Genomic DNA, 531,420 nt, shown 5'->3' on the forward strand with positions numbered 1-531,420 from the left:
CATTCTGATTAGGAGGTTGCACATTGTCCCAGAACTCTGTTTGCGCTCAGCACAGTTACAAGTATGTTTCTCAGTGGGAGGTTCATTGCCTGAAAATTCACCTGGAACTTCAGTGGTTAGCTCCTCAAAGTCTCAGATTTCTCCCGTAAAATTCAACAGACTGGGGGGCAAGGGAGCGTTCACGTCACAATGGGATCCACTATTTTCAACTCCAGATTAACACAGGAACTCTTCCATGATTTTCCCGGCAATTCTTTCCATTTTCTCAATAGCAGATATGTATTATATTTAAATACTACTTTATAGACATCCTTTATCGTGATGGTTGGGTGGACAGGAATGATTGCACTGTAGAGGCTAAGCTAACTATAAAGTACTTTCTTAAAACTACCTTTTTTCTTATTATAAATAGTAATACATATTGATTTAAAAATCCCAAAATGATACAAAAATGAATGCAGTAAAAAGTGAAACCCTTGATGACCAGAAATGGAGTAAAGGCCAGGGTGACACAACTGTGTATTACGTAGGCATAAAAGCAGAGGTTGGACCCTTTGTACCAGTTGCATTGGATTTAGATTTATCATATTATCCCCAAATAAGGGCACACATACAATCGCAGAGGAACAAGAAATAGGAGTTCATCAATACTCCACTTTAATTGTTAAAGATTTAAAATGCATCCCAATAGCTATAATCCTATTTTCACATTTCTTCATTTTAAAAACTCACTGGAATCTCAAAAAATTTGAGTTTTGTAAGACTCTCTCTACCTAGAAAGGATTTAGTAGCATCAAAACACTGCTCTCCAAGAAGTCTCTTCCTCCGAATTGCCCATTACGAAAGATGTCACTGCACTTGCAAAACAGCATGCTGTAGACTGGAAAGCCCAGTTTCCTATCCAATTGTGGCATAGTGCTTTAGTCTCAGTTTAGAGGAGTTTCCTAGGCAGTGGAGACAGGGTCAGGGACCCAAGAACATGAGAGACACTGCATGTCATTGCACAATTTCATCATTTCTGCGTCAGCAGTGGGAGGATTCCGGGGAGGTGCCTGTGCCGCTGCATTCCGGAATTTGATACAGGTCCTGGTCCCAGAGACACCCCAGTCAACAACCTTCTGGCTGAACCTTAGAATTTCACAATCCAACATTTGCATAACAAATGTGCATTTGAGTTCATCCATTTTTTTAGGGAAGATGTGGGTTGCGGGTATTTTCTCAGCACGATCCAGAGAACTGGATACTATATCAACTATTAAACCAAAAGCACTGAATACTCTGTAAAATACAAAGTACAATTGGACAGTAAGATAAATTCAACCAACCAGAACTCACTGACGTCTCGATCCCAGGCTGGTCACACATAGGGCTGTTTGTTCAGCCAACCATCAGAATGTTGTCACTGACTTGTGGGAGTTGTCAGTAGGGCCCATTTTGATCCTCACTGGTGAGCTGAAAAATGACATCCATAGTTAGTGATGCATAGTAAAATAAGAAATTATTATGCAGGGAGACAATATTGCAAAGTGGTTAACGGTAGGTTTGAATCCTGGCTCTGGGCAAGTCGCTAAGCTACTAATACTGGGTGTAAATGGGGATGACGAATTCTGTCCTGAAGGGAGCTGCAGAAACTCTAGGAGATAATGGATATAAAGCAAGTTGTGCCTGGCTCAGAGTAAGCACTGTTGGAGGGTAACTGTATTACCAACAAAACATCTGTAAGCCAAAAATGTCATGAGAAATATAAAGTTTAAACCAGGATGTGCAAATGAGACCAACTAAATGATAGAAATATCGCCATTTGGTAACCACCATTGTAGCAACTGATTTAAGAAAGCATCCTTAATGGAAGGTAAAACCATGCGGTGAAATATTATGAGAGAATCAGACATTTCTACACAATCATGTTAATTAATTACAGAGAAAAAATGTCCTTTTATAATGGAGAGACCTTAGCATGTGTTAGATATACCCTCAGGCTAATAATAAGGAAACAATAACACAAATCTAAATTGAGCGGCATTCTGCTTGGAATGGACTTTTCGAAAACATTGTCTGGAAAGAATTAAGAAAAAAGCAGAGTAAGTGTAAAAGTGTTCTAGATGAAAAGAGACTACGGAGACATGATAACTGAAAGCTATGCATGATCTCTGATTGGACCCTGGATTGAAAAAAAAAAAAGCTGTCAAGGACAATTGGGGAAATTTGATTTAACAACATTAAATTTCCTGAGTGTGATTACTGTATTCTGATTATTTAAAATAATATATTTGTATCCTTGTTCTTAGTATTTATGGCATCTAGGGTATTTGGAGTAATATGTGATAATATTTTCAATTCATACCAAATGGTTCAGAAAAAAAAGTGTGTGACTGAAAGCATTGGGTGGGGAGGGGAGGGAAGGAGAGGAGACTATAACCAAATACTATAAAATGTAAACAGTTGGCTAATCTAGGTAAAAGGTATATAAGTGTTCATTGTACTACTATGTTCCCAACTTTTCTGTAGGTTTGAAATTTTTCAAAACAAAAAGTTGGGGGGAAAATCAGGATATGCAGAAAGACAAAAGCAGTTCTCTGAGGAAGAAGTCAGCTTACCCATATACAACTTCCATGAGCTTTGGAGCCCCCTCTGGGGCCCTACATTGGGCTGTGAGCTCTGAAGGACGTCTATACCTTTTCCACCTTGCTTCTCCAGCATCCTGGCATGGTCTCCAGAATATGTGTTCAGTAAATGTGTATGGATGAGCATCTTTCCCCAGGTAGGTTCACAGGAAGCCAGGGCATAGTCAGCTCTGGGAACAAACAGATCAGGATGGTGGTCCCACGCATGGCATTATGAGGCCCTTGCTGGAAGTACCAGACAACTGGAACTGCATCAACAGGGGCAACACCAGGGCTTCTCTCTTGGCAGTGCCCTTCTGGCCTTGCCTGCCTTCTTGGGCAGGGAACCAAAAGCTTGCAGGGCTATATTTGCTGCTCCCCACCCCCACCCCCTGCCCTTCTCACCATTGGCTATGAAGTGTGAATTAAATCCCAAGATTCTGGCAGAGAACAGTTGACCAAAGGGGCTGACCTTATCATGGTCCTCTCCAGCATGGGACCAGGGGTTCTGTTCCCACCCCTCACCCCAAATCCTGGGAGGAGGAGAGAGGGAAGCATCTGACTGCCTGCCCAAGGATAAAGAGACTGGAATCCAATCCCAGACTCCCCTCACAAACTTACCCACCACTCTACAGTCCAGCCCTTGGAGATGAGAGCTGGGGCATTGGAGGGAAGGCATTGAGCCCTCCCAGCTGGAAAAGCTGCAAAAATCTGCAAGAGAACACAAGCCAGCAGTGACACTCATAATCTCAGTTCCACCAAAGCACAGAGCATTTCCTGTGCCTTTTCCGTTATTTCACAAGCTGCCTCTTCTCACTTACCCCGTGGGCTCCAGGACAAAGGGCTTCTTCTCCTCCCAGAAGCCAGACAGCTGGCTCCAGCCTCTCCTGGTCAACACCATGGCCAAGACCCCCAGTGACCATCTCTTACACTCACTGGAGGAGCTGGTGCCTTACGACTTTGAGAAGTTCAAGTTCAAGCTGCAGAATACCAGCCTGGAGAAGGAGCACCCCCGGATACCCAGGGGCCAGCTTCAGACAGCCAGACAAGTGAAGTTGGCCTCTCTGTTGGTCACTCACTATGGGGAGAAGTGTGCTGTGCAGCTGACCCTGCAGGTGCTGAAAGCCATCAACCAGCATCTCCTGGCAGAGGAGCTCCACAGGGCGACTGACCCAGGTAAGTCGGCCCCATGCCCCCTCCTCTACCATTGTAACTGCTGGGATGAGGTGGAAGGTGTAAGAACAAGTGCCTGTTCAGACCACGCACTTTGACTTGGGGGATAGGAGTCCCAGATCTACCATGACGCTAGTGACCTTGACCAAGCAAGTCCCTTTCCCCGCTCTGGTCTTTGGAGCCGGATTAGTAAAGCTAAGCCTCCCAATGGCTTAAAAAAATTTTTAAAAAACGGTTGAAATTCTAACTCTGGGAAGGATCAGGAGAGGCAGGAGCTAGATGCCTGTTTGTAGAGAATTCCTCACTTCATTTATGATTAATACTTGTGTACAAACAAGTATCTGGGTAAGCAAAAGGGCTTGCTAACCAATCACATTAATAGGGTTGACAGGTAATCTTCACCTCGTTACCCACCTAATTTGTTTTGAGCTCTTTAACACATTTTACAAAGGCATTTTAGAATTCTCAAAAGGACGTTCTCCTTTCTTTTCTTTTCCTCCCTCCCTCCTGACCTCCCTCCTTACCTCTCATCCCTTTTTCTTTCTCTCTTTCTCTCTCTCTCTCATCTTTTCTTTTTTTCCCTCTTCTTTCCCTCTCCTGGTTCTTCTGCTGCTCTTTTGCTGTACTTTCTGATTTTATTACATTGTAATCAAAGAATGTGGCCTACTCAATTTCTGCTTTTAAAGACTTTGAGGGTCAGTTGAAAAAAATATTCTTTGGTGTCTGAATTTTTCTTCTATTTCTAAACTTTGAGAATACATCAGAAATGCTTGTCATGTGTTTAAATGTGGTAGAACAGTTTAAAGAACAAAAATTATCTGTTCTTTCAAAGAGCAATAAAATTAAACCAACTCTAATCTGAGCCTGTAATAATTTGATGAATAGAATTTTTAAATTACTTTTTTATGTTTTAAAATCTGGTTATTAGCCTATCCAGGGTTTCTCATCAGTTCTTGAGGCAGTTTTGGTAACTTATGTTTTCCTAAAACACAAAGCCAACAGCAAAGTGTTTTAAACAACTTTAAATTTTATTCTTCATTTTTTCTATGTTTTATCTTTTTCTTAAAGTAATTTTAATACAAGCTTCTTCAAACCAAATATTAAGGTGCTAATAATAGATTATCTTCATTTCTTTGTTAGCGTAGTTTTAAAATTATGTCCCAGGAAGATATTTCAGGGATTCTTTAGCATGTTAGCAAATACTTGATGCAAATGTTACTACTTTTTCAACTTAAAAAAAGCTAACAAATTCATATTAACATGTATCATTAACCAAATGTTAAAATACTGAAGGCCACCAGTGTGATAGTTAGTGCTGTACTTGAACTCATGATGTAGACCTTCGATAACACTAAGACTTTCCTGTCATTTCTGTTTAATTAAACAATATCCTGAAATTTCAAAGCAAGCTGTTTTTTCAAAAAAAATTACCATTTACACTTACTTACGTATGTGAATTAGGATTTTCTGTACCTCCTGAAACCAAAAGAAAAAAAAAAGCAGAAATAATTTAGTTTCTGAAGTTTTAACTTAACTGTCCTTCATAACCCGATTTCAAATTTTTGCACCAAACACCTTAGTTCTTTTTCCCATTTTATTAAGAAAAAAATTGACACACATGACTATATAAGTTTAAGGCATACAGCATGATGGTTTGATTTACACATATTGTGAAATGATTACCACATAGGTTCAGCTAACACCCATCTTTTCAGATAGTGAGAGAACTCTTAGGATTTACTCTCTTAACACTTTCCAACATATTATACAGCAGTGTAGGAATTCTTTGATGCCTTGCTTGAAGTTGAGTTTTCCAGAGAAAGGTCCTCACCCTAATTACCTGGGGACAATGTGCGTAGGACCCTCTTCAAATGAAATTAATCTCTTGAAGTTTTTTTGGACTGTATGAATTATGTGAATTTGCACTTGTGTTTACAAATCTTCAGGAGAGATTTTCTTTTTCTTCTATATCTGATGCCAGATTGAGACAGGTACACAACCTTACTGTCCCTTTCTGTGTGAAAGATTTTTTTTTTTCCTTTAAAACTTTTAATTGGATTTTCAAACATACTCAAGAGTAAAGGGTACTATGATGAAGTGTCTCCCCATCACCCACCTTCAGTGATTACCACTATTTTGCCATTCATAATACAACTATTCTTCCCCTTGTTTACTATTGTAATTGAATTTTTTTCCCCAGAGCATTTTGTTTACTTATTTTGAAATTGAAGCAACATTAGTTAATAACATTATATAAGTTTCAAGTGTACAGCATTATAATTTGATACCTGTATACACTACAGTGTGCTCATCACCAAAAGTCTAGTTTCCATCTGTTGATGGAATTTTTTGAATTTTTTTTTGTTTTTTTTATTTTGTATTGTTTAATTTATTGAATTTTTTTTATTAGTTTCTGGTGTACAAAACAACATAATGATTAGATATTTACACCCCGTACAAAGTCTTTACCCCAACAAGTCTGATACCCACGTGACATCGTACATAGCTATTACAATCCCATTGACTATATTCCCTATGCTGTACTTTACATCCCATGACTATATATATGTATATATATTGATTATAATTGACATTCAATATTATTTTATTAGTTCATTATTTTATATTAGTTCAGTGCAGTGGTTAGACATTTATATAATTTATGAAGTGATCCCAATAAGTCTGGTACCCATCTTACATTATTGACTGTTCCCCATACTGTATTTCACATCACTGTGACTATTTTGTGACTATCAAATTGTACTTCCTAATCCCTTCAATTTTCTCACCCATCTCCCCAACCCCCCTCCCATCTAGCAAACATCATCAGTTTGTTCTCTGTAGCTGTATTTGTTTTGTTCATTTATTTTGTTCTTTAGATTCTGTGTATAAGTGAGATCATATGGTATTTGTCTTTCTCAGTCTGACTTATTTCACTTAGCATAATATCCTGTAGGTCCATCCATGTTGTTGCAAATGGTAAAATTTCATTGTTTTTATGGCAGAGTAATACTCCATTGTACACATGTCCCACAATTTCTTTATCCAACCATCTATTGATGGACACTGGGTTGTTTCCATATTTTGGCTATTGTGAATAGCACTGCAGTCAACATAGGGTGTATATATATTCTTCAAATTAGTGTTTTGGATTTTTTTGGATAAATACCCAGGAGTGGAATTGCTGGGTCATAAGGTAATTCTATTTTTAATTTTTAGAGAAACTTCCGGACTGTTTTCCATAGTGGCTGCACCAATTGGCAATCCCACCAACAGTGCATAAGGGTTCCCTTTTCTCCACATCCTCACCAACACTTGTTGTTTATTGATTGATTTTATAAGTGAGTTTTGTACATCTATAATCACACACAAATTTATACTAATAAACTAGGGTTTTTATTTATGTATGAAGAATTCTGTTTTTGGAATTCTTACATTGGAAACAAGTTCTCCTGCCTAAATAGTCTGAAAGCACGATTTGAAAAATATATAGCAAATAATTAGTATGTTCTTATTTAATGGTAATTGAATGCTGTTGTCTAGAATGTTTTGAATGGAACGTCTCTAATTTCAGAGAGGATTTATCTCTTCTCTCCCTTCCCCCAGCCCTTGGCTCTGAGCTCCCAACTGTCTCATTGTCCTTTCAGAATATCCAATAAGTGGCACCAACTGTTCAACAATGTCTTGTTCCTCTGGGGAGAAAAAGCCCAAGAGCCTGAGGATACCAGGTGACCCGGAAGGTGAAAGGCAGCGGCAAAACAGTTATGGGGCAGCCAGCCTGCCAGGCAGCCAGCCCGAGGCTGGAAGGGGGGCCCAGAAGAAGCCTCAGGGCAAAAGAAGAGATCAGAAGGTCTCGGAGGGCCTGGATATGCAGGGCAAGCCAGCGGCCAGGGGCATGACTCTGTCTTCCAGGAGAAGTCCCCTCCCCAATAAGCTGCCAGGGGATAAGGGGAGCAATTCGAGTGTCACCCTACGCAGGAATGCCAGCTCTGCAGGAAGGCTCCAAGGACTTTCTAGTGGGTCATTTGCTGGGTCCCCAGGAAGGAAAGAATGCAAGATATCTGAAGTAAATTTACCTTCAAAAAATAAGCGACCCAAAAGTCTTGAACTTACCATTACTTCAAGAGAAAGAGAAGCCCCCAATCCAGAAACTCTTCTTCTTCAAGAGAAAATGAGAAGTGAGAAGTTGGACTCAGCAGCCAACTCCAGCGAAGCAGCCACTCTGGAGGGAGGGGCTCCTGTGGCGCCAGAGAAAGGCTCCAGGAATCTAGAACATTGTGTGATCCTGGGTGGAGAAGCATTCAGGAATACACCTTCCAATGTAACATTGGCTGCAGAGGAGAAGACCTGGGAGCATCCAGAAGCCACAGCACCTTCAGAGAAAAAGGAAATTGAGGGTCCAGAGACCTCTGAGACCTTGGAGGAGGTGGTAGGCAGTGTGCTCCATGAGTCTTCAAATCCTGAAGTCCCTCCATCTTCAGGTAAGAAAGGACCCCAGAATCCAAAAGACCTGGCATCCTTAGGGAATAGTGACCTGGGCAGGTCTTCGCCCATAAACCTCCTTTTAATCCCAATGTATTTATGTCACTGAATTCTTGGGTGCTCCCGGAGGTCCCCAACCCTTTGGGTATCTGTTGGAGGCTATGAATCCTGGGGAAAAAATCTATATATGCACATATTCACAAAATGGTGCATCAAATTTCAGTTAGTTCTTAGACACTCTGAAGTCCTGCTTTAGAATTCCAAGAGCTTCATGGACCCAAGGTTGAGCCCCTGGGAAAAACTCCCCTTCTCCCAATAACCCTATTGCAGTAATGTCATGGGGCTGAGATTCTGCCATTTGCCTTCTCTGGGCAGACAGGAGAGCTGGTGGCTAAAATCTTAGTTCTCTTATACTAAGGAGGAAAAAATTAGGATTATGTTGGGCTGTGAATGGCAGAAATATCATAACAACAATATCTGAAACAAAAGAGAAGTTTGCTGCTGTTTCACATAAATGACATACAGGTGGCCCGGGACAGATGTGCTAGTCCATGGCCCAGGAACCCAGGCTCCTGCTGTTTTTCAGCTCTACTAAGTTTACTTTCAAGATCATGATCTCAAATGGTGGCATCCTCATTCCAGGCAGCAGGACAGAGGGACAAAGGAGGATAGTATCACTTAGGGAAGGTTTCCAAAAGTTTCTAGAAGCTAATCCATTTACATCCCTTTGGCCAGAATGCAGTCAAATGGCCACAACTAGCTGCAAAGGAGGCTGAGAAATGTAGTTTTATTTGGAGGGGGAGGAAGCAGCAATCAATTCTATCTCAAGGGTAGGAGGGGAGAATGGTTACTGAGGGGCCTTACTTACAGTTATGATATAAATTCCTGGGACCCTGTGAGAGGAGGAAGTGGGAGGTCACTGATGGATTGTGAAATTTCTTCTTGTATCTTCTGTCATTTCTGCTTCATGAAGTTGTGCTATGGTCTTACTGCAGAGATTGTCATAGCTGTATGTCATCATGGTGGATTATACCCTTCAGCCTCATGAAGTCCCCTTCCTTACTTTCATTTAATAATTCATGAATCGGGGTGTGAGAAGTGGTCCATTTGTTCCTTCATTCAACACACGCTTCCCAAAGGCTTACCATGTGCCAGGGACTCTGCTAGGGGCTGGAGGTCCAGCTATGAGCCATCTACTGTCCCCAGGGAGTTCCCACTAGAGTCATGAGCAGCCTAGGTGATTTTAAGTGTCAAAGCAAACACCAGTCAGAAGGTTTTGCTGTCCTTATATCACCTGCTAGATCAGTGTATGTGCAGGAGGAAGACATAGAAGTTATAGCAAAAGGCCTCTCCTCTCATCACGATAAATGCTCAAGAATTCCAGGTCTTAGGACTGTCATGAGATCTAGCCCCTCGCCCTCAGTCCAAGGGTCTTGTCTGCTGCCTTGCTGGAGGGGCATCGGGGGAGGACAAGCTAGGAAGTGTCCAGTCTAACAGATAACTCACGTGTCCCAGGAATGGGCTCTCTCTCTCTCTGTTGTGCTTTTGTATTACTCCTTTGTAATATCCTGGGCTTGTCACTCAGGAGATTTTTCCACTGCCATGTCCCCAGGGAGGCCGCAAGATGAGGCTGTGTGTCCCCTCTGCCATACCCAGAAAGGAGACCCGGTTGGTGGCACCTGTGTGCATGATTCCTGCAGCTGCTCTGGTGCTTGTAGGGATCCGAAGGCCTCAGGTGGTTGCTCATCCAGCTGCCGCCTGTGCCAGGCCTCGATCCCAAGGAAGAATAGTGGAGACCCCAAGCAGCAGGAGGGCCTACAGATGGTCAGCGGGAGCCCCAAGCCCCCGCTGCAATGTGAGCGTCACATGATGCAGGTCCAGTTGCTCTTCTGCGAGGACCACAGGGAGCCTATCTGCCTCATCTGCAGCCTAAGTCAGGAGCACCGAGGCCACCGGGTGCGCCCCATCGCGGAGGCTGCCCTGGAATACAAGGTAGGGCTTCCCGTCTGGGGGCTTTCTCTGCTGGGCACTTGGGCACACTGGGCTTGCTTCATTTTCCCAGTGACACTGGGAGGTTGATGCATTAGCCAGCATTCTTGAGCTATAAATGGTAAAAACACAATACAAACCAGGACAGCAAAGAGAGAATTTACCAGTTCACGTAACTCAGAGGTCCAAGGGATCTGGTCAGGTATGGCTGAATTCAGGTGTTCACAGGAGGTCACTAGGAATCTCTCTCTCTTGGCTCTGCTTCCCTCAGTGTGGAGAATTCATTCTTCCTCCTTCCTGGGCACCCCTCCATGTACTCTTGGCTGTAGCACCCTGTTTTAATTCCTGATGCAGATTTACCCCTCTAGGATTGGCTCTAACTAAGGTGGCAGGAGCCAAGTTTAAGCTTCAACAAGTGCTCTTTTCCCAGGAACAAATTCAGAAGCAGCTGGAATATCTGAAGGAGTTGAAAAAATCTGGAGAAGAGCAGAGATCTCAGGGGGATAAGAACACCGCAAACTACCTGGTAAGGCCAAGTCCTTCCCTGGGCTCACCACTGCAGAAGGAGGGAGGGGACCAAGAGTGAACAGGCATCACCGAGGTTCTGTTCTGGTTCACAGCGAAGCAGAGCTAATCACATATTTAGAGTCACCTGCTCTTGGTGTGGAGGCAGGGAGGTAATGGGTGTCCAAGGATGAGCTTGTCCCTGCAGAAGGGCACCACCCACATCTCCGTGGACCCTGTTGCACTTTTTCATACCACAAAATGGTTTAGAGAAACTAATGTGAGTGGATGTTGCTGATGGATGGGATAGAGCAAAGGTGAGGGGACATTTTTCAGCTTTAAATACTCCTCTGTATTGTTTTTTATTATTGTTGTTGTCCGTTTTTCTTTTACAAAAACCCTATCAATTTTTAAAATTCAAATGAATAAAGTAGACATTGTCGTTAAAATTGTGGTTTTGCGATACCACAGATTTCAGTAAGTACAAATTATTGGCCTTCCTCTATCAAGCTGGTGTCCAGCCTCTTTCAATGCATAAGTAGCTTCCATTTTCCCTGCAAGTGAAGGCACCTGTCTCACACAGCCTTGATTGTCTGATGCATTTCTTTTTTTTTTTTTTTTAAAGATTTTATTGGAGAAGGGGAACTGTGTACTTCCAGGATTTTTTTTTTTTCCCCAAGTCAAGTTGTTGTCCTTTCAATCTTAGTTGTGGAGGGTGCCGTTCAGCTTCAAATTGTTGTCCTTTCAGTCTTAGGTGTGAAGGACACAGCTAAGCTCCAGGTCCAGTTGCCGTTGCTAGTTGCAAGGGGCACAGCCCACCATCCCTTGCAGGAGTCAGACCAGCAACCTTGTGGTTGAGAGGATGCGCTCCAACCAACTGAGCCATCCGGGAGCTCAGCGGCAGCTCAGCTCAAGGTGCCGAGTTCAATCATTAGTTGCAGGGGGTGGAGCCCACCATCCCTTGCGGGACTCCAGGAATTGAACTGGCAACTTTGTGGTTGAGAGCCCACTGGCCCATGTGGGAATCGAACCGGCAGCCTTCGGAGTTAGGAGCCTGGAGCTGTAACCGCCTGAGCCACTGGTCCAGCCCGTCTGATGCATTTCTGTTGGTTGGATCCCATCTCCCTCTTTGAGTTCCAAACTTCTGTTGGGACCCACCACACCAGAATGGGAGACAGGCAAAGAAAAAAAAAGGGCAGAATGGAAGGAGGGTGACATTGGCCCAGGTGTCTGACTTTTGGGAACCTCCCAAATTGTAGTAAAATGAAAACCCTTTCCTGTAATCCCAAGTGGCTCAGAACTTGTGGGTGGAGCAGAGGTCAGGGATGCCCCCTGAGGAGGGCGAGTCAGGAGCCTGGGCCACTCAGGGAGACAAGAAGGTTCAGCTTTCCCTTAAGAAACTCACAGCAACATGGGCCCCTGTGGAAATGAGATGCTCTTTTCAGAACTTCTCCTCATTCTTTCAAAAAAAAAAATAAAAATTTAACCATAGGGAAGGGAAAGGAAAAGCTCTTCTTTAAAGCAGAATGCCAACTAAAACATAAATAAAAGAATAATTAAATTTGAAATTTCCATTATACAAACACCAATATAACAATTGACACCAACAGGGAACATCAATAAATGCTAAAATTTTTAGATCGTTAGAGGACAGGATATTTACACACTCTCAAAGCGCCACTCCCCAAATTACTTTATAAAGGAAATAATGTACATTTACTATGGAGAGATCTGGTAGACTCTTCCTTAATCAAGCAACTGATCCTAGTATCACAATAACGGTGATGGACAAATGATATTCTTTGCCACTCCATGAGATGTGCTAGAAAGACCACAGCATTAAACATACGCATATAGTATTCTTACCCAAATGCTTAGCCTGAATTTAATCGTGAGCAAAATTATCAGACAATTTTAGAACACAGGCCACTGAACAAGACAACTGACCTGTCCTTAAAAAACAAAAAAAAAGTCAATGTTACCGTCATCAACAACAAAAAGTGAGGAGACATTTTTGGTTTAAAATAACTACAGTTAGTCCTGTCCTTTTGAGCCAAAAACAATGAGACTTCTTAAGACCAGTCTTAGTGGACCTGAAGGGCCCTCTCCCTCCTTGGAGGAAGGAAAAGTTGCCCCAGAGCTACTTTACTTCACTGAAGAAGCTTCCTAGTGATGATGAGAAACAGGTCAATAGAAGAGCTAAAGGTTGACCAGTGTGCAACAGTAGTGTTAAGTCAAGTTCACTTATATTCAAGTTAGACTGACCGTTGCCATTCAGAGCCATATTGAGAACCTTCCACATGCCAGCACATTGGGGTGGGGGCAGAGAGTGAAGCTTCCCTCCTGAAGACTTTGGTGGTTCATGATCTTGTCCATTTATGACCCCAGGCAAATGCCATCATCACACTGGCTTTCAAGGAAGGAAGAAGGTAACACCAGGTATCTTAGTGTCCTGTGGCTGCCATAACAAAGCATCACCAACTGAGTGGCTTAACCACAGAAATTTATTCTCCTGCAGTTCTGGAGGCTAGAAGTCCAAAATCAAGATGTTGACAGGGTTGGTTCCTTCTGAGGGCCATGAGGAAAGACATATTCCAGGCCTTTCTCTTCAGCTTGTAGATGTCCGTCTTTTCCCTGTGTCTCTTCACATGCTGTTCTCCCTGTGTCTATGTCTGTGTCGAAATTTCCCCACTCCAGTGGCCCACCCCACTCCAGTATGACCTCATCTTAACTAATGAAAACAGAAAAGACCCTGTTTCCAAATAAGATCACATTTTCTGGTACTGGGGGTTAGGACTTTAACATATGAATTTGGGAGGGAACACAATTTAATCCATAACACTAAGTTTTAGGGCATTTTCCAAGAGCCATCCCCTTCTACCTTCAGCTGTTGTGGAAGGTCCATTTTGCCTCCTGTTCTGGAATGCAGGCCTCTAAGACGCTGATGAAGCCTTATCTACCTCCAGGAGGTGGGCTTCTGGGGATTCTGTGGGCATACACATCCACTTTACCACACAGACCTCTATACCTTCCTATCCCATTCCTAGAAACAAACTCAAATCCAGAAGCAGCGAGTCCGGTACCAGTGGGAGCAGTTGTGCCAGTTTCTGGAGGAGCAAGAGCGGCTCTTTGTGGCCTGGCTGGAGGAGCTGGGCCAGACCATTGGACAGGTCAGGGAGACATATGATACCCGAGTGTCCAGGGACATTGCCCTTCTCGACAAGCTGATTGAGGAGCTGGAGGCCAAGCAGTGCCAGTCAGAATGGGAGCTTATGCAGGTGAGTGTGGCTGAACCTGGCCTCGCCCTGCCCGCTGTGCCCAGCAGAATGACGTCGGCTCGCAGTACTGCCATCAGTTCTTCCCAAGCCAGTGGGTGAGGCCCTTGAGTCCAAGGGTGGGACTTGATCTTGGGGACTTACAATGCCTCTTTGCCCAGACCCCTTTGATGAGCTCTCAGGAGCCCAGGGTGGCCCAGAATCCAGGGCACCTCCTGGCATCTCCCAGAAGAGATAAGCAGGGGCATGGGTGCAGTTCTGTTGCAGGCCCTCACTGGGCTTCCACTTCATGTAATTAGAGTTAGAATTGGGGAGAGGTGGCCCCAAAATGCTGATACCCTGGGGCTGAGAACACAGGAAGAGAGGCTAGTAGTCAGTGCAGCCCTTAGGAGACTGGTAATGGAGAGCTTCCCTCTTTTCTCTCCTAGGACAACGGATTCACCCTGCACAGGTACCGAGAGGCCCCCTGGTGTTCCCTTGGGTGTCCTGCAGGAAGCATTTGGGGAGGCAGTCCAAGAAGAGAGATGCTCCCAACCCTGAGGGTGGGGCTCCTCCCAGGGCTCCTCCCATCTCCTGCAGCTACCTAAAGGCTTTCTGGATTTATGTAGGCAAAACAGCAGCATGATCAGGAGGGAGAGCATGGGGTTGAAGACTGGAAAGAATGAACACAGCCTGCCATGCTAACTGTGGCTGCCTAAGAAGCGTCCCTAATAGACGCATAGGATTGTGTCCTATGTGATTCACCTCATGAAAACTGTTCCTGCACAAGTGTTTGTGGCCTCAGAGAGGGAAGCACTTTCCAGGAGTAGAGCTGCTCAGCCCAGAAGGCAGGAAAGGAAGCTGGACGTTACATCAACCCAGGAGCTTTGTAAAGGATTTTGTAAAATCCTGACATCCAGGCCCTGGCAGATGAGCTAAATTTAAATTCTTCAGTAGCGCAACCCAGGAATAAATTTTTTATAGTCTTTTTTTTTTTTTGGTGGTAAAATACAGTAACATAAAATTTACCATTTTAAGAACCATTTTTAAATGTAAATTCAGTGGCATTAAGTATATTTGCATTATTGTGCAACTATTACCACCATCCATCTCCAGAACTTTTTCATCTTCCCAAATGGAAATTCCATAGCACTAAACAACTTTTAATTCCGCCCTCCCCCAGCCCCTGGTCAACCACCACTACTTTCTGTCTTCATGAATTTGACTACTCTATTTCCTAAGTGGAATCATAAAATATTTGTGCTTTTATGTCTGGTTTCACTTCACTTAGCATAACGGCTTCAAGATTCATCCACATTGTAGCATGTGTCAGAATCTCATCCTTTTCAAGGCTGAATAATAATATTCCATTGTATGTATATACCAAATTTTGTTTATCCATTCATCTATCAATAGATACTTCCACCTTTTGGCTGTTGTGAATAATGCTGCTATGAATATTGGTACAGAGATATCTGCGTCTCTGCTTTCAATTATTTTGGGTACATACCCAGAAGTGGAATTGCTCTATCACATGGTAATTCTATGTTTAGATTTTTGAGGAACTACCATACTATTTCCCACATCTGTCCCATTTTTACATTGTCACCAGGAATGCACAAGGGTTCCAATCTCTCCAATTCCTTGCTGCCACTGCTATTTTTTATTTTTTATTTAAAAATAGCCATCCTAATTGGTGCAAAGTAGCATCTCATTGTGGTTTTTTCCTCATCTATTATCTTTTTTTTTTCAACAAAGAAAAAGACTAGGTAAGTGTAATTAATCTGACATAGATAATTCTGGGCTGAGCATTTCAATATCAGTACCATTTTAAGGCTATTATTAAAATTCCTGTGGTTTTAATATCAGTGGTTTTTAAAACCCCCAGGTGGTGAAGATCCATAGCCAAAGTTGAGTACCAGTGTTTAGAACCTGACGTTCAGGGAGGATTTCCTTTGCGAAGCCAAGGCTGAGCTGGGTATGACCTCCCTTCCAGCTCAAGGGAGCTTAGGCCACTCCCATACTCCAGCCCTCTGTGGACAAGTGTTTTGTCTCTAGGGCCAAGACAGTGACTATCCCTGAGCCATGGTCAATCCCTCCAGAGATGAAAGAAAAGTTCCACCTGCTCTACAAGAAATCAGAGTTTGTAGAGAAGAGCATAAAGCACTTCTCAAGTAAGTAGGCTTGGGGTAAAACGGGAGGCAACTGCTTGCTTCCTCCCTGAGCTCCATGTAGCCAAGAGCACCCTGGCATCCTTTCTCCACCTCTCCTGGACTTCTGACTCTGCCTTCAGCCTCTCCCTGATCTGTCCCTAGCTGGGAATTTAATTCGAGTTCCCTTTCTCCCTTTAGAAGCCCTGCGGGCAGAAATGGAAACCTTCATTGGTAAGTATGATGATGGTCATGTGCTGAGCAGGGGTTACTGTGATATTCTTTTATACTATTGATTTCTGAACATTATTTAGAAGAGAGAAAAATACCTGTAACAAACGCAAGAGAAAGGTCATGATAGGCCCTCACAGGCTCGTTTGGATAGGTCAACTCATCAGACCATAGCATGTCCGAGGCAGACCCAGGGTTCTGGGAGGAATGGGGTTATATCCAAGCAGAGGAATCGGGGTTCTGGGCATGGGGATCCTTGTCTTCCCTTGTTGTGGGGACCAGGGGAATGAATGGGAATGCTCAGCATTTTTTTCCCCATCTCCTTTTTCTCTGTAGTTCCAGAATTGGTTGGTGCTCAGGCACATGCTGGTAAGTGCCCAGATCAAGGCAAGTGGCCTTGGCCTGATAGGTCCTTGTGCTGTCCCCTGTGTTCCAGAAAAACAGCCCTGTATGTTTCCTGGAGGTGGGAAGAACCTGTGGGGATGTTGCCCATGTACCCCCAGCTAGGTATTCTAATTCTCTCTGCAGTTAATGTGGTCTTGGATGCAGAAACCGCCCACCCCAACCTCATCTTCTCTGATGACCTGAAGAGTGTGAGACTTGGAAACAAGTGCAACAATCTGCCTGACAGTCCAGAAAGATTTGACAGCTGCATCATGGCCTTGGGCTCTCCGAGCTTCCTCTCTGGCCTCCATTACTGGGAAGTGGAGGTGGGAGACAAGACAGGGTGGGTCCTGGGCATCTGCAAGGCATCCACAAGCAGAAAGGGAAGCATGACTTTGTCACCGGAGAATGGCTACTGGGTAGTGATGATGAAGGGAAGGGAGTACCAGGTGTCCACCTCTCCCCCAACCCGCCTGAAGATGAGGGAGCCCCCCAGACGTGTGGGTATCTTCCTGGACTACAATGCTAGAGACATTTCCTTTTACAATGTGACAGCCAAATCCCACATCTACACATTCAGTAGCTTCTCCTCCTCTGGGCCCCTCCAACCTATCTTCAGCCCTGGGACACATGATGGAGGGAAGAACATGGATCCTCTTACCATCTGTCCAGTGGATTGACTGGGGCCTCACTGACTGCCCCATACTTGGCATCTCTCTTCCAAGTCCCAGCCTTGTAACTTGAATTCATACACTTAAACATTATTATTAATGTATTATTCATACATTATTAAACACATACTTGGTTCTGGGTGCTTTGGGGAGTATAGGGAATAAGATAATCCCTGTGCTCAGGAGTTTATGGACTAGTAGCAGAAGTAAGCTAGGTACAAAACTAATGGTAAACCAAGGGTAAAGAGAACACATGTACCGATGACATGCCACATTTTTCATAGTAGAAAGTACATGGCTGTTGCTAAATAAATCCATGTATGAATCAGCACCCTAAGATGCTCCTGAGACAGACATCCTACCTTCATTTTCCCTCACAACCCCACAGCAAGGATGTGTTCCCTCATTCTATCCACCCTTATGTTAAGGACTTGGGAAGTCTAGGGGGAAAAAGCAAGCTGACTGGATTGTTATAAAATATTTTTGTACCTGGATTAATGAACTCTCGTTCTTAAGAGTATTGGCTGGTCCTCATAAATAAGTTGATTAGAAAGTTTGATCATAAACCCATTTTTTGTCACTCAGTTGATCACTGTGAGATCCCATTTCCCTACTAAACACCATGAAAGAGATGGGGCTGTTGTGGAAAAAAATATGTGACACATATTCCAAATGTTGAATTCTGTCCTGATCTATATCTGAAAATCTGTGGGCCTGTGGAATATTAGGTGCTGTAGTTCACAGATGTCCCTTTTATTATCCCCCATTTAAAGAAAAGGGATGTAAAGGGAAAAAAAAAATTAAATGAAGATTAAACTCCAAACTCCTCCTACCCCAACTCCTCTTTCCACAGCTTCACATAAGAGCCTAGATTAGACTCAGGTTCTCCATGGCTGTGACCCGAGCATAAAACACATGCTTTGCTGTCTTCATGGAGCTTTGTTCTATGTGCATAATTCACATTCTAACACAGTTCACATACCCTATTTGCTTATCTGTGCCCTATGGTTTGTCATTTGTTACTCCCAATTATCCCTTGCTATAACATTTTCACAGACAGCTTCGTGTATATGTTCCACCACCTCCCTATACACATAGTTTTTCTCCTATTATTCCTAAAATGGCTCCAGAATGTGAACTATTTCATAATGCTTGTTACAGTTGGCCATACAATCTTCCAGAAAGGTTTTAAAATGTGTCATGCCCAAAGTAATATTTGATGTTTAATTTAATTTATTTATTTTTTTGGCTGATTTAATAGAGATGTAATGGAATTTTACATGTTTTATTTCATTACCATTTAGTGAGGCTGTGAATTTTTCCATGTGAATTTCCACTTTTTGCTTCATTCCATAAAAATGACACAGCTCTTTACTATGTAAACTCTAGATATTGAACTTAGCTGTTTATAGTATGTCCCTCATAAATATTTTAGATACTAAACATTTCTATCTAAATTTCCCTGTCTGGTGGTTTTTTTTAATTGCGATATAATTCACATACCATGAAATTCACCCTTTTAAAGAGTACAGGACTTCCAGTCAAGATGGCAAAGTAAGTAAAAGCTGTGTTCACCTCTTCCCAAGACACATCAAAATTACAACTAAATTATAAAACAACCACCCTTGAGAACCATCTAAAGACTAGCTGAACAGAATTCCTATAACTAAGGATATAAAGAAGCCACACCAAGACTGGTAGGAGGGGCAAACATGAAACAAGCTGGTTTCATACCCACACATGGCATTAAGAATCAGGAGGGATTTCTCGGCTTGGAGGTCCCCCCTAAGGAGTAAAGGGTCCCAACGCCATACAAGACTCCCCAGCCCAGACCACTAGCTCTGGGAAGAGGATTCTCCACAACATGTGGCTGTGAAAATCAGTGGGAATTCCATCAGGGAGAGAAGGAGGGCTGCTGGAGTCCCAGGTGTTCCCCTTAAAGGGCCCACACAGGGACTTATTGGTCAACTGACTCTCTCAGAGTTCCAGCACTGGGGCAGCACTGGGGACATACTGGGAGAAACTAAATTGCCTGGCCTAAGGGAGAGGGATGGAAGGGCAGCTCTCTCCAGGACTAAACTGCTGGCAGGTGCCACTGCTACTTTCTTGAGCCCTCCCCCCACACAGCCTGCAGTTGCAGGCAGTTACAAAATCTGAGTCTCCATCAAACTCGCCCACCTTGGTGAGTTCCTGAGAACCTGCCCTAGCCAATCCCCACACCAGCCCAAACCTTTTCAGTGGCTGTTCCTAAAAAGCTTCCAGCCTTAGGCCATACTGTGGACTTTCCTAAAATCTCTGAAAGGTCCACAAACTTGAAACAAGCAGCAACTGGCTTTAGCAAGCCCTGAATATCTTAAGCATCCCCTCACAATAGTGGCAGTAGGCCTTGGTTTGTACCATAGCCTCTCCCTGGTACCTGCAAATCCAGCATAGGCAGCTACCAACCAATCACTCTGAAGCTCCTATCAGGTGATCCTGGGCCAGGCACAGGCAGTGGCTGACCTGGGGCTGCACCAAAGCCCCTCCCAATAGGCCCCAGAAACAACACACCAGGTGGCCAGCTTCACACCACACCAGAGCACAACCAATTAACTCCACAAATGACACACCCAAAGGGTGGACACAGCCGGCACCAGAGTCCCACTAAAGCAAATCCTACTGTGGGGTCACCCCCATACTATAGCTCATGCACTATAGTCATGGCCAGTCCTCACAGCCAGTTAGCCTGAGAGTCAATCCCACCCACTGACAAGCCAACAGCAATCAAGGGTCAACTACAACAGGAGTGCACACAGAACCCACACAATGAACACTCCTGGAGAGCCTGGCTCAGGTGAGCAGGGAGTCTGCAACACTGGGCTCCATGGGACACCTACTACATAAGGCTACCCTGCCAAGACTGGAAGATGTAGCAGATTTACCTAATACATAGAAACACACACAGGGAGGCAGCCAAAATGAGAAAACAAAGAAACATGTTCCAAATGAAAGAACAGGACAAAACTCCAGGAAAGGAATTAAACAAAATGGAGGCAAGCAATCTACCAGATACAGAGTTCAAAACACTGGTTATAAGGCTGCTCAGTGAACTTAGGGGAAGAACAGATGAACTCACTGAGAACTTACATAAAGAGATAGAAACCATAAAAAAGAACCAGTCAAAAATGAATACAGTAACTGAAACACAGAATATATTAGATGGAATCAACAGCAGATTAGATGAAGCAGAGAATCAAATCAGTGATTTGGAAGCAAGGTAGTAGAAAACACCCAATCGGAACAGCAAAAAAAACAAAACAAAACAAAAAACAGAATTTTAAAAAATGAGGATAGTTTAAGGGACCACTAAGATAACTTCAAGCATAACAACATTCACATAATAAGAGTACCAGAAGAAGAGAGCAAGCAAGGAATTGAAAAACTATTTGAAGAAATACTGACTGAAAACTTCCCTAACCAGGCAAAGGAAACAGACATACAAGTCCAGGAGGCACAGAGTCCCAAACAAGATGAACCCAAAGATGCCCACACCAAGACACGTCATAATTAAAATCCCAAATGTTAAAAACAAAGAGAAAATCTTAAAAGCAGCAAGAGAAAAGCAGTTAGTTACCTACAAGGGGACTCCCATAAATAAGACTGTCAGTTGATTTCTCAACCTTGCAGGCTAGAAGGGATTGGCACAAAATATCCAAAGTGATGAAGAGCAAGAACCGACAACCAAGATTACTCTACCCAGCAAGGTTAACATTTAGAATCGAAGGACAGATAAAGAGCTTCCCAGACGAGAAGAATTTAAAGGAGTTCATCACCACCAAACCAGTATGAAATGTTAAACGGACTTCTTTAATAAGAAACAAATATCAAAAAATATGAATAATAAAATGGCGATAACTACATACCTATCAATAATTACTTTAAATTTACATGGATTAAATGCTCCAATCAAAAGACATAGGGTGGCAGAATGGGGAAGAAAACAAGACTCTTATATATGCTGCCCACAACAGACCAATTTTGGATCAAAAAATACACACAGACTAAACAAGAAGGAAAAAAGCTATTACATGCAAATTGGAATGAAAAAAAAAGTTGGGGTAGCAGTACTTATACCAGACAAAACAGACTTTTTAACAAGAGATAAAGAAGAACATTTCATATACACTAGTCAAGATATGAAACGCAACCTAAGTGTCCTTTGATAGACAATTGGATAGAGAAGATGTGGTACATATATACAATGGACTATTACTTGGCCATAAAAAAGAATGAAATCTTACCATTTGCAACAACATAGATGGACTTAGAGGGTATTATGCTAAGTGAAATAAGTCAGACACAGAGAGACAAACACCATATGATTTCACTTATATGTGGAACAGTCAAAACAGAAACAAATTCACAGATAGAGAGAACAAATTAAGGGTTGCTAATGGGAGGGGGTTAAGGTGCTGAGTGAAAAAGGTAAAAGGATTAAGAAGTGAAATTAACACTTTCAAAATAATCACAGGGGTGATTACAGCATAGGAAATATAATATTGCAATAATTATGTATGGTGCCAGGTGGGTACTAGACTTATCAGGGGGATCACTTCTTAAGTTACATAAATGTCTCACCACTATAAACTTCAAATACAACATTGAATGTGAACTGTAATTTAAAAATTAAAAATAAATTAAGTGTACAACTAAGTGGTTTTTAATATAATTCGCAATGTGTTCAAACATCACCACTAACTCCAGAACATTTTCAACACCCAAAAACAAGCCCTGCACCCATTAGCAGTCACTTTCCATTTGGTCAATTCATATTGCAGCATGTGTCAGTACTTCGTTCCTTTTTTTATTGCTGAGCAATAATCTATTATATGGATATACTACATCTTGTTTATCCATTTATCAATTGATAGACATCTGGGTTGTTTCTACTCTTCAGCCATTATAAATTATGCTGCTATTCATGTACAGGTTTTCATGTGGACATGTTTTCATTTCTCTTGGCTTTATCCTAGGAATGGAACTGCTGGATCACATGGTAATTCTGGCAACTTTGAGTGATTGCCAAATTGATTCCAAAGTGGCTAAACTTTTCAAATGTTAATGACCGGTTAGTTTTCCTCCTCTGTGGAATGACTTCATAGTCTTTGCCTTTGTCTTTTGTCAGTTGGTAGTTCTTTGTATGTTGGGAATGTCTAATTCTTTATCTGGCTTTTTACAATTATTTTCCAGTCTATTTCTTGTTTGACTTTACTAATATTGTTATTTTTCTATTGTTTTTATCATAAAACTTTATTCTAAAATTCTCTTCATATTTTAACCACAAAATAAATCACTTTATCTTCAGTGTTGAATTTTTTTTAAAGCGTTTTTTTTTTTCCCCTTCTCCCGCCTTCCCCACCCCCTCCCCCCACTCCGGTTCAAGCCATTGTTTCTCAGTCTAGTTGTGTAGGACACAGCTCCCTGGCCCATGCTGGTATTATGAGCCTTGCGCTTCCCCCCAAGCTGAGGCAGTTGGTCACATGTGTAGGGTTGGCCCTCACAGCAGCTCAGGACAGCTCTTGCTGGCTGCCGGTCACTCATGGCAGCACACGGCAACCCAGCTCCAGGAAGAGCTGTTGTTCACAATCTTAGCTGTAGAGGGCGCAGCTCACTGGCCTATGTGGGAATTGGACCAGCATTAGGAGCAGGGCTCCAACCACCTGAGCCTCCGGGCAAATTTTACAATAGGATACACACCATCATTTTACTTTTTAAAAATGAACTAAACACTTCTCTTTGATTCCAAAATATTGATATTTGAATAATTATTGTTTTTTAAACTTTTTAAAAAAATAGTCACATAGGTTTATATTTTACTTTAAGGCAGCTCAGTTTCCTGTATTCCTTCAACATTAAACTTAATGTTCTCTTAAGTGTTCTTTTATTGGTTATTAAATTCCTCTTTTTTTTGTATGTAGTATAAGGACAGGAGTCTTATTTTTTCCCCAGGAGAATAGACAGTTTCTGCTAACACCATCTATTTTACACTAAGTCAAAATGCTGCCCTTTCATATAGGTCCCCATATATTCAGATCACTTTTGGCACTAACTATTCTTTTTTACTGTTTTATTTATTTTCTCCTAATTCAAACCACACCGCTTTAATTAAAGGTTTTTTTTAGTGATTCTGAAGTCTGGAAAGGCAAGTTGGTTTTTTGTTGTTGTTGTTGTTGTTGTTGTTGTTGTTTAGTTTCAGTGCTACAGTTGACTCTTTATAACATATTTTAAAACATGGCCAAGTGAGTCACCTATAATTAGCATTAAGACATTGAAAGGCAGCCGGTTAGCTCAGTTGGTTAGAGCGTGAGCTCTGAACAGGGTTGCTGGTTCAATTCCCACATGGGCCAGTGAACTAGATGAAAACAACAAGCTGCTGCTGGGCTTCTGGAGGGAGAGGCCTGATGGCTCAGTTGGTTAGAGCTCAAGCTCTCAACACTGAGGTTGCTAGTTCAATTCAAACAGCGACTGGACCTGGAGCTGAGCTGTGCCACCCACAACTAGATTGAAGGACAACTGCTTGGAGCAGATGGCCCTGGAGTAACACGTTGTCCCCCAATAAATTTTATTTTTTTAAAAAAGACATTGATTTACATTACTTTTATCATCCTGCTGCAAGCTGGTGTTACACGATAAGTCAACCTCTCCCGTTATCCCAATACTGATCAGTGTAAGGGAACCGAGTATGGGAATAATGCAGAGAGAGAAAAGACGCTGTTAGGAGTTTGTGAGAAGTTGAAATTGAGGACGGAAGCGGAGATGATCCAAGGACTAGGATTTCTTAGAAAATAAGGTGGCCAGACCGCGGTGTTGAAGTTGACAAACGGGGGAGAGAAGCGTCGCCCAGCTCTGACCCACGGGACACACCGAAGTAAGGGACAGATATAACAGGACACACTACCCATTCAGCGCTTCCCATACTCATTTGAACCATTCCGGATGCTGCCGCGACTACTGCGGCCTCCTGAGGCCAACCTTCCGGTCCCAGAAACGACCCGCTTCCGGTCTATCCCCTGCCCAGCCCCGCCCCAACCACGGCCTTGGCGGCGACCCATTGGCTACTTGGAACCGAACTACATTTCCCGAAAGACTCTGGAGTTAGCACGTACCTGGAGTGGTGCCAGCCTGTCATGGAGGGCTAGAGCGAGCCTTCTGTTTTCCATCTTCCCAGCAGACTCACAGAGAGAGCGGTTGCCACCAACCTGCCTCCCTCCCGCCCTAAGAGTTCCGCCGGCCAGCCTGGAGCCTCACCTTCTCAAGGGCATACTGCCCGCTCCGAGCAGGGAGACCAAGCTATCGCACCGGAAACGATGCACCGGGCGTGATGTCACAGCTGCTGAGGTACCCGGCCTCCCAGAAGGCACCGCGTCTCTGCTGTGCTCTCCTACTGACGGCGGCCTGTGAGGACACTTGAAAGGGCGAGGGGAGGGGTCGGTCTCCAGCGCCTAGTTTCCCGTTCTGTCCCGGAGCCTGAGTCTCTGGGCCGCCCTCACCGAGCGCCCAGGTGTGACAGAGCCTCCGAAAGGTGAGGTGCTCTGAGAGGGCGGAAACCAGGCTGTGGCGGCCTCTGGGGAGCGGGGCGTGTTCCGTTGCTGGAGGACTGTGGCCCGGATAGGGAGCCGGGAGCGCTCCCCAAGCAATGCCCAGGCTGGGCTTTACGGTAAAGGTAGCCCTTGACCGATGAGAGAGGTTCTAGAGTGAGCCAGGCCCGTTGGGCCCTACTGGGATGTGCCTTGCCGCTTTCAACAGGGCTTTCTCAGCATAAAAAAGTCAGCAGGCCACATGTGGACACCTCGTGCGTCCTTGCGTTTGCTTCTTGAGTTATCAACTGCCCCGACCCCCCAATGGCATCCGAGGGACCTGCGGTCAAATTCAGTGGCCAAGTTAACTACTAAGCAGATGCCCTCGGTATTGGGCCCCAGGTTTCCTGGCTTCAAACCCATTGCTCTTTCTACCAGCTTGAGTTAAACAGCTCTTCCCAGTGAAGTTTGCACTTAATATTTCTCAGGAGCATGGCCTTTGGTCTGCTGGCTGCCTTTGCTCCCTTCCATGTGGCCTTTGAGATTTGGATATTCTCTGACTTTCATTCTCAGGATCTTCCTTTCAGGCCTTGTTAAGAGTATCCCATTTAGGGATCTTCTGTTTTAGTTGCGAGTTCCTTACCCCACCTTGTCGTTTTCTTCTGACTTAGATCTCATGTGGTCTCACTACCCAAGCCACATTGGAATGTAGGCATGCCCTGCCTTATCTTGTGGGTAACCCATGATTTCTCTTGTTTGCAGCTTTCTGACAGATTTCTTCAATAAGAGGTGGCTTTCGAAGCTCTGCAGAAACGAGTGTGGTGTGTGATTCAAGATACAATGGCTGCAAAAGTGTTTCCTATGTCCTCAAAGCCAAAGCAGTCTTTTATACTGAGAGTTCCTCCAAACTCCAAACTGGGCCAAGACCTACTTCGAGATGCTACTAGTGGGCCCAAGACCATCCACCAGCTGGTTCTGGAGCACTTCCTCACCTTCTTGCCCAAGCCAGGCCTGGCCCAGCCCAGTAAGAAAGTCAAGGAGACCTTGGTTATCATGAAGGATGTGAGCTCAAACTTTCAGAACAGAGGTAAGAACACTCTTCTGTTTCACTAGAAGAGAAAGGGGTCGGGGGGGTTGGGGGGTGCGTATGCTGAGTGATAGGCTTCCATGCTAGTAATGACTTCCAGTTAGGATGGTGGGTATTGAGAGAAGGAATTGATTCTAGTAAGTAAACATATTGGGGAAAGAGAGTATATTTTTCTCAAGCTGGAGCTTGAGTTGTTTGCTGGGTGTGTGTAAGGCTATAAAATAAATAATGTCTTTTCTGTAGAGTCACTTTTCTACAAACATTCTGGGAGGGGGGATAGAGGATATATTTCTAGGATAAATAAATGTGGATCGATTATTGATTTCACTTTATGTAGAATTTTGGAAATTTTGTGCTTGCCATGGGCATCTTCAGACGTTACCTTCCACCAACCTCCCTTTTAGTAGAAATGGGAATTTTAAAAGGTACTTAGGGGAATCATTCTTTTCATAATAAGGAGACCCCGATAATAGGTTCAAGACCCTGTGGTTTATGGCTTGATCTCTGTCTGACTGGGCTCATAGGAGCCGAAAAGGCCATGCGCTGCCTACAGAAGGATACCCTGGCCTCAGTGTGTGGGTTGAGTCTCCACATTAGAGTCACTGACTTTTCAGTTACTACAGCTTCCTCTTTCTCCAGTGCATCCTCGTCCCTTAGTGAAGCTTCTGACCAGAGAAGGAATCCAGCAGAAACAGGAGACAGGGTCTCTGTGTTTGAAAGCTGAGCCTGAGGTGGGTTTGGTTTTCCCATTCACTGTTTGAGTGCGTCACCTTCTCTGCTCTTGCTGGCCTCCCACTCAGCCAATCTTTGTATAAAAACCACACTTTGGGGAGTCAGCAAAGAGAGTGGGCTTGTTCCTCACTGCCTCCTTGGATGTTTTTCTTCTGCTTTTCCTTTGGCTTCTCTGTGCTTGGCTTTCCTGTTTGGCTGCATCTGTGTGGCACTTATAGATCCCTTCCCTGATCTTTGGGTTTCAGTCTTTCTGATCAACAGGGCTGTCAAGGAACCTCTGTAACTAAGAGAAAGAGTGCCTGTTGCTCTTTCAGGAGCTGGTGGTCTTTGAGGATTTAAATGTATTTCACTCCCAAGAAGAATGTGTGAGCCTGGATCCTACTCAGCAGCCCACCTCAGAGAAGGAAGACAGTGTTGGGGAGATGATGTTACTAGGTAAGAAATGAAGTCCCTTGTGTGTTCAGATTGAATGCTACAGGAAAAGCATGTTCTTCTACTTCATCTCAGACTTTTTCAAGATGCCATTCACACCAGTTAAGCACATATTCACACACGTTTAGTTTTTGTCTTATCCCATGTGGCAGAGCTGTAGGTGGCCATTTTCTCTCTATCTTGGGGGCATCAGGGCTGATCAGGGGACCTCTCTTGGTAAGCAAGACCTGCAGCTAATGTACTAATACCAAATATTCAAACAGATAGAAAATATAGGCAGACCGTTTCTGAATCCATTTTCCGGATCCAGTGCTATTTTTCCAACAGATGTATTTTAAATTAGTGTTTTCATTGGACATATGACAAACTCTCTTAAGTCTTTTTTTCTTGATGTTCAATAACTGCAAAGCCTACAAGTATAAGTGAAAATAGTATATCCCACTATTGATGGAAATAATATCTAGCACTTACTGAGCACTTGTGTGCCATTATGTGCTAGGCTCTAGTCTAAGTACTTTGCAGGCATTTATTATGTAATTCTCACAATAGTACTGTGGGGTATAGATTTATTACTGTTTTACAGCTGATGGAACTGAAGCAGAGAAAAGTTAAGAAATTTGCTAAATTTGCTACCCACACAGCAGTAGGTAGTGGAGTAGGGGTTTGGGCTTTGGGAATCTTAACATCAGAGTTTTCAGTCTTGGCCCAGAGCTGCACTGCCTCGTTGCTGAATTTCTCATCATTTTGTCAGTGAATTTCCTATGTGGTTAGTGCACGGGGCCTTTTTCATTTGTATGCACTTCCCAGTAATAGTTAACAAGTATCCTCAGTGCTACATACGAACTTATCTAGCAGCACCTTCTCCATAAGCTGCTTAGAAATGCTTCAGCTTTTTGTTAGAAGTACACTATATCCCTAGAGTCAGGAGCCCTCAAAAATTGTTTTGCTGAGTGCCTAATACTTTTTTACCTTGACTTCAGGGCTTTTGCTTCTGAGGCTAAAGTTGAGCAGAGAGTAGGTTTTGTGAGTTGTCTGCAGTGACAAAAATCCATGTCTATTGAACTCTAGTTTTCGTAAACTACATAGTCAGAGTAGTGGTACGTAATAGGCTTGGTTTAATTTCCCACAGATTATTCTGTTATATTTTCTTTATTTTAGGGAAAAGTATAAACAGGTAAGATTTATTAGAGAGTTTTTCCTGAGTCTTGGGCAAAGCTAGCATTTATTTTGAGTGACTGGTTGGTGGGTATGTGGCCAACTCCAGAAAGACTTTGGCCGTGAACCTTGAGGCGCTGAGACCCAATGCTTACTTCCCCTCCTCCTCCCTTGCCCATACCCTGAATCTGATAATTTAAGCTTAAAGTCAAACACTAAACAGCAAAGGTAGACAACACGTGTTTTTTGTTTTTAAAGTTTAGAGTCATTCAGCAACATTTAATAAACGCCACTTTTTTTTTTTTACACAGGCAGGGCTGGGTTCTGGAGTTCATTAAAAATATATTATTGCTCAATCCCTGTGCTCCAAAAGTTTCCAATATGTTTTGTAAGTAAGTCATTCATATAAAAAGATAAGCAGTGTGAAACCATTATAACTATAACGAGATATTGATGAGGTTGAGGCAGGATTTGAACCCAGGAGCAGGCTTTGGAAGAAGATGGAATTTGTTTATCCTGTTGTGGAAATAAAATCAGATTATCCTCTGGGCACTTGGACATTGGGGGTTCGAGGTCAGATGTAAGGTCAGAAGAGATTTGGGAGTCAGCATACAGCAGATAGTTAAAATAGTAATATTTGGTCAGTTTGCAGAGGGAAAAGTATAAGGAAATAAACCTCGCGGGGACAGAAATTAAAGGAGAGCCCTTGAAAGAGGACGGCAGAATGTGTGTCTTAATCCAAATGAACATGAAAACAACTGGAAATGTAGAACACTTAAATTCTCAGTGTGATAGTCCTTATGGCTATATTTACCATCTACTGTGGTAAGAGACTATACCTTTACAAGTTTGATGCACATTGACTACATACTCTGCAACAAAGAATGATTCGAGATTCCAAAGATTAGAAATAACACAATAGGCTCTGTCACAATATAGCTAGAAATTAATAATGACATAAATAAAAAAAGGTTCCACCCAGAAATTTTAAAAACTATTAAATAACCTTGGGTCAAAGAGGAAATACAAATTAAAGTTACATTTTCTAGAAAACTCTATGTATCAGAATCTATGCTATAACTTAAAGTGGTACTCAAGAAAATTCATGTCTGTAAAATCATGTACCATGTTTCCCCAAAAAATAAGACCTAACCAGAAAAGAAGCCCTAGCATGATTTTTCAGAATGACATCCCCTGAGCATAATAAACCCTAAAGTGTCTTTTGGAGCAAAAACTACTATAAGACCCAGTCTTGTTTTCAGGGAAACACGTTAACTTAGAAAAATGAAAGTAATTAAGCCTCTAATTCAAAGTTAGGAAAACAACAAATAAAGGAAAACACAAAATAAATAGTAAATTAGAAATCAATAAGTTAAAAAATAGAAAAAAAACAGAGGAATAAATTAAAAGATTTAAAAACAAATAGATAAAACCATTTTCCACTGAGGAAATTGAAATTGTCAAAAACTAGCCCCCACCCTAGAAAAAGGACCAGCCTCAGTTTCACAGAAAATTCTTGTAAATCTTTAAAAAATAGATAATTCAAATGCTTTGAAAAATTCCAGAGTACAGAAAAAGAAAATGTCCAAATTCTTTTTATGAAATTAGTGTAACAAAAATAGCACAACCTGATTAAAAAAAACTGCCATGACCAAGTAAGATTTATTCCAGTAATGCAAAAATGACTTAATACTAGAAAGTCTATTAATATAATCCATCTTATAATAAAAGAGAAAAATCCTACATTTTCATAGTTACTGAAAAGGTATTTGACAAAATACAAACCTCTTTTTCATAAAAATACTTAACGAAGTAGTACTTAATAGATACTTCCCTAATGGGGTATTTAAGTAACTTTTCACCCAGCATCATCTTAATGGGAAGTATTTGGAGGTATTCACACTTAAATTAGGAATACAACGATGAAGCCCACTATCGCTATTACTGTGCTTAATACTGTGTTTCAGGTATTAGCCAGTGCAGTAAATAGAAAGAAATGAGATGCATAAGAATTGTGTAGCTAGAATGTGAAAACTTACTACAAATAATAAGAGCATTCAGTATGGCAATGGGATGTAAAATTTTTACAGTACATGGAAATCATTAGCTTTCATATATGCAAACACAATCATTTAGAAGATATAAAGTAGAAACAAAAAAGATTAAACACCTAGAAATAAACTGAAGAAATGTGCAAAAATTATGAGGAAAACTTTAAAACACTTTTAAAGGACACAGAAGTAGACTTGACTGAATGGAAAGAAATACCATAAAAATGTCAGTTCTCCCCAAGTTGGATTTTTTTCCCCTGGAACTAGACAATCTGATGACAAATTCAAATGGAAAAATAAATACAAGTAACCAGGAAAGTTGAAAAGAAGAGCAATGGGGCAGGAAGGGTTTGTCGATTGGCCAAAAATAACTTTCCAGAAAATCCACCAAAAGTGGGTTTATTAGGGAAAAGAAAAAGAAACGAGATCACCCCAGTAGTGTGTGAATGCACACTTCCGACTGGCACTCCAACTGGCCGCTCACATGCAAAAAGCCCTGATTTCAAGATGGCTTTTCTATTTATTAGCATCCCTCCCCCCACCCCCGGAAGTTACCACAAGTTTAACAGGAAGTCAGGACTAGAGAGTTAATAAAGGGGCCTAGCTTCACCCCATAGTCCTCCCAGCTCTATGGTTAAGCATCTTAAGATACCAGTTCACTTTTATCAGGTTCTTATATCAGGTGTTAAAGCAGCCTCTAAATCTAAATCCTGTGTCATGAAAATAGTGTAGTATTAGCATGTGACTAGACAGACCAATGGGATGGAATAGAAAGATCAGAAATAGCCTCAAATATACTGGGGATTTGGTTTGTGATAAAGTCAGGATCTACAGTCAGCAAGGTAAAGAGGACCTTTGTGATAAACGTTGTCAGCACAATCCAGATAATAGCAATAGCACACATTTAAAATAATGTACAAACAAGGTTATCCATTGTGGTATTGTTTATAAAAACACAAGGTTGAAAACAATCCAAGTATCTCTGCAGGGTTGAATATGGTAGCCATTAGGTGAATTACACCTTACTTTGCACACCAAGAAAAACTCCAAATGAATCATAGATTTTAAAAGTTTTTAAGAAATACCATTAAAGCATGATTAGAGAATATGGGTGAATTCCTTTATAACCATGGGAAAGGAAAGTTTTTCTAATTAAGGCTCAAAAGTCTGACAGTCTCAAAAGAAAAGATCAATAAATACATAAAAGTAAAAAAAATACACATACACACACACAATGCAATGTAATACATTGGGAGAAACATGTATAACTGGTATCAGACAAAAGCCTAATCTTTATAATTGATAAAACGCTCCTAGAAATAGGGAAGAGAAAGTCCAACAGATTCACTTAGAAATACAATATACCCTTAAATACATGAAAACATGTCCAGCCCTACTCATAATTAGAAATGTGAATTAAACCTCTAGCGAGTTACCTAGGTTTTTAATCTCAGATTTATAGAAATCAGAAACATAACAACATATTGGTGGTGAGGTTGCTGGAAAACAGCCATATTGCTGGTAAGCATGCAGAACAGTGCAGTCCCTATGAATGGGAATCTGTAATTACCATGGATTTTATTTTCACAGCAGGAAATAAAATGAGATTATCCTCTGGGCACTTGGACATTGGGAATTGAAGATATAAAGGTATAGAGATTTGGGAGTCATCAGCATACAGCTGATTGTTGAAATAGTAACATCTGGTCAGTTACAGATGCATTAACACTTTGATCTAGCAGTCCCACTTCTGGGAATCTGACCTACAGATTATAGCAACAGCACATGTTTAAAATAATGTATAGACAAGGTTATTCATTGTGGTATTGTTTGTAAAAACACAAGGTTAAAAACAATCCAGGTGTCTCTGCAGGGTTGAATACAGTGTGTCCACAAGTCATACCATGATAATCTCTATGTACTAGAATATAACGATTGAAATAAGCAGAAATATACATTGTATACTATCTTTTAAGTAAGAAAGGGGGAGAAAAAATGTATTGCCTAAAGAAATAATGGAAGACTAAAAAGAAACTAATAAAAACTGTTACCTGTCTGGGGGATGAATAGAATGGATGAGGACAGGGGTTGGAGTAACACTTCTCATTGTACATGTTTTTATTTTTTTATTTGAAAACTTGGTACTTTAAAGGAATGTAAAATATATTTATTGACACTTTCAGGAAAATAAAAATCATAAGTTTCAATGAATTGTCCTCAAAACATTTAGCCCTTTAATATAACCTAATATTTATAATAATTCATAAAACACTGGAGAGAACATAAAACACTTAAAACTGAGAACAAAATAAAGAAACCTGCTATCACTATTAATATCATTAACTAGGTTTTCTAAATCAAGAAGGTAAGAAAAAGGGGTTAAGAATAAATTGGAAAGTGAGGGAACCCTTTTAGTACTTAGTACAAACCCTGATTTGTACTTAGAAAATCTAAAAGGATCAACTAAAATATTATATTTACTAGTTTTAAAGTAGGTAGATAGGAAATAAATGTATAACTATCAATAACATTCTTAAAACAATGAAAGCTCTCATTCAGAATGGCTACAAGATAGGAGTCAACGAGATGTTTTATTGGTAAATGTAAAAGAAGATTGTTAAATATTGGAGACACCAGTCTAAATGGGAAAACTAACATCATGTAAAGATACGTTGCCATTCATCTCCCTCAAAACACTCCCCCACCCCCCGCTTCAGACACACTTATCCTATTGTTCTTGCCACTTGCTGAAGCAGTTCTGGAAGTCCTCTTTCATGAGTGTCTCTAGTTGCGCTGTCATGGCTGCCTCAATGTCCTGAATAATTTTGACTTTGAAGAAGAGCCAGAAGTTGCACAGTGCCAGATTGGTGAATTAGGTAGATGAGGACACACCGTAATGTTTTTATTTGGCAGAAACTGCCATACCAAAAGCAATGTGTGACATGGAGTGTTATCATGGTAGAGGATGATTTACAGCACACTTTAAAATACACCTTCTCTCAACTGTAGCTCACACCTGACTGACTGCACTGAACAAGTTGAAACTTGTCACACACTTAACTAAGGTTCTGCACGCCACTTCACATATTGAAGATCCCTGCCTTTCCGTTGGATGGCACTCAGCAGCAGCATTCACTGTATTTTGTGATCACAACGTAAACACTCCATGTCACACATTGCTTCGGGTACGGCAATTTCTGTCAAATACAAACATTATGGCGTGTCTTCATCCACCTTATTCACTGGATCTGGCATTGTGCAACTTATGGCTTTTCCCCAAAAACAAAATGACCATGAAAGGTAAATGTTTTGAATCGATTCGGGACATCGAAGCAGCTATGACAGTGCAACTAAAGATACTCACAAAAGAGGACTTCCAGAACTACTTAAGACAGTGGCATAAACAATGGAATAAATGTGTTCGAAGTGAGGGGGGGTATTTTGAGGAAGATTAATGGCACTGTGTCTTTTACTGTAATAAATTTCTTTTTATTTGAAAGTTCACCGTATTTTTTTATCACACCCGTATACCTAGTATTTTTTTTGTTTATTTTGTTTTTGTTTTTTATATTTTGTATTCTCTAGTAAATATTTTAAAATTATATCTAATGCTGGCAAAATTAGGTAAAATGGTTACCCACATGTTAATGCTTGTATTGAAATAGGTACAGTGCCTTTGGAAAGCATTACAACAGTTCATATTAAGAGCTGTGATGAAAACTGGCATATACTTTGTTCCAGCATTTTCATTATCGTAAGGAAATTAAAAGGAATAATTAAAAAGTCCATTAGTGTGAAACTGCTAAATCCAACAGAGATTCATATTCCAGCTTCAGGGTCAACCACATGTTTAAGTGGTTGACTTAACCCTTTTATTATTCTCAGTAAGTTGCCCAGAGTTTAGGGGTCCCTGTCACCCCACCTGTTCACAGCATACTTTGTTACTTAGTCTTTATAATCTGTTATTTTACACAGAGGTTTTTTGGAAGTATACACAAAAGTCTGCAAATCAAAAGTGTACAGCTCAAATTTTCACAAAAGGTACACATCTGTTTAACCACCACCTAAAATTGATGACTCCTAGCACCCCAGAAATTCCTCTTGTGCTCTCTATCCAGTCACTATTTCCCTTCCTCCCCCCAAAAGATCACTATTTACTTCTACCATAGTTTCATTTTACCTGTTGTAGTAATCACTTTAATGCCCAAATAATAATCCATTGTGTGAATATGCTAGCCTTCTCTATTTTTTGTCATTTTAGTTGTTTACAGTTTTTCAATATATAGGATATTTTATCTAATATTATAATAATATAATATTTAATACTGAGAACCTATAAGTAACTCACCTTACCATTCATTTGCTAGCCTCCTAAATATTACGAGTGGTACCCTTTAGTATTTATGTCCTTCAATCCCTGGTACTTGCTCAGTGCTCTACACACAATACAAGGTCAATATGAGCTTGTTGAGTAAGTAATTGGTGCCTATTCAGAAAACAGGCATATGAAGCCTTTTAGTCCCGCTCATTTCATTTTTTTAAAGTAAAAAGAAAACTGCTTTTATTGTGGGATATGGAAAGATTTATCAGTTATGTATCCCACCCTCAATAAGTAGAAAAGGAATGTTGATGGAGATTATCTGCCAGTCCTCACATTTGTGACTTTCAAGGTTATTTCATGAGAAATCAGACTTTTCTCACCTGGTGTCCAAAGTTAATAAATTCTCTCTGTTTCAATTCTCTGTTTTAATTACAGTCAATGACAGTAATTCTAAGGGTGAAGATCATAGAGAAAAGTCTTCAGATTGTGATGAAATGGATTTTTCAGTGGTCTCTGAGCCACCTCCAGATTGCCATAAAGAAAAAAGACTAAACACATCCATTCCAAAGGAAAGGAAAGTGAGAAATCTTTTAGTTACTATTGAAAATGATACTCCACTAGAGGAACTCTCCAAATATGTGGATATCAATGTTATTGCACTTACCCGAAATCGGAGAACAAGAAGATGGTATACATGTCCACTGTGTGGAAAACAGTTTAATGAAAGTTCTTACCTTATTTCCCACCAGAGGACTCACACTGGAGAAAAACCTTATGACTGTAGTCACTGTGGGAAAAGCTTCAATCATAAAACAAACCTTAATAAACATGAACGAATCCATACAGGAGAGAAACCTTATTCATGTTCTCAGTGTGGAAAAAATTTTCAACAGAATTCTCATCGGAGTCGCCATGAAGGAATTCATATAAGGAAGAAGATATTTAAGTGCCCAGAATGTGGGAAAACCTTCCCAGAAAACAAAGAATTTGTGCTTCATCTGCAGAGTCATGTGACTGAGAGGCCATATGATTGCAAAAAATGTGGGAGAAGATTTGGTCGACTGTCAAACTGTACCCGGCATGAAAAAACCCACTCAGCATGTAAGACCCGAAAGCAGAAGTGGGGTCGGGAAAGGTCAGATGGTCCTGCCTCGACCTCAAATGTTTCATAAGGAATTCTGAATTTTTAGGCTGTATGAAAAGATACAGATATGTGAAAACCTCATAATAGCCAAAACTAGATAAATACCCATCTTGGCTGAAACCTCAAAGTTTTAGAAAATTAACAGAAGAAAACATCCTCAAGGGCTATACCTCAGTTAGCATCCAGGCTTTTTGGACTAAGGAGCTTTCTTTTGTGAACTTAACACAACAATGTACAGGTCACAGATCCCTTCCTTGAGAACGGCTTTGAAATGAGTCTGGAGGCTGCTTACCTGCAAGGTGAACCTCTAGAGTGACTCTTGTGTACTGAAAGTATATCCATTTCCCCCCCACATATGAATTCACACTTGAGAAAAGAGAAACAATGCAAAGGTTGTTCCCCTGAAAGAACCAATCTACTGATTGGTTAAGCGAACAGCTTCTCTTGGCAATAGGTATAACCCTCAAAGAACACCCTGTTAAAGCTTGAGTGTTAAAAGGGATTGTTTACTTTGGAATGTAGGAAAATATGGCAGTTGAATATCAAAGGCTTACTCTGTCATTTGTATGTGATCTAAACTAACAATTTCAGTAACGTTTGGTATTTATGGTAAAAAGTGACTGTTTTACAGAAATTTCCACAACATAATTTTAAAATGTCTACTCTTCTTACTGTTTCTTGTTCAGCTAGTAATTGCTCAGTCAGCTCTCTCATGCCTTTCCTGTGCCACAGAAGTTCAGATGGCTCAGGCCCAGCCACCCAGCCCCACTACTGGAAAAGGCTCTTCAGAATCTTTCCCTCTGCTGAGCCAAGAAGAAAACTTGCTAGGAAGGAAACCCCAAGAGCCTGAAAAGGAAGAGGAAGACATTGCACAGATCCATGGCTGTTCAAAAGCTTTACCATATGCTTAATTCCCCTCTAAGCAGTTATCAGACCTTTGGCAATGGGTGGTCACTACCTCAACAAGCAAAGTTTTATTTTTAGAAATGTCTCCAGTGGCTAGCTCACATTGCCCCTCGAGAGACAGGACTCCAGTGTCTTCATTGTAGTGGGTGTTTGTTCTTGTTGGCCTCCCAATATCCAGACTTTCCTGACTTGTCTGCCCAGAGGCCAAGCCAGGGGTGCCTTCATGGGACCGATCCTGTAGTTAGTGATTTTAAGAATTCTCGATCAGTTTTGCTCTTTTTAGGTTTCCCAGATTTTCACATTGGTATTTTGATTGGAATAATCTAATCCTATAAACTACTTGGAAAAAATTAACTTTACAAATTTTGTTTCCCATCCAGAAACATGCCTTTTCATTTACTGGAGTCTTCCTTAGTAAGTTTTTCTAATTTTCCTCGAGTAAGTTCTACACAATTTTGTTACTGTAAATAGATATTTTTTTAAATTTTTATAGTTATTGCTGTTATATGAGTTATTTTTAATTATATATTTGTGAAACTAGACACCTCACTGAATGTTCTTAATTTTCAATAATTTCTCAGTCTTGTTATAATTTGTGGTTAAAAATTACACCATCTACAAAATAGTTTTGTTTCTTCATTTCTGCCTATTGCTCTTTTTTTGTTATTTTTTAAACATGTAGCCCTAAGCTTCGTTTTGGTACAAAACATTTTATGGTACAGTGCAGGCCTGAGTCCTAACTTTAAAAACAACAAAAACCAGCACTTAAAGACCACAGAGAAACTGTCCTTTATCAACTTTGTTTTTCAAGCCTATAGTACCCTTTCAAACCAGGGACAAAACTGGCTGCCAACGTATTCTCTTATTCCTCCAGAAGTCTGGACATGGTCCACTGGGTTATTGCACAGAGGACCTGCCTGCACACTTAGAAAACAGAGGCTACATGGTGCCAAGCAGTGACCAGAGAAGGTGGGGGTCCCTGGTGCTGCCCTGGTGAGAGACGGTCTCAAAGACGTGTGGATGGGTGATGCTCCCACAACTCAAACTCTCTCCTCACACCTGGGAGGTGCCCTCTGTGTCCCAGGCTTTGGTGTGCACAAGGGCCCATGAGATCAAGGTCATGGGCCCCTAATATTCCAGGAGAGCAGAGCCTGGACAGGTCAGACTTCCCCCTGCCTGCCCCGCCACACCTGAGAGGGGCTGGAAGGAAGTGCCCTTCACCCCTGCATTGGAGTACAGGGCTGGGACCTAGGGTCAGCTGACCCCAAACATGTAAGCACCAGACATGATAAAAATTAAAATAGAAATCAATGAAATTAAAAATGGAATCAATAGAGAAAGTCAAAATCAAAAGCTGTTCTTTGAAAAGGTCAATAGAATTGATAAAATACCTCACCAGGATAACCAACAAAAGAGAAGGCACAAATTACAATCAGAAATGAAAAAGGGGCCATCACTACACATCCTATGGACTTTAAAACAATAATAAAGGAATATTGTAAATATTCCCATCAATTTGATAACCTAGATGAAATGAACCAATTCCTTGAAAGACACAATTTACCAAAACTAACTCAAAAACAATCTAAATAGGCCTGTATTAATTAAGGAAACTGAATAATTAATAATCTTCCAAAACAAAACACTAGGCACAGATGGTTTCACTGGTGAATTCTACAAAACACTTAAGAAAGAAATTATGCCAATTTTCTACAATCTCTATCAGAAAATAGAAACAGAAGGAACACTTTCTAAGTCGTTCTGTCAAGCCAGCATTACCCTAATACCAAAATCAGACAAAGCCATTACAAGAAAGGAAAACTACAGACTAATATCTCTCATGGACATACATGCCAAAATCTTCAACAAAATACTAGCAAATTGAATCCAACAGTATATTTAAAAAAATTACACACCATGACCAAATGAAATTTATTCCAGGTATACCAGGCTGCTTCGACATTTGAAAATCAATTAATGTAATCCATCACATCAATGGGCTAAAGAAGAAAAATCATCAGATGTTGAAAAAGAATTTAACAAAATCCAACACCCATTGATGATAAAAGCCTTCAGCAAACTAGGAACAGAGGGGAACTTCTTCAACTTGATAAGAAACATGTATAAAACCTTACAGGGTGGCTGGTTAGCTCAGTTGGTTAGAGCACATGCTCTGAACAAGTTTGCATGTTCGATGCCCACATGGGCCAATGAGCTGTGCCCTCCACAACTAGATTGAAGACAACCTCTTCAGCTTAGCAACCAATGGGCGGCTGGATGGCTCAGTTGGTTATAGTGCATGCTCTAAACAGCAAGGTTGCCAGTTCTATTCCCACATGGGATGGTGGGCTGTGCCCCACACCCCCCTCAACTAGATTGAAAACAGCAACTGGACTTGGAGCTGAGCTGCACCCTCCACAACTACATTGAAGGACAACGACTGGGAGCAGATGGGTCCTGGAAGAACACGCTGTTCCCCAATATTCCCCAATAAAAAAAAAAAGAAAGAAAAAAGCTTATAGCCAACTACCATAATGGTCAGAGACTAGATGCTTTCCCTCTTAAGATCAGGAATAAGGAACAAGATGTCCCCTCTCACCACATACTGCAATTTCTAGCTAATGCTATAGGACAAGTAAAGGAAATAAAAGGTATACAGATTGGGAAGGAAGAAATAATAATGTCTCTGTTTGCAGATGACATGATTGTATATGTAGAAAATCCCAAAGAATACACAAAAACCACAAAATTCCTGAAACTTATAAGCAGGTATAGCAAGCTACAGGAAACAAGACCAATCTACCAAAGTCAGTTGCTTTCCTGTATACCAGCAATGAGCAATTGTAATTTGAAATAAAAAAAATACAACAGTATTTCCATTGGTACCTCCCCCCCAAAAAAAAAGTTGAGGTATAACTCTAACAAAATATGTATGTAATCTGTATGAGGAAAACTGCAACATGTGAAAGAAATCAAAAATCATCAAATATTTCATGTTCATGCATAGGAAGACTCAGTAGTGTTATCAGTTCTTCACAAATACTGTCTAGATGCTGATGTCTTCCAAGTGTATATTTCCCTGATGTCTGAGCCCATATATATATATATATATATATATATATATATATATATATATATATATATATATATATATATATATTCCTTCTTGATAATTCCATTTGGACGTACAACAGACATTTCAGATTCAAAATGGCCATAACAGAAATGTTTTATAGTAACACATTATTTATTCTGTCCATTAATAATTAACATTTGAGAACATTTACAGTATTAATGGAACTTAATCTAAGAGACGTTCAACTTCCATTGTTCTAATATTTCAATACCAGGTATTAATAAGTCAAAATAATTATGGTCAAAATTATGTGAATTTTCTGCCTCCACTGCTGTCATGGCACCTGTGAAAAAGCTTGTGGCAAAGGGCCTCCCCCCGCCCCCCAAAAAACAGGTTCTGAAGTTTACCCTTGACTCCACCCACATAGCAGAAGATGGAGTCATGGATGCTGCCAATTTTTGATCAGTTTCTTCAGGAGCAAGTTAGAGTGAATGGAAAAGCTGGGAATCTTGGTGGAGGGACTGTAACCATTGAAAGGAGGAAGAGGAAGATCACTGTAACTTCGGAGGTGCCTTTTACCAAAAGGTATTTGAAATAGCTCACGAAAAAAGTATTTGAAGAACCGCCTACATGACTGGTTGTGTGTAGTTGCTATCAAAGAGAGTTACAAATTGCATTACTTCCAGGTTAACCAGGATGAAGAAGAGGAGAGAGACGAAGATAAAACTCATTTCTCTGGAATATTTTGTATGAGTTCTTAAAACTTGGGAACCAAAAATATTATGTGAAAAACTTCTAAATGTTTGATGTTAGTCTACATACAATTCAGTTTTTGGTGTTTTGTTTGGCTGCAAGAACAAACATTTGGTTTACTAATAGGAAAAGTTCTTAATACTGTGATGGCTTCTTGGAATTTTTTCTGCCGTTGATTTTAGCATAGTTATGTGTGGTTGTATGAATGGAGTTCACTGGAGAGGTACTCATCATGTTCATTCCAAATAGTAATCCATACCTGATTACTACAGAATGAGGAGGTAGACAGGCGATACAACTGCCCAATGGCTTCTGAGGTCAATAGGTAAAGCCTAAGGAGTTTAGCCAAGATTCAGTAATAAAAGTCCACATTAGATATGTGTATGAAGCCAGAGAGGAAAAACTGAGTGAAAGGCAGAGTGTCAGGCAGGGAAACCAGAACAGGCACACTGGTCCCTCCTCTAGTGGTATCCTCCTCTAACACGAGCTTGGAGAGCGCGGGGACAGCGGACTCGCTCGCTTGCCATTTCAGAGCCATAACAGAAATTTTGATTTCTCCTACCATTGTTCTGAGACTGTTAGTTATCATAGAAAAAATCAAAGGATTGTATCACATTCTATTATTTTTGGAGGCATTGACATTGTCTCAGCATGGGAGATAGAAGATACAAATGTATTATCAAATAGGTTAGGAGAAAACTCTGTACTCCTAAATTTGAATTGGAAGTATCAGTATGAACTCCTGGCATATTTTTACCTTAAGAAAACGTTCCCTAACTAATCCCTGAAAATGATCAGCTCAGAAGCCATGAGCATCATTTCCCACTTTGAACAGGGAACTTTAGAAAAATGGCCAATTCTAGGTCTGGGGCAAAAAAAGTACAGAATAGAATCTAGATAGAACACTTTCTCATACCAGATAGCAAGGATGCTATCAAAAGACTACCAAGATTCTGTCAAAAGAACTCAGAAGCAACTTACAGAGGTTCCTGCTGGCCAGATAGGAAAATCTGAGAATCAATAAGGATAAGAATTGCAATTATTGAAAAATATATAATGTGTTTAAATCTTTGGGCTTATAATTATATTTAAAGATAAATAAGTTACATTTTAAAAATTAAAAATAGAGCTGTCATACTATTCAGCAATTCCACTTCCGGATATCTGAAGAAAATAAAAACACTAATTCAAAAAATACATGCACCTCTATGTTCATTACAGCATTACTAGTAACAGCCAAGATACAGAAGCAACCTAGATGTCCATCAGGAGATGAATGGATAAAGATGTGGTACATATGAGTATATGCAATGGAATATCAGTCAGCAATAGAAAAGAATGAACTCTTGCCAACTTGTGACAACAAGGATGGACCTACAGAGTATTATGCTAACTGGAATAAGTCAGAGAAACACAAATAGACTTTGATTTCACTATGTGGAATCTTAAAAAAAAAAAAAAAAAAAAAAGAATAAATGAAACAAAACAGAAACAGATCCATAGTACAGAGAACAAGCTGATGGTTGCCAAAGAGGAGGGGTTCGGGTGGGAATTTTTTTAAAAGGTAAAAAGAACACAAAAACTACTTGATTATCATTGGAGGATGCTATTGAACCAATTCATTCTTTTGAACACTAGTAAACAAAGGAAAGAATCTCACATTTATCCTGTCTTTTTTATGCAAACTGTTGGGGCACCAAATAACAGATGAGGGGAAGTTTTTCTTTATAAAAATATTCTAGTCAATAAGTGAAAAATGAATAATAGAATATTTGTGATTTTGCAATCTGTAACGAATTCATGAATCTTAGCATTAAGCATCAATGGCTGTTAACATCAGAAAGAAAGAAAAGATAACCAGACATTATGCCTTCTTACTAAAGAACACAACACCATCTATGATGTAGTCTTGCCAAAAATACTGAACTTGAATCTGACCAAGACTCTATATCCAAATTTTACAGAGGACAGAGGAATATTTTAAATGACACCATGGAGATGCAATTATCGAAATCCTGACTGTGTGGGAGACTGTGTGGGAGTTCTTTGTGATACAAAGAACTCAGTTTCTTCAACAAATATATTTCAACAACAAAAGACATGGAGGGGGAACTTATAAAGGAGAGTTTAAACAATAGTTAAGAGACATAACCAATAATAATGTGCAGATTTTGAGTCCTAATTCAGAAATCTGAAAAGAAAGAAGACTTTAATGAGACAATTGGAAATATTTGATAAAAGAATTACTGTTAATTTTCTAAAGCATAATAATGATATGTAGTTATGTTTTTTGAAAGATACAGAGAAAGTCCTTATCTTTTAGAGAACTATTCATGGACAGAATGATGCCTGGGATTTAAAATAAAAGAGGCAGGGAAAACAGGTTCAGGGTATAGGTGAAACAATACTGACCATAATTTATTGTTGCATCTAGGTGATGGATATGTGGGGGTTCATATGTTTACATGGCCATAACTTTGAACTGGTGAAAATGGTCACACTTTTTGATTCCACAACTTCTGAATCAGTATTTTTCCCTCTAAACTCTTCTTAAAAACAAGTCAGGTCTTTTTTGGGTTCATTGAGCTTATTATTTTCCCCTTGTAATATCTAACCGAAATCAGCTATCAACAATCAATCCATACTCCCAACGTTCTGCCTCAATACTTCCTTGCTAAGTGCCACAAGTTCTTTAAGTCTGCCAAGTTACTGAAGGGAACAGTTTCACCAAGTGTTTCACCATTTCACAACACAGTGACCATTTTCCATTCTTCTATAACAATTTCTTTGCCTGATCCTAAGACCAATGCTACACATTTTAGTCTTTTGTTGTAATACTCTGCACATCTGGTATTGAAATAGTCAGTTATTATTGCAATGGTACTGTAGGAAAGACACCCCAAAACTCAATGGATTATGACAAGCATTTATTTTTCTCACTCATGGGTCCGCAGGTTGGTTGAAATGGTTCTACTTCACCCAAGACATCAGGATTCAGTTCTGACTCATGTGCTGCATTTTGGAGCTTGGACTAAAGGCAAAGCAGCTTCCCAGTGAATGTCTTTCTTGTGGTAATCACAGTACAAGGGCCAAGCCAAGCTGCACAAGCAGATTTAAGGTCTCATGTTTTGACCATTCACATTTTGCTAAGGCAAGTCATACAACCAAGTCCAAAGTCAACATAATAGGAAAATATATGTTACCCCAAGGTAGAAGGAACTGAATATTTGCCAAATAATAATATAGTGATCAAAACAGATAAGACCCTCGTCCTTATGGAGCTTCTATTCTAGTAAAAGGTAAATTTAAAGAACTCAGAAATGGGGATAGTGTGGTCTGAAAGGATATTCTTGCATATGTAAGCAAATTTATATGCACAAAGATGTCTTCTTATGCAGCACATTTGTAATGATAAAACACTGGAACAACCTAAATGTTCATCAAGCACAGCTATTTAAAGAAAATTATATGTCAACTAAATAAGCTGGTGGGGGTTCTTTATTGACTTATTTTGATAAACTTGATATACTTATGTGGTATGCATTTCTTTAAAAGAATGAGGTTAAGTCCATATGTATTAACAGAAAAAGGTAGAACTGATTGAGTTTTTGGGTATCTTTTCTACAAAAAAAAAAAAGTGAATATAGTCCTTTATTTTTATCTGCACTAAAGAGATGATTCTGTATAAAATACTCTTTAAACCGTATCTTGGGAATTCTTTCCACATCAGAATTTACAAATATACTGTATTCTTCAAGTGGTTGTATTATAAGGATGGATCATGATTTACTGAATTACTCCCCTTTAGCTGGAAAGTTGGGGTATTTCCAAGTGTCATGTCTACGCATGTTTACAATAATAAACATTCCTACCCTGTTTCCCCGAAAATAAGACCTAGCCAGAAAATCAGCTCTAATACATCTTTTGGAGCAAAAATTAATATAAGACACAGTATTATATTATTTATATTATTATATCATATATCATATCATCTCATACCCGGTCTTACATTCTAGTAAAATAAGACCGAGTCTTATATTAATTTTTGCTCCAAAAGACGCATTAGAGTTGATTGTCCGGCTAGGTCTTATTTTTGGGGAAACACAGTCTATCTGTATCTTGGCATAATTTTGCAAGAATAATCTACCAGGTATTACAAAATTTAAAAAGCTTTTTAAAAACCTCAAACTAAAATAGCATATTAGCACAATAATAAAAGCTCAGATCAGGGTATCAAAACAATCTAAAAGTACATCTATATCTATGTGTATACCTATTTTATATATCTGTAGATCTTCATATGAATTTATACAGTCATTTGAAGGATGTATGTGATCATGGAGCTATACATGTCAGAATCCTGATTGTACCATGTCCTAACAGCAGGACCTTGTGACAGTCACTTAATTTCTCTAAACTCAGGGATGACTTTAAGTAGCGATGATAATGATACTTATCTCATGGCTGCAATTATTAAAACAGATATGATAGAGAAAAGTCTTGGCCAACTGTCTAGCACACAACTTCTCAATATATATTAGATATCATGATTAGCATTTTGAAAATGACAAAAGTAGTGTTACAAATGAGTGAAGGAAGGTTCTCAAAAAGTAACTGGAGCAATTTTATAAGTACATGAAGAAATGAAATTAGAGCCACAAACACAAATTATTGATTTAAACTGTAAAAACTGAAAACCAACTAGAAGAAAATATAGTTAAAGATTTAAGTAATGACAGAATGGAGAAGAAAATATAAAGCATAAGAGAAGTGGAAGAAACCACAAACTAAATGCTTCCTAATCTTATTACATACAATTAAAATACGTAATATGTCCAAAAAAACCTTTAACAAAACCAAAAGGCAAAATATAAACTGGGAATGCTAGTTTCAGGATTTGTGAAAAGGTGTCTCACATGCTCAAAAATATATTGCTTAACAATTTACTATTGATTCAACATTTAAAGAACTCTCAAAAACAATTTAAGAGAAAAATACAGTAGTACCTCGGTTTTCGAACGTCTCCGTTGACGAACATTTCAGTTTACGAACGCCGTAAATTTTATGGACTTATGGTATCATTAGATATTAAAATTCATGCTAAATTTGCAGTTTTAGGGGTTGATTTTAAAGGTTTGGAATGGATTAATCCATTTTGCATTACTTTCTATGGGAAACCGTGCCTCAGTTTTCAAACGCTTCAGAACTCGAATGGTCTTCCAGAATACATTAGATTCGAAAATCGAGGTACCACTGTACTCAAGAAAGAAACTGTAAATCAAGAATCTTATGTCCAGCAAAACTTAATCTTTCAAAAATGAATGAGACAAAAACTTTCCAAGATAAACAACTAAGAGAATTTGTTGCCAACACACATGCTTTACAAGAAATACTAAAGGAGTAGCTGCAGGCTGAAAACAAGTGACCCCAGATGGCAATTCAAATCCACACAAAAAGCACTGATAAGGTAATTAAGTAATTATAAAAGATACTATAGTGCCTTTTTTTCTCTTTTCCCCTCTTAAATGATTTAAAAAGCAATTGGATAAAATAATATGTATGTAATGTATTGTTGGGCCTATCACGTATAGAAATGTAATATATTGACTAATAACAACACAAAGGAGATAAGTGGGAATAAAGCTGTAATGGGCTAAGGACATGACCGCAGATGGTAAAGTAATCATTATAACAATGTACTGTTGGGTTTGTAATATTGATACTTATGTGTAAAGCAATAATACATACATAATACACAAAACGGAGAAAGGTATTAAGAGTTATATAGGAGAAGCACTTCTATATATCACAGGAGTTGAGCTAGTAATAAATCTGAAGCTGATTTTAGTAAGTTAAAATGTATACTGTAAAACCTAGAGCAGCCACTAAAAAAAAAAAAATCCAAAAAATTTAGTGAAAAAAATATTACTGGGGTTAAAATGCTACATTAGAAAATATTCACTTAATGCAAAAGACAGCAGTAAATACACAGAAAGACACAAGACATATAAAAAACAAATAAAATGGCAGACATAAATCTGTATCAATAATATTAAATGTGAATGGATTAAACAGTCAACTAAAAGGCAGAGATCATCACACTGGATTAAAAAACATGATAAAAGTATATATTGTCTACAGGGTATGCACTTTAGATTCAAAGACACAAACAGATTGAGAGTAAAAGGATGGAAAAAGATGTGTCATGGAAACAGCAACCACAGGAAAGCTGGAGTCGCTATACTAATATCAGACAAAATAGACTTTAAAACAAAAATGTGGACGGCTGGATGACTCAGTTGGTTAGAGCGCAGGGTTGCCGGTTCGATTCCCACATGGACCAGTGAGCTGCGCCCTCCATAATTAGACTGAAGACAACAAACTGCCACTGAGCTTCCAGAGGGGCAGCCGGATGGCTCAGTTGGTTAGAGTGCGAGCTCTCAACAAGGTTGCCAGTTCAATTCCCACACCAGATGGTGGGCTGTACCCCCTGCAACTAACGATTGAAAATGGTGACTAGACTTAGAGCTGAGCTGCACCCTCCACAACTAGATTGAAGGACGACTTGGAGCTGATGGGCCCTGGAGAAACACACTGTTCCCCAATAAATAAATAAAAATCCTACCTTTTAAAAAAAAAGTGTTACTACAGAAAAAAGAGGGATACTATGTAATGATGAAAGGATAAAACAGAAATATGTAACAATAAACATGTATCCATCTAATAAAAGAACACCAAAGTACATGAAACAAAGGCTGAGGATTTCTTTCAAACTTTCAAGGAACAAGTACTTTCCATCTTATTATGAAGAATTATTGGATACAGACTAAAAGTTTCAAATGCTACCGTTTATTCCTTTAGACAAACATAGCAATACAAAAATATGATAAATGTTAAAAAATCATATGATAAACTCAGAAACATTCTCTGATTCTGAATTATGTCAGTTTTCTTACGTCATCGTACCCATCTCTGAAATTAAGGGAAACTGTCCTATTTTCTTCGTCTCTCAAAATCCACAACATCAGGTTCAGCGATATTTTAACCAGTTTCATATATTCATCAATTTTTTGTTTTCTGCAATCATTTTCAAAATAAATTCTAAGACATACTTTTAAATGGTAGGTAAACTTCCTTTGTTTTAATTCACAAACAGAACTACTAGTAAGTACATTTTGCTAGAGCAACTTGATAGAAATAAATAAGGGCAGCAAAATAAAATTGTGGAGACTACACAGCAATTTAGGAAAGCTTTATTGTGAATGGAAGTGGAAAATCAGGATGTGAATTAGTATCTATGTAAAATATCTCTGTGTTGATATAAATGGAACAGAAAGTGGAAAAAAAAAAAGATCAGTTGATGGACATGGCTGGTCATGGAGATTTTGAAAGATACTTCTTTCTTGTTTAACTTACCCATATTCCTGTGGTGATTCCGTGTGATACATAAATCTCAAATAAGAAGATAAAAAATAAGTAGCCTGAATTTGTGGCAGAATTAGGGCTTCCTGGAGCCATAAAAAACCCCTTCCCCTTCTTGCTCCAACACCAGCCTGACCTTCCCATCAGATGTACTCATATCTGTGTCTCTGTTGTTAAAGACAAATCAGCCCTGATACCCAGGAGCTAGCCTGGCACTTATAGCTAGGTCTTGGTGCTCTCCTGATGGGCATAGAGAATTTCACAGAATATCACTATCACATAAGGCCACTCTGTGACTGGTGTGGAGCAAGACAAAAAGAGACCACTTTGTAATCATGTCTGAATTGCAAAAACAATGAACATGACCCAAGTCACAAAAAACCAAACTCTCCCTATGCTAGCTGTCAAGAGAGACTGCTACCTCTTTGCCAATCACAGCTTTGACCTCGGTCTCGTCTTCCCTCCTTCTAGATAAAATATATTAAGATACCTAATCAAAATTATCCCCACTTTGTGACATCATCTAATCCAGAACAAAGACCCAATTCCTTAAACCCACACCAAAATCACTTCACACAAGCACAAGTCTTTTAATAAGATGCCTCACTATTCCCCCATTGTGGATGTTCTCCCTTGTTATAATGAGTAATTGGTGGCTGAAGGATGGATTTCCAAGATGGCTCACTCACACTGCAATTGGAAGGAAGCCTCAGTTCCTCACATGGACTTCTCCATAAAGCTAACTTGGTATCTCCTTGCATCAGAGTAGCTGGTTTCCCCAGAGTAAGTGATTCAAGAGAGCAAGATGGAAGCCACAGTATCTTTTATGACTGATCTCCAGAAGTCACACACATCATTTCCACAACATCCTATTGTTTATACAGTGCTTTGGACTGAATATGTCCCCACAAAATTCGTATGTTGAAATCCTAACCTCAAAAGTGATGGTATTAGGAGGTGGGGCTTTTGGGAGGTGATTAGGTCATGAGGGCAGAGCCATCACCAATGGGATTAGTATCCTTATAAAAGAGGCCTGAGAAAGCCCCCTTATCCCTTCTGCCATGTGAGGTTGCACTGAAAAAAAACTGCCATCTATGAGCCAGGAAGTAAGCTCTCACCAGATACCAAATGTGCCAGCATCTTGACCTTGGACTTCCCAGCCTCCAGAACTGTGAAAAATAAATTTCTGTTGTTTATAAGCTACCCAGTCAATGGTACTTTCTCATTGCATCGCAAATGGATTAAGACACAAAGCAAGCCCAATTCAAAGTGGGAAGGGATGACTGACACAAGATTAGATCATTGGGCCTACCTTGGCAATTGATTACCACATCCCTTTTATTATAAAGTGAGTTCCTTAGTTAGAAATGATGTTTGTGGGATAGCAAGTTGATGAATAGATCCATTCATCCCTAATACACATCCTATCAGTCTTTCAACTTGAGGTTGATCACGCAGTTCTTCGGATACATTAATTTCTCTTTCCTGAGTGTTTCTGAACATTCTCAAATATGGATGTTCACCATAGGTTTTCCATCTATACCATCCCACATCGCTTTCATTATCTCACCTTGATTAAGTGGTAAGTGATGCCTGGGATATCATAAAGATCCTGAATCTGACTCACAAAGTTCAAACCTTAACATCTCCTTTAGGTTTGCAGTACATGTAGGCCAACGTCTGCAGAACCACGTACACATATCAACACTGCTTCCTAGACCAGAAATCTTGGGAAGCTTAAAGCAGCGATTCTCAAACATTAACGTGCATAGAAATCACCTAGGGATGTTGTTAAAGTGACGATTCTGATTCATGAAGTCTGGTATGGAGCCTGAGATTATGCCTGGTCCTCGGGTCACACTGAGTAGCAAGGGCTTAGCCTTGGAATAAGGAGGGCCCCCGCTCTGAGAAAGACTGGAGCCACCTACACCTGTTTATGTGCAGGTGGCTCTTTAGCCAACCTCGCCTTTTGGAAGGATATCCAGATTGGAAGTCAGACCTTGTCCCTCGACAGCCCCAACCTGTGGAAGTAGGAGATGGGGACCCTGAGCACCTCCCTGACCGGGGAAAGCAGACAGCTAGGGCAGAGACCTAAAGGACCTCCGGGACCAGGTAGTAGGGAAGGCTCACAGGACCCGTCAGTTGCCCAGGTTTGACGGGCATGAACCCCAGAGAGTGCCTCTTTATGCCATTTCGGGGTAAAAGAGTCAGAGCCACTTACTGCAGTGCATAACCCCCGCTCCAAGCTGCAGTTCCCGGCCCGCAGTACTTCGGCTGATAGACGCCCTCGCATGTCTCCAAGGAGACTGCGCAGAACGGAAGCCCCGCCCTCCTATCTAATTGGGCAGGAGAACGCGGCAGGGAGAGGGGTTATGGTCCACTATTAGGTAAGTAAAGAGAGAACTGCAAGGGGTGAAGCAAGGGAAGCAAGGCGACGTAGCCTCTCATTGGTCCGGTTCGAGGGAGCGTGCAGCGTCTCCGGGAAGAGGTGCTACGGCGCTGGCCCCTCCCGTGCTGCGCCTGCGCGAGGGCGGTCCTCGGAGTTGGTCCTCCGGAGTTGGTCCTCCGGGGTTGGTCCTCCGGGGTTGGTCCTCGGAGTTGGTCCTCCGGGGTTGGTCCTCCGGAGTTGGTCCTCCGGGGTTGGTCCTCGGAGTTGGTCCTCCGGGGTTGGTCCTCGGAGTTGGTCCTCCGGGGTTGGTCCTCCGGGGTTGGTCCTCGGAGTTGGTCCTCCGGGGTTGGTCCTCCGGGGTTGGTCCTCGGAGTTGGTCCTCGGAGTTGGTCCTCCGGGGTTGGTCCTCCGGGGTTGGTCCTCCGGGGTTGGTCCTCGGAGTTGGTCCTCCGGGGTTGGTCCTCCGGGGTTGGTCCTCGGAGTTGGTCCTCGGAGTTGGTCCTCCGGGGTTGGTCCTCCGGGGTTGGTCCTCGGAGTTGGTCCTCGGAGTTGGTCCTCCGGGGTTGGTCCTCCGGGGTTGGTCCTCGGAGTTGGTCCTCCGGGGTTGGTCCTCGGAGTTGGTCCTCGGAGTTGGTCCTCCGGGGTTGGTCCTCGGAGTTGGTCCTCCGGGGTTGGTCCTCCGGGGTTGGTCCTCGGGGTTGGTCCTCCGGGGTTGGTCCTCGGAGTTGGTCCTCGGAGTTGGTCCTCCGGGGTTGGTCCTCCGGGGTTGGTCCTCGGAGTTGGTCCTCCGGGGTTGGTCCTCGGAGTTGGTCCTCGGAGTTGGTCCTCCGGGGTTGGTCCTCGGAGTTGGTCCTCCGGGGTTGGTCCTCCGGGGTTGGTCCTCGGAGTGGGTCCTCCGGGGTTGGTCCTCCTTCGTGCGGGAGACTCCGATAGCGAGGAAGTGTGGGGGCGGAAGTGCGAAACTTAAGGGAGCCCGACAAGCTTAGTAATCAATATAAACAATATTTCAATGCAGTGTTTTTAAAAAAATCAAAACTCATGCAAAAATCCTTGAACAAAATATCAAAAATTTAAAAAAAAAAGATCAGTAAGATGGAAGTTAATTTAATATTATTGAAGACATTCACTTGGTCACGAGAAATTGTCAAATATGGCGATTCTCTCCAAGATAGGCAAAGAAGTAGATTCTGAAAAAATTATTGATGAGTTTACTTCCACTAAAACTGATGTCAAAGATAAACACAGCAGACGTTAAAGTGGTGAAAACGATTTTATTCAGTAATTACAGTACGGGAAGGAGCTGAGCACCATCCCAACGATAAGTATCTACTGAGAATATTTATTTTAAGTTCTTTGCAGATACTTTGACAAACAGATTGCTACATCTCAGTAAGTTGGCAAAGCTTAATATGCCTGGCAATGATAGGTCCATGGTATTTTCACCAATAGGAGCATGTCTTCATTTTTCGCAGGGTCAATCATTTTTCTGCCAATGATTTTTCGCAGGGTCCTTTTCAAATTCCTGTTCCTCAGTCTGTAGATGAAAGGGTTCAGCACGAGGGTCACCATTGTGTACGTCAAAATAGCTGTGGTGTACAAAGGACAAAGGGTTGAAATACATAGCAATGATGGTGCCACAGAAGAGGGAAACCACACCCAAGTGGGAAGCACAGGTGGAGAGAGCTTTCCATCTTCCTTTTGTGGATGGGACTCTCAGGACAGCACAGATGATGTGGCTATACAAAGCCAGATGCAAACAAAGGAGATGGTCTGACTTCTGTATGGTTGGCCAGCATCTTGGGGACAGTGGTGGAGAAGAAGCAGATGTCCACGAAGGACAAGTTGCTGAGGAAGAAGGACATGAGAATATGCAAGTGGGAGTCCATGTCATGGCTTGGAGGATGAGCAAGTTTCCCAGAACCATGGCCAGGTACATACTCAGGAAGAGGATGAAGAGGGGCTGCTGCTTCTGGGGCTGCCTGCGAGAGCCCCAGGAGGAGGAACTGAGAGACACTCGACTTGTTTGCCGCTCTCCTGGGGCTGGGAGACTGGGCCCAGAGGAAGACAAAGCAGGGAAAATTCAAAATCCTGGAAAATTATGGATAAGATGGGGCAGTTAAGATTGCAAGGAGAAAGGCCATGTGACATAGGTGAGGCATTAGAACTTTGCTCCCTGTGTGTTTTGGCCAGCAGTGGGCCTCTTTGCATCTGCATTACTTCGTTAGCAAAATGAGGGCAGTGTGCTGATGCATGCGCAGATACAGAGATTGTGACAGTGGTTTTTGTCTGTAAATCCTTTGTGTGTTTGAACTTTCTACCATAACCATGTATTTTTTTAAAAGTGTCACAAACACTGCAAATATAAGAACATTAATAGAGACTTAAATATTTATGAGTACTGTAAACACATGTGTAAATGGTTACCATAAGAGACTGAGATGTAGTAAGCATATACCCTAATGTAAGGTATTGATGTCATCAATATCACTGGTGGTGTTTCCTTAGGGAACATTTTTCAATTCCATCATCTCTAATCTGGATATGTTCCACATTCCCAACATTTTTGCTCTGAGGATGATCTCAACGATCAATCAATAACTGCTCCCAGGGTGGAAATGATATTGCTGCTGCTGCTGCTGCTTCCTGGGCTCACATTTTTGGAGCACTTTATAGAGCTCTGAGCCAGCCCTTCTTGGCTGGGTCCACTGAGCTCTCTAAGTCTAACTTGTAAAATTAAAATGGAAATGATCCAGAGGTATGAGCAGAAACTTGGCTAATTTGTGTTCACCACAGTTCAAGGTCTCATAAACAGACAAGACATACACTGGTCATGACTGGGCAATCACGAGGAACTGCTGATGATCTCAGAACTGCTTCTGTGGCTCCACTTAAAAGAAAGACATAGTGAGGAGTTCCCATACAAGCCTTTACACCTTAACAAGCAGTTATTGATGAAGTTCCACTAATCTGACCCTTACCCAGAAACAATGGTAGTCTTCACAGACACGAGAAGTCCCAGGCTTGCTTTACTTTTCCAGACCTGTCAGAAATTATTGATCTGAGGGAAAGGGACTGTCCCTGGGCCTTTTAAGCTAAGTCTGCATGAACAAGGGACTGGAGTGAATGGATTCAACCTTCAGTGCAAGAAGATGTTTGGGGGAATCACAGGGCCAGCTCTTTACAGGAACCTCCATGGCCACTAGGGCCATATTCCCTGAGAGCCTCATTAGAGACAAGCAGAGAGTAATTGTCCCTTCTCTTCCTTGGGCTCTTTTGGATCCAACATTCATAATAAAGACGTCCCTGGAATTATGTAATTGCTTTTTCAGGACTTGGAACATTGGCAATGATGCAATATTGGGAGTAATCATTAGCAACAACTCTTCTTTGACTCCCAGTCCTATATATTATCCCAGCTCCCCCTGAGCTGGGATGGTGTCCTCGTTGGGAAATATACATGATGCTGTATAGGGATGAAGAGAATAGCCTTTGGGTTCCCATGGATCTGTATTCAATTCCCAGATCTACCATTACCAGTAGTGTGACCTTGAGAAAGCTACCATCCTTTACACAAATTTTTACCATTTGTAGAGTGGAGAAATAATATTCACCTTGAAGAATTGTGCAGATTAAATGAGACAATTTATGTTAAATACCTCATGGCCCTTAACCTCATCAATGCACTGGACTAGGACCATGTCAACTACGTAGGTGGGAGCTAAAGGTGTTAAGTGATGTTTACATCCTTTACTCTCTGCTCAATCATCTGTGTTCTGAATAAATAGCATTCGGAAATATTGTCACATTTATCTTCATATGTCAATAATCATTTTTGTAAGAAGCCAGTAAAAGTGGCAACATTGAGCTGCTTATCCACAAGCTGAGCTCGCATGTGCGAGGAGTGGGGCCCCGTGGCTTCCCCCTGTGTCTCCAGGTGGCTGAGGTCCGCATCAACCCTGTGCAATTCAACCTGAACTTCAGGGTACATAGGATACCAAGGGTTGAGTGGGAGGTGCTTCTGGAGAAGGCCGATCACTTGCATCTGATGGAGGTGCCCTGATCTGATTCAGGGGTATGAACAAGATGAGACATTTCTGAGGAAGATGTACCACGTGATGCTGGAGGTGGATGTGTTGGAGGGCACCGTGCAATGTTTGGAGTCTGGACATATGTTTCCCATCAGCTGTGGAATCCCCAATATGCTGCTGACTTTGGAGGAAACTGAGATTTGATCGTGCCAGGCACCAGTTTTTCATTCAGTGACCATGTGTAGCTTTGTTTATGTATATCCTGTTTGTTAGTTTTGTCACGTGTATCCCCAATTCTTGCCTTAGTGACTCGCCACACCCAGTGTTCTTGAACTCAATACATGTTTTCTCACTAAAGTTCAACCCCCTTCCCCTAAAAACAGCCAGTTGACAAGTCTTTTATTCTATATTTTAATCTGGGGGTAAATTAGTTAAAAATAGGAACCATAGGGGAGTCCATTTATAAATTGGTAGAACATGAATGCCAATGAGCAATGGAGAATTCCTGAGTCTAATAGGTACCATTCTATAGTTACTCAAAAAGGAAGATCTGGCTTTAAGATGCCCATACAGCTTTTGATCTTGTGTATTGTAAAGTTTAGTTTCCTGAGTTGATAATATTTAAGAGTTACTAATAAAAAAACATACAGCTAGGTCAGAAGTGGCAATCGAATCCCACATCTATATCCGCTGGAAAACAGTGTTCTTCTAACTAATCTTCCACCTTGGGTTAATTTATAAACAATGTATTCCTCATCTGACTATGGAGTCTTAATAAACATTATTCACCTAATTCTAGTAACTCGGGAGAGGAATCTCAGGGCTATAATGAACCCTCATTTCTCCATCAGACACATTATCAGACATCAAATTCTGTTCACTTTGTCTCCAAAAATATACCAAAAAAAAAAAAAAAATCCACTGAGTTAATTATCAAAGATCTGCAGAGGAAGGAGCGAATAGTCACAGGATTAGTACAGATATTATTTGCACGTGATAGAAAACCAACTCATAATCAGCATAAGGAGAAATGGAATCTATTGGATGGTGTGATTACAAAGTCCAATGTTCTTGCAAAGCCTGTGTGTTTCAGGCAGGGCTAGATATAGGGAGGGATCCAAATACTGACATTAGGACCTGTGTTTCTCTGTCTCTATTCTGTTTACTTCTATTCAACTTCTTTCCACAAACTTTCTCTCTCCATGTGACAGACAAAATGGCCACCAGTAGCTCCAAACTCACATCCTTCAAGACTAGCAATCACAGGGCACATAGAACTTCTCTCTACCAGTGTTTATTTATTAACTCCAGGCAAGGCTGTGATCATCTCTTCTTGAATCATATGCCCAAATCTGAACCATCCATTCTGGCTGGGAGAGAGGGGTGTTCTAGTCATCCCGGGTCATAAACTCAATCCACTCCATTTGGGAACCCACTGATGAACGTTATCCCCAGGACTAAATGGAAGAGCGGAGGAGTTTCCCAAACAGATCAAAGAATGGAAATGGGAAGGCATACCATTGAACAAAAAAATCTAGTCACCATGATCCACTATAGTTACTCCATTAGCTGAATTGGGCAAAGGATTGAGAAGGAACACTTAAGGCTCAATGCTAAATTAGTAAGCTGTTTTAGAAGTTAAGGTGAACTAAAAAAATGTAATCAATGACAACCATACCAATTAGCACCCAGATCTTAGTTCCTAAATACCAATCCCTACTGAAAGAAAATAGGGTTCCTTAGAGAAAGAGCTGGTGCCAGGTCTGGGCAGGAAAAAGACAAGGTGAGTCTAGGACATTATGTTCCAGAAAATGAATTTTACTTTAAAAGTTTTAATGGGGCAACCAAAAAATTTTAATTAACAGATGTGATGTTTGCTGCCTTAGCATCCCCTCAGGAAGCACATTATATTTGGTTGTCCCTCCTTTTTTAATAATATAATACTATGGATATCATCCTTCTAAATCTTGCTAAACTTACAACTCATTCAGAGACACCTGGGCATGTATTTAAGGAGAGTCCTGGCTTTTTCACCCTTCTCTGTAGTCTAGAGCACAAGAAAAAAAGAAGCAATGCCCAACGTAGGCCTTGAACCCGCAACACTGAGAGTAAGAGTCACACGCTTGTGTTTCCAGCTCCAGGCAGAGACAGGAGCTGTAGTGGCCCACCGTCCTCCTTCTTCGAGGTAGGGCAGCCTCCACAGGCACCCCTTGGATATTTCAGTTTTTTGTTTATTTTTGTATTATTTATTTTGACTTAGTTTCAGGTTACTATTTCTCTCTAAAATGAAACACACGCAGCTGGATGCTGAAGATCAAAGTTCCAGCTACAGGTCACAAGTCTTCCATTCAAACACACTCCAATGCTCTTTGTTTCACCATTTCTTAAAGTGTTTACAGGAAGTTCTTTAAAATAATTTCATCCCAGACACCAGGTTTCTTCAATGATGCACAGCTCTGTGACATTTGTTTCCATCCGATTGATGGGAATAAAAAACGATTTCTATTTTTGTCTTTTGGTAGCATAGAGAAGTAAGACTATCAGCCAGATCCCTTTAGTAATCAATGAGGAAAGGAAAGGTAAGAAGAGACCTGGGCTGTGCTGGCTGCTGATTTCCAGTTGTCTTTCTGAGGGTGTGACTTCAGACGTGTTAAATCACACTCATGCCTCTACAATCATTAGTCATAGTAATCTTTTTTTAGATGATAAAAAGGAAAATATCCGATGGACATAAAAATGGTCAAAATATATTTACTGCAGGTCAATTTCTCCCTCCCCCCAAAATACAAAATAACATATAATTGGGATGGTAACTCCGTTGGACATTCCAATTCACCCCATTACTTGTTCCCCATAGAAGTAAGGGGAACAGGCATGAAGTTTTATTAGTAATGTTATAGTAGTAACCAGACATGTTCGTGGCAGCTTATTTGAGGTCCATCAATCAAAGCATGGGTGTCATTCTCTGCCTGCCCACATCTGAACACATTGAGCTACCATGGAAACTACAAAGTAAGGAAAAATATATTTATTCCAAGATTCATTTACTGGGATTTTTAAGCGCCCTACCTACTGTAAAGCCCCAAAGTGGTGATAATGTGGTGATAAAGTGCTAGGAGCTGCTGTGTTTTCTGGCATGAGCTCCCATCCTCTGAGGGTCCTGAGAAGGACTGTGAATTGGTCTTGGAGCCCTCATGTAAGGAGGAGGTGGTCCCATTGGGTGGAACATGTATGGCCCAAAACCTGGGCGGGGGGCAATACCAGGAGGTAGCAGTCGGACAATGGTCACCACAGCTGGAGGACCACTGGAGGGTAGATTGAAGTAGCTGCTAAAAGCTTCTGTTGCTGCAGAAGGAGCCCAAAGAGCTCCTGGTAGTCCTGGAATGGGCTCAAGCTTGATCCCAGAGTCTGTGGTTCCATCCTTCTCTTTCTCTTTTCCTCTGGCTGCTTGAGACCTTCCCCATTTCTCATTGAGTCTCCAGCCATTGACAATCAACTTATTTAAAAAAAAAAAAAAGATTTTATTGGGGAAGGGGAACCGGACTTTATTAAAGAACAATGTGTACTTCCAGGACTTTTCCAAATCAACTTGTCCTTTCAATCTTAGTTGCAGGGGGCGGAGCCCACCATCCCTTGTGGGAGTCGAGGAGTTGAACCTGGCAACCTTGTGGTTGAGAGCCCGCGCTCCAACCAACTGAGCCATCTGGCCACCCCGGAGCTGAGCTGCAGCTCATTGACTTCATTCTAGTTGCGGAGGGCGCAGCTCGCTTGCCCATGTGGGAATTGGGCCAGCAGCCCTGTTGCCCAGAGCTTGAGTTCTAACCAACTGAGCCACCCGTCCGTCCGCCCGGACAATCAACTTATTAAAGGACTTCTCCACAGCCATTTCTGCAGCCTGCCTTGTGGCAAACTGGATGATAGCACACTGTTGTCTCTGCACAATGGTGATCAGGGATCATCTGGATTTCTCCAAACTTGTATAAATGATTTCTTAGATCTGTCTCAGTAATGGTATCACCCCAACCACCAACATCTAGTGTGGTGCTAGTCTTGTCCTCTGGTGGGTCCAGATGAGGCATTGTTGAAGCACGCTTTAGAAGCTTATCTGCCATAGCGTCATTGATTCCAGAATATTGGTCTTTAATGTTCTGATCAGCAAAGGGGTTATCTGGATCTGTAGGCGTCTCGTGTCTATATGGACACTTCTCTCCTCTCTTATATTCTCCTCTCACCCAGAAGGAGCAAGTGTGAGGTAGATTCCTATCATAGTAGGGTGTGGTCCGGCCCAGTTTGAGCAGCATGTCACTGGTGGATGTGCTTTCCCCAGCATGCCAACTGGTCGTGTTCCATCAGAGTTAGAAATCTCCCTCTCCATATTGTGTGTAGCACTCTTTGTTAACATCTGACTTTGGCGTGTCATCCCCAAAAGACAATCCTGCGTGACAAACATGGATGGGCAGGCCATACTCTAGATCCAAGAATGTCTGACAGACATTCTTCAATTTACTGCAGGTTTGGCACACTTCAGTCTTCTTGAAACACATGTGGACCTTGGGGCTCCAGTGAAACCCTGGAATGGCCTGGAACAGATTTTATACTCCTTCCTGTACTTTTCTTTGGTCATTTGGATATAGGTGTTTTCTTCAAGACACGCCTGGCACAGAACGGGGAAGTCCGCATCTTCATAGTTCTACCTGTTGTAGGTGTTGGAACCCAGCAAAGTCGCCACGTTTAGAGCATTTGGAGGCAGAGGTAGCTTCCAAGTTGGGAGAGAGGACCACCATCAATCCTGTCAGGCCTCTCTATCTTTTTTTAACTGACTGTTACATACATCTATTGAGTTTGCTTTCAACGTTTGTGTATCTTTACTTTTTGAAGAACTTAGTTCTTTTTCATTCTCCTACAGCATTTCATATAGCTCCTGTTGTCAAAGATATTGTCATTATTATCTTTCATTTTTTAAACATAGTCAGTTGTATTATAGTCTGTGTTTGATAATCTTGGCATCTGAAATCTTTGCAATTTTATTTCCATTGCCTATTGTTCATTGGTTGTTGCTCATGGTGCCTTGTTTGCTTGTTATTTTTTATTGTGAGTTGCCCATTTTCCTTGTAAATTTCTTTGTGTGGGGAATTCTGTGAGATCTGGAATACAGGTATATTTTGCCACAGAAAATTGTTGTTTATTTCTGCTAGGAAGGGGCTCAAAGACTTAACCAGTCATGCGTCAGTTTAAACTAAATCTTCTACTTGAGGTGTTCTCTCTCTCTCTCTCTCCCTCTCTCTCTCTCTCTCTCTCCAGTTGGCCCTCAAGTGCACAGAATTGGATTATTCATGACCTTCAGTTCATGGCACACTCTCAAACTCACCATCCCAAACAAAAAGGAAATCCTGCCAATAATATTTGTCCAAGTACATGGTCCTCTCCACCACTCTGTTGGTATGCTTCCTCCTCTCCAGTGTAACCACCTCCCAAATCCCGTGGCAGGCAGATGCTCTTGGCACCCCTTAGCACTCTTCTTTCCAGCACATGCTGAAGGCATTGGCAGGCAAGCACTTGTGACTCCATGGGAGGACTTTTCCTGGGCCCATGTGCTGGACAAGCAGGAAAGGCTTTAGGAGTTAATCCTCCTCCCCTGAGTCTTGCTTTCCTCTCTCCTCCAGGTGCTGGAAGGAAAGTTGCCTTCCCACTGATGGAGTATTTTGTGAAAATTTGGCACTGGGAGGCATCCTGGCTCAGGGTTCTGCAGAACAGATGTCCACCCCTATAGAGCTCTTGTACATGCTTGTTACACTTCGTCACAGATAGGAGATATTCTCTGGTACAGTTTTAAAGTGTGTGCTCTCAGGAATCCATTGGTTGACGTTATTTAGCTGCTGGGGATGAAGTAAGGGTGTAACCACAGACCAGTAAGTAAGGGTGTAGCGTCGGACCAACCACACACCCACTACTGGTCTTCAAATGCTTGGATTTTCCAACTATCCCGTGTTAACCAGACCAATGTTTGGGCTCCCCATCCCGCTCCGGCAGGAGCCCCAGATTAAGGTGGAGGGGACCGAGCTTCTGGCAGGTGCTGGGGCTCAGCACAGGGTACCTGACGCCTGAGCTCCTGGGACCCTTTCCGACCTCCGGCAAGGGAAAAGGAGAGCACCAGAAGGACACGCCTAGGTGTGGGGGGGACCCTCTGCCGGGAAAGGAGTGGAGGGGCCTCGAAATATTGGCTGCAAACAGCTGTAGACCATCGCCTCCCCTTTTGCGGAGGCCCTGGCTTCCTGAGCCCAGGACTGTCGGGGAAGCCCTAGGCTGGACGTTTCAAAGACGTCCGACGAGAGAAGAGTGGGTTCCTGATATACGGAAGGAAGGACCTCTCTCTTCCTTCAGTGCCTCGAACTCGGGCTAAGAAAGTAGTTTGTTGGGACACACAGCTCTGGAAACGCTTTGGCGACTGGGCCCGCAATTAAGTTTAAAAAGCGGCAGTGGGAGGTACTGAGCCAGCCTGAAGCCTTTTTTAAAGATACTTCCCACCAAGTGAAGCTTTGAGATTCCCGCGTATCTGGTATCTGAGGCGAAAAAACGTGGGCTCGTCCGGGATTTGAACCCGGGACCTCTCGCACCCTAAGCGAGAATCATACCCCTAGACCAACGAGCCAAGTGGGTAACTATAGCCCAGTCTCCTTTGTGGCCAATGTGGCATCTGAGGCGGCACCAAGAGGGTGGAGCTGCGCCCAAAGGAAACTGATTTTAGATCCACTGGGAAAGGCTAAATTCGGGAACTGGTGGGCCCTGGGGCAGCCCAGCACTCCCAGTGCCCACAAAGTGGGGAGCGCGTCCCCCAGTCCAGCGGTCCCTGCTGCCCTCGCCCACCGCCACCACTCTGTTATCCGACAACAAAGAGCCTTTGGTTAGGAAGGCCGGCTGGCCAGCAGGCGGTCCGTGCGTCCCCGCGCCGCCCTTTGGTCACTTCGCAGACGCTCCTCGCAACGAGAGCACGCGGGGGAACGCGCTGGGGCAAAAGATTGAGTGTTGGCACCTGGGGGTGGAGGGGAGCGGAGGGGGGGGCGAGGCAGGTCCTGAAGCCCCGCTCCCTGGGACACCCGCTTTGGAAAATGCCGCACCCCTACCCCTACGGTGTGGCACCCGATGGGTGCTGACGAAAGGCTGAGGCGTGCGTGGAGGTAACGGCGCCCATTGACTCTGCTCTCCTGCCTGCTCCCGTTTTCCCCGGCACCAGCCCCGCTCCCGCCCCTCACACACGTACAAGATCAAAACCAAGCAAAGAAGCGCCTATGTGGGGCGTCCATCCCTGGAGGCTGACGCGCAGAGTGGCTTGGTTTCGTGAGCTGAACGAGGCCAGCAATTGTCTTGGCCTTCAGGTACCCTAAAGCGGCCTGATGCCGGGAGTGGGGGGCCCTGGGTGGGGGGGGGGGGTCAGGCCAGCAAACACACCCCGCACTAGGGCGTGTGGGCGATGCCCTCCCCCGCTCACCCAGGGAGAAGGCCGGTCCTCCGGTCCCCAGATAGTGCATCCTCGGGGACGCAGAGGCCGCGTCCGGGGGTCAGCCTCCGGGCCACTCCGCCGTCGGTATGTCCTTCTCCATGTCCGGGCATGAGCCGAGCCCGGAGGATCTGGCGGATCTGGGCTGAGCTGGTCGCCGCGTGCGAAGTCCCGTCACCACTCCCCCGCCCCTCGGGATCCAAGGCCCCAGGGCCTGGGCGCAGGCGGCAGAGGCCAAGACCCAGCCAGGGGCCACTGAAGTTCTGCCCGCAGAAGGCCTCTGCTCACTCACCCCCAACTAAAACGCACCTGTAAGAGTAGGGTGCAACCCAGGACTCGAGTGGCCGTCATTTCAAACCCTAAGAACTCTGTACTCCTAGAGCAACCAATGGAGCAACTTTCTCTTACTCTAAATGACCTCCTGTGTCCCGGAGTCGTGCCCCTTAACCCCAATTACCGCACTTGGTAGCGCGGGATGCCGTCTGTGTCGCGAAGTTCACACTCTGGTTGCGCCCACAGGAGTTTCCGCCTAGTCAGTCTCGCGTTCTCGGCTGAAAACGCAGGAGGGTAAAGGGGAGGCGCTCGTACCGGAGTTGAACCCGAGTCCTCCATCGAATCCAAAGCGAGAAGCAGACCTCTAAGACCCAAGAGCCACCATGGAGTGGGTGGTGGGTTCCCTCCCCTTTTTTCCTCCTTCCTTGCCCTTCTGCAGCTGACGGGGTACAACTTGCCGCAGTCAACCCAATAGCTTACTTGTTAGCGTGCGCACCTGGGAATTCTGCTCCGTGGCTTTGCAGGTTAGCAGCCGCTGTCAGATTTCAGACCAAGGGTTAGTTCTGCCAGATAAATCAACTAGCTGATCCGCAATTATTCGTTCCCGCGCTGAGGCCCTAGCGAAAGGCTTCGCGCTGCAGCGCGAAATCAAGGTTTCCCAAACGGCGGGGCAGATGGGTCTCCCGCCCAGCCTGTGCTCCAGTGGAGAAAGGAGAAGCGCAGCGGTGCCCAGAGTGAACTACCGCGCCACTCCCACACAGAGTCCAATACTCCGCCCCAAAGAACTGCGCCCACCTCCCTGGCCTGGAGGCTTTTTTTTTTTTTTTGGCGGGGTGTCAGGGACAGAACAGACATTGGAATTCCCAAACTACTAAACATTGGGGCCCCTGTACCCCTCTACTTGCTCAGGTACCTGAATCAAACTCTCCCTAACATGACCCCAAGGGGGTCATGGAGACGAGTCTGGACAGCGTTCCAAGGAGAGGTTGGCAGCAAGCAGAAGTTTTCTGTGGGATGCTCATTGGTACAGGGGACTGATTGTAGCTTAGGGTGCAAGAGGGTCAAATCCTGGAGGGGGAGGAGGGAAGGAAAACCCTTGGAATCCTCCCCAGAGCCTTTGCTAGCAAGGTGTGAGGAAGTAGCCAGGTCTGCTTTAAGGGGAATTGGTCCTTGCCTTGTCCTGGATGTGGGTGGCTGAACTGATCTTCAGTAATGGGAGTCCCTGGGGGCGGAGGCGCGTGGCGCGTGGGGTGATCCTGGTTCAAGGGCCAGAACCCAACCATCACTCCCTGGGATGAGCTGTTTTTATCAGCTGTGTCCCCATTTTAGACCAAGGCAGACAGCTGGGAGCGGAAAACCACGTGGGACAAGAACCCACAATGCCTTGATAAAGAGCTAGCCCAAAGTGGGGCTCAAAACCCATGACCCTGAAATTAAGGTCTCGTGCTCTACCCACTGAGCTATCCTGGTAACCGCAGTGTAGTTTGTTGAATCTCTAGGTTAAAGGTGAGTCTCAGATCAGAGCGATGCCAGAGTCTGGATTGGCCTGTGGACAACGTTTTTAGTGATACACATAGCCCTCAATTCAGACCCCAAAGGTCAGACTCAACCTGAGACACCCAATGGTGTCCAGCACTGAGTTAGATCCTGGTCCTTCTCTGTGCCCTGGGCCCCTGGGTCCCTGCACCCTGATGCCACAGGAGGTGGGTAAGTCAGCTTGAGGTCACCAGGGACACCTTCCTCAGGGAGATGGAAAGCAGGCCTGACCCTTCAATTCCTCGTTCCCTTGAAGTATTTTGCTGAATTTCCACTTGAGTCCATCCGGGTTACCTGCCAGGAGCGGGCCCTTGGGATCCAGCTCCTTCGGAGGGAGTGGCACAGAGCCAAGGTCTGCCAATTTGAGACAAGAGGCTGTTCAGGTTCCAGACCGAAGGGGTTTGGAGGAGTGTGAAGTGTGGAGGTTGGAGGGGCTCCGGGAATTGAGAGTGGCCTCAAGGAGAAAACCTGGCTTCTGCCAGACCTGCTCGGGGAGGGGGCCTTGGGTGGGCAAGCAGCCTGGAAACTCAGGCAGGAGTTAATGCTACAGTTATGAGGCACTGCGCTAAATGTTTTTCAAAAAAAAAATAAGTTTTAATATCCCAAACAAATCTTTGAAGCATGAGCTGCTATTATCCCCACTTTACAGATGAGTAAACTGTGGTCCTTGACAGCACAGGCTTTATAGGTCCAGATCTGTGGAGTCCAGATGGGGAACTGAATAGCCTGGTCTTGTAATCCTCTGTCATCCCTAAAAGAACTGCCCAGGATTTGTGTCCTAGACCTTTCACAACTAGGAGGAGCCTCGAGACCCCAGACCACAAGCCACTTGGCCATGGAAATTTCCCAGGGCAAGATTTCTCCAGGAAGCACAGAGTTCTACAGAGGCTGAGGTTTCGGGATGGAGTGTGTGCAAGGAAGTTTGGATGCATGGCTCCAGGAGTCAGCTCTGTGTGTCCACAGTGTTCTGAAGTGGGATGTGAACAATGAGGGGGGTGGGTGGGGCTCCAGCTCCAGGAAGCCCCTCTCTCCACCCCCTCTGGGGCAGTCCTGGAAAGGAAGCTGGTGTCTGTGGGCACATCCCAGTGGCCTAATGGAGAACGCATCCAGGAATGTGGGTTTGAGTCCAACCCGAGGTACAGAGGTTAACCCGTAGGCCAGCCAGTCACACAGACTTGCCTTGTTCACCTTCAGCTGCGACTTGGGACTTGTGACCGTCCCTATTCTAAAAATGAAGGGAGACAGGGACCACGCGATGATCATACCCCTAGACCAACAGTCCTCTCACGGGGGTCTCCCTGCTGCGACCCCAGAGCTCCGCACATGGCTGCAGTGGGAGGAGGGTCTCAGCCCCCTTTGGAATGAACCCGGGTCCTGCAGGGATGAGGACAGGTGGGGAGAAAGCCCTGAGACTGGGTCTCCTGGGTGAGGGGAAGAAGTTCTGTGCTAAAATAAAGGGGATCAGGGTTTCTTCTCCCAGACTAGAGATGAGTGGAGGGTGCCAAAACTCCTGTTCCCTGTCCCCATGGACTCTGGGTCTAGGACCCTGAGTGTGAGGGCTGGTGTGTCTGCTATGGCCCCACTTGCCTCTTGGAGTCTTGGATAAACCAGAGCCTTGTACTGGGTCCCAGCTGGGAGGGAAGGTCCTGCTGGCAGGCTCTCATGGATCTGTGATTGTCACGCAAGGTAAACTTCACAGGATTGAATTCCCTGCTCTTGTGAATGGGATGGTGGGGGCGGTTAAATTGTACCCCTTGGGTCTCTAATGAACTCAGAAGCCCAGGGTCAGAAGGCAGAGGACCTCACTCCTTTTTATTTAATTCACATCTGCACCCCCTCTGGGAAGGTCCAAAGAGTTAGATCCAAGAGCCACCTCCAGCTGAGAGACCCTGACAACTAGGCAGCCTTAGGCGCTGCAAAATAGTTAAGAAATATGTACATTCATCAGAGGTAGGAAGGCACCTGAGAGTGCTGTGTGAGATTAATCAACTGCAGGCCTGATTCCGCAGAGCTCTGCTGTTCCTTCCCCCCTCCTCAGGCAACAGCAAACAACTTCAGGCAGTTTTTTGTTTTTCGTTTGTTTGTTTATCTGTTTGTTTGTTTTTAAAGTGGTGAAAGAGCAGTTTATTATTTTAAAAAGTACACTTCAAAGAAGAAGAAGCAGGCCCAAACAGAAGGCAGTGGCTCAAGGGCCATTATTAGAAGAGAAAGTACACTCCAAAGGGTTTGGAGCGGGCCCAGCAAAAGAAGGGGCTCAAAAGGCCCAAGGGCTCAAAGGGCCAAGGACCAGGGTTAGGGCCTGTTTGTTTTTTTAAGAAGGGCACCACTCACAGTGGCCCATGAAGGAATTGAACCGCCAACCTTGGTGTTATTAGCACCACGCTCTAACCAACTGAGCTAACCGGCCATCCCTAGACAACAGCAAACAACTTAAATCCCAAAATGCAAAGGTAACTCAGGTCCACAGAGACTGGACTCTTCCTGGAGCACATGTACCCTTGCCCCCTTCACCTTGTCTGCAGCTGGAGGTCTTTCTCTTTTAGTAACAAAGCACCATACCTTCCCCACATCTGCAAGGGTGGTCTGTAATCCTAGTCCTAATTTAGAAAATACTATGGATCACGATCCTGGGATCAGGGGCAGCCGGATGGCTCAGTTGGTTAGATCACAAGCTCTGGTTCGATTCCCACATGGGCCAGTGAGCTGCGCCCTCTGCAACTAGATTGAAGGACAACCACTTGGAGCTGATGGGCCCTGGAGAAACAAAGTGTTCCCCAATAAGATTAAAATAAAAAGATCTTGGGATCTGGTTCATGGGCCCTCACAAGGGGGTTGTGAATGTTTGGCTTAAGATTATATATTTAAAAAACCCCACAGGAGAATCCTGTTCTGAGTACTCCTGTTCAGCTGGTCTTGGTCTTAAAAATGCTCATGCCTACCTAGCCTGCCACTTGAACTACCCCTGAACTAAAGGGAGGTCAACCTGGGGCTTGGGGCTTCTTCCAAAGGGAGAAGGAGGCAAAGACTCTGACACCCACTCTTACCCCCCATCCCCAGGGCAGTGCAGGGCCAGTGCTGTTCCCAGCCTGACTCCTGTTCCTCCCTGAAACTGGACCGGAGCTTCAGGATTGAAAGCTGCGAGGGGACGGGACTGTCTAGTCCAAAATTCATGGGTGGGGACATGCTGACCCAGACACACAGAGAACCAGGCTCATGACCTAATGAGAGGCCAGTCTCTAGTGGCACCGAGCGCCCCCCACCCCCTCGGGTCCCGGGATCCTCATGCAGGGGGCGGCAGCTCTAAACTGCCTTGTCTAGGTCCCTCCCAGTTCTGGGATCAGAACCTAAGCTTCCGCCTAACTGTCCCTACCGCCCAGGAGGCTGAAAGCTAAGGGCCCTTTTGCAGATCAGAGGGCAGGGTCTCAGGGGTCAAGGTTACTAGAGATAGGTGGAACAAGGCATCCCTCTCTGTAGTGGCCCCTAGAAGATGAGTCCCCCTGGGCCTGTGGGAGCTCTTGGGTCCAAATCCCGGGCCAGTCTCACTTTCAAACTCTCAACTGCCTCCCCTGCATGCTACCCCCACCCTGCTTTAGGGTGGGCAGAATGGCGTGAACTGGAGGTGGGGCCGGTACTGGGGTATGATGCAGGCTCCAGCCAGGGCCACTTCCTTTCCGATCGGCTTCTGAGACCTTTAACCAAATATGAGGAAGGACTAGCGTGGTGCCCTGGGGCCTGCGTGCGCGTGGATCCAGACCAGAGATGTCCCGCAGGGTAAGGGCTGCGGGACAGTACCTGGGCCAAGGAAAGGAACTTCAGGGGATCCAAAGCCAAGCAGGGACTTTGGGTGCTGAGCCCAGGGGAGAGAGGGCTTGGCCCACGACAGGAGACCCTGGGTATACCGGGGCCTTAGCCCCCTTTCTGTAGGTGGGCGGGCAAGATGGCTTTAACCTGAGGCTCATGGGGGAGTGGGGCAGCTTATGGGGAGGGAGGGAATGCTTTGGTCTTGAGTTTGGGTCCCACAGGGAGCCCCCACGCTGTCCTGGAGCTGCACCCAGCTCCGTGGCTGCCCAAGTGCCCGGTGCCTCAGCCTGGGCCAGAGGGAGGTCCCAGTGGCAGAGGAGCAGGGGGAACCGAACCTGGAACCTTGGGACCTGCAGCATCGAACTTCATCCCTGTTTGGACGCTGAGCCCAATGCTCCCCGCCATGTACCGCTTCCCTTCTGGGGCCTCTGGAACATTTCCCCATCTGAACCAGACAGGAGCAAGTGGATAGAATAGGACAGAAGTGAAAGGAAGTTTGGTTTGTTGGTCTAGGGTTATGATTCTCACGTTGGGTATGCAAGGTCCCAGATTCAAATCCCATGTGATCTCTGTAATTCAGCTATTTTTCCTCCCAGGATGGTCAGGTTGCTACAACCCAAGGGGGCCAAAGTCCACTCAGGGCCAGGAAGGAGTCTGTGGGCCCTTCCCAACACATACCAGCAACCACAACACCTTCCAGCCTGTGGGGCTGGCCTGGGCCTGTGATCACTTCTGCTCAGCCAAATGTCAAATGTCCTCAGCACTTTGGCATGGGATAGAGCAAAGACACATGGTGTTTGCCTGCACTACAGATGTCAGGATTCTGGGGCAGAGGATAGTGGCAGGGTGCCCAGCCTTCAGATAAGACTGAGTTGGCATCCCAAGCCCCAGAGATGAGGGCACACCCCTCCTTGGCCAATCCCTATCTCAGTCATGAAGGAAAATCCAGACTGTGCAGCAGGCAAGTAAGGGAGAGCAGAAGTTAGCTTCACCAAGGCTCACAAAAGGGACTTTTTTGGCCTAAGGATGTTTTTCTTGCTTTAGATGTGAGAGGTCCTGAATTCAATCCCAAAAGGCCTCCTGTTCTGAAGCAGGCAGTATGGGACCTGGCTCTGATGTCTTTGGGAACCAATAAGGAGGGACACCTAGAACAGGCCTGGGATCCGGAGCCCTCAGTGTTGGGGACTGCTAAGAGCTTGGGTTTGCTGGATCAAGGTGTCACTCAGACACAGACAGGGCTCTCCAGGTGGGATTGGGCTCAGGGTGCAATCGTCTCCAGATCACCCCCAAACTCCAAGGAGCCACCAGCAGGAGCTCCCCCTGACGTCAGTTACTTCTATTCATTAAGCACGTGACTCCTATCCTCGGGGTGATACTTTTGACCTAGTTCTGTGGTTCCCAAACTGTGTGTGGAAGCACTTTCGTAGTATTTTAAAATTTCCAGGGATATTTTAAAGTTTTGAAGGAAACAGCAATTCTCAACATCCATCAGACACCATACTCTGTGAAATACTACCGTGTTTCCCCGAAAATAAGACATAGTGGGACAATCAGCTCTAATGCATCTTTTGGAGCAAAAATTAATATAAGACCTGGTTTTATTTTACTATAATATAAGACTGGGTATAATATAATATAATATAATATAATACTGGGTCTTATTTTACTATAAAAATTAATATAAGACCCGGTATTATATTATATAATTTTTGCTCCAAAAGACGCATTAGAGCTGATTGTCCAGCTAGGTCTTATTTTGGGGGAAACATGGTACTAAGGTGTACGGATCTAACTCCCTAGTAAACGCAAATGTTATTTCTTCTACCTGAAGAACACCCGGAAAAATTACTGAGACTAAGGGTGCCCTGAAGGGAGAAATGTAGGGAATTTCTCCTGAGTACCAGCCACAGTCCTGGAACCTGGCATTCCCAGGGTGCAGGGGAGGGACAAAGACAGCCGCGCGGGTGTCTCTGAGAGAAGCTTCATTTCCCAGGAAAAAAGAAAGAAAACCTGTGCCTACCAAACACTGAGCCTGGTCTTTTAACAGCCCAAGCAGCTGAAAGAAAACAAAAGAAAATTAGCTGATGGAAATCATATACCCTTTTCCTCCCTCTCCCCCAAACTGGTAAGTGAAATGCTCCATGCCCATTTCCTTTTTACTGGGAGAGTGGGGCACTCACGCACTGGGGTGCCCCTGCTTCGGAGCCTACTACTAGGGGGCTCCCCTCCTCTTAGTCCCAACCTGACTCCTGGAGATTTACCCCTCACCATCCCCCCACACAGTACTGAGGGCAGGCGCCCTGGACTTCCCGGAGCTCCAGGTTTGAATCCTGTTCCCCAGGAGAACCTAAAGTAACAGAGCAGATCGTTTTGGGTTTATTATGTGTATGAATAAAATACTTGTTGATATGAGGGTCCAGATATTTAAGTCGCCTCACTCAAAGTGGAGAGTGAAGTCTACATCCAGAGACGGTTTGAGGGTTCAGGTAAGCCACACCGTGATACGAGTAGCCTATAGTATAAACGGTTAACTTGTAAAATACTTTCTTTTCGTTGTATCCGGTGCCTTTATCAGACAGAACTACACACCCAATATGGGGCTCGAAGACTCGGCCCTGAAATTAAGAGTCTCATGCTGAGCTGCATAGTCAGGTAAAGATAACATTTGCAGTCTTGCCGCTCAGAGTCCAAAGGGCAGGCGCTGCAAAAATGGCAAAGGTGCGACTTGCTTTGGGAGAGGCTGCGCAGGTGTGGCTGCCCCTGGAGCCACCCTCTGGGCATTCAGGCAGCCCGGCACATCCTGACATTGAGTGAGGACCCGGTGTCCCCCCATTCTCAGCTAGTTGTGGGTGGAGACGGAATCCTTTAACCTTGGGGTAAAAGTGGAATTTTTGGCCTGGGGCTGGTAGACACAGCCCTGAGTCCAGGGTCTCTCATGGTGGTCCTGGCAGGGGTGGGGAGGGTCAGGGGTGGGTAGAGGCAAGAGCCACCTCTCTCCAGAGCCTAAATGCAGCTCAGAGAAGCCTAGATACATGCTCCCCCAGCGTGGTATAAGTCCAGCCTGTTTATGGCCCCAGTTCATTCAAAATAATCCAGAAAATCACTCCCTCCCACTCCCCTGCCGACCTGTGTGTGTAGGGCGCAGAGAGGCCCCCTGAAGTCCCAGTGGGGAGACCTCATGGCTCATTTTTTACCTCCTTGCACCTGTGAGTCCATGGAACCACAGCTCTGCCTGCCATGGCCAGTCTTGAGCATATCTTGGAAAAATCGAAACCTGGTCGTGGGCCCGCCCACAATAGCTTAGCTTCTAGAAGGTCCCTAGAGGAGGAAGGCTCATTGTCTACCATTCCTGACCAGCGGATCAGAGTGGCAGCTAGCCATGCAAGGGCTCGTGAGGACGGAGGAATACTGGAAGTATGGCCCCAGCTCTGCTCCGCGCCTTAAGCAACAGAGAGAGTAAAGCACCCGCAAGTTCCTCTGCGTTGGAGGCCTCAGTTTGTAGGGTGTGGAGAAGCCAGCTGAGTTCAAGACCAGGAGGAGGCAGAACGGAGTCCCGGATCTGCAGAGCTGCAGTCTCCCCTCCAGGGCTTAGAGCTGGGCATACCCAAGCCTCCTGTGGGGCCACTCGGGAGTGAGCGGGAAGGCTGACGCTGTGGTGCGGGACAGGGAAATGGGAGTGAAGATAACCAGGAACCAGCAGGTAAAGACTAACCCGGAGCGGGACTCATTGGTTTAGGGGTATGAGCCGCACTTAGGGTGCGAGAGGTCCTGGGCCCAAATCCAGGACGAGACTTGGCTGGGACACCTCTTCCTCTACCCACTTCTCTGCAGCTCCTGGGCTGGTAAAAAGCCTGGGGTCTTGCCAGGCAGCAGGGCCCTAGTCCAGGAAGCCCCTCAACTATGTTCCATTGAGTCAGCCGCTGGCTTGGCTGCTTCTCCTGTTAATGACCAGTGCGGGGTCGGCGTGGTCACCTCACGAAATGGACTCCCCCAAACTTCGGCCCCGGTTTTCCTTTCCTCCTCTTTCCCTGGCTTTCCCTGGGTTCTGAGCAGTTTCTGCAGGCCAGCCTCCCACGTCCTCCACATTACTCTGGCCATCTAATGATGGACATCGATCTTATCTTTGCCCACGGGGGGAGCATTAAGGGACAACCGTCCTCCCCCGCAGCCAAGGGGTGTCAGCAGAGGCATCAACTCCATTCCTACCGAGTAGTACAGAACCCTCACCAGGAGTGAACCCCGGGGCGGTGCTCTCTTTGCCCACCAGAGGGCGCATTGTCAGAGGAGGCTGCTAGACCAGAAGACTTGAGATTTAGAGTCTCACAACAATACTGAAATGTCCAAGATGCAATGAAAATCAGTGGTCATACTAAGAACCAGGAAAATCTCAACTCGAATAGAGAGGACCCCACACACACCAACACATGTTGGAACCATATGACAAGGAGGGTAAAATGTGGTATAGCAGCCATTGTAAAAATGCTTGAAGGACCAATTACAACCCACTTGAAACAAATTCAAAAATGGAAATATAAAAGAAATAGAAGATACAAAGAATAACCAAATGGAAAACTTAGAACTGAAAGTACAATAACCAAGTAAAAAGCTTAATGGATGGGCAACAGCAGAATACACAAGACGGAACTAAGAATCAGTGAACTTAGAATGATAGAAATTGCCCGATCTGAAGAATAGAGAAAATAGATTTTAAAAAATAGTCTCCGGGATTTGTGGGCTTTAACAAAATATCTCATATTCAAGTCATTGGAGACCCAAGAGAAGAGAAAGACAAGGCTAAATAGTGTTAGAAGAAATAGTAGCTGATATTTTCCTGTGTATTTTTTTAAAATAGACTATTTTTTAGAACAGTTTTAGGTTCACATCAAAATTAAGCAGAAATACAGAGTTCTCATAAATGCTCTGCCCCCACATACACACAACCTCCCTCATTTGTGTGTATTTTAAAAACCTATCTCTCTCCACTTTTTTCTGACATATTTTAAAGCACATAGTGTTTTGATTTTTTTCGCACATATTTCTACAAATAAAGTCTGTTTGTTTAAAATACCCACATTGCCACAAGCACATCCAACAACATTAACCTTAATAGTCTCTCATCCCCAGTCTGTGTGTAGGTTCCGGTAAGGACGGACCCACTCCCTCCAGGGATGTCTTTGCTCCCATCCCTGAATCCTGAAAGACTGGATCCCAAGACAGAGGACCTGTGGCAGGTGACCTGGCTGGGCTGTGGAGTGAAGCTGGGGACGGTTTGGACTACCCCACACACACATACACACACCCAGGCTCCAGGAGGCTTTCAGGACCACACCCCTTCCCACACCACACACTGGATGGACAGTTGCATAGTACCAAGGGTCACACCAGGCTCCTGCCCGGAGACCTACCTTCCAGTCTAAGACCCAAATCCCAGTGCAAGCCGCAGCCCAGAAGACGCACAGGAAGGAATTGGGGGTGTTCAAGTGGGAAGCAAAAGGATGAGGAAGGATGTTGAGGAAATTCACGAAGCCCTCAGGGGAGAGGCCCCACATTGCCACTGCCAGTGACCCAGGGCAAGGTGTTTCTCTGTCCACTGAGCAAACCCAGACACTCGGCCTCAGTATCCAGGCCCAATCTGGTCACTGGGATCTAGCTGGGGTATGCACCCACCATGCGGCCTGTCTGCGCCCACCCCCACAGGCCCAGACCCCACTCCACTCTGCTGGGGATTTCATTGATGCCCTAAAAAGACCTGAAACAACAAACTGTGGACTCCTCCAGGATTTGAGGCTGAAGCGAGAATAAGACATTCTGCACAGGGACCTTCCTTGGCAGCATGAACTTCGCTGCCCTGGACTGTCTGCTTCCATTCACTGAACAAATGACCGCTGAGCCCAGCTCAAGCCACACCCTGGACTGCGGCTGGGCCTAGAGGGGAGCAGACCCTGGTGCGGAAGTGGGGAGGGAGGCATGAGGGAGGGTGGCCACTGACACAGAAGAGGACTGTGGAGAGGAACTACCCTGCAGGTGGAGACCGTAGTGGTTTCTTCCCTTAAGGATCAGGAGTCTTAAAGATTCTGGCCACAGGAGAAGAAAGCTCCAGCCAGCGAGCCTGGTTATCCCAGTTGACCTCCACAGACCTCAGGGTCAGGAGAGGCCTCACGGTCTTCGCAGAGGGCCCTAAGTTCTGCGCAGCAGACCCACTCATTCAGGAACTTGAATCAGGAGGCATGAAAGGGACACCCGGCACCACCACCCAAGCTTAAGAAGAGAAACCTGGGGCTATTTAGGTCAGAGATGAAGCCCACAGGCCCACAACTCTGGGATTGGTATCAGGAAACCCTTCCCAGATTCAGGCCCCCTAAAATCCCCACCAAAGCCTCAGTCCTTGCCTGTATTAGCCCTAGCTTTTATTTTCTGTATTCTGATGCTTTGACAGCCCCTCCCAGGGTTAGCCAATTTGTGGAAATAGCAAACAACGCCTCCACTAACAGGTGTTTCAAATACAAACCAACCAATCCAGAGTCCACAGCCCCCAAGCAGCTCTTTTATGTGGCTCTCACACTCCAGGCCATTGTCCACCTGCCAGAATTACAGCCAACTCAGAACAGCACCTATGCACCAGAGCCCTCTGAAATTTTGAAAACTAGCCAGTCTAAACCTGTTTACCCTGCCTTACCTGTTTCACCTTCCATGAAACCACAATAGAGTCTCTGGACCAGGTTTCCCCCTCACTTCCTCTGCCTACTGAGGGACGCTGGTTCTTTCCCTGTGGTCCCCTGGTGAAGGTGTGTCCCCCTCCTCTTAGGAACTGTAACAAGCCATCTATTCAATGGTTGGATGTTGGCCTCACTATACCTGAATAATGATAAAAACTGCGGTTCTTCCAGCGTGGACAAGAGACTCTGAGTCCAGAGCGCAGCCTCAGGAGGGCAGGCGGACCCCACGCCCGCCCGTGCTGGTTCCAACCCTGAGGCATAGCCCATTCCTCCCCATGCTCGGTCTCTGCTGCGGTTTCCTTCCTTCCCGTGGTTTTGGAAGGCCCTTCGGGAAGCCCCTCCAGACGGAAAAGGACACTTAAAAACGTGGGCTCATCCAGAATTTGAATTTATGACCTTTCACACCCAAAGCAAAAATGTACTCCCAGGCCTGGACCCTACTACGACTTGCATTGCACACACAGACCAAGTCTCCCGCTCACCGAGACAGGCGTGGCCTCGAGGAGTTTGGCCCCACCCCCACCCCATCTCGGGTGCGGGGAGCAGGGTCTAATGCCAGGCTGTCCGTGTTCCGTCACCCTCAGCTCCAGGAGGAAGCCTCAGGCCTGGAGGTGCCCGCCAGGCTGCACCCGACCCAGGCAGAGCAAGCGACATGTGGTAGCATGGCGCCAGGGACCAGCCTCCACTCGCCGGAGACTTCGGGGAGCGGCGGAACCTACAACCTGAAAACATGAAGGTGTCTGAAAAAAAACACTGGGCTCGTCCGGGATTTGAACCCGGGACCTCTCGCACCCAAAGCGAGAATCATACCCCTAGACCAACGAGCCACCATGACAAAACACTCCTGACGTTTGCAATTGGAAGCCTGTGCCCGCGGCTCCACCCTCCTGTCTGAGCAGAGTCGCGGCTTCCTGGTCCCTGAAGAAGCGTGGGAGAAAAGGGTTGGTTCGGATTCCAGAAGGAAAGAGGGCAGTGAGGCGCGACCGGAACCTGCCCAGTTGAGGAACTGCGGCCCATCCGGCCCCCAGACCCGCAGAACCTTACTCCACTCCGACCCGCCGAGGGCCACCAGCCCCAAGCAACTAGAGGAGGGGGCAAGTGACAAGGCAGAGGGAGAAAGGCCGTGTGGCCTGGGTGAGCGTGGAGGTCTCTCATGGTTGACCCCAGCTCCGAAATTTCACCCAAAGTGGGACACAAGTCCAGGAGGATGAGGCTCTAACCTCCCCAAAACGGCCTGCCAGGGCGATCCTCGATCATCTCGGGGTTCTGCACTGACCCCGGGGCTCCTGTCCTCAAACGAGTCCCTTCTTGGCCTGGCCTCAGCCCCAGAAGACCCTCGCAGTTCTGGAATCTGGACCCCCATTCAGAGGTCAGATTGGGGTCCGGGTGCACTTCTTCCCAAAAAGGCAGCTGCTCCAACGCCCCAAATTTTTCTTCCCTCTTGGCTCTGACAAGGGACCCCGCATCCACCTGGGAAGGAATGTCCCCCTACCTTGATCCCGCCGCGAGGGCCTACGCCTTCCTGATTTGCCTCATGCTGCGCGCCCTAAAAAGGGCTGAGAGTTTGATAATCAGGGGTTGTCGGTGACTGGAATCCGGCACTTCTCACACCCTAAGCGAGGATCCCACCGCGCTCCTTACTGGCCATCGCTAGTGACACTCATCCCGGTGCCGTTCCATGCCCTCTACTTTCAGGCTTTCCCGAGCTGCTGGAGCCACAAAGACTCACGACCGACAGCTGACCGCGGCCGGACGGCGCTCTCGCTCCCACCGAATTGAATGCTCCAAGGTCGGGGATGCAGCGTGCCCAGGATGCAGCGCAGTACCTATCAGTTGTAGAACAGGGAAATTCTAGACAACTTCAAGTAGTTTGTGGGGTAACACCACTCTGCAGTCGCCCGGCTAGCTCAGTCAGCGGCGCATGAGATTCTTAGTCTCCACGTTGGGCGTTACTTCTGTCCCAGTGACCTTACAACTGAGTAGAGGTGAATGGGTCCATACAAATTAAACCTCTTCGGAAGAATGTGTTGCTGGTCCAGGGAGGCCTGCACGCGGGAGCTGGCCTCCAATCTCACCAGAGCAACTTGCTTTTGTCTCATTCGTGTTTTACTATATATATTTTGTCATTTTAAAAGTTGAAATCAACACAGAATTTCCAGATACAGCACACAGAGCGGCAGGGACTTTTGCGGAAGGGAACACTCTGCTGAAGTGGGAGAAGCAGGATAAGGCAGGTGCACCAGTTATTAAACTCTTACCTCGCTGCTTCAGACTCACCCGTCGAGGCCCTGCTTCGTGAGCCTGCTTTGCCGGTTGATCCGTCTGGGTTTTGCCGAGAGGAGGAACTAGAGATACTGAAAGGGTAGAGGAGGAAAAAGGAACTCACTACTTCCTGTTTCCTGTTCCTACTGGCCCTCCCTTACGTTTTTATCCATGCAGCAACAATTTATTCCAGAAATCACAGCTGACCCCAGTTTGAAATTTCCCTTCACTCACAGAATCAACCTCATCATGGCCCATTAGAGAAGCTGACTGAGGTCCCCTCCTCAGAGGTCTATATTCCAGCCCCCTGGGTCCCTCCTCTGGCTCAGAGACACCTACTCTAGCTGAGTGGCACCTCTTCTTTAGAGATCTGCTTTCAAGCTCCCTAAGGCCCTCTCCAAGTTTCTAACTTTTAATAATCCCACCTCTTCCCTTGGTCTCCCCAGCCCTATGGGTGGCAGCTGCTTTCTTTGTGTCCCCTTTCTGTCTCCTCAACAACTCTTTATACCTAGTTAATCACTGTTTCATGAATAATCCTCCAGCTTTATTGAGGTATAATTGACAAATAAAAACCGTACATATTGAATGTGCACAATGTAATGATTTGATATACCTGTACATTATGAAATGATTGCGACAATCAAGCTAATTAATACACCCATCACTTCACACAGTTACCTTGTGTGTGTGTGTTGAGAACACTTAAGATCTACTCTCAGCAGATTTCAAGTATACAATACATTAACTATAGTCACCATCCTATACATTAGATCCCTACAACTTATAACTAAAAGTTTGTGCTTTTTAACCAACCTCTCCCCATTTCTACCCCTCCCCCCCACTGGATGGGTTTTCTGACTGCTGCAAGACCCTGGTTTGGTAATGAACTTGGGCTTGAATACAGTACCGAGCTCCCTGCCAACAGGAAATGGGACACTGGTAATTCACAGCAGGCAGTGGCATCATGATCAGGCCATGGGTCACCTGGTGATAATGGTCAAGTGCCAACTGAAGCAAGTGCCCTGGGGGACCATGTGACTGCTGTACCTGAGAGTTATGGCAGTAAAGGTGACTACAAGGACGGTGGCATGAAAAGGATTTTTCTGGGTGCACCGGTTTGCTTACAGAAAGAAAATAAAAGGATCAAGCCTTTAAACTTTCAGCCTAAGTCATGTTCAGAGACAGGGACATTTTATGGCAGCCATGAAATAATCTTACACCTGTAGGGCTGATGTTGCCAGAAATCAAATACATAATTGAATCATGCGTGTTGCAGAATGACAATGCAAGTGGAGTTCACAGCCTCAGGAAATCTTTCATGTGGAAGAAATAGCACTGATTCTGAAGGTGTGGAGCCAAAATCTTGGGTACATCTCTGGGTGGGCTCAGACAAAGCTGAAGATCTTGAACCGCTAAAGTAGCCCATCTCTGGTACCTGAGGAGAGGAGCCTTCCTGTGTTTGAATATCCTATAATAATCTCACCCAGAGCGTTCGTCTTGCAGGAGGATGCCAGTTCTCCTCAAAGCCCACACTGATCACCCTAGATACCTCTTGTCCCAACTATAGTGAGATCAGCATGCTGCAGGGAGCAAGTACGAAGGCAGACCTGGGAGGAGGAAATAGCTTGTACGCCAAAAGAATTGCAGGTTTTGTTCACTTGTGCCAGCAGACACCTGGGGATTTCTGCTGTGTGGGAGTAGATCTAAGGCTGTTAGAGTAAGGAGGATGGGATATGATTTTCCATCTGGTCATTTTATTGATCTGGGTGCACTCCCCAGAAAGTCTGTATTTAGCTTGTTATCTTATGTAGCTGAATGAGGTTCAGCCAGGTTTCTTGGTTAGCTGAGCACTGAACTCGGTGGTGGCCTACGTTTAATGAGACTAAGATGCCAGAATATCCCTGGCATCATGTAGAGAAAGCAATCCAAAGAGTTAGTGAGATAGAAATGCTGGAGTGGATCCATCATGCATGATGTGCACACCCACCGCCCATCCTACCCCACGTGGGCTGAGAGGGCCCAGAGAACACTCCTTCAATAAGGCATTGAGAGAATGTGGGTGAGGGAAGCACAAGCCTCCTGGGATAGCTCTGTGGTGGCCATTCTCCTCAGGCCATGTGTCAAGTGGGGTCTCAGCTCCCACTCCCCACACAAGAATGCAGGATATGGTGTGGCCAAAAAGGAACACCCACAGAGCCATGGATACATACCACTATATTCTCGCTGGCGCAGGAAGCAGAAGCCACTCGCTAGCCGCAACCTGCCATCCGCTTCTCTATCAACCAACTGACCCCACTTGTTAGCTGCAATCCACACCTGCTAGCTCAGCCACGGCAGTTATATCAGTGGCTAATGGCTAACTGGTAACAGCTGATGGCCAACTAGTCACAGCTGATGGCCATCTACTACCCGAGCCAACACCTTTCCACGTGAGGCCGAGAGCCTGGAAACTGCTCTCTGGGACTCTGTCTCCATACCATGGATGTTGGTGAAAGATACTGCATTGAAATGAGGTCCCTGATTTCAGTGGGGATGGTGGGGCCCCACATGTTTGGGAAAGTGAGAGAAGTAAAGCCAGAGCTGGCAGAACAGAGGAATCCCATTCATGGTTTTTAAAGGCAAAAGAGAGTTACATTTTTGCCTGTATATATGACAAAGCTCCAGTGGTCACCCACTCCATAGGCTTGGGTATATTATAGGATGCTTCTGATTTTACCCTACACCATGCCCTGTAGTTTGGGAGACTTTTGCGTATCTCAAGAATAAAGACATGGATTGCATACATTTTAAAAAAAGAAAAGAAACTTCATCATAGACTATTTCAACCATGAAACAAAGCAGAGAAAATAGTATAATGTGCCTTCAAGTCCCCCAGCTTAAGCCTTTACCAACTGATGGATAAGCTTGTTTTGTCTTGGTTCCATTCAGCTCATTATATTTTTCCAGCTTTATTGATGTATAATTGACAAATAAAAATGAAATATATCAAAGGTGAACAACGTGATAATTTGATATACGTATACATTGTGAAATATTTACCACAGTCAAGTTACTCAACATATCCATCAGTTCATTTTGTGTGTGTGTGTGTGGTGAGAACGTTTAAGATCTACTGTTGTAGAAAATTTCAAGTATGCAATACAGTATTATTAACTATAGTCACTACCTAGCCCATTATTTTAAAGCAAATCAGTTGTCATATAATTTAATCTCTAAATAATTGGATGTGTTTTTGAAAGATAAAGACTTTTTATACCACAATACAATTAACACGCCTAGAAAAATGAACAATTCTTCCTTTGTCAAGTAGGATGGATGGTTATTAAAATAGGGTAAAGGAAGCTAGTACCCTTTTCTGAAAGAGGAAAACGTGCACCTCTTAACAAAAAATAAGGTGTTAATCGACTTCAGCTGAGGACTGCGTCTGGACAACAGTAGGTTGTCTTAAAATTTACTTCCTCCCCCCTTCGGGGGGGGGGGGCATGTCGGCAGCCAAACCTATCCCCAGGACCCAGGGCAGGGGACCCAGGGCCCATGAGCTGACGAGTTTGCTGTGGCAGCCATCTAGGCCAGCCCCCGCCACGATGGGAGCGGGCGCTGAATTTGACTTGGCTGCGGGTAAAATTTGCTTTCTTGAATGGGTAAGTAAACTGTACACTTTTACCCTTTCGAAAGGGCCTAAAATTCTGCCCATCCTACCCCGGGTGGGACTCGAACCCACAATCCCTGGCTTAGGAGGCCAATGCCTTATCCATTAGGCCACCGGGGCCGACAAAAGTGGGGGTTGCAATGGTTTTAGACCATTCTCTCGATCACCTCCCTGTGGTTCCTGCAAGTTACGCACAGCTTCCCGGCTTTATCTCGGTCTTTCTTTCTCCTGCTTCTCTATATCACAGCGGTCGGCACTCCTCAGATTTCACCCGCTGCGGATCATCCCAGAGAGACTGCGCACGAATGGACCGAGCTCAAAGACCTGGGGCTGCAGGTGTTAATTGGGCTCGCTGGACTGGGGTGCGATCCTCGCTTAGGATGAGAATCAAATCCCAGGCGAGCACTTTTCCCCCTCCCATGGGAGAATGCCAGTCCCGGGATAACTAGCAGCAGGAAGGCGTTTGCTATGCAACGTGTGGGAGCGGAGAGGAAAGGGGAACCAGCCAGACGCTAGGAAAAAGTGCCCGTCCCTGTCTCCATCTTCCTCCCCACATTGTCCCTTACACCCAAAGTGTTACCTGGGCCCAGGTCTCCGCGGTTTTTAGCAGAGCCCAGTTAAATCTTTGTCCTCAGGACCCGCCATAATGGCTCCGTAACTGCCCAGCTAGCTCAGTCGCAGAACGCGAGATTCTAATATCATCAGAGAATTCAGCGTTTACTTTCCTACCGTAAGATGGGTATTCTTGCCCATCTTTAAAATGTTTATCTTAATGAAGTTTTTCTTCCTTATATTTATGAGTCCTCAATAAACCCTTGAAACATCACCAAAACGATAGAGGAGAAAGTAACACTCCGCATGACCTCAGGTCCCTTGCGCCCACTGCCCGGGGTGCACGCTCCGGCTGTCAACCCCCCAGCGTTTATCGTGGTGGGGGGAGGTCCCATCGCCTTGGTTATTCGCTTACCAGAATCCCTTGGAGAGAACTCGGTTCCGCAGGTAGAGACATTTTTTCTGGATAAAATGATGACTCAATACTGGGTATACTCTTCACAATTAAATTTTATTATATACATTCACACTAGTCATTTATTTAAGCGTACACTGTCAGTGCAAGAAATTGAAATAATCTATTCAGTGGCATCAACTACATTCACAATATTGTGCAACCATCACCACTATCTACACCCAAACCTTAATCCTCACAATAATCTGTTATATTTTTAAATGCACCGTAGGGCAACTACACTACCCGTTCCCCCACCAACAGTCCAACCTCTCGTCTGTCACAGTTCTCGTCTTCTGAACTGTGTATTTCACGTAACCAATTCCCAGTGGGCTCGTGGGACGAGAAGCCATTGGCTTCACGGTCCGCAGTCCGCCCGAGTCCCACCAGAGTTAGTTCCGGTAGTGCCCTCGGATTAGCCGTGGGTGCAATCCTGGCCCTGGGTCCGGAGCTCCGCGGTTGCAGGTTCAAGGCTGCTTCCACAGTCGGGAGGACCGGCGGGTGGCACTGCCGGAGGGTCCTAGCCCTGAGTAGGGAGCATCCTGACGGGGGAAATTTTGAGCAGAAAGAGAAAAACGAAGCCCAGCAGCGACCACGAAGGGACTTGAACCCTCAATCTTCTGATCCGGAATCAGACGCCTTATCCATTAGGCCACGCGGCCTTGCGATAAGCAGCCGCGTAGCTTTTCTCATAAAGCTTGTGCAGGCGCCTGCGTGGCGTGTACTAACGCGCATGCTCAGAGCCCAAAAGAGCTCCGTGTGGGTGGGGCTTCGAGCAGAGCTATTGCGCTAAACTGAGCACTGACGGCTCCCAAGGACCGCCCGCTGGGGCCTGTGGCTATACGTTCGAGTACCAGCGAGGCCGCGCAGGTTCCTCCAGCCCCGAGGGGCCGCTTCGGATCTCTTTCCCCACGTGCTCCCGACCCACGTTGGGTCAGGAGCTGCCCACTGCTCTCTCAGCCCCTGCGTTTCCCCCTCACAATACTGCCAAACGTGCAGTGCTCTGTTGCAGTCCCGTGGCCTCAGACTGGACTCTGACCACAGTGAAGGCAGAGACCGCGTCTCCTGTATTTCCACCTCCCAGCGCAGCGTGTAGGTGGGACGCATGTGCTGAACTATGTGAAAACCCCGGGCTGCCTCTTCCCAGGTCATCCAGCCCAGCCCAGCCCATGTTGGGTTCCTTAATCTCGGATGCTGTCCTCCCATCCCCGCAGGCCCAGCTCTAGTTCCCAGGGGGCACAAATGTGCCCGTATGAAGGGTCAGACACTTTTCATACTTATTGTCGCATCTCCCTGAGAGCAGACACTATTCACGTGTGCAACGATCATCCACAGATGTTTATTGCATACTAGGTGAGCCCAGCGCCCTGCTGTGATGCCCCGTTTACAGGGAGGTAACTGAGGAGTGGATGGAGTCAGTGGTGGCACTGGGGTGTGGCCACGCACTGTCAGCACCAACTATGTTTCTGTGAGCAAAGTCAGACCTGAAGGCAGAGCCGGCGCCTCAGTGAGCTGTAGATCTCCAGGCAGGCCTTACGGGGCTCGTCGCAGTCGGGACCCAGCACATCCAGCTCACACACCTGACGATTGACCTGCGAGGAACACACGCAGCCTGTGTCCAGGACTCCCGGGTCCTGTGGCACCCAGCCTGGCACCAAGTATATTTTAAGGCTGCTTTGATATCTTTGGTCCTCACAGGGCTTCAAAGGACTAACCATGAGTCCCTCTGCTTTTGTCAGATATGCTCCACACCCAGCAGGAAAGTGCCCACCTGGCTAGTTCTCCCACCAGCCAGACCAGCTGCACTCCACCCTGTCCTCAATCCGAGGGGCTTCATTTCCCTGCCAGCCTGTGAAACTATTCGAACAAGCCAATTACCTCCTATAGGAACCTGGGGGTACACCCCACTCTGTTACTACAAAGCCTGCAGCCCACAGCCCCTGCTCTGGTTCACTCCGTTCCCAAGGGTAACCTGAGTGGCCCTGCCTGGCCTGCGGCGTCCTCTCCAGCCTGTGAGTACATGTGACTAATAAATTCTTTGGGTGTTGTGTGTTTGGCCATCTCATACTATTGCGGGTAGGGGGTCTCTCCCTCACCAACAGGGTGCCTAGGAAGTGATCAGAACACGAGGGTTGCGGAGAAGGGATGTCTCCCCCTGTTGCCAGCCTGCATCCCCCAACACTCACCTCAGTCAGCAGCTCCAGGAGGTCTCCCCTGGGGTCAGTTCTGAGGACTTCCACCAGCGTCTGGATAAAGTCTGAACCCTTCTTCTCATCCCGATAAGCTATACAGCCTAGGCCAGGGGACCAGGGCCAGAGCATCAGACTCCAGCTGACCCGCTGCCTTTCAGTCCCCAGGGGCCTATGGTGGTGGAAATGGGGGACAAGTAAACAGGAACTCGAGGGGTCAGGCAAGGGAACGGGGCAGGAAGTGGGACTTCTTCCTTCGGGAACAAGTCATTGCTTGATATTTGTGAAGTGAATATACAATAAATTCAATAGTGAACAAATATTCACTGTGAACCTACTACATGCCAGGTACTGGGCAGGGCCCTGAGGCAGAGAGAATGGCCCTGCCTTCATGGAGCTTACAGCCTGGAGGGAACGATGCAGGTCCAGCCCTTGTCAAAGTCAGCCTGCAATGCATGCTCACCAGTATTACAATTATTATAAATAATAAACATGAAAGGAAGATGGCCTAACTGCAACCTGACTGGTGCCCCGGTGCCCCAAATGCCACCCAGCTGCCCTTAAAGCCACCCAGATTTCTAGCCAGGAGGCTAGGCCCTGTGTAACGAGGCTTCTCGATGACCTGTCCCCTTACCCTCAGTGGCTGCGTAGACCATCAGGATGTCAGAGTTCCCTGGAGTGGAGCCGCTGGAGGAACTGCCTGCAAGAGGGATCGACTCCATTTACCCGTCGTCCTAGGACGCCACCAGCCCCCGGCGTCTCCTCAAGTCTGGCTCAAGGGCATCACAAGGCAGGAAAGACAGATCAGAGTTCAACTCTCAGCGCTGCCACTTAACTGTGTGACCTCAGAAAACCTATTTCACCTTCCTAACTCCAGAGTTGTTTTGAGACTCAAGGTGGGGAGAGCCCTTGATTTTGCAAAGTCCCTTGAGGTTTAAGATGGTTTTCTTTCCCATCCTCTTGGCAAAGAGAGGACGGAACTGGCAGCAGGACCTGGGTCAGAGCCCTGGAAATGCACTCCAGACAGCTCCCCCTCCAGGCCTACCCAAGCCCAGGTTCCGGAAGAAAGGCAGACCCACCTTGGGCATCCACATCTATCTGGAGAATATCGGCATGGGAGGGGATGGCTGGTGGTGGTGCCTGCAGCCAGCGCCAGAACCAGGGGCGAGCTTTGGGCCCCATGCCAGCATCCCTGTGACCTGTGAAAAGAAGACACAGGAGGTGCCTCCGGGTGTCCAGACCCCAGAATTCCAGGTCAGGCCTGCCAGGCTGGAAACATTCAGAGCACTGAATGACACGTGCTGAGGGTAAAGTGCTCAAGTTCATGGACTTGACCTCTAGGAGATGCTGGGAAAGGGGGTGCAGAAAGGGCTAGTGCTCAGGCTTCCTGGAGGAGCTGGACAACAAGTCCTGGGAGGCTGAAGGCTGGGTGAGGAAATCTAGGACAGGAGGAGCCAGGCTGGAGGCTAGGACCCAGCTCGGCCTCCAGGGAGGGCCCCAGATCCCACTCACCCCCACGGCAAGCCTGAAGCAGGAAGATCTTGGGGCAGCCCCGCAGGGCCCCACAGCAGTTCAGCTCTTGCACCAACACCTCTGGCTGCACCTCTTGCCCGTCAGCTCCCAGTAGCTGCCCCTGAGGCCCCCCATGAGCCATCAGGGCCACCAGGGCACAGCTCACAGAATCCCTGTGGGTATCCAGCTGCTCCCGGAACTGGGCCAGCTCCTCCTGGAAAGCCTGGGGTGAGACAAGATTGAACCCTAGGCAAGGGCCACTGTCTCCCCAGTACCTGGAGGACCTCAAGGTAGGCTTCTCCAGCCCCTGCCCACCCTGCTTCCCACCTCCTGCCAGGCTCAGGCCAGGGGCGAAGTCCTTATAAGCCCCCTGCTGCAAGGCCTGACATGGCCTCATTGAGGTGACAGCTGGTTGTCTGGCGCCAAAATGTTTAGAGGCATGAAGGGAGGGCAGTGAGTTGCTGGGTGTCTGGGAAAGAACGTGAGACCCTTCCAGGAAGAGCCCAAGGGTCCAGTTGGGGCCTTAAGAGGGATAGCAGAAAAACGACCAGCATGTGAAGCCGAAGGAGCCCTGGAGACTGGGCTTCCAGAGGAAGGGAAGTGCATGCAGCAGGGAGGATGGAGGCTAGACTTGGGGGTGCACTTCCTGCCCACCATGGGTGAGAGGCCCAGGAGAAAGTCTCCAGGGTCCTAGGGTGGGGCTGCCTTCTTTAGAATACCACCAGAAGTTCTAGGCTTCCCCTCACCTGGGCTGTAGGGTCTGTCCTCAGGGTGGTCTCGAAGCCCAGGGCCTGGCACAGGTCCCCCAGGGCCTTCACGTCGTGCTGGGCCCCAGGCCTGTCCCGTATCACAGCCAGGAAGAGGGCAGCCCTGGCCCCAGACAGGTCATACTGAGCGCTGAGGCAGGGTTCTGGCTACAAACAAGTTAGGGTGCATTGATAGTGGTCTGAGGACCTCCTAGCTCCTCACCTCCCCCACCTCGGGTCTCCCTGAGCCTCTGTCCCACTTGCCACTGCCGCCACATGGTTGGATACCCTCTTATGTCCCACTCACCTTGGGTCTCCAGGGCTCTACATCCCCCAGGCACAGTGCCCCCCGCAAAGAGCTCCGAAGGACTGGGCAGTAGGTGGCGCCTGAGGACTCTTCAGCCGTCCTGCAGAAGACCTGGGGACCATGGGGCCAGAGGACCCTCAGGGGGCTGTTCCATGGAGGCACAATGGAGCACAGGCTCCAAGATATGGGTTTGCCAGACCCATAGCTACTACAGTCTCTTTAGGGTCCCCTGCCAGACGGAGGGAAGAGGAGACAGATGAAAGAGGGGGAGGGTCCAAGGGGGATTTGATTTCTGGCTCAAGGTCATAGACTTGCCTGGACAAGGATGACACAGTGGCCATACCGTTAACCACTGTCCTTCAGGGGAAGGCACTAGGCTGGGGTCAGCTGTGGAGCAGAGCCGGGTCTACCCCTCACCTGCAGGATCACCCAGGGCCACCCAACAGTCTAGTAAGACCTTTGGGTGTCGGGACCCGACCTGAATCATTCCCAATCCTGGCCTCCAGGGACCTGCAGTCTGATGGGACAGTCACCGCCTGGGTGAGTATGAACAGGGGTGGGCAGAAATTTAAGTGTTGATTCGGGGAGCACAAGGAAGGACATCACTGACAGCCTGGAAGGGACTGTATGAGACTGGCTGCGACAATAGGAGGGCATAGCAAGCAGAGGGAGCAGCTGGGGCAAAGGCATGGAGTTGTGATGTTGGAAAAGTCTGGGGTCCTGAGGGGGTATGTGCAGAGACATGGCTGGGGTTGGGAGGTGAGGCCCCCAAGTCTGACACCTTGGTGCAGACAATGAATTGTACAATGGTCTTTTAGAATGAATGGGTGGGAAGCATGTGTGTGAATCTGTGTAATGGGCTCAGGGAAGGCGACCAGCATGCCCCCTCCCTGGGACTCCCCATCTGGGGCCACCACCTCCGTCAGCAGCTGCAGCAGGGACCAGTGAGGACAGCGGCCACAGAGCTCGCCCAGGCTAGTGAGGAAGGCTCCGGGCTTGGGGGCACCTGGGTGGAGAAGCAGAGTATTGACCTAGAGGGAGGGTCTCAGCCTCGTGCCTACCCCACCCCCACTTTGCCCTGCCCCACAACCCAGGATCCCTGCCCAGCCACTCACCCCCAGAAGTACTTGAAAGCAGCAGGAAGACTTTGGGGCAGCCCTGCAGGGCTCCACAGCGGCTCAGCTCCCTGACCAGCTGCTGTGGCTGCCTCAGCTGCCCACGGGGGGCCACCAAGGCCACTAGGGCACAGCCCATAGGGCCTCCATGGGCATCCAGCTGCTCCCGGAACACAGTCAGCTCCCTCAGGAAGTCCTAGGGCGAGTGAAGGGCAGGCATGGGTCCAGGGAGGCCTCAGGTGGAGCTGAGGTAGACACAGGAGGCAGACTAGAGCTGACCTGGACCGAGGCCTCTCTCCTCTGGCAGCTCTCAAAGCCCAGGGTCTGGAACACGTCCTCCAGGACAGCAATTGTAGAGGCTGATACCTCAGGGCTGCTGAGTGTCAGGGCCACCCGTGGAGCCTGCAGGTTGTACTTCCCCTGGGGAGGCAAGGCCAGAGTTGGGCTGGGTGGGGCTCAGCTGGAAGCCAGGAGTGAGTTCGGCCAGGCAATGCCTCTCACTACCTTTCTTCCCAGGCTATCTTGAGCATCTGCTATCTGTGCAGCCATCCGCAGTGTTCCAGACACGAGGAAGGCCATGGGGGCCAGGAGGAAGTGCCTCCAAGCCCAGAGCTCACCTCCTGGCCCCAGTGCCAATTCCTTGGTTCCCAACCTTTGCCTTTCCCTGAACCCTGACCTGTCTGTTTATGAGCTGAGCCGGACTCTGCCCCATCCCCTGGAACCTTGGGTCCCCAGTCCCTGTTCTGTTCCCTGGGTACAGCAGGCTATTTCCTGGCTGGCACTGACATGCCCTCACCTGAGCCAGAAGCCTGTGCCCAATCCTATTCTTAGCTCCTGGTCACCTCTTATCTGATCTCGTTACACCCGAGTGTCTCCCTTCTGAACCAGCTACCAGCACCAAAAACGTCTGTGCACTGCTCCTGCCACCCGTCATCCCTACTCACTCATGCAAGGAGCCGCCAAGCAGGCACAGAGCAGCCTCAAGCACAAAGGGATGGGGAGTCAAGGGCGCCACCCCAGAGATAGAAACCCCCAACTGGCATCAGCTGTCATGGCTGAGACCACAGTTGCTTCATCTGGGAAGTGGGGTCCATCACAGCAAACTCGGGGGAAGCAAGAGTTCGCTGGGGCCGGGCTGAGGAGAGGCCCAGGGGGGCACAGAGGTTGGCACACAGACCAGGGGAAAGAACTTCTTGTCTCCGCCTCCCCCACCACTCCTCAAGCAAGCCTGCTGAGGCCACCAGCAGCTGAATGGAGAAGGGCTCAGTAGGGGTTGAAGCTCTGACCATCTGCCCAGCAGCTTTGTGCAGGCCCCAACCTGGGGCCCACCGGTAGGCAGGGGAGGGATCAGATGTCAAGGGCTAGGTGGGAAATGGGGGCAGGGTCCGCTTTGACTCCGCAGCCCTCTCTCCCTAAGGGATTGGAGCACAGGGACCAGCACGAGCACGCCACCACCCTCATCAGTCATCCCATCTCTGAGTCTGTTTCCTCATTTCACCAACGGAGAATGGGAGTGGGCTGGAGAAGCCCCCAAGTCCTGCTCAGCACTCCCATTCTCCTGCTGGCGTAGGGAGCGATGCCACCAGCTGTCCTATTCTGAGATGTTCCCAGACCAGGGCAGGCACTGGCCGACTGTGAGGCTCATGGCTTCCCCTTGGGGCCCAGCTCACCTGGAAGCCAAGAATGTGGCTCCACCCGGTGGAAGCTACCAGGCCAGGGCGCCACCGGGTGTGAGTTACAGGTCCCCTCCACCCAGCAGCCAGCTAAAGAACAGAAGAGCCTGGAGGACGTTTCCACGTTTATTCAAAGCCTTCTGCTGCCCTTGTGAGGCAGGCTGGGCGAGCTCCTTTGGAGAGCCTGTGGTGTGTCCCTGTGAACGCCCATCTGCAGACGATGCACACAACCCCATGGAATGCAGCGCCTAAGGAGTCAGCGACAAAGTGCTGATGGAGTGCTAGTGTTAAGTACCATAAAGCCCCTGCCTCTGGAGGAGGGAAATGTGGGAGCAGCGGGCTTCCGCCAGCCCCGTTCTTGGTTTGCACAGTCAGCCTCCTGTCCCTGGAGCCACCACTCCCCTCAGCAGAGGGTGGCTCTCAAGGACTCACTCAGGGGCAAGTCAGTGGAGTGGTGGCAGGCAACTTCTGTGTTGCCAGAACAGGGCAGAGTGGTCATGGCCTGGAAATGGGAGGGGTGGAGACCAGAAAGCCCATTTGGCTGCACGCAGGACCCACATCCTCACAGATGTGGGCTGTCCACCGCAGAGCCTGGCAGCCCTTGGTGGTCAAGGCCTGTCCTCCACCCCTGCAGGAAGGCACAGGTTGGCAGGGCAGAGGGCCTGGCCCATGAACCCAGCCAAGAAGGTGGGGAACAAAGACCCAGGGGGCAAGCAAGGCTGAGGGTGGGAGTTCTTGGATGGGGGACCCCAGGCGCTGCCTGAGTCCTCACACTTCCTTGCTGCCCCAGCCTCTCCCCATGCCAGGGCCACTGGCCAGGAATGTACTGGGGCTCCAGGAAGTCAGAGGGCAAGAGGAACCCCCAGAGCAGGAAGGCGAATGGCAATGAGATCACCAGGGACTTCCATTCCTTGGGAGTGTTGGCCAGGTCGTGGCGCAGGCCAGGGTAGGGCAGGCAGCGGGCTGGTGGCTGCAGATGGTGGCCGCGGAGACAGGTGGCCATGCTGCTTCGCCCCAGGGGAGATCCCTCCAGCCCTCACGCCACCCTCACCCCATGGGCTATGCCATCTTGGCGTGCAGGCTCTGGTGGGCGATGAGGTGGGCACGCTGCTTGAAGCTCTTGTCGCACTCGCCGCAGCCGAAGGGCCGCTCGCCCGTGTGCACACGCCGGTGGTCCAGCAGGTAGGAACGCAGTGAGAAGCTCTTGCCGCAGTCGCTGCAGCCGAAGGGCTTCTCGCCCGTGTGGATGCGCTGGTGGTCAGCCAGGTAGGCGCTGCGGCTGAAGCTCTTGCCGCACTCGGAGCAGGAGAAGGGCTTCTGGCCCGTGTGCACGCCCTGGTGACGCACCAGGTCCGAGGAGCTGCGGAAGCTCTTCTCGCACTCCTGACACTTGTGTGGCTTTTCACCAGTGTGCGTGCGCTGGTGGCGTGCCAGGTCGGAACCCCAGCGGAAGCGCTTGCCGCACTGGCCGCAGCTATGCGGCTTCTCAGCTGCCAGGTCCCGGAACTGCCGCCGGCGCGTGGGCGGCCGTCCCCGCCGTGCCCCCGCTGCCCGCCCCACGGTCGCCCCCAGCCGGTCCTCGCTCTCCCAGGTCTCGGCCTCCTCAGGACTCCAGGCCACAGTCACGTCGCCGCCCACCTGGCCTGGGAGCGCCATCACTGCCTCCTCCAGCTGGGAACCCTCACTTTGGCTCTTCATCCCCAAACCTGCAAGTAGAGAGGAGGTGGCTCTTCAGTTCCACTTGGTTCTGGGGCCAGAGCTGAGGCGAGGCAGAAACTGGGCTCAAGGGCAAGCGCTTGGCTGTCAGGTTCAGAAAGTCCTGGGCTGGACAGACCCCAGCCTCAGTTTCCTCATCCATAAAATGGGGACAGGATTAAAGGTAGGCAGAGAAATAGGTCAGAGGCAGAGACAAGGAGTCGGGCTAATCCAGCCTGCAGAGGCACTTACTAATCATACACCTCAGCAATCTATGCCTCGCTTCCACACTGGGATCCAACATCCCACTCGCTGAACCCTGGCTAGTCAAACTCCAAAACTGAATAGGTTTAGCTCAAGTTCACAAATGATCCAAACCCTCACTATTATCAGAAATTGAGGAACCATATGGGTTCAGCTACCGTGGTTCCTCTCACTACACAAGCTCTGCTCTTCTAACCTCAAGAACAGATTTGGATCCAGAGGGATCCTAGCCCACCCAATCGGGTCATGTGAATTAAATAAAATGATCCCCAAAGTGTGCTCAGGAAGGCCCTGGCTTGGAGAAGACCCTGGGAGTGTGGCCTTTTAATGTGCAGGGCCCCCACCTTGGCGCACAGGAAGTGTTTGCACGTCAGCACTTCTTCACAGGGCAGGCTGGGGGTGCCTCACGACCACCGTTTGGAACGAGTCCCAGCTCTATCCTTTTGGTGTCCACTGACCTGAGACTCAGGTCCCTCCTCTATAAAACGGGGGCAACACTTTTTTTTTTTTTAACAGGACTTTATATTGGGGAACAGTGTGTACTTCCAGGACTTTTTTCCAAATCAAGTTGTTATCCTTTTTCAATCTTAGTTGTGGAGGGTGCCATTCAGCTTTAAGTTACTGTCTTTTCAGTCTTAGTTGTGGAGGGCACAGCTCAGCTCCAGGTCCAGTTGCCATTGCTAGTTGCAGGGGGCACAGCCCACCATCCCTTGCGGGAGTCAAACCGGCAACCTTGTGGTTGACAGGACGCACTCCAACCAACTGAGCCATCCGGGAGCTCAGCAGCAGCTCAGCAGCAGCTCAGCGGCAGCTCAGCGGCAGCTCAGCGGCAGCTCAGCTCAAGGTGCTGTGTTCAATTTTAGTTGCAGGGGGCACTGCCCACCATCCCTTGTGGGACTCGAGGAATTGAACTGGCAACCTTGTGGTTGAGAGCCCACTGGCCCATGTGGGAATCGACCCGGCAGCCTTCGGAGTTAGGAGCACAGAGCTCCAACCACCTGAGCCACCGGGCCGGCCCGGGGGCAACACTTTTATGCACCGTGTTGTAAGAACCACATGGAAAATGCCTACACGAATGCTCAGTAGAGCTGGTAGGTCGTAAGCACCCATCATACATGAAGACAAGGTGTGATCCAACAATACAGTGAATGTCTCAATTAAAAAAAATTATTAGAGTAAAAGACACATTGCCATTAATCCCCCTCAAAATACTTCCCCTCACTTCGAACACACTTATCCTATCATTCTTGCTACTTTCTGAAGCCGTTCTGGAAGTCCTCTTTCGTGAGTATCTTTAGTTGCGCTGTCGTGGCTGCCTTGAGGTCTTAATCGATTCAAAACGTTTACCTTTCATGGTCATTATGACTTTGGGGAAGAGCCAGAAGTCACACCATGCCAGATTCAGTGAATAAGGTGGCTGAGGACACATGGTAATGTTTTTATTTGACAGAAATTGCCATACCAGAAGCATTGTGTGACATGGAGTGTTATCACGGTGGAGGATGAAACTGTTTGCCCATTTCATGTTGATTCATTGTTCATGATGCATGATTTAGGGCACATTTTAAAACATACCTTCTCTCAACTGTAGCTCACACCCCACTAACTGGACCGAACAAGTTGAAACTTGTTACGCATTGTTACTAAGGTTCAACGTGTCGCTTCCTGTATTAAAGATTGCTGCCTTTCCGTTGGATGGTACTCGGCAGCAGCAGTCACTGTATTTTGTGGTCAAAACGGAAAGGCTCCCTGTCCCACACCGCTTCTGGTACAGCAATTTCTGTGAAATAAAAATATTACAGTGTGTCTTCACCCACCTTGTTCACCGGATCTGGCACCGTGCGACTTCTGGCTCTTCCCCAAAGTCAAAACAACCATGAAAGGTAAATGTTTTGAATTGATTCAGGACATCAAGGCAGCCACGACAGAGCAACTAAAGACACTCATGAAAGAGGACTTCGAGAACTGCTTCAGAAAGTGGCAAGAATGATTGAATAAGTGTGTTTGAAGCGAGGGGAAGTATTTTGAGGGGGATTAATGGCAATGTGTCTTTTACTGTAATAATTTTTTTTAAATTTAAACATTCATTGTATTGTTTGATCACACCTCGTAAATGCTCACAGGCAGAGAAAAATGAACATTAACGCAAAAAAAGAAATCAGCCAGAGCTCTTGGAAGGGAGCTGGGGAAAGCCCACTTTGGAGCCAGCTAAGGAGTGGATGGGAAGAAAGACTGAGATTCCAGCAGGATGTGCAGGGGAGTGTGGCCTACATGGGCCCACTCTCTGCTGCTTGGACCCCCAAGGAGGCTGCTGCCTCCAGCTCAGAGGAACCAAGGACCCCAAGGGTCTTGGCTGCACCCACTGCTTACCCAGGGCAACGTTCCGGGAGTTCTCCCGCTTTATGTCCCAGAAGAGATCCCGCTGAGCAGGGTCCAGGGACCCCCATTCTTCCCGGGAAAAATAGAAGGGAATGTCACCAAATGTCACAGGTCCCTGGAATGAGGTGAGAAACCCTGCTCAGGGCTGCCTTGCTCAGGATTCCCTAGGCAGCAGTGGGCGGGGACAGGAAGTGGATTGGGATGGGGAACAGGATGGGCCCAGGCAGGTCCAAGATGGATGGAAGGGGCCTTGAGGAGAAGGCAAGGCCCATTTTAGGAATCATCAGTGCTGAGGACCTCAGAAGGGGACAAAGGGACTGGTCACTCACATGGACCCCAAACGCAAAGCAGGCATTCGTCATCTGTTTGGTATTCCCTTCTTTAAGAAGAGCAGACAGTTGGGCTGAAAGAAAAGAAAGGAGCCTCAGAGAGGCCAACCCAGGCCAGGAGTGGGACCTATGCACTCTCCTGTGCATGTGCACGTACACACACGCCTAACCTTCACAGAGGAGATACCTTTCCTGCTACCCTTAGGGCAATGCCCGGGAAGGAGCCAGGCCTCTGCCCAGCCACTCCTCACCCTGTAAGCTTACTCACCACCATGGCTGTGCTGCTCCCTGAATACAGGTGGCCGGCTTCGTGCCCCCGCCTTCGGGGGAGGCCCCTTGGCCTGGCATCCCTGGACTGCAGCCTCAGGTTCCACCTCCTCTGAGGGCACATCCTGTGCAGGAACCACAACATGCTCATCAGCACCGAGACCAGATGGGGGAGACAGAGTTTAGTCCCTGGGAAGGAGACACAGGACATGTCCCTCAGGAGGCTGGGGTTTGGGGAAGGAGCTCAACATGGGACCCCAGGAAAACCCAGAGGAGAATGTGACACCAGCCAGTGCTGTGTGCCCAGGGACACTCCCAGATCAGGCACAAGGCAAGAGCCAGCCCCCAAAGGATAGAATCACAGAGCCACTTAGCAAGCGGTAGGGGAGACCTTCCTGTGAATGGCAGCCATTCACTAGCACCTCCTCAGCTGCTGTCAGTGTCAAGGACCCAACACCGCACAAGACAGCAGGGTTCACATGGACAGCTCTACCTTCTCATGCCCCCTCTAGTGCTCTCACTACGCACATCACTGTATCCCCAGGGCCTGGCCAAGAGCAGAACATGAATAAACGTTTATAGAACCTGTGTGGAGCTAAAACCTGTCTTCCTGGAACATGCCCGCTTTGGTCCTACTGCTGCCCTCCACAGCCACACACACACACAACACACACACACAAACCCAGATTCATCTGGACAGTGTCTTTCAGAAAGGCAACACCGGTTGTGACATGCTCTGGTGGATGCTCCCTCTGGCTCTGCATCCCCACCACCCCTGCAAGACTCATCTCTGGAGATAGCCACCTCTCTTCAGCCCAGGTGCCAAACAGGAGCCCTTGCATGTGGGAGGGGCCCCTCACCTGTGGCCATGTTTTCACCGGCTGCTTCTGCACGTCCTCCACCAAGGCAACGGCTTCCTCGCCACTCCCCGGGCACCGTTCTCGCACCCAGTCCTGGACACCCCCGGGCAGCACGCTCAGGAACTGCTCCAGCACCAGCAGCTCCAGGATCTGCTCCTTGGTGCGCAGCTCAGGCCGCAGCCAGCGGCAGCAGAGCTCCCAGAGCTGACTGAAGGCCTCATGGGGTCCACCTGCATCCCTGTAGCAAAACTGCCGGAAGCGCTGGCGGCAGGCCTCAGAATCCTTGTTATCCTCTTGCTGGGCAGAGTCCTGATCCCAGGAGGAATCTTCCACCTTTACAATCAGAAGCCCTTCTCCCTCCCCAGAGGCCTGGTCCTGAGGCTCCGGAGGAGCTGCCATTCCCCTGGCCTAAGGCTCAGGGCTGGTCGGCCTCAACCTGGGCCCAGGAACCTGCCTTCAGTCTCCCAGAGGGATTCCCTGTGGCAGCCAGGCCAGCATCTGGACATACACTCCTGGGGAAAGAGTAAAATAGCAGGAGGGGGCGGTACATGAACAAAGACCAGCCTGGAGGGGGACTTCAGTTCCCATCCTTCCCTGGTTCTGAAGTCTTTTTTAGGCTCCCCTGTAATGCCTTGCTCATGTGACACTCTCTCCTACTAATACAGGTCTAAGCCCCTAATCCTCAGCTCTGAAATTCCAAATTCACCACCTGGCCTACTGAGATGAGCATATCTGTAATCTCCATTTATCCCACTTAATGTAAATGTTCATGTTTTACAGAAGAAATATTAATATATTCGTTCAGTTGGTAAAAATTCATCAAGCTGTTCTTACCACGCGTACACGTCAGTAAAAAACTAACATGTTTGATTACTGAGTGTTGGCCCAGATTCTGCTGGCAGGGTTACTTGATATACCATGTGTACTGCATTATCTTTTTCAAATTTGAAAACTCGGGAATTCCAAAACATGTGGCCCTGGGGTGTCAGCAAAGGGCTCACAGATATCATCCTAAGCCATTTATGCACAGGTATATATGAATGTATGACACATATTTTATACCTTACATTGTTACTCTTCACAAAAGTCCTGAAAAGTGTATTTTGGAATGTTCTTTAATTGTTTTCGTTTCAATAAAAAAGTGACACAAACCATTGCAATAAAAAGAGGGACTTACACAATATGGGTAATCATAAAAGAGAAACTCTCCCTTCCACAGTGTAGCGCACCCTTCCCTTAAGTTTGACATATGACCTTCCAGACCTTTTTCTGTGCATTTACTAAAAACGTACCTATAAAAACGAAAGAAAACGTGTTTTGTGTGTGTTTTCACATAAATGAGTTCTTACCGCACAAACTATTTTGTAATTTGCTTTTCCACCTAACAATGCTTCTTCATTGGCCGCTCTGGGAGATTTCGCGGTATGGATGTGCTCCAGTGTCTGAACCAACACCCGAGTGAGGTACTCAGGTTGGTTCCAGTCCTTCTCTACTACACACTAAGCACTTTATTCTTGTACTGCTCACAGCACCCATCCAGTCTCATCCTCTAGAGACCGAGGAGGCTCGCTCGCAGGGCCAGGGACTCACCAGGGTCGCTCGGCTGGATGCGGCAGGCGGGAACGCAGACCCGGCCGGAGCCCCGAGCTCCGTCCCCAGCAGCCTCGCCCGCGCAGAGCTGAGAGGCGAGGGAGCGGGGAGCGGGTGCAGGCGCCCGGGATACCCGCAGCACTTCCCAGCAGTGCGCGCCCCTTCGGCCTCTGCCACTGGGCCCGGGCCCCGCCCGCCTAGAGCCCCGCGCTAGACGTGGGAGCGCAGCGGCTCGCGTAACCAGTCCCGCCCCTGGGCCACACACCTCCCACTGGAGCCCAGGCGTTCCCAGTTCCGCCGCCAGGTCCAGGCGCCGGAAGTTCGCGCGGGGCTCGCCGGGAAACGGCACAGCGCATGCGCTGCGGCAAGCACTCGGAACTACACCTGCAAAAAGCTGTCGCCCATTAAGCCCATGAACGGGGAGAATTCTCAGGGCTGGCCAATCAGATCGCAGTGATGCCATGCCCGCGGATTGGGGTGTGCTTCTAGATTCCTGCTGTCTTCCTTCTAGGTTTTTCTTTTAGATTTCTCTGCTCCTCTGGCTCCGGAGGGGCGAAAAGGGGAAGCGAGACTGGCTTAGTGGACAGAGACGGCTCCTGGCCCAGCCACGAGCGGAACGTCCGCTCCGCCGGAAGGAATGCGCTGGGGCGGACTCTTTCTTCCGCCTCCGGCTCTTTGCGCTCCTGAGTGGGTCGAGGACCGAGGGGTCACGGCCCCGGAGCCGGAGCTCGGCCTCAAGAGACTAGTTTCCAGCCTCTTGGATCCCACCCTTGCCCGTCCTTAGTCGCGTCTAGCGGGGCGTAGAGACTCTTGGGAAATGCCGGCCGGTAAAGGACGCTGAGCCTCCTTCGGGATTCTCTGTCCTAGAGCGCCGGTTGGGGTAGTTCATCTGGACGCGGCAGGCGGGGACGTTAACTCCAAGGAGCCCCGCGCTCTCCCACCAGCAACTTCGTCTCAGGAGCGGCGGGGGTCCCGGGCCCGGGGAGAATCTAGAGCAAACGGGCCGTGTTTGGGAGGCTCGGGGGTCTGCTTTCCACATGTTTGGACCTGCTCACACCCTCTATTTATTCGTCGACCTGGAGATCTGGGGCTCCAGATCTTTTTCTGAAATAGTTTCATTTATGCAAGTCTTGCACGTTTAGTGTAGAAAAGAAAATTAAGAAAATGTGGAAAATTATAAAGGTACCGATATCCACAACTAGCTCCCTCTCTGCTTAAATGTTATTACCTCAAAGTTGCTTTCCCTAACTCTGTAAACAGCTCTCGCGACCCATGTCTCTGCCCTGTTTTGTTTTTCTTCCTTTTATTAGTATCTGACACGTGCAATAATTCGTCCCTTACTACTCGACTATAAGCACCATGAGGTCAGACTGTTTCCACTGCCCGACTTCCCAGCACCTGGAATGGTTTCTGGCACAGTATTTGTTGAAAAACTAAAGGTTAAAAATATTCCTAGTAAGGCCATTCAGAAACAAGCACTATTAATATTTTAGCCTGTTCTTACATTCAACATCTATGAATATTTGTAATATAAATCTGGAATCATTCTATGTAAGTAATGTTTTGTTGACTCAGTCTAACGGATATTTTTCCGTATCAGAATTTATAAATAAAATACATCTGTTTTGAGAGCTGCATAATATTCCATAGCATGGAAGTTCCATATTTTAAAGCCTCTTACTCTTGGACATTTAGATTGTTTCCATTTGTCTGTTTTTCTACATACACCTTCCTGCTTTTGCTTGAGCAACTTTTTGGAGGGCATGACCCAAGACTGTTCCATGAAGACTACTAAAGTGGATGCTACTGGGCTCCCTCCACTCCCTCTACTGGTCCTAGTGGAAAACCACACCGGGAAGAAGGAACTTGAAAGCCCCTTTTTTCCAGGTGTGGCCTTATAATGTTCTTCCATCGCCCTCTATTGGCAAAGACGAACATCAAATTGGCTAGCGAAAGAGAAATGTCTACAGGGTCTGGCTGCAGTATGACAGCTGGACAGAGAGAGTGTATTGGGGGTTGAGAGACAATAAACTAATAATTGGCACACTTACATATCCTGTTGGGCATTGCTGGTACATGGTATACAATTATATTGAAATTGACTAATTGCATTCTTTTCCTTTTGATAGTTTATTTTTCTAGCTAGAAAATATAATCAATAATTAAAATAAAAATTTTATTTCCAAAAAATTCATCTTCATTTCCAGAATTTATACTCATTATTCTTAGCATTGTCCAGAACTCCCTAAATAACGTTAGGACAGCAGGCGTCATTGTCTTGGTTAATGAAAATACTTTTAATGATTTATGATTGTGTCTATTGTTTGTCTCTGATTATATATATATATATATATATATATATATATATATATATACATGTTCGTATTAAGAAGCATCTATTCTCATTTGCAGCAGAAAGACTACTAGTTCTTCCCCAATATCAGTTTTCCCCTTCTATAGTAAGAATTTTTCAGTGGGCATATGGCCATTGAGAATAAAGAGTATATTTTCCCAGCCTCTCCTGCAGTTAAGTATGGCCATGTAATTTAATTGAAGCCAATGAGATGATGTTATGTATGCATTTTACTAGAAAGGGATGGGCATGGCTTCCTATTATCTTTTCCCCCCACTGTTACCAGGAATTTGGACATAGTGGCATGGATCATGCAGATGGAAGTAACACCCAGAAGGGTCAAAGCAATAAGATGGGAGATGACTGGACTCCTGATGACTGGGGAGCCACCAAACTAACCCTGGATTTTTATCCAGGCAGGTGATGTGAGAGATACCAAGTTTAAGCCAGTTACTTTGGATTGCTATTACAACCAGAATGTATACCCTATCTAGCGCTGCTTCCTGCCAAGAGTTCATTCATTAAAAATATAGAGGAGCGGATCTAGTATCTCTTTTGTAAAGCAGCAGCATAGGAAACTCCTGCACTCACCATGGCCAGTGCAAAGCCCAAGGAAGGAGTCAAGACTGAGAACAACGATCATACTAATTTGAAGGTGGTGGGACAGGATGGTTCTGTGGTGCAGTTTAAGAGACATACACCATTAGGAAACTTATGAAAGCCTATTGTGAACGATAGGGTTTGTTAGTGAGGCAGACCAGATTCTGATTTGACAGGCAGCCAATCAATGAAACAGACACACCTGCACAGCTAGAAACGGAGGATGAAGATACAGTTGATGTGTTCCAGGAGCAGACAAGAGGTTTCTACTAAAAAGGGAACTTGCTAGGTACTTTACTCCAGAACTCTGTTCCTCCAGAGCAAGAAGACATTCCCTAGAAAACTGTAATTTGGTTCCACCACATCCTGACTACTAAGCATAGTTTTCTCTATCATTTTCCACTTCCCCATTTCTTTATATAAAGTAACTGATGTATGTGCACAAGCATTTGTTTGTTTGTTTACCTAAATCACCAATCGTATGTTTTAATCAACATCAAATGGAGATGGGATGGGGAAAAATACTGGTTCTGTGACAATACCCCTTCTCCATTAGTGGCATGCTCATGAAGCTCTTATCTTTACATTCCAGTAAGTTATTTTGCTCTCACTATTTAACAACAGCAAAAAGAACAACATAAAAATTCCTGTATACCTTGTTCAATTGGAGAATTTTAATGTTTTTCATTTATCATTTTATAACTTTTTTGTACATAGCTCTTATATGTAGGGCAATTTGTCTTTAAGTAGGGATAAATTACTCTAAAAGAAATTAATCCTAGATAGTTTTCCCTTCAAGTCAAGTGTCTTGTTTAAACAAACTTCTTGTTTAAAAGGAAAAGGAAAAAATATTTTATAATTTCTCCTGTAGGACACTGGGTATTCAGAATTTCTGTCTTCTTGACTAAATGTTGGTAAGTTTTATTTTTCTAGGAAATCATCCCTTTTATCTACAATTTCAAATTTATTAACATAAAAGTTGTACATAATATTCCCATTTGATTAAAAAATTTAAAATCAGCATGTCTGGTTTTTGTCCTACACCTTGTTTTGGGATCCTGAGAATGCACTTTTAATGGTGGCAGAGCAGCAGACTAGAAGTCTGGGTCTCTGTTGACTGGGTGGATTAGGGCTCCCCATACCAGTCCTGCCATAGGGTGCCTACCTCTGGCCCACCTCCAGACATTATCTTGAGAAATACACTTCCACCTTGTTTAAGACCCTATTATTTTGGGTCTCTGTTATTTGGAGTTGTACTGAATCCTGATTCACTACCTCATCGGGTTGTTATAAGGATTAAATAAGAGAATATATGTAGACTACTTAGCCCAGTGTTAACTCTTATCACACAGTAAGCGCTCAATGAACAGTGGCTAGTCCCAGGGAATTATCACATGGACATGCCCACAGGAGCATGAGGTACATGAGAGGCTGCAGGATTATGCCATCCAGGCACCTTTTCCACTTTTCCCTGAAGATTTCAGCCCAACCTGTTCTGGTCAGTGACCTCTGATTGTATTAATGTTAATGGTTGGCCTAGACATTTGTTAGTTGAGAACAAAAACTGGTGTGCTCTAGGCGGTGACTGGGGTGCAGGCCACAGAGTGCTGCATTTGCAACCCAGGCAGGAAGCCTGCCTGACCACATGTCACAGACTGGACCATAAGAAAGGTTGGGCCATTCTCATAACCTCCCATTCTCCACCCTCCATGAGACACCAGGGAGAAACTTCAGGCCACAGCCCCTTTACAAGTCTCACTTCTCTAGCCATCCCTCCTGCCGGCCCCTCCCTCCCACCAGGGCTGTCATTTGAGCTCCTAGAACACCAATTTCTTTCTCATGGCAGGGCCTTTATTAATTTTGTTCTCCTAACTTGGAAGGCTCTGCCCTCAAATCCTTGTGAAACGGTTTCTTGTCATTCTTCACGTCTCAGCTTAAATGTTGCCTCCTTTCAGGAGCCTTCTCTGACAATCAGTTCCCGATATCCTCCACTGCTTCACCCTAGTCCTTTCTCTCTGGTATTTGTCACTATTTGAAATTAATGTATGTGTCATTTATCTGCTTGCCAATCTCTCTCACTAGAGCCAACCCCATGAGGACAAGGGTGTTGTCTGACTTTTTCATGGCTTATTCCTCAACACTTACTAAAGAACCTGGAACGCATTCTTTTCATACTTGAAAAGTGAGTGTGAATGCAGCAAAACCCCTATTTAACGTTTCCCCGCCCTTTACTACCCTCCACGCACCACCCAGAGCCACGCTCCTCCCCCAACCCCAATCCCGCAGTGGCCGCCTCACTTTACCCAGCTCCCTCCACCCCCAAGTGGACCGCGGTCTCCTTCCAAGCCGTTGCTGCACTCGCACCGGGCTCTCGCTGGCAGCAACGTCAGCCTCAGAAGGTGCTAGAGGGCCAGCGGGAGTTGTCCGGGCTGGGTCCGGGACCCCCCAGGTACCGCGTACTGGCCGACCACCGCCAGGGCCGGATGTAACTGCCGGGTTCGGGCACCCCAGGCCTCCCGGACAGCAACGACATACCCGGGCTCGACGCCAGGAGCCGGAAGTGACCCTGGCCCTGGGTCCACATCCTCTCTAGGCCATCAGGAGGCTTGGCGTCTCGGTGTAGGCTCAGGGGCTGGCGACGAAACCAGGAGCCCAGCTCTAGGACGTTGGTTCCAACGCGAATCCAAGGGAAAAAGGAAAGTTTCCACGCCGAAAGCGTCGGAGAGTTGCCCCGGCAACCATGCGGCTTGGGGGCGTGGAGACGGGGGCGGGGGAAAAGACCCGCTCCGAGGACGCCCATGTTTGGTCAGTTTGGCTGGAGCCCGCCCCTCTCCGCCCGGGCACTTGATTGGCTAAGGGCAGAACGGGAGGGGCTGAGCCTTCTGGAACCAGTCTTCTGGGTTGTGAGGCGACCCCATGTGGCTGGCCCCAGACGAGACCCCATCGGGTCTCTAGACCTCAACTCCAGACGCGGTCACGAGAGCTCGGGAGCTGTCCAGGCTGGCGCTGTGCTGAGGCCTACGTCCCCGTACGGGGAGGGCAGCGCGGCCAGCCGGGACCAGAGCGCCCTCAACCAGGACCAGGGCCGAGCCTTCCGCCAAACAGGAAGCGGGTGGGAAGCCCGTGGGAAGCCCACAGAGACTATTTCCCCCTGTGCCCTCACCCTCTTCCTAACTCGCACGTCGACCGTAAACCAGGTCGGGTTCTCCAGTGCCCCGAAGCTGGGATGTCAGGTGTGAGATGCCAGGAGGATGCAGGCCACACTTGAGCCTCCTCAACCGCTAGCCAGAGACACCAAGAACCTGATGTCTCCCCACTCCCAGCCTGCTACCTCTCAGTGATGCTCCATCACTCACCAAATCATGAACACCCTTTACCCTGACATTCCAGGCCCTTCCACAATGCCCCAGTCTTAGTTGCTCTTGTCAGGTATTTCCCAAACTGCCAAAATGCTCTCACCAGGTCTGTCCCAGAATGGTGGCCTCTGCATAGATACATAGGAAGTGCACCTAGACCTATGGGGTTCTTGGAACCACATCCCTCTGCACTGTGCTATGGAAAGGGGAAAGTTTCTCCTGGATACCATGGTCTCCGAGCTCCTCAGAGGCCAGAGTGAAGTCTTTAAATGACCCCTTGGCTCACTTGACAGACCCCCGAGTGGTTCAAGTCCTGACATGCTGGATATGTAGCCCAAAGAAGCAAATGAATAGCCACTGTGCAAATGAGTACTTTGTGCTAAGCTTGTGCCAAGTGATGACAGCGCCCAGTGTCATTTTAACAAGTCTCTTTCCCATCTGTCTCCTTCATTAGAACACAAGCTCATGGGAGCAGCCAAAGTGTTTTAGGTGCATCAGCCCCCTCTGCCCCTCACCCTGAGCCAAGCAGAGAAATCCCATTTCTGGCTGTGACCGAAGCCATGAAGACAAGCTGAAGGGAGAAAACTGCCTTCTTTCCTCTTCAATTAAGAGCCATCAACCAATCCTGCCAGCAACCTAACCCTAGACTCCACAAGACCTCCCAGATACACACCAAGTCCTGCCTGGGCTCCCACTCGTTAGCAGCTTCCTGGCGTCCCGCTGATGACATGCCCCTTCTCCCCTCCATCTCCAGCTGAGTCCAGAGCCCCAGAAGGTCAAGTCTGTCTGCCTTACTCTTTTTAGACAGCCCTGCCTCATAATATCATGCCCTAATTAGACAGTCACTAGCTGTTGGGGTGCATGGAAATGGGTATTCTTTACATGGTAAAATCCCTGGCCTTAAACTCCAACTTCTAGCTCTCTCGTTGTATGACTGGGCAGGTTATTTGACTTTACCCTCAGCCTCATCTTCCTTATCTATAAAACTGGGATAAAACCCACTGCTTAGCATTGTGGAGAGTAGAGGTGACACATATATGGCTCTTGGACCCATGCCTGGGAGGACAGCTGCTCAACAACTGGCAGCTATTATTACTGTTGTCAGTCCACTATCTTGTTCAAGCCACTTCGTCCCTTAGGAGCTGGGGGGCAACCAGGGCTGCAGCCACCCTGCTGGCCCTGTGATCCACAGAGACAGGTGGGATCTCAAAGGCCTCTCTGATGCAGATGTCCTCGAGGTCAGAACTGCACGTTATCTCAGGAGCTGAGCTGCAAATCTTCTATAATAAGCAGGCTGAGCCCAACCCTCCCAGGAAAAATAGTAGAGAAGGGGAAATAGAAACTATAGAGGTCAAAAACCAGAAGGCCAGGAGTAAAACAGCCAGGCAGGGGTGGGTAGGGCAAATTATAAAGGGCATGTGCAAAGAGACCAGTTAGCAGGAGCTGGCCGCAGCCTCAGAGGGATCAGGAGAGATAGTGGTCCCCTGGTAAGTGAGGAATCCTCATTGCATTACAGCCAGACCCCAGTGGAAGCAGAGGGAAAATGTCCAATCACAAAACTTGGCCCGGTTCCTGAGAAGGAGACAGGGCAGGCAGGAGGCAATGAGCATGAGTTCCCAAGCTGGATCTGTCCCACTCCTGGCTGCTAAAGAGCCGAGCGTCCAGGGCTCAGTGAGCAATGCCCCTGGGACAAGAGTGATGGCAGCAGCAGACCATCTGCCAGGGGGTCCACAATTCCGTTAGTGGCTGGTTAAATTCAGATCCCGAAATCTGTTAAGAAGTCTTTGCCTGGAGATTTATGGTCCCAAACATCTGGATTGGGCCCCAAGCTAGGTCAAGGCTGGGGAAGAGGGGGCCCAAGCCCTGAGAGTAATGACTCAGGGATGCCTGAGGACACACAGTTGACCCAAGAGCCTCCCACAGTCTGGGGTCAGTCACCAAGGCCCCCCAAGACAGAGCAATAGGCCGAGGCTAGATTCCAAGGCCTTTAATTTGCAGCGAGTGTACCTGCCCCTCATCCTAGCTCCTCCCGTTGCCATGCCCCACCCCCATGCCAGCACCTCCCCTACTCCCTTCCCTTGCCCCCCCTTACAGCCGCTGCAACTGCCCTGCTCCTCCCCCGGGGCCTGCCCCCACGCTCACAGCCTCCTAGGTGGGAGCAGGGGGGGGTGACGCCAGAGCCCCCGCTGCCCCCAGCATCAGCATGGCCAAGGCCTTGGGCCCCGTGGTATGGATCTTCTCGTGCCGGTGCAGGTTGGAGCGCCGGCTGAAGCTCTTGCCGCAGAGGGGGCAGGAGTAGGGCCGGACGCCGCGGTGGGTGCGCTGATGGGCTGTGAGGTGCGAGCTGTGGCTGAAGCTCTTGCCGCAGTCAAGGCAGTGGTAAGGCTTCTCGCCGGTGTGAGTGCGGTTGTGCGCAATGAGGTTGGAGCGCTGGCTGAAGCACTTGCCGCACTCGGGGCACGGGTAGGGCTTGACCCCGGTGTGGGTGCGCTGGTGGGTGACCAGGGCCGAGCTCTGAGTGAAGCACTTGCTGCAGATGGGACACTTGTGGGGCTTGGCGCCTGTGTGTGTGCCCTGGTGGGTGACCAGGTCCGAGCGACGGGTGAAGCGCTTGGCACAGCGGTCGCACACATAGGGCTTCTCACCCGTGTGGATGCGCTGGTGCTGGATCAGCGTCGAGTGGTGGCTGAAGCTCTTCCAGCAGGAGGGGCAGGTGTAGGGCTTCTCGCCCGTGTGAATGATCTGGTGCTGGATGAGGTGCGAACTGCGGCCAAAGCGCTTGCCGCAGTCCGTGCAGGCATAGGGCTTCTCCCCCGTGTGCGTGCGCCGGTGCGTCACCAGGTGGGAGTGCCAGCTGAAGCCCTTGCCGCACTGCTCACACTTGTAGGTCTTCTTGCTGGCGTCACCATCGCCATCAGGGGCCAGGCCCTCCTCGCTGCTCTCTGGGACACCCGTCTCCTCCTCGCTGGGTTTCTCTGGGAGGCCGTTGTCAGGAGGGGCTGTTTGCTGCTGTCTCTCCTCCAGGAGACCCGGCTGCCCATCATCATTGGCTGGCCCCGCGCTCTGGCCGCTGGCTGCTTGCCGCCCACACTGCAGTACGTCCCCCTGGGCTCTCCCTGCCCTGGTCCTGAAGGACTTCACATCCCCAAGCGATGCTGGGGATGGCGGCGTCTCCTCCTTCCCCACCTCCAACGCTCCTGGAGAAAGAGTTTTCCAGCCAGAAAGAGGCTTTTATGAGGAACCCAGGGGAATTCCGGAGATAGAGGCAAAGACAAGCACGTGAGGGGAACCCTGGAAGTGAGAACCACCCTCTGCAGGGGCGGGGAGGCTGGTGCCCAGGAAGGGCCATGTGTCTGCACCCCACAGGAAACAGCCTGCACTGAAAGGTGCATCTGGGAGTGACGTGACGATCCCACTGCCCCCCATCACCTCTGCACGCACCTCTCTTCTCCTCATCTCCTGTCTGCTGGCACGAGCTTGAGGCCTCGCCCTTGCTCTGCACTTGGGAGGCCCAGAAAGTTCTGCTGAAGGGAAACCCTGCCCAAAAAGAGATGCTGTGCTCAGTTATGGACCTTCTGGGCTGCCCAGCAGAAGACACTACCCCCTTGAGAAGTAACAATGCAAAAGGGGAGTAGATGCAGCTCTGGAAACACCGGGTAAAACCACGTGAGCACAAACACTGCTTGGGGTCAGGTGCCACCCTCTCTAGAAAGCATGTTCCAGGGTCACCAACAGACACACTCTTTTCAGGGCTGAGTCAGGACTCTGTCTTGTTTCTCTGAATGAGCATTAGAAGTAAAGGGAGAGGGGCTGGGCCAGGTCAGCTGCTGGCAACCCCCTTCCTCACACAGCCCCAGCAGTGAGCTCAGCAATGACGGAAACCAAACACAGGCTCCCACTCCTGTACCTGCCCAGGATCATGGGCAAAAGGGCTCCTGGGGGAGGGCCAGGGGCAACAAGAGGCCAAATGGGAGGGCCTGAGACAAGAGGGCCAGGGACACTGACCACCCAGAAGTCAGGGCCCAAAGGTCCATTTGCTAAGTCGCCAGGTGAGGGCCCAGGAATTCTGGTCAAGTCAGTGAGAGCAGGTGGCCTGGCCTCCATGCCCTGATCCAAGCCCCACGGAAGAAGGGAATGTGTTGGACCAACTAGGTGGTTTAGGGCACCTGTGAAGCCTGCCATGGGACTGCAAATGGGTGCTAGGCTCCCTCTGATCTCCCAGGACTTGCCCAGACCTGCTGGTCTGGGCCCTGGGAGTGTCAATAACAGGTGGTAAGCAAACCTGAGATCATTAAAGGTGTGAGCAGGGTAGCTGGGATCCTGGGGTCTGCCTGGGACAGCGGGGGTCTCAGCCCACCTCTGAAGTCAAGAGGTGGCATTACGAAGCCCCCAGCTCCACCTGGACTAGTAGGTGTGCAACAGACGTGTGTTGACAGAATGAATGATTGAACACTGAGTTTTCCAATAGATCTCATAAAAATCTGCCAAGAAAACTAGAGTCTGAAAGTGAGGAATCAAATCCTGAGGCTTAACTACTTAATATGAGAAAAACTGGTGGAGCCAAGGCCCCTCTGAGAAGAGGACATGCCCTTCAGGGCAGATGTGACCACTCAGAGTCTATGGGTCTAGACAGATTAGCTGACACCATGTTCCCCCTACCATGAGCATGCAGCCCTGACCCCAAGGCGAAGCTTTTTGCTCAGACACTTCTAAAGCTGGGCTTTGAGGAAAAGGAGGGTGAAACCACAGGAATAAGCACCACAGATGAACCAGAGAGAAGCAGAAACTCGAGGTCAGCACTGTCTAGTACAGTGTGGCTATTTCAGTTCAAATCTGAGCCAATTAAAATGAAATAAAATTACTCAGTTGCCCTAGCCACAGCTGTAGTGCTCAACGGCCCCATCTGGCTCATGGCTGCCACCTCAGCCCAGATACAGGGCATGCCATCACGAGGAAGGTTCTATAGAACGGTGTGGTCTACGTGAACAATGACTGGGGTTTTAAGCCCTGGAAAGCGGGGAGGTGACAGTGTGACGGGCCCCACCTCTGACATCCAGGGCCGCGGGAAGCATCAGCCCTTACCCAAGGCCAGCCTGTTCCGCTTCTGCAGGACATCCCGGTAGAAGCTCTGCTGCGTGTGGTCCAATCTCCCCCACTCCTCCCGGGAGAGGTACAGAGCCACGTCCTCAAAGGTCACTGGCATCTGAAACAACATGAAACGCCACTCTGCAGGCCATGCCAGGACACAGTGGAGTGGCCCCATGGTGCCAAGATGAGGTTGAGACCCCAGATTCCCATCCTGCTGCCCTGAGTGAGGCCTGCCCTCGGGACTGATGGTGAAGCAGGAGCCACCCAAGGATGGCGTGTTTAAGGCAAGAACAAGGCAGTTGTGTACAGCAGAAGACAGGAGACAAAAAGACAGGCCTTCTTTTCTGACAGCACAGCTAAAGCTCTGGATCTCCAGCACATTCCTTTCCAGCCCCCACCCTCAAGTCCAGTGCTCAGATGTGGAGGACAATTCAGTCAGAGACACTGTCCCTCCACATCTTTCTATCTCTCCTCCAGCCTTGGACAGGGACACTCACCTGGGACCAGGCAGTGAGGAGCGCCGCGGCCATCTGCTGGTCTCTGGTCCTCCCCTCAGGGGAAAGCACAGGGACCTGGGGGGAGGGGAGGGCTGAGAGAGGAGAGAGGTCCTCAGGGCAGCCACCTCATCCTGCTGGGCCCTGCTGCTCCCCCTGAATGGGCTCATGCCTGGCACACCAATGGCTGCCTCAAACCCCACCCCGACCCCACCCGAGAGGAGGGTCAGAAGGCTCTGAGGCTGCGAGGTGCGGCCTCCAAAAGGCAGGTGGGCAGACATCCAGGCATCTCCCCTAACCATGGCAGGGGCCTCTTCCCCTCCTGGGCTGTAGGCTGCCACCTCTCCCCACAACTGCCACTCAGGAAAGTGCCCCCTCTCCACATCCCTCTCCTCACCTCCACCAGGCAGGAGGAGAGCTTTCTCCTTGGAGCCCTGGCTCAGGGGCACCCAGCCCTGAGCAACTTGAGCCCTGTCCTCCTGAGATGCCCCTTCGGGGTGTGGCTCTTGAGGCTCTGTCTTGATGTGGGGTGACTCCTGGGTGGCTCCCAAAGGCACCGTCTCCTTTGACTGAGAAAGTATTTCTTGACAAGGATGCCCGTGACCTGGAACCTAGGAATGGCAACCCCCATCAGCACTGGGATAGAGAGTGGGAAACAGCCAAGCTCCATGCTCTCCATGTCTGGGGGTCCCTGCAGGAGAAGACACCTAGGCTGGCCAAACGCACAACCAGGTGAAAGACAGCTTAAAGGACTGGCCTTGCTTCCTTCTCCAGTCGCCGGGGACCATGCATCTCCTGCTCACCCATGAAAGGGAAGGCAGGCAGCTCATTAGGGCCCTGCCAGGTGCAGGCTGGCCAAGTGCCCAAAGGGCAGCTGCCTCGTCTCAGTTCAAGCACTGTGGACTGTTATTTTTAACATATGAGGAAACCAAGTGCAGTGGGTTGAACTATGTCCCCCCAAAATTCATGTCTGCTGGGAACCTCAGAATGTGACCTGATTTAGAAAAAAAGATCTTTGCAGATGTAATTAGTTAAGGATCTTGAGATGAACTTTATCCTGGATTTAGGTTGGGCCCTAAATCCCATGACTGGTGTCCTTATAAAAAGAGAGGACACAGAAACATGGAGGAAAAAGCCATGTGAAGATGGAAGCAGAAATTAGAGTGATGCTCTCTTAAGCCAAAGGACACCTGGAACCCCAAGAAGCTGGAAGAGGCAGGAAGTATCCTCCTCTAGAGCTTTGAGAGGGAGCCCTGTTGACATCTTGATTCTGGGTTTCTGGCCTCCAGAACTGTGAGAGAATAAATTCTGGTTATTCTAAGCCACCCAGTTTGTGGTCCTTTGTTATGGCAGCCCCAGGACACTAATACACCCAGGCTGAGATCAGACAGTGGCCCAAGATCACGGAGCTCATGAGTGACTCAGCCAGGATTTGAACTCAAGTGTATCTGACTTCCAAGTCACCCCCAGGGCCACCATGTCTTAAAGGTGACAGGGTAGCATCATGTGTCCTTGGGTAGTTTCCTGCCTGCCTCACTTTGGTTGGAGCTGTTGGAGTTTTTTGGTTTGAAGAAAAAAGCCCAAGGTTGTCACTAAGTGTGCTGAGGCCTGGTGCCCGCCTTGGTCTGACAGAACTCCTCTCTGGCTCAGCCCCTCAGCACTGTCCCCCCAACAGTGGGACTTCAGAGTCCTCCCAACTTGTCCCCTCGTCGTCACACCAGGCTCAGACCCAGACCTCTGGGAGGGTGAGGAGCAACTTTTATTCAGGTGACTGGGGCTCAAATCCAGAGCCATTCCTCACTAGCTGTTCAACACAAAGCAGGCACCACATCCCCACAAACCTCAAATGCCTCAGGAAAGTCACGTCCCTTACACTGGGAGGCCCTTGGTGAAGCCTCATTGTATCCACAGCACGGGGACTGGCCAGCCTTCTGCTAGAAACGCGTGCTTATCCCTCCCCTATGCCCTCCCACCTCTGTCTGTGTTAGGGGCTTGAAGGGGAAGACCCCAGGCCAGGAGTCAGAGTGCCTGGAAGCCACAAGGGCAAGGCAGCCTCGGAGACTCAGCTGCTCTGCCTTCTGCACAGATACTAACACATGAGAAAGTGCTGCCTGCTCCGGAAAGTTCTGGATAAACATAGAACCGGGCCTGTAATTATTATTATTATTCTACTATGTGAGCTGGCAGACCTAACATCGGCAGAGAATGTCTTGGACGTGTGAGGCCTGTCGGTGTGACAAAGGCACTGTGGAAGGGAAACCAAACAGTGGTTAACAATTATTTGTGCTTCTATGGGTAGGAAAACCATAGAACTAACACTATGCTTATATTTATACTTATACCCACTGGATTTACTAGGTGAGGGAATACAGTTCTCTCTGACCTAGATTCCGGTGCCTGTGGGTATTCTTGTTTTATGTGTTACAATAATGATCTCCTGTGGGCTGATGAACTGCTTACAGAGGACTCTTGTGCCCATTATCTCTGAGCTCCCAACCACCTGGCTGAGACAGATGGGAATATCAGGCACATGGTCAACATTTTATAAATCCCACACCTGGTTCCCAGAGGCCAGGGGACTTGCCCAAGGTCACACACCTGGCTGAGGCTAACTCATATTCCTCTGATTCCAAGGCTGGTGAGTCTGGTCTCCCCAGAGGTTGTATACATACATGTACACACACACACACAGGTACAGAAAGGCCTGTGTGCTCAGACCTAGAGAGAAGAGATGAAGTCCCAGGCCAAGGGCAGTGGAGAACAGGCTAAAGTTTCCCTGTGTGCTCTGGGTGCTATTCAGAGAGCCAGCCTCACCAGTAGGACCTGCACATGGCCTCCCTGTTACCTCATGTGGCCTTTGGTCTGCTGACTACAGAATTCATCAGGCTAAGCAATCGAGTTCTGCAGAAGTTGTTTCCCAGATGGAAGATATTTCCCATCACACCATTTTCTCTTCAATACCCCCCTTCCACCAGCCCTGCGCCTCCAGTGAGTCCAACTCTTTCAATGGTCCAGACTGCTTGCCATGAAAATCCTGTTCTGTTCCAGTTCCGTCCAGGGCATGCCTCCCCTGGCACCCCTTCCATACCTCTCGGGCTCTCTCCTTGTCCTGGGCAGCCCCGATGCCTCCACCGTCTGCAGACATTTTCTGTCTCAGAGCTAGAAAGCACAACTGAGTCGTTTCTCCTCCCTCTTATTGGCAAAATCCCCTCCAGCTTCTGGCCAGGAACCTGGAAGAGCAAAAGGAAATCAGCCAGTGTCTCCTGGACACCTCTGAAGTACCCCCTAAAATCCCCATGCAGGACGAGACCCATCCCTGTTCCCAATCAGAAACAAAGCCTCCCTGATGCCACCCAATTGCCTCCCTCACTATGTTCTTTGGTCCCTCACTTCGACAGAATGCTATTTTGTATTGTCCCCTTTGTCACTGAAACAAGAGCCCTGCATCTCAGAGCAACCAATTCAGGGAAAGCCAGGGCTGACGAGGAATCTGTATCTCCTGTTGTCAGGAGCCAAAAGGCCCGCAGAGATCCTACAAAACAGGTGCTGGTGTGGGGCCCCGCCCTCCACAGCTAGCTCAGCTGAGGAATCCAGGCCCTGCTGTCTCCTGGGCCAGGACACACAGACTCGTACATCCTGTGCTCAGCCTCGGCCCTGCCTAGGATCCAGAAAGTGAGCTGCCTGCTCTCAGCAGCCCACCCTGCGGCTGCAATCACCCGCCTGGGCCCAGAAGTCCATCCTGCTCACATTCCCGGAGGATGTCCTTCCCCTTACCCAACCAGGGTCCAGGCCCCCTTCTCTCCAAGCCTTCCACCTTTGACCCCTTTTCCTCCTGCCAACTGGCCGCACTGCAAGGGTCTTGGGATCCAGGCGCCCTCCCCAGCCCCCGCCCCCCACTCACTGAGGTGGAGATGGAGGTGGAACCTTGGGAGGCGGGGGCCCCTACCCTGGGAAGGGAGTCTCCCCAGCCTGCACCAGGAATGGGAAGCTGAGTGGAGACCGGGATTAGGGACAACAGGAAGTCCCTCCCAGATCCTGTTCCCCGAGCAGCTGCAGTCCTACAGGGTTCCCGGCTTCAAGGGTTCCGGGTCTGGGGTCTGGAGCCAGGCTGCACTTGCTCTTGGCTGGGAAGTGACTCCCAGATCCGTGTTGCCTGCTCACGATCCCTTTATCGGACATGTACTTGTGATGCCAGCCAAGCAGAGGCTCCAGAATGGGAAAATATATTTTGTGGGAGGATTTTGATATTTGACATTTCAAAGAGAGCATTGCAGCTGTCCTCACAAGAAGGGCACTTTGCTGGGTGGAGGGGCATCATGGTCCTTTTCAGCATCCTTCAGGGCTTCTGGTCTATGGTGTCTATATAGAGACGTTCCTGGATTTAAGGCCCCTCAGCTGGTCATCAGGTCCTCTGGGTTCCTTTCAAGACTGGGACCGAGTTCTCTCTTCATAAGAGTGAACTTAGGAAACAGAGAGACCTGGGATCTCCCCTCTACCTTGGAAGGATGCCCTATACCTTGGAAGGATGTGGGATCAATCTGATTTTTCTAGATGCTCCCTAACCCCAGCTTCCTCTCACGGCTGGGGACAGAGGGGTAAAAGAGTCTGACTCAACTATTCTTGGGGTCCCAGACCCTGAGACATCCCCAGTGGCTTCATAGTCCACCTCTCAGTCAGGAAAGGAGTGGGGTCAGGCCTGGAAACTGATTCCAGGAAGGGTCCTCCAGGAAACGTTCCCATGCCCAACACCTAGCCCATCAGAGTCCTACGAGACACATCCACTTCACCCAGTAAGACAGGCATGACTGGCCCCTGTACCAGCCCATGGGCATGCTATGAAGGCTCACAAGGGTTTAATTTTTTTTTAAACTTAGTTTCCAATATTTACAAATTAGGAGAAGTCTCATAAAATTGATCTTCTTGAAAAGTCAGAACATTTGGCAACCCTGGACCCGTATTCCCCACATTCTAGTCCTGCTCTCAGATTGCCACGTTTGGTTCCCACTTGGCCCCCGAGGCATTTCAAGTTTGCAGCTCTCCTTTTGGAGTCAAAATGTTTTAGGAGTATTAGGACTCAGATCCATTCTACTGTCACTTTGATGAAAGAAAAATTAGCCCTGGAGTTTGTCTCTCATCTGTATTTCCAGGCATTTTAATTCTCAAGGTAAAGAGGGATGTACAAAGGTATAGCGAGAGTCAATATTGTTTTCAAGCCAGAGAGAGCTACACACTGAGAAAAAGCCATAAGGAGCCCTGGAAAGATGAACTGCTAAGTCTGTGAGCATTTCTCCATCAAGGAGGAGCATAGCCAGTGTCCAGAGTACTAACGAAATTCACTCCAGAAGTGGACCATTTCAGTCCACAGCAATCCCAGAAAGAGGGGTCCTGATTCCTGGGCAAAAGTTTCTTTACCAAACAAAAAGGACATTTACGGGATACTGGGAAAGCCCAGAGGTTGGAATCCCATCAGGGGATCGCCTAAACTAGACCAAAAGAAGTCTCAACATTTATTTAACTGTTAACAAAATATTTATTGAGCACCTGCTATATGACAGACATTAACTCCTTCTAGGAAGTGAGAGGAAGCCTCCTTCCAGGGCTGGCTCTAGGACAAGCAGGTCTAGGAGGAAGGGCTTTCACATTTGCAGTGTGGGAATTTCAGTCCCTGAAAGAGTTCAGAAAGGCACCTAGACAAGGTGAGTCAGTAGGTAAGGCAGAGATGAAAACCTAAATGCATCCGGCCGCCAGGCAGTACAACAAATGACCGGTGTCTTGGGTGTAAGACCAGAGTGGGGAGGAACTTCAGAGGCCACAAGAAACCATATTTTGTTTAAAGGGGGCAGTTGGGAGCCCAGTATTGCCAAAGCTTGAGGATTATTCAAGAAAAACCAAAAAGAATTGGATTTCTACGTGAAATATCCTGACTTTTAAATGTTGATGATTAAAATTTAAAAATGTAGAACGTCGGGTGGCCGATTAGCTCAGTTGGTTAGAGCGCGGTGCTAATAACACCAAAGTTGCCAGTTCAATCCCCATATGGCCCACTGTGAGCTGCGCCCTCCTTAAAATAACTAATTAATTAAATTTAATTTAAAAAAGGCTTTATAAAAAAATTATGTAAGAACTCCATACCACTACAACAGAAAACACCTGCTGTCTAGCTCACAAACCACCAATTTAATGTACTCACCTCAGGAACCTGTCACAAAGAGAAATATCAAGGATGAAGGCACTTATTGGAGCTTCAGGCACGGGAAACACAAATGCCAACTCTGGTATAAGGAGGCTTAACTGAGCTTGAGCAAGAAGACACCACCTTTAGGAAATAAATCATTATCTACCCTCAGAGATTAGCCTGAGAGCTAACTCAGGTCTTAAAGAGGACCTTACAAAACAACACCCAGAATAATAAAAACTAGAGCAAAGAATCATCTGACGTAAAAACAACCACCACCACCTTGTACTAATTAAGGCGGTTAAGCCAGGTTGGAGACAGGGCAATGCTGAGACCTAGCCTTAGGAAGGAGAGATCACGGGGTAGAAAGGAATGTGGGAGAGGCCAAGAAAGACAGGAATAATCGAGTAAACAGCAGAGCAAATGTTGACCATCGGAAAAGAAGAAAAGAAAACCACTATAAGTGTTAGATAGGTGGGGCCCCAGGAATAAACGTTTTTTAAAGAAGAAAACTAAGAACCCCCAGGGCCACTGGAGACCAGGTCGTGGGATCTCACGCGGCCGGCGGCCCGCTCACCCCCGGAGTCGCGGAGACGACCTCGCGGCCCGGTCCCCTAATACGAGGCAGCCGCAGGGGACGCGTTCGGAGCCGCAGGAAGCCCCGGAACCCCGCGCGCACCAGTCGGCGCCGCCCAGCTCCGCAAGCCCACGAACACAGACGCCGGGAGCACGTCGTCCAGGCAACGATACGACTTCGCCCAAGGGAGACGCCGGTGATTGGCTGACGCCTCGATGGCCCCGCCCCACCCACGGCACCGCCCAGCCGCCCTCACCAGCGCGCTCCCGTCCGCGTCCCCGACGGCAGCCCCGCGGAATCGGGAGGGTCGTCCTGGTGCCGCCTGACCGAGGCCGGTGTGCTCGCGTTTCCCGTCCGGCTGCTCCATTCCAACTTCCGGTTTTCCCTGCTCTCTCTCGGCGCCAGTCTGTGGGCTCCTGCCGCGGGAGCATCCGGGGCGGTCAGAACTGAGGGGCGGATACTCGCGAGACCTAGAGTAGGCGTCCGCCGTGGGGAAACTGGCAGTCTGCGCGAGGGCACTCGCCTGAGAGGCCGGCGCTGGGCCTCCATGCTGGGGACCCGGAGGGCAAATTCCGGCCCAGCTTCCTGAGACAAGGGTCTCCCCCTACTGAAAATTCACCTGTTCTGAATTCTGTTTTAGTTCAAAAATGGGAGTATACCGTATACTGCTAACCTGTCCACTCTGTGTGTGTGACACATATCTTAGAGATTGTTCAATATAAAAAACAAATTAAAAAAAACACACCATGCAGCGTGTCAGAGACAAACACAGTCGGATAGTAGTTAATGTGTTGGAAAGAGATTTTATTCCGTAACAACTTGACAGCAGAGGAAAGAGCTGAGCGCCATACGATTTGATTGGGCATTTTAAAAGAATGAGGGGGGGAGAACCGGGCTCAGTAGAGTCGGAGAAGTGAAAAATCAAAGAGCTGGTCAGTATAGGTGCGATTTATGAAAGTCAGGAGTCCATCCTCCCAGAGCAGGAAGACAACAGACGCCCTGTCCTTCCTGACGAGTACTTTTCAAAGGAACGACTCTCAGGTTCATGACATGCTTCTGGGTTGTAGGAGACACATATTCACAATTATAAGCCCTTTTTAGTAAATGATCTAAGAAAGGGAGGTCAGGGACCAATCATGTATTGGCTAAAACAAACACTAAATTCTCCTAGCAGCAGAGTTAAGCTTTCTCAGGCAGGCATTTTAATGGCGGAGTGGGGTCATCCTAGCCTTACGTTGCTAGAAGTCATGCCAGAGTTTGGTCAAGCCTCTTAGTGCAGGTTTGGACAGAGTGGTTGTGTGCGAGAATCCTGCAGTTCTCAAGTGGTGCCTTGCTGGTATTTTTTTTTTTAACTATGCATATTCCATTGTATGGCTATATCACAGTTTCTTTAACCAGACTCCTACTGACCACCCAATTCTTGATGCCCTTATATTGCAGCAACTGGAACTACCCAGCAGCTATTATCCTGGAGCCTTTGTTCCTTCCCAATGGCAGAGCAAGACTAACATCTGATTTGGCAAACAGGGCAGGCAGAGTCTGCCAACCCTAAGACTGGCTCCTGTATCCTAGCCATGATGCTGGCCTGGCAGCCTGCCAATCACAGTTCCCTTTTCCTGCCCTGGGCAAGCTGCTCCATAGGCAGCAATACCAAGTACTTCCTTCTTTGATTGTGAAGGCTGGCATTTTCAGCCTCAGTCAGGCAAGCATCCAAACTTAATAGGGTAGACTGGATATGTTCCCCAAATACCCACATTCCACCTTCCTGAACACTGGGAGCTGAAAACAACTTACACTACAGGCACAGAAGGGACACTGTTGAAACTTAGCTCAATAGTCACTCTGGCTGGCCCTTTGGGGTGAAAATTAGAGTAAATTAAATTACTTTCCCTTTAGATGTTGGTACATTTTTAGGAAACCAGGACACTGTCATATCTCAAAACACCCCTTGCTGCTGCTGCCACCAGCTCCTACTATCTGATACCTAGCGTCCCCCATTCTCGGGGGGAGTTTCAGGATACATTCATTCGTGTAAGCCAAAGACACTGAAGCAGGTGGGGATGGGAACACTCAGAAGGTATTCCGACTGGCTCAGAATCAGAGGGTCCCTATGGGAGGCCCCTCACGGGAGAAGTTGGCAATAGCACCCAGGCACCAACCCTTGATGTCCTTTTCAGCTGATGTTTCCAGACCTTCATCCTGCTGCAGTCTTTGTCCCCCAGCTGCCAGCCGTCGGACCTCCTCCTCTACTTGTGATGTGATCTTTCACAAGAATCTTTTATATTTTTACTCCCTTGGGTGTGAAAATGTAGATATTCCATTTGTTTTTACTTTATCTCATCCTTTAAAAAATTCTGTTCATGTGAATGCTTTATAATGTGAAAAAAATCAGCTAATGGTAGAAATCAGGGCTCCTTGGAGAAATGGCTGATCCTAGGACTGGGGCAAGAAATACACTAGATGAGTTTGCAGATGGTGGGAGGGGAAATGGTTTAAGTTCTTTCAACAAGTGTGTGGCAGAACTTTCTAAAGCTGAACATCCACATACCCTGTGACAGAGCAATTCACTCCTGGGTACAAGCCCAGCAGTAACTCACATATGTGGTCACCAGAGACATACAAGAACTACTTGATGTAGCCCCAAACTGAAAACCACCCGCTGTCCAGCCACAATAGAATAAATAAATAATGCAATGGGGAATACCATTCAGGGAACAAGCAACACATGGATGAGTCCCCTGCTGGGGAGTAAGGCCAGGAGAAGAGTTCCAATTGTGTGATTCATTTACTCGATGTTCAAAAACAAACCAAACAAATTAGCTTTGGTTGAGTCAGGATAATGATGAAGGAGGAGGGGAAACAACCAGAAAGGGGCACCAGAGTAGCCCCAGGAGTGTTGGTAAGTTCTGATTCTATAGGGATGCTGGCTAAAGGACTGTTTTCACTTGGTAACAATCCATCACGTTCTTCATTTTTGGTTTGTGTACATTTCTATGTGTTACATTTAAAATTTTACTTTTAAAATAACAAAGTGAATGAAGAGAAACCAGTTTGGCTATTGCTATGGTCCAGGCAAGAGATGATGGTGACCTAGACTTGAGTAATGGCAGTGGAGATAGAGAAACAGGCAGATGTGAAAAATTTTTAGGGTATGAGATGTAAGGAACTTGGAGACTGATGAAATGTGAAATTGAGGTGAATCTAGGGGATCAAGAATAAATCCCAATTTCTGGCTGAGTGACGGAATGGATTATACCACATTTACTGAAATAGCGAATATGAATACGGGAAAAGACAGGTTTGATGTGGAATATTAATTCACTCTACACACAGTGAGGATTTACTATGTACTGGGCACTGAGGATGTAGCAGTGAATGGCAACAAAGCCACTCTCATGTATTTAAGTGGCTGGGCGAGTTGGCTTTGAACGTGAAGGCTTTAAGACATTTATGAGACAACAAAGTAGCAATGTCAAGTGGAAAACGAGTTGAGGAACAAAATATAAATACAGGGGTATTGGCACTGAGAATGGTTACTGAGGCCACAGTGGCTATGAAACCACCATGGGAGGCATATTAGTTATCTCTTGCTACATAACAAAGGATCCCAAAACATTGCAGCTTAAAATACTTATTATCTTAAAGTTTCCCCCCTGACAGGGCTTAGATGGGTGCTTCTAGCTCAAGGTCAAGAGTAATAGTCAAGTTGTTAGCTGGGGCTGTGGTCTCATCCTAAGGCTTGACTGAGGGGAGGGGGGCCATGTTGTCTGGCCGTGGTCCCTCACCACATGGGCCTTTCCACAGACATGGCTCCCTTGGGTGAGCAAGCAAGAGAGTGAAAAGGTTCACATGAGGGCCCCCAATAAAAACCACAGTCTGTTTACAAATTAATCTCAGAAGTGACACTCCATCATTAAACAAACTGGATACTGTTTATTAGAAGCAATCCCTAAATCCAGCCCACACTCAAGGGAAGTAGATTCCACAAGGGTGTAAATAACAAGAGGCAGCAATTACTGGAGGCTGGGAAAAAAGTGAGAAGAGGCCCCCTCAGCCAGAGCCCTTGCAGGATACCAATAATTAATGATTAGGTAAAGAAAGAAAAGTTGGTGAAGAAGACTGAGAGGAGACACTGGAGAAGTAGAGAAAGACAAAAGAAGAAGAAGAAGACTATGGGTCCCAGAAGCCAATAGATGGAAGTTCAAATTCACTGAGGTCAAGCTGGGAACCAGTGAATCACAGAGACATGGTCTGTGGCTTATAGTCCAGTGGGGCAGACAGACGAAAGCCAAGTAAACAAAAAAGCAGCAAGTGAATTACAGACTGTGATAAGTGCTATGAAGGAAATGAGAGTGCACACAGAGAGAATATTTGTTAAAGGTGGACAGAAGCACTCTTCTTAAGGAGATTGAAATTTAAGAATGAAAAGGAATTGGCAAACTGGGGATGGGGGTGAAAACATTAATTCCATGCCAGGCCAGTGAGGTGGGATCAGATTGGCATGTTCAGTAATTGAAAGGCAGTGGCTGGAACATGGCAGGCAAAGGAAAAGAGGGGGTTAGATGAGACCCATGGTAAGAAGGAGCCGTAGATGGGTCCCCAGGGTGAGCCATCTGGGTTTAGTTCTAAGTGAGATAGGAAGCCACAGAAGAGCTTGGAGCAGGAGAGTGAAAGGCTTCGATTAAATGATTTGCCAAAGTCGCAGATAGTAGCAAATGGCAAAGCTGGGACTGCAGCTCAGGCCTTCAGACCTCCTGCCAATGAGACAGACAAGGAGATGAGAAGCTTGGGGGACAGTGAATTTACAGACATTGAAGAAAGACTGGGACAGCCCAAGGCTCACCTCATGTTCTCTTCAAAATCCCCAGTGCTTCTGTGCCAGGGCTGGCCCTCAAGTGAGGGGCCCTTGGTGAGGGTTCTGGCTGTACCATAAATACCCTCCAATTATTCCTTCAAGATTGTGACCACTGGGGTTACATCTGCAGGAAAAAATGTTACTGATGTAGTTTAGAGGCAGGCACTTAAGCCACTAGATTAACCAGAGGCTATTCAAGGGATAATAGTGCTTTTAATAGTAATTCTTCCCAGAACTATAGAAAGATTTGTCCCTTTTGTCCTGATTATTCTAAATGGAGGAATACAATGGAAATTGAAAATACAGGGAAATTAGTTTTTCTTTTGCAATCTCTGAAGAGATGAGAGGAAAGATGAAGAACCCATCAGTCAGTACTGTCTTTTGCTTACTTTGCTGATACTAGACTTAATTTTTTTTTTTACATTTTAATAAATAAATGGTAAATTGGGTGTGTGTTTTTTTCTTTTTTTGGGGGGGTGGGGGGCGGTTTAGACAAGAATTACTTCCAAAAAAAAATCTAAGGCAACAATACAATAGTTTAAGTTTGCATTTCCAAGATAATTTTAAGAGATATTAAAATATACCCCAAATAGGTAGATTAATATTAAAAGTCCTGTGGGGACAAGTTTATTATTTACTAAATGGAAATAAGTAACAATCCAGCGACTTCACAAGAATTTTCGTCTGCTTGTGGATAACACCCTGGGAGAGGGGAGTGTATTTTCAAAGATCAGGAAGAATTTGAATGTTCATTACGCAGAGTAACTTTAGTTAGTAAGAGAAGTCCAAAGGAATCCCTGTGTCGGGAACCCGGTCCGGCCCAGACTGTAAGCCTCATGGGGGCAGCACTGGTCCGTTCCACTCAGCCCTTATCGCTAGGGATGGGGACATTGCCAAATATACGTTAGGGAAGCAAATATTTCTCGAATGAATGAACGGATGGTGTACGCACGCGGTGGACCAGGAACAGGGTTATTAGGCAAAGCCCATCAGCGGGTGGAGGTTTAGGGACCACCGAGACCAAAAGCTAGCAGTGCTGGTCTTGCCCACTCCAGGCACCTGCCTTTCTGCCTGGATGCTATTCCTGGTAGTTGGGTCTAGCAGGTCTCTGATTTTCTAACATATTTCCAGGAAAAGTGTGCGCCTGAGTCGGAGGCCCTGGAAATCCGTGTTAACAGCGAACCCTGAATCTTCCCGCTGCGCGCCCAGCCACCTTCCCCAGGCTCTCACTCCGGAAGCTCCAGGCCAAAAGCCCGAAGACAACCGGATCGGATCCTTACCCCGACAGGCCATGTTCCTGCAGTTGTCCCGGTCCAGCCGCCCCCACTCCGACGGGTCAGGTATATGGCCACGTCCTCTAAGGCCATGGCCATGGCCATGGGGGCGCAGGTCAGTCCTGGGGGCGGGGGCAGTGGCAGGGGCAGTGGCAGCAGCACCCGGGGCCTGTGGGAGGGCCCAGGTCTGGGCGCGCTGACACCGCCCCCGCCCAGCCCCGCCCCGGCACTACCCAGGGGTGGGGGTTCTTGGCCCCGCAGGGCGGGGCCGCAGCGGACTGCGAAGCCGGCGGGAGGCATCCCGGTGGTGGAGCGCCCGGAGGGGGGCGCGCAGCAAACCAGGGAAGACGGTGGGCGTGGCCTGGCTGCTCCTCAGCCGTTTCGTCTGTCCCGGCACGTGCCAGGCACTGGGCTAGGCGCGGAGGCTGCGGAGCAAAGAGAAACACCACTGTCTGCAGGGAGCTTGTGGTCCACTGAGACCCATACTAGACAATTAAATAAAGGAACAAGATAAGCCCGGGTGCTAAGTGCAGGAAGACGACGTGGCAGAGGAGCCAGAGCAAGGCAGGATCTGGCCCCGACGGGCCTGGGCCTAGGGGCGGCCAGACCCGAGCCTCCAGCCACCGTGCAGGTGACCCCGAGTCCCCAGGAAAGGTGGTGCCGTGGGGGTGTCCACGCCCCGTGAACGCTCGGGGGACACCGCAGATTCCCCTGAGGAAGGCGCCCTCTGGGCTGCCGACAACAGCACAACCCAAAAACGTCCCTTGGAGCAAAAGGAAAGGCTTGACTTTGGAGTTAAGAGTCAGTGGTGAGGTCACTTCCTCCCCCAGGAGACCCTGCTTTGTCATTGGTAAATCTGGGGACAAAAGCCACCTGGCAGGATTCTTGGGAGGATTTTAGATGGTGATGCTGATGGCGCCCTCTCTTCCCCCATTACATGGTACTGTTGTTTTCTTCTTAGCGCCCACCACTGTTGGCTGCCGGCCCCTGAGCTCAGGGCCTGTTCCTCCTTACCTCTGTGTTCTCAGCATCTACAGTTGTGCCTGGGACAGGGCAGGCCCTTGGTAAAGATTTGTTTCATGAATGAAATGTCTAACAAAGAGCCCCGCACACAGCAGGCATTTTAAAATGGCAGCTCTTGTCCCCACAAAAAAGTACAGGCTGACAGATCCCCAAGGGGCACAGGACCAGTCCTGATTAAGAGGGTCACAGTTCCTACTTGGAGGGGTAGATTCTTATGTAGTCCAGGGTGGAAACGTGGATTAGCCTCTTTGTCTTTATTTCTTTGGCCCCGCCCAGCCTTCTCCCCACCCCTCTCCCAAACTGGGAGGTTAGGGGTTAACTCTAGGAAGCCCCCCTCATCACCTGGATGGGACTGGGGCAGGGAACTTCCTGTTCCATTTTCCCGGAGTCCTTTCCCAGGCTGGCCGAGCCTGACTTTGGTCCTGTGGCCCTCAGAGAACTCTGCCTCTGGAGTGAGGACTCCCGAGTGGTGAGTCGCAGGGAGGCCTGGGGTGCAGGCTGCCAGGACAGACATAAGGGGTCACAGCAACTTGGAGAGAGAGCTGGGAGCGGGGTGTGGGGGGGGGTGAGGAGGGCTGTTCCGCGCCTCAATGGTGGGATGGGGGCTTTGGTGGCTGGTGGCTGGAAGAAAGTCGGGAGGTTGTGGGTGGTCTGTGCTGGGAAGGAGCCCAGTGCCAGCTAGGTTTGCCCACATCAGGGAGGTTGCAGGACTTCCTATGACATGGGCTTGCTGTACCCACTGGGGAGGGGAAGGCAGGCTCCATTTTTCCCCAGGTGGACTGACCGGCTTCATCGACTCAGCCTAGCACTGGGAGGGGAGCCCGGCCGACAAAGACAAGCCCCTCTTGGTAACTGTGTCCAGGGAGAAAGGGAGAGTTCCTGGCTGAGGACCCTGGCTCAGGCTCTCCCGTTGTTTGAGTGGGTTTCGAGGCAGCACCTCCACCCCAGGCTGGTCCAGCATTTGCCTCCCCACCCCTTTGGGCGGGCTGCAAATTAAGCTGGTCAAATATTAGAGGGCGGCTGTAGAGTCCCCCCACCCCCACCCCAACCCACCCCCTACAGATGTGCATATTAGCAGAGCTTTTGTCCTGGAGACCTGGGAGGGAGGGGGAGGGAAAAACTCTAAAGCCGACTTCCCTTGAATTCACTCCTTTCAAACCTTTTGGTAAGACCTCACCTGGAGGTTCCGGCGCTCCAGGTGTCTAGGCCTGATCGCTGGAATTTGGAATCCCTTATTTTTTCTGATTCATGCTGTGATATTCTGGCTAAGACGAGGCAAATTGCATAGGGCGGGAGGAAAACTAGGTCCTTTTCTGTTTCTGAGCTTTTGCAATGTGGTCAAGATCAGCATTCTCACTTTAGAACAAATCTTGTCTCCAACTGGTGTGACTTTGAACAAGGTACCCATCCTCTCTGAGCGTGATCTTTGCACTTCTTAAATGGAGAATTATAATTTACCCTGTGGGCTGTAGTGGGATTAAGTGCCCTGTATAGATAAGCATTCAGTACCTGCCAGCTGTTAATACAGGGTTCCTGATTACATGTGATTTGTTCTCTAATTATTTTGCTCTTGCTACTAAAACAATGAAACAAAAACCCATTTTCTTGGACATTGTGCAGACTTCTTCTGCACCATTTTTGCATGCATTCCTCAAAAATTGCAGCTGCGAGGTAGCCATTATATCCTCGTTTTGTTATTTCTACTAACAAACATTGAAGTCACTGCAAGTGCTGGGTGAACAGTTATCGAAGGAAACCGGAATAGGAAATAGACCCAATTCCTACTCACAGGCCAAGGGGAGAAATACACTCAACCGAGACCGTAGCATAGTGTGACACTGGAGGGAGAGAGACAGGTGGCTAGTGTGCTGTGGCGTCCCAGAAGTGAGGCGACAATAGATGGAAGGAACCAGTGGTTAAAAGCTCCACGTAGGGTCAGATGCCAAATTACAGGAAAAAATGGAGGTTGGACAGACTGAGGGGAGACTGATGAGATGCTGAAGGTGGAAAGAGGCTGGGGAAGTGATGGAGGGAGGAGGGGGAAAGAAGAGAGGATACTGGAGGGACGAGGAAGACTGGAGAGAAGCAGGAAAGTGGGGGAGGGGAGGGAAGCTGGGAAGATGCTGGAGGGAGGTGGGGGAGGCTGGAGAAGAGGCGGGCCTGTTCAGGTGGACAGGATGTAGGCTTGGGTCTTTGTTTTAGCATCTTGACCCTCTCCTTCTCTGAAGCTGGAAGTGCTAGGACAAGATTTTTTACAAAACAAACACCCAGTTTTACTCTGTTCTACTTCACACCCCACTCACCCCACCTGAAACGTAGGCTCAGAGAGCCCTCAGCCCTATAGCTAGAGGGCTCAACAAACTCCAAAGCTCTGGACCAGGCTGACTTCTCTCTGGCTCCGTTGCCAAGGCTGGATTACCTTCTTAGGCAAATGTCTGTATCTTCTGAGTGTTGGTGTCCTCAGCTATAAAATGGGACCAGCTATTAGCTGTGCTCGCTTGTGTTATTATCCAGTAATAATGAAAACAATAATACTAGCCCTTATGCACACTCACCATCGACTCCCTTTAGGTGGTGGGAAGTGATGTGGAGGCTTTTTTCTCATCCCCTTGTCCATGGGTGGGAGCGGGGGTGGGGAAACAGGTTTGGGAGAAAATCATTTGTAGCCCTGAGGCTAGAAAGCAGGGAGGACAGAGATGTTGCAACTTGAGTTTCTTTATCCATAAAAGAATTCCTGCCTGAATTAAAATATAAAAGTCCTCCAAAGCTCTGGAACAAAAGTACAGGCCTGTTCAGAAAAAGGTAAACCTTCTGGGTTATGCTAAAGGACTGAACTAAGTCCCTGTGGGTGGGACTGAACTTGGGGCAGCTCCCACTTTAGTAGTTGGACTACCGCAGAAAAGCAAGGAGTAGCCCCACAGAACGCTTTAGGGGAAGAGGGGCTCAGTTGGTCCTGGAGGAGAGGTCTCGGAGGTTGTCAGTCGCATGGATCCAGTGCCCCCTGGTGGCTAGGTAAAAACAGTTTATGGCTCGCCAGATTTCACAGGAATGGATACTTCCCAGAGGAGTAGACCAAGGAATAATCCAGAATTTTAAAAAATAACAAAGAAAAGGAAATGACTGACACTTCCGACCATTCCCTTAGCTCCCAGGGGCATACCCACTAGAGGCCTTTGAAATAGGCAAGGCAGCTCTGGCCTGCCTTGGAGACAAACCTCTGCAAGCTGTAAGCCTCAATCTCTCACCTGGAGACCCATCCACCCATCCCAGCTCCTCAGCTCATTCTGGCCTCAGTCTCTGGGGATGGAGCCCAGGGAAGTGAGGTGACTGGAACACCAGTGGGAGTTCAGCCCTGTACTGGTCAACTGGGTGGCTTTGGCCTTGATGGAGAAGAGACACTTCCAGAGCCATAAAGTGAGGGTCAGGCTGTCTAGTCAAAGAGATCTTATGCATGAACTTTCCCCCTAAGCTTTTATGTTTAAAATTCTTAAACTTCCAGAGAAGTTGAAAGAGCAGTGCAATAAATATCTCCCATCTCCCAGATGGCTATAATTTTGCCACATTGGCCCTGTCAGTCCATAAATCTGGCTGAGCCCTCATGCCCCCTTCACGTCACAAACCACAAAACTGAAATTCCATCTTAGAAACGCATCTCCATTATCATCTAGTGCCCCATCCATATTCAAATTTCCCCAACTGACCACAGAATATCTTTTAAAGCCTTTTATTTAAAATCAGGATCCAATCAAGTTTCGTGCGTTTGGTTGTAAAGGGTGGTAGTCTCCTCTAGAGCAACGTGCCCCTTCGGGCACTTATTTTTTATAACAGACAAAAAACTGGGGCCAGCTCTTTTGGGGAACGTTCAGTCTTTAGGATTTGTTCAGTTGTTTCCTTGAGTGATCATTTGACTTGTTCTTATTCCCTTAAATGCCCTTTAAACTGAAAGTTGGGTCTGAAGGCTGAATTGGATTGCAATGGAATAATTTTGGCAAGGACTCTTCTTCAGTGGTACCATTTACTCCCTGTGGCATGACATCAAGAGGCAGGGAAAGCTAGATTGTCCTCTCTTGGGGATGCAAAGTTTGCTTGCTTGGGTAAAATGAGAAGTTCTAATTGTTGCAGGAGGGGACGGTCATAGAGAACTGTCCGTTTTCTCTGGCTTTTGGTGCACTGGTCTGGCTGAGCCATTACCCACAATTAGTACAAGAAATGATTCCTCCGGAGGCCACATCTTTAGGCATCTCTTAACACCGCAGGTGCGGGAGCAGAGACGGAGAGAGACCCGAGAGTAAGAGCAGCAGCAGTGAGGTGTTCCCCCAAGGTAAGAAGGATGCTTGTAGAAACTGTTCCAGCTGCGCGGGAGCCAGAGCAACTTGGAGCAGTCAAACTGGAGGAGGAAGAGGAGGAAGCTCCTGGCCTCCCCCGGAGGCCACAGATCAGGCTTCGGCCAGAGGTGGCTCACCAGCTCTTCAGATGCTTCCAGTATCAGGAGGACATGGGGCCCAGGGCATCACTGAGCCGGCTCCGGGAGCTCTGTAGCCACTGGCTGCGGCCTGAGCTGCACACCAAGAAGCAGATCCTGGAGCTGCTGGTGCTGGAGCAGTTCCTGAGCGTGCTGCCCCCACACCTCCTGGCCCGGCTACAGGGCCAGCCGCTCAGGGATGGCGAGGAGGTGGTGCTACTGCTGGAGGGTGTCCAGAGGGAGTCCATTGATGTGGGACCACTGGTAAGAGGGTGGCAGCAGGTGGGAAAGACAAGAACTTTATTGCCCCATTAATAAATCACTGAACATTCCACTTTCCTCCAATAATTCCTTCTTAACCTCCTAATTCCTACCCTGTCTGATTCTCACCTTTCCTCGGACCCATTTTCCTTGGGAGCCACTAGGACATGGATTACCACCCTGTCTGTTGCCTAACATGGATGTGTTTCAAACAGGATTTTAGTTTTAATGCTGGCAAGAATTATCCCCGTGCAGACATCACCTTGGAAGACCAAGGGGGCCCTTCCCAGGTCTCTAGCCATAGCCCCAAAAAGGAAGTGCCCCCAGAAGGGCCTTTAGCCCTGGAGCCATTGCAGGAACTTCCATCATCCCAGCCAGGGCCCTCCCAGCCTGCTGAGCTGGGGGTCTGGGGACGCACTCCAAGTTCAAAGCAGCCACTGAGCCCAGGACCCAAGAGGACATTCCAGGCCCTACAAGAGAGTGGTGAGGAGCTGATGCCCAAGGAAGGTGGGAGCTGGGAGGCCAGGTGGGGTGGAAAGTGGGCAGCCTCCCTAGTTGACAGGAATGGAGGAGCTAAGATATCTGTCACAGGGCCCTGGCAGTAGGCGCACATCCTCATAGCCCCATGGTGGATAAGGCTGGCTTTTCACAGTTCTTTCTCCCCCTATGCTGTCAGCCCACCAGGGCCCCAAGCTGTGGCCTGAGGAAAACTCCCATGATCAGGAGCTGGCAGCTGTGCTGGTGAGTTGGACTGGTCCCCTCGCTCCAGGTCGTTCTGCCTCTGCAGTTTTAGCAAATCCGTGTCTTCCTGAATTTAAGCCTTGAAAACTCTTCATCCCCCTCAGGTCCCAGAGAACTGTTCCTTTCTCACCCAGGGTCTCTGCCTCTCCTTTTATTACAGGAGTCTCTTACCTTTGAAGATGTCCCAGCAAAGAAGGCGTGGCCTGTGTACCCTTTGGGTAAGAGGCCCTTCTTGGGCTTAGGACCACTGAAGGCTCTTTGTTGTTCTGAAGCTCCAGACCCTACCTGATACTTTGGCCTCTTTGGCTAAACATGGGCTAGTTTGATGAGGAGATATGTGTATTCAAAAGCTCTGTATTCCTATATCTGGTCTAATCATCAACCCCTTTAACTCGGAGCTTTGAGCTTTTAAAAAACAAAAACTTTTACTTGTTTTAAGTGTTTTCCAGCTCCAAGCCAAATAATTGTTTCAATCTAGTTGTGGAGGGTGCAGCTCACAGTGGCCCATGTGGGGATCCAACCGGCCACCTTATTGTTAAGAGCACTGTGCTCTAACCAACTGCGCTAACTGGCTGCCCCTAACTCAAAGCTGTTAAAATAGGTGGTCACCCCAGAGTGTTTGCTAGTGGGTATGAGTGCTTGCCAGGGCTGCCTGGCCTGCTTCCAGGCAATGAGGTTCTGGCAATTCCTAGGAAGACCCTAGGAATTGAACTGACCGTCCTGTTTCCTGCTTCTTTTACAGGATTTGAAAGCAGAATCCCAGAGGAGGAGTTTAAAGAAGAGCCCAAAGGGGCTGCCTGGCCTGCTGCCATCTCGGCAGAGTCTCTGGCAGGTAGTCCGGCGGTGGCAGAAGAGCCCCTTGCACAATCACTTGAGCAGGCCTCTGGGATGAGCAGCTCCCTCGGAGGAGGGTCCCCTTCTGGCAACAGTGATGTTCTAGAGGCCAAAGTGACCGCCGGGGGACCCCGTTCGGAGCCAGACATGAAGTTCATCTGCACAGAGTGCGGGTTGAGCTTCTCCAAGCTGGCTCGCCTGGAAGGGCACCAGCTGGGGTCTCACCCCGGCATGCGGTCCTTTCCGTGCCCCTGCTGCGGGAAGACCTTCGGCCGCAATTCCATCCTCAAGTTGCACATGCGCACGCACACGGACGAGCGGCCACATGCCTGCCACCTCTGCAGCGACCGCTTCCGCCAGAGCTCACATCTGAACAAGCACCTGCAGACGCACTCCGAGCCAGCCTTCCTGTGCGCCGAGTGTGGCCAGGGCTTCCAGAGCCGAGCCAAGCTCCTGCAGCACCTGCTGGCCCACACCCAGGACCAGAAAGACCCCTGCTCCCAGGAGACCAAGGCCGAAGTGCCGAAGCTGGCCGTCGTCTTGTGCTCCCATTGCGGCCGAACCTTCCAGCGCCGCTCCAGCCTCAAGCGCCACCTACGGATTCATGCCAAAGACAAAGGCCACCAGCGCTCTGAGAGCAGGCCCTACGTGTGCAGCGACTGCGGCAAGGCTTTCCGGCGCAGCGAGCACCTGGGGGCCCATCTGCGCGTGCACACCGGCGAGCGGCCCTTCTCCTGCTTGGTCTGCGGCCGTAGATTCAACCAGAGCTCCCAGCTGGTCTGCCACCAGCGGGTGCACACCGGCGAGAAGCCCTACGGCTGCCCGCAGTGCGGGAAGCGCTTCGTGCGTAGGGCTGGCCTCGCCCGCCACCTCCTGACCCACGGCGGCCCGAGGCCCCACCGCTGCACCCAGTGTGGCAAGAGCTTCAGCCAGACGCAGGACCTGGCCCGCCACCGGCGCAGCCACGCGGGCGAGAAGCCCTGCCGCTGCAGCGAGTGTGGCGAGGGTTTCAGCCAGAGTGCCCACCTGGTACGCCACCAGCGTATCCACACCGGGGAGAAGCCCCACGCCTGTGATACCTGCGGCCACCGCTTCCGCAACAGCTCCAACCTGGCCCGCCACCGCCGTAGCCACACAGGTGAGCGGCCTTACTGCTGCAAGACGTGCGGCCGGAGCTTCCGGCGCAACGCCCACCTGCAGCGGCACCTAGCCACTCACGCAGGTGCAGGAGACCCGGCGGCGTCCGGGCCGGCTGAGCCACCACAGGAGTGCCTGGAGTGTGGCAAGAGCTTCAGCCGCAGCTGCAACCTGCTGCGTCACATGCTGGTGCACACAGGAGCCAGGCCCTACTCGTGCACACAGTGTGGCCGCAGCTTCAGCCGCAACTCCCACCTGCTGCGCCACCTGAGAACCCACTCGCGGGAGACGGTATACTAACTTCGTTCAGGCTTCATCAGGCCTGCCCTATCCACCTTTCCCTGGCCTGCACCGCAGCCAAGGTCTGCAGAAGAGTTCTGTGTCCGTATCCCCCACCCATCCACGTTGGTCTTATTCCCCAACCTCCTTCTGGCTTCACCAACCCTGCATGTTATTTCTTCCCTTCCCCAGAGGTAGCTCTTCCTGGCCCCAGGAATGTATTTTAAAACACCCACAGTAAAACAGCCTTCTTGAAAATGGTTCCCTTTTACTTTTTTTAAAGTTCACCCAGATGCCATCTGTAACCCTCCCCACTGTGTCACACTGTGATGCCTTTCTCCCTCCCCCACCCCAGTATCTTCAATAGAAGGCTGGATGGGACCAGGTCTGGGGAGAGTTCCCTGCTACCCCCAGAAAGGCCCAGAGTGAGTGAGTGTGTGAGGGGTGGCCGTCTATCACAGCCAGCTGTGGATAAGGCCAAGGAATCACCCTGAAATTTCTTTTCCTCTGGAGTCCACCATACTCTGTGCTGTCCAGTACAGTGTCCTCTAGCCATATGTGGCTATTTAAATTAATTAAAATGGAATAAAATTTTAAATCTAGATTCAGGATGATTATGGGAAACCTGTTGTTTTGTAATGTTGGTAACCAACTTAAACGGAAAATGCTAGCAGGTGAAATGAAACCTGCCTGTAGCCAAGTCGGGTTCCTGACCACCCATAATCCACTAAACCCAAAACTGGATTGTCGGTGTGCCCCAACTTCTTTTTCCTACACATCAAGCATTCTTGGCCTTCCTCACCCTCCCACAGACAGACTTTGGTTTTGTTTTGTTTTGTTTTTCTTCCTTTGAGGATAGCCAAAAATTGTACTTCACAAGCGTTCAAGTTCATTATACATTAATCAGCTGGTAGAGCTTAATATCTATTCCTTTGGCGTTAGAATACTGATAGTCTTAATCAGGAATAAAACCGAAAATAGAAGAGAACAATATTTCATCAAAAGAGAGACAATTAGGTAAATATCTACTTGTGATCAGACGTGTCTAAGGAAAAAAATGAAGGCATGATGCAGAAGGAATTTAGGAAGAGGAATTAAATTCACTTTCTTGATGATAATGCCAGAGTGGAAAACAAACTGAAGTCAGTTCTGTATTGACAACAATGATGGAAGGAAGCAAGAGATAATCTCAAAGAAAAAAAACATCCAAAACATTGAAATGGCTTTGTGCTGACTTAGGTGCTGACTCAAGGCTAATAACTAACGTTAAGAATGTGGCTCATGTGGGTGTCATATTCCTTATCTTCAAAGTGAAAGCTCTGGATTAGATATCAAATACGATACCCACCCACTAACCTCCCTCTCTAGTACCCAAGACAAGCAACAAATCAGGGATTTCCTTGCCGAGACCAGACTGAGCCTGGTGACCCTCTACACAGCCAGGTGGCCACTGCCCATCAAACCCTTTATTGATCAAATTGGAACCAATTTGCTTTTCTCGGTTTTGATGTTAAATAACATGCCCTCCAGGGTTAGAGTTCTATATTCATATAACAGCGTTATTCCATGAATATAATTTGAAATGTTTAATTCAGAAATTTCTTATATATATTTTTTGAAAAGAAATACAAATGCTGGGGGTGGCCGGTTAGCTCAGATGGTTAGAGCACGGTGCTCATAACACCAGGGTTGCAGGTTCGATCCCTGCATGGGCCACTGTGAACTGCACCCTCCACAAGTAGATTGAAACAACTACTTGACTTGAATCTGATGGGTCCTGGAAAAACACACTTAAAGTGAAATACAAATGCTAGTAGGATCAATAGAAATCACTTAAAATTGCGATACAGTCAGGTAAATTCTCAATTAAATCTTCTGGTCAGCATTATCAATTCAAAGTTAACACCTACAGAAATCCTACCAGCACACTGTGAGTTAGTCAGTTTTCTGTTATTTTTCATACAGATTACAAAATGATGTATGTGACATAATTTATTTAGGTCCAGTAAAAATAGTGGATCATTACCACTACCTACAACTGATTAGATACACAAATGTACTGCACAATACATATTATACAAGCTTATTTGTAACTTTAAAAATGTAATCATAAACCAGGACGAACTACAAGCCCCTTGAGTAAACTCTAGTGAACTGCTCACCATTCCAGTCACTAGAAACGTGACCACTACATTAGTGACCAGATAGTTTTATGGAGCCATTTTCCTGTTTTCCATAGTGTTGAATTACTACATGTCCAAAAATCATCTCTGTTTCTATTTCTAAATTAGAACATTACCTCAGTGCTTGATCTTGAAAATGTACTGAAAATGGAGGTACTGTGCTGTCTTGGTGCAGAAAATTTCAGTAACACAAAGAAAGGACTGATAAACATAACTTTCTTGAAGAACTCCCTGGTAAAATTTCTTCTGTGTCTTTAGTTTTCGGTTTTGGTTTTTTTGTTTTTTTGTAACAAAGATGAAAATAAGAGCTTCATAAGAGGAACCGATTTTCAATCACGTGACTTCTGGCCCACCCCATTTCAGAGCACACTGAAACTTCCTGTTTCAACCTGTGGCTTTTCACCCACTAAGACACTATGTCTGCGTTCCCTTGCCCTCCACCCACCTGACACTTAACTGCTCTTTAACAAATGTTTGGAAATGAGGCGAATTCGTTTCCCCAGGGCATAAGGGACTAAGGGAGACAGGTGAGAAAAGTCAGTGCTTTTGGGGGTTGAGAGGAAGACGGAGGTAGAGTCACCAGATGTCCAAAACAAATTCAACTCAAGGAAGACCTCAGGAAAGAAAGTCGAGGAGGAAGGATGGGTGGTCAACTAAGAATTCGGCATGAGTTGGGAGAACTTGTATCATTGAAAGCTAACTTGTTGAGCACCTGCTACTAGGGGCCAGGGAATGTGCTGGGCTATTGAGGGGAACAAGGCCTGCAATACAAAAGGAGGCAACCTCAGGTAAGCAGGGAAGGGCATCCCAGACAGGGAACAGCATGGGTGAAGGTCCTGAGATGAGAGGAGCTTTGCAGGAGGCTAGAGAATGTTGTCCACGAGGGGAGATCTGCAGGGACCTGATGATGCAAACAGGGCCTTACAGGCCAGGGTCACAATTCATTCACGGTGGGAACGGGAAGGTTTTAGGTGGGAGGTTATTTCATTGTTAACAATGAACTCATTTAGGCCTTGGCTGCTGGATGGAAGTAGCTTCAGAAGAAGCATATCCAGGGAGATGAGCTACGAAGGCATGACCTAGGCGCCCTATGACAGTGACATCAAGAGGTTGGTGGCGCCACAAAGCCCCTGGTGGCTTCAGCACAGAGGGAGGGCTTTCTCTGCAAGAAGAATCAAGTGGGAGGACGTGAGGAGAGGTCAGTGGAGGTTCGACACAGGGTCACTTGAGAAATGCAGGGACAGGCTGTCCAATAACTTGAATGATGACAGGGAGGCGAGGCGAGGATATGGCCAAGGGTAAGGGAAGGCTGGTCATGACCTGCAGTGGGCGGCTCCTTGGAGCCAGAGACTCAGGCCAGAGGTGGGCCTTCCAGTGTAAGGCCATCAGAGGGACCCCCTGGAACTGAAGGAGGGAGGTATGTGGGCCTGAGGGGGGCTCTGGGAAAAGGAACTCTCAGGCTGGGCTGCCTTCCTCCTCAGGAAGGAAGGGGCCAGGGCCAAGCTGAAGGGAGACCCTTCCCCCAGTCCCCTCCTGGGTTGGGCAGAGCCCTTCAGGATTATCAGGGCCACCAAGAAGCTACTGTCAGGGTCAGGGTCCAGCCATGGCCTCCTGCAGGACTCTCAGCTGGCCTCTAGGTGGCGGTGTTTGCAGGGATCAAGAGTTCATTCCTGCCATCCAAAAGGGTCTGAAGACACTGGCAGATGAGGGTGCAGGACACTGACCCACAGAAATGTGCTTTTCAGGCCTCCTGGCTCAGACCATCCCTCCATATCCTTCTGCTGATGTGTTTTCTCCTCACCAGACCCACTTCTTTCCCTTCCTTCCTATTCTATTCCTCAGGTCAAGACCCCACCTTGATCTTCATCACAGCAGCTGCTGTTGCCGCCAATCACCCCTGCATGCAAAGCTGGTCTGCAGGCCTGGGCCTGAGGCAGGAAGTCAGGACTAGGGAGTGGGGGGCAGATGTGGCCTCAGAAATGGTGAGCTGTGCTGGCGCCCTGAGGTCTTCCCCGGATCCCCCAGTCTATGCATTTGCAGGCCCAGGTGAGGCCACAGGCCCAGAGATCAGACTGCCGCCCCCTCCCTACTCTGCCTTCCTTCCTGGTCCACATAAGGGTGCACTCTACTCCCCCCACTCACACACATACACACACACACACACACACACACACACACTGCCCCAACCCTCAGGCCTCTGATGTTGGGAGAAAGATGAAGGAGTTTCATAGGCCCCATCCCACATTGAGGGATGAAGGCCCAAAGAGGTAGGTCAGGATAAGAAAAGGGCCAACCCCTAAGGCCTGAGCTCCTTGCTTCCTAGGACTGGGTAATTAATGCGCACCTACTATGTGCAAAGCACAGGCTGAAATATTCGTATTCCTCATCACAAGTGCATGGCCAGGGTGACCAGCGCCCCGTTTATAGATTAGAGAGGTCGGGTGTCTTGTTCTTGCTCACCAGAGCTGGGACCCTGGCCTTGGTCCTTCAGAGGCACAGCTTCTCCCTGTAACCACAGGCCCCCTGCCTCCCATCCAGATATCCCGACGGGCACTCAATTTGGTTCCACCAACTTTTATTCAAATGACATAGTGAGAACAACAGGTCACACTTGGAGAAGGCAACCCAGACAGGCAGGGTGGAGAGGCTGTGCAAGGGAGGAGGTGAGGAGGGAGGTTGTCAAGGACAGGTCAAGGGTGAGCAGGAGGGCAAAGGTTACTTTAGCAGGTTCTTTCCAAGAAAGGGGGAATCAGAGGTCTACTGGATGTGGCTGCAATACTCCTAGACTCTGTGGGGCTCAAGAGGCCTGCAAGGTACTAACCCAATGTGCCACAGAGGAGAAAAGACTCTCAATGATATTCCACAAATCCACCATTTTACTACAGAACGCAGCCACCTTCTCCTTCACCCAGGTCCACACCTTCTGACATGTCTCCTTCAGTCGATGCAGCATCCCTTGGAACCAGCTGCATACCTTCTGCCAGAAGGTCTCCCGAGGCTGTTGGGCCACGGGATCTTCAGTTTCCAGCTCAGGGCCAGAGAGCTTCTGGTGTCTGCAACGAATTTCACTATGTAGTTCCTCCTGGTCTTTGAGAAGTAAAGGAGTAGATTCCTGTGGGGATGAGATGTTCAGGGTCATTTTGGAGGGTGGAGGGTGCAGCCCCAGGTGCCCCTGGCAGAGGCCTCCCAGCCTGTTACACACACACACACACACACCAATACACTCACCACAACAATGAAACATACAAATATGAACATTGCTCTGGACTAGGCAGGACACAAGACAATACGTGGAAACTGCCTGCTTTCCTGCCCAAAACTCCACTGACACGAGAATGTCTCACAAACCCTCGGTCCCATAATTCCCTTCAGTGGCCAAACCACAATGGCTGTACCTGATTGGTGGCTGACCAGCCTCTGAGGCCAGCACCAAGCCCAGGTGGTTCATCATATTGCATGGAACTGAAGGCAGGGCTCTGGCCACTGGGTGCTGAGCTGACCCCTCCTGAGCTCCCTAACCATCCTTCCACCCACACCCACCCCAGCCCACTCCCACTCAGGAACACACGTGGACGCACCAAAATCAACAGAAAACAGGGGTGAAGGGGAAGCACGGAGGGCTGTGACAAGCGCCTCAGCCTCACCTGGTTGTTGCTCTGAAGGTAAGCATCCACGACATCAATCAAATCCTCACTGACTTGGTTCTGGGGAGAGCAGGGTGGGAGGCTTCAGACCTGCTCCTGTCTGCTGTCACCCGCAGTCACCACTGTGACCTCCATGGTCCAGGTGAGTCACAAGGGAGCCAACAGTCCACCCCAATAACCCGGCCCTGCCCAGCTCCTGGGGACTAAGCTTTAGGGGGCTGGGCAAGGCCAAAACTCACCTCCATCTCAGCTATTGCTGACTGGACCTGCAGGGCAAAAATCACTTGGTTTAATTCCTCCTGCCTCCCTCACTGTCAGTCTTAACCTCTGTGCTCTGCTCACCACCTCCCAAGGCTGGGTCCAGCTAGGTGCCTGGGGACCAGGTGTCTGGCATCCCAGTGCTATGGACAGTATGTCCAATGACTTGGACACCCCCTCTGCCTCCCTGACTCCTGCATCTCCCACCTGTGCACTCATCTGCCACACAGGTGTGAATTTTGTCCACTACGAGGAATGAGACAACCTGAGGTGGCACCTTCATCATCATCACCATCATCGTCACCGTGAAACCACTCCATCCCACTCCCATGATGCAGAGCACAGGAGTGGGGAGACAGACCCACCTGGTCTTCTCTGTTGTTTACCAAATGATCACAGACCGTGTCTACATTCTTGTGCTGTGAAGAGAGACAGAGTTAGGGCAAAGAGGCCTGAATCTTCTCCCTCCTAATCCCATGTGGGCCAGAACATTCTCAGCTTCCCACAGTAGAAATCTGGCTCCCACTTACCCCCCAACACCCACCCATACATGTGGAACCGTCTTACCATATTGGTCCTCAGCTTCTCAATTTTTTCTAAGGGTATCTGTGGAGGTAACCGTGATACTCAGGTTATATGACCCTCCTACCCCCAAACCTGTTATACACAAACACACACACACACACACACACACAGATGCTCACACACACAGATGCTCACACACACACACAAACACATACAAATACACTCACCACAACAATCAAACATACAAGTATGAATATTGATCTGGAGTGTGCAGTGCAACTTGGTTCCCAGGTATCCAACCCCCTAAAGTTCCGGGTGAGAGTTGGCCTTGGTAGGAATTGGCAGTGACCATCCCTCTCTGACGTGGCAACAGTGACACAGGCGTGCCTACATCCAGCAGCTCTTCCCGACTGCTGACCTGGCAGGCCCACAACTCTCCAGGCCCATTCTCACCCCCAGACACTTGGCTCAACCAGACAGACAGGTGGCATCCCATAGACTTCCTCCTCACGAGTCTCCATCTTATGGCCACAACGTGGCCCCTGAGCCCTGGATAATTCCATGCCATATGTCCACAGTCCTAGTGTCACAAGTCCAGGAGCACCCTGGAAGAATCGATCACCCTCACAGTTGGGGTCATAGGGAGTGGTAGGGGATGGAGAGGTTGGAGGGCACCACAAAAGGGCGGAATAGACAAGGCCCATTCCGGTCCTGGGATGCCAGTCCAGGCACCAGATTGGATGTTAAGATTCCAGGAAAACACTGCCCACCCTCTACCCCCAGCTTTTTAGGGTATAAAGGGTCTACTGGGATTGGTGTTTCTTCTGACCTCCGGACCCTGCATTCCCCAGGTATACCCACGAGGACGTTGGGTCTAATTCTTAAAGTCACACCTTGTCCATAACACCCATTGTCCCTCAGTGCCTCTGACACACACGGCAGGCACATGCCTCTTCTCAAACACAGAGCTGCCCCTACAATTCACCTCCTAGAAAGGGATTCTGGCCCCACAACCGGAACCTGCTTCATGAAGCAAAGGACTCAGCGCAAAATGAAACTGTGGGGCCCTTTGTCAAAAACGACTCAGAATTCAGTACAGTGACAGGAGAACGTTTGACCTACCAGGCTCAGGTCCATTATGAGACTGGGGCCTGTTAACCGTATGGTCACATACACATGACCCCCTGATTCCCCAGGGGTCTTCCAATGGTCCAAGGAGGATGGGACAGAGTCAGGCCCATAGGAAGGGCCAGCAGGTGGTGGCTGTATTGGTGGGAGACGGAGGACACAGTGGAAATGGGACTCCAGGGCCCACCGTTTCCCCATCACTCGCTCTCACTCACCTTGGAGTAGCACATGGTTTCTCAGGGTTTGGGGGCTGCGGCCTGGTGAAGAGGAACAGTTGTGAGGAAAATTGTTTCCAAGGAGCAGCCTCTCCCTCCACCCTCACAAAGTCCCTTTGGCAGCAGCTCCCTGGGGGAAATGGGGGCCCACTGATCCAGTTACCTTGTGTCAGATCCTCCCAGCACAGAGCACAGCTGAGGTTTGGGCACCAGAGGAAGGTCGAGCTGGTTTAAGAGCAGAGGAGGGAGGGTGGAGCTAGGGGAGGGTGGTGCCTCCCTTAGGACAGGATGCAAATCTGAGTGACTGTGTGTGTATATGTGTGTGTATGTGGGGGGTGGGGGGTGACAAAAACTGAGACGGAGGGGCAGACAGAAGGAACAAAAGACAGGGAGAGGGAAGTCTGAGGGCCCTGGGAGGAGAGGGCAAGTCCCTTATACTCTGGATCCCTGGCCTTTTCTCCTCCACTCTCTGAACTGGGGTGGAACGGGCCTCTTCCCTGCCCTCCCCCCACCCCATCAGCCTGAAAGGAAGGTGGGCAGAGGGGAATTCCAGACTTGGGAGAGCAGACTGGGACATTACCCAGAGTTCCTGAGAAAAAAAATATCTAGTTGAGTGTGAAGGTACAGTGAAACGTCAGCCACGTCCTTTGAACAGAGTGCACCCCAGCTCCCAAGTACAGAGAAGTTTCTATAGCAGTTCCAGGTTTGGGACATGGCAGGACCTCCAAGTCTCCTGAGGTGGGTTCGTCCCACACAGCATGGCTCACCTCTCAGCTCTTCCCTAACACCCACTCTGGGCCAAAGCCCCACACAGCTCAGCACAGCCATTGTCTCGCCCTCTGTATTAGTGTCCCAGGGCTGCCTGAACAAAGCACCACACAATGGGTGGTAAACAACGCACATATATTCTCTCACAGTTCTGGAGGCTAGAAGTGGAAATCCAGCTGTTGGTTCCTTCTGAGGGCCATGAGGGAAAAATCGGTTCCAGGCCTCAATCCTAGGCTTGCAGATGGCCGTCCTCATGTTCACGTGGCGTTCTCTCCCTGTATATGTGTTCTGTCCTAACTTCCCACTTTTATGGGGACACTGGTTGCATCGGCTTAGGACCCACCCTAATAAACTCATTTAACTTCATCCTTCTGTGAAGACTCCTATGAAGCTCACATTCTGAGGTACTGGCGGTTAGGATTCCAGCATATGGATTTTGGGGGAACACAATTCCACCCCTATCATCCTCTTTGAGGACCCAGGCTCCAGAGGGGCCACCGTGGGAGCCCCACAGGGACAGACCTACAAATCACACTTGCTTGGTGAAAGGCTCACTTGAGTTAACTAGACCTCAGCTGGCATCTCCCTGCCCCTTAGGAGCCCATTCAAGTGTCTTAAACCGATTTTCCACACACAGAAGTTCAAATCCTTCCCTGAGCTGACTTTGAATTTCAGGGTGGGAGAGAAAGGAGCTGGTCTTGCTTCAGGTACATGTATTATTTCTGCCCTTCATCTGTAGAAGGCTGTCCCATTGCCCTCCATGACTGTCTCACAAAGGCCACTGTCTCAAGACATTACATGTTTCATTGTGGACTGTACCATTTTTGTATAGCTAGTGAAATATAATTCACAAACAATTCACCCAGTAACGTGTACAATTCAATGCCCAGAAGTGTTCCGCCATCACAAGTAATTTCAGAGCATTTTCATCACCTCAGAAAGACAACCTGTACCCCTTAGCCATCATCCCCAAATCCCCACATCACCACCCCCCACTAGGCCTAGGTAACTACTCATCTGCTTTTTGTTTCTATAGATTTACCTATTCTGGATATTTCATATAAGTGGAATCACACAGTATGTCACCTTTCTTTTCTGTGTCTGGTTTCCTTCACTTAGCATGACATTTTCAAGGTTCATCCACATTGTAGCATGTGTCACTGCTTCATTCCTTTTTATGGCTGAATAATATTCCACACTATGCATAGGTTGCATTTCATCCATTTATCTACTAACAGACCTTTGGGTTGTTTCCACCTCTTGTCAAGTATGAATAATACTGCTGTGAACATTCATGTACATGTTTCTGTGTGGACATGTTTTTTTCTCTTGAGTATATAGGAGTAGAATTGCTAGGTCATATGGTAACTATGTTTTTAACTTTTTGAGGTACCACCGGACTCTTTTCCAAAGCTCCTGCACCGTTTTACATTCCGAGAGGCAGTGGATGAGGGCTCAGGTTCCCCACATCCTCACCAACACTTGCTATTTTGTCTTTCGATTCTAGGCGTGCTAGTGGGTGTGAAATGGTATCCCATTATGGTTTTGATTTGCATTTTCTCATGATTAATGATGTTGAGCACCTTTTCATGTGCTTATTGGCCTTTCATATCTCTTCCTTGGAAAAATGTATACTCTGATCCTTTGACCATTTTAAATTGGGTTGTTTTTATTATGAAGCTGTAGAGTGTTTATGTATTGTAGATACAAGTACCTTATCAGATATAGCATTTACAAATATTATTTCCCATTCTGTGGGTTGTCTTTTTACTTTTTGATGGTGTGCTTTGAAGTACAAAAGTTTTAGATTTTAATTAGGGGATTGTACCATTTAAAAAATAATATTAATCAATTTGACATGATATTTTTGCATAGTAGGCTTAATTAATTCTTAAAGGCCTGAGGAGTGGTTTCCATGTAGCACTGAGAGCAGCCTCAAATTATACATTGGACACCCCTCCTCTGGGCTCCCCCAACCAGCTTTTGGGTTCCTCTCTGCTTCCTCTTCCCACTCATTCTCCTTCCCTCCCCTGCCACCCACCAACTCCGGATTCCAACTCCGCAAAGCAGAGCTATTCAGGTCTGTCAAGTTCCTGCTACAAAAGGCCCATCTGTGCTCAGACGAAACAAACGACTGTCTCTCCAGTCATCTTTACTGTCCTCGTAAGCGGGGCTGACAAGTGTTTAAATATAAGTGTCCCCCCCCTCCCCCGTACTTCAAATAGATCCGGACAGAGGCCCAGATGGTTTTCTGGTGGCTTAGAATTCTCAGGTCACAGACTGGTTGAAGATGCCTGGCTGTTTCCCTTATAATGGTCTACTTGTCCTGACTAATGGTGGGTGCCGTCTCCGCTCCCTGGGACTACAGCCCACAGTCTTGGCTCCAGGCAGCACTGTGCGGCCATGAGGCTGGATGGCAACTCAAGAAGTGGCCGCTAAGTGACCCTATCCATGGGGCGGACTCTCTCAACCAAGGCTATCAGCGTGGCTCTTTATGACTCCTAGGAGGACATGGCAGAGACACAGAAAAGCCACGAGACAGAGATGGGAGCTGCTGGCCCAATCCCTTCCAATCAGGCCACCCAACTGACCCCCAGCTTGATCAAATGCAGACTCCTGGGCCTACCTTGAGTGACACTTCAGGGTGAGGGCATGGGATCAGCATTTTTAAGGTCTCTAGACGATTCTGATGTGGAACATGGCAGAAACAGGGTTCTAGAGACAGTCTTAGATCCTGAATTCTGTGAAGAGTGTGGTGGTGGGCGGAGGGGTGTGAATGAGGAGGCCCAGGTTCCACCCACTTGTCACCTAGGAGTACTAAGAAATTAGTGACCCTGAACTAAGAAGGTACTCGATCCACTGTCTTTCCACCAGCATTGAGCTGACCCAAGGGGTTCTTGAGGGAACTGCAGACACTGCAGTGTGTAAGCGGAGTTGATTTTAGGGATAGCAGGGTGTCCTATTGAATAGGAGCAGTTCTGGCTCCAGGTGGTGACCAGCAAGGAGGTCCACAGGCTGGATTATAGAGGGTTGCCCCTCATGGCTACTGGGGACACCCAACGTGCAGCTGGTGCTCAGGGGTGGTCTCCCTGCTGGATCCCAGGTACCCACCAATGTGGTGTTGACTGGGACGTAGTGGAAGCATCGCAGGGTGAATAGCTTCTAGAAAACTAAGAGCAGTGAGGGGTGGGGGTGGGTGTTGGAGTTCAGTCTCCCAATCAAGCCTGTTCTCTAAACAGCCAAACAGACTGAGCCACTGCTGCCAGGCACAGGAACGCTACAGGGAGTCAGCTTGCTGCTTTCTCAGAAAAGCCGCCTATTCCGGGAAACGAAAGTGGGAGGTCAATGCGAGGTGGGGGTGGGTTTTCGGTGGCAAGTCGGGTGTTGGCGAAGCTGAACACTTCCGGTGTTTGTCCCCCTCTCCCCTGGGTTTAGCTCCACCCACCACGGCCCATACCCAACTGCTCTGAGCCCATCCCTGGGGCATGGCAGCGATCACAATTTCCCACAAACCCGCGGTGGGAGACCCGGGCCCCTCCGTATAGGCCCTGTCCCCCCTCAGCTGGAGGCGACGCCCCCCACAAGCAGGGGCAGAAGGGGCAGCAGGAGGGGCACCAAAGGCTGCCCCGCGGCCCAGTTGATCTCCCACTGACCATCACAGGTTTCGGGCATGAGAGTAATTTGGGGGCCAGGAGGAGCGAGGACCAGCACTGGGGCCCGCAGTTCACCTTCTAGGGGCCCAAGGGTTGCGGGGAGTCCTGGTGGACCTTGACACTGCCCTTGGGAAAGCACCCCTAGTGGGCGCCTTAAAAAAAGTAGGTTTCACCTAAGGGGTGGAGGAGACGCTGCGGGACTGGCCAGGCTACCCCGGGCCAGTCACTGACAACATGACCACATTAGTGACCAGATGGTTCAATGGAGCCTTTTTCCATAGCGCTGAATGATTACATTTCTAAAAATCATCTGTTTCTCTTTCTAAATTAGAACATTGCCCAGTGTTTCAGTGCTTGATCTTGAAAATGTACTGAAAATGGGGGGACTGTGCATTCTTGGTGCAGGAAATTTCAGTAACACAAAGAAGGAACTGATAAACATAACTTTCTTGAAGAATTCTCTGGTAAGATTTTTTTGTGTGTGTTGGTTAAATTTTTTTTTTATTTGTTTTTGTAACAAAGATGAAAATAAGAGCTTCATAAGAGAAACAGATTTTAAATCGTGACTTCTGGTGAGAAACACCGCCCACCCCATTTCAGAGCACACCGAAACTTCCTGTTTCAGCCTGTGGCTTTTCACCCACTAAGACACTATGTCTGCGTTCCCTTGCCCCTCTACCCACCTGACACATATCTGCTCTTTAACAAATGTTTGGAAAGGAGAACTCATTTCCCCAGGGCACAAGGGACAGGTAGGAAAAGTCAGTGCATTTTGGGGTTGACAGGAAGACTGAGGTACAGTCACCAGATGTCCAAAACAAATTCAACTCATGGAAGACCTCAGGAAAGAAAGTTTCGAGGAGGAAAGATGGGTTGTCAACTAAGAATTCGGCATGAGATGGGAGAACTTGTATCATTGAAAGCTTATTTCTTGAGCACCTGCTACTAGGGGCCAGGGAATGTGCTGGGCTATTGAGGGGAACAAGGCCTGCAATACAAGGAGGAGGCAGCCTCAGGTGAGCAGGGAAGGGCATCCCAGACAGGGAACAGCATGGGCAAAGGTCCTGAGATGACAGGAGCTTTGCAGGAGGCTAGAGAATGTTGTCCACGAGGGGAGATCTGCAGGGACCTGATGATGCAAACAGGGCCTTACAGGCCAGGGTCACAATTCATTCTCGGTGGGAAGACGGGAGGGTTTTAGGCTGGGAGTTATTTCATTGTTAACATGAACTCATTTAGGCCTTGGCTGCTGGATGGAAGTAGCTTCAGAAGAAGCATATCCAGGGAGATGAGCTACGAAGGCATGACCTAGGCTCCCCATGACAGTGACATCAAGAGGTTGGTGGCGCCACAAAGCCCCTGGTGGCTTCAGCACAGAGGGAGCGTTTTCTCTGCAAGAAGATTCAAGTGGGAGGATGTGAGGAGGGGTCAGTGGAGGTTCGACACAGGGTCACTTGAGAAATGCAGGGACAGGCTGTCCAATAACTTGAATGATGACAGGGAGGTGAGGTGAGGATATGGCCAAGGGTAAGGGAAGGCTGGTCATGACCTGCAGTGGGCGGCCCCTTGGAGCCAGAGACTCAGGCCAGAGGTGGGCCTTCCAGTGTAAGGGCATCAGAGGGACCCCCTTGGAGGTGAAGGAGGGAGGCCTGTGGGCCTGAGGGGGGCTCTGCGAAAAGGAACTCTCAGGCTGGGCTGCCTTCCTCCTCAGGAAGGACGGGGCCAGGGCCAAGCTGAAAGAAAACCCTTCCCTCAGACCCCTCCCGGGTTGGGCAGAGCCCTTCAGGATTATTCAGGGCCACCAAGAAGCTACTGTCAGGGTCAGGGTCCAGCCATGGCCTCCTGCAGGACTGTCAGCTGGCCCCTAGGTGGCGGTCTTTGTAGGCATCAAGAGTTCATTCCTACCATCCAAAGGGTCTGAAGACCCTGGCAGATGAGGGTGCAGGACACTGACCCAAGAAATGTCTCTGTTTTTCAGGCCAACTGGCTCCCACCCTCTCTCCACATCCTTTCCTGTTGTGTTTGCTCCTCACTAGACCCGTTTCTTCCCCTTCCTTCCTGTTCTATTCCTCAGGTCAAGGCCCCACCTTGATCTTCATCACAGCAGCTGCAGTTTGCCACCAATCACCCCTGCATGCAAAGCTGGTCTGCAGGCCTGGGCCTGAGGCAGGAAGTCAGGACTGGGGAGTGGGGGGCGGATGTGGCCTCAGAAATGGTGAGCTGTGCTGGCGCCCTGAGGTCTTCCCAGGCTCCCCCAGTCTATGCATTTGCAGGCCCAGGTGAGGCCACAGGCCCAGAGATCAGACTGTTGCCCCCTCCCAACTCTGCCTTCCTTCCTGGTCCACATAGGGGTGCACTCTAGTCCCCACTCACACACACATACACACACACACACACACACACACACACACACACTGCCCCAACCCTCAGGACTCTGATGTTGGGAGAAAGATGAAGGAGTTTCACAGGCCCCAGCCCACATTGAGGGACGAAGGCCCAAAAAGAGAGGTCAGGATAAGAAAAGGGCCAACCCCTAAGGCCTGAGCTCCTTACTGCCTAGGAGTGGGTAATTAATGAGCACCTACTATGTGTAAAGCACAGGCTTAAATATTCATTTTCTCCACACAAGTCCATGGCCAGTGTGACCAGTGCCCCGTTTATAGATTAAAGAGGTCGGGTGTCTTGTTCTTGCTCACCAGAGCTGGGACCCCAGCCTGGGTCCGTCAGAGGCACAGCTTCTACCTGTAACCACTGGTCTCCCTGTGTCCCACCCCCACATCCCGACAGGCACTCAATTTTGTGCAACCAACTTTTATTCAAAAGCCGTACTGAGAGCAACAAGTCAGACGTATAGAAGGAAACCCAGGCAGGCGGGGTGGAGAGGCTGTGCAAGGGAGGAGGTGAGGATGGAGGTTGTCAAGGACAGGTCAAGGGTGAGCAGGAGGGCAAGGTTACTTCAGAAGGTTATTTCCAAGAAAGGGGGAATCAGAGGGCTACTTGGTGTGACCGCGATCCTCCTAAACTCTATGAGGCCCTGAGACCTGGAAGCTACTCAGGAAAACTGTGCCATAGAGGAGAAATGCTTAATCTCCTTCAAGATGCTGTTTACTGACTTGAAACAGTCAGTCAACCCCTGAACCAAGGGCAGCAAATTCTGCAATATCTGGGTCACTTTCTCCAGCATCTCTTGGAACATCCTACATCCCCAGGCGAAGAAGCTCTCCTCAGGCTGTTTGGCCCCTGCACCTTCAGTTTCCTTGTCAGGGCCAGACGGGCTCTGGTCTCTGCAATGGGTTCGACTACGTAGTGCCAGCTTCTCTTTGAAAACTGAAGGAGTAGATTCCTGTGGGGATGGGGATGTTCAGGGTCCTGTCGAGGGTACAGTCCCAGGTGCCCCTGGCTGAGGCCTCCCAGCCTGTAACACACACACACACACACACACACACACACACACACACATGCACCAATACACTCACACGACAATCAAACATACAAATATGAACATTGCTCTGGAGAATGCAGGACACGAGCCAATACGTGGAAACTGCCTGCTTTCCTGCCCAAAACTCCACTGACACGAGGATGTCTCCCAAAACTTCGGTCCCATAATTCCCCTCGGTGGCCAAACCACGATGGCTGTACCCGATTGGTGGCTGACCGGCCTTTGAGGCCAGCACCAAGCCCAGGTGGTTCCTCATATTGCATGGAACTGAAGGCAGGGCTCTGGCCACTGTGTGCTGAGCTGCCCCCTCCTGAGCTCCCCAACCATCCTTCCACCCACAAACACCCCAGCCCACTCCCACTCAGCGTGGCTGAACACACGTGGATGCACCAAAATCAACAGAGAGCAGGGTTGAAGGGGAAGCACGGAGGGCTGTGACAAGCGCCTCAGCCTCACCTGGTTGTTGCTCTGACGGTGAGCATCCACGACATCAAGCAAATCCTCACTGACTTGGTTCTGGGGAGAGCAGGGTGGGAGGCTTCAGACCTGCTCCTGTCTGCTGCCACCCGCAGTCACCACTGTGACCTCCATGGTCCAGGTGAGTCACAAGGGAGCCAGGAGTCCACCCAATAACGTGTCCCTGCCCAGCTCCTGGGGACTAAGCTTTGGGGGCGGGGCAAGGCCAAAACTCACCTCCATCTCAGCTATTGCTGACTGGACCTGCAGGGCAAAAATCACTTGGTTTAAATTCCTCCTGCCTCCCTCACTGTCAGTCTTAACCTCTGTGCTCTGCTCACCACCTCCCACAGCTGGGTCCAGCTAGGTGCCTGGGACCAGGTGTCTGGCATCCCAGTGCTATGGACAGTATGTCCAATGACTGGGACACCCCCTCAGCCTCCCTGACTCCTGCATCTCCCACCTGTGCACTCATCTGCCACAGAGGTGTGAATTTTGTCCACTATGAGGAATGAGACAACCTGAGGTGGCACCTTCATCCTCATCACCATCATTGTCATCGTGAAACCACTCCATCCCACTCCCATGATGCAGAGCACAGGAGTGGGGAGACAGACCCACCTGGTCTTCTCTGTTGTTTTCCAAATAATCAAAGACCGTGTCTACATTCTTGTGCTGTGAAGAGAGACAGAGTTAGGGCAAAGAGGCCTGAATCTTCTCCCTCCTGATCCCATGTGGGCCAGAGTATTCTCAGCTTCCCACGGTAGAAATCTGGCTCCCACTCACCACCCAACACCCACCCATACGTGTGGAACCGTCTTACCAGATTGGTCCTCAGCGTCTCAATTTTGTCTAAGGGTATCTGTGGAGGTAACCGTGATACTCAGGTTATATGACCCTCCTACCCCCAAACCTGTTACACACACACACACACACACACACACACACACACACACAAACACATACATATACATACAAATACACTCACCACAACAATCAAGCATACAAGTATGAATCTTGCTTTGGAGTGTGCAGTGCAACTTGGTTCCCAAGTATCCGACCCCCTATGGTTCCGGGTGAGAGTTGGCCTTGGTAGGAATTGGCAGTGACCATCCCTCTCTGAGGTGGCAACAGTGACACAGGCGTGCCTGCATCCAGCTGCTCTTCCGACTGCTGACCTGGGAGGCCCACAACTCCCCAATCCCATTCTCATCCCCAGACACTTGGCTCAACCAGACAGACAGGTGGCACCCCATAGACTTCCTCCTCACGAGTCTCCATCTTATGGCCACAACGTGGCCCCTGAGTCCTGGATAATTCCATGTCATGAGTCCACAGTCCTAATGTCACAAGTCCCAGAGCACCCTGGAAGAATCGATCACCCTCACAGTTGGGGTCGTAGGGAGTGACAGGGTATGGAGAGGTTGGAGGGCACCACAGAAGGGCGGAATAGATGAGGCCCATTCCAGTCCTGGGATGCCAGTCCAGGTGCCAGATTGGATGTTAAGTTTCCAGGAAAACACTGCCCACCCCCTACCCCCAGCTTTTTAGGGTATAAAGGGTCTACTGGGATTAGTGTTTCTTCTGACCTCTGGGCCCTGCATTCCCCAGGTATACCCACGGGGACATTGGGTCTAATTCTTAAAGTCACACCTTGTCTCATAACACCCATTGTCCCTCGGTGCCCGTGACACACACGACGCATGCCTCTTCTCACATACACAGAGCTGCCCCCACAATTCATCTCCCAGAAAGGAATTCTGGCCCCACAACCAGAACCTGCTTCATGAAGCAAAGGACTCAGCACAAAATGAAACTGGGGTCCTTGTTAAAAACTGCTCAGAATTCAGTACAGTGACAGCAGATCATTTGACCTACCAGGCTCAGGTCCATTATGAGACTGGGGCCTGTTAACCGTATGGTCACATACCCATGACCCCATGATTCCCCAGGGGCCTTCCAATGGTCCAAGGAGAATGGGACAGAGTCAGGCCCATAGGAAGGGCCAGGAGGTGGTGGCTGTATTGGTGGGAGAGAGAGGACGCAGTGGAAATGGGACACCAGGGCCCGCCATTTCCCCATTACTCGATCTCACTCACCTTGGAGTAGCACATGGTTTCTCAGGGTTCGGGGCTGCGGCCTGGTGGGGAGGAACATTTGTGAGGAGAATTATTTCAGGGGAGCAGCCTCTCCCTCCACCCCTACAAAGTCCCTTTGGCAGCAGCTCCCTGGGGGAAATGGGGGCCCACTGATCCAGTTACCTTGTGTCAGATCCTCCCAGCACAGAGCACAGCTGAGGTTTGGGCACCAGAGGAAGGTCCAGCTCATTTAAGAGCAGAGGAGGGAGGGTGGAGCTAGGGGAGGGTGGTGCCTGCCCTAGGACAGGATGCATTTCTCAGTGACCCTGTATTTGTGTATGTGGGGGGTGGGGGTAGGGGGTGTGACAAAAACTGAGACAGAGGGGCAGACAGAAGGAACGGAAGACAGGGAGAGGGAGGTCTGAGGGCCCTGGGAGGAGAGGGCAAGTCCCTTATACTCTGGATCCCTGGCCTTTTCTCCTCTACTCTCTGAACTGGGGTGGAACGGGCCTCTTACCTGCCCTCCCCCCACCCCATCAGCCTGAAAGGAAGGTGGGCAGAGGGGAATTCCAGACTTGGGAGAGCAGACTGGGACATTACCCAGAGTTCCTGAGAAAAAAAATATCTAGTTGAGTGTGAAGGTACAGTGAAACGTCAGCTACGTCCTTTGAACAGAGTGCACCCCAGCTCCCAAGTACAGAGAAGTTTCTATAGCAGTTCCAGGCTCGGGACATGGCAGGACCTGCAAGACCCCTGAGGTAGGTTCGTCCCACACAGCCTGGCTCACCTCTCAGCTCTTCCCTAACACCCACTCTGGGCCAAAGCCCCACACAGCTCAGCACAGCCATTGTCTCGCCCTCTGTATTAGTGTCCCAGGGCTGCCTGAACAAAGCACCACACAATGGGTGGTAAACAACACACATTTACTCTCTCACAGTTCTGGAGGCTAGAAGTGGAAATCCAGCTGTTGCAGAGTTGGTTCCTTCTGAGGGCCATGAGGGAAAAATCGGTTCCAGGCCTCAATCCTAGGCTTGCAGATGGCCGTCCTCGTGTTCACGTGGCGTTCTCTCCCTGTATATGTGTTCTGTCCCAACTTCCCACTTTTATGGGGACACTGGTTGCATCGGATAAACTCATTTAACTTCATCCTTCTGTGAAGACTCTCTCTCCTATGAAGCTCACATCTGAGGTACTGGCGGTTAGGATTCCAGCATATGGATTTTGGGGGAACACAATTCCACCCCTATCATCCTCTTTGAGGACCCAGGCTCCTGAGGGGCCACCGTGTGAGCCCCACAGGGACAGATCTACAAACCATACTTGCTTGGTGAAAGGTTCACTTGGGTTAACTAGACCTCAGCTGGCATCTCCCTGCCCCTTAGGAGCCCATTCAAGTGTCTGAAATCCCTTTTCCACACACAGGAAGTCCAAATCCTTCCCTGAGCTGTCTTGGAATTTGATGGAGGGAGAGAGAGAAGGGAGCTGGTCTTGCTTCAGGTACATGTATTATTTTTGCCCTTCATCTGTAGAAGCCTGTCCCGTTGCCCTCCATGACTGTCTCACAAAGGCCACCATCTGAAGACATTTTGTGTTTCATTGTGGAATGTATACAATTTTTTTTTATAGTTTTAGCCAGATATAATTCACAGACAATACAAGTCGCCTAGTAACGTGTACATTCTACGCCCAGAAGTGTTCAGGCATCACAAACAACTTCAGAGCATTTTCATCACCTCAGAAAGACATCCTGCACCCCTTAGCCATCATCCCCAAATCCCCACATCACCACCCCTCCACGAGGCCTAGGTAACCGCTAATCTGCTTTTTGTCTCTGTAGATTTACCTATTCTGGACATTTCATATAAGTGGAATCATACTGTATGTCACCTTTCTGTGTCTGGTTTCTTTCACTTAGCGTGACATTTTCATGGTTTATCCACAATGTAGCATGTGTCGCTGCTTCATTCCTTTTTACGGCTGAATAATTATTATTGCACAGTATGGATAGACTGCATTTTACCCATTCATCTATTGATGGACATTTAGGCTGATTCCACCTCACGGCTAGTATGAATAACACTGCTATGAATAGTCATGTACACGTCTCTGTGTGGACATATGTGTTTTTCTCTTGAGTATATAGGAGTAGAATTTATAGGTGTACGGTAACTATCTTTTGAACTTTTTCAGGTACCACCAGACTCATTTCCAAAGTGCCTGCACCATTACATTCCGAGCGGCAGTGTACCAGGGCTCCAATTTCTCCACATCCTAACATTTACTATTTTGTCTTTTTGATTCTAGGCGTGCTAGTGGATGTGAAATGGTATCCCATTATGGTTTTGATTTGCATTTTCTCATGATTAATGATGTTGAGCACCTTTTCACGTGCTTATTGGCCTTGTATATATCTTCCTTGGAGAAATGTATACTGTGATCCTTTGACCATTTTAATATTTGGTTGTCTTTTTATTATGAAATTGTATAGAGTGTTTGTGTATTCTAGATACCAGTACCTTATCAGGCATAGCATTTGCAAATATTTTTTCCCATTCTTTTGGTTGTCTGTTTGCTTTTTGATGGTGTCCTGTGAAGTACAAAGTTTTAGATTTTAATTAGGGGATTGTACCATTTTAAAAATAATATTAATCAATTTGACATGATATTTTTGCATAGTAGGCTTAATTAATTCTTAAAGGCTGGAGGAGTAGTTTCCATGTAGCACTGAGAGCAGCCTCAAATTTTACATTGGACACCCCTCCTCTGGGCTCCCCCAACCAGCTTTTGGGTTCTTCTCTCTGCTTCCTCTTCCCATTCATTCTCCTTCCCTCCCCTGCCACCCACCAACTCCGGATTCCAACTCCGCAAAGCAGAGCTATTCAGGTTGTCAAGTTCCTGCCACAAAGGGTCCATCTGTGCTCAGAAGAAATGAAGGACTTTCTCTCCAGTCATTTTTATTGTCCTCGTGAGCAGGGCTGACAAGTGTTTAAATAAAAGACCCCCCCCAAACCCCCTCCTCATACTTCAAATAGATCCCAACAGAGGCCCAGATGGTTTTCTGGTGGCTTAGAATTCTCAGGTGACAGACTGGTTGAAGATGCCTGGCTGTTTCCCTCATAATGGTCTACTTGTCCTGACAAATAGTGGGCACCGTCCCCGCTCCCTGGGACTACAGCCCACAGTCTTGGCTCCATGCAGCACTGTGCGGCCATGAGGCTGGATAGCAACTCAAGAAGTGGCTGCTACGTGACCCTATCCATGGGCGGACCCTCTCAACCAAGGCTATCAGCGTGGCTCTTTATGACTCCTAGGAGGACATGGCAGAGACACAGAAAAGCCACGAGACAGAGATGGGAGCTGCTGGCCCAATCCTTTCCAATCAGGCCACCCAACTGACCCCCAGCTTGATCAAATGCAGACTCCTGGGCCTACCTTGAGTGACACTTCAGGGTGAGGGCATGGGATCAGCATTTTTAAGGTCTCTAGACGATTCTGATGTGGAACATTGCAGAAACAGGGTTCTAGAGACAGTCTTAGATCCTGAATTCTGTGAAGAGTGTGGTGGTGGGCGGAGGGGTGTGAATGAGGAGGCCCAGGTTCCACCCATTTGTCACCTAGAAGTACTAAGGAATTAGTGATCCTGAACTAAGAAGGTACTCGATCCACTGTCTTTCCACCAGCATTGAGCTGACCCATGGGGTTCTTGAGGGAACTGCAGACACTGCAGTGTGTAAGCGGAGTTGGTTTTTAGGGATAGCCGGATGTCCTATTGAATAGGAGCAGTTCTGGCTCCAGGTGGTGACCAGCAAGGAGGTCCACAGGCTGGATTATAGAGGGTGGCCCCTCATGGCTACTGGGGACACCCAGACGTGCAGCTGGTGCTCAGGGGTGGTCTGCCTGCTGGATCCCAGGTACCCACCCATGTGGTGTTGACTGGGACATGGTGGAAGCAGGGCAGTGTAAAGAGCTTCTGGAAAACTCAGAGCAGTGGGGACTGAGGGGCTGGACTTCAGTCTCCCGTTCAATCCTGTTCTCTAAAACACCCAAACAGACTGAGCCACTGTGGCCAGGCAGAGGAACGCTACACGGAGTCAGCTTGCTGCTGTCCTAGAAAAGCGGCCTATTCCGGGAAAGGAAAGTCCTGTGAGGTCAACGCGAGGTGGGGGCAGGGTGGGAGTTGGCGAAGCTGAACACTTCCGGCGTTTGTCCCCTTCTCCCCTGGGTTTAGCTCCACCCACCACGGCCCATACCCAACTGCTCTGAGCCCAACTCTGGGGCTTGGCAGCGATCACAATTTCCCACAAACCCGCGGTGGGAGACCCGGGCCCCTCCGTATTGACCCCCTACCCCCTCAGATGGAGGCGACGCCCCCCACAAGCAGGGGCAGCAGGAAGGGCACCAAAGGCTGCCCCGCCACCCGGTTGATCTCCCACTGACCATCACAGGTTCCGGGTTTGAAAGTAATTTGGGGGCCAGGAGGAGCGAGGGCCAGCGCTGGGGCCCGCAGTTCACCTTCTAGGGGCCCATGGGTTGTGGGGAGTCCTGGTCGGCCTTGACACTGCCCTTGGGAAAGCGCCCCTAGTGGGCGCCCTACAAATAGTAGGTTTCACCTAAGGGGTGGAGGAGACGCTGCGGGACTGGCCAGGCTCCCCCGGGCCAGTCACTGACAACATGACCACATTAGTGACCAGATGGTTCAATGGAGCATTTTTCCATAGCGCTGAATGATTACATTTCTAAAAATCATCTGTTTCTCTTTCTAAATTAGAACATTGCCCAGTGTTTCAGTGCTTGATCTTGAAAATGTACTGAAAATGGGGGTACTGTGCATTCTTGGTGCAGGAAATTTCAGTAACACAAAGAAGGAACTGATAAACATAACTTTCTTGAAGAATTCTCTGGTAAGATTTTTTTGTTTTTTTAATTTATTTTTTATTTGTTTTTGTAACAAAGATGAAAATAAGAGCTTCATAAGAGAAACAGATTTTAAATCGTGACTTCTGGTGAGAAACACCGCACTGGTGAGAAACAGAGCACACCGAAACTTCCTGTTTCAGCCTGTGGCTTTTCACCCACTAAGACACTATGTCTGCGTTCCCTTGCCGCTCTACCCACCTGACACATATCTGCTCTTTAACAAATGTTTGGAAAGGAGAACTCATTTCCCCAGGGCACAAGGAACAGGTGGGAAAAGTCAGTGCATTTGGGCGTTGACAGGAAGACTGAGGTACAGTCACCAGATGTCCAAAACAAATTCAACTCATGGAAGACCTCAGGAAAGAAAGTTTCGAGGAGGAAAGATGGGTAGTCAACTAAGAGTTCGGCATGAGATGGGAGAACTTGTATCATTGAAAGCTTATTTCTTGAGCACCTGCTACTAGGGGCCAGGGAATGTGCTGGGCTATTGAGGGGAACAAGGCCTGCAATACAAAACGAGGCAAACACAGGTAAGCAGGGAAGGGCATCCCAGACAGGGAACAGCATGGGCAAAGGTCCTGAGATGAGAGGAGCTTTGCAGGAGGCTAGAGAATGTTGTCCACGAGGGGAGATCTGCAGGGACCTGATGATGTAAACAGGGCCTTACAGGCCAGGGTCACAATTCATTCACGGTGGGAAGACGGGAGGGTTTTAGGCTGGGAGTTATTTCATTGTTAACAATGAACTCCTTTAGGCCTCGGCTGCTGGATGGAAGTAGCTTCAGAAGAAGCATATCCAGGGAGATGAGCTACGAAGGCATGACCTAGGCTCCCCATGACAGTGACATCAAGAGGTTGGTGGCGCCACAAAGCCCCTGGTGGCTTCAGCACAGAGGGAGGGTTTTCTCTGCAAGAAGAATCAAGTGGGAGGACATGAGGAGAGGTCAGTGGAGGTTTGACACAGGGTCACTTGAGAAATGCAGGGACAGGCTGTCCAATAACTTGAATGATGACAGGGAGGAGAGGTGAGGATATGGCCAAGGGTAAGGGAAGGCTGGTCATGACCTGCAGTGGGCGGCCCCTTGGAGCCAGAGACTCAGGCCAGAGGTGGGCCTTCCAGTGTAAGGGCATCAGAAGTATCCCTTGGAAGTGAAGGAGGGAGGTATGTGGGCCTGAGAGGGGCTCTGCGAAAAGGAACTCTCAGGCTGGGCTGCCTTCCTCCTCAGGAAGGAAGGGGCCAGGGCCAAGCTGAAACAAAACCCTTCCCCCAGTCCCCTCCTGGGTTGGGCAGAGCCCTTCAGGATTATCAGGGCCACCAAGAAGCTACTGTCAGGGTCAGGGTCCAGCCATGGCCTCCTGCAGGACTGTCTGCTGGCCTCTAGGTGGCGGTCTTTGTAGGCATCAAGAGTTCATTCCTACCATCCAAAGGGTCTGAAGACCCTGGCAGATGAGGATGCAGGACACTGACCCAAGAAATGTCTCTGTTTTTCAGGCCAACTGGCTCCCACCCTCTCTCCGCATCCTTCTGCTGATGTGTTTTCTCCTCACCAGACCCGTTTCTTCCCCTTTCTTCCTGTTCTATTCCTCAGGTAAGGCCCCACCTTGATCTTCATCACAGCAGCTTCTGTTTGCTGCCAATCACGCCTGCATGCAAAGCTGGTCTGCAGGCATGGGCGTGAGGCAGGAAGTCAGGACTGGGGAGTGGGGGGCGGATGTGGCCTCAGAAATGGTGAGCTGTGCTGGCGCCCTGAGGTCTTCCCAGGCTCCCCCAGTCTATGCATTTGCAGGCCCAGGTGAGGCCACAGGCCCAGCGATCAGACTGCTGCCCCCTCCCAACTCTGCCTTCCTTCCTGGTCCACATATGGGTGCACTCTAGTCCCCACTCACACACACATACACACACACACACACACACACACACACACACACTGCCCCAACCCTTAGGCCTCTGATGTTGGGAGAAAGATGAAGGAGTTTCACAGGCCCCAGCCCACATTGAGGGACAAAGGCCCAAAAAGAGAGGTCAGGATAAGAAAAGGGCCAACCCCCAAGGCGTGAGCTCCTTACTGCCTAGGAGTGGGTAATTAATGAGCACCTACTATGTGTAAAGCACAGGCTGAAATATTCGATTTCTCAACATAAGTCCATGGCCAGTGTGACCAGTGCTCCATTTATAGATTAAAGAGGTCGGGTGTCTTGTTCTTGCTCACCAGAGCTGGGACCCCAGCCTGGGTCCGTCAGAGGCACAGTTTCTCCCTGTAACCACTAGTCTCCCTGTGTCCCACCCCCACATCCCGACAGGCACTCAATTTTGTGCGACCAACTTTTATTTAAAAGCTGTAGTGAGAGTAACAGGTCAGACGTATAGAAGGAAACCCAGGCAGGCGGGGTGGAGAGGCTGTGCAAGGGAGGAGGTGAGGAGGGAGGTTGTCAAGGACAGGTCAAGGGTGAGCAGGAGGGCAAGGTTACTTCAGGAGGTTATTTACAACAAAGGGGGAATCAGAGGACTACTAGGTGTGACCGTGATCCTCCTAAACTCTATGAGGCCCTGAGACCTGGAAGCTACTCAGGAAGACTGTGCCACAGAGGAGAAACACTTAATATTCTCCAAGATGCTGTTTACTGACTTGGACAAGTCAGTCAACGCCTCCACCAAGTGCGTCCAATTCTTCAACACCTGGATCACCTTCTCCAGCTTCTCTTTGAACATCTTACATCCCCAGACGAAGAAGCTCTCCTCAGGCTGTTTGGCCCCTGCACCTTCAATTTTCTTATCAGGGCCAGAGGGGCTCTGGTCTCTGCAATGGTTTCGACTACGTAGTGCCCGCTTCTCTTTGAAAACTGAAGGAGTAGATTCCTGTGGGGATGGGGATGTTCAGGGTTCTGTCGAGGGTGCAGCCCCAGGTGCCGCTGGCTGAGGCCTCCCAGCCTGTTACACACACACACACACACACACACACACACACACCAATACACTCACACGGCAATCAAACACAAAAGTATGAACATTGCTCTGGAGTATGCAGGACACGAGCCAATATGTGGAAACTGCCTATAATCCTGCCCAAAACTCCACACACAGAGAAGGTCTCCCAGAGGCTCGGTCCCATAATTCCCCTCAGTGGCCAAACCGTGATGGCTGTACCTGAATGGTGGCTGACCGGCCATTGAGGCCAGCACCAAGCCCAGGCAGTTCCTCATATTGCATGGAACTGAAGGCAGGGCTCTGGCCACGGTGTGCTGGGCTGCCCCCTCCTGAGCCCCGCAACCATCCTTCCACTCACACACACCCCAGCCCACTCCCACTCAGGGTGGCTGAACACACGTGGATGCACCAAAATCAACAGAGAGCAGGGGTGAAGGGGAAGCACGGAGGGCTGTGACAAGCGCCTCAGCCTCACCTGGTTGTTGCTCTGATGGTGAGCATCCACGACATTAAGCGAATCCTCAGTGACTTGGTTCTGGGGAGAGCAGGGTGGGAGGCTTCAGACGTGCTCCTGTCTGCTGCCACCCGCAGTCACCACTGTGACCTCCATGGTCCAGGTGAGTCACAAGGGAGCCAGGAGTCCACCCAATAACGTGTCCCTGCCCAGCTCCTGGGGACTAAGCTTTGGGGGCGGGGCAAGGCCAAAACTCACCTCCCTCTCAGTTAGTGCTGACTGGACCTGCAGGGCAAAAATCACTTGGTTTAAATTCCTCCTGCCTCCCTCACTGTCAGTCTTAACCTCTGTGCTCTGCTCACCACCTCCCACAGCTGGGTCCAGCTAGGTGCCTGGGACCAGGTGTCTGGCATCCCAGTGTATGGACAGTATGTCCAATGACTTGGACACCCCCTCAGCCTCCCTGAGTCCTGCATCTCCACCTGTGCACTCATCTGCCACACAGGTGTGAATTTTGTCCACTATGAGGAATGAGACAACCTGAGGTGGCACCTTCATCATCATCACCATCATTGTCACTGTGAAACCACTCCATCCCACTCCCATGATGCAGAGCACAGGAGTGGGGAGACAGACCCACCTGGTCTTCTCTGTTGTTTTCCAAATGATCACAGACCGTGTCTACACCCTGGTGCTGTGAAGAGAGACAGAGTTAGGGCAAAGAAGCCTGATCTTTCTCCCTCCTCGGTCTCAGTGTACCAGGACATTCTCAGTTTCCCACAGTAGAAACCAGGCCCTCACTCAACCCCTAGCCCCCACCCATTCATGTGGAACCATCTTATCATCCTGGTTCTCAGCTTCTCAACTTTTTCTAAGGGTATCCGTGGAGGTAACCGTGATACTCAGGTTATATGACCCTCCTACCCCCAGACCTGTTACACACACACACACAGACACACACACACACACACACACACACACACACAGACGCACACATACAAATACACTCACCACAACAATCAAGCATACAAGTATGAATCTTGCTTTAGAGTGTGCAGTGCAACTTGGTTCCCAGGTATCCAACCCCCTATGGTTCCGGGTGAGAGTTGGCCTTGGTAGGAATTGGCAGTGACCATCCCTCTCTGAGGTGGCAACAGTGACACAGGTGTGCCTGCATCCAGCTGCTCTTCCCGACTGCTGACCTGGCAGGCCCACAACTCCCCAATCCCATTCTCACCCCCAGACACTTGGCTCAACCAGACAGACAGGTGGCACCCCATAGACTTCCTCCTCACGAGTCTCCACCTTATGGCCACAACGTGGCCCCTGAGCCCTGGATAATTCCATGCCATCAGTCCACAGTCCTAGTGTCACAAGTCCCAGAGCACCCTGGAAGAATCGATCACCCTCACAGTTGGGGTCGCAGGGAGTGGTAGGGTATGGAGAGGTTGGAGGGCACCACAGAAGGGCGGAATAGACGAGGCCCATTCCAGTCCTGGGATGCCAGTTCAGGCACCAGATTGGATGTTAAGTTTCCAGGAAAACAATGCCCACCCCCTACCCCCAGCTTTTTAGGGTATAAAGGGTCTACTGGGATTGGTGTTTCTTCTGACCTCCGGACCCTGCATTCCCCAGGTATACCCACGAGGACATTGGGTCTAATTCTTAAAGTCACACCTTGTCCCAAAAAACCCATTGTCCCTCAGTGCCTCTGACACACACGAAACATGCCTCTTCTCACACACACACAGAGCTGACCCCACTATTCACTTCCCAGAAAGGAATTCTGGCCCCACAACCAGGACCTGCTACATGAAGCAAAGGATTCTGCGCAAAATGAAACTGTGGGGCCCCTTGTCAAAAACTACTCAGAATTCAGTACAGTGACAGCAGGTCATTTGACCTACCAGGCTCAGGTCCATATGAGACTGGGGCCTGTTAACCGTATGGTCACATACCCATGACCCCCTGACTCCCCAGGGTCCTTCCAACGGCCCAGTGATGATGGAACAGAGCCAGGTCCATAGGAAGGGCCAGGAGGTGGTGGCTGTATTGGTGGGAGAGAGAGGACACAGTTGAAATGGGACTCCAGGGCCCACCGTTTCCCCATCACTGGCTCTCACTCACCTTGGAGTAGCTCATGGTTTCTCAGGGTTCGGGGACTGCGGCCTGGTGGGGAGGAACAGTTGTGAGGAGAATTGTCTCCGAGGAGAAGCCTCTCCCTCCACACCTACAAAGTGCCTTTGGCAGCAGCTCCCTGGGGGGAATGGGGGACCACTGATCCAGTTACCTTGTGTCAGATCCTCCCAGCACAGAGCACAGCTGAGGTTTGGGCACCAGAGGAAGGTCCAGCTGGTTTAAGAGCAGAGGAGGGAGGGTGGAGCTAGGGAAGGGTGGTGCCTGCCCTAGGACAGGATGCATATCTGAGTGACTCTGTGCCTGTGTGTGTGTGTGTGTGTAGGGGGCGGTGACAAAAACTGAGAGGGAGGGGCAGACAGAAGGGAGGAAAGACAGGGAGAGGGAGGTCTGAGGGCCTTGGGAGGAGAGGCCAAGTCCATTATACTCTGGGTCCCTGGCCTTTTCTCCTCCACTCTCTGAACTGGGGTGGAATCGGCCTCTTCTCTATGCTCCCCCCCCCCCCCAACCCCATCAGTCTGAAAGGAAGGAGGGGCAGAGAGGAATTCCAGACTTGGGAAAGCTGGCTGAGTTATTTCCCAGAGTTCCCTAGAAAAAAGTCATCCAGTTGAAGGTCAAGTGAAACGGCATCCAGGTCCCTTGAACAGGGTACGCCCTGGCTCCCAAGTCCAGAGAAGGTAGTTCTATAGCAGCTCCAACTCAGGACATGGCAGGACCTGCAAGACCCCTGAGGTGGGTTTGTCCCACACAGTCTGGCTCACCTCTCAGCTCTTCCCTAATACCCACTCTGGGCCAAAGCCCCACACAACTTAGCACAGTCTCACCCTCTGTATTGTGTCCCAGGGCTGCCTGAACAAAGCACCACACAATGGGTGGTAAACAACACACATTTATTCTCTCACAGTTCTGGAGGCGAGAAGTGGAAATCCAGCTGTTGCAGAGTTGGTTCCTTCTGAGGGCCATGTGGGAAAAACCAGTTCCAGGCCTCAATCCGAGGTTTGCAGATGGCCGTCCTCGTGTTGACGTGGCGTTCTCTCCCTGTATATGTGTTCTCTCTAACTTCCCACTTTTATGGGGACACTGGTTGCATCGGATTAGGACCCACCCTAATAAACTCATTTAACTTCATCCCTCTGTGAAGACTCTCTCTTCTATGAAGCTCACATTCTGAGGTACTGGCAGTTAGGATTCCAGTCTATGAATTTTGTGGGAACACAATTCCACCGCTATCATCCTCTTTGAGGACCCAGGCTCCTGAGGGGCCACCGTGTGAGCCCCACAGGGTCAGACCTACAAATCACACTTGCTTGGTGAAAGGCTCACTTGAGTTAACTAGACCTCAGCTGGCATCTCCCTGCCCCTTAGGAGCCCATTCAAGTGTCTGAAACCGATTTTCCACACCCAGGAATTTCAAATCCTTCCCTGAGCTGTGTGTGAATTTCAGTGTAGGAGAGAAAGGAGCTGGTCTTGCTTCTGGTACATGTATTATTTCTGCCCTTCATCTCTAGAAGCCTGTCCCATTGCCCTCCATGACTGTCTCACAAAGGCCACTGTCTCAAGACATTACATGTTTCATTGTGGACTGTACCATTTTTGTATAGCTAGTGAAATATAATTCACAGACAAAGAATTCACTCAGTAATGTGTACAATTCAATGCCCAGAAGTGTTCAGCCATCACAAGTAATTTCCGAGCATTTTCATCACCTCAAAAAGACATTCTATACCCCTTAGCCATCAACTCGAAATCCCCACATCATCACCCCCCACCAGGCCTAGGTAACCACTAATCTGCTTTTTGTTTTTATAGATTTACCTATTCTGGACATTTCACATAAGTGGAATCATACAGTATGTCACCTTTCTATGGCTGGTTTCTTTCACTTAGAGTGTCATTTTCAAGGTTCATCCACATTGTAGCATGTGTCACTGGTCATTCCTTTTTATGGCTGAATAATATTCCACACTACGTATAGATTGCATTTTGTTTATCTACTAATGGACATTTGGGTTGTTTCCACCTCTTGTCAAGTATGAATGACACTGCTGTGAACATTCATGTACATGTTTCTGTGTGGACATGTTTTCTTCTCTTGAGTATATAGGAGTAGAATTGATAGGTCATATGGTAACTATGTTTTTAACTTTTTGAGGTACCACCGGACTCTTCCAAAGCTCCTGCACCGTTTTATATTCCAAGAGGCAGTGTATGAGGGCTCAATTTCACCACATCCTCACCAACACTTGCTATTTTGTCTTTTCGATTCTAGGCGTGCTAGTGGGTGTGAAATGGTATCACATTATGGTTTTGATTTGCATTTTCTCATGATTAATGATGTTGAGCACCTTTTCATGTGCTTATTGGCCTTTCATATCTCTTCCTTGGAGAAATGTATACTCTGATCCTTTGCCCATTTAAAAATTGGGTTATTTGTTTTTATTATGAAGCTGTAGAGTGTTTATGTATTGTAGATACAAGTACCTTATCAGATATAGCATTTACAAATATTATTTCCCATTCTGTGGGTTGTGTTTTTACTTTTTGATGGTGTCCTTTGAAGTACAAACGTTTTAGATTTTGATTAGGGGATTGTACCATTTTAAAAATAATATTAATCAATTTGACATATTTTTGCATAGTAGGTTTAATTAATTCTTAAAGGCTGGAGGAGTAGTTTCCATGCAGCACTGAAAGCAGCCTCAAATTTTACATTGGACACCCCTCCTCTGGGCTCCCCCAACCAGCTTTTGGGTTCCTCTCCGCTTCCTCGTCCCACTCATTCTCCTTCCATCCCCTGCCACCCACCAACTCCGGATTCCAACTCCGCAAAGCAGAGCTATTCAAGTCTGTCAAGTTCCTGCCACAAAGGGTCCATCTGTGCTCAGAAGAAATGAAGGACTTTCTCTCCAGTCATCTTTATTGTCCTCATGAACGAGGCTGACAAGTGTTTAAATACAAGTTCCCCGCCCCCCTATACTTCAAATAGATCCTGACAGAGGCCCAGATGGTTTTCTGGTGGCTTAGAATTCTCAGGTCACAGGCTGGTTGAAGATGACTGGCTGTTGCCCTCACAATGGTCTATTTGTCCTGACTAATGGTGGGTACCGTCCCCGCTCCCTGGGACTACAGCCCACAGTCTTGGCTCCATGTAGGACTGTGGGCTCATGAGGCTGGATGGCAACTCAAGAAGTGGTCACTAAGTGACTCTACCCATGGGGCTGACCCCTCTCAACCAAGGCTATCAGCTTGGCTCTGTATGGCTTCTGGAAAAACATGGCAGAGACGGAAAAAAGCCACGAGACAAGAGATGGGAACTGTTGGCCCAACACCCTTGCCCATCAGGCCACCCAACTGACCCCCAGCTTGTTCAAATGCAGACTCCTGGGCTGACCTGAGTGACACTTCAGGGTGAAGGCATGGGATCAGCATTTTTAATGTCCCTAGGTTATTCTGATGTGGAACATTGCAGAAGAGCAGTTCCAGAGGCAGTTTTAGATCCTGAATTCTGTGAAGAGTGTGTGTGGGGGGGTGGTGGTGAATGAGGTGGCCCAGAGTCCACCCACTTGTCACCTAGGAGTACTGAGGAGTTAGTGACCCTGAACTAAGAAGGTACTCAGTCCACTGTCTTTCCACCAGCATTGAGCTGACCCAAGGGGTTCTTGAGGGAACCGCAGCCACTCCAGTTGTCAGCGGAAATTGGTTTTTAAGGATAGCAGGGTGTCCTATTGAATAGGAGCAGTTCTGGGTCCAGGTGGTGACCAGCAAGGAGGTCCACAGGCTGGATTAGAGATGGTTGCCCTAATGGAACCTGCAGTACTGGCGTCCTCAGGGGTGGTCTCCCTGCTGGATCCCAGGTGCCCACCCTTGTGGTGTTGACTGGGACACGGTGGAAGCAGGGCAGGGTGAAGAGCTTCTGGAAAACTCAGAGCAGTGGTGTGTGAGGGGCTGGACTTCAGTCTCCCAATCAAGCCTGTTCTCTAAAGACCCAAACAGACCAAACCACTGTTGCCAGGCAGGGGAATGCTACCGGGAGTCAGCTTGCTGCTCTCCTAGAAAAGCCACCTATTCCGGGAAAAGGAAAGTCCTGCGGGGAAAACTCGAGGTGGGGGAGGGTTCCGGGGATCGGGTGGGGGTAGGTGAAGCCGAACACTTCCTGTGTTCCGTCCAAAGGCCAGCCTTTGTCCTCCTGTCACTTGGTCTTAGCTCCACAGGCATCAGCCCAGCCCAACCGCTCTGAGCCCGCCCCTGGGAACAGAGGATGGGGCTCAGCAGTGATCACAGCTGCCCACAGGCCCGCGGTGGGAGACCTCCGTCCCTCCGTATAGGCCCTGTCCCCCCTCAGCTGGAGGCGACGCCCCCCACAAGCAGGGGCAGAAGGAGCAGCAGGAGGGGCACCGTCGGCTGCCCCGCGGCCTGGTTGATCTCGCACTGACAATCGCAGGTTCCGGGCTTGGGAGTCACTTTGGGGTCCTTGGGGGAGCGAGGGCCAGAACTGGGGGCCGGGCAGTCCAGCCACTGGGGGCCCATGGGTTGGGGGGAGTCCGGCTCGGCCTTGACGCTGCCCTTGGGAAATTTCCAGTAGTGGGTGCCCTTAATGAAGTAGGTATCACCTGCGGGTCGGAGGAGACGCTGCGGGACTGGTCCAGGCTACCCCAGGCTGCCCCAAGCCCCGCCCCTCCCGAGGGCTCCCAGAAACCCCCCAGGGTGGCCTCTAGTCCCATCCCCCAAGGCCAGTAGCTTTCAGTCCCAGGGCCTCGGACCCTCCCTGCGCGCTTTCCTACCTGTGTTGCTGACAGTGACATCGTCTGGGGCGTGAGGAGCCCCCTCCCAGAGACTCAGGTCACGCGGGTAGCCAGGGTCAGGGCGCGCAGCCGCGTCGTCGTACCGCCAGTAGCGCTGGCCCCGGACCAAGTAGGTCTTCCCGTTCAACGGCCAGGAGAACACAGCATCCACCTCTTCCCCCGGGGGCAGCCCCAGCTCGGCCAGCGGTCGCGCAGCGCCCTCCAGCTGTCGGTCCTGGAACACCCAGAACTGGGAGCCTGCAGGGAGGCGGCTCGGTGAGCAGCTGCTCCCCAAGCCCCACCTGCACCGCCCCGGGCTCCACTCACCGCTGAAGAGGAGAATTCGGCCATCTCGGTGCCGGGAGTACGCGGCCTGGATCACCTTCACCTGGGGGGGCAGCCCCTCCCAGAAGCGGTGGAGCCGGGCAGGTCGGGGGGACACAAGCTGTCCCGAGGGCTGGAGTCGCCAGAACCAGGGACCTATGGGGGAAGGAGGGGTGGGCATGGGGCATGAGATGGCAAAAGTTCTTGTCCCCCAGAGTGTGTGGCTGAGACACAGTGTTGGGTCCCCCTACCACACCTGGGTGGGGAGATGCATCTGGAAATCAAGGATGCAGTGGCTCTAAGGAGACAGGGCTGGACCAGGACTTTTCTGCCACCACCTTCCACACCCACCCCTCCCACCCCTCCACCCCTTCATTGAAAGCCCTGCATCCAGGGAAACCCCACAGGCCCCATAGGTCTCCCTAAGTGGGTAGGAAGCCCACTCTATGGGGTCAGGGGAGATCCAAAGTGACTCACCTTTGAAGAAGAAGGTTTCCCCACGGATATTGGCGATGGCATCAAAATTGCCATCACATCGATCAGGAACAGGGAGGGAGGGGCTGGGGAGGCAAGGCGAGGCAAGGAGAAAGAGATTAGGGCTCCTCTTTACTTCATGGAGGGGGCCGGGTCTCCCACCGCGGGCCTGTGATGGCTGCCTAGCCCCATCCTCTGTTCCCTGGGGTAGACGCAGTCTTATGAGGCAGGGACTCTTACCATGCCCATCTCACCAAGGAGGACACCAAGGCTAGCGAGCTCACTGAAGGTCACATAGCTGGAGGGGGACTCACCTGTCTGGGGGTGGGAAAGGACGAGGCAGGGGTTTCCTTGTGGGCTCATCATGTGGGGTTTGGGGCACTTTCCCTGTAGAGAGAGAATCAGAGAGATGAGTTTCCCTGATCCTGCTGCAGAGGCCACAGGGTGAGCCCCCTGCCACTCCCTGTACCGTAGAGCTGCTGCAGGCCTTCACGGTCATCCTGGGACAGGCGGTAGTTGGTGGGGTTGTCCACCGGGCCCTGGTAAAAGGGTCTCATGATGGAGTCAGGCGCTGAAGAGTGGCCCAGGCCCAGGGCATGGCCAAACTCATGAACAGCCACAGCAAATAGGTCAGTCCCTTCACCATCTGGGGAGGAAAGGAGAGTGGGCTGGAGCTGTGGCCCCCTGAAACCAGGAAAGGGGGCCGCCAGGAAGCCCCTGGGAGTGGGGCCTGCTGGTGAACTGGAATAGCCAGGAGACCCTTCAGAAGTGGCTGCAGCCTCCTCCGCCCAGACCCCTTCCTGAGCCATTTCATCCTTCCTGTATGAATACACGGCAGTGCAAGACAGTGGGATACCAGGCTAAACAGATCCATAGAACTTGTAAGGGGTAGGGCAGGAGGAGACATTCTGGACAGAGGAAGGGTGACCTTACACTGACGTAGCCCCTGCCCCCAGGAAGGGAAGACTATATACAGAAACACTGGGGGGAGGCAGGATCCCAAGGGTGCATGCAGTTCTCTTGAGGAAGCACCAGCCCCTGGAGTTTTCCCCTTTCCAGCTCCACTCTGTGGTCAGAGGTCCCCATCCTTCCCACCCTTCCCACTCCCACCCTCAGGGAATGTTGCTCAGTCTCCTTGGCCTCTGCTCTCAAGACCTTTACCCCACTCCTACCCCCAGGTCCTTCCCTCTTCCCCCTCCTTCCATCCCCACTCCTCTAGTGCCCACATCCTATCTTCTATGCCCCTCTCCCACCCCCATCCCACAGGCCCCACCCCTCCCCACCTCCCTGGGGTCCTGGCCTCTCCTCTCCACCACTGCAGCCTTCATCCATCTCCTCGGAACTTGGAAGCTTCAGCAGGCACTCTCTGACCACAGCCTGATGACCTGGGCGCCCAGCCTCGCTCCCAGCCTCTCTGAACACAGAGGCCTCTTCCTTGGGGATCCACCCCAGGCGCCAGAAGGAAGCCTCTTTACGCTCCCAGTAGGTGGTCAAATCCCAGCTCCTCATCCATCCACAAGCAACCTGCTGGCTCCTTCTCTAGCAGTTGAGAGGCCAGAAGAAACTGTGATAGCAAAGGGGCAAGCAGCCCCCAGGGAGACATGGATTTCCCAGACGTTGATCTATTTCACGGAAATCTCTAACTAGGGTCAGCAGTGTTGAAAGTGGGTTTATTGGAAGTGAACTGAACAGCAACTTTCTCTCAGCCACTAAAGGCCACTAGATGAGAGTCTAAGAATGAAATGCATGATTAAGTCATAAAAGGAGTAGCAAATACTTGTCCTCAATTACGTCTCACAAAAACCTCTACCTCCAAACCCATTTTATGGGCCAGGATACTGAGGCACAGAGAGATCAAGTGAAATGACAGAACTGCTCTGAGTCCTTTTTCTGAGAAATTGGAGGAAGTTTGGTGTCTTAATCAGGTAGATCTCTTTCACCTCTCACCACCCCCTTCCCTGCATTTCCTTTCCTTTGGCCGCACCCCTTCCTTGCACCCTTCTCACGCTATGCATCTGGAGGAAATTACACAACTATGCAGATCCAGACCCACAAAATTAGTCTTTGGGGGTCCTCAGCACCTCTCATCCTTGCCCTGGGCCTCCACAGGCAGCTCCTTTGTTCTCTGCACTCAGTCTCAATCCCAGGCCCCACAGCCCCTCAAGCCGCCACCCAGCCCCAGCCCCAGCCCCCAACTCTTGATGACAAACACTGAGAAATGTGTTTCCTGTTTCATCAAGACAGGCCATCCTATGTAATCTGTAACTTCCTGTGCACCTAGGACAGAGAGCTTCATCTCTGCCATGCTCACCTCCTTTCTCCTGCCCTGCCCTTTTTGAGAACGCTGCCTGGCTCACCTCCTCCAAGATAAGAACAATGCCCTACCCATCTGTCCATCCCTGCATCCATCCATGCTTCTGTCCATCCATTTGTCCATCCATCCATCCGTCCATCCAGCCATCCCACACCCTTTTCTTTCTATTGGCTCATCTAACATCCCTGAGTGGTGAAGACTCCCTCATCCTAAGACATCCCCACCCACACCCCTCTCCAGCCACAGCAAGTTCTTTGGTCAGTGGTCTAATCCAGTCTTCATTTCCTCAGCTCCTCTCACGTCTAACCCCACTATGGTCTGGATTCTCCCCCCACCCACCAAGCCTACAGGCACTAAGGTCACTTTGCACCCAGATGATCAAATCCAAGCCCATGTAACTTACTGGCCTGGTTTGCTACCCTGCCCACTGCTGACCACTTCCCCCTTCGCTCTTGTTCTTGATCACCTTTCAGCCTGTGTTTTCTCCAATTCCTTTGATTCCTACTCCCCTGACAACTTCCTCTTTACTATGGGACTCTCCACCACTGACCTTCACATGCCACACTCTCCTCCCAGAACCTTACCCCCCCAGTACCGCTGTTTTTTAAACCTCTCACGAGACCCATCTCTGATAGTAGCAGGCAATGAATGGAGCACTGCTCTGTGCCTGGCTCTGTGCGGAGAGCTGGAGGTGAATTATTTAATCTACGCTATCAGCAGGTACTATTATTATCCCCATTTCTCAGATGAAAAAACTGAGCACATTGAAGTCAAGTAACTTATACACGTAACAGGCTGAGGAGCCCAGCCTTGAGTTCCGCTTCAAGCCCATGTCCTTAAATGCTGTTACACAGCCTCCCATTGTGGATGCTCTCTGTGCCTCGCCCAAGTCCTCTCTGAGCCTGTGGGGTCAGGCTCCCATCCCCTGACCCGTGGGGTCAGGCTGCTCTGGAGCTGAGACCACATCCTTGCTCAGCTTCTTTCCCCAGTCCTCTCCTGCTTCCCTTTCCCCTGAGAATGTGCCCTGAGAAACTGCTTGCACAGGAATTTCCATCTCGAGCTCCACTTCTGGGGAACCTGACCTAAGTCAAAGGAGTCCAAGTTCTAGAGCAAGATACTTAACCACCAATGCACCAGCTTCACTGACTGCCCACAGCACTGCAAACATACGCCCCACCTGAACTCCACCTGCCTTCCCCCAGCCTGCTCCTCCTCTTCCCACACTTCTCACCTGCATTAAGGATTCCATCCTCCAGGGGCCAGCACCCCACCCTCCTATCCCCTTTGCCCCCAGGATGCAATCAGATCCCAGTTTTTGCCCATTCTGACTAAACTTCCCTCATAGCCATCCATTGACCTCCATTCCCCCCCCATCACCCACCACCATCTCTTACCTGAACCCTGCAGCAACTTCCAACCTCCCTGCCCCTATCCTGCCCTGCACCGCAGCCAGTGGTATTTCTAGAGTGCAAACCCTGCCATGTCTCCTACTGTCTTCAGAGTTCTACCATCCAGACCCCTCCTGTGCTCTCTAAGGCCCTTTGTAGTTTGAAACTTACCATCAGTCCTCTATGGTTCTCCTCCTAACACCATATTTTTGCCTTCCAGCCCCAAAAGTCCCAGGCCATTTCTTACCCCAGTGCTCCCATACCTGACCACCCGACTACCCTGGACTCAGCTAGCTCACTGGCTTGTACTTTCTTGTGTGTCCCCCACCCCCACCCTGTGTATTCCAAGGGAGCAGGACCTTGTGCGCTATCTGGCACTGTGTGTGTGTGTGTGTGTGTGTGTGTGTGTGTGTGTAATAAACAGTCAGAGTCACTGCTTCTGGGAAGCCCCGCTCAGCCCAAAGCCTCAGGTCGGCCTTTTCTCTGAATACCCACAAACCCGAGGATTTCCCTGTTGTGATTCCCAGTATTTGTGTCATTGTGTGTAGCAAGTACTCTTCTGACTCAGTTGCTGGACAGAGCTGTGTTTTTGCCTCTAATCATCAGTCTCAGCTTGGAGCTGGGCACCTGACAGGCCTCTGTGATGGGCTATTTTATGTGTCAGCTTGGCCAGGCTATGGTGCCCAGTTGCTTGGTCAAACACCAGTCTAAATGTTGCTGTGGAGGTTATTTGGTAGATGTGTTTAACATCTGCAATCAGTTGGCTGTAGTAAAGCAAATTACTCTCCATATTGGGGTGGGCCTCATCTAATCAGTTGAAGACCTCAAGAGCAAAAACAGATTTCCCAGAGAAGAAATTTGGCCTTAAGACTGCAACATGGAAAACCCCCACCTGGGTTTCCAACCAGCTGGCCTGCCCTGCAGATTTCGGACTCAAGATTGCAACATCAGCTCTCACCTGAACTTCCAGCCTGTGGGCCTGCTCTACAGATTTTGGACTTACCAGTCCCCACAATCCCATGCACTAATTCCTTAAAATAAATCACTTAACACACACACACGCATGCGCGCGCGCGCACACACACACACACACACACACAACCTATTGGTACTTTTTCTCTGGAGAAGCCCACCTGATATACAGCCTGCATCAATAAACGTAATTTAAACCTAATTCTTAAGGATAGATAGACCTGGGCAGAGGACCACTCAGAAGAGGGGACATTGTACCTTTTGACCCATAAGTCCAGATCTCCTCATCGTCGAAGTGAGTATCCCCAGAGATGGAATGCTCCCCAGGGAAGAAGGCATGGGCTAGAGTGCCCCCCTGCCCATCGAAGGGGTAACTGTCCTGGTGGTAGGCCCGGGCAAAGTCGATGAGGATGTCAGGCTCTGTCAGGCCCTGAGAACCTGTCTCCTGGAATTTGAGGCCTGACTCAGTACCCCAGGTGGTCAGGGCAAGGTGCATGAGGCTCCTCACAATGTCCTGGCTCAGTGCTGAGCTCTGGGGGAAGGACTGTATCCTGGGGAGAGAGGAATGGAGAGTAAGAGTAGCCAGGGATACAGAAGCGGGGGCCCAGCAGGCAGGCCCAGGGTGGGGTGGGCACCAGGACCTACCTCCACGTCAGGGTTCGCTTCTTCCACATGCTGCCACTCAGAGCATACCGGCGGCGGCGGCGCCGCCTAACCAGCCCCGCCACCCCCAGCACGTCAGGCAGGGAGCAGCGGCGCTTACGCATGGTGGCCATTGTCAGTGGGTCTGTGGGAGAGGTTGGGGGAGCGCGATCAGCAGAAGGACAGCCTGCCTTAATCATGGTACCAGCTACCTTTCTACATGGGGAAACTGACGTTCAGAGAGGTTAAGAAACTTGCCCCACAGCTTGGATTTGAATCTAAGCAGTCTGATTCTGGAAGCCATTTCATACCAAATTATGACACTGGCCTTCTGGGTGGTGTCACACTCTGCACCTGGCCCTGGATGGACTGGCTGCCTCTAGGTGGTGCTCAGATATTCAGGGGTGGGGGATCCCCCTTCCCTGAGCGCTGGTGGTTGGACTAGAGAAAGGAGCCCTGGGAGTACAGTAAGAACTCCTCTTTTGGAGGTTGGAATCCCCTGGGAAGTTGCCCACACCCTACACCCTAGCTCCCAAGTCCCCATCATGTCCAGATAAAGTCCAAAGTCCCCAGGCCAACTGGGTCTATGGTCTTCTGTGACAAGCCACCCCCTCCTGGGTTAGAGCTGCCTGAAATCCGCTTTTTGAGCTCAGTTCAATTCCTGTAAGTTTTCTCATCTTCAAAGGTCAAATCTCACCTCATTGGTTGTGGTCACAAAGAGTAACTGAACACATGTAGATGCCAGACATTGCTGGGCAGTGGGCAGGACAGGGAAAGACGGTGCCTTGCTTCAAAGCTAGCCAGGGTCTCTCCAGTTCTCTCTTCTTCCCCATTTAACCCAACAGATGAACCTCTCAGCTCTACCTCCAAAACGTGCACACTTCTCATCACACACACACACACACACACACACACACACACGCACGCCCTAGTCCAGGCCACCATCATCCCTTGCCTGGATGCTGCAATGCCTCCTTCCTGACCTCGGTGCTCCCCACCCTCCATTCTCCATCAGCAGCCAGAGGAAGGGTAAGACTGTAAAACAGAGTGAGTTGCCTCCTTCCTTCAAACCCTTGATGGTTTCTTGCTGGGCTTGGAATCACCTTGCTGCCCCCTGCCCCAATAAGGCGTTTGTTTAGCTCCTCTGTTCCCTCTCATCACAGGTATACAGTCTGTGCCTGCCACAGGGCCTTTGCACTGGCCTGGTACACTCTTCTCCCACATCTTCCCATGGCTGGTTCCTCCCCTTTGTGTCCTGAGTTCTTTGTGTCATAGGAGCTCCTCTCAACTCATAGGGCACCTTTCAGAGGAGGCTGATCTGACCAGACCAGCCCCTCAATACCATTAGCATTTTATTTTCTTCAAAAACACTCACCACTATCTGAAATTATCTTGCATATTTCTGTTCTTGATCTCTAGAAGGTGTCTGTCTCTCTCTAGGATGTCAGCCTCATGAGAGCAGGGACCTTATCTACTTTGCTCACAGCTGGAGCCTGAATTGGTCTTGAATGTAATTGGTCTCGCATGTAAGAGATTCTCCATAAATATTTATTAAAAGAAGATGCCTGAGAACCTCCTAGGTTGGGACCTGAGATCAGCATATTCATAGCTCCCATGATTCATGTGCATGCTGAGGTTTAAGAATAGCTGGATAATGGTTAGGCTGGGTGCAGAGGCAGGGCTGGGGAGGGGGTGGGGACCACCTACCCAGGAGACCCGTCTCAGGCAGCTGGGCAAACCTCTGCATGACCTTGATGGCATCCCGCAGCATTGCAGGGCTCTGTAGTTGGGCCTGGGCTGGGTGGGGTGGCGGCAGGTAGCCATAGCGGGTCAGCCAGTCCTGGGTCATAGGAGGGAACAGGTAAAGTGGGAGGCGTGGGAGGGATGGGACTCTACCTGCCCACCAACATCCTGGAAGTTCCACCTCTGGCCAGGCATTGGAAACCCAGGGCTCCCTGCCCCAGCTGCCCACCTGTCCCCCCTCAAGGTCCTGGCCCTCCAGCCCTGGGTTTGCCACACTTCATCTGGCCCCAACAGCCCTGGTGCCTACCTCCTCACCCCAGTCCCTTTCCAGATCTTCAAACCCCGGCTCCTGACCTGCGGGATCCAAGAATCCAGGTCCCCAGACCCCATCCCTAGTTACTCTTTGAACATTTGAATCAGCCCCTAGCCTGATCTAGGGGTCAGGCACCGGCTTTCCTCACCCAGCCCCCGAAAATCCCAGGAGCCGGCGGGCCCTGCACTCACCACGCCCAGGCTCATGTCCTGCTCGGAGGGCTCTGCTCGGAGGGCTCTGGGCTCTGCTGGCGGTGGCAGCAGCGGGAGCAACAGCGCCAGGAGCCGGAGCATGGCACGCTCCTTCCTAGGCAGCTGCGGGGCTCGAGGGGGCCTAACCGGAGCCGCCCTCGGGACCTGGAGTTCGGGTAGGCTGGGGTGAGGGGACCAGGTGTGGGGTAGGAGGGGAGGACTGGGGGCCACACCAGGGTCCAGCACCCTGGGCGGCACGGAGCAGGAGTACGGCGGTGTCCAGCGGAAGGCCCAGGGGCGCTGGGATCGCTGGGGTCCCGGGAGGGGGCGGAGGTCCGGACTATCGGTCCGCTGCGTCCGCCTCTCGGGGTCTCGGACCGGTCTCGTCCTGGCAGCGAGCGGTGCGGGAAGCCCCTCCCTCCTGGCGGGCGTGGCAGACGCACCCCACTAAGCGGTCCGGGAAATGGGCCAATCTTCGGACATCCAGCGAGAAGGGGCGGGCCAGGCCCGGGTCTCCCGCCCCGACCCAGGGACCCTTCTGCGATCTCGGGGTGTGGCCGGGTGGGGGCGGCGGTGACGAGCCCCGGCCGTGGCCGCCGGCTTCACTTCCCACAGCTGCGGCCACAAGATTCTCTTCCCTGATCCCGGTTCCGGTGGGACTCCTCCAGGCGCTTCTCGCTTCTGCTTTCTCAGACTACGCAGCCCCGCTGAGGAAGGGGGGCTCGGGGTCCTCCGCTCCCCCAGCCCTTCCCAGAGACCCTACGCCTGGCGGCAGGCGAAGCATGAGGGTAGTTCCAGGCGCGAGAGACTAGGATGCTTCTCTTCTCCGCAGGGTCTCGGTGCGACCCCGCAGGTCTTGGCCAGTGTCCCCTGCGTGCGCTACGGCAGCGACTGGGTCCCCAAGTTCACTCCCCCAACCTCCTGGGCTGCGCGGGTCTCGGCCTCCTTACACCGTGGTTGGGTTTTGGCATCTCTGGATCCCAGACCCAGGAGCTGCCCCGGACCGTGACTTTTCTCCGCAGGTACGAGACATTTGTAATCCAATAACATCCACGCAGGAACTCGAGCGCCTGCATCGTACCAGAAGCGCAGGGGGAGCAGATCCCTGAGGCAGAGACTTGGGGACCACAGAGCCGCGTCTCACCTCAGCCGCACCACGCGGGGAGCCCAAGGCTAGGAGGCCTGGCAGCTGGAGAAGGGTCTGGAGGAATGGGGGCGGGGTGGCCTTCCTGGCGAAGGACAGGTGAGTGGGTGTCAGTGATACAGCTCTGTCTCTGGAGCAGGGCAGCCACAGGACCCCAGGTGTGTTTTAGACAAAATAAAGAGCCATCAGGATTGGCGAGCTGGGGATGAAAATTCAAAACATTGAGATCCTGCATTAGTCCTCTGGGGCTGCCATAACAAACTACCACAGACGGGGTGACTTAAACAACAGAAATTATTTTCTCACAGTTCTGGATGCCGGAAGTCCAAGATCAAGGTGCAGGCAAGGTTGGTCTCTCCTGCCATTTCATGGCCTCTCTCCTGGCTTTCAGGGGGCTGCGTTTTCCTGGTGTCCTCACATATTCTTTCCTCTGTGTCCATGCAGCTCAGATGCCTCTGTGTGTCCACATCTCCCCCTTTTTTTTGCCACAATGTGTGCTTTATTTTCATCAATCATGCAAATAATTGTCTACAATATCCCAGGACAAACCAGAAAATTTGGCAGTCTGATTGGGGGGGGGAGCTGTCCCTCAGAGACCCATGCCAATGGCACGGAGAGCCGGGGTTCACAGTACAGCTTGTCGCTTGTGTCCACCTTGCAGGTGGCTCTTTCTCCACGTCATGACTGGAGTCTCCAAGATGACAGGAGTGGGGAGTCCTCCAGGTTCTTAAGAAATTTCACTCCGCTTCTCCTGCTCAATGGTCTCTTTGGTCGGCAGGATGTTCTTCTCCTGCATCTCCGTCTCCTTCAGTTTGGCTTTATCGAAGCTGGTCATTTCCACCATTGTCGGTTTGTCTGCCATTTTCTTAAAACAATCCCTGGTCTTCGCTCCAAGAGGAGGTTCCTGGTTCCCACGCGCATTGCTGCAGCAAGAGACCCACATCTCCTCTTCTTAAAAAGACACGTCAGGGTAGACGGGCGGCTCAGTTGGTTAGAGCGTGAGTTCTGGGCAACGGGGCTGCCGGTTCGATTCCCACATGGGCCAGCGAGCTGCGCCCTCCTTCAACTAGAATGAAGTCAAATGAGCTGCTGCTGAGCTCCCGAATGGCTCAGTTGGTTTGAGCACATCCTCTCAACCACAAGTTTGCCGGTTTGACTCCTGCAAGGGATTGTGGGCTGCACCCCCTGCAACTAACAACGGCAACTGGACCTGAAGCTGAGCTGCGCCCTCCACAACTAAGATCAAAAGGGCAACAACATGACTTGGAAAAGTCCCGGAAGTACACACTGTTCCCCAATAAAGTCCTGTTTCCCTTCCCCAATAAAATCTTAAAAAAAAAAAAAAAAAGGAAGACACCAGTCAGATCAGGGCCCACCTGAATGGCCTCATTTTACCTTAATCACCTCTGCAAAGGCCTACTCTCCAAAAACAGTCACATTCTGAGGTGCTGGGATGAGGGAGACAGTTCAGTCTGTAACAGATCCCATGTGTTGTGAAAACTGAAAACCCACAGTTCTCCTCTTGCTGGGTGTGTCTCTTCTGCTCACTCCTACCACACTCACAGCACTTCTGACACCAGATGTGTGGGTTTCCCCCCCACCAAGTAATTCTCTGTGACACCAGCTGGGTATCCTACAATTCAATTCTGACACGAACCACGATCAGCACAGACCCCACAAATTAAGGGCTCAGTCCCATGAGACTGCCCCCACTTCAGAAGCCAAATGCAATTAGTGGGTCCCCGGATACCCACAACTTCTGCTGACTTGGCTACAAATTGTAGGTTTCCATGACCACTCCAACCCCGATTATTTGCTAGTACAACTCAGAGAACTCAGGGAAATACTTCTGTTTACCAGTTTATTATACAATAAAGGACACAGCTAAACAGCCAGATAAAGAGATACCTCAGGTAAGGTCTGGAAGGGTCCCAAGCACAAGAGCTTTTGTCACTGTGGAGTTGGGGCATGCCACCCTCCTGGCATGTAGATGTATTTGCCTGCCCAGAAGCTCTCCAAAGGCATGATCAATTATTAACTCAATCCCCAGCCCTTTTCCCCTCCTGGAGCATGGGTGGTGGGGCTGAAAGTTTCAAGCTTCTAATCATGGTCTTTTGGGTGACCAGCCCCCATCCGGGAGATATTAGGAGCCCACTGAGAGTCACCTCATTAGAACAAAAGACGCGCTTCTATCACCCAGGAAATTCCGAGGGATTTAGGAGCTCTGTGTCAGGGAGACCATGTCATGCGGGGAGTCATCAGGCGGAGTCTGTGCTCCCGCTCCCCACATAAGAAAGCAGGATATGGTGAGGCCAGAAAGGAACACCCACGGAGCCATAGGTAGGGAAGTCATATCACTATATTCTCTCTGGCGGCTGGGTTGGAGAAACAGGAAACAGGAGCCACACAATTCTCAACCCTCACTGCGCCGCTTGCAGGCTCAGCCACCATCTTCTTGCTAGCCCCCATTTTCTGCTAGCGTAGCCACGACAGTTATATTAGTGGCCAATGGCTCACTGTTTACAGCTGACGGCAAACTAGCCACAGCTGATGGCCATGCAATTACAGTTGATGGGCATTTACTACCTGAGCCAGCACCTGTCTATGTGAGGCCGAGAGCCTGGAAACTACTTTCTGGGGCTTTGTCCCCACAGACCAAATATTAGAACAAAAGATGCTCTTATCACTTAGGAAATTACAAGGGTTTTAGGAACTCTGTGCCAGAAACCCGGTGCAGAGACAGATATATATTTTTTTCTATTATTTCACAGCCCACCCCCCAGTCACTGGCCACGGAACCCTTACAGCAAAACAATATACACCTCAAAAGATACTGGCACATTACTAGAATCCCACACTGTCATTAGTAATCATTTCAGTCCATCATCATATCGTATGAAAATGGCCCCCAGAATGGGGCCACTCAGGTTTGCAGGCTTCCATTCAATGTTGCGGACACAGGAGTGGTCTCAGCAAACACATGGCTTCCCTGTGGGAACAGAGCCAGGAGTGCAGTTTCCAGGCTCTCGCCCTCACGTGGAAAGGTGCTGGCTCGGGTAGTAAATGGCCATCAACTGTGATTGGATGGCCAGCAGCTGTGGCTAGTTGGCCGTCAACTGTCACCAGTGAGCCATTGGCCACTAATATAACTGCCATGGTTATGCTAGGCAGCAAATGGGGGCTAGCAAGAAGAGAGTGGCTGAGCTAGCAAGAGCGAATTGTGGATTGTGAATTGCAGAGAGGCAGATTGCAGTTAGCAAGTGAGGTTGGTTGGCAGAGAAGTGGATGGCGGGTTGTGGATCGTGTGGCTCCTGCTTCCTGTGTCTCCAACCCAGCCACCAGTGAGACTATAGTGGTATGTCTACCCTATCTATGGCTCCGTGGGTGTTCCTTTTTGGCCTCACCATGTCCTACATTCTTATGTGGGGAGTAGGATCAGAGACCCCGCATGACACCCTGCATGACATTCCCCTTCAGGCATCTTCTATAATTGAGATAAGAGACGATATCATCTCTTGCTCTGAGCTTCTTTTGAGGTGATCATATAATATTGGCTTTCCCTCACTACATAACCCATGTATTCATTACGTTTGCCTTGGTTGCTATTCCTCCTTCTCTCCATTAACACTCAAACTCTCACACCTTCAGAATGGACATCAGGGTCAGCTGTTGTGCTGGTGTAGCGTGTAGGCAACAATACTAATCTAGCAAGTGCCTCCCCTCAGTCCACTCCCCTTCACATAGGGCAAGATGACACAGGTGCAGACTTTACCACCTGCCACACAGATGCCTTCGGTGCGAACATCAATTTCGGCAGGTGGGGTGAAGGCACATCCTGCCCCATCAGGCCCTTAGGAATTCTGGCATAAGGTTTCAAATATACTGGTAACCTCTTATGTAGGAATCATTGCCATTTTAGGTCCTTACTTTTGCAGTCCTGGTCATGTGACCACTGCATCAGGTAGGGGGGGAAAATTGAAGTGATGTGGGAAATAAAGAAAGAAAGTTCCAAAAAAAAAAAAGAAAGAAAGAAAGAAAGAAAGAAAGAAAGAAAGAAAGAAAGAAAGAAAGAAAGAAAGTTCCCTGGGGAAGAACTGCAATGTCTTAGCAGCATAATTCCTCACCCCCTCTTCCCTAGATTCAACAGAAAAACAGAGGAATCTGTCCGGGGGGGGGAACTCCTTTAGCCCCAGTCATGTTCATGTTGAATTTGAGAACACACTCATAAAGGTGTGTAAGCCAGCTCTTCAGGCCTTTATCTCCTTTCATTTTATTTTTTTATTATTATTTTTTAAAATTATAATTATGTCTACTTGTGTTTTGTTTGTTTGTTTGGTTTTTTGTTTGTTTGTTTGTTTTTAATTGGGGAAGAGGAACAGGACTTTATTGGGGAACAGTGTGTACTTCCAGGACTTCTTTTTTCCAAGTCAAGTTGTTGTCCTTTCAATCTTAGTTGTGGAGGGTGCCGTTCAGCTTCAAGTTGTTGTCCTTTCAGTCTTAGTTGTGGAGGGCGCAGCTCAGCTCCAGGTCCAGCTGCTGTTTACTAGTTGCAGGGGGCACAGCCCACCATCCCTTGTGTGACGGGCCAGCCGCCACAAGTCGATAGGTTCCCGAATGGGGGAGTGGGAATGAATAAAAGACACTCTCACATATGATGGCGATCGCGGGACTTCAGTGATCCTGAAGACACTAAGTTTATTTTACTGCTCCCATATAAGCAGTTTGAGCACGTGTAAGTATGTATTAACATAACAAATGTAAATTCTTTAGCTTTCACATAGAGGATACAAAATTCACCGAAACTCACAAGTAATTATCTTATCAATTGCCCTGATAGGCATCAGCCTTCTGTGTCTGGGAACTGGCCGCTCCCACCAAATTCCTCAGCAGCTTACAAGCTCAAGCTCCCCTCAGGTGCAGGCAGAGACAATTGCCTCAGGGGGAGGAAACAGGTAGCATAAACCGAGCCATTCTGCAAAGCTCAGAGTTTCCTGTAACCATGGCTCCCCACACCTTGCGGGAGTCGAACCAGCAACCTTGTGGTTGAGAGGATGTGCTCCAACCAACTGAGCCATTTGGGAGGCAGCTCAGCTCAAGGTGCCCTGTTCAATCTTAGTTGCAGGGGGCGGAGCCCACCATCCCTTGCGGGACTCGAGGGATTGAACTGGCAACCTTGTGGTTGAGAGCCCTCTGGCCCATGTGGGAATCGAACAGGCAGCCTTCAGAGTTAGGAGCACGGAGCTCTAACCACCTGAGCCACCGGGCCGGCCCTATCTCCTTTCATTTTAGGTGACCAATGTTTTGATTGCCCATCCCAATTCTCTACCAAAGTAAAACTCCAAGGATGGTATCTCTCTGCCCATTGCTGGCCATTTGGGGCTATAAAGTGTCATCATCGCTGATCTGCAGAAATGGCGACTGGTCATCTAAATTGGCGCAATCCCTTCTGTTCTGGTTTTTGAATAGCTTCTGAGCATTTGCATCTCTCTGTGGGTAAGCAGGGCCCAGTCCAGCATCAGGACCCGTTTTTAGCCCCCGAGGGCCACCAGCAGCAGTCTGACTTGCCAGTGATGATTAAAGCCGTCCCCTCAGGGAATCTGCCACATTGTCAGCTGCAGTCTTCATGTCTGCTTATTTCCTGGCCCCCTGGCCACCTCAATTGAGCACCCAGGGACATCTGTTTGATGATTCTGAACCTGAAAGGGGGTTCTTTGGATGGACATCAACATGTCCTACTTTAATGCACCTCTCAAATTCCCAAGGACTGTGCACCATACCGGCATCCCTTTAATAGACCAAGTTTCCATTGTCCTCCTGCCTGATCAGATGGCCGGCCATTGGCCACTACCCATGAGTCAGTAGAAACCAAAATATAGGGAATTTTACCACTGTTCACTTCTTCCATCACTGCTGGGAAAACAGCATGCCATTCAGCCCACTGAGCTGCTGTTTCTACCTTCTTCGATCAGAGTGGTGGCCTTCCTAACGGAATGCTGTCCATTCTCTGTGGAACTGCCATCCACTAACCAAGCAGCTCTTTGTTGGTCAGTCGAGAGCTATTTATAGGGCACTGTCCGAGTGACAATAGAATCCAGCAGCTCCTCACACCTTTCCGAACTTGGTCCTGGTATCTCCTTGCATGCATTCCCCAGGCAGCATGATCCTGTATAAACCATTTCCATTTCATTATTGAACGCTTCTGGGCGCTGCAATACCCATTAGAGCATGTCTCTGACATCACCCAAGACACTGGGTAGTTCAGGTTTCAAGATCATTTTATGTCCTTCAGTCAGAGGAGTAGCTTCAATTTATGTCTGATAGCAAGGTAGTCAACACCCTCACATGGAAACTCTCTTGTCTGAAGTCCCAGCAGTCGTCACTAGGAGGTGCCTGCGGGGTGTTGCCAGCAGCCACAGTCCACACACCACACAGGTTATCACAGAGAATCTGTCCACACCCGCGTGGGCTCCAGCAATCGCACAGGTTCCCATTTAGCACGTCCGATTAATGTGGCCTGAAGGGCTGATTTACATGTCTGTTTTACAAGACTAGGTAAGGAAATGTTCATTCTCCCATAACAATCAGGTAAAAGAGACGCGACCACTTCACATAAAGCCTGCTCAAACGTACCAGTTCTCCTACTAACTTTTACCCGAATTCCATCAACCCCCACATTCCTAACTGTCACCTCTAAGGACTTCATCCACAGGTCTCGGTTTTATAATACTAGGTAGGGGAAGGGTTCCCCAGTAGGACATCATATCCATTCCCATAAAACATTAGGGAAAGGAGACAAAACTTCTTTACATAAAGGCTGTTCAAACATTCCACCTTTCATAATCTTACCGACTCGTACATCTTTATATTCTCTCAATCTAATTGTGGCCCCAGCCAGGGCTTCATCAATGGGGTTTGGTACCACAGTGCATGGGGCTCCTGTATCAAGGAGTCCTGGGGACTTCTTCTCTCTTTGACCATTTTACACACTCTTTGCAAAAGGCCTTGGGTCAGAGAGGATTCTGGGAAGATGGTGGAGTAGGAAGCACCAGGAATCTGTCTCCCCACCTGGATAACAGTTGTACTGGCGGGATCTGTCTGATAAACTATTATGGAACTCTGAAGGCTTACAACTTCCAGGGGAAGGCTTGGACATTAAATCATGGTAAATTTCGTCTCTTAGCACAGTAGCAGCTACCCAACCCACACCCCCAGCCATATGGCAGACAGCTGTGCATGTTTACTGGAGCAGCTGGCACACAGCTTACGGGAACTTGTTATAATGTCAATACTACCCAAAGCAATCTACAAATTTAATGCAATCCCTATTAAAATCCTAATGACGTTTTTTGAAGAATAGAAAAAACCTATCGTAAAATTCATATGGAATCTCAAGGGACCCCAAAGAGCCAAAATAATGTTGAAAAAGAAGAACAAAACTGGAGGACTCACACTTCTTGATTTCAGAACTTACTACAAAACTACAATAATCAAAACAGTGTGGTATTGGCACACAGACATATAGGCCAATGGAATAGAATAGAGAGCCCACAAATAAACCCTCACATATGTAGTCAAATGATTTTTGACAAAGGTGCCAGACCATTCAATGGAGAAAGGATAGTGTTTTCAACAAATGGTCCCGGGAACACTGGATAAACACATGAAAAGAATGAAATCAGATCCTTATCTAACACCATATACAAAAATTAACTCAAAGTGGATTAATGACCTAAATGTAAGACCTAGGGCAATTAAACTCTGATGAAAACATAGGACAGAAGCATCACAATGTTAGATTTGGCAATTATTTCTTGGATATGACACTAAAGACACAAGTAACAAAAGAAAAAATACAAAATTGGACTTCACAAACATTTTTCAATTTTGTACATCAAAAGATACTCTCTGCCGAGTAAAAAGGCAACCCACAGGATGGAAGAAAATATTTGGAACTCATACCTCTGATAAGGGACTAAGATCCAGAATATATAGAGAACTCCTAAAATTCAACAACAAGAAAACAAATAACTTGGGCGGCCAGATGGCTCAGTTGGTTAGAGCGCAAGCTCTGAACAACACGGTTGCTAGTTCGATTCCCACATGGGATGGTGGGCTGCGCCCCCTGCAACTAAGATTGAAAACGACGACTAGACTTGGAACTGAGCTGCGCCCTCCACAACTACATTGAAGGACAATGATGGGCCCTGGAGAGAAACACACTGTTCCCAATATTCCCCAATAAATATTAAAAAAAAAAAAAAAACTTGATTCAAAAATGGGCAAAGGACTTGAATGGACATTTCTCCAAAGGAGATACACAAATGACCAATAAGCACAGGTAAAAATGCTCAACATCACTAATCATTAGTGCTTCCTCTTGTTTCACTCCTATCTATATTTGCTTACTTCACCTTATTTCTTAATAACCATTTTAAAATATCCACCCTGCTAAGACTAGTGTCCTGATTCTCTCCTCTGCCTTCCCATTTTCTTGTTAATTAACCTAACGTTATTAGTAGTAAGATCCACGAGGGAAAGTAGAGAGCAAATTCTGTAAGTCTTCTTGAACCGTCCTTCAGTTTTGTTGCAGTAACATTACATGGGGTGCCCGTGCAACAGGGCTCCCTGAACCACAGCATTTACCATGACCTGGGTAATAGACATAGTCACTGGGTGAATATCCCAGTCGTCATAAAGCTTGCATACATCATATGGCTTGCATACAGAGCCCATCAGCTGCTTCATCTGGGGTGTTCCACTTGGCATTGATAGGAGGAAATGGACAGCCCCCCTTCTCAAGGTAAACAGACCTTATAGTGGCTTTTATCCAGTCCATCAGGCTGACCGTTCCCTTGGGTGTCACCTCCTGTGCGTCTGGATCACGACAACTGTGATGGTTCCATAGGGAGCTGTGGGTCCTGTCTCAACCTAAATATGCTCTCCCACTCACTCTGCAGCATTGAAAGCAGAGACACAGCCCCACATTGGTTACTCTTACAACCCATTTCAGTAAGGTTGTTCAGGAAGCTGGTGACACCAATGGATAAAATGAAACAATGCCTTCACACCATACCCTCTGGTGTCTGTAGTTTCTTGGTTTTGCCCTTCCCCCACATGGACTACCTTTTTGGTGACCACAGGTCTTAGAGGTATTTTCTGTTCTCTCTGCACAATTTTTACCTTGGGCGGTAGCTGTTGAGGCCAGTGGCTGAAGCTCAGACTCACTGAAATCTGAGCTTGGTCCAGCATCAAGGTCTAACCCAGCACTCTCTTCTAATTTCATTGTAGCTATTACAGATAGCAATAACCAAAGGATGGCATATTTTACTTTTTTCCTATTAGTTTGCACATCCTTCTACTTCCTATGAACCAGCTGCACAGGAGAGGGATCATCTCTAAATTCCATCGGTAAATTTACCTGTAGTAACTGAGCACAATCAGCTGCTCCTCCATTCATGGGTGGCCACGTGGCCACCAGGAATCAAAGGCAGGTCACCCCTACCCTTTCATTCTTTCTCTCCCCAAACCACATTTCTGTGAGCCAGGGCGTCATGAGCAAATCCTACTTCTCTCACACCAACTGTAAAGAAAACCACGCTTCTTGTAGTACCTGTTTGCAAAGGTTTTAGGAGCCCTTTGCCAGGTACAGAGAGGTGATAAATAGATAGATAGAGATAGATAGATAGATAGATAGATAGATAGATAGATAGATATAGATAGAGTTTTTTCTATTATCTTACACCATGTTTTTCATCAGATTGGCAAAAATTACAAAGTCTGAGGCTGCCAAATATTGCTCAGCTGTGGGCCAGATTAAATTCACACTCTGTAGATGAGTGTCTTTTGTGGTTGCCCCACAATGGGATCAAAGCTCCCCACAAAAGTTGGTTCAAATGTGGAGACTGATGAGGCCACTTCCACCAAGAGAATCTGGTAAGATGGATCCTCACAGGATGAGACTTTCAGCGGGGAGCCAGGCAGGTCTGAAGTGGCTTGAAAGAGCAAGGAGGGCCTTTCATTGTGGTTATGGGGTGAGGCCAGGCTGAGGGTCCCTCCACACTGCCAGGGCTTTCCTCGTTTCCATTTCCGTCCAGTGAGAGAGAGAGAGAGCATGAGTGCTTTCCCGTCAGCCTGGCCAGCTGTGGAACGGAAGGGGAAGAGAGAGGCATGGGGCTTTAAGGCTGTCAGCAGTCACATATTAAAAATGGAGTCTGACTTTATTACAGAGTATAACTTAATACCTATATTTTGGAAACCAGTCTGGCGATATTTAATGAAGCTGAAGAGCATAACCTCTGTGGTAGATGAAAGATGGCTGCAAATTCTATGCTCCTCTTCCCATTGAGAGATGGAATCTAATCCTCTCCCCTTGAGGAGAGGATTAGACTTCCTTGACCAGTGGAACACCCGGGAAGTGATGGTTCTGGGACCTTTAAGACTGCATCTTAAGAAGCCTCGTAGCTTCTGCCCAGGCCTCTTGGAATCTCGCTTTGGGGGAAATCAGCTGCCATGTAAGAAATCTGGAAAAGTGAAACTGTGAGGAAATCCGTGCAGGCCACAGGCAGAGGCTGCATGGAGAGAGAAATGCTGTCTGGCCCCAGCTGATGCAGCCGTCCAGCCCAGGCGCCAGACGTGAGAGCGAAGAAGGCTGTGGATGACTCCAGCCCTTGCCACCATTTACCTGCAACAGCATGAGGACCCAGCAGCAAGGCACCCCAGCGGAACCCAGCCAACCCTCAAAATTGTGAGAGAGAAAACCAAATGGTTGTTTTAAGCCTTTAAGTTGTGGAATGGTTGTTAGACAACAAGAGATCACTGAACACCCCTCCCCACTGACTCCACTTCTAGATGGATGAAAGCATGAAACTCCCATCCACAGGTCCATAGAGATATGTGTACAAGGGTGTGCATTAGAGTGTTGTTTATAACATTGGGAAAGTGCCAACAGACTAAACGTTCAATGCTAGGAGAGCGGAGAAATAAAGCGAGGAATAAACATTGGATGAAATACCATACAGCTGTTAGGAACCAACTAAATCCAAATGCATCACGTCGGCTGGATAAATCTCAGAACCGTCTGGAAAACAGCTGGCTGGATTCTTTATAATAATAAGGATCCTGAAAGACACATAAGAAGGCAAAGGGACTATTTCAGATTAAAGGAAACTAAAGAGAAATGACAGCTAAATGCAATGTGACCCTTGTTTGGATCCTGTATAAAAATAAAAATAAAATCATCTAAAAAGGGCATTACTGTGTATTAGGTAAGATTGTATCTACAGTATTATATCAATGTTCAACTTGTCACATGTGATGATGGGCCATGATTATGTAGCAGAATATCTGTGTCCTCAAGAGACGCTGAGTGAAAAACTGAAGTAGGCAGTGGTTTAGCAAAATGTGTGTGGTGTGTATAGCGTGAGAGAGAGAGAAAGCAAATATGGCAAAATGTTCACAGTTGTGAGCCGGCAGGGAGCCTATTTGTTATATTATTCTTGCAATTTTTCTTTAGGTTTGAAAATTTTCAAACCTATTGATTGATTTCACTGATATGTACAACATAGACAAATCTCAGAAGCATTATGCTAGGCTTAGCTAAGAAGCCAGGCACAAAAGACCACATACTATATACGAAGTCTGACATTAAGTTCACGAACCTGTTGCAAAGATGTTGCTAACCATTTTTGAAAGCAAAGGGATTATGAATTTGTACCAACTGGACAGTTAACCAAGTTTACTATTTGGAAGTGCTGAAATGGCTGTGTGAAAAAGTTAGACGACCTGAACTTTTCGCCAACAATTCATGGCTCTTACATCACGACAATGCACCAGCTCACACCGCACTGTCTGTGAGGGAGTTTTTAGCCAGTAAGCAAATAACTGTATTGGAACACCCTCCCTACTCACCTGCTCTGGCCCCCAATGACGTCTTTCTTTACCCCAAGATAAAGGAGATATCGAAAGGAAGACATTTTGATGGCACTCAAGACATCAAGGGTAATACGATGACAGTCCTGATGGCCGTTCCAGAAAAAGAGTTCCAAAATTGCTTTGAAAGGTGGAGTAGGCACTGGCGTCAGTGCATAGCTTCCCAAGGGGAGTACTTTGAAGGTGACCATAGTGATACTCAGCAATGAGGTGTGTAGCACCTTTTCTAGGCTGAGTTTGCGAACTTAATTGTCTGACCTCATATGATTCCATTTAAAGAGCATTCTGGAAAAGACAAAATTATAGTGACAGAAAGTAGATCAGTGGTCACTAGAGGCTAGTAGTGGGGAGAAAGATTGACCGCAGAGGGTCATGGGAAACTTTTAGGGTGGTGAAAGTGTCCTATATCATGATCGTGGTGGCCGTTATGTTACTGCATATACTTGTCAAAAACTCACCAAATGAAACACTTAAAATTGGTGGATTTTATTATGTAAAAATTATTCCTTGTTGTGAGTTGAATTGTGTCTTCAAAAAAGATAAATCCAAATCCTAACTTCCAGTCCCCAAGAATATGACATTATTTAAAAATAGGGTCTTTGCAGATGTAAGTTCAAGATCCCGAGATGACATCATCCTGGATTTAGGATGGGCCCTAAATCCAATGACCGTGTCCTTGTAAGAGAAAGTAGAGAGCAATGTGAGACCCAAGGACACAGAGAAGACCCAGAGGGGAAGGTCATGCAAAGATGGAGGCAGAGATAGTGATGTGTTTACAGGCCCAGGAACACCAAGGAATGCCGGCAGCGCCAGGAGCTAGGAGAGAGGCATAGAGTAGATTTCACCCTCAGAGTATCTAGAGCAACCAACCTGCCCACACCTTGATTTTGGCCTTCTGGCCTCCAGAACTATGAGAAAACAAATTTGGTGTTTAGTAGTTTGTTACAGCAGCCCTAGAAAATGATTACCTATCTCAATAAAGTTGATTGTTGTTTTCTTTTTTTAGTTGGGGGTGAAAACATGGAAACATCAGGTTAAATGGTAAAAGCAAGCTGCAGAACAATGCAGTCAGTGTGAAATATTTTCTGTAAAGGTTTTAAATGCTCCCAACAGTACTACCTATTGTTCATAGACTTTGAATATGTCGTAAAAGCCTGGAGGCACCTGCCATTCACACTGGGCAGGGCAGGCAGTAGGACATTCTTCTGACCTCTGGATACCCCACATAGACTGCCCAAAGCATTGTGAGGTCCTGGAAGGCTTCTCCAGGGAGGAGATCCCCAAGCTGAGGCTTGGAGCACCAGGGGCCCAGCAGGGCCTGGGAAAGTCGGAAGAGCATTCCAGGCTGAGCGTGGGCCTGGAGGCTCCAGGAAGCTGGCTTGTTTGGTGGCAGCTAAAGGGCATATGAGGGCTGCATTGACATTGCCTCTTTTATCTGGACGCAGCCCAGCCTCCCTAAAGCTTTTCTTGGGCCAAGCTGTCTCTTCTATCCATCTTCCTCCTGGAATCAGCAGGGAGGCTGGGAGAAGGCAGCTGGGGGGGCAGGGGAGGGGCTGGGAGGCCAAGACTCAGGTCCAGCAGGGCGGCTGGAGGCCAGAACTCCTGAGTCCACAGGAGGCTGGGGGTCATATTCAAATGCCTGAACAGTGACTGGGGCTAGGAGCCAGGCAAGGGTCTGCCATGTAGGCACAGGCCAATCACTTCGCCTCCCTGAACTGGTTCACTGTTTGAAGGATGTGACCTCATGGGGTTGCTGTGAGGATGAAACACACCATAATGTGCATGGTGAGTCACCTCTTGCGGCCAGGCAAGGACCACTAACACCAAGCGCTGGCTCTTCACCCTCATTTAATCCTCACCACCCTGTGATCTAGGACTTATGGCCCCTATTTTACAGATGAGGAAACTAAGGGCTACAGAGGTTAAACAGCTAGTGACTCAGGCACACGCAGCTGGTAAGTGGCCAAACTGGAACGTGGAGTGAGAATGTGATGCAGCGCCCACGAGCCAACTCCTTTGTTGTACTGTGTCATTGGTTCATTTCTGGTTTATGGATTGACACTCCTTCTAGCTTCTGGGTGGACTGCGGACTTCTTGGGAGCCGGGCCTTGACCATTTCATCTCCAGGTGAGCCCTGTGCCAGGATGGGGCTCAGGGAAGGTGTGCTGAATGTGGGTGGGTGTGGGTGGGACCTTCCCTGGCATTTGGAGGAGGTTAGGTGGCAGCACCAAAAGGGAGGCTGGGGTGTCTCCAGGCCTGCAAAGTCCACCAGGCTGTTCCCACAAGTGCTATGGGAGAGCATGGAGGCCTTGCTAGGCAATGCTGCCTTCAGACTCCTTTGCAAAGGAATTGGCCTTTCTACTCTGGGCTGGCAGGAAACCTTGGACCAGTCCTGGGAGCCAGGAGCCCCAGTCCCTACAACACCCCTCCAAGGAGTCCTTGTACCTATTCTCCCACAAGTCATGAGTCCCAGCTCCCTTCTTCCTCCTGTTTTTTTAGGACCCAGCCAAACAGGCCCTAGTTCTCCATGACTCAGGCATCTTGACCCCCAGCCAGAGGGTTATAGGACCAACTGGTACTGGCTGGCAAAGCTGGTTATACACATCTCCACCCATCACCACATTCAACAATGTCATGTTCGTAGCTTGAAATCAGCCATGGAGGGAGTATTTACACCACAGAAATTGGCAAATGCAACAAATCCGGACTTTCGTTTTCCCCAGACAGCCTGTTGTGAAATAGTTATCAGCACACCACTGCTCCCAGCCCTCCATCTGTCCCTGCTCACCAGGCCAGGAGCCCCAGGAGTTTCTGTAACCCAGGGAGCCCTGGAAGTCTGAGGAGACTTGTGACAAGTTACAAGGCCATGGCTGGGGCATCACCCATATGCCCGGGCTGTATTGGGCTGGACCCTGGAACCCAGTCCTGGATCCTCCAGTCTCCATTCCTTGGCATCTGTCCCACACTGGAGCACAGCACCCAGCTCTGCTCAGCCTGGGAACTGACAGCCCCACGCTGGGAGCCACTCAGGCAAGTCCCGTTAGCTGTCCTCACCGGCAACCAGGAATCAGTATGACGGCACACACCCTAAAGTCACATTTCTGCAGGTCACATTCAAGTTCTGTCCATGTGACTCCAAGCAAGTGAGATCTTCCGTGAGTCTCAGCTTCCTCGTCTGTAAGATGGGGATAAAGCAGTTCCTGTTTCATTAGAAGGTCATGAAAGTAAAGTTGGGCCTATAAAAGAGCCGACTCAGCAGAGTGCTTACTGTGTTTGATTTGTTGTTATTATTATTGTTAATAATTTCCTATCTATCCCAAACCACAATGAGATATCACCTCATACCTGTCAGAAGGGCTATCATAAATAAATCACTTCTTGGTATTTACCTGAAGAAATCCAAAACACTAATTCAGAAAGATATATGCTCCCCTATGTTCACTGCAGTATTATTTACGACAGCCAAGATACGGAAGCAACCTAAGTGTCCATCAATAGACAAATGGATAAAGAAGATGCGGCACATATACACTCATTTAATGGAATATTACTCAGTCATAAAAAAGAATGAGATCTTGCCATTGTGATAACATGGATGGACCTGGAGGGTATTATGCTAGGTGAAATAAGTCAACAGAGAAAGACAAATGCCATACGATTTCATGTATGTGTGGAATCTAAAGAACAAGGTAAATTAAAAAAAAACGAAAAAGAAACAGACTCATAGATAGAGACCAAACTACAGGTCGCCACATGGGAGGGTGGTTGGGAGACAGGTGAAAAAGGTGAAAGGGATTAAGAAGTACAAATTGCCAGTTATAAAAATAGTCACGGGGATGCAAAGTACAGAATAGAGAGCACAGTAAATAATATAGTAAGTACTATGAATAGTGCCAGGTGGGTACTGGGATTATTGGGGTGAACACTTTATAAGGTATATAAATGTCTAAACATTATGTGGTACACCTGAAACTAATGTAATATTGTACATCCACTGTAATTGAAAAATAAATTTAAAATATATAAACAAATGAGAAATAATTTCCTATCCCACAGGGCAGTTGTGGGGGGGAAAGGAGCCGACCTCGACGCTCAGCGTGAAGTCTGCACACAGTAGGTGCTCAATTAATGGGCCCTGCCCTGTTTCCGTTGGCAGCAAGATGGGCCAGTGCCTCAGACCTGGGTTAAAGTGACTTTCCTTGGGTCCCACCCGTCCATTCCGGCCACCAGGGGGCGCCCCAGCCCTGCCCGCGGCACCGCCCCCTCACCTGTGCGGGTAGTGCACCTGGCGCCGCCTCCGGAAGAAAGGAAGAGAGTATCCGGGACCGCGGGGATCTCGGAGGGAGACCAGCGTCGTGGGGTGAGAGCCTAGGGGGCGCCGAGGACAGGGGCCCTACGAGCTTCAGGCAGGACAGAGCCCGGGAGAGGTGGCGCGGTTGGCTGGGTGTTAGGGACACCAGGGCTGACTCATGGCTCTAGGAAGCAGGGGAGGCTGGCAGGAAGGAAGGTGGTGGCTGGGCTTGCGACGCCTGGGGCTGGGGGTCGAGGAGCTGTGATCCCTGGGTTGAGGTACTAAATGGTAGCTCCTTGCATGAGGTGGGAGAAGGAGGGACCCCATGAGGTCTCCAGAGCAGGGTCAAGCCCTCAGGGGACACGGCAGGAAGACCCCGGGCCGGAAGACCCTGGGTCAGGCCTGAGGGCAGCTGGATTGGCACTACTGCGACCCCTGGATCCTGCAAATAGGGCTGGGCTTAGACACCTGGCGAGGGGAGGAAAGGGAGGGACAGGTTGTGTGTGTGCGTGTGTGCGTGCGTGTGTGTGTGTCCGTGTCCGTGTCCCAGAGGACTGGAGTGGAGGAGTGTACCAGGGAAGCCCTGTGTGTCCAGTCACTCTGGAGCCCCTGAACTGCCAGGCCCTGGGAAGCCCTAGGGGAGTGCCACCAGGCTCCTGGCTCCTGTCCCCAGGGGCGGACCAGGGAGTAAACAGAAACCTGGATTGGCAGGGCAGCAGTCACTGCCCCAACCTGTTATCTTGCCCTGCCCTGGTTGGGCCTGACAGCCAGGCCCTGGGACACTGAGGAGCTGGGGCCAACACTCCACAAGGGGAGGGCTGAGGGTCTAGGCACCTGAGTACTGAGGGGTGGGGACCGAAACGCCTGGGGCCTGAGAAAACAGAACGGGGCCAGGATACCCAGAGGGCATCTGAGTCTTGGGGAGTTGGGGACCTGGGCTTCTGGAAGAGGAGGGGGCTGGATCGCTGGGGACTAAGGGGTCAGGACACTAGGTTCCCAAGGCTATGTTCTTGGAAGGAGAAGGGTCTGGACTTGTCCCTGAGTCCTGAGTCCCTGAGAACTTCGGCTCTGGGAAGAGTTTCACAGCTGGTGAGGAGCTAGGAGAAGGGGGCAGGGACTGTCGTCAGTAGGGTGGCCTGTGTCCCAGCCTACTAGGACAGGTTTCCCCGGGGCGGAGACTGACTGCCAGAAGTAGAAGGCAGGGCAGCCCACTGCAGACTTCTCCCTGCCTCAGTTTATTCTGGGGACATTAACGGAGCTGAGTGGCCAAAACACAGATCATTAACCCTTTGTGGCCCAGGGAAGCCCTGGCTGCAGGCCTGGGCAGGCCAGTGGGCAGGTAAAGAATTAAGAGAGGGCCGGGTCTTGGCCAGCAAGGGGAGAACCCCAGCTGCAGAGTACAGTGTCCTGCAGTTACCTGTCCCCACAGAGCTACATGTCCCCACAGATGCTGCAGGCACCATGAGCTCCCCGGAAGGGCCAAGCTTCCCATCGGGGTTGCTCTCAGGGGGCGCCTCCCCCAGCGGCGACGAGGGTTTCTTTCCCTTCATGCTGGAGCGGCGGGACTCATTCCTGGGAGGTGGCCCAGGGCCTGAGGAGCCGGAGGACCTGGCCCTGCAGCTGCAGCAGAAGGAGAAAGACCTGCTGTTGGCCGCAGAGCTTGGCAAGATGCTTCTGGAGCGAAATGAGGAGCTGCAACGGCAGCTGGAGACGCTGAGCACCCAGCACTCTGAGCGTGAGGAAGTGAGCTGGCGGCAGGGGTGGGCAGAAGGAGGACAGGTGGCAGGGGCCAGGCAGGTGGGCAGGGGAGGAAAGCCAGGCAGATGGACACTTCTGGAATAGTTCAGGGCGGGACCCCCTCCCCCTGGAAGCGTTGTCTGGTGGTTAAGAACACGGGCTCTGAGGACAAGTCAAGACGTAAGTTCAGATCCCTGCCTGGCTCTGTGACCCTGGGCAAGCTGCTGGCCCTCTCTGAGCCGTGGGTCCGTCTCCTCAGCAGGATAGTGCAACCCCAGCCAACAGTTACTGGGCACCTCCTCCCCGCCTGGCTCTAGGTTGAGCACTTTCCATGAATCATCTTGGTCAATTCTCATCCAACCCTGTGAGGTAGCAACAGTTCTTCCCTCTGTCCAGGTTCTGTCGTCAGCCACACTGTCACCCTGGGGTCACATCTCTCCCCTAAACACCCTGGACTCCACTGACGCCATGTCATCGGCCCCAACTGCTGCCCCGAGCCCAACTTGGTAGCTCATTGCCCCGCACCTCTCCACCAGGCCATCGAATGGGCATTTCAACATAAGTGGCACTTTTGATTATGACCCCATCACCCACTGTCCCCAACCCAGCTTCCCCCCTTAGCACCTCCATGATCTCTTCTCCAACATCTGCCACTTCTAAGCCACATTCTGAGTCTACCCACTTATCGTCTCTGCAGCCTCCATCACCTCTGACCCAAACACTGAAACTGGTTGGTCCCCAGCTTCCACCCTTGCTCCCTGGAGCTGATTCTCTATGGGGCAGCCAGAGGGATCTCCAAAATTGCAAATCAGATCATTTCAGTCCTTGCTCAGAATCTCCCAATGGCTCCTCGTCACACTTAGAATGAAAACAAACTCCTCAGCAGGGCCTACAAGTTCCCATGGGCAGCCTCCTGATTTCAGCTCCGTGTAACACCCCTTCTCCAGCGGGTCCTCTTTTCAGTTCCTGAGTAACCCAAGCTTGTTCCCTCAGGGCCTTTGCACTTGCTGTTCCTTGTGTATAGCCCTCTTCCTTCTTGCCCTGCAGGAGTCAATTCAGACATCACTTTCTCCTGAAGGAGCCCCCACCCCACCCTGCTTCTTTTCACCACTTTCCAGGGTTTATAGCCCTACTGTCCCGCCCAAACTACCTAGTCAAACATGTGTCCATTTGCCTCATACCCTCTTGAGTCTAAGGTGTTTGTGGCAGGGAAATTGGTGGTCTCGTTGACTGCTGACAGCCAGACCCCAGAACAGAGCTCAGAAAACACTGGATGGATGGATGGATGGATGGATGGATGGATGGATGGATGGATGGATGGATGGATTGGACATGGAGATATTAAGGGACTTGCCTGATCACAAAGCAGCAGCAGCAGGCTGGACACTGGCCAGAACAAGTGGGTCCCAATCCTGTGGGCTTAATCCTAGAGCTGTGTTGCCCCCACAGTATTTGGTTAAGAGTATGGCTGTGTTGGGATCACTGCTCCACTAACTCACTGTGTGTCCTTCCTTGGGCAAGGCATTTCACCTCTGAGCCTGTTTCCTCATCTGTAAAATGAGGACATTAACGATTCTAACTCTAGTGAATTATTATAAATGAAATAGTGCAGGTAAAGCACTAGCACAGGACCTGGCAGGAGTACTGCTAATAACTGTAGCAGCTATGGTTAGCATCACCTTCCAGCTCTGGGAGTCTAAAGAGAGTGGGGGCCAGCCTCTAGCCCCCCAACTTGCCTGCCTCCCCAAGCTGAGCATTTGGGTGTGCCAGAAGCGTCCCCCCGCTAGTCAGACAGGTTTTGGAGAGGGCAGGCAGGAGCATGGGGCCCCGGGTGGAGCTGGCCAGTGTTAATTAGAGGGAGCTGGCCGGAAGGAGCTGGAGGAGAGGGGCTGAGCAGAGGCTGGGCAGAAGCTGAACCTCCAGAGCCCCTGGGACAGGAGTGAGGCCATGGGTCGAGGCTTAAATTCTGCCAGACTCAGGCGCCAGAAACGGCGTCTGCGACCTCGGGTGCAAAAGTACAGGCAGCAGCCAGAGGTGAGTGGGCGACAGAGAGGCTCATCCCACTACCCCACAGCCCGCAGTCAGCCCCTCCTGTCTGACCTGGAAACTTCTCTCTACTGTTCCCCCTCCACCTGCCTCCTGAGCCTCTGCATTTCGCTCTCTCTGCCTGTTTCTTCCTTGACTTTTGCTTTCATGCCTGTTTCACACCCCCTCATGCCTTGGGTCTCTGTCTCTCCATCTTGGTCTCTCTCTGTCTGTTCCAGTGTCATCTCTTCCTCTCTGTCTCTGACACTCTATCTCGGCCCCCACAGCGGCTGCAGCAGGAGAACCATGAGCTCCGTCAGAGCCTAGCAGCACGGGGAGCTGAGTGGGAGGCCAGGGCTGTGGAGCTTGAGGGGGACGTGGAGGCCCTGAGGGCCCAGCTGGGGGAACAGCGCTCGGAGCAGCAGGACAGTGGGCGTGAGCGGGCACGGGCCCTCAGTGAACTCAGTGAGCAGAACCTCCGGCTCAGCCAGCAACTGGCCCAGGTGAGACAGCCCTGATCCCAGGGCAGGGTGGGGGGGCTGGTTGCCCTGGGCTTGGTGCTGAGGCTTGAGCCAGCTGAGAGCTCTACTGCCTCCCCCTCCCCAGGCCTCCCAGAGTGAGCAGGAGCTTCGGAAGGAACTGGATGGCTTTCGGGGGCAGTGCCAGGCTCAGGCCCTGGCTGGGGCAGAGCTGAGGACACAGCTGGAGAGTCTGCAGGGCGAGGTGAGTGCCAGCTAGGGCTGGAGCCTATTGAGCCAGGAAGACTGGGCCTAGGGCTATCTGGAGCTGGCCCAGCACCTGCCCTCCAACTTGGAAGACTTTCCCTAGAACCAGATGCTGCAGAGCCGCCGTCAGGACCTGGAAGCCCAGATCCGAGGCCTGCGTGAGGAGGTGGAGAAGGGCCAGGGCAGGCTACAGGCAACCCATGAGGAGCTGTTGATACTGCGGCGTGAGAGACGGGAGCACAGCCTGGAGGTGACCCGTGGGGTTGGGGTATGTGGGTACATCCAGCTGGGGCCTTGGCCACTGCCTCAGGTCTTCCTGGGAAATGAGGCCAGAGCTAGGTCGCTAGGAGCCCCAGGAGCTGGGCCACAAGAGCATAGGCATTAGCCCAAAGGTAAGTGGGAGCCATGCAAGGGTATTAAGCAGGAGTGGTATACTTTTAGAATGCACCAGAGCCAGGCAGCTGGGAGGGCAGGGAGGGAGCTGAGGCTAGAGCTCAGGCCAGCGATGATGGGGACCTGGACCAGGTCTGGGGAAGTGGTGATGGAGAAAAGGGAATGAAAAGAGGCAGAATGGCCTGATGTTTGAGATCTCAGGAGTTTGTGTTGTGGGGTTAAATTTGCTGGGTTCTTATCCCAGCATCCCTTCTTATATTGTGGGACGCCCAACCTCAGTTTCCCCATCTGTGAGATGGGATGGTAATAGCATAGAGGTTTGGTGAGGGTGTAAGGCACTGAGCACAGCACTAGCTTAGAAGACAACAAATGCTGGATGATAGCAATTAGTGAAAGAGTTAGAAGGTTGACTGGTCGGGGACTAGGTTACCTGGTGGGGTGTGGCTGGAAGGAGGGTGATGGGAGTCTTTGAAGCCGGGGCACCCATCCGCACCCTGCTTTATAGGCAAGGAAATTGGTGTCAGCCGAGGGGAAATGCTCCGCCCAAGGCCGTTTAGGCGCGCAGATGCACGGGACTGCTTGGCTTTCCGCGGCGCGCGGGTGCCCCCTGTGGGCGGGTCGCGGGATGCCGGCGGCGGACACACATGGCTGATTGCCCTCGCTTGTCTGTCTGCCCACGCTTCTGTATGTCCGTCCCTACACAGCTGGAACGTGCGCGCTCCGAGGCCGGGGAGGCACTGAGCACGCTGCGGAGGCTGCAGAGGCGCGTCTCCGAGCTGGAGGAGGAGGCGCGCCTCCAGGACGCTGACATGTCAGGAGCCTCGCTGCAGTCAGAACTTGCCTACAGCCTCGACAGCAACCAGCACCAGAACGCGGATGGACACAGAGACGCCCTAGTGAGCTCGCGGCCCACCACCCCCAATGTGTGCTATACAGGAGGACTGCAGACTCCACCCTCTTCCTTTTCCCACGAGATTTGACACCTCACTGACTTAATTCCTTTGGTGAACAGACCCCGGAGACCCAAGAGGCATCCAGTAACCAGGCTTCGCCCCAGGAGGACAGCTTGGAGCCTCCCAAGAAGCGAACATCCCTGAGCCCAGGGGAGATACTGGAGGAGAAGGAGGCAGAAGTGGCCCGGCTGCAGGATGAGGTGAGGGGTGCATAGTGTTGCATGCAGAACCCCTCCTAAGGTCAGTTTCTCTACAACTCTGAGCCTTTGTCCATTATTCCCCCACCACCTGGATTGCCCTTCACCCTGACAAACTTGGTCATGCTTCAAGCGCCAACCTGTATGCCACCTCTTCCAGGAAGACTTCCTGGATTACATACCCCCACCCCCTACTTCCACCCCCGACCCCCGCCCCTCCCCCCGCTTAGTCCCACCTCCCAATGTTTCTTCATGCATCCTTCCTGCAGGCTTATACCACCCAACTACCCCTGCACCAGCCTGGGGGCTCAGAAGATTCATCTCTAGCATAGGGCCACAGCTGCCTGGGGTGTTTGTGGTGCAGGCAGGGGAGGGCTGGGAGAGCTGGAACCCTGGTTGGCTTGGAGACCCGGAGGACTAAGTGCCTCTCTGCCCCCTCCCCTGCCCGCAGATCCAGCTGCAGCGGGCAGAGCTACAGTCCCTGCGGGAGGAGCTGCAAAGACAGAAGGAGCTACGGGAGCAGAAGGATCCCGAGGCGGCCCTAAACAGCGCCCTCTCAGACAGGGAGGAGGCCGTGAACAAGTGAGCCTGTCTCTGTCACCTCCCCAGCGGGGCTGCAGGCCTCCCAGGCACTCTGGTCCTTATAGGCCTCACTTGTGATTTGGGTTATAATTATCCCCACTCTGACCCAGGGGCCCTCTGACTCCCTTGGTTTTGCTGTTAGCTGTCCCACTCCCGCCGGGTCCAGGAGCCCCCGCCCGGTCGCTGAAGCCCCAGCATCCTCGTACCTGCTCTTTTTCCCTCTCATTTGCAGGGTTCTGGAACTGTCCCTAGAGCTCAGCCGCGTCTCTTTGGAACGGGACTCCCTCTCCCGGGAGCTGCTTCGCACCATCCGCCAGAAGGTGGCGCTGACGCAGGAGCTGGAGGCCTGGCAGGTGAGTGGGCGGGGCCAGAGGCGGGGTCTACACTGGACGAGGCTTGTGCGCTGACCCGCCCCTCCCGCCCTGCGGGTGCCCGCAGGACGACATGCAAGTGGTGATTGGACAGCAACTGCGCTCCCAACGCCAGAAAGAGCTGAGCTCGGCTGGATCAGTTCCGCATCGCCCCGCGCCCCGCTTCTCGTTACGCCGGGGCCCTGGGCCTGCCGGCGGCTTCTTCAGCAACCTCTTCCGAAGGACGTGAGGGACTGGCCAGGGGGCCCACCCTTGCTCTCTCTGGCTCACTTTCCCTTTCTGGCCAATGGAGCGACTGACTGGGCCCCGGTTGTCTTCCAAAGGGGGCTGGTGCCCTCCCAGTCCTGGGAGGCTGGGCAGGGGCTCACTGGGAGCAGGGACCAGCTTTGGGGGCCAGGGGCCCCAGGTGGGTGGCAGGGGCAGGTGGGGAAGAGCTATCTATTTTTTGAATCTATTATAGGTCCTATCTTTTCTATGCACTAGGCCCCCTGGTCCTGGCATGCTCCAGGGTGGGGGTAGGTATTTATGTATCAAGATCAGACAGAGTAATATATAAATCATTAAACCGACTTGGTCTCCATTCTTGGGAAGAAAGTGCACGGAAGAAAAACCTGAAATTTTATTTGTAAAAAATAAAATAAAAAACAGTCCTGATCCCTGGGATGAGGGGGAGGGTGTTGCCAGATGTCAGAAGGACAGGGAGAAGGCACGGTAGCCCAGATTGGTGAAGACATCCACCCGGCAGCTGTTGCCTGCAGCTGTCAGCACCTGGAGGCAAGGGTGTGTGTGTGACTGACCTGTCCACACACCCTCGCCTCCCAGGATTCCCACAGCTCCGCGTAGGACCCACCTTGCACTCAGGTGCTGCTGGCTGCTGGTTCAGGCTAAGGCTGAGCAGCCCTGGGGAGGAGCCAGGCACCTGCGCCTTAAGCTCCCCACTCAGCTGCCACTGGTTGACGCAGGGGCCCTGGCCGGCTGACAGAATCTGTGGAAGGCAGGGAGGGGACTGAGGGGTCAGGGCTGGAGAGGGGAGCTAGGCAGGGACGGCAAAATAGAGACAGAGACTCACCAGGTCCTGGTAGAAGGTGACGTGCTTCTGTGGTGCCCGCATGGGGAAGATGGTGGTGGGCGTAGAGGAACGGAGGTGCCAGAGGGTGAGTGCTGGGCCCCCTCCACAAACCTGGGCAGAAAGGTGGGGTCCCCAGCCTCCTAAGCCACAGGCCCTCAGCTGGTAGGGCCTGGAGCTGCCACCCCATCCTGCACTTTGCCCGGCTCACCATCCAATCTGAGTCAGTTGCCAAACATCCAATCCAGCGCCCATTGTGGGGCCTCGAGCACTCCTGAGAGGGAAGAGGGGAAGAGCAGAGGAGGTGAAGATGCAGAAGATGCCCACGGAGAGGGCAGGACAGGGCATGGGGCATGCCCTCACCTCGTGCTTATAGACCTCGATCGTCTGGACCTCCTTGGCCGAGCGGAGATCTGTGGGGGAAGAACCATGAGAGGCACCCTACTTACCCCAGCCTCCCTCACCACCATCCTTCCCTCTAACCAGAGTCCCTTACCCCAAAGCCGCACAGCACCATCCTCGCCACCTGACAGCACCTCGGGGCTCCGCTCCCGCAGTGCCAGGCAGTGGATATAGTCTGTGTGGCCCCGGAGAGCCCTCTGCAGGAGAGGAACAGTGTCAGGACAAGATACAGAAAGAATGCCTGCCCACACCCCACCGTGACTGCCCCAGCTCCACAGCCCTCTCACCGTGAAGCTCCCTGTCTCAAGGTCCATCATATGCAACTGGCAGTCTCCCCCTGCCAGGATAAGCGAATTCTCCTGCAGAGGAAGACAGGGTGGGGTCCAATCAGGACAGGGACAGGGAAGGATCACAGCTTGGGCCAAGAACAGGGCAGGATAGAGACTTAGTTACAAAGGGTTCAGACCTTGGGGATGAGAAGCAAAGCATTGATTTCTGGTACTTCCAGGCTGGTCCTGGGGGAGGGAAAGCAGGGTCAGCTCTGGTGAGGCAGCACATCCCCCCCAACATGCCCTCTTTCCACATGGCCCTGGCTCACCTGTATGGGGGCTGACGACGCCACAGCTCCTTGCAGCCCTTCATGGAGGAAAACAATGAGTGACCTCAAAGGTTCTCTTAGGAGTTGGATGCCCCAGTACCCCTCCTCCAGCTTGACACTTCTTACCTTCTTGAGGATCTCTGCCCAAAGCCAGGCCTTCACCTCCCCATCCCCAGCGCTGAACATATGTCGATCAGTGGAGACCATGCAGTAGACCGGCCCATCGTGGGCTAAATGGAAATGCAGAACCTGAGTGACCCCATCCTGCTCTCCTCCTCTACCCTGGGGTCCTCTAAGCCAGACTCAATGGCTGCACCCACCTTGGAAGGTCACTGCGGGCTTTTTACTTTCCTCTTTGGCCTCGGAGCTCAAAGCAGCAGACAAGCTGAAAGGAGAGGGGAAGAGGGTCTGAGTCAGAAGCAGGGAACATCAGTCCTGGGAAAGCCAAGTGCCAGAGCTAATGGGTGGTGGGGAGCAGAGGTGAGGGTACCTGAAGATGGCTATCTGCCCATAATTGTTACCAGCTGCCAGGAACTTCCCACAGGGTGAGACACTCTGGGAGAAAATAGTCATGTGCAGCCGCTGTAGGGCCTGAAACACTTCCATCTGTGGGGAGAGACTAGATGAAGACAGTCTGGGACCTCTGCTTCACAGAGTCCTTCCTAGTTCCCGTGCCGCCAGTTCAGCCACTGCCCAGACTTCTCTGCCCTCCTCTGAGGTCCACCAAGATGGGCACCTGCCCATACAGTCCCAGGGCTGGCTTGAAGAAAGAGTAAGGAAGAGGGGAGTTGAGGCGTGATGCCTAGTAGGACTTTGAGCAAGCACCCTGTAGGGACACAGCCAGGAGTACAGTTTCCAGGCTCTCGCCCTCACGTGGAAAGGTGCTCACTCGGTTAGTAAATGGCCATCAGCTATAACCAGGGAGCCATTGGCCACTAATATAACTGCCGCGGCTACACTAGCAGCAAATGGGGGCCTAGCAAGAAGATGGTGGCTGAGCTAGCAAGTGCGGATTACAGTTAGCACGGCGGATTGCAGTTAGTAGGGCAGACTGCAGCCAGCAATTGTGGTTGGTTGGTTGGTTGGCAGAGAGAAGTGGAGAGCAGGTTGCAGATCATGTGGCTCCTGCTTCCTGTGTCTCCAACCCATCTGCCAGTGAGACCATAGTGGTATGACTCCCCTATCTATGGCTCCGTGGGTGTTCCTTTTTGGCCTCACCATATCCTGCGTTCTTATGAGGGGAGCGGGACCAGAGAACCTGCATGACACCCTGCATGTCACACCCAGCCTCTCCTCAAAGTTCCCTCAACTGTCAAATGAAGCTCACAGAAGATTCTGTCATGAATGGATGAACTTCTGTATATAAAGAGCTTCACACAGTGATGCCTCCTACAAAACGCATAAACAGTGGCTCTATTACCCCAATACAGAAAAACATACTGCCTTCTAATTACTACTCTCTGACTTTCACGTTAGGCTCTGGGGTGTTTCTGGGTTACTCTTCCACCCCTGGGTCAGAGTCCGAGTCCCACCAACTGCCCACGCAAAACAGGGCTCAGAGCACGACTCCTTGCCCGCCCTTTCTGAGCCAGGCATGGACCACAAACCCCAGAAGGCACCGCGCACACACCGGTCTCACCTGACCCAGCGGCACCGCGTGGGGCACAGCTCGCTCCATCTCCAGAACTACAAGTCCCAGACTGCTTCGCGCGCAACGCAACCTCACGAGTCCAGACGTGTCCCTAAGCGGCTCACCGTCACTGAGCTTCACCCAGTCAATACCGCCGGTCGGCTCGGCGCGAAGGCGGCCGCCGCGTATCACCAGAGTCCCAAAAGACGAAGTGACCGCCGCGAAGATCTCCGACACCAAGTGGCGCCCACCGCAGCCCCGCTACGCCAGATCCCCTCCCCCACCCGGCGAATGGGCCCGCCTTCCAGCCGCTCGCCGCCCGTCTTTCGCGCCTGCGTGAATCTCGCTGCTGCGCGCGCCTAAAGCCACGCCCCTCGCGTTGGGCCACGCCCTCGGAGGCTCCGCCTGTCGCCCGGATCCCACCCCTCTGCCCGCAGGACCCCGAACCCCAATGATCCTTCAGCAGCCTCTGGAGCGAGGCCCCCCAGGTCGGGCCCAGCGTGACCCGCGGGTCGCCTCGGGGGCGCCTCGAGGCCTGGACGCGAGGTGTGTGTGTGGGCCCTGGGTGGGCCCGGCCCAGGGGCGCTGGAGCTTTGGCTGGGGGCTCAGGGCTGGTCTGCAGAATGACGCGGTGGGGCGAATCAGCAGAGTTTGGGCATGAGCTGAGACGAGTTTGGAGACTAACGAGGCAAGCTGCTGAATGGCCTGGGAGAGTGGGGGTGATTTAAGTGTCAGCTGAGAGGGATTGGGAGGGGGTTCCTGGCTGACGTTGCAGGCTCAGGCCGGCAGATCTTAAGGATGGGGTCAAGAGGGTGGGGTGCACCTGGTTCTTTTTTCTTCCCAGCTCCCCTCTCCGAGGAGCTGTGCCCATGAGCACCAAACGGCGCCTGGAGAAGGAGCAGTGAGTTTAGGGGCAGGGAGGGACTCCCAGCAAGACCTGTCACCTCAGGTCTCCATCAGCCTGCCTGCCTCCCGTTCTCTCCCTAGGGAGCCCCTGCGCAAGCAGTTCCTGTCTGAGGAGAACATGGCCACTCACTTCTCTCGACTCAGCCTGCATAATGACCACCCTTACTGCAGCCCCCCTGTGGTTTTCCCCCCAGCTCTTCCCCCACTCAGGTAGGCACCATTCACTATCTACCCGCTAGGCCCTCTGGAGAATCACGCCCTATCTGGGAGCCAACCTCCAGGCCCTGCCTCATCCTGCTATTTTTAGTTTCTAGCCAACCTCTGTTCTCATCTTGGCTCCTTAGAAGGTGCCTGCAGCCCAGTAGCCCCTGGGGACCTGAACCTGGTGGTGGGTGGCTCTGCCAGGCCAGCCTCAACCCTGTGCCCTGTCATTTCCTTTTCCAGGAGCCCTTGCTCTGAGCTCCTTCTCTGGCGATACCCTGGGAACCTGATCCCTGAGGCTCTCCGGATGCTGAGGCTGGGGGACACCCCTGCCCCCCACTACCCTGCAACCCCAGCTGGGGATGTAATGGAGCTCTGAGTTCTGGCAGGCAGTACCCCTGCCCACCCTCCTTCTCTCCAGTAGGGGAGACCAACACCCCCATGAAGGGACCAGCTGCCCTGCTTTTCCACCAGACCAGGCCTCGGGGCACCAGAACCTTCCCCCAAAAGAGGACACTGAGCCTAATAGAACCCTGGGGTGGGAGGGACAGCAGCATGGGAATGGAGGCATGCCCCCCCCCCCCAAGAACTGAATAAAGATTGCTGAGCAGAGGAAGTCTTTAGTCTGGAACCTAGGGCCTTTGGGAAGAGGGGGCAGAGCTGGGGCACTGGATAGTGGGGTTTCTCTCAAGATCTTCCCTGGAAAACGGTCAGGGCCTAGCCAGGTCCTGGCAAGAGGATCAGACATTGAGAATGTGTGAGTCAGAGCCTCGCCCCCGCCCCCGCGGCTGACTCACTCCTCCCTCCAGCTCTGGGAAGTCAGGCTGGGGATCATGCCACTCTTCGAACCATTTAAAGTTAAAGATTCTTTTATTAATAAATTCTCCCCCCTCCAACCTTTCTCCCCAAAATAAATATCTCCCCCCCTTTGAGGGTTGGGGGGGGGCAGTGTCGTAGGGCCAGCCCCCCTAGAGGGCCAGCCCCCTAGTGTTAGGAACAGGTCCCTAACCCCCCAGGCTGAGACCCCAGTGCTGGAATTTCAGTTCATCTGAGTGGGTAGGGCCTGGTGTTGTGTCTGTCTGTCAGGTCAGACTGGCTGCCAGGCCATGGGAGGGGGGACCCTTGTGCAAATGTTGCAGTTCCTTAGTGTCAGCTGTCTGGTGTGAGCCAGCCTAGGTCTCATTTTCTGTCCTGGAGCCAGAGGCAGGGCAGTCAGACACCTTGAATGAAGGCTCCTCTGAAGCCTGGGTCCAGGCCTCAGAAGTGATTCACCCGTCCCTCATCCCTGCCCACCCCTGTGGTTGGAGCAGCCTGGCTCAGGGCTGTGTCTGGGAGGCAGGGTCTGGCTCCAGAATGAATGAATGAATGATGAGTGGGCGCGGCCGGCTGCTGGCAGGGGATGCTCATTGTTACTGGATCAGAGCCACACCAGGACAGCCCTCCCCGCCGGTCTCTTCTATGGGGGCTGCAAGATAAGAAGAGGGGTCGTCAAGAACAGGGAGGACGGTGGGGACTGATGGGGTGGGGGGGGGTGGGGGCGCTGGCAGGCAGGCAGGAGAGCCAGGGCACACTTACTGGTAAACTTCTCTCTCCTGCGGCACCGTCTCCAGACCAAGAAGCCAGAAAGCAGCCCCAGCACAAGGGCCAGGCTCAGGGCTCCCCCCAAGATGGGCCACAATAGCTGGAAGGTGGCTGGAGGGGCCGCAGCGCCTGGGGGTAGGACTCGAATTCAGACCTCGCTCCTCTCTGAACCAGCCCCACTCCCTAGATCTGAGCCACGAGTCCCCCCTACCAAGACCTCTACCCAGATTGGAGGCCCCCACTCCCGCCCCCCTCCACATTAATTCCCCAAATCTGAAGTCCCCTACGCCCCTCTACCCCAGCAACTCTCTCCCCCAGTCTGGGGTCCTCTCGCCTCTGGCCCCGCCCCCCACTCACAGCCCAGGCAGAAGTCGCTGTGCGGTCGCGTCGGGCACGACGCGCAGTCCATGCACTTGTCGAGGTCTGCACTCCAGGAGCTGCCGCGAGAGCAGGGGGTGGTGCCTGAGGAGGGGGCCACGGGTCAGAGGCTGGGGGCGGGGCATGACTATTCTGGGGGCTGAGGTCAGGGTCGGCAGGCTCGAATAACGTGAGTCACCGGCGCCCTCCTCCCGCATTCCTCACAGGTGACCGCACGGCCCGACCGGGACACGGCTGCGCGGGGAGTGGGGGGAGAAGGGGGGGCGTAGCGCGGGAGGTCAGGTCCCCACAAACCCGCCCGCCGCCGGCGGGTGACTCATTCCTGGGCATCGGGCCCGACCCCAGTCCCTCCCCCCGCATAGCTGGGCACTGAAGTCACCGGATGGAAGGGGGCACCCCACATGTGATGGGGGCACAGACCCCCGTGCCTCTCGACACCCCCTCCCGACTCTCCGGTCACTGGGGCTGGGCACACCCGGTATTGACCAGGCTCGGGGCATGTCACCTCACCGGACGAGACATCCCGCCCTCAAACTTTCTCCACTTCCGAGTCCAGACTTTAAAGACAGAGGTTCCCCGAGTTGGACAGGCGGGAAACTGAAGCCCTGACGGGATGAAGCTCGGAGCGAGATGGGACTTCCCCCAACCAGGGAGCGCGTTGTCTGGAGACCTGACCCCGGATCCCATGTCCCCCTAGTTCTGCCTGCTCCGCTAAGCCCCCAAGCCGACTCCCCGATCCCCGGCCGAGGGTTCCCCGGCCCCCACGCCCTCCTACCCAGTCCCTGCTCGTCGCCCGGCGTACCTGGCACCCGCTCCCCCGCCGCAGCGCACAGCAGCGCCAGCCCGAGCCACAGCACCAGGAGCCGCAGCAACGGGCGCTGGAGGCCAGGAGCCATCGTTCGCGTCCCGCGGGCGCTGCCTTCTGCTACCGCCGCTGGCCCCGGAGACTTACAGCACCAGCCCCGCCCCCGCCCCCGCCTTCCGGGGCAGACCCCTCGTCTGGGCCCGCCCAGCGGCCCGCCCCTGGACGTCCCGCCCCGCCTGGCCCGCTAAGTTCAATCGTTCGCTCTGCAAACACCGTCCTTGTGCGCGATCATCTAGGACCCGGCAAGGACGCAGACCTGGCTGCCCTCTCGGTGCTCAGGTCCGGGAGGTGTGTGTATGTCTGCGTGAGTGTGTGTGTGGGTGGATCAGACACGAAACCACCCACTGACCCATTGAGGACATAACTGCCGCTCTCTTAAGAGCCCCGGGGTATAATAATAATAAACGTAACAAAAATGATGTTTAATTTCTACCTTAGGACATAGTTACCTAGTAAAATGCGGGCTGGTTGTCTCCATTTTGTAGAGTATGAAACTGAGGCTCGGGAAGGTTAGGTTAATTCCCGAGGTCACAGCACTGGGACTAGCAAGTGGCGGAGCGGAGACCCAAGCTCCACGCCCTGCGCCTAGACCTGCGGGCCCCGACGCCAGCCACTGATGTCGCCGCACCTGGGCCAGCTGCAGACCCTGCAGCCCCAATCTCGAGCGCCCCCGACTGACAAAGTTGGGATTCGCGCTCCCGCGGCGGTCGGGACTGGGGTCTCTGCCCCTCCCCGGGGCGGTGGTCCAGTGACGTCACTGCCTCTTTAAGACCCTGCCTCCGCCCCATCCCCGCACTCCGCCGTCTCTTAGGAATCTCCGCAGTCTCCTTCCTTCTCAGGTGAGCCTGGGGCCAGTGTGCGTGTCGGGGTAAGGGAGGTGATGGGTGCCTCCAGGAGCGGGGTGCTGGGGGTGTGGCCTGCTGGAGAACTTGGGCTGATCTGGCTACGGCCACCCGGCCGACGAACCCCCGGGCGCGGGGCTGCACGGAAGCCGACGAGCAGATCGAGTCCTGCGACTCGAGAAGAGTTAAATGCTCCTCCTTCCCTCCCCTGGGACAAAGGCACCGAAACCTGGGCTCCCCTCCCCCACCGGCGCTGCTCTCTGGGGCGGGTGCCCCTCCCCCTCACCTGCTGGAGCGGACCCTTGGCGGGCGCCGCCATTAAACTATCCTGGGCTCGCGCCTCCCGGCTCGGGCGGGGGGCGGCTGAGGGCATCCACCTTCGGGCCGGACTCCGAAGGGAAGTAGGGATCGAGAGCAACAAGGGGCGCCCTCGAACGGAGCCGAGCCCATAAGTGGAAAGGGAACGGGGTCGAGGGCAGCTGAGAGGCGCCGGGTGCCTGGGCCGGCGTGGTCGGTGCCCTTACCTGGCCAGACAGCTGGAGGGTGGAAAGGAGAGTGGGACCCGCGAGGGCTGGCAGGCCCCGCCCGATCTCCCCCGAGCTCTTCTGTTCACACATCTGGGCTGGTGCTAGGCTTAGGTCCAAGTGGTGCGCGGGACCTTTGGGCAATGGAGAGACATAACAGGACCCTAAATAGAACTGACCCCCGTGGAGACTCCAACACTAAGTGGGATGTAAGGGGGGACAAGTGGGGGGAGGTCTGCCAGAGGAGCTGGTGCACTGGATAGACACCAAGGACTTTAGCTCTTTTAGGGACTTGGTGTCTTGAGAGGATGGCATTTTGGGCAAGGATACACACACACAAAATGTCCCCAACCTTGGAGTATGTTCTCTTGGCCCTAGAAGAGGGGAGCATTGCAAGACCCAGGGAGGCAACTAGTAGCCTTGGGGAAGGAAGTGCATTTGAGTGGGAGGGTCCCCCCCCCCCCCCCCCGTCTTCCTCCCCCCCCCCAACCGCACAGCGATTGGCTGGGATTGGGCTGGGCAAGGGTCAGGTGGGGACTGGTGGGCCACCCAGGACTCAAGATGTTTAAGATCAAACTGGTAGTCCATCACCTGCCTAGGGTCAGAACAGTGTTGTGGGGAGGAGTTTGGACACTCTTGTTGGGTGATGGGAAGAAGCTTGGCGCTCTAATTTTGGTGTTGAAACTGACAAGTTTTGAGCCTGAAACTCATGACTCTAGCCTCCCATCTATGCGCCCTGTGGAAAACACCTGTAAACTTTGCTGTGTCCCTCCATCCCCTTTTTGCCACTTTGTTGTTTGAAAAAATGTATCGAAAGTGGTTGAGGCCAGGGACTAGCACTTGTATAGGATTTATATTATCTTTCGTTAGCACTCAAAACAACCAGAACCAGGTGATTACTTATTCACTATTGTAAGCCAATGCCACAGAACCAGGGAAAAAGAGAGAAATGCTAAAGCATCAAATGCCTATTTTGCCCATAAGAAAATGAGGCTGAGAGAGCATACCCTGCCCATGTTACAGGACATGGTATCCCAACTCCCAGGGCTTTCTCTCTTGGTGTCCTGTGTTCTCTGTGACCATGGCACATGGCATGGGGGTTAGCACTCACTGGGAACAAGGGGTCTGGGCCAGATGGTCTTAACATTACTCTGTTCTGTCACCCAGTGCAGCTCCTCACATCCTCCACCTCGCCATGGCCTCTGCTGGTCTGCAAATCCTGGGGGTCGTCCTGACATTGCTTGGCTGGGTGAATGCCCTGGTGTCCTGCGCCCTGCCCCTGTGGAAGGTGACCGCCTTCATCGGCAACAGCATTGTGGTGGCCCAGGTGGTGTGGGAGGGGCTCTGGATGTCCTGCGTGGTGCAGAGCACAGGCCAGATGCAGTGTAAGGTGTACGACTCAATGCTGGCGCTGCCCCAGGACCTGCAGGCTGCCCGTGCCCTGTGCGTCATCGCCCTCCTCGTCGCCCTGGTGGGCCTGCTGATCTACCTCGGCGGGGCCAAGTGCACCACCTGCGTGGAGGACAGGGACTCCAAGGCCCGTCTTGTGCTCACCTCTGGGATCATCTTTGTCACCTCGGGGGTCCTGACCCTGATCCCCATCTGCTGGACTGCCCAGGCCATCATCCAGGACTTCTACAACCCCCTGGTGGCCGAGGCCCAAAAGCGAGAGCTGGGGGCCTCCCTCTACCTGGGCTGGGCGGCCTCCGGCCTTTTGTTGCTAGGTGGGGGGCTGCTGTGCTGCACCTGCCCCTCTGGGGGGTCCCGGAGCTCCAGCCATTACCTGGCCCGATACTCAGCAAATGCCCCACGTGCCAACTCTCAGGGGCCCTCCGAATACCCCGCCAAGAATTACGTGTGATGTGGGTAGGAGAATGGGGGCTCCCTTGACAGTGGAGCCGACCCCCTGAGCTGGAGTCAGCGAGGTTGCATGATAGCTTCAGGGTTGCTTTTATCTTATTTTTGCTTTATATTTTGGGGTTTTGTTTTCTTTTTTTCTTTTTTTAATTCATTTGATCACAATCGAACCAAGAAGAAACTCAGTTTCCCACCTGGGCTCTGCTGCTGGCTCACCTTTGGATGATGAAACCAAGGAGGCAACACTTCAGAGCTTCTGGATCTTTCTCCACCCTGGACATTCCCATCTTGGAGGCCAGCCTGGAGCTGTGGCCCCAGGGTAAAAGCCACTTGCTGGCCAGGTGTTTCTGTGACAAGATGCTTTGACAGTCTGTCCCCAAGAGTTCTGCTGATGTCGGGATAGGGCCTCCCTGGGCTTGCAGGGACAAGCCCCACCTTGCTGGTCAAGCCTCTGGAACCAGGGTTTTTGAGTCTCAAATAGCCTCAAGAAGAGCCGGTGATAAGTTACCAAAGAACCGCCTGCCTCCAAGGCTTTTGACCTCTGGCTCTTCTATCCTCAGTCACATCCTAGCCATGCTATAGACCCCTGACCCTCTCACCTCCAGCCCCTGCACACTTCTGCCATGCTCCTCCCACAATCACCAGTTTTTACTAAATAAAGTATGTTTTGTTACTTGCCATTGGTGTTGCTGTGGGGGCTGCTGAGTTCCAGCCTGGTGTGAGGAGGTGAACACCAGCAGCTCACCTCCTTTGCTGCCCGCCCTGCCTTGCATGGCCTGAGTGAGGTTACCCACAAGGCAGAACCTGGAGCAGGCCTTGGCCTGACAGCCCAATCACAGATCAAAGTAGCCGGAGGTACAAATTCTGTATTTATTCCAGGGATGGGGCACGGGGGCTAAGCTGGGCCTCTGGATGTAGTAGTGGCCAGACTGGAGGGGACCAACTCCAGGGCAGGCAGAGTATGACCCTCTCCTTGTTTTAAGCCAAGGAGCTATTGCCCTTTGGGTGAGGCCCAGATTCCAGGTGCAGGGGAGGCCTCGGAGGAAGGGGAGTCCTGGGCAGCAGAAGAAAGCAACTGGCCGGGAAAGGCAGGGGCAGACCAGGAGGTGGGAAACCCCATTGAGGAGGGTATGGGCTCAGCCAGGCCATCTGATACTAGCCCAGCAGCTGGGCCTGGCTGGAGCTCCTGGAAAGTGGGTTCCACCTGGGGGAGGGGTTGACGGTAGAAGGTAGGGGTTAGAGGGCATCCAGTACAAGGTCAAGGCTCTGAGCAGCAGGCTTCCGGGGACACCCTCCACCTCACACATAGTCCCTCTTGTCCATTCCGGAAGTCCCCGAGCGGGAGGGGATGGAGTAGCCCAGCCTGGGTCCACGAGGCCTTTCGATCTGGGGTGGGGGGCACGTGCAGCATAGGAGGCCCCCACCCAGCATGAGCAGGGCCGCTGCCGCCCAGCCCAGGTAGAGGGAGGCCCCCAGCTCCCGCTTGAGGGCCTCGGCCACCAGGGGGTTGTAGAAGTCCTGGATGATGGCGTGCGCAGTCCAGCAGACAGGGATGAGAACCAGGATGCCAGAGAGGAGGAGGATGACCCCCGCTGTGAGCACAATACGGGCTTTGGCGCCTTCGTCCTCCACGCAGGTGGTGCACTGGGCACCCGTGATGGCCACCAGGAGGCCAAGCAGGGCTAGCAGGAGGGCGATGACGCACAGGGCACGGGCAGCCTGCAGGTCCTGGGGCAGCGCCAGCATTGAGTCGTACACCTTACACTGCATCTGGCCTGTGCTCTGCACCACACAGGACATCCAGAGCCCCTCCCACACCACCTGGGCCACCACAATGCTGTTGCCGATGAAGGCGGTCACCTTCCACAGGGGCAGGGCGCAGGACACCAGGGTCCCCAGCCAGCCCAGCACGGCCAGGGTCATGCCCAAGAGTTCTAGGCCAGCTGAAGCCATCTGCTCTCTCTTAAGGTCTTCTCAACCCTCAGCGCTTGGTGAACGAAGGAGTCCGTCAGATGCACTGCTCGGCAGGGATCTTGGTGCCCACCAGGAAGGGGCAGTCAGTGTCCTCAGGCCAGGCCAGTCCTCACATCGGTGGGCCTCTTGCAGGGCACCTCCTCTCTCTGTGCCCCTCACAGGTGTGTCCGGCCCCCAAGAAACACAAATCAATCTCACAGTCCTGTTCCACTGAGCCGCTAGTGTCTTCTCCAGGGGCCGTGTCCCATCAGTTGCCCGGTGGTTTCTGCTCCTGCCACTCTGCAGTCACGTCCTGGCCACTGTCTGTCTCACCAACTGCACGGGACCCTCCTTCCACCAACCCACCTTCAGGCTGGGGAGAGCCTCGGCACCTCTAGCTGGCACAGGTTCACCCGGAGCAGTACACCCTTGCCGGATGCCACCTGAGGACTGCTGGTTCCTAGTTGCAGGCGGGGGTTTTTAAGGCCGAGGCAGGGGAGGAGCAATGAGGCCGAGACTGGGGAAGCCAGCACTATGGGGAGGAGGCGGGGCTGGGGGGGGGGGGGCTCAGGGTCAATGGGGAGATACCACGACCAGGAAGGGACTGGGGAGGAAAGAACATCCATGCCTGGAGAACCCAGGAACAAAGGAATGAGGAGACTGAGAATCATCTGGGGAGGGATGAGGGGGGCAAAATGTAATTGTCTCAGGGCACACAGATGGAAGGTTTGGGGGCCTCAGCCTGCCTTCCTGAACCTCCGCTTCCTCCCCCAGCCACCCCTCCCCTGGTGTCCTTGCTCTCCACCGCCCCCGGTTCATTTCATGATACAAATTCACCCCAGTTTCCCCAGTATCGTGCACCCCCGCCTGTACCCCGCCCGCTGGGACTCTCTGGAATCCGATCTGTCTCCAGTCAGCCCAGTGGCCCTGGCAGCTCCCGAGGGAGGGACCCCGCCCGCACCGTTTCCCCGGCGACAGGTGCCTGGAGCCTAGCTCAGGTGGCATCGTCCAGGCAACGGCCTAGAAAACCACCCCCTCACTTCTACCTCAGCTCAGGTGTGCCCTCTCTGAAACTGGGGACTGAGCAGAGCTGCTGAAGGTCTCTAGAGGCCAGGGAATAAAGAGCCTGTTGTGGAGGTGGGAGAGGGGCCCTCAGGGCCTGGGGTGAAAGGAGAAGCGTAGCAGGGGCAGGAGCCCTGGGTGGGGGTGAAGCCCAGGACCCCACTCTTGTCCATGGGGAGTGAGTGACCACTTGGGACCAGGACGAGACACTGAGCTCTGCCTCAGTCCTCAGGAAAGACCCCTTGGAGCCCTGTGACTCCCCTCGTGGGGGGCAGCCTGGGAGTCACACAGACCCTGGCTCAAATGCTGCTTCCCACCTGGGACAGGTCATGGAAGGTCATGATCCTTACCCACCCTGGGTTGAAGACCCTCTGAGAAATCCCGGGAACCCACAAATATGAGCCCCTCATTTTTGGGGAGGGGTCACGAATTCCCTCAAGTTCTTCCCTGAGTTCTAAGAACTGAGGATTGTTGTGTGAAAATGGAGGGAGGTGCTGATGAAATTTCCTCTTTCCAGGGTGGATGGGAGAATTCTCAAAGGCAGTGTTGGGCTCTCACCTGGGACAGCCTCTCACCTCCACTCCTCCTCCTGAAGGAGACCAGAGACCTGGCTGCCCTGGGAGGAGGTGCCCCGGGACAGGTGCCCAGGAGGGTTGGGAGGACTCTCCCCTACACACCTGGTCACTAAACCAATCTACTATCCTGGGGGAGGGGAGGGCACTAGGTGCTTCCTCACCTGCTCAGTGGGGCTTTATTTATAAATTATTCTAACTTCACTTGGGTGCATTGCTTTGGGAATGGGTTTTAGGAATTTTTGTAAGAGAGGTTTATACTTTCACCAGATTTGCAAAGGGGAGGGTGACTCACAAAGCTTGAGAAACGCTCCCCCTAGAATGGGGAGACTGAGGCCAAAGGCAATTAGGGCATCTGCAAGATGAGCTCCAGTGCTTGGGGCTTCCTCCACGCCTGGTGCCTCCCCATAGGGCCACAGGGCGGTGCTGTCCAGGGCAGACCTGGTGGCCCCTTGATACCTGAGGGCAGGGTGCTGATGACGGGGCTGTGATGGGCACCGGAATCTTGGGGTCATGTTTGTCCAGCTCCTCCACGTCCCCACCAACCAGGCCTCAGATTTCATGGGGGGAGGAGGTGGCTGAGAAGAAGGGCAAATAGAAGCAAGCCTTCAGTGAGCTCCCTCTACGGCTTTTGGGGCCGCCAGGAATCCAGCTCCACTGGTTTGGGCAGGTGTCAGGCCACTCAGGTCTCTGGAGGGGCCCACCAACCTGCCCACAAGGCCTCCCATCCTGGGCAGCCCCAGCCCAGGGCCTTTTCTGTCCCCCACGGCCAGAACAACAGTCCCCCTCTTGACTTGGACATAAGGTGACCAACTCTTCCTGATGTCCTGACTTGCCCAGGATATTCCATGAGCACTGCGTCCTGCGTCCTGGGGAAACCAGGACAGCTGGTCAGCCTGCTTTCAGGGCTCACTTCAAGGGCCCACCAGTTCCACTGGCAGCTCTAAACCCTCACCGTGTGGCAGGGCTGGTGAGGGGCTGCACACTGGGTAAGCTTCATGCCCCAAAATGGCACTAAGAGGACCCTGATTTTTTTAGATCTCAGTTCTCTGGCTCAACCTCTCCACTCTCAAGCAGAGGGACATCCCACACTGCCAAAGCCTGGCCAGCGACAGGGGAGGTGGGTGCTGAGGATGAAGACACGCCCCACCTCCAGAGACCAAACCCTGCCAGACATGCTTCCAAGATGGCTGGACGGCTTTAGCTTCCTCCCACCTGTCTCCCACTTCTCTTTTTGGTAAGGTGCCTAGAGAGTAAACGTGGGGAAGTTTGTCAGAAAACTAGGAGAGGCTGGAAGCGGGTGGTCAGAGGAGCTACCCAGTGCAGAGTGTGAAGCAGAGGACGGATTCCCAGGGCATCTAGGCAGGAACGGACTTCCAGTGCTCAGCCCTCCTTAGAAAGAGGCCCGGAGGCCCCAAATCCTCTCTTAGGTCCCCTGATCCACCTGGATTCATGTGGATCCGGGAACTGAAGGGTTAAAGTTGGGGCCAAGTAGGGAATGTGATGGGGCTGGAATGCCATTGATATGGAGAGGCAGGACCCCCCACCACTGTTAGCATCTCAATGGCACTTTAACAAGTCCCCTTGAGTCCCCACCCACAACCGCCTCCACCCTGGGAAGAGATAAGGGAGGAGTAAGGTCCCCACCGTGCAACCCTGAGGAGAAACCCAGGCTGGGACAGCCTCGCCCTCAGCCAGCCCCTCCAGGGAGTGAGTGACAGAATTGGACTAGGTCTTTGTTCTCTCTGGGAGGGCGCAGGGGCGGGAGGCTCAGGTGGGCAGGAGAAACTGGAGCTCAGTTTAGATGGGGGTAAAGTGGAAGTGGATTAACTCCAATCCCATCATCTATCTCACTCTTTTATTGGGAAGTGTGGCCCAATGACACAGGAGGGGAAATGGTCACCATGTCCTCCGTGGAGCTGGGAAGGGTCGGTGGGTGGGCTTAGGGGGTGCACAACCGCCCCAAGAGCAGCATCGCCTGTTGCTTTGGGGAGGTGCCCGAGGCCCACAGATTATAGGTAGAAAAGCTGGTTCCAAACCTTGAGGTCCCAAAAAATTCTCACCGGTTTTACAACCCCTGGTATACAGACAAGGACAGAAGCTCGGAGCTAAGGGAACGTGGCCAAGTGTACATGCGCAAAATAGGACAAGCCTGATGCAACCCTAGACCCTGACTTCAAAGCCGGCTCCTTGCCCAGCGCTGCCCGCCCAATTTCCGGGGGGTAATCTGGGTCTCCTGGTGCATTTCTCTGAAGGCTGTAGCGAGGCCACCCCAGGGCTGAACCTCCCAGGGCCGCCCCACCTGAATTCTGTCCCGTGCCTCTGGAGCCAGCCATCCTCTTCTTCCCCCGACTCCTGGAAAGAACTAGAAGAATCCCAGCTGACAGCCACATCTGCATCTGATTTCACAGGAAACCACCCTCCACCCTGGCTCACTTTCATCGAGACTGAGTCTATGTCCCTGATGCTGAGAGCACCATGTTTGCTCACCACCCGCAGGGCCAGCTTACTGGACTCTGGGTCAGACCTGGTGTCAACCCCACCCCAGGACCTCCATGGGCAAATCACAACTGCCCTAATCTCAGGTGCCTCCTGGCTGTAAAACGGAGAGAGAAGTCTGCCCTGCCTATTTCAGAGTTGCCAAAGGCATGTGCCCAGGCTGCCAGCCCCTCATACACCTTGGGGATCACTATAGGTATTGACAAGTGTATTTTGTTAAGAGCATAATGGTGTTTCACTTGTAAACCTGGGCAGACTCCATTGATTGGGTAGCAGTTAACTTTATTATCAATCATAATTGTCAGCTTTCAACCAGCAGAAGTTACCCACCCCCAACTTTGTCTTCTTGAAGGGTAAACATTGTGTTGTCCTTCCTGTTTATTGTCTGATCCTTAGCTGAAAGGGGTCCCATTGCATAGGACCTAAAAGTGGTGGAGGAAGCAGCAGGCCAGCAGGAATGGGGATGTGGCCATAATTCAGCAAAGGGGAAAGACCATCACTCTATTCTCTTTCTGGCCCAGTGAGAGCGTTACCAAGGTACTAGTGCCTTCGGCTCCTGCCCAGAGACTCCCAAGACAGCTCAAGAGAATGGCCAGCCCCAAAGGGGAGACAACACTGTCTATATGTTCTCTCCCCCAACTAAACTCATGGTTAGTCATGAGAGGAAGCCCCTGTTCTCCCCCCATCTTTACTTGCCCTCAAACCCCACTCTGCCAGTTTCTCCCCAGCATGCCTACAACTCAGAATAAAGTTCCCTTTGTTACGCAGGTGGCTGAGTAACAAAGCCACCAACACTATGGATGGTGGCCCCCAACACTAGGTCCAGGTCCTAAGCCCTGAAACCCTGAGTGTGGCCTTACTTGAAAAAAAGGTCTTTGCAGGTGTAATCAGGTTAAGCACCTCAAGATGAGATCATTCTGAATTTAGGATGGGCTCTATATCCAATGACAGGTGTCATAAGAAAAAAAAACAAAACGTGGAGATTTGAGACAGACACAGGAGAGGAGGCCATGTGAAGACGGAGGCAGAGACTGCAGTAATTCAGCCACAAGCCAAGGGTAGCCAGGAGCCACCAGAAGCTGGGCGAGGCATGGAAGGACTCTCCCCTAGAGCCTTGGAAGGGAGCACAGCCTTGTGACACCTTTATTTTGGACTTCTGGCTTCCAGAACTAGGAGAGAATAAATTTCTGCTGTTTTAAGCCACCCAGCTTGTGGTGATTTGTTACAACAGTCATAGGAAACTCATACACTGCCTTTCTTGCTGGTCGGTCCCAGACTCTCAGAGGTCCCCCAAGGTCAAGGTGTCTTCCTGATACCACTCCTGCGCTGCTATAGAAGAGCCCATTGAGATAGGACCGCTGCCTGGTTACCTGAGCCCAAGCCACCTGAGTAACAAAGGGAACTTTATTCTGAGTTGTAGGCATGCTGGGGAGAAACTGGCAGAGTGGGGTTGGAGGGCAAGTAAAGATGGAAGAACAGGGGCTTCCTCTCATGACTAACGATGAGTTTTCCTGTCCCAATGGGATGACTTCACAGCCCTCGCATGTGACACCCCTGCTCCAGGGCCCAGTATCGATTGTCCGTCAACACTACTGTTTTCCTGGTGCCAGGCCATCCGGACCCCTGGATCTATTTCAGTTGAAAGTATGACCTAAGACTTGGAAGGCAGGATCCGAGTTTCCAAGAAGCCATACAAACAGAAGCAGAGGAGGGACTTAGCGAAGGCGTCCAAACCCTTTATTTTATAAGAGAAAATGAGACATATTGGATACCCTAGTTAAAGCATTTTCATCTTTTGTTTTCACTTCCTCAAGCCACGTGCTGTGGGTCCCCCAGCCCTACCCGCCCTGATCACCAGCCAGCTTATCAGCACAGGGGATGAGCTGCATTCTCAAATAACCAGGCAAGAGGCCTGCTATAGGGCAGTAGAAAATGGAATAAAGACCCTAATCTTAACACGAATTTACTTTCAGACTTGCTCCTTCGTCCCCCAAACGTGGCTGCTCCCCTGACACCCCCTTGTTCTTCCCCAGGCCGGTTTCTGACCCAAGCCTTCTGAATCTGCCCAGTGGGGGAGGCGATAAGGAGCACAGTCCTGTGTCCAGGGAGTAGGAGGGCTGCCTACTCACCCGCCCGCAGGGAGGCCGGGCGGTCAGTAGGGCGGCCACCAGAAGAAGTGCGGGGGCGGCAGCGGCGGCGGCAGAGGCGGGGGGAAAGCGGGCAGGGGCCAGGGGTCGATGGGCGCGGGCGGCGCCATCAGGCTGAAGGACGAGGGCCGGGCGGGCAACGGCGGCAGTGGCAGCGGGGGCGCCTCGGCCACGAGGGGCGGGTGGCCGCGCGCGCCCACGGGCCCAGGCGTGGCGGCGATAGCGGCCTCGGGCAGCCGCGGCAGCGGCAAGTGCCCAGGCGGCGGCGCGGGCGCGGGCAGGCGCGGCAGGTCCTGCAGGGCGAGAGCACCGGCGGGAAGCGCGGGCGCATAGGCTTCAGGTGGTAGCTCGGGCAGCGACAGGTGGACGATGGGGCCCCAAGGCGCCAGCGGCTCGGGTCGCAGCGGGAGCGCGGGTAGCGGGGGCAACTCGGCCAGGGCAAGCGCCGAGGGCGGCGGTAGCGGCCCGGGTTGCAGGTCGGGAGGCAGGCCCGGCAGCGGGGGGTGCGGCAGGGTCGGCGGGGTCAGCGACAGCGACGCGCGGGCCCGGCCCAGCCGCGAGCGGGCGCGGGCGAGCCGCGGGTGCGAGCGGGAGCGGGAGAGCTGCGTAGCCAGCTTGGCCGCTGTCGCCGCGCTGAGGCCCGGCGCGAGCTGCGAGCCACGGCCTCATCCCTCCCGCCGGTGGCCACGCACCGCAGGGCGGACGGCCGGGCCAATCGGAGCCGCACGTTCCAGCCAATCAAGAGCCAGTGCGCTGGACGTGTCTCTCCGTCCGGAGACCAGGCGCTGCACACGCGCAGCGGGCGCCCCCACCTGGCCGGAGCTGAGCCTCTGCATTACCCTCTGCCGCCCCGCCCCGTGCCCGAGGCGGCCAATGAGGAGAGAGTGTGTTGTTCTCCTTTTGGGTTTGCCCTTGGTGATTTCGGACTGATGTGCTTACCTGTGGGTCAAGATCTACGCAGATTTCCACTCAGTTATGGTATAGAGAAGATATAACGATATCAATTCAAAAGCAAAGTTTGACATGTAGCATTTGTTAACGTTAATAAGAACAGTTGTAAATGACAGGTGAGAATCAGAAAAAAAAACACGGAATATAGAAACCTTTACTAGAAGAATACTAGCACACTTCTAGGTAGGTTAGGAAGATATCAACCCGCTGCCCTCACTGAGGCAGTCTGCTCCGTGGCCCCTGTGTCTAGATGTTGGCTCCTAACCCTGCTCTCCAGTAAAGAGATGATGTTTATTCCATGCCTTGGGGAAGCGAAATACAAGATGAGACACTTGGGATATTTTTAAAGAATCAGTAGTTCTATGAAAAAGCAAAAGCCTATGATTCTCAAGTAGAGCAAATCAAATGTGGTCGGCTAAGAGAAGTTAGGCTGGAATTCTGATAATGTTTACAGAATCCCCTAACGGTTGATCAACCCAAAACCTTGCATATACTGTGGTGAGGTTTTGATCTACACCTAAGCTATTGTAAGCCAGGCCATAAAGGTGAGCTGAGTTCCTCAGAGGGTGCCAAATCCCATGAACTCTATTCATTTTGGATGCTTAAATTAAAACTTCACCAGGTTGCAAAGAGGTGTGGGTTTAGAAAGGCTCAGCAGAACACGGAGACTCAGAGACTGATCCTGGGACTGGCCAGGCTCTGCGTCCAAGTTCAGAATAGCAGGTCAGTCCCCAATTGTGCAACTCCCATTCCGGACCCAGGCTAGGAGAGTAATTTGCTTCCGTACTCCTGGGTGAATAAATTTGTAATCATGAGAGGAGAAAATAAAACAATCCAGTAGCATTGATACTGATAGTAGATTAAAAACTGGCTTTTTAAGATGGTTGAAAGCATTCAGTAATCTGCGACATTAAATGTCTGATTTATTCATTTCCAAGAGCCCTTTAAGTGCTTAGGAAGAAATTACTGGTTGGATTTTCGTTACCTCCCCTCCTCTCGCCATCATTAAGAGATCAAATAGATTATATGTGTAATTGTTCGAAGTGTCTAAGGGAATAGATTAATCAGGCTTGTAAGGCATGCTAAATATTTAGGGGGATGTTAATCTGTCAAATTTATATTTAGCATTGATCAAAGAATATAAAAGTGAATTTTACATCTAAATTATAAGATTAATCAATATAATGACATTCCGAAGCAACTGTAAAGGCTTAAGGAAAATGAGATTTTAGTTTAATAACTTTAATAGATTATAAATTAAGACACAAATAATGCATAAGTCCCCTAACTTGGATGTGGCTCCCCCACTAGATTGTGACCAAGTAATGCCCCTTCCCAAGGGCAGGCCCGAATCTGTCCTGTTCTCACGGTCTCTCCCACTGGAGCCAAGCCCCTGGCACACAGCCACACTGTTCATTGAATGAATGAATACGGTGCAGGGTGGAGGCTGCAGGCTCAGTCTCCCCTCCCCACCTCCCAGGCAAACAGAGGCAAACAGGAAAGCACAAGGCCTTTATTAACACTTCCAGCCTGCAGGAGACTCCAGGCTAGAGGCCAGGCCCGAGGAGCTGGTCTTCCTTGCCCAGCAGACCAGGCTCTGGTCCAGAGGCGCTCAGGATGGGCAGTGGATGTGCTCGGATGCTCAGCATTTCCCAAGAGGGCAATGGCCTGGGAAGAGGTAGAGCAGGGCCCTGGTGTGGTCTGGCTCCCCCCTCACCGTCTGGGCGGGGGAGCTGAGCCCTCTCCCTTTTCTGGTCTCTGAGGTCAGTCACTTAGCAGACACCTACAGGTGGCCTGAGAGCCTGCCATCCCTCCTCCCAAGGGCTGGGGGCATTCCCCAGTGCAGCCTGGAGGGGTGACAACGGTGGCACGGGGAGAGTGGGGGACAGGGCCACTGTGCTCCCTCTCACCTCCATAGCCATTTTCCAGTGGGCTACTGCTGCCTGTCTTCACCTCAGGGCCCCCTAAGGTACACACAGACAAGCCAGGAGACCCGGGTCACAGGAGGACTCGGGGTGCTCCTACTCCCCCCCAGCTTCACCCCAGGCCCTGGGAGACCCCCACTCACCGAAGGGCCCGGGGCCCAGCTCTGGCCTCAGCTGCCCATAGGGCCCTGGGAGGAGGGACAGAAGGTGGGAGCACTGAGTTCTCGATGGCCCTTGTTCTGGTCTGTCACCTTCCCATGTTAGTCCAGATTCTGGGCTCATGCTCAGGGGCCCTGCTCTACTGGCCCCTCCTCTAGCCCCATCCATTCCGGGCCATCCCATCTTGTCCCCCTCCCACTCCCTCCACCACAAATGCCCCCTCCATATCTGTAGGGCTGTGGGGTGGGCCTGGGTCCAGGATCCAGCTCCCTAATGCCACCCCTCACCCTCCCCTACAACGCTCTTGCACACACCCCATTACCTGGCTGGCCCCCGATCCCTAGAGGTACACCTCTGGCCCCATATCCGGGCTTCGAGGAGGGCCCCCAGGTCTGGAGGGAGGGCCAAGGAGAGCCCCTCAGGGCCCCGGCCTGACCTGCAGGAGGAGAGCTGGCCTGGGAACCCCTGCCCATTGGGGCTGGACATCCAGAATGCCTGTCCTCCCGAGGCCTCAGAGCCCCCCCACCCCAGCCTGGTCCCCACAGCTCCTGCCAGGTTTCACTCTGCTCCCTGCGCTCTCATTTCTTACCATTTCCTTCAGGGGCCGGAGCTTCCACTTTGGGGTACAACAGCGCTTCCTCACCATACCCTGCAAGAAACCCACGTGATTCCTGCCCAGACCCTGGAACCCCTGCCCTTCACCCCCTGAACTCTGTTCCCTCAGTCTGACTCACCATTCCTAAAGCCAGTGGCCCCAGGGAACCCTGGAGGAGGAAAGAGGTCAAAGGCAGGAACAGCTCCTGAGCCCGGAATCCCCCCACTCGCCCCCCCAGGTACCTGGCTGCAGGAGGGCCTCAGGGAAGACCCCAGCTCCCAGACCACCATTCCTGTAACTAAAACCTGCAGGAGAGAGATTGGAGAGGGGCTGGGGGGGTGGGTAGCACTGGGAGGGCCAGGGTAACCAGCTCATGGAGAGACAGAAAGACTGACTGACTCAGAGGCCACCTAGAGAGGCCTGTCACATACCCCCACCTTCAGCAAGCTAACTTTATGCAACTTTGGGGTCCCACCTTCTGGAAGCCTTCCCTGACCTCTCTCTGGGCAGCTTCCCTTTCCACCTGGCCTCAGTCTACCCTCCCCTGCAAAGGATCGCACCTGGTTCTGGCCACCATTATGGCCCAGTGCATAGTAAATATTTGCTGAGTGAATAAGGAAAGAGACAGACAGACATGACGAAAGACAGCAACCAGGAGGGCTCGCCATGAGGGAGGTGCCAGTACATATCCAAGATGAGGGCCCTTGGGGCTCACCGATTTTCTGGGGTTTGAGGCCACCACCAAAGCCTGGGGCAGAAGAAATGGGGGTCAGAGATGGTTGGGCCAGAGATAGCCAAAAGAGGGGAGGGGAGAGAAGGGAGAAGAACTCAGACGAAGGGCCTTCTCACCCAGTTCCGCTCCTGGTCCATAGACATTCAAAGGCTGGTACCCTGTGAGGAGAATGGAGATCAGTGGGGAGGACCCAAGTTTTCCCAACTATGGGCGTTAGGGACTCTGAGGAGGAAGAAGGGACTCTCCCTATCCACAGGGACAGGAACCAGAAGAAATGAGTTTAGAAAGCAGCAAGAGAGAGGGAGGGTAGACTCATGGAGGGACTTCCTGGCCTGAAGGGTGACGGGGGAGTGACCCTGATCTGCATGGGGACAGAGGCAGACAAACTCACACCTGCTTTCTGAGGTTTCAGTCCCCACTGGATGGCTGGAGTCGGAGCTAGGAAGAAAGCCATGGCACAGGAGTGAGCCCAGGGCCCAGCATGTTAGGAATGCTGCAGCCTGCAATGAGGGCCGGGGCTGGGGGGAGCTGCCATATTGAGGGTGACATGGGGTCTCAGGGCCAGAGTTCAGGCTTTTCTTGAGCTGGCTCAGGGTGACGAGCCTCAGTCTCAGCTGGAGAATGGGCACGGGGGGCTTCTGAGCAGCTCAGCCAGGCCCAGCCCCCACCAGGGACCAGGTACACTCCACCCTGTGCCCCCCACTCCACACTGACCTGGGAACTTGCCATTCTGCACTGGGGGAGGGGGCTGGGATTTAAGGCCCCAGCCAGCTGCTTTATCAGAAGGGACCCCGGCAGTGGGAAGCCTGGGGAGAAGCAATGGAGGAACCCTCCCATTGCAGGGACCTAGATGGGAGAAAAAGGGAGAAAAAGGGAGAGGCCAGCCAGCACCTCCTCCAGGCTGACCTCCTGGCCTTGGACTGGCCAAGCCACCAGACTTCCAAGGGGGGGGTCATTGTCCAGGCCAGAAAAAGCCCAGTTCCTGTGGGTCACAGCCTGCTTTGGGGACCGGGTGACCCACCCACCTGACAGGGTTCCTGCTGGTTACCCACCCAGCCCCTCTGCCTTCCAGCAACATCCTTCCTACCTCCCTCTTGCCCACCCCCTAACCCCTGGAGCCTCACCTGGCTGTGCCCCCAGCCCATTTCCGTTGCCATATCCTGGAGAGGAAAAGCAGGGGTTTGAGGGGCAGTATTTGGTGGTGGTAGTGGTGGTGGGGAACTGGAAGGAGAGGCAGAAGAAAATACAGGACAGACAGGGGAGTCTCTCACTTGCCTGGCTTCTGAGGTTTCACACCCACTCCCAGACCTGAAGGAGAAACAGAGAGAGCTTCAGAGCGGACCAGCCCTAGGACTGAGCTCTCTTTCCCCTCTGTTGAGACCCGCATTGTACTCACCTGGTGGGAGCCCGTTCCCTGGCATGTATCCTGGGAGGAAAAGCAAAAATGAGGGCAGAGGCTGGGATGGGGGAGATTTCAGAGGGAGGCAGCAGAGGGGCAGGGATGGGCTCACCTGGCTTTGGAGGTCTCACGCCCGCTCCCAGGCCTGGGGAGAGACAGAGGGAGGCTGAGTGACAGGTGGACCCACTGTGCCCCTTCTCTTCCCCAGGCCCCAACTCTTTGGTCCATGGGGCCCTGTACTCCCTCTTCCTCTCCCCCTACCTCCCAGAACTCCACACCTGCCCTGCCTCCCTCACTGGGCTGGGCTCCTTCACCAGGGAAGGCTCTAGCTCCCATCCCATTCCTGTAAACTGGGGAGACAGGGTGGGCGTTGTGAGGGGGGAGGAGTGCAGGGAGAAGACAGTTTCCGGGGTAGAGAGGAGTGAGGAGTCCAATTCTGATACCAACTCCAATTCTGGGGGTTTTCCAACACCACCAAGCAATTCTCAGATACCAGCTGGGTGTCCTCGAATTTAACTCAATTCTGACACCATCTACCTGGAGATACTGCCAGATCCCACAGGGGAAGGGCTCTGTCCCCCAATACTGTTCCCTCCTCCCACTTCCAGTCCAGGGCACCTGTGCTTCTGACCAACCAGCTATGTAAATCAGAGGTTCCCATGACCCCTTCTTTGGGTTCAATTAGTTTTCTAGAGTGGCTCACAGAACTCAGGAAAACAGTTCACTTCCCAGATCCCAGGTTTATTATAAAAGGACACAATTCAGGAACATCCAGATGAATGAGATGCTTAGGACAGGTATGCGGGAAGGTGCTCACCCCTTCCTGGTTTACCAACCAAGAAGGAAGCACTCCCAACCCAGTTCTTTGAGTGTTTATAGAGGCTCATTACACAGGCACGATAGATTAAATCATTGGCCACTGCTGACAGCTCAAACCCCAGCCCTGCTCCCTCGCCAGAGGTCAGGGGTGGGACTGAAAGTTGAAATCTTTCAATCACAAACTGGGTTCCCCCGGCAATCAGCCCCCATCTTTCGGTAACCTAGGGGCTTTCAAAAAGTCACCTCCACACAACAAAAGACACCTTGAGCCCTCTCATCACTTAGGAAATTCCAAGACTTTCAGGAGCTAGCTCTATGCCAGGGATGGAAGACCACATAAATATTTCTTATTGTAAATCACAGGATCCCACTGGGGGCAGAGAGAAAGGCTTTACCTGGTTTCTGAGGCTTCGTGACCTCACTGATGCCTGGGGAAGACAAGGGAGCAGGGAGGGACCCATTACCCACCGACCGGCCTCTCCTCCAGAACCCGGCATTTGGAACCCAGGGCCCACTCCACCAGCAGCCCATTTCATTACCCGGTCCAGGGCCAATGGGAACCGCAGAGCCTGTGAGGACAGGAGAGGGAGAAGCAACAGGAGGCTTGGAGCTGGGAGGCCTTTTATACTAGTTTAGGAACCAGACATCCAGGGGCTTCCTGTCCCATGCCACCACTTCCACTGAATCACCAACACAAGTTCCCCAAGTCCAGCAGGAACTCACAAGGGGACCCTCAGAACAGCGTCTAGATGACAACCACCACCCCTGCCCAGGGACGCCTCCTTCTCTCCCACTCCCCAGCTATCTCAGACCCTTGTACCATCTGGACCAATTCTGAGCTGGAGGACAAGTGCAGTGGGACAGGAGAGCAGGGGATTTGGGACACTGGTTAAGGTGGGGTGACGGGCCAGCTGTGGTCTCCCCTCAGAGCCGAGCCAGAGCCAGGGGTCCTCAGTCTCTCCCCACTCCTCTAAATCATTCATCAATCCTGCCTCTCAAAGTCCTGGTGGGAGGCGGGACAGGACACCCAGACGCGGACTCCCACCCCAGACCCCACCAGTCTCACCTGGCTGGGCAACCAGCCCGTTCCCGAATCCTGGGGGAGACAGATGAAGTGGGGTGTGAATGGAGGGCGTGGAGCTCCGAGTTTTGGGGAGGTGGAGAGAGGACAGGCAGGGGTGAGGCTCACCTGGCTTCTGGGGTTTCACACCAGCTCCAAAGCCTGCTGGGGAGACAGGCAGCAGCAGGTCAGGGACCTGAGCCCCATCCCTGCGCCTCCCCAGAACCCCGGCTGGCCCCTACCTGGTCCGTAGCCAATTTGAGCTGCAGGGCCTGTGGGGAGAAGGCGTGGGGAATGATCAAGCTGGCCCTGGGCGGGGCTGAGGGGCTGGGGCAGCACTGAGGGTCCCTCGGTCTTGCCTCCCACTCCTCTCCCCATGGTCCTCGATGCCCCTGACACCCTCACGCCTGAAGCAGGTAGCGCCCCTCTTCTCACAGTCATGCACAGACCCAGCTCAACGCCCTTAGTGCTGAGGGAGGTGGTGACAGAGAGAGGCCTGAGAGAGATGACGAGGCCCAGGATGGCTGTCCTCTTGCCTGGCCCAGGAGTTTCACACGCCCTCGGCCCGCGTGGCAGAGAGGCTGACATCGACTTCACCAGGCCCCCCAGGCCCCAAGCCTCTGGCCTCCTGGCCCATGTGCCCCCCAGCTCTTGCTTCTCTCTACTCTCTCTACCGCTCAGCACCCAGGCCCTGCTGCCCTCACCTGGCTGGGCTCCTAAACCGTTTCCCTTACCATATCCTGGGGAGGAAAAACAGGGGTGGGCGTGAGGGCCAGTGTGTACAGGGGTTCGAGAGGAGGCAGGACAGTGTCAGGCAGCTTCAGAGACAGGCCAGGGGTGTGAGGAGGGTCTCTCCCCTCACCTGGCCTCTGAGGTTTCACGTGCCCCCTCAGGCCACAGGCCACACTCTATTTCCCCACCACTGGGGACCCAGCTCTCTGTCCCCTTGGTCTCCTGGCCGAGCTCCCAACCCTCCCCTCTTCCTCTAAAAAGCCTGGGTTCTGGCCCCAGAGATGGCCCAGTGGTTTCCAGATACAGAGGCATGAATAGGGGTGCTCTGGCTTCAGGGGATATGTGGATAGAGGCAAGACCACGGCGGGACTCACCTGGCTTCTGGGGCTTCATGGCCCCCCCAAAGCCTGGAGGAGATTTGGGGGAATGTGAGGGACTTGGCAGCCCCATTTCAGGGCCACCCCAGGACTTCCCCACTCTGCTCCTACCTGCTCCATATCCGTTCTGGGTTGCTGGGCCTGGGGGGACAGAGGGAGGGTGAGCTGGGGGGATGGGGGTCTGGCTGAGGTGGAGGTGGAGGTCCTTCCTCTTGTCCCAAGCCAGGAAGCTGGAATCCTGGAGGTTTCCTCCCAGCACCCTCTCAATTATTCACCAACCTGCCCCTCCAGGCCTGGGAGGGAGGCAGGTAGGAGGCCTGACACAGACCTCCCCAGCCTCACCTGCCCGGGCTCCCAGCCCATTGCCGTTCCCAAATCCTGGGGGCATAGATTGTAAGAGGGGGATGGGGTCTGTGGACTTTGAGGGAGAAAGAGACACAGGCAGGGGTGACACTCACCTGGCTTCTGAGTTTTCACACCCCCTCCAATGACTGGAGGAAAATGGGAAGCAGGTGATGGACGTAGGAATCCCCCCATCTCAAACCATTCCCAGCACCTCAGCATCCTGACTCCAGCTTGTCTCAACCCATCAGTACCTGCTCTGTAGCCATTTTGCACTGGGGGACCAGTGGGGCGGGAGGGTTGAGAAGGGGATTTGGTCCCTGGTTAAAGTGGTATGAAGGGCCGGCCGTTGTCTCCCCTGAGAGCCAAACCAGAATCAGGGGTCCTCAGGCTCTTCCCACTCCTCTAAATTATTCACCAATGTTACCCCTCAAAGGCCTGGTGGGAGGTGGGACAGGACACCCAGACGCGGACTCCCACCCCAGACCCCACCAGTCTCACCTGGCTGGACTCCCATCCCGTTCCCGAATCCTGGGGGAGACAGATGAAATGGGGTGTGAATGGAGGGTGGGGAGCTCTGAGTTTTGGGGAGGTGGAGAGAGGACAGGCAGGAGTAAGGCTCACCTGGCTTCTGGGGTTTCACACCTGCTCCAATGCCTGGAGGAAAATGGGGAGCAGATGATGGACTCTGGAGCCCCCCATCTCAAACCACTCCCAGCACCCCACCATCCTGACTCCAGCTTTTCTCAACCCATCAGTACCTGCTCTGTAGTCATTCTGCTCTGGGAGACAGGTGGGGCGGGAGGGGTGAGCAGAGGATTTGGGACCCAGGTTAAGGTGGGGTGAAGGCCTGGCTTGTAGTCTCCCCTTAGTGCCAAAGCAGAGCCAGGGGTCCTCAGTCTCTCCCCACTCCTCTAAATCATTCACCAATGTTACCCCTCAAAGTCCTGGTGGGAGGCGGGACAGGACACCCAGACGCGGACTCCCACCCCAGACCCCACCAGTCTCACCTGGCTGGCCTCCCAGCCCGTTCCCGAATCCTGGGGGAGACAGATGAAGTGGGGTGTGAATGGCGGGTGTGGAGCTCCAAGTTTTGGGGAGGTGGAGAGAGGACAGGCAGGGGTGAGGCTCACCTGGCTTCTGGGGTTTCACACCAGCTCCAAAGCCTGCTGGGGAGACAGGCAGCAGCAGGTCAGGGACCCGGGCCCCATCCCTGCGCCTCCCCAGAACCCCGGCCGGCCCCTACCTGGTCCGTAGCCAATTTGAGCTGCAGGGCCTGTGGGGAGAAGGCGTGGGGAATGATCAAGCTGGCCCTGGGCGGGGCTGAGGGGCTGGGGCAGCACTGAGGGTCCCTCGGTCTTGCCTCCCACTCCTCTCCCCATGGTCCTCGATGCCCCTGACACCCTCACGCCTGAAGCAGGTAGCGCCCCTCTTCTCACAGTCATGCACAGACCCAGCTCAACGCCCTTAGTGCTGAGGGAGGTGGTGACAAAGAGAGAGACTGAGAGATATGACGAGGCCCAGGATGGCTGTCCTCTTGCCTGGCCCAAGAGTTTCATACCCCCTAGGCCCGGGTGGCAGAGAGGCTGACATCGACTCCACCAGGCCCCCCAGGCCCCAAGCCTCTGGCCTCCTGGCCCATGTGCCCCCCAGCTCTTGCTTCTCTCTACTCTCTCTACCACTCAGCACCCAGGCCCTGCTGCCCTCACCTGGCTGGGCTCCTAAACCGTTTCCCTTACCATATCCTGGGGAGGAAAAACAGGGCTGGGCATGAGGGCCAGTGTGTACAGGGGTTCGAGAGGAGGCAGGACAGTGTCGGGCAGCTTCAGAGACAGGCCAGGGGTGTGAGGAGGGTCTCTCCCCTCACCTGGCCTCTGAAGTTTCACGCGCCCCCTCAGGCCACAGGCCAGCCCTCTATTTCCCCATCACTGGGCACCCAGCTTTTCACCCTCTGACCCAGCACCTAACCCTCCCCTCTCCCTCTAGGAAGCCTGGGCTCTGGCCACAGAGAAGGCCACGTGGTTTTCAGATCCTGGAAAGAGATGTGGAGGCTTGAATAAAGCGTGCTCTGGCTTGGGGATACGTGGATAGAGAGAAGATTGCAATGGGACTTACCTGGCTTCTGGGGCTTCATGCCTCCCGCAAAGCCTGGAGGAGATTTGAGAGAATTTCTAAAATTCTCCCAAAGACTGGAGAGAAATTTGAGGAATTCGGGAACCCCATCTCAGGGCCACCCCAGGACGTCCCCACTCTGCTCCTACCTGCTCCATATCCGTTCTGGGTTGCTGGGCCTGGGGGGACAGAGGGAGGGTGAGCTGGGGGGATGGGGGTCTGGCTGAGGTGGAGGTGGAGGTCCTTCCTCTTGTCCCAAGCCAGGAAGCTGGAATCAGAGGTTTCCTCCCAGCACCCTCTCAATTATTCACCAACCTGCCCCTCCAGGCCTGGGAGGGAGGCAGGTAGGAGGCCTGACACAGACCTCCCCAGCCTCACCTGCCCGGGCTCCCAGCCCATTGCCGTTCCCAAATCCTGGGGGCACAGATTGTAAGAGGGGGATGGAGTATGTGGACTTTGAGGGAGACAGAGACACAGGCAGGGGTGACACTCACCTGGCTTCTGAGTTTTCATACCCCCTCCAATGCCTGGAGGAAAATGGGAAGCAGGTGATGGACGTAGGAACCCCCCCATCTCAAACCACTCCCAGCACCTCAGCATCCTGACTGCAGCTTGTCTCAACCCATCGGTACCTGCTCTGTAGCCATTCTGCGCTGGGGACCAGTGGGGCGGAAGGGGTGAGCAGGGGATTTGGGACCCGGGTTAAGGTTGGGTGAAGGGATGGCCATTGTCTCCCCTCGGAGCCAAGTCAGAACCAGGGGTCCTCAGTCTCTCCCCACTCCTCTAAATCATTCACCAATGTTACCCCTCAAAGGCCTGGTGGGAGGCGGGACGGGACACCCAGACGCAGACCTCCACCCCAGACCCCACCAGTCTCACCTGGCTGGGCTCCCAGCCCGTTCCCGAATCCTGGGAGAGACAGATGAAGTGGGGTGTGAATGGAGGGCGCAGAGCTCTGAGTTTTGGGGAGGTGGAGAGAGGACAGGCAGGGGTGAGGCTCACCTGGCTTCTGGGGTTTCACACCTGCTCCAAAGCCTGCTGGGGAGACAGGCAGCAGCAGGTCAGGGACCTGAGCCCCATCCCTGCGCCTCCCCAGAACCCCGGCCGGCCCCTACCTGGTCCGTAGCCAATTTGAGCTGCAGGGCCTGTGGGGAGAAGGCGTGGGGAATGATCAAGCTGGCCCTGGGTGGGACTGAGGGGCTGGGGCAGCACTGGGGGTCCCTCGGTCTTGCCTCCCACTCCTCTCCCCATGGTCCTCGGTGCCCCTGACACCCTCAGGCCTGAAGCAGGTAGCGCCCCTCTTCTCACAGTCATGCACAGACCCAGCTCAACGCCCTAAGTGCTGAGGGAGGTGGTGACAGAGAGAGAGGTCTGAGAGATATGACGAGGCCCAGGATGGCTGTCCTCTTGCCTGGCCCAGGAGTTTCACACCCCCTCGGCCCGGGTGGCAGAGAGGCTGACATCTATCTACTCTACCAGGCCCCCCAGGCCCCAAGCCTCTGGCCTCCTGGCCCATGTGCCCCCCAGCTCTTGCTTCTCTCTACTCTCTCTACCGCTCAGCATCCAGGCCCTGCTGCCCTCACCTGGCTGGGCTCCTAAACCGTTTCCCTTACCATATCCTGGGGAGGAAAAACAGGGGTGGGCATGAGGGCCAGCGTGTGCAGGGGTTCGAGAGGAGGCAGGACAGTGTCGGGCAGCTTCAGAGACAGGCCAGGGGTGTGAGGAGGGTCTCTCCCCTAACCTGGTCTCTGAGGTTTCATGCCCCCCTCAGGCCACAGGCCACCCACTATTTCCCCACCACTGGGCACCCAGCTCTCTGTCCCCTTGGTCTCCTGGCCGAGCTCCTAACCTTCCCCTCTCCCTCTAAGAAGCCTGGGCTCTGGCCCCAGAGATGGCCCAGTGGTTTCCAGATCCTGGAGAGACATGAGGATGCTCGAATAAAGGGTGTTCTGGCTTCAGGGGATATGTGGATAGAGGCAAGACCACGGCGGGACTCACCTGGCTTCTGGGGCTTCATGGCCCCCCCAAAGCCTGGAGAAAATTTGGGGGAAGGTGAGGGACTCGGCAGCCCCATTTCAGGGCCACCCCAGGACGTCCCCACTCTGCTCCTACCTGCTCCATATCCGTTCTGGGTTGCTGGGCCTGGGGGGACAGAGGGAGGGTGAGCTGGGGGGATGGGGGTCTGGCTGAGGTGGAGGTGGAGGTCCTTCCTCTTGTCCCAAGCCAGGAAGCTGGAATCAGAGGTTTCCTCCCAGCACCCTCTCAATTATTCACCAACCTGCCCCTCCAGGCCTGGGAGGGAGGCAGGTAGGAGGCCTGACGCAGACCTCCCCAGCCTCACCTGCCCGGGCTCCCAGCCCATTGCCGTTCCCAAATCCTGGGGGCACAGATTGTAAGAGGGGAATGGGGTCTGTGGACTTTGAGGGAGACAGAGACACAGGCAGGGGTGACACTCACCTGGCTTCTGAGTTTTCACACCCCCTCCAATGCCTGGAGGAAAATGGGAAGCAGGTGATGGACGTAGGAACCCCCCCATCTCAAACCACTCCCAGCACCCCACCATCCTGACTCCAGCTTGTCTCAACCTATCAGTACCTGCTCTGTAGCCATTCTGCGCTGGGGACCAGTGGGGCGGGAGGGGTGAGCAGGGGATTTGGGACCCAGGTTAAGGTGGGGTGCAAGGCCTGGCTTATAGTCTCTCCTTAGTGCCAAAGCAGAGCCAGCGTTCCTCAGTCTCTCCCCACTCCTCTAAATCATTCACAAATGTTACTCCTCAAAGTCCTGGTGGGAGGCAGGACAAGACACCCAAATGCTGACCCCCACCCCAGACCCCACGAGTCTCACCTGGCTGGACTCCCAGGCCGTTCCCGAATCCTGGGGGAGACAGATGAAGTGGGGTGTGAATGGAGGGCACAGAGCTCCGAGTTTTGGGGAGGCGGAGAGAGGACAGGCAGGGGTGAGGCTCACCTGGCTTCTGGGGTTTCACACCAGCTCCAAAGCCTGCTGGGGAGACAGGCAGCAGCAGGTGAGGGCCCCGGGCCCCATCCCTGCGCCTCCCCAGAACCCCGGCCGGCCCCTACCTGGTCCGTAGCCATTTTGAGCTGCAGGGCCTGCTGGAAGGAGGCGAAGTGTGGGTACTTACCTCTCTAGAGTCTCCACACAACCTCCGGGCCTTTCAGCTCTAATTTTACCCTGGCCCCACCCCATGCATCTGGGTTGCAGACCCTCCCTGCGGGCCTACACTCTCTCAGAGCCTTATGGCCATACCTAGTTGCCTGGGTCCCACCTGGTTGGGTGTCACTGCCTGGAGCCATGTCAACCAGCCAGGAAGGTGGACTCCTTAATGCCCCTTTTCCTTACCAGCCAAGTGCTGCCAGCCCTAGTTCCTGCCCCCTCGGCCTCCTAGCCATTTCCACAGCCTGCACTGGTTCCTCCTTTTTTCAGTGGGCTATGCCCTCTAGTGGGCAGCCTGGCCACTTGTAGCATTCAGGTGTTTTTCCTGTTTGCCTCAGCCTGCCCTCCTGCCACAGGCTCTGGGAGGGCCTGTCTCCAGCACCTGGCTGGTCTCTGGATGTTTGTTGAGTGAGTGTTTCTTGTGGGACATCAAGTGGGAGAGATGGAGGGTTGATCTCACCTGGCTTCTGAGGTTTTAGTCCTCCAAGGCCTGGGGAAGAGAAGACGGCTGTCCCTGAGTCCACTGGCTCCTCTGCCCTCAGAACCAGGGTCAGGTCCCCACAGCATCTATCCCCCAGTGTGAACCCCATGCTCCTGGGCTCCAGGGCCTCACCTGGAGGGGCTCCTGCTCCTGGGATGGCCCCAGCTCCTGGCCCGTTCCTGGTCACGAATCCTGGGGAGACAGTGCAAGAGGGAGTAAGAAGAGATTTGGGAACTGGGGGGAGTAGACAGATAAGGAGATACGAGACAGAGGGGGGCTTACCTGGCTTCTGGGGTTTTCCTCCCCCTCCATAGCCTGGGAAGAAATGAGCAGGTGAGCGATTTAGAAGCTCCCATCTCTGGGCCTGCCCCAGAAAATCAGCCGTAGGCTCCAGCTTCTATCTTTATACCCCAGCCAACCCCTCTCTATCTAGTCCAAAGCCATTCTGTGCTGTGAGACCTCTTTTGGGGGGTGACACAGGAAAGCTGGGTAGTGCTGAAGTAGAAAGGGCCCTCAGCCTCTCCTACCCTGCTTCACAGCCTAGCTAGATTCACGAAGGGAGGGAGGTGACTGTGGGGAGCTGTGACAGGACAGAGACTGGGGAGACTGAGTCAGCGAGGTACTGGATCCCCTAGACCCCTCCCTTTCTGGCCTGAGACTTACAGGTAGTCTGACTTCTGGGGCTTCTTCCTGCCCCCACCTGGCCATTAGCTTCCAGGAACTAGGACTTTTCACTCTCTACTTAAAACCCTAAGGGTGTGTCCCCAAACCTCCAGCCCCGTCTCAACCTTGCCACTTCCCGTGGATCCCCCCACAGCCCTGACCACAGACCTCAGTGGACTGGGCTTGTGTGGTTCTGGGCTTGTGGGCTGAGCCCAGCGAGTCGTCAGCTGTGTCAGGGTTGACCAGCATGGTCAGCCAAGGCCTGGCTCAGGGCAGGCTCAGAGCTCCTCTGCTAGGAACCAGGGTTGGGGGGTTGCCAGGACCCTGGCCTCTTCCTCTGAGCCCCTCCCCCAGCTACTCCCACCCAGCTGGGCCCTCAGGCCATTGCCAATGGAGAAAAACTATAGTGTGAGAAGTTGATTTGGGGAGAACTTGGCTGCAGACAAGAACAGGGATGGGAGGGGACAGAGTCAAGATGGGGGGACAGGAGGGCAGGGTCTTTGGCTCGCCTGGTTTCTGCGGTTTCACACCCCCTCCCAAGCCCAAGAAAAGACCAGGCGGCACTGAGACACACCGTACTTCTATCCTCCCCATAGAAATCAGTCTTTTGCTCTCCTGATCCCCTAGCTCCTCCCCTCCCTCCTTCCTTGAACTCTGCTTTGGCCCAAGTATCCTCACCTGGCTGGGCTCCGACGCCCGGGAAGGCCCTGGCTCCCATCCCATTCCCATTGGCAAATCCTGGGGAGATAGAACAGGAAAGAGTAAAGAGAGGCCACGTGACAGGGGGTAGATAGGGATGGATAGAAGAAGAGGACAGGGACATAGGGACAGTGTAGGGCTCACCTGGCTTTGGAGGTTTTACTCCCCCTCCAATTCCTGTGAAAGAGACAAGGACCTGGTGAAGGAGCCCGGAGCTCCCTTGAACCACCAAACCCAAGCACATGCCCCCAGCTCTCATCCCCCTCCCCTACCTGGCACCTGGCCACCATTCTGAGCAGCAGGGCCTGTGGAGAGCAGGAGGTCAGAGGCTGGAGCTGGGCCAGCGTGGGCTCAAACGTCCTGTGCTGTCATCACCCCAAGACCTCTGTGATCCCCCTGCCCCCCACCCCAACAGTTCTCAGGGGCGTGAGAAGGGCCTGGAAGTCGTAAGACCCTTCCCAAGATCACCACTAAAGGCATAGGAGTGGCCACAGCAGCTCAAAGAAGGAAGCAGTCCCTGGGAGGGTCACACAGTGCCAGAGGTGGGGACAGAGCGGGAAGGAGGGGCTCTCCCCTCACCTGGCTTCTGAGGCTTCATTCCCCCTCCCAGGCCTAGGGAGAGACAGAGAGGTTGACACTCACCCCAACCAGCCCCCCCACCAAGAATTCGGTCATGACTCTGATTCCTCTCTCCCTTGCCCTCCCCTACCTGTAGCCCCTGCCCCAGCCATCCTAAACTGGCAGGGCTTTTGTCCCTGGAAAAGTACTGACTCCTAAACCATTTTTGCTCCCAAATCACGGGGGCACAGACGTAGGGGCTGTAAGGCCTGGGGTGGGCAGGTTTTGGGCACACAGAGGGGTGGGATGGAAATGGGCAGGGAACACTCATGGATAGGGGCAGGCTCTCCACTTCCCCGGCTTTGGAGGTTTCATTCCCCCTCCCAGGCCTGGGGAGACACAGAGAGACTGAGCCCCTAGCCTACCCCCAAGAACCCAACTCTCTCCTTCTGGTTCCCTGATCCCAGCTCTGCCCCCAACCTTCTCCCTCCCTGAACCCCAGGGTGGTGCTACAGGTATCCTCACCTGGCTGGGCTCCCAGCCCTGGGAAGGCACCAGCTCCAAGCCCATTTCCATATCCTGGGGAGACAGAGCCCAAGGGAAGAAAAGGAAGGAGGGGGAGTCTGGGACTTCAAAGGGAGCCAGGCAGATGGCGAGATGGACAGAGGGGTGGGCATGGAGAGCAGGGTCTCACCTGGCTTCTGGGGTTTTGCGCCCCCTCCAAAGCCTGGAGAGAGAGATGCAGTAGATGAGGGGATCCCAGGAATCCAGCCTCTTCCTGGGGCTCCATAGCCATGATGAAGTGAGGGGTGAGGCAGGGGGGCATTTGGGGTCCCAGCTGAGGTGGTACCCCATTCTCCCATCCCCAAACCAGATATCAGGACCCCTTATGGTCCTTCCCCCTGCCTCAATGAGTCACCAGTTCTGCCCTAGAGGAGCCTGGGAGAGGTCCCTCCCAATGCTGACCCCGCCGTACCCCCCTATGTCTTAACCCTCTTCCCCCACCTCACCTGGATGGGCTGCTGCACCTGGGAAGGCCCCTGCTCCCAGTCCGTTCCCATTCCCAAACCCTGGGGAGATGGGAGGAGGGGGTCAGGGAGGAGTAGGAAGTAATGGGGGGCCGGGCAAAGAGATGGGGAGAGGCAAGCAGGGTGGGCGACTCACCTGGCTTGTGGGGTTTCAAACCCACTCCAATGCCTGAGAAGGAGATGGAGGTCATGTGAGGGTCTCAGGAGACCCCATTTCAGGGATGCCCCTAAAATCCTGGCCCCAGTGTCCCCCCACTCCGAGCCCACCTCTACCTGTTCCATAGCCATTCTGAGCTGGAGAGCCTGTGGGGAGAGGGAGGGATGAACTGGGGGCGTTTGGGGTCCCAGCCTGGGTGGGTGGGCAGGACCCTTGTACCGAGCTGGAAACAGCAAACCTGAAGGCTCCAAATCCCCACCCCCTGACCCCCCAGAATCATTCACCAATCCTGCCCCTCCCCTCAGGCCTAGAAAGGGGGCTGGGAGAGGACCAACCACCGACCCCAGCACTCTCCCCTGGCTGGGCTCCCAGGCCATTCCCGTTCCCAAATCCTGGGGAGACAGATAGAGGTGAGGGAGTGTGAGAGTCAGATGGAGAGAGAGAGGGAGGGACAGAGGGAGGGATGGAGGGAGGGAGGAAGGGAGAGAAAAAGAGACAGAGAGAGAGCCCTGGGGCTGGGCAGGGCTCACCTGGCTTTTGAAGTTTAACACCCACTTGGAAGCCTGGGGGAGACCTAGGGAGCAGGTGAGGGACCCAGGGACTCCCCCAACCCCGCCAGTCTGGCCTAGGGGCAAGTGAGCCAGGCTTGCCCACCCTGGAGCTGGGCTTAGTGGGATGACACGAGGAACAAGCAGAGACAGGAAAGAGTCGGGGGATGCCCGGGCAGGGTACACAGGTGAAATGACACCAGAATAGTCTTAATGGATTTGGGGGGCGGGGGGGGTGAGGGGAAGTGTGTGCAGGAGGGACAAGAAGACACCTGCCAGAAGGGGTCGAAGGTGGGCTTCTCCACCTGGGGGGTGTCAGCGCTGTCCCCATGTATTTCTGAGATGGCTGCCTCCCAACCCACAAATCCCATTTGCCCACCCCTTACCTGCTCCCAGGCCACTGGGGGAGCCGAAGCCTGGGAGGAATTGAGATATTGAGCATAATGGGGCAGGAGGGGCCAGGAGCTAGGGTTCCCCACCCTCACTTGGAGGACAAAGAGCTGCCCTGGGCCTGCCCACCCCCTCTGCCAGCTTTACCTGATCTGTAGCCATTCAGCCTCCCTAAGCCTGTGGGGTCAGGGAGAAGGAGGTGACTTAGGAGGGGACAAAGAAGGCCAAATCTGGATGCTTCCCCTCCCACTCTGCAGAGCAAGAGTGCACCACTTTCTCTGGGCCTCAGTTTCCCCTCTGGTCACAGGAGGGGGAGGACAGAACCAGGTGAGCAGACTGGTGGTAAGTGTTCCACAGGGGGGTGTCTGGGCTGTGCTGCTGGGGGCCGGTCCCCCACCCCCTCTTCCTCAGATGTGTGTGCACCTCTCCCTTCCATTCCTACTTTGCAGGGTCTTTGGACCCCTCCCTTCCTGGCAACCTCATCCTCTTCACCCCCCCAATCTTTCTCTCCAGCAGCTTAGATGCATAAGGACTCAGGAGGGTGCCCCTTCTTCCACCCTTAGGACCCCCCAAGTCCCTGGAGTGAAGACCCTTCTGTGAAACTCCACCTCCCCTCCCCTTCCCCTGTTTCAGGCTGACCCTTCCCCTCGGGTCCCACCTCTAGGCCTTTGACACTCTTACTTCCAAGGATGTCCTTCCCTTTTCCAGTCACAACCCGCCCCACATTGAAGACCCAGCTCTAGGCCCCTCTTCTGGGCCCCAGTATTCTAATGCCCAGAGTTGAGATTCTGCCCCGTATCACTCTGTTCCAAGGGTGCAGGTCTGTACTCCCCACACTTGAGCCTGCCAGGAAGACAGGGAGGAATGCTGTGCTCTCCTGGGCCCCACATCTGGATCCCAGAGCTGAGGAACATCTGGGGCTGTCCACCAGACTAGGGACAGACTAGGTCCTCTTCCTGGACCCCAGGGCCAACAGGATGCACTCACCTTTCCCTAGGCCAGGCGACAACGGAGGCAGCCCTAGGGAGCAGGGGTGTGCTGACTCAAGGCAGGGACCCCAGAGACAGAGAGGAGCAGGACCCAGTCTCCCCAAATCCTACCCCGCCCAGACTTCACACACCCGATCCTCCCTCTCTCTGACCCAATGCTCTACCAAGACCCCCAGCTTCAACCCCAGCTGCCCAGACCCTGCAGCTGCCAGCCGCCTGCTCTCACCGCCTTGCAGACTTTCAGAAGTCAGGCAGAGCAGCACAAGGGCTGTGAGGAAGGCCCAGGTGCCCATGATGCCTGGCAGAGTGGGAAGGCACACAGCCTTCCCGCCTTTAAACACCTCTGCTGGGTGGGGGCCCTCACCCAGGCCCCCCCACTGGCAGAAGCTCTGCTGTCAGATCCCGGGGGGCCAGTCCCCACCTCCCTCTAGAGCAGGAATCCAGTCCTTGGCCTTCTCCCTGCCCCACCCCTCATCCATCATGGGCGCTGACAGCCGGGACAGGCCCCCACCTGGCCCCCAAGCCTCCTCCACCCCTGTCAGGGACTGGGGCCCTGGCGCCAGGTCTGGAGGCTCAGCTGGTGAGAGGCAGGCAGGCACCAGGGGGCACCCCTGGCCCAGCCCAAACACAGCTGGGGAGAGGGGGGAGCCAGGCCCAGAAATGTGGGTGTGACTGGCAGGGGAGACTCAGAATGAGTTACTGTGTTAGAGAGAGAGAGAGAGAGAGAGAGAGAGAGAGAGAGAGAGAGAGAGAGAGAGAGAGAGAGAGAGAGAGAGAGGAGGCAGAGGCCACAGTGTTACAAAGGAGTCCACAGTGTTACAAAGGCCTGTGGGGAGGTAACTGTAGCCAACTGTATCTGACAGGTAGACTTACCTACAAGAAGAGAGACTATTAACCCTGAAGGCCACAGTTATGACATGGGGAGATGGCCTTTTGCTTCCACCTGAGGCTGAGGGTGAGCCTGAAGCCTCCCTTCCATGAGGGTCAGTAACCACAGGGACAGGTCACCCAAGGCTCAGGCCTGTCCAAGGGTCCTCGCTATTTCTTGAAGACTCTACCAGGGCCCACCTGCAGCAGGAGGCCCTCCTAGCTTCACCTCCACCTGCTGCTGAACTCCAGAAGCACTGGCTCTAATTTTGGGGGACAGAAGCTCAGGGAGCCACTGCTCAGGGTATGGTGGGGGCAGGATTGCAAAAAAGGGTGCCTGGGGGGCTAGTAACCACTTTCCATTCCTAGAGGGTGGGCAAATGGAGCTGAACCAGGCATAGAGGGCTTGGTGGGGAGCCAAGTTGGGAGGGCGGGAGAGGCAGGCTTGGGAAATGCCAGGAGTTGGGGGTCTGGATACCAGCCTTCCCCTCCTCCAGTGAGTCTGTGGATCCCACTAGGTTGGCTGGGGACAGCAATGACTCAGTTCCTGGACTCTAGTCCAGAAGGCCCAACACCCTGTGTATCTGCTGGCCTGCCCCCTGCCCTGCCAGCGCCTCCTGGCACCTGTGGCTAAGGAGTCCAGCCTGCAAAACCAGGGGGCCTGGCGGGGTGGGGGACCTCGAGAGGGGCTTCAGTGAGGAGTAGGCAGCCGGGGGGGTGGGGGTGTTGTTTCTTGTGTGAGGCCTCTGAGCCCATGACACCTATGGGGGTAGGTCCAGCCTTCACTGGACTGCAGGGCTTTTCCCCAGTACCCCCTCACCTATAGTTCCCCCAACACTGAGCTGTGCCTGCACACCCACCCTGGGCTGTACCCCTGCTGTGTTCACAGCCAGAGATCATGCTTATCTGAGGGCATGTGCGCGTGCACACACACATACAACCCTACCCATGGTGCCCACAGACCCACCTTTGCACAGGGCTCCTGCTGGTTCCTCTCAGCCCAATGCCCTGGGAGAGCACCCCACATACCCACCTCCTGCCCTGTCCAGCAGAGAGCCGTGACCCGGAGTCCTGGAGGCTGGACCTTCCACTGGCTGCTGGGAATGGCTCAGGGGTGGCCCCTGGCTCCACCCATTAGAGCTTGGAATACCTGGGACAGTCCAGACAGGCTCCTCAGAGAGGGCTTTTCTGCCAGGCCACCTGCTTCTCCCCAGGGCAGGAGGTACTGGCTCCCTGGTATCCTCATGGAGGGCAGCTAAGTGGCCTCATGGTTAGCAGGCTGGGTGCTGGATTCGGAGTCAGACTGGCTTCAAGTACTCGGTCTACCTAGCTGGAGAGCTTGAGCAGGAATCTGACCTCCCTGAGTCTGTTTTCTCTTTAAAATTACGACACTAATGGTACCACCATGTCAGGGCTATTGGGGGAACTACTTTGTACCCTATTTTACAGATGGGGAAACAGAGGCAGAGAGGAGCAGGGACTTGGCTCAGATTGTACACCCCCTAAGCAGCAGGGCTGGGATTTGAAGCCTGGCAGTCTACGGTGCCCCCTGAGTCCACAGTCCTCTGCCCTCCGATACTCCACACACTTCTGGGCAGCAACAAGACCAGTTGCCCCAGACACTGCATTGCTCTTTGTCTGCCTCGTGCCAGTCTGGGCCCAAGATGTCTGTTTCAGACCTGGGATAGCTGATGGCCCCCCACACAGACCCAGACACACAGACACTCAGCTCACCCTGTAGGGTGCCAGGGAAACTTGGCACAAGAGAAGGCAGGCGGGAAGACCAGGAGGGGCCATGCAGGAGGTACAGGCCGAGTGCCTGCTTGGCCACTGCTAGAGGGAGTGCCAGGCTGCCTGGGTGCTGGCATGGGCCTGTGGGAAATGCCAGTCAGCCAGCCAGGGGCCTTGGGCCAGCTTGATGCCTCTCAGGACCAGGGCTAGGCCCAGTTGGGTACCCACAGCCCCTGCATTGCTGTCACCCCCACCTCCAGCACAGCCGATCCCATCAGCTCAGCCCCAGCTCTACCCAGGCAAGGAGGGCTTAAGAGCACATCAACCACTTGGGGGCTTAAAGAACCCCTGATGGAGCCTGAACCTGAGTTACCCTTTACCCCCAGGCATGAGGGCACATGGCCCAGGCTCTGGCTACAGGAGCAACTTTGACAACTAGAGCTAGAAGCCCAGGACCAGGTGACAGCTGGGGTGTTAAAAGTTCAAGATGGAGTCCCAGGAAGTACATTGCCTAAAATGGCACAGCCTGTGTCAGTAGACTCCCAGCCAGCTGCTCATGGTAGCAGCACCTGCCAGGGTGGGAATTTGGGGATGACAGCTGGAGGGGTGGCCAGGCGCCTGCAGGGCAGACACCTTCTGAACTCGCAGCTATACTAAAGGCTCCTTAGGTCACCCCTTCAGCAATCTATCTAGCAGCTCTTCAGCCCCAATCGCGTGGGATTAGCATCTCTGAGACACTTTCCCAGGCATCCCTAAGCACTTGCACTGTGCAAAGCTGACCTTTCTTAACTTCTTCTCCCCACCCACTTGTTAGTTTATTAAAACCTTATGCCAGTGTGAAATATGGCGTACATTCCGAAGCGTGCATAAAACAGAAATGTACAATATAATAAATATCTATTAAAGCAAACACCTATGCAGCTGGCACCAAGGTCAAAAAATAGAACACAGCCAGATCCCCAGAAGTACCCATCACGATCTCCTCTTTCCTGCTATGTAGCCATGTTTGCATACGTGGCCGTGATTTCCTTACCTTTCTTATCTCACGGTATCCTGTTGTGTGTCCGGGCGGGGTCACGGTGCTGTTGCCGCGACGGGACACATGGGGGCGTGCGCGGCTCTTACCTGGGTGTGGGACCGGACCCCGGGAATCATGCGCCTGGGCCGGGATTGGGGGTTTCCTCCTGGACTGATCCCCAGCCAAGCGCTTTGGTCTTGAATCCCTGTGACCCCGGGATGGGTGCAAAAGTCCCGGCCCTTCTCCTCCAGGTTCCTCCTTTTCCACCAGGCAGCTGCTTTGAAAACTGCAAAATACTATACAAATGAGGGAGTGTTACTGTTATTATTAAAGAGAGTAAGCTCCTTCTGTGTGCTAGGTCCTGTACTAAGCATTTCACATGCATTTTCTCATTTAATGCTCATTCCCCCAAGAAGGTAAGAACTATTATTATCCCCATTTTACAAATGTGGAAACGGGCCCAGAGACATAAAGCAACTTGCCCATGATTGCACAGCTGCTGTGTGGCCCAGGACCCCTAATTGCCCTGACTCTATGACCCATGCTCTTACCTGCTATCTGTACTTAACTTTATATCCCTTCCACACAGTGAAACGTCCATTGGAAGCATGTTTTTTAATTAAAAAATATATATATATGTGTGTGTATATATATATATGTGTGTGTGTGTACATCTATATATATATATATATATATATATATATATATACACACACATATATACACACATATATAATTTTTTAAGTCATTGTGAATAACTTCCAAGAATGAGCAGTTGGAAAGGGGCCTGAGTCCAAAACTCCTGGAGATGGGGCTGGCAGAGGGGATGGTAGCTGGGGAGGGGCCTGCCTTCTTCTCAGGCCTCCTGGGGACAAGTCTGAGGTCTTTAACAGGGATTCAGTCTGAGTCACAGGGGCTGTGGCTGCCAGAGGTGCTAATGCAAAGGGCCGGCGCATGGAAGGGGTGGGGGCTGCAGGCCCCAGAGAAGTTCTGGGCCTGATGTGGGATAGGCTGGTCCATTAACTGGAGAGTGTTCGCTGAAGGGCAGGCAGGGCAGTGGGCTGGGAACCCTGTAGTCCATGACTTTTCAGACTTGGCGGAGGGGTGGTTAACAAGTGAACCAATAGAGGATAGAATTTCAGAGATAAGTGCAATACGCAAATGAAAGGATATATGATGAGATGTGGAGGGTTCTAGGGAGGGTGGCCTGGAAGCGTGACCCCCCCGGTCCCCCCTCCCGCCTTGTTAAACGGATAAAAGGTGCTCTTCCTGCAGCACTAATGTTAGGAATCAGCGCTTGCTCTGTGCTGCTCCCCTGCTAAGAACTTTAAGGGGATCATTCCATATGAACCTCCAGCTCCGTGAGGTAACTTTCATCAGCTCAGTTTTTACGGGAGAGACTAATCTGAATCTCAGGCCCAAGTACATTCCAAGGTCATTCCGCCAGGAAGCAGCTGAGGTAGCTGTGAGCTGAACTCAAGTCTCAAATCCAAACAATGGTAAGGGCTGCCTCGGAGGTGGCTGAGCCCTGGAAGTAGGGAGGGATCCGGCCTGGCTGTCTGGGGGCTTCCTGAGAGGGGCAGAATGTTCTGGTTCCTGAAGCAGAAGCCGCGCGTTCCGCGGGTCGGGGGAATGTCTACCTGGCCTGCCCATCACATCCCCGGTGTAGTACACTGCAGGTGTGAAGGGGGAGCCAGCGAGCCCAGGGAACTCCGCCCCGTCAGGATCCCAGAGGCCGCAGGGACTTCCAGTCCTATCCTGAGGTGATCGCCTCCTGAGGCTACACCTCTGGGGCGAAATGCGGTGACCACTCCTTTTACAGACGCGTATACTGTCAGCCCAGTGAGAGACGTGGGTTTTGGGACAGCGAACTAGTGGTCGGTCGACATTCCGAAAACCGGGTGGGAGGGGCACAAAGCTGGCTCAGGCCGGGCGCAGCGCCTCAGCCTCCAGGCCCTGCGGTGCAGCCACTCCCGTCCCCGGGCCGGCGCCAAGGACACTTTGCGCCTGCGCAATGAGAGCGCAGGGACTGAGGAGCCTGGGGGCGTGGTCGGCGACCCGCACGCAGGGACGTAGGGGGCGGAGCCCCAGAAGGCTGGGCGCCTCTGATGGGCTGCATCGGGAAGGAGGCAGGGTAAGAGGAGTTCTTGGGCGGGGCCTCGATTCCGGTTTGGAATTTTTGGCGCGAGTCAGTTCCGCGCGCGTTCACGGGCAGTTCCCCCTCCAGAGAGTCCTCTTGCCCCGTCGTAGAGAGCTGTGGACGGCAGACCTCAGTCCTCCTGACCGCCCCCGAGGTCTCCCGCGACCTCTGCCGACCCAGAAGCTGGGACTTCGCGGAGCTGCTCCCCGCCCCCTCGCCCCAGGTGAGCCCAGGCCCGGCCCTGAGGGTTCTCGAGCCGGACCGCCCTGCCCTCCTCTCCTCCTCCCTCTCGTCAGCCTCACCCCGCTCCAGCCTCTTTCCTCATCCCCCTCCTGTAGCCCCGCTTCCCTGTCGAATTGGGTCCTGCCCTGAACATCTGCTAACCCCTCCCTGAGCCAGTCCAGCCCCGGGCGGCCCCTCCAACTCCCCTCTAGCCTCTCTGGCGAGTCCCCTTGCTGCCCTCTCTCCTCCCCCAGCCTCCCTGTCCCCTTTCATTTGGTAACCCCTTCCCCTAGCGACTGCCCTCCCTTATTTGTCCCTCCCCAGGGAAAGCCCCACTCATGTTCCCCCTACAGCCCCTCCTCCGTGACAGTCGGTCTACTCTGTTCGCCAGGGTTTCCCCACGCCCACGGAGGTGAATCAGCTGTGGGCCTGCCCGCGAGGAGCTCACAGTCTAGCGTGGTAGACCGTGGTCAGCAGATGTGTCCAGCCCAGTGAGAGGGTGAGGCCTGTGGAAGCTGCAGAGGTCACCTGGCCCGTCCTCTGCTCAGGGCCACCCTGGATTCACCAGGGAGCTCCTGCTCCTTCTACTTTCCCTGTCCCACCCCCAAAGCTGTTTGGCCAGGCCAGTGGTGCTAGAATGTAAATGAACTTGGGATGGTCTGACAACTGGTTTAAGATGCAGATCTTAAAAGATTTAAGTGTCTCCGAATGTGCCAGGACTGGGCCTGGAGGCTGTACATACTTCTAACCAGCTTCTAACCAGCGTCCTGGGGGATCCTGACATTCCAGTTCTTTACTTTGAGAAACCCTGGGGTAGGATTCCTGAGGTAAAAGAGGCAGAAGAAAGGTCCACACAGTATGTAGGGTGAGCCTTTCAGGAAGGCCCTGTTGGGGGTCCCTCACTCGCCCAGGGACAGGAGGGTACACTTCAGATGCCTGCCCCTGTTTCAGTTATTGACTCACCCCTTGTGGGCTATGGCATCTTTTGATACACTGCCTTTCTCTCAAAATTAAACTCCTCTCCCTTTTGTTTTCTTGTTTTTGTTTCAATTACAACATTATAGTGTAATAACACAACAGCCCTCTCTGCTCCAATACACAAAGTCACTTACACCCATGGGACCATTGCAACTTTGTGTGTTCTCTCAATGACTACTCAGAGCATTATTTATTATATATTATTTATTATATAATAAATAATTATATAGCATTTATTGAGGAGTCTGCATGCCAGACACTGGGCTGAGCCTTCCCTGACTTCAGCATTACAGGTCCACAAACTCCCGAGGCCAGGAGTGTTTCAGAATTCAAAATATGCCAGATTTTAGAAAGCTAATAGAGTGCATATAACATTTATATGTAACACCACCCATGAGTCTGGGACATCATCCAATAATTAAACACATTAATATTTCTGTCAAGAAATATATGAATATTCACACTGAGAGGAAAAAAATAGGTCAGACCAGATTTTTCTGCTAAATGATTTTTGCATGTAGATATCTAGCTGTCCCAGCACCATTTGTTGAGAAGATTATTCTCTCCCACAATTGTTTTGGCACCCTTGTCAAAATCAATTGATTAGAAATGTGAGGGTTTATTTCTGAATTCTGTTTTAGTTCATTGATGTATATATCTATCCTTATGTGAGTACCACACTGTTTTGATTATTATAGCTTTGAAGTAAGTTTTGAAGTTGGGAAGTGCAAGTCCTCCAACTTCATTTTTATTGTTTTGTTTTGACTATTCTGGGGCCTATGTATTTCCATATGAATTTTAGGATCGGCTTGTCAATTTCTGCAAACAATGCAGCTGGGATTCTGATAAGGATTGTACTGAATCCGTAGATCAATTTGGAAAGTATTGCCATTTTATTCATATTAAGTCTTTGGATCTATGAACATGTAATGTCTTTCTGTTTATTTAGGTTGTTGTTAATTTCTTAAGCTGAGGGGGAACAGGAAAGAGGGTACATATGCATAATATTTGTTATGTTGACCTTCTTATTTACCACTTTTGTTTCTCTTCATTTATTGCTGTGGGTTTGAGTTACCATCTGGTGTCATTTTCTAGTCCAATATAATTTTGTTCCCACCCACCCACCTCCTTTGTGCTGTTATTTGCAAGTATGTTACATTTCTGTGTTACATGCTGAACAATACAATTACATACATATTGTCTTTTTAAATCAGTTAAGAGAAAAAGGGAGAAGAAATATGTATTTACACTGTCTTATATTACATATATATCTTAATCAATCGGTGATCTTTGTTTTTTTACGTAGGTTAGAATTACTATTTGGGATCAGTGCTTTCAGCCTGAAGAATTTCCTTTACTTTTTCTTGTAAAGCAGGTCTGTTGGCAATGAATTCTTTATTTTGTTTATCTGTGAATGTCTTTATTTTGCCTTTATTTTTGAAAGATAGTTTTGTTAGATACAGGATTCTTGGTTTACAAATCTCCCTCCTCCCCCCCAGCACTTTGAATGTCATCCTATTGCCTTCTGGCCTCCATTGTTTCTGATGAGAAATTAGCAGTTAATCATAGGGAGAGGCTTGTAAGTGATGAGTCATTTTTCTTTTGCTGTTCTCAAGATTTTCTCCTTGTTTTGGTTCACTCAGCACTTTTAATATGATATGTCTGTGTGTGTGGATCTCTGCATTTATCCTACTTGAAATTCATTGTGCTTCTTGGCTACGTTAATGTTCTTCTAAATCATATTTGGGAAGTTTTTATCCATTATTTCTTAGCATATATTTCCTGCTCCTTCTCTCTTTCTGGGACACTCATTATGCCTATATTGGTGCACTACATTTCTCTGACGCTCTGTTCCTTTTTCTTCATTTTTCCTCTCTGTTCTTCAGATTGCACAATCTCTATCAACCTACCTCAAGTTCACTAGGTATTTCTTCTGCCTCAAATCTGTTGAACCCCTCCAGTGAATTTTTTCATTTCAGTTATTGCATTCTTCAACTCTACAATTTCCATTTGGTTATTTTAATAATTTCTATCTCATTATTGATATTTCCCATTTGATGAGATATTGTCATCATGCTTCCTTTACTTTAAGCGTGGTTTTCTTTAGTTCTTTGACTATATTTATAGCGGCTACTCTGAAGTCTGTCTGTTAAATCTCACATCTGGTCCCTCTTACAGGCAGTTTCTGCTGTCTATTTTTATTCCTGTGTGTGGGTCACACTTTCCTGTGTCTTTGCATATCTTCTAGTTTTTTTGTTGAAAACTGGACATTTTACATAATATGTTTTAGCAGCTGTGGATCCTGGTTCCTCACCCGCTCGGGGACTTGCGATTGTTGTTTGCTTGTCTATTTGTTTAGTGAGTAGCTAGATCATTGTAGTGACACATCTTTCTGCAGTATGAAGCCTCTGACATTGCTCCTCAGAGGGCCCAGCCTGGGGCTTGTTCACAGTTACCCTGGGACACCAGTGGTTTTAGGGGGGGCTCTCTTTGACTGTCCTTTCCCTGATCATATCCACCTGTTAGGCTTCCCCAGTTGCCGGCTATCTGTTCTATTGTTTTTACTCTGGGTCATCAATTGCTCCATAGACTGATCCAATTAAATTTGGACTCCTTTAAAAGGTCGCTTTTGAGTTCAGTGTTGGAAGTTGTTCTGACTCCGGAAAGTCTCTTCTTAACTACCTCTTTCCCCGGTTCTCTCTGGTAAACTAGCTTGCCCATGGTTTAGCTTGTTGCGCTAATGGAGGCACCAGCTTCCTCCTATTTGCTTACTACCCAACCTCCACTGACTTTGAGAGCAGCTTTCAACTTGAACTTCCCACACTGTTTCAAATATAGTCCGTTTTTTGAAGGGAGAGCTTTGGAGCTGTCTGTTTTATGACCTTCCTCTCCCCCAAGCAGAATCTCTGAGCTGCAGCTCTGGAGGTGGGGCAGGGACAGTGATACCCATCTGAGTGACACTGCTACCTTAGGTTTGCCTCTCTCCATGTGGAACCTCCTTCCTAGGAATGAGCTGGGGCTCGAGTGATTGGGCTGCAGTATTCCCAGCCTGCTGGACCTAGGGCAGAGCTCCCACCCTATTAGTAGGGGCTGGTGGAAGGAGGGAGACTCGGCTTCTCCGCTGTACCCAGCTGGAATTTAGCCACTGCAACATGGAACTGGAGTGAAACTCCATTACATGAGTTTTAGCATCCCAACTATGAAAAAGAAAGCAAAGAAGAAACTTTTGGAATCAGACCTTCTTTTTTTACTTTGGAATTGAAGATAAGGAAGTGTGGGCCTGTGTGAATATATCTGCCTCACAGTCTTGGAAGAGGTTGCACATCTTAAAGTCAAATAGCGGTTGTGAGGAGGCAGGGAAGTATGTGCAGGTGGCCGGCTCCAGAACCTGGCTTGATTTAACCTGTGATGGACCGTAGAAGCCTCCAGGATATGGCCCCCTGCAATTCAGTTTATGTTTCTCTGACCTCCAGGTACAGATGCATGTGCAGGCGTGTATATATTTGTCCTCTGCCTTTTCCCGGCAGGTGCTCGTGTGCCCACGGCCTCCAGGTTTAAAGCAGAACATGTGTGCAGAATAGACGCGGCTTGCTTCCACAGCCTTTCTGGGGCCACAGGACAAGGCACTATTTGAGTGGCCACACTGTTCTGTATTCTGCCTCTCAGGACCTCCTGTGCTGGCCATGCCTGTGCCCACAGAGGGCACCCCGACACCCCTGAGTGGCACCCCCATCCCAGTTCCGGCCTACTTCCGCCACGCAGAACCTGGTTTCTCCCTCAAGAGGCCCAGGGGGCTTAGTCGGAGCCTCCCACCCCGGCCCCCTGTCAAGGGCAGCATTCCCATCAGCCGCCTCTTCCCTCCTCGGACACCGTGCTGGCAGCAGCCCCAGCCCCGGAGGGTGTCATTCCAAGGCGAAGCCTCTGTGACTCTGCAGAGCCCTGGTTATGACCCGAGCCGGCCAGAGTCCTTCTTCCAGCAGAGTTTCCAGAGGCTTGGCCGCCTGGGCCACGGCTCTTATGGAGAAGTCTTCAAGGTGAGTGGGGTGACAGCTCTCTGGGCCTGTCTGGGGGTGCCCTTTGCCTCCCTCCCCCTGCCTGGATGGGATAGTGTCCTGGGAAGCCTGTTCCCTTCTCTCCTGACAGCCCACCCCTCCTGGGCTGACAGGCGCCCCTTCTCAGTGCTTGATTTGGCTGCTTTCTCATAATCCCCCACGCAGACCCCTCCAAGGGCCCCCTCAGTGCATACTTTCCCCTTGTCTAGAGCCTGGCATGCCTGGTGGGGGCTCCCAGCTGTCATCTCCTCCTGCCCTGGAGCCAGCCGTGCTGGGGTCCTTGGAGAGCTCTGCCTGGCCCCCGGAGTCAGCCCCCCAAGTGCAGTGCACACCCAGCCCCCAGCCCCCCCCCCCAGGCTGGCAGGCACTTAGGCTACATCCTCCATGCCACCTTTTTAAAAAATATATATTTTTCAATAATTTATATTTCCTTTAAAATGGTAGTTTTCCATACTACATAAAGACATTTTTGTTGTTAAAAAGTACAAACAACATAGACCCCTAGGTCAGGTCTCCTTCCCAGAGGAAACCACTTCTCAGGTGGGCGTCCTTTCCAGAACTTTCTCCATACATCTCTAGAGTTGACTATATAGAGACAAACACATTTCTATTCTCCACAGTGGACCACACTGCCTATATTGTTCTGTAGGTGGCTTGGTTTCATTTCCCAATGGTCTGAGAGACCCTCTGGGTTAGTACTTAGAGGTCTGCCCTGTGTCTTCCTCGCTGGGCTCCAGCAAACCAGTGCCTGGGCTGGAGGTCTGTCCGGTTTTGCTATTGCATATGCAGGGGTGTCTCTAAAGTAGATGCATGCTGCACCTTCTGCACATGTGAAATCTTAATAGAATCTGCTGGATTGTTCTGCTTAGTGGTGGTGCCACCTCCCACCCCGCTTGTGGGTACTACCTTCCTTCTAGGTGCGCTCCAAGGAAGACGGCCAGCTCTATGCAGTAAAGCGCTCCATGTCGCCATTCCGGGGCCCCAAGGACCGGGCCCGCAAGCTGGCCGAGGTCAGTGGCCATGAGAAGGTGGGGCAGCACCCGTGCTGTGTGCGGCTGGAGCAAGCCTGGGAGGAGGGCGGCATCCTGTACCTGCAGACGGAGCTGTGCGGGCCCAACCTGCAGCAGCACTGTGAGGCCTGGGGCACCAGCTTGCCCGAGGCCCAGGTCTGGGGCTACCTGCGGGACATCCTGCTCGCTCTGGCCCACCTGCATGGCCAAGGCCTGGTCCACCTTGACATCAAGCCTGCCAACATCTTCCTGGGGCCCCGGGGCCACTGCAAACTGGGTGACTTTGGGCTGTTGGTGGAGTTGGATGCATCCGGAGACAGTGAGGCCCAGGAGGGAGACCCCCGCTACATGGCCCCCGAGCTGCTGCATGGCTCCTACGGGACAGCGGCCGACGTGTTCAGGTGAGGGCTGCGCCCGGGAGGCCCTTCCTGGGTAGCATACAGGTCAGCAGAGGGAGGGAAATGCCATTCTAGCCCAAAGTCAGGAGGATTTGGCCTCAGGCTGGGAGGCGCTACCCTAAGGGGGTGGAGGCCCCACCCTCTAGTTGAGGGGGTTCTGTGAGGCTGTAAGCAGCAAGACCTTGGAGCCGTTCCATTGGAGTTACCCATCTCCACGGAGGGACTATTATTATGCCATTTACAGGGGAACAGGCACAGAGGGGTTAAGGGACTTGCCTGAAGTCTAGTTAGCAAAGGTGAAGCTGGGACTGGACAAGGCACTGGGTTTCATGGTCTAGGCCAGTAACTACTACTCTGCCTCTAATAGTCTATCCATCCATATCCACAGGACCATGGTAAGAACACTAGTAACTATAGTACCTGTCTGGTGGCTTGTGGGCTGCGCTGGGCACTGGGTCCATGCTTCATGACATGGCTCCATCATTGGCCCTTCTGGGGCCCTAGCCCCTTCTTCCTCACCTCCCTTGCTCATGGTGGAAGACAGCTGCCCTTTTCTACCCTTTTCTCAGGGGCAGCCTTGGGCTCTGCGGTCTGTGGCCTAAGGCCAATCCTGCCCCTCTTCTGTCCCTGTCCCCTCCCCAGTCTGGGTCTCACCATCCTAGAAGTGGCATGCAACATGGAACTGCCCCATGGCGGGGAGGGCTGGCAGCAGCTGCGCCAGGGCTACCTGCCCGCCGAGTTCACTGCAGGTGAGTTGGGGGCAAGGATGGGAAGGCACATGGTGCCATGGGGAGGGCACACTCATGTTGGAGGGAATGGCTGGCAGTGGAGGGCTTCTGGGCTCAGGGACGAGTCACCCCTGACGTAGCCTTGCTCTGTGGACAGGCCTATCTTCTGAGCTGCGGTCTGTCCTCATCATGATGCTAGAGCCCGACCCCAAGCTGCGGGCCACAGCTGAGGCCCTGCTGGCCCTGCCGATGCTCAGGCAGCCGCGGCCCTGGGGCGTCCTGTGGTACATGGCTGCTGAAGCCCTGAGTCGAGGGTGGGCCCTGTGGCAGGTAAGCCTGGTGACAGTGACAGGCTATTCTGCCCTGCTCCCTGGCCTTGGGTCTGCCCAGCCTCCCTCGGCCCCCCTGTTCCCACAGGCCCTGCTTGCCCTGCTGTGTTGGCTCTGGCATTGGCTGGCTCACCCTGCCAGCTGGCTGCAGCCCCCAGGCCCGCCGGCTACTCCGCCTGGCTCGCCGCCCTGCAGCCTCCTCCTGGACAGCAGCCACTCCAGCAACTGGGATGATGACAGCATAGGGTGAGTGAGAGCTCAGGATGGATGGGTGGGGGTGGGGAAATGGGCTGTCAGTGTGGCCAAACCCCACACTGATGTCCAGGCCCCATGGGAATTAGTGGTGAACTGGGACTCCTCCCACAAACTTGGCCCCTGTCATACCCCGGGAAGGGCACCAAGGCTGGTGGGGGCACAGCCTGGCTTAGTTTGAATGCATGTTTCTTCTGCACTCAGTGTGTGGAACGGTCGCTGTGCAGAGCACAGCAGCACTGGCAACTTCACACTTAGGGCACTGACACACTAACGAGCAGCGCAAGGGCCATGGCCCCCACTGGGATTGGTAGGCAGTGCAGCCCCCACTCTAGTTGACCCTGCAGTGTCCAAGGACAAGGCATTGTCCTTATTGGGAGACGACACCCCCAGAGCCTGGCGAGCCTTGCCCTGGGAGGAATTCCTTAGTCCCAGGTGCCTGGTGGCCAAGTAAGAGGCTGTAATTAAGAAACTGCTGCAAAGGAAAATCACATGCTCCGCACAGTTCCCAGAAGGAATCACGCCATTAACCCCTTCCTTACAAAAATGTCATCCCATTGCCATAGGGACACTTTATAGTAGACACGAAGTGCCAGAAAAACTTCATGTATCATAGGTTCACTTCAACGCCAGCTCAGTTGAAGCCCGTCTTCTGCAAAGGGACCGAGGTGGCCTTTGAATGTGATCAGGTGGACTTTAAAAGTTGTGAAAGTGCTTCCTTCAGAGGGTACCACACTTCCGTTGTCCCAGACTATGGCTCCTGCCTGTGTCCAGCGGGAGCCAGCCCAGGGACAGGGTGGTCTTGCTGCTCCCAAGGCCTCCTCACCGTACATTCCCCAGCCGACACCCTGCTTGTCTCGCCCACCCCGTGCAGGCCCTCGCCTTCTCCAGAGGCCATGCTGGCCAGGGCCGCCAGGAGCACCTCCACTCCCCGGAGCACACACACACTGAGGTACGTAGGCCCAGGGTCGGGGAGGGGATGGAAGGTGCAGCTTCCAGATCCTGAGGGTCATTTCTCTCGCTTCCTTTCCCCCAGGGATGCCCTGGACCTAAGTGACATTGACTCTGAGCCCCCTCACGGCTCCTTCCCCTCCTTTGAGCCACGGAACCTCCTCAGCATGTTTGAGGACTCGCTGGGCCCAACCTGAGCCCCAGCCCAGCCTTGGCGCTTTTAACCTTTTAGCCTATCCCCACATCCTCTTGGAAGCTGGGGTCCCTCTGGGAACTCCAGTGGCCCTTTCTGCCTGGCCATGTCTAATAAAAGGTATCTGAAACTTGGGAGCACCCAAGCTTGCTTGCATGGCAACACAGCGCTTCTTGCCCCTTTTATTGATGTCGCCTAGGGCCTCCGGCCAGCCGACTGGAGCTGGGAACCCCACACTGTGTGGAGCAGAGATTTCCTGAGCAGACACATCCCCGATGGGCAGGTTGAGCTGTCAGAACATGGCACTCACGGTGGAGAGTAGGCCCCCAGCCCAATGGGCCTGGGTCCAGGGCCACTCAGCTCTTTGTAGCTCTATGCCAGTTGCCTGGAGAAAGCAGCAGCAGCCCTCCTGCCTCTTGGTCCTGGGATAAGGGGCTAGTCCTCCTGCCCAAACCCCTCACTCCACAGTCTGGACAGAGGGAGAAGGGGTGGGTGAGCCTCAGGCTGCTGGGAGGGCTGGCATGCAGGGCCCAGAGACAAGTCAGGAATCGTAGGCTCATAGCTGGGCCAGGCACCTACAAAATACCTTGCATGAAAGTCTAAAGAGGGGCAGGGTGGGGCGATGGCTCTGGGCTGGCAGGATTCCAACTGTGAGCAAGATTTGACCACAGAGCCCCTCTGGCCCAACCCTCACAAGTCACAGAGGGCCAACTGAGGTCCTGAGAAGGACTGGTTTCCTTTCAGCCTGCACAGGAAGACTGCCCCTGGAAGAAGGCAAGGAGGGATGTTGGAGCTCCGAGGCGTGGGTAGGAGAGGCTTGTCCCAGGGGAAGAATGGGTGAACAGACCAGGGCTCCCAGCTGGGAAACATCCAGGGAGCCAGCTCCTTGCAGATCAACAGGAGGGAAGCTTCGTGTTGGTGGCCCTAGAAGACTGTGGGCAGGCGGACATGGCAGGTGGCTCAGTCTGGTGGGCAGGCATGGTGGGCAACCCAGAGCAGGTCAGGCACGACGCCAGCGTGCAGCTGCAGGATGGAGCCCACACTGAGCAGGTGCATAATCTGGTGAGAGTTGCCCCAGTAGTCGAAGCGGCCCGGTCCCCAGCGCTCTGGCAGACGGGCCACATTCACTAGCCCCCCAAGCAGTGCCAGCGCATCCATGCGCAGGTAGCAGGGCAGGGAGTCTGGGGCCCCAGAGCCCAGCCCCACTCCCCGGGCCCCAAATACCAGGAGGCGGGCACCAGCCTGCCAACCAAAAGCACGGAGCCGAGCACTGGTGGAGGGTGCAGTGAGGGCCCGCCAACCAGCCACACCCGACAGCATGGTGTAGCCCACCAGGGCGGCTGGGCGCAGCCAGGGCCTGCAGGCCAGGGTGCAGTGGATGATGGGCAGGGCCCCTGCACAAAAAAGAGAGGCAGGAGAGGGCACATCAGTCTGGGGATCTGCCTGCCCTTCCTACACAGGGCTCATGTGAGTGTCCCCTGCCTCCACCTCCCAAGTTGCCCTCCAGCTCCCATCCTGTGAGCCTCCCCCATCCCTTGACTCACCGAGGGTGTTGACAAGGCAGACCCCACACATATCCAGGGCAAGGAGCCGGGTGTATACAGGGCTGCCGCCTTGGTGGCACATGAAGAGATGGTAGAGCACAGAGCCTGCAGGTGGTGCCAGGCAGGCCACACAGTGTGTGCCCCCCAGCCAGCCATCCTTGCCCAGCTGACCCCAGGGCATGGTCATCGGCAACAGCACTAGGAAGCCCAGCAGGGCCAGCCCTGGGGGAGGGAGACAATTATCCATCACACAACTTCAGTACAGGACAGGTCATGTCCTCAGGGAGTCCACAGTCTAGAGACAACACGGGAGGGATGAGAGCAAGACAGATCTTGACAGTGCTGATAGCCAGCCAGCCAGCCATCGCCAGACCTGGGACAGAGGCAGGCCCTGGGCTTTTAGGGACTTATTCAGAAGAGCTCCCAGTAGTTCTGGAAGTAGAACCCATTATTCCTACTTTGCAGGTGAAGAAACAGTAACCCATTCCCAGGTGACCCCAGCAAGGAAGAGAGACCTGGGCAGTCTAACTCCCAAGCTGCTCCCACCCCTGCAGCCACATCACCTCCTCTGAAAGCAAGGGCCCCCAAGCCTCCAACCTGGCCACCTCAGTGTGTCAGCAGAAGCCAGGAGTAGGCATTGACCTCAAGCGGAGTTCTGAATAGGACATGTGGGCAATGATACCAGATCCAGGGCCATTTAGCTTGCTCATCCCAACTCTGTCCTCTCTTCTCCATAAGTGACCAGACAAAGGAAGGCTTTAGGCCTTTTTGTCTTCCATAAGGGGGTGAGGCCAGGCAGGGGGTAGGGGGCTGAAAGGAGCTTGTTCCATCTACCCAAGCACCTTCTCGGTGAGCTCCATTCCTCCAAACCTAAGTGTCCTACCCCTCACTCCCAGATGGCACTCTGGCATTGCCCTCACAGGGGTAAAAGGTGGGCACAGCAGGCTGGGGCCGCTGACTGCCCACTCTTGCAGGGTCTGGCCAGGCCATAGTCCTCCAATTAGCTGGGCCCAGCCTGCTCAGGGCCCCTCTTGCTGGCCAGGGCAGGCCAAGGACGGACAGGGCTGTGTCAGCAGAGCTCAACCAGGCCGCGGAGGAGGGGCCCGGCGCCGGAGGGGTGGGGGGTGGGGGGAAGAAGGAGTGGCCACCAGGCGGAGCCCCAAGACTGGGCTGCCCAGGAGGGGGGTGGCAGGGCTGCCGCACGGGGTGGGGCTGGGTCCTGGCTTCCCCTTCTGGGCCCCTCCTCGTCCAAGTAAACACCTATCTCCGGGAAGGGTACTGGCGGGGGAGGGTGCATAGAGCACCAGGATTATGAAGAGGCTGGACACTAGGCTTCTTCCTGGGGCTCAGGGAGATTAAGCAGACTCAGTCCCCCATTCTGCTTTCCTCGCCTGTCCCGGGGGCCCCGCCGGGGGAGTGGAAGCGGGCAGCACCGTCCGGGACAATGGCAGCTTTGTCACCGCGGCTCCTGGCCGTGCCAGAGCCCGGGCAGCCCAGGACCTGAGCTCTAGGGCACTCCTCGGCCTTCCGGCCCCCGGCCTGGTGCGGGCAGGGCTGCCGCGGGTGTAGAATGTGGGGCGCGGCTCACCGTGTGTGTAGATGTTGCCCAGCTCGTTGTGCAGGTAGAAGAGGCTACGCAGGCAGCCCGAGCCGCTGCTGGCTGGCCGGTAGCCGGTCAGCACGAACTTGTTGAACTGCAGGTGCGGCGGCGAGCTGGCCCAGTCCAGCAGGCGCGGCCCAGCCAGGAACGCCATGGCCCAGCCTGGCGCGGGCTGTCTGCGTTCCTCTTGTCCCCGGGCCTTCTCCTCAGTGGGGTTGCAGCGGCGGGAGGTTCATCGTGACGCCCGCCCACCGTCTAATGCACAGTCCGCGCAAGCGCCGGCTTTGGGGTCTTGGCTCGCGTCGCCTCCCCGCGCTGCGCAAGCGCGGGCCTGGCGCCCCCGCGCCAGGGGGCTGGGGACACACGGGGCGATGGAGCGCACTGCGGCTCGCTCCGCTGGGGCAGGCGCGCCGCAGGGACAGCTCGCCGCGGCGGCAGCTGCCAGTAGTCTCTGCAGCCGCGAGGACGGGCGCGGCCCGACGCGTACCGGGATGCCAGGCTCCGCCCCAGCTGACCGCCCCCGCCATCCCGCTAGCGTTTCGCGCGCTGGGCCCCTGACGTAGATGCTGCGAGGGCCAATGGTCGCTGCTGGCGGGGAGGCCCCGCCCCGAGACCGCCCAGGCCTCAACCTTCTTAGTATAAAGTATGCGGTCCTAGCCTCATTTGCATGGGGTGGCTGTTGACTTGGGACCCGACGTTCAGGTTCCCCGTGACTCTGCCGGAGTAACCCCAGCATCTCGCGTTCCTTCTCAGTGCGTGCCCGGGCTTTCTGTGTGACCCCCTGGTCAACGCACCTTTGGGGACCCACCCTCCCCGGCACAGCCCCACTCCGCAGCCCGGGCTCTGTCCAAGGTACTAGCGGCCCGGGACGTTCGGACGGGTCAAGCGTAGGGCCGGTGCTACCCCACTCCAGGGGGGATTTCTCCACTGGCCCGGCTCCCCAGGAGCGCAGCAAGGCGCACTGAGGTGCCCAGGCCTCTACGGGTGTGCGTGACGCGCCCGGCGCCCTTGGGCGACGCCCAAGCCTTCAGGTCCGGCTTCTTCGAGCTTGTGCTCCACCAAACTCTCTCCCTGTTATCGCCGACAGGTGCACCTTTGGCCTCGCCCAGGACTGGGAGGAAACGGAGGGGAAGACAGAGGGCAAGAGGGCAGGGGAGAAAGGTCGGACCCCGCCTGGATTCATACTAAGGCGGGCCCAGGAAGGCATCCCTTCTGCTTAACCTGGCTCACAGCCGGCCTCCTCCTCCCCTTCTCCGGGACCCCGCCCACCCATCCTTCCGCCTGGGCATTTCAGGCGGCTCCCAACCAAACACTCGTCGCGTGGAACGCCCTTAATTTGCATGGACACACCCAACCGTTGGCCCCAGTGTCTTCATCAACATAACTCTTCTCGCTCACCACAGTTAGAATTTACAGAGCCCTGTACCAAAATAGGTCCTTTATTCAAAGTCTATGGATGTTCTTTTGGCTACTTTTGTTGGTCTCTCACATTTCACTTAGGGCAGCAGTCCAGGACCACCCCAAGAGGGGCTCAAAAACTCCTGACATCAGAGATGCCCGTATCAAGGTCTATGATGAGGGGGGCCGATTTCTCTTGCCCTTTGGCTTCCACCATCTGGACCCCAGAATCAGGTCCAATAATAGCATCAGATGCTTTCTGTCCGACCTCCAGCCTCTGAGAAATGACCAGAGACCGAGCTGCCCTTAAAAAAGTGGAAGGCCAAGGTAGAGGGCGGCACAGCGTCGCGTGTCCATTCCACTGTAGGAGGATCCAATGGACCTTGGGGGTCCCGAGTCAGAGAGCAGAGATGAGCGACCGCAGGGAACTCTGGCTGGAGGTGCTCAGGGGGCGGTAACTCGAGGCTAGACCCTCAGCCTGGGGGCCCGCGGGGGGACAGGGCAGGGCCACCCCTCGAGGACGGCGGTACCACACGGCCCAGCTTCTCCCCGAGCCCCGGGAAGGCCCCAACGCTGGAGGACCTTTCCCCGGAGCCAGCAGACAGCTCCTAGACAGAGAATAGACCTCAGCTGAATACCCAACCAATCTCACCTCCAGCATCCTGCTTCACCTGCGATCCCACGCGCGATTTTCTGTGTGGACCCAAGGCCAGTCCCTCAAGAACCCATGAATTCCTCCCAGCTCCGTTCCCTTCCTGGGTCCCCAGCTTCCCACCAGGGCACCGCGCCCCAGCGCGCGCACCGTCGGCGCAGCACGCGCAGCAGTGACAGCAGCAGCAGCAGCAGCAGCAGCACTGAGACGGCGGTCACCATTGAGAAGACCCGAGCTGCGGGAACACAGGTGCGGTGAGGACAGGGCTCAGAAGGGTATGCTCCCCAAATTTCCTCTCGCCTCGAACGCCCGCCTCACCCCCCATCGTAGCCTCCGGAGCCCCAGGCCGGGGGCTGCAGCTCACGTTGGTCCCGTCGGGGAGCGCTGCAGGGGTCTGGGCCGAGCCTTTGGGTGGCGCCCGGTCCTCGGCGGCGTCCTGCAGCCCTGCGGAGAGGGGTGTGAGGCAGGGTGGCGGGGGGAGCAGTCCTGAGGGGGGGACCCGGCCGGGACTCACCGCGGTAGGTGAGCGCAAAGCCCTGCGCGTGGCCGCGCGCGTCGCTGCGGAAGGTGAGCAGCAGCGCGGCGGCGCGCAGGCGCAGCGGCCCGGGCGGCGGTGGGAGGGCGCCGTCGAAGACGTGGAGCAGGCTGCCGGAGGCCGCGTCGCGCAGCTCCAGCCGGTCGCGAGGGTCAGCCAGCTCGAAGAGGCGGAAGGTGAGCTCCAGCGCCGCGCCCGGTGGGCCAAGAGCCCAACTGCAGTTCCGGTCCGGCCCATACTCGTCCGGAAAGTCCGGGGAGTAGATGACGCCCTGAGGTGCAGTCCAGTTCCCCTGGCAGGAGCCCACTGACACTGTGGGCCAGGCCGGCGGTCAGAACCCAGAAACCCGCGGGCTTCACCTTCACAGGACGGGGCTCCATACCGCTGACGTTCCGCTGCTTCCCAAGCAGCCCCCGCCGCTAGGCCGGTCCACTCGCATCCTCCGGCCCCTTCCATAGGTTTACATTGATCCCCTCCTCAAATCCCGCTCTCAACCCCAGACCCCGCCCTTGGCCAGGACATTCAGCCCAGTCCTCTCATCGGACCCTTCACTCAACCCAATTCTCTTCTCAGGCCCCGCCCCCAGTTTACGGCCTCTCCTTCCCGCGTTTCGCCCCCTAACGGGACTTCGCACTCCGCGTCCCACCCAGACTCCTCCTTTCACCCAGGACCCTCATCCCTGTCCGCTCCTCACCTTCGTAGATGCCCAGGCGCCCATCGCCTCCGCACAGCTGGCCCGGATGGCCGAAGCAGATCTGGTCACAGTCTGTGGCCGGGGCCGGGCGTCCCCGGGCCAGGTCGCTTTCAGAGCCACAGAAGCAGGCGTAGCCAGCCTCCACGCCCGCCAGCTGGGAGCATAGACTGGGTGACTCCAAGGGCAGGGTCTGGGGTAGGGGTAAGTTAGTGGGAGCCAGGGGTCGGGCTTGGAAGTGGGAATTGGGCTGGAGGTTCAGAAATCAGTGTCAAGGTTTGGCGTCAGAGTTGGAAGTTGATTTGGGTCCTGAAGTCAAGGTCAGGGGGTCACTGGTCTGGGCCGGTGGGCAGTACCTGGTAGCCCTTCATGCGGCAGAAGCGAAGGCACACCTGGACCGTGAGCTTCGTTGAGGTGCCACTGGGGCCGCTGAGAGCCGGGGGTGCTCCCGAGTCCACAAAGCAGCCCAAGTAACCTGGCACTGAAGGGTCAGGGGAGTCAAGCTCTGTCTCTTGCTTCCAAAAGTGAACTCCACTCAGGCAGTCCAGGGCTCCCACCCCTGTCCAGCTTGGCCTACTCACTGTGACATGTGGGGATGTCACAGTAGCGCCAGTAGATGCCCTCCTCTGTCTCGGCCACATAACACCACGGCTGCACATCACCATCTGGATTCCTGAAGATGGGGAGAAGTGGTCGGGATCCTACCACCCCAAGGGCCGTAAATCCCAGGCCCCAACCCAGGGCCTCAACCCAGGGCCTATTCAGAAAATGGTCAGCGTGTGTAATAGAGCTCCTCTCTGTTCTGCGTGTGGACTTCCAAGTAGACATGGGAAGTTATTAAAGGGTCCTAATGGTCTTCAGCTGTTGCTAGGACGTGACCTCACATATGAGGACTTTGAGGCTATCTGTAGTGTTCGCCCCCAACTCCGCCATGGGCCTCTGCCAAGTGCCTGGCTTCAGAACCCTGCTTTAAAGCAGAAGTGGTGACTCCTGTCAGCCTAGAAGTGTTGTCCCGCTCAGCTCGCTCCCTGCTGCTCCAGACTGCAGTTGTGGCTCTGAACCCCCAATCCCACCATCACTGCTAGTGGATGCCCCTCAAAGAAGTTGTATGGCAGGAGCCCGGCCCCTCACTCCTGGCCCCGCCCGCACTGGCCCCTTGAGTACCCAGGCCTCATCTGAGGCTCTGCAGGAGTTGATCACCTAAGCCCCGACACACGTCAGAAAATGTTCTGAGCGCCCAGCCCTGCTCCCAGCGCAGGCTGGACCCTTCAGCTCTGCCCCCAGACCCTCCGGGTGGACCCGATACCTGCCCAGCGGCAGACCTACGCCGGCAATAGTGCACCCAGCACAGGCCCCGCCCCAAAAGGTCCCTCCTCAAGCAGACCACGCCCGTGGCTCTCACCTGCAGAAGTTGTGCGCACCCAGCCCCCAGCGGCCCTGGGGGTCGCTGGCGCTGCTGTAGCTATGCTGCTGCGTCTGGTCCCAGAAGAGGCATGGGCGGCCGGCCTCGCGCGGGCCGGTGTGGTTTTGGCGGCCGCGGTAGTCGGCGCCATTCACCTGGAAGCACTCGGACAGGCCTGCACGGCGACGGCGGGGTCTGGGAAAGTCCGGAGCCTCGCCCGACATCATCACCCCCTGACGCCAACTCCCGCCCGGCTCCCAGCCAGAGCCCCTGGCGCTGCTCAGCTGCTCCTGCCACTTGCTCTGCCCCCTCCCCAGGCTCAGGGTCCTAGGCGCGGAGACGGAGGAGGGAGTGGTAGCCAAGGCTCCGTTGCCCGGCCAAGACTCACCTGGGTTATGCAGGCTCCCGGCAGAAGCCCCGCGCAGCATCGGGAGGACGTGGAGGAGAAGAAGGAGACCCTGCGAGGCCCGTGTCTCCATCGCCCCCAACTAGCAGAGGTCGCTGTGGCCCGAATACGACCAGTGCTGCCCCCGGGGTCGCTCCGGGGTCTCCCAGGAGACCCGGGGGGCGTTTTCCACTGACAGTGCCGCTTCGTCCCACTCTGGGCAACGCCCTCCGTCTGGGGCGGGGAAATAGCTCCCGGGGGTATTTGCCTCCCAGGAGTTCTGCCCCTGGAGGCGTCTCTTTCCTCCTGCCTCTAACTGGGCGCTGGGGGGTGTGTCTCCGGCCAGGGGCGGTCTCCGTCTCTGCCTCTCTGTACTCCGGGTCTTGCCGTGACCTCCACACCCACGGCCTCCCGCTGCGCCTTGCTCTCCGAATCTCCCTAGCCCAGGTCTCTAAGGCGCTGGCTCCTACCCCCTTCGCGTCCCTCTGCGGGTCCCTCCCCCCTGGGTCCCTCCCTCTCCCCCCAGGCCGGGAAGCCCCGCCCGAGACTGAAGCGGAGGCAGCAGGTCCAGACGCCTTCCACGCCTGCCCCGGGACCCTCGGCGTCCCGGCGCTCGCCTCTTCGCTGCTCCCCCTCTCAGGGCCGGTGCAGGTTCTAGGGGGAGTGTGTCGAGGAGGACCCTACCGGGGGAGATACAGGACTCTTTCCCGAGGTCACATGTCCCCGGGACACCCCTTCACGGGCACAACTGAATGAAATGTACGCACGCACTCGCTCTCAGTCGGCCACTCGTAGTCATAGGCTCACACGCCCACCCTCTTTCGGATCCTCACGCCTTTCCACAGGTCCCGACGCCTCTGGCCTGACGGAGGAAGTGCCACTCCCTCATCCCCGCACCCTCCAAAGAGGCGGGAATGGTGGACGCTCAGTCCCCGACAGGCACTGGCAGCTGGTGTCTGGGGAGGAAGGCAGCTGCACCCTTAGTCTCAGCCTGTCCCCTTCTCTCCTCCCCCTTTTCTCCCTGGGACCCCCCACCCCCTAGCCCAGGCTCGCCGGAGCCATCGCCACGCGGTGGAATTCCCCCAGCGGTGCCCCCCCACACACACCTGGTGGGGGAGGGGGAGGGGAGCAGGCCCAGGCAGGCGTGGGGGGAAATTCCCCACCCCCTCCCCCTGGGCCCGAGTCTTCTGATCTCCCAGCGCCGCCCGCCCGCTGCCCTCAGGGCTTGGGGGGAGGCCAGCGCAGGTGCGTGGGAGGGCGGGGGCGGGGGCCTGAGGAGGAGATGGGTGGTGGCTGGGGGCCCAGAGCGGCCCCGCCCCGCCCAGATCCCTTGCCCCTTAGTCCAGCCTTCCCACCCCTCACCAAACCCACATCAGGCTGTCCACCCTAGGAGGACAGGTTCCGGCCTCGTCAGTAACACCCCTGCCCCCAACATGGGGGATGCAGGAAGGATTCTAGAAAGGCCGCTGATGGTGATGAGACCAGTGGAGACCTCACAGTTAGTGCCTCACACACAGGCTCTTGGGTCTGAGAGCAGGTGGTGTCCAGGGAAGCATTAGAAGGAGATGGGCTTACTGAGACTAGAGGCTGGTGCCTGAGTTGCCTCCTGGCGCTGGGGGAAGCTCAGGCTGACCAGGGCTCACCTCCCAGTTGCCTGGTCCCACAGAGCACTTGACTGGAGTTTCACCTGGTAACTGGTGACTGGGTAGCCACCCTTCTCCTTCCCACCCAACAGCGCCATGGCTTGAGAGGCTCAGTGGCATCGTCCTAGCCTCTCCCCCATGGACAGCACCCTAGGGCTGCAGGCGTAGGCCATGGTCTGGGCAATGCGGGTACACGGGGAGCCTTGCCTCCCATGGTCACAGACTGCCAAGGAAAGGTGAAGTGAGGGACAGGGACAACTAGGACCCTGTGTGCAGAATGGGGATCAGTGGGGGGGAGTGGAGGAGGAACTCGCCCCTTCCCTGATGGGAGGGTGGACCAAAAAGCACTGTCCATTTGGACCCCTCACATCCCACTGCCAGTCTCCTGCAAGGGGGGTGTCAGATGACAGGGAGGGGGTTCTCAGTTCCAGAACTGGGGCTGAGATGAGGGGCAGTGTCCTCACTGCAAGCTCTAGTCCCGGGTGACTCACAGGACCTCCAACTAAGAAGGCCTGGGCCGTCATTCCCTGCTGAGGGAACCCACAGACTAGGGGCTTAAACAGAAATTTATTGTCTCAGTCTGGAGGCTATAAGTCCAAGTTCGAGATGCCACCAGAGTTGGTTCCTTCTGCGAGTTCTGGGGGAGAATCTGTTCGATGCCTCTTGATGAGCTTTGGCAGTTTGCTGGCTATCATTGGCTTTCCTTGCTTGTAGAAGCATCACCCTGACCTTCAACTTCATCTTCACATGGCATTCTCCCTGTGTGTGTGTGTCTGTGTCCAAATTTCCCCTTTCTAGAAGGATGCTACTCATTGGATTAGGGCTCATCCGATTCCAGTATGCCTTCATCTTAGCTAATTATATCTGTGATGACCTATTGGGTGAGTTAGATGTGTGCATTACATCTCAGTAAAGCTTATACTAAAAAAGAAAGAACTAGGCAGGGTGGTACTGGTGGGCTGACAACTGATGTAATGTATAGGGACAGGCAGAGTAGTGTTGAGGACGTCTCTGGGTTTCTCTTTGTGGTAGGACCATCAGAAGAAGAGGACAACAGGTAGACACTCCCTTTTGCTGCCTACACTCGGTGACCACGGGACACCCAGGGCCAGGGGTCTGGAGGCAGCTGGACACACAGGTTTGGTTGCAGAAGGGAGGGCCAGCCTGGTGCTGCAGACTTACAAACCATGAACCCTGAAAGTGGCCGGGCAGAAAAGGGCTGAGGTCCAGTCTCCATAACACCAACCACCAAGCTTACAAGTCGGAGGAACCATTGAGGGAGGCTAGGAGGGGTGCTGGGAGGGGGATGGGGAGCCCAGAGGAGGGAACGAAGAGGGTGAGCTCTGAGAAGCATCTGCTGACTTTAGTGACAAAGAGATCCTTAGTGCCACCCTGCAGAAGCCTTTCTGACAGAGGGCATGAGGACACAGGCTGGGCTGGGGCCAGAGGAGGAGTGAGGCCATGAGAAGCATTTCTGTGATGCTCACCTTATAACCTTTTGGGGCAGGGGCTGGGGGCCGGGGCTCCTAGAGCCAGCCACTGCTCCCCATTTTTCAAATTTGAGTTCCTTATTGATACTTTTGTTAATCCTTGTGAACTTTTTATTTTAAATTTAATAACTGAGATGTTATGTACTGTCATGCAAAGGGGCACAGAGACACCATCTGTGCCACACAGTGCAGACATAATAGGGTTTATTGGGGGAAACTAGCAGCAGAGCAGGAGCAGGGAAGTACAGAACGGCCCCTCTAAGATGTCGCTGTCTGCAGAGGGGGCCAGCTTCCAGAAGAGGGATCTGCCCCATGCATTTTATTCTGTGACAGTGACGGGGCAAGGGACATCTCTTTGGCTCTGGAATTGTGAAGTAGACTTAGGAGGGGAACACTTCTGGAGTTCAGTGGCTGAGTGGCAGTGGGGCCACCCAAGGCGACAGCAGTTTTCAAATTCATGTCCATTTTGGCGTTCTCAGTCTGAGCAACACAAAGCATCCATCTTCTAAGGTGAAGGGAGAGTATACCAGCCCTTCAACGTGAATGTCCAGGACGGAAGAAGTCTGTGTCTTCCTGCGATCCTTCTGGCACCACACCCCAACTTCTGGGCACCTAGAACCCAGCCGAGATGATGGCTGGGGGACGTGGGACTAGGGAAGTCACTGGCCCTGCAGAGGCCCTACTATGGAGGCTGCAGAGCAGGCAGACGGTGCAGGCTCTGCAGGCAGCAATGGCTGCACTCTGCTTCTCAGTGGGCACCTCAGCCTTGTGTGAGTTTCCCCTTCCTCTGGGGACTGAGCCAAATGCCATTTTCCAACAACGTGGCGCTGACATCTGTGGAGTATGTGGCTTCGCGATGGCAGCTGTTGATGCAAAGGGGATGCGGACACACACACCAGCTCTACACGATGAGATACAAAACAAGGTTTATTGGGGGAAATGGATAGCAGAGGGCCAGGAGGGTGCATCTGAGGTGTCACTGTCCTACAGCTAGATGGCAGGCTCCATGGCCAGCTTGCCAGGAGAGAGGGGAGCGCTGACATGTACGCTGACATGTACGCTTCCTCTACAATTATAGGCTGGGGGCAAGGAGCCTTGAGGTTGGTCGAGGACGAGGCCGTGTTAGCAGGCAGCAGCCTGTGGAGTTCCTGGGGCCCATGAGCCTGCTTTTCCTGGACCTGCCAGACCAGACTGGAGAAAGGAACGCGCCTCCACTGCCATCCGGGTCTCCCTCTCCTCCTGCATCAGATGAATGCGGGTGACCTAGGACATGGCTGGCCTCAGCCAGGTAGTCTGCCCAGCGCTGGCTTCCTGCAGACGTCTGGGCTGGCTCCCACTGCCAGGAACGACACCTGCCGTGGGGATGCTGGACACTGGGTTTAATTTAATTAGGAAAACAGTGAAGGAAAGAAAGTCCGATAGACTGTGTAGTGGGGCCTCTGGTTTGGCCTGCTCTGTTACTATGAGGGATGGCCATGCCCCAGCAGCTGGTGGCCAAGGGGCACAAAGGTCCATCTGGCACCTGTCCAGACAACACCTAGGCAGCTGGAGCTATGAAGCTCAGCTCAGCTCCAAGAAGAAAGAACTTCCCTAAACATGCCCTGGCCAAAGCAGGGCCACACCCAACCGGAAAGTCCTTGGCAAAGTCGAGTGCTCTGAAAACAGATGGGTGTTTGTGGCTTTGGGCGGGGGGCAGAGCAGGGAAGAGTGACTTTGTCAAAAGATGCTTCTTCAGATCTTTCGGAGGTCAGGCCTTCCCCACATCACGCACACCTGTAAGCTGCCAGGTCTCTGCAAGACGCCAGCTCCCAGCGCTTTTCTTTGCCTACACGAAGATACCATCAGCGAAGATACCATCAGAGTATTCTTCCTGGGAGGCCTCTTGAGGAAGTGTGAAGGTCATCGATGCTTTGAAAGAGTGAAAGAGAGCTTCTGTCCAGCAACAGCTAACAGGTGGGAGATGCTGGGATCCTGCGTGGACAGAAAGCATCCATGACGCTGGCGACACATGCAATTCCTCTGCTGGAGTCGGGGAGGAGATTGGCCTCACTGGGACTCACCGTCAGGTTTTACGGTATCTTTGACCTTCCTGATTACAAAGAAACACATATTCATTATAAAAATCCAAACATAGTGGAAATAGATAACATAGAAAGTTAAGGATTCCTATAATCCTTTCCTCTAGAGAAAACCATCAACCAGATCATTTTTATACACACACACTCGTATACATACACCTTATCAACTCCTTTAACACATGAGATTGCTCCATTGCCATATAATTTGGGAATTCCCAGCTTTCTATATCAGCATGTCCTGGGAGGAAACACCAACACTCCTGAGAAGTCCCATCTCCTGCTCCAGAAGTCGCCGGGCCTGTTCAAGATTCTTTGTCAAGAAACACAGAGTTTTCCTGTATTACTGTGATGGGTTTAGAACATGTTTGCAAATTTGAGCCTAATTCCTCTCCTAGGGTGTTGGCTGGTAGGGTGTTGGCTGGATGTGGTGACTAGCTTCTAAGGAACAGAGTAAAGCAGGAGTGAAGGGGTGTGACAACAGACATAAAGTCAATGTGGCTTCCTTTCTTCTCTGTTTATTTTTAACAGCTGTATTGACCTGTAATTCACAAACCATACGGTTCAGCCATGTAAAGTGCAAAATTTGATGGTTTTAGTGTAGTATATTCACAGAGTTGTGCATCCATCACCACAATCACTTTTAGAACATTTTCACTAACCCCAAAGTCCTCTCCCTCCTCATATTTTTGGGAAGAGTCTGTAAAGGACTGGTGTTAATTCTTTTTTAAATGTTTGTTAGAAGTTACCAATGAAGTCATTCCTCTGGGCCTGCGCTTTTTGTGGGAAGTTTTAAAATTCCTAATTCAATCTCTTGTTATAGGTCTGTTCAGATTTTCTATTTCTCCTTGAATCAGTTTTGGTAGCTTATCTTTCTAGGAATTTTTTTCATTTCATTGAAGTTATCTAATTTGTTGGCATGCTGTTATTCCTAGTATTCCCTTATAATCCTTTTTTTCCTGTGAGGTAGGTAGTAATGTCTCCTCTTCTGTTCTTGATTATAATAATTTGAGTCTTCTTTACCTTTAAAAAATGTTTTTGGGTCAATCTAACTAAAGGTTTGTCCATTTTGTTGATCCTTTCAAAGAACCAACCTTTGCTTTTGTTAATTTTCTCTTCTCTATTAATTTTTAATCTTTACCTTTTCCTTCCTTCTACTTGCTTTAGTTTACTTTTTTCTTTTTTAGTGTCTTAACATGTATATTTAAGTTATTGATTTGAGATCTTTCTCCCTTTTTAATGTAAGTATTTACAGCTATACATGTCCCTCTAAGCACTGGTTGGCTGCACCCCATAAGTTTTGGCATGCTGCATCTCCATTTTGTTCATTTCAATGTGTTTTCTAATTTCCCTTGGGATTTCTTCTTTGAGTCATTTAGGAGAGTGTTGTTTAATTTTTACATGTTTGTGAGTTTCCCAAATTTCTTTCTGTTACTGATTTCTGGTTTCATTCTACTGTGGTCAGATAATACACTTTGTATAATTTTAATCCTTTTATATTTATGGAGTTGTTTTATGGCCTAAATATGATTGACCCTGGAGAATGTTCCACGTGTGCTTGAGAAGAATATGGAATCTGCTGTTGTTGGCAATTTTTTTGCTCTGCTCTCTCTCTCGGATGACTCGTCTGGGGGAAGATAGCTATCATGTCTGAGGACACTCAAGCAGCCCTAAGGAGGGGTCCATGTGGTGAGGAACTGAGTCCTCCAGCCCACAGCCTTGTGAGTGAATGGGCTATTTTGGAAGTAGTTTCTCCAGCCCCACTCAAGCCTTCAGAGGACTGCAACCCCGACTGACATCTTTTCTTCAACCTTAGGAGGGACCCTGAGCCAGAACCACGCTGCCCAACCACTCCTGAAATCTTGACCCACTGAAACTGTGGGAGACAGTAAATATTTGTCCTTTTAAGCCACTAAGTTTTGGGGTAATTTGTGACACAGCATTAGATAACTAATACAATTAATTACCCATTAATCTGCTGGCTTTCAGGAGAACAAGTCTTGAAGCACAGTTGAACTTTAGGCACAAGTTTGATCTTTTCTGAGGGAAAAAAAATTGAAAACATGGATTAATAATTCTTTTCTTGTGGAAACTTCTAGAGCCAATGGTACACACCTTGTAATGATGACCTCAAGGCCTTAAGGATAAAGAAAACCAGGTAGAATGATGTTGATTTGGGGAGTCATTGGGAAGCCCCAAACTATCTGTGCCTGGCAAAATAAGCGTCAGTCTGCAGCCCTTGTGATCAAACTGGGAATCAACCAGGTATCAAAGATGCTCCACCCTTTATCACATCAAAGGCATCCAACAACTTCCACTTCCTATTTAAGCCAAACAATGGCTTTCTCAAGGAAATATTTTTTTGTTTTAGGCAGAAATCAAGTTTCTTCTGGTTGTTTTATACAGGTTGGATTAATTTCTGTACTTTAGAAGATGTGGCCTTTAACATTTGCATGAATTGGTATGAGACACACAATGCTTTCTAAAGACTGGTTTTATATTCTGTTTATGTGATGGGAACCCGCTTCAGGTTAATAGTTAATTATTTGCAAAACTTTACATGCGTGTGTGCGTGTTCATATGCACACACATCGGTACATTCTTCTGGCTGGTCTATATTGTTCATCAGACTTTCAAAAGAGATGACAATCCATAGTAAATTAAGACCTCTTGAAATAAAAGAGAAAATGGTAGTTTGTTTTTAAGGATGGGACAAATTTAGGTGGGTTTTCAGGAGAAGGAGAAGGAGCCAGTAGAGAGGATAGAAGACTCTGGAGAGGCAGAAAGGCCAGGGCACAAAGCTCCCCAGATGGTGCTTGTCCCCCGAGGTGCCTGAACCTTGGGCTGGCTGAGACCATGATCCCACAGCTCTTTTGTACCCCACCGCTGCCTCCCGTCCCAGTCTGTACCTGCGTCCTCCTGCTGGGTTGTGCTGGGGAGCCGCTCCCGCTGCCTCAGGGCCTCCAGGCTGGCCAGGTCGGGCAGGTGGCAGTGGCCACGCATCACGGTCACCTGCTGGCCCTGGGTGATGGCCCGGCTGCGGCAGCCCAGTCGGCCCTGGTCGCGGCACATCCAGTACACCTTCTCTCCGGCAGCCTTCTCCTTTCTGTAGAGGAAGGACTCATACACCAGGAACCTCCCCCCGAGGGAAGTTCTCAGGAACTCCAGAGGCTGGAGGGTTCCTGGAAGGAACGCAAAGCTGTGAGTGGAGTGCGTGGGCCAGGCCCTGGAAGCAGAGGATGGAGCCTGGGCGCCAGCGATAGAGACTGTTTTCTTTGTCCCACTCGCCTGCAACAGCCAGGACACTGTGATCCCTTCCCCACTGAAGATTCACTCTGGTCCTTGCCCTCCACCCCTGCCTGTGCTACAGGGCCCTGGGGACTAAAGCCCAAGTCACCAGCCCAGGGCCCACAGCTCTAATACCCTCGAGTGAAGAATGGCTGTCTCTAAGGTCTCTGGTGCTGCCCAGGGAGGCTAGCCCTGCAGCTACCTAAACCCCAAGTTTCCTGCAGGCCTCTCCTGACTTGGTAGGGACTCCAAACTTGCTGGCAAGTGCCCTGGGGCAGGGGCTGGGCTGGGGCATTCTGGGAGGCCTATGGCTGGTCTGGACCTTTTGCACCAGGGGATTCCCAGCTCCCTGTCCACCCTCCCTGTGGCCAGCTGGCAACCAATCAACTGTCTCTCTTGAGACTTTTAAGAACCTTAACTGGAAAGTCATGCAATGTTGGGTTTGGGGTGGCCATAGAGAACTGGGTGGGTGGGGCGGGGATGGAGAGGAGACAGAGAAAAACAGACATGAAAGAGACCCAGAGAGGAAACACGGAGGGTTCCCAAGTTCCAGGCACACTGCCCCATAAATGGGTACTGAGCACTTCCTGCAGCTGCCGATAATGCCACCCCAGTCACCACCCCTTTTTCTCCAGCATTCTGAGTGGGTTTCTCCTGCTGATAGCCCATCCCAGACTGGGACGAGTGCCATGGGTGTCCTTAGTGAGCTCTGCCCTCAGGGAGCTCACAGCCCAGGTGGATAGACTGATGTGCAAGGCTGGACCCCACTGGACATGGGCCATGGATGGAAGGTCCCAGCAGGCAGCTCGCAGCCTGTGTTCAGGGGTGGGCCTAGGGGGTTGCCAGGCCAGCAGGGAGACCAGGGCCCAGCGCCTGCCCACACCTGAGCCTTCCCTCTGGGCCTGGCTGGGGAACTGCTCGCGCTGCCTCAGGGCCTCCAGGCCCCCAAGGTCGGGTGGGTGGCAGTGTCTACGCATCACCATCACCCGCTGGCCCTGGGTGATGGCCCGGCTGCGGCAGCCCATGCGGGCCTGGTCCCGGCACGTCCAGTACACCTTCTCGCCAGCGGCCTTCTCCCGCCTGTAGAGGAAGGACTCGTGCACCAGGAAGCTGCCTCCCAGAGGGGTCCTCAGGAACTCAGGGCCTCCTGGGGAGAAACAGGGGAGGCGGTTAGGAGTGGGAGAGCCTGGAGTGGAAGCCTTGGAGCAGAACGGTGAGGTGGGTAGGGGCCCTGTTCTCACAGCCAGAGCAGCATGGCTCCTGGATTGAATCCCATGGCCCTCACCTCATGCGGAACCCACCCCCTTACAGCAAGATGGCCCTGGAGCCCAGGACACAGATCCCCCAGCCCCAAAGCCAGCCTAGCCTCAGCTCCTCAGGGCTCCTTTCCTGAGTCTGGAGGGAAGGGAGGCGGGGGACTTGTGAGTTAGAGGCCCCTGAAGGAGGAGGGCTGTTCCTCCACTTCATGGCGCCTTCATGAAGGTGGCGTCTTTGCTACATCCACTTGCTTATCCCAGGTGCCTGCAACGGGACGCACACAGGCGGCCACGTGTCCCTCTTGAGATGGGGAAATAAGTGACAGCTCCTCTGGGGGACAAGCAATCGGGAGTGAAATGGGTGTTGTGTTCGGTGCCTTGTGTGCAGCGAGCAATGGGCTATAGAAGTGTAGACACCCCTGGCAGCTGGGCTGAGTGGGGATTTGACCCGAGGGCAGCAGGAGGAGGCAAGCAGTGGTGTGGGCCATGTCTTGGACTTGTTGAGAGGGAAGTGGCTGCAGCTTTCTGCCCAGAGGACCCCCTTCTCTCCATCCAGGCACAAGGACCACACAGAGGAGCTGGAGACAGACTGAGGCGTCTGTTGGCGCAGCAGAAGCCACGGGCGTGAGAAAACCCTGAAGAGCGTGGGGATCAGGTGGGGGCATCTGGCTGTAGAATCTACCTCGGTGACCTTGGGCCATGTTTCTGCTTCTCCTGAACCCAATGAAATGAAAATGTCCCCTGAGGAATGATGAAGGTACAGAGCACCAGGCCAGAGATTTGGAGAGGAGCGGAGAGGAGAGGTCAGCCCGCAGAGATGCTGACAGAATGGTAGAGGCTGGGATGGGGGAGGACACGTGGTCACAGACTCTGCAAACCAGCCTATAGGGGAAGCCATTGGGAACAGTGGAGTCCAGTGGCCGAGTCTGGGAGGCCGCAGGTCCCTCTGAAGGTGGGGTCTAGGGCAGCCCTCCACAGGGGGCCTGCGTGTGGGTTGTTTGTATGAAGAGCAATGAGAGAAGGATGTCTGCACCTGGGGGAGGAAGAGTCTTCAGGGAGGGGGAAGAGGAAGTGGAAATCTTCATCTGGAACGTGCTACCTGCTCCTTTTCCCTGCTCAAGTCCCAGAATGCCGGCAGCCAGGCTCATACCACTCTGGGAGGTTCCCGTGGGCACTGACCAGCCCAGGTACTGAGACATGGCCCTAAAACTCCAAGCCAAGACCCATCGGGTGCGTAGGATCAGTCTTCAGAAAGCTAGAGGTCATTCAAGAACAGACCCGACAACCATGGAAGGGATTTACAACCTGGAGCTCCACAAACAGCCAGGCTCTCCATCAAGACACCTTCAGACACGTGTGGTCTCCATGGTGTGGCCTCCAGGGACTCTTGCTCGGGGAGTGACGAGAGGAGGGACTTTGCAAGATAAGGGGGTAAAACAAGCAAGAGAAACAGAGCCCAGAGACATGGGTTCCAGCCAGGGGATCCTGGGGAGACGCGGAAGCGGGTCGGAGCAAAGCCTGGAGCTATCTGCAGCTGCGCTGACCCGATGTGTGACGAAGAGAAGTGGGCACACAGAACACCAGGCCAACAAATAAAGTGGTTGCTGGACTGCCCAGAAAACAAAGAGCTGTGTGAGTAAGAAACAATTGCAGTGTATTCCCAGCTCAGCCATGAGCAGATTTATGTAATAAAACCAAAAAAAACTGCAGTAACTGCACAGAGAATGGGGACGGCGGGTAACAGCTGAAGCTTTACTTTCTCGATCATTGGAAGTCAACAAGAGATTAAAGAACCAGTTGGTAGAGGTAGAAGCACGTTTTAAGAAATAGGGCAGCAGATACCCAAAGAAACAAGGGAAGGAGCTCAGAGTGGTTATTTGGGGTGGGAGTTGGGGGTGGGGATGGGGTGGAGCTTCCGTATGCCTTGTAGCTTTGTCTTCATGTACACAGAAGTTACATGGAAATGGAATAAAAAGAATCAGAAGGAAATAAAATCAGAGATCTCAAGTTTGAGAGAATTTTGGGCCAAAAAGACTAAGGTGACTCAGATCACTCAGTAAATGATAGGACTGGGACCCCGGAAGGAGAGGCAGGTGTCTCGTGGACATGAACGAAGAGCTGGGTAAGTAGAAAAGCCTGGGCCGAAGCTGTTCTTCTGAGCAAGATGATCACAGGATCATTTACCTGATTGTGACCTTGAGAGTCCAAACAGGTCCTGTGGGGCTCACCAAGCGGACAAAGAGGAAAAGAGAGGGGCTGTGACCCTCCTCTAGGGACGATAAATATTTACGGAGAAGAGCTGGAGGAGAGAAGTAGCTCACTGATCACATGAAAACATCACCCTCCGTCCTTCAAGCACTTGGTCTGTAGGACGTGCTTGTTACTAGGCACTGTGTTATCCACTCACACATACAAATGAGAAACTTGCCATGTCCAATTCGCTTCCTTTATGAACCTATAAATTCTTAAGAAAAAGAAGGGAGGAGGAGGAGGAGGAAAGGGAGCCTGGGTTGATCGTGTGCTGCAGAGATTTTGGGTCAGCTCGGGCTGGTGTGAGCAGGAGGGTGAGGACCACCTGAGTGAGCAGGAGCGACCAGCCATCCAGAGTCCGGTCAGGGAATGTGGTGAGGTGGGTGAGAGGAGGCAAGGGAAGGGAAGAGTGAGAGGAGAGGGCTGTAACTCCTCCCAGAGTGTTCCCAGTAAGGAAGGGGAGGGTGCTTGCTGGGGGACATGGGGTCAAGAGGGAAAGGCTGGCTGGCTGGGTCTCCAGGCCTACTCGTCTGTCCTACCTGAACTCTCCCTCTGGGTCGATCCAGGGCGTTTCTCCCGCTGCCTCAGGGCCTCCAGGCCCCCAAGATCGGGTGGGTGGCAGTGGCCACGCATCACGGTCACCCGATGGCCCTGGGTGATGGCCCGGCTGCGGCAGCCCATGCGGGCCTGGTCCCGGCACGTCCAGTACACCTTCTCGCCAGCGGCCTTCTCCCGCCTGTAGAGGAAGGACTCGTGCACCAGGAAGCTGCCTCCCAGAGGGGTCCTCAGGAACTCAGGGCCTCCTGGGGAGAAACGGGCCAGGCCTAATGCCACCCCCTCCGTCCTCCCAGGCCCTCAGGAAGTGAGACTTGAGGCCCCTTCCCCACTTGGTTTCCCTCTGGTCAGTGGGTATGGAAGACTTACCCAGGTCCGCATCCTGGTCCTCGGTGGGGGACCTCTGCAGGGCCTGGGGCTTTGCGCGTTTTCTGGGCCGGGGCCTGGTGAGAGTCAGGGTACCTGGCCCTCTGCGGTAGAGCAGGCTGTCCACACCTTGGAGCAGCTTGTCCACTTGGCCCCCGGGGCCACCCGGCCTGGCCTTCAGTGTCGCCATGGCCTTCTCCTGCTGCCGCCGAGCCTGTAGGGCCTCCATGTCGGGTGGGTGGCAGTGGCCACGCATCACGGTCACCCGCTCGCCTTGCGTGATGGCTCGGCTGCGGCAGCCGTGCAGCACATGGTCCCGGCACGTCCAGTACACCTTGTCCCCCACAGCCTTTTCCCGTTTGTACAGGAACGACTCATGTACCAGGAAGCTGCCCCCATAGCAGGTCCTCAGGAACTCCAGGGAAGGGCGCTGTCCTGGAGGAGGAATCGGGCAGTCACGCTGGCCGAGGGGAGGCCAGGCACTGTGACTACTGGTAGTAGAACACGTGGCCAGGCGTGCACAGTCCAAATGCATCCTACTGACCTTCCCCGCCCCCCACCAAGAGACCCAAGGGGCACGTGTGGTTCCTCGCCTGGCGGTCAGTGAGGAGGCCACGTCCAAGGTCACACACCTGGAAGGGCCGAGCTGGCTCTGACTCCACAGACTACGTGCTCAGTCACTCCTGGCCATACTTTTTCATAGAGTTTGTTTGAAAATTTTATCTAATTTTTGAGTAATATGTGCATATGCCATAAAATACAAGTGGTACCAAAAGATACACAGTGTAAAACAAGTTCCTCTCCCTCGTCCCGTCCCACTGGCTGCCTTAAACCCTTGAGTCCTTGAATCCTTTCCAGGTCCGAAGGCACTCAGCCTTTGGGACCAGGCCCACCTCCCAGTTACTGGTAATAAAAAACTGCACGAAGATTCCAGCTACTAGTTACTCAGTGCCACTGCACTGCGCCAGGGCTGAGCACTTCCCACGAGTCAAATGCCGAATTCCCTGACACCTAGGCTATCGCCCATCTTAGGATAAAGCTCCTGAAACCCCAGAAGTTCAGCAAATGTTCTGAGGTTACCCAACTCCATGAGGTAGGACTGGAACTTGAACCTGGGACCCAAAGCTCAAGACTCTCCCACCAGGCTGACCTTCCCAAACTTCATGGGTTATCAGAATCACACGGAGCCAGTTCAAATTCATGTTTCTGGACCCCACACCAGAACCTGTGGCATCGGAAAATTCCAGAAGAACCCAGAACCCCTGGTTCAGTGGTTCTAGTTCTAGCCCATGGGCTTAATGATTGCTGGGACATGCTGATATTTTTAAAAGTCATTTTGACTTGGAGCACATTTAAAAAACCATGTGGGACCCTCCATTTCTATAATATTTGGGCACAGGACAGGGCCTGCCCGCCCCAGGGTGGAGCTGGGGTGGGAGGCACTCACCAATGCCCAGTGTCGGGCGTTTCTTCGGAGGCAAGCTCAGCAGCGCCAGTGTTCGCAGTCCCTCATCCTCCTCTGGGGCGGGCTTGCTCAGCACCAGCCCAGGGGCAGGCTCCGGCTCCTCAGGGCACAGCCACGGACCCAACCCCTCGAGTGGCTCCTCCACCAGGCCTCCAGGGCCTGCGGGACCCCCCAAGCCTTCCGGCAGGGCTGGGCTGGGCAGCTTCTGTCGCTGGCGCCGGGCCTCCAGGCCCTCCTCATCAGGCGGATGGCAGTGGTCCCGCATCACCGTGGCCCGTGGGCCTCGGGTGATGGCCCGGCCCCGGCAGCCCAGCTCGGTGTGCTGTCGGCACTTCCAGTACACCTTGTCCCCCACAGCCTTCTCCTGCTTGTACAGGAAGGACTCAAGTACCAGCAGGCGGCCCCCGAATGGGGTCCTCAGGAACTCCAGGGGCTTGGGGGCTGCTGAGGGCAAGGAGAGGGCCGAGTTAGCTGACATGGAGCAAACTTGTGGCCAGGGACATAGACGGGAGCGATGGGGGGTGGACACAGATGAGGATCATCACATCAGCCTAGGACAAGGTCAAATTAGAGACGAGGCTTGGCTCAGTACACAGATGGAAGAGCCAAGGTCACCCCGCTGGAAAGAGGGATGCACAGGGGCCAAAGCATGAGCATGCAGGGCCAGGGGTAGCAGGCCTGGAACTCACCTGTGTCTGGCTTGCCGCGTCTCTGCTCAGGGGCCTGGGGTCTTTGCTGGACTGTCCCTCCCTGCTCCTCCGCCGGCAGGATCTGGAGGGTCCTGGCCAGGGTGTCAGGGCCAGATAGCTCCAGGGACATGACACAGTGCATTCCTTTGGGTCGGCAGCCCAACCCATCCCCATTCTCGGTGGAGGCCGTTAGCAGGACCAGATTGGAGAATTCCTTGGGTTTCATGGGGGCTATGGGGACAACATCTGTGCCCGTCTCAGGGGACTCAGAGGACGGCTCCTGGCCGGCCTTCACGTTCTCGCCCTCCTGCTCACTCGGCTCAGGCAGGGGCATTTCGGGACCAATGGCCTGTCCCGAAGGCCACACTCAGCCCCCAGCGGATGGATTTCTCTTCCTCCTCCCTGGCAACGAACCTGGCAGTCCAGGGCTCTGTCCTGAGGGAGGAGGCAAAACCTCATCAGTGGAGAAGCCCTAGGGCCTGAGGCTTAGGAGAATGGATCTGGGGTACAGGTCGGGTAGATGGGGCACCAGGCTGGGCAAAGACCTGAACGGAGCTGGAGAACGCTGGGCCTGTGCTTCTGCTTCTGTTCAGCCAATTCCTCTCTTGGCAGCCTTGGGTACATTACCTGTCCCCCATCCAAACCTCACTTTCCTTGGATGCAAAATGTGCCAAATATAGGGTTCTCGGGGGGCTGTTGGAGGACTAAGGTACTGATAACTGTGGGTTACTATGAATCGAAGCCCCTGGGTGCTGAATACAGGGCCAAGGGTTTCACAGGTTTTTCCATTAAACTTCCAGCCCCATGTTATGAAAATTTATCATTCTTATTGTCCCAATTTACAGATGAGGACACAGATACACCACGAAGCAGCAGAGCTGGGAGTCCAGTCCCGGTGGGACCAGAGCCCATCCCCACATGGCACGTGGTGTACCTGGTCCAGGATAATAGTCACTGGTGCTCCTGAGGACCAAGCATCTGAGACAGGCACTGGGGACAGGAGCTGAGGTCACTGACTCTCTCAGAATACCCTGTGTCCTTCATCCTGACACCGCAGACCACAGAAGGGAAGGCTGGCCCTGGGAGGTGGGATTCTGGATTCACACCTAGACCCAGCCCCCATCCCAGAGGCCACCAACCCCCATGCCTCAGCTCTCAGGAGATGCCCGGGCCCCATGAAGACAGTGACGTTGTGCCTGAGCTGCTCCTGGCACTGCCTCAGCTGGGCCGGGACAGGGCCATGGAGGAGTCTGGAGAATCCTCAGTCACTGAGGGCTTTCTGGCTCCTGGCATGGAGAGGCAGAAAGGCCGGACTATGGGGGCCAGATCTGGAGACATGGGTCCAGGGGTATCCGTGTGGGGTGGTCTTTGTTAGGCCAGGAGCAGAAACCGCCTTAGGTCTGGAGAAACTGCCTGGAATGTGCTGAATAGAAACCATCTTATCTTAGAAGCCAACCTGTCTTGCTCCCTGCTTCCTTGTACCTGCTGGCTTGTATTTTTTGCACAGGAGTCCGTGATCAACAGACCTGAACATTCCCGGACAACGGCACGGGAACCAGGATATGGAGCAAGAGGACACAGCCACACCCCAACACCCTCAGTTGCAATGAACAGTGCAACGAAAAGCCCCTGAAGCGTGGAAGAGGAGCGGCCTTGTATACCGCCCCCCCCCCCCACCCTTTACAACTCCATACCCCTCTTTCTCAGAGAGGTTTTGGTCTTTTCTAACCTGACCTCCTGCTGCTCAAATACACCAAATAAATTCTAATACACCAGTTTTGGTCTCCCACGACTCATTCCTGTGGCCACGCCTAACAGTCTTTCTGTCTTCTTGGGGGACTGAGTGGTGGGTGGTGTCGTGCAGGGCGGCCTGCGGGGTCTCTGGTCCCGCTCCCCACATAAGAACGCAGGATATGGTGAGGCAAAAAAGGAACACCCACGGAGCCATAGGTAGGGGAGTCATTACCACTATAGTCTCACTGGAGGCTGGATTCACACAACGTGCGACCTGCTCTCTGCTTTTCTGCCAACCGACCGACTCGACTCTCGACTCCCCAACGTAGCCGTGGCAGTTATATTAGTGGCCAATGGCTCAAAGGTTACAGCTGATGGCCAACTAGCCACAGCTGACGGCCATCTACTACCCGAGCCAGCACCTTTCCACGTGAGGCCGAGAGCCTGGAAACTGCTCTCTGGGGCTCTGTCCCCACAGGTGGATTGTGGGGTCTTTCCCACAGTAATAGCCCAGAGACAAGACTGGCGGCCTCCTCTCACATTTCAGTGTCCCCACTGTGAGCTGTCACCCCATCCCCAGTTCTGCAGTTCCACTTCCTCCTGGTTCCCTATTCCCACTCCTAAGCTCCCTGGTGTGGGGCCCATATTCAGCTCCCCAATGCCTGGTCAGCCCAAGTGTGGGCTCCAGGGTCCCCGCGTGGCCGACACCGTCCCCCACTACACGCTCGCGTCGGGCAGCAGTAAGGCCACTTCCTGAGAGGAGAGACCCAAGGAAATCCGCTAGGTAGCGGGACATCTGGTTGGGAGCCTGGGCCTGTCCTCCCGCGTCCTTGTCCCGGTCCAGTTCCCAGACAAGCCAATCCCTGCTCTTCCCGTGCGGTCCTTCCCAGTCTTGCCCATTCTGTCCCACAGGGTGACGTGGCGGGGCGGGGACCTGGGGGACATGGGGACCGGTAGCAGCAAGACACGCCGCTGGAGCCTCTCGGGACAGAGCGGCTCTGGGCAGGAAAGAGTTACGGCTGAGCCCCACCCCCACTCCTCTCGCTGATTAGCTCCAGGGCACATCCCTCCGCCTGCAGCCCGCCCCTCTGGCTCGCAGGCTCCGCAGGCTCCGCGGTCCCAGGATGAAAGAAAGCGGCGGGTCCCAGGCCCCGCGTCCTTCCCACGCTCCCCAAGCTGTCCACACTCCTTCCTTCCCTGCGGCTTTCACCGAAAGGGCAGAGAACCCGGACCCCCCTTCCACACAAAGCCTTTCACACAACTCAGGCCACCCAAAGCGGTGCGGTCACTGTCTAACCAGCATGCACTTTCCTACAGGACAGTCGGTCCCCACCACGCAGCTGGACAGAAGTGGAGGCTGCAGGGACCCCCACACACCAACCGCCTCGGCCTCAGACTGTCTGACGCCGAAGCCCGGCCTCCTCCAGGCCAGCGGGGTTCGGCATGACCAACCATGACCAGCGGGGGTCAGCATGGCAAAGAACCCCCCACGTTCCCGTGGAACTGTACTTGGAGTCATGGGTCCCCAAGTCGGGAGACATTGCAATCCTCTCAACTAAAACTGCTGTTTAAATTCAAGACCCATGTGCCTCAAAGGATACGGAAAAAGTTCCAGTTCCACAAAAGACGAACTATGACTGACCACCCACTATCTGTGGAAGGGCCTGGGTATTGCAATGGACTAGAATTTGGATTAGATTGACAGTTCCCTTCTCAATTATTAAAAGGCCTTAAAGTACAGATTGTTTAATGACCACAAATCTCCATAAAGTATGCAGCAGGCCCCTTTGCACTGTGGTCTTGAATCTAGACTGGCCTCCAGCCCAGACCGGTCACTTGCTATGTGACTTGAGTCTGGCAGAAACACACTATGGGGATTTGGAAGTCCTTGCCCTCAGGGGACATGGTCCTGAGACTGCCAGAGAAGGAAGCTGTGTGAGAGGCCACATGCAGGGGACAGAGGCACTGCCAGGCATGGAGGAAAGCCATCTCGCACTTTCCAGCCCAGCAGACCCTCCAGCTGTGTGTAGCCACATGAAGCCCAAGGAAACCAGCAGAGGGACAGCCCCACGGAACCCTGATCAATGATACACTACAGTTATTTTAAGCCAGTAAAATCCCGGACCATTTGTTATGCAGCAGCAGCAACTGCTATTCTTGGCAAGTGACTGAACTTTGGCATTTTGGCTTTTTGATGGACGGAATAATACTCATGGCTGTGAAATAGCCGACATCAAAGTACTTTTGAACTCCAGGTGTCATGTTACACAAATGTTAAATCCCTCGGATTATCATGTTTAAAAGGCTGGTAATCCAGTGAGGGAAACAAAAATATTAAGTATAAAGGATAGAAAATGAGAATTATGTTTAAAAAGTCTGTAATATGAAATAAGCCAGTCGCAAAAGGGCAAATGCTGTATGATTCCACTTATATGATGTACCTAGAGTGATCAAATTCATAGAGACAGAAAGTCAAATGGTGGTTGCCAGGCACCGGGGGAAAGGGGGCAGGAAGTTGTGTAATGGGTACAGCGTGTCAGTTTGGGATGATGAAAAAATGGATGGTGGTGATGGTTGCACAACAATGTGAATGTATTTAATGCCACTGAACTGTACACTTAGAAATGATTAAAGTTGTACATTTTTGTGTATATTTTACCACACACGCAAAAAAGAAATCTGTAACAAACTATATGTAGTAATACCCCATTTACCTAACATCAGCGATGAAGGAGGTTCTCCAAAAAAATGCAGATTTCTTTCTTTCTTTCTTTTTTAAGGAGGACGCAGCTCACAGTGGCCCATGCGGGGATCAAACCGGCAATCTTGGTGTCACTAGCACCACACTCCAACCAACAGAGCTAACCGCCCCCCCCCCCAAAGAAAAAGCAGATTTCTGATTAACTAAAGTTATCTCTCCATGATTCAGAATTCTACAATTTTTATCTGTTTCACAATTTACCCATTGGAGATAAATCTCTTCATAAACTCTTAATCTGTCTGGATAAAGAGGGCATACATATTTTATCCTAATTTGGAAAATGAAGTGTCTCCATCCATTTCTCTTCGCATATCTCTTTTTCCCAAGGGGGGCCCTTTCTCCACCATTCATGTCCTGCTCTCTCTGGTCACCAAACCTCACTGAATGTGCTGGTTCTTTGCATTTAGACCAGCAAGGTTCTTAGGTCTCCTGTATCCTAAAACAAAACCTACCAACAACCCCTCCTTCAACTTTGCAAGAACAGCCCACATCCCCTCTTTCTCACCCTGGCCTTCTGGCAGCTTTCCCTCAACTCTGCAGACACCACTCTCCTCTTTGGGTCCATAAACCAAGCTCTCCCTCTGCAACACCTGCTCAGGCTTGTATGTGGTCCATACAATGGAATTTATTCAGCAAAAGAAAGGAATGAAGTTCTGACACACGCTACAATGTGGATACCTTGAAAACTCGATGCTCCATGAAAGAAGCCAGTATGTATGATTCATTCATATGAAACGTCCAGAACAGACAAATCCATTGAGACAGAAAACACATTAGTGGCTGCACGGGACTGGGGGGAAGGAGATTAGTGGGTGACGCTAAGGAGTGTGAGGGTTCTTTTTGGGGTAATAATGAAAACGTAAAATTGATTGTGGTGATGGTTGCACAACTCTGTGAATACACTAAAAACATTGAGCTATACACTTTAGATGGGGGAATTGTATGGTATGTAAATCTATTTCACTAAAGATGTTTTAAAAAGTCCTTATAGGTATGACTCAGGTCCCCAGGGTCACTTGGATGAAAACCAGTTTTCTACACCATAAGCAGGCTTCTCACTCCTGGGCTTGGTTTCCTCATCAAAGGAGAGGGGTGCAGTGAATTATATATTGAGATATTTTGTAAGTTGCTAATGTTATATTGTAAAAACTACACAGAAAACATTTTTTAAATGTTAAGAACAAAATACTAATAAATCATCCATAATCCTGTCACTGGAATGCACAGCTATTTCCATTCTTATAGTTGTGCCTTTAACGTACTTTATTTTCTGTTGCACACACATTGTGTTCGATATGTTGTTTGCAATTTATTCCACGTTAGAGTGGGAAGCCCCACCTGCAGACCAGATAGAGCCCCTGTTAAGGACCAAAGCATTACATAATGCAGGCCCATAAGAGTTACGAAAACAAACATCTAAGTCCTCAGCAGCAATACTCTAGAAGGCCACAAGAGGGCGATGTTGCTCCTTAAAGTAAACAGGGCATGTTTGGTAAAAATTAAATACACTGCACAATGTTTCCAAAACAAGAATTTGGGAATTTGAACGTGTCACAAAAATAATTCAATAAGAATTCCAAAAATTCAGCAAAGACTATCTTTTCTAAGCTAAGGCTTTTTTGTTTATTTTTTAAAAAGACCAAAGTATTACTTGGACACATCTAGCCCTCAATACACTTTCCTTTTCTTTCTCTTCTTGATTCTGGTCATATTTATTATTTATTGACTAATTTTATTTTATGTATTTGTGACGTAAAAAAATCCTTAAATAACTAGGAAGAAATATCTCAAAATGTTCAAAGTATAGTGATTGTTCAAAGTTAAGTATAGTGATTAATTTTTTTCCTTACATTTCTGTTGCTTTTTTCAAAATTGTTTACAATGTGCATAAACTCTTTTTACAGTGGGGAAATATTAAATGCTCTAAAGATATAAGCTGTATCTCCTTGCTTGGTATTTTTTTCTTTAATTCAGTAACTCTCAGAAAAAGCAGGGAACATTTCTATGTGATATGATGTCATATAAGAACATAAAGAGTAATATAAACGAAATAACAGAGAAATGAACAAAAATCAAGTATAACATATTAAAGTCCCTGTTGTGGGACTTGCATAGCCTCAAAGATATTTCCTCTAAGATGTTTATTAATTACAAAGGGAAAGACAGTAACTTGACAGTGGAGAAAGCCCGCAGACACCCCCTTAAATGATCAAGGTCAACTTTACCAGTAAAAAGACACCAACTCCATGATCTCCTTGATAAGAGGCACTGAGAAGGACACAACGTTATTTGTGATATTCCTGCCCAAAATGTGCACCCCCATTCTAATATAAACCACATGAAGGGACACTCTACAAAGCAACTGACCAGGACACTTCAAAACTGTCAAGGTCATTGAGGACAAGGAAAGGCTGAGGTCCTGTCACAGACTAGAGGAGACTAAGGAGACATGACAAATAAGTGCAACGTGGGATCCCGGAATAGAAAAAAGGATGCTGGGAAACGCTGGTGAAATATGAGTAAGGTCAGTAGTTTAGGTTAATAGTATTGAACCGATATCGATTTCCTGGATTTGATCGCTGTACGTTAGGGAAGATGTAGACATTCGGGGAGACTGGGTATGTGGGAATTCTTTGTACTATTTTTGCAATTTTTAAAAATCAACTAAAAAGAAAAGGTTTTTGAAAACCCAAGTTTCAAACTTTTATACACAATGGAAGTTGACAGAGAATAGTGACTCAGAGACCTCTTGGGTTGAAGGTGGGGGGAGAGAGAGAAAACGAACCATGCTGTTTGTTCTCCAGCTGGGACATGAGCTGGGAACAAACATCCTATGACATCAGCCCATACCTCCCACACCATAACCCAACAATTTCCCTTCCAAGTGTCATCATCACCATCCCTGCTCTTCTTCTGGGGAAACTGAGGCTCAGCGTCTAAAGTGAGTGGTCCAGGACTGCATAGCTACAGAGAACCAGGACTTGAACCCAGGCCCAGCTGGTCCAGAGCTAATGGGGTGCCTCCCTCTGCCCTGAGCAGCTGAGGCTTAAAGTGAGAAATGCCAGTTACAGAAAAAAACTGAGGCAGAGCTGCAGCCAGGCCTTCAGAGTAACTTGTCACCTGCATTAATGTGTCCCTATGAACCAGCTATTTCTGTAGTTTATCATAGTGGCTTCCAGCTGATCTGGCCAGTGTGGGGCACCATGGGAGACTAGAGGGTGGAGGAAGGAAGATGTCCCCATAGTTGCCTGCCTGGCGAGGCCCCACCGGTGCTGTCGGCTCCAGCTATGCCGTCTCCCGCCTGCTGCCCTGGATCCCCAGCGTGGCTGTGGTGGCAGCATCTGTCCACTGCTAATCTCTGGGGTACTCACATTTCGTGTTCGGCTTCTCAGTTCTTCCACCACCGGGGAGAGCAATGAAATACCCAGCTGAAATCTTATAGTGCTTTCTGTCAAGTGATACGTCCTTCAAGAGTCTAAAGGACTGTGATTTACCAAAGAGCAGCTATGTGCCCGGGACTCCTCTAAGGACTCTGCGTGCGTTATTTCATTTTACCTTCCAAATAGCCTCATCAGTTAGAGTCTACCGTTCTTTCATGTTACAGAGCAGGAACATAAGGCTTCATCTTAGGTCCCCGAGACCAAAAGCCAGGTCAATAAAAGACCGTGTTAGCATTCAAACTTCCTGAGTCCGCCTTCAGGGCCTAAACTCTGAAAATAAGTTAAAACAGTTCAGTGGGTTAAGACTGGTGATTCTCAGTCAGGGTGATTTGTCCCCCAGGCAACATTGTGCAACGTCTGAAGACATTCTTGGTTGTCACAGCTGGGGGGTGGGGCACGGGTAGGGGCCAAAGAAGCTGCTCAACATCCCACAGTGCCCAGGGCAGCCTCTCCACGCCTCCATGCCACCCTTCCCCTCCCCCCCCCCCAGGATCTGGTTTAAAATGCCAACAGTGCAAAGGTTGAGAAACCCTGCTTAAGACCGGTGTTTAAAAAATGAAATAGAGGGGCAGCCAGTTGGCTCAGTTGGTTAGAGGGCAGTGCTCATAACACCAACGTCACTGGTTGGATTCCCACACAGGCCAGCGAGCTGCGCCCTCTGCAACTAGAATGAAGGCAATCAGCTGCCGCTGAGCTCCCGGGTGGTCAGATGGCTCAGATGGTTGGAGTGCATTCTCTCAACCATAAGGCTGCCGGTTCGACTCCTGCAAAGAATGGTGGGCTATGCCCTCTGCAACTAACAACGGCAACTGGACCTGGAGCTGAGCTGCGCCCTAAACAACTAGATTGAAAGGACAACAACTCGACTTGGAAAAGTCCCAAAAGTACACACTGTTCCCCAATAAAAGTCCTGTTCCCCTTCTCCAATAAAAAAATCTTAAAATATATATATATATATATCTTTAAAAAAGAAAGAAAACAATGACTCCACAAGTAGATTGAAAACAATGACTTGACTTGGAGCTGATGGGTCCTGGAAAAACACAATATTCCTCAATAAAAAACTTTTTAAAAAAATTAATAAAATAGAAAGAGTACCTCTAAGAGGTTAATTATATAGTTTTCACAAAATTTTTATTTCAACAATTTCTATAATTCTGATCTCCTTAAGAATTACCCTGTGGCATGTGACAAAAACGCAGGTGTCTGGATTTCCCACCCAAAATTCTGGAGAGGGATTCAAGAATATGGATTTTTGACAAGTACCCCATGAGGCTCTGGTGCTGGTAGACCATGGACTGTGCTTTGAGAAACACTGGAATACATGCCCTTGAGAAACAGGTGGCCCGCAGCTAAGTGACCAATTGAGGAGGGATCTCCGATTTTCTTTGTGCCAGGCACCACATGAAGTGTTTCACATCCGTTGTCTCATTTAAATCTGTCACATTGTATAGGTTCCCTTGTTAAAGGGTTAAATAAAATCATTACCATGTGTTTATTTTGTATCAGTGGGAGAATCATGATTTCATCTTTTTTGGTAAAGATCCTATAATAATTTAGTAAGTTTCAGACACCTTGGGTGATTTTGGAGACCTCAAAAAGAGAGGAAGTTGCCCAAATTTATTAGTACTGGTGAAATGTGGTGGAGACAGCTACCTGGCGATGGCTTCTGTACCTCAAGAGAGCAAATTCTAGACTTTTAAAAATCCAGTCTGATTCCTTACAAAGACTTCTAGGAAAGCAAACTCAAGAGGGCTTATGTGGTGAATTAACACACTTGCTGCACCTAAGAAAATGATCAGGCCAAATCTAATGAGACCAGCCTTATTTTGTGATAAAAAACATCTTTCATTGAGATTATGAGACTGTAAGGAAAATTTGTTCTTCAATGGAAAACTGCATTGTCTAGAATACACTGTTCCAGGTTATATGATTCTAGCCTTTTGTTGCCTTTGAGCTATTTTTACAACTCTGTGTACTGTAGAGAATAATGAGAACTAAGAACTGAGAACAATGCAAAATAATCTAGTCTACGGACAATAAATTCTCTCTCTCCAGGTAAATAAATATAGACATGTAAACGATTCTCCCCACAGTGGAAGAAGCCAGTTTTGCCTCCATCTGCACATTCATTTTAATATTCCTGATTTTATCACCTGGAAGGGTGTATTCTAGACAATGCAGTTGTCTAGTGTATTCTAGACAATGCAGTCTTCTAGAATATTCTTTGTGTTCTCTTGTAAACTGGTTGAAGATCTTATTGGTTCCTTGATTAATAAGTTGAGTAAAAGCTTTCACCTGTGTTCATTTTATATTTGCATGAAAGAGTTTTATTTCCTTTGTTTTGGTTTAAGGCTCTGCTTTTCAAATTGCTCTGATCATTGGTTCTATCGTCTTTGGGTTCTAGCAATTTAAAAAAATTACATAGCCTATACCAATCTGCACTGCATGCAAAAGGGAGCATCACCATATGAAACTTTTATTTGTTATACACATGTATATTTATTCTAGGTAGATTTAAATTTTTTACTTTGAATGGTCATTGTTTTAAGGTAAATACTTGGGCCCTAATGTGTTTATTTTGTAACATTCAATTTTTACTCAATAAAGACTTATTGAGTATCTGGAGTGTTTTTAAGTCAGGCAGATGTAAACGGAAAGTTCAAGAGATTCACAGTTTAGGGTTCATTGCTCTCTTAGCCTCTCTCCCCTTCCCCCAAAATTGAGGTACAGAGCAATTTGAGGGCAGCACTCAGATTGCCTGCTGATAGTACTGTCCTGCTGGTGGTCACAAAGGGCTCAGTGTAAACCCAACACCCAACAGATACACAATATCATGAACGTTAGGTGTCTCTCAGACACCCTGGGTCCAAGCCCTCAGCGGTAAGGTCTTGAAAGGCAGAGCCTGGCTTGGCAGCTGATGGCGGATTAACAGAATTACCTTCACACACGAGAGCAACAACCACCATCGTCAGCTGCCAACGCCTGGGTCCTCAGAGCTGGCTTGCTGGGTGGGAGACCTGGGGCAAAACCCATCACCTCTCTGGGCTGGTTTCACCTGTGAAACAGGAAAAGCAGCAAATGAGATACCGTATGTGAAATTCTTCTATAAACTGTAAATCATCACACAAGAACAAGGAATTTTTTGTCCAGGCCCCAACAGGGGTCCTAAGTAGTGTAAGGGGAGGAGGGAAGGTCCTGATATTTAACAAAGCTCCTGGATTATCCCAAATGCTGTCTCCCGATCTTCCCCCATTACTGAGTTATGTGGGTTAGAGGTGCACACTGACTGGCCCGTGAACCCCCCTATGACGCACAGCCTCTGAGTGTGCATACAGGCAATTATTCCCGGGAGAGCTTGAAGGTAATAAAGATTAAGAACTGCCATTCTAAAGCAGGGCTTCTCAGCCTCAGCACCTCTGTCTGGCTCATTGCACCAGATAATTTTTGTTGTGGGGGCTGTCCTGGGCAATGATGTTTAACAGCATCTGTGACCTCTGCCTGCTAGATTCCAGGAGCACCCCCAGGTCCTGACAACCAACTTTGTGAATGTCCCCTGAGAACCACTGCTCTAAAACAACTTAAGAGATACAGAGGCTCCAGAAAGGGAGATTCCAGCCAATGGCACTCCCGGCCCCCAAACCCCCACCAGAATCTTACCTATTTTTACTCCCCCCTTACGAGGACTAATGTGTTCTCGACTCTCATTCTCTCTACACCTCATCCGGCCATCTTCTACGCTTTCCACTGCACATTACCTCAGAGTTTCAGCCCCACTGCCACCTTAATGCTTTTCCCCTCTAGCTTCAGTTTTCCAATTCTCCCTACGTAGTGCAGTGCTGAGTGTTAATCTTCCTCAAGTTCAACTTGAATCATGTCTCTCTCCAGTAAAAATCATCTCCATCTGCGTCCACAATCTAGCCCTCACCTCACACACTATCTCTTCCCCCAGGCTAACTAGGGGCTTATCGGAAGAGGAACACGAGGAACCTGATTGAATCAAACCAGAAAATTCAAATCAAGTTCTGGAAATGGTTTTGGCCCTGAAATGCAGAAATGTGGAAACAATAAAAATATACCCTTTTGAAGGTTACACGTGATTCTCTGATAATTGGAGCTCAGCATCCTCCAAAGGCAAGGAGTTAAAGGAAGAGAAAGACTGACGGTTAAAGCAAGTGTTTCGAACTATGGTCACACCCATTAGCTCCTGAAATCAATTTCACGGGTTAGCAGTAGTCTTTTGGAGTGGAAAGAATAGACTAGAATAGACTAGAAGAATAGAAGTAGAGTACAAGTAAGTCGGGATGCACCATGTGAGGTTAAGGTAATATTTCCCTTTAAACTTATCTTTCAGTAATCTATATCTACAGGCACAGGGTTTGCATGTAATACATATTTCTCAGGGTAAGTTGAAAAAAACAAGTTTGAAAGTCACAGCGGGCAATCTACATAATCAGAAGTAATAGGAGGGGTGTAACAACAGCAAAAAGTGCAAGGTCACTGGAACCTCCGGAGCCGCAAAGATGGGACCAGGCTGGGGTGGGTGAGAGGGTGGGGGCAATACGCGATGGGGCAGACACCGCCAGGGGTGACGGGCTAATGTGGGGCTCCCTGGGGTGTTAGGGTTCAGTCCCACCGTTGGGTGGATTGAGGGAAGGAGGGGCCAAGAGAAAGGAGGCGAATCCCGAGTGAAAGACAAGGAGGCGGCCTGAGCACCGTGACGCAGAGCTCGGGGACAACCCTCCCCCTAGCTTCAGCAGCCCTTGGGACCCCCGGAAGAGCCTGGCCGGGGGTGCGCCCAAGCCATGGACCCGCGACCCCACCCGACCCGCTGGGGCGCGTCCTCACCGGGCACCGGCCGGGCGGCGACGGCAGCGGGGCCCTCCCTCTCCGGCGACCGAGAGGCGGCAGATCCTTTGGCCTCCGCCGCTACAGCCACAGGCATCAACCTGGCGACCCAGGCCCCTCAGGCCACCGCAACCCGGACTCCCGTTCCCCGCCCCCACTTGCACTCTCGGGAACAAGCCCGTGCCCGTGCGCGCTGTCCCGAAGGGTTGTCGCGAGCGCGCGCCATTCCACCGGGGAGCACGCCTCTGGGAACGCCTAAGCGGGCTCCTGGTGAGCATGCGCAGCAGAGCCCACTTTTGGGGGGAACTCCGCTTCTCCGGGTCTTCCCAGCGCTGTGCCCAGCTGGCGACCCAACCAATCGGCGTGGGAGGCGGGGCTAGGGCTCGCAAAAGACACCCGGAAAGCCCAGGATTGGGTGGCGGCGTCCGGGAGCCGAGCCTAGTAGGACCTGTAGCTTGGACCCGGGGTCCTGCTTCCGGAGCTCTAAGACGAGTGGGTGGGGGCTTAACTGGGACCCCCAGATTTCCCCCAGGATTCGACTTCGTGCTCACAAAGTGAGAGCATTTGTTTAAATGCATCCTTAGGACCGTCACAGCAGAAGGAAATTTCTTACGTACCTCATGGATACCTTCAAATGACCCCACCCCAAGCTGGGCCAATTTGAGATTCAAAATAAATAATGATAATAGATTATAACCTGGAATAAAATAAGAATCCATGACCTGATACTGATGGAAATAAGTCAATGGGGGGGGGCGAAAGGAAAGCTCTTCCTTATAGTAGGAAGCCAAATAAAAAATATGTTATGAGTTTATGATTGCCTTCATAATTTAGTTATTTTCCTGTTGGACGCTTCGTTTCTAAATTTCGCTATTATAAATATTGCTGCCGTGGCTGGCTTCATTCGTAACACTTGGTGAATCTGGGGGAAGAATACATAGGAATCCTTTGTACACTTCTTGCAACTTCGCTGTAGGTGTGAAATTATGTCGAAATAAAACGTCAAAAATGTCTGTCCCTTTGCATTCCCGGAAGGAAAGCATCTTTTTCGCATCAGTCCCTCCCTCGCCCATTGGTCCAGCACTCGCCCATCGGTCCCGCCCTGGTTCATCCGCCCAGCGGTTGCCCTTCTCACAGCCACTGGACACTTGTCATTCTCCGACCACCTTGTGCGGTGGGGACCGAGATAGCTCCGGCGCAGGGAGCTGCGGGACCTCGGCGCTGCTTTCTTGGACACTTGGCAGGTGACAGCCGGAAACTCAGGGGCCCCGGGCACTAAGTGCCTGTAGGTCTCCGGGGCGTCCCGCCTCCCCTCCCGCACGGCGCTCCAGGATCTCGCTCAACGCGACCGTCCCCAGCTCCACGGGACCCCTCCCTCCATTCGCACCCCTTTTTGGGACCGGAGCCCCGGGTCTTCTGGCTGCGCATCCTCGGCGTTTGTAGAGTGATGACGCTGCTCCTCTTTAGGAAACCCCATGTTCTCCGGACACCCCTCTCTCCCGCCTCCTTCCTGTCGCTCTAAAATTGGTGCTAGAAGCGCTCCCTGGCTCGGGGCAGGTGCAGGTCCAGGTCCCATGGGGCCCTCCTGCCCTGAGCCTCTCGCTTGCTCGTTTCCATGTCCTCCGCTCCTCCGAGTCCTCTCCTTCTCAGCGTTCTTCCTCACCCTTTCCAACCCCCGACGTTTTCAGCCCTTCGCCCCACCCCCGCCGCATTCTCCACTTCTTCCTCTCACATCTACGCTTCACCTAACTCCGCATCTCTGCCCTCCACCTGTCCTCCGCGTCCTGTACCCCCTCCGCACTCCACCTCGCCGCCCGCTCCCCATCTCTGTTCTCCACACCGAGCACCTCGGGGACCAAATCCCCCGCCCTGGTGATGTTGAGCTTGTGTTATGGGGGGCGGGGCAGGAAGCAATAGATATAAACACTGAATTAATGGTCTGTTGGAAGTAGTAAGTGCTATGGGGTCATTAAACAGGGAGGAGGAGGGGCTGCAACTTGGCGCTGGAATTTAGGTTGGAGGATGACCAAGAGTAAGGCTCTCACTCGCGTTCTGCCGGTAGCGGACCATCTGCGGGTCAATCGCCCACCCCTAACCCCTGCGGAAGGAACCTTACAGCAGGTGCCGGATACTTAAAGATGGCCAGAACGGCACTCCTGGCTGTCCTCACAGCCCGGGTATTGGCGAGGCACCTGGACCGCCGCTGAGTCCGCGGGCGCCCCCTCCCGGCCACCAGGAGCATCGGTCAGAAAATCGCGCGTGTGGGGAGCCCGTGACGAACTGTCCAAGCCAACCAACCCCCAGGAGAAAAACACGCTGAAGTTGTGCACACAAGAGTGAAGTGGTGGGTACTATTATTATTTTCTTTTTAATGATAGTACTGAACCCGACAGTTAACAATAAACGTGTTTAGGTATTAGATGGTGGAGTCAGGAGTTACAGGTGTAGGCTTTAACTAAATGTTTCAATTGCTTTGGTTGTCATGTACGTAGCTTATAGTCAAAGATGAAGAAAATATGTTAGTCGTGTTCTGAAGGTCTGCTTATAAAGCAAGTTCCAGGAGAAGTGTTTAAAAGTACACTTAGCTTGAGATAATAGAAAAATGTAGCTAGTTAAGTGCAAAAAAAAATGATAGCTTAAATAATGTCACAAGACGCCTAGTTTCTGCTTTTTGCTTTAACATCACTGATACACAATTATGAGATATTTTGCTGAGTTGGAGTTCGTCGACCAAGCACCCCTTGTTCTCACAATATAATTTTGTGTTGCTGATGTCCTATTTCTTTGTCAAAGAGGAGGAGCTATAACTCCAGGGCCACAGGAGGAGTTGAGTTTGTTTTGTGGAAGGAATAAATGCCTTTAAGAAAGTAGACACTACCTGCTGCTGCCCAGGAGTCTGGCTGCACAAAGTGTTATCTGTGATTGAAGAAACACAGACTTCCCCCCTTGGTTCCCTGAAACTCCCCCTCCCTACTCCCTAGCTGCATAAACACTCCCTACTTTTGCTTTTTGAGGAGGATGGATTTGAGAGAGAGTGCTCGCCGGTCCTCTTGCTTTGGCCAAATCAAATAAACCTTTCCGTCTCGCCAGCCACTGGTGTCTCAGTGTTTTGGCTTACCAGTGCATCAGGCACATCAACCTGAATTTTGGGGAGGTGATTCAGTAACAGTACCGGGTGTTGGCAGGATGTCTGACAGCCAGATATTCATAGGCAATCTTCTAGAGTTTTGTCCTCAGAAAACCCAAGGCTGTTTAAAGGATTATTAACAATCTGGAAACAACTGGGATCATCCAGCAATCAGAATTGGTTGGATGAACTATCACCCACCCCTGTAGTAGTAAGTTGTGCAGTCAGCAAAAGGATGTTAGACATTTGTAATCTGTTAAGAAAAAGTACGAGCTTTATCACCCCAATTTTCTGAATATAAAAAATATGGATTATAGATTTATCTCTAGATGGTGGATTACTGTAATATTTATAATATTTTGTAAGACATTTGTAATATTTTTTCATTACAGATGTCTTACAAAATTTGACCGGTGCCACTGGCTACTCAGGCCCCAGGAGGGAGGTGGGCCCTTGCTGCTGCCCCCACGCAGCCTCCAGGGGCCACCCAGTCAGCCAGGCCCCCTCACTGGGGACCCAAGTGCCAGCTCAACCCATGGCTTCTCTAGCAGCAACAGGAGGAGTCAGTGGTGCCATACTAAAGTGGGACCCTGTCCAGTGATTGGGCTGGTCAATCCTCTGACCCGCCAGGCCAGGCCTGCTTGGATACCGGGCTGAGTGGCACGAAGTCGCCTTGCCTGTCCCCACTCCTCACCTCCTCTTCTTCACTTGTTCCCCTGGTGGCACCCCACCATCACACGTTAGACCCTGAGCAACTCCTCCTGTGTTCTTACCATGGGACAAAACCAGCCCACCAAGAGGACAGCTCAGAACTCAGGAAAGGAGAAAGCGGTAGGTAAGGGAAATCTATTTACATATAGAATTAAGACAAAGGAAGGTCTCAAATTATGGTTACAGAATATAACTGTTACAAACAAACATTCTGTAACAATAACAGCAAAATGGAGAGCTGGCAAGAAAAACATACTGAGTACCTCACTCTCCTAAGAGGGAGTCCACACTGATTATATTTAGAAAATGTTTCAAAACATAAGGCCTCCAGCGGTGGCTGGTTGGCTCAGTTGGTTAGAGTGTGGTGTTAATAACACCAAGGTTGCTGGTTCGATCCCCACATAGGCCACTGTGAGCTGTGCCCTCAGCTCACCAAAACATAAGGCCACTAAACTTTATAGTTTAAAAATAATCCGTTTCCTTGTGCCTGGTGGCTGTTTTCAAAGAATAAGGACCACACAAGGCTGAAGCCTTTCTAGTGAAAGCCTCCAGGGTTGGGGGGGACCTTGACTTTGGGTTAGAGGGGAACTGTGTTTCTTCACCTCCTTCTCCTGCAGGGGCAGCACTCAGAGCCTGGGGAGGGGCTCAGGTTTCCAGGCATCTCCCTCAGCTCCCAAACCATCCAGAAGGAACGAGATGGGAGTACCATAATTTCTGTTGAGGTCCCCACCACCAGACTGCAGGCCCACCCCCTCCTCAGCAGAACCCTGGGCCACCATGACAGCAGAGCTGCTGTGCAGGGTCCCGTGTGGCTGCCTAGAGGAGGTGAGTTTTCTGAGGCTCCAGTAGGGAGACTGGCCCTGGAAGGAGAGTCTGGGAGGGGCTAGATCAGCTTCCTGGGGGGTCAGGGCTGGAGGTCCCACTGCCCCGTTTCAGACCAAGGCAGTAGGAAGGGGAACTTCAGAGACCCCACCTAGTCTCTGGGCCAGGGGCTGGTTTTCCAGGCTGAGGATAGCTAGGGATATGAGGCCCTGGAAGATGGAGGCCTCCAAGAGCACCCCTGGGTCTGAGAGATGGCCCAGCGCAGGCAGCTCTGGGGAAGAAGAGCCAGGTGAGGACTGGAGGGGAGGTGGAGGTGCCCTGGGGTGGTGGGGTTGGAGCTGGGCCTCAGAGGATCCAGAATCCTGGAAGTTTTACAATCCCACGATGGGATCTAGCATACAGCTTCTTTTATTCTGTTTTGAATTTTTTTTTTTCTCTGCTTACAAAAGTAACCTATGCTTTGAGCTGAAAAAAATTACACAATGCTGAGAATGAAAATCAGTCAGGGACAGGGCCCCAAGCAGAAGTCACAGCCAAGTTCACTGACCCACCATGGTTGCGCCTGCTGTTGTCTGGGTTACAGGGCCTCACGGGGCCCCATGGTGGACTCCTCCCTGCCCACTGCAGGACTGGGGGCAGGCCACCCTGCCAACTTTCCGTCTTCTTTTCCGTCTGGAAGAGAAGGGAATGGGTCAAGCTGGTGTCGGAGGAAAAGGGAGGCGTGAGGGGGGCGCAGACCCAGGGCCTGGAGCTCTCAGCCCACCAGGGGATGTTCTGGGGCATCACTGACCAACTTAGAGAGACAATGGCCGACTCCAGAGATGTGCTTTCAAAGTCCAGTAGCCCAGGGACACAGACGCTGCTAAAGCTGTTTCCAGGAAACTCTGGGCCAAATCTGGGCTGAGCACTAGGAAGCCGGTGCTATCCCCACTGCCTGGCCGGGAATTGGGCGAGAGGTGGGGAAGTCGTGGACCAGGTACAGTGGTAAAGGTGGGGTGGCAGGTTGAGGGGGTTGTTGACTGCTCCAGCTCGCTTGCCTAGGGGAGCCTGTGGGGCTGAGAGGCAGCCCTTGCTCTGCTCTTCCTCTCTCCATCTGAGGAAGGGAGGCTTGATTCTAATTCTCACATGACATGCATGGGGTGGGCCCGCCTGGTCCCAGAACTTGGGCAGATCTCTGAGCAGAGGTCTCAGACAGGGTGGAGGGGACCCTGGAGGTGGCCCAGCCCACTAGTTCAGTGGGAAGAACAGGCTCTGAGCCAGATGTCCCCTCTTCGCCCTCTGCAGTGATCAGTGGGTGGAATCAGGGCAGTAACTTGGCACCTCTGAGCCCTGCTTCCCAACAGGTCCTGAGACAGCACCCTCCACCCCCTGGGCTGGCAGGAGGAAGCAGGTGGACACGTGGAGGCAACAGAATCAGAACTGGCTGGTGGAAGAGCTCACAGGGTGAGCCAGACACGCTGCAGAGGGGCCTCTAGGCTCTGGGGAGATGGGGTCCCCCTGACTCCCTGAGTATGGCTTCTGTCCAGCAGGGGATGGAGGCTGAGGGATTTCTCAGGTCCCCTGTGAGCTCCAGGCCTATGGCTGGGGATGTTCCCATCTGAGAAGCCCTGAGGTCTCAGCCTGAGGGAAGCAGTGATGACTTCAGGGCACTCACCACTAAATTTCCATCAGTGAGGTGGGGTGTCCTGCACTGCCCAGCTACCTGATAGAAACCAAGAGGCTTTGGTTTCCCTTTCCTGGGACTGGCTGCCAGTCCAAGTGCCCTGGCTAACTCCAAGGGGGCTACCTATTCATAGGCAGCAAACAGGGCCAACCTCTGTGGCTTTTATTGTCTCCATCTTCTAGGGCACAGGAGACCCTAAGTTGGGAAGAAACCCCAGCTCATCTCCTTCCCAAACACTAGGCATCCCTTTTCCTGGGCATCCTTCAAGATTCCACGCACCAAGCATGGTGGAGGGTAGGGGTAGGGGGTCTGCTTGGGGCCTTAAATAGACTCTGGCACAAAAACATGCACACACAGACCCCCAGACATAAATATGCAAACGGACAGAAATAGGCTTAGGAACATGGACACACAGGATCCACACATAGACTCACCCTCCCAGGCAAATACATATTGTAGGCAGACAGAACCTTAGACACACACATGCACAGAGGCTACAGACACACAGAGATTTATACTAAGATGTAACACAGAGAAAATATACAGACCCATTCACAGCCACAGGCACACTCTCGCCTGAGCCAGTCTAGCCTGTCTGTCCCCTCGGCTGCCCAGGTGACAGGGGACTTCCGGCCCCAGGGAAGTCTTGCTCACAATCCTGCTTGCTGGGGCTGGGGCCTCACCTGTGTCCAGCTTGCTGCGTTTCTGCTCCGGCTCCTGAGGGGCCGCCTCAATGGCCCGTTGGGCCTCAGGGTGGGTCTTGAGGAGGGCCTTGGCGAGGGTGGCAGGGCCAGGCACCCCCAGGGACATGATGCAGTGCACTCCTTTGCGCTTGGCCCCGGCCACTTTGGCACTGTCTTTGGAGGCCGTCAGTAGGACCAGTTTGGAGAACTTCCTGGGCTTCCTGGGGGCTGCGGGGACGACATCTGTGCCCGTCTCAGGGGACTCAGAGGACGGCTCCTGGCCGGCCTTCACGTTCTCGCACTCCTGATCACTTGGCTCAGGCAGGGGCATTTCGGGACCAATGGCCTGTCCCTAAGGCCACACTCAGGCGCCAACAGATGGATTTCTCCTCCTCCTCCCTGGCAACGAACCTGGCAGTCCAGGGCTCTGTCCTGAGGGAGGAGGCAAAACCCCGTCAGTGGAGAAGCCCTAGGGCCTGATGCTTAGGAGAATGGATCTGGGGTGCAGGTCGGGCAGATGGGGCACCAGGCTGGGCAAAGACCTGAACGGAGCTGGAGAACGCTGGGCCTGTGCTTCTGCTTCTGTTCAGCCAATTCCTCTCTTGGCAGCCTTGGGTACGTTACCTGCCCTCCATCCAAACCTCACTTTCCTTGGATGCAAAATGTGCCAAATATAGGGCTCTCGGGGGGCTGTTGGGGAACTAAGGTACTGATAACTGTGGTTTACTATCAATCGAGGCCCCTGGGTGCTGAATACGGAGCCAAGGGTTTCACAGGTTTTTCCATTTAAACTTCCAGCCCCATGTTATGAAAATTCATCATTCTTATTGACCAAGTTTACAGATGAGGACACAGATACGCCACGAAGCAGCAGAGCTGGGAGTCCAGTCCCGGTGGAACTAGAGCCCATGGCCCGTGGTGTGCCTGGTCCAGGATAACAGTCACTGGTGCTCCTGAGGACCAAGCATCTGAGACAGGCACTGGGGACAAGAGCTGAGGTCACTGACTCTCTCAGAATGCCCTGTGTCCTTCATCCTGACACCGCAGACCACAGAAGGGAAGGCTGGCCCTGGGAAACTAGACTCTGCACTCACTAGATCCACCCCCCCCCCAGGTGAAAGTCCCTGGACCACCCAGCACTTAGGAAGTGCCAGGGCCCCATGAGGGCAGAGATCTTATGCCTGAGCAGGTACTGGCACTGCCTTAGCTCGGTGCGCACGGGGGAGTGAAGGTGTCTGGAGAATTCACGGTCACTGAGGATTTCTTGGCTTCCAGCCTAGAGAAGCAGAAAGGACAGATTATGGGGCCCAGCCTGGCCTTGGGACCACAGCTGTGGGCATCAGTGTAGCTTTTTTTGTTTTGGGGGTGATTGGGTGATGGGCAGGTGGCAAGTCTTCCCAGGTTACAGTGTTAGCCCAGAAACAAGGCTGCAGTCTGGGAAGACATCTTGGCCACCCTGTCCAGGACCCAGGCAGCAGAAAGTCCCACAGACGCCTACTTGCACCCCTGGACCTGTTTCTTCAACCAGCTTGGCGGTTCTCAGTTTCCTTCTCTCTGTGTCTTCACATCGTCTTCCCTGTGTGTGTCTATATCCTACAATCCTCTTACAAGGACTCTCGTCATACTGGATCAGGGCCCACCTATAGGACACACAGAGAGGCGATTTAACTTAATCACCTCTCTAAAAGCGCTATCTCCAATCCAGTCACATTCTGAGGTTCTGAGGGTTAGGACTTCAACATATGAATGGGGGGGGGGCACAATTCAGCCCTTAACAGCATAGAACATGGTAAATGCCCAATAGATCCTGGCTTGTGGTATCTCTACATCCTGATCTGAAACTTCCATGAACGTTCAATCTGTAAGCATGCTCCCAGAGCGCGGGAGCACGCAGGGCCTGCCCCTGAGACCAGGGATTATTTGCTTAGTAAGGAGCCCTCATGCTAACTGGATCTTAGCATAAATGCCACCACAGCTCCAAAATCTCTGCTCATCGTTCAGGAGTGCCAGAATATACTTACATGGATTTTTTGTTTTGAGATCATCATCCAAGTATAAAAAAAAGAAAGAAAGAGAAATGCTTGTACAAACCACTTTCATCCAAGAACCACCCATTTGAAAACACATTCCTGCACAATAAACAGCTCCTGTACACCGCTGAGGCAAGACACTTCTTTTTTCTGGATTGAGTTTTCCAATCAAAGGAAAGTGATGATGGATTATATTGAGGTTATTTTAAAATTTTGAATTAATTGAAAGAAGTTATATAGAATAAATTACGCTATAATAGCAAATCTGCATAATCCCACCATCCCATCACAAATTGCTTTCATTTCTGCATTTTCTACATCCATTTTTTTCGTAGCTACAAGCAAAGCTTTCAAATAATTGTAGTTCCTGTTTTCTTTCCAGTTATTAGGGTAGGAACCACCAGCCTCGAGACCAGATGTAAAGATCCTTACAAAGAGCCAGAGCACACTGTAATTCACCCCATAGTTGTGGAAAATTCAATGTACATCTTCAGCAACAGTATTCTAGAAGGCCACAAGATGGAGATGTTGCTCCTTAAATGAGCCATGTTTCCAAGCTAAGAAAAGGACACAAGGAGGAAAAAGGCTCTAAAGTTTTCAAGTGTTTATGTTTGGTTTACAAACGTTGTTAGAAAGTCCAACGAACACATTTAGCAAAGACGATCTTTTCTAGGCCAAACAACTGTGCATTTTCCCAAAAGACTAAGAATTTTGGTCGCTGTCCTGCATCTTTCTCCCTCAACCCACTTGCCTTTCCTTCTATTTATTCTCCATTCCAGTCATAATTGTTATGTATTTACTAACTTTATTTGGCTTGTTCTTAACTTAAAAAGCAGGTGCTTTCTAGTCTGTTTTCAAATAATTCTATAAAAGTGCCCTATACACCAGGAAGTAATTTACAAAATATTAGCAGTGGTGGGAAAGAGGGACTTCGTTTTTCTGCTAATTTTCTATTATTTCCCCCAATTGTAATGTACATGAACTAATTTTACAATGGGAAAATATTTAACACTTAAAAAATAAAATCCAAAAAAAAGGATACAATTTCTCAGATGATAATTTTTTTATTAGTCCATTACTCAGAAAAAAAGGTCCCCATTCTTATGCAACATAATGTTATACAGGAAAATAAATATTAATATAAACAACCAGAATAAAAAATGAATAAAATTAACTATATTAAAATCCTGGTTTCAAATTTATAAACACAGTGGAAGTTGACAGATAAAAGGAATGACCCAGAGACCTCTTGTGCAGGAGAGAGAGAGAGAGAGAGAGAGAGAGAGAGAGAGAGAGAGAGAGAGGACACTGAGACTGAGTCAGAACACCCTGCCCCACTGACCTCCCCCCCAGCCCCCGTCCATATCCAGCATTAAAGTGACCTGTCCAGAGCCACGTCGTTAGTCCTCAAGCAGGGACCTGAGTCATGAACAAAAATCCTATGACATCAGCCTGTACCTCCAGTACTGTAACCCAACAATCTCTCTTCCAAGTGTCACCATCATCTCTGCTCTGCCTCTAGGCAGACTGAGGCTCAGAGACTTAAGTAAGTAGCCCAGGACAGCAGAGCTAGTGGGAGGCAAAACTTGAACCCAGACCTGGCTGGTCCAGAGCCAACACTCCTTCCTCTGCTGTGAGCAGCTGAGGCTTAAAGTGAGAAACACCAGTTACAGAGAAAACTAAGCTGCAGCCAGGACTTCAGAGCAAGTCATCAGGATTATAACCCAAAGAATACAATGCATGTCCATAAGTCCACACTGATATAAACAATTGAATGAACAAATACATAAATGGGGGAGAAGAGACAGTTCATCTTTAAGAAGAATTCCAAACAGTAAACACTTCCCTTTTCAGGAGGTGAAGATTAAATCCGACCCTTCATATGGGGGAAAGAAGAGACTTTCCAACAAATGTTGAATGCTGGGACACCCAGATATCTAATACAAAAGAATGAAGATGGAATCCCTCCTCACACCATATATAAAAATGAACTCTAAATGGATCACAGACTTAATTGTAAGTGCTAGTTATAAAACTCATTTAAAAAAGATAGAAGTAATCCTTGTGACCTTGGATTAGGCAAAGCTTTCTTTAATATGATACACTAAAACTACAGGTAACCAAAGAAGAAAGATAAGTTGAAAAAAATTTAAAACTTTTGTGAGTCAAAGGACAACACCAAGAAAATTAAAAGACAACCCATAGAATGAGAGGAAATTTTTGCAAATCACATATCTGATAAGGGATGTGTACGTGGAATGTATAAAGAACTCTAATTCAGTAATAAAAAGATAAATAACCCAATTTTAAAATGGGCAAAGGCTCTGAATAGCCTTTCTCCAAAGAAGACATACAAATAGCTAGTAAGCACATGAGATGTTCTACATCATTAGTCATGAGGGAAATGCATAACAAAACCACAATGAGATACCTCACACCACTAAGACACACATAATAAAACAAATAAACAAACAAAAATGGACAATAACAAGTGTTGGTGAGGATGAGGCGAAACTGGAACACTTATCCACTGCTGGTGGGGATGTAAATCGTGCATCCACTTTGGAAAACAGCCAGGCAATTCCTCAAGAGGTTAAACATAGAGCTACCATATAACCTAGCAATTCCACTCCTAGGTATATGCCCAAGAGAAATGCAAACCTATGTCCACATAAAAATTTGGACATGAATGTTCATAGCAGCATGATTTATAGCCCATAAGTGGAAACAGCCCAAATATCCATCAATGGATAAATGGGTAAATAAAATATGGACTATCTGCACAACAGAATATTATTTGGTAATAAAAAAAAATCTACGTTACAACATGGATGAACTTTGAAAAGATTATGCTAAGTGAAGGAAGCAAGTCACACATTATATTATCCCATTTAGATGAAATGACCTGGAGTCTAGAAAATCTGTAGTGTAGAAAAATCCATAAAGACATTAAGTAGATTTGTGGTTGTCTAGGGATGGGGGTGGGAGGGATGGGGCAAGGGAGAATGAGGAATGACTGCTGGTCGGTATGGGGTTTCTGGGGTAATGAAAGTGTTCTAAAACATTGTGGTGATGGTTGCACAAGTTTGTGACTATGCTAAAAGCCATTGACTTGTATACTGTGAGTGAATTACAGCGTATGTGAGTTATCTCAATAAAAAGGAAGAAAAAGGCAAATTAAGTCTACGACCAATGGTTCTCCAACTTCAGTATACCTGGGGTTCTCGTTAAAAATGCATAGTCCCAGGCTAATCCAACCCCAGGCTTCTTACTCCGAGAATCTGGAGAGGGATCCAAAAATCTACATTTTTTTCCTAGTACTCCATCTGATTCTGATACTTTGAGAAAGTGACAATGCCTCAGGCCCTCTACTTGAGAAGCTTGTTACTTCTAGTTCCTAGGTTGACTGTTCTTCAGCTACGCTGTGAACAGGGATGGATAGGTCCCAGGTCAGTCTCTTTTCTGGATTCATCCCTAGCCTTCTAGTAATTTATTTTCTAGATGTAAAGGGAAGGGTTGAAAGGCAGCCGCTTGAAGCCAAATGTACATATTTTGAAAATTAAATTTTAACTCAATAAAAGTTCATTAAGTAAACAGGATTTTTAAAAGTGAAGCAGAAATGAATTAACAAGATCAAAAGACTGAACAGTTACCTTACTTCGCTCAGTTTACACCTTCTCCCTAACTCTGCAGCCTGGTGGTTTGATATCGCTGTGACCTCCAGTCACCCACTTACCCCAACCAGCTGTCATGACATTGGTCTGCACAAAGGGGACCCAAAAGTGTAAAGATGGCTCAGTGTAAGCCGCAAATCACACAATGTTAAGAAGTGGCAAGAGCCCCTCAGACATCATCAGGTCTTTGGGAAGCAGAATAATGCCCCCCCCCCCCCCGTAAAGATGTCCAGGTCCTAATCTCTGGAACCTGTGACTATGTCGCCTTACGTGGCAAAGGGAAATTAAGGTTACAAATGGAATGAAGGTTATCCAACTAGGAGAGTAACTTGGATTATCCAGGTGGGTCTAATTACAATCACACGGGTCCTAAAAAGCAGAAGAGGGAGGAAAAAAAAAGTCAGAGAAAGATGTGCTGATGGAAGCAAGGTAGGGGAGATGCAATGTTGCTGGCTGTGAAGATGGAGGGAGGGGGCCATGAGCCAAGTAAAGCTGGAGGCCTCTAGAAGCTCGAAAAAACAAAGAAACAGATCTCTCTCCTAGGGCCCCCAAGAAGGAACAGTGCTGCCCACACTTTGATTTTAACCCAGTGAAACCTATATCAGACTTCTGGCCTCTAGTACGGTAAGACTGTTACAAAGCTGTATTGTCTTCAGCCACTAAATTTGTGGTAATTTGTTACTGAAGCAATGGGAAACTAAAGGGAGGTGAGTCCCTTTTTCACCAACAAGGGAGGGGAGGTCCTGGAAGCCGGGATCCCTGCCTGGCAGCTGATGGCAGATCAGCAGAATTACCTTCATATGTATGGGAGAGAAATACCATCAATGCCCACCAACACCTGCGTGTCAGCCACGAGGCAAGCCCCTTACCCTCTCTGGGCTGCTTTCACTTGTGTAATGGGAATAGTGGCAAATTTAGCAGAGGTTCTTAATAGCAAATAGGCGATGGGTTGAAGTGGTTGTTTAACAAAGTCCCCTGTGATACTGACAACTGTCCCACCCCCCATAATCACTGGGGCTGTGATTGCATCGCTGGTGGGATAATAAGTTCACTTAGCTGTGCGCGTACCCATCCTTACAGGGCGATTTTCAAAGCAGCAGTTACCTTTGAAGAACTGCTACTCTATAGTATGCAGTAAAGAGCTCCAAAGTTGGGATTTCAGGTAATGGCACCTCCTGTTCCCTAATCACCATGTCTCATAATCCTAACCCATTGTAATTTGTCATCAGACTTGTCTATGCTGCGTCCAAATGGCCCCAGCTCCCTGCCCCTATCCTCGCCCATCATTACCATCGCTTCCTGGCCAAGCCTCGCAGCATCTTCCCCGCCCAGTATCTCACACCTCCGACTCTGCCATCCCTGCAGGGACCTCTAGAGCCACAAGGGTGGGACGGGGTGGGGGACAGGTACAGGGAGGGGGGCAGTACTGGGTGAGGTCAAAGAAAGGCAGGTCAATGTGAGGTTCCCTGATCTGGGGTTTCTGTCAGGGCTCAGCCCCAGGGCAGGTGGGTTGGGGGAAGGAGGCGCAGGGAGAAACGAGGCGAATCTTGGATGAAGGATAAGGAGGGGGCCTGACAGCCGGGATGCAGACCCAGGGGGAACCCCCAGCATCACCAATCTTTGGGATCCTTGGGAAAGCCCGGCCGGTGGGCGCCTCCACGCTACGGGACCCCGGACCCTACCCGACCAGCTGGGGCCCGTCCTCACCAGTCACCGGTCGGGCGGCGACGGCTGCGGAGACCTCCCTCTCCGACGACCGAGCCGTGGCAAGTCCCTCAGCTTCTGTGCCCGAGGTCCCCGCCTCAGTTCGGGCAGTCACCTCAAGTTAGGGTCACGGCGCAAGCATGCGCAGTAGTGCCGCGGGGGCCTATTCCTTGGGCAAACTCCGCTTCTCCAGGTCTTCCCTGTGCAGCACCGAACTGGCAACCAAACCAATCAGCGCGCAGGGGCGGGGCGTCGGCAATTCTGAGGCCGGGATTCGGTTTCCTTGCGGGGCTCTCCCGGTACAGGTGGTTGGGTTTCACTCAGAGGCCCCGGCCTCTCCCAGGGTTTGAGCGCGGCTCCCTGCGGAGGAAGCCGGAGCACTTGTTTAAAGGCCTCGTTCGCCCCAGTCTCTTTCCTGAGCGAGCAGAGGGAAGGTCTCCCTTTTGGCTCCTTGAAGCCACTGGCTCCGCTCGGCCCAGCATCCTTGACTGAGCAGCACCCTCGCCATTGGGCCCACCAGTCCCGCCCTCGCCCACTGGTCCCTCTCACACCGTTGGTCCCTCTCTTGCTCATCGGTTCAGCCCTAGCCCACACGTCCCTCGTTCGCCCAGGGGTCCAGCCTTCGCCATCGGTACCACCCTAGTCCATTGGTCTAGGGTCGTCCACTGGTCCAGCGGTCGCTCATCGGTCCAGCCCCCACTCATTGAGCACAGCCACTGGACCTTTGTCTTTCTCCGACCACCCTGTGTGGTATGGACCGGAATTGCTCCGGTACAGGAAGCTGGGGAGCCTGGACACTTGGCAGGTCGCTGCTGGAGCAACCCGAGCAACATCCAAGCTGACGCCCACCTTGCCTCTCAGGGGCCCGGGGCGCGAAGCCCCGGTGCGTGACTGGGATGCCCGCCTCCCCTCCCGCCCAGCGCCCCAGGCACTCCGCTCTCCGCGACCCTCCCTGACACCTTTCCCTTCCGCCTCTACCGGTCGCTCTAAAGCTGCTGCTGGTAGCGCCCCCTGGCTCCTGGCCGGTGCAGGTCCAGCTGCTATGGAGCCCTCCTGCCTAGGCCTCCGGCATTTCAAACGTTTCTGAGAATCCTGTGCGTCCTCCAGTTCTCCCACGCCCTCCAGCATCCCCACCCACATCTTCCTGCTTCTCGTCTCCAAATATCAATAGGGCCCGCACACTCTTCCAGAAAGGTTCCCTGCTTCCTCCCGACCCGGCCTTTGCAGATCCCTGCTTCCCACCCCAGGTTCAGCTTCCATGGCTTCCTTTGTCCCCGAATCCTTTTTCCTGCGGTCACATCAATTCCTGGTCATTCTCTGTAATTAATCCCTGGTCGTTCGCAGAAGGTGAAAGAATTCACAAGACTCAGAAAAGTATTAAAGTTAGCAAGCCAATGGCAGTGTTTAGATAAGAGGGCTGCCCCGGGTAGTAAGGAGAGAAACACTGGTGGGGGGGGTGTGGGGGTGTGGGGGGGGTGTGGGGGGGTGGGGGGGCAGGGGATAGCGGTGCTGCTGCTGGTGGTGGTGCCAGGGGCAGAGTCTCAGAGTGGACAGCTGCACCTAACTTCAGGCTGGCTTTTTCTTGTACAGGAAAGGGGGAGTCCGTCAGGCAGGTCTGAGGGCTGACATTGCTTCCTGGGGTCTGGTATATCTTTAGATAATGTTATCTTCGGACTCCGGACAGAGTAGGACTCAGGCACTGCCGGTGTGGATTAAGAAATTGTTCTTTTCCAGGTTAGAATTCTGTTAATTAAATGGATTAACGGAGGTGTGGATAGCCTTGAGACAGGGAATATAATAGAGTTCTTAAATTAATCAGTGAGGGGAAAACCAAAGAGGAAACAGCTGAATATCAGGATGCTGAGCTATATGGTGAGTCAAACTGAAAACCAGCTAAGTCTAACTGCGTTATTGATCCCCTGGATTTCACCGTTACATTCTCCAGTGTCGTACAAAGGCCTTCATAGATTTATTTGCCATTATCCATTAATCATCCACTGACTACTGGTTGTTCCTAATTTTATTATGGTATAGGTATCTTTGTATATACGTTTCTGACATCTCTGATTATTCCCTTTCTTTAAATTCCTATTTGGGGTCAAAGGATGTGAAAATTTTAAAGGCTTTTTAAACATGTTGCCAAAGGAAATACATAAGCCTGGAGGAGTCAGGTGTCTGGGTTCAAATCCCAGCTCTGGCATTTGCTAGCTGCGTGATTTGAACAATTATTTCCCTTCTCTGTGCCTGAATTTTTTTTATCTGGCAAATTGAGATAATAATAGCCCCCACCTCCTGGAGTCATTGTGAGAATTCAGAGTATTATCATGTGGGTCTTGGATTTTAACATTTATGTTTCTCAGTCCAGCAGGTTCTCCAACTTTTTGGCCTGAGAACCACTTTACATTCTTTAAATTATTAAGCAGCTCAAAGAGCTTTTGGTCATGTGGGGCCACATCTATCGATATTTACCATTTTAGAAATTTAAGCTGAGAATTTAAAATAGCAATAATTAATTCACTGCATAATTATATTCTCAAACCGGAAAGTAAATGAGCAGAGAGGCAGTGTTCCACATTTTTGAAAATCTCTTCAATATCTGATTTAAGACAGCTGGATTCTCATAACTGCCTCTTCACTTTATTGCAATATGTTGTTTTCTTGGAATTCTATGAAGAAAATCCAGCCTCACACAGATAAGTAATTGGAAAAGGAAGAAGTATTTTAATATCCTATACAGGTAATTGTGGATATTCTTTGATACTACACCAACACTCAACTAGTGGTAGTTTCTTTCTTTTTTTTTTTGTCATTTCTTTCTTTCTTTTTTTTTTTTTAGTGGTCGTTTCTTGAAGGTTAGTTGCAAGAGACATCAGAAATGACATCAGTGCCATTTTTATATTCTATTACATTACAATCCATTGGTCTATTTTACACTTTGAAAGGATCTTTTACCCACATATGCTTTTGTAACATCATGTGTTGGTCTTTTAGAAAATATTGGCTCATTGACTTACGCAGATCTTGCAAATGTTGACCATTTTATTATACAATATAAAAATATAATGTTCATTAATATCACCACCATCTCATCACAAAAGTCTTACAATATTGGGAAGCTGTGAAGCTAAAGATGGCAAATACAAGTTTTCCAAAATTTTACTTTTTGCTAGAGGGCTAGATAGAATTTTATCATTGGCAACAAATCCTGCCAGTTGTTTTCCTTGAAGTAACAGATGCTTTGTTCATTTTTAAGAAAATGTTTGCCAATTACCAAAGTCTAAATAACCACAGTATGCCTATTGGTCATTTTTTTCAAGTAAAAATAGTGTTCCATGGAAAAAGCAGCTAATTCACCTTGCAACTCAAATAATCGCACACATCCTTTTCTTGAGAAAACAATGACATGCAATGAAAGCGCTTTATGTGCATTGCTCATCTCCCATTTAAACTAACAATATTAAAAATGTGTATGCCTCAGGACAAAGACTTTATAAAATTAATATATATATTTTTACTGCTCACCAAGGATTTTCTTAAGTGAAAAAGTTGTTTTCCCCCTGCCAGCATGTGGAGGTGAAGAATGCAATGACAACTAGTAAATTTGGTGTCACTGCCTTAATTCATACTAAGAGCCACCATTGCTTTTGTATCGTCAGTGCAAAGTCAGCACAGTGAAACTGGCAAACTGTTGTTTTCTCAGCATTACTATGAAAATAATTACAGACCTCTTGAAAGGTATTTGGGAACCCCCAGGGGTCACTGGGCTACGCTTCGAGAACTGCTGTGCTATCCATTTTTCTATTGGGTTGTTGATCTTTTTCTTACCAACTTAAGAAATCTTTTTTTTTTTTTTTTTATCAAACTCAAATTAATCCTAGCATTCCACATACAATGGAAATAGCATTTGCATTTGTGGAGGGGTAAGGAAATAGATATATGTGTATATAGCGTTCAATCTAATGGTCTTTTCCAGTTCGAGTTTCGTCTTTAAAAAAAAAAATGATCTTAGCCAATTCTTCCCATACTGACTTGGATAAATATTTGATATTTTCTGTATTAGTTTTTCAGAGATGCCAAACAAAATATCACAAGTAGGAGGGCTTAAACAGCGGAAATGTATTGTTTTGCAGTGCTAAAGGCTAGAAGTCTGAAACCAAGGTGTCCACAGGGCTGGTTCCCTCTGAGGGCTGTGAGGGAGACTGCCCTACGCCTCTCTCCTTGGCTTAGAAATTCATCATTTGATCTCTGCTTTTATCTTCACATGGCGTTCCTCCTGCTGGTGTGTGTCTGTGTCCAAATTTCCCTTTTTATAAGGACAGTCACATTGGATTAGCGTCCACCCTAAAGACCTCATCTCAACTTGATTATCTGCAAAGATCCTGTGTCCAAATAAGGTCATATTCACAGGCACTTCATCTTATTTTCAGGAACACAATGTAACCCATAACATTTGCCTTTACTTTTTTCTAGTGGTTAGATACTATCTCCTTTTCCATTTGCTTGTCTCATGTTCTGGAATTTATTTATGAGTGTGTATCCCATAGCTAATATTGGGGTAGTGGTTACATATGGCAAACCCCATCCAAATGTACACTTCAAAAGGGTAAATTTTATTCTATGTCAACTATACTTCAAGACAGTTGATTTTGTGAAAAGTAAGTGTTATGGGGGGGGAAAGGGAAACAGGGAAAGGAAATCAAGTGGGGACCCACCATTAATATTGCAATTTATATTGGAAGTTGGGGTGGAGTAAGGATCTCACTCACATCCTCCCACTAGTGAACCATCTGCCGGTGGTTCGCCCACCCACACCCCGGCAGAGGGCACCTTAGAGCCGGTGTGTGGTCCTTAAATGGCCTGCGTGGGCGTTTGGGTCCGCAGTGCAGGGCCAGAATGGCACTCTTGGGGACTCTCACCGCGCCGGTTTGGGGGACGCGCCTGGGCCTCCGTTGAGTCCGCGGGCCCCCTTCCAGGCCTCCAGAGGCATCAGTGGAGTATCTGTCACAAAGTTTCCACGGGAGGCCGATCGGAGTGAGACCATGACCTACCTGCTCTCTGCCTTCACCAGAAACAGAGGTCGCTTGCGCAAGGACGAAACTTTGTTTTGTTTGCTTGGCCCTCGCCCCAGCCCCCATTGGTGCCCCCCCCCCCCCCCCCGCCCCGTTTCTGAATAATTAGACCTCTTGTTTATCCCTCTGATTTAGTTGTTTTATCTCCATTTCACTGCTTGGCCTTTCCTGAGGTGACAGGGACTTAGCCACAAGGCCTTTTGAATTATTTATAACAGTGAAACAAATATGAAGTGACTCAAATGTCCATCAAGTGATAAACAAATGTGGCTGGTCCCTGCAATGCAATATTTTCAGCCATGATAAGGAACGAAGTACAGATACACGCTACAACACGAGTGAACCTGAGTTCAGAAAACACGCTGAACAAAAGAAGCCAGACACAAGAGGCCGCATTCTATATAAGTACATTTATTTGAAGTGTCCAGATTAGTCAAATCCATAGACAGAAAGTAGGTTAATGGTTGCCAGAAATCAGGAAGTTTGGGGGGAAACAGGGCGTGACTATTGGTGGCTGCCGGGTTTCTGTTAGGGGTGATAAAAATGTCTGGAATTAGATAATGGTGATGGTTGCACAACCTTGTAAATATGCTAAGAGCCACAGAATTGAGAATTGTACACTCTAAAATGGTGAATTTTATGGCATGTGAATTAACTCTCAATTAAAAAAGAAGAAATAAAGGATTAAAAAGTGACAGTTGTTTTATAACTGCTCCCTCATAGGTGGTTTGTACATCCATACTTTCATTTATTTTACGTAATTTCATTTTAAATACCAAAAAAATGACACTAAAATATCTTTTGTTCGTTGATTCTAGACATGCATTTTCGGCATATTTTCATAACCTCTTTTACACCAAAATCACTAACTGTTTAAACAATACTTGTAAAGATCACTGAGATATATTTCGTATTTATTCTGATCTCATTGGATTCAGTGTGGATCCAGGCTCCACTGTGTGCCTATTTTTCAATCAGATGGTATATGTAAGTTGAAAAGTTGTGGCCTTTACGTGGCTGAAGAAAGAATGTGCACTCCAGTTGGTGTGTTGTCCGAATCAGATTACAAATGTGCCTTAACTTCAGGCATAGATATCCACATGAGATGGTTCTCATTCCCAAAGTATTCAGTTTCAATCCTGGGATAAAGAATCTTCTTTAATCTTCTTCTTTTTTTCCCCTTTATAGCTTGAAATTGAATGTGCAAGCTGGCAGATGAGGTCACACATTGTTCAATTCCCTGGTTCGTGCTTTTAAAATAAAGTAGGACAAATGAAAATTTTGATCATACATACATTTTAAATTACTCATGGTTGTAAAATATGCTAGTTGGATGTCACTGATTGGCAGAGGCTAAGGAGACATGACAAATAAATGCATTTGAGATCTTGGGTTAGATCCTGGACCAGAGGAGGACATTAGTGAAAACTCTGGTGAAATCTGAGTAAGGAATTTAGGAATTTAGTTAATGGGATTGTATCAATGTTCATTTCTATGGTTAATTAGTATGGTTATATAAGATAGTAACATTAGGGAAAGTTGGGTAAAAGATTTATGGAAAATCTCTATTTTTTTAGGCAACATTTCTGTAAATTTAGAATTATTTCAAAATCAAAGTTTTAAAAATTCTAGTTTGTGATTAGAAAATGTCTTTTGTATACTTTGTCATAGAAATGTATACATTTATACTATGATCTCCCTTGTGTGTAAAAAAAATGTACAATTGTGTCCCCTAAGAAGATATATTTAAGTCCTAACCCCAGTAGCTGTGAATGTGATCTTATTAGGAAATAGGGTCTCGGGGATGGCCAGGTGGCCCAGGTAGTTAGAGTGTCCTGCTCCTAATGGCGAGGTCGCATGTTCGATTCCCACATGGGCTAGTGAGCTGTGCCCTCTACAGCTAAGATTGTGAACAACGGCTCTCCCTGGAGCTGGGCTGCCAGTGGGCTGCCGTGGGTTACAATACCGCAGCCAATGGAAATTGCCGTGAGCCACTGTGAGCCGCCCACTGACGACCGGGGACCGACTGCCTCAGCCAGGGGGGAGCAAAAGGCTCATAATATCAGCATGGGTCAGGAAGCTGGGTCTTACACACCTAGACTGAGAAACAACGGCTTGAACCCGAGTGGCAAGGGGAAGAAATAGGGTCTTCGCAGGTGTAATTCGTTCAGGATTTCAAGATGAAATCATCATGGATTGAGGGTGGGGCCCTAAATCTCTTGACTGGTATCTTTATAAGAGGAAGGGAGAGGAGATGGGGATGCAGACACACAAAGAGACACAGAGAAGTGGACATGTGATGATGGAGGCAAAGATTGGAATGCTCTATAAGTTAAGAAATTCCAGGAACCACCAAAAGCTGGAAGAAACAGGGAAGGATCCTCCCCTAGAGACTTCTAGGGGAGAGACACCTTGATTTTAGACTTCTGAACTGCAGAATTGAGAGAGAATACAATTCTGTTGTTTTAATGTTGTTTTAAGCCACACAGTTGTGGGGATTTGTTACGGCAGCCCCAGGGGACTTATATACCTATTTGGACTATCTGTACTGAAAACATCTGGAGGGACAAGGTCCAGTCCACCAGAAATGAGGAGTGTAATTGGGGGCGATGGGATAGAAAGATTGTGCTTTCACTTTACAGTGTGATATGTTTACAGGATTGACACTTCTGGCAAAATGAGATTTCATCTGTCTGTTACACTTCTACTAAGACCTACACACACAAAATTAAGGAGAGTCCTTTTGCCATTCCAACCATATTTAAGTGTATGATTCAGTGGCACTAATTATATTCACAATGTTGTTCAACCATCACCACTCTGTTTCCAAAACTTTTTCACCACCCCATGAGGAAACTCTACCAAATAAGCAATTGTTCCCATTCCTCCCTTCCCCTAGCCACAGAACTGCAAGATAATAAATTTATGTTTTCTTAAGTCACTAAGTGTGTGCTGATTTATGGCAGCAATAGGTAGCTAATCTAATTTCATTCATTCATCCATTGATTAACTTATTCCTAATATTTATGGAGCACCTGCCTTGGGAACAAAACAAACACAAATCCTTGCACCGCCGGAGAGTGAGATGGTGCCTCCATAGTGGGATGGTGTTGGGGTAGGGGGATCAAGTCATGTGGGAAGACAGGGAAGGGGCCAGGCAGTGCTTGCCCTCTGCCTGTTCTATACTAAGACAGATCTAGGACCTCATTACATTTTCCCAATAGCCCATGAGGGAGCTGTGTTGTGATTTTCCTTGTACAGACAGGCCCAGAGAGGTTAAGTAACTTGCCCAAGGTCACATGGTTGCAGAACTGGGATTTGAACTGACTCTGTAATGCTCACCTACGCTGCCAGGTACTTGTTTCGGTCCAGCCTGGGCAGTGGATGGCCAAGTGTCGCCGCTATGGCTGTGATCCCATAAGTATGTTTATGTAAATTCCTCTGTGGTCCTTGGGGTACCCAGCAGGCCTGGTGCTGCCATGGCTGATAATTTATTGTAGATTCACCTCTGAGGAATGGAGCAAGGAAGGGTACTGGGGGAGGTGGCAGGGCTGTGCCTGAGAGGTGGTGGGGTGGGCGATGAGAGGTAGGGGACCAGAGCAGGTTGGCCACCCTCACAGGCATCTAGGCAGTGTGCCCACCTTGGAGCGATGTGCCCCAGGCCCAGGGTCAGTCTTTGCTTTAGCAGCACAGGCCCCTCAGCTTCTTCTGAGCCCCAGAGGGATGTCAGCTGTGAAACAGAATCATTGGAAAACAATAATGGAAAGAGAAGTTCAAGGGGGCACACGCCATAGAGGCAGCTGGATACTCGGTCTCTGTCCTCCAGGCACACCTGACTTTGTCCTCTCAGGCCTGGGTCTCATCCCACCCTCAGCCCAGCCTCTGCCTCCATCTCCTGTTTTTCCCCTTACTCACCACAGGGGCCTGGGTCCCCTTTTGGCTGCAGACTCCACCACATGTACCTTTGCTTGGCTGACCCTGGCACAACCTGAGGCAGTTTTTATATTTTCACCTGGGACTTTAAGTACAATTCTTCTTTTTCAGGCTTACAGGTGAATGCTGCTGGGAGAGTTGAGTGTTCTAGAAAACAGCACAGCTGTTGGGGCCAGAGCCCGGAGGTGACTTGGCAGCCCTGTGTCCAGCATGTTGGACCCCATGTACCCCACTAGTCCCTATGAACCCCTGCTATGTGCTCAGGCGTGACTTGAGCACTGAAAGGACAGCAGCAGGCCAGGGGGAAGGGACTCCAGACATCTAGACGCTGAGTTCGTTCTTAAGAATGGGATGGGTGGGAATATGGTAAGAGAAAGTGGCCAGACCATATGACAAGAGAACTCTGACTGCAGTTCTTGCAACCACTGTCCCAGGAAGCCAGACTACGGTCTCTGCAGCAATCGGCCCCGTTGGGCAGGACTCTGCCATTGACCATGGCTTCTCTATTTCTTGCCCCTGCTTCCAACTCAGGACCAACAGAGAAATCCCGATGTGCTCCTCAAGCCCATCCAGAGAGCGCTCGCCTGCTCCACGTCAGACGTCCCAGCTTCCCTAGGCTCACTGCCTCCGCTTAGGGCAGGCCCACGCCAGCCCTTTATTCTACCTTAAATTTTCCCACTACTCCGGATGCAGGTGACGTGGCTGACCCCCTTGCCATAGCCCGTCTGGGCAGAGGGGATAGATAGTGGGAGCACCGCTGACCCGGGGCTGGAGGTCACCCCATGGCAAGTGCAGAGAACTAGAGACTGCTAGATTCGCTGCGTCTGGAGGATTGGGTTTTCTCCGAGGCCGGTGTGCGTGTGGGTGTCATTGGACTGTCTTATGAACTGAAAATGACAGAAGCTGTGACAACTGGAAAAGAGATCACCATGTGAAGGTGACAGGAGCATTGACCATGCTGGAGGTCCCACTGGCCTCCTTTTAGGTCAAGGGCACCAGGAAGGGGGAAACCTCAGGGACCCCATCTAGTGAATATATTAGCGACTGGTTTTCCAGGCTTAGGCGGCGCAGAGGTATGAGGCCTTGTGACACAATAAGAAATATGTATTTGGTCTCTGCCTGTGGTTCCTGACACAGCCCTAAAACCCCTGCAATTTCCTCAGTGATAGGGGTGCTAGGAATATCTTTTTTTCTAATATTTGATCTTTGGCCCCAGACCCTGACATAGGGCTCTTAAATCCCTCGAAATTTCTTGGGTGACAGGAGTGTCTTTTGTTCTAATGTGGTGATGCTGGGTTGGCTCCTGGATGGGAGTTGGTCACCAGAAAGACCAAAGCTTGATTAAACATGGAACTTAGAGACTCATCCTCTGGGGAGGGGAGAGGGGCTGGAAATGGAGTTAATGATTAATGGAGCCTATGGAACGAAGCCTCCATCAAAATCGAACTGTGGGACTCGGAGAGCATCCAGATTGGTGACACATGAGGAAAGGGTAGCACCTGGAGAGGACATGAAAACTCCTTGCCCCTCCCTCCACACCTTGCCCTGGGCATCTCTTCTATCTGGTGGTTCCTGAGCTGTAGCCTTTATAATAAATGGGTGATCTAGTAAATGAACTATTTTCCTGGGTTCTGTGAGCCTTTCTAGCAATTACTGAACCCAAGGAGGGGTTGTGGAAATCCCTCATCTGTACCCAAGTAGGATAAAAGTTTGTGGGTAACCAGGGACCCACCACCTGAAATTGGCATCTGAGGTGGGGCCAGTTTTGTGGGACCGAGCCCTTAATCTCTGGGGTGTCTGATAACTCCTGTTAGTGTCAGAATTGAGCTAAATCAGAGCAAACCTGGCTGATGTCGACAGAGAAATGGAAAATTGCTTGGTGTGGAAAATCCCACACATCTGGTGTCAGAAGTGTTGGTGTGTGGCTGTGAGTGTTGTAGATGAGAAAGAGAGTTGATTTTCCCACTTCAGGCCCTGAGGAGGCCCCAGAAGAGCTGCTCTAGATCTGAGAGATAGACGGACCAGACCAGGCAACCCTGGGAAGGGCCAGGGTTGGCGGGGGTGGGAGGGTGGGGGGTGGGGAGTGGGTGGGGGATGGGGGTGGTGGGAAGGCCCCAGGACTGGAGGCGCTGGTTCTCAAAGGACCCAGAATCCTGGGATTCAGGGCTCGGTTCTGGAAGAGTCTGGCACACAGTATGCACTCAATAAAGAAATGTGTATTCAATTAAGTTTTTTCATTAGCTTCAGGTTCAATTAGTTTTTATTTTGCCCAATAGTTGCCTTCATTCTCGCCCAAAATATAAACCGTGTATACCACGTTGCTTCCCAACGTTCCCCAGGAAGGTGGGGCCTCCCATGTCCATGGTGAGGGGAGGACTGCAGAGGATTCCTCTGAACACATTGTATTATTATTCCTGTTTATTTTTCATCTGCAAGAGAAGGGGGGCGGGGTCATGCAGTGTCCAGAGCTGACATGACGATGACAGGAGGAGGGTAGGGTGGCCAGTGGGGAGGGGCTGCCAGGCCTTCAGGCTAATGGAGGTCCCCACTGACTTTCCAACCTGACCTGCACCTCCCCCAAGCCGTTCCCAGGCCTCCTTCTACTCATGCGCACTCCCTACCCCCACCATCCAAGCCATGCTCTGACCTTATTGTTGAGGACGATGACACCGACGATGACACCGATGAGGAAGGCTACAGCTATGATAGCAACGCAGCCCAGGATAACACTGGGCCACACTGCTGCCCCGGTGGCTGCTACTTGCAGAGACACGGTAGGCGCTTTCTATATGGAGGAAAAATGGGCCAGGGTGACCTCAGTGACCCCAGGCTGACCCCACAGGATGGAGAGAATGAAGGGACTGTGGGGCTCAGGGTCCCAGGCTGATGGGGGATGGAAGCAGAAACCAGAGAAAATACAGGGACACTCGAGATGGCCCAGTCCCACAGAGCTCAGTGGGAAGAATGGGCTCCAAGGCAGATGCTGGCCCTGCTCTACCCTCTGCAGTGAGCAGCTGGTGGCCCCCGGGTGTTCCCATGACTCCTTTGGGCCTTGCCTCCTCACAGGTCATGGGCACCCTCCACCCCCTCGGCTGGCAGGAGAAAGCAGGTAGACATATGGAAACACCTGGAGCAAGACTGGCTGGTGAGCCGGGCACGCTGCAGAGGGGCCTCCAGGCTCTGGGAGATGGGGTCCTGCTGATTCTCCCGGCATGGCTCTGGCCAGGCCTTGGACCCTCAGTAGGGAATGAAGGCTGGGGATCGGGGGGGGGGGGGGGGGTCCCGTGAGTCCCCAGGGAATTCCTGCCCCATCCCAGGTGTCCTGGGGGCTCAGCGCAGAGGCCTCTGAAGCCTTTGGTCATCCTGGGTGCACCCTGTCAATGGCGGGACATCACCAGTGTCCTGTTTCCATCCCAGCAGCTGTGGCTGGGCGTGGCCAGGCCTGGCTGATTGCCACGGGGGTGGGGTGGGGTGGGGGATTTGATCTTGACTCTCACCATGGCAGCGACAGAGAGTGAGAAGAAAAGCCCGGACGCCACTGTTTCAGCAATCATCTTCTCAAGGTATCAGAACTCCCCTCTGTGGGGAGAACACCCCAAGTCACCTTTCCGCATACACCCATTCCTCCTCAAATGCCAAGGCCAGGTCCCAATTGCACGGGAACCGTGCCTGGAGGGGGTCTCCTGGACAAGAGACCCGAGTGTTGATTGCCCTGGAGCCTGCAGGGCTGCCTGGGCCCATTCTCCCGGGAGGCTGTAGAGGTCCCAGGGCCCCACTCTGCCTCAGGCTCAGAGTTGCCTATGAAGGTCTGGAGGAAGAGCTCACCTTCCCCTCAGGACTGGGCTGAGAGCCCACTGACTTCAGGATCCCCAGCCCTGCCGAGGCCACCTTCCCTAGCCCCTTGCCACAGGGCCCCTTACTGCCCCCAGGCCTGAAAACACCAGGGACCCTCACAGAAGCTGTTCTCCACGTTTCCTCATTCTTGCTCTGCCAGGCCTGGCGGGGAGGCGGCAGCAGATGGCTGGCAGGAGCTGAGAGGAGGGAGGTCAGCCTGACCCACCTCACCCTGCTCAGCCAGTGCTGTCCTGCTCTGGTCCTCGCCCCTTCAGACTACCGCTCTGGCTGGACTCCTCCCAGGGTCCCTTAGGGCCTATGGACAGTGACCACTTCCCAAGGGGTCAGCCCTCATGGCTTCCTGTGTCCAGAACCACCTGGGGAAACTGTCCTCTGAGGGAGCTCCTGTGGCTACAAGCCCAGCCCTTTCCCCTCTGCCCCATCCTCCTCAGCCCCCTCCCGCTGCTCCCCACACCTTGCAGCCCTAGGCATGGCCCTTGGGCCCCTCTCCTCTGCTCCCTTGGTCACATGGGATACTCACCAGCAGCCCCCAATTCCTTGTCCACCAGGCTATTTTGTCTGGTTGCTCAGAATCCTGATACCACCCCCCGACCCCCTCCAACTCTGTCTCAGCAGGACCTGCTGTGAGAACCTGCTCTGGGGAGAACCTGAGAGGGAATGTCCTTTGGCAAGTGACAGTGGGGTAGGGGGCTGGGCCACCCCAGGGATTTCTCAGTGCAGAGAAAGGAGCAGCTGGGGCCCTCAACCCACTGACACTCCCTGACCAACTCCCCCCACCCGTCAGCAAATTCAAAGGCACACATTCCAAGGCCAGATGTCCCAGCTGACCATGGGCCTCACCCTTTGTTCCTTGCCCTGTCGTGCAGGGTGTCATGTGGGGTCTCTGCTCCCGCTCCCCGCATAAGAACGCGGGATGTGGCTAGGCCCAAAAGGAAACACCCACGGAGCCATAGGTAGGGGAGTCATACCACTATACTCTCGCTGGCGGCTGGGTTGGAGAAACAAGAAGCAGGAGCCACACTGTTCGCAACCCTCGCTGCACCGCTTGCAGGCTCAGCCACCATCTTCTTGCTAGCCCCCATTTTCTGCTAGCGTAGCCACGACAGTTATATTAGTGGCCAATGGCTCACTGGTTACAGCTGACGGCCAACTAGCCATAGCTGATGGCCATCCAATCACACTGATGGCCATTTACTACCTGAACCAGCACCTTTCCACGTGAGGCCTTGAGCCCGGAAACTGCTCTCTGGGGCTCTGTCCCCACATGCCCCTTCTAGAAGGAATATCTGATTTCTGTATGCAAATCATTTCCCTATTTCTTCTAGGCCTCCCTTGGCTGAGGACCCTATTCTCTGAGGCTAAGCCAGCTGCGCCATTGCAGATAATGAACCTCCTGTTGGAACCCCACATTTTGGTGGAGCAGCTCTCCACCCCCGCCTCTTCCTCCCACCGCCCTTGTCTCCCTGCCAGTCACCCGACTCTCACCTTGGGGAACAGACCAAGTTCTCTGCTTGAGCTCCTTCAGACACTGACTGACTGAGCCAGACTAGAAAATAGACTGGAGAGTTTCTCTTGCTGCTCCCCACTGTATACCCAATATGGCTTCTTAGACTAGCAGTGGTTTCACTGAAATCATGTGACATTTTCCTGACGTTACTGTGGTTTGGTTTATTTGTTTTCTCTTTCACTTGCTCTGAAGGACAACCAGTTAAAATATAACTTTTTATGAAACAATTAAGGACAGCAGGGTGAGGGAGACAGAGAACCAGCACCTGGGTAGGCTTCCAGGTGGCGGGTCTAGAAGGAATGTAGGTGAAGCCCCAGACGGTAGGGGCAGTGCCAGGGGGCAGCAGGGAGTGGGGACAAAGACTCTACAATTCTGAGCCATTTGAAGAGGACCCTGAGTTCCTTGTGTAAATACACCTTCAGGTCCAGCCTGTGTCCAGTCCCCCCCCCCACAGTCCCCAGCCCCCACCCCATACTCATAATCCCTGGAGCCAACATTTTTGGCAGAAGACCCTTCCCCTGGGAGCTCACAACTGGGAGCCTTCAGTGCTGGGAGACTTCCTGGAGATGACACTTAGGCCTGGGAGGGCAGTGACCACGGGGCAGCCTGGGGAAGGCCAGCAGGAGGGGACCTGAGCTTCCTGGAGACAGATCTGGCAGGGGAGGGTCAGGAGGGACTAGGGTCCCTGACACATGCAAAATGCCACTCAGCCTCACCATCTGCCAACTACGCATTTGCCACCATCCACCATCCACCGTCTCTGTATCCCTACCTACCTACCTACCTCCCTTCCTTCCTTTGCTGAGAGTGTAGCCTGCCTGACTCGTGCCTTGAGAACCACAAGAGTACAGAGTTCCTCTTTTAATGCATGGTTAGTCTACAGTTAATTTAACTAATATCCCTATAGATAGGGATTTAGGTTTTTTCCACTTTTTTTGTATTACAAAGTTGTGTCAACACTCTGCTTGCATGAATGTCTCTGTTGGACCTTTAGCCCACACAGTGCTCTGTGGCCCCTCCAGCGAGCGGCTCCCACAGAAGCCCCGGGGGGAGTGGGCGGAGGCTCTGCTGTGCAGGCCTGAGGGGTCCAGCCGGTTGTGGCATCGCCACTTCATATTTTATAATTTTTAAGTGATTGATCTTTCACTTTTCAGCAGTCCCCCCCCCCCCCCCCAGTATTTAAAATAAAAAGTGCCAAGCCTGGCAGTCATAATTCATCTGAAATAAAAACTCGACTGCTGGGCCGGCCCGGTGGCTCAGGCGGTTAGAGCTCTATGCGCCTAACTCCAAATGCTGCCGGTTCGATTCCCACATGGGCCACATGGGCCAGAGGGCTCTCAACCACAAGGTTGCTGGTTCAACTACTCGAGTCCCGCAAGGGATGGTGAGCTCTACCCCCTACAGCTAAGATTGAACAGGGCACCTTGAGCTGAGCTGCCTCCCGGATGGCTCATTTGGTTGGAACACGGGCTCTCAACCACAAGATTGCCAGTTCAATTCCTCATGTCCCGCAACTAAGCGCCCCCTGCAACTAAGATTGAACATGGCACCTTGAGCTGAGTTGCCGCTGAGATCCCGGATGGCTCAGTTGGTTGGAGCGCGTCCTCTCAACCACAACGTTGCCAGTTCGACTCCTGCAAGGGATGGTGGGCTGTGCCCCCTGCAACTAGTAAACGGCAGCTGGATGTGGATCTGAGCTGCGCCCTCCACAACTAAGACTGAAAGGACAAAAACTTGACTTGGGGAAAAAAAAAAAGGCCTGGAAGTACACACTGTTCCTCAATGAAGTCCTGTTCCCCTTCCCCAATAAAATCATAAAAAACAAAAATAACAAATTTGACTGCTAACCTCTCCGAAGAGACTAAGTAAACAATCCTGAGAAAATAATGTTAGTGCTTTAAAAGTTCTAAAATACCCTACGTTACAGAGAGCATCCCCCATGAGAATGAAGGGGAGGGGGAGGTCAGTGCCCACCTGGGCTCGGGCTGCACAAAGATCACTGCATGTGGCAAAGGAGACAACACCTGCAAAGGCACAGACTGGGGACAGTCCCTGTTGCCTGCGGGAAGGCCTTCCCTTATTGGGCTCCTTCCTGGGCACAGAAAAATGGGCATCCTCCAGGAGCTCAATCCGAGGCTTCTTTGTGGGCAAATGCTCTGCTTGCCGGGTACCCTGCCCCACCTGTGCTGATGCCACACAGGGCCTGGAGGTTACCAGGCCTGGCCAGGACCCTGCTTGCAGGCCTGTGGGAAGGGGTGGGCTGGGGCCGGGCCTTCAGATAAAAAGGTGACATTGGAAACCCTCACAGGCTGCTGGCCAGCTGAGGGCACTACAGCATCAGCCCTGAGAGCTGCTCTTCCACCAGGGTTTGGTCTCCCTCTAGAGGTCGGGGGTGGGATCCTTTACCAGACCGCCCCCCACTTATGCTCCCCCAGCTGCTCCCATGGTTGGTAATTGCCTATTTATGTGTTTGCTTATGGTCTGTCTTGCCTCAGTGGAATGGCAGCTGTGGACACAGAGTCCCAGAGAGCAGTTTCCAGGCTCTCGGCCTCACATGGGAAGGTGCTGGCTCGGGTAGTAGATGGCCGTCAGCTGTGACTAGTTGGCCATTAGCTGTTACCGGTTAGCCATTAGCCACTGATAGAACAGCCGTGACTACACCGGCAAAGGGTCGGTTGGTTGGCAGGGAAGCGGACGGCAGATTGTGGCTCCTGCTTCCTGTGTCTCCAACCCAGCCAGCCACCAGTGAGAATATAGCGGTATGACTCCCCTATCTATGGCTCCGTGGGTGTTCCTTTTTGGCCTCACCATATCCTGCGTCCTTATGTGGGGAGCGGGACCAGAGACCCTGCATTACAGCAGCTCCTGGATTTCCGGTTCCAGGAATCAAGGGGTGGAAATGGGGTCACCAGCACCAGTTCCGCTTCACAGGCTCCTCTGGTCCAGCGGCGTCAGTTCCAGAGGAGGAGTGCTTCCACTGTGGGGTGCTGTGACAAGGCCACGGAACCCGAGGTTGAAGGCAGAGGCCAGGCCTGTCCCCAAAGACCAAGCAAAGGCAGGTGTGAACCTGGATTCTGAGAGTGGAAGGAAAAGAGCTGACAAAAAGGCCATATTGTAGGAGGCCCAATTAAAGAGTTTTACATTTTATCCTGATGGCATTTGGGAGAGGTTTGAGCACTTTAGAAGTTTGAGTTTTAGAAATATTACTCGAATGAGACAGACACAAAACTGGTAAATAGTGGTTGTCTTTGGGAGGTGGAATTGCCTGTGTATGGTTTTTATTTTCTTTTGTTTACTTCCTTTTCTGTTCACGTATCTGCATTTTCTCATATTTTCCACAATGAATATGGCTTACCAGTATGTATTAGCGTCCTGGGGCTGCCATAACCAAGGACCACAAACTGGGTGGCTTAAAACAACAGGAATTTATTCTCTCCCAGTTCTGGGGGCCAGAAGTCCAAAATCAAGGTGTCGCAGGGCCATGCTCCCTCCTGAAGCTCCAGGGGAGAATCTTTCCTGCCTCTTCTGGTTTCTGGTGGTTCCTGGTGTTCCTTAGCTTGTGGCCGAATCACTCCACTCTCTGCCTCCATCTTTCGAGGCCTTTTTCCCTGTATGTCTCTGAGTGTCCTCGCCTCTTCTTATTACATATGGACACCAGTCAGTGGATATAGGGTCCACCCTAAATTCATGATGATCTCATCTGGAGATCCTTAACTCATTTTATCTGCAAAGCCCAAGGTCACATTTTGAGATTCTGAACAGGCACGAAGTTTTTGGGGGCTGCTGTTCAACCCACTACACTGTAGGATACAAAGAAAGCATCAAAGGAAAATTTCCAAATATTCTGGAGGCCCCATGAAGACTGGAGGCAAAGCCCAGAGCCCAGGAGCCGGAGAGGAGGCTGTCGCTGGAGTCCAGGCCCGGGTTCGGACAGCAGCAGCTGGGAGGACAGAGTGCAGAGTGAGAGAGAGGCTTGGAAGCCACGGTGTAAGACTCCAGGGCTAACTGGGTGTGGAAACCTAGCGGGGCCAGGTGCCAGCTTTCTGGCTTGGATGACCGTGCCACTTATCCAGATGGGACTGACGGGAGGAGGGCATTCGGGAAGAGGGCGTCTGCTAGAGCCATGAGAAAACTCTCCACAAGCTGGTGGTACAGCTTCCAAGGTGACCAAGATCATATGACGGGCCTATGCTCTCTGAAGGAGGAGTCCTAGGACTAAAGAATCCTGGGGGAAAGGCGTTTGTGGTTTCCTGTTCATGCCAAGCATACTTTTCTAATTGTCATGCATGTTTAATTGCTCCACCCAGCAGATGAGGAAACTGAAACCTAGCATATACCGTTTAGAATGTATGGCTTCACCCATGCTGCTTAGTTTAACCAGACTGTCAACGTCTATAAGGGGAAAACCATATCTCATGTTCAACCTCACTTGTGATAAATGAAATGTGAATTAAACCTACTGAGATACGGGCCTAAAGGGACAGGGCAGAGCTAGAGAGGGGAAGGGTTTGGAGGCCCTGGGTCTGATCTGTGGGAGCCTCATCTAGTGGGGTTCCAAGGTGGTGGTGGCGGCAGCGTCATCAGTTCAGGCCCTGCTCCATGATCTCATCTGTTCCTTTTCACCCCTCTGGTTCCCCAGTTCTAGACTCTGGGCCCTTCCTGCCACCCCAGCTCTGCCCTCGGGTGTCCTACACCCAAAGCCTGCATGCGCCCTGGGGTGTCCCAGGACCAGGAGCTGGTGGGTCTGTGGGCTCCTGGGCAGGGGTCCTGGGGTGCCCCTTCTCCTTCGGGACATGTTATTCCAGTCCTCGTCTTTTCCCCAGATCTAGTATTCAGGGTGGACCGACGTAGTGGCCCCCGGCAGGTGCTGACCCTCTAGAACCCCGTGGTAGGTGTGCTTTGCTTCCGAGTTCTGTGCACTGCACCTGCCATATACTCGCATACAGTATTCGCTGCCAAAGACTATGTGAACCCTCAGTCCTGAATTGACATTACAATTGGGCATGTGGCCCCCGTTCCCAACCACTGTAATGTCCAGGACCCATTCCACATTGAGCTGTCTGAGGGCCGAGTGGGGGGTACAAGGACATCCCCTCGATTCTGAGGGCCCCAGCATACCCCCTGAATGTCAGGAACAGCCCCACCCAGTGCCCCATCCAGGGCCTCCTTCCTGGATAGCGCCACCCATGGCCAGAGACCTCCTGGAAAAATCCCACTCACAACTGGCCACCAGCTCCTTTTTCCTCGTCTTGCTGGTGGGCATAGTCTTGGTGGCCTTCCTGCTGCTCCTGCTCCAGGACAAGCTCAGCGGCCAGCCGCCCCAAATCCTACACGTTTCCCTGGGACAAAAGTTGGTGACAGCGTACGTCTTGGGCCTCCTCACCATGGTCTTCCTCTGGACCTGAGCCCCCAGCTCAGCCTCCACCCGTCTCCCCAGGAAGGGATGTGGACGTGAGATAGCCACGGTGATGCTCGTATCTTGCCTTGTCTCCTATTCCCTCCTTCCCGCCCACTCCCCGACAAAAAATACCCAGGGACTTGTATTTATTTTCCAAGATGAATAAAATAAATTTGTAAAATTAAACTGAAAAAAAAAAAAGCTATCCTGAGATAGACTGAACTTCATTAAAAACTTTATTGCATGAAAGGATACTATCAAAAAAGTGAAAAACCACCCACAGAATGAGAGAAAATAGTCACAAATCTGATAAGGAATCAATATCCAGAATATATAAAGAACTCTTAAAGAATAAAAAGAATGAAATTCTGATACATGGCACCACATGGGTAAACCTTCAAAACGTTATGCTAAGAGCAATAAGCCAGACACGAAAGGACAAACATCGTATGATTCCACTCATATGAATTACCTAAAGCAGTCCAATTCTTAGCGACGGACAGTAGAATAGAGGTTACCAGAGGCTTGGGAGAGGGAGGAATGAGAAGTTACTGTTTAATGGGTAAAGTTTCAGTTTAGGGGAGGACAACGTTCTGGAAATGGATAGTGGTGATGGTTGCACAACATTGTGAATGTATTTAATGCCATGGGATTGTACACTTAAAAGTAGTTCAACTGGTCAATTTTATGTTATGTAAATTTTACCACAAGAAAACTACACAGAAACACCACTGCTCACCAATCAGGTTATCAAAATTGAAAATTACAGCAACCCACTCTGTTGGAAAGGCTGTGGTTTGAAAGCAGGCCCTCTCATATGTTGCTACCGGGAATGCAAATTGGTGTAACTGTCATGGAGAGTAATCTGTCGATTGTGACAAAACTACATAGGTCTTTAACTTCTGCCCCAGCAATTCTACTTCTAGGGCTTTACCTTGTAGATATATTCTCAACCATACGAAAATACATAGGCAATTGGTTACTCATTGCAGCATGGTTTGCAATTACTAAATATTGGAAACAATTTAGATGCTCATATATAAAAGAGCGGTTGAATGAAAAGTTCATCCACACATCCCTGTGAACTGAGGTGGGATGATTTCCAGGAAATAATGTTAAGTGGAAAAGATATAGTGGGAAAAAGTACAGTGTGCTAGCTTTGTGTAGGAAAGAAGGGGATTAAGAAAATATATGTTTGCCTCCTCACTTGAGCAAAACGAAACCTAGGAAGGCAAAAGCAGAGAGGACTGTGGTTGAGTAACAGAAGGCAGTCGGCAGGAATTGCCTAGAGAGGACAGAGGAATAGGGGAGAAGACGTTTCTCTGAATATACTTTTTTGTACAGATCTACCTTTTGGTACCATGCCACTGTTTTACATATTTGAAAAAATAAAATCTCCAAGATGGGAGAAAAAAAATCCTAAAATGTAATACAAACAGAAACAAATGATCCCAAGCATATTTCAAATGAATAACATAAACACACTCAAGGGTGAGAAAAAATAAAACCAACTAACTCAAGCAACTTTTGAAAATAGTATTTAGAGAACATGCCCTCAGAGTAAAAACAAAAAGAATTCTAAGCAAATATTGAACTCTAGTTGGTAGGCAGTATTTTCCAGGAGCATGAAGGAACAATTCTGAAGTTACTTTCTGGAATTCTAGGATTGAGCAAATAAGTAAGTATATTGGGGAAATGGAATCCAAGTTCTTCATGGTTGGAGAATGAAGCCAAGTTCTCCATGGTTGGAGTTACAAATATGGAGAGGGGAAAGGATGGAATGAACCCTGTAGCATTAGATTGGAGATACCAGTGTAAACTCATGGATGCATATACACCTCATCCATTTCCCAGCTCTATCCTCCAAGAGGTAATGATGCCACAGTAACTATAAGTACACCTAGTACTCAGATCCTGGTTTCTAAATACGTTTCCCACTAGACACTTTGAAAAACAACAACAACACACTATGAAGGGCAGACTAGAAATTTTACAGCAGAGAAACATGGTTGACCCCTTCTTAACCAAATGATCAAAGTCAGCATTGGCAGTAATGGAACTATTGGCCGGTATGTACCTCTTCATATTCTACACCAAGAACACAGCATCGCTTTTGTGGTCTTCCTGCCAAAAGTGTATGACCTGAATCTAAACATGATGAAATTGAAATTGAGGAACACTCTACAAAATAAATAGCTTGTACTCTTCAAAACGGCAATGTTGTGAATTACCAAAAAAAAAAGTCAGGAATTGTTTCAGATTAAAGGAGTCTAAAAAAGACATGGCAACTGAATACAAAGCTTGCATGATTTTGAATTTTGCCATAAGGGTATTATTATAACATTGACAATACCTCAGTAAGGTCTGTAGATAATAGTATTGTTTCAATGTGATGTTCTTGATTTTGAAAACAGCACTGTGGATATACAAGGGAATTCATTGTTGTCCTCATAGGAAAAGGAGAGTAACACCTACACCAAAGGGTTGTCAGGAGCATTAAATGCACTGATTCACATACCGAATTTAGCACAAAATATTCAGTAAATATAGAGAATATCATTGGGAATTTGGTTACAAGAAAGGATTTCACTGGAGGTGATGGGTTTCAAGCAACCACCACTCTATATTCTCAACCTCAGAAACACCAGCTCTGGCACAGAAAGACAAAGGCTTTGCTACTATGGACCTCAACAAGGAATATATCTGCCAAGAAGGACGCCTCCTGGTTAACTGAGCACAAATTCATAACTAGAGTCTAGCTGCCATTGCCAACAGAGGCCTCTCATGTTCATTGCATTTCCGGGAAAAGCTACAAACTGAACTTTCAGCCTTCTGTACTGTGCCACTGCCAGCCGACTCTTATAAAGGAGTTCCTGGTATGCCTTTCAACCCCTGGCTGAGAACTGCACTGCATTTTGCATCTTCGTTGACCAATCAGAGTAGCTCCATAACAACCAATCAGCACATGCAATTCTGACCAATCAGGAGAGTACTACTTGGACCAATCAGACTGTGCACATTTAGATTCCTCATTTGCATCGAAATGGACCAATCAGGGACAAGGGCAGAGACTTTTCTCCATAAAATGCAGCCTGCAGTTGTCTCTGGAATGCACTGGTTTCTGCTGGAGGCTGCTTTTCTGTGGTTGCCAACTGTTCTCTTGAATAGTTTCTCTTCTTCCCATAGTGTCAATTTAGGGCTTTAGTGAACATTAGGTTGGTGGCAGTGAGCTTTTGTTGACACCACGTTGCCGTAAGTTATTCCAGAGGTGCCTAGCTGGACAATCAGCGCTAATGCATCTTTTGGAGCAAAAATTAATAAAAGACCTGGCATTATATTATACTCAGTCTTATAGTAAAATAAGACCAGGTCTTATATTAATTTTTGCTCCAAAAGATGCATTAGCGCTGATTGTCCAGCTGGGTCTTATTTCCGGGGAAACACAGTGGCTCATGGAAGCTGTATCCCAAGGTGTCCAAGTTCAAGGAGGCAGGCTTAGGACAACTTGTGGGTACTGTAAGCTGCAGTTATAGCACCTGCACAAAATAGTGGGTCTCCCAGTTATAGCACCTGATGAAAGTTTACCCTTACATGGGCAGATTAATAAGAAAACTTAGTAATATTGAATACAATGCCTCAAATTCAAACGAACAACTCAATGGTTATCAGGTGCTGGTTCTTTTTGAGGCTGTAAGACACGCCACCCCCCACCCCCCCATAACCAGGACCACTGAATGGTAGTCCAAGGTGAATGGGCAAGTGAGTGGTGTCAGGTTGAAACTTTGGCCCAGCTGAGAAGCCCAGCATTTTTCAGCTCTACTCTAACACTGGCTGGCTTTCAGGCTAAAGAAAAGTGAACTTAAAGAAAATTAACAGGAGACGTTCTATAAAAGGGTGAAAATTTTAAGAATGTTACGTTTTTGCCCTGCCAAGTATAGGTATCACATCCAAGATTTTGTAGAAGACTGCATTGTTGCCTGGCTGCCTTACCCAGAGGTAACAAAAAATTATTCCCTGGGGCAGACGACCCTGTTGAGCACCGTCTGCAACCGTGGAAGCTGAAAACACAAAAGACCTCATGCTAGACGGGCTTTTGCCTCGGGCCCTGGGCCTGAAGCTGGGCTCTGGGCTCGTGGGGGTGCCCGCTGGCTGGTGTCTGAGGGGGCTTCTCCCAGGTGCACAAGACCGAGTGCGGCGCGGGTGCGGATTCGCCCCGGAAGCCCGAAGTCATACGGAAGGAGCAGGGTCCCTGGACTCGGAGCCATCGCCTCCCAACATGGGGAGACAAAATGGCGACCATGCTCCGAGCCGAAACTACATACGGGTTCCGGGCCATGCTACAACCACAACTCCCAAAATGCTCTGGGTCGAAGGCGGGAGGCCGAGGTCGCTCGATGTGGCGCTAGGCCCTGTACCCCTCCCCCCTAGCGGAAACCCTCAGGAATACGTTGCCTGCTCTGGTCCCCTCCCCCGTCCTTTCTCGCACAGGCCGACGGGACTTGTAGTTCTTCGGGAAGGGAATTGAACGTCCCTCAGGCCTTAAGAAACTACACTTCCCGGTGGGGTTTCGGCGCCTGCGCACAAGACCGCGGTGCGTACTACGATTCCCGGCGGGCTCTGCGACGCGCGCGGCGGCGTGCTGACGCGCTTAGTTAGTTGTGCTGACGTGCAGCGCGGCCCAGGCGAGGTGCGAGTGGCGCAGTCGGTGCCCGCTGCGGCCCCTGAGGAAGCGAGGAGGCGTCAGTGTCGGCTGAGGCGGCGGCTCCAGGCCCCGAGAGACTCGGGAGCTTGAGTAGCGGCAGCGACAGCATCTCTTTCTCTCGGAGGCGGCGGCAGCGGCGGCGGGCGGCGGCGGAGCGGCGGCGGCGGCGGCGGCGGCGGGTGAGGGAGCGCGCAAGCCAGGTGGGGGAGGGGCAGTGGCACCGGCGCGAGGCCAAAACGCGCGGAGAACGGCCTAGGCCGCCGCGCGCACGCGCTCTCGCCGCCCCTAGCTCGCGCGGACGGTCTCGCTTGCCTGCCTCCCCTCCCCCTTCTCGCGGTTCCTGTCGCGCGCGGGCTTTTACTTTCACCCCTCCCCCATGGCAACGGCGCGCGCCGCCGTCTGCACTCGGTCTCGCGCGCGTTCTGGGCGAGCGGGGGGAGCGCGCGCGACTCGGCTTCTAGCCTCCCCCACGCATGCAGCCGCGGAGGCTTTTCTGCAGCTGCCCCTTCCGGCTTTTTCTTGGCGGGGAGGGGCCGGCAGCGACGGGGGCTTGTTCTCGGATCCTTACCCTTGCGCCACTCCGGCGTCCGGCTTCCCTATCCCTCCTGGGGGCCTGTGGTCGGGCTGGGAGCCTCCCAGACTGCGGGGCGCCGCGCAGCCCCCTCCCCCATCCCTGAAAGCCGAAAATAGGCCTTGGCGGCCCAGTCTGTGCCGAGAAGGCCTTGAACTAGATGCCCCTGATATTTAGACCGTTCGGACTCGTTAACTGTTTGCCGTGAAGTGTTAGGAAGAGAAAAGCCCCAAACCTTTAATTAAAAAATTTAGCCTAGAGCAGACCAGGTGCTTTTTTTTCTTACCCACTTTTTTATTATCTCCCCGAAAGTTGTGTTAAAGCTAGGAAGAGGAGGCTGTTGGAGCCCTTCCTTTGAAAGAAAACACTGGACTCTGTTTCAGGCATTATTTGGCACACAGCTCTCCTGAGCCTTGGTTTCAGTTCACGCTCATCTAAAATGTCTTCTGGATCAAAAATTCGAAGAGTCTATTTTGTTGTTTTCCGTCTTAAGTGTGTGTGCTTAGGCCTTTTCTTGAACTAAGATTTTAAGTTTTGGGGTTCCATAGTGTCCACTCAGCTATACAATGCAGCAGTGCTGAGAATGCCGTGCTTACCTAGGTCCATTTTTCTGCACACCCACCACCACTATCCGTTTTGGTGCCTTTTGCTTCTTGGATACCTTAATACTGAATTTCAGGATTTCACTTCCTCTGCCTTGTTCGCTTAGCATCATGATAATTTTCCAGTAGAAAAAAAATGTATTTTGTTTTCTTTTGTAGCTTTTATTTTCTATTTAGTTTGAGTAACTTTTGCATACCCATAGTCTGTGGACCCCAGTTTAAGACTCACTATTTTATAAAGTTAACTGGTTTTTGGTGGGGGGGGGGTGTGTGTGTCTACCCCTTGGTTTGTCCTTTTAGTGTTTCCAGCACTGCCTTGGATGCTGTGGTCTATGGGTTTTTTTCTTTTCCTTTCGTTTTTTTTTTTTTTTCCCCTTCCGTTTTTTTGGCTCATTCCTTAAAAGTTCTCCAATTCATTGTGACTTAATACCCTTTGCTTAGCTGTTGGTTTAACCTCCCTAGGGAGTGGGAGGATTATTGTGTGAGCTGGTATGGAAGTGTGGGTGAATGGTTAAGTTGAAGAATTAATTGCAGGTCAGAAGCATTCTGCAAGGGAAGCAGAAATTAGGTGGGGTATAGAGAGGCAAAGAAGGACAGAGTAGGGAGGATTGGTATTTGAAAAAATGAAAGTGAGGTTTGGAAGGTACAGAAACTGATTTCATGTTACAAAGAAGTTTTTCATTGTGCATTTTCACTTGGCCTTTTCTAGATTTAGCCTTATCTGTCACTCTCTTTACCCTAGTAGGGTTTTTTCTTTTTTGCCTCTTTTGAGTCTGCTATTGGGATTGGGCAGGGACCCAGACTTAGAGTTGGGAGGTTGGGCTAGCTCCCTTCCATCAACATCTTGCTATACTTTTTTTTTTTTTCCTTTTTCTGCACTTTAGAACATTTTCCCAGACATTGGCATGATGTTTCTTTTTTCTTTGGTTTAAAAAATGTAGCATTCCTCTTACCCAATTCAATATCTTTTCCCTCTACTTTTGACTAACTTGCCCACTTTGTTCCCTGGGTTTTTTTCCTGGGGTGGTTTTCCTCATACATTTATGCTCTGAAATTATGTTGGCCAGGATGAGTTGGAGAAAGAAATAGAGTATATGTAGCATGAGAAAGGAATATGAGTACGTGTAGCCAAGAAATCTAACCAGAAAAACGGGCTTGAGGGCTCTTCGGAGTCACGTTGGGGTTGGGACAGGTTGAGGGGATAGAGGATAGAACCTACTGGGAGGCATGAAGATAACAACATGAAAGGGATAAAGCAGGGCTGGGAGAGAACAATTAGGAAATGAGATATAGGGGATTGGTAGGGAAAGCTGACAGTTTGATATCAGTGAAAGTGAGGTATAAAGAGTAGGAGTTTTCATTATAAGTTTAAGGCAAAGAATCCTAGAGAAGGTATGGGAACCATATGAACAGAGGAGGCTGGTTTGATGTATTTAGAGCATTACGTTGAAAACAGGTAATAATTAACAGGTGCTAGGGAGACTTGGGTGAGCTGCCAATCTTGTGGGAAATCCCATTGGAAGGAAATTAAAGAAATAAGGCATTAGGATAGTTGATAGGAGGTATAAATATTTGGAATTGAGGAAATGGTCCTTCACCTGGGAAGTAAAATACAAGAATTACATATCCAGGATTCATGAGTTTCTGGTGTGCATGCTGGCCTGTGGTCTGGGGTGAGGCTGCACAGGATATTTCTGGTTTATCTTTAGAACTGGTCTGCCTGTTAGATATGTAGGGGCTGTTTAGTCCATTTCGTGTTCGTAACAGGGTAGTCTGAAATCCTTAGGTTAGTTCTTGGAAGAGTCTTTGGACTTGCACTGCAGGCCCTTGGGAGCCACAGATCTGTTCTGCTTGTTGTGCCTGGTTTGGAAGCCTCAGTCAGTTACCAGAGGTTAGGAATTAGAGTAGTTGGTGGAGACAACACTTGTGCATATTGGGGCCAAAGGAGAATAAAGGGACAGTGGAGAAATTTGAGAGAAATAGGATCTTTGTTTGCTTAGGGTGGAAAAAGAAGAAAATCTACGTGCAAGTAGGAATGGTTCTTGGACATCGAGAGAAAAAGGCTCTAAGAGCTGAGCTATGACTTGGTAGAAAGAAAGCAGAGGGAAGGATGGAAGAAGGTTTTGTTAGGAATCCAGGAGACTTGTGCAGCTAAAGGAGATTTAGTGTGGAGATACATGTTGACATAGGGATGAAGGCGAGTAGCGATTTGGGTGGTGGTAAGTTGTTAGTTTGAGGCCAGGGGCCTGACCCGTGTCTCCCCGCTCACCCTTAGGAGCGGTGGTGCCCTCCCCCCTGGGCACGGGGCCATGTACAACGGGATCGGGCTGCCAACGCCCCGGGGCAGCGGCACCAACGGCTACGTCCAGCGCAACCTGTCCCTGGTGCGGGGCCGCCGGGGTGAGCGGCCTGACTACAAGGGAGAGGAGGAACTGCGGCGCCTGGAGGCTGCCCTGGTGAAGCGGCCTAATCCTGACATCCTGGACCACGAGCGCAAGCGGCGTGTGGAGCTGCGATGCCTCGAGCTGGAGGAGATGATGGAGGAGCAGGGGTGAGGGGAGGGCTGGGGGAGAGCCAAGCACTGAATGAGTGCAGAGCTGGGGGAGTTAGGTGGGTTGTAGAAGGTTAGGGCTGGTTGAAAGAGGCCTGGAGAAGAGTTGTAGAAGGGGTGGAGGTAAAGGAACTAGCAAATTGAAAGGAGTTAAGGGAGAGTTCAGAGTGGGTGATGAGGAAACTGTGTGTCTGGGACATAGAAGGGAGCGTGAGGGAGTCCTGAGTTATTTAGATGGAGGCACATGGGGAAAGGGGCCATTGAGAAACAAAAATGTGCTTTAAGGGGAAGGTGGGAAAGCAGAGACCAGGCAAGAGAAGAGCTAGGTGAGCTGACAGGTGTTGTTATTGGTAGAGAAGAGGAAGGTAAATGGATTTAAGGATTGAGCCCTTGGAAAGTAGCAAAGGCAGGAAAACAGGAACTGGAAGAATATTTGGATAAGGGGATCATGGGTTGAGTAAGGAAGTGAAATTTTGGAATAGGAGCACATTCAGGCAGAAAACCTTTTAGAGCAGTGGTTTTCAAACTTAAGCAGTGGCGCCCCTTTTATGTAATACACCTTTGGAATTCTGGGAAATGAAAGACCTGTTCTTGTTGAAGTTGGGAAGGAGCACCTGGAACTCTGCCTGCTTAACTTTCTTCTTTTGGCTCCTGAGTGTAGCATGTTTAAAATCCACTGTTCTAGAGGGTGTAGTGAGTGGAAGGAAGAAAGATGACAGGAAAAGATCAGAAGGATTTAAGAGAAGGGTCCTTTGGGTGACAGTGAGTGAGAAGTTCTATGTGTGCATGGAGAGGGAAGGCACCCTGTTGGGAATGAGGGAACTGTAAGTCTGGGACGGGCAAGTGTGTAGTCAAGCTCTAACCCTGAAGGGATTTGTTCTTCAGGTACGAGGAACAGCAAATTCAGGAAAAAGTGGCGACCTTTCGACTCATGTTGCTGGAGAAGGATGTGAACCCTGGGGGCAAGGAGGAGACCCCAGGGCAGCGGCCAGCGTGAGTGTCTCACTCTCCCTGGATTTCCTTTGGACTGTGTGCTGCTGCTTCTGTTGTCCTCTCTTCTTAACTTGTACTTGCTATTCTCGTCTTCCTTTTCCCAATCCTATTTGGCGTCTGCCTACAATTGTGTGAAAAGGACTGTGCCCTTTGCTCTCTCTATGTCCTTCAGACCTTTGCTGTATTTTCTTCTAGGGTAACTGAGACTCACCAGTTGGCAGAATTGAATGAGAAAAAGAATGAGCGACTCCGTGCTGCCTTTGGTATCAGTGATTCCTATGTGGATGGCAGCTCTTTTGATCCTCAGCGTCGTGCTCGAGAAGCCAAACAACCAGCTCCTGAGCCTCCCAAACCTTATAGGTATATAAGACCAAGAAACCAGTGTTAGCTTCTCTTAATTCTAAGCACTGTGCTTTCTTTTCTTTTAAAAATGTGGACTATTTCTTCAAAAACTCTTTAGATTTTGTTTTTCTGAAGTTGAAACGTCTGAGAAAATTTTCTTAGTATCCATCCCTGCTTCTTTTCATCTTTTCCAGTCTCGTCCGGGAGTCTAGCAGTTCTCGCTCACCAACTCCAAAGCAAAAGAAGAAGAAAAAGAAGAAAGACAGAGGACGGTAAGTTAGTTGGAAAGTTACTATAGTAGCCAGAGGATCAATCCTGTCATGCGTGCCCTTTCTCCTCCTCAATCTCAGTCTCCCCCCCACCCCATTTTTGCTTCTAGGAAGCAGGAGAGAGTTATCAGAAAAGTCAGGGACGAGATAGTTAACCATTCAGGTCTCAGCTGGGGGAAGGAATGTGTGCGCTTCTTTAGTGGGAAGTGTTGATTCTGCAGCTTGGCTAATTAAGAGCTGGCCAGCAGCATTTTTGGATTTCTGGGATTTTCTCATTTTGAGGTTTGTTGATTTAAGGAGGAGGTACCTGTTCTTAGAGAGTAATGAATTCTGGACTTGGGTCTGGGATGTTGATGCTGTTGGAGTGGTTTGGTACTTTAGAAGCCTTTTGAGTGTGTATTGTAAGTGGGAGGGCCTGAGAAGGGTCAAGCAGAATGACCTTGTTTCTAAACTCATCTTTAGCAGGTCAGAAAGCAGCTCTCCGCGACGAGAGAGGAAGAAGAGTTCTAAGAAGAAGAAGCACAGGTATGAGGTGGGAGTACATGGAGTGATTGGAAAGATTTGATGAGTCCTGGCGTAGATATTGGTTTATATTTTATATTTTTTTCCCCAACAGATCAGAATCGGAATCCAAGAAACGGAAGCATAGGTAAGAGCTCTTAGGGGCAGAGGGGACATGGTGGCATATGAATGGTGAGCCATTGCTTGATGGCCTTGCTTGTTCTCTGGGAGGATGGTGGTTATCTCTTGGAGTATAGCTCAGTTCTTTAATTTTTTGTCACTCCAATTCTTTACATTTCATTTTTTGTTTTGTCTTTTTTAAAAAAAGATTGTTTTTAATTTTATTTTCTAGGTCTCCCACTCCAAAGAGCAAACGTAAATCTAAGGACAAGAAACGGAAGCGGTGAGTGAATTTGTGTGAATTGGTGGGGAATTTGTATAGCAAGTAGATGAATGTCATTTAGAGGGATAGGATAGAATCCAGTACAGGTGTGACAGCACCCTAAGTTATGGTGGTCTTCCTTCAGATCTCGAAGTACGACACCAGCCCCCAAGAGCCGCCGGGCCCACCGGTCAACTTCTGCTGACTCTGCTTCCTCTTCTGATACTTCCTGCAGTCGGTAAGGGGTGGTCCACGAGGAAGGGAGGGAGAGGGACTTGTGGGCTAATCAATTTAATATTTATTGAGCGCCCACGGTGTGCTAGGCGCTGCACAGACCATTCGGAAGACACGGTCCCTGCCCTCTAGGAGCTGACAGGCTAAAGCAACAGGATGGACAGACATATACATTTCCCCTTCTCTTTTTTTTTTTGTTTTTGTTTATTTTGTTATTTTTTGTTTTGTTCTGATGTATATGGACTGCCAGAATAGGGGGGGTTGTGGTTTGTTCGTGGTGTCTGGGGGAGGAAGGAATCCTTACCCTGGCTTCCTTAATCGGGGAAGGCTTCCTGAAGGAGGTGGGCTCAGAGGTGAGTTGTGAATGAAGCGGGTAGGGAATGGCTGGGTGGAGGGATTGGGGAGGTTCGTGGGAGGTAAATAAAGGGGTAAAGGGAGAACATTTTTTGGGAGTGTGTTGGGAAGAGAAGGACCAAAGTGAATTTTAGACTTCAGTTTCAGTGAGTGATTTGAGTCTTGCGCAAAAAAGAAGGCTTTTTGGAAGAGGGTTTTGTACCAGTCAGGAAAAGTGGTTGGGAGCTGGGGAGGGGGTTTTCTGTTCTCCCCTGAGCTGATTGCCTTCCTCTCGCCCATCCTTAATTACTTCTCTCAGGTCTCGAAGTGCTGCAGCAAAAACTCATACAACTGCCTTGACTGGGCAAAGTCCTTCCCCTGCTTCAGGGCGTAGAGGGGACGGAGATGCACCTTCCAGGGAACCAAGTACCACCAACACAGGGCATCCCAGCAGCCCGGAGCCCTCTACAAAGCAGCCTAGTAGCCCTTGTGAAGACAAAGATAAAGACAAGAAGGAGGTATGTTCTTGAGTTAATGGATGTTCATTGGGTTGCAGGGTTATGGGCTTTAGAGTAGGTGTTTGAAGTGGAGGAGAGAAGTGAGAACTTACGAGAAACGAATGTTTTTTTCCTGTATTCTTTGTTATTAATTTTTTTCTACAGCTGCAAATCCTTTAGAATTGTGGTTTTTAAATGTCATTGAATTTAGGTTTTACATCATTATCCTGTTCACGTAGGTACATAGAACTCAAACGTTCGTTTGAACTACTTAGTCTTAACTACTTAACGATGCCTCTAGTTGTTTTATTTCATTAAATGTTGGTCATGGCTAAAACGTTTCAACCCACTGGGTAGCTGCCTGCAGTCTGAAAACACTACTCTGGAATGGTCCTTTCAGCACCTGTTCTTTTATACTTGATATTCTAATTTAAGCCCTAACACTTTCATGTTTCAACTATTACAGTGTATTTTAAATGTTCTTTGCTAAATTTTTTGCTTTCTTGTCCGTTTTTTCATGTCCTTTATCTTTCCCTGTGCTCCATCGTCTTTTTTACTCACACAAATCATGTTCTCCCTTTCCCTTTGTTCCTTTACTTGAATATAGTTATTTTTCAAGGATAACGTCAGATGCGACCTACATTGGGGAACTGCTTTAGCTTCCCGTTTAGAAATATCCTCTTTCCTGTTCTTGTAGCGTTTTGCAATCGTTATTTGTTGTAAAATGGGTATTTGCATTCTTTTCTCTAGATTATAAGATTTGAGGTTACAGACTGTCCATATTTTCATGTTTTCCCCCAAATGTTTTTTATGTTATGTGATCTTTTGTTATTGAATGAATGTGGCTACCTATCATCAGGAAAACGACCAGTTGGTGTAATGGGGTGTGTAGAAGAAAATTTCATTGGAGATGGTGTTGGGATCTTATGGGTGATAAGAAGTTTTGGTGACTATATATTCCTATCCCTACTTTCTTTTCCACTCTTAGAAATCTGCAGTTCGACCTAGTCCCTCTCCGGAAAAGAGCACAGGCCCAGAACCACCTGCTCCCACTCCGCTCCTTGCCGAGCAACATGGCAGCTCCCCACAACCCCTTGCAACAACCCCCTTAAGTCAGGAGCCAGTGAATCCCCCATCTGAGGCTTCCCCAACCCGGGGCCGTTTACCACCTAAGTCTCCTGAGAAACCTCCCCAATCGTCATCTTCGGAGAGCTGCCCACCATCCCCTCAACCGACCAAAGTTTCTCGGCATGCCAGCTCCTCTCCTGAAAGTCCTAAACCCACACCAGCTCCTGGGTCCCGCCGAGAGATTTCTTCTTCTCCTGCATCTAAGAGTCGCTCACATGGCCGAGCAAAGCGGGATAAGTCACGTTCTCATACTCCTCGTAGGGTGGGGAGGTCCCGTAGCCCTACCACCAAGAGGGGGCGATCACGGTCTCGAACCCCTACTAAGAGAGGGCATTCTCGGTCCCGGTCCCCTCAGTGGCGTAGGTCTCGGTCTGTACAGCGTTGGGGACGATCTAGAAGCCCCCAGCGACGTGGCCGCTCTAGGTCTCCACAGCGACCAGGCTGGTCCAGGAGCAGAAATACCCAGAGAAGAGGCAGGTCTAGATCAGCAAGGCGAGGCAGGTCGCACTCTAGATCCCCAGCCACTAGGGGCAGATCTCGTTCTAGAACACCAGCCCGGCGGGGCAGGTCTCGCTCTAGAACACCCACCAGGCGGAGATCGCGATCCAGAACACCCAATAGGCGTAGATCTCGGTCTAGAACACCAGTCCGGAGGGGCAGGTCTCGGTCTAGAACACCTGCTAGACGCAGATCCAGGACCCGTTCACCAATACGACGGCGGTCTCGTAGTAGATCGCTAGCCAGGCGAGGTGGCAGGTCACTCTCTAGAACACCAGCCAGGCGTGGTCGGTCGCGCTCTCGAACACCGGCTAGACGAAGTGGTCGATCGCGTTCTAGAACGCCAGCCAGGAGAGGGAGATCTCGATCTAGGACACCAGCAAGACGAGGAAGGTCCCGTAGTAGAAGTCTAGCTAGACGGGGAAGGTCCCGTAGTAGAAGTCTAGCCAGGCGGGGAAGATCTCACTCTAGAACACCACAAAGAAGAGGCAGGTCTGGCTCATCATCAGAGCGGAAGAACAAATCCAGAGCATCACAGAGAAGGAGCAGGTCCAACTCAAGCCCAGAAATGAAAAAATCTCGTGTTTCAAGGCGAAGCAGGTCTCTCTCTTCGCCACGGTCCAAGGCAAAATCTCGCTTGTCTTTGAGGCGAAGCCTTTCTGGGTCCTCTCCGTGTCCTAAACAAAAGTCTCGGACACCACTAAGGCGTAGTCGCTCTGGATCATCCCAACCTAAAGCTAAATCTAAAACACCACCAAGACAAAGTCATTCTAGTTCATCTCCTCAACCTAAAGTGAAATCGGGAACACCACCAAGGCAAGGGTCTGTAACAAGTCCTCAGGCAAATGAACATTCTGCAGCACCACAAAAAGAAAGCTGTTCTGAAATGTCACCTGACCCTGAGGTGAAGTCTAAGACCCCTTTGAGACATAGCTGCTCTGGGTCGTCTCCTCCTACAGTAAAATCTAGCACACCTCCAAGACGGAGCCGATCTGGGTCATCATCTCCACAACCCAAAGTGAAGGCAATAACATCACCAGTCCAGAGCCATTCTGGCTCTTCTTCTCCAAGTCCTAATAGGGTGACATCTAAAATACCACCAAGACAAAGCAGATCAGAGTCTCCTTGCTCCAATGTGGAATCTAGATTGTTGCAGAGACAGAGCCATTCTAGGTCTTCCTCACCAGATACCAAAGTGAAACCTGGAACACCACCAAGACAATGTTACTCAGGGTCTACTTCACCGTGCCCCAAAGTACAGTCCCAGACTCCATCAGGGCACAATCTTTCTGGATCAAAGTCACCATGTTCTCAAGAGAAGTCTAAAGACTCACCAGCACAAAGTTGCTCTGGATTCTTCTCCCTCTGCCCAAGAGTAAAGTCTAGCACACCACCAGGAGAGAGCTATTTTGGCACCTCATCTCTGCAACAGGAAGGACAATCTCAAATTTCACCAGACCCTAGATGTGATACTTCAAGTCCAGAAACGAGACAGACCCGTTACGAATCTCCATCTTTGCAGAGCAAATCTCAGACACCTCCTAAGGGTGGCCAGTCCAGGTCCTCATCTCCAATCACTGAGCTGGCGCCTAGATCTCCAACAACACAAGACAGAAGCAAATTGTCAATAAGTCCTAGGCTGAAATCTGGACTGTCTCCTGAGCAGAACAGATCCCATTCTGACTCTTCCCCATATCCTGCAATGGACTGTAAATCTCTTCTGGGGCAGAGCAGATTGGAGTCTTTTCCTGAATCAAAAGAGAAAACAGACTCACTCTTTCAGGAGGATGTTACTGTCTCGTGTAGACTAAGAGACAAATTGAGTCCTCCTTCAGTGCAGGATAGACCTGAGTCTTCACCAGTACTCAAAACCACACCTGGAACCCCAACAAAGGAAATATGTGTTGGGTCATCTCCAGATACAAAAGACCAAAGTAGTGCATTAGCTAAACCAAGCCAAGACGAGGAATTAATGGAGGGGGTTGAGAAATCTGAAGAATCCTCAAACCAGGTCCTATCCCATGTGTCTCCAGAACTTAAGGAAATGGCTGGAAGTAACTTTGAATCATCTCTTGAAATACAAGAAAAGCCTGCTGTGTCTTTGACTCTTGGCCAAAGCCAATCACAGGCTTCTTTGGAAGCAGAAGTCCCTGCAATGGCCTCAACTTGGAGTGGGCCACATTTTTCTCCAGAACGTAAAGAACTGTTAAACTCCCCTCCGAGGGAGAAGAGCTATGAATCACCTTTAGAATTTAGAAACTCAGGTCCTGTTGCAGAAGTGAATACTGGATTTTCTCCTGAGGTTAAAGATTTGAATGTACCTTTTCCTAATCAGTTAGAGACAGATCCATCTCTAGACATGAAAGAACAATCGACTAGGTCCTCCAGACGTAGCAGTTCTGAGTTATCCCCAGATGCTGTGGAAAAAACAGGAATGTCTTCAAATCAGAGTGTTTCTTCACCAGTACATGATACTATACCCAGAACACCCTCAAGGGAAAGTAGTTCTGCATCTTCTCCTGAACTGAAAGATGGTTTACCCAGAACCCCTTCAAGGAGAAGCAGGTCTGGGTCTTCCCCAGGACTTAGAGATGGGTCTGGGACGCCCTCAAGGCACAGCTTATCTGGGTCATCTCCTGGAATGAAAGATATACCCAGAACACCATCAAGGGGGAGAAGTGAGTGTGATTCTTCTCCAGAACCAAAAGCTTTGCCACAGACTCCAAGGCCAAGGAGTCGTTCTCCATCATCCCCAGAGCTGAACAAGTGTCTTACTCCCCAAAGAGAAAGAAGTGGCTCAGAATCATCAGTTGAACAGAAGACTGTGGCTAGGACTCCTCTTGGGCAGAGAAGTCGGTCTGGATCTTCTCAAGAACTTGATGGGAAACCCAGTGCATCCCCTCAGGAAGGGAGTGAATCAGACTCTTCTCCAGATTCTAAAGCTAAGACACGAATGCCACTTAGACAAAGGAGTCATTCTGGGTCATCTCCAGAGGTCGACAGCAAATCCCGACCTTCCCCTCGGCGTAGTAGGTCTGGCTCATCTCCTGAAGTCAAAGATAAGCCAAGAGCAGCACCCAGGGCACAGAGTGGTTCTGATTCCTCTCCTGAACCCAAGGCTCCTGTCCCTCGGGCCCTTCCCAGACGAAGCAGGTCAGGTTCATCAAGCAAAGGTAGAGGCCCTTCTCCTGAAGGAAGCAGCAGTTCTGAGTCCTCTCCAGAACACCCACCCAAATCCAGAATGGCTAGAAGAAGCTCCAGGTCATCACCGGAGCCCAAGACCAAGTCTCGCACCCCACCTCGCCGTCGCAGCTCTCGATCATCTCCTGAACTGACTAGGAAGGCCAGACTCTCCCGTAGAAGTCGCTCTGCATCATCTTCACCAGAGACCCGCTCTAGAACTCCCCCAAGACGCCGAAGAAGTCCCTCAGTGTCTTCCCCAGAGCCAGCAGAAAAGTCAAGATCCTCACGCCGGCGGCGTTCAGCTTCATCCCCACGCACTAAGACAACTTCAAGGAGAGGCCGTTCTCCTTCACCAAAGCCTCGTGGACTCCAGAGGTCCCGTTCTCGCTCAAGGAGGGAGAAAACCAGAACAACCCGACGTCGGGATAGGTCTGGATCTTCCCAGTCGACTTCTAGGAGAAGACAGCGGAGCCGGTCACGGTCTCGGGTTACTCGTAGGCGGAGGGGAGGCTCGGGTTACCACTCAAGGTCTCCTGCCCGGCAGGAGAGTTCCCGGACCTCCTCTCGACGTCGAAGAGGCCGCTCTCGGACACCACCAACCAGTCGGAAGCGTTCCCGCTCACGCACATCACCAGCTCCATGGAAACGCTCCAGGTCCAGAACACCCCTGGTCAGCCGACGTAGGTCCAGGTCTCGAACTTCACCAGTCAGTCGGAGACGATCAAGGTCTAGGACATCAGTGACTAGACGAAGATCTCGCTCGAGAGCATCCCCAGTGAGTCGAAGGCGATCCAGGTCCAGAACACCACCAGTGACCCGTCGTCGTTCAAGGTCCAGAACACCAGCTCGCCGCCGCTCCCGTTCTAGAACTCCACCAGTGACTCGCAGAAGGTCCAGATCTAGGACTCCACCAGTAACGAGGCGGCGATCTCGAAGCAGAACCTCGCCTATCAATCGCAGAAGATCGAGATCCAGAACATCCCCAGTCACCCGTAGGCGATCTCGGTCTCGCACATCTCCAGTAACTCGAAGGAGGTCCCGCTCTAGAACCTCTCCAGTGACACGCCGCCGGTCTAGGTCCCGAACACCTCTAGTTATTCGGCGCCGCTCTAGGTCTCGAACCCCACTGTTGCCACGCAAACGTTCTCGAAGTCGCTCACCACTTGCTATCCGCCGCAGGTCTAGATCCCGTACTCCACGGACCACCCGGGGCAAACGGTCCTTAACAAGATCGCCTCCAGCCATCCGCAGGCGCTCTGTATCTGGAAGTAGTTCTGATCATTCACGTTCTGCTAGTCCTCCGGCAACAAGGAATCATTCTGGTTCTCGGACACCTCCAGTGGCACTCAATAGCTCCAGAATGAGCTGCTTCAGTCGCCCTAGCATGTCACCAACTCCTCTCGACCGCTGTAGATCACCTGGAATGCTTGAACCCCTCGGCAGCTCTAGAACACCCATGTCTGTCCTGCAGCAAGCTGGTGGCTCCATGATGGATGGTCCAGGTCCCCGAATTCCTGATCACCCTAGAACATCTGTGCCAGAAAATCATGCTCAGTCTAGAATTGCACTTGCCCTGACAGCCATCAGTCTTGGCACCGCTCGGCCTCCTCCATCCATGTCTGCTGCTGGCCTTGCTGCAAGAATGTCCCAAGTTCCAGCTCCAGTGCCTCTTATGAGTCTCCGAACGGCCCCAGCTGCCAGCCTTGCCAGCAGAATTCCTGCAGCCTCTGCAGCAGCCATGAATCTGGCCAGTGCCAGGACACCTGCCATACCAACAGCAGTGAACCTGGCAGACTCGAGAACACCAGCTGCAGCAGCAATGAACTTGGCCAGCCCCAGAACAGCGGTGACACCTTCTGCTGTGAATCTTGCTGACCCTCGCACCCCTACAGCCCCAGCTGTGAACCTCGCAGGAGCCAGAACCCCAGCGGCTTTGGCAGCTTTGAGTCTCACAGGCTCTGGCACCCCCCCGAACGCTGCAAACTATCCCTCCAGCTCCAGAACACCCCAGGCTCCAACCCCTGCAAACCTGGTGGGTCCTAGATCTGCACATGCCACAGCTGCTGTGAATATTGCCAGCTCAAGAACCCCTCCAGTCTTGGCTCCTGCAAGCCTCACCAGTGCTAGAATGGCTCCAGCCTTGTCTGGTGCAAACCTCACCAGCCCTAGGGTGCCCCTCTCTGCCTATGAGCGTGTTAGTGGCAGAACCTCACCACCACTCCTTGACCGAGCCAGGTCTAGAACCCCGCCAGGAGGCCCAGGCTCCAGAACCCCACCAGCTGCCCCGAGCCAGTCGAGAATGACCTCTGAGCGGGCTCCCTCTCCTGCCTCTAGAATGGTCCAGGCTCCCTCACAGTCTGTTCTCCCTCCAACTCAGGATCGGCCTAGGTCCCCTCTGCCATCTGCTTTTTCTGACCAATCACGATCTTTGCTTGCCCAGACCACCACCCCTGTAGCAGGGTCTCAGGCCCTTTCCTCTGGGACGGTGGCAAAGGCCACATCCTCTGCTGGTGACCACAATGGCATGCTGTCTGGCCCTGGCCCTGGGGTGTCACACCCTGAGGGTGGGGAACCACCTTCCTCTACGGGGGCCCAGCAGCCTTCTGCGTTGGCCACGCTGCAGTTGGCAAAGGAGCGGCGGAGCTCCTCCTCATCGTCATCCTCTAGCTCCTCCTCTTCGTCGTCGTCATCGTCATCGTCGTCGTCGTCCTCCTCTGGCTCCAGTTCTAGTGACTCGGAGGGCTCTAGCCTTCCCATTCAACCTGAGGTAGCAGTGAAGAGGTGAGGGGCTTGACTTTTAGAATTTTTCCACAGGGAAGGTTTGGGGGCTGGATGGGGGGTGGGGCCGGGAAAGCCTGTCCGGAGGTTCTTGGCTCATTGAGGAGGTATGGGGACCTTGACCGTGAAGCTGGGGGTAGAAGAGAATGCTGGGGTGGGGGTGACGGGGGCGGAGGGAGGACTGGGACAGAAAAGTCTCCAAAGGTTACTTCTCTAGAGGATAATGATAAGTTTTCCGTCTCTACAGAGGACAGAACTAGAGGAAATGGACTTAATTTTACAGCAGGAGGGATGGCAGTTAGACCTCAAGAGGAACTCCCTGGGCTGGAAGGATCTTCAGAGGTCATCCCATCCCTCGCCCTGCCTCCAGGCAGGACGGCCCCTTCCCCAGCCAGCCTGCAAACAGGGGCCTCCCCAAGCTGGCTCTCCAAGGAAGGAGACCACCCAGCTTCGCTTCCACACCTGAGCCCAGGGGCCATATTCCTCCATCAGGGACATTTCTTGAGGTTTAACCTTGATCCCTGGTGCTGCGGGCCCCAGCCTGTTGCTTGTGTTAGCAGAGGTTGGGTCAGCTCGGGGCCACTGCTCTCCAGAGAATTCGCTTCACTGGCTCTCGGGCTCTCCGCTGGGAGAGCTCCCAGGGCCTTGCTCAGGAACCCCTCCCCCACTGCCCTTCCTCCAGGCCAAGGAAGGTAGGGTTGGGGCTGGGGCAGCTTGTCTCCTTGTGACACTCCCCTCCTCCCACAGGGTCCCCAGCCCGGCCCCAGCCCCAAAGGAGGCTGTTCGAGAGGGACGTCCTCAGGAACCAACTCCAGCCAAGCGGAAGAGGCGCTCTAGCAGCTCCAGCTCCAGCTCCTCCTCCTCTTCTTCCTCTTCCTCCTCCTCCTCCTCTTCCTCTTCTTCATCTTCCTCCTCTTCCTCCTCCTCTTCCTCCTCTTCCTCTTCTACTTCCTCCTCCCCCTCCCCTGCTAAGCCTGACCCTCAGGCCTTGCCCAAACCTGCAAGCCCCAAGAAGCCGAGCCCTGGCGAGCGGAGGTGAGTGCTGCCTTGCTTGAGATGGAACGGGTGGGGTGTGACCCTGGGGGGTGAGATGCCTGCTGGGTGTCTCACACGGACTTGTGGTGTCTGGCTCTCCCCACCTACACTGTTGTGCCCTGTTTTGACAAAAGGGCTGCACCATCCAAGTGGGTGCCCCAGCCCAACTTGGGGAGTCCTAGGTTCCTTCCTCTCCCGGCCTGACATGCAGCCTGGTCCCAGGTTCTAGGGAGTCTAGCTTTAAAGTCTCCCTATTGCTACTGCCAGTGCTCTGGTCTGGCCACCGTCGTCATCTCCCGACTCTGTCCACAGCCTCTTCCCTGTCTCCCTGCCTCCACGCCATTCTCTTCCACACGTAGCCAGAAGGATCTTTCTAAAACGCACATCTGGTTACTTCCCTCCACTCCACAAATCCTTCCGGGACGCCCTGTGGCCTGCAGGATAAAGCCCCATCTCTGCGGGAATGGCGTGTGAGGCTCTTCACCAACTGGCCTTGCCTGCCCTGTGTTCTCCTCTCCTGCCCGCCCCCACACATGCCCTCTGCTCCAGCCATACCCAGCGCCTTGCAGTCTAAGGAGAACCCCATGCCTTTGGACATGCTGTTCCTTCTGCCTGGAATTCCCTTGTCCGTCTGGTGAACTCCTCGTTCTGCAAGACTCCGCTCAAACAGCACCTTCAAGAAGACTACCCTGCCCCTTCCCTTCCCTTCGTCTCCCTCCCCTGGGTCCCCAGACCCATCTACTTTGGTCCCTGCGGGGCTGATTCCCACACACGGGGCTGAGCAATCCTCCCTTGGCCTTCATCACCAGACTGAGCCCCTCCAAGGGCAGGGACTGTCTTTTATCTTTGTGTCCCCCGCTGCCCCCATGCCCAACCCACTGGGGCACTCGGTGGATGGTGTGCGGGCGGATGGGTGAGTGAGCAGACAAAGGTGGGTCTGAGGCTGGCCCCGTGTGGTGAGGTTTGGTGGTCAAGACCTGGGGAGGGTGGTCCTGAGTGCTGGCAGGTGGATTTGGAAATGTGTGGCACTATGGAGACCTACTCTGCTCCCTAGGTCCCGCAGCCCCCGGAAACCAATAGACTCCCTCCGAGACTCCCGCTCCCTCAGCTACTCGCCTGTTGAGCGCCGCCGCCCCTCGCCCCAGCCCGCACCACGGGACCAGCAGAGGTAGGGCCACGGGTGTGTTCTTGCCTCCTGCCCGTAGCCAGCCTGGTCTGGCTACCATCATCTGCAAAAAGTTTTGAGATTCAGCAGTGTGATGGGTTGGTGTGTATATATATGGTTTAACATGTATCCTGTGTTGCAGCAGCAGTGAGCGGGGTTCCCGGAGAGGCCAGCGTGGGGACAGCCACTCCCCAGGCCACAAGCGCAGGAGAGAGACACCTAGCCCCTGCCCTGCGCGGCACCGCTCGTCCAGGTGCGTCCTGCGTCCTCCAGGACTGGGCCCCTCCTGAGAGCTCGGGTGGGCTGGGACCTTTGCATTGATGCCAGTCTTCTCTTGCAGGTCTCCATGAATGTTTAGTGGGGAATCACACCGTACCCCAAGTTCTGGAGCCACATGGAGTGATCCCTTTGTCCCCAACAAGGCTGCAGGAGGGGTGCCTGTCTGCCCCCCCCCCCCAACCCTGGCAGCCTCTTGGGGGGAGGGCTCCCTTATTTCCCTCCCCCGTTTTTTTCTTTGTTCCTGTGAAATGTTAATCTCTGTGAGTTTTTCCTGGTTCACGTTTTTTGGGGGGGTTTGGGGTGGGTGGGAATGAGAATGGGAGTTGCTAGTGGAGAGGAGACAGTTCAGGACTCCCCAGTTTTGAATCAGAAAAGGCCTGGGAGGCACTATCCCCGCCCTTTACCCAAGTTCTGGGGGAATGATGGTTTGGGACTTGGGAACTTGTGTGAGGTGTTCCTGGAAAGAAGGGTCAAGAGTAAAAAATCGTTGGCCTTTACTGTCCCCCAGTAAGATTGTGCTCCCCTCCCCCCAACTATTCTTCACCTTTCTTAAAGGCATTTTGGTTTTTTAAAATCTGTACAGTAAGAGCAACTTTTTCTGTCAAATAAAAATGAGAAATGCAGGAATTGGGTCTATATAGACTGTTTATTAGGGGTAGAGAGGGGAGCTGCCCTTCTACTGACTGCAGCCACCGGAGCGGTGGGCCCCCCTTAGAGCCCGCTCTAGAGCCCACACTGGCTCTGGCGGACACTGGCTCCTGGCCTTTGAGCAGGACAAGAGGTCCCTGCCTGGCAGCCAGTGGGGCAGTGGGGCACTGAAGGAACCTCTGTCTGCAGGGTGAGCAGGCTAGCCTGGAGCTCGAGTTCCCTTCAGTCCTCTCCCCATGGCCTGTGACGGGCAGGCTGGCATGGGAGTAAACTGCTGGGCCCGGACAGCCTGGCAAGCAAGAGGCTGAGGAGCCTTGCGGGGAGTGGGCCCCATCCTGCTGAGGGTGGTGATGCCTGGATCAGGACAGGGTGCACAGAAAGAGGCAGCAACCAGGCGGACACCCAAATCTCTTTTATTGGAGGGGGATGGGGCACTGGAGGGTGGGCCCCAAGCCCTCTCACTGCACGGCTTGTTCATTGGCGCTGCTTCCTGAGTCCTGCGGCTTCATCACGTCAGGCAGCTCCGGTGGGCTGGAGAAGGGCTCGATGCGCAGGGCCTCAAACGCGTCATCTGGAGAGGAGACGGGGAGAGCTGGAGGGGATGGCTGCCTCTAGGCTTCTAGGAGCCTCCAAGCAAACCCCCACCCCCACAAAGAGTGTCCTCCACAGCCGATACCTCCCTACATCCAACTGCCTAGACCTGAGATCTGGAATGTCACCCACCTATAGACGAACCTGATCCTGTCCCACTGCCCTGGCCTGCCATCCTGGGGCCCTTTTCCTCACCCCATCTTGTTCCCTTCACATCCCTTCTCTACCAACCAGTGATCTGAAAAATCAAACCAGACTATTTTATCCCTGCTTAAGCCTTCTAATATACTCTGAATAAAATACCAACTCCTTGCCATAATGTCTCTCCAATCACTGACTCTTGTGCTCTCCATGTTTCTGTATCAAGCTTATCTGCCGCTGGGCCTGTGACTGTTGGTCTCTAGCCTGCTACTCTGACGTTCAGGGTTCAACACATCACCTCATAGAAGCCTTCCCCAGCCACCCATGTAAACGATCACTGCATCCAAAGGCCCTGTGTGTTGCCTTAACCACTAGCCAAAATGGCCATTGCTTTTGGCCAGCTGCTTGACCCACACTAGAACAGTGGCTCCAGGAAAGCCTTCCCTGTCTTGCTCCTGCTGTCACCTCAGCACAGGGAATGAAACCCACTTCATTTAGTGTTTCTCTTGTGTTTTCTTCTACCTGGGAGACGTTACCTGGCTCAGGGTTCTCGACTAGGCCCGCCAGGGAAAGGTGGCCCTATATGGTGACAAAAGTTTGGGTTGTCATAACTTGGGGTGCAAATAGCATCTGCTAGATATATGGCCATCTCTGGTAGTGGTCAGAGATGATGCTAAGAGGCCTGCAACGCACAAGACAACCGCACGTTACTATCCAGCCCCAAATGTCAAGTGCTGAAACTAAGACACCTTACCAGCTGAATAATTCATGTTCCAAGCCACAGATGATGAGCGACTGTTCTTGCCTTCGTCACCTTTCCCAGTCTTTGGAAGTCTGGATAATGCCTTTTAACACTTGATATGAATACTGTCATCTTCCTAACTGAAGCCAATTTTGGGGTGAGGACACAGACCTGTGTCTTGTCCTTCCACAAGCTGCACAAAGAAACAATTACCCCCAGAAGTGCGTTTTTGCCCATGGTGGAAGCTAAGAGCAGCCAGTCAGGCCACAGCACACCGTGACCCCTGCCATCTGCAAAGTAGGCCTATCAACCTACTCCAAGAGTTGCTGCAAACCTATAGGGGTGCCTTTGTTCAAGTGAGAAAGGGACACTTCCTCCAGGAGAATGGTGCCGGGCCTGGCTTAGGAAGCAGAAAAGATGAGCTTTTAGCCCTCACCTGTGCCATTCAGAAGGGCATGCCTGTACCAGCTCTGCACCTGCCTCAGCATCACTGAGGGTCAGTGGGAACCCACTGAAAGGCCCTAAGACTTCTGTTTGCTGAGCACTCAAAGGCTGGGGCCTGGGGGGTGTGGGGGCTCAAGCTGCCTGGCTGTGAGGCTGGTCCTAATATCACACTCCTTCATGAAGACAGGAACCCCAGGCCGGAGGGCTGGGTTGTGAAGTAGCTGCTTGAAGATGGGTGCTAAGGCCTAGCACACTTATCCTTATGAAACTGAAAAGTGGCTAAGGCTGTACGCTCCCTCCTTAGCTAGAAAAACAATTCCTTGTAACTTTACCCAAGATTACCCAGCTATCCACATAGCCCCTGGGTCCACAGCTGTGAAAACACTTAGCAGCTGTTTAAAAATAAAATTTAAATCTCTCTTCTTGGGGGAAGGAGGTACACTGGAGGGAAGTACACCACTCCCAATCCTTGTGTTTCTAAATTTTGGGCAGGGTGGCGCATGGCTGATGAGGACACAGGCTCTGGGGCAGGCAGGGCCAAGACCTGACAGTTCCAGCAAGTGACCTTAAACTTCCCAGAAGCGGTTGACTCATCCTTAAAATGGGCATAATACAAGTCTGGCCTCACAGAGACACTGGGAGATTAAGTGATGCACTGCAAAGACAGCATCTGGTGCGGTGTGTGGGAAGGTCCCAGCTGCCTGCATCTGAACCAGGGCTCCCCACGTGACTTCTGGCTAGGGTTTCCAGGCGGGAATTCCCACCCGTTCTCAGGAATTTTTTTTGCTTTCCCGTTCCCGAATCCTGAGAAAAGTTGGTTGGGAAATCGGGAAAATTGGCTCCTCGAACCCAGTAATACCCACAATGGAAAATAAACACACTATTCACAATGTATCTCTTAGACATTTTTCCTATTTATCGCTAGGGTTTCCAGAGGGGAATTCTCACCCATTCTCGGGAATTTCTTTCGCTTTTCTGTTCCCAAATCCTGAGAAACGTTGGTTGGGAAATCGGGAAAATTGGCTCCTTGAACCCAGGTGGTTGGTAGTATCGGCCGTCACTTTGTGGAAACGATTCATCATGGAGAACAGAAAACAGTTTATATCTCGGGAACGGGAAAGTGAAAGAAATTCCTGAGAACGGGCGGGAATTCCCGTCTGGAAACCCTGCTTCTGGCAAGTCTCAGTGTCCACATGTCCAAAATGGGGATGGCAGGGCTTACCTCCCAGAGCTATCGAGAGGATCCAATGTTACGTTAGAACCAGGTACTCAGTAATCAGTAAGTCCTCTGTGAGGTCCAAGATGGTGGTGGCAAAGGAGGAAGCTGAGCTCGCCACCTCCCATCATCAAACTCAAATACATATGTCTACAGGGAGCAATTACTCCGGTGAGACAACTGAGGGCTGAAGGAACAGCCTCTGAACAACAAATGAGAAAAAGACCGAACAGAGAAGGCTGGGAAGCCTCGAGGGGAAGCCACGGGAGCTGTCCGCGAGCTGTGAGCTCTCCTGGCCAGAGGACCTGGTGAGCACCACTGTTTACATCCCCCTAGGTAGGGTGGGGAGCTCTATTTGGGTGCTTCGGTCTACCTGCCAGATCACCACTCGGTGTTCCTGGCTATACTGCCCAGTCTTTTGCCTCCCAACAAGAACAAGCAAGAACAGGGCATCACCACAAAGAAAGACCTGGCCCCCTGCATGTTATATAATTATAAAGGGATCGATCCAAGAAGAGGATATAACAATTGTAAATATCTACGCACCCAACACAGTAGCACCAAAATATATAAAGTAATTATTAATGGACACGAACATGAAGGGAGAAATCCACAAAAATATAATAATACTAGGGATTTTAATGCTTCACTCACATCGATGGATAGATCATCTAGGCAGAAAACTAGTAAGTAAATGGTTTTATATGTCACATTAGACCAGATCAAATTAACAGACATTCTCAGAGCATTTCATCTAAAAACTACAGAATACTTATTTTTTTCCAAGTGCATATCTTCCAGGATAGATCATATATTAGCCCATAAAACAAGCCTCAATAAATTAAAAAATAATGAAATCATAACAAGCACCGGTTTCAACAACAATGGCAGGAAACTAGAAATCAACTACAGGAAGAAAACTGGAAAAAACAAATATGTAGAGACTAAAGAACGCGCTACTAAACAACCAATGGATTAAAGAGAAACTCAAACAAGAAATCAAAAACTATTTTGAAACAAATGATAATGAAAATGCAACTTTTCAAAATTTATGGGATGCAGCAAAAGCAGTCCTAAGAGGAACGTTCATAACTATACAGGCCTACCTCAAGAAACAAGAAAACTCCCAAATAAACAATCTAACTCCACAGGTAAAGGAACTAGAAAAAAGAACAAACAAAACCCAAAGTAAAGAGAAGAAAGGAAATAGTTTAGATCAGAGCAGAAATAAAATAGAAATGTAAAAAAAACAATACGAAAGAGGTTTGTACCTTCCCAACCAACACCACAGAAACAGAATCAATAAAGGGTACTACGCGTCGCAGCCCCTTGCCTTCGGCGGCGAGGGGCCGGGCCTGCGGGGGCGGAGCGGGAGGGTTGGGGGCCCGGGCGGCGACGTGGATTGGTGTTTGGCCAGGTGGCCAGCGGGGATCCCCCATCAGGGCGGGCAGCGCCAAGATGCCGCCTCCCGCGGGCGGACCACGAACGTGGACCGGGCCCCATTGAGGCAGGGGCTGTGGGACGCACCCCGCGCCTCTATCCTTCCTCCAGGTACCTCGCGCATCCCAGCGCGTGCAGGTTTAAAGACCCCGGGGGTTGCCCGTCCTCCGGTCTGCCAGTGGGGAGTCAGGTGACCTGGCCCTTCTCCCCACAGACCCCGTCACCCCCGCCCCTTACTCCCACCCCCCTCAGGTGCGGGGGTCGTGGTCATACCACGCGCCCCCCCCATGTCCACGCTTCCCCCCCATGTCCGTCGTGGGGCCTGGCGGGCATGCGCACAGCCACTCCGAGTCTTTAGGGAAGGTCAGAATCCCCCCAGACGCCTGTGGGGTGGGGAAAAAAAAAAACACTACAGGAGGCATCCGGATGGCTCAGTTGGTTGAGCCTGAGCTCTCAACAAGGTTGCCAGTTCAATTCCCACATGGATGGTGGGCTGCGCCCCCCCTACAACTAAGATTGAAATTAGGAACTGGAATTGGAGCTGAGCTGCGCCCTCCACAACTAGACTGAAGAACAATGACTGATGATAGGTCCTGGAAACACATTGTTCCCCAATATTCCCCAATTAAAAAAAAAATACTACAAACAATATATGCTAACAAATTCAATCTAGAAGAAATGAATAAATTTCTAGAAATATATAACCAAGACTGAACCAGAAAGAAATACAAAATCTAAACAGACCAATTATAGTGATACTTTGGTTTTCGAACATAATCCGTTCCGGAAGACTGTTCGAGTTCTGAAATGTTCGAAAAGAGCCGACAGCTGGGCCTCAGGATCTTGAACTCAGCGGAAGCCGCGTGACATGTTCAACTTCCGAGGCGTGTTAGAAAACGGAAGCATTTACTTCCAGGTTTACAGCATTCGTAAACCGAAATGTTTGTCAACGGAGACGTTCGAAAACCAAGGTACTACTGTACTAGCAATGAAATTGAAGCAATAATAAAAAAAACTTCTAAAAATAAAAATCCAGGACCAGATGACCTCACAGGTGAATTCTACCAAACACTCAAAGAAGAATTAATACCTATTCTTCTTTTCAAAAAATTGAACTATTTCAAAAAATTGAAGAGGAAGAAACACTTCCAAATTTATTCTACAAAGCCAGCATTACCCTGATACCAAACCAGACAAAGACATTAAAAAAAAAAAGAAAATTACAGGCCAATATCCTTGATCAGCACAGATGTAAAAATTCTCAACAAAATATAGGCAAACCAGATACAACAATACATTAAAAGGATTACACACTATGACCAAATGGGATTCATCCCAGGGATGCAAAGATGGTTCAACATCAATAAATCAATCACCATGATAGATCACATTAACAAAATAAAGCATAAAAACCACATAATTATCTCAACAGATAGAGAAAAAGCATTTCACAAAATTCAACATCCTTTTATGACAAAAACTGTCAATAAATTGGGTATAGAAGGGACATAGCTCAACACAATAAAGGCGATGTATGACAAACCCACAGCTGATATCGTATTTAATGGTGACAAGCTTGTTAAAAATAAATGAAAAATAAAAATAAACAGAGCCACTGTTAAGATGGAGCCAGAGCTGCCACACCAGAGGAGCTGTCTTGCACATCTTATACCTCAAATGTTTGGAATAACTTTCTAAGTTACCACAAAATAACCTTGGGACTGGGCCCAAAGCAACATTATGCCCCAAAGAACTGTTTGAAAAGATAACAAGAAAGCAATGATTATGACTACTGGACTGAAAATTAAAAACATTGTTTAGAATTAACGTCACTGTGTTATCTGCACCAACAGAAATGCCTCCTTTTTATAAATATAATTGTTTCCCTTCCCTTTCTCAATACCCATTGCCTCTGTCTTCTAATTGGAACATTATTTGGGCTTCTGAAAGAATAGATGCTTCCCAAATAGCTATTCTTTTTTTAATCCCAAATAAATGCTTGTTGCGTCTCACACTGAAAGCTCTTTTTATTTTTAGGTTAACAAGCTTAAAGCTTTTCCTCTAAGATCAGGAACAAAACAAGGACGCCCACTATCACCACTTCTATTTAACACAGTATTTAGTATTGTTAGTCCTAGTAGTCACAGCAATCACACAAGAAAAGGAAATAAAAGGCATCCAAATTGGAAAGGAAGTAAAATGCTCATTATTTGCAGGTGACATAATATTATATATAGAAAACCCTGAAGACTTCACCAAAATAAATAAATAAATCGTAAAGTTGCAGGATACAGAATCAATATACAGAAATCTGTTGCATTTCTATACACCAATAACTAACAATCAGAAGAAGTTAAAACAATCCCATTTATAATTACATCAAAAAGGTAAAATACCTACAAATAAGTTTAACCAAAGAGGCGAAAGATCTGCACTTTGAAAACTCTATGACACTGAAGAAAAGGAAGAAAATACAAATAAATAAAAGGATGTATCTTGCTCATGGATTGGAAAGATACTGTTAAAATGTCCTTATTACCTAAGGTTATATACAGATTCAGTGCAATCCCTACGAAAATACCAATGACATTCTTCTCAGAATTACAACTAATTCTAAGTTATATGGAACTACAAAAAACCCCGAATAGCCAAAGAAACATTAAGAACAAAGTGGGAGGTATCATGCTGTCTGATATCAAACTACACTACAAAACTATAATAATCAAAACAGTATGGTACTACCATAAAAATATATATACAGATCAATGAAACAGAATAGAGAGCGCAGAAATAAATCCTTGCTTATACAGTCAATTAATCTACAACAAAGAATGCGATGATATACAACAGGTAAAGAGAGTCTCTTCAATAAGTAGTATTGGAAAAACTGGACAGATGTGTGCAAGCAAAAAAAAAAAAAAAGGAAGAAATTGGACCCATTTCATGCACCACATACCAAAATACACTCAAAATGGATTGAAGACTTAAATGTAAGACCTGAAACCATAAAACTCCTAGAAGAAAACATAAGCAGTAAACTCTTTGAAATCACTTAGCAGTTATCTTTTTGGATATATTTCCTTGGGCAAGGGGAACAAATGAAAAAATAAACAAATGGGATTACATGAAAATAAGTTTTTACACAGCAAAGGATACATACCAAAACGAAAAGACAACCTACTGAATGAGAGAAGGTATTTCCCAAGGATAATCTGATAAGAATATCCAAAATATATAAGGAACTCATGCAACTTAATACCAAAAAAATCTGACTAAAAAATGGGCAGAGGACCTGAATAGACATTTCTCCCAAGAGGCCATACAGACGGGAACAGACATGAAAAGAGGCTCAACATCACTAATCATAAGAGAAATGCAAATTAAAACCACAATGAAATATCACCTCACCTGTCAGAATGACCATCACCAATAAATGAACAAACAAGTGCTGATGAGGATGTGGAGAAAAGGGAACCCTCATGCACTGTTGGTGGGATTGAAAACTAGTGCAGCCACTGTGGAAAGCAGTATAGAGGCTCCTCAAAAAATTAAAAACAGAGCTGCTATACAATCCAGCAGCTCTACTTCTGGGTATTTACCCGAAGAAAACAAAAACACTAATTCAAAAAAATGTATGTACCCCTATGTTTACTGTAGCATTATTAGTAAGAGCCAAGAAACCTAGATTTCCATCAACAGATGAACGTATCAAGAAAAGGTGGTACATATACACAATGGAATATTATTCAGCAATTTAAAAAAAATGAAATCTTGCCATTTGCAATAACATGGTTGGACCTAGAAAATATTATACTAAATGAAATAAGCCAGACATAGAAAAACAAATACCATGATTTCACTCACACCTGGAATCTAAAACAAAACAAATGAATAAATGAAACAAAACAGAAACAGACCCATACAGAGAACGAGCTGATGGTTGTCAAAGGGGAGGGGAATGGCGGAGATGGGAACTAAAAAAAGTCCTCTGTAAAGGTAAGCTGGTACCTTGACTAGGGATCTTTGAATCGTGTATGATACAGGCTTCAGTTTCTACATGCATCTTGTTTGCTTCTCTTTTTTGTGTGTGGGGAAACAAGTACACTGTCACAGGATACTGCCTGATGTTTGTGGTCTGGGAAGACACTGTACCTGAAGGCTCGGAAGAACAACTGCAGGATCCTTCCTGACCCCTTTCTTTGGCTGTTTCCACCCTGCCCGGCTGCCCCTCTCACCTGCCCGGAAGGCCAGCCCCACAGTGGCTGGGGCCTGCGGCCTCGCTGTTTGACTGGTGAATCCACATTCGCCCAGTGTCTTGCCATCATCCAGAAGCTGGTCATCCTGAGGAAAGAGGCAGGCAGGGTCTCAGGACTGGCCCCAGGAGGATCGAGTCCCAAAGACTTCTCTGGTCAGCAACTATACTGGAAGTCAGAAAGGGTAAGAGAGACAGCCCAAAGTAGGGCCCAGGGCCACCCCCGAGTTTATCAAACACAGTTTCCAGGGCTACACTCAAGACTTTCCAAATCAGAACCTCCCAGGGTAGGGTTCTGAAATCTGTTTTTCCCCCCCAAACTCCAGGTGAATCTAATTTCAAGAGCCTGGCTTCAATCCCAGCTCTGCCACCCTGGACAAAGTGATCTTTTTGATGTGAGTTTCCTTATCTGTAAAATGGGAATTACTGGAATTCCCAACTCAAAGGGCAGCCAAGAGATTTCAATGAGTGAAGGAGTACAACATATGGAAATACCACAGAGAGCAAGAAGGATGTTTATCAGGGATGCCCCAGTGGGTATCAGGGAGGAAAGACCTTTAGAGACCAAGGCAGTGGAGGTTCAGTTGGGAGTGAAAGGCCAGGTTCCCAGTTAGTTTCCAGGCAAAATTAGATCAGCGCCCTTAGGTGAGGGCCCTCATGCTGCCAGAGACTTCAATCAGGGGCTGACACACCACATTCCCCAAAACCCCATCCCATCCTTGCTGGATAACAGCTGGTTTGTAAGCGGGGAATGAGTGGCGGGGGAGAGAGGTTGCTTTTTGAACATCAGCAGCAGGTTGGGGAATAATAAATAGCGGTTGGGTAAAGAACTGGGGGACCTGACTCATCCTGACACTCCCCATTTTTTTTTTTTTTTTTGTATTAAGCAGCGTGTGCTGGCAGTGTGATTCTGATGGGCTTGCAGAGGATTATGGGCACAGGGATCAAATCCTCCCTCAGCCAATGACCTTGGGCTGTTCAGTGGCCACCTTGCCGAGCCTCAGTTTCCTCAACCATACAGTAGAGATGTCACGGGCCTGCGTGTCGCGGGTGCGACCGTTCTTAAGTATCAGATACTATGACCGTCGGCGCTCGGCACAGGGCCTGGCGCGCGACTTTAAAGCCACCTTTAGTCGATACCTCCCGTGCAACTAGAGCTATTGGTGCTTCATCTCCCCGAGTCCGAACAACAGCCCCTACGCGGGGGAGTTCGCCACTGTTTACATCAATGACGCGGCCGCCGTGCGCCCACGGCCAGACTCGGGACGGCGGTTCCGGGCAGCGCCCGCCCCCGGCACCAGCCCGGGCCCTTGCCCGGCCTCAGCCCGCCTGGAACCGGCGCGGCCGCACCTTGTACAGCCGCTGCTCATCAGGCGGCCGCTTGAGGATGCCCTCGACGATGCGCTTCAGCTCGAACACGGTGCTCGACTCCTTGGCGTCCGTAAAGATCGTGGTCTTGTGGCGCCGGATCATGAGGAATACGTCCTAAGGGCAGACGGCTGGTGTGAGCGCAGAGCCCAGACACCCCGCGCGGCCGGCCGCCCCCGCCGCCCCCGGCCCGGGCCCCGGCCCCGGCCCAGCGCCCCTCCCCCCGCGCCCGCTCACCATCTCAGCGGCTGCCTCTCCCACTCGACGCGCCGGCGCGGCCGCGCTCCGCCCCGTTCCCGGCGGCCCGCGCGCTGGTCCCCAGAGTGCCCCGCGCCGAAGGGCCCCGCCCCTGAGGCCGCCATTTTAAAAGATCAGCAAGCCGTCGCGCTGGCCGAACGTCCGGCCGCCATTTTGGCGCCGTCGCGCTGGGCAGTGCCGATTGGCAGGGTGGCCGAGGTGGTGGGAGACTGGCAGGGCTCGAGCGCTGCAGAGACGCGGGAGGCAGTGGCGCCATCTTGGGAGTGTCAAAGGCGAGGTCCCCGTGTTCATCAGTCAGGGGGAGGCGCGGGCCCAGGCTTATTTTGAGGGTATTCGGGACTAGTTTCGCGAGTGTAGGGTACCCCGACATCCCGGGGAGCGTGAATAAGTGATGTGTATTTTGGTCATCGGGAGGGGCAAGACATTTCACATCTCAGTGACACCTGGGCTGCTATATTGAGGGATCTGACTCATGATTCTGAGGCTCCGTGGCGGCCATTTTGAGGAGGTTTTAAATTCTGGATTTCCTGGCCACCGTGTGGGAGGACTGACACCGTTTCTCTGCCCCAGCCTTGGGTGTAAGGATTGTTTCATCAAATACAGAGACGCTTTATGACTTGTAAGGACCTCGGGGAGCTGCTGTTTGGGGTAGGGACTAGGTCGGTGTGGGGACAGAGCCAGGAGTGCAGTTTCCAGGCTCTCGGCCTCCCATACAAAGGTGCTGGCTCAGGTAGTAAATGGCCATCAACTGTGATTGCATGGCCGTCAGCTGTAACCAGTGATCCATTGGCCACTAATGTAACTGCTGTGGCTACGGTAGCAAAAAGTGGGGGCTGGCAAGAAGGTGGCGGCTGAGCCTGCAAGCGGCACAGTGAGGGTTGAGAATTGTGTGGCTCCTGTTTCCTGTGTCTCCAACCAGCCGCCAGAGAGAATATAGTGGTCTGACTCCCCTACCTATGGCTCCGCGGGTGTTCCTTTTTGGCCTCACCATGTCCTGTGTTCTTGTGTGGGGAGTGGGAGCAGAGACCCCGCCTGATACCCCACACGACAGTCGGGCGAGCATCCTGGGAAGACGCAGCTGAATGTCTGAAGTTGGTGCTCGGTTGCCCAGGAGGAGGAATGGCGAGCCCCTTGGCCTCATGGGCCTTGAGCACCTCCCCGCCTCTCTGCGTAGGTGGAGTTGGGCCCCGAAAGGGCCTTTGGACTGTATTTCCCTGTCTAGCCGCCCTTTTACGGGGACATCGCTACCGACAGCCTATACTTCCATTTTGGCTGTTGGACACTGTCCTGTGTCACCCCAAATTGCAGTTACGCTAGAGCGAGGGAGAGAGGTTTTTTTCTCACTTAACCACTTCCCGGCAGAGGGACAGCCTCAGCTGCATCGTTGCTGGTGTGTGTCAGAGAAGGCATGCCATGGCACCCAGAGAGAGACGAGCCGGTGGATGGCCCTGGACGGCAAACAGCTTTGCAGTTGTTGGGGCTGCAATTTGAGAATTCTTGAGAGTGAGTGGTGGAATCTGCTGGTGGCCAACCTCACAGGCTGCTCCGGGCCCAGACCAGCTGGTATTCAAGTCCGTGCTTCAGCGCTGCCTGTGCAGCTTTGGGCAGTTAACCTCACGGAGGCCCAACTCCCTCCTCTTCAAGATGGGAGAATAACCATGTGTCAAGTTTTTAAGGCCTCGCCAAGAGTTAGCACTCAATAGACGTTTCGTGAACTCGTAACTAGTTATTTTTGACTATCCTCTGGCTCCTCAGGAGCCCTCTAAAGTCCCTTCCCCTCCTGTAATTCCTTCTCTGCACCTCAGGGCAGCCCTGGCTCCTTGCTAGCACACCAACCCCTTGCTCATCTCTGCCTTGGGTTCATCCCCAGTCACGAGGAGGTGGACACACAACTGATGGGGTGAATCCTTGGTCCAGGCTGAAGGTTTCCTTCTTAATCTCCTCTTTGTGTACAGAGTTGGAGGCTTTTAGATACTGTGTTGCTGAGGAAGGAGAAAGAGGGATGTGGGTGGTGAGGGCCAAGGCGGTTCTCAGAGGCCGCCAACAGACTTCCCAGAATGAGGCAGGTGAAGATAGAGTCCATGGGTACGGGGACAGGAGGGACCTCCTGTCCCCCATGATGTTCGGGCTCTGTACAGCCTGGCCACACCTTCCCGAATCGGGGCTCTATTGCAGACCAGCATGTAGATCCCTGGCTTGCTGGGGCTGGCCCAGCTGTTGGTCCAACTCCTGCTCACCAGCAGTGGGGGGGTGGGGGGGTGATGGGGGGGGCAGCCAACTCCACCCCATCCCTCTGAGGATCCTGCCTGTCCCCATCCACCTGTGAGCAGACCGCCTGAGTTCAAACCCCAGCTTATTAACTATGAACTTGGGCAAGGAGGCACTGAGACTCCACCTGGTTTTGCATCCATGAAGGGAGAATACACAACTGGACCCCATAGGGCATTTGGGAGTAAGTATTAATGAGCTAATGCACAGCACGGTCCCAGGGTTCAGGTGATAACTGGTGTCTGATTGTAGTTGTGCTGTCTGAGGTTGCCCAGCCTGGGGGAGGTGGTGAGTCCTTCCCTTCAGAGGGGGGGGTCTTTGTGCATCCCAACATGATCCCCTTGGTGGGTTGGTTGTAGGAGGTGACTGCAGGCATCTGTGTCATTCAGTGTAGTGACACCCACACAGTGGGAATGGGGTGGGGGACAGTTTGGGGGGGAGAGCAAGGGCACACCCCATCCCCAGCCCTGGTCTCTATGTTCTTGCTGGTTGTAGGTCCTCCTTCCTGGGTGCTGGTGCCATGACACACCAGTGGGGGGTCCTGGGCCGTGGGGTTCCAGACAGGACTAGGACACAGCCCCGGGCTCACCCTGGGCATAGATGGGGTAACAACAGAAACAACAGATGGCGGAAGCTCCTGCCAGGCCTGCCTGGGGGCTCCTGGTCCCTCTCAGGCAGAGGGCATTATGCCCGGTGGCCTGGACTTGAGCCTGGTGGAGGCCCGCCCTGCCCCCAGGCACCTTCATTACGGTGGGGCAAAATCTAGATTTGTTTCTATTGCTGTGTAACTAATGACTACAAACATAGCAGCTTAAAAACAACACAAATTTATTAAATCACAGCTCTGTGGGCCAGAAGTCTGGGTGGGCTCAGCTGGGTTCTCTGCCTAAGGTCTCACCAGGCCGAAATCAAGGGCTTAGCCTGTCAGGCTCTCACCTGGAGGCTGGGGGAAGAATTTGCTTCCATGTTCAGCTAGGTGTTTGCGGTCACCAGATTCAGTGCCTTGCGGTTGTAGCAAGTTTCCCTTTTCCTGAAGGCCGTCAACCAGGGCTACCCTCAGCTCCTGGTGGCTGCTTGCAGTTCCTTGCCACGTGACCCGCCCCCATCTTCAAAGCTAGCGATGGAGAGCCATCTCCTTGGTGCCAAATCTTTCTACACTTAAATCTCCCTAATTTCCTCTAGAAAAAGGGGCATACAGGCCAGACCAGGCACTAGTTTGCTTGCCTGTTTCTGGGTGCCAGGCCCAGCCCTGGCTGCAGCTGAGGAGGGTAAATGAGCAGGAAGGGGAAGGCAGAAGTGTGAGACCCCGACACATGGGTGGCTTCTAGACGGGGTGACAGCTTGGATTTGGTGAGCCCCAAGGAAGAGGCAGGGATGGACAGATGGACGAATGGATGGCCCGTTAGCTTTATCAGGCCTCTGAGCCTCAAGTCAGAAGTGGATGTGCAGGTCCCCAGATGGTCCAGGTAGCTGACGGACCCCAGTGTCTGACTCCAGGTCAGTGTCACCACATCAGAGGCTGAGGCAAGCCTGAATCCAGGGACTGTAAATGGCCACATTGGTATAGACACCTGGACGGTTGGGCAGGGCACAGCCCTTGCCCCAGCTCACCACGCCCACCAGGACCCAGCGCCCAGACTTCAAGCAGGTCAGGGGTCCCCCGGAGTCACCCTGAAGGAGAAAGGTGAGCTTAGGTGGCAGCCGTCTGGAGACTACGGCAGTCCTAGGGCACCAGTCCCCTAGGGGGTGCATCGGGGTTAGCGGCCAGGACGCTGAGCCTTGGGTTGGTCCCTCCTGCATCCTGGGTTCTAGGGAGGTAGGGTGCTGGGCACAGAAGCTTGACTCCAGAGGTTCCAGGCACCTTCACGCACCTGGCAGGCATCCTTGTGGCCCTGGATATAGCCAGCGCACAGGTTCCCCGGGAGCACTATGTGCTGGGCAAGGGGCACATTGGTGCCAACGTGGTAGAGGCGGTCACAGGTGTGCGAATCCAACAATGGGACCCTTACTCCCTGTAGAGGTCGCCACTCTGGAAGTGGCACTGAGGGAAGAAGGGGGACATGAGAAAGGGTGTGGCAGTAAGCAGGGGTGGGTGGGAGAAGCCACACCTGAGACTGACCTGCGGGACTGGGAGGTTTGGGTGCCTGGAGGTGGAGGTCGTACTGGGTCCCAGATAGAGGCAGTGGGGGACACCTGGCCCTGTCCCCCGCCCCCCCGTGCCCCGCCCTCTGCCTCACCTCCAGGATGGAGGCTGCCCCAGCCAGTGACCCAGCACGGTGTACCGGGTGGCGGGTGGACCCCGGGCTCCGGCAGGCAGACAGGCTGGACTCGGGTGCTTAGGGGCACTGGGCGGCGCAGCTGCAGCAGCGCCAGGTCGCCGCGGGCCTCGTCCTCGAAGTAGTCCGGGGGCCGCAGCACCTTTCGCACAGGCACCGAGAGAGCGCGAGGCGAGGCAGGACCCAGGCGCATCGCCCCGAGGCGCACGCGGTACTCGGTCGGCAGCGCCCGACTGCGCCAAAGGAACGGAGCTACTTACAGCAGCCCCTCCTTCCCGTCCCACAGGACCTCAGTCCCTGCCGTCCCACGGGAGCCGCTACCGTCCCCGTGCCTCCGCCAGGTGGTGCCCCACGTTCCCTGGGCCTTGCTCCCCCAACACCACCGTGTCCCCCTTGCCCAAGTTGGGTGCCTTGCCCGCAGACCTCCGGAAGCAGTGCGCTGCCGTCAGCACCCACTGGGGGGCGATGAGCGAGCCCCCGCACACATGCGCCCCGCGGTGCTGGATGCTCGCCTGCCACGGCCACTCTCCGACCCCGGCGTCCTGGCCCCCCACAATCCGACTGGACACACGAGGCTGCCCGCAGGCTGCGAGAGGACACGGGGAAATGCCAGGGTGGGCGGAGGAGCGGGAGCCTGCGAGGCAGGTGGGGGCGGGGAGACGAAGGGCCAAGGTCAGGGAGGGGTTGGCTCCCGGGTTGGGGATGGGGATGGGGACCCTGAGGCTTCCTAACCTGCAGACTCCAGTGTCCCAGCAGTTCCTAGAGGAGGAAGCAAGGAAGGGACTGGATTACGGATTTGGTGTCAGATAACAGGTTGAAGAGGAGGGAGATCAGATTAGGAAGGAGGGTGGAACATATTTTATCCACTGACCTGGTGCCAGGCTTTTGTGCAATGGGTTACCTGATTTAACCCTCCCCAGAACAATGTGAGGTGGGGACTTATACCCATTACGCAGATGGGCACATCCTGCCCTGGTTTGGAGAGCCCAAGATTAGTGACAGAGAAAACTTGAACCCTTGAAGCCAAGATTAGGGTGCCCTGTAGTGCTCTAGGGTAACCAGGCCAGAGAGCAGTGAGGTGAGACATTTGGTAGCCAAGGTCCCTGTAGTCAGCACCCATAGTCCCTGCCCCCCCACCCCCACTCACCCAGCAGAAGTAGGAGCAGGACCTGTAGGCAGGAAGCCCCCCTCATTCTGTTTTCAAGACTGGGCTGGTTAAGGATGGCACTGCCCAGGGCTTGGAATCTGGTGGGAGCCTGCAGAGAGGAGGGGAAGGTGCTAGCCCAGGGCACTAGTCCCCAGAGGCCCATCTGTCTTCCCTCAGCCCCTAGTTGGTCCCAGACATAGCCCCATGACTAGGCTCTATCTGCTTCCCTCAGCCCAGGCCTCAGGGACCACCCCTGCCCCCCATCCCCTGTGAGATTTGGGCACCGTAAGTCTCCAGGTGAGCCCTGGAGCACGGCCCTTTCCCCACCCTCTATTTCCAGTGCCTGACAGTTTCCCCAGACCGCCCTGGCAGCCCCTGGACCCCGTTCTCACCCTCACAGCCTGGCTCCCTTCCTGCTGACTGGGCTGGGGGAGGACATGGGGGCTTAAAGGGCCAGGAGGGGGCGGGAGCATGGACCTGGTAATTAAGGAGGCCAGGGCGGGGCTTCAGCTTCACCTGTCCTGTCTCAAACAAAGATGCTTTGAGAAGTGCTTTCGAAGTGGCAGGAAAGGGGCACCTGTATTTCCCAAAAGAAACCTGGTTTAGGCTAAGGTGCTGAGAACTGGGGGCAGGAGCCTGGGCCCAGCTGAGCAAGGGTTTGGGGGGGGAGGGGGACGGAGACAGGGAGGGGAGCCTGGGGTCAGGCCAGGAAGCCCCAGAGAGGATCCTTGGCTGCTCACCTCCAAAACTGACCCTGGCTCCTGGCTTCTTGCAGTACCGGTGTTTGGGGCATCTGAGCACTATTGCTCTGTGCAGAAATTCCGGCTTGGACGGCCCCACACGGAACCCCGACCCCACGACTGGCCAAGTGCTCTCTGAACATGGGCGCTTGTGAGCTGGGTGATCCCGGCAGTCCTGTCACCTCACGGAGCACCAGTTTCCTCACTGTGACAAGGAGGAAGGGAAGTTCCAGTCTCGCAGGGCTGTGGGTCAGCAGGTTCAACAGACTCACTTTTCGAAGCCTTGCATGGCCAGCTGAGCAGGCTCGCTCTGCAGGTGTGACCTTTAGGAAGGCGCAGGCTGACCTGCCACGGCCAGTGCCTGCAAGGGAGTCTTTTCTGCCCATGACGGTGGATGTTCAGGTGGCCACATGGCCCTGGGATGGACAGATGGACAATGGCTGAGTTGCAGGAGAAAGGTCCACCTGCGCGCCACAGCCTACCAGGGAGCACTCCCTGAGAAACTACGAGTGTGGTCGTGCTGTGGAAGGAGAAGGGAACGCTGGGGGCCCTTCCCACATGCTCAGCAGGCACCTGCTCCTCGCCCCTGGGCCCATCAGTTACATGGAAACAACAGTGAGTTCTCGAAACCTGGGCAGAAGAGATGAAAAGATGAGGCACCTTTTACGCTCCGGCCCAGGTGTCCTGCATGAGGAAGCGCGCGTCCTGGGCCCCTCACCTGGAAACAGCAGGTCCTCATCCTGCAACTCTGCAGGGAGGAGAGAAGGTGAGCTCTCCTCGGTCTCCATGTGCCCCATTCGACCCCCATCACCCCTAGGTCGGCCCGCAGCTCCGGCCTGAGCTCACCCTGCAACTGTAGTTCCACTCGCACCAACAGCTGCACCAGCAGCAGGACCCCGACCTGAGCACCCATGGCCTCCTCTCCCGCTGCTTGGCGCCCCCTCTGCTTCCGCCTGCTGCAGAGCCCGGCTGGGGCGCCCCCTGGTGGAGAGGGAGCAGCAAGAACCCTGGCCTCCACCTTCTCCCAGCTCGACATCTCTGGGTCCAAGCGTTTGTGGAAAGATCAGACCTCACAGCACCTCAGCTTTGAGCTTCTCTTGGGGCTGGGTCCCCAACCACCCCCCTTGATATGGCCCAGGTACCAGTGCACCCAACAATCCCTTTTTGTCTGCCACCCTGGGACCCTGGCTGCCCCCTTTTCTACCCTCTCCTCCTTCCAGGAAGAGCTGAGGCCCTGGCCCCCAGCCAGGACTCCCGGGAAAGCACATGACGTCTTCACTGAGTGCTCATTAGGGAGCAAGCACTGTGTCACCTCTGTTAAAAGTGATAATCCTTTATGGGACCCACAGAATAAAAGTTGGCCTGATTTTGACGACCCAGAGGGCTGTTCGCCTCCCTGTCTGCCTGCTGTCCTGTAACAGGCCCCACCTAACTGCACAGAACGTACGGGAAGCTTTCCTTTCTTGTGGGCAATGTTGCAGGGCACCAAAGTTAACGAGCTGGCTCTTCAGTCATAGATGTGAGTGGACAACGGAGCTGGGTTCACAGAACCACCCTCAGAATCAATGGTTCACAAGAAGGATTCACAGAACTCAGGAAAGCTGTTACACTCTGGTTATGGTTCATTATAGTGAACGGATAACAGGTAACATCAGCAAATGCAAAAGGTGCAGAGAACAGAATCCAGGAGAGGCCAGATGCAAGCTTCCAGCTGTCCTCTCAGTGGAATTAGATGGACAATGCTGAATTCTCCCAGCTTTGATGTGTGACAACACACGTGAAGTGTTGCCAACCAGGGAAGCTCATCTGAGCCTTGGTGTCTGAAGTTTTTATTGGGGTTCCATCACATAGGCATGGAGTGCCCATGTGACTGACCTTAGTTTTCAGACTCCAGCCCCTCCCGAGGTCTGAGGGGTACAGCGTAACCCAAGGCCCCACCATAAATCACATTGTTGGCATCAACTGCCTGTAGTGGCACAAGGTTCCAGGGCTACAAAAACACTTTTTAGGCAGGACATTCCAAGGACTCAGAGGTCACTTCCTAGGAGCTGGTCAACGACCAGTCTTTTCTTTGGACTGTGCAGGGTTTGAATATCTTAGGTCTGTTTAGTTAACCTTTTACTGCACAGCAACCAAGATGAAGAAATGTTCGAGGAAAATGTGCACATGCAGCAGAATGGTCTATCTGAATAAACTGAACTGACTCCAGAGAAAACTGAGATAATACAGGGAAGATCAGACAACTTGGAAAATTCTAACTGGTATCCTGAGAGAGTTTCAAGAAGTGTTTACAAGCATTAAAGAAGAATTATATGGGAAAAAAAGCAATCAGAATAAGAAAGAATGTTTGAAAATTTAAAATATTGCTGAAGTAAAACATTTTAGCCAAAGGGCTGAATAATAAAATGGACAGTGCTAAAGAACAAATTGGCAAACTTGAGGATAAAGTAGAGAAACATATTCAGAACTTAGAGCAAAAATTTATTTTTATTTTTATTTTTTTATTGGTTGCCAAATGATCTTTAATTGAAATAGTTTCTTTTGTAGTTCTTAACTAGCTGGGCCTTCTACGGCACCACTGTTGATGTCATCTATGATGTCATGAGGGTGGCGGCCATCAATATTGCAGCCCACAGACTGGGCAGTCCCCAAGATCTCTTTAATGGTTCCAGAGAGTTCTCTAGCTAAAGATTGGTGCCACATCTGTAGGGCGATGTTGACAGTCTCATTAAAAGTGGTATTTCCGGAGGGAGGGAGTGGTAAATGAGGGTAAAAGGGACCAAATATATGGTGATGGAAGGAGAACTGACTCTAGGTGGTGAACGCAAAATGTGATATATAGATGATGTGTTACAGACTTGTACACCTGAAACCTATGTAACTTTGCTAACAATTGTCACCCCAATAAACTTTAATAATAATAAAAAAGTGATATTTCCACTGTGCTTAATGTTTTTCTTGCTTCTTTCCATCTCTTGGCGGTTCTTTGAGGGCTTTGATGATCCGGGCAAAAGCAGAAGGTACCACCTCAGTCTGGCCCTGTCTGTTCTGAATGGTCAGTTTCACTGTTATCCTAGACCCTTCTAATCACCGGTTGCTTTAGTGATGAACTTTTTTGGAGACAGACCCAGGGGGCTGATCTGGGGGGCCAGGGCAGATGTGGCACCAGCTTCCCCACTGGTGCACCTCAGGTATACAACTTTGATTTCATTGGGGTCAAACTTGGTGGCATGGTGGAGACGGCTGGTGTTAAAGGAACCCAGACTCAGGAGGACAGGAAAAAGTTGCTCCTTGGCCTCCTCCGAGCCAAAAGCCAAAAGCTAGAGCAAAAATTTTAAAAGGACTGATTCCATGAGAGAAAAATGTGAAGATGTGGAGAGATCTAAAGATCGGTTCTATATTGATAATTGTTTAAGCTGAGTGACAGATGTAGATTTAAAAAAAAAAAAGATTTTTTTGGGGAAGGGGAACAGGACTCTTTTGGGGAACAGTGTGTACTTCCAGGACTTTTTCCAAGTCAAGTTGTTGTCCTTTCAATTGTAGTTGTGGAGGGCGCAGCTTAGCTCCAGGTCCAGTTGCTGTTGTTAGTTGGAGGGGGCGCAACTCACCCTCCTTTGCGGGAATCAAACCGGCAACCTTGTGGTTGAGAGGACGCCCTCCAACCAACTGAGCCATCCAGGAGCTCAGTGGCAGCTCCGCTCAAGGTGCCGTGTTCAATCTTAGTTGCAGGTGATGGGGCCCACCATCCTTTGTGAGAGTCCAGGAGTCGAACTGGCAACCTTGTGGTTGAGAACCCACTGGCCCATGTGGGAATTGAACCGGCAGCTTTCGGTGTTAGGAGCATGGAGCTCCAACCGCCTGAGCCACCGGGCCGGCCCAATGATTTATTTATTTATTTATTTATTTATTTATTTATTTATTTATTTATTTATTTAATACTCATCAGCATTTGTGTATATTTTTTAATTTCCATAATAAAAAGTATTTCAAGTAAAATAAAGGGTTGAGAAAAAACACAGACCAGGCCAGGCTCTAGAATCCCCATCAGCAGACTTGGTGTTGATTCCATATACTCCAGGTTTTGTTCTACAGCTGTGTGAACTGTCCTGGATTGTGTAAGTCTGAAGAGAAAGAAGTATCTCGTCCACTTTGTATATTCCTAATGTAACATGAGCAGAAACTGGGAACGTACTAAACACAACACGGGAAAGGCATTTCCCAGTCAAATGCTTTGCTGGGTGTCCTAGTCTGCTTGAGCTGCTGCAACAGAATACCACAAAGTGGGTAGTTTATCAATCACAAACGTCTTTCTCACAGTTCTTCGGCTGAAAGTCTGAGATTAAGGTGCCAGCAGATTTGGTGTCTGGTGACGGCCCGCTTCCTGGTTCAGAACTATTGCCTCTCATGGTGTCCTCACATGGCAGAAGAGGAGAGGTGGGGGTTAGGATTTCAACGTATAAATGGGGGAGGGGGGCACAAATATTTAGACCATAGCACCTGGGCTGTGACTATTTTACTTCCTCAATGTCACCCTCAGCAGGTGACCTGATCCTGTGAGCACAAAAGGGGTTATTGAATGGGTCTGAGTTCTAAGCAACACTCATTGATGACGATGGTAAGGACTGTTGTGATGTCTTTAAATCAGATTTACTGTGAAATGCATGGGCTCTTCCATAATTCTGATCATCTAGGAGTTCTCAAACACAAGCTCAAGGAGGCAGGATGTGCCTTTATCCCCATAATGTATCAGTGAATCATAAAAAACTTTTGTAGTCACAAAAATCGATAATACTGTTAATAGAATTATTTATTATTTATTACTGTTAATAGAATTATTCACTTTTTTTTGCAAGTATTCCAGCAAGTATATTCCCATCAAGGCAAGTAAGTTAAGACATTTAATTATTTTGTAATTTCTTTCTAAATGTCTTTGTTTCATTTTGTCTTAATTTAAAAAATATATTGGTGAAGAAATTGCAAATAATAGGAAAGCAGCTGTGGACTATCACATATCAGATAATCTCATGTAAAATAGAACCCAAGGCTAACCCAATGAAATATAGGGATATTTTACATTGATCAGTCATTGGAAAGATGTAAGAGGCATGAGCCTTTAAGCCCCCGTCAACAGCTTTGAAATACATTTAAAAAAATGTTCTAAGTATTTGAGAAACAAATCCACAATTTTTTCTCAGAAATCAAAGTATGGGGTAGAGAGAAAAAGCAGTAACACCTGAGTATTCACTGAGCATGATTTTGGCTTAAATCAAGCATTGGGGGCTGCTGAGACCCATTGTGCCATCCAGGGGTAATGAGCCCCTTGGAGGGGGGAGCTGCCTGGAACTTAGGTTGATTGGTGGGGGGGAGGGCATTGGAAGGATGGGTAATTTTCTTTCGAGAAGTGGAAAAAGCTTAGGAATCAGGATAAATCTCCCACATCCCTTTCTGACCCATATAGCAGCTGTAAGGCCCCTGGCTCAGAGGGCCAAGGTCACAGCTGCAGGCCAGGGCAGAGGCAATGGACATCAAGGTGCCTGCTATTTGTGGTCAGAGGGGGGTATCAGGGGGCCGTCATCTTCTCAGGTTGAGAATCCCACTTCTCCAGCTGCTCTACCTCCTTGAATAATGGGTCCCCTCTCAGGACCCAGGCATCCTGGCCCCACCTTAGGCCCTTGAGAGCCCCAGGTTGAAAATGAATAGTCAAGGGGGAAGAGTGGCATATGCCCCAGGGTCTACAATTCCACCCTCTCCCAGGGTTGCTGGGCACTGTGTAGGGTGCCGAGTAGATTTTATCTGGCTTTGCCACCTGTAGGGCTTTGGGCAAATCATTCAACCATCAGAGTCTTGGATCCTCTGCTGTAAGATAGGGTCATAATAACCTCTGGGAAATCAGGCAAGAAGATATAGCATGGTTGGCAGAGTGCCAGCACACAGTAAGTACCCCATAGGTGGTGGGGGAGTTAGGTGCTGTGATGCCAGAGCCAGGGCAGGGGAGGGAAGGATTGAAGGTCTTGCCAAGGATGTTTCTAGGAGGGGTGAAAGGGCCCAAGGCCTGAGGACATGGAGTGGAGGTGTCAGCCCCACCCAAGGGCGAACCCAGAAACTTGGACTGGAGCTGCAATCATCTTCTCCGTCCTGAGTGTGTTTGAGGACTCTGACCCCAAGAAACAACCCGGAAGTGGCTGCCGGAAGGTAACATGGAGCTGGCCATAATCGCCATCCTGCTCTCCCTCCACCTGAGAGCCCTTCAGGGAAGCCCCCCAGCTCTCCCATTCAACTTCACCCCAACAAATGCCATAGCGATAAAACTGGACTCAGGTAGGACAAATACCAGGGTGGGGGAGAGAGGTACTGCAGGAGAGAGAGCCTGGGTTTGGGGGGCAGATAAAGAGAGGTGTGTAACCCCAGCTCCGCCCCTGGTAGCCTTCTACTTGGGCAAGTCCTGTAAGGAACCCAGACGTTGGGGGCCAGCATCCACTCCCCCAGACTCAGCACCTTCACAGCTTCTGCCAAAACCCCACTGCCTGCTGCATTTTGTGTTGCATTTACTGCACTGCATTCAAACCCTCCCCAGAAGCCCCAGCCCAGCTGCTCCAAGATTCCCTCTCCCCAGTAAGCTTGGCTGAGCAATCCAGGCCCCCAGCTCCCACCTCCCCCAACTCAGCTGCTATACACCTGCCCCAGGGTCGTAAGTCCTACCATGAGGAGAGGTTCCTGCATCACAGGGGACAAGATGCCAGCCCACGAGGGGCAGATATAAATGAGGGCACGTCTGCAGGGTGAGGGGAAGAGTACAGAGGGGACTTGGTATAACCCACTGCCTCACCCCGCAGTGTGTGGACGCCCACGTGAAATAAGCCGCATTGTGTCGGGCCAGGATGCCCGGCCGGGCCAGTGGCCATGGCAAGTGAGCCTGAGGGAGCATGGAGAGCACGTGTGTGGGGGCTCGCTGATCACCAAGGACTGGGTGCTAACTGCAGCCCACTGCAAGGACCGGTGAGGATCTGCAGGCCAGCTGGGACCTACCTGTCACCCCTCCCCAACACCCTCCTTTCCCCATTTGAACAGGAGCCTTCTGCCCACTTGGGCAGGACACAGGCTGGGGATGTCTCACGTATGCGCTCGGGATGCCGCTAATCCCTGCGTTGGGCACTGGGGAGAGAGCAGGGGAAGAGACAGACCCAGCGCCAGCCCTCCCATTGTCCACCTCCTGGGAGTTATTCATTCCCCAGAAATCAAAACCTCCCAGGTCAGGATGTCCTTTGAGAACCCGAGGTCCCAGGTCCATTACTTACCAGCTGGGCAAGCTTTGGACAGGTGGTTTCACCTCCCAACAAACAGAGGGAGAACTGGGCACCTTGCAGGGTTGCATGTGGATTAAACAGGGTGCTTGTCATTGCTGGTATATGCTCATCTCACAGAAACATCCCTTCGCAATGTTAAGACCCTCAAATCAAGATTGGGACGTGGGCACAGCCTTATAACCCCCTTGACTTCTGGCTCCAGGAACCAGCCGCTGTCCAGCTACTTGGTGCTGCTGGGCACCATCTCCTCCTACCCCCCGCCTGGCGAGGCCCAGGAGCTCCGCGCCGTGGCCCAGTTCATCATCCACCCAAGCTACAAGGATGTGCAAGGCGGGGACATCGCCCTAGTGCAGCTGGCTTCCCCTGTCACCTTCAGTGACCGCATCCTCCCAGTCTGCCTCCCCAAACCCGGAGACCCACTGGGTCACGGCACCTTGTGCTGGGTCACCGGCTGGGGGAACATCGGCACAACTCAACGTAAGGAGGTCCAGCGGGTGGTGGGGCTGGGTGGGCGGGGGTGACTCACTGGAAGCTGATCCTGACACCCTCCCTAGGGCCAGCTTTACCTGTCACTAACCCCACTCAGGCCTCACTGGCATGGCCCCGGCTGGGGGGGGGGGGCTCTGAAATACTGCCATGCTAATGCAGAATCAGCCCGCCACCCCAGATCCCACCTTGGGCTTCCAATCCATCCTCCCAGCATCCAATAACATAAGGATTAATGCTGGGCCCAGCAGAGGGTTCTAGAATGCTGGCCCAACCTGGTCCAGACCATTCTGAAGGGCTAGTGCCTGTGCCAGCTATGCATTTACAGAATTCACCCATCAGTCTGCATGGGGCTGGGGCAGAGCCTAACTGCCTGGCCTCTTTCTGGCTGGCTGATCTCCACCAGCCTCGCCAGATCGTGGTTTGCTCCTGTGGCAAGTGGAGATCTCAACCGCAAGGGGTCAATGCGAGGGTTACATGGAATGATGCATTTCAGGCACTTCCAGCAGGGCCGGGCAAGAGTGAGTTGTCAATATTTATCAGCAACTATCGTTGCTATCATCTTCGTCATCCTCTTCCTCCTCATCTTTGTGATATCATCTCAGATCAGTGTCTTGGGGCTGCCATAACAAAGGACCACACACTGCCTTACAACAACAGGAATTCATTCTCTCCCGGTTCTGGAGGCCAAAAATCTGAAATCAAGATGTCGTAGGCCCTCCCTCTTTCCAGAGGCTGTAGGGGAGGCTCCTTTCTGCTCCTTCCCGCTTCTGGTGGCTCCTTGGCACGTGGGTGCATGACTCTGGTCTCTGCCTGTCTTCACGTGGCCATCTCCCTGTGTGTCTCCCTGTGTCTTTTCTTTTACTGTCTGTTACAAGGATAATCACCCTAATCCAGTCCAACCTCATCCTAACTAACTGCATCTGCAAAACCCCTATTTCCAAATAAATTCACATTCTGAGGTTCAAGGTGGACATGAAGTTTTGAGGGGCACTATTCAACCCCCTTTTGACTTGAGCCTTGGAAAGCCCAGAAGAGTAGGGTTATTAGGTGGAATTGATTTGACCATAGTCCATGGCCAGCCCCAGACCCTGAAACCAGGTCTCAGCTCGTGTCCAGCCGCCCACTGTGTCCGTCTTCCCCCCTCCCTGCACTGGGGGGAAGGCCGAGGCTGAGGAGCTCAACACCCCTCTGCCCAGTCCGCCTCGGGGAGGACAAGAACGGGTCTTCCTAGCATTTTGAATTTTAAACACTTTGCTACCCTGGTGTGGTATTTCCTGAACACAAATGCGGGCCCCTGTTCCTCGGGGAGGGACACGCAGAAGTGACTTCTTGTCATCAGTCCATCAAAGTGTGGGCAAGCCCCCTGAGAGCCAGGAGGCCACTGCGTCCCCTCTGAGCTCTGCTCTCTACTCCCCACCCTAGCGCTCCCGCCACCCTTTACCCTGAAGGAAGTAGCGCTGCCTCTCATTGACACCCAGACCTGCGACACCTACTATCACGAGAATTCCGGCATCCCCAGCCAGGAGCCCATTATCAAGGAAGACATGCTGTGTGCTGGCTTCGAGAGTGGCCAGAAGGACGCCTGCGGGGTGAGCAAGCACTCCTGGTGGGGACCCCAAGGCAGACGACGAGGGCAACATTTTTCTAAATATAACAGTCAATTCAAAAAGAAAAAGACTGTTTCGGAACCCCTTTCAAATACCTTATAAATATTGTCAAAACATAGAATACCTCCTGCAAGTGTGCTTAAGCAAACTGTGACATACCCCTCTCCCTAAAGCTTTCCTCTGGGGCCAGAAATTTCTTTTTTCTTTCCAAAAAATAACACTCGGAGACTTTGAACAAAATTTCCTAAGGAGCAGGTCACTTCTGAGGTGGGTGGGTTTTATCTTTCCTTGTCTGCTTTTACAGGCAAAACACGCTTTAGCTCCCATCACCTCTTTGTACTGTTTTATCTCAGTCAAAAATTTTCATCAAAAACAAAGCAAACACCACTGTCAGCAACACAGACATGCTCCTTGGAAAAAACAGTTTTATTTAGAGAATAGAGTATTCCCGTCGCATTGCTTGTCCCACCTGCCAAGTATTTCATCCCTAAGTCCCAGACCAGCCAATCCTGCGGCCTTCCAGAAATATCCAAGCCTCCTTGATGACCTGGCCAACAGTGCTGAAGGGAGGTTTGTGGGACTGAGGGGGGCCCTGTGAACCTCAATATCCCCCCTGGGTAAGGAGGGCAGCTGGCCCCGCACAGCCCGCCCTCTGGCCCTACACTTCCGGATTCCTTCTTTCTCCCTAGGGTGACTCCGGAGGCCCCCTGGTTTGTAACATTGATGGCATCTGGACCCAGGCAGGGATAGTGAGCTGGGGCTTCGAATGTGGCCTTCCCAAGAAGCCGGGTGTTTACACCAACGTCAGCGTCTATACCACATGGATTCTCAGCACAATCCAGAACTCAGCCGCAGATGACGGAAGCATCTCTCCAAGCCTCGCTGGGATCTTTTTCTCTGCTTTATTGCTGTTTCTGGGACCACTAGGGGCACCCCCTCTCTCCCTGGGGCTTGCTTAACCAGCTCTGACACCTCAGCTCCCATAATTCAAACTCATGCCCTCTCCTTGCTCCCTGCCGGGAATGCAGTAAGCAGCTTCTCACAGGGACCCCCTCCCAAATCCTCCCCTGAAAGCTGCCTCCACCTTGTCCTCCAGGGATCTTCTCTGGCCCCTCCCCCTCAGACAGCTCCCCACTCTAGTACCCCCACATCTCTCCTTCTTCAGAAGGCTCATATGTCCCCCATAGGTCATAAGCTGCCCTCTCACCCTTCCCCCCCCCCAGGGACAGAGCCTAGTGTTCCCCACTTCTCACCCACCATCCACAGCTGACTCCCTGCATGTTTTCAGGCTCAGGGATTCCTGTGGGGGGTTCTGGGACTCTTGGAAGTGAGATTTGCAGTCCCCGGTGCTGGGCTGGTCCCTTTGCAGGCATGTCTGTCTGAAAGGCAATAAAGATGAGCTGGCAGAGGGCCATTCCTCCTGTGGGTGTCTTTCCCATACGTCGGGAGCTGGAAGGGTGTACGTCACAGGATCTCCTAGCAGCACTTCGAGGTGTACATTACTATTATCTCCATTTTTCAGACAGGGAAAACGAGGGCTGCAAGCTCCAGGGCTTACCTGACAGGGTTTTCCCGAGCAGCCCTGTCTTTACATTCAGTGGGTGGCAGAGCAACACATCTGGGAGGCCCTGGGGTCATAGCAGGGCTGGGGGTCATTCCCAGGGTCATGGGAAGGCCTGGGGTGAATCCACCTCACCTCGGGCACAAACAGCAATGGCTCAGGCCAGGCTGAGCTTGCTCTCCTTCTCTCTCCTTCCGTCTCTAACCTGTCTCTCCAGGGAAGCTTGGGAACTGGCTGGAAATATGTCAGCTGGCAGTTGGAGGAGGGAGCACAGGGAAGACCCCTCAGGCAGAAGCAGAGTGTGTGAATGGGGGTCCCTGCGGGCACTGCACAGGGCGGACAGGAGGAGGGAAGAGCAGGTGTGGAAGCCTCAGCTCCACGACGTCCCCAACCGCTAGCCCTAAGCTTGGCTCTCCCATCCGTGGCTGAGCCAAGTGGTCACACCCTCTTCAACAGCCCTCACCCCCACTGGCCCCATGGCAAGGATCCTCCACCCGCTGCAGCCTCCACTTGCGAGGTCAGACTGGCTCCCCTGCCTGGAGGGACCCCTAGAAGCCAATGCTGAGTAACTCATCTCTGTGAATTCCATATCTCTGCTGGTATTCAAGACACACAGAGGGCCACCAAGCAGGCACAGCCCTCCTGGGACCGCCACATCTCCCCATACAGAGAATCACCAGTCACAGGGACACTGGGATGGGCAACCTAGCAGTGTCTCTCCCATTTTGGTGATTTTCTTCCATTCAGTACCACAGGCAAGAACATTTACAAAAGACAGTTTCAACTTGCAAAATTTAATCCAGATGGTGACGAGACAGGCTGGGGCCTGCCACCAGGGGGCAACCTGGGCAGGCGGGGACTAGTCTGGTTGTCAGCTCAGGAAGAGACAAGACCCAAGGCCATCATTTCCCAAAGAAAGTCTGGTAAGGGATCTTCCCTTCCTGGGTCATCCCAAGAGTGCTAGCCCCCCAAGGGGCACTCAATGAAGACGTCGTGTGCTGTCACGGGAGTCCTGGCTGGGGGCCAGGGACTCAGCTCTTCCTGGCAGGAGGAGTGGGTAGAAAAGGGGGCAGCAAGTGGCAGCTAGGGTCCCAGGGTTGCAGACAAGGAAAGGATTGTTTGGGTGCACTGGTTCCTGGGCCATATCAAGGGGTGTGGTTGGGGACCCAGGCCCAAGAGAAGCTCAAAATGGGGTACTGTGAGGTCTGATGTTTCCACAAGCGCTGGGACTCAGAGATGTCGAGCTGGGGGAAGGTGGCGGCTAGGGTTCCCGCCGCTCCCTCTCCCCCAGGGGGCGCCCCAGCCGGGCTCTGGAGCAGGCGGAAGCAGAGGGGGCGCCAAGCAGCGGGAGAGGAGGCCATGGGTGCTCAGGTCGGGGTCCTGCTGCTGGTGCAGCTGTTGGTGCGAGTGGAACTACAGTTGCAGGGTGAGCTCAGGCTGGCGCTGCGGGCCGACCTAGGGGTGATGGGGGTCGGATGGGGCACATGGAGACCGAGGAGAGCTCACCTTCTCTCCTCCCTGCAGAGTTGCAGGATGAGGACCTAATGTTTCCAGGTGAGGGGCCCAGGACGCGCGCTTCCTCACGCAGGACACCTGGGCCGGAGCTTAAACGGTGCCTCATCGTTTTTTTCATGTCTTTCGCCCCAGGTTTCGAGAACTCATCGTTGCTCGCATGTAACTGATGGGCCCCAGGGGGGAGGGGCGGGCGCATGCTGACCATGTGGGGAGGGCCCCAGCGTTCCCTTCTCCCTGGACAGCACGATGCCAGGACTCTCGTGGTTTCCCGGGGAGTCCCTTCCCTTCGCGCTCTCTGGTAGGAGATGCCGGTCAGGTGGGCCTTTCTCATGCAGCTCAGCCGCCTGTCCGTCTGTCCATCCCAGGGCCATGTGGCCTACGGGCCTTGCCTACGCGTGTGGTGGGTGGAAAGGACGCGGAGCTCGGGCGCTGGCCCTGGCAGGGCAGCCTGCGCGTATGGGGTTCCCACGTCTGTGGAGCGAGCCTGCTCAACCGGCGCTGGGTGCTCTCTGCTGCGCACTGCTTCGAAAAGTGAGTCTGGGGGCTGGGAGGGCTGACCCCAGGCCGTGGTCTGCACCACGCACATTGTACACCGATGTGACCCTCGTGTCCTCCTGAGTCCCAGGCCCCACTGCAGCTGGTTGCATCCACGCGAGTTCCCGATGGTGCCCTTACAGGGAACCCTGTTTAATTTTTTTCCAGAAGGGTCTTCCAGAATATTCCCATACACATTTGTGTCTGGTTCTCTTCTTTGTCTCCTTCCTGTTCTCTTTTCCCCAAATGGCACCACCAGCCTTCACCTTCCATATCCCACCTCCACTGGAGGTGTACCACGTGGGAGGAAGGAGCTGAGGTGGGTGAGTGCTGGGCACAGAGCCTGGCCTGTGGTGACAGTGGCCCTCAAGCTGTTGTGACTCCACCCTGCTGAGTGTCCCACTTTGGCACCTGTGCATCTGCTTCTTCTTTTTTTTTTTTTTAAGTGTGTTTTTCCAGGACCCGTCAGCTCCAAGTCAAGTAGTTGTTTCAATCTAGTTGTGGAGGGTGCAGCCCACTGTGGCCCATGAGGGCATCCAACCGGCAACCTTGTTGTTAAGAGCAGGGTGCTCTAACCAACTGAGCTAACAGGCTGCCCCCTCCTTATTCTTTTTTAAGAACAGTTCTGGGAGGTGATAGGCTGGTTGAGTGGCCAGGTCAGACCACAGGGGGCGGCACCCTCCTGCCCCACCCCCACCCCCTAAGTCCCCAGGTTCTGGGGCTTTGGTTACTGCCTCTCTGGGCCTCTGGGCTCTCACCACTCATGGAGTCCGGGATGAACCCTAGTAGCTCCCCTGGCAGTCTCCCCTCAGGGAGCGGAGCCCAGGTGCGCTCAGATGGCACACCCTCCACTAAGGACCCCTCACTGCTCTCCTCTCTGCCAGGTACAATGACCCCTATGAGTGGACAGTCCAGTTTGGTGAGCTGTCTGCCATTCCGTCTATCTGGAACCTGCAGGCCTACTTCAACCGTTACCAGGTGGAAGAGATCATTCTGAGCCCCATGTATCTTGGGGCTTCAGCCTATGACATTGCCCTGCTGAGGCTGTCATCCTCTGTCACCTACAATAAGTACATCCAGCCCGTCTGTATTCTGGCCTCTTCCACTGAGTTCCAGAACCGGAGTGACTGCTGGGTGACCGGCTGGGGGGACATCGAAGAAGATAAGGGTGAGGCTGGGAACTGGTGGTGGGGATGGGGTGGGGGAGCAGGCTCATGACCCTGTGCCCCCTGTGCCCGCTGCACAGCCCCCACCCTGGTCTGTGTATAGCTGCCCCTCCCATCCCCCCACCCCGGCCTGCTCAGAATTCTCTCCCTACCTGCTTTTCTTTTCTCTTTCCTGTGAAGAAAGGGCAGGAGCTTCTGTACCCACATCCAGTTCCCTCTCTCCCCCTTCCCCCACCAGAAACTGAGAGCCAGAAGCCAGCGGTGAGAGGGAGGCCAGCCGCACTCCCAGCCTGCAGGGTTGTTGGCAGGAGAGGTGGATGGGGCCATGTCAGAAAGGCCTCCGTGTGGTGCTTAACCTCACCTGGCCATCCAGCCTCCCCATTTTGGCTCCTCCGTACCTTCTTTATCCATCCACATTGGCCCACTCTCCTGGAATGCTGAGCCCATTTCGCTATCTTCCAATCTCGGGCTCTGCCGGGGTCCTTAGGCCAGCATGAGCTGCCACCAGCTTATCCCTTACCATGAATCCCCCGAAACCGCTAGGCACATCCTCCCCCCAGGTGCCCAGGGGGTTCTAGCCCCCCAGATGGGGCATAGTCCCTCCATGTCGACTGCCCCTTACACTGCTCCCTGGCCTGGTCCATTCCTGCCTCACCTTTCACAACAGTAATAATAACAGAGAAAATTCCTGCAGGCACCCTGTGTGCCCAGCGCTGGTCTATGCGGTAGGGATCCAGGAGTGAGCAGGGCACGGGATGTCTTGCTTCTGGAGCCTACCTGCAAATGAGGCTGGGAACATTTTTACACCTACTTTACAGATGAGGAAGCTGACAAGGGTATGGAACTTGCCCGAGGCCCCAGGAGTCAGTGGAGAAGCCAGAGCTTATTGGCCTCGAGGGAGTGATGTGTCCCTAAGGTCACACATCTGGACTTGGCAGGGGTGATAGGGAAGTCAACACTAGACCTGTTTCCCTCTAGAGGTGGGGTGCTTTCCTTTCCCCTAGAAGGGCTGGACAAAGTGCCCCTGCTGTAGACCTCCCTGGGCCCAAAGGGCTGAAAGAGTGTGAGCCAGGGGACCCAGCCAGGAAGACTCTGCTCCCTTTCTCTCTGGCCCAAGACTGGCAGGTGGTCACATCCAATCCCAAGCTCCACCCTCCTTCTCACAGATGGCAGGCAACTTCTGGTGTCCCCCTGCCTGGTGTAAAACTTAGCTCTGCCATGTGCTAGCTGGCAGACCTCGGGCAAGCATTTCATCTAACTGTGCCTCAGCTTCCTCACCTGTAAAATGGGGTAACAACCGTTCCCACCTCACAGAGCGGTTCTGCATAAGGCTTAGCAGAGTCCCTGGCAGACACGAGGCTCTACCGACATGTCAGCCTTTAGTGTTATTGCCGTCAGCATCCTCTGTAGGATAAGGTGGTGACCAGGGCCTGCACTTAGGAATCGGACAGACCCCGGGTTCATGTCAAGCTCTGGTATCTCCCTGGGGGGTTTGCCAGGGGTGGGGGAGGGAACCCTCCCCCAGTATCTTTCCTTACTTGAAAGTGAGTCATGATTGTGCTGCATCCTGGGGGTGCTGCGGGAGCCCTAAGAGCACGTAGGAAAGCTCTCAGCTCAGGCCCTGGAGTATTCACAGACATGAGGGGAGCAAGCTCATGGGCTGTCCCACCTGCTCAGGCACATGGCTGCTACAGTTGCACTGTACTAACCCCAGACCATCAGCCGCGTTAGCCCCCACGGTGCATGCTAAGGTCTCTCCCCACTGGCTCAGGCAGGGGCTGTCATCTGCATGCTGCAGATAGGGAAACCGAGTCTCCAGGAGGAGCTCTAACAGCCTGTCCAGCCACTGGGTCCTTCTGTGATGTTGCTCATCACCTGTGATGTGCTGGGTGCTGGACTAGAGCAGAGGACTCATCAAGGCACTATGGGTGTCCCAGGGACACCCCACCCACCCGTATAGCCTATGCCGTTCCTCCCAACCAGCTGGCAGAGGAAAGGCTCAGGATGCCATCTTTCTCTGTCCCCTCAACTCCCATGTAGCGCTGCCATCTCCCTACATCCTCCAGGAAGTGCAGGTCGGCATCATAAACACCACCATGTGTAACAACCTCTACTCACAGCCTGTTTTCACCTATGACATCTGGGGAGACATGATTTGTGCTGGCGATGCGCAAGGTGGCAAAGACTCCTGCTTCGTGAGTGTCTCTCCCCACTCCAACCAGGCCCTCATGTGTCCCAGCCTCCCGCCACCCCAACCCCAGGCCTGAGAGCCACTTGTATCCTTGTGCCTCATTTGGTCCTCCTGGCAACCCCGGGGGGTTAGAGACTATGGTCCCACTTTGCAGATGCAGAAACTGAGACTTGATTGCCTCTAGGGGGAGGAGTAGGATTTGCACCAGGTCTGCCCAGCTCCACAGCCCCTCCCGCTCTCCCAGCCTCTCTGTTAACCCTTCCTGCCCTGACCCAGGCCAGGCTCACCCATGCTGCTCCCCAGGGTGACTCAGGTGGACCCATGACCTGCGAAAAGAAAGGGCTGTGGTATCAGGTTGGAATCGTGAGTTGGGGAGTGGGCTGTGGTAGGCCCAACCGGCCTGGTGTCTACACCAACGTCAGTAGGCACTTCAACTGGATCCGGATGCTGATGGTCCGCAGCGACACTCACATGCCAGACCCCTGGCTGCTGCTGCTGCTGCTGCTGGTGCTCCGCCCACTGCTCTGACTGCCCTGTTCCCGCAGCTGGCCTGAGCCTAACAGCCCCTGAGCAGGGCAGTCTGCTGCATCAGGCCCAGCCCCCTTCTGTCCCACTTCTAATAAATACGTTTGCATGTTCGAGTTAATGCCTTGCAGAGAATTCTGTGGACTCCCGTGGCTTCCTAGACACCATCATGGTAACCCGTGTCCCGTCCACCTCAAGCCCACTCCCTAACTCCTCAATCTTTCTCCACCCACCTGCACCATACAGGCTTGGGTTGCAAACAGCAGAACCCACTCAGGTTAGTTCAATCAGAAAGATAATTTATGGAAGGACATTAGTAGCATCAGAGACTGTGGGGGCTAGGAAGACAGGAGTGGGGGGGTGTTGGGACAGAACCAGGAGAGCAGTGTCCAGGCTCTCGGCCTCACATGGAAAGGTGCTGGCTTGGGTAGTAGATGGCCGTCAGCTGTGACTAGTTGGCCATCAGCTGTTACCAGTTAGCCATTAGCCACTGATATAACTGCTGTGGCTGAGCTAGCAAGCGCGGATTGCAAGTTAGCACGGCAGATTGCAGCTAGCAAGTGACATTGGTTGGCGGAAAAGTGGACGGTGGGTTGCAGATCGTGTGGCTCCTGCTTCCTGTGTCTCCAACCCAGCCGCCAGCGCAAGTGTGGTGGTATGACTCCCCTGTCTATGGCTCTCTGGGTGTTCCTTTTTGGCTTCGCCATATCCTGCATCCTTGTGAGGGGAGCGGGAGCTGAGACCCCGCATAACACCCTGAATGACAGGGTACTCTGGAGGAAACACCCCCAGTTATCATGCTGGTGTCCCCATCACACAGACATCAGCGTCCTCCTGGTCTTACTGCAATTCCCCAAAGGCCAACCTGAGACCAGGACTGAGGTGCGGGTAGTTTATTTGGAAGGTGATACCAAGAAGCCCCAGTGAGGAGTGGGGAAACTGAGGCAGGAAAGGCAGAACCCAGTGATATTTGCCTGAACGAGGAGATTACTGCTATGGGCAACTGAGCTGCAGTCTTGCTAGGGCCCTCTGAGAAACCACGAGGAACGCACCCCTGCACTGGGTGCCTGGAGGGCAAGGGCACTGGGTGTGGGCACTTCTCTACTGAGCCCCTCAGGATTCTGCAGATGTTATTCAGTTAAAGACTTGAGATGGGGAGATTTTTTGGATTGTCCAGGTGGCCTAGTGTCATCACAAGAGTCCTTAAAACTGGGAGAAGGAGTCAGAAGAGGAAGTCAGAGTGACGTGATATGAGAAGGACACGACCCGTCATTGCCTGCCGGCTTTGAAGACAGAGGAAGGGCCACAGGCCATGGACTGTGGGCGGCCTGTACAAGCTGGAAAAGGTGAGGTAATGGATTCTCCTCTAGAGCCTCCAGAAAGGAATGCAGCCTGCTGACACCTTGGTTGTAGCTCAGTGAGATAATTGTCAGAATTCTAGCCTACAGGGGCCGGCCCGGTGGCTCAGGCGGTTCGAGCTCCGTGCTCCTAACTCCGAAGGCTGCCGGTTCGATTCCCACATGGGCCAGTTGCCATTTCAATCCCTCGAGTCCCGCAAGGGATGGTGGGCTCTGCCCCCTGCAACTAAGATTGAACACGGCACCTTGAGCTGAGCTGCCTCCCAGATGGCTCAGTTGTTGGTTGGAGAGTGGGCTCTCAACCACAAGGTTGCCAGTTCAATTCCTTGACTCCCGCAAGGGATGGTGGGCAGCGCCCCCTGCAACTAAAATTGAACACGGTACCTTGAGCTGAACTGCCGCTGAGCTCCCGGATGGCTCAGTTGGTTGGAGCGTGTCCTCTCAACCACAAGGTTGCCGGTTTGACTCCTGCAAGGGATGGTGGGCTGTGCCCCCCTGCAACTAGCAACGGCAACTGGATCTGGAGCTGAGCTGCGCCCTCCACAACTAAGACTGAAAGAATAACAACTTGAAGCTGAACAGAACCCTCCACAACTAAGATTGAAAGGACAACAACTTGACTTGGAGAAAAGTGCTGGAAGTACACACTGTTCCCCAATAAAGTCCTGTTCCCCTTCCCCAATAAAATCTTTAAAAAAAAAAAAAAGAATTCTAGCCTACAAACTATGACAATAAACTTACGTTGTTTTAGGCCACAAACAACGTTGTTTTACGTTGTTTGAGTGTGTGTGGTAATGTTAGGGCAACAATAGAAAAATAATACGTAATGTAAGCCTGCATTCCTGCAAATCTAGGGTGAAAACTCAGAAAAGGAAGATGCGGAATACAAAAATGGTGGAACCTATCCAGGGAGATCTGAAAAGAGATTCAAAGGTAAGTGTGGCTGGACCAGAAAGCAATCAGAACAGTAAGTCAGCAGGCTTCAGGCTGTGAAATGGAATGGACTTAGGAACTAGAATAAACAAGAAATTTCAAGATGGTAGAAATAAAGTACAGCAGTCATGTTTCTAAGGAAAGAAAAAAAATCAGAAACCCTCGGGTGAAGGAGTCAGGACTATGCAACAAACCCAAGATCCAAAATGAAACAGTATGTCCTCTAGCTTCTAGCCATGACATGGCCGGGCTGACCCAGCCCTGCCGGTGAGAGCAAGGTCCCATCAGATCCACCAGGGACCTAACATGAGGCGGAAGTGGGAGAGGGCTTGGGATTCAGAGGGGACGTGAGGACAGAAGGCTGTAGAGAGGGAGCCCCCTAGTGGCATCCACCTGACTTTGCACAGCTCCCTTCCGTGTCAGAATGGGTATCTGGGGCAGACGTCCCAGGTGACCACACACAACCCCAGCTGGCTGGGGAGGCGCATGTTAGAGCTCCTCAATGTCCTGAGGAGACAGGGAAGGTCCCCTTGGAGCCAGAATCAGCCCCCAGGATAGGGAACAGAAGGGAGGCAGAAGGTCCTGGGAGGTGAAGTAGAGCCCAGTCATGTCACCAGCTGTTTGCTCAGGTCCAGCCTTGGGCACACTGTGTGTCCAGGAGGGGACAAGAGCCCTGCACTGATCCCTTCCCGGGAACTGGCACTGGGACCTGGCCCCTGGCCTGGCTGGGAGCCAGTGGGGCCAGCAGGGGCCTGGCCCAGGAGCACCTGAGTCAACACCAAGAAGACAGACAGGCCCAGCCTGGCAGCTGTGTTGGGTGACGTTACCCAAGACATGGTGTTAGGCGGAATGAGAAGAGGACAGCTGACCGGCTCACCCAGGGCCCGAGAGGACATGGGATCCAGACTGAGGAGCCCCAGACCCAATGCAGGTCCTGCTGTGAGGGTGAGGGTGGGGTAGGGTGGGGAGTGCAATCCCCTCTTCCTGGAGCTGGTGACTCACGAGTAACCCAGACAGACCGGGGCCTGCTCTCAGGAGCACCACCTAGTCATTGGGCCGACATCCAGTCAACGAATAAACAAGAAATATTGAACAAAACCAAGAAATATTTATATCTCCTCTCTTCTCGGAGTTCCTGGGGCACACTTGCTTCAAGGCTGAGCCTAACCAGGAGAGGGGAGATGATCTGGGGGGTGGCTCTCCAGGCCCCTCTCCTGAGAAGGGCAGGGGCTGGTTCTGGCCCCACGGGGATTCCTGGGCTGCCCCCTCGACAAAGCCTGGGATGGCCTCTGAAGGCCTCATCTCCCTGACCCTCCTAGCAGGTGGGGGTCTGTCACACACCTGAGTGACAGGGCTCTACCCCTCCCAGGCTTCGCTGCAGATTGGGACAGCGCCCTCTCCTGGCCCAGGGAGGAAATCCCACATCAACACTGATGGGCTCCTGGGGACAGAGACAGAAAAGGAGTCACCACTTGGTGCACAGAGAGTGAAGACAGTTCTGCCTCCGGCCAGGCTGCCTCCTGCTCCACGCAGGACCCCCTAGACCCCGCAGATGTGTCTCCCCAAAAGAGAAGCAGGCTACAGCTAGCTATCCTGCTGTCCTCATGCCCCCTTATCTCTCCCTCCCTCACACTTGATGCCCCTCAGCATCTACCTCTGGAGAACCTCAGAAACAGATGGGTCCGTCCCTTTTTATTCTAGGGAGACCCTCTCTTATTTGAAGAAACCGTCCTCCTCAGGCCATCGGAAGACCCTGTGGGTCGCCCTGTGGGCATTAATTGGATTTAGATGCGTCCCTAACTGTACAGCAGCCTGGGAGACATGTCTGTCTTCCAAAGTGGCTGTATCAATTTTGTGTTCCCACCAGCAACGAATGAGAGTTCAACTTAGTTTTTCGTATCGAAAAATTTGTACATACCCTATAGACTGTTGTGAGAATGAAATGAGTTAATATATCAGGTGCTTAGAACCATACCTGGCATAGAGGAAGCACTATGCATATGCTAGGTGCTGGCGTCATATTATTATTTTCTGAATTCACCCGGCTGGACTTTGAGATGAAGAAACTGCCAATTCCTGAGATCCCAGCATGAGAACTGAGCCAACATGACCACTTTACTTTCCCGTCTCCAGCCTGATCCTGGGACAGCCCAGCCATCCTCCTCACCCACGGTTCCTCTTCAGCAATGGTTTCAACAGAACGTTATTTCCGAGAGATGTTAGTGGACTGTATTTGTAAGAGGATTTTATGATCACAGACTTTTGGAAAAGTGAAATTGTTTTCTTGTTGCAAGACCTTTCAATGACTTTGTGCTGAAATGCATCAGGAATGTGTAAGAGGAAATATAGTAGGCAGCATTGTGCAAAGTTACTTAACCACGGAACCCTGGTTTGGGGGGATTTCATAAGAGACTTGTGAGATGCTGTCCCATGGTCGCTAGGGCCTAGCTGGATCTTGGCAGTTCCCTTGGATGCTTCTTTTCGTAAGATCCCCTCATCAGACATCCATCTTCTCAGGTGGAGTCTTCTTCAGTAAAATGGCATTCCTTTCAGCATCTGTCCCTGCCATGTGCGAACGGGGGGCGCTGGTGAGATGCGACCTCACTGTCTAAGTTGCCCAGGTACCCATCTCCAGGTTAGAAAATGGCACGAAGTCCTGGGTCCTCACTGGATGTTTACTGAATAAAGCAGGTATGTGAAAATGAAGGTAACTTGAGGTGCCTAAAGCAATGCTTATTTGCGATATATGTCAATATGACCCCAGACCCCTGCCTCCCTGTTCCCATCAACCCCATTCTCAGTCTCCAGGCTGAGCAGCCCCTCTCTGCGTCCTTCACGGGTGTCTCCCTTTCTCTCCACCCTCAGGATGTCTCCCCCTTTCTGGGTCTGCGGCCAGGTGCAAAGCCACGTATCCAGATCATCTGCCTACAAAGGAGGCCTGTTTTCTTCTTAATGTAAGAACTGGATCATGGTTTGAAGAGGAATTTGCACGCTGCCTGTCGTTCTCAGTCTGATTATGCCACTGCCCTGGACAGCTGGGAACAGGAGAAATGGTTCTGTCATTTCATAACCAGACTACTTGGCAAAGGAAAAATAGCTTCACGATAATTATAAAAACAACGGACTTTCATTAGAAAGGAGCATAAGAGGAAATTCTTGAAAATCACCAGAACCAAACTTTAACCTATATCATGTTGTTGGATATTTGACTTGTTGACAAATTAAAAACAATATCTTCATATAAATCTTTATTTACAAATTTTGGCACATCTTTCTAATCATCCCTTAGGATAACTTATCTCTGGGTGCAATGCTTTAATCAAATGGGCTTCATGTTTTTACAGGTTTTTAAACCTTGAGAAGGTCCCCAGGAAACTCCCCCAGCAAAGTAAGAGGGACCCATTTCCTGAAGTGTTCCCGACACTGAGGACCTTCCACTTTTATATCCTTTGTGAAGTTGTAGGTTAAAAAATGCATCTCAGTTTTTAAAAGAATAATCACTTTGTTTTTATAGAATTGGTACAATCTTTAAAAAATTGAAGCAATTAAAGAAAAGAACAGGGCCGGCCCGGTGGCTCAGGAGGTTGGAGCTCCGTGCTCCTAACACCGAAGGCTGCCGGTTCGATTCCCACATGGGCCAGTGGGCTCTCAACCACAAGGTTGCCAGTTCAATTCCTCGAGTCCCGCAAGGGATGGTGGGCTCCGTCCCCTGCAACTAAGATTGAACACGGCACCTTGAGCTGAGCTGCCTCTGAGCTCCTGGATGGCTCAGTTGGTTGGAGCGCGTCCTCTCAACCACAAGGTTGCCGGTTCAACTCCCGCAAGGGATGGTGGGTTGCGCCCCCTGCAACTAGCAACGGCAACTGGACCTGGAGCTGAGCTGCGCCCTCCACAACTAAGACTGAAAGGACAACAACTTGACTTGGAAAAAAGTCCTGGAAGTACATGCTGCTCCCCAATAAAGTCCTGTTCCCATTCCCCAATAAAATCTTTAAAAAAACAAACAAAAAAAACCAAAAAAACCCAGAGAAGTAGAAAAATGTCCTAAATCAAATCATCTGGAAATAATCATAGTTTCGTTTGAACATTGTTCCAGAAATCTGTTTGGAAAAGCAGGTTCAAAGGACAGGCAGATGGAAAGATGTCTAGGGTGTGGGTCAGGATGGAGGCCTAGACCTACTTGCCTACTTGTCAAGACACCTCCAAACTCTCAAAAACAACAGGGAGATATTTACAAAGAGAATAATTCTTTAAGAAAGCTGGGCCTCAGAGATATGGTGGAGTCTCTCAAAGGAGGGAGGAAGATGGTGTCCTATTAATGGGGATAGAGGCCTCAGTGTTGCTGGGAGCAGGAGTTCTGGGGACTTCAGGTAGGGTACAGTCTCTTGTTGAAGTGTTCCAGTCTATGGTGTTTGTTACAGCAGCCCATGCTGACTAATACACCAGGTAACGAGTACACGTGCCACGGCAGCCTTGGGGAATCACAACCTGTATCCCCTGCCTCCCTCAGTTTCCCACTTGGGTAGAATTCATTTTCTTTTCAACACTTGCACGAATAGAATTTGAATTACATAAAAGATTAGACAAAATGTGTGGTTAGGTGTCCTGGTTTTCCAAGAAAAGGATTGAGTTTCTTTGGGGAAAAGTGGAGATAAATGCTTAGCTTAGAGCTCAGCATCCAATTAAGAATTGGAATGAGTGAGTCAGTGAATGAGGGGGAGAGCACTGAGAGTTTCAGAAACGCAAAGCCAAATTGCCCCCCCCCCCCCTTAATGTGGGCCTTCTGCCTGGCAGCAGCCTCTCAAGGGAAAAACACAAAGGCCAGCAAAGGCCACAAAGGTCACGCCCGTCCCCCAACCAGCAGGCTTTTTCCTCTGATTTCTGGGGCCCCAGGGATCAGATGAAGCCATGTGAAGGAGCCAGCTCCCCCACTTTGCCCTGGGAGTCTCAGCCAGGCCAGGCTTACCCTGAGACCCGAACCAGTAACACAGTTCCATCCTCCAAGGTGGGCTGAGGGCTTCCCAAATAGGGTGGCAGGGAGGCTTGGCCAGATGAGTGGGCAGGGAATGGAGCCCCTCCTGTCTGCTATGCCTCAGGATGCCCAAACTCCACACTCAGAGGGCAGGGAGCTCAGGGAAGCCAGCCCTGACCACCCCCCCACCCCATCCCCAAAACCAAACCAGCCAGGCCAGGGCCTGCCTGTGCTGGAAGAAGGGCCCATTGTTTGGGGCTCCTGGCAGAATGAGGTCTGGGGCACGCCCATGGAGGAGATTATGACCTTGTAAACGTCCAGTAAATCCCCTCATGGGGAGCTCTGATCCCAACGGACAAAGGGCCTGTGTTGAGTCTCCCTCAGGCTCAGGGCCAGCACTGAGCCAGAGTGACCTAGGAGGAGGGTCTCCTATAGGCTCGAGGCCTCCTACGCAGGTGTGCACGAGCTTATGCAGGTGTGTGGAGGGCATGTGCAAGCTCCTGTGCATGGCGGTAGTGAGTAAGTGTGTGTGTGTGTGTGTGTGTATCATGGTGCATTTGTGGGCCAGCATATGTGTGTGAACGTGCATCCCTTATAATTATGTTCACAGCTCTATGAAAATGTGCCTCATGTGTGCTTTCGGGCAAGTTCAGTTATCCCCTCTTTGCTCAGGCCAGAAACCTGTCTCTTCTTCCAACTCCCACCCCAGGTGGGGCTTCCTGGAGTCCACGCCCAGACACACTCTCTGGGCGCCAAACCCTGCCAGCTTGGAGCTGGAAAGAAAATGCCTGAATTGGCAGCAAAACTCGCAAAAACTGGGGCAGAAACACAAGCCCCTTTGTGCAACGTGCCAGCCCCTGCCTCCCAGAGCTGTGCTGTGAGGTCCTAGGCCTCTTCCACCTCCTTTCAGGAGGAGGTTTCTGGAGCCTGGGGGATGGGAGGCCTGAGCATCAAGGAGCCTTTCCAGGGAAACCACTGCAGAGTCAGAAGAAAGGGCACAGTTTTCAGCATAGAGCACCTCTCTGTTGTGTTTGTTAAATGGAATGCCCTTCCTGACCTCCCAGCCCGTGTGTCCAGCACCCTGGACAGGGCTGCAACTGTTCCCAGGAAGAGGGATCACCAGGGGTCTGCTGACTTTGTGAGTGAAGGGCCAGAGAGTACACAGTTTAGGTTTCCTAACTTTTAAAGTCTCTGTCACAAGGACTTAGCTCCGCCTGTAGTTGAAAGCAGCCCCAGAATATATGCAAATGAGTAACACTTTATTGGTGGGTGATAGCACTGGAATTTCATAGAATGTTCCTGTGACACAAAATACTATTCTTTTTTTTTGGGTATTTCCTAACCATTTAAAAAAATGTAAAAAGTGTTCTTAGCTCATGGGCTGTGCAGAAACAGGCAGAGGGCCAGCTTCGGCTGCAGACCATCGTCACTAACCCCTGCCCTTGGTACCTGCTGTAGATAATGGAGGTGCCAGCTAACAGGGCCTCCACCCCATTCTCCAGTCCTTCCAGCACTGCCATCCTGATGAAACCAGTGTTCCCAGCTCCTGGTGAGTCAGCACTCCCAGAGCAAGTCTGTGCACACATGAGGCCATTCTTTGCAGACTTGTAGGCAAATGGGACATTCTAAGCCCTCGTGTCTCCAGTGGCCTGTGTCCTTGGGCAATGTGTCAGTGCGGCAGGAGTGTTTCATTCCTTCTTCACACCTGTGTAGTATTCCACTGTATGGATGACAGCATCATTTATGTAACGGGTCACCTCTAGACGGACAAGTCTTGTTGTTTTTAATCTGTGATTTCAAAGGATGCTGCAAAGAAAAACCTTGTATACCTGTCCACGTGGCATAAAGTCTTTGGTGTTCAGACCCTTAGCTGGAGAAGCATCTTGTTAAATTCTCATAACACCCTGTGAGTAGTTTCTACCATTATCCACATATATCAGATGAAATACTCGAGGCACACAGAGGTGACATACGCTCCCTAAATCGCATGACTAGCAAGTAGAGAAGAAAGGACTTGGACCTGATCTGGCTCCAGAACCCACACCCCCATTCAGCCCCTATCTTGACTCCCTGTGGCTCTTCTCAATGGTTGGGGAGACCCCTGTGGACAGCCTTAGCTCCGGCCCTTCGCAGAAAGCCTGAACTTGCCACACTAGTAGGGTCCCCAGAACCCTTAAGAATTACACCATTACCTTCCAAATAAAATCTGACCCCTTGGCCTGGCCACAGGTGCCTTTGGAAGGACTGGCCTGGAGGCTCACCTGTCTCCAATGCTCTGTGCCTCCTGTCATTGCACCTTTGCTGTTGGTCATCCTACAGCCCATTAAGGCTAGTTTATCCTTAGCTACTCCCAGACCTGACACAGAGGAAAGATCACAGACATCTTCCAAGTGACAGCCCGTGGAAGCCCTGGGATATGTCTTCCACCTCGCACCAGACACATAGAACTGGATCGTCCATTCCAGCTCTGAGGGGGAGCTGGGAACTTGACCTGGGCTCCTGGAAGCCCACAGGACTCCAGGCTCTGCCCAGGCCTGAATGAGGTCTTGAACTCAATTGTGAACAAGACAGGATTCCTGCGCCCCATGAACCTTCTGTGGACATTTGACCTACATCCCCCCATGCGGTTGAAACCCGTTTGGCCAACCTGAGAAGGGCTCTCAGCCAACATCCCCCACCTATGAAGTCAAGATTTAGTTCAGGTGCTGAGGAGAGAGACCCAGAGGTGACAGTGAAATCCCTGTCACTGTCTCGTTTTGTTTGTGTAGGCCCTGGGTCCAAGAAAACAAGCACAGCATGTCCGGGAGCCGCCCCTAGGATGGCTCCGGTGATTCCCCCAGGAAGAACCCCCGCCGACCAGCTCCTTCCTGTCCCCCTGGTGGCCCCTGCTCCTTCCTTCTGGATGGGGGCCCACAGGGCTTGGGAGAGTATAAAGGGCCAGGTGAAGGGCACCCAGGTGCAAGACTCCCAGTGCCAGGACTGGGTGACAAGATTTTCCTGGCCAGGTAGGTGGTGCTCCCCTCTCATGGATGGGGCCCAACAAAGTCAGGCAGGGCCCCTCTCTGAGAGCCAGGTGGCCTATCCCTTCTCTCCAGGAGCCTTGGGACTCACCAGCCAGAAGTCATGCTGCTGTGGCTGACCCTCACCCTCCTCTGGAGTACCACCTGCTGGGCACAGCGTAAGTCTGGCTGGGTCTGCCTCTCTCCAGCCCATCCCCCTGGTGGCCACCCTCAGCCCCTCCAACGAGGAGACCAGAGTCTAGGCTCAGTCCTTGTCACAGACTAACTCTAGTCTCCGGACCGTCCCGTCTGCCTGGAGGGGCTGCATCGAGTCTGGGCAAAGATAACCTGTATATTACTGTGCGTGTGTGGTTTTTTTCATCTTCTTCTTTTATCCATCTAGTGATGTATGGGAATGGAGGAGGAACGTATTTCAGTAGCCCTGTAGATGAAGACAATGATATAACTGGGATTCGGGTGTCTGTGGGTCCTATAGGCATATTTAAGAGGTGAGTAGGACCAGGGCATGGCCCTATCCCTGTGACCCAATTCATTCCACAGTCTTGGGAACTTGGGGAGCGGGGTCACCGCCTCTTCTCCAACATCTTCACTAGGCTCGTGATGACACTTTGAGGCCACTTGAGTCCTTGGAGTCAGGCAGCCACCAGCCATCACCTTTCCATGTGTCCCTTTTCCTCAGCCACCTCCTCTCCTGCGTGCTCACCTCACTTCTTTCTGTCTCCACCTGCAAGTCCAGTCATTGCTTTCTGGATTGACCTCAAAAGGGGGGGGGGGTGATGTTTCTCCCTACTTTCTCCTTTCAACCCAAACCCAACTCAACCAAAACCGGCCTTTCAGTCCGAGAATGCCTGATGGGAAAATCAGGGAGGAAGGTCAGGTTCAAGGAGGAAAGGAAATGAAGGTCAGTGGACCCCTGATTGAACACAAATCGCCAAAAGTGTGTACAGGCAGAAAGACCAGGGACATTCCCCTAATGTGGGCTTGATGTCCTTGCTCAAAGCCTGGGGCAAATCTTTGCTCTGCACTTAAGGGGTCCCTGGGACCTGGTAGACCGAATGGGGCAGAGAAGCTGGCATTACGGGGGACGAGTTGCGGGCAGGGGAGGTGGCAGCGGAGGCTCTAGGACAGGCACCGAGGACACACAGATGAGTCCAGATGGGTGGAGTGAGTGGAAACCCCCTCCCCCAATAAGTGTGGGAGCTCACCTGCTTCTCAGAACTGCAACCTGATCCACTTGGAGTGACCTGGGCTCAGAAAGCCCAAGCTTGGCCAGGGGACAGCTCCCCACTCTGAACAATCATGACAGCTGGCGCCGCCTGAGGGTCATGGTGACCGGGCTCTGTGCAGAACTCTCCATACGGAGACCTCAGTGCCTGCTCCCAACCATAACTCCCACTTTGCAGATGAAGAAACTGAGGCCCAGAGAGGCTGGATAACAAGCCCAAGACCACAGAGTCCGAAAGCGGCAGAGCAGGGGTTTGACACCAGTATGTGTCTCAGGAACCCCAAGCCATGTGCTCAGGGACTTGTATTGCAGTGACAGGGTCACTCTCCTTCCCAGTGACTGGGGGGGGGAGGGGAGAGGTGATGCAGGGGTAGAGGACCTGGGGAGTGGTGAGTCACCCTGGATCTGGGGTATTCAAAGTTCCCCCTTTGTCCCAGTATTCAGGTGAAACATGGATCCAACTGGAGCGAAATATATGGTGTCCCAGGCGGGCAAACGCAGGAATTCCTCCTGTGGCCGGAAGAACACATTATAGGGGTGTACGGCATGCACAGGATTTACCTCCGGTACCTGGTCCTATACACCGACATTGGGCGCTGGGCTGCATTTGGGAAAGAAGATGGCCGCAGCTTCGTCGTCTACCCTGAGCAGCCCGAAAAGGTGCTCACAGGAATCTTTGGCCAGTCTCAGGGCCTCGGCCTCACGGGCATTGGTTTTAAGTGGGATTATCCTCGAAACGAGCTTGGAGTTCAGCAGTAATCAAATAAATAACCCGAAGAAAGGTTGAGTGCTCCTGGGTCCCCAGGGATGGGGAGTGGGGTCACCTTGCTGAGGACGTCTGGCTAGTGGTGGGCTGACGGCACTGAGGGGGACCCTGAATCAGAATCCAATAAATAAACCTTCTGCAGGAACAGTGCTTCCAGGTGTGGTTCTTGATCTGGGGTACAACCAAAGCCCTCTGAGTGTTGAGGGCTGAGCCCTCTGGGGTGGAGCTCAGAGAACCAAGCTGCAGGACGAGACAGGAGGTGGGTCTGACCCTCCAAGCCCTGGTGATTGTGCTGAGAATGCAGGACCTGCCCATGCAGACCTGGGCCGATCCCACAATCGTTGAGGATTCCTGGCTCTCGGGATGCCCTGCCCCCGACTCCCTACCCCAAGACCAGCCAGCGTGGCCCAGGCTCAGTTCCTGACTTCCCTGATTACGCAAGGGGCTTCAGGGAAGTCACTCCTTCATTCATTCACCTATTCACTCACACATTCAGCACATATTTGCCAAAATCCATGTCAGGCTCTCCTGAGCACTGGGGATATAAAGAAGCCACGTGTCCAGATGAAGGGCTCCCCATGGGGGATGAACGCAGAAGAAGGTGATAACAGATGGTTGCGGCATCTGTGTTAATTGGGATCCATGCAGGGCGTTGTGCACAGGCACCTTCCCAGAGGTGGGGTGATGGCGGTGTGCTTCAGGGAAACCTTCCTGGAGGAGGCAGTGTCTGAACTAAGTCCTAAAGGCTGAGTGAGAACTGGCCAGGTGGAGATAAGGGGAAGAGGACATGCTAGGCAGAGGGATCCACATAGACAAAGGTGAAAGCCAGAGATAGCCAAGGGCAGCGCTCCTCCAAGTGTGGTAAATTGTTAGAGCAGCAATGGGAAACTAATGCAGACCCCCGACCTTGCACGTTCTTTGTATCCCCTGTCCCAATCCTGGAATCCCACATGAGCGTTTGCCAAGGTCTGAGTCCCAGAATCCTCCAGGGTCAAGGCTTCCAAACATTTTGCACCACAATCCTCAGGAAGAAACACATTCTATGTTGTGATACAGGGCATGCCCGCATCGATCCATCTGCAATAGCCAAACAGCCAAGCGCCAGGCCCCAGCCCACGCGGATTCCCTAATCACAGCAGCCCTATTAGGACAGGACTTCCATTATCACCATTTGCAAAAGGAGAAAATGGAGGCTCGGAGAGCAGTGGCTCTAAGGCACACAGTATGTGACAGAGTTGGGGTTTAACTTGAGGTGTCTGGCTGTAGAGTCTGGGTTCTGAACCCCAGACCAAGGCAAAGATTTCCCAACCAATCCTCATCTTCCTGCATGAGATATAAGCTGACATTTTTCTCTTCTTTGCTTTAATTTTAAATGCTGGTGGAGAACCACTTTGGGGTTTCAGTCCGGAGGCTGTGGGGAAAATTCAGAGAATCCATGAACTTAGATGGGGGAAAATTACTTCTTTATTTCCGCTGTCTTCTGCTGGAAATTGTTTTCATTCAAGTATGAATGTAACCTTGCACACAGTGCCTGTGACTTTGTCATATCAATTACGAGTATTGTCCCATATATCTTGGAATGTATACTCATAACTATGTCAAAAATATGGATGTTTTCATACTTGTCTTTAAAAAAAAAAAGATTTTATTGGGGAAGGGGAACAGGACTTTTATTTTGGAACAGTGTGTACTTCCAGGACTTTTTTCCAAGTTGTTGTCCTTTCAATCTTAGTTCTGGGGGGGTCCGTTCAGCTTCAAGTTGTTGTCCTTTCAGTCTTAGTTACAGAGGGCGCAGCTCAGCTCCAGGTCCAGTTGCCATTGCTAGGTGCAGGGGGCACAGCCCACCATCCCTTGCGGGAGTCGAACCGGCAACCTTGTGGTTGAGAGGACGCGCTACAACCAACTGAGCCATCCAGGAGCTCAGCACAGCTCAGCTCAAGGTGCCGTGTTCAATCTTAGTTTCAGGGGGCAGAGCCCACCATCCCTTGTGGGATTCGCGGAATTGAACTGGCAACCTTGTGGTTGAGAGCCCACTGGCCCATGTGGGAATCAAACCAGCAGACTTCAGAGTTAGGAGCACAGAGCTCTAACCACCTGAGCCACTGGGCCGGCCCCAGACTTGTCTTTTAATGTGTCAATAATAAAAGCACAGGAATTTATAGAACACAGGTAAGAAACATTTTGACAAGCGTGTCTGAGGTTGCTTCGCAGGACCCCCTTTTCTTCCCGCGTGGGGGAGAAGCTGCTGGAGTGGGCTGGGGTCTTCCCGTCCCACTTTTGCATCTGCTCTGTGTTGCCTGAGGGCCAGTGCTGTTGCAGAATTGTCTTGCCCTTCACTTGCTAAAATAAAAATCTGTTTTCAGTCCTCAGGGGATTCTTGACCCCTTTCACCGGCTCCCACCTTTCTTGGGGCTGATGACTGCAAGGAGAGACCGTGTCTCCCCATATCTCCTGGTGTGGCAACAAGGAGAGTCAGAAATGGGACAACGTTCACTTGAAAAGTGACAGCAGTGATCCGCGTAGCACTCACTGTCTTGTGATGGGGAGCAGATCGGATGAGGGGAGGAGGGAGAGGAGGAGGGGCGGACAATGGCGCCAGCTCAGGGCTGCTGTGTGGACTAATGTGAGACGGTCGGTGGGACAGTCAATCCTTATTTGTGGGACGGTTCTCCATCCACAAATTCCTCCATGGTTCCCGCAGCAAACACAGCGTGGCACCACGGAGTCAGGCGTTGGCTGAGACGCCCCACCTAGTCTCAGGACCTGGGTGTCATCGGGACGCATCCTCCCGCAGTGTGCGGGCCCAGGGTCAGAGCTAGGGGCAAGAGAGCTTGGGGGCGCCCGGACCCACTCCCTTTGGTGACAAGGACCACGCCGGTTCACGGGTGTGAGGAACATTTATTCAACACGGGCATTCAGGGTCGCTCTGGCCTTGTCAGGGGGTACCCGCGGAGTCACCTGGCGTCCCGGCCTCGCCAGGTGAACGAGCACAGCTAGCCACGAGGATGCCGCGCGCGGTGCCACCTCGGACCGGCTCAGGAACCCGCCGGCGATCTCGCTGTGACTCCCTTCCCCTCGCTGGTCGCCGGCTCCCCTGTTACCGCGGCGGGCCCTTGGGCGGACGGCTTCTCTGGGGCAGATCCCCACTTGAAGCCGATCCCGGAGAGGCAGAAGAGCCCATGCTGGCCGTTGGCAGACAGGAGCTGCTGCCCGGCGGCGGGAGGGTGGGCGCTGAACCTCCCTCCCGCCGGGCGCCCGAAGGTGGCCTGGCGCCCCCTGCTGGTGCTCCAGCGCAAGTGTCGGACACAGGCGCGCGCGCTGCCGGCCACCGCGGTGATTCTCTCGCCCGACCGCAGTAGGAACTCCTGCGCGCGGCCGCCGGGCGCTCCGTACCGCGGGCTCCAACGCTCCCCAAACTTCAGCTGGATGCTGGGGCGGGAGGGAGGCGGACTCACTGGCCCGTCCCTGCCTGCCCAAGGTCTCCGTGCCCCGCTCCATGCCTTGTCCCAGCTCTGCCCGCCCCACGTCTAGGAAGTCCTTTCTACCGTCTGCCCATTTGCTGGCCTGCACTGGCAGCCCGCTTCTCCCGTGGGCGTGGACAGTTCTTTCCCTTCTGTACCAACCGTCCAGCCCCTGGGCTGCGGCTGGGACTTCTCCCGATTCATTACATGCACTTCTGTCTCGGGACAGGTGCTTTGCTCACTTGTCCTCTGACCAGTAGTCACAGCCGCTTCCTCCAAAAGGTGTTGGAGGCCTGTGGGGGCAGAGCCAGGAGAGCAGTTTCCAGGCTCTCGGCCTCAGGTGGAAAGGTGCCGGCTCGGGTAGTAGATGGCCATCAGCTGTGACTAGTTGGCCATAAGCTGTTAGCGATTAGCCATTGGCCACTGATATAACTGCCTTGGCAGAACTAGCAAGCGCAAATTGCAGTTAGCAAGGAGTGGGTGGGTTGGCAGAGAAGCAGACGGCACATTGTGGCTCCTGCTTCCTGTGTCTCCAACCTAGCCGCCAGCGACACTATAGTGGTATGACTCCCCTACCAATTTATGTTCACAGCTCTATGAAAATGTGCCTCATGTGTGCTTTCGGGCAAGTTCAGTTATCCCCTCGTTGCTCAGGCCAGAAACCTGTCTCTTCTTCCAACTCCCACCCCAGGTAGGGCTTCCTGGAGTCCTCGCCCAGACACACTCTCTGGGCGCCAAACCCTGCCAGCTTGGGGCTGGGAAGAAAATGCCTGAATTGGCAGCAAAACTCGCAAAAGTACCCTCCGGGTGGGCTGGGGCAGGACCACAAGCCCCTTTGTGCAACGTGCCAGCCCCTGCCTCCCAGAGCTGTGCTGTGAGGTCCTAGGCCTCTTCCACCTCCTTTCAGGAGGAGGTTTCTGGAGCCTGGGGGATGGGAGGCCTGAGCATCAAGGAGCCTTTCCAGGGAAACCACTGCAGAGTCAGAAGAAAGGGCACAGTTTTCAGCATAGAGCACCTCTCTGTTGTGTTTGTTAAATGGAACGCCCCTCCTGACCTCCAAGCCCCGTGTGTCCAGCACCATGGACAGGGCTGCGACTGTTCCCAGGAAGAGGGATCACCAGGGGTCGGCTGACTTTGTGAGTGAAGGGCCAGAGAGTACACAGTTTAGGTTTCCTAGGTTTTAAAGTCTCTGTCACTTGGACTTAGCTCCGCCTGTAGTTGAAAGCAGCCCCAGAATATATGCAAATGAGTAACACTTTATTGGTGGGTGATAGCACTGGAATTTCATAGAATGTTCCTGTGTCACAAAATACTATTCTTTTTTTTTTTTGAGTATTTCCTAACCATTTAAAAAAATGTAAAAAGTGTTCTTAGCTCATGGGCTGTGCAGAAACAGGCAGAGGGCCAGCTTCGGCTGCAGACCGTCGTCACTAACCCCTGCCCTTGGTACCTGCTGAATACAATGGAGGTGCCAGCTAACAGGGCCTCCACCCCATTCTCCAGTCCTTCCAGCACTGCCATCCTGATGAAACCAGTGTTCCCAGCTCCTGGTGAGTCAGCACTCCCAAAGCAAGTCTGTGTACACATGAGGCCATTCTTTGTAGCCTTGTAGGCAAATGAGGACATTCTAATCCATCGTGTCTCCAGTGGCCTGTGTCCTTGGGCAATGTGTCAGTGCGGCAGGAGTGTTTCATTCCTTCTTCACACCTCTGTAGTATTCCACTGTATGGATGACAGCATCATTTATGTAACGGGTCACCTCTAGACGGACAAGTCTTGTTGTTTTTAATCTGTGATTTCAAAGGATGCTGCAAAGAAAAACCTTGTATACCTGTCCACGTGGCATAAAGTCTTTGGTGTTCAGACCCTTAGCTGGAGAAGCATCTTGTTAAATTCTCATAACACCCTGTGAGTAGTTTCTACCATTATCCACATATATCAGATGAAATACTCGAGGCACATAGAGATGACATATGCTCCCCAAATCGCATGACTAGCAAGTAGAGAAGAAAGGACTTGGACCTGATCTGGCTCCAGCACCCACACCCCCATTCAGCCCCTATCTTGACACCCTGTGGCTCTTCTCATGGTTGGGGAGACCCCTGTGGACAGCCTTAGCTCCGGCCCTTCGCAGAAAGCCTGAACTTGCCACACCAGCAGGGTCCCCAGAACCCTTAAGAATTACACCGTTACCTTCCAAATAAAATCTGACCCCTTGGCCTGGCCACAGGTGCCTTTGGAAGGACTGGCCTGGAGGCTCACCTGTCTCCAATGCTCTGTGCCTCCTGTCATTGCACCTTTGCTGTTGGTCATCCTATAGCCCGTTAAGGCTAGTTCATCCTTAGCTACTCCCAGACCTGACACAGAGGAAAGATCACAGACATCTTCCAAGTGACAGCCCGTGGAAGCCCTGGGATATGTCTTCCACCTCGCACCAGACACACAGAACTGGATCGTCCATTCCGGCTCTGAGGGGAAGCTAGGAACTTGACCTGGGTTCCTGGAAGCCCACAGGACTCCAGGCTCTGCCCAGGCCTGAATGAGGTCTTGAACTCAATTGTGCACAAGACAGGATTCCTGCGCCCCATGAACCTTCTGTGGACATTTGACCTACATCCCCCCATGGGGTTGAAACCCATTTGGCCAACCTGAGAAGGGCTCTCAGCCAACATCCCCCACCTATGAAGTCAAGATTTAGTTCAGGTGCTGAGGAGAGAGACCCAGAGGTGACAGTGACATCCCTGTCACTGTCTCGTTTTGTTTGTGTAGGCCCTGGATCCAAGAAAACAAACACAGCATGTCCGGGAGCCGCCCCTAGGATGGCTCCGGGGATTCCCCCAGAAAGAACCCCCGCTGACCGCTCCTTCCTGTCCCCCTGGTGGCCCCTGCTCCTTCCTTCTGGATGGGGGCCCACAGGGCTTGGGAGAGTATAAAGGGCCAGGTGAAGGGCACCCAGGTGCAAGACTCCCTTTCCAGGACTGGGTGACAAGATTTTCCTGGCCAGGTAGGTGGTGCTCACCTCTCATGGATGGGGCCCAACAAGGTCAGGCAGGGCCCCTCTCTGAGAGTCAGGTGGCCTATCCCTTCTCTCCAGGAGCCTTGGGACTCACCAGCCAGACGCCATGCTGCTGTGGCTGACCCTCACCCTCCTCTGGAGTACCACCTGCTGGGCACAGCGTAAGTCTGGCTGGGTCTGCCTCTCTCCAGCCCATCCCCCTGGTGGCCACCCTCAGCCCCTCCAACGAGGAGACCAGAGTCTAGGCTCAGTCCTTGTCACAGACTAACTCTAGTCTCCGGACCGTCCCGTCTGCCTGGAGGGGCTGCATCGAGTCTGGGCAAAGATAACCTGTATAATACTGTGTGTGTGTTGTTTTTTTCATATTCTTCTTTTATCCATCTAGAGATGTCGGGGAATGGAGGAGGAACGTATTTCAGTAGCCCTGTAGATGAAGACAGTGATATAACTGGGATTCGGTTGTCTGTGGGTGCTTTAGGCTTATTTAGAAGGTGAGTACAAGCAGGGCACGGCCCTATCCCTGTGACCCAATTCATTCCACAGTCTTGGGAACTTGGGGAGGGGGGTCCCCGCCTCTTCTCCAACATCTTCACTAGGCTCTTGATGACTCTTTGAGGCCACTTGAGTCCTTGGAGTCAGGCAGCCACCAGCCATCACCTTTCCATGTGTCCCTTTTCCTCAGCCACCTCCTCTCCTGCGTGCTAACCTCACTTCTTTCTGTCTCCACCTGCAAGTCCAGTCATTGCTTTCTGGACTGACCTCAAAAAGGCGGGGGGGTGATGTTTCTCCCTACTTTCTCCTTTCAACCCAAACCCAACTCAACCAAAACCGGCCTTTCAGTCTGAGAATGCCTGATGGGAAAATCAGGGGGGAAGGTCAGGGTCAAGGAGGAAAGGAAATGAAGGTCAGTGGACCCCTGATTGAACACAAGTCGCCAAAAGTGTGTACAGGCAGAAAGACCAGGGACATTCCCCTAATGTGGGGGTGATGTCCTTGCTCAAAGCCTGGGGCAAATCTTTGCTCTGCACTTAAGGGGTCCCTGGGACCTGGGAGGAGAATGGGGCAGAGAAGGTGGCACTACAGGGGATGAGTTGTGGGCAGGGGAGGTGGCGGCGGAGGCTCTAGGACAGGCACCGAGGACACACAGATGAGTCCAGATGGGTGGAGTGAGTGGAAACCCCCTCCCCCAATAAGTGTGGGAGCTCACCTGCTTCTCAGAACTGCAACCTGATCCACTTGGAGTGACTTGGGCTCAGAAAGCCCAAGCTTGGCCAGTGGACAGCTCCCCACTCTGAACAATCATGACAGCTGGCGCCGCCTGAGGGTCATGGTGACCAGGCTCTGTGCAGAACTCTCCTTACGGAGACCTCAGGGCCTGCTCCCAACCATAACTCCCACTTTTCAGATGAAGAAACTGAGGCCCAGAGAGGCTGGATAACAAGCCCAAGACCACAGAGTCCGAAAGCGGCAGAGCAGGGGTTTGACACCAGTATGTGTCTCAGGAACCCCAAGCCATGTGCTCAGGGACTTGTATTGCAGTGACAGGGTCACTCTCCTTGCCAGTGACTGGGGGGAGGGGGGAGAGGTGATGCAGGGGTAGAGGACCTGGGGCGTGGTGAGTCACCCTGGATCTGGAGTATTCAAAGTTCCCCCTTTGTCCCAGTATCCAGGTGAAACATGGATCCAACTGGAGCGAAATATATGGTGTCTCAGGCGGGGAAATGCAGGAATTCCTCCTGTGGCCGGAAGAACACATTACAGAGGTGTTCGGCATGCACACTATTTTCCTCCAGTATCTGGTCCTATACACCGACACTGGGCGCAATGCGACCTTTGGGAAAGAAGGTGGCCGCAGCTTCGTTGTCCATCCCGAGCAGAACGAAAAGGTGCTCACAGGAATCTATGGCCAGTATGAGGGCCTCGGCCTCACGGGCATTGGTTTTAAGTGGGATTATCCTCGAGAAGAGCTTGGCGCTGAGCAGCAATCAGAGGGGATGAATGGTTGACTGCCCCTGGGTCCCCAGGGATGGGGAGTGGGGTCACCTTGCTGTATATGTCTGGCTAGTGGCGGGCTGACGGCACTGAGGTGGGACCCTGAATCGGAATCCAATAAATGAAGCTTCTGCAGGAACAGTGCTTCCAGGTGTGGTTCTTGGTCTGGGGTACAACCAAAGCCCTCTGAGTGTTGAGGGCTGAGCCCTCTGGGGTGGAGCTTATGGCGGACCAGCCGCCACGAGTCGATCAGTACCTAAATGGGGGAGTGGGAATGGATAAAAAGACACTCACACAAATGTTGATGCGGCCGGTCTTCAGTGATGCTGAAGCCCCGAGTTTATTTCCCATCACCAATATATACCGTTTTAGTACGTGCAGTTTAACAATGAAAATATGCATTACCTCAGCGAAAGTAGATCTTTAACTTTTACATAGAAACTATAGAATCACTGAAACTCCCAAAAGTAATTATCCCATGGCAGAATCTACCAATTATCCCGATAGCCATCAATCCTCAGTGTCCGGGAACTGGCCATTCTCACCACATTCCTCAGCAACTTGTAAACACTCTCCAGGCGCTGGCAAAAACATTGCCTTAGGAGCAGAAACAGGTTAAGCATTAACCGAGCCATTCTGTAAGACTGAGAGTTATCTGTAACCATGGCTCCCTACAGGAGCTCAGTGAACCAAGCTGCAGGACGAGACAGGAGGTGGGTCTGACCCTCCAAGTCCTGGTGATTCTGCTGAGAATGCAGGACCCGCCCATGCAGACCTGGGCCGATCCCACAATCCTTGAGGATTCCTGGCTCTCGGGATGCCCTGCCCCCGACTCCCTACCCCAAGACCAGCCAGCGGGCCTCTGCTGGCCCAGGCTCAGTTCCAGACTTCTCTGATTATGCAAGGGGCTTCAGGGAAGTCACTCCTTCATTCATTCACCCATTCACTCACCCACTCAGCACACATTTGCCAAAACCTCACCAATGCCAGGCTCTCCTGAGCACTGGGGATATAAAGAAGCCACGTGTCCAGCTGAAGGGCTCCCCATGGGGGACGAACGCAGAAGCAGATGATAACAGATGGTTGTGACATCTGTGTTAATTGGGATCCATGCAGGGCGTTGTGCACAGGCACCTTCCCAGAGGTGGGGTGGTGGAGGTGTGCTTCAGGGAAACCTTCCTGGAGGAGGCAGTGTCTGAACTAAGTCCTAAAGGCAGAGTGAGAACTGGCCAGGTGGAGATAAGGGGAAGAGGACATGCTAGGCAGAGGGATCCACATAGACAAAGGTGAAAGCCAGAGATAGCCAAGGGCAGCGCTCCTCCAAGTGTGGTAAATTGTTAGAGCAGCAACGGGAAACTAATGCAGACCCCCGACCTTGCACGTTCTTTGTATCCCCTGTCCCAAGCATGGAATCCCACATGAGCGTTTGCCAAGGTCTGAGTCCCAGAATCCTCCAGGGTCAAGGCTTCCAAACATTTTGCACCACAATCCTCAGGAAGAAACACATTCTACGTTGTGATACAGAGCATGCCCGCATCGATCCATCTGCAATAGCCAAACAGCCAAGCGCCAGGCCCCAGCCCCCGCAGCCTCCCTACTCACAGCAGCCCTATTAGGACAGGACTTCCATTATCACCATTTGCAAAAGGAGAAAACGGAGGCACGGAGAGCAGTGGCTCTAAGTCACACAATATGTGACAGAGTTGGGGTTTAACTTGAGGAGTCTGGCGGTAAAGTCTGGGTTCTGAACCCCAGACCAAGGCAAACATTTCTCAACCAATCCTCATCTTCCTGCATGAGATATAAGCTGACATTTTTCTCTTCTTTGCTTTAATTTTAAATGCTGGTGGAGAACCACTTTGGGGTTTCAGTCTGGAGGCTGTGGGGAACATTCAGAGAATCCATGAACTTAGATGGGGGAAAATTACTTCTTTATTTCCGCTGTCTTCTGCTGGAAATTGTTTTTATTCAAGTATGAATGTAACCTTGCACACAGTGCCTGTGACTTTGTCATATCAATTACGAGTATTGTCCCATATATCGTGGAATGTATACTCATAATTACGTCAAAGTTATGGATGTTTTCAGACTTGTCTTTTAATGTGTCAATAATAAAAGCACAGGAATTTATAGAACACAGGTAAGAAACATTTTGAGGAGCGTGTCTGAGGTTGCTTCGCAGGACCCCCATTCTTCCCGCGAGGGGGAGAAGCTGCTGGGGTGGGCTGGGGTCTTCCCGTCCCACTTTTGCATCTGCTCTGTGTTGCCTGAGGGCCAGTGCTGTTGCAGAATGGTCTTGCCCTTCACTTGCTAAAATAAAATCTCTTTTCAGTCCTCAGGGGATTCTTGACCCCTTTCACCGGCTCCCACCTTTCTTGGGGCTGCGACTGCGAGGAGAGACCGTGTCTCCCCATATCTCCTGGTGTGGCAACAAGGAGAGTCAGAAATGGGACAACGTTCACTTGAAAAGTGACAGCAGTGATCCGCGTAGCACTCACTGTCTTGTGATGGGGAGCAGATAGGACGAGGGGAGGAGGGAGAGGAAGAGGAGGAGGGAGAGGAAGAGGAGGGAGAGGAGGAGGGAGAGGAAGAGGAGGGAGAGGAGGAGGGAGAGGAGGAGGGAGAGGAAGAGGAGGGAGAGGAGGAGGGAGAGGAATAGGAGGGAGAGGAGGAGGGAGAGGAAGAGGAGGGAGAGGAGGAGGGAGAGGAGGAGGGAGAGGAGGGAGAGGAAGAGGAGGGAGAGGAGGAGGGAGAGGAAGAGGAGGGAGAGGAGGAGGGAGAGGAAGAGGAGGGAGAGGAAAAGGGAGAGGAAGAGGAGGGAGAGGAGGAGGGAGAGGAAGAGGAGGGAGAGGAGGAGGGAGAGGAGGAGGGAGAGGAGGAGGGAGAGGAAGAGGAGGGAGAGGAGGAGAGGCGGACAATGGCGCCAGCTCAGGGCTGCTGTGTGGACTAATGCGAGGCGGTCGGTGGGACAGTCAATCCTTATTTGTGGGACGCTTCTCCATCCACAAATGCCTCCATGGTTCCCGCAGCAAACACAGCGTGACACCACGGAGTCAGGCGTTGGCTGAGACGCGCCACCTAGTCTCAGGACCTGGGCGTCATCGGGACGCAATGCTCCCGCAGTGTGCGGGCCCAGGGTCAGAACTAGGGGCAAGAGAGCTTGGGGGCGCCCAGACCCACTCCCTTTGGTGACAAGGACCACGCCGGTTCACGGGTGTGAGGAACATTTATTCAACACGGGCATTCAGGGTCGCTCTGGCCTTGTCAGGGGGTACCCGCGGAGTCACCTGGTGTCCCGGCCTCGCCAGGTGAACGAGCACAGCTAGCCACGAGGATGCCGCGCGCGGTGCCACCTCGGACCGGCTCAGGAACCCGCCGGCGATCTCGCTGTGACTCCCTTCCCCTCGCTGGTCGCCGGCTCCCCTGTTACCGCGGCGGGCCCTTGGGCGGACGGCTTCTCTGGGGCAGATCCCCACTTGAAGCCGATCCCGGAGAGGCAGAAGAGCCCATGCTGGCCGTTGGCAGACAGGAGCTGCTGCCCGGCGGCGGGAGGGTGGGCGCTGAACCTCCCTCCCGCCGGGCGCCCGAGGGTGGCCTGGCGCCCCCTGCTGGTGCTCCAGCGCAAGTGTCGGACACAGGCGCGCGCGCTGCCGGCCACCGCGGTGATTCTCTCGCCCGACCGCAGTAGGAACTCCTGCGCGCGGCCGCCGGGCGCTCCGTACCGCGGGCTCCAATGCTCCCCAAGCTTCAGCTGGATGCTGGGGCGGGAGGGAGGCGGACTCACTGGCCCGTCCCTGCCTGCCCAAGGTCTCCGTGCCCCGCTCCATGCCTTGTCCCAGCTCTGCCCGCCCCACGTCTAGGAAGTTCTTTCTACCGTCTGCCCATTTGCTGGCCTGCACTGGCAGCCCGCTTCTCCCGCGGGCGTGGACAGTTCTTTCCCTTCTGTACCAACCGTCCAGCCCCTGGGCTGCGGCTGGGACTTCTCCCGATTCATTACATGCACTTCTGTCTCGGGACAGGTGCTTTGCTCACTTGTCCTCTGACCAGTGGTCACAGCCGCTTCCTCCAAAAGGTGTTGGAGGCCTGTGGGGGCAGAGCCAGGAGAGCAGTTTCCAGGCTCTCAGCCTCAGGTGGAAAGGTGCTGGCTCGGGTAGTAGATGGCCATCAGCTGTGACTAGTTGGCCATAAACTGTTAGAGATTAGCCATTGGCCACTGATATAACTGCCTTGGCTGAACTAGCAAGCGCGGATTGCAGTTAGCGAGGAGTGGGTTGGTTGGCAGAGAAGCAGACGGCAGATTGTGGCTCCTGCTTCCTGTGTCTCCAACCCAGCCGCCAGCGACACTATAGTGGTATGACTCCCCTACCAATTTATGTTCACAGCTCTATGAAAATGTGCCTCATGTGTGCTTTCGGGCAACTTCAGTTATCCCCTCTTTGCTCAGTCTAGAAAGCTGTCTCTTCTTCCAACTCCTACCCCAGGTAGGGCTTCCTGGAGTCCTCGCCCAGACACACTCTCTGGGCGCCATACCCTGCCAGCTTGGAGCTGGAAAGAAAATGCCTGAATTGGCAGCAAAACTTGCAAAAGTACCCTCCGGCTGGGCTGGGGCAGGACCACATGCCCCTTTGTGCAACGTGCCAGCCCCTGCCTCCCAGAGCTGTGCTGTGAGGTCCTAGGACTCTTCCACCTCCTTTCAGGAGGAGGTTTCTGGAGCCTGGGGGATGGGAGGCCTGAGCATCAAGGAGCCTTGTGGGGACAGAACCCCAAAAAGCAGTTTCCAGGCTCTCGGCCTCACATAGACAGGTGCCAGGCTCAGGTAGTAAATGGCCATCAACTGTGATTGCATGGCCATCAGCTGTGGCTAGTTGGCCATCAGCTGTAACCAGTGAGCCATTGGCCACTAATATAACTGCTGTGGCTACGCTCGCAGAGAGAAGAAGAGAGAATGGGGCTAGCAAGAAGATGGCGGCTGGGCTGGCAAGCGTGGATGGCGGTTTGTGGACAGTGTGGATCCAGCCTCCAGTGAGAGTATAGTGCCGCCAGAGAGAATATAGTGGTATGACTCCCTTACCTATGGCTCCGCGGGTGTTCCTTTTTGGCCTCACCATATCCTGCGTTCTTGTGTGGGGAGTGGGAGCAGAGACCCCGCCGGCTGCCCCGCAGGACAAATGCCGCAGCGAGCAGGGTCTCCCGCACGACAAGCCTTTCCAGGGAAACCAGTGCAGAGTCAGAAGAAAGGGCACAGTTTTCAGCACAGAGCACCTCTCTGTTGTGTTTGTTAAATGGAATGCCCGCAGGACTCCAGGCTCTGCCCAGGCCTGAATGAGGTCTTGAACTCAATTGTGCACAAGACAGGATTCCTGCGCCCCATGAACCTTCTGTGGACATTTGACCTACATCCCCCCCATGGGGTTGAAACCCATTTGGCCAACCTGAGAAGGGCTCTCAGCCAACATCCCCCACCTATGAAGTCAAGATTTAGTTCAGGTGCTGAGGAGAGAGACCCAGAGGTGACAGTGAAATCCCTGTCACTGTCTCATTTTGTTTGTACACAAACCTGGCCCTGGATCCAAGAAAACAAACACAGCATGTCCGGGAGCCTCCCCTAGGATGGCTCCGGGGATTCCCCCAGAAGAACCCCCGCCGACCAGCTCCTTCCTGTCCTCCTGGTGGCCCCTGCTCCTTCCTTCTGGATGGGGGCCCACAGGGCTTGGGAGAGTATAAAGGGCCAGGTGAAGGGCACCCAGGTGCAAGACTCCCAGTGCCAGGACTGGGTGACAAGATTTTCCTGGTCAGGTAGGTGGTGTTCCCCTCTCATGGATGGGACCCAACCAGGTCAGGCAGGGCCCCTCTCTGAGAGCCAGGTGGCCTATCCCTTCTCTCCAGGAGCCTTGGGACTCACCAGCCAGAAGCCATGCTGCTGTGGCTGACCCTCACCCTCCTCTGGAGTACCACCTGCTGGGCACAGCGTAAGTCTGGCTGGGTCTGCCTCTCTCCAGCCCATTCCCCTGGTGGCCACCCTCAGCCCCTCCAACGAGGAGACCAGAGTCTATGCTTAGTCCTTGTCACAGACTAACTCTAGTCTCAGGACCGTCCCGTCTGCCTGGAGGGGCTGCATCGAGTCTGGGCAAAGATAACCTGTATATTACTGTGTGTGTGTTGTTGTTTTCATGTGGTTCTTTTATCCATCTAGTGATGTATGGGAGTGGAGGAGGAACGTACTTCAGTAGCCCTGTAGATGAAGACAATGATATAACCGGGATTCGGGTGTCTGTGGGTCCTATAGGCATATTTAAGAGGTGAGTAGAAGCAGGGCACGGCCCTATCCCTGTGACCCAATTCATTCCACAGTCTTGGGAACCTGGGGAGGGGGGTCACCACCTCTTCTCCAACATCTTCACTCGGCTCTTGATGACTCTTTGAGGCCACTTGAGTCCTGGGAGTCAGGCAGCCACCAGCCTTCACCTTTCCATGTGTCCCTTCTCCTCAGCCACCTCCTCTCCTGCGTGCTAACCTCACTTCTTTCTGTCTCCACCTGCAAGTACAATCATTGCTTTCTGGATTGACCTCAAAAAGGGGGGGGAGGTGATGTTTCTCCCTACTTTCTTCTTTCAACCCAAACCCAACTCAACCAAAACCGGCCTTTCAGTCTGTGAATGCCTGATGGGAAAATCAGGGGGGAAGGTCAGGGTCAAGGAGGAAAGGAAATGAAGGTCAGTGGACCCCTGATTGAACACAAGTCGCCAAAAGTGTGTACAGGCAGAAAGACCAGGGACATTCCCCTAATGTGGGCTTGATGTCCTTGCTCAAAGCCTGGGGCAAATCTTTGCTCTGCACTTAAGGGGTCCCAGGGACCTGGGAGGAGAATGGGGCAGAGAAGCTGGCACTACAGGGGACGAGTTGCGGGCAGGGGAGGTGGTGGCGGAGGCTCTAGGACAGGCACCGAGGACACACAGATGAGTCCGGATGGGTAGAGCGAGTGGAATTCCCCCCCCCCCAGTAAGTGTGGGAGCTCACCTGCTTCTCAGAACTGCAACCTGATCCACTTGGAGTGACTTGGGCTCACAAAGCCCAAGCTTGGCCAGGGGACAGCTCCCCACTCTGAACAATCATGACAGCTGGCGCCGCCTGAGGGTCATGGTGACCGGGCTCTGTGCAGAACTCTCCTTACGGAGACCTCAGTGCTTTCTCCCAACCATCACTCCCACTTTGCAGATGAAGAAACTGAGGCCCAGAGAGGCTGGATAACAAGCCCAAGACCAGAGAGTCCGAAAGCGGCAGAGCAGGGGTTTGACACCAGTATGTGTCTCAGGAACCCCAAGCCATGTGCTCAGGGACTTGTAATGCAGTGACAGGGTTGCCCTCCTGCCAGTGACTGGGGGGGGGGGAGGGGAGAGGTGATGCGGGGGTAGAGGACCTGGGGAGAGGTGAATCACCCTGGATCTGGGGTATTCAAAGTTCCCCCTTTGTCCCAGTATCCAGGTGAAACATGGATCCAACTGGAGCGAAATATATGGTGTCTCAGGCGGGGAAATGCAGGAATTCCTCCTGTGGCCGGAAGAACACATTATAGGGGTGTACGGCACGCACAGGGTTTACTTCCGGTACCTGGTCCTATACACCGACACTGGGCGCAATGCTACTTTTGGGAAAGATGATGGCCGCAGCTTCGTCGCCTACCCTGAGCAGCCCGAAAAGGTGCTCACAGGACTCTTTGGCCAGTATCAGGTCCTCGGCCTCACGGGCATTGGTTTTAAGTGGGATTATCCTCGAAACGAGCTTGGCGTTGAGCAGCAATCAGATAACATGAAGAAAGTGAGTGCTCCTGGGTCCCCAGGGATGGGGCGTGGGGTCATCTTGCTGAGGACGTCTCGCTAGTGGCGGGCTGACGGCACTGAGGTGGGACCCTGAATCGGAATCCAATAAATGAAGCTTCTGCAGGAACAGTGCTTCCAGGTGTGGTTCTTGGTCTGGGGTACAACCAAAGCCCTCTGAGTGTATGAGGGCTGAGCCCTCTGGGGTGGAGCTCAGTGAACCAAGCTGCAGGACGAGACAGGAGGTGGGTCTGCCCCTACAAGTCCTGGTGATTGTGCTGAGAATGCAGGACCTGCCCATGCAGACCTGGGCCGATCCCACAATCCTTGAGGATTCCTGGCTCTCGGGATGCCCTGCCCCCGACTCCCTACCCCAAGCCCAGCCAGCGGGCCTCCGCTGGCCCAGGCTCAGTTCCAGACTTCCCTGATTACGCAAGGGGCTTCAGGGAAGTCACTCCTTCATTCATTCATCCATTCACTCACCCATTCAGCACACATTTGCCAAAACCTCCCCATGCCAGGCTCTCCTGAGCACTGGGGATATAAAGAAGCCAGGTGTCCAGCTGAAGGGCTCCCCATGGGGGATGAACGCAGAAGAAGGTGATAACAGATGGTTGTGGCATCTGTGTTAATTGGGATCCATGCAGGGCGTTGTGCACAGGCACCTTCCCAGAGGTGGGGTGATGGAGGTGTGCTTCAGGGAAACCTTCCTGGAGGAGGCAGTGTCTGAACTAAGTCCTAAAGGCTGAGTGAGAACTGGCCAGGTGAGATAAGGGGAAGAGGACATTCTAGGCAGAGGGATCCACATAGACAAAGGTGGAAACCAGAGATAGCCAAAGTGTCATGCAGGGGACCTGCGGGGTCTCTGCTCCCACTCCCCACACAAGAACGCAGGATATGGTGAGGCCAAAAAGGAACACCCACGGAGCCATAGGTAGGGGAGTCATACCACTATATTCTCTCTGGCGGCACTATACTCTCACTGGAGGCTGGATCCACACTGTCCGCAAACCGCCATCCACGCTTGCCAGCCCAGCCTCCATCTTCTTGCTAGCGCCCATTCTTCTCTCTGCTAGCGTAGCCACAGCAGTCATATTAGTGGCCAATGGCTCACTGGTTACAGCTGACGGCCAACTAGCCACAGTTGATGGCCATGCAATCACAGTTGATGGCCATTTACTACCTGAGCCAGCACCTGTCTATGTGAGGCCAAGAGCCTGGAAACTGCTTTCTGGGGCTCTGTCCCCACACTCCACCCCTACAGGCTCTCGCCTCACAATCTATGCGACAAGCGTCTTCCGCGAGGAGCCCTGTGCGAGGAGCCTGGAGGTGAATGCAGTATCCTGGACACAGCCAGGCTCTCTGGGCACAGCCAGGGTTTCTCAGGGCACCACCAGTACTTCTGGGCACAGCCAGACTTCCTGGGCTTCTTAGGGTACCACCTGTCTTCCCGGACACAGCCAGGGTTTCTCAGGGCACTGCCACTCTCTCTGGGAACAGCCCGACTTCCTGGGCACAGCCCGGGCATCTCAGGGCACAGCCAGACTTCCTGGGCTCAGCCAGGGTTCTCAGGGCACTGCCACTCTCTCTGGGCTCAGCCAGACTTCCTGGGCAGAGCCAGGGCTCTCAGGGCACTGCCACTCTCTCTGGGCCTCTCAGGGTACCGTGCTGGAACAACAGCAACTCACAGTCAAGGTGCTTACATATTCTCGATGGCGGCCGGTCAAAACACAAAAGCCAATATCCCCCAGTTCCGCTACATGGTGGTATATTCCCAAACAAACAGTCAAGCTGTCCATTAAATTAGGGATGGAAGGCAATTCCCCATAGTCCATAGTCATTCGCCAGGGCTGTCCTGGGGTGAGGGATGACCTTGACCTCACCCTCATCTCCCACGGAGGACTCAGCAAGCGTTACCTCCTGGGACTACAAGTCCTGCATCCGGGCTGCCCGAGCAGGAACCTCCCGGCCCACAGGGCTGCAATGACCTTCGCTTTCTCCGGCCTGTGCTGGTTGGGGAACCGTCCTCGTCCTCCCACCCCTCCACGGGGGTCCAGCTCTCCGGCAGCTGCTCCTCCTGGTGGTCATCCTCAGACTCACACACAAACTGCTCCACCGCCCTTCGAAGAGCTTTGGCCGGCACCATACCCTGCTCACTGCGCCATTTGTCGTGCGGGAGACCCGGCGGGGTCTCTGGTCCTGCTCCCCACATAAGAATACAGAACATTGTGAGGCCAAAAAGGAACACCCACGGAGCCATAGGTAGGGGAGTCATACCGCTATATTCTCGCTGGCGGCATCCACATCTCTGCATCCACGCTTGCCAGCCCAGCCGCCATCTTCTTGCTAGCCACCATTCTTCTCTCTGCTAGCGTAGCCACAGCAGTTATATTAGTGGCAATTGGCTCACTGGTTACAGCTGACGGCCAACTAGCCACAGCTGATGGCCATCCAATCACAGTGCATGGCCATTTACTACCTGAGCCAGCACCTTTCTATGTGAGGCCGAGAGCCTGGAAACTGCTTTCTGGGGCTCTGTCCCCACACAAGGGCATCACTCCTCGAAGTGTGGTAAATTGTTACAGCAGCAACGGGAAACTAATGCAGACCCCCGACATTGCACGTTCTTTGTATCCCCTGTCCGAAGCCTGGAATCCCACATGAGCATTTGCCAAGGTCTGAGTCCCAGAATCCTCCAGGGTCAAGGCTTCCAAACATTTTGCACCACAATCCTCAGGAAGAAACACATTCTACGTTGTGATACAGAGCATGCCCGCATCGATCCACCTGCAATAGCCAAACAGCCAAGCGCCAGGCCCCAGCCCCCGCGGCCTCCCTACTCAGAGCAGCCCTATTAGGACAGGGCTTCCATTATCACCATTTGCAAAAGGAGAAAACGGAGGCACGGAGAGCAGTGGCTCTAAGTCACACAAAATGTGACAGAGTTGGGGTTTAACTTGAGGAGTCTGGCTGTAGAGTCTGGGTTCGGAACCCCAGACCAAGGCAAAGATTTCCCAACCAATCCTCATCTTCCTGCGTGAGATATAAGCTGACATTTTTCTCGAGTATTGTCCCATGTATCTTGGAATGTATACTCATAAACTATGTCAAAGTTATGGGTGTTTTCATACTTGTCTTTTAATGTGTCAATAATAAAAGCACAGGAATTTATAGAACACAGGTAAGAAACATTTTGAGGAGCGTGTCTGAGGTTGCTTCGCAGGACCCCCATTCTTCCCGCGTGGGGGAGAAGCTGCTGGGGTGGGCCGGGCTCTTCCCGTCCCACTTTGCATCTGCTCTGTGTTGCCTGAGGGCCAGTGCTGTTGCAGAATGGTCTTGCCCTTCACTCGCTAAAAAAAAAAAATCTGTTTTCAGTCCTCAGGGGATTCTTGACCCCTTTCACCGGCTCCCACCTTTCTTGGGGCTGCGACTGCGAGGAGAGACCGTGTCTCCCCATATCTCCTGGTGTGGCAACAAGGAGAGTCAGAAATGGGACGACGTTCACTTGAAAAGTGACAGCAGTGATCCGCGTAGCACTCACTGTCTTGTGATGGGGAGCAGATAGGACGAGGGGAGGAGGGAGAGGAAGAGGAGGAGGGAGAGGAAGAGGAGGGAGAGGAGGAGGGAGAGGAAGAGGAGGGAGAGGAGGAGGGAGAGGAGGAGGGAGAGGAGGAGGGAGAGGAAGAGGAGGGAGAGGAGGAGGGAGAGGAATAGGAGGGAGAGGAGGAGGGAGAGGAAGAGGAGGGAGAGGAGGAGGGAGAGGAGGAGGGAGAGGAGGGAGAGGAAGAGGAGGGAGAGGAGGAGGGAGAGGAAGAGGAGGGAGAGGAGGAGGGAGAGGAAGAGGAGGAGGGAGAGGAGGAGGGAGAGGAAGAGGAGGAGGGAGAAGAGGAGGGAGAGGAAGAGGAGGAGGGAGAGGAAGAGGAGGGAGAGGAGGAGGGAGAGGAGGAGGGAGAGGAAGAGGAGGAGGGAGAGGAAGAGGAGGAGGGAAAGGAAGAGGAGGGAGAGGAGGAGGGAGAGGAGGAGGGAGAGGAGGAGGAGGGAGAGGAGGAGGGAGAGGAAGAGGAGGAGGGAGAGGAAGAGGAGGGAGAGGAGGAGGGAGAGGAAGAGGAGGGAGAGGAGGAGGGAGAGGAGGAGGAGGGAGAGGAGGAGAGGCGGACAATGGCGCCAGCTCAGGGCTGCTGTGTGGACTAATGCGAGGCGGTCGGTGGGACAGTCAATCCTTATTTGTGGGACGCTTCTCCATCCACAAATGCCTCCATGGTTCCCGCAGCAAACACAGCGTGACACCACGGAGTCAGGCGTTGGCTGAGACGCCCCACCTGGTCTCAGGACCTGGGCGTCATCGGGACGCAATCCTCCCGCAGTGTGCGGGCCCAGGGTCAGAGCTAGGGGCAAGAGAGCTTGGGGGCGCCCGGACCCACTCCCTTTGGTGACAAGGACCACGCGGGTTCACGGGTGTGAGGAACATTTATTCAACACGGGCATTCAGGGTCGCTCTGGCCTTGTCAGGGGGTACCCGCGGAGTCACCTGGTGTCCCGGCCTCGCCAGGTGAACGAGCACAGCTAGCCACGAGGATGCCGCGCGCGGTGCCACCTCGGACCGGCTCAGGAACACGCCGGCGATCTCGCTGTGACTCCCTTCCCCTCGCTGGTCGCCGGCTCCCCTGTTACCGCGGCGGGCCCTTGGGCGGACGGCTTCTCTGGGGCAGATCCCCACTTGAAGCCGATCCCGGAGAGGCAGAAGAGCCCATGCTGGCCGTTGGCAGACAGGAGCTGCTGCCCGGCGGCGGGAGGGTGGGCGCTGAACCTCCCTCCCGCCGGGCGCCCGAAGGTGGCCTGGCGCCCCCTGCTGGTGCTCCAGCGCAAGTGTCGGACACAGGCGCGCGCGCTGCCGGCCACCGCGGTGATTCTCTCGCCCGACCGCAGTAGGAACTCCTGCGCGCGGCCGCCGGGCGCTCCGTACCGCGGGCTCCAACGCTCCCCCAACTTCAGCTGGATGCTGGGGCGGGAGGGAGGCGGACTCACTGGCCCGTCCCTGCCTGCCCAAGGTCTCCGTGCCCCCGCTTCATGTCTTCTCCCAGCTCTTCCCGTCCCACGTCTAGGAAGTCCTTTCTACCGTCTGCCCACTTGCTGGCCTCCACTGGCAGCCCGCTTCTCCCGTGGGCGTGGACAGTTCTTTCCCTTCTGTACCAACCGTCCAGCCCCTGGGCTGCGGCTGGGACTTCTCCTGATTCATTACATGCACTTCTGTCTGCTGGACAGGTGCTTTGCTCACTTGTCCTCTGACCAGTGGTCACAGCCGCTTCCTCCAAAAGGTGTTGGAGGCCTGTGGGGACAGAGCCAGGAGAGCAGTTTCCAGGCTCTAGGCCTCACGTGGAAAGGTGCTGGCTCGGGTAGTAGATGGCCATCAGCTGTGACTAGTTGGCCATAAGCTGTTACCGATTAACCATTGGCCACTGATATAACTGCCTTGGCAGAACTAGCAAACGCGGATTGCAGTTAGCAAGGAGTGGGTTGGTTGGCAGAGAAGCAGACGGCAGGTTGCGGCTCCTGCTTCCTGTGTCTCCAACTGTCGTGCGGGACGGCCTGTGAGGTCTCTGGTCCCGCTCCCCAGATAACACAGGATATGGTGAGGCCAAAAAGGAACACCCACGGAGCCATAGGTAGGGGAGTCATACCACTCTATTCTCTCTGGCGGCACTATACTCTCACTGGAGGCTGGATCCACACTGTCCGCAAACCGCCATCCACGCTTGCCAGCCCAGCTGCCATCTTCTTGCTAGCCCCCATTCCTCTTCTCTTTCTCTGCTAGCGTAGCCACAGCAGTTATATTAGTGGCCAATGGCTCACTGGTTACAGCTGAAGGCCAACTAGCCACAGCTGATGGCCTTGCAATCACAGTTGATGGCCATTTACTACCTGAGCCAGCACCTGTCTCTGTGAGGCCGAGAGCCTGGAAACTGCTTTCTGGGGCTCTGCCCCCACACCAACCCAGCCGCCAGCGACACTATAGTGGTATGACTCCCCTACCAATTTATGTTCACAGCTCTATGAAAACGTGCCTCATGTGTGCTTTCGGGCAAGTTCAGTTATCCCCTCTTTGCTCAGGCCAGAAACCTGTCTCTTCTTCCAACTCCCACCCCAGGTGGGGCTTCCTGGAGCCCTCACCCAGACAGACTCTCTGGGCGCCAAACCCTGCCAGCTTGGAGCTGGAGAGAAAATGCCTGAATTGGCAGCAAAACTCGCAAAAGTACCCTCCGGCTGGGCTGGGGCAGGACCACAAGCCCCTTTGTGCAACGAGCCAGCCCCTGCCTCTCAGAGCTGTGCTGTGAGGTCCTAGGACTCTTCCACCTCCTTTCAGGAAGAGTTTTCTGGAGCCTGGGGGATGGGAGGCCTGAGCATCAAGGAGCCTTTCCAGGGAAAGCACTGCAGAGTCAGAAGAAAGGGCACAGTTTTCAGCATAGAGCACCTCTCTGTTGTGTTTGTTAAATGGAACGCCCCTCCTGAGCTCCCAGCCCCGTGTGTCCAGCATCATGGACAGGGCTGCGACTGTTCCCAGGAAGAGGGATCACCAGGGCTCTGCTGACTTTGTGAGTGAAGGGCCAGAGAGTACACAGCTTAGGTTTCCTAGGTTTTAAAGTCTCTGTCACAAGGACTTAGCTCCGCCTGTAGTTGAAAGCAGCCCCAGAATATATGCAAATGAGTAACACTTTATTGGTGGGTGATAGCACTGGAATTTCATAGAATGTTCGTGTGTCACAAAATACTATTATTTTTTTTTTTTTTTTAGTATTTCCTAACCATTTAAAAAATGTAAAAAGTGTTCTTAGCTCATGGGCTGTGCAGAAACAGGCAGAGGGCCAGCTTCGGCCTCAGACCGTCTTCACTAACCCCTGCCCTTGGTACCTGCTGTAGATAATGGAGGTGCCAGCTAACAGGGCCTCCACCCCATTCTCCAGTCCTTCCAGCACTGCCATCCTGATGAAACCGGTGTTCCCAGCTCCTGGTGAGTCAGCACTCCCAAAGCAAGTCTGTGTACACATGAGGCCATTCTGTGCAGCCTTCTAGGCAAATAGGACATTCTAAGCCCTCGTGTCTCCAGTGGCCTGTGTCCTTAGGCAATGTGTCAGTGCGGCAGGAGTGTTTCATTCCTTCTTCACACCTGTGTAGTATTCCACTGTATGGATGACAGCATCATTTATGTAACGGGTCACCTCTAGACGGACAAGTCTTGTTGTTTTTAATCTGTGATTGCAAAGGATGCTGCAAAGAAAAACCTTGTATACCTGTCCACGTGGCATAAAGTCTTTGGTGTTCAGACCCTTAGCTGGAGAAGAATCTTGTTAAATTCTCATAACACCCTGTGAGTAGTTTCTACCATTATCCACATATATCAGATGAAATACTCGAGGCACACAGAGGTGACATACGCTCCCCAAATCGCATGACTAGCAAGTAGAGAAGAAAGGACTTGGACCTGATCTGGTTCCAGCACCCACACCCCCATTCAGCCCCTATCTTGCCACCCTGTGGCTCTTCTCAATGGTTGGGGAGACCCCTGTGGACAGCCTTAGCTCCGGCCCTTTGCAGAAAGCCTGAACTTGCCACACCAGCAGAGTCCCCAGAACCCTTAAAAATTACACCGTTACGTTCCAAATAAAATCTGACCCCTTGGCCTGGCCACAGGTGCCTTTGGAAGGACTGGCCTGGAGGCTCACCTGTCTCCAATCCTCTGTGCCTCCTGTCATTGCACCTTTGCTGTTGGTCATCCTATAGCCCGTTAAGGCTAGTTCATCCTTAGCTACTCCCAGACCTGACACAGAGGAAAGATCACAGACATCTTCCAAGTGACAGCCCGTGGAAGCCCTGGGATATGTCTTCCACCTCGCACCAGACACACAGAACTGGATCGTCCATTCCGGCTCTGAGGCGGAGCTGGGAACTTGACCTGGGCTCCTGGAAGCCCGCAGGACTCCAGTCTCTGCCCAGGCCTGAATGAGGTCTTGAACTCAATTGTGCACAAGACAGGAATCCTGCGCCCCATGAACCTTCTGTGGACATTTGACCTACATCCCCCCCATGGGGTTGAAACCCGTTTGGCCAACCTGAGAAGGGCTCTCAGCCAACATCCCCCACCTATGAAGTCAAGATTTAGTTCAGGTGCTGAGGAGAGAGACCCAGAGGTGACAGTGAAATCCCTGTCACTGTCTCGTTTTGTTTGTGTAGGCTCTGGGTCCAAGAAAATAAGCAGAGCATGTCTGGGAGCCTCCCCTAGGATGGCTCCGGTGATTCCCCCAGGAAGAACCCCTGCCAACCAGCTCCTTCCTGTCCCCCTGGTGGCCCCTGCTCCTTCCTTCTGGATGGGGGCCCACAGTGCTTGGGAGAGTATAAAGGGCCAGGTGAAGGGCACCCAGGTGCAAGACTCCCAGTGCCAGGACTGGGTGACAAGATTTTCCTGGCCAGGTAGGTGGTGCTCACCTCTCATGGATGGGGCCCAACAAGGTCAGGCAGGGCCCCTCTCTGAGAGCCAGGTGGCCTATCCCTTCTCTCCAGGAGCCTTGGGACTCACCAGCCAGAAGTCATGCTGCTGTGGCTGACCCTCACCCTCCTCTGGAGTACCACCTGCTGGGCACAGCGTAAGTCTGGCTGGGTCTGCCTCTCTCCAGCCAATCCCCCTGGTGGCCACCCTCAGCCCCTCCAACGAGGAGACCAGAGTCTAGGCTCAGTCCTTGTCACAGACTAACTCTAGTCTCAGGACTGTCCCGTCTACCTGGAGGGTCTGCATCGAGTCTGGGCAAAGATAACCTGTATATTACTGTGTGTGTGTGGTTTTTTTCATCTTCTTCTTTTATCCATCTAGAGATGTATGGGAATGGAAGAGGAACGTATTTCAGTAGCCCTGTAGATGAAGACAATGATATAACTGGGATTCGGGTGTCTGTGGGTCGTATAGGCCTATTTAAGAGGTGAGTAGGAGCAGGGCACGGCCCTATCCCTGTGACCCAATGCATTCCACAATCTTGGGAACTTGGGGAGGGGGGTCACCGCCTCTTCTGCAACATCTTCACTAGGCTCTTGATGACACTTTGAGGCCACTTGAGTCCTTGGAGTTATGCAGCCACCAACCATCACCTTTCCATGTGTCCCTTTTCCTCAGCCATGTCCTCTCCTGCGTGCTAACCTCACTTCTTTCTGTCTCCACCTGCAAGTCCAGTCATTGCTTTCTGGATTGACCTCAAAAAGGGTGGGTGGGTGATGTTTCTCCCTACTTTCTCCTTTCAACCCAAACCCAACTCAACCAAAAATGGCCTTTCAGTCTGAGAATGCCTGATGGGAAAATCAGGGGGAAGGTCAGGGTCAAGGAGGAAAGGAAATGAAGGTCAGTGGACCCCTGATTGAACACAAGTCGCCAAAAGTGTGTACAGGCAGAAAGACCAGGGACATTCCCCTAATGTGGGGGTGATGTCCTTGCTCAAAGCCTGGGGCAAATCTTTGCTCTGCACTTAAGGGGTGCCAGGGACCTGGGAGACAGAATGGGGCAGAGAAGCTGGCACTACAGGGGATGAGTTGCGGGCAGGGGAGGTGGAGGCGGAGGCTCTAGGACAGGCACCGAGGACACACAGATGAGTCCAGATGAGTTGAGCGAGTGGAATTCCCCCCCGCCCCCAGTAAGTGTGGGAGCTCACCTGCTTCTCATAACTGCAACCTGATCCACTTGGAGTGACTTGGGCTCAGAAAGCCCAAGCTTGGCCAGGGGACAGCTCCCCACTCTGAACAATCATGACAGCTGGCGCCGCCTGAGGGTCATGGTGACCGGGCTCTGTGCAGAACTCTCCTTACGGAGACCTCAGTGCTTGCTCCCAACCATCACTCCCACTTTGCAGATGAAGAAACTGAGGCCCAGAGAGGCTGGATAACAAGCCCAAGACCAGAGAGTCCGAAAGCGGCAGAGCAGGGGTTTGACACCAGTATGTGTCTCAGGAACCCCAAGCCATGTGCTCAGGGACTTGTATTGCAGTGATAGAGTTGGTCTCCTGCCAGTGACTGGGAGGGGGGGGAAGGGGAGAGGTGATGCAGGGGTAGAGGACCTGGGGAGTGGTGAGTCACCCTGGATCTGGGGTATTCAAAGTTCCCCCTTTGTCCCAGTATCCAGGTGAAACATGGATCCAACTGGAGCGAAATATATGGTGTCTCAGGCGGGGAAACGCAGGAATTCCTCCTGTGGCCGGAAGAACACATTATAGGGGTGTACGGCATGCACAGGATTTACCTCCGGTACCTGGTCCTATACACCGACACTGGGCGCTGGGCTGCCTTTGGGAAAGAAGGTGGCCGCAGCTTCGTCGCCTACCCCGAGCAGCAGCCCGAAAAGGTGCTCACAGGAATCTTTGGCCAGTATCAGAGCCTTGGCCTCACGGGCATTGGTTTTAAGTGGGATTATCCTCAAAACGAGCTTGTTGTTGAGCAGGAATCAGATAACACGTAGAAAGTTTGAGTGCTCCTGGTCCCCAGGGATGGGGAGTGGGGTCACCTTGCCGAGGACGTCTGGCTAGTGGCGGGCTGACGGCACTGAGGTGGGACCCTGAATCGGAATCCAATAAATGAAGCTTCTGCAGGAACAGTGCTTCCAGGTGTGGTTCTTGGTCGGGGGTACAACCAAAGCCCTCTGAGTGTTGAGGGCTGAGCCCTCTGGGGTGGAGCTCAGTGAACCAAGCTGCAGGACGAGACAGGAGGTGGGTCTGACACTCCAAGTCCTGGTGATTCTGCTGAGAATGCAGGACCTGCCCATGCAGACCTGGGCCGATCCCACAATCCTTGAGGATTTCTGGCTCTCGGGATGCCCTGCCCCTGACTCCCTACCCCAAGCCCAGCCAGCGGGCCTCCGCTGGCCCAGGCTCAGTTCCTGACTTCTCTGATTACTCAAGGTGCTTCAGGGAAGTCACTCCTTCATTCATTCATCCATTCACTCACCCGCTCAGCACACATTTGCCAAAATCCATGCCAGGCTCTCCTGAGCACTGGGGATATAAAGAAGCCAGGTGTCCAGCTGAAGGGCTCCCCATGGGGGATGAACGCAGAAGCAGATGATAACAGATGGTTGTGGCATCTGTGGTAATTGGGATCCATGCAGGGCGTTGTGCACAGGCACCTTCCCAGAGGTGGGGTGGTGGAGGTGTGCTTCAGGGAAACCTTCCTGGAGGAGGCAGTGTCTGAACTAAGTCCTAAAGGCTGAGTGAGAACTGGCCAGGTGGAGATAAGGGGAAGAGGACATGCTAGGCAGAGGGATCCACATAGACAAAGGTGAAAGCCAGATATAGCCAAGGGCAGCGCTCCTCAAAGTGTGGTAAATTGTTACAGCAGCAACGGGAAACTAATGCAGACCCCCGACTTTGCACGTTCTTTGTATCCCCTGTCCGAAGCCTGGAATCCCACATGAGCGTTTGCCAAGGTCTGAGTCCCAGAATCCTCCAGGGTCAAGGCTTCCAAACATTTTGCACCACAATCCTCAGGAAGAAACACATTCTACGTTGTGATACAGAGCATGCCCGCATCGATCCATCTGCAATAGCCAAACAGCCAAGCGCCAGGCCCCAGCCCACGCGGCCTCCCTACTCAGAGCAGCCCTATTAGGACAGGACTTCCATTATCACCATTTACAAAAGGAGAAAACGGAGGCACGGAGAGCAGTGGCTCTAAGGCACACAAAATGTGACAGAGTTGGGGTTTAACTTGAGGAGTCTGGCTGTAGAGTCTGGGTTCGGAACCCCAGACCAAGGCAAAGATTTCCCAACCAATCCTCATCTTCCTGCATGAGATATAAGCTGACATTTTTCTCTTCCCTGCTTTAATTTTAAATGCTGGTGGAGAACCACTTTGGGGTTTCAGTCTGGAGGCTGTGGGGAAAATTCAGAGAATCCATGAACTTAGATGGGTAAAAATTACTTCTTTATTTCCGCTGTCTTCTGCTGGAAATTGTTTTTCATTCAAGTATGAATGTAACCTTGCACACAGTGCCTGTGACTTTGTCATATCAATTGGGAGTATTGTCCCATATATCTTGGAATGTATACTCATAACTATGTCAAAAATATGGATGTTTTCAAACTTGCCTTTTAATGTGTCAATAATAAAAGCACAGGAATTTATAGAACACAGGTAAGAAACATTTTGAGGAGCGTGTCTGAGGTTGCTTCGCAGGACCCCCTGTTCTTCCCGCGTGGGGGAGAAGCTGCTGGGGTGGGCCGGGCTCTTCCCGTCCCACTTTGCATCTGCTCTGTGTTGCCTGAGGGCCAGTGCTGTTGCAGAATGGTCTTGCCCTTCACTCGCTAAAAAAAAAAAATCTGTTTTCAGTCCTCAGGGGATTCTTGACCCCTTTCACCGGCTCCCACCTTTCTTGGGGCTGCGACTGCGAGGAGAGACCGTGTCTCCCCATATCTCCTGGTGTGGCAACAAGGAGAGTCAGAAATGGGACGACGTTCACTTGAAAAGTGACAGCACTGATCCGCGTAGCACTCACTGTCTTGTGATGGGGAGCAGATAGGACGAGGGGAGGAGGGAGAGGAAGAGGAGGGAGAGGAGGAGGGAGAGGAAGAGGAGGAGGGAGAGGAGGAGGGAGAGGAAGAGGAGGAGGGAGAGGAAGAGGAGGAAGAGGAGGAGGGAGAGGAAGAGGAGGAAGAGGAGGAGGGAGAGGAAGAGGAGGGAGAGGAGGAGGGAGAGGAAGAGGAGGGAGAGGAGGAGAGGCGGACAATGGCGCCAGCTCAGGGCTGCTGTGTGGACTAATGCGAGGCGGTCGGTGGGACAGTCAATCCTTATTTGTGGGACGGTTCTCCATCCACAAATGCCTCCATGGTTCCCGCAGCAAACACAGCGTGGCACCACGGAGTCAGGCGTTGGCTGAGACGCGCCACCTAGTCTCAGGACCTGGGCGTCATCGGGACGCAATCCTCCCGCAGTGTGCGGGCCCAGGGTCAGAACTAGGGGCAAGAGAGCTTGGGGCCGCCCGGACCCACTCCCTTTGGTGACAAGGACCACGCGGGTTCACGGGTGTGAGGAACATTTATTCAACACGGGCATTCAGGGTCGCTCTGGCCTTGTCAGGGGGTACCCGCGGAGTCACCTGGCGTCCCGGCCTCGCCAGGTGAACGAGCACAGCTAGCCACGAGGATGCCGCGCGCGGTGCCACCTCGGACCGGCTCAGGAACACGCCGGCGATCTCGCTGTGACTCCCTTCCCCTCGCTGGTCGCCGGCTCCCCTGTTACCGCGGCGGGCCCTTGGGCGGACGGCTTCTCTGGGGCAGATCCCCACTTGAAGCCGATCCCGGAGAGGCAGAAGAGCCCATGCTGGCCGTTGGCAGACAGGAGCTGCTGCCCGGCGGCGGGAGGGTGGGCGCTGAACCTCCCTCCCGCCGGGCGCCCGAAGGTGGCCTGGCGCCCCCTGCTGGTGCTCCAGCGCAAGTGTCGGACACAGGCGCGCGCGCTGCCGGCCACCGCGGTGATTCTCTCGCCCGACCGCAGTAGGAACTCCTGCGCGCGGCCGCCGGGCGCTCCGTACCGCGGGCTCCAACGCTCCCCAAACTTCAGCTGGATGCTGGGGCGGGAGGGAGGCGGACTCACTGGCCCGTCCCTGCCTGCCCAAGGTCTCCGTGTCCCCGCTCCATGCCTTGTCCCAGCTCTGCCCGCCCCACGTCTAGGAAGTCCTTTCTACCGTCTGCCCATTTGCTGGCCTGCACTGGCAGCCCGCTTCTCCCGCGGGAGTGGACAGTTCTTTCCCTTCTGTACCAACCGTCCAGCCCCTGGGCTGCGGCTGGGACTTCTCCCGATTCATTACATGCACTTCTGTCTGCTGGACAGCTGCTTTGCTCACTTGTCCTCTGACCCGTGGTCACAGCCGCTTCCTCCAAAAGGTGTTGGAGGCCTGTGGGGGCAGAGCCAGGAGAGCAGTGTCCAAGCTCTCGGCCTCACGTGGAAAGGTGCTGGCTCGGGTAGTAGATGGCCATCAGCTGTGACTAGTTGGCCACAAGCTGTTACCGATTAACCATTGGCCACTGATATAACTGCCTTGGCAGAACTAGCAAGGGCGGATTGCCGTTAGCAAGGAGTGGGTTGGTTGGCAGAGAAGCAGACGGCAGGTTGCGGCTCCTGCTTCCTGTGTCTCCAACTGTCGTGCGGGACGGCCTGTGAGGTCTCTGGTCCCGCTCCCCACATAACACAGGATATGGTGAGGCCAAAAAGGAACACCCACGGAGCCATAGGTAGGGGAGTCATACCACTCTATTCTCTCTGGCGGCACTATACTCTCACTGGAGGCTGGATCCACACTGTCCGCAAACTGCCATCCACGCTTGCCAGCCCAGCTGCCATCTTCTTGCTAGCCCCCATTCCTCTTCTCTTTCTCTGCTAGCGTAGCCACAGCAGTTATATTAGTGGCCAATGGCTCACTGGTTACAGCTGAAGGCCAACTAGCCACAGCTGATGGCCTTACAATCACAGTTGATGGCCATTTACTACCTGAGCCAGCACCTGTCTCTGTGAGGCCGAGAGCCTGGAAACTGCTTTCTGGGGCTCTGCCCCCACATCAACCCAGCCGCCAGCGACACTATAGTGGTATGACTCCCCTACCAATTTATGTTCACAGCTCTATGAAAACGTGCCTCATGTGTGCTTTCGGGCAAGTTCAGTTATCCCCTCTTTGCTCAGGCCAGAAACCTGTCTCTTCTTCCAACTCCCACCCCAGGTGGGGCTTCCTGGAGCCCTCACCCAGACAGACTCTCTGGGCGCCAAACCCTGCCAGCTTGGAGCTGGAGAGAAAATGCCTGAATTGGCAGCAAAACTCGCAAAAGTACCCTCCGGCTGGGCTGGGGCAGGACCACAAGCCCCTTTGTGCAACGAGCCAGCCCCTGCCTCTCAGAGCTGTGCTGTGAGGTCCTAGGCCTCTTCCACCTCCTTTCAGGAAGAGTTTTCTGGAGCCTGGGGGATGGGAGGCCTGAGCATCAAGGAGCCTTTCCAGGGAAACCACTGCAGAGTCAGAAGAAAGGGCACAGTTTTCAGCATAGAGCACCTCTCTGTTGTGTTTGTTAAATGGAACGCCCCTCCTGAGCTCCCAGCCCCGTGTGTCCAGCATCATGGACAGGGCTGCGACTGTTCCCAGGAAGAGGGATCACCAGGGCTCTGCTGACTTTGTGAGTGAAGGGCCAGAGAGTACACAGCTTAGGTTTCCTAGGTTTTAAAGTCTCTGTCACAAGGACTTAGCTCCGCCTGTAGTTGAAAGCAGCCCCAGAATATATGCAAATGAGTAACACTTTATTGGTGGGTGATAGCACTGGAATTTCATAGAATGTTCGTGTGTCACAAAATACTATTCTTTTTTTTTTTTTTTAGTATTTCCTAACCATTTAAAAAAATGTAAAAAGTGTTCTTAGCTCATGGGCTGTGCAGAAACAGGCAGAGGGCCAGCTTCGGCTGCAGACCATCGTCACTAACCCCTGCCCTTGGTACCTGCTGTAGATAATGGAGGTGCCAGCTAACAGGGCCTCCACCCCATTCTCCAGTCCTTCCAGCACTGCCATCCTGATGAAACCGGTGTTCCCAGCTCCTGGTGAGTCAGCACTCCCAAAGCAAGTCTGTGTACACATGAGGCCATTCTGTGCAGCCTTCTAGGCAAATAGGACATTCTAAGCCCTCGTGTCTCCAGTGGCCTGTGTCCTTAGGCAATGTGTCAGTGCGGCAGGAGTGTTTCATTCCTTCTTCACACCTGTGTAGTATTCCACTGTATGGATGACAGCATCATTTATGTAACGGGTCACCTCTAGACGGACAAGTCTTGTTGTTTTTAATCTGTGATTGCAAAGGATGCTGCAAAGAAAAACCTTGTATACCTGTCCACGTGGCATAAAGTCTTTGGTGTTCAGACCCTTAGCTGGAGAAGCATCTTGTTAAATTCTCATAACACCCTGTGAGTAGTTTCTACCATTATCCACATATATCAGATGAAATACTCGAGGCACACAGAGGTGACATACGCTCCCCAAATCGCATGACTAGCAAGTAGAGAAGAAAGGACTTGGACCTGATCTGGCTCCAGCACCCACACCCCCATTCAGCCCCTATCTTGCCACCCTGTGGCTCTTCTCAATGGTTGGGGAGACCCCTGTGGACAGCCTTAGCTCTGGCCCTTCGCAGAAAGCCTGAACTTGCCACACCAGCAGAGTCCCCAGAACACTTAAAAATTACACCGTTACGTTCCAAATAAAATCTGACCCCTTGGCCTGGCCACAGGTGCCTTTGGAAGGACTGGCCTGGAGGCTCACCTGTCTCCAATCCTCTGTGCCTCCTGTCATTGCACCTTTGCTGTTGGTCATCCTATAGCCCGTTAAGGCTAGTTCATCCTTAGCTACTCCCAGACCTGACACAGAGGAAAGATCACAGACATCTTCCAAGTGACAGCCCGTGGAAGCCCTGGGATATGTCATCCACCTCGCACCAGACACATAGAACTGGATCGTCCATTCCGGCTCTGAGGCGGAGCTGGGAACTTGACCTGGGCTCCTGGAAGCCCGCAGGACTCCAGGCTCTGCCCAGGCCTGAATGAGGTCTTGAACTCAATTGTGCACAAGACAGGATTCCTGCGCACCATGAACCTTCTGTGGACATTTGACCTACATCCCCCCATGGGGTTGAAACCCGTTTGGCCAACCTGAGAAGGGCTCTCAGCTAACATCCCCCACCTATGAAGTCAAGATTTAGTTCAGGTGCTGAGGAGAGAGACCCAGAGGTGACAGTGAAATCCCTGTCACTGTCTCGTTTTGTTTGTGTAGGCTCTGGGTCCAAGAAAATAAGCAGAGCATGTCTGGGAGCCTCCCCTAGGATGGCTCCGGTGATTCCCCCAGGAAGAACCCCTGCCAACCGGCTCCTTCCTGTCCCACTGGTGGCCCCTGCTCCTTCCTTCTGGATGGGGGCCCACAGTGCTTGGGAGAGTATAAAGGGCCAGGTGAAGGGCACCCAGGTGCAAGACTCCCAGTGCCAGGACTGGGTGACAAGATTTTCCTGGCCAGGTAGGTGGTGCTCCCCTCTCATGGATGGGGCCCAACAAGGTCAGGCAGGGCCCCTCTCTGAGAGCCAGGTGGCCTATCCCTTCTCTCCAGGAGCCTTGGGACTCGCCAGCCAGAAGTCATGCTGCTGTGGCTGACCCTCACCCTCCTCTGGAGTACCACCTGCTGGGCACAGCGTAAGTCTGGCTGGTTCTGCCTCTCTCCAGCCCATCCCCCTGGTGGCCACCCTCAGCCCCTCCAACGAGGAGACCAGAGTCTAGGCTCAGTCCTTGTCACAGACTAACTCTAGTCTCAGGACCGTCCCGTCTGCCTGGAGGGGCTGCATCGAGTCTGGGCAAAGATAACCTGTGTGTGTGTTGTTTTTTTCATCTTCTTCTTTTATCCATCTAGTGATGTATGGGAATGGAGGAGGAACGTATTTCAGTAGCCCTGTAGATGAAGACAATGATATAACTGGGATTCGGGTGTCTGTGGGTCGTATAGGCATATTTAAGAGGTGAGTAGGAGCAGGGCACGGCCCTATCCCTGTGACCCAATGCATTCCACAGTCTTGGGAACTTGGGGAGGGGGGTCACCACCTCTTCTCCAACATCTTCACTAGGCTCTTGATGACACTTTGAGGCCACTTGACTCCTTGGAGTCAGGCAGCCACCAGCCATCACCTTTCCATGTGTCCCTTTTCCTCAGCCACCTCCTCTCCTGCATGCTAACCTCACTTCTTTCTGTCTCCACCTGCAAGTCCAGTCATTGCTTTCTGGATTGACCTCAAAAGGGGGGGGGGAGGTGATGTTTCTCCCTACTTTCTCCTTTCAACCCAAACCCAACTCAACCAAAACCGGCCTTTCAGTCCAAGAATGCCTGATGGGAAAATCAGGGAGGAAGGTCAGGGTCAAGGAGGAAAGGAAATGAAGGTCAGTGGACCCCTGATTGAACACAAGTCGCCAAAAGTGTGTACAGGCAGAAAGACCAGGGACATTCCCCTAATGTGGGGGTGATGTCCTTGCTCAAATCCTGGGGCAAATCTTTGCTCTGCACTTAAGGGGTCCCAGGGACCTGGTAGACCGAATGGGGCAGAGAAGCTGGCACTACAGGGGACAAGTTGCGGGCAGGGGAGGTGGCGGCGGAGGCTCTAGGACAGGCACCGAGGACACACAGATGAGTCCGGATGGGTGGAGCGAGTGGAAACGCCCCCCCAGTAAGTGTGGGAGCTCACCTGCTTCTCAGAACTGCAACCTGATCCACTTGGAGTGACTCGGGCTCAGAAAGCCCAAGCTTGGCCAGTGGACAGCTCCCCACTCTGAACAATCATGACAGCTGGCACCGCCTGAGGGTCATGGTGACCAGGCTCTGTGCAGAACTCTCCTTATGGAGACCTCAGTGCTTGCTCCCAACCATCACTCCCACTTTGCAGATGAAGAAACTGAGGCCCAGAGGGGCTGGATTACAAGCCCAAGACCACAGAGTCCGAAAGCAGCAGAGCAGGGGTTTGACACCAGTATGTGTCTCAGGAACCCCAAGCCATGTGCTCAGGGACTTGTATTGCAGTGACAGGGTCACTCTCCTTGCCAGTGACTGGGGGGGAGGGGAGAGGTGATGCAGGGATAGAGGACCTGGGGAGTGGTGAGTCACCCTGGATCTGAGGTATTCAAAGTTCCCCCTTTGTCCCAGTATCCAGGTGAAACATGGATCCAACTGGAGCGAAATATATGGTGTCTCAGGCGGGGAAACGCAGGAATTCCTCCTGTGGCCGGAAGAACACATTATAGGGGTGTACGGCATGCACAGGATTTACCTCCGGTACCTGGTCCTATACACCGACACTGGGCGCTGGGCTGCCTTTGGGAAAGAAGGTGGCCACAGCTTCGTCGCCTACCCCGAGCAGCCCGAAAAGGTGCTCACAGGAATCTTTGGCCAGTCTCAGGTCCTCGGCCTCACGGGCATTGGTTTTAAGTGGGATTATCCTCGAAAAGAGCTTGGCGCTGAGCAGCAATCAGAGGGGATGAATGGTTGACTGCTCCTCGGTCCCCAGGGATGGGGAGTGGGGTCAGATTGCTGAGGACATCTGGCTAGTGGCGGGCTGACGGCACTGAGGTGGGACCCTGAATCGGAATCCAATAAATGAAGCTTCTGCAGGAACAGTGCTTCCAGGTGTGGTTCTTGGTCTGGGGTACAACCAAAGCCCTCTGAGTGTTGAGGGCTGAGCCCTCTGGGGTGGAGCTCAGTGAACCAAGCTGCAAGACGAGACAGGAGGTGGGTCTGACCCTCAAAGTCCTGGTGATTCTGCTGAGAACGCAGGACCTGCCCATGCAGACCTGGGCCGATCCCACAATCGAGGATTCATGGCTCTCGGGATGCCCTGCCCCCGACTCCCTACCCCAAGCCCAGCCAGCGGGCCTCCGCTGGCCCAGGCTCAGTTCCAGACTTCTCTGATTACGCAAGGGGCTTCAGGGAAGTCACTCTTTCATTCATTCACCCATTCACTCTCCCATTCAGCACACATTTGCCAAAACCTCACCCATGCCAGGCTCTCCTGAGCACTGGGGATATAAAGAAGCCAGGTGTCCAGCTGAAGGGCTCCCCATGGGGGATGAACGCAGAAGCAGATGATAACAGATGGTTGTGGCATCTGTGTTAATTGGGGTCCATGCAGGGCATTGTGCACAGGCACCTTCCCAGAGGTGGGGTGATGGATGTGCTTCAGGGAAACCTTCCTGGAGGAGGCAGTGTCTGAACTAAGTCCTAAAGGCTGAGTGAGAACTGGCCAGGTGGAGATAAGGGGAAGAGGACATTCTAGGCAGAGGGATCCACATAGACAAAGGTGGAAGCCAGAGATAGCCAAAGTGTCACGCATGGGACATGCAGGGTCTCTGCTCCCACTCCCCACACAAGAACGCAGGATATGGTGAGGCCAAAAAGGAACACCCACGGAGCCATAGATGGGGGAGTCATACCACTATATTCTCTCTGGCGGCACTATACTCTCACTGGAGGCTGGATCCGCACTGTCCGCAAACCGCCATCCACGCTTGCCAGCCCAGCCGCCATCTTCTTGCTAGCCCCCATTCTCCTCTCTTCTCTCTCTGCTAGCGTAGCCACAGCAGTTATATTAGTGGCCAATGGCTCACTGGTTACAGCTGACGGCCAACTAGCCACAGCTGATGGCCATCCAATCACAGTTGATGGCCATTTACTACCTGAGCCAGCACCTGTCTATGTGAGGCCGAGAGCCTGGAAACTGCTTTCTGGGTCTCTGTCCCCACACTCCACCCCTACAGGCTCTCGCCTCACAATCTATGCGACAAGCGTCTTCTGCGAGGGGCCCTGTGCGAGGAGCCTGGAGGTGAATGCGGTATCCTGGACACAGCCAGGCTCTCTGGGCACAGCCAGAGTTTCTCAGGGCACCACCAGTGCTTCTGGGCATAGCCAGACTTCCTGGGCTTCTTAGGGTACCACTAGTCTTCCCGGACACAGCCAGGGTTTCTCAGGGCACCACCAGTACTTCTGGGCACAGCCAGACTTTCTGGGCTTCTTAGGGTACCACCTGTCTTCCCGGACACAGCCAGGGTTTCTCAGGGCACTGCCACTGTCTCTGGGAACCGCCTGACTTCCTGGGCACAGCCAGGGCATCTCAGGGCACAGCCAGACTTCCTGGACTCAGCCAGGGCTCTCACGGTACTGCCACTCTCTCTGGGCACAGCCAGACTTCCTGGGCACAGCCAGGGCTCTCACGGTACTGCCACTCTCTCTGGGCACAGCCAGACTTCCTGGGCACAGCCAGGGCTCTCAGGGCACTGCCACTCTCTCTGGGAACAGCCCGACTTCCTGGGCACAGCCAGGGTATCTCAGGGCTCAGCCAGACTTCCTGGGCACAGCCAGGGCTCTCAGGGCACTGACACTCTCTCTGTGCCTCTCAGGGTACCCTGCTGGAACAACAGCGACTCACAATCAAGGTGTTTACATATTCTCGATGGCGGCCGGACAAGACACAAAAGCAAATATCCCCCAGTTCCACTATATGGTGGTACGTTCCCAAACAAATAGTCAAGTTGTCCATTAAAATAGGGATGGAAGGCAATTCCCCATAGTCCATAGTCATTCACCAGGGTTGTCCTGGGGTGAGGGATGACCTTGACCTCACCCTCATCTCCCACGGAGGACTCAGCAAGCGTTACCTCCTGGGACTACAAGTCCTGCATCTGGGCTGCCTGACCAGGATCTTCCCGGCCCACAGGGCTGCAATGACCTTCGCTTTCTCCGGCTTGTGCTGGTTGGGGAACCATCCACATCTTTCCACCCCTCCACGGGGCTCCATCTCTGCAGCAGCTGCTCCTCCTGGTCTTCCTCAGACTCACACACAAACTGCTCCACCGCCCTTCGGAGAGCTTTGGCCGGCACCATACCCTGCTCACTGCGCCATTTGTCGTGCGGGAGACCCGGCGGGGTCTCTGGTCCCACTCCCCACATAAGAATACAGAACATTGTGAGGCCAAAAAGGAACACCCACGGAGCCATAGGTAGGGGAGTCATACCACTATATTCTCTCTGGCGGCACTATACTCTCACTGGAGGCTGGATCCACACTGTCCGCAAACCGCCATCCACACTTGCCAGCCCAGCCGCCATCTTCTTGCTAGCCCCCATTCTTCTCTCTTCTCCTCTGCTAGCGTAGCCACAGCAGTTATATTGTGGCCAATGGCTCACTGGTTACAGCTGACGGCCAACTAGCCACAGCTGATGGCCATCCCATCACAGTTGGCCATTTACTACCTGAGCCAGCACCTGTCTATGTGAGGCCGAGAGCCTGGAAACTACTTTCTGGGGCTCTGCCCCCACACCCATGGAGCCATAGATGGGGGAGTCATACCACTATATTCTCGCTGGTGGCTGGGTTGGAGACACAGGAAACAGGAGCCACAGATTCTCAACCCTCATTGCACTACTTGCAGGCTCAGCCGCCATCTTCTTGTCAGCCCCCACTTTTCTTCTCCTCCTTCTGCTATCGTAGCCACAGCAGTTATATTAGTGGCCAATGGCTCACTGGTTACAGCTGACGGCCAACTAGCCCCAGCTGATGGCCATCTACTACCCGAGCCAGCACCCCTCCACGTGAGGCCGAGAGACTGTAAACTACTTTCTGGGGCTCTGCCCCCACACTATGCAATCACAGTTGATGGCCATTTACTACCTGAGGCAGCACCTGTCTATGTGAGGCCGAGAACCTGGAAACTGCTTTCTGGGTTCTGTCCCCACACAAGGGCAGCGCTCCTCGAAGTGTGGTAAATTGTTACAGCAGCAACGGGAAACTAACGCAGACTCCCGACCTTGCACGTTCTTTGTATCCCCTGTCCCAAGCCTAGAATCCCACATGAGCGTTTGCCAAGGTCTGAGTCCCAGAATCCTCCAGGGTCAAGGCTTCCAAACATTTTGCACCACAATCCTCAGGAAGAAACACATTCTACGTTGTGATACAGAGCATGCCCGCATCAATCCATCTGCAATAGCCAAACAGCCAAGCGCCAGGCCCCAGCCCACGCGGCCTCCCTACTCACAGCAGCCCTATTAGGACAGGACTTCCATTATCACCATTTGCAAAAGGAGAAAACGGAGGCACGGAGAGCAGTGGCTCTAAGTCACACAATATGTGACAGAGTTGGGGTTTAACTTGAGGAGTCTGGCTGTAGAGTCTGGGTTCGGAACCCCAGACTAAGGCAAAGATTTCCCAACCAATCCTCATCTTCCTGCATGAGATATAAGCTGACATTTTTCTCTTCTCTGCTTTAATTTTAAATGCTGGTGGAGAACCACTTTGGGGTTTCAGTCCAGAGGCTGTGGGGAAAATTCAGAGAATCCATGAACTTAGATGAGGAAAAAAAACTTCTTTATTTCCGCTGTCTTCTGCTGGAAATTGTTTTTCATTCAAGTATGAATGTAACCTTGCACACAGTGCCTGTGACTTTGTCATATCAATTATGAGTATCGTCCCATATATCTTGGAATGTATACTCATAACTATGTCAAAAATATGGATGTTTTCAGACTTGCCTTTTAATGTGTCAATAATAAAAGCACAGGAATTTATAGAACACAGGTAAGAAACATTTTGACGAGCGTGTCTGAGGTTGCTTCGCAGGACCCCCTTTTCTTCCCGCGTGGGGGAGAAGCTGCTGGGGTGGGCAGGGGTCTTCCCGTCCCACTTTTGCATCTGCTCTGTGTTGCCTGAGGGCCAGTGCTGTTGCAGAATGGTCTTGCCCTTCACTCGCTAAAAAAAAAATCTGTTTTCAGTCCTCAGGGGATTCTTGACCCCTTTCACCGGCTCCCACCTTTCTTGGGGCTGACGACTGCGAGGAGAGACCGTGTCTCCCCATATCTCCTGGTGTGGCAACAAGGAGAGTCAGAAATGGGACAACGTTCACTTGAAAAGTGACAGCAGTGATCCGCGTAGCACTCACTGTCTTGTGATGGGGAGCAGATAGGACGAGGGGAGGAGGGAGAGGAGGAGGGGCGGACAATGGCGCCAGCTCAGGGCTGCTGTGTGGACTAATGCGAGTGTGGGGGCAGAGCCCCAGAAAGTAGTTTACAGGCTCTCGGCCTCACAGAGACAGGTGCTGGCTCAGGTAGTAAATGGCCATCAGCTGGGGCTAGTTGGCCGTCAGCTGTAACCAGTGAGCCATTAGCCACTAATATAACTGCTGCGGCTACGAAGGAGAGCCGAGGAGAGTGGAGGAGAGTGAAAGAGAGTCGTCGGTGGGTTGCAGACAAAACGGACAGCAGGTCGCACGTCCAGTGAACCCAGCCTCAGTGAGACCGTAGTGGTATGACTCCCCTACCTATGGCTCCGTGGGTGTTCCTTTTTGGCCTCATCATGTCCTGTGTTCTTGTATGGGGAGCGGGAGCAGAGACCCCACAGGCCTCCCTGCACGACAGCGAGGCAGTCGGTGGGACAGTCAATCCTTATTTGTGGGACGGTTCTCCATCCACAAATTCCTCCATGGTTCCCGCAGCAAACACAGCGTGGCACCACGGAGTCAGGCGTTGGCTGAGACGCCCCACCTGGTCTCAGGACCTGGGCGTCATCGGGACGCATCCTCCCGCAGTGTGCGGGCCCAGGGTCAGAACTAGGGGCAAGAGAGCTTGGGGGCGCCCGGACCCACTCCCTTTGGTGACAAGCACCACGCCGGTTCACGGGTGTGAGGAACATTTATTCAACACGGGCATTCAGGGTCGCTCTGGCCTTGTCAGGGGGTACCCGCTGAGTCACCTGGTGTCCCGGCCTCGCCAGGTGAACAAGCACAGCTAGCCACGAGGATGCCGCGCGCGGTGCCACCTCGGACCGGCTCAGGAACCCGCCGGCGATCTCGCTGTGACTCCCTTCCCCTCGCTGGTCGCCGGCTCCCCTGTTACCGCGGCGGGCCCTTGGGCGGACGGCTTCTCTGGGGCAGATCCCCACTTGAAGCCGATCCCAGAGAGGCAGAAGAGCCCATGCTGGCCGTTGGCAGACAGGAGCTGCTGCCCGGCGGCGGGAGGGTGGGCGCTGAACCTCCCTCCCGCCGGGCGCCCGAAGGTGGCCTGGCGCCCCCTGCTGGTGCTCCAGCGCAAGTGTCGGACACAGGCGCGCGCGCTGCCGGCCACCGCGGTGATTCTCTCGCCCGACCGCAGTAGGAACTCCTGCGCGCGGCCGCCGGGCGCTCCGTACCGCGGGCTCCAACGCTCCCCAAACTTCAGCTGGATGCTGGGGCGGGAGGGAGGCGGACTCACTGGCCCGTCCCTGCCTGCCCAAGGTCTCCGTGCCCCCGCTTCATGTCTTCTCCCAGCTCTGCCCGCCCCACGTCTAGGAAGTCCTTTCTACCACCTGCCCATTTGCTGGCCTGCACTGGCAGCCCGCTTCTCCCGTGGGCGTGGACAGTTCTTTCCCTTCTGTACCAACCGTCCAGCCCCTGGGCTGCGGCTGGGACTTCTCCCGATTCATTACATGCACTTCTGTCTCCTGGACAGCTGCTTTGCTCACTTGTCCTCTGACCAGTGGTCACAGCCGCTTCCTCCAAAAGGTGTTGGAGGCCTGTGGGGGCAGAGCCAGGAGAGCAGTTTCCAGGCTCTCAGCCTCACGTGGAAAGGTGCCGGCTCGGGTAGTAGATGGCCATCAGCTGTGACTAGTTGGCCATAAGCTGTTACCGATTAACCATTGGCCCCTGATATAACTGCCTTGGCTGAACTAGCAAGCGCGGATTGCAGTTAGCAAGGAGTGTGTTGGTTGGCAGAGAAGCAGACGGCAGGTTGTGGCTCCTGCTTCCTGTGTCTCCAACCCAGCCGCCAGCGACACTATAGTGGTATGACTCCCCTACCAATTTATGTTCACAGCTCTATGAAAATGTGCCTCATGTGTGCTTTCGGGCAAGTTCAGTTATCCCCTCGTTGCTCAGGCCAGAAACCTGTCTCTTCTTCCAACTCCCACCCCAGGTGGGGCTTCCTGGAGTCCTCGCCCAGACACAGTCTCTGGGCGCCAAACCCTGCCAGCTTGGAGCTGGAAAGAAAATGCCTGAATTGGAAGCAAAACTCGCAAAAGTACCCTCCAGCTGGGCTGGGGCAGGACCACAAGCCCCTTTGTGCAGCGTGCCAGCCCCTGCCTCCCAGAGCTGTGCTGTGAGGTCCTAGGCCTCTTCCACCTCCTTTCAGGAGGAGGTTTCTGGAGCCTGGGGGATGGGAGGCTTGAGCATCAAGGAGCCTTTCCAGGGAAACCACTGCAGAGTCAGAAGAAAGGGCACAGTTTCCAGCATAGAGCACCTCTGTTGTGTTTGTTAAATGGAACGCCCCTCCTGAGCTCCCAGCCCCGTGTGTCCAGCACCATGGACAGGGCTGCGACTGTTCCCAGGAAGAGGGTTCACCAGGGGTCTGCTGACCTTGTGAGTGAAGGGCCAGAGAGTACACAGTTTAGGTTTCCTAGGTTTTAAAGTCTCTGTCACAAGGACTTAGCTCCGCCTGTAGTTGAAAGCTGCCCCGGAATATATGCAAATGAGTAACACTTTATTGGTGGGTGATAGCACTGGAATTTCATAGAATGTTCGTGTGTCACAAAATACTATTCTTTTTTTTTTTTGAGTATTTCCTAACCACTTAAAAAAATGTAAAAAGTGTTCTTAGCTCATGGGCTGTGCAGAAAGAGGCAGAGGGCCAGCTTCGGCTGCAGACCATCGTCACTAACCCCTGCCCTAGGTACCTGCTGTAGGTAATGGAGGTGCCAGCTAACAGGGCCTCCACCCCATTCTCCAGTCCTTCCAGCACTGCCATCCTGATGAAACCAGTGTTCCCAGCTCCTGGTGAGTCAGCACACCCAAAGCAAGTCTGTGTACACATGAGGCCATTCTTTGCAGCCTTGTAGGCAAATGGGACATTCTAAGCCCTCGTGTCTCCAGTGGCCTGTGTCCTTGGGCAATGTGTCAGTGCGGCAGGAGTGTTTCATTCCTTCTTCACACCTCTGTAGTATTCCACTGTATGGATGACAGCATCATTTATGTAACAGGTCACCTCTAGACGGACAAGTCTTGTTGTTTTTAATCTGTGATTTCAAAGGATGCTGCAAAGAAAAACCTTGTATACCTGTCCACGTGGCATAAAGTCTTTGGTGTTCAGACCCTTAGCTGGAGAAGCACCTTGTTAAATTCTCATAACACCTGTGAGTAGTTTCTACCATTATCCACATATATCAGATGAAATACTCGAGGCACACAGAGGTGACATACGCTCCTCAAATCGCATGACTAGCAAGTAGAGAAGAAAGGACTTGGACCTGATCTGGCTCCAGCACCCACACCCCCATTCAGCCCCTATCTTGACTCCCTGTGGCTCTTCTCAATGGTTGGGGAGACCCCGGTGGACAGCCTTAGCTCCGGCCCTTCGCAGAAAGCCTGAACTTGCCACACCAGCAGGGTCCCCAGAACCCTTAAGAATTACACCGTTACCTTCCAAATAAAATCTGACCCCTTGGCCTGGCCACAGGTGCCTTTGGAAGGACTGACCTGGAGGCTCACCTGCCTCCAATCCTCTGTGCCTCCTGTCATTGCACCTTTGCTGTTGGTCATCCTATAGCCCGTTAAGGCTAGTTCATCCTTAGTTACTCCCAGACCTGTCACAGTGGAAGGTCACAGACATCTCCCAAGTGACAGCCCATGGAAGCGCTGGGATATATCTTCCACCTCACACCAGACACACAGAACTGGATCGTCCATTCCAGCTCTGAGGGGGAGCTGGGAACTTGACCTGGGCTCCTGGAAGCCCACAGGACTCCAGACTCTGCCCAGGCCTGAATGAGGTCTTGAACTCAATTGTGCACAAGACAGGATTCCTGCGCCCCATGAATCTTCTGTGGATATTTGACCTACATCCCCCCATGGGGTTGAAACCCGTTTGGCCAACCTGAGAAGGGCTCTCAGCCAACATCCCTCACCTATGAAGTCAAGATTTAGTTCTGGTGCTGAGGAGAGAGACCCAGAGGTGACAGTGACATCCCTGTCACTGTCTCGTTTTGTTTGTGTAGGCCCTGGGTCCAAGAAAACAAACACAGCATGTCCGGGAGCCGCCCCTAGGATAGCTCTGGTAATTCCCCCAGGAAGAACCCCCGCCAACCAGCTCCTTCCTGTCCCCCTGGTGGCCCCTGCTCCTTCCTTCTGGATGGGGGCCCACAGGGCTTGGGAGAGTATAAAGGGCCAGGTGAAGGGCACCCAGGTGCAAGACTCCCTTTCCAGGACTGGGTGACAAGATTTTCCTGGCCAGGTAGGTGGTGCTCACCTCTCATGGATGGGGCCCAACAAGGTCAGGCAGGGCCCCTCTCTGAGAGTCAGGTGGCCTATCCCTTCTCTCCAGGAGCCTTGGGACTCACCAGCCAGACGCCATGCTGCTGTGGCTGACCCTCACCCTCCTCTGGAGTACCACCTGCTGGGCACAGCGTAAGTCTGGCTGGGTCTGCCTCTCTCCAGCCCATCCCCCTGGTGGCCACCCTCAGCCCCTCCAACGAGGAGACCAGAGTCTAGGCTCAGTCCTTGTCACAGACTAACTCTAGTCTCCGGACCATCCCGTCTGCCTGGAGGGGCTGCATCGAGTCTGGGCAAAGATAACCTGTATATTACTGTGTGTGTGTTGTTTTTTTCATCTTCTTCTTTTATCCATCTAGAGATGTATGGGAGTGGAGGAGGAACGTATTTCAGTAGCCCTGTAGATGAAGACAATGATATAACTGGGATTCGGGTGTCTGTGGGTCCTACAGGTATATTTAAGAGGTGAGTAGAAGCAGGGCACGGCCCTATCCCTGTGACCCAATGCATTCCACAGTCTTGGGAACTTGGGGAGGGGGGTCACCGCCTCTCCTCCAACATCTTCACTCGGCTCGTGATGACACTTTGAGGCCACTTGAGTCCTTGGAGTCAGGCAGCCACCAGCCATCACCTTTCCATGTGTCCCTTTTCCTCAGCCACCTCCTCTCCTGCGTGCTAACCTCACTTCTTTCTGTCTCCACCTGCAAGTCCAGTCATTGCTTTCTGGACTGACCTCAAAAGGAGGGGGGGAGGTGATGTTTCTCCCTAGTTTCTCCATTCAACCCAAACCCAACTCAACCAAAACCGGCCTTTCAGTCCGAGAATGCCTGATGGGAAAATCAGGGAGGAAGGTCAGGGTCAAGGAGGAAAGGAAATGAAGGTCAGTGGACCCCTGATTGAACACAAGTCGCCAAAAGTGTGTACAGGCAGAAAGACCAGGGACATTCCCCTAATGTGGGCTTGATGCCCTTGCTCAAAGCCTGGGGCAAATCTTTGCTCTGCACTTAAGGGGTCCCAGGGACCTGGGAGACAGAATGGGGCAGAGAAGCTGGCACTACAGGGGACGAGTTGCAGGCAGGGGAGGTGGCGGCGGAGGCTCTAGGACAGGCACCGAGGACACACAGATGAGTCCAGATGGGTGGAGTGAGTGGAAACCCCCTCCCCCATTAAGTGTGGGAGCTCACCTGCTTCTCAGAACTGCAACCTGATCCACTTGGAGTGACTTGGGCTCAGAAAGCCCAAGCTTGGCCAGGAGACAGCTCCCCACTCTGAACAATCATGACAGCTGGCGCCGCCTGAGGGTCATGGTGACCGGGCTCTGTGCAGAACTCTCCATACGGAGACCTCAGTGCATGCTCCCAACCATCACTCCCACTTTGCAGATGAAGAATCTGAGGCCCAGAGAGGCTGGATAACAAGCCCAAGACCACAGAGTCCGAAAGCGGCAGAGCAGGGGTTTGACACCAGTATGTGTCTCAGGAACCCCAAGCCATGTGCTCAGGGACTTGTATTGCAGTGACAGGGTTGCCCTCCTGCCAGTGACTGGGGGGGAGGGGAGAGGTGATGCAGGGATAGAGGACCTGGGGAGTGGTGAGTCACCCTGGATCTGAGGTATTCAAAGTTCCCCCTTTGTCCCAGTATCCAGGTGAAACATGGATCCAACTGGAGCGATATATATGGTGTCTCAGGCGGGAAAATGCAGGAATTCCTCCTGTGCCCGGAAGAACACATTATAGAGGTGTACGGCACGCACAGGAATTTCCTCCAGTACCTGGTCCTAGCCACCGACACTGGGCGCTATGCTGTATTTGGGAAAGAAGATGGCCTCAGCTTCTACACCTACCCCGAGCAGCACAAAAAGGTGCTCACAGGAATCTTTGGCCAGTATCAGGGCCTCGGCCTCACGGGCATTGGTTTTAAGTGGGATTATCCTCGAAAAGAGCTTGGCGCTGAGCAGCAATCAGAGGGGATGAATGGTTGACTGCCCCTGGGTCCCCAGGGATGGGGAGTGGGGTCACCTTGCTGTATATGTCTGGCTAGTGGCGGGCTGACGGCACTGAGGTGGGACCCTGAATCGGAATCCAATAAATGAAGCTTCTGCAGGAACAGTGCTTCCAGGTGTGGTTCTTGGTCTGGGGTACAACCAAAGCCCTCTGAGTGTATGAGGGCTGAGTTCTCTGGGGTGGAGCTCAGTGAACCAAGCTGCAGGACGAGACAGGAGGTGGGTCTGACCCTCCAAGTCCTGGTGATTCTGCTGAGAATGCAGGACCTGCCCATGCAGACCTGGGCCGATCCCACAATCCTTGAGGATTCCTGGCTCTCAGGATGCCCTGCCCCCGACTCCCTACCCCAAGCCCAGCCAGCGGGCCTCAGCTGGCCCAGGCTCAGTTCCAGACTTCTCTGATTATGCAAGGGGCTTCAGGGAAGTCACTCCTTCATTCATTCACCCATTCACTCACCCATTCAGCACACATTTGCCAAAACCTCACCCATGCCAGGCTCTCCTGAGCACTGGGGATATAAAGAAGCCACGTGTCCAGCTGAAGAGCTCCCCATGGGGGATGAACGCAGAAGCAGATGATAACAGATGGTTGTGGCATCTGTGTTAATTGGGATCCATGCAGGGCGTTGTGCACAGGCACCTTCCCAGAGGTGGGGTGGTGGAGGTGTGCTTCAGGGAAACCTTCCTGGAGGAGGCAGTGTCTGAACTAAGTCCTAAAGGCTGAGTGAGAACTGGCCAGGTGGAGATAAGGGGAAGAGGACATGCTAGGCAGAGGGATCCACATAGACAAAGGTGAAAGCCAGAGATAGCCAAGGGCAGCGCTCCTCAAAGTGTGGTAAATTGTTACAGCAGCAACGGGAAACTAATGCAGACCCCCGACCTTGCACGTTCTTTGTATCCCCTGTCCCAATCCTGGAATCCCACATGAGCGTTTGCCAAGGACTGATTCCCAGAATCCTCCAGGGTCAAGGCTTCCAAACATTTTGCACCACAATCCTCAGGGAGAAACACATTCTACGTTGTGATACAGAGCATGCCCGCATCGATCCATCTGCAATAGCCAAACAGCCAAGCGCCAGGCCCCAGCCCACGCGGCCTCCCTACTCACAGCAGCCCTATTAGGACAGGACTTCCATTATCACCATTTGCAAAAGGAGAAAACGGAGGCTCGGAGAGCAGTGGCTCTAAGTCACACAATATGTGACAGAGTTGGGGTTTAACTTGAGGAGTCTGGCTGTAGAGTCTGGGTTCGGAACCCCAGACTAAGGCAAAGATTTCCCAACCAATCCTCATCTTCCTGCATGAGATATAAGCTGACATTTTTCTCTTCTCTAATTTCAAATGCTGGTGGAGAACCACTTTGGGGTTTCAGTCTGGAGGCTGTGGGGAAAATTCAGAGAATCCATGAACTTAGATGGGGAAAAATTACTTCTTTATTTCCGCTGTCTTCTGCTGGAAATTGTTTTTCATTCAAGTATGAATGTAACCTTGCACACAGTGCCTGTGACTTTGTCGTATCAATTACGAGTATTGTCCCATATATCTTGGAATGTATACTCAACTACGTCAAAGTTATGGGTGTTTTCAGACTTGTCTTTTAATGTGTCAATAATAAAAGCACAGGAATTTATAGAACACAGGTAAGAAACATTTTGACGAGCGTGTCTGAGGTTGCTTCGCAGGACCCCCTGTTCTTCCCGCGTGGGGGAGAAGCTGCTGGGGTGGGCTGGGGTCTTCCCATCCCACTTTTGCATCTGCTCTGTGTTGCCTGAGGGCCAGTGCTGTTGCAGAATGGTCTTGCCCTTCACTTGCTAAAAAAAAAAATCTGTTTTCAGTCCTCAGGGGATTCTTGACCCCTTTCACTGGCTCCCACCTTTCTTGGGGCTGATGACTGCGAGGAGAGACCGTGTCTCCCCATATCTCCTGGTGTGGCAACAAGGAGAGTCAGAAATGGGACAACATTCACTTGAAAAGTGACAGCACTGATCCGCGTAGCACTCACTGTCTTGTGATGGGGAGCAGATCGGATGAGGGGAGGAGGGAGAGGAGGAGGGGCGGACAATGGCGCCAGCTCAGGGCTGCTGTGTGGACTAATGTGAGACGGTCGGTGGGACAGTCAATCCTTATTTGTGGGACGCTTCTCCATCCACAAATTCCTCCATGGTTCCCGCAGCAAACACAGCGTGGCACCACGGAGTCAGGCGTTGGCTGAGACGCCCCACCTGGTCTCAGGACCTGGGCGTCATCGGGACGCATCCTCCCGCAGTGTGCGGGCCCAGGGTCAGAGCTAGGGGCAAGAGAGCTTGGGGCCGCCCGGACCCACTCCCTTTGGTGACAAGGACCACGCGGGTTCACGGGTGTGAGGAACATTTATTCAACACGGGCATTCAGGGTCGCTCTGGCCTTGTCAGGGGGTACCCGCGGAGTCACCTGGCGTCCCGGCCTCGCCAGGTGAACGAGCACAGCTAGCCACGAGGATGCCGCGCGCGGTGCCACCTCGGACCGGCTCAGGAACCCGCCGGCGATCTCGCTGTGACTCCCTTCCCCTCGCTGGTCGCCGGCTCCCCTGTTACCGCGGCGGGCCCTTGGGCGGACGGCTTCTCTGGGGCAGATCCCCACTTGAAGCCGATCCCGGAGAGGCAGAAGAGCCCATGCTGGCCGTTGGCAGACAGGAGCTGCTGCCCGGCGGCGGGAGCGTGGGCGCTGAACCTCCCTCCCGCCGGGCGCCCGAAGGTGGCCTGGCGCCCCCTGCTGGTGCTCCAGCGCAAGTGTCGGACACAGGCGCGCGCGCTGCCGGCCACCGCGGTGATTCTCTCGCCCGACCGCAGTAGGAACTCCTGCGCGCGGCCGCCGGGCGCTCCGTACCGCGGGCTCCAATGCTCCCCAAACTTCAGCTGGATGCTGGGGCGGGAGGGAGGCGGACTCACTGGCCCGTCCCTGCCTGCCCAAGGTCTCCGTGCCCCGCTCCATGCCTTGTCCCAGCTCTGCCCGCCCCACGTCTAGGAAGTCCTTTCTACCACCTGCCCATTTGCTGGCCTGCACTGGCAGCCCGCTTCTCCCGCGGGAGTGGACAGTTCTTTCCCTTCTGTACCAACCGTCCAGCCCCTGGGCTGCGGCTGGGACTTCTCCCGATTCATTACATGCACTTCTGTCTCCTGGACAGCTGCTTTGCTCACTTGTCCTCTGACCAGTAGTCACAGCCGCTTCCTCCAAAAGCTGTTGGAGGCCTTTGGGGGCAGAGCCAGGAGAGCAGTTTCCAGCCTCTAGGCCTCACGTGGAAAGGTGCTGGCTCGGGTAGTAGATGGCCATCAGCTGTGACTAGTTGGCCATAAGCTGTTAGAGATTAGCCATTGGCCCCTGATATAACTGCCTTGGCTGAACTAGCAAGCGCGGATTGCAGTTAGCAAGGAGTGTGTTGGTTGGCAGAGAAGCAGACGGCAGGTTGTGGCTCCTGGTTCCTGTGTCTCCAACTCATCCGCCAGCGACACTATAGTGGTATGACTCCCCTATCAATGGCGCCGTGGGTGTTCCTTTTTGGCCTCATCATATCCTGCACTCTTATGTGGGGAGTCAGACTAGAAACCCTGCATGACAAGGCCTCATTGGGACACATCCCTTCTCCTCAGTTCCCAAAGAGCTTGGACCCAGGTGTGAGTGTGAGACCCACAGTTGAGGTCCTGGGTCCCCCAGCTGCTTCAGAGTCTGCTCCTGCATGTCCTATTGAAACAGGTAGACAGCTGCGAGCTGGCTGGGGCAGAGGCCACAGCCATAGGTGTTCTGGCCAGCGACTTCCTGCTGCCCCCGTGGGAAAGACTCTAAGAGTGTGGGGTGCCTCCCCCCTGCAGCCCTCCTCCTGTGGCTGCGTCTTGTACTGAATCTGCCCAGTTCACAATTTTTCCCTGTCTGGGCCCCCTTTCACAATTCACCTCGAGGGAGGCTGAGGCAGCCACACTGAGCCCTTTGGCCTATCCCTTCACCTAAGCCCAATAGAGCACAGGTGGATCTTGACCCAAGCTGGGCAGTCATTCTTAGGGCTAGAGATGGGCAAGTGAGGCTCTGGGTGGGCCTGACTTATGAACAGATGGCTGTGGGGCAGCTGTGCCCACCAAGGGCTGGGCCTTCTCTCTTGACTAGGTGAGGAAAATCAATGAACAAAGAACAGCAGAAAGATGGAGAGAGGTGGCCTCAGTGGTCTTCTAGCCAGGTTGTAGACTATTCCTAACTTAGCTTATTCCTGCTCTTACATTCCATGACACAGCCCAAGTAGGAATGCCAGATAAAACACAGGACACTCAGTTAAATTTGAATTTCAGATACACAAGGAAGAATTTTTTAGTGTAAGTATATATCAAACATTGCCTTTTTTTTAAGTATAATTGTATCGCAAATATTGATATTTTTTTTTAGTATAAGTATCCATGGGGCATACTTATAATGAAAAACTATGTGTTGTGTATCTGAAATTCAAATTTAATGGAGTGTACTGTTTTTTTTGTTTTTGTTTTTTTCATTTGCTGAATTTGGCAACCTTAACCCAAGACACTCTGGGCGCTGGGGGAGGAGAGGTCCCAATAGGCAGAGGTTGATGGGAGCTGTCAGGATTGGGCCTGTCAGGGGGACCACTCCTCTAGGAGAGAGAAAAGGATCTGTGGGGGAGACAGAACTGCACACCATGAAGAGATGTCTGTTGGTTACTACCAAGGGGCCCCAAGGCACCAGGAAGGGATCCTTTAGATCAGGGGTGTCCAAACTGCGGCCCGCGGGCCAACTGTAGCCAGCGATCCATTTTTTATTGGCCCACAGCAAATTCCCAAAATATATTTAGTTTACTTAAATAAACCAGGTGAGGCAATACGTACTTCACCTCGAGTGAGTGGCCTGGCTGTTTGTGTATTTTACCGAATATGGCCCTTGGTGAAAAACATTGGAAAAAGTTTGGACACCCCTGCTTTAGATGTTCCCATCCTGACACACCCTGTGTATGTGTGTGTGTGTGCACCTTTCCGAACTTTAAGCACTTTCACCAGCCTCATTTAGGACTTGCCCCTCCCTCACTCAAGCCTCTATCATTCCCTTCTCCCTCTAGCATCCCAAGCCTTGAGTGGGACGCGCAGGTAGGGTGGGGAAGGTGAGACAGAGGGCATGCTGAGTGGTGTCGGCAGGAAGGCAGGGACTGATCTAGGGCTCCAGTGGTTTGAAACCCTCCTCGGAGAAGCAGCACATTTGGGGACCATCTGGGGAGTCTTACTTACCCCTTGATGAGGCCCATCATCCCTACGAAGATCCGGATTCCCTGGATCTCCCCTTGCTCTTCCCCCCTGACGTAGAAGTAGGAGCCACCGCCTGGGCCCTGCATCTCTGCAGGTAGGTGTGGGGCAGAAAGTGAGATGACAGGGCAGCTCCTTGGGCAGGGACTGCATCTTCAAATGTCTGGTCTGGCTTTGCATTCAGCTGATGTGGAGACCAGGCCTGAGAGCTGGGCAGACATTAGCGGGAGGGACAGAGTCTTACCCTGGGCGCTGCAGGCAGGACTGGAGAGCAGCGAGAGGACCAGGAACAGCAGCATGGTTTTGAGGTGGCGTCCCAGGACTTGGGCCTTGGGGTCAGGAGCCACGAAGCTGGAGAAAATTTCAGGGCAAGCTCTGGGGAGGAGAAGTCAGGTGTGAGTGGTCCTGCAGCCCCTAGAGGTGGGCTAAGGGGAACTGAGGGAAACTTCTTTTCCTACAGGCTTCAGGGCTTAACGAGAAGACAGTGTCCAGGGCTGTCTCACGGCCGTACCACCTGCACAGTCGCTCAGACGGGTCCCCGCCTGGTTGGATGCTCTGATGTCAGCATCTTGATCAAGGAGCCCCACATTTTCCTTTTACATTGGGCCCCCCCCCCAAAAGTATGTAGCCAGCCCTGGAAGAAACTTCATTTCCCGAGGGCCCTACTCACCGATGCTCCTGATTCAATCTCTAGGTGGGTCAACTCCCGCCTCCCCTTCCCGTCCAGCCCCCTGCCCCTCTCTCACCTGCTCTGTGTGGGCTGAGCCCCTCAGCCTGTCCATTTATACCCATGCGCTGCCCAGCCATGTCCACCGCCAGTGGGGCTTTGAAGGCTCCGCCCTTGGCAAGGGCTCCGTCAGGGGTGTCCTGGAGGGGTGCTGGTTGCTCAGTGTTTGTGTTCCTGGACAAGTGAGCCCCGCAGCCCAGGCCAAGCCCACGGGACACTGGAAAAACCAATGAGGGGTGAGGAGAATGGTCACCCTCCGTGACCAACCAAAGCGAAGGATGGTCCAAAGCCAAGGGATGTTTGCTCTGAGTGCCCAAGGTACGCACAGCCCTGGGCACGTGGTGAGGAAGAAAACAGAGAGGTCCTGCCCAAGGTGACCCCCAAGGGATCAGAGACACACAATCAACTACCAGGGGCTGAACACCCACCCCAGAGAACATGGAAACAAGCCTCCCGCTCTTTCTTCGCTGGGGTGGATTTCCCTGAGCTCTTTTTACATTCCCCACTTAAAAGATCTCCTCCACTGCCCAGTCCAAGGACTCACTATAACACCTATTGATGGAGCCCTCACAGACATCTTGACATCACTTCACTGCTTTATTCCCATTGTACAGCTGAAGAAACTGAGTCTTGAGAGCTTCAGCACCCTGCTTGAGGTCATGCAGGGAGAGGGTGGCCAAGGCCAGGCTTGGTCCCAGGACATGTCCTTAACCTGACCCTCATCACCATGCCCCATTGCCTCCACACCACGGAGATGCCAAGGGAGAGACGCCCACTGCTGGGCTCTGGGCATCCCTGCACTCTTTGTTTCTCCCAGCATGCTTCCTGCCTGGGGGCATCACTAGGGAGGATGGGCTGTCACCCATTCAATATGTGGGGAGCTCACCTGCTGAGCCCACAACCCCTGGGGCACTCCTAGCTGAGGGGAAGGGGCAGGGGTGATGGGCAACCTTCCCCAAAGCCCGAGAAAGACCCCATGGGCTGCTGTGATGTGAGAAAATGGGGTGGGAGGGGAGCCTTGTAGGGGAGCTGCCAGCTGCTAAGCCCTCAGCAAACAGCCCTGGGAGAAAGGGCACTGGGAGAGGCAGAGGAAGAGACAGACAAAGAGCTGGTGGTTCTGCTCAGCCAAGCCTGAGGCTGGGGAAGCTCCTGTGTGGACTTTGTTGCCCTTTAGGGTCCTTTATCTGCCTCCCCAAGATCGCTTCCTGGGGGGAGGGAGGGCTGGGAGTCCACAGGCTTCACTGGGGCTGGGAGGTATGGGTTTCCTTTATTATCACCACGTGCCAGTCAAAGGGCAAAGCACTGGGCAGCCATCTCATTTGATCCGACAGCAAACTCAGAGTAGACAATGTTTGCTCTGTCTTAGAGATGAGCAAACTGGGACCAAGGAGGGGAAGTAAGGAGATCAGGGCTTGCCCAAAGTGAAGCAAGGATCCCTGCAGGAAACTGGGGCCTGCCTTCACAAATGAGAGAGCAAGTAACCCACAGCCGGGCTGGCCTGGTGGCTCAGGCGGTTAGAGCTCCATGCTCCTAACCCCGAAGGTTGCCGGTTAGATTCCCACATGGGCCAGCGCGCTCTCAACCACAAGGTTGCCAGTTCAATTCCTCGACTCCCGCAAGGGATGGTGGGCAGTGCATCCTGCAACTAAAATTGAACATGGCACCTTGAGCTGAGCTGCCGCTGAGCTCCAGGATGGCTCAGTTGGTTGGAGCGTGTCCTCTCAACCACAAGGTTGCCGGTTCAACTCCCGCAAGGGATGGTGGGCTGTGCCCCATGCAACTAGCAACGGCAACTGGACCTGGAGCTGAGCTGCGCCCTCCACAACTAAGACTGAAAGGACAACTTGAAGCTGAATGGCACCCTTCACAACTAAGATTGAAAGGACAACAACTTGACTTGGAAAAAAATCCTGAAAGTGCACACTGTTCCCCAATAAAGTCCTGTACCCCTTCCCCAATAAAAAAAAGAAAAAGAAACCCATAGCCATCTTGTCCCCATTGGCTGGGGTCAGCGTTCCCAGCAGCAATGGGGCTCTCCCAGTGTCTCCAGGGCTTTGTCTCCATCAGAGGCTGGAGTAACCTGCCCAAGGGAATCCGCTGATCAGAGGGATTTCTCTGTTGATGGAAGCTGGTTTGGTAAGAAAGCCTGTTGCTTTCCTTTATAGATGGTCCAGCTCCTCCAGGCCAGGCAGGGAGTGGGGGCGGGGGCTTGTCCCTGACCCTGGGGGAGACTATCCTGGGGCAACTCAGTTTCATTGAGGAAGTCACAGATTTTCCCAAGGGTGGGAGTGATCCCTTTGGCTTAGAGCAATGGTTCCCAACAGGGGTTGATGGTGCCCACAGGGGACCTTTGGCCGGGTCTGGACATTTGGGGCTATTACAAGTGGGCGAGTGTTACTGTCATCTAGTGGGCAGAGGTCTGGGAAGCTGTTAAACATCCTACAATGCACAGGATAGCCCCACATACATACATTAGAATTATCTAGCCCCAAACCTCAGTAGGCCAAGGATGAGAACCATGAAAGGGTTGCTTTGGCCTGCCCTGCCCTCCTTTTCCTGGGGGGTGCACCTCTCCCTCTCACTCCACGTGAGTCTGGTGGGGGTACAAGAGTGGGGTCCATCTACCCAGAGCTCCAAACATGGGAGCCAGGGCATCTGCGACCCCACCCTACCCCAGCATGCCCCTGGGCATCGCAGCTCCCTTCCTCTCTGATCCTGCTTCCTATCTCTCTGGGGGTTTTCAGGTAAGGAGGGGTTCTGTGGTATTTTCTACATCAAGTCATACATTGTAAGAGACTGGCAAATATTTTTATTGTAGTAAAATACACATAAAATTTACCATTTAAACCATTTTAAAGTGTCCAGTTCAGTGACATTAAGAATATTCACAGGGTGGCCAGTTAGCTCAGTTGGTTAGAGTGTGGTGCTGATAACACCAAGGTTGCCAGTTCAATTCCTGCATGGGCCACTGTGAGCTGCGCCCTCCTTAAAAACAACAACAACAACAACAACAAAACAAGAATAGTCACAGTATTATGCATTATCACCAGTATCTGGCTCCAGAATTTTTTCGTTACCTCAATAGAAACCCCATACCCCATACCCGTTAAACAGTCACTGCCAGTATTTTATCCCATTTATTTTATTGACCTTCAAAATGTTTTGCATACAAAAGTTTTCTATGGTTTTTTTCCTTCTTCTTCTTTTTTTTTTTTTTTTTTTTACAGAGGTCTTTTATTTTTTTACACTTACGCCATGAATTCACAGGGAATGGGTTCCAGCACCTCTGGCTCCTTCCCATTGGTTCTCACAAAGTGTGCTTCTCTGGGTGGGGCAGGCTGGCGTTTCAGTTGAACCCAGGTACCTTTTTCTTTGGCTTCCTTCTTTTTCTGATCATTTTCCTTCACCCATTTCAGGAGGCTATCTCAGCTCTTAGTGTGCTTAATATGCTCAATACAAACATTAATCCTCTTGGCAAGAATCTTGCCCTTGACTTGTTTGTTTACAACAATGCCAACTGCACGCTGAGTAACACTGTAGACCCTTCCCGTTTTGCCATGGGAAATATTTGTGGGGCATTCCTTTTTGAACGGTGCCCATTCCCTTGGTGTCTACAATATCACCTTTCTGGTAGATTCGCAGGTATGTGGCCAAAGGAACAACTCCATGTTTTCTAAAAGGCCTAGAGAACATATAGCGGGTGACTCCCCTCTTTCCGTTTGTGTTGGTCATTTTGACGAATTACTGGAAGATGGCGGTCCCAGGCGAAAAGGAGCTCCCTTTATGGTTTTGCCTAGTTCTTCCAAAGTTAGATCATTCGACACTTACAGAGTTCTAATATCCAACTGTATTCTCTCTGAGTTTTCCTGTTTTGTTTTTGTAATCAGCTTTATTGAAGCATAATTTACGTACAATAAAATGCATCAATGTTAACAGTACGGGTGAATAAGTTTTGACAAATGTATACACCTATGTAACTACCACCACATTCAAAATGTAGAAAGTTTCTGTCACCCTAAAAAGGTCCCCTGGTGCCCCTTGGCACGCTGACCCTCCCAAACTCAGTTCCAGGTCCTTGATGTTCTGCTTTTTGTCACTATAAATTAGTTTTGCCCTTTCTAAAATTTCATAGAAATGAAATCATATACTATGTATGCTTATGTGTCTGCCTTTTTTCATTAAACGTTCTGATTTTATACTATGTTATTTGCACTTCAGTGGTTTGTTCCTTTTTATTGCTGAGAAGCAGTTCATTGTATTTATACTTTATTTAATCTACCCATTTTCCAGCTGGTGAACATTTGGCTTGTTTTGGGCCATTATGAACAAAGCTTTTGTAAACATTTGCGTGTGAATCTTTGTGTACAGTAAATTTTCATTCCTCCTAGGTAAATATACAGGTGTGGGATTGGTTACCTGCAGGATAAGTGTCTATTTAAGTTAATAAGAAATTGCCAGGGGCGGACAGGTGGCTCATTTGGTTAGAGCACGAGCTCTGGGCAACAGGGCTGTTGGTTCCATTCCCACATGGGCCAGTGAGCTGCACCCTCCGCAACTAGAATTAAGTCAATGACCTGCTTCTGAGCTCCCGGGTGGCCAGATGGCTCAGTTGGTTGGAACGCATGCTCTCAACCACAAAGTTGCGGGTTTGAACGCTGCACCTTGAGCTGAGCTGCTGTGGAGCTCTCGGATGGCTCAGTTGGTTGGAGCACAGGCTCTCAACCACAAGGTTGTTGGTTCCATTCCCGCAAGGGATGGTGGGCTGTGGCCCCTGCAACTAGCAATGGCAACTGGACCTGGAGCTGAGCTGCGCCCTCCACAACTAAGACTGAAAGGACAACTTGACTTGGATGGAGCTGATGATTCCTGGGAAAAGCACACTACTGTTCCCCAATAAAAGGTCCTGGAAATACACACTGTTCCCCAATAAAGTCCTGTTCCCCTTCCCCAATAAAATCTTTAAAAAGAAAGAAAGAAAGAAGAAAGAAAGAAGGAAAGAAGGAAAGAAGGAAAGAAGGAAAGAAGGAAAGAAGGAAAGAAGGAAAGAAGGAAAGAAGGAAAGAAGGAAAGAAGGAAAGAAGGAAAGAAGGAAAGAAAGAAAGAAAGAAAGAAAGAAAAAAAGAAAGAAAGAAAGAAAGAAAGAAACTGCCAAACCACTTTCCAAAGTGCCATGTTACATTCCCACCAGCAATGTATGAGCGTTCCAGTGGCTCCACATTCTTGCTAAGTCTTGGCATCGTCAATCTGTTACATTTGTGCCATCCTGCAACTAATGATGAGCGTCTTTCGGTGTGTACATTGCCCACTCATATAGCTTCCTTTGTGAAGTCTCCCCCCAGATCTTTACCCAGCTGTTTGATTTTTTATATTGAGCTCCTTCTTCCTTCTGGCTGTTGTCTTGGAGCATCAGGTGAAGACAGGATCTAGTGACGCACCAGTAACGCAGCTGTGGGCTCCTTCCCACTTCGACTCCATCTGCTTCTGCCTGGGCTCACCCACGGGCATCTCAGACCGCAGAGAAATGTTAGGGCCAGGGTTGTCTTTTGCTTGGGAGGAGATGGATTTTCTCTGAGGTTTTCATTTTCTCATTTGCAGTTTGAAATGTGCCTGCTACCTTGACATAAAAGTCCTTCGATAAATGCACATTTCCAGTGTTTCAAAGTTGACAAAATAGAAAAAGACGTTTTGGCAGCAGGGGGAGAGGGAATAGAAATTGAAATCAACCCTTCTATGAAATGTACTTTTTTTTTTGTTGTTAAATTTTATTTTATTAAATTTATTGGGGTGACAATTGTTAGTAAAATTACATAGATTTCAGGTGTACAATTCTGTATTACATCATCTATAAATCGCATTGTGTGTTCATCACCCAAAATGTACTTTTTAAATACTACTTTTCCTATGAAAAAGTCACACGTGTACTGCAGAAATTAGGAAACACAGCTTAATTGAATAGAAGTCCCACTACCCAGCAGTACTCACTGTTAACATTTTAATGCATCTATGCCCAGGATTTTCAGAGTGCATTTAAGCATATAAAAGGGTTTCAGTTTGATAAATAGGACACCCAGCCATTGAAGTTGGTTTTAGGGAAGAAAGAATCTCTCTGAGGAACAAGAGGAGGTGTCCAGAAAGAAAAGTTACCCAGGGCGACTTGAAACAAGAGAGAGACAAGAAAATACAGATCTTGATGTTTTCAGACAACCCTGTTTAAAGCTGAGGATTGAGAAGCCTGGGGGAGGGGAAGAGCAGAGAGGATTAGATGTAATGAGAAAGTCTGTACCAAAGGGGACTGAGTCCCAAGTGCTTCTTTGGAACTGGTTTCTGCTGAAGTGTATTATGATACGTGTTAGCAAGTCTCTGATTTGGATCTTTTACCTGGAATGAGAGGATGGATGGATGGGTGGATGGATGGATGGATGGAACACTAGCATTCATTGTACACCTATATGGGGCCAGGCCTAGATGCTTTCACAATTGTTATCTCATTGAGTCCTCACAAACACCTGTAAGGCGGGTATTGCTCTCCCATTTTCACAGACGAGGAAACCCGGGGTGAGAGAGTTAAAGTAATTTACCCAGTGAGTTGTGGAATTTAAACCCAAATCCCATGATCCTTCAGCCTATCAGAGGGGGAGAGATGTCCTTTCCTGAGTGTGTCTGTAGTCTGAGTACCTCGTCACGTTAGCACTTGCAGGGCACCAGGGTTTCCTGAAGGTTTCTTTCCACTGCTCAGGAACTGGGGGGCCCAGGCCCACACAGTGCCTTTGGCAGAGCCACCATGTCCCTGTGACTCTCTCAATGACTCACTACAAGTTCAGAAATAAGGCCCAGGCCAGACCTGAGCCCCGGGGCCAGGCTAAGGAAGGGACTGTTCATTCTGCGTTCGGTTCCTGCTCCTCATCCTTAGCCAAACAGCCTGGCCTTTGGACAAAAGTCAGACTGTCAGCTTTCTGGAACATTTGAGTACATTATAATCACTTCCTTATCCACGTACTGGCTCAGCCCTACAAGGGACGTTTGTGTGTTGGCCGTGAATTGTTTCTTCTTACACAACACTGAACCAGGCAGCTCCCGGCCACCGACCTGTCCCTGGGCGGTGTCACTAGTCCCAGGGCCTGCCAGGGGCCCACCAGGGTGCGCAGACTGGCCAGCCATAGGGGGTGCCCTTGAAGGACATTTCGCTGGGCAATCGTGATGGGCTGGGCAGCTAGATGCTGAGAGAAGCTGCTGGAGGTGGTGCAGTGCCCCCTCCACACCTACCCCCACCCCGCCTCCCAGGCGCCAGGACCCACACTTACTCCCCCCACCCAGGCACCAGGCACCAAGAGAACCCTCTTTGTCTGTTGCAATCAGCCCGGGTTAAGGGTGGAGTTTTATAAGCAGAACTGTCAGTCTTCTAAATCCTCTACAAATACCACCTGTGGATGGGGCCCCCGGAAAGGGACAAAGGGGGCTTGTGTTTGTATTACAGTCAAGGTCAGACTGGAAAAACCTTTCCATGAATTTTGCTGTTGTTTCAGGCTCCTTCCTTCTAACTCACTGTTGGCAAAAGTGGGAGGCATGGCGGGGGGGGGGGGCGGGGGGGGCTGGGAGGCATCCCATGGGGGTGAGTGGAGTGATTTGCACTGCCTACTGCAGGAAAATGCGGGTGGATTCTGAAGAACACACACACACAGCCTAAATAAGGGCATCTGGACAGGAGTGGGTCCTGGCACAGAGCCGCAGGATGTGGAGGCTCCGGTCACTTGGTTATTTGGGGAGATGGGGGCTGCTGTCTGTCTAAGATTGGAGGAGTTGACATTTCTGAGATGGCTCTGCAACAGGGTTATTATGAAGAAGAAATAGCTGGAGAATTCATTAGCAAAATAACACAGGAAAATTATTAGTGGGGGTTGATGGGTGGCTTAGTTGGTTAGAGCGTGAGCTCTGTTGCCGGTTTGATTCCCACATGGGCCAGCGAGCTGCGCCCTCCACAACTAGAAAGAAGACAATGAGCTGCCTCTGAGCTGCCTCTGAGCTGCTACTGAGCTCCCGGGAGCCTGGATGGCTCAGTTGGTTGGAGCACGGGCTCTCAACCACAAGGTTGCCGGTTCGACTCCTTGAGTGCAAGGGATGGTGGGCTGCGCCCCCTGCAACTAGCAACAGCAACTGGACCTGGAGCTGAGCTGCGTCCTCCACAACTAAGATTGAAAGGACAACAACTTGACTTGGAGCTGATGTGTCCTGGGAAAAACACACTGTTCCCCAATAAAGTCCTGTTCCCCTTCCCCAATAAAATCTTTTAAAAAAGAAGAAACTTATTAGTGAGAAGAAGTTCCTGAGGGTCCAGTGCAGCCCACCCAGGAGGAAGCCGTCCCCACAAAGGCAGAGGGACAAGGAGGAGGCAGGACACAGGGGAGCAGGAGGGAGAGCAGAGGACCGGGTTCTGAAGGTGACTCCATGGGGAGAAGAAATGACCATTCCAGAACATCCTGGGTGTGTGGCTAAGAGAGCGAGATTTCTCAGGCAGTGGGCTGATCTCAGTTCTCCCAAGCTTAACTCAGAGGCTGCCTGGGCTTGTTTGGCTCCTGGAAGGGCAGAGGCTGCTGAGGTAATAAGTCCACTGCCCACCCACCAACCTCTGGGGCTGGCAACTTCAGTCAGTCTTGAGTTCTTGGCTTTGAACCTGGACAGGCCTGTGGCCCCCGTCAGTGAAAGGGACAGCCCCCTCCAGGAAAGAGAGGGGCATGGGAGACACAACTTAGCCCCAAGTGGGTGGTTCTCCCCTATAGCCCTCAGGGGCTCTGGAATAAAAACAGGACCACCTTGTCTTACAAAGGCCATGGGAGTTTATTATGACCAGTTCCCAATGCTCTAACAGACGTGGCTTTGTCCTGCTTCTAAGACACAGCCAGGGGGCGCTGGCATCACCAGCAGGGAGGGTAGAGGTGGTGGACGCACCATTGGCCAGAGCTAACAGGTCAAGGCCTAACGCCGCCAATTGGTGGGAAGAGATTGAAAATCACCGGGCTCTAAGGGGCTGGGGTCCTTAAGTTATCCGAGTCATCATTGGGATGACTAACTTATCGTCCAACTTTTGGGATACTTACGAGAGTATTAGTAATTACACCAGGACAGGCATCACCCAAGACTGTCCCAAGCAAGACAGAGCGTGCAGTGACTATAACAGTGAACAGACGCAGAAGAAATGCCAGGTCAAACTGCCCAGGGCAGTGCTTCTTAAACGTTCTGTGGTGAAGAATTTTTTTTCCGCATCTACTATGGTTGGATATCGTATTAATCTGCTCAGGCTGTCACAACGAATACCACAGCCTGGGTGGTTTAAACAAAGGAAATTTAGTTTCTCACAGTTCTGGCGACCAGAAGTCCAAGACAAGGTGGCTCCGACATCTGCCTCATTGGTTTGCAAATGACCATTTTCTCCTACGTCCTTATACGATCTTTCCTCTGCACATGGCACATGTCTGTGTCCAAATTTCCTCTTCTTATAAGGACATCAGTCATACTGGTTAGGGCCCACCCATATGGTCTCAATTTTACCTTAATTTGAAGTAGAATTATGTGAGGAGCCCTGCTCAGGTGTGCTAACATTAGGTTAGTGGGTACCACTGTCGTGCAGGGAGGCCTGCGGGGTCTCTGCTCCCGCTCCCCATACAAGAACGCAGGATATGGTGAGGCCAAAAAGGAACACCCACGGAGCCATAGATAGGGGAGTCATACCACTACGGTCTCACTGGAGGCTGGGTTCACTGGACGTGCAACCTGCTGTCCGTTTTGTCTGCAACCCACCGACGACTCTCTTTCACTCTCCTCCACTCTCCTCGGCTCTCCTTCGTAGCCGCAGCAGTTATATTAGTGGCTAATGGCTCAATGGCTACAGCTGACGGCCAACCAGCACCAGCTGATGGCCATCTACTACCCGAGCCAGCACCCCTCCACGTGAGGCCGAGAGCCTGTAAACTACTTTCTGGGGCTCTGCCCCCACAACCACTGTGGTGGAGAAAAGAGGTGATGGGCCCTTTTGTTTGTGGACTGTGAGTTGACATTCTGAGACCCCTTGTGTCATGCGGGGTCTCTGGTCCTGCTCCTGCATAAGGACGCAGGATATGGTGAGGCCAAAAAGGAACACCCACGGAGCCATAGGTAGGGGAGTCACACCACTATACTCTCGCTGGCGGCTGGGCTGGAGACACAGAAGCAAGAGTCACACGATCCGCAACCTGCCATCTGTTTCTCTGCCAACCAACCAACAACCTCTTGCCAACTGCAATCCGCACTTGCTAGCTCAGCCACGGCAGCTATATCAGTGGCTAATTGGCTAACTGGTTACAGCTGATGGTCAACTAGTCACAGCTGATGGCCATCTGCTACCCGAGCCAGCACCTTCCCACGTGAGGCCGAGAGCCTGGAACCTGCTCTCTGGGACTTTGTCCCCACACCTTGATATGCAAATCTGAGTGACGATATGAGTAAATTTGCCTAGGACCCAGCAGCAAGTCTAAAAGGAACTCTGTCCTTCCAGCCCTTATGGGATCCCCAGTGAAGTGGTCACTACTTCCTGGTATGTGGATTAAACGCAGTACCTCTTAGCCGTACACCATGATGCACGTGATACACAGGCTAGGTGACAAATAGTGCCAGCATAGGTAAATAGCAGTAGCACTTTCTGGAGCTCATATCATCACAGAATAGAAAATGTGAAAGATGTTACTCACATGTGGGAAACTTAAAGTAACTAAAAGGATTGAATGTAAAATCTACCAATTGGAGAAACATACAAGAACCGGGAGTAAAACCCAATGGTGAATGAAGCATAAAATAGGTGAATAAAATACAGTTAGGAGACCAGTCATGAAAGTCAAATTTAGTGAGGTTTGATATCATTAGAATTTCCCTGATGAACTGGGACAGTCCCAGCTGGACCCATTAGCAGGAAGTAACCCCAGGTGATCCTACTATCTAAGGGCTCGAGCACATGCGGGGACAGAGTCCCAGACAGCAGTTTCCAGGCTCTCGGCCTCACATGGAAAGGTGCTGGCTCGGGTAGCAGATGACCATCAGCTGTGACTAGTTGGGCATCAGCTGTTACCGGTTAGCCATTAGCCACTGATATAACTGCCGTGGCAGAGCTAGCAGGCACAGATTGCAGTTAGCAAGTGGGGTCGGTTGGCAGAAAAGTGGACGGCAGGTTGCAGATTGTGTGGCTCCTGCTTCCTGTGTCTCCAACCCATCCGCCAGCGAGACTATAGTGGTCTGACTCCCCTATCCATGGCTCCGTGGGTGTTCCTTTTTGGCCTCACCATGTCCTTCGTTCTTATGTGGGGAGCGGGAGCTAAGACCCCGTATAAGACCCTGCATGACAGCATAGCATGTGGCTGAGGCCAGAAGCCCTTTGAACATGGCCACTCAGGCCCTCTGCTCTGGGAAATGATGACTGGCCCTCTGAGTATGACCTTCAAGACCTGCAGCGTTAGGTCCCACATGTAGGGCACCAAGGCAGGGGCCAGCAGGGAGCTGGGTGAGCAAGAGCATCACCAGGGCATGGGATGGCATGGAGGTTGGTCTGTCAGACTGTGGGGGCCCCCGTTCATCAACATTACCATTTGACCTTGACCCAAGCAACGAAACTTAATTAAAGGATTGAGGACTGGTCCCTTTGGACCAAGTAAACCCCTAGGAGTTTTGTACAATTCATGGACAGAGTAGGCGCAGTCTCAAGAGAGAATGGACTTCTGCTAATGAGAGAACGTGGTACTTGAGTTATTCGTTAGAGAAACAAAAGAGATATGTCCACATTGTCCACCAAACTGATGAAGTAGATCATACTCCATAACTCATGAAACATTTATAACATCTGCTATTTTGCCAGACCCATTTTCTGGACACTGACTATACCGAGATGGATAAAAGGTCTAACCCCTAATATCAGAATATTTCTTGGGAAAGATAGTCTAATAAACAGACAGTAAGAACAGAAGATGACAAATCCAGGGACAGAGGCTTACCTTCTAGTTGTGTGTGTTTGTGAGCCGACACTAAACAAAGAACCAGAAAAATATAGTATGTTACATGTAATCAATGTCCTGGAAAGAGAGAAAACAAGAAGCAAGAAGGGAGGCGGTGGGCACTGCTCTTGTAAACAGTTTGGCAACATGTTGACATTTGAGCAGAGATCTGTAGGAAGTGAGGGAGTGAGCCATGCAGTCATGTGGGGAAGAGGAAACTGCAAGTGCAAAGGCCCTGAGGCAGGAGCAAACCTGTTGTGTTCCAGAATATAGCTGGAAGCAAGTGGGGCTGGAGCACTGGGAACAAGGAGGGGAGAAGTGAGAAAGGAGGCCAGAAAGATTACGTCATTTCCTCTGAGTAAAGAGAGGAGCCATTAGAGGGTTTTGAATAGAAGAATGACATGACATGACTTAGGTTTTAAGAGATTCACTCTGGTTGTTGTGCTGAGAATAGACTGGTGGGAACAATAGCAGAAGCCAGGGACCAGGTAGGAGTCTATTATAGAAATCCAAAATAAACAGGAATGTGGCTTGGGCCAGCATGGGAAGAAGTGGCCAGATTTGGACATAATTTGCAGATAGAAAAAAACCAACAGGGCCAGCCCGGTGGCTCAGGCGGTTAGAGCTCTGTGCTCTTAACTCCGAAGGGTGCCGGTTTGATTCCCACATGGGCCAGTGGGCTCCCAACCACAAGGTTGCCAGTTCAATTCCTCGAGTCCCGCAAGGGATGGTGGGCAGCGCCCCCTGCAACTAAAATTGAACATGGCACCTTGAGCTGAGCTGCCGCTGAGCTCCCGGATGGCTCAGTTGGTTGGAGCGCGTCCTCTCAACCACAAGGTTGACGGTTCGACTCCCACAAGGGATGGTGGGCTGTGCCCCCTGCAACTAGCAACGGCAACTGGACCTGGAGCTGAGCTGCGCCCTCCACAACTAAGACTGGAAGAACAACAACTTGAAGCTGAACAGAACCCTCCACAACTAAGATTGAAAAGGACAACAACTTGACTTGGAGAAAAAAAGTCCTGAAAGTGCACACTATTCCCCAATAAAAGTCCTGTTAAAAAACAAACAAACAAACAAACAAAAAACATATATAATAAAAAAAAAAGAAAAGAAAAGAACAAACAGAATTTGCTGATGGCTTGAATTTAGAGACGGAGAGAAAGAAAGGAGTCAAGGAGAACTTTATATTTTTGTATTGTTGGCTTTTTTTTTTTTTTTTTTTAAAGATTTTATTGGAGAAGGGGAACAGGACTTTATTGGGGAACAGTGTGCACTTTCAGGACTTTTCTCCAAGTCAAGTTGTTGTCCTTTCAATCTTAGTTGTGGAGGGTTCTGTTCAGCTTCAAGTTGTTGTTCTTTCAGTCTTAGTTGTGGAGGGCGCAGCTCAGCTCCAGGTCCACCAACTGAGCCATCCCGGAGCTCAGCGGCAGCTCAGCTGCAGCTCAGCTCAAGGTGCCATGTTCAATTTTAGTTGCAGGGGGCGCTGCCCACCATCCCTTGCGGGAGTCGAGGAATTGAACTGGCAACCTTGTGGTTGAGAGCCCACGTTTCAACCAACAACTGAGCCATCCGGGAGGCAGCTCAGCTCCAGGTGCCGTGTTCAATCTTAGTTGCAGGGGCTGCTGCCCACCATCCCTTGCGGGACTCGAGGAATTGAACTGGCAGCCTTGTGGTTGGGAGCCCACTGGCCCATGTGGGAATCGAACCGGCAGCCTTCGGAGTTAGGAGCACGGAGCTCTAACCGCCTGAGCCACCGGGCCGGCCCTATTGTTGGCTTTTTAAAATCAGGTTTATGGAGGTGTAGTTTTCACACAGTAAAATTTGAATGTTTCATGTATAGTTCTGTAAAGTTTTGACAAATGCATAGAATCATGTAGCTGCCACCTCAATGAACATACAGAACCAGGTCCATCACTGCAAAAAATTCCCCGTGCCCCGTTTGTGGTCAATCCTTCCTCCATCCCAGCTTCTGGCAACCACTATCTGTTCTCTGTCCCTATAGTTTTGCCTTCTCCACAGCGTCATAAAAATGGAATCATACAGTGTGTAACCTCTTGAGTTTAGCTCTTCCCCTGCATCCAAGACTAGAAGAAGGAAGAAGGTGGGAAAGGATCATGCCAGCTGAATATGTCTCTTTTATCATAAAAAAATCCTGCTCAAGAAACGACCCATCAGACATCCACTTCCATCTCATTGGCCAACACTCAGTCTCATAGGCTCTTGTGACCGTGCTGGAGGTTGTGGGAGTGGGCATTTCATTTTCCAGCCTCTAATGTGGAGGGAGCAAGGGATGGGGGTTAGAATGGGTGTTGACTTCGCCAACCAAAGGAGTCTGCCACCTCGGGGAAGTCAGGGTGGGGGGGTGGGGGGTGGGGTGGCGTTAACTGTGTGTTTTTTCACACTTGTTCTGAACACAGAGTGGAGAAGAGTTGGGAGGTCCCAGGCATGAAAGGGAAAGTCTCCTCAGGGGTTAAAGATTTGAGGAAGGTGTGTGTGAAGGAGCCACAGCCAGACCACACAGCCCGAAGCTAAGGCAGTTTCTGCTTAATGACAGTTGTTACTGTGGCCAGATGGTCTCCACCCCTGCCCTTGGGGAGGTAAGGAGGACTCTACAAAAAGCTGTTCTGTGGGGGAGGTCCCAGGAGATTGGAAGGTGAATGGAGACATCTGCCTGGGAGCTCAGGATGGGCATACTGGCCCCCTTCCCACTGAGCTCCGTGGGACTTCCCCTGAAGGAGACAGCTGGGCAGGCCCAAGGGTCTCCATCTGCAGCCTCTAGAGGCAGGTGGTGTTTGTGAAACTAAGGCAGTGAGGCCTTCCCACCTAGAGAGGCCTAGGTTTGGGGTGTCTTCCTGGGCCCGCCTCCAAGCAAGGACAAAGGGGCTCTGTGGTCCTGATGTGGACCCTGCTGGGACTGGGCTGACTACATTTCTACCCCCGATTGGAGAGGGGGCATCATTGGACATCCTGTTGCACTTTGGAGTCAGAAACCAGTTCCCACTCCAGGCCCAGCCTGTCCCTCAGGCTCCTTGAAGAGGGCAGTAGGGTTCCCTTGGGCTCAGGGGCTCCCTGGAGGCTGATCACTCAACTCAGAGAAAACCCACCTCACCCAGGAGTGTCCTGCCATTTATGGGGCGACTTTTCTGCCCCAGCAGATGTTTCTAGGCATTGCTTTCTCAGGGGCTTCTGTCTTGAAGGGGAGGGATAGGGTGGGATTATAAACAGACAGGCATGGGAGAAACTGAGGGACAGAAAGGGGGACAGAAGGAGGGATCCAGGGAGGAGAAGAAATGATGGACAGGGCACTTAGGGATAGAAGGTGGGGTTTCAAGGAGCAGGAGAGCCTGCAGGACAGAGGGGGAAATTGAGGGAGGGGCAGGGGTAGCAAATGAGGTTGGGGGGATTGAAAGCAAGAGAGGAGGGTGAGGTGACGAGAGATAGAGTGACAGGTAAACAGGGGACTAGGTCATAAAGGGGAAGCCCCAAGAGTCGCCTCTTACCTGAGCCACCCACTCGCTCCCCAGGCTGTTTCCCACGTGAGCAGGAGGCCAGTTTAGTGTTTGCTTGTTTGTTTGTTTGTTTGTTTTTTAATAAAACCAACCCCTCAGCATTTACTGTGATCTGGTAATAACCTAAAGGTAATCAAAACAATATAAACAAATGTTTTACAACAGTACTCCCAATAAAGGATACCAAAACACAAAAACCTGCCACTACCTTCTTAAAAACTCACTTCCCTGACCAGTTTCGTTTGGAAATACATCTCTCTTTTAGTACCACTAGACCTAGTTGTTTTCTTGATTTTGCTTTAGAATGAATCACTTTTGCATGAACTATTTCCAGGAAGCCCAAGTAGGCTAGGACAGGGTTCCAGATGTGGGGGTCTGACTGGGGAGGAGGAAGGGGACAGGCCCGGGAGGCTGCAGAAGGGTGGGCAGTAGGAAAGGCCTTCCTGGGGGAAAGAGTGTTAGCTGGGTCCCCTGCAGTGCAGGAAGCCTGGTGGCCCCTTGCGGCCTGGGACTTGGCTCTCCTCCCCCACTGTGGGCACAGGCAGGTGACTCAAGCCGGCCTTGCTGTCTCATTGTTGTGATCCTTCCTCCGCAGGGAGGATTCACAAAACCAGCAGTGAGTCACTCCTGAGTCATCTCCTTGGGGTGTGGAGGCCGCCTCAGCCCAAATCCAGGAGACCGGGCTCTGAGCGTAAGGGGAGGGGGGAAGACACCCAGGATGGTTTCTCTCAGCCAGTCCTGTTTCACAAACCCAACTGGCAGGGCCCTGCAGCTCCCATATCCCCCAGGGGCCTTTCAAGTGGCAGAGCTGGGTCTGCCAGGCCGCGGGGCCTCCTGCCTTCTCTCCATGGAAGGACAGTGCCAAGGACAGGGGTCAGGATGTTGAACCCCAGGTGGACAGGACCCCTGCCTGCCCCCATTTTAACCCCAAGTGGACCCGGGCTTCCCAATGTCCCCATACACAAGGGGAAAAACAGAAACTAAGGAATAAATAATTTATTGAAATTGGGGGAATAAATAAGATTGGCGAGCAGGGTTAGAAATAACTGTAAAAATTATTAACATGTATATACACAAAGGCTCTCCGGGCCCCAGAGGTGGAGCCGGAGCCCGGGGGCGGGGCTAGGGCGGGGCCTCCCAGCGGAGGCGACCCGGCGCCGGCACGCGGGCGCCACCCAGAGGTAGATGGCTTATTTACACTGGAGGAAATCACGTGGTCAGGCAACTGAGGCTCCCCGCGCCGCTCTGTGTTCGCCGATCCCTAACTCGGTCGGCGGTCTCCCCCGAGAGTGTCCACGGAACTGCACGCCTTGCACGATCCTCTGCACCCAGGAGCGATGGGCGGTCAGGCTGATATAGACGCCCGGCCGGTTGCGCTCTGCACAGCCCTCGCCCCAGCTGATGATCCCCGCCAGCAGCCAGGTGTCCTCAACCTGGCACATCAAGGGGCCTCCAGAGTCGCCCTGCGGAGGAGGGCACGTTAGGGAGTCACGTGGGGCAGGGAGTGGGCAGAGCCCAGGACCCGACACAGCGGGTGGCAGACGGTTCCCTTTGGCGAGGGGCATTTCTCCATCCCGGAGGTCGTGGCATGCAAACTCCACCCAGGCCGGGAGGACCGGGGACACACCTTCCGGGCTCACTTCTGGCGACAAGCACTCGGTGTGAGACCTCTCTCACAGGTGGGGCAGGGAGTATTATTTGTTTGACAGGTAGGAAAACTGAAGCTCAGAAAGAAGAAATGACTTGCCCCAACTGGCAACCACCGGCAGCAGAGTAAGAATCGTAACAAGTACAATGTCCACGCCCAGGCTTTGATCATCACCTTATCCTACCATCCTCCACCACAGGGAGGGCATTGTAGCTTGTCCTGGAGACCAGGACATGGGACTCCCACACACACACCCCTTAGGAGAATGCAGACTCCCTGAGAGTGGGGTCTGGACACCTGACATACTCAGTATACATTGGCTGTATGAATGGAAGGATGAGTAGCTGAGCCCAGGCCAGTTCCAAAGGCATCTAGGGGGACTGCAGGTCACAGATGATTCTGGGAGAGGCCCAGCCAGTGGTGATGGAGCTCAGTGGGGCAGGGCTGGGAAGAAGGTGGGGTGCTCACCAGACAGGCATCCCGCTCCCCTTCCAGGTAGCCGGCACACAGCATGTCCTCGGTGATGGCTTCCTGTCCAGCTCCCCGCCAATACAAGCGGCCACAGATTTCCGGGTCAATGATGGGAACCTTCAGCTTCTGCAGCGTCTGAGGTTGGGACAGGGGCACTGGGAGTAGAGAGGAGAGAGTCAGGCTTGGGAAGCTCCCCCCTGGTTGCCTCCTCAATTCTCTCTCCCAGTCCCCTCCAGGGCGCTGCTCCAAGGCTAATGGGTCAGCTCTGTCAGGTTCTCCCAAGTTATTTGTGGAAAACCCAAATTCCAGGCCTCCACCTCTGGACCTACTGACTCCAAGAATGAACGCGTATCTGGAAGCTCTGAATCATTACCAAGCACTCGGATGCCCACAAAATGTTTAGAACCTATGGTCCAGGCTTGTCCTGTCTCAGGCATAACTCCCTCCAGCACGGGGACTGCTGCAGATGAAGTGTTCAATAAATAACCAGTCAGTGTTGAATGTCATCAAGGCTTCAGGAATCGCTCCACAGCCTGGGCTGAGGGGATTGTGGACCCTCCTCACTCGACAATTCCAGTTCTCACAGGAGCCCCTAAGAAGGGCCACGGGGAGGCTGGCTGCAACCTCAGAATCAGTTTGCCCGGTGTCAAATGACTGGTGTCATTTCTCTTAAGTCTTCTGGAATCTGGTTAAAGTCCCATTTTTCTTACATTTTGTCCTTCCTTGGTGTCTCTCTCTCTTATCTATTTATCTACCTATGTATCTATCTTTTTCTGACTCACTGCCTTACTTTTTCTAATCTGCTTTGTGTGTCTAGATGATGTTTTCCAAACCTCCAGGCTTAGTTTGAGAATTATATTTTACAGTAGTGGAAACTATTTTCTCCTGGGAATTTTGCCTGCAATTATGGCATTCTGCCACCAGGGGCGCCTATTCCCACTTTGGACTCTTAGGGCTGTTTTCATATTCATCATATTCTCTTGGCCCCCTGTCTGCCTCCATTTAGCCATTTGTAGATCATGTAATAGCTTTGTTGAACTGGCTGTTGTTGCCTCAGAGCACAGCCAGAGGTACTCTGTAACTAGAAATGACCTAAAATTGTCCACCTAGGCTTCTGTGATGTCACATCTCTGGATTGCAGCCCATCTTTTCATCTTTCTCTGTCATGCTATGCCTCTGGTCTCTCCATTTTGCTGCCTATGGCACCTGTGTCTCTGAGTGCCCGCCATGGTCTGTCCCCATCCATCCCCAACCACCTGATGGTGGAGAAGCACACCTCCATCATGGACACTGCCCCAGCCTGCAATCCAGCAGTTGGTGTTCGGAGGGAGATGGACGGAATAATCAGGCAGGCAGATGGGCAGGATTCGCTCAGAGAACTGGATGGGGTGCTCGAGGCGCACCAGGGCAATGTCAGCACGGGAGCCCTCCTTCCAGGAGTACACAGGGTGGGGGTACACCCAGGAGATGCCCACCTGCTGGGACCGCTGGCCAGGGTTCGCCAGCTGCCAGATGCCCAGCAGCACAGAAAACTGGAGTGGCTTGTTCAGAGTGCTAGGAGGAAGAGGGAAGGGGACGGGGTCAGCCAGGAACCATGGGTAGCCAGGAAGAGCCTGGGAGGGGTGTCTGGGGAACGGCATGCACAGGAACGCCCCACGAAAGCAAAAGAGGCTTTTTGGCAGGAGCAGGGTCCCTCCTGAGGGGCCCCAGACTGGGCCAGGGCCTGGCAGTGGGAAGAACCTGGGTCTGGGGCAGGAAGCCAGGGACTCAAGTGGAGGAGACTGGCTGTCATACCCCTTGAAACAGTGGGCAGCAGTGACCACCCAGCGGTTGGTGAGCAGGGAGCCAGCACAGTGGTGGGTTCCGTTCTTCTGGATGCTCACAACCCAGGGCCACTCGGAGTCTGCGCTGTCCTCACCACCCACAATCCGGTTCAGCTGCTGGGGCTTCCCACAGTCTGGGGGGGCTGGCAGAGGACGGTTTCAGTTTGTGTTATCCCCTTGGTGGCACAGTCCTCGTCCCCTTCCATCTTCCCTTCGCCCACCTCAAATAGTTAGGCTTGTGCTCCACGCCTCTCCCTGTGCCCTCCTACCCTGCAGGCACCCCCTCCCTTGCTTTTTCTTCCCCGCCCTGTCCTTCCTCTGCCTCCACTCTGGCTGAGCTTTCCCCCTACTCTTGGTCCTCAAGCTTGCCCACAACTCTTTTCCTTTTACCTTCTGGACCACGCACCCTCCTGGGCTCTGGGTGCAGTCGGGCCTCTCTCTTCCACATCCCAGTCTCTGCTCGCTCTCTGGGCCTCATTTCCTGCCTGCCCTCCAGCTTCTTTCCCCCCTCTTGCCCCACTGCCCCCTTCTGACCTGTTCCTGACACACAAACCGCCCTCCCCTTCAGGCTTCATCCGTCCCCCCTCCCCTCAGGGTGGCTCCTACTCACCAGGCGTCTTGACAGCATTGAGGGTGGCTGAGGACAAGAAAAAGAAAGGGTCAGGCCAGTGGAGATCCCAGTGCCCAGTGAAGATGAGGCCACAGTGTCCAGAGGGGAGGAGCCTCCAGTGTCCAGCGAAGAGGGGCACCCCACTCGGTGCCCAGTGACCCTCCCTACCCAGTCTCATTGCCAGGCCCCTCCAGGCCTCCCAAGGTGAGGCATTGCCTGGAGCTTGGATAGGGCAGGCAGAAGCCTCATGCCCTCACTATAAACGGAGCTTTAGCCCTCCCACCAGCTTCCTGTCCAGCTTGTGCCCAGGATCCATCCTACCTGCTGGTGGACAAGGGACCAACTCCTGGGGCGTTCTCTCACTGAGGGTAAGGGGGGGGTACATGCCTGACACTCTCGGGTTTCCTCCACCAGACCTGAGTCAGTGACCTGAGACACCCCCCCACCAAATACCCCCAAGCCCAAAGCCTGGATGCTGCTGCCCCAGGAGATCAAAGAGACAGGCGGGAAGGAGATGGTGACAGTGATGAATTTGATCACTAATAACCACCAGAGCTGAAGCTGTGAGTCCTGTGCCTCCCAGCAGTGTTTCATTTCATCCTTGTGGCCTTGGAGAACAGTGACGAACAGAGCAGTCAAATAGCAGGAGAGAGGAGAAAGAGAAAGAGAGAGAACACAAGCAAAGGAAGCAAAGAGAATGCAAGCAGGACCAGGAGGGAAGGCGGCTGAGTCGAGAGGTGGTACGGGGTGATCCTGTAGGGGCAGAGATGGAAGGAGGAGAAGAGGGAAGGGGACAGCAGGTCCTCAGGACTCACCAGTAGAAGCCAGAAGCAGCAGGGAGGTTAAGATCCTGAGCCAGCCCCCACCCCGGGCTGGGGGGTGTCTGGAAATGAGCATGGCAGGTGGGGGTGGGGTTACAGCCAGACAAGCTGCTCTGGCCGCTGGCTGCCAGGAGTGTTCAGAGTTCCCTGCAGGTCACCCCAGGTTTTATCCAGGAGGCGGAATGCAGTCGGACCAGTCCCCCCAGTGAGTGGCTCAGTCCCTGCCACCTGGGGCTGTAGGTCACCCAAGGGGGTGGGGCTGCTGGGAGGAAATGAGCCGTTACAGGAAGTAGGGGGCTCTAACTGGGACCCCTGCTTCAGGTCTGGACCAATGGACTCAGGATCTGGATATGGGGCTAAGGAAGCTAGCCCCACCCCCAGCTCTGGCTGTGGGTCCAGGATCTGGCCTCTGGAGGAGCAGGTGAGGGGACCTGGGGTGTGGCCTTACATTGAAGGGGGGGAAGAGAAAGGTCCCCACAGCTTGAAAGGATGGGATCCAGGTGGGAAAGGGCAGGCGCTCAGACAGAGGGCCTGGGTCCACAGCAGAGGAAATCTCGGGGATGCCCCAGGGCTTGGGGAGATGGGGGCTGGCAATGGGGCTGCCCAGAGGCTCAATAACTGCTCCTGCCTCCAAGACTTAAGACACGTGCCCAGCCCAGGGCTTGGGTATCCTGTTAATCCATTTACTGGAGAGCTGTGAATCAGGCCCACAGTGGCTGCCTGTCATGGGGCCACCTTCCTGTGAGCTGTGTCACTTGGAAACCCAACAACTCACCCTTTACCTAGACTCTGGAGAAGCCAGGAGAGGCCAGCCAGGTGCTCGGATGGTTGTGATTGACAAGACTGCCTGGGAAGGACTGGGGGGCTGGTTCTCCCACATCCCAACCTGGCCTCTGAACTCCTGGGATCTCCTCATAGGGGGTAAAAGGGCAAGAGGGCTGCGATTACGGGGGGAGCCCAGGTCAGGCGTTGGACCTGAGGTGCGTCTCCTCCCCCAGGAGCCTGCCCTCCTGATCCTGGAACCCCCCCAACCCCAACCCTGAAGGCAGGTCTTTCCTGACCCAGTGCTTGCTCTCTTCCACACCCCGACCCCAAGCAGGAGGAGCAAGCTTCTTCCTCCTCAGAGACAGACATGTATCTTTGTCCCTTCTTTCATTTAATCAAAGAAACTGGAGCTAGGCCTTTGCTATGCCTGTGGAGGGGGCAAGAGAAATAACAGTAACAACTGAGGGAGTTTTTAGTGCACCAGGCTTCGCCTCATTTAATCCTCAAATTCCCTTGTCATTATCCCATTCTGCAGATGAGGAAACTGAGGCCACTTAGGGAGGTTAATGATTTGCCCAAGGTCTCCCAGCTGGTGAGTGGTGGAGGCCGGATTTGAACCCTGAGCCTGGGGACAGGGGACTGGGTTAGACTCAGTGGAGCCTGAGGGAGTTCAGTCCAGTGGATGGATAATTGTCACCGGGGGTCCTATGTGAGGGTGGGTGAGGGCCTCAGGGGTCCAGAGAAGGCACCTGACCCCAGTGGGGGGTGCCAGTGAAGGCTTCCCAAAAAAGAAGGACCTTGAAATAGAGGCAAGGAGAGCAAGTTGGAGTTGGCCCTGCAGAGACGGTGGGGATGAGGGTCAGCAGAGGGGGGACCAGGCACAAATGCTTGAAGGAGAGGGCGAGTGAGTGCGGGTGAGTCTGGGGCTGGGGCACAGAGGGACAGAGCGCTGGGAAGGGCTGGGGGCTGCTATAGGCAGGTCCTCAGTGCACTCCCTGCTAGGCAGACCCCAGCTTGATCAACATGTTCTACCCCCAGAGGCTGCCCCAGGGGTGGACGCCCGTGCTGCATACCTCTTTGGGCTGTTAGGGGTTCTGTGGTGGCAGGATTCCGAAATCAGAAACAGATAGCCTCCCCTGGGACTGTCAGTACCAAAAAGGATTATTGTGTGTTTTACTGGTGTTGCTTCTGTTAGGAGGCAGGATTAACTCAGGTTAAATTGCAGGGGCCAGTCCCCATCCCAGCGCACCCAAAGACAAGCCATGTATGGGCCCCCAGCTGATGCATTATTCTCTGTCCTAGGACTGAGGGGAAAGAGGGACTGCAGGAAAACACCCACACAGAATCGTCAGGTGAGGGGCAATTTCCATGGGGTCCCCTGAGCCGCTGAGTAGAAATGCCCTAGGTGGGGGGAGGGCGCCCTTCCTTACCTGCCCTCTCTCCTGGGTCTGCCTCTATACCTATACCCCTCATTCTCCCTCAACACACTCCCTTCCTCAAACTGAGGTGGTGGGCCTCCCCGGCTCATGTGACAAGCATTTATTGGGCGCTTGCTGTATGCCAGACTTTGTGCTGGGCACCGAGGCACAGTGGTGAATAAGACACAGGTCCTATCCTCAGGCAACACGTGTCTCCCGGGGGTGGGAGGCAGTTGAACCAGTAATGACAGTGAGGTGTCACAGAGTGGGCACAGAGGCCCTGGGACTGGAAAGGGGGTGTTGGGAAAGGGGTGGCGGTGGGCACAGATTCTGAAGGGCCACCCTGAAGTCGGGTGCTGTATGCTGCAACCCCTTGAGGGGAAGCACAGTGTGAGGAGGCTCCCCATGGATCCTCGGGTTCTAGGTTGGTGCCTCGTGCGTGCTGAACCTCAGTGGATGTTTGTTGAATGAATAAATGAGTGTGGAAGAGGGGAGTCAGCAGGAATCCACTGGGAACTGACGGCTCCTGCCTCCTGCCTCTCTAGTTTCCTCTTTGTTCCAGATTTTCCTGTCTTTCATGAGACCTGGATCACTTCCCAGATGACCCCAGGGGCAGGCATGTACCCCGAGATGTTTCTGTCCTTGAGATGGGGTGGCCAGGAAGAGAGCCACAAGGAGCAAGCCCGGTGGGAGCCAGAGGAAGTCCTGAGCAGCCATTGAAGACTTCCTGGCACAAGGCCCGGGCAGGGGCCCCAGAGACTGGCTCCCCAGTTCCCAGGGAGTAGAGACCCTAGTATGATTCAACAGCCATTCAACAAAATGTTGTCTACCATATGCTGGACAATCATGGGGCACCCTGGCTGGGCATTTCTTCACCTGGGCATGAGATGGATGGGCCGTCCACCCTGCCATCCATTCCACCATGTCCCTGCCAGGGCTACCAATGATTTCGAAGAGAGGTCTGGATGACAAGACAGGGTGCTGAGGCCTTACATGGAACAGCAGCTGGAACTGGCAGTGCTTCACCCAGAGAAGTGACTCACCGGAGGCATTTCAGACGTGGGCACTGGGGTCAGGGCAGAGATCTGAACAGGGGTATCCATTCATCATCATCCAAAACCGACCGAGCACCTATTGCATGCCAGGCACTGCCCTACGAGCTGGAGATACAGCAGTGAACAAACCATGAACTATCCTGCCCTCATGGCAGGGACGCTGGAGTAAACAGAATCAACATAGTAAATCATTTAGATTGACAGGTGGTAAAGGCTCTGGGGAAAAACAAAGCAAGAAGGGGGTTAGGACAGGAAGAGGGGAACAGGAGGTGGGGAGGGGGGCGGTGAGGGGTTGCAATCTTCTATCAGGAGTCCAGGGCACTGCTCACTTTTGAGCCGAGACTTGCAGGAGAGCGGGTAAGAGTTGTGGGTGCTCTCGTTCATTATTGCAGCCCCAGGAACGGCTCGTGTGGGTGGGACTGGTGGATTGGAGTCATGGCAAAGCAGAGGCACAGGGGCTAAGGGGGGCTGGCTCTGCTTGAGCCGGGCTCCAAAGGACAAGTCGGGGATACTAGGAGAAGAGAGTGCTCCAGGGTGAGAAACCAGCCAGCTCGGGACAGAGGCCGCCCTTGTGGGCCCACCCATGTAGAGGAGCCTTTGCTTACGGGCAGGGGGAGCAGCAAGGGCTGCTGGGATAACACCTGGATCAGAGGCACAGGAAGGGGAGGGAGGAGACAGGTGGGACACAGAGTCATGCGAGGTGAGCCCGAGTCAGGGACTCCTCAGGTGGCCATGGAGATGGAGAGACATGGATGGGCAGGTGCCAGTGAGCAAGGCAGGTAATACGCTGTCCCAGGCAGGTAATTGCCTGGGACAGTCCTAGGCAAACTGGGATGGCTGGTCACCCCAGGCAGAGCCTCTGTCCGGAATCATGGGAGATGGGAGAGAAGGTGACAAGGTGCTGCACGCCCAAGCTTCCATTGTTGGAAATTTGGGGAAAGCGGAAGGTAGAAGCCCAGGATGCTGTGATCTCTAAGGCCTTCAGTTGTCCTCTGATCTCCCAAGAGAGAGGATCTGATGAGCCGTGTGGGGCCTGAGAGAAACCCAGCGGAGAGTGATGGCAGCATGGGACTGCTCCCTCCTCGGTGGCTTAGATTTTCATGATATTCTGGCCTTGGCTGGAGATTTCAAGCCATTTTCTGCAGGGAGAGGCTTGGTCTCTCTGAGCTGGGGAGGGGGAGTCCTCCATGATGTTGTAAGCCTGGGTGTGAGCCCACCTTGAACTCCAGGTAAGTCGCTTGGCCTTCAGGAGCCCCTTTCCTCTTGGTTCTAGCCATGTGTTCCGAGATCAGAGCTGCAAACCAGCTGTTGAATCTCAACTCCAGTGGGTTTTGTTAGACCTGCAGTGTTGTTTGTTTTTTTTAAATTGGGCAAACACACATTTAAAATAAGGTATATGGGGGCAGCCGAGGGCTCAGTAGGTTAGAGCGCGATCTCTTGACAGCAGGGTTGCCAGTTCAATTCCCGCATGGGATGGTGGGCTGTGCCCCCTGCAACTAAAGATTGAAAATGGCAACTGGACTTGGAGCTGAGCTGCGCCCTCCACAACTAGATTGAAGGACAACGACTTGGAGCTGATGGGCCCTGGAGAAGCACACTGTTCCCCAATATTCCCCAATAAAAATTTAAAAAATTATATATATGTGTATATATATATATATATATATATATATGAATTTTAACTAATGCTGCTGTGAACGTAAGTATACAAGTATCTGATTGAGCCCTTGCTCAAACAGATATTTGTACATGGATGTTCACAGCAGCATTACTCGTAACAGCCAAAACATGGGAACAACCCAAGTGTCTATAGACAAATGGATACACAAAACGTGGTCCATCCATACAATGGAATATTATTAAGCCATAAAAAAGAATGAAGTACTGACATTTGCTAGAACATGGATGAACCTCAAAAACATGCTCAGTGAAAGAGACCAGACACAGAAGGAAAAATACTGTGCGATTCCACTTACAGATGTTTGACCAGAGTCGTCAAACTCATGCAGACAGAAGGGAGGGAGGGAGGAGCTGGTGTTTAATGGGGACAGGGTTCCAGCCTGAGAAGATGAGTGGGCGTGGCGGTGGTTGCACAACAGCGTGAATGTACTTAATGCCGCTGAAATGTACACTTAAACACGGTTCAAATGGTAAATCTTATGTACACTTTACTGAAAGTTAAAAAATGGGGGGAAAAATCTGAATGTCCATCTTTTCATGGATGTTCGAAGCTGTGGCAACGCTGGGTTCCGCTGGCTGAGTGGCCCTGATTGCAGCGCAGCCCCGCCCACCCACTCCCACTCCGTGACACTGGCCAGTGCCCTGGGTCCTCAGGCATTTCCTGTTCTTGGAGGGCAGGGCCTGGGACAGAACAGATGCCCCATTCCCTCTTGAGATGACTCAATTTAAGCTCCCAGCGTGAGCAGATCCCTCCAGAGGAGCCACGTAAACAGTAGCTCCTTCCTCCAACCTGGGTCTCAGTTTATCCGTCAGTGAAGGGGATCTGCCATGATCCCCCACTGCCACGCCTGTCGTGACCACCTGCAAAAGGGCTGCTCAGTTGTGAAGGAAGGGCTAGTGGGCGGTCTTGCAAGGTTGAGTGCAGATTGAGCAACTAGCTGGGCTGGGCTCTCTGCAGGCAAGGTTTTCTGGGGTACTAATGGTTTTGAGGAGCCTGCCCTGGCTGATACTGGGGACATTAGAGGACATGCTGAGGGTCTGGCATTTTGTCACCTTCCCACAGGGACATCCTTCCTCCTGTCTAACCATACGCCTGAACTGTCCTGGGAATCAGATGTCACTAGGGGGCTCCCTGCCTCTTGGAGACTTGGGTCAACCTTGGTTCCAACCACGCCCCATGTCGCAGGTCCCAGGTCCCACTCAGAGCCCTCCCCACGGCCCGCATGCCACAGACCTCACATTTTCCTCTGGCTCCTCCAGGTCTGCTGGGCTCCTCAAGGTCTTCTTAGTTCTACCCATCCCAGTCCTGGCCCCAAAGCTCTGTCTCCTCCCCTCTATAAGAAACCTAGCCTGACATTGCACATAACACTGAATCCTTTCCCCGGATCTTCCAGCTCTCCAAGCCTGGGCTGTGTGGTCAGGCATCTATCTCCCACCCCACATCCTTACTTAAAATTCTGCAAAATAAAATTTTCTCCATCTTATAAAAGCATTGCCTGTCCTCTTAACACTACTTTAAAATGGAAGTTGAGCGTCCTCTCCTTGCCCAGCGTTTCTTTCTCTAGTCTTAGGGATCCCTCCTCCCCAGTACCTTCCTCAACCCCAAACTTTCTAAATGCAGAGCTCCCTACTGTCTGACTCTTTGAAGGTTGGACTTCTAGGGTTCCGGTGTTAATTATATGACACCATGTATCTTCATTCTGGCTAATGTCTTCTTGGAATATAGAGCACTGTTAGTTCTTGTGGTCCACTAAGACCTTCAGGCATTTTTTTTTTTTTTTTTTTTAAGCTGCACTTACGCCTGCCCCTCCGTCCCTTGCTGGTCTAAATCTTTCACTATGGCAGCGTCGTTCAGTTTTCCTTCCATGGCTTAGAGCACTCTCTTAGGTTTTGTTCGCAACCTTTTCCTCCTTCAGAAAAGTTGGCTGTACAATGGAATTCTTAGAGTTAATCCCATTTTCCCCATTCACTCCTATTGTTCTCCTGGAAAAATACCCCATGAGCCTGGAATGAGACTGTTCAGGGAGGGAAGTGGTTAGTCTTCCTACAGAAATGTCACTGGACTGTCCCCTCTAGGGGTCAGAATCCCTCACTCCCACTCCCTACTTCCCAGTCTACATGCGGCTTTTTCCGGTTGATGGAAAAAGCCCCCCACCACCACCTCCACGAGAATTTTCTCCTTGTGTCAGGCTAATCCAACTGATCACATGTGAGCTTGGAGCCCGTTACTTTGTCTGTTTACCCTTAAAATAACATGTTTATTAAGGGGATGTGTTAATGCGGCTCTTACTAGCTAGCAAGAGCTGATTGTTAAGTTTTCAGGAATTTTCCAAGCGTTTGACATCACATTAGTATGTTGAAATCAGCCATGCATAATGGAACAATTTATACCATGAAAATCAGCAAATGCTATAAAACAGGTTTTCTTTCCTCCCGATAGCCCACTGTGCAATATTGACCAGCATATTCTTTTTCTTTTTTATTGGGGAATATTGGGGAACAGTGTGGTTTTCCAGGATGTCAAGTCATTGTTTTTCAAACTAGTTGGGGGGGGGGGGGCGCAGCTCAGCTCCAAGTCAAGTCCTTGTTTTTTCTTTTTTCAATCTAGTTGTGGAGGGCCCAGCTCACTGGCCCATGTGGGACTCGAAACAGAGATCTTGAAGTTACGAGCTCTGCACTCCAACCACTGAGCCAACTGACCACCCACCGTTGGCTCAGCTCCAAGCTCAAGCCGTTGTTTTCAATCTAGCTGTGGAGGGTGTAGTTCACTGGCCCATGTGGGAATCCAACGGGCAACCTTGTTTTTAAGAGCTCGCACTCTAACCAACTGAGCCTTCCGGCAGCCCTGACCAGCATATTCTGAAGCCAGACTCCAATAGTCACGCATACGTCTCTCCCTCCTACCTAGGACCAACAAGAACTTCTACTCTCGCCCAACAATGAGAAATCAGTCTGGCAGGATTGTGCTTCCTCCCTGACCAGGAAGCAGAAAGGGAGCTCCAGGCTGGGAAGGGCTCAGAGCAGACTGCTGGTGATAAGAGGTGAACTGGGAAGGAAAGAGGGAAATGGGTGAGCTGGGTGAGCTGACTCGCTGGGTACCCGTTGCTGGGCTGAGCAGTTTCCAGCACTCCTGGTGACAAATCAGTGACTCGAAGACTGAGGGCAGGACCTCAGAGTGGTGAGGTCAAAGGTCATTGCCAAGGGCTCACGGAGAGGAAGTGACTGACTGCACAGGATTAGCTATGTCTGGGGGTAGGTGCAGAATGAGGGGCCCCAATTCAGTTCCAGAGGTGAGCTGGATGTAGAGCTGGGATTTGCAGGTCCTCCTGGCCCTGCCTTTGAGGGGACCTACTGATCGTGTGACTCAGCCCCCCCAGGTGACCTGGGCAGCCACGTCATGCTGTCATGCTGGCTGCAGAGAGGAAGCATGGAGAAACCAGCTCCAGCCTCCCCCGCAGGGTGGAGAGCCACCTCCAACCACGTTCCTCCTCCCCACTCATCCCTCCAGGGAAATGAGTGACTGTGCTAATTACTGCTAATGAATGGCTTCTGGGTAAATCAGAGTGTGGAGGTTTCTCCAGCCAGGAAGACAGAGCTCTGGGGTGAGAGGCACATGTGCATGGGGGGGTCAGTCAGCAGCTGGGATTGAGACACCCCTCTGTGCTGGCAGCCTAGGGAAGGCGAGCCCCAGAGAGCCTGGGGGAGACAAAAGTCACCCCTTCCATCCCTCAGCTGTTCCTTGAAGCCATAGTCTGGATGCTGGAAACTTGAACTCCCAACAGGCATTTCAAACAGGGAAACTTGAGATTCTCTTGAATTCAGACCGTACCACCCAGGCCCCCATCTCAGAAAATGGGACCACATGCACCCCAGTCCTCAAGCCAGAAGGCTGAGAGTCACCATTTTCCTCCCACCTATATCCAACTGAAAAGGAAAAACTCTGTATACACAGAACACTTTTAATACCAGATGTGTGGGGTTTTCCACACCAAGCAATTCTCCAATTCTCTGTGGACACCGAGAATCCTGCGACTTAATTAAATTCAGACACGAACTAGTCTTCATGCAGACCCTGCGGGTTAAGGACTCAGTGCTATGAGACTTCCCCCACTTCACGTGGTTGTTGCTGAGGTGCATCTTGCAATCCCAGTAAGAACCGCAATGGCTGACAACATGTCCGTGGGGCCTCCCACAAGGAGTATGGGCCCCAGGCAAGTGCCTCAGGCATCCGTAGCCAACAGCATTACTATCGATAGGCTAAGGCTGATGCAACAATATTTCTTATTATTTCACACAAATCCATCAGCAAGACATGGTTTCCTGGGGCGGCCAGATGGCTCAGTTGGTTAGAGCGCGAGCTCTGAACAACAGGGTTGCTGGTTCGATTCCCACATGGGATGGTGGGCTGTGCCCCCTGCAACTAAAGACTGAAAATGGCAACTGGACTTGGAGCTGAGCTGCGCCCTCCACAACTAGATTGAAGGACAACGACTTGGACTAATGGGCCCTAGAAAAACACACTGTTCCCCAATATTCCCCAATTAAAAAAAAAAAAAGACATGGTTTCCAGCCTAGAACAAGTGGAAAGATCCAGGTACAAAAGTCCATCAGCTCTGCTCCGGACACTGGAACAGCCTCCCGATGGTCCCCTGCTCCCCCTTCCAGTTTCTTCTCCCACAGCAAACAGAGATGTTTAACAAAACAAATATCAGATCACGGCACTTCCCAGGTGAAAACTCTAAAGGTGCCTGCTGCCCTTAGGAGATCCAAACTCCTTGCCCCTCCTTCCAGGCTTTGCATTACCTGCCCCCGTGCTGACCTCTCTCCCTAGCTCATTCCTATCCAGCCACGCTTGTCCTCTGTTTCCTCTCAGCCCTTTGCTATCTCAGGGCCCCTGCATGTGCTATTCCATCTGTCTGAAGGTCTTACTTAACCCCATCTTCAGAGTTGGCACCTTCTCTTAGGTCTTAGTTTAAGTGACACCCATTCTGTTTCTCTTTTTCTCAGCCCTGTAGGGAAAAGTGTGGAAGATTTAAAATGGGCAAATGAGATTACCAAATATCCTTCCAATGGAATGCTGCAACCTCCAGGGGTTATCTGATCCTACAGGGGTGTGTAATTTGTCTGATTAGACTATTTCATAACTCTATAAGCCTATAGAGGCAGAAGTTAGTCGGCAGAAAACTCATAGTAATGAAAAGAATTCTTGTTCCTAGAAAAGAAAATCACATCCCCCCTATGCAGTTTTGCCAGTTTGCATCAGTTGGCAAAATTCATTTCGACATTCCTCATCTGACCATAAATGTGTGGTGCTCTGGGTCCTCTTTTGAACAAGTTGTACTATCCTACTGGTTCCTTCCTTAATTGATAAATAGTAAAATCTTTGAGATGACCTTAGAAAAGTCATAATTTTACCTTTGTGAAAATTATCTTTTAAGGGTAGCCTGTATATTTCTTTCATTGAAGTTACGTGTCTTGTTTATAAACTGGCTTACTAACCTGTAAGTTCCCTGAGGATAGGAACCTTTTGTGCTTGTTAGGGATAATTGTGGAAGAGTTTGAAATGGGCAAAGAAGGTAACTGAATGCCCTTTCAAAGGAATCTGACCCTTGTCTGATCCTTCGGAGCTATGGTTCCTTGGGGGTCTTTGTGTGTGTGAAGACAAAGGTCTTCAACTAGGCTCTTTTACAAGTACATTTTCCCCTTCCATTTCGCAGAAAAGATGATTCCAAACATTACACTTTTTTAAATTTTTTTATTTTTTAAAGAGAGTGAAGCTCACAGTGGCCCATGTGGGGATTGAACTGGCAACCTTGGTGTTATCAGCACCACGTTCTCACCAACTGAGCTAACCGGCCACCCCAAACATTACATTTTCTTGCTCTGTGTGACACTGACCAGCTTTGCATCCATCTGCAAATTGATTTCAGCGTTCCTGATTTCCCATTTACTATATGTCTTTTCTTCAGATTCCCTTTTTAGCCGTTTAACATCTTGCTGGCTTCCTCATTCAAATGAGTTAAAATCTTTGACACATGCCCATTTTATATTTATTTGAAAGTTATGCTTTTTTACCTTTTTGGAAATTATACTTTTAACAGCTTACTATTATATCCTCAGTGCTTGGTATACAATGGTCCCCCAGTTTTGTTGACTCAATTAATTAAATGAAACAGTTTACAAATTTTTACTTAATTAATAAAACAAGTTACAGATTACATATTTTTTCCTTTTTATAATATTGGGATCATACTAGTACATTATTTTCATGTTTTTTAAATGTTTTAGTATCTTTCAATGTCAGTAAATTATTCACTCACAACATGCTCATTAATCATATTATATTATTAATCATACTATATTATAATATGCTATTATTTAATTTACCAGAAGGCCATACCCTCTGATACTGGACATTTGTTCTTTTTATTGTTGTACATAATGCTTCAATAAACAATATTGTTCATAAATCTTTGAAAAAAAATGTCTGATTATTTCCTCAAGTTACATTCCTCGTAGGGAAATTGTTAAGTCAAAAGTCATAAATTTATTTACAGGTCTTGGTATGTATCATAAAACTATCCTTTTTTCTAAAAAAAAAAAAATTTTTAAACTTTTCTGAAGTTGTATAATGATTTTTCTTCCCTTTCTTTACCATAGAAAAATAGAATGAAAACATTTTCCCTTGTATCCTGACAGGGTTTGAAGGTTCGGTCTTTCTTGCCCTTGAGGAAAGGAGAACTAGTTTTCCAGTTACTAATGACTTGTCTCAAGGCTTAACGTGGCATCAAGGTCTGTTGTGAAAGAGTAAGGCACAGGTTTGAAGAGAGAGGAGACAGGAAATGCCTCAGCTAGGAAGAGGAAGGGGGAAGGATTTCCCCAAGTCTGAAAGATGGGAGGCCCTGAAAACCTAGCAAAGCTCCACGGGAAGGCACTGCCCCAAGGTTCAGGAGCCCCAGGGAGCCAAGGCTTCCCTGGGAGAGCTCAGCTCACCAGGAGACCCCAGCCTTCTGGTGCCACGGCTTGGGAGTGCCCAGAGTGGACTCACCTGATCAGAATCTGCCCCTCTCTCATGCCTGCCCTGCACAGGGCTGTACTGCCAACCTCCACTTGTCCCACACCTGGTACCCCCAAACTCCCCCAAGTCTGCAGATTTTCAGCTAGGATGCTGATAGGGCCAAACTGAATGTCAACTACAGGTTGGTAAACAGCCACTTCCCCAAGTCCCGGATTGCCCCTTAAAGCCCAGCTGTTCCAGCCCTCCCTAGACGGCCCCCAAAATCTAACAATTAAAGAGTTAATGTCTGTTGAGACAGGGGGACTCCAAGGGTTCCAGCAAGCCTATTCGGATTGTTCCTTTCCTATAAACAACTGGTTAAATATTTTTAATATTGCCCCTGCACCCGTGCTAGGGAGCAGGGGTAGAGAGCAGTGCAGGAACTGACCTAAACAAGTCCTAGGCTCCCTGGGCTGGGATAGTGGTTAACATCGTCTGCCTGTCTTCTGCTTTCTCCCAACCTAATTAACCTTGAGCCCTTCCCAACTTACTTCCTATGGGCCCACAGTCTCTCATCGTTTGTTATCTACAATTTATAGAGCAGCCCACAGTCGTAAGGCTGACACTACTCCAGAATCATCCGGACCTCGGTTCCAATAACTGCCGACTTGCCATACTCAACACATGACCTCACTTCATCCTCTTCCTTCTGTCCAAAGCATAGTCTTCCCCACTGTACATATGAAGAAATGAGCTGAGAGAAGGGAAGGATTGGCCCCACTTCACAGGGCAAGTAGGAAGGCCAGGAGTCAAATGCCCCAGGGCCATTTTAAGATCTTGATAAGCTACAACATTCTTAGCTTTGGAGACCTGACCACCTGGCATCAAACATGAACATACACCTGTCTCTACAGAATAAATGCAGTGGACTGGTAACCATAGGCTTTTGAGTCGCAGTTGGCTAATGGATATAGTTATGTGTTGGGGACATTTAATAAACATCTGTGCGTTTCAATTTGGCAGCTCCCCTTTCTTATTTGAGAGTAGAATTATTTTTCAGAGCTCAGACACTGCTGTAATACTGAAAAGTTACAACAGGCCGAAACCCTTGCCTTCTCACTACATGACTTCCCCTTTTCCCTGCAATATGATCCCCATTTCACACACAGAACACCACATACAGGATTCTTCTGGGTGCAAATAACAGAAGACTGTGACTCACCCTTGCTGGAAGCAAAATAACATGACTGTACTACTGTGACTTTATCATTCCAGGAAACACCTGCCCAGGAAGACAAAAGGTGCAAACAATCTTACTCCTTTACTTCAGGAAAATCCATTTAGAACCACAAAACTTTTTGTTGGTAGTATCAAATAACTAACTGTTGAAGCCCCAAGACTCTTGGAAACCTTTACTTCACCATGACTACAAATTCTAAACTACTCTGACCCACAGTCCCAAGCTATATAACGCGATCTTTACCCAATACTACTTAAGTCCTGCATCAAAAGGCTCACCTTAAACCAGACCCCAAAACTTCAACACCTCAACGTTGCCCTTCCCACCTCTACTCGCAGAACTCTGAAGATAATGCTCTTCCCGAACAAGGGAAGCAACAAACTCAGCTTTGTCTTAGCAACATGTTGTTTTGATGGTATGTTAGGGGAGCCCGCATTTGACAGGACCAACACGGTGGGCAGAGTCCAACCAGGGAGCTCTCCTTGGAGGGCTGGGAACTAACTGCCAACGAGGGAGAAAAGAATACAGATGTCAGGGAGACAGTGTCTGTTGCAGAAACCAAATTCCAGCAAAGGTTAAATGCCTTGCCCGAGATCACTCAGTTGGCTGAGGACCTTGAGGACAACACAGGTTTCCGTACCCAACTCCCGGCTTTTTTACTACGCGGGGCTTCGCCGCTTCCGCACCCGCACCAGAAGCCTGGGTGACCTCCTTCCCTGCCCTCCCCGGCGCTGTGGCCTCAGGGTGCCTCAAGCGGAAGCTCCTGTCCTTCATCCCTCTGCATTCATCCAAACTAGCTCAGGATCCGGGAAAACACAAGCTAACTGCGAGGTGATTAATTAACTCCAGCCAATTAATGACCTACACTCGCTCTGGATGCCCAGCCAGCGGAGCTGTGGTCTCTGCGCGAGGGATGCCGGGAAGGAGAAGGGGCGGGGCGACTTCCGGCCGCAGAGGCTGCTGGGTGGGGGCTAAGGGCTCCGGGGTTTCGTGGGTATCGGCGGAATGACAGCTGGGTTTTTCCGGACACAGGCCTGACCCCGGGTGCGGCACTCGCCGTGTGGGCGGTCCCTCCGCGGCCCGAGACCCCTGCCACCCGCCGCCTAGGCCGGAACATCTCGGAAATAGAAGGAAAGGCGTGTACACGGCCCAGGAGCAGAGGACGGGCCGCAGAGCCCAGGGGCTTCCGCCTTCGGCCCCAGGCCGTGTATTGGCCTGTGTCTGTCGCCCCCCGGTGGCCGTTGTGGGGAACTAGCGCCAGACTTGGCTCTCCCCAGTGAGTCCCTTTCCTCCTCCTGGCCAGGAGTTTCCCAGCACTTGTACAGCTCTGTTCACAAAGTAACGTATGAACCATCGAAAATGGAAGGAAACAACAGTGTGCTGGAAACGGCTTGTACCAAGTCGTTAGAGCTCTTGGTTAAATTTTCAGAATTTTGCAAGCTGATTCAAATATCTTTTTATAGTCATTGTTAAAAATTGAATTATATAAACCTACAATTAAATAAATGATATTAAAAGCAAAGGTAGCAAATATTCAAATTCTTCACTTTCTCATTGTTATTGCTACATTTTACAATGATCTATGTTCTTGATTTTTGTGTCTGTTATATCTGCATGGTGGAAATGCTGTGTGATGGTGTGCTATTGTGCATTTATTTCCAGCCCCACATTCACCGGACCATGTTGGCAGCTTGACATTGGGCCACGATAGGAATATTTACAAGATAGAAATCGGCAAACTCTAGAAATTACTCCCCTACCCCCCAGATTTGGTTGTTAAACATTCACCAGCACACCACTTGGGTCAGACAATGGCCAGGATGGATGGACAAGAGAATAAGGCCCAAGTCTTTTGGGGGCCAGCACAGAAATACAATGTTTCCTCGTTATTAAGGCCCCTGCACAGGTCCTGACCATGGTTCTTAAAAAACATTTGAGGAAGGGAGAAAATGATGTGCTAAACTGGGCTCTCGGTCAGTTTACTTAAGATCAGCTTGCCTAACCCTGACCCTACTGTGACTATCACCTGAACTTTTTCTCTCTGACTCTCCTAATAGCTCTCATTGCAAGGCCTTGAATGCCAACAACTGAGAGTTTCCTGATGAAGATCAACCAGGGAAGGAGTTTGAGTTGGGGGTGATATAATCCAAACCTTGCTTTAGGATGAGAATCGGGCCTGTATGCAGGACAGGTTGAGGAGAGGAGCAAACAGAAACAGGGAGACCAGCCTGCTCATTCAAGACTTTGTTCAGCACTCACTGTGTATCAGAGCTGTGTAGGGATAGGGCTGCAGAGATGAAAGACACAATCCATGGCCCCAGGGAGTTCAATTTTACGGGGCAAGAGATAATAAACAATTACTATGAGTTGGTAAGTGCATTGAAAAAAGGCAGGTCAAAGTGCCAAAGGGTGAAACATTCTTTCTGGAGGAGGCAAGGAAGCTGTGACCCATCCCAGACAAGTGGAGCTTGTAGTCAGAGGGGAGTCGTTAAAAGAAAAAAGACGTGTGGAGATCCCAGACTGAGAGCACTGCCTAGGCAAAGGCCTGGGTTTGTTGAGGGCCTAGGAGATTGGGCTGGAATGGAAAGGCTGAGGGGAGGGTGACGGAAGATGAATCTGGAAAAGGGCTGTTGTTCTTACTGCAGGATAGTTAGCTGAGGGGACAAAGAGCAAGTCCTGACAGAATGGGTTTTGAGGGTGTTCTTTATTATTTATTCTTCAGTCATGAGCTCCGTGTCTGTAGCTACACTCAACTTTTCAGCTATATCTCCTACCTTCCTCTGTGATCCAGCCAGAAAGGAATACTGATTCCCCAGCGTGGCTGAGGGCTCCTGACTCCATACCTGGTCCATGCTGCTCTTGTGCCCAAAGCTCTCTTCAAACACACATATTCTATCTCTCTCTCTCTCTCTCTCTCTCTCTCCCCCTCTCTCTCTCTCTCTCTCTCTCATAACTCCATTTTGGAAATTTTACCAACTGTATCATCTAGCTGGATGTCTTGACTCAAAATCAGTTCCCCGAGATTCTTTTTTTTTAAACAATCTATAGGACAAATTAAAGATGCCTTTGAACAGCTTTTCAATTAAAAAATGCAATCTTTATGATATTTGCATTTTGTTTCTGCATTCCAGGGTTATAAACAGAGAGAGACAATACACTTTCAGTCAAAGTCTGTCACAAGAGACAAAGAAGGTCACTATGTAATGATAAAGGGGTCAATGCATCAAGAGCATATAATAATTGTAAATGTATATGAACCCAATATTGGAGCACCTTAATACTTGTATATAAAGCAAATATTAACAGAACTGAAGGGAGAAATAGACAGCAATACAATTATAGTATGGGACTTCAATATCCCACCTTCAACAATGAATAGATCATCCACACAGAAAATCAATAAGGAAACAGTGGACTTGAATAATACTATAGTCCAAATGAACCTAACACACCTATATAGAACATTCCATCCAAAAGCAGCAGAATAGACATTCTTTCCAATGTACATACATGGAACATTCTCCAAGATAGATTATATATTAGGCCACAAAACAAATCTTAACAAATTTAACAAGCTTGAAATCATATCAAGTATCTTCTCTGACCACAATGGTACGAAATTAAAAATCAGTAATAGGAGAAAATTTTGTAAATATGTAGAAGCTAAACATTTTACTTGTGAACAATCAATGAATTGAAGAAAAAAATCAAGAGGGAAATCAAAAAGTATCTTGAGACAAATGAACATAGAAACATACATACCAAAACTTAAGTAATGCAGTAAAAATAGTTCTAAGAAGAAAATTGAAAGTGATAAACACCAAAATTAATAAAAAAGAAATATCTCAAATAAATTACCTAAATTTACACCTCAAGGGATTAGGTAAAATAAGAAAAAACTAATCCCAAGGAAATAAACTGATTAGGAATGAATGAAGTAGAGAAGTAGAGAATAAAAGACAATACAAAAGATCAACATTTTCTCATTTCAATTAAAATCTTTAAAATAAAAAGTTTTTATCTTTGAAAAGATAAAATTGACAAACCTTTAGCTAGACTAACCAAGAAAAAAAGAAGAGAATAAATAAATTTGTAAATATAAGAGGAGACATTACAAGTGATACTACAGAAATACAAACAATCATAAGACTACGATGAACAACTATATGCCAACAAATTGTATAACCTAGAAAAAAAAGGACAAATTCCTAGAAACATACAACCTACCAAGACTGAATCATAAATAAATAGAAAATCTGACCATAACAAGGAGTAAGGAGACTAAAGTAGTAAAAAACAAGACAAACAAACAAAAACTTCCAACAAAGAAAAGCCCAGGGCCAGAAGTCTTCATGGGTGAATTATACCAAACATTTAAAGAAGAATTAACATTAATCCATCTCAAATTCTTCCAGAAAAATTGAAGAGGAGGGAACACTTCCAAACTCACTTTACAAAGCTGGCATCACCCTTACACCAAAGCCAGATAAGGACACTACAAGAAAAGAAAATTACAGGCTAATATCTCTGATGATCATAGATGAAAAAAACCCTTAAAATACTGGTAAACTGAATTCAACAGCACGTTAAAAGTATCATACACTATGACACAGTGAAATTTATCCCTGGGATGCAAAGATAATTAAACATATGCAAATCAAGAAACATGATACACCACATTAACAGAAAATACCCAGCCCTAATTAAAAGAATAAGTGTTAAGGATCCGATTAGCCACCTTTAATTTATCAAGTACCTTTTAAAAATTGATGGACTGTTTTATCTCTTATTTGGGTCAGAGTCAGAGATAAATTACAGGCACACACTTTTTAAATAATTTTTAGCCAGGGTGAAAATTCTTGTACAAACCAGTGAAATCCAGAGTATTGGGTGTCTTCCGAGACGTTAACACACCAGGCTTCTAATAGGATATCAGTTACTGGGAGTTTGGTTTGAATATATGGATGCCCCCATAACAAATGTAAAAAGTGGAAATTATTAACTTTTCTTTTTTTTTTTATTAACTTTTCAGTCTCCTTAAAGTTCATGTTGTACCAATTCTTGTAAAATGTATGAAATTTGCAATTATAAAGGCTATTTACCTCATCCTGTACTTTATACTATAGGTGTCATATGTATTACATCTACATGTTACAGATCCCACAGTATTGGTTTTGCTTTAAACGCTCATGTATTTTAAAGAAATTCAGAGGAAAAAAACAGTATTTTATATTTACTTACATATTTTCCATTTCCAGTGTTCCTCATTCCTTTCTGAAAATCTGCAATTTCATCTGGGATCATTTACCTTTAAACTGAAACCTTCCTTTAGCTTCTCTTGTACTACCCGCCTACTGGCAATAGATTCTCTTAATTTTATTTATATGAAATTGTCTATTTCCCCCAATTCTTGAAGAATATTTTCATCGGATATAGCAGTATGGATTGGCAGGTATCATCATCATTTCAGCACTGTGAAGCTGTTTCATTGCCTTCTGACCTCCATTATTTCTGATGAAAATTAAGTCATCAAATTTTATGAGCTTGAACTGAAAGGGACAGTTCTTTAGATTCCCAACTTTCTACAGACAAGAAGTGGGTTGGCAGAGAAAGCTAGTCAGCTACAGACATGGACCATTTCTTATGGAAAAGGATGGATGATTCAGAAGCCAGACCCAAAAGCCCAGAGGGTAGAGCTAAAGGTCATGAAGAACCACTCCCAAGGACTCATAAAACACACACTCCTTCCTCCACAGAGTAGGAAGAAGGAGCAGCATGTGCATAGCTGGATTTCAGAAATGCTATGGACCAGTGATTGCTATACGGGGGGTTATCTATTGTGTTTACCAGTCCCTCCCTCACCATTGTATGTTGGGTGGGCAGGGTGAACTCTTTAGTTCACAGTTCTTCAGATTGAGAGGAACCCTGCCCAAGAAGCCTCATCTGCACCTGAATCTGATGTAGTTGACAAGATCCTGCACCTCGAATCTGGCTGATGCCATAATGGGATGAAACTTTGGGGGTGCTGGCCAACCCCTGTAGTGCACTATGTTTGTTTCCTTTCTTAATTTTTTCCTGAAGTTAATAATTGCCTTTGTTCTTGTTGTTCATTTCTTTTGTACCTACCCAGACTTTCCAGTTCCCACAGTGTCAATCCCATTAGGGAATACATCACTTCATTTTTTTCTTCTTTCCTGCATCCCTCCTTGAGATGCCTGTTTTCCTCCTCTCTGGGATGTCCCATTAGTCATCCTTGGAATTCCATTTGCCTTTCTCCTGGTTTGGATTCCCTATGTCCTTGGTCTCATGTTTTCTTCTTTCTTCATTCACATCTTGTTTTGGTGGAGCACACTATTCAGTAGTTTCATCAGATTAAAAAGATAGTGCAATAGCACAGGGCATGATGATGACAATATCCGCATTCCTGTCTGTTGTGTCACAGTGTTCCAATGAGGACTGACTTTGCTTGTGGCACAGCTGTCATTCTGGAATCTCCCTTCACCAATATCCTTATTCCCTCCACTTCTCATCTGTGTTCAATCTGTGTTCTACAGCCCACATTTCCTACTTTCTTGGTTTATTCCTTCTTTAGTCAGAGATCATCTTTCCTCCAGAGGCTTCCCAAGAATGGTGCATGGGGGGGGTACATTTTCTGAGACTTCTTTTGTCTCAGAATATCCTTATTTCACTCTCCCACTTAACTGAGAGTGTGGTGCTTATTGCTTCTTACTGACCAGCATCTTTCCCTTCTCCTCTTTTCTGTTAACAAACTCTGCACTGTGGCCCCATGGTGGCCATGTGACCAGTCTGGGCCAATCATAAAGCCAAGAGTCAACCGAGGCCAGTTAATGTGCTTCCCTGTCGTTCATACTAAATGAACAATCTCTCTACAGATAGAGACAGAGGAGGAGCTCTGGTCCTCTTAGTTGGCATTCCTTAAGGAAGAGACTCCAGCTGGCGGCCACTTTCCCAGCTTTGGGAGTCACCTTGGGGATTAAAGAATGCAATCAGTACCAGAGAAAGGCAGAGTATCCTGGGGATTAGAAGGGAGGCTGTCAGCACCACCCTGGATCAGGCTCACACTTCAACTGGAGCATTGCAGGAAGGTTCTATGAACGGTTCCACCAACCAGGACCAAAGGGCCCAGGAACACCCATTGTGTTAGTCTAAGTTCCTATCACCTGCTTTTGAAAGAAATCCACATGAGTACGGAACCAGTCCAGCTGGTCATTGCTAAACATTCTGTCACCTTTCCTTTTGGATGTTGCTGCTGTTCCTTTGAAATTAACGTGTGTGTTTTTTTCACAGCTATTATACTTTCTACAAATGTTCACACCTGTCCTGTTTTCATTTCCCCTTCTTCATGCAAATGTCATTTTTATGAATTCTATTCAGAGGATGTTTTATTTACCAACACCCAACTAGTGTTTTGTTTGTTGTTTTTTTGTTTGCTTTGCGAATATAAATAACCTGGCCACTAATGCCTCTGGTAATAATGCTTTTTCTACATTATTCTCTTAGGCTAGACATCCAGTGGTGAAGTCATTGAGTCAAAGGGAATCAAAATTTCAAAAAGCTGAAGCCACAGACTGGCAAACTGATTTACTAAAGGGCTGTGCCAGTTACATGCCCATCAGCTGGCCCATTTCCCCACAACCATTTCCCCACAGCATTCCTCCAGCATGGTGCTAACTCCATACAGGAGAACCAGCATCTCTCTGCTGTGGCTTTGATTTGCATTCATTTAATTACCGAGGCTGAACTTCTCCCAGTAAGTCTATTAACCAAATTGATTTCCTCTTTGGTGACTTGTCAGTGTCCTTAGTTCATTGCATCTTTAGAATCTCAGTGTTTTTCTGATCAATTTCTTGAGCACTTTGAATAACAACCATGTTGGTACTTTGCCACATATGAGGTCTGACAATTAAGTTCGAGAACTAGTTGCAACGACGTTGCTACCTTTTTTTTTATATCAGAGGGATTATTCATTATGAATTTGTACCAAATGGACAAACAGTTAACCAAGTTTACTATTTGGAAGTGCTGAAAAGGCTGCGTGAAAAAGTTAGACGACCTGAAGTTTTCACCAACAATTCCTGGCTCTTGCATCACGACAATGCACCAGCTCACACAGCACTGTCTGTGAGGGAGTTTTTAGCCAGTAAATGAATAACTGTATTGGAACACCCTCCCTACTAACCTGATCTGGCCCCCAGTGACTTCTTTCTTTACCTGAAGATAAAGGAAATATTGAAAGGAAGACATTTTGATGACATTCAGAAAATCAAGGGTAATACGATAGCTCTGATGGCCATTCCAGAAAAGAGTTCCAACGTTGCTTTGAAGAGTAGACTAGGCACTGGCATTGGTGCATAGCTTCCCCAGGGGAGTACTTTGAAGGAGACTATAGTAATATTTAGCAATGAGGTACGTAGCACTTTTTCTAGTAGGATGAGTTCGCACGAACTTAATTGTCAGACCTCGTATCCTGCAAATATTTTTCCCATTGTTTGCCTTTTGATTTTGTAACCAATTTTGCTTGTAGTTTTTAGCTTACTGGGCACATCTCTTCTTATTTGTGATATGCACTATGATTTCCAACATTAGAAAACATGTCCTCTTCCAGAGTTGATAAATGTCTATTTTTTTTTAGAAAGGATTGACTTTTTTTCTTTTTCTTCGCTCTCTCTCTCTCTCTCTCTCTCTCTCTCTCTCTCTCTCTCTCTGTGGGATTGACTTCCTCTCGCTCTCTCTGTTTGGGATTGACTTCTTAAAAACACATTTAAGGGGATGGCTGGATGGCTCAGTTAGAGCGCGAGCTCTGAACAAGGTTGCCAGTTCAATTCCCGCATGGGATGGTGGGCTGCAACTAAGATTGAAAACGGCAACAGGACTTGGAGCTGAGCTCCGCCCTCCACAACTAGATTGAAGGACAATGACTTGGAGCTGATGGGCCCTGGAGAAACACACTGTTCCCCAACATTCCCCAATAAACAAAACAAAACAAAAACATTTAAGTCATTGAATTCCTCTGGATTCCAATTCTCTTCATTTGTTTGATGGACACGGTGAGGAAGGGACCTGGTTTCCTGCCCGCACCGCACCCCTGCCCAGCTCCTGGCTCAGCCCTGGTGTTCCAGGCTCCAGGCTCCAGGCCCAAGGGTGTGGGTTAAACCTGGGCTGCTCTTTCCTTAGTCACCGGAGTGACTACCTCAGAGCACGTCCTCAGAGCACGACTTTCTCTGGCATCCTCGCTTTCTGATCACATCTTGACTTTTGTTGCTTGCTTGACTATAAATAAGGCAGAGCTGCCCTTAGAATTGGCATAAAAAAAAAAAAAAGCAGAGAAAATGAGAAAGGCATCTAAGAGGAAGCAGTTACCTGAAAAGAGTCTGAACCATCTCTGAGATGGGGCAATTGATCAGCCGGGGCCTGGAGGAATGCAGTCCCCCAGACGTTTTGAAATACTTCCCAGTTTGTGATTAAACATTTCACCCTTTAATTATGTGTTGCCGTAATTGAGGACACCGTAAGCTGAGGACTGTTTTGTTCACCTCGGTATTTCCCATAACTGGAACAGCTATGGGCACTAAATGTGCTCAAAAAACACTTATAGAACGAAGGAATGAACGAACAACGAATGAACGAAGGAGTGAGTCTGGAATCCTTCCCACACTCTGCGCTCCCTCACTCCCTGCAGCTCGCCCAGACAGCCCACAGGGAACTCCAGGGACAACGCTGGTGGGGTGCGGAAGAGGGACAAGGTGGCAGGGGGCGGGAGAGGGCGGGCCAGCACCTGGGTGGCAGGTCCGAATTGAGGGTGAGCACTTCTCGCTGGAGAAGAGGGGACCTTCGCCCCGCGCATCCTGCCCTGTCAACCCCACGCTGCTGCTGCTGTTGCTGCTGGCCGCTAGAGGGCCGCCTGCGCTGACGAAGAACACCCGCCAAGGTCTAGGCCAGAGGGCGGGGGGGCTGCCGGCTCCCCTACCTCCTGCGGCATACCACAGCACACCCTATCCACATGCGCACCCTCTGTGCAGGCAGGGAAACCCAGGCAGGCCTCTGCCTGCCATCCAGAGCCCCCATCCCCGGCCTGGCGGGATCGCCGAACCTTGTCTAGGGCTTCACCCCCACCCTGACCCCGTGGCCTGAGAGGGGTGGGGCCGCCCCAGACCGGACTCCGGCTCTGACGTCATCCCCGTGGCCCAAATAACCTCCTCCCGGAGCTGCTTCCGCCGCTGCAGCCGCAAGTCCAGGAGCCCGGCCCGCCACGCCCAGGGCAGGGACGCCCGGACGGTCGTCCGGACCTTCCCAGAACCAGCTTCCGCCCCGCCCGCCCCGGCCCGCAGGTTCCAGGAAGCCCCTTCCCCCAACCCGCCCCCGGCCCCAGGAGAAGGGTGCAGCCCTGAGGATGGGCGTTGGGGCCACCCTGGGGCGGTTATTTGGACAGCACCTTTTGGTGGGGACTCCTGGGACCCAGTTTCCTGGGGTGAGGGCCCGTGAGAGACACTGGGGACCGCCCCTCAACACGTTCTGATTACTTCTCCAGCTCTTCTTTGTTCCATGAGCACCACTGACCTGTACTTTTCCCAGCACCGCCGCCCCTCCGCTTTCCCTCACCCTCCCCCCCCATTCGTGTAAGCCACAACCAGGACTCTGGCTCTGATGCCTGGTGATAGGTGCTCAATAAATATGAATGAATGAAACAGGGATGGTCTGACTGGTGGACTGCAGTCAGCTTACATAAAGCTTGTGGCCAGTTGGGAGGTGTCTGTGGTCAGTTCATGGTTGTAGGCAGAACCCCAGGTCACAGGCGTGCTAATGGGACAGGTGCACCCTGGCCCCAAGACCCTACGGTGCATTAGGGTGAGGGGTCTGGCCCCTTGGGGTTCAGGGCCAGGTCATGGAGGAGTTGGGGTTCTGAGGTGCCTCCTTCCTGCCAACAGGAGCTGGGCGGGCTGGGCTGACAGGTTGGGCAGCATAGCCAAGCAGACACTCACCTTCAGCATAAAACCCCATTTCATGGAGGCCAGCACCTCACTCTAGTGATCCAGGAGCTCCTGCCACCACTCTTCCCGGCCCAGTGTCCCAACCAGGTGTGAGACTATGAGGCGGCTGCCGGCCATGACCCTGCTTCTACTGCTGCTGCGGTTTGGTGAGTCCTGAATGTTGCAGGAAGTTGGTCCTTCCCTCCCAGAGGGGCCCCCTCTGTCCTGCCTGGAGCTCTAGCAAGCCCCAATTTCCTGGCCAGGCCTGGGGCTGCGGCATAGGCTTCCCCTCCCCACCCCAGTGGGGGGGCCTCCAGAAGGTCCAGATATCCCACTTGGGGAAGGTAGGATGCGGTGTGGGCGCAGGCCAGAGAGGACCTCAGGCAGCGATCTGGGCAGGGGCTTTGCTCTTCTCCCTCTACTTTGCCTGGAAGCTTATGGGCCAAGCTCTGGACCTCTGCTTCTTCTCACCTGGCCTCTCCCTATCCGCTAGAAGAAGACACAGGCTGTACGTACGCAGAACCTGAACTCAGGGGCTGCTGGGTTCCAGATCCCTGGAGTACCGTCAGCTGGGCTCCCGGAGGGGTGGCCAAGTTGCTGCCTGAGCCTGGGTGCCCCAGGAGGCTGACGGGAACTCAGTAGGGTGCAAGGGGGGGAGTGGGGGCCAGGGGTGGAGGCTTCTGCTGCCACTAGAGAGAGAGTGTATGGGGAGGAACAGGCCCTGCACCCCTGTCCCGTCTTCCAATCTTGGGTCAGCGTCAGCAGGTACCAGCAAGGAGCCCCACCTGCCCTGCCGCTCCTGGCAGGGCGGGCTGCTCTCTACCAGGGAAACCTTCCTGCATTCCTGGGCCAGCCTGGCCAGCCCGGCCACCACCTCACTTCCCTGTCCTCAAATTACCTCCCAGGGCCAAGCCAAGTCACCCCAGGCTGCAACTTGGCTGTGGCTCCAGGCTTCCTCCCAGGGGTTGGAGGGCACCAAAGTGGAACTTCTGTGGGGTACCACGAAGGGCCAGCCTCCCTGGGTTCCCCTCCTGACCTCCTGGCACGAGGATAACAATGTCCTTTGAGGGCCAGGGGTTATAACACCAGGATCGCTCCATGAGTTTAAATAATCAAGGTCATTGCCAAAGTAGAAACAGCTGCCTGCATTTGACTCACAAACAGCTGTGACCAGAGGTCTGACTACTTCAATGCCATCCTCACCCCACCTCTAGCTCTTCCTCCTGGAGGCTTAGGCTTCTCCAATTCCCACCAGCTGAGCCCCTTCCTCTCCACCCCCCCACCCCCCACCAGCTACAGGAGCATAGGCCCTGGGCCCAAATGAGGGGCCTTATCCCTTGCCTGGCTCACCCAGCCCCTGACAGGATGCCCAGAAGCTCCTTGAAGGCAGAGCCCAGGTCTCCACAGCCGCTGTCCTTCTGCCCTCTACATTCCCTGGGCTCAGGCCTCTGCATGTGGGCTCTGCCTTCAAGGAGCTTCTGAGCCCATAGGTGAGATGAGCCATTTTACTTCCAGGGTGATCAAGGTGGGCAGAGCTCTGTGAGGTATGGAGGGAAAACCAAGAGCTCAGGAGAGGGAGCCAGCTTCTCAAATGGACAGTGCAAGCAAGGAGGGCTGCCTAGAGGAGCCAACATTTCAGTTAGGCCTTGATCTGGATTATGGCCTGAAGATTTGGACCTATAGAGATGGGGAGGAACGGGCCGCCAGAAGAGGGGTGTTGTGAGCAAACCCTCAGAGGCCAGAGGTGAGGAAAGCTGGGGTGAAGAAGCCTGCAAAGCCTCAAGGGGGGCCTGGCAGACCACAATTGATCCTGGGAGTGTGGACCATGGATCCATCTGCGTGTATGGGAAGGGAGCTGACTGTGGGGAGCACCAGGACAAGGCTCTAGAAAATTCCCCCATGGAGGGAACAAGCCTGTAAGTACGTTAGTGCTGGCGAGTACAGATGGGTAAACCAGAGCATGGAGCCAAGGGCAGGGGTCGGGTGTTATCAATCTAAATTGTACTAAGATGAAGGGGCTGGAGGGACAGCCCTCTCAGGGGCCATTTGCATTTCAAAGGGCAGCTTGTAAACACAAATCCATGAGCAGAATGTCCAGGACAGACTTCCTGTTCCCGTCACTGGCCTGGGCTGACTCCACCCTTGCCCCCACACTTCTGCTTAACACCCCTACTTTGAAGCGTGGCCATCCTGCTTGTGCCTCCTCAGCCCCCCAGTGTCCATTTCCTCCTCTTGCCACATCCACAGCTCCTGTCGCTCACTGCTTTCCTGCACCCTCTCGGACTGAGAGTCCGGCTGGAAGAATGGGGATCCTGTAAAAACCTCCAGGGTCCTTGGGCACCCCATGAAGGTGCTTGCCCCTCCCCCAGGGCCCCTCACCGCCTTGGGACCTGGTTACCTCTTCTGGTCAGAGTGAAGACAGGTTTAGAAGCAGCTGTCCCACTCTCTGGGCCCCCAAAAGGGGTTGGGGCATAGGTGAAATGCTGAGGGCTAAGGTCCATAACCCCCTACCCTAGCTCTGATCAGATCTGCCCATAACGAACCAGATATGCTGGGTGGGGGCACCTCTTACTGGAGGAGCAGGTATTTCCAGAGTGCTGCTGGCACTGGACTGGGGACTGTTGCCCTGGTTGGGGTCTCAAGGGGTCTCAAGCCAGGGGTGGGCGTTCCTGTCAAGGCCTCTTAGCAGGTCCTATGCCTGTGTGCAGAGATGGGAGGGGGGCAATGGATCCCGGAGAGATGGGATCTCAGAACGCCCTATTCCCATCCCTCTGCCTGGCTCCTCAACTCCCCACCCCAAGGCACCATAACCCAGCAGGGGGTCATGAGCTCCAACTGCAGAGCATGCTGGAATGCCTGAAAGGGTGCAGCTCTTGGGAATCTGGAATCTTGGGAAGACCGACCCATGATGACCCCTGGCTGGCTTCTCTCTATTCCCCCCGAGACGAGAGAGACCTGTGGGGCTGGGCTGTAGCCTCAGGATTGAGGATAGATTGGAGACGTGCTCCTCCGAACAGACTGTGTGAGAAGCCCCAGACCTCTAAAATGCAGAGGCAGCACCGGGGCTTCTGCCTTTATCCCAGGTCCAGGCTGTCTGGTGGGGGAAATGCAGACCCCGCAGTACCAGGGCTGAAGTCTGGATCCTCCCCAGAGCTTTAGCCAAGGATCGATATGGAGAGTAGAGGAAGAGACCGCTGCGGGGATGAGAGGAACCATCCAGCCCCACGCAGGAGAGTCAAGTCATGACAGGGTTCCATTCACTGGCACCTCTTGATTGGCTCCCTGTATTGGGAAGGAGTCTGTCCGCCCTTGCAGATAAGCTCTGGCCCATAGGCGTGGGCCTGTAGACCTTGAAGGGAAAGGCTGTGGGGAAACTGAAGGCCCCGTGGCCTCTCCTGCTGGGTCCCTCTGTGGACTGTCCTGAGATCCTCGCGGGGCTGGGTACGGAGTAGAGGAGGGCCCCACGTTGGGTGGTGGGGAGGGGAGCAGCAGACCCTGGCTTTGGCAAAGTTAACTGATCACCCCATCTTTGCTCCCTTCCAGGGACTCAGGGAGCCAAGGCATCGAGTGGTAAGCAACAAAGCCCTTGGGTGGGGGGATGGGAATGGGTTTGTCTGAGAGCTGCAGGATTGGCCAGAGGTTCTCACACACACCGGAAAGGAGACCCAGAATCAATGGGTGGGGCGTGGGGAATCTCAAAGGAAAAGTTGCCGAACTGGAGCCCAGGCACGAGGAAGGTCTGATACAGGGTGCAGACAGGACAAGAGGACCATTGAGGCATGAAGCACAGAGATGGGGGCAAGAAAAAGTGACAGGAAAGAAGCTAAGGATAAAATCTGAAGATCATTCTGCTGTAATAATAACAGACTCCCTTGGGGTAACCTATCCGGTGTGGGGCCCTCCCAACACCCACTGTCCTTCCGGGAGCCCGTTTGTCAGGTCCTGGGATAAGACCTTTATATGTGTGATCTCAGCCCTCCCCCTGTCACCATTTCACAGGTGAAGGGCGTGAGGCCCATGGGGGCAGAGGGTCTTTCCCACAACTGGAAAGGATCTGCCTGTGTCAGAAGCTGACAGGATGCCCAGGTCTCTGACCTCCCCAAACAGGTCAGGGGAAGGGGGAGCCCAGAATTGAGCAGAAAGTGGAAGCTGGAATGTGGGGTTGGGGTAGGGGATCAACAGATGGAACTCACCCCCAGTGAGCGCTGCCCTGCCTGTGTTCCCTAGTCTGCGGGCACCCACGGATGCTGAACCGGATGGTGGGCGGGAAGGACGCCTTGGAGGGTGAGTGGCCGTGGCAGGTCAGCATCCAGCGAAACGGAAGCCACTTCTGCGGGGGCAGCCTCATCACCGAGCGGTGGGTCCTCACCGCGGCACACTGCTTCTCCAAGTGAGTCAGCCAAATCCCTACGGTCTCCCTCACCACTGAGCGCCCATTTCTGCTCTGCCTCCCTCCCCACCAGGGGCGCCGCGGACAGAGTCCAGCGCCTGCTGGGCTGCAGTACCGCGGACAGCGCTCAATCTGACCGCCTCCCCCCTAAGAAGCCTTTCTAACACTGACCCGCCTTCCTGGCCAGAGCGCCCTTTAGGTCCAACCCTCAGGGCTCACTTCCAGCGGCAATCGCTGCTTCCCAGCCCTTGCTCCTCGAAACAGGGCAGGGAGATGCACTGCTGGTCTCACCAGGGAGACACCAGCCCAGGCCTGGGGCCCTGTCCCTGCAAATGGTGACAGGCTCCTCCTGCACCTCAAATCCAGGACACTCCCTTTTCCAGCTAGGACTCTGGTTACAGACGAGCCCCTCATCAAAGGGGGTAGCATCCCTGCTACCACACTGGGAGCCACCTGGTCCCTGACCTTTGGGGTTTCCCACGCTCTTGCCTCTCACCACAGCTCTGCCATTCCTTTAAAACCTCACATCTTAAATTTAGCAATGCAGGCTCAGAGGGAGTAGTTCGCTTACCCAAGGCTCATGGGCATGGCTGTGCCAACCCCAAGTTGGCTGGCCCCCAGCTGCACTCCTGTGGGCGGTCATCTCCCACAGCAAGCCTTTCAGGTAGGGACTGTTACTGTCCTCATTTCACAGCCGAGGAAACTAAGTTACCGAGAACTCGATACGTGACTTGCCTAAGGTCACCCAGCTGGCCAGAGGTGGAGCTGGGAATTCAAGTCAGAAATTGAAGCTGCTTTACCTTACGCACCCTTAACTACCCGCACCCTATGTGTGTCCCCCTGAAGATTAAGTTTTTTGAAGGTACTGTGCAGAAAGGCGTCAGGCACTGGACCTGGAGGCCAGGAGGGAGGTATCTGGCAGCAGAGGAAAGACACGACCTTCTCCCTCAGTCCTTCCCACCTCCACCTGCCCTCCAGCAGTGCCCCCTTTGAAGCCCCGGAATGGCTGTCTCACACCAGCTCTCTGCTTTTTCCCACCAGCGCTTCTGAAAAATCCCTGTACCGGGTCCTGCTGGGAGCACGGCAGCTGGTGAAGCCGGGGCCACATGCCACATACGCCCGGGTGAAGCGGGTAGAGAGCAACCCCCTGTATGAGGGCATGGCCTCCAGCGCCGATGTGGCCCTGGTGGAACTGGAGGCACCCGTGACCTTCACCAATTATATCCTCCCCGTGTGCGTGCCTGACCCCTCGGTTATTTTTGAGACGGGCATGGAATGCTGGGTCACCGGCTGGGGCAGCCCCAGTGAGCAAGGTAATGGGGCAGGGTGAGGAGAGAATGGGGGAAATGCCTAGAGAAGGTCCCAGGAAGTTTGGGGCCACTCTGAACCAACAATCTTTTTGTTGGCATTGGCACACATGAGCTCTACTCAAATGGGCGGAGTGGGTGTGGGACAGAGCTGTGGTTCTGGAGAACCCAGGGCCACGGTGTCCTTGGTAAGACTGTCCGCTGAGCTGCCGGCTGTCTTGCCCCTCCCTAGAGCGCCTGCCCAACCCTCGAATCCTGCAGAAACTCGCCGTGCCCATCATTGACACGCACAAGTGCAACGTACTCTATAGCAAAGATGCTGAGTCCGGCTTCCAGCTGAAAACCATCAAGGAAGACATGCTGTGTGCTGGCTTCGCTGAGGGCAAAAAGGACGCCTGCAAGGTAGGAGCGGGGATGGGCTGCCCAGGAGGCTGACTGAGCCCTGTCCCCTAGCCCCAGGTCAAGGTGGGTGCCAGCCCCAGGTGAATGAGGCCCCAGCAGGAGGGCCCACAGAGCTGTGCATTCAGTCAGCTGGGAAAAGCAGACTCCTGGACCCCGCCCAGGGGAGTCCGTCGGTAGGTCTGTAGTAAGGGCCAGGAAAACACAATTTCAACACACCCCTCCGAGCAGGTGGTCTGGGGATGATAAAGAAATGGGCGCTCTCCAAGACAGAAAAGGAAGGACCAGCCAGTGGTGTGAGAGGAGCTGGGCAGGGCCATTTGTAGGGCAGGGAGCTGAGAGGGACAAAGGAAGACAGATGTGTATGTCCACCTGTGTGCCTGCTGGCTCCTGGGTCCCTGTGCGCTCTGACAGTGCCTCTGCTTCCTCTGCAGGGAGACTCGGGGGGCCCTCTGGTGTGCCTCAAAGGCCAGTCGTGGCTGCAGGCTGGGGTCATCAGCTGGGGTGAGGGCTGCGCCCGCCGGAACCGCCCAGGCGTCTACATCCGGGTCACCTCCCACTATAACTGGATCCATCGGATCATTCCAGAACTGCAGTTCCAGCACACTAGGTCGGATGGCCAGAAGCGGGGCCCTCGGGTCCAGCAGCCCCTTGATCGGAACTTTGCACCCTGCCTGGCAGCCCACACCGTCCTCCTGGGCCTCGTGGCCCTGCTCACCTGCTTCTGAGTCCCAGGGCCCACATGTACATTTGTAAATAGCTGATTCTCCCTTCTCTCAAATGCCCAGTTACTTTTATTTATGTTCCCCCTCCAATAAAAACCCAATCTCAGTGGGTTTTGTGGACCCTTGGGGGAAGGAGGGCAGTGATGAGGCACCGGATGGGGGGAGGTGCTGAGGAGCTGTGAGTTGGGGGCGCTGGTGGGGGCACGTGGAGGGGTGGAGCGTGTGGAGGGCAAGGCTCTCAGTGGGAAGGGAGCTGCAGCAGCCACACTACAGGCTGGATATCCCTGGAGTCCAGGGCCTCTGCGTCCTGTGACACCGTCCCAGGTCCCCTCACAGGCGAGCAGCTCCCCTGCTGATTGTCCTTGCCAATGTGGCCCTCACCCTAAGTACCGCCAAGGGGAGCAGTGACAGAAAGAACAGCGGCCTGGCAGAGGGTCCTGGAGGAGGGGTTTGTGAGGCATGGGGAGATCACTGCCCCCTCAGCCTGTTTCTCTCCTGTACCAGGGACGGCGCTCCCACCTGCTTTTCATGGTACGTAATGTGCCAGAGGATGTAGCAGGGAGAGGCAGATATGGATACCTCCCTGGGCTCATGTGCACACCCCCCTCAAAACTGCCTGGGCACAGCTCCACTGGGGCCCGGCAGACCCAACGCCCCAGGAGGCTCGACATCCCCAAAGCTCAGGATGCAGGGACCATCGTGGCCTCCTCGAGTCCCCCACTCCTGGGCAGTCAGAGCTACGACAGGTGTCACACAGAGGAGGCAAGGCCCCAGCCACTTGGGGCCATGGAGGCCGAGGCTCTGGCACCTCCCTGTGCTGGGACCCCTTCCTTCCTATTTCCAGTGTTCAGAGTTCAGGCCAGACTTGGTGTCTATAATGGTTTGTGCAAAGCCCCTCCCCTCAAATTCAGAAAGGAGCCAGAATCCTGCATGCCTGTCATCAGCCACCCCACACAATCTCCCTAGACCCAGCCCTCCTTCCCCGTGTGCCATATTCTGGCCTGTCACTACCAGGAATCCAGCAGAAACAGGTGTCTGGAGTTCAAGCCCCAGTGTGCTCCGGCCCTGTGGTGATGGCACAGACGCCCATGGGGCAACCTCAGGTTCGCAGGGTGGCCCGGGCGTGTCCACAGCAGGCCGCTTCTGCAGCCAGATGGTCAGCTCCCCACCCCATGGGGGCTGATTCTCAAAAGGTACCTGGGCTTACCTGCCACGCTCAGCAACTGGGAACTGGACGAGACTCCTAGGACAGGGATATGTCTACTGCTTCCTTGCACACACACACGTACACACTCCCTAGCATAGCACACAGGCACATTCGTGCAAACGCGTGTGCACATCCATGCACATATTCACTAGTACATAATACATGCCCACCCATCCTGACTTACATACCGGTGCACACGGAAACACGCATGCGTGCACGAGCACAGGCACAGTTTGCCCGCCCAGTGACGGGAAGATAGACGGCCTGGATATTTATGGAATAAATCAATAAGCACTTAGCCAGCACCGGCTGTGGACGGGCCCTAGGGACAAATACTGAATTCCCTGCTGTGCTCCACTTTGCCCAGTGCATCCCGGACTCCAGGCAGGGAGGACCAGGAGGCATAGCGACTGGCATTGGCTCACCCCATTTCCCTGCTGGCTGCTCTGTGGCCCTCTGGCGACTGAGCTATCTGCTGCATTCCTTCTCTAGACCAGAGATGGGCTCCACGTCTGTCAGGGGACAGCAAATACACCGAGGCCCAGGCAGAGGGGTGGGATGTGGCACCAGGATGGAGGTGTCCTGAAGGCAGCCCCAGGGACAAGTTCTGGGTCATCCTGGCCAGGAGCAGGGGCTGGCCTGGGTCCCGCAGCCTTGGAGAGGCCTAGACAAACCCTCCACTCTGCTCGAGGGCTATAAAAAGACTCAGGCCCCGTGGTGGTGGTGGTGGTGGTGGTGGTGGTGGTGGTGGTTGGAGATTAGGTGGTCACTGGAGGAAGGCCCCTCTGCAGCCTCTGTGGGGAGACCACAGTGAAGCCGGACTGCGTGGACACAGGCAAGGACCAAGCTCCTCTTGGAGGACTTGCCCACCCATCTCTGCCTCCTTCTGCCTGCTGTCCCAGCTTTCTGGGTGCTCTGGGATCCCCCAGTATACCCTGATCCTCCTGCTACAGGGTAGGGGTCTGGTCAGGTCCCAAGGGGCTAACAAGGAGGAGGGGCAGATGCCAGGGCAGCCTGGACCCCCGTGATGCCCCAGCCAGATGGGCTGGGAGGGGGAGTCTGGGGTCCTCACACAGCCACTGAGCTGCTACAAACTGCCCATCCAAGGCGGTGGCCAACGCGATGAGGGCACATTTCCCCCACTCCTGGGCTGCCCCAACACTGTCCCTGCCCAGACCCAGCGTAGATGCTCAACCAGATGGCCGTGGAGAGGAAGGGCATGTGGAGAGGAAGGGCAAACACTCTTGCAGAGACCGGGAGATTGAAAAGGAAAGCTTTATGTCATGCCATTCACAGTTCATGGCGAGCTTAGTGTTGTGAGAGGAGGTTAAGGAGACACATGCCCCCAGCTGTCAGGGGTCCCCTCTCCCACAAAACTTTCCACACTGCCGCCAAGCAGCACCTCAGAGCCAGGCCAGGTGGGTAGGCAGTGGCACCAGGGCCCCGCCAGCTGCAGGAAGAACACTTCGGAGAACCAGAGACTGCCCCGAAGCGGGGCAGAGGGCAGTGGGCCCAGCCCTGGGCAGGAGCCCAAGATTAAGGCCCACCTCGCAGCAACCATAGCAGCCTACAGGTGAAGCAACAGGAGGGGCCAGACAGCTCCTCTGGGGCCCACAACCGAGCCCAGAAATGCACACATGTGCACACACACTACACATTTCCCCCCACCCGTAAGCATAATGATTAGCCCATGGGAGCTGCAGGAAGAAACACTGCTGGGCCAGGACCCCAGACCGCTTCTGGCCTCAAGGACCAGAGGTCAGCCATGGCTCTGATGTCACAGGGCAGGCTCTGTGCCCTGAGCCGAGATCCAGGCCCAATGCCCCCATCCAGATCTCAAGTGCTTGGACGGCAGGGAGGAGGGAAAGGCAAAGAGGGGGTGCAAATCAAAGCTCCCAAACCAGAGACCCTCCTTCCTGACCTGGGGGTCGTACATGTGTCCAGATCTGTGGTGCGTCTCAGGGAAGCCTGGCTCACTCCAGAAGTGCTGGAGTGGCACTGCTTCTGCTGAAGGATGCCGACCCCACCGGCTGCGAGACACCTGGGTCTGTCCCACAGGCCTGAGCACGCAGACTCTGTAGGACGGGCACACAGCTGCACTGCAGGCTCAGTCCTTTATTGCCTCAGTTGGGCTCAGTGACCAGTGGGCAGTGGGGTAGCAATCAGCCACTGCCACCAGCGCTGGGGAGGACAGAAGATGCCAGAAGTGCCTGTTGGGTGGACACTAGTAAATGCAGGGGAGAGAAGGGACAAGATGAGGGGACGAGGGGCGGTGCCTGCTCTTGAGCGGGGCCCTGGATGCTGCAGGCACGGGCTCTGCAGGAGGCCCAGCAGCTGGGGGCCCAAGCAGGGAGCCTGCACATGCCGAGTCCCCCACTCCCTCTCCTGCCCTGCCTACTGGCTTCCTGAAGCTACAGGGCTGGTGGCCCTGAGAACAGTTCCTTGCCCCGCCCCACACAACCCACAGTGGGCAGGCTATACCTGCAGCACAAGGTCAAGGGTTAGTGCTCTCTCCTCAGCCTCAGGACCCAGATTAGACAGGAGTCTCCTTTCCGGTCCTTTGCTTGGACAGGAAACAAGCTCAGGGCTTCCACGGGGACACCCGAGATGCTCTGGGCCTCTCCCGAGTACCCACCTGGCAGAGAGAACTGGAGGCATATCCAGGTTCACTCTTGGCATCAGGAAGCTGGGAGATGCCAAGTGGAGTCTGTTTGGAAAGCAAACTCCTCAGAGCAGAACTTGGAGTCCTTCCCCATGTACCCTGGGCTGTACCCCAAGCGCCCAAGAGCCCAGCCCCCAAGCAGGCAGTTCCCGCCCCTAGCCTGGCAGGCGGGGCCCCTGGCCAGGCTGGCCACACACCTGGAAACAAGACAGACACTCCAACAAGGCCGGGAGTTTGGAAAGCCGGAGATTCCAACATGTGAGGTCAAGGCCATCCCAGCCAGCCTCAGGGAGCCAGAGCTCTCCAGGGGACATGGGAACAGCAATTTCCCTGGAGCGTCAAGGGCATCCCAGGAACTTTCCCAGGAAAAGCCAGAGCAGCTGCAGGGGTGGGTGGGAGTGGGGGGATTTGGATAAATGTGAAGCTGATCCTTTTGGCCAGAGTCAGAGACAAGACAGGTGGACATGCTTAATTTGATGGGTGTAAGTACTTTGCAACAAAGTCACTCAAAGGCGATCTTATTCCGGAGATGGGGGCATGATGCAAGATGTAGTTGAGGCACCAGGGCTGGCATGGCCAAGCTGAGAGATGGGTGTGTGCTGCGCCAATCCCCCAGCCCTGGCCCTCACCAGCCCCCAGGTTGGATGGTGACAGACAAGTGGACGGTCCGGCTCCACCCTGGCCACTGACCATGCCCACGGGTGCCAAGAGCTTTTCCATACATTGAAAGACACTAACAGTTGCTCTGCTCATTCATAAATACACAATTTTATTTGCTATTTTCAGGGGAAACTTAGGCATTAAAGTGTAAGCTGATAAAATACGGATACCTAAAAAAGTATAAAAGTATAAATATCCCCTTAGAATAAATTTTAGTGAATTAAGTCTTAATATCTTTAAATTAAAAAAAAAGAAAACACCACAAGCCTACCTATAATGTCAAGGTCACAAATTAAACGACGCTAAGCGGCCAGCAGCGCCCCACAGGTATACCCGAGGCCAGCAAGGGCCGCCCTCCTCCCAGGGTTCCACGGGCAGAATGAATCACCAGGGCTAAATGTGCCCTATAGAAAGGTTGCTATAAATGGTTGAAGCCAAACATTTAACAACATACAACAGACCTTACAAAAAGGAGGAGGTAAGTCCTAGGTGCTGGAGAACTTGGTTAATCAGGTTATTGGCAAAGGAGGAAAGGGCTCCGGAAGCATTTGAAACTAGACGTGTCAGAACCTCTCTCCGACGTGTCAGGAGCCCCCGTCAGTGTGCACAGCTGCCCCGGGAAGGAAGCCCGAGGTCAGGAAGCAGAAAGCTGCTCATCGGAGCCAGGTCCCCCGACTCGGACAGTCTCCACGACCAGCTCAGAAAGGTCTGTTCTCAAAGCATGCGGACAGCAGGTTTTAAAGGAATCCTAGAAGCTCCAATGTTGTGTCAGGTGGGCAGAGCCCATGTAGGTTGTGTGTAAAGTCTCAAACATCCCAGAAATACCAGAGAACTGCATAGTTATACAAAGAAAACGAAGAGAGCTGGCAAGAAAGAGAAATATTTGTGATGCGCTGTAAACATCCAATTTTCAACGTGACCCGGTTTCAGCTCCAGACGCCAGGTGGACGGGCCTCCCACCCTGACCTCCATCCCAGCGAGACAAAGGCACTAACCGACGGGCGCCAGCTCCCCTACGAGCCCGTGGGTGGGACGGACATGACAAAATTTCTACCTCCCTTTCAATGACTTAACAGATCAATCCAAAATGCAGCAACACTTTTAGGCATTTCTAAAAAGTAAAAACATTGGGAAGTCTATCCACACTGGGAAAAAAGGGGTGCAAAGGTCTCTCGCCTGGAAAATACAAATGGAGAAGCCTTGAATGTTCCCGGCTGGATCAGGTTGGGGGAGCACGGCCTGAAGGAGGCCCAGCTTCAGGGTGGAGGCTCGGGAAGTAGTGAACACACAGAGGCCGCCTCTGTCAAAAGCTGCCCAAGGCTGAGAGACGGCCAACCGATCACACCTGGGCATGACTCCCAGACCCGAGGACCAGGGCCTGGTGCGGTGTGGGTGCCCATCGGACACCCAGGCCCAGGGCCACAGCACTGCGGCCACTTGCTACCAGTGCGGCCCAGGCTCCATTACAGACTGTTTATGTAGCACCAAGAACGCGGTCCTTTAAATGATCTTCGGTGATTGAAGGGGTTCGTCGGGAGCATCCGCCTTAGGCCTGTGCAGCACTTGGAAAACCCTAGTGGAGGCCCCCGCAGGAATGCCCGCCTGGCCAGCACGCCACCTCCCAGTGGGGATGCCCGGCCGTGGACAGCTGGTCCTGTCTCTCACCACCCACCACAGAGGCAAAAAAGGATTCACACCGATCTCTAGAGAAATTGTCAAAAGCAGGTTTCTTCTCATGGCCAAGGTTCCTCGACATGGCGGTTCGTTGCAACTTGGGAAAAGTAAAATGTTTCTTCAGCTGTTGACGCGGTGCTCCTCACATCCTTGAACCCCGCTCTTGCAAAATCTGAAAACACCAAACGCAGAGAATGAGGACGTGGGCCTTGGACAGGGAGGTGGGGCTACGCAGCCCTGGAGCCAAGTGCCTGGCTCCAGGGAGCTGAGCCCACAGACGTCAGTTGGCCAGCACCCCCAGCCAGGCTCTGAGAACAGCAGGCCTGGCCCAGCTGACCTTCTTTGTGGGGGGCTGGCTCAAGCACCTCAAGGCCCCACACAAGGGGCTGGCCCCTCCAACTCTCTCCACTCTTCGTCCCAACCTGCCGTCAGAAATGACACGCCCTCAGGTCCAACCAGCATCCCCCTGGGCTTCCTCCAGAAGGCCTGAACGTGGGCATGGCCCAAGGGGGTACCGCTCATTATTAGGCCTCAGAGACCCTCGACAGCATCCCCCCAGATGGCCACTTCCTGCTCCCTCCCAAGAGTTCCAGACCCCAGCCAGGGGCTTCACTGCCCGCCTGACAAACACTGACTCCTGAGAACCTCTCCAGCCCAGCTCCATCCCAGGCCACAGACACATGCACAACCGGGGACTGTGGGGTCCCAGAGGCCCCACCCCAACCTGCTTCTCTTCCTTCTTCCACGCCCCATTGAAAACCATGCATCCTCCACCCTGCATCCAGTCACACAGCCCAGAAGCCGGGGCTCCGGGCCTGTCCCATCACCCCGACGCCCGCCAGCTTGCCCTGTATGCTGCCTGGCTGGGCTCACGTCTTGTTGCACAGGGCGTGGCCTCCTGTGACTGGACTGCCCACCCCGAGGGGTCCAGCCCCTCCTGCTGGAGCAGACAGGCCTCTACAGAATGTGCCCCTGACCCCACTGCCAGCCCTGCAGAGCCCACGCCCCTCTCCCTTCCGCTTCTTGGCAGCTCAGGGCCAGAGCAGCCCCTCACCTCACCCTGGCCCCTCTCTCACCACTGTGCACCCCATCCACCTCCCAATCAGGCTGGAATTACCAGGGGACAGGCCCGCACACTGCCAAACACCTGCAGACTCGAACCCTAGAGCCCAGGTAGAGGGGGCGGGACCACCGCGTGTCCCCAGATGGGGGCTTCAGAGCTGGCCAGTATTTTCATTTCGATGTATCAAGTATGGCCACTAAGCACCAGGAAACCAGGACAGAAAGGTCTCAGCCTGGCCCGTAAGATGACCCTCCCTGGGATCTCCTCAGCAGTGTGAGAGTGAACCGCCCAGGGGCATTTTCTGCTTGAATTTCATAGCTGAGATATGGCTCCCGACACTGTGCTTCTGAGCCCTGGGCCTGGGAGCCGCAGGGGGACGTGTCCTGGAAGGTGGCCAGCCCTATTCATGCCAGATCCAGACCCACACAGACACTTTGGCCAGAGTGAACTTCACTGATGCCCAGTAAAGCCCTGCGGGCGGCAGGCAAAGTTCTCAGACTCACAGAGAGTGCCCCACTGGCCCCATGACCTCCCGCTCACCAGCCAGGCAACTGCCCACAACAAGGCAGCCAGTCCCTCACGGTCACCCAGGGCTCATTGGAGAGAAGGTGAAAGTTCTCAGGAGCCGCTCCAGCCATCCCTTGACACCCCTCCCCCCCCGCTGGCCTGGGCCCCCTGAGTCTCTGAGAGCTCTGGGGTCACTCAAATGGCCCGTGCTGCAGTCCCTGCAAGGAACACAATACGCTGTACCCCAGACTGCACGCCCCTCCTCAGGCCAGATCAGAGCAATCCCCCAGGTTTAGTAAGATGCCCTGGGAAAGCCTGGGAGGTGACTCGGGGTGACAGTGCGTCCTCGCTCAGCCCTTGCAGGTTCCTCCTGCCTAGATGCTAGTCCCAGCCCCAGGAGGGTCTGTCAGCCCCTTATCTTTGCTGTTTGCAGGGAAAGCTGGGGTATGAGGGGTCCCATGATACACAGAGCTGCCCTCACTTTGTGGGAGCCCAGCAGAGCAGAGTTCGAAGGACTAAGTGGTGGAAACGAGGCCCACACAACCGGAATGTGGCCTGGGAGCAAGGTGACAGTACAGGAGGGGCCGCCCCGCCAGAGCAGAAGCCCCAACAACGATCTCCTAATGAGAACAGAAGAACCCTTGCAGGCCCTGTGAGTCACCGCCCCATCTGCCCTGGACAGAGCTGTCATCGGGGCCACCTCCCGCGGGGACGAGGGCCGGCAGTGCACTATGAGCATCCGCAGGGGGGCTCCGGAGGGGCCAGTGGTCACAGCACGCCCAGGGCCGCTCTGTGATCAGCTCGCACCCGCCCCTCCCACAGCCCAGACCCGAGTGAGGCCACCAGAGCAGCTCCAGCAGACGCACAATCAGTAACTGACTGAAAGCAGCCCCCTCCGTACTCCCGGATGTTGGCCCAGTGCCAGCGCCCAGCAGCCCTCCCACAGGTGCGGCTCCCCTGGCCCACGCAGGCTCCCTTGGCTCCCAGCCAGGTTCCTACCACAGGTCACCATCGGGCCGGCCCGAAGTCCAGGGAGCCACTGCTGCTGAGCCACTAAGACGTGGCCGCCCCAAACCGAGAAGGGCCACAAATGCAAACTACACACCTGATTTCAGAGACTCTGAAGTGAGAAAAGTATCACAATGATTTTTTTGATAAAATGACAATATTTTACATGTACTGGGTTAACAGTTAGCATAAATCTCACATTTCTTATTTAATGTTTAAAAAAGACAGCTGGAACTTGTGCCGCATATCCCCTGGGCTCTGTCGGCTGGTCCAGACCTGCGCTCTGCAAACATTTTCTTAAAGGGCCAGATAGTAAATATTTTAGGATTTATAGTTCAAGAGGCAAAACCGAAAAACCAAAAGACCCACAAAAGACCCAATCACTACAAGTATAAAAAAGCCCCCTGGTCCAGCCCTCATGACCAGAGGGTTGGCCTTTCATTGCTCGGCTGGCCTCATGCCTTTCCGTGCTGCTCCCAGGGTGGAGGCTGAGGGTCCCAGACGACAGGGCTCAGCCCAGGAGGAGGGCCCTGGTGGGAGCAAAGGACCCCAGGACGATGCCTGCCCATCTGCCTGCAACGTGCCCTCTCTGGCTCTCAACTTCCCGTGTGAAAGAGGAGAGAGCAGACCAGTGGTTCCTGCTAACGGAGAACACTGGGCTTCTGGAACCAGCTAGGACTATGCGTCCTGGGCAACGAGAAGAGGCTGGGACGTGACGGACAAGAGGAGCAGCAGGGGGCGTTGACGGAGTCTCCCATCACAGGGGAAACAGAACTGTCCGCCTTCATCCCTCGCCCAAGGCACCAGGGAACAGGGGCGCTGCCGTCTTTGGCCTCAGGGCCGGGGTGCAGCCTCTGCAACACAGCCCCGACTCTGCGGCCCTCAGCCCGTGGCCCGGTCACAGGATAGGAAAGCTGGCAGGGTGGGTGGCCTGGCCCCCAGGAAGTGCAGGCCCCTGTCCTCACCCAATGACATCCATGCCGAGGAGGCCTGACACTCGGGGCTCGCAGGCCCCCAGCCAAGGTCCCCATCCCACCCACACGGGGATCATAAAGGGGACGACAGACAGCCCCGCCCCCAGACAGGCCGGCTCTACTGCAGATCTACACAGCGGGCATCTAACATGGAAGGTTCTGTCAACTACAGGCACAGAAATACACAGCAGAGGAGAGGCTGGTAAGAGGAGACTACAGTACGGGGTCCATGGCAAGGGCAGCAGAGCTCACCGGGACATTTACACTTAATCTGAGTCATTCTTATCGTGACCCGTCTCCTCGTCGTCACTCTGGCTCGGCACACAGCACGCGGCAAGGGAGGAGAAGAAGAGAGGACACCATCAGTGCAGGGTGAGGTGTGGAGACAGCAGAGGGAAGCGCGCCCGGAGGCCACTCGGGGCCAGGAGTCCCTGCTGTGCAGTCAGCAAAGCGCAGACCAGCCTCATCTTGGGGGCCTAGGCCCCCAACTCACACCCAGATCGTACCATGAAGGAACATAGGACTCAGGCGTCTCCTGTGCCCCCGTGTTCCTGGGCTCCGACACCCCCAAAATGCCAGACTTTTCCTTCCCTGTGCACAGTGAAGAACTGAACCTCATCCAAAAAGAAGTCTGGCCTTTGCCCTCGGCTCCTGGGAGGTCATGACCTCCAGGCCACTCCAGACAGTCTAACAATGTGATGAGGGCTGGGTCAGTTGGCCAGGGGACCTGGACACTGCAATTAGGCAAACGGGCCATCAATCATCGATTAATCAACCAATTAATCGATCACGTCATGACCGAGCCCAGTAAAATCTCTGGACGCGGAGGCTGGCGGAGCACCCCGGTGATCAATGCTCCAAGCGTGTGGCCAATCATCCTGACTCCACAGGAGCACAAACAAAGGAGCCCCAAATCTGGCTGGTTCTCTGGCTCATCTGAAGTCTCCCTCCCGGCACTTCCTGTAAGAAACCGCGACTGTGAGCATAACGGGCTGCGAGTTCTGCATTCCTGGCAAACCCCGGAATCAGAGCGTGGGTGGGAAAGGCCCTGGCCTGGCCGCTGGTGGTGGATGCAGGTCTTGTGTGGACCATTCCCCTCGCTGAGTGACCCCACACCCGCCCACTCTCTCCTGCCACTTCCACCCTGAGACAGGAGATGGGCCCTTTAGTGCCAAGATGCTCTCACGTGCTGCACGGCACCTGGTGAGCAGATCCACGGCAGAGAAACGTGCTGCCCGCAGGATGCACACGGGTTCCCCCAAATCACCATCCCCAATCCTGCGCCAATGGTTTTCCGTGTCTTCCCTGGACCGTGCTCTGCCCGTTTAGAAGTCACTTGGCTGTCACACTTCAGAGCTAGGTATTTTTGGAGAGAGAAATAGGGCCATGTTCTCAACGGCAAAGCGATTTGGGGTCATGCCTGGAGCTCCCTCACAGCACAGACACATCCTTTCTGCAGCCGAAAAGCCACCTGAGGAAAACGAGCTCGGGCAGCTGCCCTAGTGAGATCAGCTAGGAAAACTTTTCAAGTTCAGAAATAACAGCTTCTAAAAATAAACAGCTTACAAAAGAGCTCTGCAATTGCTAGGAAAGAGGTGTGCCTTCTCATGAGGCTGGGGGGTCTCCGGGAGGTGGGGTCACATTCTACCCCTGACTCTACAGGAATACACCCCCAGGGCCGGCACTGGGGTTCCTTCACCCAAGCATGCCTGCCTGTTGCCCAGCCCCACAGGGACCCCCCTGGTGCTGTCCTGTCCTGAGCAGCAGCAGGAGGGCAGCGTGGGGACGTGAGGCCTGGAGGCCTGGACATGGGCCCTCCCCCAGCTGTGCAGACACAAGGCTTCTTCACATGTGGTGCAAAAGCTACCTCAAGCAGCTGGAGAGGTCACTTTGGGAGGGCCAGTGGGCGTGGGGACTCCGCCGAAGCCAACACCTCCAAAGAAGACCCTGACAGGCTCACAGGGGTGGTTCTGGGCAGCTGGGGGCCAGCTGGAAGCCACTCCAGCATCTGAGAAAGCCCTGGGAGTCCCGGTTTTATGTCATCAGTTAAAATCCAACTCTGGCCTTTTCCCACACTCACTCCAAACACCCTTTTGGCAGGCAATACCCTGAGCCTTTACGAGGGCTGCCAGAGCCCTGCCCCCAGCTCTGCCAAGGCCTCGCAGACCCCCGGGGCCTCTCCGAGCTGGCTGCAAGGCTGTCTGGCCACCACCTGGCTTGAAAGTCTGAAAGTCCTGCCAGGTGGAGGTAGCCCAGGCCAATGCTGGGTTGTCTGTCCTGGAATCCCTGACCTCAGGAACGAACCCAGAGGGGATGCCACTAGCATGTGTCGCCTATGGGCAAGGCCAGCCACCGCTGCCTGCCACGGGGCTAACCTGAAAGCAAAGGACATGTGAGTTCTGCTTTCGCCCTGGCTGCACTGCCCTTCCCAGGAGACAGAAGTGCCAGCGCCCACCAGGGAAAGGTGCCAGTTTACACAAGGACTGGCCCATGCTGGGCTGAGGCAATGCTCTGCAGAGTCTAAAGTAATAGAACACGCAGAATCCACTCCTTTTACAAACCAAACTCGACTCCCGGTGCAGGATGGGTGTGGCTGAGGCAGGCACTGCTCAGGGGATGCACCCAGCAGCCTCCACGCTCCCAAATCCCCAGGAAAACAGCCCACAATGGTGGCATCACTTGAAAGCACAGCTACCACACTTCCAGGCGCAACGCTCCCCATGAGAAGGGTTATCGGAGAGCTTTGCTCTGTGGGAAGCCTGTGTGCAAAGACCCCTCGCTGTACCACCCCCATCCCAAGGGATATAGATGTCCTTCATTACAGGACTCTGCTTCTGGCACGTGAGGCACGAAGTGCATGATAACAGATAAGCAGCACAGGTGAGCAAACCACCAGGACGCCTGCGCAGCAAGGAGCGCGACCAGACCAAGAAATGATACAGCTCTGGGGGGAAAACCCAACCCGGCCGGGCACCTTCCACCCTCACAAGCCCCGCCTGCTGGCAGGAGGCCAGAGCACCCGTGGGCTGCCAGCCCAGTCACCCCCGTCACCCACCTTGGCTTTCTCGCTGGGCTCGCTGGTCGTGCCGTACGGGGAGTTGTGCAGCTCCTTGGAGACCACACAGAGGAACTCGGCCTGGTCTTCGCTCCCATAGTTGTAGGAAGAGCCAATGCTGACCAGCTGGGAGGGGAGAAGACAGGTATGATATGGGCAGAGCCAAACGTGCGCCTGGCTCAGCACCCACAAGGAACGAGGCTCCAGCCTGTCAGCACCCACGGCAAAGTCAGCGGGTACTCAGGGAGATTAGGGACAGGTTTCACCCAAGAGATTTTTAATGAACTTATGGGAAACCAGGTCCCCAAACATCCACACGCGGGCACCTACGCAATGACACCCGGACACTACGACATGCGCACACCTCGTGCCGGACAGGCCTTCTCTGCAGGACGGCTGACTGTTTTCAGGGTTTCTGGGCCCACAGGTGATGCTGAGTGACCACAGGGAGAGGGGCGCTCAGCGCTAAGCAGGGTGTGAAGAGGGGAAGAGGGGCAGGGCTGGGGCGGCGTGCTCAGAGCTCGTCCTCTCTGTGCAAGCAGCAGAACCACAGACGTGGGCCAACCTGCCTGCTACCCCGGGCACCAAAGACTTGTGCTTTTAAATGCAAAATTAATCAAAAGAAAACTACTGAAACTGTACTAAGGCCACCCATGGCATAATTATCACAGCAACAAACACCTAGGAGGCCCCTTGCTCGCCAGCCTCTCCACAGATGAATCTGTGCACGTAGGAGAGGCAGGGGTGGGTGCTCTGCGTACAGAGACACAGGAAGGACGAAGTGAGGGTGGTGGGTGCAGCCGAGCAAGAGACACATGTGGACAGGAGAGGCCGGCATGGCCACAGGAGGGGAGAGCAGAGGGGCCCACAGAAAAGGGGCAGACATGCTCTCCGTGTCTTTGGAAGTCTGTTCTAGGGTCACAGGAGCTAGGCCCTGCCACCTGCAGACCACAGGGGGGCCTGGCCCTGGATGCAGACTGGGCAGTGGGTATGCAGCCCCTTCTAATCGGGTCTACCCGGACGCCATGTTCTCAGGAGGCACGCAACGTCTCCCAAAGCTCGCTTGGACTTTGTTCTGGCCTCACCACTGAGCACGGGGTGAGCCTGGGTTAGGTCCTGCCCTCGCTGGGCCCAAGCTGCTGCTCCACATCCCCTGCAGTAGGCAGGTCCAGCTCCTGCTTCTGTGAGTAGAGCATTTCTCATTAAGCAAACATGCCTCTGGTTCTGGGCTTCTGCTGGCATGAACCGGGAGGAGGATGTCCCGGAGTGACAAACTGAGCCAAGTACGGAAGGCTCGAGAAGAGAGGACCCTTCTCTTCTCGGTGGATTTGGGATCCACTCAGAGGAGCTAAGGACAAAGTCCCTGTGCTGGTCATGGGGAGGAAGACGCCCAGGCAAGAAGCAGGACGTGCTCTCTCCCTCCCGGCAGGAGCCATAGGCGTGCTTAGCGCCACTCAAGGGTGACCTATTACACACCTCCTGAACTGGTGACAGCTGTTCCCATCTCCCTCGTCCAGGCTGTACACCGAGGGACAACAGGAGGGGCAGCAGGAGACTGCTGTTCCTGCGTGAGTCTCTGGCCAGATTTTGATTGGGTCAGAACACGAGAAACACACGTGCACAGCCCAGGACCCTACTGGGCCTCTGGTGCGAGGGCAGGGCAGGACAGGACAAGCTGTGACACCCTGAAAGCAGGACACACAGAGCAGCCCTGGTGGCTAGTCCCAGGGTGGAGGGAAGGACACAAATGCTGACTGTACCTGTCTTTAGTGACATTTTAAGGGAACTCCAAGCACTCCACAATGCGATCTATTATTTCAAAAGACCCAAAGCAAAGGGGTAGACTTAATTAGGAGGGGCGCTGGGGAAACCCCCTAAATTCCCACTCTCTCTCTGGGCAGGACCACTCACAATGGACAGAACCTGCCCCCTATGGAAGCCAGCAACAGAGGAAACTGCCAGAGCCAGAGGGGGCCCCGTGAGCAGGGCGGCCGGTCTCTGCGGTGAAGGTCACAGATCCAGTGCCCACCCTTCACCACCAGTGCCCGGGGCTGGGGGCCGGACAGCGTCCCAAGCCCGAACCTCAGAGTCTCTGCCTAAGAAAGTAGAAGAGTGAGGACGGGCTGGTGGGAAAGGTGCTGGCCACTCAGGACACCCCTGACACGTGAGGCCACAGGTACTGAGCGCATCCACCCGGGACGAGATCAGTGCGCAGAGCTGCATGGAGTGAGGGAGCCTGGGAAGAGGCCCCAGCCTGAGGCCACAGCAGAGCTGAGGACAAGGGAGAGGCACAGCTGGGCCCGCATCTGCAGCATCTTTCCCATCAAGGGCAGAAAAGGGGCTGCAGGGCCGCAGGGCAGCCCCACCGGGAAGGGGTACCCGTGCCACCCGCAGCGCTAAGGAGCCCGAGTCCGCCTCTGCTCAGCCAGCACGGGAGGGGCTGGGTGGACACGGGGAGGGCCAAGCCAGGAGGCCCTCAGGACGTCAGCCACATACACGCTAGACACCAGATGGAAGCTCAGACAACAGTCCCCCCGAAATGGGCTAGAGAAAGAATAACTGCAGAGAGAAAAATGGGGTGAAAGCGGCGGGGGGGGGGGGTGTGTTCTTTAAGAACAACTCTTCCCTCCCCACACAAACGCTGAGGTTCAGGCTGCCGTTGTGAGCGGTGCCAGTGAACCACGGTTCCAGGAACCACAGGCTCCCAGCGCTTCATTACTGGTCCCTGGGGCCAGCCCTGAGGACCCAGGTGTGGCCTTTGTCATGAAAAGCTCCACTGTACCACAGGCTCAGGTCACCCCTGCGGGGAGGGCTGGCGGGTGGGGTTCACCTGCTCAAACTTCCAGCCATCGGACATGGTGGACACCATCTGCGTGAGCTCCTCCTCCTGACACTGCAGCACACGGTACACGTGCTTCACCGGCACCTGCGAGAACAAGGGCCACAAGTGAGACAGGCCCCACACCCTGCTGCTCCCAGCCCGGCCCAGCTACCCTGCCCTGGGTGCTGGTTCTGGGGACCGCACGAGGGCCCCGATGAGGCTGGTGTTTTCTTCTTCCTCTAAGGCTCAGCTCGAAGCAGCCCCGAATGAATCTACCCCAACAAAACCAACTGGGCTAGAACAGCGGCCGTTTGCTGCTTTCTCGTCTGCCTCCAAAAGTATTTCTATTTCTAAATTCCAAAATAAAATGAGTCATGTTCCTAAAATGCCCAAAGCACCTGTGTCTAGACGTGAATGCACGAGGACATCCATCTCTGTTCCTCGGGGGAATCACACAAAGTCCCTGAATGCCCCTGCTCGAAGGACAGACAGACAGGCCTACTCCCAGCAAAGCTTTCAGACCTCCCAGCAGCTCAGACAGGAGCCCTCCCTTGGGCTGAACTGGCTCCCCCAAATTGGTGTATCTTCTGACCCAGCCTCCCACTTGACCTTCCCTGGGCTCCATTCCAGGCATGGCACTGGTGCTGGGAGCCCCTGGGGAGGTCTGCCCTTGCCGTGCTGCTATTCCAGCAGGAGGCGGTGGCCACCACACACAGCACATGTGTAACCGGGGGAAGGGGCCAAAGGCACTCCAGGCTGTTCTGACATTAAGGCAGTGAGTCATACCAGTGACACTTGAATGACAGTGTCACAGCCTGAAGCAGGCTGCTTCCGTTTGAGAAACAGTAACACTAACATCCGGCCTGAGCCCTCTAGTCCTGACGCAGGCCCCGTGACGCGGGGCTCCTCTAGCTCTGCTATGGAAAGGGAGACTGAGGCACACAGGTTCAGGGTCGGCCCAGGTCACATGGATCATAAGTCGGGCTGTGAGGGGGGAGGAGGGAGATGAGGCAAACTGGCCAGAGATGACCAGGGAGTTTGTGGACGTATCTCCTCCCAACGGTCCTGGCACCAAAGAGGCTCCCACAGGAGGGCTGGAGGCCATGCGGGCAGGTGGTCCCAGCCTCCCAGGCTGTCCCTGAGGCATGCCCCTCTCCCAGCCTGACCAGACACTCCGAGTGGCCAGGCTGTCAGCCAGTCTCTTCATGAAGGCCAAGAGCTCTGGCTCAGAACCTGCCAGGTGCCCAGGGAAAGCCCACGGGGGTTGGGGGATGAAAAAGTTTTCAGTGGACTGAGACTCTCCAGATAATGGCAGCTCTGAGGGACCATCCACTTCGTCCTCCTGTCTAAGGAGCAGAACTCACTGGGCAAGGGCGTATCGTTCTGTGCCCAGGAGCAGAGCTGGCACAGCAACAAAGACCAACCCCTTAGACCCTTGGCGCCTGCCTTCACAGTGGGGCCGAACATAGCCGACTTCACTGGCCCAGTGGGCAGCAACGTGGCTCTGCTGGCTCTGGCACTGCCAGGCACAAAGGTGGTACAAAGAGAACCGAGCGAGCCCTGCTTTTATAGTAAAGCCGAGTCCTCAGCGCACCGAAGCTGGCTTGCAGGATCCCCACCTCCACAGCCTGCCCCCTCCTTGCTGCCCCCCACACTGGCCCTCTCAGTGGGCAAGAACCCTGCCTGCAATGCCCTCCCGAGACGGCTACACACCCACTCTCCCTCGGAGGCCTGTTCCCCACCACCCCCTCACCCTTCCCAGGCTTTCTTTCCTCCTTGGTAGCTGCCTGTCCCTTCTCACTGCAGTGGGACTCCCTGAGGGTAGGCTGGGCAGGGCTAGATGAATGTGCCCTGCGAGCCTGCCACGGTGCCAGCTGGCAGCACCGCAGGTGGCTAGAGGGCAGGCCATTGGGCACTAGGACAATAACAGAGGAAGATGATCATCAAGATAGGACAGCCCACTCCTGAGGCCTCCTGAGAAGGCCCTTGGTCAGCTAGGGGGAGAGGTGGGAGCCGCATCCAGGAACCAGGCCTTGGAAGATTCCAGCACATTAGTCATGGGCTCACCTGTGATGTTTTGCTGTCTCGTTCTCTAATTTTGTCTTTTACAAGTTTTATTAGTGAGGTGATATTGTAAAATTCCGCTTCCTCCAACACTCCTGAAATAGAGAAAAATAACTGTGATTTTCAGCAGATCAAGGAATAAACTTTTCACCTCGGCCTTGCGGTGGACCTGTGGCATGTGCCCGGCCCACTCAGCGCTCCTCAGCCCCCGTCCCGAACACCCCTAGACTCCGTGCAGACACTGTTGGCTCTCTGTGGGGCTCCCCAGGACTGGGATGGGGGCGCAGATGGAGGAACAGCAGGTTTCAGAACACACTCTTACATGAATCCCAAGGTGACCTGCTGGGTGCCGAGCGCGTGCGCACAACAGCTGCTGCACACACGCCTTTATGAGTGTGGCCTCCGATCTCCACGCCGGGCACGACGGGTGGGACGCAAGCTCTTCCCTCCATAGCCTGCAGCTGTCTGCCCTGGGCTGGCCGACTTGTCCCCCCCCGCCCAGAGGCTCCGGCCTGGCCAGGCCGCCCTGTGCACGTCTGAGGCACTGGGCACCTCGGGCTCCCTATTCAGTCATCAGCACTGTGGCTGCAGCTCCTCGCTCCAGGACTCCTGCCAGTTGGGGAACTCCTTTCCTCCCAAAGATGGCTGTTTGTAATGCACCACGTGAGAGACGCGAAACCTCCAGGAATTCTAAAGAATAAACAAGAGGAGCTCTGCTTCAGGGATTCCTCGTGGGTATTCCAGAAGGCTCAGAGCGTGCCGTCAGCTGCCATGCCCGGTCATCCTGGCCAGCCCTTGCTCTGCACGGTGCGGTCCCTCCACTGGCAGCACTAGGGGCTCAGAGCCGTAGACTCTGGCGGCCAGACCTGCTTGGGCTGCCTGTGCTTTTTCAGGGCCACCCAAAAGGAGGCTGCCTCTCGAATGTCACTTCTCAGGATGTCTTGGCCACCAACCCTTCCCATCAGATCCGCAGGTGAAGACTGACGGGCACTGCAAATGAAGCTTTAGGACAAGCGCGGGGCCTGAAGGGCACATCTTTCTTCCGCCTGGACACTCCAAGCACTAAACTCTGAAGGGCAGAGCCAGGAAACGATGTCCTGAAAGCACTCTGTCTGAGGCCGGTCGGAAGGCAGGTGAGCGAGGCTGGGCAGCGGGGCTTCGTCACATCGAGTACCCCTTTCTAAGCAAATCACGTTGGGAACAGGCTGTGAAGTTTAGCCCAGAATTGTACAGCTGCACACACACAAAAGGGTGCTCCAAACCATGCAAGTATGTGCGCATGAAAAAAGGAGTCTGAGGGCCAGAAAAGACACCAAGCAAGACGTGGTGAGAGCTGACGTACCGCAGCACACAGTTCAGTGCCGCCGGCGGCTCCAGGACGCAGGCAGAGCGGGAGAGCCACTCTGAGTGCCAGTGCCCTGAACCTCTCCGGAGCTCCCTGGTGCTGGGAGCCAATCCCACACCACAGCACGCAGACACGCCAGCCTCGGGTCTGGTGCCCCCAGGGCTGCGCCTGGCATCCCTGCTTCTTGTGCCAGAGTCTGAACTTAGCGCGACGCTTGAGAACGCAGACAGAACTCAAGTGGTGATGACACGGGGTGCCCTGGAGGGAGAGTAGAGCCGGGGTGATCGAGACTCTGAGGGACACCTGGGAAACTCGCACGGCGGGCACACGCTAACGCACGGCCCTCACAGTGTGAGAACAGGTGGCTGTCCAAGGGGACGAGCCCCACCCTCATGCATCATTGAAGGAGGGAGTCCGTGGAGAGGCCCACAGCCTAGGGGACCCCATAGCCAGGCAGTGGGGTTACAGGAGCCTGGGCCAACGTCCCCGGGCCCTTCTGCTACAGAGGTCCTGACGAGCCAGCCCAGCTCTGAAGAGCCTTTGCTTCCTGGAGGAGGGGAAGAGGTCATGCCAAGCAGCCCTCTCACCCCTCTGAGACCAGTGTCTGCTGCCTCATAGGACATGTTTGCGAGGAAGCTGGACAGCAGGTGAGGAGACGGGCATCTAGGACTTCTGAAGGGGGGAAGGGGTGCATGGACTCCAACCTGGCCCTTGGCGCACAAGGCCTGCTCCTTGAGGGCAGCTCGGACTCAGAGGGGTCCAGTTGGCACCTTCACTGGATCCTGCCCTCAACTCACCTTCCTCTGCAAGGTCTTTGTTGATGACCAGCTTTCCATGTCTCAGGTAGTTCAGCACGGGCCCAAAATAGGTGGGGTCTCTGTCGATTAAATAGGCACCTGTTTCATCCTAAAAAGAACAAAGCACCAACGTGAGTCTTGGGCCAGAAAGCAGCGACTACAGCTCACCGCAAGCCAGGTCACATTCAAAGGGGCTTTTAGAGGCATGTGGGGCGTGCGTCTTTTTACCCCACAACCAGATGGCGTTCATGGCACTTTTGGGAACCCCAGAGCGGTGTTCAGGCCTCCTGCCGTCCTCCACCCCTGATCTGTCACCATTTCAGGTCTAAGCCGAGTTTAACTTCCGTTTCGTACCAAGTTAAGCTCCCTTTATTCACTGTGAAGCAAGGTGATTATGGATGGAGACTCCTGCCTCACTGCTCCAAAGATGTCTGAGGAAAAGCTGATCCTTTTCTCGTTTTAGAAGCCATTCCACAAGCGTGACTAACAGACTCTCGTCCGTGGAACTCCTAAAGGCAGGGCTGACCCCGACGGTTCCACTTCGGAAGGCCACTGCGACACGGGCCTCTGCGGCCAGCACCTGCCCTTCTCATTTCGGGGTTCCTCCCGGGGCAGGTGTGTAGGACTGGGGGTCAGAGGCACATGGAAAAGAGCCTCGTTTTCCTCCGAATGTGGCCCCCGAGCTTCCCAATGACTACTGACCACTAAGGGAGCCTTGGTCGGTGGGCGGTAACCCTGGAGGCTGAGCTGTCTGTAAAACAGACCCTCAGAGGGTGCTGCTCCCTCGCCTGGACCAGCCCGGATTCCTCCCCAAGGCCAGGGGCTTCCAGGGGCCCTCGCCGCCCACTGGCAAGTCTTCCAAGTTGGTGCCAACCACAGCCTCTCAGTGGCCGCTGCAGCCATGGCCAGGGAGGGTGGACACTCGGGAGGGGGCAGTCCCTGCACAATGACACCACCAGAGGGGACCTCATGGAGATCACGCAGAGTAACAGGCATAGGGGGGGGGGGTGTCGGCGGTGAAGGAGCCACAGTGATGGGGAGCGTGACTGTACCAGGGTCCACCAAACGCAATGGACCCGAAGCTGCCAGGATACATGTCGACCGCATCTCTGATTTGCGTCGCTGAGTATGACCCTGCCCAGGCGGCCTTCCAGTGCGGCTGCCCGGTGGATAAGGGACCGAGCAGCAACTCCCGCCACACCAGCGACGATAGCCCATCAAGAATCCTCCCTCCCACAAGCCCACCTGCCCTCCCCACGCAGTCTGGTACCTGGACTGACAGCTCCAGGGAGGGCAGCAGGTGCCGAGGCCTCGGCCATGAGACAAGAAGTGACGGTAAAACAGTGTGAGAGTCGACGTGTCTCCCTGTCCAGAAAACGGCTTCTGGGCTCATGAAGGTCCTCCGCAAGTGAGGACCAGAGACAAGAAGGCAGCCAGCTGGCTGCACCCCAGGACCGCATCGGGCATCTCTGCCGGGGCCTGGGCGGCGGAAACACCTGAACCTCTTGGGTGTCAGAGGCCCATGGGCACCAGAGCCCGACACACAGCGAGGCAGGAGGCATCGTGACCACAAAGCAATGCTCTGAGACGTTAGGACCCTACTTTTCATTCATGAGCATCAAATCCTGGAATTCATGTGGTAAAACCTGGTGGTTTCAAAAGTTTCTTCCCTGGGCCGGCCCGGTGGCGCAGGCAGTTAGAGCTCCATGCTCCTAACTCCGAAGGCTGCCGGTTCGATTCCCACATGGGCCAGTGGGCTCTCAACCACAAGGTTGCCAGTTCAATTCCTCGAGTCTCGCAAGGGATGGTGGGCAGCGCCCCTGCAACTAAGATTGAACATGGCACCTTGAGCTGAGCTGCCTCCCAGATGGCTGTTGGTTGGAGCACGGGCTCTCAACCACAAGGTTGCAGGTTCGACTCCCGCAAGGGATGGTGGGCTGTGCCCCCTGCAACTAGCAACAGCAACTGGACCTGGAGCTGAGCTGCACCCTCCACAACTAAGATTGAAAGGAAAAAAAAAAAAGTCCTGGAAGTACACACTGTACCCCAAAAAAGTCCTGTTCCCCTTCCCCAATAAAAAAATCTTAAAAAAAACACACAAAAAAACAGTTTCTTCCCTAAGTCCACGATCACAAAGCGATAAAAACCCGCTTTCCTCCGCTCACATCAACGAGGCTCTGGACGTGAAGGCACGAGGACCTGGAGCCTTGGTCTGTGTGGGGGCCCCGCTCAGCCCAGAGCACCTGTGTCCCGCTCTCCTGTAGGTCCGGGCACTCAGCCCTGTCCTCTGTCACTGCCTGCTCCTCTCCCCCCACCGAGGACTTCCTGTCCCCCAGGGCAGTGCCCCACTCGCAGACTCCCAAATTCCTCCTTGGGCCCCATCGCCCATGGAAGGAAGCACTGGTCAGACACTCCCATGGGCTCCTACCTGCCGGCCCTCCGGACCGCGGCTGTTATCCAGGCGAGGCCAAAAGACCCCACAGACCAACTTACAGAAGAATGTCGCTTCAGCAGCCTCCCTACTGGGGAAAACGGCCACTGTTTCCTACAAACGGGCCCAGGTCAGAAAGGAAAGGAATGGAGCTGCCACGACACAGAGTCGAGGGGTTCCCCCCACACACTCCCAAGGTACGAAAAGAGCCAAACCGTGACATTTATACGTTAGCAAGCTCAGAAATTATTCATCAGCTCGCTGTTCCCTCACAGACAGCTGGCAGAAGGTCAAGTAGGAAAGATCAGACGGCACGGGGCTCGTCTCCACCCTCAGGACACCCCAGGGAGCCTCCCTCGTCAAGGGGCTGAGGCCTCAGGACCGGCCTGAGGTCAGATGGAAGACTCAGGCCACACGACTCACGAGCTGGGCACGGCACTCAGAGCTGGGACCCAGCAGGAGTAAAGCATCTTTACTAAGTGCCAACACCACGCTGAGCAACACGAACTACACAAAAGTGACCCAGGTCCACAAAGCCTGGGGGGACCAGGCCATGGGACAGAGAAGGGAAAGGCAGGTGAGCCAGATGAAACGGGTGCCAGGTGCAGAAGGAATGCAGACTGCCGCTTGGACAGGGCACAGCGGGCCTGGCACTGTGCTGGGCCGCAAACGTGGGCTAATCCGGAGACGGGCAGGGACCCGGGGGCACTCTTGGGACACGCTGCATGTCCCTTTCTGAGGATCAGCAGCTTTGAATCAGTTAAAGCAGGGCCTCAAGTGACCCCCCAACACTTCATGGCTTATCTTCAAAGCCCATGTGAATTTTACACTTGATTCCTTGTTCTATTTTTAATACAAAAATGTTTTCTCGAACACCTCGCAGCAGCCACCCTGAGAAACTTGATGAAACACATGAATTTAGAAAGTTCAGGGTGAGAACACCTCGGGGAGCTGCGGGGGACCAGGCGTTCAGAGGCACAACAGAACCCCAACTGCCCAGAGCTGGGTACCCTCCCACCTTTGGGGAACACATGCCAGCTGCCTGGGCATTGTGCCCAGAACCTGCCGGTCACTCAGACACACCTGTTGCCTGCGCCGGCGTCCAGGAGGACAGGTGCAGCCTGAGTGGGCCTTAGAAGGGACCCTCACCTGACCGTGTTCTCCACACGGCATGACTCTTGCAGCTCCGCCCATCCAGGTGGCCCAGGCATCACCAGGCCCGGCGGCTGTCTTCACACGGCCCGACACTCCCTCCTGGGAGGGATGCCACAGAGCCCATGCCCAGGCCTGCCTCGAGGCCCACCCACCGGAGTCCAGACCTGCGGTTCACTAGGGGACCCTGAGAGCCTGAAGAGCAAGTGGCCTTGCGTGACAGACTGTGCCATCCGCTGCCAGTGACAAACCAGCCTGTCCAGCCCTGCCACTAATGAGCGGCCAGGATGGAAATGTCTGCATGGCTTCTGCCATGGAGTCACGTCAGGGCTCTCTGGGTGGGCTGCTTCTTGTGGACTCATTTGGATCCAATTGGCATCGTTAAGAATTGGGGCCGAGAGACACCAGGGTTTGGACAGAACAGGCAGCAGCGGGCGGGGGCGGTGCCCTCACCCCTGGGCCTGCGGGAGCGGTGCCCTCACCCCTGGACCTGCCAGAAGGGAGATTTCAACTTGTACAAGAGCCAGGCCCTCCACCAAGACCCGGAAATTCCACGGGGCCTTATCTCGGCTGCAGCCCTGACGCCCACAGACTGACTCTCCCTTAGATGCACAGAGCAGGACCCTGGAAAAGCCGTGTCCCCAGCACCTGAGCGAGGAGTGTTGGCGATGGTGGTCCGAGGACAGGTACCCTGAGGCATCACTGCGGGGTGAGCTGACTAGACAGCGACTGACACGGGTGCCAGGGGCCCCAGCACCTCATGTGCTCGTGTTGGTGATGAGGAAATAAAGAAAAATACAAAACACACAAATACAGAAAACACACAAAACTCCCAAATGCAGAATGTCAGGCTCACGCATAAGCACAGAGAGGACGTCTCCGTGGCATCTACACTAGCAACCGGGTGTGACTGAGGCCCAGGGGCCGGCACGATGGCTGCAGGAGCGTCATTTCGTCACCGCACATCTGCACCAGCACCGGAAGGAGACCCCTTGACGTCCCCTTGGGGAGGCCACACGAATAAGCAAGGGAACTGGACCGAGACCGAACACGGGCCAGGGGCAAGACGCAGGGATCTCTTCTTCCTCCCTTTCTGTCCTTCCCTCGATGCATCTCACAAGCGTGTGCTACATTTACAGAGCTGCACGTGGGTTTCTGGGTTTGTAAACCTGCCAGACTTCAGACTGCTTTCGCACTAATCGTTTCCCTCTATTGACCTTCCCCAATTCTCACTGAATTAGCATTTGACCTACTTGTGAAGTGCTGGCTTTAAAAATATACAGCTACCCTAAAGGCATAAAAAGGGAAAATGCTGGACCTGGCTCTTGAATATTTAATGAGGGACAGCACCCCGCCTCCCTGCATTCCACACAGGGGTTCTGGGGGAGGGGCGGGGGCACTGACGCCCAGGGTGGCTGAATCCCACTCCAAGTGGGTACAAGCTGCAGACGGAGCCGCTTGTCTCCAGGAGGGGTTTGAACCCTGCATCCCTGAGTGTGGACCACGGGGCTGTGAGGCGTGTGCAGGGCGGCTGCCAGGCCACAGAGAGGACGCCCTGGCCACGGCCAAGCCCCTGTCACACGCTCTCCCTGGAGACCCTGACTTGGACAGAGGCCGACAGGCAACCCTGACAGCCAACCGCAGAGTGAGCCGTACCCCACCACTCCGCGGAGCCCAGGGGACCCTCTCCCACGTGCTGCTTGGGAGGCGATGCTCTGAGGGGACCCGGAAGGTACCCGGGCCCCTTAATCGACCGCCCCCGAGGCCGAGGTTCTCCCTGTCCATGCCGCGCCCAGAAGTAAAACCTGGCCCTTAAGTTAAAGGCAGAATCGAATGCAGCGCCCAGCAAGTGCCGTGGGTAAACTGAGGGCCACTTGTTCACAAGGGCCGCCACTCAGGGATACAACCATATCGTCCTGAAAGTGGAAAGAAGGAACAAAGGGTCGAGAATCAGGCTCTCATGCAAGATTCTAAACGGAAAATTATTCTGTCGACATGTCTCCCTCTGGCTCCATGAGTTCTTTAGGGAGTTTGCACTTAGCTTCTTTCAATCCTTCCCGATTTCCACACACACGACAACATGGACAGGACCACTTTGTTGCAAGAGAAAAAGGACGGCCACTGGAGACTGGAAACGAAGAGGGCTGAGTGTCCTGCACTAAATGCGACATATATTCTCTCTGTCAGACTCCCCACCGAAATCTAAGTGCAAAAGCAGAGAATTTTCTGTGCACAAACATTTGCAATCAACCTCATTAGAAGTACTTAGGTTTTACTCTGAAATTATCTATTTTTAGTGACCACTTCAAATCTGCACACAAAACCTTCACCTCTGCCGTCTTTTCTGCTTTGTTTTCTACAGTCTCTGATCTGGAAGAGGATCAGACGTCAACAATGACAAGTGAAGAGACGGAGGCCCAGAGGCCAGTCGGAGGCACGGGACTCACAGAGCGGGGCCTGGACTCCCAACAGCAGCCGTGCTCGCTGTACAGGTGCAGGAGGGCCAGCTGGCTCTGACTTAGTTTCCCCTCCCCGAGACCCCATGGTGCCCGGGGCGCACCCAGAGATCTGAAACCCTCTGGCCCACACGGGGAATAAAGGAAAAGCAAGGGCGCATGTGTCAGGGCTCCAGGTGGGACCAGCTGCCCCCGGCCACTTGCCCTGGAAACAAACCCCTCAGGCCGCGGGGCCCTGACCCTCGGGCTGCCTCCCAGCCCCCGACGGACGCCATTCACTGGAGCTTAGAAACAGAATTTAAGATGAGACACACACACACGACTCAAATGAGGCTCAGCAGAGGCAAAGGTCACCCCTGGGAAGCCCTGAGGCTTTTTCTGGAACAAACGTGCCTGAGAGTCACCTGCGGGGCTGCCACCACGGTCTGTGAGTAGCGGAGACAGTGCACAGGCCCCGTTCAGTTCGGCAGGACCGGGCCCACCGAGAGAAGGTCACTGAGGGAGGAGAGTCATGAACAGGATGCGGATGGGCCTGCCGACCCCAGTGCCACCTCCCCAGGTCACAGCTAAGAAAACTGATGTCACAAGACAGGGATGTCCATCTGCTGGGGCTCCTCAGGCACGGCCCTCGCTAGAGACGTCCGTGCACAGCACATTGCACGTAAATCCCTACAGGTGCCACACGACGCATTTTGGTGGCGTGAGTGCATGTTTATCATCAAACTGCTGGCGTCAGGAAATCACCTAGAGATGGAAACGGGCGGGAACCACGACGCCCGGGCAGGAGCTCCAGTCGGAAGGCCCCAGGCTCTGCCAGCCTTGGGGTGAGGCCTCCTCAGGGCCCGGCTCTCCAGTCCCCTGGGCGCCAGCCGCTCAGTGCTGGCAGCAGGACCCTCAGACAGGACACCGTCAGGGTTCACACCAGGCCCACGGCCCCCACGGGGCACCTGGGTCCTCACCACCAGCTGTCCCCACAGCCACCGCCTGCTGGCTCCCTGGTAGCCTCTGCTCTCTTCCTGCACTCAGTCCTGCTGGCAGGTCCAGTGCAGAGTCCACCCTCCTTCGCAATGGGGCGAAGGGCAGGCCCACGGCTCCTCTGCTCCGTCACCCCGAGGTCGGCCCGGAGCCACACGCTGCCCGCCTCTCCTGCTTTGAAAAACCGACCTCAGCAGTGAGGGGCCCGCCCAGCTCATCCCTCCAGAACCACCCGCACCCACCCAAGCCTGACTTGCCAAGATCCTGGAAGCCCAACTGCCGAAGAAACCAGAACCCACTAGAACACGAGGCGGGGAGGGACGCTCGGCACAGCCCCACTAGGATGCCGCGGCATGCCAGCGCGTGCCAACACACGCGACGATGGCACGTGCACCAGGAGCGGCACTGCCCAGACTCCAAGGCATCCAATTTCTTGCAAGAAACCTCAGTGGCTGCCCAGGAGGCTGTGTCCCTCCCCCAGGGCACAGCTCCAGTGTCCAGAATGGGAACCCGCCCTCCAGGGCCTGTCCTAAGACCAGCCGGGGGCTCTCGGGGGAGCATGAAAAGGCAGCTGGAGAAACGAGGGGGACTGGGGGGCCGGCTCCCACACACACGGCCCCTGGGCCCCTCCAAGAGGTTTGCAGTGAGCCAGTCAGTATATGTAAGAGACAGTAACAAAAACACACGCTGAGGGGGAGATGAAAGCATTCTTGGCACATTCTTCTGAAAAGCAAAGCACCAAAGTCAAATAAAGAGCACTGAGAGCTTTCTCTACTGACCGCAGTGACGCAGCACCAGGTACCGGGCGGCAGGGGCCCATTCATAGTCACTGACACCTCCTCTAGGACCAGAGAGGTACATTAACTACACCACGTCACACTGGAAGTTACGTTGTGGGCGGAGTCCAAGTCAGGCCCGAGTCCCCAGTCTCACCGCCACCAGGGAAACGCTCCGTCCCATCAACTCCAGACTGAAATGTTCCAGGAGCTCTGCAGTCTGGGCAGAGTTGCCCAATTAAGGCTTGGGGAGGGAGCAGTGCGAGAGGCCGGCTGGCATCCTGGCCACACAGACCCCTCCCTTGATGCCAAGCAGTCAGCTCCTTTAAAGGACATTACAGACTGCTGGCCCAGTGACCACCGACCTGGGGCGTCCCTGGAAAGGAGCCATGAGCTCCCACTTACAGGTGAAAGCAGACACAAATAACCTGGCAATGAGCAAGCTTCTCTGTGTTCCCCTAAAACTCTATTTGCAAAATCAGGCTGTTGGCCCGTTGTTGTTTGACCACTGCTCTAAACCAAGACCAGTCACTGTCCTGCTGGATGACAGCAAGTGAAGGCTGCATGTGCAGTCAGCAGAAAGAGGCGCTGCTGTGCAGCTGCCACCACTTCCTCCCAGGCCACCCTCCGATGGCTGGTGGGACGGGGATGGCCTGGGGTTGAGGCCCTGAAGCAAGCTCTTCTCATTCTTTCTCAGGACTGTCCAGCACTGACTCCCATGCAGGCTCAGGTCGGAGGGGCGTTCACGTTAGGCACCTTATGAAAAGGTGACCACAGCATTCACCGGGAGTGAGCGCCTGCTATACCAGGGGGAGGGCAGGGGCTGCTGCCAGCACACAAGGGCACCATTCTTTGAGGGCCTAAGCAAACCACAGTGCGTGGTCAGGGGAAGAACATGCCCAGAGCCACATCCTCAAGCAAAGTGTGAAATGACATGCACTGGTGTCTCGGGACACCCACTCGTGGCCTCTGCCAGGCTGGCACAGCTCTCATCAGTGCCGGGGAAGCTCATTGAATTCAGCAAGCTAGCCTTTCACCACTGATGTAGCTACAAATGAACATAACCCGCCCTTTCCACTCCAAGTTATCCCCACTTCTCTTGCCAAGCCGATTAAAAGATTGTACTTCTCCCCACACACCCCTCACTTAACCCTGTCTGCAAAATTCCTTTCACTCTTTCCAGTCCTGAGACTCCTGCTAACACTAAGTACCCCCAAAGTGAGCATAAGCAAAGAACGGCAAGGCATATGTCACCAGAAGCACAGATGGCCCACTCCTCAGACCCATCGGACACAACAGAGCCTGCAGCCCTGAAGCCAGGACAATGGCCCTGTCAGAGGACAAAAGCTCATGGGCAACCCACAGTTCTCTCTAGGTCTGGCTCAACTGCAGAGACCGAAGCCCCTCAAGTCCTGCGTCATCTGAGGAGTTTCCCACCACCAAGTAGTCATATTTCCGGTTGCCCTTTAACTCCTAAAGCATCTCCACACTAAAGCAGGGGCTGATTCAGCTCTAAACAAAGTCTAACCTGTTTGACAATGCCTACGGGCCAGGTACCAGGGAATACGAGACATAACCCAAATGAATCACATGTCAAGTATTTATGAAGCACTTCCGGGAAGGAGTATAACATCTAGTGTGTCCCTAAGGGAACACAGGAGAGGAAAAATGACCCAGGGCAGCTGAAATGAATAACCGCAGACATAGCTCCACTAGAGGAAGCCACGGGAGGAAGTGAGAATTCACACTTGGGCTGTCTGTAAAGAGAACTTCATGGCAGCAATGGGCCCAGAGTGAGAACTTGAGACAAGAGGGGAAGGGCGTGGGGCTTGGTGAGCAGTGGGTTCTGGGCTCAGTTCCGAGACAGGGATTGTGAAGACTTGCGGGGGGTTGGGGGGGACCAGTCCCAGCCCAGCTCCCCACCCTCCCTAACAACCTGTCTGTCGACGTCTTAATACTCCTCCAGAAAACATCGTATAACCCCACCTGTCCCACATGGCTTCACTGACTGAACTCACCACCAAGCCAGTGAACTCTAAACCCACCCGCTTCCTGAAGGTCCCAGGTCTTCCATTTCTTGGAACTCCTCCCCCCTTAAACCTCCCCACCCCAGCCCTATCCAAGCACCACCCTTTGCAAGCCCAGGTGCTCAATAAACACTAGTCAAATGCCCAGCAGGAAACCTCCCACCAGGCTGCTCAGGTTCAGTCCTAGGATGGTCCGGCAGCGATGATGCTTCCCTTAATCGTAACTAGGAGGTCAGAGATTTTTATGTGTGAATCAACATCCTGTTTCTCTCCCATCGTGTAATTACTAGTGTCCCACTCCTCCAAAACCCCTTTCCCTCCACCCTCATCCTCAGATTCCTCACTCGGGGTTTAATTATCTAAGAGGGAATGTCGGGGACATTCTTTCGTCAGAACCAAGAGAGAAAAAACTGAGAAGACCGAGTAGCTTATACATTTTCTCATTTGAAGTAAAACACTCTACTACTATGACTAATGTGAATTAACATTATTCTTTCTGCCAAATTCACATTATCTGTGACTAAAACTAACCCTTATTTACGGTCAGCTGTTTTATGAGACAGATTGTATCTGCTCCATTACCTTCATGTTCTAAATTTCAGTTTTACATTTCGGAAAACAAATGTGGTTATGTGGATGATGATTTTAAAAAATCAACAACAATCTGGATATATTCTGATAGATGACCCTCCCCCAAAGGACTCCTATTACGGTAAAGCATAGTTTTTTAAGTTGTCTTGAAACAGTAAAATAAAGGGATGAATCGACTTAACTGTGCACGCGATAGTTACTCTGCCTGGAATCAATTGTTTCAGTCCTGAATAGCCCAGCCGTTGCCTCAAAACAACCCAAAGGACATGAGCAATTTAAAATCTGACTCAGTATACAAAACAGGAATGGCTGGAGTAGAAATGCTAGTGAATGACCACTAAGACCCACTGTTTAAAAAGAAAAACAAAACGGTAAAATATACACCCACGCTATAAAAGGAAAATCACAGCTAACAAAAGCCTATTTCTATCCTGGAGATGACTGTCATTTTCTGGGAGGTCAATTCTCTTAAAGAGCTTGGTCAAATGAGCAATGGAAATAGCTGAGGGTATGGGTGTGGGTGGGGGGTGGGGAGGGGGCGGACCAGAGGGCTGGCAACTCGAACTCTGATTTCTATCCAAGGAAGGGTTGTTTTGTGGTAACTCAAGAGTTCTCATTTCCTGATCATAAGGTCATGCCACCCTGATGATGGTCTCTGTCAGGCTTTTCGAAGTTGAGGGATCTGACTCTTTCTGGGAAGCCTTATGCCTGGCAAATGTTGGGCTGGCTAGGCAGAAAGCCAAGTGCAATTATGTAGGCCCAACTTAGAGACCCAGGAAAGAATAAGGCTTGTGAACTCCCTAGGATAAATATAGGGAAAAAACTATTTTTCCAACAGCACCTTTGCTGCGTTTCAATCCTGTACAGTTAGTTGTACAGCTTCCAAGATACTCTTCCTCAGCCACACAAGTCTTGTAAAGTAAAGGTAATCAACAAAATAATTTGTTACCATCTGGACAACAGTGTAAGCGTTAAACTTGATAAAGAGAAGCTGCAAATCAATCTATCCTATCCTTTTTCTAGGGCAGTTGGAAAACTAAGATAATTAGAAAGCAGATAAAAAGATTTCCTACCTGGCCCTTCCTTGACACTTAAACCACACCTTAATATGAGCCACATTCCTTTTGAACTATTCTATGGACAGCACCTTCTTAGTATGCTGAATGGGGTGCGTGTTGTGGCTGAAAATGATGGCGCGCCAACTCTCTAAATGCAAGTCACTGGGAAAGGCAGGCCACCGTGTCAACACCCCACCACCACCAGCACCACCAATCCAGCCTGAAGCCAAACGTCTGGAATGTGAAAAGATGAGAAGAACGCAAGAGGTCTCCCATTCCAGAACCAGTAAGTGCACTGGGACGGAGAAGAGAAGGTATCTTGTTCATACACCAGAGACAAAAGAATCTACAGGGAAGAAAAGAAAGTAGATCCAGAGCAAAGTCCGAGGTGCGGGAAACCTCTTCCACCCAAGAGTAGTGAGGGCGACAAAGAGAGACACCCCGAGGTGGAGTGGCTGGGGATCCTCGAGGATGGTGGGCGCTAGGGAGCCACCCTCTTACCCGGGCCCAGAACAGGGAGTTGGGGGGCTCGAGTCGAGCTGGTGACGAGAGCTCGGAGCCCGGGGCGGGTCTCCTCAGCGCGGGCAACCCGGCTGGCCGGCCCGCGCACACCTCACCTTGTCCGAGTCCAGGTCGGGGTCCGCCTGGCACAAACGGTACAGGAAAGATTTCGGGTCCCGGCACAGCGTCTGCCGGGTGGTGAGGAAGTAGGTGCCGCCGACGTTGAGTCGGACCCATTTGGACACGCTGCCAGGGCGCTGGACCAGAGCGCCCAGCCCCGCGCTGCAGCGGCGGCAGAGGTTTCCCCCCAACCCCACTCCGAGGCAGCCTGGGGCGGGCTGCAGCAGCTCGCAGTGATTCTCCGCCATGATCCCAGCAAGCCCCACCACAACTCCCATCCACCGGAAGTGTCCGGCCTTTAATAGCGTCCTCCGCGCTCGGGCCCGCCCACGAGTCCATCCTTCAAAAGCGTCCGCACTGGCGTCATTGAGGGTCGGAAGTTCGGCCCAGAAAAGCGGCCGGTCGTGCCCCCTTCCGGCCGCAGCCTGGCGCGGCGCGGTTTAGGGGCGCGGGAGAGGGTGTGCCGAGGCGTAGCCCCGCGCCGGGATCGAGAGGGGCTCGCTGTCGTCTAGTATGTGCGGTGCTCGGACGCGGGGCTCCCGGCCCCCAATCCAGGTCGCGACCACGCCCGACCCCCAGCCAAAGGAAGAGCTCTGCCAGCGAGCGCCTTTTTTTATTTACAAGACAACCACGCATACATGTAAAATTCATCATCCGGGAACTACATCTAAATCACAGCTATTTCAAAAAATAAAAACAGGTTCATTAAATTATGATATGACTAAATCATTGGCCGAATAGAAAATTTATATAATAAAGTCGGAAAAAAGTTGTAAAATATAGTTGACAATAATTATTCACATTCAAGGCTGTATATATACAACAACGTGGCCCCGAAACATGAATTGAATCCAAATAATTCATATATTGAATTTTAAATAACATAGACTGAACTAGACGCCAACATTGCGAGCAAATAACCTTATATAAGAATAAAAATACGAAAGTGTATATCCTGTATTGCATTGTTTTCACAAGTTTGTTTTTTTAATATTTGCTGTGCCTTTACACCACAACTACAGCTACAGACCAGGTAGAGAATATTAAACATGTCCTAACTGACTGACACCAACCTGAAAGACGGTTAAATACTCTTGATTCACCCTATTTTGTGTTAAGGAACGGATACGGCAGCTCTAAATACTGCAGGATTTGATTTTGCCAACATCCAATTAAACTTAAGATCGTGATAGAGGCTTTTCACCCACAGAATGCCCCTGTTCATAGTCATTCAGCCAGACAGGTTCTACTGGGGTGGATTACACAGCTACAAAATGATTGCCTTTTGTAAAAAGTCCTCTGTACATAAAGTTTGGTGTTTCTCCATATTGAAGAAATGAGCTGTGGGAAACTTCAGGTATTCAGGTAGGCTTGTTCAGTGGCCCACTACGGCTGTCTGAGCCAGAGAGAAAACTGCTCTTTGCCAGAACAACTTCCTCTCCAGGCCAGTTCTCCATGGGCAGCCTGGTGTACAGCCCTGCAACCTTGGGCCATCACCCTGTGCCCCTCAGGAGCTCTAGGAGTGACCCCTGCCCTGATCTAAAGCACTTGCCATGGAGGTTGCCTCAGAGGCCAGGGCCCCACCCACTTGAGTCACCATCAGTTCACGCTAGTGAACATAGGTTTGGATAGGAAAAGAAACAATATGGAAAGACGTGTGTGGCAACAGCTCCGAGAATAGTAACATCACCAAACTCCCAGTGACTACAGCCTCTGCAGTCTGGGCAGTGAGCACGATCAGGCTGTGGCCTGGCCGAGAGAGAGAGGGCTTGGGGTGTCAGAGGACGGTGGTGGGAGACCTAATTCTGCACAATTCAGCCATAATCGCTGGCAAAGTCAAGTGGCACTGACTGAGAACGGCACCTTGAAAAATCTCTTGTGCATGTTTCCCCTCAGAATAAACGGACCCAAAACCAAAGTGGGGAAACTAAGAATGAAACCAAACTTGGGTGGCCTGGACTGAAAGACAATAGTCACAGAGATGGCACTGCACAGCTGCCCTTCTCTCTGCAGAATTTAAACATCAGATACGCAGCTTCGTGTCAACACATTTGGACTGAAGAGGACTTCAAGCTTGACGCTGTAGCAGCCCCGCCCCGAAAACATCTGGTCAGCCCAGATATGCCACCAAAGCTCCTTCCCCAGGTGAATGGCTGTGTCTAGTCCATGAGCTGTGAGTATGAGAACAGGCAACGGGCTCAGATCTGTGGCGGCCCCAAGGTGGGGTTCACCCTGGAAGCTGCCAGGGCTACACTAAAGCACAGGCCGCTAGGAGGGAGCCCACCACCATGTGCTCCCAGTGTTAGGAAGTTTGGGGCCCCTGGTGCATATTCTATCCCAGTAGTTCTCAACTGGGGACATTCTGGCCACTCCCAGGGGATCCTTGCCAAAGTCTGGAGACATTTTTGGTTGCCATAACTGGGGGAGAGAGAAAGTTACTGACATCTAGCAGGTAGGAGCAGGATTGCTGTAACACTCTGCAATGACCGAGAGAGCCCCAACGACAAAGGAGGATCCAGCCCGAGTGTCCACAGCTCCTGGTTGAGAAGTCCTGCTCTATCCTTACAGACTCTATCATCCCCCCTCCAGGAAGAACCACGCCAAGTGCTCAGTGACCACCCGCAAAGCACTCAGCACGAGGGCAGGCCCTGTGTGCAGCTCAACTCTGCACCACCCTTTAGAGCAGGAGGGAGAAAGAAGCCCAAGCACAGGAAGATGGGATCCACAGAGGTAGCTGTGCCCAGGTTGAAAAAGGCATGTTAAAAAATCCTAAAGCTGTTCTGTGTGAGTCATAGAATGTGACAGAAGAGTTGCTGTATCACTTCTGAGGTTAGGCTTTAAGTCTCTGCAGCTTCCATCTTGAGTGTGCTCTCTTTCTCTCAAAACACTAACTCTGGGGAAAGCCAGTGGCCATGACATGAAGATACCTAGACAGCCCTGTGGAGAGGCCAACCTGGTGAGGCACTCAGGCGTCCACTAACAGCTGGGCAAATGGACCACCTTGGAAGTGTATCCTCAAGCCCCAGTAAAGCCTTTAGTTGGCTTAGCCCTGGCCAACATCTCGACTGCAACCTCATGAGAGACCTTGGGCCAGAACTATCCAAACTGCTCCTGGATTCCTGACCCATAGGCACCATGAGTTAATAAATGCTGTTTCATGCCTTTAAGTTCTGTGATAACATTACACAGTGCTAGATGACTAATAACACGAACTGTGTGACATTAGGCAAGTTCCATAGCCTCCGAGCCCCGTTTCCTCCCTTGTGCCATGAGGGTTACAGAAGAGACTGAGGAAGAGCACGGGCCAGGTGGGAGCTCAGAGGCTGTTCTGCAGAGAGTACTCCGCACACATGGGCCGTGTGTGTAAGGCAGCCTTCCAGCCCGAACCAGGATGGGTATGGCCATCCTTCGGCCCCTCCCTGGGCAGAACATGACCTCACAATGTCAGGCCAAGCATAGCACTGTTGGCCCGAGATCACCCTTCTGCCTTGGGCACGAAGGGCCAGAGAAGAGCTGGGGACTGTCCCTCTCTTTCCTCCAGCCAGGGTACCAAAGAACTGTGCTGGACCAGGTGAGTCCATCATCCCTCTGCCCACTGTCCCGGGAGGGGCAACCAGATCCAACCCATGGAGTAGGTGCCCTGCTTCTCCACAAAGGAGAGCTACCGGGCCAGGCCTGCTTGGGCTTTGCACACTGGTTGCCTTTGAGGTCCCACGAGAACTGAGAACTGTCCTTTCTTCCTCTTTCAGCTGCCCCTCCCTGCCCTGTCCCTGCTGCCTGCTCAGCTGCCTTCTTCAGGGCCACAGCTTCCCCCTCTCCCATCACCCCTAACCTGAGGCTGCCTGGGACCCAGTTGGCTCCACCTGTTGCTCCAGTGGGCTCTAGCATTCACCGTGTTCCTTTTCCTCAAGTTTTTCTCTCTCCTTGTTCTCTTTGACTTACTCAAGAACTACATGGCTCTGCTTTAGTTAGTAATAGACTGAAAAAAGTTAGACCCCAATTCACATTCTGCAACTTGCTGCTTTACCTTCATGCTCCTTCTCTGTAAGCTTTGTCCCGTTCTTTTCAGTAGCTGCATAGAATTCTCCAGCATGGATGTACCATAATTTATTTTACCATTCTCTTGTTGATAAATATTTTGGTGGTTTCCTTTTTCTTTTTTTTGTGTCACATTAAAGCTGTGTTGTCACAAAGATCCGTGCACAGCTTCACATTCATGAGTGGGAGATTCTTAGAATTTCTACAAAGAAGATATACTCATTGTATTAATTTTACTTGCATCAATGGTGAAGAGGCCAACTAGTACTAAAAAGGCTTGTAATGAAAAACAGCAGCCCCTACCTCATCTTTCCCTATTCATACCCCGCTTGGTTTCAATGTTCTTCCTGTGATTTATGTCCATCTTTCTAAGTAATTTCTTTGTACTGTAGGTTGGTTCATCACTTGTAGTCTTTATCTATTGCCTTTCTGTTAAAAGAGGTGAGGCTTCAGCTCTCTAAACCCTCCTGTCTTTGAGTCCTGCCGAGATGGGGTATAATTACTGATTGAATCAGTGCGTCTGTATTATGACCGTAAATACCACTCACAGCTGAGATGAGTGAGATGCCTAGTGAACTGTGTTTGCACTTCCTTCCTGGTGTGGCTGTTTCTCAGGAGCTTTCCTCATGTCTGTGTCAGCTTCTTCAGTTTATTATGTGGTGAAACCCACCAGAGAATCTATCATTTTCAGTATTTTTCTGGAGCCCTCTGAAGCCTGATCCCCTTGGGTCTGTGTGCTCTCCGTTCTTATCATGGGATTTCTTATTAACTATTCAAAATTGCACCTCTTTGCCTGGCACTTTTGAGTCCCCACTTACCTGATTTTTGTTCCCTCCCACAGCCTTATTACTTTCTAACACCCCATAAGATTTACTTGCTATGCTTACTACTCCCAACCACAAGCCAGCGGTATCGGAGTTCCATGAGGACAGCAATTTTTGTGTTTTGTCACCAATGAATTACCAATGTCTAGCATAGTGCTTCGCATGGAGGGGAGGAACAATACATATTTGTGGATGGACAATCCTAGGACTTCTCTTCATCACCCTCCTGTGTGTTCTGTTTCTTCCCTCTTCCTGGATCTCATGCCTTCTTCTCGATGTATTTCCTCTTTAGTGGAGCACATCCTTCAGTAACTTTCTGAGAAAAGGTGCTTGTGAGCTATATATTTTTAGACTCTATAACTACGTATGTATTTACACTATAGCAATGTATATATTTACACTCGCATTTATTGTACAGTCTGGCAGATTTCTTCACATGTACGATGGTAATAAATATTATTTCATAAGGTTGTGATGAGAATTAAGAGAAATTATACCAAGTGGTTAGCATTCTCTGAGGACGGGTTATTATTTCTTTGCGACGACTGAAATAAATATAAAATAAGGGTTGTTGGGCGGGAGTTGAGTACAGTGGCCAAGAGCAGAAGGTACCAGCCTTGGTCAGGACTAGTTTTGAGTCCTGTGCTTTATGACCTAGTAACTGTGTGGCCGAGAGTAGGTAAGTCACTGAAGCCTCAAATTCCTCATGTAAACAATGGAAATGGTCATAGTACCTACTCTTTATATGTAGTAGGGGTTATTAAGGCAGGTTAATGTTCCCAAATGTTGAATGTGGCTTGATATGGTGGCAAGAGCTCATATGTACCTTGAACTTGACTTTGTGGCCATGGAAGGTGAGAGTGTCTGGAGTGGGGATGGCAATGGACTATTGGCAGCATATATCAAAAGTCCTGAGAGGGACACCTGCCTTTGGACCCCGCAGTTCCATCTGCTAAGAATTTATCCTAAGGAAATAAGCAAGGGTGTGCCTAGATTTAAGTGCAGGGCCTTGTTCATGGGGAAAATTTCCGGGAAACATTTCCATGTCAGTTAGAAGGGAGCTGGACCAACACAAGGCTCCATAAGCTATAGGCTTCCTCCATTGGAGTCCTTGGTGCCCTTACAAGGTGCCTGATGACAATAAGATGTCAGGAGAGTGTACATGATACACAGCAATACATTGTTAAGTGAAATAAGTGAGTATCAAAACAGCATGAACCCTGTGGGGGACGGGTTCCACTTGCCTTTTTGTTTTTAAGTAAGTAAATGTGCAGACGACTGGAAAGCTGGAGTGTCAAACAGAGGCGCTATAGCCTACTGGTCCAAGTACAGCTTCTGGAATGTGGGGATGAAGATCCTGGTTCTAGCACTACAAGACCGAGGGCGAGTTACAGGACTGTGCTATGATTCAGCTTCCTCATCTGAAAAGTTGGGCCACAATAGCTGAGATGCTTGTTCAGAGTAAATGAGATTAGGCAGGAAAATTCCATACTAAGAGTAATCGCTGAGTAAATGGTAAGGGCTATCATTGCTATCTAACAATTAAGTGTGGCCAGTGGGAGTCACAGTACAGTTATTTTATTGCGATTTCTTTATTTCTAAATTGTTATTGTTGAAAATAAGTATTTTTTTCAAACTAGAATAAAAGTTCATTTAAAAGTATGCCAAACCTTCAGGTAACAAAGATGATTCTAGTTTTGTCTAAAAAAATCATAGCACAACAACGTGAACGTACTTAATGCCCCTGAGCTATACACTACAGTGGTTAAGGTGGTAAATTTTATGTGAATTTTCCCAGAATTAAAAAGAAATCAACACCACCACCATCATAATCAATAATAACAACTACCAAAAAAAATTAACCGTCATCATAATCATCCAGAGCT

At 51.8% G+C, this 531,420-nt stretch overlaps 38 protein-coding genes, 7 long non-coding RNA genes, 6 other non-coding genes and 7 pseudogenes across 100 annotated transcripts; 27 read left to right on the forward strand and 31 right to left on the reverse strand.

Annotated features, from left to right (window-relative positions):
• Positions 1-640: 640 nt before the first annotated feature.
• Positions 641-24,825, reverse strand: LOC109436330 (uncharacterized). 5 transcript variants are annotated; one of them, XR_016022605.1, is made up of 6 exons: positions 24,587-24,793; positions 7,890-8,149; positions 5,225-5,252; positions 3,225-3,314; positions 2,598-2,794; positions 641-1,452 (listed from the first exon to the last, which is right to left on the reverse strand). It is a non-coding gene; the product is annotated as an uncharacterized LOC109436330 (long non-coding RNA). The 5 variants fall into 5 exon arrangements; XR_016022603.1 differs by having other exon boundaries at positions 5,221-5,252; positions 24,587-24,792; XR_016022604.1 differs by lacking the exon at positions 24,587-24,793 and adding an exon at positions 9,127-9,874 and having other exon boundaries at positions 5,221-5,252.
• On the forward strand, positions 3,319-18,898 carry MEFV (MEFV innate immunity regulator, pyrin). Of its 2 annotated transcripts, none has more exons than XM_019714827.3 (10): positions 3,319-3,779; positions 7,424-8,257; positions 9,844-10,250; positions 10,678-10,773; positions 13,799-14,029; positions 14,455-14,477; positions 16,064-16,179; positions 16,357-16,389; positions 16,723-16,755; positions 16,915-18,898. In XM_019714827.3, the coding sequence occupies exons 1-10, from the start codon at positions 3,503-3,505 to the stop codon at positions 17,448-17,450; spliced, it is 2,586 nt and encodes an 861-aa protein (XP_019570386.2). In that variant the 5' UTR covers positions 3,319-3,502; the 3' UTR covers positions 17,451-18,898. The 2 variants fall into 2 exon arrangements, with proteins under 2 accessions (XP_019570386.2, XP_019570387.2); XM_019714828.3 differs by having other exon boundaries at positions 9,871-10,250.
• Positions 24,826-24,838: 13 nt separating the features above from the next.
• On the forward strand, positions 24,839-37,448 carry ZNF200 (zinc finger protein 200). The gene is made up of 5 exons (XM_019714854.3): positions 24,839-25,002; positions 25,760-26,084; positions 26,724-26,815; positions 27,131-27,251; positions 35,211-37,448. Exons 2-5 carry the CDS (start codon positions 25,838-25,840, stop codon positions 35,945-35,947), a joined length of 1,197 nt encoding a protein of 398 aa, XP_019570413.3. The 5' UTR covers positions 24,839-25,002; positions 25,760-25,837; the 3' UTR covers positions 35,948-37,448.
• Positions 37,449-39,990: 2,542 nt separating this feature from the next.
• On the forward strand, positions 39,991-40,662 carry LOC109436328 (large ribosomal subunit protein eL22 pseudogene; annotated as a pseudogene).
• A 64-nt stretch (positions 40,663-40,726) lies between these two features.
• Positions 40,727-41,026, reverse strand: LOC148756843 (phosphatidylinositol N-acetylglucosaminyltransferase subunit P pseudogene; annotated as a pseudogene).
• Positions 41,027-58,210: 17,184 nt separating this feature from the next.
• Positions 58,211-68,003, reverse strand: LOC109436308 (pre-mRNA-splicing factor RBM22-like; annotated as a pseudogene).
• On the reverse strand, positions 61,071-61,142 carry TRNAP-AGG (transfer RNA proline (anticodon AGG)). Its single transcript has one exon. It is a non-coding gene; the product is annotated as a tRNA-Pro (tRNA).
• A 7,066-nt stretch (positions 68,004-75,069) lies between the features above and the next one.
• Positions 75,070-75,141, reverse strand: TRNAP-UGG (transfer RNA proline (anticodon UGG)). Its single transcript has one exon. It is a non-coding gene; the product is annotated as a tRNA-Pro (tRNA).
• Positions 75,142-80,056: 4,915 nt separating this feature from the next.
• LOC141569530 (small nucleolar RNA SNORA5) lies at positions 80,057-80,193 on the reverse strand. Its single transcript, XR_012493255.2, has one exon. It is a non-coding gene; the product is annotated as a small nucleolar RNA SNORA5 (small nucleolar RNA).
• A 79-nt stretch (positions 80,194-80,272) lies between these two features.
• TRNAR-CCU (transfer RNA arginine (anticodon CCU)) lies at positions 80,273-80,345 on the reverse strand. Its single transcript has one exon. It is a non-coding gene; the product is annotated as a tRNA-Arg (tRNA).
• Positions 80,346-81,820: 1,475 nt separating this feature from the next.
• TRNAR-CCG (transfer RNA arginine (anticodon CCG)) lies at positions 81,821-81,893 on the reverse strand. Its single transcript has one exon. It is a non-coding gene; the product is annotated as a tRNA-Arg (tRNA).
• Positions 81,894-82,540: 647 nt separating this feature from the next.
• LOC109436322 (caspase-14-like) lies at positions 82,541-88,847 on the reverse strand. Of its 5 annotated transcripts, none has more exons than XM_019714851.3 (11): positions 88,771-88,847; positions 87,380-87,520; positions 87,101-87,296; positions 86,903-86,991; positions 85,986-86,096; positions 85,679-85,846; positions 84,933-85,155; positions 84,500-84,619; positions 84,055-84,120; positions 83,418-83,524; positions 82,541-82,823 (listed from the first exon to the last, which is right to left on the reverse strand). In XM_019714851.3, exons 3-11 carry the CDS (start codon positions 87,237-87,239, stop codon positions 82,710-82,712), a joined length of 1,137 nt encoding a protein of 378 aa, XP_019570410.3. In that variant the 5' UTR covers positions 87,240-87,296; positions 87,380-87,520; positions 88,771-88,847; the 3' UTR covers positions 82,541-82,709. The 5 variants fall into 5 exon arrangements, with proteins under 5 accessions (XP_019570410.3, XP_019570409.3, XP_019570408.3 ...); XM_019714850.3 differs by lacking the exon at positions 88,771-88,847 and adding an exon at positions 87,777-88,723; XM_019714849.3 differs by lacking the exon at positions 88,771-88,847 and adding an exon at positions 87,605-87,770.
• Positions 88,848-88,885: 38 nt separating this feature from the next.
• Positions 88,886-94,966, reverse strand: ZNF213 (zinc finger protein 213). Of its 2 annotated transcripts, XM_074322797.2 has the most exons (5): positions 94,568-94,966; positions 93,709-93,832; positions 93,441-93,514; positions 93,103-93,226; positions 88,886-90,479 (listed from the first exon to the last, which is right to left on the reverse strand). In XM_074322797.2, the coding sequence occupies exons 1-5, from the start codon at positions 94,964-94,966 to the stop codon at positions 89,833-89,835; spliced, it is 1,368 nt and encodes a 455-aa protein (XP_074178898.1). In that variant the 3' UTR covers positions 88,886-89,832. The 2 variants fall into 2 exon arrangements, with proteins under 2 accessions (XP_074178898.1, XP_088657433.1); XM_088801307.1 differs by lacking the exons at positions 93,103-93,226; positions 93,441-93,514.
• On the reverse strand, positions 94,943-121,244 carry ZNF205 (zinc finger protein 205). 9 transcript variants are annotated; one of them, XM_019714842.3, is made up of 9 exons: positions 114,801-114,949; positions 114,239-114,364; positions 111,137-111,278; positions 108,446-108,659; positions 108,052-108,143; positions 107,549-107,669; positions 105,908-106,003; positions 101,646-105,663; positions 94,943-95,079 (listed from the first exon to the last, which is right to left on the reverse strand). In XM_019714842.3, the coding sequence occupies exons 3-8, from the start codon at positions 111,191-111,193 to the stop codon at positions 104,615-104,617; spliced, it is 1,629 nt and encodes a 542-aa protein (XP_019570401.1). In that variant the 5' UTR covers positions 111,194-111,278; positions 114,239-114,364; positions 114,801-114,949; the 3' UTR covers positions 94,943-95,079; positions 101,646-104,614. The 9 variants fall into 9 exon arrangements, with proteins under 9 accessions (XP_019570401.1, XP_019570405.1, XP_019570403.1 ...); XM_019714846.3 differs by lacking the exons at positions 114,239-114,364; positions 114,801-114,949 and adding an exon at positions 115,057-115,164; XM_019714844.3 differs by lacking the exon at positions 114,239-114,364 and having other exon boundaries at positions 114,801-114,954.
• On the forward strand, positions 99,103-99,383 carry LOC141569469 (small ubiquitin-related modifier 2 pseudogene; annotated as a pseudogene).
• Positions 121,245-125,204: 3,960 nt separating the features above from the next.
• On the forward strand, positions 125,205-132,071 carry ZSCAN10 (zinc finger and SCAN domain containing 10). The gene is made up of 5 exons (XM_019714824.3): positions 125,205-126,678; positions 126,891-127,158; positions 127,352-127,416; positions 127,577-127,634; positions 128,159-132,071. The coding sequence occupies exons 1-5, from the start codon at positions 126,283-126,285 to the stop codon at positions 129,685-129,687; spliced, it is 2,316 nt and encodes a 771-aa protein (XP_019570383.3). The 5' UTR covers positions 125,205-126,282; the 3' UTR covers positions 129,688-132,071.
• On the forward strand, positions 131,309-131,382 carry TRNAM-CAU (transfer RNA methionine (anticodon CAU)). The gene has a single exon. It is a non-coding gene; the product is annotated as a tRNA-Met (tRNA).
• Positions 132,072-134,407: 2,336 nt separating the features above from the next.
• On the reverse strand, positions 134,408-137,890 carry LOC141569474 (interleukin-32-like). Its single transcript, XM_074322841.2, has 7 exons — positions 137,783-137,890; positions 137,620-137,661; positions 136,319-136,357; positions 136,117-136,170; positions 135,733-135,759; positions 135,494-135,553; positions 134,408-134,961 (listed from the first exon to the last, which is right to left on the reverse strand). The coding sequence occupies exons 2-7, from the start codon at positions 137,632-137,634 to the stop codon at positions 134,647-134,649; spliced, it is 510 nt and encodes a 169-aa protein (XP_074178942.2). The 5' UTR covers positions 137,635-137,661; positions 137,783-137,890; the 3' UTR covers positions 134,408-134,646.
• Positions 137,891-141,884: 3,994 nt separating this feature from the next.
• On the forward strand, positions 141,885-144,144 carry LOC141569475 (uncharacterized). Its single transcript, XR_016022610.1, has 3 exons — positions 141,885-142,504; positions 143,280-143,378; positions 144,019-144,144. It is a non-coding gene; the product is annotated as an uncharacterized LOC141569475 (long non-coding RNA).
• A 691-nt stretch (positions 144,145-144,835) lies between these two features.
• On the reverse strand, positions 144,836-148,292 carry LOC148756845 (uncharacterized). Its single transcript, XM_088801313.1, has 7 exons — positions 148,200-148,292; positions 148,038-148,078; positions 146,762-146,800; positions 146,560-146,613; positions 146,176-146,202; positions 145,939-145,998; positions 144,836-145,383 (listed from the first exon to the last, which is right to left on the reverse strand). The coding sequence occupies exons 2-7, from the start codon at positions 148,050-148,052 to the stop codon at positions 145,093-145,095; spliced, it is 486 nt and encodes a 161-aa protein (XP_088657439.1). The 5' UTR covers positions 148,053-148,078; positions 148,200-148,292; the 3' UTR covers positions 144,836-145,092.
• A 2,313-nt stretch (positions 148,293-150,605) lies between these two features.
• On the forward strand, positions 150,606-159,576 carry LOC148756846 (uncharacterized). Its single transcript, XR_016022606.1, has 5 exons — positions 150,606-152,476; positions 152,785-152,917; positions 153,688-153,786; positions 154,425-154,521; positions 159,353-159,576. It is a non-coding gene; the product is annotated as an uncharacterized LOC148756846 (long non-coding RNA).
• LOC109436333 (uncharacterized) lies at positions 155,242-158,619 on the reverse strand. Its single transcript, XM_088801314.1, has 6 exons — positions 158,603-158,619; positions 158,440-158,481; positions 156,953-157,006; positions 156,571-156,597; positions 156,334-156,393; positions 155,242-155,789 (listed from the first exon to the last, which is right to left on the reverse strand). The coding sequence occupies exons 2-6, from the start codon at positions 158,452-158,454 to the stop codon at positions 155,499-155,501; spliced, it is 447 nt and encodes a 148-aa protein (XP_088657440.1). The 5' UTR covers positions 158,455-158,481; positions 158,603-158,619; the 3' UTR covers positions 155,242-155,498.
• A 1,498-nt stretch (positions 159,577-161,074) lies between the features above and the next one.
• On the reverse strand, positions 161,075-195,896 carry MMP25 (matrix metallopeptidase 25). 2 transcript variants are annotated; one of them, XM_074322837.2, is made up of 10 exons: positions 171,591-171,974; positions 171,051-171,183; positions 169,347-169,488; positions 168,960-169,252; positions 164,497-164,673; positions 164,342-164,414; positions 164,031-164,113; positions 163,557-163,709; positions 163,230-163,487; positions 161,075-163,058 (listed from the first exon to the last, which is right to left on the reverse strand). In XM_074322837.2, exons 1-10 carry the CDS (start codon positions 171,690-171,692, stop codon positions 162,787-162,789), a joined length of 1,686 nt encoding a protein of 561 aa, XP_074178938.2. In that variant the 5' UTR covers positions 171,693-171,974; the 3' UTR covers positions 161,075-162,786. The 2 variants fall into 2 exon arrangements, with proteins under 2 accessions (XP_074178938.2, XP_074178941.2); XM_074322840.2 differs by lacking the exons at positions 171,051-171,183; positions 171,591-171,974 and adding an exon at positions 195,772-195,896.
• LOC109439332 (thymosin beta-10 pseudogene) lies at positions 172,031-175,080 on the reverse strand (annotated as a pseudogene).
• Positions 188,918-196,505, forward strand: BICDL2 (BICD family like cargo adaptor 2). 3 transcript variants are annotated; one of them, XM_019719607.3, is made up of 10 exons: positions 188,918-189,022; positions 190,401-190,696; positions 193,003-193,218; positions 193,322-193,438; positions 193,544-193,690; positions 194,538-194,729; positions 194,846-194,986; positions 195,435-195,565; positions 195,798-195,918; positions 196,004-196,505. In XM_019719607.3, exons 2-10 carry the CDS (start codon positions 190,415-190,417, stop codon positions 196,163-196,165), a joined length of 1,509 nt encoding a protein of 502 aa, XP_019575166.2. In that variant the 5' UTR covers positions 188,918-189,022; positions 190,401-190,414; the 3' UTR covers positions 196,166-196,505. The 3 variants fall into 3 exon arrangements, with proteins under 3 accessions (XP_019575166.2, XP_019575164.2, XP_019575167.2); XM_019719605.3 differs by having other exon boundaries at positions 188,919-189,022; positions 193,544-193,708; XM_019719608.3 differs by lacking the exons at positions 188,918-189,022; positions 190,401-190,696 and adding an exon at positions 190,728-192,724 and having other exon boundaries at positions 193,544-193,708.
• Positions 196,506-196,541: 36 nt separating this feature from the next.
• THOC6 (THO complex subunit 6) lies at positions 196,542-199,777 on the reverse strand. The gene is made up of 13 exons (XM_019719613.3): positions 199,642-199,777; positions 198,493-198,608; positions 198,323-198,387; positions 198,129-198,232; positions 198,003-198,040; positions 197,871-197,919; positions 197,692-197,763; positions 197,499-197,601; positions 197,366-197,415; positions 197,214-197,276; positions 197,006-197,116; positions 196,787-196,921; positions 196,542-196,704 (listed from the first exon to the last, which is right to left on the reverse strand). The coding sequence occupies exons 1-13, from the start codon at positions 199,678-199,680 to the stop codon at positions 196,624-196,626; spliced, it is 1,026 nt and encodes a 341-aa protein (XP_019575172.1). The 5' UTR covers positions 199,681-199,777; the 3' UTR covers positions 196,542-196,623.
• Positions 199,778-199,944: 167 nt separating this feature from the next.
• Positions 199,945-201,351, forward strand: HCFC1R1 (host cell factor C1 regulator 1). 2 transcript variants are annotated; one of them, XM_019719614.3, is made up of 4 exons: positions 199,945-200,178; positions 200,477-200,533; positions 200,620-200,748; positions 200,983-201,351. In XM_019719614.3, exons 1-4 carry the CDS (start codon positions 200,084-200,086, stop codon positions 201,116-201,118), a joined length of 417 nt encoding a protein of 138 aa, XP_019575173.1. In that variant the 5' UTR covers positions 199,945-200,083; the 3' UTR covers positions 201,119-201,351. The 2 variants fall into 2 exon arrangements, with proteins under 2 accessions (XP_019575173.1, XP_019575174.1); XM_019719615.3 differs by lacking the exon at positions 200,477-200,533.
• A 239-nt stretch (positions 201,352-201,590) lies between these two features.
• TNFRSF12A (TNF receptor superfamily member 12A) lies at positions 201,591-203,658 on the reverse strand. The gene is made up of 4 exons (XM_019719618.3): positions 203,501-203,658; positions 202,678-202,782; positions 202,315-202,449; positions 201,591-202,204 (listed from the first exon to the last, which is right to left on the reverse strand). Exons 1-4 carry the CDS (start codon positions 203,592-203,594, stop codon positions 202,149-202,151), a joined length of 390 nt encoding a protein of 129 aa, XP_019575177.1. The 5' UTR covers positions 203,595-203,658; the 3' UTR covers positions 201,591-202,148.
• Positions 203,659-203,783: 125 nt separating this feature from the next.
• Positions 203,784-207,414, forward strand: CLDN6 (claudin 6). Of its 2 annotated transcripts, none has more exons than XM_019719583.3 (2): positions 203,784-204,402; positions 206,097-207,414. In XM_019719583.3, exon 2 carries the CDS (start codon positions 206,125-206,127, stop codon positions 206,788-206,790), a length of 666 nt encoding a protein of 221 aa, XP_019575142.1. In that variant the 5' UTR covers positions 203,784-204,402; positions 206,097-206,124; the 3' UTR covers positions 206,791-207,414. The 2 variants fall into 2 exon arrangements, with proteins under 2 accessions (XP_019575142.1, XP_088657438.1); XM_088801312.1 differs by having other exon boundaries at positions 206,102-207,414.
• A 228-nt stretch (positions 207,415-207,642) lies between these two features.
• Positions 207,643-209,211, reverse strand: CLDN9 (claudin 9). Its single transcript, XM_019719582.3, has one exon. It carries the CDS (start codon positions 208,737-208,739, stop codon positions 208,086-208,088), a length of 654 nt encoding a protein of 217 aa, XP_019575141.1. The 5' UTR covers positions 208,740-209,211; the 3' UTR covers positions 207,643-208,085.
• Positions 209,212-217,181: 7,970 nt separating this feature from the next.
• GREP1 (glycine rich extracellular protein 1) lies at positions 217,182-240,527 on the reverse strand. 5 transcript variants are annotated; one of them, XM_088801316.1, is made up of 59 exons: positions 240,167-240,527; positions 238,634-238,822; positions 237,512-237,649; positions 236,811-236,927; positions 233,100-233,129; positions 232,963-232,995; positions 232,809-232,868; positions 232,493-232,525; positions 232,324-232,377; positions 232,154-232,187; positions 231,820-231,851; positions 231,513-231,545; positions 231,385-231,417; positions 231,220-231,279; positions 230,161-230,193; positions 230,011-230,070; positions 229,858-229,887; positions 229,304-229,336; positions 229,191-229,226; positions 229,068-229,097; positions 228,681-228,713; positions 228,336-228,365; positions 228,222-228,254; positions 227,807-227,842; positions 227,339-227,368; positions 227,226-227,261; positions 227,103-227,132; positions 226,718-226,750; positions 226,373-226,402; positions 226,227-226,259; positions 225,358-225,387; positions 225,245-225,280; positions 225,122-225,151; positions 224,736-224,768; positions 224,613-224,642; positions 224,228-224,260; positions 223,881-223,910; positions 223,767-223,799; positions 223,365-223,400; positions 222,903-222,932; positions 222,790-222,825; positions 222,667-222,696; positions 222,140-222,169; positions 221,996-222,028; positions 220,894-220,926; positions 220,779-220,808; positions 220,658-220,690; positions 220,507-220,542; positions 220,097-220,228; positions 219,776-219,820; positions 219,499-219,540; positions 219,365-219,397; positions 218,892-218,954; positions 218,789-218,818; positions 218,644-218,703; positions 218,377-218,490; positions 218,039-218,083; positions 217,881-217,934; positions 217,182-217,638 (listed from the first exon to the last, which is right to left on the reverse strand). In XM_088801316.1, exons 1-59 carry the CDS (start codon positions 240,177-240,179, stop codon positions 217,613-217,615), a joined length of 2,631 nt encoding a protein of 876 aa, XP_088657442.1. In that variant the 5' UTR covers positions 240,180-240,527; the 3' UTR covers positions 217,182-217,612. The 5 variants fall into 5 exon arrangements, with proteins under 5 accessions (XP_088657442.1, XP_088657444.1, XP_088657443.1 ...); XM_088801318.1 differs by lacking the exons at positions 224,228-224,260; positions 225,122-225,151; positions 225,245-225,280; ... (2 more) ...; positions 226,373-226,402; positions 226,718-226,750 and having other exon boundaries at positions 240,167-240,525; XM_088801317.1 differs by lacking the exons at positions 224,228-224,260; positions 225,122-225,151; positions 225,245-225,280; ... (2 more) ...; positions 226,373-226,402; positions 226,718-226,750 and having other exon boundaries at positions 223,767-223,910; positions 240,167-240,526.
• Positions 240,528-240,664: 137 nt separating this feature from the next.
• Positions 240,665-249,945, forward strand: PKMYT1 (protein kinase, membrane associated tyrosine/threonine 1). 8 transcript variants are annotated; one of them, XM_074322552.2, is made up of 9 exons: positions 240,700-240,889; positions 241,280-241,387; positions 245,394-245,900; positions 246,836-247,329; positions 247,969-248,075; positions 248,212-248,384; positions 248,472-248,629; positions 249,510-249,587; positions 249,672-249,945. In XM_074322552.2, the coding sequence occupies exons 3-9, from the start codon at positions 245,550-245,552 to the stop codon at positions 249,781-249,783; spliced, it is 1,473 nt and encodes a 490-aa protein (XP_074178653.1). In that variant the 5' UTR covers positions 240,700-240,889; positions 241,280-241,387; positions 245,394-245,549; the 3' UTR covers positions 249,784-249,945. The 8 variants fall into 8 exon arrangements, with proteins under 8 accessions (XP_074178647.2, XP_074178648.2, XP_019575191.1 ...); XM_019719632.3 differs by lacking the exon at positions 241,280-241,387 and having other exon boundaries at positions 240,676-240,889; positions 245,533-245,900; XM_074322553.2 differs by lacking the exon at positions 241,280-241,387 and having other exon boundaries at positions 240,728-240,889.
• On the reverse strand, positions 249,931-253,435 carry PAQR4 (progestin and adipoQ receptor family member 4). Its single transcript, XM_019719633.3, has 3 exons — positions 252,912-253,435; positions 251,324-251,545; positions 249,931-251,173 (listed from the first exon to the last, which is right to left on the reverse strand). The coding sequence occupies exons 1-3, from the start codon at positions 253,075-253,077 to the stop codon at positions 250,740-250,742; spliced, it is 822 nt and encodes a 273-aa protein (XP_019575192.1). The 5' UTR covers positions 253,078-253,435; the 3' UTR covers positions 249,931-250,739.
• A 668-nt stretch (positions 253,436-254,103) lies between these two features.
• KREMEN2 (kringle containing transmembrane protein 2) lies at positions 254,104-258,981 on the reverse strand. 2 transcript variants are annotated; one of them, XM_088801322.1, is made up of 9 exons: positions 257,990-258,981; positions 257,602-257,776; positions 256,781-256,872; positions 256,556-256,680; positions 256,203-256,392; positions 255,488-255,820; positions 255,292-255,417; positions 255,124-255,208; positions 254,104-254,929 (listed from the first exon to the last, which is right to left on the reverse strand). In XM_088801322.1, exons 1-9 carry the CDS (start codon positions 258,078-258,080, stop codon positions 254,719-254,721), a joined length of 1,428 nt encoding a protein of 475 aa, XP_088657448.1. In that variant the 5' UTR covers positions 258,081-258,981; the 3' UTR covers positions 254,104-254,718. The 2 variants fall into 2 exon arrangements, with proteins under 2 accessions (XP_088657448.1, XP_019575144.3); XM_019719585.3 differs by having other exon boundaries at positions 254,120-254,929; positions 256,203-256,356; positions 257,990-258,977.
• A 3,047-nt stretch (positions 258,982-262,028) lies between these two features.
• Positions 262,029-286,138, reverse strand: FLYWCH1 (FLYWCH-type zinc finger 1). 6 transcript variants are annotated; one of them, XM_074323169.2, is made up of 11 exons: positions 285,847-286,138; positions 283,940-284,056; positions 273,064-273,498; positions 272,357-272,925; positions 270,913-271,344; positions 270,528-270,791; positions 267,366-267,629; positions 266,104-266,376; positions 265,162-265,234; positions 263,180-263,208; positions 262,029-263,090 (listed from the first exon to the last, which is right to left on the reverse strand). In XM_074323169.2, the coding sequence occupies exons 4-11, from the start codon at positions 272,850-272,852 to the stop codon at positions 262,945-262,947; spliced, it is 1,977 nt and encodes a 658-aa protein (XP_074179270.2). In that variant the 5' UTR covers positions 272,853-272,925; positions 273,064-273,498; positions 283,940-284,056; positions 285,847-286,138; the 3' UTR covers positions 262,029-262,944. The 6 variants fall into 6 exon arrangements, with proteins under 6 accessions (XP_074179270.2, XP_074179266.2, XP_074179263.2 ...); XM_074323165.2 differs by having other exon boundaries at positions 272,357-272,818; positions 285,847-286,093; XM_088801323.1 differs by having other exon boundaries at positions 262,799-263,090; positions 272,357-272,815; positions 285,847-285,983.
• A 783-nt stretch (positions 286,139-286,921) lies between these two features.
• LOC109439325 (uncharacterized) lies at positions 286,922-296,147 on the forward strand. Of its 3 annotated transcripts, none has more exons than XR_016022611.1 (5): positions 286,922-287,090; positions 287,909-288,190; positions 290,302-290,509; positions 291,850-291,949; positions 295,265-296,147. It is a non-coding gene; the product is annotated as an uncharacterized LOC109439325 (long non-coding RNA). The 3 variants fall into 3 exon arrangements; XR_012493057.2 differs by lacking the exon at positions 295,265-296,147 and adding an exon at positions 293,651-293,762; XR_012493056.2 differs by lacking the exon at positions 295,265-296,147 and adding an exon at positions 293,689-293,762.
• FLYWCH2 (FLYWCH family member 2) lies at positions 288,184-300,769 on the reverse strand. Its single transcript, XM_019719601.3, has 3 exons — positions 300,264-300,769; positions 292,853-293,284; positions 288,184-291,178 (listed from the first exon to the last, which is right to left on the reverse strand). Exons 2-3 carry the CDS (start codon positions 293,181-293,183, stop codon positions 291,084-291,086), a joined length of 426 nt encoding a protein of 141 aa, XP_019575160.2. The 5' UTR covers positions 293,184-293,284; positions 300,264-300,769; the 3' UTR covers positions 288,184-291,083.
• A 10,735-nt stretch (positions 300,770-311,504) lies between these two features.
• On the reverse strand, positions 311,505-450,703 carry LOC109439324 (uncharacterized). Its single transcript, XR_012493109.2, has 5 exons — positions 450,615-450,703; positions 314,603-314,810; positions 312,760-312,841; positions 311,910-312,047; positions 311,505-311,691 (listed from the first exon to the last, which is right to left on the reverse strand). It is a non-coding gene; the product is annotated as an uncharacterized LOC109439324 (long non-coding RNA).
• On the forward strand, positions 319,271-320,029 carry LOC141569494 (motile sperm domain-containing protein 3 pseudogene; annotated as a pseudogene).
• SRRM2 (serine/arginine repetitive matrix 2) lies at positions 324,677-332,016 on the forward strand. The gene is made up of 11 exons (XM_019719597.3): positions 324,677-324,903; positions 328,173-328,448; positions 329,334-329,441; positions 329,637-329,801; positions 329,978-330,055; positions 330,515-330,577; positions 330,669-330,701; positions 330,906-330,956; positions 331,081-331,173; positions 331,259-331,522; positions 331,822-332,016. Exons 2-10 carry the CDS (start codon positions 328,207-328,209, stop codon positions 331,299-331,301), a joined length of 876 nt encoding a protein of 291 aa, XP_019575156.1. The 5' UTR covers positions 324,677-324,903; positions 328,173-328,206; the 3' UTR covers positions 331,302-331,522; positions 331,822-332,016.
• On the forward strand, positions 337,773-342,692 carry LOC148756847 (serine/arginine repetitive matrix protein 2-like). 3 transcript variants are annotated; one of them, XM_088801325.1, is made up of 6 exons: positions 337,773-339,589; positions 339,834-339,928; positions 340,334-340,621; positions 341,676-341,789; positions 341,932-342,039; positions 342,127-342,692. In XM_088801325.1, exons 2-6 carry the CDS (start codon positions 339,852-339,854, stop codon positions 342,134-342,136), a joined length of 597 nt encoding a protein of 198 aa, XP_088657451.1. In that variant the 5' UTR covers positions 337,773-339,589; positions 339,834-339,851; the 3' UTR covers positions 342,137-342,692. The 3 variants fall into 3 exon arrangements, with proteins under 3 accessions (XP_088657451.1, XP_019575158.1, XP_088657450.1); XM_019719599.3 differs by having other exon boundaries at positions 339,449-339,589; positions 341,929-342,039; XM_088801324.1 differs by lacking the exon at positions 337,773-339,589 and having other exon boundaries at positions 339,748-339,928; positions 341,929-342,039.
• On the reverse strand, positions 343,111-353,284 carry ELOB (elongin B). The gene is made up of 4 exons (XM_019719603.3): positions 353,145-353,284; positions 352,890-353,024; positions 351,523-351,628; positions 343,111-343,284 (listed from the first exon to the last, which is right to left on the reverse strand). The coding sequence occupies exons 1-4, from the start codon at positions 353,145-353,147 to the stop codon at positions 343,172-343,174; spliced, it is 357 nt and encodes a 118-aa protein (XP_019575162.1). The 5' UTR covers positions 353,148-353,284; the 3' UTR covers positions 343,111-343,171.
• LOC141569436 (uncharacterized) lies at positions 353,361-362,528 on the forward strand. Of its 3 annotated transcripts, none has more exons than XR_012493052.2 (2): positions 353,361-355,617; positions 359,632-362,528. It is a non-coding gene; the product is annotated as an uncharacterized LOC141569436 (long non-coding RNA). The 3 variants fall into 3 exon arrangements; XR_016022613.1 differs by lacking the exon at positions 353,361-355,617 and adding an exon at positions 358,197-358,323; XR_016022612.1 differs by lacking the exon at positions 353,361-355,617 and adding an exon at positions 358,217-358,354.
• Positions 356,240-358,982, reverse strand: PRSS33 (serine protease 33). Its single transcript, XM_019719634.3, has 6 exons — positions 358,857-358,982; positions 358,442-358,468; positions 358,133-358,295; positions 357,671-357,942; positions 357,305-357,474; positions 356,240-357,104 (listed from the first exon to the last, which is right to left on the reverse strand). The coding sequence occupies exons 1-6, from the start codon at positions 358,900-358,902 to the stop codon at positions 356,946-356,948; spliced, it is 837 nt and encodes a 278-aa protein (XP_019575193.3). The 5' UTR covers positions 358,903-358,982; the 3' UTR covers positions 356,240-356,945.
• On the forward strand, positions 365,786-370,395 carry LOC109439313 (serine protease 33-like). Its single transcript, XM_019719581.3, has 5 exons — positions 365,786-365,914; positions 366,430-366,592; positions 367,103-367,377; positions 368,812-368,978; positions 369,686-370,395. Exons 1-5 carry the CDS (start codon positions 365,794-365,796, stop codon positions 369,953-369,955), a joined length of 996 nt encoding a protein of 331 aa, XP_019575140.2. The 5' UTR covers positions 365,786-365,793; the 3' UTR covers positions 369,956-370,395.
• On the forward strand, positions 371,629-376,597 carry PRSS21 (serine protease 21). 2 transcript variants are annotated; one of them, XM_019719588.3, is made up of 7 exons: positions 371,629-371,983; positions 372,082-372,111; positions 372,205-372,231; positions 372,438-372,603; positions 373,491-373,774; positions 375,813-375,967; positions 376,267-376,597. In XM_019719588.3, exons 1-7 carry the CDS (start codon positions 371,794-371,796, stop codon positions 376,489-376,491), a joined length of 1,077 nt encoding a protein of 358 aa, XP_019575147.3. In that variant the 5' UTR covers positions 371,629-371,793; the 3' UTR covers positions 376,492-376,597. The 2 variants fall into 2 exon arrangements, with proteins under 2 accessions (XP_019575147.3, XP_088657452.1); XM_088801326.1 differs by having other exon boundaries at positions 372,082-372,231.
• Positions 386,849-388,870, forward strand: LOC148756848 (pancreatic adenocarcinoma up-regulated factor-like). Its single transcript, XM_088801490.1, has 3 exons — positions 386,849-386,929; positions 387,154-387,259; positions 388,434-388,870. The coding sequence occupies exons 1-3, from the start codon at positions 386,875-386,877 to the stop codon at positions 388,753-388,755; spliced, it is 483 nt and encodes a 160-aa protein (XP_088657616.1). The 5' UTR covers positions 386,849-386,874; the 3' UTR covers positions 388,756-388,870.
• LOC148756849 (pancreatic adenocarcinoma up-regulated factor-like) lies at positions 395,346-397,245 on the forward strand. The gene is made up of 3 exons (XM_088801497.1): positions 395,346-395,400; positions 395,625-395,730; positions 396,903-397,245. Exons 1-3 carry the CDS (start codon positions 395,346-395,348, stop codon positions 397,243-397,245), a joined length of 504 nt encoding a protein of 167 aa, XP_088657623.1.
• LOC148756850 (pancreatic adenocarcinoma up-regulated factor-like) lies at positions 403,146-409,434 on the forward strand. The gene is made up of 4 exons (XM_088801498.1): positions 403,146-403,200; positions 403,425-403,530; positions 404,707-405,046; positions 409,375-409,434. The coding sequence occupies exons 1-4, from the start codon at positions 403,146-403,148 to the stop codon at positions 409,432-409,434; spliced, it is 561 nt and encodes a 186-aa protein (XP_088657624.1).
• LOC141569499 (pancreatic adenocarcinoma up-regulated factor) lies at positions 413,477-415,599 on the forward strand. The gene is made up of 4 exons (XM_074323022.2): positions 413,477-413,508; positions 413,599-413,681; positions 413,906-414,011; positions 415,192-415,599. The coding sequence occupies exons 2-4, from the start codon at positions 413,627-413,629 to the stop codon at positions 415,529-415,531; spliced, it is 501 nt and encodes a 166-aa protein (XP_074179123.2). The 5' UTR covers positions 413,477-413,508; positions 413,599-413,626; the 3' UTR covers positions 415,532-415,599.
• LOC148756851 (pancreatic adenocarcinoma up-regulated factor-like) lies at positions 422,189-424,180 on the forward strand. The gene is made up of 3 exons (XM_088801491.1): positions 422,189-422,269; positions 422,484-422,589; positions 423,762-424,180. Exons 1-3 carry the CDS (start codon positions 422,215-422,217, stop codon positions 424,102-424,104), a joined length of 504 nt encoding a protein of 167 aa, XP_088657617.1. The 5' UTR covers positions 422,189-422,214; the 3' UTR covers positions 424,105-424,180.
• LOC148756852 (pancreatic adenocarcinoma up-regulated factor-like) lies at positions 433,257-434,876 on the forward strand. The gene is made up of 2 exons (XM_088801499.1): positions 433,257-433,360; positions 434,534-434,876. The coding sequence occupies exons 1-2, from the start codon at positions 433,257-433,259 to the stop codon at positions 434,874-434,876; spliced, it is 447 nt and encodes a 148-aa protein (XP_088657625.1).
• LOC148756853 (prostatic spermine-binding protein-like) lies at positions 437,217-440,463 on the reverse strand. Its single transcript, XM_088801492.1, has 3 exons — positions 440,409-440,463; positions 440,150-440,255; positions 437,217-437,798 (listed from the first exon to the last, which is right to left on the reverse strand). Exons 1-3 carry the CDS (start codon positions 440,461-440,463, stop codon positions 437,405-437,407), a joined length of 555 nt encoding a protein of 184 aa, XP_088657618.1. The 3' UTR covers positions 437,217-437,404.
• LOC109439416 (large ribosomal subunit protein eL21 pseudogene) lies at positions 444,140-444,632 on the reverse strand (annotated as a pseudogene).
• Positions 450,704-457,392: 6,689 nt separating the features above from the next.
• Positions 457,393-461,992, reverse strand: LOC109439412 (brain-specific serine protease 4-like). Its single transcript, XM_019719719.3, has 6 exons — positions 461,779-461,992; positions 460,964-460,990; positions 460,325-460,496; positions 459,807-460,084; positions 458,528-458,685; positions 457,393-457,874 (listed from the first exon to the last, which is right to left on the reverse strand). Exons 1-6 carry the CDS (start codon positions 461,858-461,860, stop codon positions 457,629-457,631), a joined length of 963 nt encoding a protein of 320 aa, XP_019575278.1. The 5' UTR covers positions 461,861-461,992; the 3' UTR covers positions 457,393-457,628.
• A 24-nt stretch (positions 461,993-462,016) lies between these two features.
• Positions 462,017-473,506, forward strand: LOC109439413 (uncharacterized). Its single transcript, XR_002136498.3, has 3 exons — positions 462,017-462,205; positions 463,852-463,901; positions 464,530-473,506. It is a non-coding gene; the product is annotated as an uncharacterized LOC109439413 (long non-coding RNA).
• Positions 473,507-484,879: 11,373 nt separating this feature from the next.
• PRSS27 (serine protease 27) lies at positions 484,880-492,847 on the forward strand. Of its 3 annotated transcripts, XM_074322854.2 has the most exons (8): positions 484,880-485,288; positions 485,886-486,094; positions 489,471-489,497; positions 489,927-490,013; positions 490,155-490,317; positions 491,359-491,630; positions 491,857-492,026; positions 492,458-492,847. In XM_074322854.2, exons 2-8 carry the CDS (start codon positions 486,046-486,048, stop codon positions 492,749-492,751), a joined length of 1,062 nt encoding a protein of 353 aa, XP_074178955.1. In that variant the 5' UTR covers positions 484,880-485,288; positions 485,886-486,045; the 3' UTR covers positions 492,752-492,847. The 3 variants fall into 3 exon arrangements, with proteins under 3 accessions (XP_074178955.1, XP_074178956.1, XP_088657453.1); XM_074322855.2 differs by lacking the exon at positions 489,927-490,013 and having other exon boundaries at positions 484,885-485,288; XM_088801327.1 differs by lacking the exons at positions 484,880-485,288; positions 485,886-486,094; positions 489,471-489,497 and having other exon boundaries at positions 489,926-490,034.
• Positions 492,848-497,361: 4,514 nt separating this feature from the next.
• KCTD5 (potassium channel tetramerization domain containing 5) lies at positions 497,362-524,956 on the reverse strand. Its single transcript, XM_019719725.3, has 6 exons — positions 524,669-524,956; positions 512,586-512,694; positions 510,447-510,538; positions 508,389-508,484; positions 505,559-505,684; positions 497,362-499,123 (listed from the first exon to the last, which is right to left on the reverse strand). The coding sequence occupies exons 1-6, from the start codon at positions 524,948-524,950 to the stop codon at positions 499,094-499,096; spliced, it is 735 nt and encodes a 244-aa protein (XP_019575284.2). The 5' UTR covers positions 524,951-524,956; the 3' UTR covers positions 497,362-499,093.
• Positions 524,957-531,420: the final 6,464 nt, after the last annotated feature.

The sequence above is a fragment of the Rhinolophus sinicus genome, chromosome 10, assembly GCF_057876585.1.
Source record: "Rhinolophus sinicus isolate RSI-liver-muscle chromosome 10, RSI-T2T, whole genome shotgun sequence".
NCBI classification, from domain to species: domain Eukaryota; kingdom Metazoa; phylum Chordata; class Mammalia; order Chiroptera; family Rhinolophidae; genus Rhinolophus; species Rhinolophus sinicus.

Excerpts from the sequence above, each read along its gene's own strand:
- MEFV (XM_019714827.3), top strand. The coding sequence starts at position 3,503 with ATGGCCAAGACCCCCAGTGACCATCTCTTACACTCACTGGAGGAGCTG. Across the intron at positions 16,390-16,722 it reads AGAAATGGAAACCTTCATTG|TTCCAGAATTGGTTGGTGCT; the intron begins GTAAGTATGATG and ends TTTTCTCTGTAG. Across the intron at positions 16,756-16,914 it reads TGGTGCTCAGGCACATGCTG|TTAATGTGGTCTTGGATGCA; the intron begins GTAAGTGCCCAG and ends TTCTCTCTGCAG.
- ZNF200 (XM_019714854.3), top strand. The coding sequence starts at position 25,838 with ATGGCTGCAAAAGTGTTTCCTATGTCCTCAAAGCCAAAGCAGTCTTTT. Across the intron at positions 26,816-27,130 it reads GTTTGAAAGCTGAGCCTGAG|GAGCTGGTGGTCTTTGAGGA; the intron begins GTGGGTTTGGTT and ends TTGCTCTTTCAG. Across the intron at positions 27,252-35,210 it reads TGGGGAGATGATGTTACTAG|TCAATGACAGTAATTCTAAG; the intron begins GTAAGAAATGAA and ends TTTTAATTACAG.
- LOC109436322 (XM_019714849.3), bottom strand. The coding sequence starts at position 87,679 with ATGGCCTTCCTCGTGTCTGGAACACTGCGGATGGCTGCACAGATAGCA. Across the intron at positions 86,097-86,902 it reads TGCTGCAGCTGCTGACGGAG|GTCTTCTGCAGGACGGCTGA; the intron begins GTGGTGGCCCCA and ends CATGGTCCCCAG. Across the intron at positions 82,824-83,417 it reads TCCTGGAGCTGCTGACTGAG|GTCAATCGTCAGGTGTGTGA; the intron begins GTGAGTGTTGGG and ends TGTTCCTCGCAG.
- ZNF213 (XM_074322797.2), bottom strand. The coding sequence starts at position 94,966 with ATGGCAGCTCCTCCGGAGCCTCAGGACCAGGCCTCTGGGGAGGGAGAA. Across the intron at positions 93,515-93,708 it reads GGAGCAGCACAGCCATGGTG|CCCAACTGTCTGCTCTTCTT; the intron begins GTGAGTAAGCTT and ends CTTTTCTTTCAG. Across the intron at positions 90,480-93,102 it reads CTCCCGGAACGTTGCCCTGG|GTTTGGGGATGAAGAGCCAA; the intron begins GTAAGCAGTGGG and ends CTCTACTTGCAG.
- ZNF205 (XM_074322796.2), bottom strand. The coding sequence starts at position 121,229 with ATGCCTCCCGCCGGCTTCGCAGTCCGCTGCGGCCCCGCCCTGCGGGGC. Across the intron at positions 106,004-107,548 it reads GCGGAACAGGCTGGCCTTGG|GGTTTCCCTTCAGCAGAACT; the intron begins GTAAGGGCTGAT and ends CTTTTTGGGCAG. Across the intron at positions 105,664-105,907 it reads AGGAGATGAGGAGAAGAGAG|GAGCGTTGGAGGTGGGGAAG; the intron begins GTGCGTGCAGAG and ends CTCTTTCTCCAG.
- ZSCAN10 (XM_019714824.3), top strand. The coding sequence starts at position 126,283 with ATGCTTGTAGAAACTGTTCCAGCTGCGCGGGAGCCAGAGCAACTTGGA. Across the intron at positions 126,679-126,890 it reads CCATTGATGTGGGACCACTG|GATTTTAGTTTTAATGCTGG; the intron begins GTAAGAGGGTGG and ends TGTTTCAAACAG. Across the intron at positions 127,635-128,158 it reads GTGGCCTGTGTACCCTTTGG|GATTTGAAAGCAGAATCCCA; the intron begins GTAAGAGGCCCT and ends CTTCTTTTACAG.
- LOC141569474 (XM_074322841.2), bottom strand. Across the intron at positions 136,171-136,318 it reads AGAAGCTGAGGACCAATATG|CACAAGAATGTAGACACGGT; the intron begins GTAAGACGGTTC and ends CTCTCTTCACAG. Across the intron at positions 135,760-136,116 it reads TAAACAACAGAGAAGACCAG|GTCCAGTCAGCAATAGCTGA; the intron begins GTGGGTCTGTCT and ends TTTGCCCTGCAG.
- LOC148756845 (XM_088801313.1), bottom strand. Across the intron at positions 146,614-146,761 it reads AGACGCTGAGGACCAATCTG|CACAAGAATGTAGACACGGT; the intron begins GTAAGACGGTTC and ends CTCTCTTCACAG. Across the intron at positions 145,999-146,175 it reads CAGCAATAGCTGAGATGGAG|AACCAAGTCAGTGAGGATTT; the intron begins GTGAGTTTTGGC and ends TGCTCTCCCCAG.
- LOC109436333 (XM_088801314.1), bottom strand. Across the intron at positions 156,598-156,952 it reads AAAACAACAGAGAAGACCAG|GTCCAGTCAGCACTAACTGA; the intron begins GTGGGTCTGTCT and ends TTTGCCCTGCAG. Across the intron at positions 155,790-156,333 it reads ACCATCAGAGCAACAACCAG|GAATCTACTCCTTCAGTTTT; the intron begins GTGAGGCTGAGG and ends CCATCCCCACAG.
- MMP25 (XM_074322837.2), bottom strand. The coding sequence starts at position 171,692 with ATGCTCCGGCTCCTGGCGCTGTTGCTCCCGCTGCTGCCACCGCCAGCA. Across the intron at positions 164,114-164,341 it reads CCTTTCCCACCCCCAGACAG|CCCCTCCCTCCCTGTTCCTG; the intron begins GTGAGTCCCCCT and ends TTGCCTCCCCAG. Across the intron at positions 163,710-164,030 it reads GGAAACCTTCTTCTTCAAAG|GTCCCTGGTTCTGGCGACTC; the intron begins GTGAGTCACTTT and ends CTTCCCCCATAG.
- BICDL2 (XM_019719605.3), top strand. The coding sequence starts at position 190,415 with ATGAGCTCCCCGGAAGGGCCAAGCTTCCCATCGGGGTTGCTCTCAGGG. Across the intron at positions 190,697-193,002 it reads AGCACTCTGAGCGTGAGGAA|CGGCTGCAGCAGGAGAACCA; the intron begins GTGAGCTGGCGG and ends CGGCCCCCACAG. Across the intron at positions 193,709-194,537 it reads AGGTGACCCGTGGGGTTGGG|CTGGAACGTGCGCGCTCCGA; the intron begins GTATGTGGGTAC and ends GTCCCTACACAG.
- THOC6 (XM_019719613.3), bottom strand. The coding sequence starts at position 199,680 with ATGGAGCGAGCTGTGCCCCACGCGGTGCCGCTGGGTCAG. Across the intron at positions 197,117-197,213 it reads CAACTGACTCAGATTGGATG|GTTTGTGGAGGGGGCCCAGC; the intron begins GTGAGCCGGGCA and ends CTTTCTGCCCAG. Across the intron at positions 196,705-196,786 it reads CAGCAGCACCTGAGTGCAAG|GTGCTGACAGCTGCAGGCAA; the intron begins GTGGGTCCTACG and ends CCTTGCCTCCAG.
- HCFC1R1 (XM_019719614.3), top strand. The coding sequence starts at position 200,084 with ATGATCCTTCAGCAGCCTCTGGAGCGAGGCCCCCCAGGTCGGGCCCAG. Across the intron at positions 200,179-200,476 it reads CCTCGAGGCCTGGACGCGAG|CTCCCCTCTCCGAGGAGCTG; the intron begins GTGTGTGTGTGG and ends TTTTCTTCCCAG. Across the intron at positions 200,534-200,619 it reads CGGCGCCTGGAGAAGGAGCA|GGAGCCCCTGCGCAAGCAGT; the intron begins GTGAGTTTAGGG and ends TTCTCTCCCTAG.
- TNFRSF12A (XM_019719618.3), bottom strand. The coding sequence starts at position 203,594 with ATGGCTCCTGGCCTCCAGCGCCCGTTGCTGCGGCTCCTGGTGCTGTGG. Across the intron at positions 202,783-203,500 it reads GGCGGGGGAGCGGGTGCCAG|GCACCACCCCCTGCTCTCGC; the intron begins GTACGCCGGGCG and ends CCCCCTCCTCAG. Across the intron at positions 202,205-202,314 it reads CAGGAGAGAGAAGTTTACCA|CCCCCATAGAAGAGACCGGC; the intron begins GTAAGTGTGCCC and ends CTTATCTTGCAG.
- CLDN6 (XM_019719583.3), top strand. The coding sequence starts at position 206,125 with ATGGCCTCTGCTGGTCTGCAAATCCTGGGGGTCGTCCTGACATTGCTT.
- CLDN9 (XM_019719582.3), bottom strand. The coding sequence starts at position 208,739 with ATGGCTTCAGCTGGCCTAGAACTCTTGGGCATGACCCTGGCCGTGCTG.
- GREP1 (XM_088801316.1), bottom strand. Across the intron at positions 231,546-231,819 it reads AATGAAGCCTCAGAAGCCAG|GCCCTGCTGCTCAGAATGGT; the intron begins GTGAGGGGAGAG and ends TGCTCTCCACAG. Across the intron at positions 223,800-223,880 it reads CCAGAACGGATATGGAGCAG|GCTTTGGGGGGGCCATGAAG; the intron begins GTAGGAGCAGAG and ends AATCTCCTCCAG.
- PKMYT1 (XM_074322546.2), top strand. The coding sequence starts at position 245,550 with ATGCCTGTGCCCACAGAGGGCACCCCGACACCCCTGAGTGGCACCCCC. Across the intron at positions 247,330-247,968 it reads ACAGCGGCCGACGTGTTCAG|TCTGGGTCTCACCATCCTAG; the intron begins GTGAGGGCTGCG and ends TCCCCTCCCCAG. Across the intron at positions 248,076-248,211 it reads GCCCGCCGAGTTCACTGCAG|GCCTATCTTCTGAGCTGCGG; the intron begins GTGAGTTGGGGG and ends CTCTGTGGACAG.
- PAQR4 (XM_019719633.3), bottom strand. The coding sequence starts at position 253,077 with ATGGCGTTCCTGGCTGGGCCGCGCCTGCTGGACTGGGCCAGCTCGCCG. Across the intron at positions 251,546-252,911 it reads GGGCAACATCTACACACACG|GGCTGGCCCTGCTGGGCTTC; the intron begins GTGAGCCGCGCC and ends TCCCTCCCCCAG. Across the intron at positions 251,174-251,323 it reads CTGCCTTGTCAACACCCTCG|GGGCCCTGCCCATCATCCAC; the intron begins GTGAGTCAAGGG and ends TTTTTTGTGCAG.
- KREMEN2 (XM_088801322.1), bottom strand. The coding sequence starts at position 258,080 with ATGGAGACACGGGCCTCGCAGGGTCTCCTTCTTCTCCTCCACGTCCTC. Across the intron at positions 256,681-256,780 it reads TGACATCCCCACATGTCACA|TGCCAGGTTACTTGGGCTGC; the intron begins GTGAGTAGGCCA and ends CTGACCCTTCAG. Across the intron at positions 255,418-255,487 it reads CTTTGCGCTCACCTACCGCG|GGCTGCAGGACGCCGCCGAG; the intron begins GTGAGTCCCGGC and ends CCCTCTCCGCAG.
- FLYWCH1 (XM_074323165.2), bottom strand. The coding sequence starts at position 273,397 with ATGCCCCTGCCTGAGCCGAGTGAGCAGGAGGGCGAGAACGTGAAGGCC. Across the intron at positions 271,345-272,356 it reads ACGCCCGACACTGGGCATTG|GACAGCGCCCTTCCCTGGAG; the intron begins GTGAGTGCCTCC and ends TTCCTCCTCCAG. Across the intron at positions 266,377-267,365 it reads GGCCCAGAGGGAAGGCTCAG|GAACCCTCCAGCCTCTGGAG; the intron begins GTGTGGGCAGGC and ends CGTTCCTTCCAG.
- FLYWCH2 (XM_019719601.3), bottom strand. The coding sequence starts at position 293,183 with ATGCCCCTGCCTGAGCCAAGTGATCAGGAGTGCGAGAACGTGAAGGCC. Across the intron at positions 291,179-292,852 it reads ACGCAGCAAGCTGGACACAG|ACGGAAAAGAAGACGGAAAG; the intron begins GTGAGGCCCCAG and ends CTTCTCTTCCAG.
- SRRM2 (XM_019719597.3), top strand. The coding sequence starts at position 328,207 with ATGTACAACGGGATCGGGCTGCCAACGCCCCGGGGCAGCGGCACCAAC. Across the intron at positions 330,056-330,514 it reads AAGAAGAAAGACAGAGGACG|CAGGTCAGAAAGCAGCTCTC; the intron begins GTAAGTTAGTTG and ends ACTCATCTTTAG. Across the intron at positions 330,702-330,905 it reads TCCAAGAAACGGAAGCATAG|GTCTCCCACTCCAAAGAGCA; the intron begins GTAAGAGCTCTT and ends TTTATTTTCTAG.
- LOC148756847 (XM_088801324.1), top strand. The coding sequence starts at position 339,810 with ATGATAAGTTTTCCGTCTCTACAGAGGACAGAACTAGAGGAAATGGAC. Across the intron at positions 339,929-340,333 it reads GGCTGGAAGGATCTTCAGAG|GGTCCCCAGCCCGGCCCCAG; the intron begins GTCATCCCATCC and ends CTCCTCCCACAG. Across the intron at positions 341,790-341,928 it reads GCACCACGGGACCAGCAGAG|CAGCAGTGAGCGGGGTTCCC; the intron begins GTAGGGCCACGG and ends CCTGTGTTGCAG.
- ELOB (XM_019719603.3), bottom strand. Across the intron at positions 351,629-352,889 it reads ATGAGCAGCGGCTGTACAAG|GATGACCAGCTTCTGGATGA; the intron begins GTGCGGCCGCGC and ends CTCTTTCCTCAG. Across the intron at positions 343,285-351,522 it reads GGGGCTGGCCTTCCGGGCAG|ATGACGCGTTTGAGGCCCTG; the intron begins GTGAGAGGGGCA and ends TCTCCTCTCCAG.
- PRSS33 (XM_019719634.3), bottom strand. The coding sequence starts at position 358,902 with ATGAGGGGGGCTTCCTGCCTACAGGTCCTGCTCCTACTTCTGCTGG. Across the intron at positions 358,296-358,441 it reads TGGGACACTGGAGTCTGCAG|CCTGCGGGCAGCCTCGTGTG; the intron begins GTTAGGAAGCCT and ends GTCCTCTCGCAG. Across the intron at positions 357,475-357,670 it reads GGGCAGCCTCCATCCTGGAG|TGCCACTTCCAGAGTGGCGA; the intron begins GTGAGGCAGAGG and ends TTCTTCCCTCAG.
- LOC109439313 (XM_019719581.3), top strand. The coding sequence starts at position 365,794 with ATGGAGCTGGCCATAATCGCCATCCTGCTCTCCCTCCACCTGAGAGCC. Across the intron at positions 365,915-366,429 it reads AGCGATAAAACTGGACTCAG|TGTGTGGACGCCCACGTGAA; the intron begins GTAGGACAAATA and ends CTCACCCCGCAG. Across the intron at positions 366,593-367,102 it reads GCAGCCCACTGCAAGGACCG|GAACCAGCCGCTGTCCAGCT; the intron begins GTGAGGATCTGC and ends TTCTGGCTCCAG.
- PRSS21 (XM_088801326.1), top strand. The coding sequence starts at position 371,794 with ATGTCGAGCTGGGGGAAGGTGGCGGCTAGGGTTCCCGCCGCTCCCTCT. Across the intron at positions 371,984-372,081 it reads AGTGGAACTACAGTTGCAGG|AGTTGCAGGATGAGGACCTA; the intron begins GTGAGCTCAGGC and ends TCCTCCCTGCAG. Across the intron at positions 373,775-375,812 it reads GGACATCGAAGAAGATAAGG|CGCTGCCATCTCCCTACATC; the intron begins GTGAGGCTGGGA and ends ACTCCCATGTAG.
- LOC148756848 (XM_088801490.1), top strand. The coding sequence starts at position 386,875 with ATGCTGCTGTGGCTGACCCTCACCCTCCTCTGGAGTACCACCTGCTGG. Across the intron at positions 386,930-387,153 it reads TACCACCTGCTGGGCACAGC|TGATGTATGGGAATGGAGGA; the intron begins GTAAGTCTGGCT and ends TTATCCATCTAG. Across the intron at positions 387,260-388,433 it reads CCTATAGGCATATTTAAGAG|TATTCAGGTGAAACATGGAT; the intron begins GTGAGTAGGACC and ends CCTTTGTCCCAG.
- LOC148756849 (XM_088801497.1), top strand. The coding sequence starts at position 395,346 with ATGCTGCTGTGGCTGACCCTCACCCTCCTCTGGAGTACCACCTGCTGG. Across the intron at positions 395,401-395,624 it reads TACCACCTGCTGGGCACAGC|AGATGTCGGGGAATGGAGGA; the intron begins GTAAGTCTGGCT and ends TTATCCATCTAG. Across the intron at positions 395,731-396,902 it reads GCTTTAGGCTTATTTAGAAG|TATCCAGGTGAAACATGGAT; the intron begins GTGAGTACAAGC and ends CCTTTGTCCCAG.
- LOC148756850 (XM_088801498.1), top strand. The coding sequence starts at position 403,146 with ATGCTGCTGTGGCTGACCCTCACCCTCCTCTGGAGTACCACCTGCTGG. Across the intron at positions 403,531-404,706 it reads CCTATAGGCATATTTAAGAG|TATCCAGGTGAAACATGGAT; the intron begins GTGAGTAGAAGC and ends CCTTTGTCCCAG. Across the intron at positions 405,047-409,374 it reads AATCAGATAACATGAAGAAA|GACCTGGGCGTCATCGGGAC; the intron begins GTGAGTGCTCCT and ends ACCTGGTCTCAG.
- LOC141569499 (XM_074323022.2), top strand. The coding sequence starts at position 413,627 with ATGCTGCTGTGGCTGACCCTCACCCTCCTCTGGAGTACCACCTGCTGG. Across the intron at positions 413,682-413,905 it reads TACCACCTGCTGGGCACAGC|AGATGTATGGGAATGGAAGA; the intron begins GTAAGTCTGGCT and ends TTATCCATCTAG. Across the intron at positions 414,012-415,191 it reads CGTATAGGCCTATTTAAGAG|TATCCAGGTGAAACATGGAT; the intron begins GTGAGTAGGAGC and ends CCTTTGTCCCAG.
- LOC148756851 (XM_088801491.1), top strand. The coding sequence starts at position 422,215 with ATGCTGCTGTGGCTGACCCTCACCCTCCTCTGGAGTACCACCTGCTGG. Across the intron at positions 422,270-422,483 it reads TACCACCTGCTGGGCACAGC|TGATGTATGGGAATGGAGGA; the intron begins GTAAGTCTGGCT and ends TTATCCATCTAG. Across the intron at positions 422,590-423,761 it reads CGTATAGGCATATTTAAGAG|TATCCAGGTGAAACATGGAT; the intron begins GTGAGTAGGAGC and ends CCTTTGTCCCAG.
- LOC148756852 (XM_088801499.1), top strand. The coding sequence starts at position 433,257 with ATGTATGGGAGTGGAGGAGGAACGTATTTCAGTAGCCCTGTAGATGAA. Across the intron at positions 433,361-434,533 it reads CCTACAGGTATATTTAAGAG|TATCCAGGTGAAACATGGAT; the intron begins GTGAGTAGAAGC and ends CCTTTGTCCCAG.
- LOC148756853 (XM_088801492.1), bottom strand. The coding sequence starts at position 440,463 with ATGCTGCTGTTCCTGGTCCTCTCGCTGCTCTCCAGTCCTGCCTGCAGC. Across the intron at positions 440,256-440,408 it reads TCCTGCCTGCAGCGCCCAGG|AGATGCAGGGCCCAGGCGGT; the intron begins GTAAGACTCTGT and ends ACCTACCTGCAG. Across the intron at positions 437,799-440,149 it reads ATGATGGGCCTCATCAAGGG|CATCCAGCTGAAGTTTGGGG; the intron begins GTAAGTAAGACT and ends CTCCCGCCCCAG.
- LOC109439412 (XM_019719719.3), bottom strand. The coding sequence starts at position 461,860 with ATGCTCATTTCCAGACACCCCCCAGCCCGGGGTGGGGGCTGGCTCAGG. Across the intron at positions 460,497-460,963 it reads CAATGCTGTCAAGACGCCTG|CCCCCCCAGACTGTGGGAAG; the intron begins GTGAGTAGGAGC and ends GTCCTCTGCCAG. Across the intron at positions 458,686-459,806 it reads GGGCAGTGTCCATGATGGAG|TGCCCCTGTCCCAACCTCAG; the intron begins GTGTGCTTCTCC and ends CTCTACTCCCAG.
- PRSS27 (XM_074322854.2), top strand. The coding sequence starts at position 486,046 with ATGAGGCGGCTGCCGGCCATGACCCTGCTTCTACTGCTGCTGCGGTTT. Across the intron at positions 490,318-491,358 it reads GCGGCACACTGCTTCTCCAA|CGCTTCTGAAAAATCCCTGT; the intron begins GTGAGTCAGCCA and ends TTTTCCCACCAG. Across the intron at positions 491,631-491,856 it reads GGGCAGCCCCAGTGAGCAAG|AGCGCCTGCCCAACCCTCGA; the intron begins GTAATGGGGCAG and ends GCCCCTCCCTAG.
- KCTD5 (XM_019719725.3), bottom strand. The coding sequence starts at position 524,950 with ATGGGAGTTGTGGTGGGGCTTGCTGGGATCATGGCGGAGAATCACTGC. Across the intron at positions 508,485-510,446 it reads GAGACAGCAAAACATCACAG|GTGCCGGTGAAGCACGTGTA; the intron begins GTGAGCCCATGA and ends TTGTTCTCGCAG. Across the intron at positions 499,124-505,558 it reads AGCCCAGCGAGAAAGCCAAG|ATTTTGCAAGAGCGGGGTTC; the intron begins GTGGGTGACGGG and ends TGGTGTTTTCAG.